General features: G+C 46.7%; 10 protein-coding genes and 1 pseudogene across 27 annotated transcripts in view; 6 read left to right on the plus strand and 5 right to left on the minus strand.

Moving 5' to 3' along the window:
- The window catches only part of LRTM2 (leucine rich repeat transmembrane protein 2), a 44029-nt gene extending 11732 nt beyond the window's left edge, over positions 1 to 32297 (plus strand). Inside the window, exons 2-4 of one of the 2 annotated variants that reach the window (XM_077267060.1) lie at positions 10891 to 11018; positions 26886 to 27476; positions 28322 to 32297. In XM_077267060.1, coding sequence (XP_077123175.1) covers positions 10970 to 11018; positions 26886 to 27476; positions 28322 to 28752 — 1071 coding nt within the window. In that variant the 5' untranslated portion in view covers positions 10891 to 10969 and the 3' untranslated portion in view covers positions 28753 to 32297. Of the gene's footprint in view, positions 1 to 10821; positions 11019 to 26885; positions 27477 to 28321 lie in introns of those variants that run through there. The other variant, XM_077267061.1, reaches the window with a different exon arrangement.
- CACNA2D4 (calcium voltage-gated channel auxiliary subunit alpha2delta 4) overlaps positions 1 to 82631 on the minus strand; it is a 134178-nt gene extending 51547 nt beyond the window's left edge. The window contains exons 1-29 of one of the 2 annotated variants that reach the window (XM_077267057.1): positions 82404 to 82631; positions 74001 to 74082; positions 67389 to 67505; positions 66253 to 66312; positions 65182 to 65344; positions 63356 to 63487; positions 63160 to 63220; positions 62735 to 62885; positions 62513 to 62587; positions 62011 to 62100; positions 61244 to 61357; positions 60840 to 60918; positions 60558 to 60691; positions 60121 to 60138; positions 59031 to 59108; positions 57951 to 58031; positions 57734 to 57808; positions 57565 to 57651; positions 56004 to 56075; positions 55726 to 55787; positions 55513 to 55580; positions 54881 to 54926; positions 54702 to 54799; positions 52420 to 52513; positions 52181 to 52273; positions 51750 to 51877; positions 51288 to 51362; positions 45233 to 45313; positions 33950 to 34992 (exon numbers count right to left, since the gene is read on the minus strand). In XM_077267057.1, coding sequence (XP_077123172.1) covers positions 34862 to 34992; positions 45233 to 45313; positions 51288 to 51362; positions 51750 to 51877; positions 52181 to 52273; positions 52420 to 52513; positions 54702 to 54799; positions 54881 to 54926; positions 55513 to 55580; positions 55726 to 55787; positions 56004 to 56075; positions 57565 to 57651; positions 57734 to 57808; positions 57951 to 58031; positions 59031 to 59108; positions 60121 to 60138; positions 60558 to 60691; positions 60840 to 60918; positions 61244 to 61357; positions 62011 to 62100; positions 62513 to 62587; positions 62735 to 62885; positions 63160 to 63220; positions 63356 to 63487; positions 65182 to 65344; positions 66253 to 66312; positions 67389 to 67505; positions 74001 to 74082; positions 82404 to 82507 — 2649 coding nt within the window. In that variant the 5' untranslated portion in view covers positions 82508 to 82631 and the 3' untranslated portion in view covers positions 33950 to 34861. Of the gene's footprint in view, positions 1 to 33949; positions 34993 to 45232; positions 45314 to 51287; positions 51363 to 51749; positions 51878 to 52180; positions 52274 to 52419; positions 52514 to 54701; positions 54800 to 54880; positions 54927 to 55512; positions 55581 to 55725; positions 55788 to 56003; positions 56076 to 57564; positions 57652 to 57733; positions 57809 to 57950; positions 58032 to 59030; positions 59109 to 60120; positions 60139 to 60557; positions 60692 to 60839; positions 60919 to 61243; positions 61358 to 62010; positions 62101 to 62512; positions 62588 to 62734; positions 62886 to 63159; positions 63221 to 63355; positions 63488 to 65181; positions 65345 to 66252; positions 66313 to 67388; positions 67506 to 74000; positions 74083 to 82403 lie in introns of those variants that run through there. The other variant, XM_077267058.1, reaches the window with a different exon arrangement.
- A 37112-nt stretch (positions 82632 to 119743) lies between these two features.
- On the minus strand, positions 119744 to 128121 carry DCP1B (decapping mRNA 1B). The gene is made up of 9 exons (XM_077267072.1): positions 127795 to 128121; positions 125566 to 125606; positions 124838 to 124965; positions 122149 to 122215; positions 121655 to 121787; positions 121326 to 121433; positions 120557 to 121240; positions 120262 to 120483; positions 119744 to 119991 (listed from the first exon to the last, which is right to left on the minus strand). Exons 1-9 carry the CDS (start codon positions 127939 to 127941, stop codon positions 119911 to 119913), a joined length of 1611 nt encoding a protein of 536 aa, XP_077123187.1. The 5' UTR covers positions 127942 to 128121; the 3' UTR covers positions 119744 to 119910.
- A 17792-nt stretch (positions 128122 to 145913) lies between these two features.
- Positions 145914 to 146282, plus strand: LOC143775176 (uncharacterized; annotated as a pseudogene).
- Positions 146283 to 152793: 6511 nt separating this feature from the next.
- LOC143775177 (uncharacterized) lies at positions 152794 to 153162 on the plus strand. Its single transcript, XM_077263018.1, has one exon. The coding sequence runs from the start codon at positions 152794 to 152796 to the stop codon at positions 153160 to 153162; it is 369 nt and encodes a 122-aa protein (XP_077119133.1).
- Positions 153163 to 156071: 2909 nt separating this feature from the next.
- LOC143775178 (uncharacterized) lies at positions 156072 to 156440 on the plus strand. The gene has a single exon (XM_077263019.1). It carries the CDS (start codon positions 156072 to 156074, stop codon positions 156438 to 156440), a length of 369 nt encoding a protein of 122 aa, XP_077119134.1.
- Positions 156441 to 193156: 36716 nt separating this feature from the next.
- Positions 193157 to 471358, plus strand: CACNA1C (calcium voltage-gated channel subunit alpha1 C). Of its 10 annotated transcripts, XM_077267071.1 has the most exons (50): positions 193157 to 193881; positions 260821 to 261136; positions 267369 to 267474; positions 373620 to 373759; positions 373870 to 374009; positions 376347 to 376502; positions 377545 to 377741; positions 378275 to 378378; positions 381457 to 381629; positions 384823 to 384913; positions 385406 to 385432; positions 388023 to 388183; positions 388443 to 388668; positions 388818 to 389025; positions 389101 to 389221; positions 389707 to 389821; positions 390257 to 390389; positions 390565 to 390637; positions 390934 to 391066; positions 393813 to 393942; positions 394439 to 394498; positions 394614 to 394673; positions 395339 to 395445; positions 395517 to 395604; positions 396934 to 397041; positions 397320 to 397372; positions 402835 to 402981; positions 405347 to 405548; positions 410775 to 410933; positions 411013 to 411123; positions 427543 to 427626; positions 428044 to 428127; positions 444921 to 444950; positions 447805 to 447933; positions 448029 to 448094; positions 448689 to 448780; positions 448988 to 449150; positions 449233 to 449360; positions 450030 to 450126; positions 450310 to 450412; positions 450795 to 450896; positions 453083 to 453210; positions 453745 to 453879; positions 459840 to 460177; positions 460360 to 460386; positions 460467 to 460589; positions 461916 to 462025; positions 462170 to 462276; positions 462452 to 462754; positions 463089 to 471358. In XM_077267071.1, exons 1-50 carry the CDS (start codon positions 193833 to 193835, stop codon positions 463380 to 463382), a joined length of 6537 nt encoding a protein of 2178 aa, XP_077123186.1. In that variant the 5' UTR covers positions 193157 to 193832; the 3' UTR covers positions 463383 to 471358. The 10 variants fall into 10 exon arrangements, with proteins under 10 accessions (XP_077123186.1, XP_077123179.1, XP_077123180.1 ...); XM_077267064.1 differs by lacking the exons at positions 394614 to 394673; positions 428044 to 428127; XM_077267065.1 differs by lacking the exons at positions 394614 to 394673; positions 427543 to 427626.
- Positions 471359 to 491176: 19818 nt separating this feature from the next.
- On the plus strand, positions 491177 to 502148 carry IL17RA (interleukin 17 receptor A). 2 transcript variants are annotated; one of them, XM_077267073.1, is made up of 12 exons: positions 491177 to 491320; positions 491420 to 491444; positions 491527 to 491673; positions 493135 to 493259; positions 493358 to 493481; positions 495435 to 495482; positions 495570 to 495721; positions 495866 to 495940; positions 496052 to 496148; positions 496241 to 496333; positions 496538 to 496555; positions 499776 to 502148. In XM_077267073.1, the coding sequence occupies exons 1-12, from the start codon at positions 491222 to 491224 to the stop codon at positions 501506 to 501508; spliced, it is 2736 nt and encodes a 911-aa protein (XP_077123188.1). In that variant the 5' UTR covers positions 491177 to 491221; the 3' UTR covers positions 501509 to 502148. The 2 variants fall into 2 exon arrangements, with proteins under 2 accessions (XP_077123188.1, XP_077123190.1); XM_077267075.1 differs by lacking the exons at positions 491177 to 491320; positions 491420 to 491444; positions 493135 to 493259 and having other exon boundaries at positions 491568 to 491673.
- A 2944-nt stretch (positions 502149 to 505092) lies between these two features.
- On the minus strand, positions 505093 to 507751 carry TMEM121B (transmembrane protein 121B). The gene has a single exon (XM_077267076.1). The coding sequence runs from the start codon at positions 507388 to 507390 to the stop codon at positions 506392 to 506394; it is 999 nt and encodes a 332-aa protein (XP_077123191.1). The 5' UTR covers positions 507391 to 507751; the 3' UTR covers positions 505093 to 506391.
- Positions 507752 to 513402: 5651 nt separating this feature from the next.
- On the minus strand, positions 513403 to 519634 carry HDHD5 (haloacid dehalogenase like hydrolase domain containing 5). 2 transcript variants are annotated; one of them, XM_077267078.1, is made up of 9 exons: positions 519385 to 519634; positions 516742 to 516896; positions 516414 to 516617; positions 516173 to 516285; positions 515935 to 516028; positions 515749 to 515782; positions 515431 to 515605; positions 515090 to 515278; positions 513403 to 515006 (listed from the first exon to the last, which is right to left on the minus strand). In XM_077267078.1, the coding sequence occupies exons 2-9, from the start codon at positions 516868 to 516870 to the stop codon at positions 514682 to 514684; spliced, it is 1263 nt and encodes a 420-aa protein (XP_077123193.1). In that variant the 5' UTR covers positions 516871 to 516896; positions 519385 to 519634; the 3' UTR covers positions 513403 to 514681. The 2 variants fall into 2 exon arrangements, with proteins under 2 accessions (XP_077123193.1, XP_077123192.1); XM_077267077.1 differs by having other exon boundaries at positions 519271 to 519402.
- A 3819-nt stretch (positions 519635 to 523453) lies between these two features.
- Positions 523454 to 555337, minus strand: ADA2 (adenosine deaminase 2). 5 transcript variants are annotated; one of them, XM_077267079.1, is made up of 11 exons: positions 555249 to 555337; positions 534640 to 534779; positions 532208 to 532512; positions 531844 to 532069; positions 526885 to 527095; positions 526673 to 526800; positions 526366 to 526456; positions 526164 to 526272; positions 524723 to 524880; positions 524427 to 524629; positions 523454 to 524054 (listed from the first exon to the last, which is right to left on the minus strand). In XM_077267079.1, the coding sequence occupies exons 3-11, from the start codon at positions 532497 to 532499 to the stop codon at positions 523943 to 523945; spliced, it is 1530 nt and encodes a 509-aa protein (XP_077123194.1). In that variant the 5' UTR covers positions 532500 to 532512; positions 534640 to 534779; positions 555249 to 555337; the 3' UTR covers positions 523454 to 523942. The 5 variants fall into 5 exon arrangements, with proteins under 5 accessions (XP_077123194.1, XP_077123196.1, XP_077123195.1 ...); XM_077267081.1 differs by lacking the exon at positions 555249 to 555337 and adding an exon at positions 535199 to 535244; XM_077267080.1 differs by lacking the exon at positions 555249 to 555337 and adding an exon at positions 534896 to 535005.
- Between the last annotated feature and the right edge of the window lie 21379 nt (positions 555338 to 576716).

The following is a 576716-nucleotide window of genomic DNA, read 5'->3' on the forward strand; positions in this document are numbered from 1 at the left end:
TCACAGTCGGTCAGATTTGCTCCATCTTACTTGGCCACTAAGCGTAAACCACATTCTCCACATCTCAGACATGTCGGCTTTTCAGTGTACACCTTACAGTGTGTGGCATGAGCATAGAGTAAGGGCCTGCGGGCCGGACTGTCAGTGCTTTCCAAACATTTCTTATGCCATTGAGAATGGTAGTAGTCGGGCACATTTGCTTGGTTTTATGGAGACCTTTTATGCATGCTGGCGCTTGTAGTGCTGCTTGTATGAGGGTTTTTACCAAGAAATGCTTCAATTGCAATCTATCCCCATGTCTCCTTCTGATTGTACACGAGCCAGAAGTGAAATGAGCAATCGTCTGTATTTGGCCAGACCGCTCAGAGAATGATGGCGACGGTGCAGAAAGTGGAGCAATAACGCCGCAAAGCAGCCGCTGCTACCGGGAAAGCAAATGGCAGATTCCAGAAACAGACGGATCCATTGCAGACGACAGATTCTGCACCGCAGATAATCCCTGATGATTAGTCCTGGAAAACAGCAGCAAATACCAAACAGGGAGGAGGAAAAACACAGACGAGACAGCGTGGACATCGCGGATCACATATCAGCCGGGCATTTACTGACACTAAGGTTGGAATAAAAGGTTCCAATGCACAGGATCAGGTTCCCGAGCAGAACAAATGTGATGGCTCCATGGGATCCACAAGGCAAACAACGGCAGACGGAGGAAAAGGGGCCCGAATACACGGGACGCGACCTCTCCTCCTCCTAATACACGGGACGTGACCTCTCATCCTCCTAATACACGGGAAGCGACCTCTCCTCCTCCTAATACACGGGAAGCGACCTCTCCTCCTCCTAATACACGGGACACGACCTCTCCTCCTCCTAATACACGGGACACGACCTCTCCTCCTCCTAATACACGGGACACGACCTCTCATCCTCCTAATACACGGGCCGTGACCTCTCATCCTCCTAATACACGGGCCGTGACCTCTCATCCTCCTAATACACGGGAAGCGACCTCTCCTCCTCCTAATACACGGGACACGCCCTCTCATCCTCCTAATACACGGGAAGCGACCTCTCCTCCTCCTAATACACGGGAAGCGACCTCTCCTCCTCCTAATACACGGGACACGACCTCTCCTCCTCCTAATACACGGGACACGACCTCTCCTCCTCCTAATACACGGGACACGACCTCTCATCCTCCTAATACACGGGCCGTGACCTCTCATCCTCCTAATACACGGGCCGTGACCTCTCATCCTCCTAATACACGGGCCGTGACCTCTCATCCTCCTAATACACGGGCCGTGACCTCTCATCCTCCAAATACACGGGCCGTGACCTCTCATCCTCCTAATACACGGGACACGACCTCTCCTCCTCCTAATACACGGGACACGACCTCTCCTCCTCCTAATACACGGGACACGACCTCTCATCCTCCTAATACACGGGCCGTGACCTCTCATCCTCCTAATACACGGGCCGTGACCTCTCATCCTCCTAATACACGGGAAGCGACCTCTCCTCCTCCTAATACACGGGACGTGACCTCTCATCCTCCTAATACACGGGAAGCGACCTCTCCTCCTCCTAATACACGGGAAGCGACCTCTCCTCCTCCTAATACATGGGACACGACCTCTCTTCCTCCTAATACATGGGACACGACCTCTCCTCCTCCTAATACACGGGACACGACCTCTCCTCCTCCTAATACACGGGACACGACCTCTCATCCTCCTAATACACGGGACGTGACCTCTCATCCTCCTAATACACGGGAAGCGACCTCTCCTCCTCCTAATACATGGGAAGCGACCTCTCCTCCTCCTAATACATGGGACACGACCTCTCCTCCTCCTAATACACGGGACACGACCTCTCATCCTCCTAATACACGGGCCGTGACCTCTCATCCTCCTAATACACGGGCCGTGACCTCTCATCCTCCTAATACACGGGCCGTGACCTCTCATCCTCCTAATACACGGGAAGCGACCTCTCCTCCTCCTAATACACGGGAAGCGACCTCTCCTCCTCCTAATACACGGGACACGACCTCTCCTCCTCCTAATACACGGGACGTGACCTCTCCTCCTAATATATGGGACACGACCGCTCCTCCTCCTAATACATGGGACGCGACCTCTCCTAATACGCGGGACATGACCTCTCCTCCTCCTAATACACGGGACGCGACCTCTCCTCCTCCTAATTCACGGGACGCGACCTCTCCTCCTAATATTTGGGACGCGACCTCTCCTTCTCCTAATACACAAGACGCGACCTCTCCTAATACGTGGGACGTGACCTCTCCTCCTCCTAATACACGGGACGTGACCTCTCCTCCTCCTAATACACAGGACGCAACCTCTCCTCCTAATACACGGGACGCGACCTCTCCTCCTCCTAATACACAGGACGTGACCTCTCCTCCTCCTAATACACGGGACGCGACCTCTCCTCCTCCTAATACACGGGACGCGACCTCTCCTCCTCCTAATACATGGGATGCGACCTCTCCTCCTAATACATGGGGCATGACCTCTCCTCCTCCTAATACATGGGACGTGACCTCTCCTCCTAATACAAGGGACGCGACCTCTCCTCCTAATACACGGGACGCGACCTCTCCTCCTAATACATGGGACGTGACCTCGCCTCCTCCTTATACATGGGACGTGACCTCTCCTCCTCCTAATACATGGGATGCGAACTCTCCTCCTCCTAATACACAGGACAAGACCTCTCCTAATACGCGGCACGTGACCACTCCTCCTAATACACGGGACGTGACTCTCCTCCTCCTAATACACGGGAAGCGACCTCTCCTCCTAATACACAGGACGCAACCTCTCCTCCTAATACACGGGACGTGACCTCTCCTCCTAATACACAGGACGCGACCTCTCCTCCTCCTAATACACGACGCGACCTCTCCTCCTAATAAATGGGATGCGACCTCTCCTCCTAATACATGGGGCATGACCTCTCCTCCTCCTAATACACAGGACACAACCTCTCCTCCTAATACACAGGACGTGTCCTCTCCTCCTCCTAATACACAGGACGCAACCTCTCCTCCTAATACACGGGACGTGACCTCTCCTCCTCCTAATACACGGGACGCGACCTCTCCTCCTAATACATGGGATGCGACCTCTCCTCCTAATACATGGGGCATGACCTCTCCTCCTCCTAATACATGGGACGCGACCTCTCCTTCTAATACAAAGGACGCGACCTCTCCTCCTAATACATGGGACGTGACCTCGCCTCCTCCTTATACATGGGACGTGACCTCTCCTCCTCCAAATACATGGGATGCGACCTCTCCTCCTCCTAATACACGGGGCGTGACCTCTCCTTCTCCTAATACATGGGACGCGACCTCTTCTCCGAATACACGGGACACGACCTCTCGACCTCTCCTCCTCCTAATACACGGGACACGACCTCTCCTCCTCCTAATAAGCGGGATGCGACCGCTCCTCCTCCTAATATACGGGGCGCGACCTCTCCTCCTAATACATGGGACGCAACCTCTCCTCTTAATACACGGGACGCAACCTCTCCTCCTAATACATGGGACACGACCTCTCCTCCTCCTGATACACGGGACGCAGCCTCTCCTCCTAATACATGGGACGCGACCTCTCCTCCTCCTAATACACGGGACGTGACCTCTCCTCCTAATACATGGGACGCGACCTCTCCTCCTCCTAATACATGGGACGCGACCTCTCCTCCTCCTGATACACGGGACGCAACCTCTCCTCCTAATACATGGGATGCGACCTCTCCTCCTCCTAATACACGGGATGCAACCTCTCCTCCTAATACATGGGGCATGACCTCTCCTCCTCCTAATACATGGGACGCGACCTCTCCTCCTCCTAATACATGGGACGCAACCTCTCCTCCTAATACATGGGATGCGACCTCTCCTCCTCCTAATACATGGGACGCGACCTCTCCTCCTCCTAATACACGGGACACGACCACTCCTCCTCCTAATACATGGGACGCGACCTCTCCTCCTCCTGATACAAGGGACGCAACCTCTTCTCCTAATACATGGGACGCGACCTCTCCTCCTAATACACGGGACGTGACCTCTCCTCCTAATACATGGGACGCGACCTCTCCTCCTCCTAATACACGGGGCGTGATCTCTCCTCCTCCTAATACACGGGACGCGACCTCTCCTCCTCCTAATACAGGGGACGCGACCTCTCCTCCTCCTAATACGCGGGATGCGACCTCTCCTCCTCCTAATATATGGGACGCGACCTCTCCTCCCCCTAATACATGGGACGCGACCTCTCCTCCTCCTAATACACAGGACGCAACCTCTCCTCCTCCTAATACACGGGACGCGACCTCTCCTCCTCCTAATACATGGTACGCAACCTCTCCTCCTCCTAATACAGGGGACACGACCTCTCCTCCTAATACACAGGACCCAACCTCTCCTCCTAATACATGGGACGTGACCTCTCCTCCTAATACACAGGACCCAACCTCTCCTCCTAATACACGGGACGCGACCTCTCCTCCTCCTAATACACAGGACCCAACCTCTCCTCCTAATACATGGGACGCGACCTCTCCTCCTAATACACAGGACCCAACCTCTCCTCCTAATAAACGGGACGCGACCTCTCCTCCTCCTAATACAGGGGACGCGACCTCTCCTCCTAATACGCGGGATGCGACCTCTCCTCCTCCTAATATACGGGACGCGACCTCTCCTCCCCCTAATACATGGGACGTGACCTCTCCTCCTCCTAATACACGGGACGCAACCTCTCCTCCTCCTAATACACGGGACGCGACCTCTCCTCCTAATACATGGGACGCAACCTCTCCTCCTCCTAATACAGGGGACGCGACCTCTCCTCCTCCTAGTACAAGGGACGCAACCTCTCCTCCTCCTAATACAGGGGACACGACCTCTCCTCCTCCTAATACACAGGACCCAACCTCTCCTCCTAATACATGGGACGCGACCTCTCCTCCTAATACACAGGACCCAACCTCTCCTCCTAATACACGGGACGCGACCTCTCCTCCTCCTAATACACAGGACCCAACCTCTCCTCCTAATACATGGGATGCGACCTCTCCTCCTCCTAATACGCAGGACGCGACCTCTCCTCCTAATACACAGGACCCAACCTCTCCTCCTAATACACGGGACGCGACCTCTCCTCCTCCTAATACGCAGGACGCGACCTCTCCTCCTCCTAAATCACAGGTCAGTTTATACCCCACATACTATACATTGAAGTGGGCAGTGAATGAGTTGCGCACTGCGGGTACATTCACCCTCGCAGATTAGGGGGGCAGAGTACCGAATCCCCCACCATCTATGAAATGAGAAGGACGGATTAAGACTTGAGCCGTATTTTGCCGGGGGATTATGCCCCCAGCAGGAAATTAAACCTGCGCTGGCAGAGCCTGGTCTAGACATTGATCCCATGCCCTCCACACTGTCCACAGCGGAGACCGAGTGACCGCATCACCGGAGGCACCGAGGCATCACCGAGGCACAACACGGCAGGTACCTCTCCAGCTGTGCCCATGATGATGACCGCCAGGGCGGCCGCCAGGGCCCACCATGTGCTGGAATATTCATGGAAATAGCCATGTGGAGACATCCAGGATAGAAGGGACCGAGGAGGGGACGGACAGAACAGACACGGCCATAGTGGAGCAACTACAAGGAGTGGGTGAGCAGGGGGGAGAAATGTACGAAATGTCATGTGAGGGAGGATGGATGATAAGACAGAAAAGGAAGGAAGAAAGGAAAGAAAGAGTAAGGAATACAGACAGTAAGGAAAGGAAAAGAAGGAAAGCAAGGAAGGAAGAAAGGAAGGAAAGAAAAGGAAGGAAAAAAGGAAGGAAAAAAGGAAGGAAGAAAGGAAGTGAAGGAAGGAAAAAAGGAAGAAATCGGGGCTCCAAAATTCCATTCCATTGTCGTTCATTCTCCTGTAGTTTATAAAGTGCAGCGTTTCACTTCCATGAACCTTTTTCAAGCTTGAAACTGAATAGAAATGTTGCACTTTACTCCTGAGAAGACAATACAAATCCTCACTTTTTGCGATTTTGGAGCGATGTTGCCACTTCCTGACTATTTAAGGGGATTTGGTCAAAGATCTTAAATTTGCATCTGTCAACATATGGTGGTGCCTCCACTTTCTTTTTTGGTCTAGATAGATAATAGATAGATAGATAGATAGATAGATAGATAGATAGATAGATGATAGGTAATAGATAGATAATGGATAGACAGATAATAGATAATAGATAGATAATGGATAGATAGATAGATAGATAGATAGATAGATAGATAGATAGATAGATAGATAGATAATAGATAGATAGATAGATAGATAGATAATAGATAGATAGTAGCTAGATAGGTATGCGATATATAATAGATAGATAGATAGATAGATAATAGATAGATAGATAATAGATAGATAATAGATAGATAGATAGATAGATAGATAGATAGATAGATAGATAGATAGATTGATAGATAATAGACAGATAATAGATAGATAGATAGATAGATAGATAGATAGATAGATAGATAGATAGATAGATAGATAGGTAATAGATAGATAATGGATAGACAGATAATAGATAATAGATAGATAATGGATAGATAGATAATAGATAGATAGATGATAGATAGATAGATAATAGACAGATAATAGATAGATAGATAGATAATAGATAGATAATGGATAGATAGATAGATAGATAGATAGATAGATAGATAGATAGATAGATAGATAGATAATAGACAGATAATAGATATATAGATAGATAATAGATAGATAGATAGATAGATAGATAGATAGATAGATAGATAGATAGAGAAAAAAAACCAACCAGCACCCCTAATGTGAACATGTGCAAAGCTGCAAGCTGCATCATATAGACAAAAAAACACAGCAGCACATGTACATGAATCTAGGCCATGTGAAAACACAGACAAATATTCAATATGAATTATACTTCCAAAATATTTTTTTACAAATTTTTCTCAAAATTTTTTTTTTTTTTTCTTGAATAATACTTACAGTAATGAAGATTCTTAGCGCATAAATTGGCCAATTCATGTGTGCCCATCAACCACGGCAAGGTGATCTCCCTCTGATGGGTCCTACTCTACTGTACATGCCACTCTTGGGCTACCAGCCTACAACTATGGACAAAACATGTCACTCTGGGCTAAACCTACAATTTATGGGCAGGTAGAGCTGATTACCGCCACCTGCAAGGTCAATGGGAGGAGTGCAAGATCAGTATGGATGCAGCCACATCCAATAACTAAATAGAGAAAAAAAACCAACCAGCACCCCTTTCTTTGTCTATATGATGCAGCTTGCAGCTTTGCACATGTTCACATTAGGGGTGCTGGTTGGTTTTTTTTCTCTATTTTTTTTCTCTATTTAGTTATTGGATGTGGCTGCATCCATACTGATCTTGCACTCCTCCCATTGACCTTGCAGGTGGCGGTAATCAGCTCTACCTGCCCATAAATTGTAGGTTTAGCCCAGAGTGACATGTTTTGTCCATAGTTGTAGGCTGGTGGCCCAAGAGTGGCATGTACAGTAGAGTAGGACCCATCAGAGGGAGATCACCTTGCCGTGGTTGATGGGCACACATGAATTGGCCAATTTATGCGCTAAGAATCTTCATTACTGTAAATATTATTCAAGAAAAAAAAAAAAGTATAATTCATATTGAATATTTGTCTGTGTTTTCACATGGCCTAGATTCATGTACATGTGCTGCTGTGTTTTTTTGTCTAGATAGATAGATAGATAATAGACAGATAATAGATATATAGATAGATAATAGATAGATAGATGATAGATAATAGATAGATAGATAGATAATAGACAGATGGATAATCGATTTCTCAGCATCTGATGTTTGATTGCTGTCCTCATCTTTGGATGTAAGAGGTTTTATTGATAACTTTGGGGGGAACCTAAACAATTATTGCCTGTAAAGTGCTGCTTTAATTGTTTCTAGATATGTCCTAATTCCCCCTCGGACTCCGCGGATCCCCCTCTAGTGTTTCGGAGGGGTACAGACGTGCACAGTCCTGTACGGGGCCGCCTGCCGTGTCCTCACCCGCGGAGTGTCAGCCTCTGAGGCGAGCCGCTCCCCCGCGGACCCCCTAGCTCTTCACATTATCCCATCCTCCAGCTCCTCCATACAATGATCACCTCCTGCGTCAGCCCGGATCTTTTACAGGGCCCCCAAGTACAGCTGTAGCCTGTGACATGGAGGGTCCGTCGCTGCCCCCGGCTGATACTTAATATCCGCTCCGCAGGGTCCATTACAATCTTTTCTGACCGCTCGACCACACAAAGCCGCTTATGGCGTCAGGAGAAATCCTCTGCGTCCATATTGTGTCCTCCACGTCAGCTGGAGCAGCTCTACAACATCAGGACCCCTGAAAACCGCTCCCCACATCTCAGCTTCCATAGAGTTAACCCTCAAATATCTCCGCTTAGGATCCAGCAGGGGAGGGGTCACAGGAGCTGAAATCACAGCTATGATGTAATCACAAGCGGTGACATCACTGGTGGGCGGAGCTGTGGCTCCTCCCAGGAGCATCAAGTCACGCCCCCGAGGTTCAAGGAGGATCCCAGCTCCTTATATAGGGGCGGCCCACCTGTAATAAGACCCCCGTGTTCAGGGTCCCCATCCCAGGATCTAGAGCAGATATCTGCTGGGCGCTCATTAGTATGTGCGGCCTGATGTGGATATGTAGGAGCTCCGCGTGCGTGAGAACATTACTAATTGGCTGCATTGAGCGGCGCCCGCAGGTTCCTGTGTTATGTAGGTCACCTTTGCCTTCATGAGGATGAGCCGAGCTGTGGGGCGAGGGCTGCGCTGTGGGGCGAGGGCTGCGCTGTGGGGCGAGGGCTGCGCTGTAGGGCGAGGGCTGTGCTGTGGGGCAAGGGCTGCGCTGTGGGGTGAGGGCTGCGCTGTAGGGCGAGGGCTGAGCAGTGGGGCGAGGGCTATGTGGTGGGGCGAGGGCTGCGCTGTAGGGCGAGGGCTGAGCGACCCACAGAATCTGATAATGAGAGAAATGATGCCGGCATCTCTCCCAGCCCTGAAAGCAGCGCACGACCCTCCCTGACCTCAGATCAGCTGCTTCCTGCAAATGCACTGACACAATGTGACGAGAAACAGAGGGAAGAAGAGGATGATGAGGGTTATATCCTACTGTGGATAATGAGCGATCCCCAGAAACTGGATAGCAAAGGATGTCATTACTGAGAACCGTCTGAAAAAATAACCTAACATGCTAAGAGCGCAGCTCCGGAGTATAATACAGGATGTAACTCAGGATCAGTAATGTAATGTATGTGCACAGTGACTGCACCAGCAGAATAGTGAGTGCAGCTCTGGAGTATAATACAGGATATAACTCAGGATCAGTAATGTAATGTATGTACACAGTGACTGCACCAGCAGAATAGTGAGTGCAGCTCTGGAGTATAATACAGGAGGTAACTCGGGATCAGTAATGTAATGTATGTACACAGTGACTGCACCAGCAGAATAGTGAGTGCAGCTCTGGAGTATAATACAGGAGGTAACTCAGGATCAGTAATGTAATGTGTGTACACAGTGACTGCACCAGCAGAATAGTGAGTGCAGCTCTGGAGTATAATACAGGATGTAATTCAGGATCAGTAATGTAATGTATGTACAGAGTGACTGCACCAGCAGAATAGTGAGTGCAGCTCTGGGGTATAATACAGGAGGTAACTCAGGATCAGTAATGTAATGTGTGTACACAGTGACTGCACCAGCAGAATAGTGAGTGCAGCTCTGGGGTATAATACAGGATGTAACTCAGGATCAGTAATGTAATGTATGTACACAGTGACTGCACCAGCAGAATAGTGAGTGCAGCTCTGGGGTATAATACAGGATGTAACTCAGGATCATTAATGTAATGTATGTACACAGTGACTGCACCAGCAGAATAGTGAGTGCAGCTCTGGAGTATAATACAAGAGGTGACTCAGGATCAGTAATGTAATACCAAACCAACCAAAGAAAAAGCAGCCAGAAGTCCAAATATATATAAATGTACAAAAAAACTTTATTCTTAATAATGACAGATAAAAACATAACAGAAGGAAGCAATCCCCGTGCTACTCATGGCATGCACCTGTGGAGGGCAGGGGATAGGTGCCTCTAGTATAAATAGGTCCACTCATTAACCATAAGGAAAAGCCAATAATCGTGTAGGACTAGTAAAAAGTAACTGCATGTAAAGAGCAATGAAGTCTACAATTTAGCAGCAGCGCCCACACACAATGCACAGTATACATACCGGTTAATGCAGGAGTATATCTAATACGAACGGGCACCTCACCCCTGTCCACCCCGATGCGCGTTTCGGCTAATGCCTTTCTCAAGGCTATTCTGCACCAGCAGAATAGTGAGTGCAGCTCTGGGGTATAATACAGGATGTAACTCAGGATCAGTAATGTAATGTATGTACACAGTGACTGCACCAGCAGAATAGTGAGTGCAGCTCTGGAGTATTATACAGGATGCAATGCTCTAACTACCTTCACCGGTTTATAGAAGATTGTTCCATCAGCCTTATAAATTGATTTTACTGGTAGTATGCTGTCCTGACACTTGTAGTTCTACAGATACGGAGCGGCGGTTTTGTCGCCAGTTGTCTGGAGGTTTCTGTAATTCTAGTACAGAAAGTTGATCCTGTTGTTGATCCAGTTTGTGCTGCTGGCGGGAGGGCGGAGGCGCAGGTGAGGCATCAGGGTGTCAGTCTCCCTGTATATGACGGTGTCTCTTGTGTCCCGCCAGACTGCAGCCAGGACCACCCTGCACCGCCAGACCCATGTAAAGGTGGAGACCCCCAGCGCCGTGGGCACGTAACAGCAGGATGCGGGAGCCACGGAGACGCTTCCCCTGCAGATGGGCACCGACCTCATGTAAGTGGATATTCACATGTGTGTGTGAGAAGATCGGCAGTGGCCATGATGGGGGGATTGTTATAATGTAGCACCGTATAATTCAGGTTGGGGGGCTGCAGCAGAGGATTCTGGGTAGTACTGGGGTCTTCTCATATGCTTTGTGCTTCAGTTCTCCACCATCTCCAACAAGATACACCTGTCAGTTTTCAGCCACTGGATGTAAACCATGATCCTATTCACTGACAACAAGCACAGATCTGCAGGAATGACGGCAACATTGGATTCAAAGGGATAATTAAAGTAATGTGACATTTAGCAAAGCTGCAGTGTAAAGCATGGGGAATGGAAAGGACAGGGCACCAATCTAAGTTCCTGATTAGACCCGAGTTAAGACAACCTTAGACAATACTCTCTAACCCTGTTCAATCCCTTTAAAATGATCTGGAGGTGGGGACTTCAGGGGTTTTTTTGCTAGCAATTTACTGACTTGTCACTTGCAATACCATTTTCCACCACTGCCAGCAAAGGATAATTTACATTGATTCTCATGCAACAGCGCCACCAATCATGAGCTCTAATTGGAAGAAAGACCCCCTTATGTAATGTGTCTATAGAAGGGAGAATCCCCTAGAAATAACAATCAGCAGCTGCCCTCAGTGATAATAGTTAATTACTGCCCCCCTGAGGAGATGTGACCCCCAAAGTAAAGCCTGCATCATGTGTTACAATAGCAGCAGCGCAAGATATTTACAAGAGCCGACTGCTAACATTCGGCCAGCGACACCCCAGAAATAGCCAGGAAGGTACAGAAATAGCGAAAATAATTCACACGTACGCCCTGATTCCCTGACTCCAGAGCGGCATCGCCCGAGAGAGGACGAAAGAGGAGAAGATATATCACTGGGAAAGGCCTGCAGAGCGTGGGTATATATATATATATATGTACAAGGGAGCTCCCCCTAGTGGTGGCTGCAGACAGGATCTTATCATGTATCTCTGTATACAGGGAGCTCCCCCTAGTGGTGACTGCAGACAGGATCTTATCATGTATCTCTGTATACAGGGAGCTCCCCCTAGTGGTGACTGCAGACAGGATCTTATCATGTATCTCTGTATACAGGGAGCTCCCCCTAGTGGTGACTGCAGACAGGATCTTATCATGTATCTCTGTATACAGGGAGCTCCCCCTAGTGGTGACTGCAGACAGGATCTTATCATGTATCTCTGTATACAGGGAGCTCCCCCTAGTGGTGACTGCAGACAGGATCTTATGTATGTCTGTATAGAGGGAGCTCCCCCTAGTGGTGGCTGCAGACAGGATCTTATCCTGTATCTCTCTATACAGGGAGCTCCCCCTAGTGGTGACTGCAGACAGGATCTTATCATGTATCTCTGTATACAGGGAGCTCCCCCTAGTGGTGGCTGCAGACAGGATATTATCATGTATCTCTGTATACAGGGAGCTCCCCCTAGTGGCGGCTGCAGACAGGATCTTATAATGTATCTCTGTATACAGGGAGCTCCCCCTAGTGGAGGCTGCAGACAGGATCTTATCATGTATCTCTGTACACAGGGAGCTCCCCCTAGTGGTGACTGCAGACAGGATCTTATCATGTATCTCTGTACACAGGGAGCTCCCCCTAGTGGAGGCTGCAGACAGGATCTTATCATGTATCTCTGTACACAGGGAGCTCCCCTTAGTGATGGCTGCAGACAGGATCTTATCATGTATCTCTGTACACAGGGAGCTCCCCCTAGTGGTGACTGCAGACAGGATCTTATCATGTATCTCTGTACACAGGGAGCTCCCCCTAGTGGTGGCTGCAGACAGGATCTTATCATGTATCTCTGTATACAGGGAGCTCCCCCTAGTGATGGCTGCAGACAGGATCTTATCATGTATCTCTGTATACAGGGAGCTCCCCCTAGTGGTGGCTGCAGACAGGATCTTATCATATATCTCTGTATACAGGGAGCTCCCCCTAGTGGTGGCTGCAGACAGGATCTTATCATGTATCTCTATATACAGGGAGCTCCCCCTAGTGGTGGCTGCAGACAGGATGTTATCATGTATCTCTGTATACAGGGAGCTCCCCCTAGTGGTGGCTGCAGACAGGATCTTATCATGTATCTCTATATACAGGGAGCTCCCCCTAGTGGTGGCTGCAGACAGGATGTTATCATGTATCTCTGTATACAGGGAGCTCCCCCTAGTGATGGCTGCAGACAGGATCTTATCATGTATCTCTGTATACAGGGAGCTCCCCCTAGTGGTGGCTGCAGACAGGATCTTATCATATATCTCTGTATACAGGGAGCTCCCCCTAGTGGTGGCTGCAGACAGGATCTTATCATGTATCTCTATATACAGGGAGCTCCCCCTAGTGGTGGCTGCAGACAGGATGTTATCATGTATCTCTGTATACAGGGAGCTCCCCCTAGTGGTGGCTGCAGACAGGATCTTATCATGTATCTCTGTATACAGGGAGCTCCCCCTAGTGGTGGCTGCAGACAGGATCTTATCATGTATCTCTATATACAGGGAGCTCCCCCTAGTGGTGACTGCAGACAGGATCTTATCATGTATCTCTGTATACAGGGAGCTCCCCCTAGTGGTGACTGCAGACAGGATCTTATCATGTATCTCTGTATACAGGGAGCTCCCCCTAGTGGTGACTGCAGACAGGATCTTATCATGTATCTCTGTATACAGGGAGCTCCCCCTAGTGGTGACTGCAGACAGGATCTTATCATGTATCTCTGTATACAGGGAGCTCCCCCTAGTGGTGGCTGCAGACAGGATCTTATCATGTATCTCTGTATACAGGGAGCTCCCCCTAGTGGTGACTGCAGACAGGATCTTATCATGTATCTCTGTATACAGGGAGCTCCCCCTAGTGGTGGCTGCAGACAGGATCTTATCATGTATCTCTGTATACAGGGAGCTCCCCCTAGTGGTGGCTGCAGACAGGATCTTATCATGTATCTCTGTATACAGGGAGCTCCCCCTAGTGGTGGCTGCAGACAGGATCTTATCATGTATCTCTGTATACAGGGAGCTCCCCCTAGTGGTGACTGCAGACAGGATCTTATCATGTATCTCTGTATACAGGGAGCTCCCCCTAGTGGTGGCTGCAGACAGGGTCTTATCATGTATCTCTGTATACAGGGAGCTCCCCCTAGTGGTGGCTGCAGACAGGATCTTATCACGTATCTCTGTATACAGGGAGCTCCCCCTAGTGGTGGCTGCAGACAGGATCTTATCACGTATCTCTGTATACAGGGAGCTCCCCCTAGTGGTGACTGCAGACAGGATCTTATCACGTATCTCTGTATACAGGGAGCTCCCCCTAGTGGTGACTGCAGACAGGATCTTATCACGTATCTCTGTATACAGGGAGCTCCCCCTAGTGGTGGCTGCAGACAGGATGTTATCATGTATCTCTGTATACAGGGAGCTCCCCCTAGTGGTGACTGCAGACAGGATCTTATCACGTATCTCTGTATACAGAGAGCTCCCCCTAGTGGTGACTGCAGACAGGATCTTATCATGTATCTCTGTATACAGGGAGCTCCCCCTAGTGGTGACTGCAGACAGGGTCTTATCATGTATCTCTGTATACAGGGAGCTCCCCCTAGTGGTGGCTGCAGACAGGATCTTATCACGTATCTCTGTATACAGGGAGCTCCCCCTAGTGGTGGCTGCAGACAAGATCTTATCACGTATCTCTGTATACAGGGAGCTCCCCCTAGTGGTGACTGCAGACAGGATCTTATCACGTATCTCTGTATACAGAGAGCTCCCCCTAGTGGTGGCTGCAGACAAGATCTTATCACGTATCTCTGTATACAGGGAGCTCCCCCTAGTGGTGGCTGCAGACAGGATCTTATCACGTATCTCTGTATACAGGGAGCTCCCCCTAGTGGTGGCTGCAGACAAGATCTTATCATGTATCTCTGTATACAGGGAGCTCCCCCTAGTGGTGACTGCAGACAGGATCTTATCATGTATCTCTGTATACAGGGAGCTCCCCCTAGTGGTGACTGCAGACAGGATCTTATCATGTATCTCTGTATACAGGGAGCTCCCCCTAGTGGTGACTGCAGACAGGATCTTATCATGTATCTCTATATACAGGGAGCTCCCCCTAGTGGTGGCTGCAGACAGGATCTTATCATGTATCTCTATATACAGGGAGCTCCCCCTGGTGGTGGCTGCAGACAGGATCTTATCATGTATCTCTGTATACAGGGAGCTCCCCCTGGTGGTGGCTGCAGACAGGATCTTATCATGTATCTCTGTATACAGGGAGCTCCCCCTAGTGATGGCTGCAGACAGGATCTTATCATGTATCTCTGTATACAGGGAGCGCCCCCTAGTGGTGGCTGCAGACAGGATCTTATCACGTATCTCTGTATACAGGGAGCTCCCCCTAGTGGTGGCTGCAGACAAGATCTTATCACGTATCTTTGTATACAGGGAGCTCCCCCTAGTGGTGACTGCAGACAGGATCTTATCACGTATCTCTGTATACAGAGAGCTCCCCCTAGTGGTGGCTGCAGACAAGATCTTATCACGTATCTCTGTATACAGGGAGCTCCCCCTAGTGGTGGCTGCAGACAGGATCTTATCATGTATCTCTGTATACAGAGAGCTCCCCCTAGTGGTGGCTGCAGACAGGATCTTATCATGTATCTCTGTATACAGGGAGCTCCCCCTAGTGGTGACTGCAGACAAGATCTTATCATGTATCTCTGTATACAGGGAGCTCCCCCTAGTGGTGACTGCAGACAGGATCTTATCATGTATCTCTGTATACAGGGAGCTCCCCCTAGTGGTGGCTGCAGACAGGATCTTATCATGTATCTCTGTATACAGGGAGCTCCCCCTAGTGGTGACTGCAGACAGGATCTTATCACGTATCTCTGTATACAGGGAGCTCCCCCTAGTGGTGGCTGCAGACAGGATCTTATCACGTATCTCTGTGTACAGGGTGCTGCCCCTAGTGGTGGCTGCAGACAGGATCTTATCACGTATCTCTGTATACAGGGAGCTCCCCCTAGTGGTGACTGCAGACAGGATCTTATCACGTATCTCTGTATACAGGGAGCTCCCCCTAGTGGTGGCTGCAGACAGGATCTTATCATGTATCTCTGTATACAGGGCGCTCCCCCTAGTGGTGACTGCAGGCAGCATCTTATCATGTACCTCTGTATACAGGGAGCTCCCCCTAGTGGTGGCTGCAGGCAGCATCTTATCATGTATCTCTGTATACAGGGAGCTCCTCCTAGTGGTGGCTGCAGACAGGATCTTATCATGTATCTCTGTATACAGGGAGCTCCCCCTAGTGGTGGCTGCAGACAGGATCTTATCATGTATCTCTGTATACTGGGAGCTCCCCCTAGTGGTGACTGCAGACAGGATCTTATCATGTATCTCTGTATACTGGGAGCTCCCCCTAGTGATGACTGACTGCAGACAGGAGCTTATCATGTATCTCAGTATACAGGGAGCTCCCCCTAGTGGTGGCTGCAGACAGGATCTTATATATCTCTGTATACAGGGAGCTCCCCCTAGTGGTGACTGCAGGCAGCATCTTATCATGTACCTCTGTATACAGGGAGCTCCCCCTAGTGGTGGCTGCAGACAGGATCTTATCATGTATCTCTGTATACAGGGAGCTCCCCTAGTGGTGACTGCAGGCAGCATCTTATCATGTATCTCTGTATACAGGGTGCTCCCCCTAGTGGTGACTGCAGGCAGCATCTTATCATGTACCTCTGTATACAGGGAGCTCCTCCTAGTGGTGGCTGCAGACAGGATCTTATCATGTATCTCTGTATACAGGGAGCTCCCCCTAGTGGTGGCTGCAGACAGGATCTTATATATCTCTGTATACAGGGTGCTCCCCCTAGTGGTGACTGCAGGCAGCATCTTATCATGTATCTCTGTATACAGGGAGCTCCCCCTAGTGGTGGCTGCAGACAGGATCTTATGTATCTCTGTATAAAGGGGGCTCCCCCTAGTGGTGACTGCAGGCAGCATCTTATCATGTATCTCTGTATACAGGGAGCTCCCCCTAGTGGTGGCTGCAGACAGGATCTTATGTATCTCTGTATAAAGGGGGCTCCCCCTAGTGGTGACTGCAGGCAGCATCTTATCATGTATCTCTGTATACAGGGAGCTCCCCCTAGTGGTGGCTGCAGGCAGGATCTTATCATGTATCTCTGTGTACAGGGAGCTCCCCCTAGTGGTGGCTGCAGACAGGATCTTATCATGTATCTCTGTATACAGGGAGCTCCCCCTAGTGGTGGCTGCAGACAGGATCTTATGTATCTCTGTATAAAGGGGGCTCCCCCTAGTGGTGACTGCAGGCAGCATCTTATCATGTATCTCTGTATACAGGGAGCTCCCCCTAGTGGTGGCTGCAGGCAGGATCTTATCATGTATCTCTGTATACAGGGAGCTCCCCCTAGTGGTGGCTGCAGACAGGATCTTATGTATCTCTGTATAAAGGGGGCTCCCCCTAGTGGTGACTGCAGGCAGCATCTTATCATGTATCTCTGTATACAGGGAGCTCCCCCTAGTGGTGGCTGCAGACAGGATCTTATGTATCTCTGTATAAAGGGGGCTCCCCCTAGTGGTGACTGCAGGCAGCATCTTATCATGTATCTCTGTATACAGGGAGCTCCCCCTAGTGGTGGCTGCAGGCAGGATCTTATCATGTATCTCTGTATACAGGGAGCTCCCCCTAGTGGTGGCTGCAGACAGGATCTTATCATGTATCTCTGTATACAGAGAGCTCCACCTAGTGGTGACTGCAGACAGGATCTTATCATGTATCTCTTTATACAGGGAGCTCCCCCTAGTGGTGGTTACATACAATGACTGTTGAGTTGAGGTGATAAGCGCTTTTTTACACCCTTATAGGCAGAGACAATAGGGCCAGTATGGACAGTTTGGCGCTGAGTCTCCCTCCTATAGTAGCTCCTAACACTGGCCTTACGGATGTTCGTATACACGGGTCCGGCACTGGAGAGGTTACTGCGAGGAACGCTTCATCTGTCTCCCTTCCGTCAGCTCCATTTATCTGTAGCCCAGAGGATAGATGAAGCATGGAGGAGCAGCCGCTAATCATTTATCTAATGAAACATTCATACATTTCACTTTAGACACTTTGAAGTTAAATAGAAAAATTCACAGCAAAATTAAAAGCGCTGTTCATCACCGCTGGCCCCTCCGGGCCCCGGGGGAGCCCCTCACAGGCTGGTAAGGCCGACACTGGGACCCTCCCGGCATCCAGCCCTGAAAAGGTGAAGATTGAAAGCTCAGACGCAGCAAGTAAAGCTATGTGCATTCACTTCTGGCCGGGGCCCTGTATAATGCAGCAGTTACAGCGCTGGTGCCCAGATACGGATAACGTTCAGCCCCCTACACTGAAGCCCCTGGGACCAGGAGAAGGGACACCCACCCTCTGACTCCCAGGAGCCAGCGCTGGAAATGTGACCCACATGACTAAGTCACATCAATGACTGCAATACCACATATCACCAGAGGACAAGGGGGCGCTGTTTTTGGTTATAGCAGCAAGTTTAAAAAAAAAAAAAACCGGGTGCATGAAAGGTGATATAGGTGTTACACTGAGGCCCTGGATATAACAACTCTGCAATATATATGGTATGTACACAGTGACTGCACCAGCAGAATAGTGAGTGCAGCTCTGGGGTATATACAGCAGGTAACTCAGGATCAGTAATGTATGTACACAGTGACTGCACCAGCAGAATAGTGAGTGCAGCTCTGGGGTATAATACAGGAGGTAACTCAGGATCAGTAATGTAATGTATGTACACAGTGACTGCACCAGCAGAATAGTGAGTGCAGCTCTGGGGTATATACAGCAGGTAACTCAGGATCAGTAATGTAATGTATGTACACAGTGACTGCACCAGCAGAATAGTGAGTGCAGCTCTGGGGTATATACAGCAGGTAACTCAGGATCAGTAATGTAATGTATGTACACAGTGACTGCACCAGCAGAATAGTGAGTGCAGCTCTGGGGTATAATACAGGATGTAACTCAGGATCAGTAATGTAATGTATGTACACAGTGACTGCACCTGCAGAATAGCGAGTGCAGCTCTGAGGTATATACAGCAGGTAACTCAGGATCAGTAATGTAATGTATGTACACAGTGACTGCACCAGCAGAATAGTGAGTGCAGCTCTGGGGTATAATACAGGATGTAACTCAGGATCAGTAATGTAATGTATGTACACAGTGACTGCACCAGCAGAATAGTGAGTGCAGCTCTGGTGTACAATACAGGAGGTAACTCAGGATCAGTAATGTAATGTATGTACACAGTGACTGCACCAGCAGAATAGTGAGTGCAGCTCTGGAGTATAATACAGGAGGTAACTCAGGATCGGTAATGTAATGTATGTACACAGTGACTGCACCAGCAGAATAGTGAGTGCAGCTCTGGGGTATATACAGCAGGTAACTCAGGATCAGTAATGTAATGCATGTACACAGTGACTGCACCAGCAGAATAGTGAGTGCAGCTCTGGGGTATAATACAGGATGTAACTCAGGATCAGTAATGTAATGTGTGTACACAGTGACTGCACCAGCAGTATAGTGAGTGCAGCTCTGGAGTATAATACAGGATGTAACTCAGGATCAGTAATGTAATGTATGTACACAGTGACTGCACCAGCAGAATAGTGAGTGCAGCTCTGGGGTATAATACAGGATGTAACTCAGGATCAGTAATGTAATGTGTGTACACAGTGACTGCACCAGCAGAATAGTGAGCGCAGCTCTGGGGTATAATACAGGATGTAACTCAGGATCAGTAATGTAATGTATGTACACAGTGACTGCACCAGCAGAATAGTGAGTGCAGCTCTGGGGTATAATACAGGATGTAACTCAGGATCAGTAATGTAATGTATGTACACAGTGACTGCACCAGCAGAATAGTGACTGCAGCTCTGGGGTATAATACAGGATGTAACTCAGGATCAGTAATGTAATGTATGTACACAGTGACTGCACCAGCAGAATAGTGAGTGCAGCTCTGGGGTATAATACAGGATGTAACTCAGGATCAGTAATGTAATGTGTGTACACAGTGACTGCACCAGCAGAATAGTGAGCGCAGCTCTGGGGTATAATACAGGATGTAACTCAGGATCAGTAATGTAATGTATGTACACAGTGACTGCACCAGCAGAATAGTGAGTGCAGCTCTGGGGTATAATACAGGATGTAACTCAGGATCAGTAATGTAATGTATGTACACAGTGACTGCACCAGCAGAATAGTGAGTGCAGCTCTGGGGTATATACAGTAGATAACTCAGGATCAGTAATGTATGTACACAGTGACTGCACCAGCAGAATAGTGAGTGCAGCTCTGGAGTATAATACAGGATGTAACTCAGGATCAGTAATGTAATGTATGTACACAGTGACTGCACCAGCAGAATAGTGACTGCAGCTCTGGAGTATAATACAGGAGGTAACTCAGGATCAGTAATGTAATGTATGTACACAGTGACGGCACCAGCAGAATAGTGAGTGCAGCTCTGGGGTATAATACAGGAGGTAACTCAGGATTAGTAATGTAATGTATGTACACAGTGACTGCACCAGCAGAATAGTGAGTGCAGCTCTGCAGCATAATACAGGATGTAACTCAGGATCAGTAATGTAATGTATGTTCACAGTGACTGCACCAGCAGAATAGTGAGTGCAGCTCTGGGGTATAATACAGGATGTAACTCAGGATCAGTAATGTAATGTGTGTACACAGTGACTGCACCAGCAGAATAGTGAGTGCAGCTCTGGGGTATAATACAGGATGTAACTCAGGATCAGTAATGTAATGTGTGTACACAGTGACTGCACCAGCAGAATAGTGAGTGCAGCTCTGGGGTATAATACAGGATGTAACTCAGGATCAGTAATGTAATGTGTGTACACAGTGACTGCACCAGCAGAATAGTGAGTGCAGCTCTGGGGTATAATACAGGATGTAACTCAGGATCAGTAATGTAATGTATGTACACAGTGACTGCACCAGCAGAATAGTGACTGCAGCTCTGGAGTATAATACAGGAGGTAACTCAGGATCAGTAATGTAATGTATGTACACAGTGACTGCACCAGCAGAATAGTGAGTGCAGCTCTGGGGTATAATACAGGACCTAACTCTGGATCAGTAATGTAATGTATGTACACAGTGACTGCACCAGCAGAATAGTGAGTGCAGCTCTGGGGTATAATATAGGAGGTAACTCAGGATCAGTAATGTAATGTATGTACACAGTGACTGCACCAGCAGAATAGTGAGTGCAGCTCTGGGGTATAATACAGGAGGTAACTCAGGATTAGTAATGTAATGTATGTACACAGTGACTGCACCAGCAGAATAGTGAGTGCAGCTCTGCAGCATAATACAGGATGTAACTCAGGATCAGTAATGTAATGTATATTCACAGTGACTGCACCAGCAGAATAATGAGTGCAGCTCTGGAGTATAATACAGGAGGTAACTCAGGATCAGTAATGTAATGTATGTACACAGTGACTGCACCTGCAGAATAGCGAGTGCAGCTCTGGAGTATAATACAGGATGTAACTCAGGATCAGTAATGTAATGTGTGTACACAGTGACTGCACCAGCAGAATAATGAGTGCAGCTCTGGAGTATAATACAGGAGGTAACTCAGGATCAGTAATGTAATGTATGTACACAGTGACTGCACCTGCAGAATAGCGAGTGCAGCTCTGGAGTATAATACAGGATGTAACTCAGGATCAGTAATGTAATGTGTGTACACAGTGACTGCACCAGCAGAATAATGAGTGCAGCTCTGGAGTATAATACAGGAGGTAACTCAGGATCAGTAATGTAATGTATGTACACAGTGACTGCACCTGCAGAATAGCGAGTGCAGCTCTGGAGTATAATACAGGATGTAACTCAGGATCAGTAATGTAATGTGTGTACACAGTGACTGCACCAGCAGAATAGTGAGTGCAGCTCTGGGGTATAATACAGGATGTAACTCAGGATCAGTAATGTAATGTGTGTACACAGTGACTGCACCAGCAGAATAGTGAGTGCAGCTCTGTGGTATAATACAGGATGTAACTCAGGATCAGTAATGTAATGTGTGTACACAGTGACTGCACCAGCAGAATAGTGAGTGCAGCTCTGGGGTATAATACAGGATGTAACTCAGGATCAGTAATGTAATGTGTGTACACAGTGACTGCACCAGCAGAATAGTGAGTGCAGCTCTGGGGTATAATACAGGATGTAACTCAGGATCAGTAATGTAATGTGTGTACACAGTGACTGCACCAGCAGAATAGTGAGTGCAGCTCTGGGGTATAATACAGGATGTAACTCAGGATCAGTAATGTAATGTATGTACACAGTGACTGCACCAGCAGAATAGTGAGTGCAGCTCTGGGGTATATACAGTAGATAACTCAGGATCAGTAATGTAATGTATGTACACAGTGACTGCACCAGCAGAATAGTGAGTGCAGCTCTGGGGTATAATACAGGATGTAACTCAGGATCAGTAATGTAATGTATGTACACAGTGACTGCACCAGCAGAATAGTGAGTGCAGCTGTGGAGTATAATACAGGATGTAACTCAGGATCAGTAATGTAATGCATGTACATAGTGACTGCACCAGCAGGATAGTGAGCGCAGCTCTGGAGTATAATACAGGATGTAACTCAGGATCAGTAATGTAATGTATGTACACAGTGACTGCACCAGCAGAATAGTGAGTGCAGCTCAGGAGTATAATACAGTATGTAACTCAGGATCAGTAATGTAATGCATGTACATAGTGACTGCACCAGCAGGATAGTGAGCGCAGCTCTGGAGTATAATACAGGATGTAACTCAGGATCAGTAATGTAATGTATGTACACAGTGACTGCACCAGCAGAATAGTGAGTGCAGCTCTGGGGTATAATATAGGATGTAACTCGGGATCAGTAATGTAATGTATGTACACAGTGACTGCACCAGCAGAATAGTGAGTGCAGCTGTGGAGTATAATACAGGATGTAACTCAGGATCAGTAATGTAATGCATGTACATAGTGACTGCACCAGCAGGATAGTGAGCGCAGCTCTGGAGTATAATACAGGATGTAACTCAGGATCAGTAATGTAATGTATGTACACAGTGACTGCACCAGCAGAATAGTGAGTGCAGCTCTGGAGTATAATACAGGATGTCACTCAGGACCAGTAATGTAATGTATGTTCACAGTGACTGCACAAGCAGAATAGTGAGTGCAGCTCTGGAGTACAATACAGGATGTAACTCAGGATCAGTAATGTAATGTATTTTCACAGTGACTGCACCAGCAGAATAGTGAGTGCAGCTCTGGGGTATAATACAGGATGTAACTCAGGATCAGTGATGTAATGTATGTACACAGTGACTGCACCAGCAGAATAGTGAGCGCAGCTCTGGGGTGTAATCCAGGAAGTAACTCAGGATCAGTAATGTAATGTATGTACACAGTGACTGCACCAGCAGAATAGTGAGCACAGCTCTGGGGTATAATACAGGATGTAACTGAGGATCAGTAATGTAATGTATATACACAGTGACTGCACCAGCAGAATAGTGAGTGCAGCTCTGAGGTATAATACAGGATGTAACTCAGGATCAGTAATGTAATGTATGTACACAGTGACTGCACCAGCAGAATAGTGACTGCAGCTCTGGAGTATAATACAGGAGGTAAGTCAGGATCAGTAATGTAATGTGTGTACACAGTGACGGCACCAGCAGAATAGTGAGTGCAGCTCTGGGGTATAATACAGGAGGTAACTCAGGATCAGTAATGTAATGTATGTACACAGTGACTGCACCAGCAGAATAGTGAGTGCAGCTCTGGGGTATAATACAGGGGGTAACTCAGGATCAGTAATGTATGTACATAGTGACTGCACCAGCAGAATAGTGAGTGCAGCTCTGGGGTATAATACAGGATGTAACTCAGGATCAGTAATGTATGTACACAGTGACTGCACCAGCAGAATAGTGAGTGCAGCTGTGGAGTATAATACAGGATGTAACTCAGGATCAGTAATGTAGTGTATGTACATAGTGACTGCACCAGCAGAATAGTGAGTGCAGCTCTGGAGTAAAATACAGGATATAACTCTCATTAATGGATGATGCTTTGTGGAATTACCGGTGCTGGGCGGGGATCTATCAGGGGAGGATGTCTTCCCTCTTTCTGCTTGTTGTATATAAGATCCGTTGTAGCAGGGACACCTCTCACTAAATATTTATGTAGCTGAGTGGTGGATTTCTAGGCGGCGGCGGCCCCCCGGGATCAGTGTCACTTGGATCTGTTACATGAGAAGCTGCTCCGGCCTCTATGAACAATACAACACATTTCTCGTCTCTATAAAAGATTAATAATTAATGACTTTGCTGTGCGAGTACCTGACATGTGTCGTAGTGGGGGCCACGGAGGTCTTATACCTGGAAACCTGAAGCAGAAAGAAACTGGCAAGAAATAAAAAAAAAAAAAATCCAAATCCATTCAGGGTCTGTGGAAAGCTGGGTGACAACCCCAGGGGGTTGTAGTCGTATTTTGGGGGCCGTCGCTCCCACTTTTTCTTATTCAATCGTCTCACTCTTTAAAAAGTCTAAATCCGGCAGATGCGATTGTCACCGAGCTACAAATATCTATTAAATAGGACGATAAAATAATGAGGATGGATGGAGGCGGGAGCAGGACGTGGTTGGGGGTCTTCATGTAAAACACTGGATATGGCTGCAAAAATTAATACTATCCCCCCACTCAGATAGCCACAAAAGCCATAAATGGTAGCCAAAGGAGACGTATATGTACTAGAAGGCCCAAAGAAGCCCGCAAGAGGCTACTAACCGAAAATCCCAAAAGTGGTGGTCACAAAAACCTCCATAAACGCAGTCATAGAAGCCCCGTCATTGTTAGTATCAGGAGCCCCCGTAAGTGCTAATCTTAAAAAGACCCTTATGTGGTAACAGCTGAAGTCCCATAAATGCCAACACAGAATTCCCCCTTAGTTCCGAGTGGTGGGCAAAAAACCTCCATAAGTTTCAGCCAGAGCAGTCTCATGAGTGTGAGCATCAGTGGCCCCCATAAGTGGTAGCCAAAAAAGACCCTATAAGTAGTAGTCAAATAAACCTCATAAGTGGTAGTCAAAGAAGCCCCTAAAAGTGGTAGTCAAAGAAGCTCCTAAAAGTGGTAGTCAAAGAAGCCCCTAAAAGTGGTAGCCAAAGAAGCTCCTAAAAGTGGTAGTCAAAGAAGCCCTTAAAAGTGGTAGTCAAAGAAGCTCCTAAAAGTGGTAGTCAAAGAAACCCCATATAAGTGGTAGTCAAAGAAACCCATAAAAGTGGTAGTCAAAGAAGCCCCTAAAAGTGGTAGTCAAAGAAGCCCCTAAAAGTGGTAGTCAAATAAGCCCCTAAAAGTGGTAGTCAAAGAAGCCCCTAAAAGTGGTAGTCAAAGAAGCTCCTAAAAGTGGTAGTCAAAGAAACCCCATATAAGTGGTAGCCAAAGAAGCCCCTAAAAGTTGTAGTCAAAGAAACCCCTAAAAGTTGTAGCCAAAGAAGCCCCTAAAAGTGGTAGTTAAAGAAACCCCATATAAGTGGTAGCCAAAGAAGCCCCTAAAAGTTGTAGTCAAAGAAACCCCTAAAAGTTGTAGCCAAAGAAGCCCCTAAAAGTGGTAGTCATATAAGCTCTTAAAAGTGGTAGTCAAAGAAGCCCCTAAAAGTGGTAGTCAAAGAAACCCCATATAAGTGGTAGTCAAAGAAGACCATGTAAGTGGTATCCAAGGAGGCACCTTCATAGGCTTCGGCCACAGAAGTCTCTAGTCTCTAAGGTTCTAGTAAGAGAAGCCCCCATAAATGGTAGCCACATAAGTGTCCCCAAATTCCAGCCATGGAAGCCCCCATTAGTGCCAGCCTCAGAGCTGCCACTGGGGCTGAGGAGCACACCCAAGTGTCCTGGATTCCTGGCATCTTACGGGCACAGGACAGACCACCACTTGTGTCCCCTGTACAGAGGTAACTGTGCTGCCGTGTGGTCTTCTGCTGACTCTGCCCAATATCTAAGCCACGACAGGCGGCCATTCATCCAATATCCACTGCAGCCGCCGGGGGAGGAGGCGAAGAACCAGAAATCCTCCAATATAGCTTCACACACGCGATGAACGTGCAGCAAAACCCCGCAGGACCCGGATGAGGGCGCTGGAGATCCCCGACCTCCTACTGCAATGTGGCGGATATGTAAGAAGGACGACTATGGGGGGAAACAGACGAGAGAGGACCACCCCTCCTGGGGGGAAACAGAGGAGCGAGGACCACCCCTCAATCCTCCGAGACAAAGGGTCATCCAGACCAAACAGAAAAAAAGGGACTAACTGTGAAAAGAAAACGTTAAGACCTCTGCTCGCTGTCAATGAATAGAAACATTCTCATTACCATCCAGAGGATGAAGTCCCACACAGAGCTGAGACTTTGTTCCTGTGTATCAGTGTAGGGAAGCACCAGGACAGGAGACAGTTTGGTTTCGCTCAGGTCTGCGCTGATACACTGTGACAAACCAGCTGTGTGAGCAGGACTAGATGTGGATGGGGCTCAGTCTCTGAATGTGTTGTACCTGATATTACAAGTCATTTCCGCAATGCATAGGGCCTGACAGACCCCTTGGTAAAGTTTGTGAACCCCTCTGGATAGGTGCTGCAGATGGACCGCTCATGATCAGATGTAGAACCCCCCTTTAATGAAACCTTCTCACCCCATAATTCCTTGTCTCTCTTCTCTATTGCAGTCCTCTTCTGCTCGCTGTCTCTGTGTGCCGCCTCATCCTTCTTCACCTGCCCGCCATCTTGCACCTGTAACGGCAGCAGCATGGAGGTGGACTGCAGCGGACGAGGACTCACATCTGTCCCCATGGACATCCCCCAGGACACACGAATCCTCCTGCTCCTGAACAACCGGATAAGCTCCTTGTCTGGAGGCCCCTTCTCCAATCTGACGTCTTTGCACCGCTTGGACCTCTCCAACAATTACCTGGACCAGCTGCCGCCGCAGGTATTTGGGGACCTGGTGAACCTTACGGAGATACGCCTGCGCAACAACAGCATACGTGGCGTGGAGCGTGAGCTCCTCCAGGGGCTGCCGCAGCTTCGTCGGCTGGACCTTTCCCTCAATTTCTTGTCTTTACTGCCCTCGGGACTATTTGATGACCTACCCAGCCTGCACTGGTTGTCCCTACGCTCCAATCGTCTGCAGAGCCTGGAGCGGCTGACCTTCGAACCTCTCGGCGGATTGGAGAACATTCAGCTCGGTGACAATCCGTGGGAGTGCGACTGCAACCTTCGAGACTTCAAGCACTGGATGGAGTGGTTCTCTTACCGAGGTAAGCCGCCAGGAGCTCCGGGGTCACCAGTGGTCACCAGTCCTCACAAAGTCCCTTTTTCTTTAGACCTTGGGACCCATCTCCTCTTGGGTTTAGATGTCATAGCACAGGTGTAGAAGTAGTGATCTTTCTGGTTTCTGGAGAACATATGAGGACACCAGAAAGATGGTGGCAATTGGGGGGTTTTGGTTACTAGCCCACAAGGAAGCTACACTTATGTCCAGATGCTCAGGTGGAACCTTTCCAATCAAGCCACCAATCTCCTCCAGACCTTGTGGATCTCCACTGGATCTTGGAGATCTGATGGTGTGCACTGGTGACCTTCTGTGGTCCTCCAGAGCTCTGGGCCCTATTAGATAGAAAAACCTGATACAAATTGTACATTAGGGTAAAATAAAAAACTTAAAACTCTTTATCTGGGAACCAGACAAGAATCCTTAGTAATGTTCTCCAGGTAGAGGTCCAATAAAAGGAGCACAGGGTCCTTTGAAGAGGCTCCAAAGCAAAAATTAAACTGGGGCCCTCTTCCTGGTGCTGGTCTAGCATCCATACTCCTAGGCACATTGGACCCCTTTCTAGTATACTTGACGAGGTTCTCATGATCCGTAAAAAAAAATGGATGCAGCCAACCAGGGTTGGGGCCCTTCTCTACAGGGACCCGGTAGCAGCTGTAAGGTGGGTCTCTATGGCTTAGACGGGTGTTATAAGCCTTTTTTCTTATATGTACTCTATTTCTTCGTTTTTGTCCCCGTAATTCACAATAATTATGAGAGACGCTAATCACAACATGGCGTGTTCCCCTCCTGGCATCTGTAACACATTCTCCCCATTTGCTATCCCTACAGGGGGGAAAATTGATGAGCTGCAGTGTACCCTTCCAAAGGAGCTGCGGGGGAGGGACATACGCATGGTCCCCGTGGAGATGTTCAGCTACTGCTCACAGTTAGAGGATGAGAACAACTCAGGGCCTGCTGATAGGCCGGCTTCGCCCTGCACTAAAACAAGCCCCGCCCATGCAGAGCCAGAACCAAGTCCAGACTGTCCTCAAAAGCAGAGGTACCGTCCTGTTAGCGTCCGGCGAGCTATCGGCACTGTGATCATTGCTGGAGTGGTCTGTGGTGTGGTTTGCATCATGATGGTGGTTGCAGCGGCTTACGGGTGTATCTACGCCTCTCTAATGGCAAAGTACCACCGAGAGTTGAAAAAACGCCAGCCCCTCATGGGCGACGCAGAAGGAGAACAGGAAGAGCAGAGGCAGATTTCATCTGTGGCCTGAGGAAGGCATCTGGTGTCTCCCATGTGTGGAGGCTACAAATGATCCATTTTAGAAATTCGGTGGTTCCTGCTCCCTAAAGAAAATGGACACAATCACGACCCTCTACAAACTGTACAAGGGGTGTAAATCTATCGAATTCAGCCATGGAACACAACCTTAGTGAACCAGATGTCAATATTCAATATCTAGATCCACCGGCTTAATGCAAATCCAAAAATCTGGAGAGGCCATGTCAACGTTTTAATGTGGGGCCCCCGGAAAGTGCAAAAAAAAAAAAAAGGAACAATAAAAACTCACCCTTTACACCTCGCGTGAGACCCTGACCACCATGGTGGTCACCGGGGACCATGTAAAAGTCTCAGGATGCCTGTGCGAGGTCAGATGGTGAGATCCACCGTAACCCCCAGTCTCGTAACTGATCTTCTACAGGATTGCAACTCAGAGACTCTTATTTTTTTCTACTTTCCCCCCTCCCTCAAGAAATGGCAATAAATATGGCAGCCACGTCCAGGTCCTCCTCCCCACCGGTTGCTAGAATTTCTTTTTCCTTAGTATTTGGCAGAGATTATCTTCTTTTTTTGGGGGGGAAGACTTTTGTATAGATGGATTGCTTCATAATCAGCTAATTACGGATCCCGGAGTCGGAGGCCGCCGTGATTTCTTGGAGTCATTTTTTTAAATGCCTCTTTTCCATATGTCATAAAAGCAATGCACTCAGTTACCAAGAGCAACACAGCTGGAAGCGGCTGGAGGAGCGAGCGGGAAGGAGGAGGACAACCTCGGGCTCTGCAGCTGCTCTCCAAGGCAAAATCCCACAATGCACTGTTAATTAAGAAGCAAGGCAGGATGGGTACGGTAGTGCAAACCGTAGCTGGTGCATAGGTATGGAAAAGTGCCATGAATGCCCAGGCCAGGGTTTGAAGTGATGGCGGTATTTTACCGGATCCACCCCGGGAGTAGATTTGTCGATGACTTAAGAATTTAGGAAAATTGTACAAATTTTTTGGCCGCTATTCTACAGCCCATCACAATGGCGACACTTCCTAGTATGACTCCAATATTACTAAAAAAAAAAAAAAAATTCTGGTAAAGCACAGAAAACTTCAGAGAATGTTATCAGACTGAGCGTGGACTATAGATAAAGTTGTACAAACAATATATTTTTCTATGAAATAGGATGGAATATATATATATGTCACCACCTAGTGCTGTCGGCTCAGTGTCCCCCTCTTTGCAGTGTGAATCCCCCCCTAGTCTTATCTACGATCTGTAACCAATGCACTTTATAATGGAATAAAGACGTGGTCCTTAATATACGAGAACATGTTCATTATCCCTGGTCATCGGTTATGGCTTCTGTGTGTGGCAAAAGTACCGCTACCAGCATGATCAGCTAAAGCTGTGTCCTGCAGAAGCCAGGGAGTCAGCGGTAAGGAGAACCTCGGGCTCGTAGTTCAATGTCTTTCAATCATATGTGTGGACAGATCTGTTTCTGTCTTGTAAACCTCATCAGCGCAGATTAAGAATCTTATTTGTTAGGAAGGCGCCTCATTAAAATAGTCAGGTAAAATATGATGGAATAAACAGAAAATCAGGAAGCTTCGAAAAAAAAATATAAAAAAAAATAGATGTCAATTGAGACTTTCTATAGACAGATCTGTTTCGGTCCTGCAAACCTCATCAGCGCAGATTAAGAATCTTAGTTGTTAGGAAGGCGCCTCATTAAAATAGGTATAATAAGCTGGAATAAACAGAAAATCAGGAAGCTTTGAAAAAAAGAAAAAAAAATAGATGTCAATTGAGAATCTCTCTGGACAGATCTGTTTCAGTCCTGTAAACCTCATCAGCGCAGATTAAGAATCTTATTTGTTAGGAAGGCGCCTCATTAAAATAGTCAGGTATAATAAGCTGGAATAAACAGAAAATCAGGAAGCTTTGAAAAAGAAAAGATTTCAATTCAGAATTTCTATTAGCAGATCTGTTTCGGTCCCGTAAACCTCATCAGCGCAGATTAAGCATCTTATTTGTTAGGAAGGCGCATTATTAAAATAGTCAGGTATAATAAGCTGGAATAAACAGAAAATCAGGAAGCTTCGAAAAAAAGAAAAAAAATAGATGTCAATTGAGAATTTCTCTGGACAGATCTGCTTCAGTCCTGTAAACCTCATCAGCGCAGATTAAGAATCTTAGTTGTTAGGAAGGCGCCTCATTAAAATAGGTATAATAAGCTGGAATAAACAGAAAATCAGGAAACTTCGAAAAAAAGAAAAAAAATAGATGTCAATTGAGAATTTCTCTGGACAGATCTGTTTCAGTCCTGTAAACCTCATCAGCGCAGATTAAGAATCTTATTTGTTAGGAAGGCGCCTCATTAAAATAGTCAGGTATGATAAGCTGGAATAAACAGAAAATCAGGAAGCTTTGAAAAAGAAAAGATTTCAATTCAGAATTTCTATTAGCAGATCTGTTTCGGTCCCGTAAACCTCATCAGCGCAGATTAAGCATCTTATTTGTTAGGAAGGCGCATTATTAAAATAATCAAGTAAAATCAGCTGAAATAAACAGAAAATCAGGAAGCTTTGAAAAAAGGAAACTGAAATAGATGACAATTGAGACTTTCTATAGACAGATTTGTTTAGGTCTTGTCGTCCTCATTAGTGAAAGATAGGAATCCAGTTCAATGAGTGAGAGGTAGTTTATAAGGCTTTTCTGTGAGATTGTCTCATGGTTGTTGTAAGATCGGGATACAACGTTGTCACCTCATTTGAAGACCAGTTCTGGTCCTGTGGGACTCATCAGGACAAGTTAAGAATACAGATATTATGTATGACAGCGATACATGGCTTCCCTGTGAGTCTGTCTAGTGGTTCTAGAAACCTCGATACACAACTTGGGTATCCCCTCACCAAAAACCAGTTCTGGTCTTTCTGGCATCTGCCTGGTTATCATGTTGCCAAAGAATTATTAAAGAAACCAGTTCTGGTCTTGTCTGCCTCATTAGCACAGATCAGGAGTCAAGCGATCAATGTGAGATATCGTTTATATGCCTTCTTACAGTTAGGCTAGTGGTTGTAGAAAGATTAAAGCATGACTTCGGTATCACCTGATCAGAGACCTGTTTGGGCCTTGTGAGACTCATCAGTACAGGTTAGGAATCTAGCTATCTATGTGCAGAACCGGCTCCAGATTGTCGTTGTCTTAGTGAGACCCTTTAACACATACCACGGTTCATGTTGAACAGATAATAAATATACGTATATGTCAAAGATGGCAGCCGGGGGGAGGGTCGCGCTGAACCACACTGGCCTTCATCTTTTTGTCACAAAAAACCCTCTGCTGCCCCCTATCATCGGGACAATTACACATTTGGCCGATGATTAACGGATGAGGCTGCGACTGTTATCACTAATGGAATCGTAATCGGTGACAGGAATGTGGTTTACAGAACAAAAGGAGCAGAACCATTAAATTTTATATTTAATCCAGAACAATAGGCAGTGTTTATAAAAAAAATACAAAAGATTTTACAAAGGAGACAAAACAATACAGCATATACCGTTACATAAAAATAAAGAATAAACAAAAGTTACTAAACCTGTGATCACAGCAATGGCTTCAGATTTATGGAGGGAGGATCTCCAGGAACATGGACAGCATCCACAGGAAACTGTGCCTCCAAGCATTGACAATGCCCAAAATGTGGCATCTGACGCACTACATGCAAACCTCCCTTCTTAATTTCAAGTAAGCAGACAAAGGAATCTCAGATCTTTATCTCGGTCGTAAACTGCTCCTCATTCCTGATGCAGGGCCTCAGATCTGTTAGCAATCAGGAGTTTCCTTAGTTACATAATTCCAAAGGAGGAGGTCAGCTGCACAGAGTGAAATTTGAAAACAGTCTGCAGAGTGCAAGCTCTTTTCTCTCATCTTTTATCATGGATATTAATTTTCTTTATGACAGTATAGTACAATGCCAAAGATTTCACTTTCTTCTTAAATTACATGAGCTATATCTATTGTAAATTCTACAATAGCTCAGAAACAGGCAAATCCTCGCAGAGCACAGTGCACAGTGACTGCAGACTTATTTTAGACTGGACAGTATAGTCCTCCATACAGTATTATGGGCACCACATAGTCCTCCATGTAGTATTATGGACACCATATATTGCTCCATACAGTATAATGGTCCCATATATTGCTACATACAGTATAATGGTCCCATAAATTTCTCCATACAGTATAATGGTTCCATAAATTGCTCCATACAGTATAATGGCCCCATATAATGCTCCATACAGTATTATGGACACAATACATTCCTCCAAACAGTATAATGGGCCCCATACAGTATAATGACCCATACAGTATAATGGTCCCATACATTCCTCCAAACAGTATAATGGGCCCCATCTAATGCTCCATGCAGTATAATGGTCCCACACATTCCTCCAAACAGTATAATGGGCCCCATCTAATTCTCCATACAGTATAATGGTCCCATACATTCCTCCAAACAGTATAATGGGCACCATACAGTATAATGCCCCATACAGTATAATGGTCCCATACATTCCTCCAAACAGTATAATGGGCCCCATCTAATGCTCCATACAGTATAATGGACCCATACATTCCTCCAAACAGTATAATGGGCCCCATCTAATTCTCCATACAGTATAATGGATCCATATAATGCTACATACAGTATATAATGGCCCCATACAGTGGGGTAAACAAGTATTTGATATACTGCCGATTTGCAAGTTTTCCCACCTACAAAGAATGGAGGGTCTGTAATCATTATCGTAGGTACACTTCAACTGTGAGAGACAGAATCTAAAAATAAAAACCAGAACATCACATTGTATGATTTTTACATAATTATTTTGCATTTTATTGCATGTAATAAGTATTTGATCACCGACCGACGAGCGAGAATTCTCTCTCTCACAGACCTGTTAGTTTTCTGTAAGAAGCCTCCTACTCTGCACTCATTACCTGGATTAATTGCTCCTGTTTGACCTCATTACCTGTATAAATGACACCTGTCCACACACTCAATCACTCTCCACCATGGCCAAGACCAAAGAGCTGTCTAAAGACACCAGGGACACAATTGTAGACCTGTACAAGGTTGGCATGGGCTACAGGACAATAGGCAAGCAGCTTGGTGAGAAGACAACAACTGTTGGCACAATTATCAGAAAATGGAAGAAACACAAGATGACTGTCAATCTTTTTCGGTCTGGGGCTCGGTGTAAGATCACGCCTCGTGGGGTAAAAATGATTGTGAGAAAGGTCAGGAATCAGCCCAGAACTATACGGGAGGACCTGGTCAATGACCTGAAGAGAGCTGGGACCACAGTCTCACACATTACAATTAGTAACACACTACGCCGTCAAGATCCCCCTGCTCACACCAGCACATGTTCAGGCCCGTTTGGAGTTTGCCAATAACCATCTGGATGATTGAGAGGAGGCATGGGAGAAGGTCATGTGGTCAGACAACACCAAAATAGAACTTTGGAGGTAAAAGGATGAGTACAACCCCAAGAACACCATCCAAACCGTGAAGCATGGTGGGAGAAATATCATACTTTGGGGGTGCTTTTCTGCAAAGGGGACATGACGACTGCACCATACTGAAGGGAGGATGGATGGGGTCATGTATCGCGAGATTTTGGCCAACAACCTCCTTCCCTCAGTAAAAGCATTGAAGATGGGTCGTGGCTGGGTCTTTCAGCATGAAGATTTCCCAAAACACACAGCTAGGGCAAGTAAACTTAAAAACATAACTTTTAAGTATCGCTTCATCGGGCATTCGGAGACCAGTTCGGGTCTAGTGGCCTCATCAGCAAAGATTAGAAGCCCAGATAGCTTTCTACACAGGCTTAGGATAGTATTCTTACAAATTGGACTAGCAGGAACTTTGTAATATCTTACATAAGGAAACAACAAATCTGCCCATAGCTCTCCTCCAACAATGTGACTCAAAAGTGCCATTTACATGTCGCCTTTGGTCTGTTTCGGTCTTCCGAACCTCATCAGCACAAATTGGTTAGGTCAAATTCTTTGGGTTCAGCCTGGTTGGGATACCGACTTTCCTTCATGATGATGGTATGGAGTTTTCTCTCTTCCACCCGGCAGGTCCCTCTCCCCTCTCACAGCAAGCAGTCTCACAGCACGGAGGTTTAGGTGCTGCAGCTGCATCTCCCTCCTTCCCCCTTACTAAAGGCTCTATGACAGAAATACATATACAGTAAAGTATCAGTTGTACTTGTGATTTCAAGCAGACACCGATAGATTAATTCTCTAATTATGATCATGAATATTGGTTACTGATCACATTATTGGGACCCACAGGGCCACAAGGTGATCCCATCCCTTTAAGAAAGATCAAGGGCATTTACACCATTAAGACCCTTCTACGGGGAAGGAGCAGACGTGCGATTATACAGAAGATTAAGCGCTCAGGATGACAGCACATTCTTGTTACCAAAGCAACTCGGGAGCCGGCAGATCGTCATCCGCAGAGGTCATCATGAACAGTCACACATCAGAGGGGCAGATAACGGCACCGTGCTGGGTCATGCCACGCTGCGCCCGCACACATGCCGTACCCCCGGCACTATACTGCTGGCACCGTCATCCCCATCACATCACCCGCCGCAGCAACCTGGACCGTATGTGAAGAGACCTGCACAACACCCCCTAATAATGATTGAAATGCGCCTCACGTACGACTGATGTCACCAAACCTTAAAGGGCAAAGTCACAATGATATTACCGCAACCATACAGCGAACATAACGACAATACACAACAAAGACAGACCCTGACCAGTACCTGGTACAAGACGAACGTCACGGCCAGGATCACCACCCCAAACAGCAAAGACGTCATTTGCCACTCATCGCCATCACCTGTCAGGCCCCAAAACCTACTGCCCTGATAATACTGCCCCTATATACAAGAATATATCTACCATAATACTGCCCCTATATACAAGAATATATCTATCATAATACTGCTCCTATGTACAAGAATATAACTACTATAATACTGCCCCTATGTACAAGAATATAACTACTATAATACTGCTCCTATGTACAAGAATATAACTACTATAATACTGCCCCTATGTACAAGAATATAACTACTATAATACTGCCCCCTATGTACAAGAATATAACTAGTATAATACTGCCCCTATGTACAAGAATATAACTACTATAATACTGCTCCTATGTACAAGAATATAACTACTATAATACTGCCCCTATGTACAAGAATATAACTACTATAATACTGCTCCTATGTACAAGAATATAACTACTATAATACTGCTCCTATGTACAAGAATATAACTACTATAATACTGCTCCTATGTACAAGAATATAACTACTATAATACTGCTCCCTATGTACAAGAATATAACTACTATAATACTGCTCCCTATGTACAAGAATATAACTACTATAATACTGCCCCTATGTACAAGAGTATAACTACTATAATACTGCCCCTATGTACAAGAATATAACTACTATAATACTGCTCCTATGTACAAGAATATAACTACTATAATACTGCCCCTATGTACAAGAATATAACTACTATAATACTGCTCCTATGTACAAGAATATAACTACTATAATACTGCTCCTATGTACAAGAATATAACTACTATAATACTGCCCCTATGTACAAGAATATAACTACTATAATACTGCTCCTATGTACAAGAATATAACTACTATAATACTGCTCCTATGTACAAGAATATAACTGCTATAATACTGCTCCTATGTACAAGGATATAACTACTATAATACTTCTCCTATGTACAAGAATATAACTACTATAATACTGCCCCTATGTACAAGAATATAACTACTATAATACTGCTCCTATGTACAAGAATATAACTACTATAATACTGCTCCTATGTACAAGAATATAACTGCTATAATACTGCTCCTATGTACAAGGATATAACTACTATAATACTGCTCCTATGTACAAGAATATAACTACTATAATACTGCTCCTATGTACAAGGATATAACTACTATAATACTGCTCCTATGTACAAGAATATAACTACTATAATACTGCCCCTATGTACAAGAATATAACTACTATAATACTGCTCCTATGTACAAGAATATAACTACTATAATACTGCTCCTATGTACAAGAATATAACTACTATAATACTGCTCCTATGTACAAGAATATAACTACTATAATACTGCTCCTATGTACAAGACTATAACTACTATAATACTGCTCCTATGTACAAGACTATAACTACTATAATACTGCCCCTATGTACAAGAATATAACTACTATAATACTGCTCCTATGTACAAGAATATAACTACTATAATACTGCTCCAATGTACAAGAATATAACTACTATAATACTGCTCCTATGTACAAGAATATTACTGCTATAATACTACTATGATTAAGCGCTTTACACATCAGGGTTGAATGGACGACGTATCTAAGCTAAAGTCACTGATTGTAGTTGTGATTGAAGGGAGCAATGGAGGAAAGCGATGGGATGGGACCTCAGGTATCTGTGAACAGTGGACGGCAAGGAAGGGGTTAACTCCGAGAAAACAGGTGACACCGGGAAAGCCTGAAGAAAGCAACTCCAGCACAGGGGGCAAGGAGAAGCCTATCACCATGGAAACGCAGTGATGGCCTTAATTCATCTATGCTGTGAAATGAGGGGGGACTCGGGGGAGATCCCACGTGTAATGCTGAGTAATAGGGAGGAGGCAAAGAATGAGGAGCGGAGACCCCGAGAGACGGAGGGGAGACAGCGACCGGGAGAATCAACAAACTAATATGCAGGATGTGACCTCTCCTCCTCCTAATACACGGGTGTCAGGAAATAGAAAGAAGTTCTTATGACTTCTTCAATTACACATACAGGGCTCTCAGCTGCAGTTTCCTCTGCCTGCTGGCACAGGCTGGAGTTCTAAGCCACTCTTCCTCCCTCCCCCCTGCTATATAGCTGTAATGTGAGACCAGCGTGCCAGCAACATCCACAAAGGAATTTTTATGGCTTTGAGCTGGGAAAGCCAGTGTTCTCCCTAAACCCCTCATCCCCCCTCCTGCCTGATACCAGCTATAACTGGTACAGCAACTTTCAAACCGCATGGGACTCCTTTTGTTCTGGAAAAGTTATGTATAATGGCACCGATCAGGGATAGAGATATTAAGGTTACATATTCCGAATGTCCACCGAAAAATCTATAACTCACTGAAATCGCAAGGATCTAAACCCAACGAAATGCAAGGAACGGATTTCTCCATAAGTGGGTCATATGTCTATGCCGTGTTTATACTTAAAAGAATCCCCCTGACATGGTGAGCATCATGATCATTGTGTCGTTCTTCTACGAGGATCATACAGCGAGTTATGTATAGAAATGGCTTGTCATAACTTTAGGAAAGGGGAGTATTCAGCTTCTCAGTGAGGTCACCACAAGGGGAGTGCCTAGGTTTTGGGCACGGTGATAAGTGAGAAATCAGTCTTCTACAGTCCTTTGTCCCGTGTCTAGCTGCGAGACAGATCTGTAATGCATTTGGATGTATCGCCCCTCCCCCGAGCCGCATGGTCAGTCATGATATGAACGGACTGTAAGTGTTTTTTTCAACGTTAATCCCATTTTATTTGTAATTGTACTGTACATACGATACTTGTCTTCGTTTATAACATCCTTTTACCCTCTTGTCAACACTACCTACCTTTTTGGAGTAAAATATATAAAATTACTAGCTTTGTTTCTCCTTGCTCTATAACATACTGTCACGTCCTTGGAAGTGAATTACGCTACTAATCAGGGTTGGCTCCGGAACCATTATTAAGAAATCGGAGCTGGTAGCAGCGGATTTGTGCGTTTGGGAGGCTTTATAGTGACCGGCGGCGTTGATAATTATTGTTCCTACCTGAGTGGGAGTAGTTATATCGCCCTCGCTGCAGCGTGCCCATTAGCCAGTACATAGCAGGCAGCCTTTCTGGCGACTAATTATCCTAGGTGCAGTACCTAATCTGACCTGAAGGTAAGGGCGCGCCAGAGAGCTGCAAGTTCCAAACCGGAACTGGGAAGTGGGATATATTGTAGATAAATCCCCATCAGAAAAGAACTGGGGCAACCAAACAACCCCGGTTTGTGACATATAAGGGTGAGCGGTGGGATGATTAACCCCTTAATGACAGCCAATACGTCTTTTAACTGACCTTAGATATAAGAGAATAGCCTTTCCATACAGGTGACAATCCAGCAGCTGTCGGCTGTACACTATAGCTGACAACTTGCTATAACAGCCATGATCAGTGTTGTCACCGTACATATCTGTTTAACCCCTTAGATGCTGCTGTCAATAGTGACTACATCATTATAAATGGTTAACAGAGTGTGGGGGCTTCCTCTTTATCCAAACTGGGGCCCTCAGATCAGGATCCTGTGGTCCTGATGTTTGCGATGGCAATTCACAACCAAATAGCGGCCTTAGAGTCAGACGGCTCTAGTAATCTCTTCAGAAGTTAGAGGCATTTAGGTGGTAAAAATACACATTTTCATTTCTGTCATGTCACTTTGCATTAATTCCTGTAAAGTACCTGAAGGGTTAATAAACTACCTGACAGCAGTTTTCAATATGTCTAGGGGTGCTGTTTTTAAAATGGTATCATGTTTGGGGGTTTCCCAATATATAGGACCCCTAAAGTCACTTCAAACATGGATAAGTCCCTAAAAAAATAAATTTTGTAAATTTCCTTGAAAAAATGAAAAATTGCTGCTACATTATTAAACCTCCTAAAATGCTAACAAAATAAAATAACATTTTACAAATTGTGCTGATGTAAAGCAGACATGTGGGAAATGTTATTTATTAATGGTTTGCTGTGGTATGACCATCTGGATTAAAGAAATAATCATTCAAATTTAGAAAATTGATAATTTTTTAACTTTTTTCTCAAATTTTTGATATTTTTTATAAATAAATGCAAAACATATTGACCTAAATTTACCATTATCATAAAGTATAATGTGTCACGAAAAAACAATCTCAAAATCACTGGGATTTGTTGAAGCGTTGCAGAGTTATTACCACATAAAGTGACACTGGTCAGATTTCAAAAATTTGGCTCCGTCACTAAGGGGTTAAGGTATCATCCCTGGCATTCGTGACGACGGGATGCAACCTCTCCTCCTCCTAATACACAGGACGCGACCTCTCCTCCTAATACACAGGACGTGACCTCTCCTCCTCCTAATACACAGGACGTGACCTCTCCTTCTCCTAATACACAGGACGTGACCTCTCCTCCTCCTAATACACGGGATGCGACCTCTCCTCCTCCTAATACACGAGACGCGACCTCTCCTCCTCCTAATACACAGGGTGCGACCTCTCCTCCTCCTAATACACGAGACGCGACCTCTCCTCCTCCTAATACACGGGACAGGACCTCTCCTCTCCTAATACACAGGATGTGACCTATCCTCCTAATACACAGGATGTGACCTCTCCTCCTCCTAATACAAGGGACATGACCTCTTCTCTCCTAATACACAGGATGTGACCTCTCCTCCTCCTAATACACAGGATGTGACCTCTCCTCCTCCTAATACACAGAATGTGACCTCTCCTCCTCCTAATACACAGGACGTGACCTCTCTTCCTAATACACAGGATGTGACCTCTCCTCCTAATACACAGGATGTGACCTCTCCTCCTCCTAATACACAGGATGTGACCTCTCCTCCTCCTAATACACAGGATGTGACCTCTCCTCCTCCTAATACACAGGATGTGACCTCTCCTCCTCCTAATACACAGGATGTGACCTCTCCTCCTCCTAATACACAGAATGTGACCTCTCCTCCTCCTAATACACAGGACGTGACCTCTCCTCCTCCTAATACACAGGACGTGACCTCTCCTCCTCCTAATACACAGGACGTGACCTCTCCTCCTCCTAATACACAGACATCACATATTTGAGCTGTTCTTTGCAGAATGTGATTGAGGATACAATGCTGCAGGTAATACACCGATATAAAGCTTGTATGTAGCGGAGACTGAGGTGGAGGCCGCGTGCCCCCACGCTGCCCCCCATCCCTGCACACAGTGTACAGTAGCAGCGGGGACCCCCGCAGAGAGACCCTATTGTCACTGAGACGATGCGCCCACTCGCCTTAAGAAAGTCATGATCACTCGCGGCTCTTGAGCTTTTCTTAAATGTTTCCTCCGCTAATTATTTTTATTGCGGGATGTGTGGGCACCATTGTTTCCCACTCCTCACTTTGTGCCAGTAACTCCTTGTCTTCTGGATTAGGCTTCATGAGGTATAACCCGGGCATGTGCTGAACAGGACACATGGCACCGGAAGATGTCACCGGGGGATGATACCGGAGGATGGCACCGGGGGATTGGACCGGAGGATGGCGCCGGGGCGGTTGGGACCGGGGGATGACACCGCAGGATGGGACCGGGGAATGGCACTGGGGGATGATACCGGAGGATGGCACCAGGGGATGGCACCGGGAGATGGGACCGAGGGATGGCACCGGGGGATGGGACCGGAGGATGGCACCGGAGGATGGCACTGGGGGATGGGACCGGAGGATGGCACCAGGGGATGGGACCGGAGGATGGCATCGGGGGATGGCATCGGAGGATGGCACTGGGGGATGAGACCAGAGGATGGCACCGGGGGATGGGACTGGGGGATGGCACCGAAGGATGGCACTGGGGGATGGGACCGGAGGATGGCACTGGGGATGGGACCGGGGATGGCACCGGAGGATGGCACTGGGAGATGGGACCGGAGGATGGCGCTGGGGGATGGCACCAGGGGATGGCACCGGAGGATGGGACCGGGGATGGCACCGGAGGATGGCACTGGGGGATGGGACCGGAGGATGGCACTCGGGGATGGGACCGGAGGATGCCACCGGAGGATGGCACCAGGGGATAGCACCGGGGATGGCACTGGGGGATGGGACTGGAGGATGGAACTGAGGGATGGGACCGGAGGATGGCACCGGGGGATGGGACCGGAGGATGGCACCGGGGGATGGGACCGGAGGATGGCACCGGGGGATGACTCCGCAGGATGGGACCGGGGGATGGCACTGGGGGATGATTCCGGAGGATAGCACCGGGGGATGGCACTAGGGAATGGGACCGAAGGATGGCACCGGGGGATGGGACCGGAGGATGGCACTGGGGGATGGCACCGGAGGATGGCATCGGGGGATGGCACTGGAGGATGGGACCGGAGGATGTCACCGGGGGATGGGACCGGGGGATGGCACTGGGGGATGGGACCGGAGGATGGCACCGGGGGATGGGACCAGAGGATGGCACCGGGGGATGGGACCGGAGGATGGCACCGGGGGATGGCACTGGAGGATGGCACTGGGGGATGGGACAGGAGGATGTCACCGGGGGATGGCACCGGAGGATGGCACTGGGGGATGGGACCGGAGGATGGCACCGGGAGATGGGACCGGAGGATGGCACTGGGGGATGGAACCGGAGGATGGCACCAGAGGATGGTACCAGGGGATGGCACCGGAGGATGGCACCGCGGGATGGGACCGGAGGATGGCACCGAAGGTTGGCACTGGGGGATGGGACCGGAGGATGGCACTGGGGGATGGGACCAGAGGATGGCACCGGGGGATGGGACCGGAGGATGGCACTGGGGGATGGGACCGGAGGATGGCACCGGAGGATGGCACTGGGGGATGGGACCGGAGGATGGCACTGGGGGATGGGACCGGAGGATGGCACCGGGGGATGGGACCGGAGGATGGCACCGGGGGATGGCACCGGAGGATGGCACCGTGTCGGGGTCTTTCCTCTCCCTCCCGTGTCGACTGCTGACATGATACACGTGGCGCACACGCCGCAGACACATCTCTGATAGGAGCTGACAGGCCGAGGCTCGGCGGTACAGCCTGCAGCCAGCGACAAGCTATCACAGCACATCCATGTGCCAGGCCCGGACGGCAGCTCACCCACAGCATCTGGACACGGAGCGGAGGAAACCCTGCTGGGCAACCATCCAAGATCTGCAGAGACAGGTGTGTATCATAGGCAGAGAGCAGCAACCGCTCAGGGCAGCAGGAAAGCTGGGTGACGGAACGACAAAGGCTCAAAGTCAAGAAGCGACAGACACGGCGCAAAGGGCTAATGTGCATGACGGCGGCCTAAATGCAGCTGCCCACTGGGTATCACGGAAAACACAAGGTCCTGGCTAGATGTGACAGCTGCCAGAGCCTGAGAGTGGGGGAGCGGTGACGGGAGCCCCCTTCTCTGCCTCAGTCACAGCCGCAAGACACATTTCCATCACTGTCAGGAGGCAGCAGGACGTAAGAAACTGGCGTCACATGTCACACTCCTCGTATTCACCCACCCTCCCCTATACACAATCTGACCCCAATAATGCACCCAGCACAGTGTTAGCCCTCTGTATACAGGGAGCTCCCCCTAGGGGTGGCTGCAGACAGGATCCTATCATGTGTCTCTGTATACAGGGAGCTCCCCCTAGTGGTGGCTGCAGACAGGATCCTATCATGTATCTCTGTATACAGGGAGCTCCCCCTAGTGGTGGCTGCAGACAGGATCTTATCATGTATCTCTGTATACAGAGAGCTCCCCCTAGTGGTGGCTGCAGACAAGATCTTATCATGTATCTCTGTATACAGGGAGCTCCCCCTAGTGGTGGCTGCAGACAGGATCTTATCATGTATCTCTGTATACAGGGAGCTCCCCCTAGTGGTGGCTGCAGACAGGATCTTATCATGTATCTCTGTATACAGGGAGCTCCCCCTAGTGGTGGCTGCAGACAAGATCTTATCATGTATCTCTGTATACAGGGAGCTCCCCCTAGTGGTGACTGCAGACAGGATCTTATCGTGTATCTCTGTATACAGGGAGCTCCCCCTAGTGGTGACTGCAGACAGGATCTTATCTTGTATCTCTGTATACAGGGAGCTCCCCCTAGTGGTGGCTGCAGACAGGATCTTATCATGTATCTCTGTATACAGGGAGCTCCCCCTAGTGGTGACTGCAGACAGGCTCTTATCATGTATCTCTGTATACAGGGAGCTCCCCCTAGTGGTGGCTGCAGACAGGATCTTATCATGTATCTCTGTATACAGGGAGCTCCCCCTAGTGGTGGCTGCAGACAGGATCTTATCATGTATCTCTGTATACAGGGAGCTCCCCCTAGTGGTGACTGCAGACAGGCTCTTATCATGTATCTCTGTATACAGGGAGCTCCCCCTAGTGGTGGCTGCAGACAGGATCTTATCATGTATCTGTGTATACAGGGAGCTCCCCCTAGTGGTGGCTGCAGACAGGATCTTATCATGTATCTCTGTATACAGGGAGCTCCCCCTAGTGGTGACTGCAGACAGGATCTTATCATGTATCTCTGTATACAGGGAGCTCCCCCTAGTGGTGACTGCAGACAGGATCTTATCATGTATCTCTGTATACAGGGAGCTCCCCCTAGTGGTGGCTGCAGACAGGATCTTATCATGTATCTCTGTATACAGGGAGCTCCCCCTAGTGGTGGCTGCAGACAGGATCTTACCATGTATCTCTGTATACAGGGAGCTCCCCCTAGTGGTGGCTGCACACAGGATCTTATCATGTATCTCTGTATACAGGGAGCTCCCCCTAGTGGTGACTGCAGACAGGCTCTTATCATGTATCTCTGTATACAGGGAGCTCCCCCTAGTGGTGGCTGCAGACAGGATCTTATCATGTATCTCTGTATACAGGGAGCTCCCCCTAGTGGTGACTGCAGACAGGATCTTATCATGTATCTCTGTATACAGGGAGCTCCCCCTAGTGGTGACTGCAGACAGGATCTTATCATGTATCTCTGTATACAGGGAGCTCCCCCTAGTGGTGGCTGCAGAGAGGATCTTATCATGTATCTCTGTGTACAGGGAGCTCCCCCTAGTGGTGGCTGCAGACAGGATCTTATCGTGTATCTCTGTATACAGGGAGCTCCCCCTAGTGGTGGCTGCAGACAGACATTTTCATGCATCTCAGGGTCAGATATAAATCTGGTGCAGAACTTATCGGAGACTTTGATTGCTTCGATTCTGACCCTTCTCTATCCAATTACAGATATACTATGCATTATTATCTTCCGACGATTTTATCTTTTTCTGATCACTTTTCTATCACAGACGGGAGATGAGTCATAAATAATTGTATTTTTGACATTTTACAAACAACCTATCCTGAGAACGATGAATATTGCAGAAATGCTAAGTTACCAGAATAGACCTTTTACATTTCTTACCGTCTTGGAATAATTCACATTTACAATTATATATTAAAAATGGGAGATTGTAGGAACTTTTTGGAGACTATAACAGTAACCCGCCATTGCATGTAAGCGTCAGAGGAACCGTCCTACCTGCAGCGATGGCGGTTTTATTGTGCACAGTGACCGATACCGCGGTGCTGACCGTCACCACTTCTGGCCGGCGACCTCCATCTGCAATGACAGAAAATACTGATATTACCACGTCAGGAGACGGAGTGAAAGGTGAAGGATCTGATCTGCTTCTGTGTGGTTGATGAGAAGATGTGACGCGATTCAGGACCATTTTCAGGTTTTATACGATTGATTATATTACGATATCACTGAAGCCTTCAATTCAATTTGTCGTATTTAATTTGATCAAGGATCATATAAAAAGCTGCAGAAATTCTGCCAGAAATAATAGAGAAAGCCTGTGAGTCCTACTTTCCTCCTACACTCGTGGAGAAAGCCTGTGAGTCCTGCTTTCATCCTACACTTGTAGAGAAAGCCTGTGAGTCCTGCTTTCCTCCTACACTCGTGGAGAAAGCCTGTGAGTACTGCTTTCATCCTACACTTGTAGAGAAAGCCTGTGAGTCCTACTTTCCTCCTACACTCGTGGAGAAAGCCTGTGAGTCCTGCTTTCATCCTACACTCGTGGAGAAAGCCTGTGAGTTCTGCTTTCCTCCTACACTCGTGGAGAAAGCCTGTGAGTACTGCTTTCCTCCTACACTTGTAGAGAAAGCCTGTGAGTTCTGCTTTCATCCTACACTTGTAGAGAAAGCCTGTGAGTCCTGCTTTCCTCCTGCACTCGTGGAGAAAGCCTGTGAGTCCTGCTTTCCTCTTACGCTCATGGAGAAAGCCTGGTAGTCGTGCTTTCCTCCTACACTCATGGAGGAAGCCATGTCGGCTGCTGACATGACACACGTGGCGCACACGCCGCAGACACATCTCTGATAGGAGCTGACAGGCCGAGGCTCGGCGGTACAGCCTGCAGCCAGCAACAAGCTATCACAGCACATCCATGTGCCAGGCCCGGATGGCAGCTCACCCACAGCATCTGGACACGGAGCAGAGGAAACCCTGCTGGGCAATCATCCAAGATCTGCAGAGACGGGTGTATCATAGGCGGAGAGCAGCAACCGCTCAGGGCTGCAGGAAAGCTGGGTGACGGAACGACAAAGGCTCAAAGTCAAGAAGTGACAGTGCGGTATAAATTGGCAGGGGAAGCAGGACTCACAGGCTGTATAAGTGGGCAGGGGAAGCAGGACTCACAGGCTGTATAAGTGGACAGGGGAATAAGGACTCTTAGGCTGTATAAGTGGGCAGGGGAAGCAGGACTCACAGGCTGTATAAGTGGACAGGGGAATAAGGACTCTCAGGCTGTATAAGTGGGCAGAGGAAGCAGGACTCACAGGCTGTATAAGTGGGCAGGGGAATCAGGACTCACAGGCTGTATAAGTGGGCAGGGGAAGCAGGACTCACAGGCTGTGTAAGGGTTATTCCATATCAAGTGATCCAAATATGAATATTTTTTTTACCTGACGTCTTTAGATTTTTTTTATTTTTTGTTTTTATGAAGTACAACTTTAGTTAATTACAAATTAAAAGTTTACATTTTTTTTATTCATCAATTAATTTTTTACAGATTTTTAAAGTTTTAAAAAAGCGCAGATTTTGGCCTGGTATGGCTTTACATTTTGTATCATATCTCGGGCTAGAATTAAGATATAGAGGTGGGAGAGGCATCATTTTTCTCAGAACGGTAGCGGCTTTCATTTGATATGTCACAAGACTATGTTTCTTTATATTTTGTTTTGGTGAAATCAAATTAAACATTTTGATGCGCCATTCTGAAAAAAACGTATGTTTTAAAATTGTGAAAACATGCATGTGTGTTACTTGTGTCCTTGTTTATATTTGTACAGGGATTCAACTTGGGACCTATCAAATTTGTATTTTTTTTTAAGCCTTGAATCATCTGATTTTATGTTTGTGTGAGTTTCTTCCCTTTTTCTTTTCAAATGACAACTTATTGCATTCAACATTTATATGTAACAATAAAGAAACACAAAAAACAAATACCAAAGTGCCAGAATAAATGCATCTTAATCATCATAACAACTTGCTCAGCATTTTCAACCTGAATTCATTGAACAAGCCAAAAGATAAAAGGTGATCACATCCTCAAGTGTGATTTTCTAAATACAGTCTCATCCTGATTATATGTTAAAAACAAGATTCAAAGAACCAATATTTCTACCACCTATTTATACATGGAACAATTTTTTTTCTACTATATCACTAAACATGTCATCTCTGAAGTGTTTAAGAAGAATAGTCCAGTAGTTAAATCCTCGTACTATAAAATATGAACTAATCAAACAATAGTAGGTTTTTACACTGGCCTTCTATCATCAATGTGTCCCTTCTAGAGGATGAAATGTCATCTTGTCCATAAGCGCTCACTAGCAATGGCCATTTCCTTCTGTGTCAGAGTATGTGCGGCTGTCATGGTGCTCTGCTCCACCTGAGTTATATCTGATTTTTGTTCACTTTTACAATGTCTGGTTTTCTTGGATACACAAAGGACGGCGCTGGACCAGAAGGTGCAGAAGAGTCACTTCTACGTCTTCATTTTCACAATGTTTGGAGAGTCCAGTAGCCGTCAGCGCTAATCATATTCACAGGTCACATAGCCAGTTGTGTCATCCATGGCCGATCTTGTGCCGCCTTCTACCACGTCATGGACGTCACTGTCTATTTCTACTACATGTGATGACAGTGTGGTATTGCTGAGTCCCTGTGATGGGTTCTGCTTCCTGTAACCGATGTTATAACAAACTCTCCTCCTCCCCGTAGTCCTGGTTTGTACAATCCATGAACTGGATGGTAAGAATATTTTTCTCCCTCCATTTGAGGAGTTTCCTGGGTGATAAGATTTGGTGTGAATATGGCCTCTGGAGCTGCCGGCTTGTCATCTGCTCTGCAGTCACCGTCTACCCCTGGTCATCCTCAGCCCTAACAAAGCTTCTCCTCTGTCCTCTCCTGCTTCTAAGCTCTAACATAATAAAATAATACAGTAATATCTAGCAATCATGGATTATTTGGCAAATATGGACCCCACACTTCTACACCACAGACTGAACAGACCTGAAATCAAGATTTTTGAACTGACACTGTAATAGTTTTATTTTTTAAAATATGATCCCATCACGATCCCAGCTTGTTTTTTGGTACAGATGTGAATAGGAGCATAACAGGCACATTTGCAGTTTTTGAAATTTTTAAATTAAACGTTTTTTTTCGGAAATGCGTTTTAAAGTTTTGCGCTTGCGTTCGCATAGGTAAAATATTATTAAAGATACTCTTGTGACATATCTGGTGAAAGCCTGTACAGTTCTGAGTAGAATGGTGTTTATTTTGTTTCTCTATCTCTTTTCTAGCCTGAGTTATGGGGAGAAATGTAAAGGCAGGCAACACCGAAATTCGCACTTTTTCCGAACTTTGAAAATCAATAAAAAATAAAAAAAAAATATCTAGAATTTTTTTTCTTCACATTTTGCATTCTCTGACACACTATTACCAAATAACAAAATCTCAAAAGAATTAAAAATATAGTGGTAAAAATCATTGGTTCACTTGACATGGAATGACCCGTAAGTGGACAGGGGAATAAGGACTCTCAGGCTGTATAAGTGGGCAGAGGAAGCAGGACTCACAGGCTGTATAAGTGGACAGAGGAATAAGGACTCTCAGGCTGTATAAGTGGGCAGGGGAATAAGGACTCACAGGCTGTATAAGTGGACAGAGGAATAAGGACTCTCAGGCTGTATAAGTGGGCAGGGGAATAAGGACTCACAGGCTGTATAAGTGGGCAGGGGAAGCAGGACTCACAGGCTGTATAAGTGGGCAGGGGAAGCAGGACTCACAGGCTGTATAAGTGGGCAGAGGAAGCAGGACTCTCAGGCTGTATAAGTGGGCAGGGGAAGCAAAGCAGGACTCACAGACTGTATAAGTGGACAGGGGAATAAGGACTCTCAGGCTGTATAAGTGGACAGGGGAATAAGGACTCTCAGGCTGTATAAGTGGGCAGGGGAAGCAGGACTCACAGGCTGTATAAGTGGACAGGGGAATAAGGACTCTCAGGCTGTATAAGTGGGCAGAGGAAGCAGGACTCACAGGCTGTATAAGTGGGCAGGGGAAGCAGGACTCACAGGCTGTATAAGTGGACAGGGGAATAAGGACTCTCAGGCTGTATAAATGGGCAGGGGAAGCAGGACTCACAGGCTGTATAAGTGGACAGGGGAATAAGGACTCTCAGGCTGTATAAGTGGGCAGGGGAAGCAGGACTCTCAGGCTGTATTATATACACGTGCACCAGTATATATATATATATATATATATATATATATATATATATATATGTACACACACACAGGTGCACTTACTGTTCCTACTCCCCCTATGTTACGTCCCTCACCCGGCATGGAGGGGTTCAGCAGAGGTCAGGACCGCTGATGGAGTGAAGAATGGGACAACTTATCCCCGCTGTCAATTACATGAATATTACAGAATCCAATCTCCAATTCTCAGTAGTCTGTAATACCCGTTATAATCTACAGGTGAGGATACAGCCTCCCTTATAATACACAGGCTTTGATAATGGCGGCGTATAACAGCGATGCAGCCCCCGTCCTCACATCGGCGCGGCTTGTGTATTATAACAGGGGTGAAGCTGGCGGTTGCCGACACTTTATCTCAGGTCACATGATCCACAGATTGGAACGATCCTGGCGGCCATGTTGGTTGTCACCCCCCCCTTTTTTTTTTTTTATTTGTTGCTACCTGGAAACTGTCAACAAGCTGGCCGACTGCTGGTGACTGATCTCTTTACGCTCATTATCTAGCTCTTAAGCCAAGTAATAGCTAGTAATTAGTGTATCATCATTGGGACCCCCACCGATCACAAGAATGAGGGTCCTAAAGGCCCCTGTGTGAATAGAGCAGTAATGAGCATGTGCGACCTCTCCTCCATTGTCTGCCGCACGTCTTCAGTACAACCCCAATCACACAGGACCCCCATATTCAGGATTTATTAGGACCTCCGTACTCAGAATGTTTAGGGTCTCAGAAGCCGGACCCCCCAGTGTTTTTATGGGCCAATAATTCATAAGAACAACAGAACACTAGTTTTCAGATCCGTCAACAGCAGCATGTTGGCAATTTCCGTAAACCATAATCAATTTTACCAGATCCGTCAACAGCAGCCTTTTGGCAGTTTCCACGTCAATAAAAAAAAAAAAAATTCTAAAATACAGAAACCTCCAATGATAAAGGCAGACGTCTTCCACGGGTTCCTCAATCTCATGACTAATTAACGGCACAAAATACATAAAAAAGGAAATAAACCGGGGAACATGGCAGGATGTCGAGTCGCACCTGAAAGCCGATTTACGCTCCTTTGAGAAGCGTGACGGCCCCTAATTGCCGCCATGTAAAAAAGGGAGAATGACAGATAACAGGGAAGGAAGAAGGAATCTCCGCGATCACATACCGCAAAGACCGCGCAGAACGGAAAACTGCACAGACCGCACCCGGGGACCAATCAGGGGGCGGAGGAGTCCGCGGTCAGGCCGCACTCCCCCCTCCAAAAATATATATATATATATATATATATTTTTAATATAACTTTGAAGCAAGGCCTAAGACGATCGGAGTATGTCTCAAGCTACAGCTGGAAACGCGTCAGTCAATAATAAACAGATTTTTTTTTTATTAGTGATGTTGGGGGTGCAGAGGGTCTTTTTTCATTCACTTTATCAGGGGGCTATTTAACGGGTGTGTTTGCGCCCCCCAATCCAGTTTTGATAAGATATCTCGTCACTAAGGGCCTCGGGTGATTTAATTCTAGGTCCATGTTTGGAAAAGGGGAAACAAAAAAAATCAATATTAATTAGGGTCAGGGGGACAGACCCCCTCGGAGGGCGAATTGCATGAAATCTGCCAGGTAGCAGCCATGATGATGGTTTCAGAGCGGGCAGCGGGGATGATGCCGCCTATGAGTGAGACGTATGGCATAATGAAGGGGGGGGGTATGAAAATGGCAGTGCTGGGGTCTGAATGGGTAAAGGCCTTTGAATGGGCCTCGTAAGTGATATTCAGGTACCCTCTGGGGTCCGCTCTTCCCATCCGCGCGGCTGGATGGCGGGATCTGCGATGTCGTTGTCCCTAGGATTATGATCTGTAAGAAGGGAATTTGAGGGAGGTGACACAAAATAAAAACAGAACTGAAATATACCCCACTATGGAAATAGCAGAGCGGCCAGAGAGACAAAAAATAATACATTGTGGAGAAAAATGGCTGCAATTTTTCACCCAATATTGAAGAAAATGAGGGGTGCAGTACAAGTTACTGCCTACAGATGGCGCAGGCTTTACCATGAGAGTTTGACGTCTTCATGCTGCCACCTGGAGGTAGTCAGGAGGAACTACAATCACCTAAAATCCACACTCTTAATAAATAAATGAGGAGCATAGGAGAAATAATATGAGGGTTTATGACACAGCGCTAATCTGTATCCGCCTGCCAGCGGCAGCCGCTGTCCACCACTCATCTACCACACCGTACCTGGGCTGTCCTCTTTAGGCACGTGATACACAAAGCTGCCTGGGGGGTGTTCTGCGGCTCTTCTGTACCACAGCGGGAAATGGTCCATAGTGAAAATACTCTCCTTCTCGTCATAACGCAAGAACTTCCTAAAGGACAAATGGAAACCTCATGTGTGAGGGAGACAGCAATCAGCAGAGGCGCAAAGTGCTGCGTTATTTTAATTAAAATAAATAAATATATTATATACACACACATAAAAATATATATTTAATTCAGTCTCTAAAAATCTACAATTTTGATTTATCAACAGGGGGAAATTTGGGAAATTTTGTCCCCAGCAGTTTCCACTAATCAACACTAGATGGCGATGTTGTCAATGAAATGACAGAGATCCACCAGGTGGCGCTCTCCACCCCTTCATGAAGTTGGGCCCTTGTAGTGTAACTCACTTGTTTGACATCTGCTCGGGGCCCACAAATAGGTTTTTCCGGATCAGTCCAGCGCGGGTTCCCAGGAAGGCGATCTCTATCCCGTCATACTCTCTAAAAGAGAAGAGAACACATGTGGCGGACAGAAGATCAGCCCCAGCCCAGCGCGGCAGCAACACGCAGAGGAAGGCGCCGAGGTTTAATCAAGGGTGTAAGGAACGAATGGAGTCACAGAGTCTCTGACACATTCTTCTACTGACCTGGACATATTGAGGGCAAGCTGAGTCCAGTAAGCTTCCATAGGAGCAGTCACCACCGCATCAAACAGGACTTCCTTCACCAGCTCCTCATCGCCTGAAAATGAAGAAACTTTACAATATTTATACTGAACAGATCCTCCAGAGCTGCACTCACTATTCTGCCAGTGCAGTCACTGTGTACATACATTACATTACTGATCCTGAGTTACATCCTGTATTATACTCCAGAGCTGCACTCACTATTCTGCTGGTGCAGTCACTGTACATACATTACATTACTGATCCTGAGTTATATCCTGTATTACACCCCAGAGCTGCACTCACTATTCTGCTGGTGCAGTCACTGTGTACATACATTACATTACTGACCCTGAGTTACATCCTGTGTTATACTCCAGAGCTGCGCTCACTATTCTGCTGGTGCAGTCACTGTGTACATACATTACATTACTGATCCCGAGTTACATCCTGTATTATACTCCAGAGCTGCACTCACTATTCTGCTGGTGCAGTCACTGAGTACATACATTACATTACTGATCCTGAGTTACATCCTGTATTATACCCCAGAGCTGCACTCACTATTCTGCTGGTGCAGTCACTGTGTACATACATTACATTACTGATCCTGAGTTACATCCTGTATTATACCCCAGAGCTGCACTCACTATTCTGCTGGTGCAGTCACTGTGTACATACATTACTGATCCTGAGTTACATCCTGTATTATACCCCTGAGCTGCACTCACTATTCTGCTGGTGCAGTCACTGTGTACATACATTACATTACTGATCCTGAGTTACATCCTGTATTATACTCCAGAGCTGCACTCACTATTCTGCTGGTGCAGTCACTGTGTACATACATTACTGATCCTGAGTTACATCCTGTATTATACCCCTGAGCTGCACTCACTATTCTGCTGGTGCAGTCACTGTGTACACACATTACATTACTGATCCTGAGTTACATCCTGTATTATACCCCAGAGCTGCACTCACTATTCTGCTGGTGCAGTCACTGTGTACATACATTACATTACTGATCCTGAGTTACATCCTGTATTATACCCCAGAGCTGCACTCACTATTCTGCTGGTGCAGTCACTGTGTACATACATTACATTACTGATCCTGAGTTACATCCTGTATTATACCCCAGAGCTGCACTCACTATTCTGCTGGTGCAGTCACTGTGTACATACATTACATTACTGATCCTGAGTTACATCCTGTATTATACCCCAGAGCTGCACTCACTATTCTGCTGGTGCAGTCACTGTGTACATACATTACTGATCCTGAGTTACATCCTGTATTATACCCCTGAGCTGCACTCACTATTCTGCTGGTGCAGTCACTGTGTACATACATTACATTACTGATCCTGAGTTACATCCTGTATTATACTCCAGAGCTGCACTCACTATTCTGCTGGTGCAGTCACTGTGTACATACATTACTGATCCTGAGTTACATCCTGTATTATACCCCTGAGCTGCACTCACTATTCTGCTGGTGCAGTCACTGTGTACACACATTACATTACTGATCCTGAGTTACATCCTGTATTATACCCCAGAGCTGCACTCACTATTCTGCTGGTGCAGTCACTGTGTACATACATTACATTACTGATCCTGAGTTACATCCTGTATTATACCCCAGAGCTGCACTCACTATTCTGCTGGTGCAGTCACTGTGTACATACATTACATTACTGATCCTGAGTTACCTCCTGTATTATACCCCAGAGCTGCACTCACTATTCTGCTGATGCAGTCACTGTGTACATACATTACATTACTGATCCTTAGTTACATCCTGTATTATACCCCAGAGCTGCACTCACTATTCTGCTGGTGCAGTCACTGTGTACACACATTACATTACTGATCCTGAGTTACATCCTGTATTATACCCCAGAGCTGCACTCACTATTCTGCTGGTGCAGTCACTGTGTACATACATTACATTACTGATCCTGAGTTACATCTTGTATTATACCCCAGAGCTGCACTCACTATTCTGCTGGTGCAGTCACTGTGTACATACATTACATTACTGATCCTGAGTTACATCCTGTATTATACTCCAGAGCTGCACTCACTATTCTGCTGGTGCAGTCACTGTGTACATGCATTACATTACTGATCCTGAGTTACATCCTGTATTATACTCCAGAGCTGCACTCACTATTCTGCTGGTGCAGTCACTGTGTACATACATTACATTACTGATCCTGAGTTACATCCTGTATTATACTCCAGAGCTGCACTCACACTCCAGGTCGGGCTCCTCTCCTATCAGGAAGCGGGTGACGGCCTCCAGCTGGTTGAGCTTGCGGTGGTCGGGGTCTATGTCGGTGATGCAGTATATCCTGGGGGTGAGAGCACAGTCGCGTGTTACCGGTGCGGTGGGTGCGGTGCCCCTACATGCAGCGCCGGCTCCAATCTCTCACCATTCATTGGCCACAGTGAGGTCCGGATGCAGCAGGTCGTGGAGCCCTGGAAAATACCAATATGAGCATAAAACAGCCCGATTTTTTACTGCCCCGTAAGGACGGTCCAGCTACATCTACCACAGCACAACAGTATATTCAGTCCCGGAGTATCAGAATGGCGCCCCCTGCTGGAGCGGGTGACATTAGGGCAGTGACACAGTCAGGCCACTTCAGCCTCACCTTGATACCCCCTTAATATCCACTGTAATTTTCTATATTTTCTTTTCTATTCAAGTGATTTTTGTGTCTTTTTTTATGACAAAATAGGAAAATAAAGTAAATCCACAGAAATAAAAGTGCTATATTTTTTTCCACCATTCCGTGCCGGTTCTTTTGACATATGACATGGCCTAGTTAGGGTCAATGCGTCGGCGGCCTGGTCAGACCTAGCGGTATGGGGTCATGTGATCGTTCAGTTGAAAATCACATGATCGCAGGGACCAATCAATGACTGTGAAGGCAGAAATGGGAAAAGAACGTTTCTGCCATCTTTTCTTCATAAAAACATGTTGTCGGTTAACAAGGAATTGTCTATAAGGAGAAGCTGACCCTGTAAATACCGAATAATAGGATGATTGATGGGTCCTCACCTTCTTCCATAGAAGTATTTCCTATCAGAATGTACTCTCCATGTCCGCGGGTCAGTACCACGCCCAGGCTAAAAGGGATTTAAAAAAATCCTGTAAAATACATCTTGACCCGTTCATGACCCGTAAAAGTTGACAAAGGCATTATTTTTATATATTTTAATTGTTTTTACTGTTTTAGGAGCTAATTTGAGCTCCCCTCCCCCATCTCTTCACCTGAACGGGGTTTCACTGATGTCCGTGTAGAAATAGTCACTGGTCAGGAACAGGACTCGCTTCTGTAAAAGAACAAGGTCGGCCTGGTGAGAAAGCTTCTGTATGACTGTGCTCACATTACCGGGATCAGGCTGAGCGCTGATCAGGCAGATCGCATGAAGAAGGTGGCAGACTCTAGGACCCACAAGCAGATATGGAAAGTGGAGACGGACCACTACTCCATGCATAACTCATTTCTTAACTATTTATTCCCTGATTGGAGGTGTCTGCGCACTTACCCCTTTGTCAACGGTGACTTTTACGTCCATGCTTAGTGTTCCCGTCTCTCCGTTGATCATCGCAGTCCGGAGCTGTGTCCAAAAAGAAAATGTGAGGCCAAAACGTAGCTAAGCGCGCACTTTCCCAGTGCAGCAGTGCTGAGCGCGCATTTTCGCAGCGCAGTAGACCTCAGTGTGCATTTCTCCAGCGCAGTAGAGCTGAGCGTGCACTTTCCCCATACAGCAGAGTTGATCGTGTACTTTTCCATTACAGCAGAGCTGAGCATGCACTTTCCCGGTACAGCAGAGTGTGTACTTTCCCCGTACAGCAGAGTTGATTGTGTACTTTTCCAGTACAGCAGAGCTGAGCGTGCACTTTTCCAGTACAGCAGAGCTGAGCGTGCACTTTTCCAGTACAGCAGAGCTGAGCGTGCACTTTTCCAGTACAGCAGAGCTAAGCGTGCACTTTTCCAGTACAGCAGAGCTGAGCGTGCACTTTTCCAGTACAGCAGAGCTGAGAGTGCACTTTCCCAGTACAGCAGAGCTGAGCGTGTACTTTCCCCGTACAGCAGAGTTGATTGTGTACTTTTCCAGTACAGCGGAGCTGAGCGTGCACTTTTCCAGTACAGCAGAGCTGAGAGTGCACTTTTCCAGTACAGCAGAGCTGAGCATGCACTTTTCCAGTACAGCAGAGCTGAGCGTACACTTTTCCAGTACAGCAGAGCTGAGCGTGCACTTTTCCAGTACAGCAAATCTGAGTGTGTACTTTCCCCGTACAGCAGTGTTGATTGTGTACGTTTCCAGTACAGCAGAGGTGAGCATGCAGTTTCCCAGTACAGCATAGTTGGTCTTGCATTTTCCCAGTACAGCAGAGCTGAGTGTGCACTTTCCCGGTACAGCAGAGCTGAGTGTGCACTTTCCCAGTACAGCAGAGCTGAGTGTGCATTTTCCCAATACAGCATAGTTGATCTTGCACTTTCCCATTACAGCAGAGCTGAGCGTGCACTTTCCCAGTACAGCAGAGCTGAGCATGCACTTTCCCAGCACAGCATAGTTGATCTTGCACTTTCCCAGTACAGCAGAGCTGAGCGTGCACTTTCCCAGACCAGCAGAGCTGAGTATGCACTTTTCCAGTACAGCAGAGCTGAGTGTGCACTTTCCAAGTACAGCAGAGCTGAGCGTGTACTTTCCCCGTACAACAGAGCTGAGCGTGCACTTTCCCAGTACAAGTAATATCTAGAAGACACCGCACACTCTTAATAGATATTTATGCAAATTGTGCAAAATTTAAATTTTGCACAATTTGCATAAATATCTATTAAGAGTGTGCGGTGTCTTCTAGATATTACTTGTACGGGGACTCTTCAGTCCATGACACCTGCACCTCAATTTCCAAATTGACTGAGTGCACACCATTGTACCTTATTGATTCACTTTCCCAGTACAGCAGAGCATGCACTTTCCCAGTACAGCAGAGCTAAGCGTGTGGTTTCACCAGAAAAGATGTTGTTTTATATCCATACATTTAATTAATTGAACACAAAAGCCTATAAACTAAGGACTCTGTGGATTTTGGACTCACGATCTCGTCTCGATCCTCCCACTCCACTTCTGAGAGATCGACGCTGTTGTAATTCGGCTTTGGTTTCAGTTTCTTTCCTTCTTTGTACTATAAAAAAATAACAAAAAACCTGTGACTGCTGCTCTGGATGTGACTAGAGTACAAGGCGTGCTGTTACCCCGGGACTCACCAGGGGGCGCAGGTCGGGGTGTGAGAGTATGTAGCCGTTATTGGTGTTCAGGAAGGCGTAGCCATGCACCCCGAGCTGCGGAGACAAGACGGGGAACGTCACGGACATTTCTACTGTGTCCTGCACTTGTGAGGGGTAATTACACAGTGTCACCATCGGGGGGCGCTGCAGGCACGTGTAATGCTGCCAGTTATGGATAGATATGGCAGTTTCGCACCTTGTATCTCGGGGCCAGCTTCAACAGCTCCCGCAGGGGAACATCAGATCCTACCACTCCCAACAGAATCCCCTCCGCTCTCTGCAGAAAAGAGACGACCAGGAGATAATTACTACATCCACCAATATCCACAGCGGCCACAGGGACAGGGCCCTAGTCACAACCAGAGCAGCCTCAAATATCCAGAGGCCTCTGTGTAAGCCCCGCGTGCACGCCTCACTGGGGCATGTGGAGCATCTAGATCATTCAGGGGTGATAGCCTGAGGCTGGGGGTCATCCTGGGTGAGCAAGTGGGCGGCTCTACTCCCGACCCGCTCTACCCCGAGGGTGACCCGGTCTACTCCCGACCCGGTCTACCCTGAGGGTGACCCGTTCTACCCCCGACCTGCTGTAACCCGAGGGTGACCCGCTCTACTCCCGACCCGCTGTACCCCGAGGGTGACCTGCTCTACTCCCGACCCGCTGTACCCCGAGGGTGACCTGCTCTACTCCTGACCCGCTGTACCCCGAGGGTGACCAGCTCTACTCCCGACCCGCTGTAACCCAATGGCGAGCCGCTCTACCCAAAGGCGACCCACTCTACTCCGAGCAGCTCATCACTTCTTGACATGAAAGTCTCACACCCTCTTTATCCAACCATCTCATCTCCACTTTCCCCAGCCATCTTATCGCCTCTTCCCTCGACCGTCTCATCTCCTCTTTCCTCGGCCATCTCATACAGTCTTTTCCCGGCTGTCTCATTCTCTTTTTTTCCGCAGTCTTCTCATACTCTCTTTTACTGGCAGTCACTTCCCCACTTTCTCCAGCCATCTCATCGCCCTATGCCTTGATCGCCTTGTCCCCTCTTTCCACAGCCATCTTGTCCCCTCTTTCCCCGGCCGTTTCATCCCCTCTTTCCCCAGCCGTCTCGTCCCCTCTTTCCCCGGCCGTCTCGTCCCCTCTTTCCCGGGGCCATCTCGTCCCCTCTGTCCCCGGCCGTCTCGTCCCCTCTTTCCCCGGCCGTCTCATCCCCTCTTTTCCCGGCCGTCTTATCCCCTCATTCCTTGGTTATCTCATCCCCTCACTCTCGCACTCTCTTACCGTCTCATTCTTCTTGCTGAACACCGGCATGGCCACTGTGGTCATTAGCAGGAGACTCTGGGCCTGGGACGCAAAGAGCTGCGGATAGAAAGAAAAGTGGTAATTTCGGTAGATGTTTGCACTCTGCGGGTCGTGGCGAGTGCCATACACTGCCTTGCCCTCAGGCCACCGGGTCGGGTCGTTGCATAGTTCCCCTTCGTGCTACCTGACTAATGAGCATCTCGGACAGTCAATATTCGCAGTAAACAATGAACTTGAAAAAAAAAAAGTTGGTAAAACTCTTGAAACTCTCTAATATAATCTAGGCTTCGCTTCTTCACCATCTCCAGGACCTCTGCTTGCTGTCAGTGAACGGAAACCTTCTCATTAACACCATAAAGCTGCCTGCTTCCTTCTATGTGAGGGCTCTGATACAATGTATCCAGCTGGATATCAGCTTGTGCACAATGCCAGGAGGCAGCTGGAGGGAGGTAAAGCCGTCGTGACTATAGGGGGCGCCGCAGGAAAGAACGTTCAGCCGCAGATTTTCTCCTTTTGATTGATATTAGTAATGATTTGTTTCGTGTCTGGTTATTGGGAGCAAAGTACCAAAGTCAACGCTGCCAATAAAAGCATCTGCCGCCTGGTTGCTGGGCAGAGACGCGGAGCTGCTTGCAGATTTCCCAGCAACTATCAGATCTTCTGGTGCGCGGCTGCCACATAATCAAACACGTCCATCGATTAAGGCCTAACGGCGTTCGTCACTGCCCTCACTGGCATGACACCTGCCGGATACAGCGGGCAGCACCATCTGCCACCATCAGATACAGAGGAGGAAGCAGAGAGAAGATCACTGACCAAACCGAGGATCCTAATTAGCAAATCTCCCTCCTCTATATCAGGATGGAGCTCAGCACCTTAACCGTTCAGGAGCCTGGAAAAGCGGAGTGACAACCCGATTGGGGGGCATCATGGTGGCTCAGGGTCTTCTTACGACACCATGATAAATATGATTGATGAGAGTAAATAGGTGACAAGTTCACAAGACACAGACCACACGAGCACCACGGGGACACAGGGCACCCACAACACCGAAAACAGCACCCGTTACCTCTTCTGACTGCGGCAGCTGTCACACAGGACGGATGATGGGAGTTATGAAAGGAGTGTAACCAGATGGAGGGGAAAAAACGGAATGAGAAGGCAGTGAGAAATGAGATATGGAAACAGAAGTCAGATGAATTCTTCTAATCCGGCATCTGCCAATCTGGAACCCCTATATATACGTCAGATTAAAGGAATTTACAGTATGGTCTATAGTGTATATTTGTCAAAAGCAACAACAGATTTGGGAGGGTCCATTTATCTCGTGCCCCAATTATATGCATGAAATGGCACAAATGGGGGAAATGATGAGATACTGGAATATAAGGGGAGAGTCGCTTCTGACCCCCGTAATACAGGACAGGTCTGTTTTAATTCGATATTTCGCAGATACAAGATGTTTCTCCTTGTAGGAGAATGTCAATGATGGAGTGATCAACCTACCGCACTGTCCATGTACGCCTCCGTCCAGATGATATCGTGGTCGTGGTTGATGACCATCGGCCGGCTCAGCACATGCAGGTATTCCATCACATTCTCCTGGACGTCGGCGAGCGTGCTGATCTGTGTGTAGTATCCTACAACAAAAGCATCACCGTGCGTGGACAGATACAAATTAAGCTTTCTGAATCCACACACTCCATCACTGCCCCATACATAATATGCTATAGATTTGTCCTGAATCATATATAGATCACATACATAAACAATATCCATGTCTGATACCTTTATTGCTACATGCAATCCATTTCACATTCTGTGCAAATGTCACCTCTCGTCCTATAAGATATGTAAACAATCGAACCTAGGAAAAAAATGAATGTATGATGTTAAAAGTGACAACTGGGGTCAAATGAGGTCTAATCATGGCATCATACAGCAGGAATAAACTGAAATCTGAAAAGAAGGGTACCGCAATGGGCATCTAAATTGCCCCTTCTGAACTATGTATTTGTAAATTATTTACTTTGATATGAATGTCATTTATTTCTATATGAAGCTTAGTCTATGATGTTATAGATTTATGAGAATTCGCTCAGGAAATATTCACAGTCTCTATGATATATATGCGTTTATCAAGACAAATAGGAAATGTATTACAAAAGTGGATAATAAAATATAAATTTTACCTTTTTATCAGGCCAATTGTATTTTTCAAACACTTGTTCATAATCTTCTACTGCGCCATCAGTAATTAGCATGATCGCCTGGTTACAAAGACCACCTCGACCAGCCTCTCGGAACTAGAGGAAAACAGGGACTTTTGTGCTGCTTGGTACAGAAAGTGCTTTCCGCTTGGACCCCAAATGATTTAGAGAAAGAAGAGAATGAGGACCCTTTGGCATTGAAACTGAACACTGGCACTTTCGATCACTTGCTCTGCAGAGAACTACACTTAGAGGGAATCGCCTCGGCAAAAATGTCATGGGTCCTATCCCAGCTCTGTGGTCTGAAACCCACCTCACTGCCAATTACAACCTCATATAGGATAGGTGACCATGCATGCACCGTCTCCTCTTCACTGAGGTCTACCAGCACAAGTAGATAGGTCGAGCCAGAGACTACTAGGGTTTGATTAATTAAGACTAGCATTTTTAATGGCAATTTTGAAAAGTGTGCAGGAGTAAAAAGTGCCAAATTCATTATGTGTGCCTATCGTGATGAAATTTATGAGAAATTTGTCAACCGCACCCCATCTGGTAAAGTTGCACCACCTTTCCTAAAGTTCTCTCCAAGCACTTTTATGGAAGTTGAGGATATATCCGAGCGGGAGTCGGCAATGCTAAAAGTTCAACCGGCATCTATCAGATATTTATGGCATTTGAAGTAAATAGAATGGAATATCCCTTTAAACTAAGGAAACCCTTAAATACCCAGATAGGTGAAGGTACTGTACCTCCTTCAGGATTTTAAATGCTTCGATAAGAGCTTTGTTGACGGTGCCCACACCTTTTGCCTGTAATTCATCAACCAACTGTTTGAAATGCTGCAAATAAAGGGAGAGAACGGAATGAAAGCAGCGATATACTGGGATATACTGGGACCTAGAAGAATCATGAGCACAGAGAAGGCATTTCTGGATTTATGTACAGCTCCTATGCAGACCTACGTGTTTCCCTGGTAACAATCTCCAAGCCCTGTGCAGTCTGGGTTACCCCCTTCATCTCTCCCCCACTTACTTAAACTGGGGAGAAGGACAGAAAGAGAAAGAGAAAATACAGGATCAGACTACATAGAGTTTGTTGTAGTCTGTTACCATGGAGACGCATAAGCCTGCATAGAAGCTGTGCACACAGAACGATTATTATTTAGAAAAATCAGCAAAATTTGCTCCATTTTAGGTGCCATGAAAGATGAAAACCTAAAATTACAGAAGAATGAAAGAAGCATGGATTTACCTCCCGATTATCTCTGTCCGCCTGCACCAAAATCCCTTTAAAGCAAGGCTCGATGTAATGGACGTAGTCGTTGTACTGGAGAAAAGGGGAAAAAAATGAGCAAGAGATGGAACTGTCACCAATCACATCAATGGCATATCCCTACAATATATACCATTTTAAGGGGTATATTAAGGACCTTATAAACACTTGCCCTTTATATTAACACTCATACAGACTTACTGCAATGATGTTAACAAAGTCGTTCTCGCCAAGGGTGTCCAGCAAAGTGTTAATCGTGTGCTTGGCGATGGTCATCCGCAGACCCTTCATGCTACCACTGATGTCCACCATGATCACAATGTCCTTTGGAGAAGTGGCCGCCTGAATGTACCTTTAATAAAGGGTGCACAGTTATTGAGTTAGCTGCAGGGGGACAACAACTCCCACCATTCACAGGAAGCATAGTCTGATAGGATAGTCTTTGGTGTCTATACAAGGGTCTACATAAGGGTACCGCAATGGGTACCTAAATTGCTCCTTATGAACTTTATTTTTGTAAATTCTTTACTTTGATCTGAATTTCATTTACTGTAATAAGAAGCTTAATCTATGAAGTTATAGATTTATGATGAGACAAGAAAAAATAGAAGCTCTGTCGTACTCACCACCCGCGATTTCTGCAGTCGAATGAGATCACCCCGTTTTCATCCGGGGTCCATTTGATGCCTTAAAAAACACAATCAGTGCGAAAAGATAAATTCTGTAACTTTCCAATAGAATTTGTGCTTCAGTTCTGCTTGCTGTCAGTGAATGGAAGGGACCTGGATTGGGGGAATTATCCAGGTAATTCATCCTTCTTACCTGGATAGAGGCGGAAAAAGCCGGAGGAGCTGCCGAAATACTGCCAGGTGAGCGTGGGGTCTCTCTGGAAGTTGACCACAAACACGGGGTTCAATGCCTCAGACATGTACACCCCGTTCAGGATATCTGGATCTAAAATCATGAAATAAGCTTTCACTGATAGGTCAGGATCTATTTGGCATCCTTGAAATTGTTTCAGATAATGAAATATTTCTCCCAGAAAATTATTGCAATTTCCTATGTTCTGTTATATACATGTTTATTTCCTTTGTATGTATTGGAACAATGCAAAAAAAAAGAGCAATTTGGGCATAATTTCACTCAAAACCCCACACATGGGCTGGACAAAATTGTTGCCACCCTCAGGTTAATATTTGGTTGCCCCCTTTGGAATAAATCCCTACAATCAGTCACATCCTATAACTATCCACAAGCTTCTTCATCCTCAGAGTAGGGATCTTGGACTCTTCTTTTGTAAACTGCTCCTGGTCTCATATTTACCTTCTCCCAACATCCATTGTAAGACCCATGACCTAGAAGGCAAACCCAGGTTTCGGACACTGGGAACTACAGTGCCACCCAAAATTCTTTGGTAATCTTCAGATTTCATGATGCCTTGCACACAGTCGAGGCACCCAGTGCCAGAGGCAGCAAAACCCTAAAACATCAGTGACCCTCCACCATGTCTGACTGTAGGTACTGTGTTCTTTTCTTTGTAGGCCTCATTCTGCTTTTGGTACATAGTAGAATGATGTGCTTTACCAAAAATCTCTTTGTCTCATCTGTCCACAAGACACTCCAAGAAGGATCTTGGCTTTCTTACATTCATTTTGGCAAGCTGCAGTCTAGCTTTTTATGTCTTTGCATCAGCAGTGGGGTCCTCCGGGGTCTTCTACCATAGTTTCAATTCATTCACATGGGGACGGATAGTGTGCGCTGACACTGATGCACTCTGAGCCTGCAGGATTTTTGTGGACCTTGATTGGCTCTTATCCACCATCCGGACTATCCTGCGTTACAACTTTTCACCAATTTTTCTCTGATGTCCATATTCAGGAAGATTAGCTACAGGGCCAGTGGTTGTAAACTTCTTGATTATGTTGCACACTGTGGGCAAAGGAACATCAAGATCTCTGGAGATGGACTTATAACCTTCAGATTGTTGATATTTTGCAATAATTTTGGTTCTGAAGTCCTCGGAAAGTTCTCTTCTCTTTCTGTTCTCCATGCTTAGTGTGGTACACACACACACAATGCAAAGATTGAGCCAACTTCTCCCCTTTTTATCTGGTTTCAGGTGTGATTTTCAGATTGTCGACAGCTGTTACTTGCCACAGGTGAGTCTGAACGAGCATCACATGCTTGAAACAAAGTTGTTTACCCACACTTTTGGTAAGGTGCCAACAATTACGTCTGGCCCATTTTTGGGGGTTTTGTGTGAAATTAGATCCAATTTGCCTTGTTCCAAGACACACAAAGGAAAGAAACACGCAAATAACAAAAACGTGTAATTGCAATAATTTTCTGGGAGAAACACTTCATTTTCTGGAACAATTTCAAGGGTGCCAACACTTTTGGGAAGGAGTGCTGTGTTGAATTGTGGGAGGTGTAGTGTTCACACTGCACTAGAATAAGAAATACATATATATTTCTCGCACTGAAATTTATGATATACCGTAAAAAGATACAAAAATGACTTTTTAGCCTTGCAAATAATAATTATGAAATAAAAGTTACCTTGCTATGCTCCACCTGCCCAGCAGAGGGCAGTATGGAGCGCAGGTGGTTGTGCGCAGCTCTGCTCCCCTACTGCGGGGGGCGCTCACCTTTGTTATACACGTTGGTGGGCAGCTGGACGTTACTGAGGGTCGTGTTCACCATCAGATTATTAAAGTGCTCGTTATGTTCCAGGATGAATTCGTTCCCCAGCTCCACGTAATTATCATTGTCGTCCTTCTCGTTAATCCGCACGGAATTATAGTACTCGAACTGCGAAGAGATGAAAGGGCTGATGATACGCCGGTAACCCAATATTCATTAATACCAGGGGGAAGAAGATGCAAGTTTGCCGGAGGCTCCATGCAGGAAGTAGCTAGCTTCTCCTCCTACTCGCCTTTAGCCTAGATTTAGGAAAACGCCCAATGTTCCTCCTGGCACAGAAGTGGTTGCCAACTATAGATTATTGCCAAGTCTTGTTAGCGGGGGTGGCGATGACAAGTACGGGGGGATTCCCAAGCGACTGGGGAATTAAGTGCTGCTGGGAGAGGGGCAGAGAGAGCTGCGGCGGTCACAGTCTGGACACAGACTGCAGACACTCCCTCAGGACTGATGACATGAGAAGGTCAGCAACAACCAAGGCCGAATTCTGATGTCCAAGCACGGACCGACCCGCGAACATGATCCCCTGGTGGGCTGTCAAGTTTGGGTCAGGAGACCCGTGTGCCCGCCAGTATCGCAATAAATGGGCAACGGGCACTGAGGGGTCTTGCTCTAGCAATGAAGTGCCCCATATACAAAATGTAGCAAAATACACAATTTCCGCTGCGGCTTTCTGGCCACAGTCTCAGTTTGCCATGCAGAAATAAATGCATCTGAAACATTACATGTGAATGTGCACATTAACTGCTCTCGGCAGCTCATCGCCTGGTTACACACTACGATGTGCTGCCGAGAACGATGATTTATAAGTAAGCATGATAATCATTTCCTCAATATACATCGGGTGATCGGCGGCCTGTTGATACTGCACGATTATCAGGAAATCTTAGGAACCTTCATACCCGATGATCAGACAGGGTCTAACACTTGGGTAAAGATGGGTGACCAGATGACAGAACACGTGGCTCAGTATGTGTTAATATGGCCGACAGGAAGTGACGTAACTAAGGATCACTCACCTCCAGGGATGAATTAAACTCGTGGCGTAAATCCGCTTCTTCTGCCGCCTCCACCAGTCTCTATAGAGAAAGAAAAGGCAAATAAAAGATTGGGCATAATGAAATACAACATGCCCGATCATTCACAACCCCAAATACATAATAGCCAACCCAAACAACAAGGGTAAGTTTTCGCCAAGTAGGTACAATTGTGAATGAAGACATTGAGCAGGAAGGGCATGCTGGGAGATGTCAGCTCATAATTGTGAATGAAGACATTGAGCAGGAAGGGCATGCTGGGAGATGTCAGCTCAGAATTGTGAATGCAGACATTGAGCAGGAAGGGCATGCTGGGAGATGTCAGCTCAGAATTGTGAATGCAGACATTGAGCAGGAAGGGCATGCTGGGAGATGTCATCTCAGAATTGTGAATGAAGACAATGAGCAGGAAGGGCATGCTGGGAGATGTCAGCTCAGAATTGTGAATGAAGACATTGACCAGGAAGGGCATGCTGGGAGATGTCAGCTCAGAATTGTGAATGCAGACATTGAGCAGGAAGGGCATGCTGGGAGATGTCAGCTCAGAATTGTGAATGCAGACATTGAGCAGGAAGGGCATGCTGGGAGATGTCAGCTCAGAATTGTGAATGAAGACATTGAGCAGGAAGGGCATGCTGGGAGATGTCAGCTCAGAATTGTGAATGCAGACATTGAGCAGGAAGGGCATGCTGGGAGATGTCAGCTCAGAAATGTGAATGCAGACATTGAGCAGGAAGGGCATGCTGGGAGATGTCAGCTCAGAATTGTGAATGAAGACAATGAGCAGGAAGGGCATGCTGGGAGATGTCAGCTCAGAAATGTGAATGCAGACATTGAGCAGGAAGGGCATGCTGGGAGATGTCAGCTCAGAATTGTGAATACAGACATTGAGCAGGAAGGGCATGCTGGGAGATGTCAGCTCAGAATTGTGAATGAAGACATTGAGCAGGAAGGGCATGCTGGGAGATGTCAGCTCAGAATTGTGAATGCAGCTATGAAATGTTTGATAATCTGACACCTGCTAAATAGCCAGCATGTCCCTAGAGAAGAGAGAAAAATGTCTGCAACATGGAGGCAAACAAAGAGGAACAAGCGAATATTAGATGTAACGCTGCTACCTCCACCGCCACCACCTTCCTCCGCAGCATGCTCTCCATCTCTTCTGAGAACTTCCTGACCAGCTCCAGTCCATCCACCTCCTCGATGCTCAGCGTGGGCTCCACGTCCTTGTACTTCTGTCAGGAGCATAAAAAATAATTACACTAATGTGTGATTGCGTAAGTGTGAGCACCCCCTTATAATTGGGACTGTGGTTGTGCTAAGTATTAGCCAATCACAATTCCTCCCATGTTACATAGTAGTCAGTGCTCGGCCGCCATCATTTACAGCGATTCTGATTAACCCCAGAGAAAGCGTTGCAGTTCTAGGGAGGATTTTCCTGATATTTTCTGGTCCATAAACAGCTGACAACACAGCAAAGGATCTCACTGAGGAAAGTAGTCAGCCATGAGAAGGGACAAAAACATTTCCCAGGCATTAGATGTATCAGAAAACACTGTGAAGACATCATCAAGAAGTGGACGTCCCCAAAATATTGATTAAAAGACTGGAGGAAAATTATTCCGGGCAATGCCAAGAGGTCCAACAGCAACATTAAAGGAGCTGCAGGAACTTCTGGTCAGTCCTGGTAGTGTCCTTCATGTGACCACAATCTCCTGCATTCTTCATATGTTCGTCCTGTGGGGTCAGGTGGCAAGATGGAAGCCTTTTATTACACAGAAAAATATGCATGAAAACCTCCATCAAGTCTGACAAAAGCAGGAAACATGTTTTGCCTGATGAGAACAAGGTGGAAAGTTTTGGACATAATTTCAAATGGTGCAAAGCCAACACCGTGTATCACCAGATCATCATCCCCACAGTGAGGCATAGTGGAAGCAGCATTGTGCTAAGGAGCTGTTTTATTTACGGCAGCTGTAACTGCGGCTTTAGTCAAAGTGGAGGGAGTTATGAACACTACGAATATTAGTCAGTTCTGCATCAAACCCATCAGGCCTCTGCTAAAAAGCTGAAGATGAAGAGGAATATCATCTTCAGCACAATGACCCTAAGCGACCTTCAAACCACCAAGAGAACGGCTTACCCAGAAGGAGATGGAAGTTATGGAGCAGCCCAGCCTGAGCCCAGAGCAAAACCCAAGTAACAACCTGAAGATGGCGCTGTACACAGGAGATGCCCCCCAATCTGACAGATGTGGAGCTGCTGCAAGGAGAAGCAAAGATCGCCAATTCTACATGTGCCGCGCTGATAGACCCCAACCCAAAAAGACTGAATGCCGCCAGAAATTCACAGGGGACTGAACCAAAGTATAGGGGGCAGTATTGTAGTAGTTATATTCTTGTACATAGGGGGCAGTATTATAGTAGTTATATTCTTGTACATAGGAGCAGTATTATAGTAGTTATATTCTTGTACATAGGAGCAGTATTATAGTAGTTATATTCTTGTACATAGGAGCAGTATTATAGTAGTTATATTCTTGTACATAGGAGGCAGTATTGTAGTAGTTATATTCTTGTACATAGGAGCAGTATTATAGTAGTTATATTCTTGTACATAGGAGCAGTATTATAGTAGTTATATTCTTGTACATAGGAGCAGTATTATAGTAGTTATATTCTTGTACATAGGAGCAGTATTATAGTAGTTATATTCTTGTACATAGGGGGCAGTATTATAGTAGTTATATTCTTGTACATAGGAGCAGTATTATAGTAGTTATATTCTTGTACATAGGAGCAGTATTATAGTAGTTATATTCTTGTACATAGGAGCAGTATTATAGTAGTTATATTCTTGTACATAGGGAGCAGTATTATAGTAGTTATATTCTTGTACATAGGAGCAGTATTATAGTAGTTATATTCTTGTACATAGGGGCAGTATTATAGTAGTTATATTCCTGTACATAGGGGCAGTATTATAGTAGTTATATTCTTGTACATAGGGGGCAGTATTATAGTAGTTATATTCTTGTACATAGGAGCAGTATTATAGTAGTTATATTCTTGTACATAGGGGCAGTATTATAGTAGTTATATTCTTGTACAGAGGGGGCAGTATTATAGTAGTTATATTCTTGTACATAGGAGCAGTATTATAGTAGTTATATTCTTGTACATAGGAGCAGTATTATAGTAGTTATATTCTTGTACATAGGGGCAGTATTATAGTAGTTATATTCTTGTACATAGGGGGCAGTATTATAGTAGTTATATTCTTGAACATAGTGGGCAGTATTATAGTAGTTATATTCTTGTACATAGGGGGCAGTATTATAGCAGTTATATTCTTGTACATAGGGGCAGTATTATAGTAGTTATATTCTTGTACATAGGCGCAGTATTATAGTAGTTATATTCTTGTACATGGGGGCAGAATTATAGTAGTTATATTCTTGTATATAGGAGCAGTATTATAGTAGTTATATTCTTGTACATAGGGGCAGTATTATAGTAGTTATATTCTTGTACATAGGAGCAGTATTATAGTAGTTATATTCTTGTACATAAGAGCAGTATTATAGTAGTTATATTCTTGTATATACTGTAGGAGCAGTATTATAGTAGTTATATTCTTGTACATAGGGGCAGTATTATAGTAGTTATATTCTTGTACATAGGAGCAGTATTATAGTAGTTATATTCCTGTACATAGGGGCAGTATTATAGTAGTTATATTCTTGTACATAGGAGCAGTATTATAGTAGTTATATTCTTGTACATAGGAGGCAGTATTATAGTAGTTATATTATTGTACATAGGAGGCAGTATTATAGTAGTTATATTCTTGTACATAGGGGCAGTATTATAGTAGTTATATTCTTGTATATAGGAGCAGTATTATAGTAGTTATATTCTTGTACATAGGAGCAGTATTATAGTAGTTATATCCTTGTACAGGGGGGCAGTATTATAGTAGTTACATTCTTGTACATAGGGGCAGTATTATAGTAGTTATATTCTTGTACATAGGGGCAGTATTATAGTAGTTATATTCTTGTACATAGGGGCAGTATTATAGTAGTTATATTCTTGTACATATAGGCAGTATTATAGTAGTTATATTCTTGTACATAGGGGCAGTATTATAGTAGTTATATTCTTGTACATAGGAGCAGTATTATAGTAGTTATATTCTTGTACATAAGAGCAGTATTATAGTAGTTATATTCTTGTATATACTGTAGGAGCAGTATTATAGTAGTTATATTCTTGTACATAGGGGCAGTATTATACTAGTTATATTCTTGTACGTAGGAGCAGTATTATAGTAGTTATATTCTTGTACATAGGGGCAGTATTATACTAGTTATATTCTTGTACATAGGGGCAGTATTATAGTAGTTATATTCTTGTACATAGGAGCAGTTTTATAGTAGTTATATTCTTGTACATAGGAGCAGTATTATAGTAGTTATATTCTTGTACATAAGAGCAGTATTATAGTAGTTATATTCTTGTATATACTGTAGGAGCAGTATTATAGTAGTTATATTCTTGTACATAGGGGGCAGTATTATAGTAGTTATATTCTTGTACATAGGAGCAGTATTATATTAGTTATATTCTTGTACATAGGGGCAGTATTATAGTAGTTATATTCTTGTACATAGAGGGCAGTATTATAATAGTTATATTCTTGCACATAGGGGCAGTATTATAGTAGTTATATTCTTGTACATAGGGGCAGTATTAGGCCGGGATCACACACAGCAAGATACGGCCGAGTCTCGCAGGTTAAAACAAAGCTCTGGCGCCGTCACTCCGGAGAGGAGCGTGCGGCCGCATATCAATACATGGAGCTGCACGCTCCGCTCCGGAGTGCCGGTGCCAGAGCTTGTTTTTAACCTGCGACACTCGGCCGTATCTCGCTGTAGTGTGACTCCGGCCAAATCGTAATATACTGAGCTGAGGAAGGGTTACATTTATTATTTGCAGAGACTGATAGGACATGTGAACATATGTATGATGGGGGGGCGCACTATGAATACAGCAGTGCGTCGTCCATCATTAGTGAGGGCAGATTTCTTGCAGCACAGGCTTATTGGACAGCACTTGGCAGGAGACCCACGTGGAGATCACGTTCTGTCAGATTACGTGATTCTGTAGTGACCTATTAATCCCCCAGTATATAGTGCTATATAGTGAGATGATAAACCCTTACATTCCCTGACATACGGGATTTTCCCTATATATAGAGATATTAATCACTGTCCTCATTTGTCAGATTCTTACAAATTCTATTCAAATTATTTTCCTTTATTGCACATTTATGAAAAATCTTGATGCAAACTGATAGAGCGGCCAAGGATCTAGGAAAGCCGGGTAACAAAACCCTCATGGGAGCCCAATGACAGCCATAAAATGTGTCACCCAACTTTCCTAGGAACAGGACGACTGAACAGCAATGTCAGAAAAGAGCAAACACTAATCCTCCAGCTGCAAATCTGTGAGCAGGGATCTGAGCGCCGGCCGTGCGTCTCCCTGCCCATGTAATCGTCTTCGTGTGATACATTTGTAGTGTACGATCTCCAGACGGGCACACAGCATTTCGGGAACACTGCGTTTCAGGCACACTGCGCTGCGGGAACACTGCGCTGTGGGAACACTGCGCTGCGGGAACACTGCGCATCGGGAACACTGCGCTGCGGGAACAATGCGTTGCGGGAACACTGCGCTGCGGGAACACTGCGTTGCGGGAACACTGCGCTGCGGGAACACAGCGTTTCAGGCACACTGCGCTGCGGGAACACTGCGCTGCAGGAACACTGCGCTGCGGGAACACTGCGCTGCGGGAACACTGCGTTGTGGAAACACTGCGCTGTGGGAACACTGAGCTGTGGGAACACTGCGCTGCGGGAACACTGCGCATCGGGAACACTGCGCTGCGGGAACACTGCGCTGCGGGAACACTGCATTGCGGGAACACTGCGCTGCGGGAACACACTGACAGCAGTGTGGCTCATGGCACGTGTGTGCCGCACTAATCCCGTCCCTGGTTATTCTTAATCCGGCCGGCCTAGCTGTCCTCGTAGAGGTCATGTGACCCACTTAATCCCTTGACACATCATCAGCGCAGTCTGGCGAATGTGGGGCACATGTCTGCGTCTAGCCCGCTTGGGCCTATATCTTTTTTGCTGCACAGAATACTATAAAGACTACACTGTAAGCAAAAAAAGGTAAATATGGATTTACGTGCTATGTCCACAATGTCTTGTGCTGAAGCATTAGGATTTCCCATCACTGGAGCGGAGGGTCCGAGGCCGCCCCCTGATAACATCCCCCATAGCATTATCCTCCTCCACCATCTGTACAGGGGGGACAATGTAGTCAGGGGGTAACGTTCTCCTGGAATCACCAAACCCAGACTCCTCCATCAGACGCAGATAGAGAACTGCAATCCGTCACTGCACAGAACACGTCTCCTCCAGAGTCCAGTGGTGGCGGCTTTACACCACTCCATCCGACGCTCAGCATTGTGCTTGGTGATGTACGGCTGCATGCAGCTGCTCGGCCATGAAGCTCCTTGCAGGGGCACAGTGTTTGTTCTAATGTTAATACCAGAGGAGGTCAGTACTCTGCAGTTATGGGGTCAGCAGAGCGTTGGTTCCCTCAGAACTCTGTACTTTTACGGGGTCTCCACTTTGTGGCTGAGTTAACTTAAATTGCTCAATAATATCACTCACATCACAGGTGATGGGGGAAGATTCACGAAGAAGAAATGTCATGAACGGTTTTGTATTACAGAATCTGGTATCAAAGGGAACCGAAATGGCGAGGAGACGGATGTCATACACCGGGGAGCAAGGGGACGAATGTTATACACCGGGAAGCGATAGGACCTGATGTTATACACTGGGGGGGCGATGGGGCCTGATGTTATACACCGGGGGGCGATGGGGCCTGATGTTATACACTGGGGGGGGAGCGATGGGGCCTGATGTTATACACTGGGGGGGCAGCGATGGGGCCTGATGTTATACACCGGGGGGCGATGGGGCCTGATGTTATACACTGGGGGGGCAGCGATGGGGCCTGATGTTATACACCGGGGGCGATGGGGCCTGATGTTATACACCAGGGGGACAGTGGAGCCTGATGTTATACTCCGGAGCAATGGGGCCTAATGTTATACAACGGGGGAAAGGGGCCTGATGTTATACACTGGGGGTGGCGATGGGGCCTGATGTTAGACACCAGGGGGACGGTGGAGTCTGATGTTATACACCGGGGCAATTGGGGCTGGATTCTATACAATGGGGGAAATGGTCCGGATGTTATACACCAGGGGGCAATTAGGCTGGATGTTATACAACGGGCAGGGGAAAGGGGGTCAGATGTTATACATCGGGGGGGCGATGGGGCCTGATGTTACACAGTGGGGGTCGAGGGGTTGAATGTTAATAAACCGGAGCAGTGGGGCAGGATGTCACACACTGGGTGGGAGGAACGAGGGGCCGGATGTTATATACCGGGACCACTGAGAATTGCTAATTTCCAGAGGGCTTTTGTGAGATCAGAAAATTTGCTGCCACTTGTGGGACAGACGGATTTGTAAGAAGTTTGATTCTGCCCCCCCCTCCATATACGCTGCACATTATCTACTGCACATATCACCTTCACATACATTACAATAATAAGAGATGGCGGCCGTGCGCCTTCACCGACCTTCTGTAAGAGTAGGGAGCCCGAGTACTTAGTGACCAATGTGTACATCTCACTGCCGAACATGTCTGCCCAAAGCTTCACCCTAAGAAGAAAAAAGACGTTGTTAATGACGTGTCAACATCCCAACAGGAACCTCAAATAAGAAACTAGTGGGGAAACATTTTCCGAAGTCACATTATAAATAAAGTTTATTGAAGAGAGTGAAAGCTGTGGTGACATACTAGGCCTCAGTTACCAGGTGGCCATGTTGCGCATAGTAACCAATTAGGATTCAGCTTTCATTTTTCTAAAGTCGTTTACAAAATCAAAGCTGAGCTCTGATTGGTTGCTCTAGGCAACAAGATCACATTTGTATGGTAACATGAACACAATGTGTGCAAGTGTCACTTCAACAAACTTTATTTACACAGTGCAAAACAAAAAATATAACTAGCCAAGATCCTGAAAACAGCGAGAACACAGCAGCCCAATACCGACCACACCGCCATAATCACTGCCTCCATGACGTATAGTGCTGAGGTTCTCTATCACAGGATTAGATACACAGCCCAGCTGACAGTATCATACCGGACAGGATTAGATACACGCTCACTCTTGGTAATGGTCATACTGAAGTGCACGGTGGTGGTACCGTTATATGTTACCGTGTGGTAAACATGTTATCAAAATGTAATCAATTAACAAAAGGGAACAAACAAAGAAGAAATATAAATCCCATCAGTTTCTGGTGACCACGCCTGTAGCCTCCATCATCAGTATCTGGTGATCGACCGTCGCCTCCATCATCAGTATCTGGTGACCGAACATCGCCTCCATCATCAGTATCTGGTGACCGAACATCGCCTCCATCATCAGAATCTGGTGACTGCCCGTCACCTCCATCATCAGAATCTGGTGACTGCCCGTCACCTCCATCATCAGTATCTGGTGACCTCCAATTCCCTCCATCATCAGTATCTGGTGATTTCCTGTCACCTCCATTATCAGTATCTGATGACCGCCTGTCGCCTCCATCATCAGAATCTGGTGACCGCCCGTCACCTCCATCATCAGTATCTGGTGACCTCCAATTCCCTCCATCATCAGTATCTGGTGACCGCACGCCACCTCCATCATCAGTATCTGATTTCCTGTCACCTCCATCATCAGTATCTGGTGACCGCCCATCGGCTCCATCATCAGTATCTGGTGATTTCCTGTCACCTCCATTATCAGTATCTGATGACCGCCAGTCACCTCCATCATCCGTATCTGGTGACCGCCCATCCCCTCCATCATCAGTATCCGGTGACCACCCATTCCCTCCATCATCAGTATTTGCTGACCACCCATTAACCCTCCATCATCAGAATCTGGTGGCCGCCTTGTAGCCTCCATCATCAGCATCTGGTGACTGCCCGTAGCCTTAATCATCAGCATCTGGAGACCGCCCATCGCCTCCATCATCAGCATCTTGTTACCGCCCGTCGCCGCCATGAGCAGCATCTGGTGACTGCCTGTCGCCTCCATCAGCAGCATCTGGTGACCGCCCGTCGCCTCCATCATTAGCATCTGCTGACTGCCCATCTCCTCCATTATCAGTATCCGGTAACCGCCTGTTGCTTTAATCATTAGTATCTGGTGACCACCAGTCGCCTCCATCATCAGTATCAGGTGACCGCCCAGCGCCTCCGTCACTTTTTCTCATCACCTGTACACAGGTTATGAAGGAACTCGACAGGAGGTTCTTCCAAACATCATGGAGAACTGACCCCCGATCTTCTGTGAATGAGGCTTGTGCGGATCTTTCTGTCTCTTCATGTGATCCCAGACAGACTGGATGATGTGAGCTTGGGGCTCTGTGGGGCCGGATCATCAGCTCCAGGACTCCTCGTTCTTAATGGCATTGGCTGGATGTCGGGAATCGTTGTCCGGCTGCAGAATACATTTGGAGCCAAACAGATGTCTCTTGATGGTATTACATGATGGATAAGTATCTGCTTGGACTTCTGAGCACTGAGTATAACAACAAATGGGCAATGTCGAGGACCATAGACACAGTAATCGGCCAAGGAAACTTAGTGCAGCAGATGAATGATACACTATGTTACTTCCCTTTGATATCGGAAGATGTCCAGCAGTGCCATCAGCCCAGGACTGGCAGCGACTAGTGGACCCAACTACACATCATCAACTGTTTGGAGAAGTCATCTTCATGAAGAAATGTCATTAAGAATGAGGAGTCCTGGAGGTGATCATCCAGCCCTGGAGCCCTGATCTCATACCATCCAGTCTGTCTGGGATCACATGAAGGATCTGCTCAAGCATCATACACAGAAGATCTGGGCTCAGTCCTCCAAGATGTTTCATCAACCTCCTGCCGAGATCCTCCATAACCTGTGGGTAAGATTTCTCATTTGTTCATTCACTTCCATTTTGGAAGTTTCTTACTTTGCAGCATTTTTTTTCCACACCTGCCTAAAACTTTTGCACAGTCCTATATATCTGAATGGCAGCCGCTGTACACCGTCCTGCATGGCACAGATCTGCTATGTAGGTGCAGAGGATGAATGGCACCCACGCCCTGGTGGCTGATGAGGCACACAGGCCTCTCTACTTCATCGGGGGGCACGAGGATCTTGGGGGACACAGATACAGATGGAACACCAGACTTTTCGGTTAAATATCCGTTGCTATTCCTCATATGCTGCGTTTCCATTAGTTTCTTCCAAAATGGCTGCAGTGATCTGTGTAATAAAGTTAAAGACGGCCGATCGTTTCCGCACGCTGAGTGATCACCCTACAACGACTTCTTCCTGAGATGGATATTATAACGTGGAGTAATGGTGTCTGGCCGAGGTAACGAGGTTACACTGGGGAAACCCTCAACCCAGCTATAGAAAGGGAGTATAGAAATGGAGGCCGCCGATCAATGGGAGATGCCATTAATGACATAACCAGCTGAGGAAATAATGGAAGATGGGAGAATGGAAACTCTGACCCTGAGATCTAATGACTAAAGGGTCCGGTATGTCTCCAATAGTAGCTACACCTGCGGCTGACATGCTGCTATTGGGGTCTCCTGAGGAGGAGACGCTGCTGCGGGGAGAGGGTCACCTGAGGAGGAGACGCTGCTGCAGGGAGAGGGTCACCTGAGGAGGAGACGCTGCTGCAGGGAGAGGGTCACCTGAGGAGACGCTGCTGCAACGGGGGTCACCTGAGGAGGAGACGCTGCTGCAGGGAGAGGATCACCTGAGGAGGAGACTCTGCTGCAGGGAGAGGGTCACCTGAGAAGGAGACGCTGCTGCAGGGAGAGGGTCACCTGAGGATTAGATGCTGCTGCGGGGAGAGAGTCACCTGAGGAGGAGACGCTGCTGCAGGGAGAGGGTTACCTGAGGCAGATGAGTGCAACGGGGGTCTCCTGGGAGAGGGTCACCTGAGGAGGAGACGCTGCTGCGAGGAGAGGGTCACCTGAGGAGGAGACGCTGCTGCAGGGAGAGGGTCACCTGAGGAGACGCTGCTGCAACGGGGGTCACCTGAGGAGGAGACGCTGCTGCAGGGAGAGGATCACCTGAGGAGGAGACTCTGCTGCAGGGAGAGGGTCACCTGAGAAGGAGACGCTGCTGCAGGGAGAGGGTCACCTGAGGATTAGATGCTGCTGTGGGGAGAGTCACCTGAGGAGACGCTGCTGCAGGGAGAGGGTCACCTGAGGAGACGCTGCTGCAGGGAGAGGGTCACCTGAGGAGGAGACACTGCTGCAGGGATAGGGACACCTGAGTAGGAGACGCTGCTGCAGGGAGAGGGTCACCTGAGGCAGATGAGCTGCAACAGGGTCTCCTGAGGAGGAGACGCTGCTGCAACGGGGGTCACCTGAGAAGCAGACACTGCTGCGGGGAGAGGGTCACCTGAGGAGGAGACGCTGCTGCGGGGAGAGGGTCACCTGAGGAGGAGACGCTGCTGCGGGGAGAGGGTCACCTGAGGAGCAGACGCTGCTGCGGGGAGAGGGTCACCTGAGGAGCAGACGCTGCTGCGGGGAGAGGGTCACCTGAGGAGGAGACGCTGCTGCGGCGAGAGGGTAACCTGAGGAGATGCTGCCATGGGGGTCACCTGAGGAGACACTGCTGCGGGGAGAGGGTCACCTGAGGAGGAGACGCTGCTGCGGGGAGAGGGTCACCTGAGGAGGAGAGGCTGCTTCGAGGAGAGAGTCACCTAAGGCAGACGCTGCTGCAATGGTGGTCACCTGAGGAGGAGATGCTGCGGCGGGGAGTCACCTGAGGAGCAGAGGCTGCTGCGGGGAGAGGGTCACCTAAGGCAGACGCTCCGCGACGGGGGTCACCTGAGGCAGATGCTGCCGAAACGGGGGTCACCTGAGGCAGACGCTGCCGCAACGGAGGTCATCTGAGGCAGACGTTGCCGCAATGGGGGTAACCTGAGGCTGCCGCTGCCGCAACGGGTGTCACCTGAAGCAGACGCTGCCTCAACAGGAGTCACTTGAGGCAGATGCTGCCGCAACGGAGGTCACCTGAGGCAGACACACTGTGGGGGGGAGAGTCACCAGAGGTAGATGCTGCTGCAGGGAGAGTCACCTGAGGCAGGCATGCTGCAACAATGGTCACCTGCGGTTGATACACTGCTATGGGGGGTCACCTGAGGAGGAGATGCTCCTGCAGGGAGAGGGTCACCTGAGGCAGACGTGCAGCAACTGGGATCACCTGAGGTAGACGCTGCCGCAACGGGGGTCACCTGAGGCAGACGCTGCCGCAACGGGGGTCACCTGAGGCAGACGCTGCCGCAACGGGGTTCACCTGAGGCTGACGCTGTCGCGACGGGGGTCACCTGAGGAAGACGCTGCCACAACGGGGGTCACCTGAGACAGATCATGCCGCAACAGGGGTCACCTGAGGCAGACACTGCCGCAACGGGGGTCACCTGAGGCAGACGCTGCTGCAACAGAGGTCACCTGAGTTAGACGCTGCTGCAACGGGGGGTCACCTGAGGTAGACGCTGCTGCAACGGGGGTCACCTGAGGCAGACGTGGTGCAGTGGGGGTCAGCTGAGGCAGACGTGGCGCAACGGAGGTCACCTGAGGTAGACGCTATTGCAACAGACGTGGTGCAACGGGGGTCACCTGAGGCAGACGCTGCTGCAATGGGGGTCACCTGAGGCAGACGCTGCTGCGACGAGGGTCACCTGAGGCAGACACTGCTGCAATGGAGATCACCTGAGGCAGACGCTGCTGCAATGGGGGTCACCTGAGGCAGACACTGCTGCAATGGGGGTCACCTGAGGCAGACACTGCTGCAATGGAGGTCACCTGAGGCAGACGCTGCTGCAACGGGGGTCACCAGAGACAGACATGGTGCTATTTTACCGAAAACTTGCTTCCATCCAATTCTATTACTTCTGATGGTTTGTTACAATTGTTTCCAGTCTAGACAGTGAGATACAGATGCTGATACATTGTAACAAAGCACCAGGAGACAGGACTGTGCTGGGGATGTATCTACGTCCAGACCGGACACATTATGACAAACCCTCAGTATTAGGTCATGACGGGGAACGGGGGGAATTTACGAGAGTCGTCGCATTCACTGACAGCAAGCAGAGATCTGGAAAATCAGGGATAATTAGGAACGCACGTGGCGGCCGGAGCCGACTTATCGCTGCATTTCTGCCACGTTTGGGGTAAATCCTTCTAAATCAGTCACTTTTTCATTTGCATGTTTTTTTTAGTTGCCTTTCGTGGTTTTCTGATTTTTACGACACTGCAGCTTTTCCAGAAGTAAATTTTTTTAAACATTTTTTTTATTTTAAACATGCAAAAGTGCGCGATTCCTCCCGACTGCAGAGGAATGAGAGGACGCGGCGGTCCGGGCGCCAAGCTCTGCAGCGTTGCTATGAACGCCCGCATCCCCCCGTATATGTCCCCGACGTCTGAGTTTGCGCCAAATGTCCCAGTTGGGTTTGTGGCTCTGCCTCGCACACCTCCCCGCTCCGCGCGCAGAGCCGAGATTTCGCAGGATGTAGGCAGTAAACAGCCGGTTCTCCCTCCAGAGCTGCCAAGTTATGTTTTTATGCTCAGATACATGAAAAAAAAATGAAAAAAAAAATTCCCATCTCGCTGAAAAACAACTTAGGGAAACATCACATATGGGAAGGAAGCGCTGACGGGGCGGCGCAGGAGGGGTTAACCCGGCCCCAGGTAAACCGCATTAACCCCAGGATTGCTGGAACTGAAATGGTGAAAAAAGGTGAATGGAGCTGGGGAACAGTCGCCCACGACACCCAGCTAACACGACGGCGGTCGTTGTCCCACGGTAAGTGCCCGATGACACGGCGTCCATCTACTGCTCATATCAGCAAACACTTAAAGGGTTAAACCCGAGCGGTACGTGATGTCTCCCCCACACCATTAGCGGATTGGCACATATTAACTCTTTACTGACTCAGGGGGGACAGATGGGGGGCGCAAAGGGCCTTTAACTCAAAAGTTGCCAAAAGTCCAGGAGCGTTCTAAGATGGATGTAAATGTCACGGAGGAATCCGCTCATCCCACCAAAGAACACGACCGAGGATGAAACGGCTGATAACAGAGAGCAATAAATTGCACTTAGATGCAAAACAACCACAGTCCCATTAAGGGGCACTGGCACGGCTTGTGGGCACACAGGTGGGTGACAGCAGATGGTGGCGGCAAAGATGTAGGTGGTGGGAAGGCAGGTAGAGCGGCAAAAATAGGGCCCCGGCGATGCCAGTATGGACCACAGCTGCAATGGTAAAGGTGCCACGCTCACGAATGACTGCAATACCAGACACAACCACAACCAAGAGAGGCGCTGTCCGGAGGAAACAGGAAAAACAGGCTTCCTTCTAATCTCAGGCTATGCAGCCCTGGCAGATATCGGAGCCATCCTGTGCCATGGCTGCCCACCTGGTACGGACCACCGCCCTGGCACTAGGACAAGTCGTATGAATGATCTGTGCCTCGGGGGAAATGAAGTCACATCTTGGCTGGCACAGGGCTCCTGCTGGGCACCGCATGGCACACGTCAATATCTGGCACTGACTGCGGATCTAGAGACGTCTGGGGGCCAGAGGCGGCAATCAGGGGCCACAACAGCCTGACTGTGCTGCCCCCCACGCCTGGCACGTAATAGGTGGTAAAGGTTCTGCCATGTGCCACCACCCAGCACCCTCGCCATGGCTCTGCATAACCCAATGACACCGTATATGAGTGAGGGGGAACTACAAATCCCAGAAGAAACTTCTACTGGGTACAAAATGCTGGCATCTGAAGTTCTGCAATATTTGGGGCCACAAGGGTACTAAAGGGGGGAAAAAGTCAGACATGGGGGGCGAATAAGAGAAGACAGGGCGGGCAAGTGATCCTGGCAGGGGGCAAACTGGGCAACATGAGGAGAATGTGGGCATGAGGTTATAGGACGGAGGGAGCTAGGGAAGGTGGGCGACAAGGCAAGAAGCCAGCAGAGGAAACGCAGAGACAGAGCAGGGCAGAGTGTGGGCAGACATAGGGCACAGGGGCAAGCGGGCAGCTGGCGGAGGGCACACGGGCATCTACTTGTAAGGATACAGCAGTGGGCAGGTGGGCACTTATACAAGATTGGCAAGCTGTCAGGGCACAGGGGCAGACAGAGGGGCATCTACAGGGCCATCTACAGGGCACAGGGGGAGACAGAGGGGCATCTACAGGGCACAGGGGCATCTACAAGGCACAGGGGCAGACAGAGGGGCATCTACAGGGCACAGGGGCATCTACAGGGCACAGGGGCAGACAGAGGGGCATCTACAGGGCACAGGGGCAGACAGAGGGGCATCTACAGGGCCATCTACAGGGCACAGGGGGAGACAGAGGGGCATCTACAGGGCACAGGGGCAGACAGAGGGGCATCTACAGGGCACAGGGGCAGACAGAGGGGCATCTACAGGGCACAGGGGCAGACAGAGGGGCATCTAAAGGGCACAGGGGCAGAGAGGGGCATCTACAGGGCACAGGGGCAGACAGAGGGGCATCTACAGGGCACAAGGGCAGACAGAGGGGCATCTACAGGGCACAGGGGCAGACAGAGGGGCATCTACAGGGCACAAGGGCAGACAGAGGGGCATCTACAGGGCACAGGGGCAGACAGAGGGGCATCTACAGGGCACAAGGGCAGACAGAGGGGCATCTACAGGGCACAGGGGCAGACAGAGGGGCATCTACAGGGCACAAGGGCAGACAGAGGGGCATCTACAGGGCACAGGGGCAGACAGAGGGGCATCTACAGGGCACAAGGGCAGACAGAGGGGCATCTACAGGGCACAGGGGCAGACAGAGGGGCATCTACAGGGCACAGGGGCAGACAGAGGGGCATCTACAGGGCACAGGGGCAGACAGAGGGGCATCAGCACCCAGTGGTCGCTCACGTGTCCGGGGGGATCTCCGTCCTCCTCTTCTCCTTGTGTCGGGGCCCCGCACATCCCTGCAGCAGGAGCCCGAGCAGCAGCGCCCGACACCGACTGCCCCACATCTTCCCCCCGAGGGTTCAGGCCATGAGTGGGCGACACTGGGCAGCAGAGACCCCAGAAAAACTTCTCTTCCTGCCGCTCCGACTCCGGCTGTGTCTGATCTCAGATAATCTGCACGATCCGATCCACGGATTACAGCGACCAATCACAGCCGATCACCGCCCCCCGAGCGGCTCCTACCGGCCCCTCATCTGCCTAATGGGATCTGCACCGACAGCTATGGCACACAAAGGGTGCATCGCATCATGTCACCAGAATCGCGATATAAGACTTATCACAGGAGTCAGACTCCAAGCAAACCCGAGGACCGACAGCTCCCATCATCAACACTTTACATGGAAGATCCCATAATACTGCCCCTATGTACAAGAATATAACTACTATAATACTGCTCCTATGTACAAGAATATAACTACTATAATACTGCTCCTATGTACAAGAATATAACTACTATAATACTGCTCCTATGTACAAGAATATAACTACTATAATACTGCTCCTATATACAAGAATATAACTACTATAATACTGCCCCTATGTACAAGAATATAACTACTATAATACTGCCCCTATGTACAAGAATATAACTACTATAATACTGCTCCTATGTACAAGAATATAACTACTATAATACTGCTCCTATGTACAAGAATATAACTACTATAATACTGCTCCTATGTACAAGAATATAACTACTATAATACTGCCCCTATGTACAAGAATATAACTACTATAATACTGCTCCTATGTACAAGAATATAACTACTATAATACTGCTCCTATGTACAAGAATATAACTACTATAATACTGCCCTATGTACAAGAATATAACTACTATAATACTGCCTCCTATGTACAAGAATATAACTACTATAATACTGCCCCCTATGTACAAGAATATAACTACTATAATACTGCCCCTATGTACAGAATATAACTACTATAATACTGCCCCTATGTACAGAATATAACTACTCTAATACTGCCCCTATGTACAAGAATATAACTACTATAATACTGCCCCTATATACAAGAATATAACTACTATAATACTGCTCCTATGTACAAGAATATAACTACTATAATACTGCTCCTATGTACAAGAATATAACTACTATAATACTGCCCCTATGTACAAGAATATAACTACTATAATACTGCTCCTATGTACAAGAATATAACTACTATAATACTGTCCCTATGTACAAGAATATAACTACTATAATACTGCCCCTATGTACAAGAATATAACTACTATAATACTGCTCCTATGTACAAGAATATAACTACTATAATACTGTCCCTATGTACAAGAATATAACTACTATAATACTGCCCCTATGTACAAGAATATAACTACTATAATACTGCCCCTATGTACAGAATATAACTACTCTAATACTGTCCCTATGTACAAGAATATAACTACTATAATACTGCCCCTATGTACAGAATATAACTACTCTAATACTGCCCCTATGTACAAGAATATAACTACTATAATACTGCCCCTATGTACAAGAATATAACTACTATAATACTGCCCCTATGTACAAGAATATAACTACTATAATACTGTCCCTATGTACAAGAATATAACTACTCTAATACTGCCCCTATGTACAGAATATAACTACTCTAATACTGCCCCTATGTACAAGAATATAACTACTATAATACTGCCCCTATGTACAAGAATATAACTACTATAATACTGCCCCTATGTACAAGAATATAACTACTATAATACTGCTCCTATGTACAAGAATATAACTACTATAATACTGCTCATATGTACAAGAATATAACTACTATAATACTGCTCCTATGTACAAGAATATAACTACTATAATACTGCCCCTATGTACAGAATATAACTACTATAATACTGCCCCTATGTACAAGAATATAACTACTATAATACTGCCCCTATGTACAAGAATATAACTACTATAATACTGCCCCTATATACAGGAATATAACTACTATAATACTGCCCCTATGTACAAGAATATAACTACTATAATACTGCTCCTATGTACAAGAATATAATACTATAATACTGCTCCTATGTACAAGAATGTAACTACTATAATACTGCCCCTATGTACAAGAATATAACTACTATAATACTGCCCCCTATGTACAAGAATATAACTACTATAATACTGCTCCTATGTACAAGAATATAACTACTATAATACTGCCCCTATGTACAAGAATATAACTACTATAATACTGCTCCTATGTACAAGAATATAACTACTATAATACTGCTCCTATGTACAAGAATATAACTACTATAATACTGCTCCTATGTACAAGAATATAACTACTATAATACTGCTCCTATGTACAAGAATATAACTACTATAATACTGCTCCTATGTACAAGAATATAACTACTATAATACTGCCCCTATGTACAAGAATATAACTACTATAATACTGCCCCTATGTACAAGAATATAACTACTATAATACTGCCCCCTATGTACAAGAATATAACTACTATAATACTGCTCCTATGTACAAGAATATAACTACTATAATACTGCTCCTATGTACAAGAATATAACTACTATAATACTGCTCCTATGTACAAGAATATAACTACTATAATACTGCCTCCTATGTACAAGAATATAACTACTATAATACTGCTCCCTATGTACAAGAATATAACTACTATAATACTGCCCCTATGTACAAGAATATAACTACTATAATACTGCTCCTACGTACAAGAATATAACTACTATAATACTGCCCCTATGTACAAGAATATAACTACTATAATACTGCTCCTATGTACAAGAATATAACTACTATAATACTGCCTCCTATGTACAAGAATATAACTACTATAATACTGCTCCCTATGTACAAGAATATAACTACTATAATACTGCCCCTATGTACAAGAATATAACTACTGTAATACTGCCCCTATGTACAAGAATATAACTACTATAATACTGCTCCTATGTACAAGAATATAACTGCTATAATACTGCTTCTATGTACAAGAATATAACTACTATAATACTGCTCCTATGTACAAGAATATAACTACTATAATACTGCCTCCTATGTACAAGAATATAACTACTATAATACTGCTCCCTATGTACAAGAATATAACTACTATAATACTGCCCCTATGTACAAGAATATAACTACTGTAATACTGCCCCTATGTACAAGAATATAACTACTATAATACTGCCCCTATGTACAAGAATATAACTACTATAATACTGCTCCTATGTACAAGAATATAACTACTATAATACTGCTCCTATGTACAAGAATATAACTACTATAATACTGCCTCTATGTACAAGAATATAACTACTATAATACTGCTCCTATGTACAAGACTATAACTACTATAATACTGCTCCTATGTACAAGACTATAACTACTATAATACTGCCCCTATGTACAAGAATATAACTACTATAAAACTGCTCCAATGTACAAGAATATAACTACTATAATACTGCTCCTATGTACAAGAATATAACTACTATAATACTGCCCCTATGTACAAGAATATAACTACTATAATACTGCCCTCCATATACAAGAAAATAACTACTATAATACTGCCCCTATGTACAAGAATATAACTACCATAATACTGCCCCTATGTACAAGAATATAACTACTATAATACTGCCCTCCATATACAAGAATATAACTACTATAATACTGCCCCTACGTACAGGAATATAACTACTATAATACTGCCCCTATGTACAAGAATATAACTACTATAATACTGCCCCTATGTACAAGAATATAACTACTATAATACTGTCCCTATGTACAGGAATATAACTACTATAATACTGCCCCTATGTACATGAATATAACTACTATAATACTGCCCCCTATGTACAAGAATATAACTACTATAATACTGCCCCTACGTACAGGAATATAACTACTATAATACTGCCCCTATGTACAAAAATATAACTACTATAATACTGCCCTTATGTACAAGAATATAACTACTATAATACTGCCCCTATGTACAGGAATATAACTACTATAATACTGCCCCCTATGTACAAGAATATAACTACTATAATACTGCCCCTACGTACAGGAATATAACTACTATAATACTGCCCCTATGTACAAAAATATAACTACTATAATACTGCCCTTATGTACAAGAATATAACTACTATAATACTGCCCCTATGTACAGGAATATAACTACTATAATACTGCCCCTATGTACATGAATATAACTACTATAATACTGCTCCTATGTACAAGAATATAACTACTATAATACTGCCCCTATGTACAAGAATATAACTACTATAATACTGCCCTCCATATACAAGAATATAACTACTATAATACTGCCCCTATGTACGAGAATATAACTACCATAATACTGCCCCTATGTACAAGAATATAACTACTATAATACTGCCCTCCATATACAAGAATATAACTACTATAATACTGCCCCTACGTACAGGAATATAACTACTATAATACTGCCCCTATGTACAAGAATATAACTACTATAATACTGCCCCTATGTACAAGAATATAACTACTATAATACTGTCCCTATGTACAGGAATATAACTACTATAATACTGCCCCTATGTACATGAATATAACTACTATAATACTGCCCCCTATGTACAAGAATATAACTACTATAATACTGCCCCTACGTACAGGAATATAACTACTATAATACTGCCCCTATGTACAAAAATATAACTACTATAATACTGCCCTTATGTACAAGAATATAACTACTATAATACTGCCCCTATGTACAGGAATATAACTACTATAATACTGCCCCTATGTACATGAATATAACTACTATAATACTGCCCCCTATGTACAAGAATATAACTACTATAATACTGCCCCTACGTACAGGAATATAACTACTATAATACTGCTCCTATGTACAGGAATATAACTACTATAATACTGTCCCTATGTACAAGAATATAGCTACTATAATACTGCCCCTACGTACAGGAATATAACTACTATAATACTGCCCCTTTTTTTACAAGAATATAACTACTATAATACTGCCCCTATGTACATGAATATAACTACTATAATACTGCTCCTATGTACAGGAATATAACTACTATAATACTGCCCCTATGTACAAGAATATAACTACTATAATACTGCCCCCTATGTACAAGAATATAACTACTATAATACTGCCTCTATGTACAACAGTATAACTACTATAATACTGCTCCTGTTATGGTTCTCAATGGCAAGAGAACATAGCCCAGCAAACATAAGAACTAGCTCTTGGAAGGATGGAAACTAAACTGACCATGAACTAAACCTGCCGCACAACTAACAGTAGCCGGGTAGCGTAGCCTGCGTTTTATCCCTAGACGCCCAGCGCCGGCCGGAGGACTAACTAATCCTGGCAGAGGAAAATATAGTCCTGGCTCACCTCTAGAGAAATTTCCCCGAAAGGCAGACAGAGGCCCCCACAAATATTGGCGGTGATTTTAGATGAAATGACAAACGTAGTATGAAAATAGGTTTAGCAAAACTGAGGTCCGCTTACTAGATAGCAGGAAGACAGAAAGGGCACTTTCATGGTCAGCTGAAAACCCTATCAAAATACCATCCTGAAATTACTTTAAGACTCTAGTATTAACTCATAACATCAGAGTGGCAATTTCAGATCACAAGAGCTTTCCAGACACAGAAACGAAACTACAGCTGTGAACTGGAACAAAATGCAAAAACAAACAAGGACTAAGTCCAACTTAGCTGGGAGTTGTCTAGCAGCAGGAACATGCACAGAAAGGCTTCTGATTACAATGTTGACCGGCATGGAAGTGACAGAGGAGCAAGGCTAAATAGCGACTCCCACATCCTGATGGAAACAGGTGAACAGAGAGGATGATGCACACCAGTTCAATTCCACCAGTGGCCACCGGGGGAGCCCAAAATCCAATTTCACAACAGTACCCCCCCCTCAAGGAGGGGGCACCGAACCCTCACCAGAACCACCAGGGCGATCAGGATGAGCCCTATGAAAGGCACGGACCAAATCGGAGGCATGAACATCAGAGGCAGTCACCCAAGAATTATCCTCCTGACCGTATCCCTTCCATTTGACCAGATACTGGAGTTTCCGTCTGGAAACACGGGAGTCCAAGATTTTTTCCACAACGTACTCCAACTCGCCCTCAACCAACACCGGAGCAGGAGGCTCAACGGAAGGCACAACCGGTACCTCATACCTGCGCAATAATGACCGATGAAAAACATTATGAATAGAAAAAGATGCAGGGAGGTCCAAACGGAAGGACACAGGGTTAAGAATCTCCAATATCTTGTACGGGCCGATGAACCGAGGCTTAAACTTGGGAGAAGAAACCCTCATAGGGACAAAACGAGAAGACAACCACACCAAGTCCCCAACACAAAGCCGAGGACCAACCCGACGCCGGCGGTTGGCAAAAAGCTGAGTCTTCTCCTGGGACAACTTCAAATTGTCCACTACCTGCCCCCAAATCTGATGCAACCTCTCCACCACAGCATCCACTCCAGGACAATCCGAAGATTCCACCTGACCAGAAGAAAATCGAGGATGAAACCCCGAATTACAGAAAAAGGGAGACACCAAGGTGGCAGAGCTGGCCCGATTATTGAGGGCAAACTCCGCTAAAGGCAAAAAAGCAACCCAATCATCCTGATCTGCAGACACAAAACACCTCAAATATGTCTCCAAGGTCTGATTCGTCCGCTCGGTCTGGCCATTAGTCTGAGGATGGAAAGCAGACGAGAAAGACAAATCTATGCCCATCCTAGCACAGAATGCTCGCCAAAATCTAGACACGAACTGGGTACCTCTGTCAGAAACGATATTCTCCGGAATACCATGCAAACGGACCACATTTTGAAAAAACAGAGGAACCAACTCGGAAGAAGAAGGCAACTTAGGCAGGGGAACCAAATGGACCATCTTAGAGAAACGATCACACACCACCCAGATGACAGACATTTTCTGAGAAACAGGAAGATCCGAAATAAAATCCATCGAGATGTGCGTCCAGGGCCTCTTCGGGATAGGCAAGGGCAACAACAATCCACTAGCCCGAGAGCAACAAGGCTTGGCCCGAGCACAAACGTCACAAGACTGCACAAAGCCTCGCACATCTCGTGACAGGGAAGGCCACCAGAAGGACCTTGCCACCAAATCCCTGGTACCAAAGATTCCAGGATGACCTGCCAACGCAGAAGAATGAACCTCAGAGATGACTCTACTGGTCCAATCATCAGGAACAAACAGTCTACCAGGTGGGCAACGATCAGGTCTATCCGCCTGAAACTCCTGCAAGGCCCGCCGCAGGTCTGGAGAAACGGCAGACAATATCACTCCATCCTTAAGGATACCTGTAGGTTCAGAGTTACCAGGGGAGTCAGGCTCAAAACTCCTAGAAAGGGCATCCGCCTTAACATTCTTAGAACCCGGCAGGTAGGACACCACAAAATTAAACCGAGAGAAAAACAACGACCAGCGCGCCTGTCTAGGATTCAGGCGTCTGGCGGACTCAAGATAAATTAGATTTTTGTGGTCAGTCAATACCACCACCTGATGTCTAGCCCCCTCAAGCCAATGACGCCACTCCTCAAAAGCCCACTTCATGGCCAAAAGCTCCCGATTCCCAACATCATAATTCCGCTCGGCGGGCGAAAATTTACGCGAGAAAAAAGCACAAGGTCTCATCACGGAGCAATCGGAACTTCTCTGCGACAAAACCGCCCCAGCTCCGATTTCAGAAGCGTCGACCTCAACCTGAAAAGGAAAAGCAACATCAGGCTGACGCAACACAGGGGCGGAAGAAAAGCGGCGCTTAAGCTCCCGAAAGGCCTCCACAGCAGCAGGGGACCAATCAGCAACATCAGCACCCTTCTTAGTCAAATCAGTCAATGGTTTAACAACATCAGAAAAACCAGCAATAAATCGACGATAAAAGTTAGCAAAGCCCAAAAATTTCTGAAGACTCTTAAGAGAAGAGGGTTGCGTCCAATCACAAATAGCCTGAACCTTGACAGGATCCATCTCGATGGAAGAGGGGGAAAAAATATATCCCAAAAAGGAAATCTTTTGAACCCCAAAAACGCACTTAGAACCCTTCACACACAAGGAATTAGACCGCAAAACCTGAAAAACCCTCCTGACCTGCTGGACATGAGAGTCCCAGTCATCCGAAAAAATCAAAATATCATCCAGATACACAATCATAAATTTATCCAAATAATCACGGAAAATGTCATGCATAAAGGACTGAAAGACTGAAGGGGCATTAGAAAGACCAAAAGGCATCACCAAATACTCAAAGTGGCCCTCGGGCGTATTAAATGCGGTTTTCCACTCATCCCCCTGCTTAATTCGCACCAAATTATACGCCCCACGGAGATCTATCTTAGAGAACCACTTGGCCCCCTTTATGCAAGCAAACAAATCAGTCAGCAGTGGCAACGGATATTGATATTTAACCGTGATTTTATTCAAAAGCCGATAATCAATGCACGGCCTCAAAGAGCCATCTTTCTTAGCCACAAAGAAAAAACCGGCTCCTAAGGGAGATGACGAAGGACGAATATGTCCCTTTTCCAAGGACTCATTTATATATTCTCGCATAGCAGCATGTTCAGGCACAGACAGATTAAATAAACGACCCTTAGGGTATTTACTACCCGGGATCAAATCTATGGCACAATCGCACTCCCGGTGCGGAGGTAATGAACCAAGCTTAGGTTCTTCAAAAACGTCCCGATATTCAGTCAAGAATTCAGGAATCTCAGAGGGAATAGATGATGAAATGGAAACCACAGGTACGTCCCCATGCGTCCCCTTACATCCCCAGCTTAACACAGACATAGCTCTCCAGTCAAGGACTGGGTTATGAGATTGCAGCCATGGCAATCCAAGCACCAACACATCATGTAGGTTATACAGCACAAGAAAGCGAATAATCTCCTGGTGATCCGGATTAATCCGCATAGTTACTTGTGTCCAGTATTGTGGTTTATTATTAGCCAATGGGGTGGAGTCAATCCCTTTCAGAGGTATCGGAGCCTCCAATGGCTCCAAATCATACCCACAGCGTTTGGCAAAGGACCAATCCATAAGACTCAAAGCAGCGCCAGAGTCGACATAGGCGTCCGCGGTAATAGATGACAAAGAACAAATCAGGGTCACAGATAGAATAAACTTAGACTGTAAAGTGCCAATTGAAACAGACTTATCAAGCTTCTTAGTACGCTTAGAGCATGCTGATATAACATGAGTTGAATCACCGCAATAGAAGCACAACCCATTTTTTCATCTAAAATTCTGCCGTTCACTTCTGGACAGAATTCTATCACATTGCATATTCTCTGGCGTCTTCTCAGTAGACACCGCCAAATGGTGCACAGGTTTGCGCTCCCGCAGACGCCTATCGATCTGGATAGCCATTGTCATGGACTCATTCAGACCCGCAGGCACAGGGAACCCCACCATAACATCCTTAATGGCATCAGAGAGACCCTCTCTGAAATTCGCCGCCAGGGCGCACTCATTCCACTGAGTAAGCACAGCCCATTTACGGAATTTCTGGCAGTATATTTCAGCTTCGTCTTGCCCCTGAGATAGGGACATCAAGGCCTTTTCCGCCTGAAGTTCTAACTGAGGTTCCTCATAAAGCAACCCCAAGGCCAGAAAAAACGCATCCACATTGAGCAACGCAGGATCCCCTGGAGCCAATGCAAAAGCCCAATCCTGAGGGTCGCCCCGGAGCAAGGAAATAACAATCCTGACCTGCTGAGCAGGATCTCCAGCAGAGCGAGATTTCAGGGACAAAAACAACTTGCAATTATTTTTGAAATTTTGAAAGCAAGATCTATTCCCCGAGAAAAATTCAGGCAAAGGAATTCTAGGTTCAGACATAGGAACATGAACAACAAAATCTTGTAAATTTTGAACTTTCGTGGTGAGATTATTCAAACCTGCAGCTAAACTCTGAATATCCATTTTAAACAGGTGAACACAGAGCCATTCCAGGATTAGAAGGAGAGAGAGAGAGAAAGGCTGCAATATAGGCAGACTTGCAAGAGATTCAATTACAAGCACACTCAGAACTAAAGGGAAAAAAAAAAAATAAATAAATCTTCAGCAGACTTCTCTTTTCTCTCCTTTCTCTGTCAATTAATTTAACCCTTTGTGGCCGGTCAAACTGTTATGGTTCTCAATGGCAAGAGAACATAGCCCAGCAAACATAAGAACTAGCTCTTGGAAGGATGGAAACTAAACTGACCATGAACTAAACCTGCCGCACAACTAACAGTAGCCGGGTAGCGTAGCCTGCGTTTTATCCCTAGACGCCCAGCGCCGGCCGGAGGACTAACTAATCCTGGCAGAGGAAAATATAGTCCTGGCTCACCTCTAGAGAAATTTCCCCGAAAGGCAGACAGAGGCCCCCACAAATATTGGCGGTGATTTTAGATGAAATGACAAACGTAGTATGAAAATAGGTTTAGCAAAATTGAGGTCCGCTTACTAGATAGCAGGAAGACAGAAAGGGCACTTTCATGGTCAGCTGAAAACCCTATCAAAACACCATCCTGAAATTACTTTAAGACTCTAGTATTAACTCATAACATCAGAGTGGCAATTTCAGATCACAAGAGCTTTCCAGACACAGAAACGAAACTACAGCTGTGAACTGGAACAAAATGCAAAAACAAACAAGGACTAAAGTCCAACTTAGCTGGGAGTTGTCTAGCAGCAGGAACATGCACAGAAAGGCTTCTGATTACAATGTTGACCGGCATGGAAGTGACAGAGGAGCAAGGCTAAATAGCGACTCCCACATCCTGATGGAAACAGGTGAACAGAGAGGATGATGCACACCAGTTCAATTCCACCAGTGGCCATCGGGGGAGCCCAAAATCCAATTTCACAACATGCTCCTATGTACAAGAATATAACTACTATAATACTGCCCCTATGTACAAGAATATAACTACTATAATACTGCTCCTATGTACAAGAATATAACTACTATAATACTGCCCCTATATACAAGAATATAACTTCTATAATACTGCCCCTATGTACAAGAATATAACTACTATAATACTGCCCCTACGTACAGGAATATAACTACTATAATACTGCCCCCTATGTACAAGTATATAACTACTATAATACTGCCCCTATGTACAAGAATATAACTACTATAATAATGCCCCTATGTACATGAATATAACTACTATAATACTGCTCCTATGTACAGGAATATAACTACTATAATACTGCTCCGATGTACAAGAATATAACTACTATAATACTGCTCCTATGTACAATAATATAACTACTATAATACTGCCCCTATGTACAAGAATATAACTACTATAATACTGCTCCTATGTACAAGAATATAACTACTATAATACTGCCCCTATGTACAAGAATATAACTACTATAATACTGCTCCTATGTACAAGAATATAACTACTATAATACTGCCCCTATGTACAAGAATATAACTACTATAATACTGCCCCTATGTACAGAATATAACTACTCTAATACTGCCCCTATGTACAAGAATATAACTACTATAATACTGCTCCTATGTACAAGAATATAACTACTATAATACTGCTCCTATGTACAAGAATATAACTACTATAATACTGCCCCCTATATACAAGAATATAACTACTATAATACTGCCCCTATGTACACGAATATAACTACTATAATACTGCCCCTATGTACACGAATACAACTACTATAATACTGCTCCTATGTACACGAATATAACTACTATAATACTGCTCCTATGTACAAGAATATAACTACTATAATACTGCCCCTATGTACAAGAATATAACTACTATAATACTGCCCCTATGTACAAGAATATAACTACTATAATACTGCCCCTATGTACAAGAATATAACTACTATAATACTGCTCCTATGTACAAGAATATAACTACTATAATACTGCTCCTATGTACAAGAATATAACTACTGTAATACTGCCCCCTATGTACAAGAATATAACTACTATAATACTGCCCCTATGTACAAGAATATAACTACTATAATACTGCCCCTATGTACAAGAATATAACTACTATAATACTGCTCCTATGTACACGAATATAACTACTATGATACTGCTCCTATGTACAAGAATATAACTACTATAATACTGCCCCTATGTACAAGAATATAACTACTATAATACTGCTCCTATGTACAAGAATATAACTACTATAATACTGCCCCCTATGTACAAGAATATAACTACTATAATACTGCCCCTATGTACAAGAATATAACTACTATAATACTGCTCCTATGTACAAGAATATATCTACTATAAAACTGCCCCATATGTACAAGAATATAACTACTATAATACTGCCCCTATGTGCAAGAATATAACTACTATAATACTGCACCCTATGTTCAAGAATATAACTGCTATAATACTGCTCCTATGTTCAAGAATATAACTACTATAATACTGCCCCTATGTACAAGAATATAACTACTATAATACTGCTCCTATGTACAAGAATATAACTACTATAATACTGCTCCTATGTACAAGAATATAACTACTATAATACTGCTCCTATGTACAAGAATATAACTACTATAATGCTGCTCCTATGTACAAGAATATAACTACTATAATACTGCCCCTATGTCCAAGAATATAACTACTATAATACTGCCCCTATGTACAAGAATATAACTACTATAATACTGCCCCTATGTACAAGAATATAACTACTATAATACTGCCCCTATGTACAAGAATATAACTACTATAATACTGCCCCTATGTACAAGAATATAACTACTATAATACTGCCCCTATGTGCAAGAATATAACTACTATAAAACTGCCCCCTATGTACAAGAATATAACTACTATAATACTGCTCCTATGTACAAGAATATAACTACTATAATACTGCTTCTATGTACAAGAATATATCTACTATAATACTGCCTCCTATGTACAGGAATATAACTACTATAATACTGCCCCTATGTACAAGAATATAACTACTATAATACTGCCCCATATGTACAAGAATATAACTACTATAATACTGCCCCTATGTGCAAGAATATAACTACTATAATACTGCTCCTATGTGCAAGAATATAACTACAATAATACTGCCCCATATGTACAAGAATATAACTACTATAATACTGCCCCTATGTGCAAGAATATAACTACTACAATACTGCTCCTATGTGCAAGAATATAACTACAATAATACTGCCCCATATGTACAAGAATATAACTACTATAATACTGCCCCTATGTGCAAGAATATAACTACTATAATACTGCCCCTATGTGCAAGAATATAACTACTATAATACTGCCCTCTATGTACAAGAATATATCTACTATAATACTGCCCTCTATGTACAAGAATATATCTACTATAATACTTCTCCTATGTTACAATAATATAACTACTATAATACTGCCCCATATGTACAAGAATATAACTACTATAATACTGCCCCTATGTGCAAGAATATAACTACTATAATACTGCCCTCTATGTACAAGAATATAACTACTATAATACTGCCCCTATGTACAAGAATATATCTACTATAATACTGCCCTCTATGTACAAGAATATATCTACTATAATACTTCTCCTATGTACAATAATATAACTAATATAATACTGCCCCATATGCACAAGAATATAACTGCTATAATACTGCCCCTATGTGCAAGAATATAACTACTATAATACTGCTCCTATGTGCAAGAATATAACTACAATAATACTGCCCCATATGTACAAGAATATAACTACTATAATACTGCCCCTATATGCAAGAATATAACTACTATAATACTGCCCTCTATGTACAAGAATATATCTACTATAATACTGCCCCTATGTGCAAGAATATAACTACTATAATACTGCCCTCTATGTACAAGAATATAACTACTATAATACTGCCCCTATGCACAAGAATATATCTACTATAATACTGCCCTCTATGTACAAGAATATATCTACTATAATACTTCTCCTATGTACAATAATATAACTACTATAATACTGCCCCATATGCACAAGAATATAACTGCTATAATACTGCCCCTATGTGCAAGAATATAACTACTATAATACTGCTCCTATGTGCAAGAATATAACTACAATAATACTGCCCCATATGTACAAGAATATAACTACTATAATACTGCCCCTATGTGCAAGAATATAACTACTATAATACTGCCCTCTATGTACAAGAATATATCTACTATAATACTGCCCCTATGTACAAGAATATATCTACTATAATACTGCCCTCTATGTACAAGAATATATCTACTATAATACTGCTCCTATGTACAAGAATATAACTACTATAATACTGCTCCTATGTACAAGAATATAACTACTATAATACTGCCCCTATGTACAAGAATATAACTACTATAATACCGCCCCTATGTACAAGAATATAACTACTATAAAACTGCCCCCTATGTACAAGAATATAACTACTATAATACTGCCCCTATGTACAAGAATATAACTACTATAATACTGCTCCTATGTACAAGAATATAACTACTATAATACTGCTCCCTATGTACAAGAATATAACTACTATAATACTGCCCCTATGTACAAGAATATAACTACTATAATACTGCCCCCTATGTACAGGAATATAACTACTATAATACTGCTCCTATGTACAAGAATATAACTACTATAATACTGCTCCTATGTACAAGAATATAACTACTATAATACTGCTCCTATGTACAAGAATATAACTACTATAATACTGCCCCTATGTACAAGAATATAACTACTATAATACTGCCCCTATGTACAAGAATATAACTACTATAATACTGCCCCTATATACAAGAATATAACTACTATAATACTGCTCCTATGTACAAGAATATAACTACTATAATACTGCCCCTATGTACAAGAATATAACTACTATAATACTGCTCCTATGTACAAGAATATAACTACTATAATACTGCTCCTATGTACAAGAATATAACTACTATAATACTGCCCCTATGTACAAGAATATAACTACTATAATACTGCCCCTATGTACAAGAATATAACTACTATAATACTGCTCCTATGTACAAGAATATAACTACTATAATACTGCTCCTATGTACAAGAATATAACTACTATAATACTGCCCTCTATGTACAAGAATATAACTACTGTAATACTGCCCCTATGCACAAGAATATATCTACTATAATACTGCCCTCTATGTACAAGAATATATCTACTATAATACTTCTCCTATGTACAATAATATAACTACTATAATACTGCCCCATATGCACAAGAATATAACTGCTATAATACTGCCCCTATGTGCAAGAATATAACTACTATAATACTGCTCCTATGTGCAAGAATATAACTACAATAATACTGCCCCATATGTACAAGAATATAACTACTATAATACTGCCCCTATGTGCAAGAATATAACTACTATAATACTGCCCTCTATGTACAAGAATATATCTACTATAATACTGCCCCTATGTGCAAGAATATAACTACTATAATACTGCCCTCTATGTACAAGAATATAACTACTATAATACTGCCCCTATGCACAAGAATATATCTACTATAATACTGCCCTCTATGTACAAGAATATATCTACTATAATACTTCTCCTATGTACAATAATATAACTACTATAATACTGCCCCATATGCACAAGAATATAACTGCTATAATACTGCCCCTATGTGCAAGAATATAACTACTATAATACTGCTCCTATGTGCAAGAATATAACTACAATAATACTGCCCCATATGTACAAGAATATAACTACTATAATACTGCCCCTATGTGCAAGAATATAACTACTATAATACTGCCCTCTATGTACAAGAATATATCTACTATAATACTGCCCCTATGTACAAGAATATATCTACTATAATACTGCCCTCTATGTACAAGAATATATCTACTATAATACTGCTCCTATGTACAAGAATATAACTACTATAATACTGCTCCTATGTACAAGAATATAACTACTATAATACTGCCCCTATGTACAAGAATATAACTACTATAATACTGCCCCTATGTACAAGAATATAACTACTATAATACTGCTCCTATGTACAAGAATATAACTACTATAATACTGCTCCTATGTACAAGAATATAACTACTATAATACTGCCCTCTATGTACAAGAATATAACTACTATAATACTGCCCCTATGCACAAGAATATATCTACTATAATACTGCCCTCTATGTACAAGAATATATCTACTATAATACTTCTCCTATGTACAATAATATAACTACTATAATACTGCCCCATATGCACAAGAATATAACTGCTATAATACTGCCCCTATGTGCAAGAATATAACTACTATAATACTGCTCCTATGTGCAAGAATATAACTACAATAATACTGCCCCATATGTACAAGAATATAACTACTATAATACTGCCCCTATGTGCAAGAATATAACTACTATAATACTGCCCTCTATGTACAAGAATATATCTACTATAATACTGCCCCTATGTGCAAGAATATAACTACTATAATACTGCCCTCTATGTACAAGAATATAACTACTATAATACTGCCCCTATGCACAAGAATATATCTACTATAATACTGCCCTCTATGTACAAGAATATATCTACTATAATACTTCTCCTATGTACAATAATATAACTACTATAATACTGCCCCATATGCACAAGAATATAACTGCTATAATACTGCCCCTATGTGCAAGAATATAACTACTATAATACTGCTCCTATGTGCAAGAATATAACTACAATAATACTGCCCCATATGTACAAGAATATAACTACTATAATACTGCCCCTATGTGCAAGAATATAACTACTATAATACTGCCCTCTATGTACAAGAATATATCTACTATAATACTGCCCCTATGTACAAGAATATATCTACTATAATACTGCCCTCTATGTACAAGAATATATCTACTATAATACTGCTCCTATGTACAAGAATATAACTACTATAATACTGCTCCTATGTACAAGAATATAACTACTATAATACTGCCCCTATGTACAAGAATATAACTACTATAATACCGCCCCTATGTACAGGAATATAACTACTATAAAACTGCCCCCTATGTACAAGAATATAACTACTATAATACTGCCCCTATGTACAAGAATATAACTACTATAATACTGCTCCTATGTACAAGAATATAACTACTATAATACTGCTCCCTATGTACAAGAATATAACTACTATAATACTGCCCCTATGTACAGGAATATAACTACTATAATACTGCTCCTATGTACAGGAATATAACTACTATAATACTGCTCCTATGTACAGAATATAACTACTATAATACTGCCCCTATGTACAGGAATATAACTGCTATAATACTGTTATGCACCTTCAATGTTCTGACGTCTTTTTCGTTTGGGGGATTTAGATGAGATGTAGTAAGTCCTTGAAGATGATGTTGACGTCTCATCTCTCGTCTTGCAGTTTTGTGACCCATCATTGCTCCTTGCAGTCTGATACTTTTCATATTGGATCATGAAGAATGAGGTTTCTCTGGATCAGGAACAATGATTAGATCAGATAGAACAGGTTTGGGCACAAGAGCTGACAATCGTTCGCATCTTCCTAGGGTTCGGTTTATCTTTTGCAAGTTTATCTGATAAGCACAAGAGCACAGCGCCCCTAGTGGACATATTACTGCTCAGCATTTTCTGGGGGAGATGAGTTTCCATCACTTGGAGGTGAGAATCTTCAGGCGTTTCCTTCTCTCCAGGTCCCATTTGTCTGCTCAGAGCCTGTAAAGGGTTAATGTGGAGGCCATTATAACTTGTCACCCGGTGATCAATGATCTGACAGTGATGGACAAGCAGCCGCGTCCCATTCAGCAAGTTTGTGGGGTGGTGGTAGGAGCGGAGCGCCCACTCAGCACAACGTCTGCACAGAGACATAAAACTAGTGACATCTTCACAGTGATGGGCAGTCACGTGCGTTGCAGTATGGCAGTATGCTGATGTACCGCCGACAGTGTAGAACCGCCACAATCACTTACACCTGAGATGTATCATACATGGATGACCTCTGCTGCAAGAAATCAGGGGCTTTGGAAGTCCATCCTTCTCTGTATGTGCGCGTTATGGCAGCACTACGTATGTGTACAATATAGTGGAACTACATTGCATGTTTGTTCTGTGTAATAGAACTGTGTCTGTGCGGTATAGCAGCACCATGTCTGTGTGCAGTATAGCGGCACCATGTCTGTGTACAGTATGGCAGCACCATGTCTGTGTACAGTATAGCGGCACCATGTCTGTGTGCAGTATAGCAGCACCATGTCTGTGTGCAGTATAGCGGCACTGTGTCTGTGTGCGCTATAGCGGCACATGTCTGTGTGCGGTATAACGGCATCATGTCTGTGTGCGTTATAGCGGCACCATGTCTTTGTACAGTATGGCAGCATCATGTCTGTGCACAGTATAGCGGCACCATGTCTGTGTGCGGAATAGCGGCACCATATTGCTACTCAAAATCCTTTGATAATCTTCAGATTTCATGATGCCTTGCACAGTCGAGGCACCCAGTGCCAGAAGCAACAAAGTAACCCCAAAGCATCTTTTAACCTCCACCATATCTGACTGTAGGTACTGTGTTATTTTCTTTGTAGGCCTCATTCTGTTTTCAGTAAACAGTATAATGATGTACTGTACCAAAAAGCTCTATCTTGGTCTCATTTGTCCACAAGTTGCTTTCCCAGAAGGATTTTGGCTTACTCACATACATTTTGACAAACTGCAGCCTAACTTTTTTGTGTCTCTGTGTCAGGAATGGGGTCTTCCGGGGTCTCCTGCCATAGCGTCTCATTTCATTCACATGTGGACGGATAGTTCGCTCTGACACTGATGCTTTCTGAGTCTGCAGAACAGCTGGAATTTCTTTGGACCTTAACTGGGACTGCATGTCCACCATACGGACTATCCTGTGTTAAAACCTTTCATCACTTTTTCTCTGCCATCCACGTCCAGGGAGATTAGCTACAGTGCCATGAGTTGTAAACTTCTTGATTATGTGGCGCACCGTGAAGTGCTGTCACCAGGAATTTCATGGCCCCATACTGGCAATATTTTTGGGCCCCCTTCGAACAGTTCCCATCAAACATCATATCACAGACATAGCCATCAGCTTTTGTTTTGGACAAAAAAATTTGTAATTCACCACCATGACAAGGTAGACTCTTTTGGCCAGGACCTGCTCTACTGTAACTTATTAAACATTTGTTAAAATAACCAATAGTCTTTTCAGTTAAATTTTATTTCTTTAAGGGAATGTGTCACATAGTTTTTTAAAAATGACCAATAATACCACATACAAGGGTCAAATACCGCCACACCATGACCAGATCACATATTACCACCACATATCGATGGAATAATATCACATACAAGGGACAAATACCGCCACACCATGACCAGGTCACATATTACCACTACACAGTGAACGAATACCACATATAATGTACAAATACCACCACACCATGATCAGATCACATATTACCACCACATAGTGACCAAATACTACAATACTGATCATAAATAAATAAAACACAATACTAATATTACTGTGCCATTATACACAGGAGCTCTGTATATACTGTCAGTGTACAGGTAATACAGTGATCACCAGTGACATTATAGCCAGGAGCTCTGTATATAGTGTATAGTGTACAGGTAATACAGTGGTCACTGGTGATATTATACATAGGAGCTCTGTGTATATTGTCACTGTAAAGGTAATACAGTGATCACCAGTGACATTATACACAGGAGCTCTATATAGTGTCAGTGTAGAGGTAATACAGGGATCACCAGTGACTTTATACACAGGAGCTCTGTATATAGTATTAGTGTACAGGTAATACAGTGATCACCAGTGATATTATACATAGGAGCTGTGTATCACCTCTATGCTGATGACACACAGATCTACATCTCTGGACCAGATATCACCTCCCTACTAACCAGAATCCCTCAATGTCTGTCCGCTATTTCATCCTTCTTCTCTGCTAGATTTCTGAAACTTAACATCGACAAAACAGAATTCATCATCTTTCCCCCATCTCACGTGACCCCCTAACAGACCTATCCATTACAGTAAATGGCTGCCCACTCTCCCCAGTCCCACAAGCTTGCTGCCTCGGGGTAATCCTTGATGCTGATCTCTCCTTCAAACCGCATATCCAAGCCCTTTCCACTTCCTGCCGACTTCAACTCAAAAATATTTCACGAATCCGTACATTCCTCAACTAAGAATCTGCAAAAACCCTAGTCCATGCCCTCATTATCTCTCGCCTTGACTACTGCAACCTCCTGCTCTGTGGCCTCCCCTCTAACACTCTGGCACCCCTCCAATCTATTCTAAACTCTGCTGCCCCACTAATCCACCTGACCCCCCGCTATTCTCCGGCCTCTCCCCTCTCTCAATCCCTTCACTGGCCCCCCATTGCCCAGAGACTCCAGTAGAAAACCCTAACCATGACATACAAAGCCACCCACAACCTGTCTCCTCCATACATCTGTGACCTCATCTCCCGGTACTTACCTGCACGCAACCTCCGATCCTCACAAGATCTCCTTCTCTACTCGCCTCTTATCTCCTCTTCCCACAATCGTATACAACATTTCTCTCGCGTATCACCCCTACTCTGGAACCCTCTACCACAACACATCAGACTCTCGCCCACCATCGAAACCTTCAAAAAGAACCTGAAGACCCACCTCTTCCGACAAGCCTACAACCTGCAGTAACCACCGATCGACCAAACCGCTGCATGACCAGCTCTATCCTCGCCTACTGTATTGTCACCCATCCCTTGTAGATTGTGAGCCCTCGCGGGCAGGGTCCTCTCTCCTCCTGTACCAGTCGTGACCTGTATTGTTTACCATTATTGTACTTGTTTTTATTATGTACACCCCTCCTCACATGTAAAGCGCCATAGAATAAATGGCGCTATAACAATAAATAATAATAATAATAATATTGTCACTGTAAAGGTAATACAGTGATCACCAGTGACTTTATACACAGGAGCTCTTTATATAGTATTAGTGTACAGGTAATACAGTGATCACCAGTGACATTATACATAGGAGCTGTGTATATTGTCACTGTAAAGGTAATACAGTGATCACCAGTGACTTTATACATAGGAGCTCTGTATATAATGTCAGTGTTCAGGTAATACAAGGATCACCGGTGACATTATACACAGGAGCTCTGTATATAGTGTCAGGGTACATATAATACAGTGATCGCCAGTGACATTATACACAGGAGCTCTATATATAGTGACAGTGTACAGGTAATGCAGTGATCACCAGTGACATTATATACAAGAGCTCTATATATAGTGACAGTGTACAGGTAATACAGGGATCACCAGTGACATTATATACAAGAGCTCTGTATAAAGTGCCAGTGTACAGATAATACAGTGATCACCATTGACATTTTACGCCGGAGCTCTGTATATAGTGTCAGTGTACAGGTAATACAGGAATCACCAGTCACATTATACACAGGAGCTCTATATATAGTGACAGTGTACAGGTAATACAGGGATCACCAGTGACATTATACACAGGAGCTCTGCATATAGTGTATAGTGTACAGGTAATACAGGGATCACCGGTGACATTATACACAGGAGCTCTGGATATAGTGTCAGGGTACAGGTAATACAGTGATCACCAGTGACATTATATACAAGAGCTCTGTGTATAGTGTCAGTGTACAGGTAATACAGTGATCACCAGTGACATTATACACAGGAGCTCTGTATATAGTGTCAGTGTACAGGTAATACAGTGATCACCATTGACATTATACACAGGAGCTCTGTATATAGTGTCAGTGTACAGGTAATACAGTGATCCCCTGTGACATTTTACCCAGGAGCTCTGTATATAGTGTATAGTGTACAGGTAATACAGGGATCATCAGTGACATGATACACAGGAACTCGGTATATAGTGTCAGGGTACAGGTAATTCAGTGATCACCGGTGACATTATACACAGGAACTCGGTATATAGTGCCAGTGTACAGGTAATACAGTGATCCCCTGTGACATTTTACCCAGGAGCTCAGTATATAGTGTATAGTGTACAGGTAATACAGGGATCACCAGTGACATTATACACAGGAGCTCGGTATATAGTGTCAGGGTACAGGTAATACAGTGATCACCAGTGACATTATACACAGGAGCACTATATATAGTGACAGTGTACAGGTAATACAGGGATCACCGGTGACCATGCATTTTTTTGCAGAAAATAGCACAGTTACCTAGAGCACATTCCCCAATTTTTCCCCAACTTCTACACTACGCCAGATGAAGAAAAAAGCAATAGTTTCATTTTGTACAGTAATAGGGCCCTCCGCCACTGAAAATAGTATCTTAAAAAATAAAATACATCACAGCAGTAATAATATCCCTTAATTAGTCACTACAGTAATAATGTTCTACATCCTGACACCTTCCCGTAATAACATCCCCCATCCTGACCCCCATGTGTCTCCATCCTGCGCCCATATGTCTTCCCATCCTGGCCCCATAGATCTCCATTCTGCCCCCATACATCTCCATCCTGCCCTCCATATGTCTCCATCTTGCCTCCCCCAAATGTCCTCTCATCCTGGCCCCATATGTCACCATCTAGCCCCCCATGTATAAATCCTGCCTCCCCTCAAATGTCCTCATCCTGCCCCCTATGTCTCCATCCTGCCCCTATATGTTCTCCTGTCCTGCCCCTATGTCGCCATCCTGCTCTCCATGTCTCCATTCTGCACCCCCATATGTTCTCCCATCCTGCAACCATATGTCTCCATCCTGCCCCCATATGTTCTCCCACCCAGCCCCCATGTCTCCATCCTGCCCCCATGTCTCCATTCTGCACCCCCATATGTTCTCCCATCCTGCAACCATATGTCTCCATCCTGCCCCCCATAAGTCTCCATCCTGCCCCCCATGTCTCTATTCTGCACCCCATATGTATCCATGTTCCCAATTTTGCAAATTTCAGTACAAAAAAAAGCTCCTCCTTACCCGGCTGCGTTCCAGCGGCGTCCTCCTCCTCAACCATTTGAGGCGCGGTCGTGACGTCATACGCTGGTGACATGCGCGCCATCAGCTGCTGGCCTCTGATTGGCTGGAAGCTCCTATTACAGCGCATGAAGCAGGTCCTAGTCTGCAATATAAATAGCAACTGAATGTAGCTCCGAGGACGCACATTCAGATACTGAGCAAACAGCTGAATCCTGCCTCTGGGCCCTGGGGAGGAGGGGACCCGGACTGGGCCCCACTCCTCACTGGGCCCCATACGCCAGTAAGGGCAGTAATGCCCTGATGACGGCCCTGGCACCATGGACAAAAGAACATCAAGATTTCTGGAGATGGACCTGTAACCTTGAGATTGTTGATATTTTTAAATAATGTTGGTTCTCAAGTCCTCAGACAGTTCTCCTCTCCTCTCTCTGTTCTCCATGCTTAGAGTGACACACAGATGCACAATGCAAAGATTGATTCAACTTCTCCCCTTTTTATCTGGTTCCAGGTGTGATTTTCATATTACCCACACCAGTTACTTGCCATAGGCGAGTGTGAACGAGCATCACATGCTGCAAGCAAAGTTGTTTACCCACAATTGTGTTCTGCTCATTATGTGGTTATGTGTAAATTTATGGCTAATTTGCTTTTTTTTCCAATTTTTTTTATATTCTAATTCATACACAGGAAATAAACATGTGTATAGCAAAACGTGTAATTGCAATAATTTTCGGGGAGAAATACTTCATTTTCTGGAACAGTTCTAAGGGAGACAGCACTTTGGGCCATGACTGTATGTGTGCAGTATAGCAGCACTATGTATGTGTGCAATGTAGCAGAACAACATTACATGCATGTAGTGTATAACAGAACTATGTACGTATGCAGTATCGCGGCACTATGTATGTGAGAACCACATTACATAAATAGTACACCTAGGTGTGTGTACTGTATAGTAGAACTATGTATGTGAGGTATAGTAGAACTTTATATTAAGGTGGTGTAGTGACACTATATATGTGTGTAGTATAGCAGAATTGCATTTTGTGTACAGTATCGAACCGCCATGTATGCCTGCCGTATAGTAGCTCTATGTGTTCAACATAGGGAAAATACATTACATGTGGTTTCAGTATAGTAGAACTATGTATGTGTCCGGTATAGCGGCACTATGTATGTGTATGGTACAGTAAAACTACAGTTGTGCTCAAAAGTTGACAAACCCTCGCAGAATTTTTGCTTTCTTGGCCTTTTTTCAGACATTATGAATGACGACACCAAAACTTTTCCTCCTCTCATGGTTAGTGGTTGGGTGAAGCCATTTATTGTCATCTACTGTGTTTTCTCTTCTTAAATCATAATGACAGCCCAAAACCCAAAACATCCAAATGACCATGATGAAAAGTTCACATCCCCCATTTCTTAATACTGTGTATTGCCCCCTCTAACATCAATGACAGCTTGAAGTCTTTTGTGGTAGTTGTGGACGAGGTTCTTTATTTTCTCAGATGGTAAAGCTGCCCACTCTTCTTGGCATAAAGCCTCCAGTCTAGCATGAACTGTGCGCTTGAGATCTCCCCAGAGAGGCTCAATGATATTGAGGTCAGGAGACTGAGATGGCCACTCCAGAACCTTCACTTTGTTCTGTTGTAGCCAATGACAGATCGACTTGACCTTGTGTTTTGGATCGTTGTCATGTTGGAAAGTCCAAGTACGTCCCATGCGCAGCAGTATTTGAAGATAACGTGCTTGTTACAGAACCCCGCAGCACCCAGAATATGTTATGCAGTTCTTTGTATATATAATAGGTTCTATGTGAGATATATGTCCCTAATGCATCAGCCCACAGGCTGCGCCCCTGGGCAGAGGAGACAAGATATCCCCCTTCTGACCTCCCCCACCTTTGTAATTCCCACAGTAAATATCAGCAGGCTCCGGCCCCCTGCGGCTATTGCAATGTATGTCTGGCCTGCCGCTTTTGAATGGACCTGCCCTCTGTATCTGTTGTTACATATATTCTGTGTTCTGTGAACAAAGTGTTGTGAGACTGGAAATACGTGGAGAAGCAGTCAGCTTTTATATGCTCTCATGTAATCAAGGAATTCCAGCCAGCATCCTTCATTCAGACTCCAGCCAAAGCAAAGTGGACCTCCTGAAACACGGGGTGGTACTGAAAGAGGTACCCCAGCTTGGTAGACCCCGTTACAGTGCTGCATTCATCTTTCCTTCCACTTTGACCAAGTTCCCTGTGCCTTTGTAGCTCACACATCCCCAAAACATCAGCGATCCACCTCCATGCGTTATAGCAGCACTATCAGAGTGCGATAGCGGCACTCGGTCTGTATTTCTGACAGATAATTCACACCACACAGTAATCGTGGCTCCGCCGAGGCGGGCACGGGACTTGTGTTCTCTGGTAAGTCTCCGAGCGGCTGCCAATCCGCCGGACATTGCTGGGGGAAGCGCCAGTCTGTGCCAGGAGCCGCCCGTAGACCTCTGACAATGCACACAAGTCTGCTCCCCCTGCACTTAGTATTTTCGAGGAATTAATTTTTTTAATTTAGAAATCTTTTTCCATTACACAAACGATATCTGAGCGCCCGTGACGCTGACCGGTGATGGCACGTCGCCCCCCACCGTCCCCCCGCGAGGCGCCAGCGCCAATGTTTGCTCTTCAATTATAAAAGCAAATATGGTGGAACGTAATAAGGATTCCCCGCGTCACAGCGGCAGCTGCACACACGGCAGAACGGCGGGACGAGGCCATGAGACTCCGGACCACTCACACGGACACTCAGGAGCCGGGAAAGCTGGGTGACACCACCGTCACCTGTAACAGTCAATGTAGTGGTCGTCAGCAAACTTTCCAGGAAAGTGACCGGAATCAGAGAGCTGGAGAGTTATTACTGGGGGCCGAGAGAAGAAAAGACGACAACGGCGAGGATGATGATGAGAGACGAGGAAGGAAAGAGCCGACCTCCCCGGAGAGGAAGGAAGAGAGATCCCCCGATACTGCGCCACAATGTGCAGAGGGGACCGGTATCTAAGCCTATGCGGATACTGTATACTGAGCCGTGTATCTAAGCCTATCCGGATACTGTGCCGTGTATCTAAGCCTATCTGTATACTGAGCCGTGTATCTAAGCCTATCCGGATACTGTATACTGAGCCGTGTATCTAAGCCTATCTGTATACTGAGCCGTGTATCTAAGCCTATCCGGATACTGTATACTGAGCCGTGTATCTAAGCCTATCTGTATACTGACCCGTGTATCTAAGCCTATCCGGATACTGTGCCGTGTATCTAAGCCTATCTGTATACTGAGCCGTGTATCTAAGCCTATCCAGATACTGTGCCGTGTATCTAAGCCTATCTGTATACTGTGCCGTGTATCTAAGCCTATCCGGATACTGTGCCGTGTATCTAAACCTATCTGTATACTGAGCCGTGTATCTAAGCCTATCTGTATACTGAGCCATGTATCTAAGCCTATCCAGATACTGTATACTGAGCCGTGTATCTAAGCTTATCTGTATACTGAGCCATGTATCTAAGCCTATCCGGATACTGTATACTGAGCCGTGTATCTAAGCCTATCTGTATACTGACCCGTGTATCTAAGCCTATCCGGATACTGTGCCGTGTATCTAAGCCTATCTGTATACTGAGCCGTGTATCTAAGCCTATCCGGATACTGTGCCGTGTATTTAAGCCTATCTGTATACTGAGCCGTGTATCTAAGCCTATCCGGATACTGTGCCGTGTATCTAAACCTATCTGTATACTGAGCCGTGTATCTAAGCCTATCTGTATACTGAGCCATGTATCTAAGCCTATCCAGATACTGTATACTGAGCCGTGTATCTAAGCCTATCTGTATACTGAGCCGTGTATCTAAGCCTATCTGTATACTGAGCCGTGTATCTAAGCCTATCTGTATACTGAGCCGTGTATCTAAGCCTATCTGTATACTGAGCCGTGTATCTAAGCCTATCTGTATACTGACCCGTGTATCTAAGCCTATCCGGATACTGTGCCGTGTATCTAAGCCTATCCGGATATGTATACTGAGCCGTGTATCTAAGCCTATCCTGATACTGTATACTGAGCCGTGTATCTAAGCCTATTCTGATACTGTATAATGAGCGGTGTATCTAATCATATTGTGATACTGACTGCTGAGCCATGTATCTAATCCTATGTGTGATACTGACTGCTGAGCCGTGTATCTAATCCTCTCCTGTGTGATACCATCTGCTGAGCCGTGTATCTAATCCTCTCCTGTGTGATACTGACTGCTGAGCCGTGTATCTAATCCTATCCTGTGTGATACTGACTGCTGAGCCGTGTATCTAATCCTCTCCTGTGTGATACCATCTGCTGAGCCGTGTATCTAATCCTATCCTGTGTGATACTGTCTGCTGAGCCGTGTATCTAATCCTCTCCTGTGTGATACGGACTGCTGAGCCGTGTATCTAATCCTATGTGTGATACTGTCTGCTGAGCCGTGTATCTAATCCTCTCCTGTGTGATACTGACTGCTGAGCCGTGTATCTAATCCCCTTCTGTGTGATACTGACTGCTGAGCCGTGTATCTAATCCTCTCCTGTGTGATACTGACTGCTGAGCCGTGTATCTAATCCTCTCCTGTGTGATACTGTCTGCTGAGCCGTGTATCTAATCCTCTCCTGTGTGATACTGACTGCTGAGCCGTGTATCTAATCCTATCATGTGTGATTCTGTCTGCTGAACCGTGTATCTAATCCTCTCCTGTATGATACTGTCTGCTGAGCTGTGTATCTAATCCTCTCCTGTGTGATACTGACTGCTGAGCCGTGTATCTAATCCTCTGCTGTGTGATACTGACTGCTGAGCCGTGTATCTAATCCTCTTCTGTGTGATACTGACTGCTGAGCCGGGTATCTAATCCTCTCCTGTGTGATACTGACTGCTGAGCTGTGTATCTAATCCTCTCCTGTGTGATACTGACTGCTGAGCTGTATCTAATCCTCTCCTGTGTGATACTGACTGCTGAGCCGTGTATCTAATCCTATCCTGTGTGATACTGTCTGCTGAGCCGTGTATCTAATCCCATCATGTGTGCCACTGCTGCGTACCTAAGCTGGTGTGATACCCTGGCGCCCCTTCCTCTGCCGCAGTCGGACATAACTCTCATTAAGCCTGATCCCATCAGCTGAATTAATGGCGCCCATTGATTATGTGGGAACAGAGTCAGCAGCCGCGGCCGTAATGAACTACTCCGGTCCTCAGGAGCCTCCGATGGGAAATTAGCTTGTACAATTAGTTTTCCATTAACCCTTCCTGTCCTGGAGGCGTCTGATGCCGGGAGAGCGGGCGATGGCTGCAGTCCCAGCTCGGAGTCGGTTCTCACCCGGATTCTCGTGGGCGATTTATGGATTTCTGTTTATAGGGCGGGTGTCCTAACTTTATGGGGGCATGAAAAGCCGGAGTAAAGGATCACTATGGTGACCAGTAAATGGGCCCTCGAGCCCGGGTCTGTTCTCTGCCCTCCAAGCACATGGCGCTGCTTCTACAACACGGCACCCATCAGCCACAGGTTTCCTGGTAAATGGGATGCAGGAATCAGGGGGAGGCTTCCGGGAGGGCCACAATGGCTAATGTGCAAGAGCCGCTGCTGTGGCCACAGGGGAAGTGGGAGAAATGCCACCGCTGTGCCCACAGCAAAAGTGGGAGAAATGCCGCCGCTGTGCCCACAGGAAAAGTGGGAGAAATGCCGCCGCTGTGCCCACAGGAAAAGTGGGAGAAATGCCGTCGCTGTGACTACAGGGGAAGTGGGAGAAATGCCGCCGCTGTGCCCACAGGAAAAGTGGGAGAAATGCCGCCGCTGTGACTACATGGGAAGTGGGAGAAATGCCGCCGCTGTGCCCACAGGGGAACTGGGAGAAATGCAGCCGCTGTGACCACAGGGGAAGTGGGAAAAATACCGCCGCTGTGCCCACAGGGGAAGTGGTAGAAATGCCGCCGCTGTGACCACAGGGGAAGTGGGAGAAATGCCGCCGCTGTGGCCACAGGGGAAGTGGGAGAAATGCCGCCGTGCCCACAGGGGAAGTGGGAAAAATGCCGCCGCTGTGGCCACAGGGGAAGTGGGAGAAATGCCGCCGCTGTGCCCACAGGGGAAGTGGTAGAAATGCCGCCGCTGTGACCACAGGGAAAGTGGGAGAAATGCCGCCGCTGTGGCCACAGGGGAAGTGGGAGAAATGCCGCCGTGCCCACAGGGGAAGTGGGAAAAATGCCGCCGCTGTGGCCACAGGGGAAGTGGGAGAAATGCCGCCGCTGTGACTATGGGCGTTAGGGTCCTTGCTATAAGTTTGAAGACGGTTGATGTGGGGCGAGAATGCAGATTGTGAAGACAGTATCATTACTATATACACACATTTTACACAGTGCACATCATAAATGAGTACACCCCACATAAAAAACGCCTCCCTCTATCTATTGTGTGGGATCTCCATGATGTGAAGGACGGCACCGAGTCTTCTAGGCCTGGAATGAAGTAGCTGGCGACATACAACATCCATCTTTCTACATTCTTCAGAACGAGCTGTAGAGCTGGACGGATTGTGGTGACAACTTGTCTCCAGAGCTCCCCATAGGTGTCCGGTTGTCAGATCAGGAGACACTTGGCCACTGAGTCACAGTCACCTGTTCTTCTTCAGGAAGGCAACAGATGTGAGTTTTGTATCATTGTCGTTTCAGCTTTATACTTCTGAAGCTTTGCTGATCTTCTTGGAACCTTCATCTTTCTTGGTCTTGTGACATTTCTCTTCCACGTGGTGCCATTGCTGACCGCATGAAATAGGAAGGTTTTTTTATGGTCCACATTTGTGGAGTATTTCTTAGTATGGTGTCTCATAGAAAATGTAGATGGTGATCGGAAACTAAAAGTTTTGTGACAAATCTGTTGGGGTGTACTAATTTATACTGAGCACTGTATTTGCGACGTGTAAAGGAAATGATACAGAGTTTTCTAATTATTTTCAAAAATATAAATCGGAAATTGTGAGGTGCATTAGTATTCAGCCCCCCGTTGTCTGTTGCCCCTAAATAAAATCCTGAGTGACTAATCGCCCCCGGAGTCCCATAATTAGTACCGTATATACTCGAGTATAAGCCGAGGCACCGAATTTTACCACAAAAAAATGGGAAAACTTATTGACTCGAGTATAAGCCGGGTATGCATAGTCCCCTCAACCCTATCCTGGTCTAAATGGCTCCTCATCCCTATCCTTGTGTGCATGGCTCCTCATCCCTATCCTGGTGTGCATGGCTCCTCATCCCTATCCTGGTGTGCATGGCTCCTCATCCCTATCCTGGTGTGCATGGCTCCTCATCCCTATCCTGGTGTGCATGGCTCCTCATCCCTATCCTGGTCTGCATGGCTCCTCATCCCTATCCTGGTCTGCATGGCTCCTCATCCCTATCCTGGTCTGCATGGCTCCTCATCCCTATCCTGGTCTGCATGGCTCCTCATCCCTATCCTGGTCTGCATGGCTCCTCATCCCTATCCTGGTGTGCATGGTTCCTCATCCCTATCCTGGTCTGCATGGTTCCTCATCCCTATCCTGGTATACATGGCTCCTCATCCCTATCCTGGTCTGCATGGCTCCTCATCCCTATCCTGGTCTGCATGGCTCCTCATCCCTATCCTGGTCTGCATAGCTCCTCATCCCTATCCTTGTATGCATGGCTCCCTCATCCCTATCCTGGTCTGTATGGCTCCCTCATCCCTATCCTGGTCTGCAAGGCTCCTCATCCCCTCCCTGGTACACATGGCTCCTCATCTCTACCCTGGTATACATGGCCCCCTCATCCCTACCCTGGTATGCATGGCTCCCTCATCCCTATCCTGGTATGCATGGCTCCCTCATCCCTATCCTGGTCTGCATGGCTCCTCATCCCTCTCCTGGTCTGCATGGCTCCTCATCCCTCTCCTGGTCTGCATGGCTCCTCATCCCTCTCCTGGTCTGCATGGCTCCTCATCCCTATCCTTGTATGCATGGCTCCCTCATCCCTATCCTGGTCTGTATGGCCCCCTCATCCCTATCCTGGTACACATGGCTCTCCATCTCTACCCTGGTATACATGGCTCCCTCATCCCTATCCTGGTCTGCATGGCTCCTCATCCCTCTCCTGGTCTGCATGGCTCCTCATCCCTCTCCTGGTCTGCATGGCTCCTCATCCCTCTCCTGGTCTGCATGGCTCCTCATCCCTCTCCTGGTCTGCATGGCTCCTCATCCCTCTCCTGGTCTGCATGGCTCCTCATCCCTCTCCTGGTCTGCATGGCTCCTCATCCCTATCCTTGTATGCATGGCTCCTCATCCCTCTCCTGGTCTGCATGGCTCCTCATCCCTATCCTGGTCTGCATGGCTCCTCATCCCTATCCTTGTATGCATGGCTCCCTCATCCCTATCCTGGTCTGTATGGCCCCCTCATCCCTATCCTGGTACACATGGCTCTCCATCTCTACCCTGGTATACATGGCTCCCTCATCCCTATCCTGGTCTGCATGGCTCCTCATCCCTCTCCTGGTCTGCATGGCTCCTAATCCCTCTCCTGGTCTGCATGGCTCCTCATCCCTATCCTGGTCTGCATGGCTCCTCATCCCTCTCCTGGTCTGCATGGCTTCCCATCCATATCCTGGTCTGCATGGCTCCTCATCCACAGCTCAGGTAGGAGAACCTGTCCATAGGACAACTATTAGTCATATATTCCACAAATCTGGTCTTTATGGAAAAGTGGCAAGAAAAAAAATCAATGTTTGCAAGCCATAAGAAGTCCCATGTAGGATACACATTAATAATGTGGAGGAAGGGGCTCTGGTCAGATGAGACCAAAGTAGAACTTTTTGGGTTAAATGCTATGTGTGGTGGAAAATCAACACTGCACATCACCCTGAAAACACCTTCCCCACCGTCAAACATGGTGGTGTCAGGATCATGCTGTGGGGAGGCTTTTCTTCAGCAGGGGCAGGGAAGCTGCTCAGAGTTGATGGGAAGATGAATGAAGCTAAATACAGAGAAATCCTCTTCAAAAGACTTGAGACTGGGGCGTAGGTTCACCTTCCAGGAGCACAACAACCCTAAACCTCCTGCCAGAGGCACAGTTAGATCAGAGCATATTCTGTGTGTGAACGGCGCAGTCACAGTCCAGGCCCAAATCCCAGAGAATCTGCGACAAGACGTGAAAATTACTGATCACAGACGTCACTGAGCGAGAGAGCGAGGGGGCAAAATGTCACCTCTAGGTAGGCAAAGCTGGAGAGACAGACCCAAATAGACTGCAGCAGAGAAAGGAGGTCCTACAAGGTGCTGACTGCGGGGGGCTGAAGACAAATGCAACTCACAATACTCAGATTTAGATTGGTACAATAATTAGTACACCCCGTATCATTTCCTTTACACGCCACTAATACTTGTTACTTTGTGTTATCACAGAAAATCCCAATAAAATATATTTAAGTTTGTGAAAAAAAAAAATGTGGAAAAGATCTCGGGGTATGAAGTCTTACAAGTATATATACACATACACACATAATTATACACACCCGTCTCTCCAGTGTCTCACCGACGGGAGCAATTACATCCGCACCGCACTGATTAATCTTCATTACTAACCCTCGTCCCTCAGGACTACTCCTCCCATCAGCAGCTCCGGGTGAACTACCTGATGTAAGTGCTGATTCCAGGACACCGGCGATCACTCCAGAGAGGAGACGGGGGGCCGCAGTCCCTGGGGGCGGGATGGGACGCCTTAGTCCTTGGGTGGGCGCAGATCTGGACCTCGCACACCAGGACGCCACACATCCAGACGCAGCAGCAGCCGCCCTCCAGGACATCACTGAATAAATGCCGCTCAGTGATGCCGGAGACAGGAGGAGAAGCAAGCTACTTCCTCCATCGCTCCCGGCTCCACGACCGACACCAGACATGATGGGAGGGGGCGACTGACTGCCAGGAATATCTATGTGCGGGTAGGACCCTCCACTGACCGGAAAAACATCCGCACAAGTGCTGATATGGCAGCAAATGGGCGGTGTCAGACAGCTACTTCCTGCCATACAACCAGCAGGGGGCAGGCTTTGAGTTTCTATAAGTTTCCCTTTAATGCCTGCAGAGTCACACGACTGTCTGCAGCTATGTCAGCGCTTCTGACAATCAATGGGTGAACCAGGATGCTCATTTTCCAATAAACAAAATGGATCCAGATGACATTGAGCAGCGGCAAAAAGAAGAACAACTCTGGCTCCACGGCCATAAAGCAGGAAGGTTTAATAAAAAGAGCTCTCTGCAAAATATAATCCTCACACCCCCCACACACCGGCCCCAGAAATATCTACTGGATCCCCCCACAGGCGCCATAAATATCTACCGGACCCTCCACCAGCCCCAGAAATATTATTTACCAGACCCCCCAGAGATATCATCTGAACGCCGGCTGCAGGACCTTCCACCAGATTAACTCAAGGACCTTCAGGTCATGTGACTAATCACACGACCTGAAAGATCCTTGCGTTAATAAGAGTAGAAGATCCTTCAGCTCCTGCAGACGCCGTTCATGTCAGAAACTACAAGATGTGGTAATGTATAATGTGAGCGTCCGTAAATGTGCGTGTAGCAGAGCTGTGTGTCTATAAATGTGCGTGTAGCAGAGCTGTGTGCGTCTGTAAATGTGCATGTAGCAGAGCTGTGTGCGTCTGTAAATGTGCGTGTAGCAGAGCTGTGTGCGTCTGTAAATGTGCATGTAGCAGAGCTGTGTGCGTCTGTAAATGTGCATGTAGCAGAGCTGTGTGCGTCTGTAAATGTGCGTGTAGGAGAACTGTGTGCGTCTATAAATGTGCATGCAGCAGAGCTACATCACTGCAGGGGCCGACAGGATAGAGGAGATGGATTACATACAGTAATTACAAATAGAATAGGTAGATATATAGATGTCAGTGACAAATACTATTAGTACAGTGTGTGCAAATGATGGGACGTGTATGTAATTAATAAAAGATTCTATTTGAGAAAACAATGTTGTGGGCTCCCACGCAATTTTCAGTACCAGCAGAGGGAAAGCAAACGACTGGGGGCCGATGTTTATAGCCTGGGAAGGGGGTAATACCTAGGGAGCTTCCCAGGCTATTAATATCCGCTCACAACTGTATAATTAGCCTTTAATGGCTATTAAAATGGGGGACCCCCCAAAAAAATGATGTGTGGTCCCCCTTTAATTAATAACCAGCAAAGGCTATGCAGACAGCTGTGGGCTGATATTAATAGCCTAGGAAGGGTCCGTCGCTGTGTCTCACGCCGTAATCCATATCTGGGGTATGTACAGTTTTCAACCAGGACGGTGCCAAGATGCGACCGCACTGGCTGAACACTTACTGGTGAATGAGGAGATGCTGTGAGCGGAGCTTCAGTGACTAGCGGTGCCATCACTAATGCTGCGCTCACTCACAGCCTGAATTGCGCTGATCTCTGGAACTCGTGCCAGTTCATTTTTCCACGTTCCAGAGTTCAGCGCAGGTCAGGCTGTGAGGCAGCGCAGCATCAGTGATGGCACCGCTGGTCACTGAAGCTGCGCGGCAGCATCTCCTCATTCACCTGTGGTTTTTAGCCAAGGCGGTCGCATCTTGGCACCGTCCTGGTTGAAAACTGTATATACCCCAGATATGGATTACTGCGTGGGACACAGCATTGGAAAGGTATGGTATATTGTTGGTTTGTTATTTTATTACAGGAGATCAAGGGCGTCGCATGGATTAGGAGTAAGAATAAAATAGGAAAACTGCTTTGTGTTTTATTTTATTAAAAGACTTTATTCTGGCTGTGTCTTTATTTAACAGGTTACAACTATAGGATTAGTAATAGATAGGCGTCATATTGACAACCTCTCCATTACTAAGCTGTGGGCTTGATGTCACCTTACAATACAAAGGTGACATTAACCCCACAACTATTACCCCACTTGCCACCGCTACAGGGCAAGTGGGAAGAGCGAGGCTAAGTGCCGAATTGGCACATCTTAGAGATACGTCTTTTCTGGGGTGGATAGGGGCAGATGTTTTTAGCCAGGAGGGGGGGGGGGGGGGACAATATCCATGGCCCCTTCCTAGGCTATTAATATCAGCCCCCAGTCGCTGGCTTCCCTTCTGCTGGTTCCGAAAATTGCGCGGGAGCCATTTTTTCCCCAAAAAAGAATCTTTTATTAATTACATACATGTCCCATAATTTGCACACACACACTACTAATTGTATTGGTCGCTGTCATCTATATATCTACCTATTCTGCATCTATTTACTCTATGTAAACCATGTCTTCTATCCTGTCGGCTCCTGCATTGATTTTACAAAAGCCAACAAATGAATTACCAGCTATACTTCTATCTCTCTGTGAAATATATGTTTGTCACTATATGTGTATATATCTATTCTAACCTGTCAGTGTGATTTTACTGTACGCCGGACATGATTTGCCGGCTTTTCAAAGGACACCGGTGCGTAAAAATCAGACAGTACTCGCATGGTGCGAGTTCTGTGCGTTTTTTTCTCGCACCCATTGACCTCTATTGCGGGATGCGATCGGGTTTCTGATTAAAATCGCAGCATGCTGCAAATTTTTTCCAGCCCGATCGTGATCCATTTTGAGCTGGAAAAAAAAACGCAGATGAGCACATAATCATAGATTAACATTGGTCCGAATTTTTTATGGGATTGAATTCATCACAAGTGGGCATAAGCCCTAAATGTGCGTGTAGCAAAGGTGTGTGCGTCTGTAAATGTGCGTGTAGCAGAACTGTGTGCGTCTCTAAATGTGCGTGTAGCAGAACTGTGTGCGTCTCTAAATGTTCGTGTAGCAGAGCTGTGTGCGTCTGTAAATGTGCATGTAGCAGAGCTGTGTGCGTCTTTAAATGTGCGTGTAGCAGAACTGTGTGCGTCTCTAAATGTGCGTGTAGCAAAGGTGTGTGAATCTGTAAATGTGCGTGTAGCAGAACTGTGTGCGTCTCTAAATGTTCGTGTAGCAGAGCTGTGTGCGTCTCTAAATGTTCGTGTAGCAGAGCTGTGTGCGTCTTTAAATGTGCGTGTAGCAAAGGTGTGTGAATCTGTAAATGTGCGTGTAGCAGAACTGTGTGCGTCTGTAAACATGCGTGTAGCAGAACTGTGTGCGTCTGTAAACGTGCGTGTAGCAGAACTGTGTGAGTCTGTAAATGTGCATGTAGCAGAGCTGTGTGCGTCTGTAAATGTGCGTGTAGCAGAGCTGTGTGTTTGTGTGTAAATGTGCATGTAGCAGTGCAGTGTATGTAAATGTATGTGCATAATACACACTGCATAAAAACACTAACAATAAACTAAAATTAGTGATAATGACGCCGGCACTTTACTCTGCAGGGAAGATTTAACTAACAGGGAAAATGTTTTTCCTGTTTTCTGCTGTCTAAACCTGGGGTGCATGTTATAGTCCGAAAAATACGGTATTACTCCCTGTTATCAGCCATTACTGGGGGAGGTGACTGTATGACAGGAGACTACAATCTATTATTCTCTGTTATCAGCCATTACTGGAGGGAGACTATAATCTATTACTCCCTGTTATCAGCCATTACTGGGGGGGACTGTAGGACAGGAGACTGCAATCTATTACTCCCTGTTATCAGCCATTACTGGGGGAGATGACTGTAGGACAGGTGACAACAATCTATTGCTCTCTGTTATCAGCCATTACTCTCCGGGTAGATCTCTCGCTCTCTCTGTGGCTTCTCTTGTGGAACAATCCTATTCTCCTGGCGCCATCTGGTGGCCACTATAAAAACTGCTTTTTTGGGGGGATCACAATTTGCATTTTTCCGCTGCTCCGTAAAATAAACCCATTTACATAAAATTTAGCATCTCTGAGAAAAATAGAAGATTCGCATAAAAAAAAAAATCTACATCTAAAATCTCAGCACAGAAATATTTAACAGTTAAAATAAAATATCAGAATGTGTAAATGATTGGCCATCAGCTGCGTGTGAACCCCATGAACCTGCAGGGACTGGAAAGAAATACGAGCTGGGAAGATGATGAGCGCGTGGTCCCTGTCCGTCCTCCATAGCAATGTGTCAGAACTTCCTGCCGGCGCCCCCTCTGGTCAGGACGGAGAGGTACGCCTCATAGATCATGTTCAAAAAGGTCTCGTCGTTCTGTGAAGGGAAGACGGGAGAGAATGAAAATGGAGCAGAGACGAAAGGATGAGCCCCCGATACTCAGGACCGGACCCTGACTTGTCTGCTCCCAACAGCTGTGTAATACAGCTGTGATCCTGCAGGTGGCGGTGTACCACCTTAGGACTGGTGGACGTCCTCTGCTCGAGACCACCCGCCCAGGAATTGTGGGGCTAAGTTATATAACTACATGTCGGGGGTCCAGCTATGGATCAGGTCACAGGGACCCCCCTAAACACAGGGTCTTACCTGGATGAGGTGCAGCAGGGCCCCCTGGAGCTGGCTCTTGGTGAGGACGCTGCACTGCACGCTGGGGGGGTCCTGCAATGGTCGCGGGAGCAGGAGGCTGGATGCAGCCGCTTCGTTAGCAGGCGGAGGGGGGTTCTTGGCGTCAGACTGTGTGAAGACGGCCGGAGACAAGAGAAGCGATGCTGGGGACACGGTGGCGGGGATCCTCTGCGGGGAGATCACCTGCAGGGGGCACACAAATAGTAAGGGGTCAGAAGCGTCACGGATGTGAACAGCGCCCCCCGGTGGTCACTACCTGGAGCAGCGGGTTGCCCTTCTCCCGCGCAGCCACGCTCTCGGCCCATGGCGGCGGTTTCGTTGCACTCTGGGTAATGACCGGGAATCTGGCGGCCAGGGTCGGCTTGGGGGTCAGTTGTTGCTCCTGATGCGCTAGACTCAATTTTTGGAGAAATTCCTGGGGCGAAACGGCCCCTGTGGATGGAGGCGGCTGTGAGGCAAGAGGTGCGGGGGCCGCGGTCGCAGGAGTCCTTTGGTTTGGGGGTGCAGCCCCCAGGACTTTCTCTGACATGCCCTGTCCTAGGGCCGGGGGTCCTCGCTCCAGAGGGGGCATGAAGGTATGTGGACCATGCAGTTTCTGCAGAAGGTAGTCCCCCCCGCACACGTGGTCCGGGCCAGACAAGGGGGCGGGGTCTTCTAGCGGTAGGAAGAGGCCACTGAAGATGTCTCCGGGGGGGATTGTGGCGCCGTTGTGCTGGTTTTCTGAAACCTCGGAGACGGGCTGCAGATCGGCCCCTCGCACCAGCAGCTTCTGGATGGCCGGACACGGGTGCTGATCCCCGGGGTCGCTACCCCGCGCCGCCTCCTCGTAGGACAAGGAGCGCACCACGGTCTGACGCACCGACTCCTTCTGATCCGCACTTTCCGCCGGCTTCTTTTCCACTTTCCCGAAGAGGGTGGTCAGCGACAGATGCTGCGGGGGCTGAAGAAACGAGAGGCAATGAGACACAGACTGCATCTACCACAGTGCAGCAGCTCTGGGTGTGACTAGAGGACGCCTCGCTCACCTGGGGGGCCGCGTCGCTGGGCTTTACGGCGATGGGCTTGATGAGGTGCGGGTTGCTGTGGATGGCGGACGAGCCGGTCATCATCTTGGGCTCTGAACACGGTTTACACTGTAACGAGGGACGGAGAGAAATGAGCAGCGAGGACCACTGGAAGCGGCCGACTAAAGGGGCTCGGCGAGCCACAGAGGTGACCCACCCATGAGGAGCACACAGAGAACGCGTCCCCCTGAGCCGCCGTCTCCCAGATTATTGTGGGGGGGATCGGAGCACGAGCCGTTTGCCCCTCCGACACCCCGGAGTGCTCCCTTAACCCCTTGTTCTGCGCCCACCTTGGTGTACTCGTCCTTGGCCTTGTTCAGCATCTGCAGGATATCCACCTCCTTCCCCTCCGAGTGCAGGTTCATCGGAGACCCCCCGACATTGGCCGAGTGCTGCGCCTTCAGCTGCTCCTGCTGGGTGAAACTGAACAGCGGCGCTGGTTACTACCTGCTGGGCTGGGACCGATCAGGGGGCAACCAGACCCCCGCTGCCCTCGTCCTGGCCCTTCCTCCGAGCGGTAGACTAATTAATAACGTACGCATCCAATTACACAGAAGATTCATCGCCCGAATATCGAGCCCCCGAAGGGGAAAACTAAACCTTCACAAAGCAAAATGGCAACTCGGCCCCAAATACTGAACGGCGCGCTGCGTCCAGCAGGGGGCGCTACTGACACCGGGGTATATAGCCCTGTAAACGCCGGAGGTCTGCACTGGGGCACACTGCCAGCGTGCACGTGATGCGAGCGCTCAGCGACGTCGGGGCAAGGGGGGGCGCTTCTTACTTTTTCATGAGTTCTGCGATTCGCTGGCATTCCTCCTTACTGTAGAACCAGATCCCGTAAATGAGAACTGCAAGAAAAGGAAAGAAGGGTCAGTCACCAAACGGCCGAGGCCGGGGCAAAGGGGGAGCCCAAGAGTCACCGGAGGGGGAAGGGGGCACCTGACAGTCACCGGAGGGGGAAGGGGGCGCCCGAGAGTCACCGGAAGAGGAAGGGGGCGCCGAGGGTACCTGTCAGATTGAGGTGCACCTGCCATGACTGTGGAGCAGAGCAACTGTGTTACCCCACAGCCTAAAAAAGATCCACACTGAGCATTTGGCTCCTACAACTCTCATCATATTCTGATGGCCTCCTGTTGTGTATGTCACTACAAGTCTCAGCATGTCCTGCTCCAGTAGGCTCTTTTGTATGAGCTCATCTTCCATCTGCCAAGAAGCTGGTGTAGCACCACAAGTCCCAGCCTGCCCGTCTCCTGGTCAGCCGCCAGCAGTGTCCTGGACTCGGACTCATGTTATCGCGCCTCGTGTTTTTCCATCGGATCAGCACCCCTGACCCGATGCCAGCCCTCTCTGCTCCATCTCCGCGCACTCAGGGCGGCACCGACTACATCTGCACTCGGATAACGAGCGGGAACACGACACAGAAAAACCGGACGGCTCCTGTGACCGCGGCCGAACGTGGGACCCGCAGCGGAGGGAGCTATGACCATATGTAGCAGAGCCAACGCACACGCAACTCTCTGCACGCGCCACACAAGAACCACCAACAGCAGAATTGTGAGCGCAGCCCTGGATGTGATATAAGCTGCTGAATAGCGCCTTGCTCTCGCACTGAACGCAGCTCTTGATGTGACTGGAGTGTAACAGCACACGGTCTCTGGTGCTGCGAGTCGTGCCCCTTGCTCCCCCGCAGCTATCAGTGCCCCCATATCAGGACACGGTGTCAGTGACGAGACGCAGAGCCCCTCATGACTGCGAGAAGAGTCTCAGTGACAGCCGATCTCTGCGCAGCTCCCAATCAGTGACTCTGCACTGGACAGGAGCGGAGGAGGCGGCGAGGCGCGGGGGAGGCGGCGAGGCGTGGGGAGATTAAGGCTGACCAGTCTGCGGGGGGCTTCGGACTTCACATTTCCTCAGTATGCTGTGTCCGGCCACGCTGCACTGAATCCTGCTCCATCTGCACAACTCAGAGCGGCAAGATGTTCCATTCCTTCATACGTCAGGCTACGGCCTCCTACCGGCCGATGACCAAGGACGCGGTGCACCGGCCCAGCGTCTACTGGAAGGGGAATGTGGTCACCGAGACGGAGATGGAATATGTCCACGTCCCACCGGGAGGTAAGAGGCCGTCACACCCCGAGGACAAATATTATAGGCAGAGCACAGGTACAGCGAGCGTGCAATCAGAAGAGTGAGCGCAGCTCTGAGGGTCACTATGTGTCAGTGCTGTTATGGCAGCTGGAGGACGACTCTAGATCTGATATTTGGGAGTGAATCCCCCACACTCTATGGCAGGATCACTACCCCCATCGTCTCCTGACACGCAGTAATTATACTCCTGCCACAGTGACTGTGCTGCGCTCCTCGGCACGTCCTCTGTCTCTGGCGATCCGATTCTGCGCTGTCACTGAAGGCAGCAATTACACGCAAATAGCAGCGCGGCGGAGGCGACTGCAGCGCGGCGGAGGCGACAAGGAAACGCAGGGCTTGGTGATCCCGCGGGTTGTCATATAGCGGCTCGTGTGTAGGGACACGCTCGCGGTTCACAGGTCGGTCTCACAAGACAACGGCGCGCAGGACGGACGCAGGATACCATGGGATGAGATGCCCGGCGGACATGGCACCGCTCTGCCAGGCCGCACGTGGAGGTATAACAGATCCCAGAGGGGCAGGCGTCTCCCTATATTTATACCCCGCTCTTGGTAATTACAGCGGCAGCTGCTCGTGCTCTGCTAGGGGCGGCTCCGCTGCTGTCAGTGGGCGTCTGTCGCCCGGGGGCCCCCGGAGCTGGAAGCAAAATTCTATACAGAGAATGTATGAAGTGTGAATTCACCTCTGCTCACAGTCAATGAATGGAAACCTGTCCTGACTATAGCAGATGCCGGACGTCCGCACTCCTTCCCACCTCACCGCCAGGATTTGGGGAAGTCAGAACAGAGGCGTCTACAGTGTGGAGACAGGGAACACTCTGCACACAGCTCTGGAGGGAAAACTGCCACGTAGTTATCACCACTAGGCAGAGGAGGCGCAGAGAGGTGGAGGGGTCAGAAAACAGCAGATTCGGGAAGAAGTCAGCCAGACTGTTAGCAACACCTTTACCTTCACAGAACTGTGATTGCAGCTCTGGATGTGACTACAGAACACCAGCACAGCCAGAGCAGAACTGTGATTGCAGCTCTGGATGTGACTGGAGTATATAAACATATTTAGAGCACACAACGCAGGGAGTGCAGAATTGTGAATGCAGCTCTGGTTTTGACTCTGGTCCCAGCGCAGAGAGTGCAGAACTGTGAATGTAGCAGAGATGCGGCAGTCATCAGCGGGGGCAGCCGTCAGAGGGGGCAGCCGTCAGAGGGGGCAGACGTCAGAGGGGGCAGACGTCAGAGGGGGCAGACGTCAGAGGGGGCAGACGTCAGAGGGGGCAGACGTCAGCGGGGGCAGCCGTCAGAGGGGGCAGTGATCGTCATACTCACATCTGGCATTTCTGTACAGCAGGAAGGGATCTTGCAGCTGGAACTCCAGGTCCTTAGTGATGGGCTCGGTGCGGTTCTCCATGCTCAGACGGTTCATGATGGTGAAGCCGTGTTGGGGGGACGCAGATCTGTGGGGTTACGGACAGATAGAAGGGGGAAAATGTATAAATGCAGTAAGAACATATTTGCTACAGCAGCGACAGAGATCAGAGAGGACTCAGATCCGGCTGTGTGACCCCTCAGATGCCGTTCTCAATATCTGGCTTCTCAGTGATGGGGGCCCCCATTGTTCCCCCTTTATGATTCCCCTCCCAAGAACCCCGACCATTTTCTACTGTCTGCAAATCACAAGCTGATTACAGGAGGCTGGTAAATGCAGCTTTGGATGTGAGTGGAGAATACTCCTCATATATGTCTGTCAGTCACCTCACACCCCCCCCCCCCCCCCCCCTCGGGCACGGAGCAGAGGCAGCTCACAGGGAGAAGACCCTCATCAACACCTACACTAACAGCAGACCCCATACACAGAGAGCCAGGAGGGAGTGCGAGGATCACACCACACATCTCTCCTGTCCGGACGGTTTGTTACAGTGTATCAGAGCAGGAAACATCAGTCACAGAGGATAGTCCAGACTGGATACATCTGTAACAAACCCTCAGCTGTGAGATGCCTCAGGTCAGGATGGGTCTTTAGCATCTGGGTGACACGGACGTCCCCCATCGCTCACCTCGTGTACACGAACAGCGTCCCCTCCACGTCCGTTTTCTCCTGCAACATAAAAAAGATCATCAGAGACAAGAAATGGTTAAACTGCCCTCTGTTATCTGCCACTTCAGGCTGACTGCAATGTGGGATACTGATGAGAAGCGTTGAGCCCCCCGATAATCACTCATCTCCAGTGCGGAGACCAGAGAGCAGCCGCTGCTCTATTATAGGAGTGACCAGCAGGGGGCGCTCAGAGATCAATCCTCTGCTGCATCCTGAGGGAGGACACAGATTGAGCGTTACAGAAGCGACCGACAGCAGCACAGAGTATTTCAGGAGAGGAGTGTGCAGATATACAGTGATAAAGTGGAAGGAGCAGGGTCCGACAGAAGCACAAAGTATTTCAGGAGAGGAGTGTGCTGGTCCTGAGAGTTATATATAGAGGGTGCATGGTCATACAGCAGCACAGAGTATTTCAGGAGAGGAGTGTGCTGGTCCTGAAAGTTATATATGGAGGGTGCATGATCACACAGCAGCACAAAGTATTTCAGGAGAGGACTGTGCTGATCCTGAGAGTTATATATGGAGGGTACATGATTACACAGCAGCACATAGTATTTCAGGAGAGAAGTGCGCTGGTCCTGAGAGTTATATACAAAGGGTACATGATCACACAGCAGCACAGAGTATTTCAGGAGAGGAGTGTGCCGGTCCTGAGAGTTATATATGGAGGGTACATGATCACACAGCAGCACAGAGTATTTCAGGAGAGGAGTGTGCTGGTCCTGAGAGTTATATAGGGAGGGTGCATGATCACACAGCAGCACAGAGTATTTCAGGAGAGGAGTGTGCTGGTCCTGAGAGTTATATATGGAGGGTACATGATCACACAGCAGCACAGAGTATTTCAGGAGGAGTGTGCTGGTCCTGAGAGTTATATAGGGAGGGTGCATGATCACACAGCAGCACAGAGTATTTCAGGAGAGGAGTGTGCCGGTCCTGAGAGTTATATATGAAGGGTACATGATCACACAGCAGCACAGAGTATTTCAGGAGAGGAGTGTGCTGGTCCTGAGACTTATATATGGAGGGTACATGATCACACAGCAGCACAGAGTATTTCAGGAAAGGAGTGTGCTGGTCCTGAGAGTTATATATGGAGGGTACATGGTCACACAGCAGCACAGAGTATTTCAGGAGAGGAGTGTGCTGGTCCTGAGAGTTATATATGGAGGTTACATGATCACACAGCAGCACAGAGTATTTCAGGAGAGGAGTGTGCTGGTCCTGAGAGTGGTATATGGAGGGTACATGATCACACAGGAGCTCATAGTAACAGAAGGAGAGGAGTGTACTGGTCCTGAGAGTTATATGGGGAGAGTGCATGATCACACAGCAGCACAGAGTATTTCAGGAGAGGAGTGTGCTGGTCCTGAGAGTTATATATGGAGGGTACATGGTCACACAGCAGCACAGAGTATTTCAGGAGAGGAGTGTGCTGGTCCTGAGAGTTATATATGGAGGGTACATGATCACACAGCAGCACAGAGTATTTCAGGAGAGGAGTGTGCTGGTCCTGAGAGTTATATATGGAGGGTACATGATCACACAGCAGCACAGAGTATTTCAGGAGGAGTGTGCTGGTCCTGAGAGTTATATAGGGAGGGTGCATGATCACACAGCAGCACAGAGTATTTCAGGAGAGGAGTGTGCCGGTCCTGAGAGTTATATATGGAGGGTGCATGGCCTCACAGCAGCACAGAGTATTTCAGGAGAGGAGTGTGCTGGTCCTGAGAGTTATATATGGAGGGTACATGATCACACAGCAGCACAGAGTATTTCAGGAGAGGAGTGTGCTGGTCCTGAGAGTTATATATGGAGGGTACATGATCACACAGCAGCACAGAGTATTTCAGGAGGAGTGTGCTGGTCCTGAGAGTTATATAGGGAGGGTGCATGATCACACAGCAGCACAGAGTATTTCAGGAGAGGAGTGTGCCGGTCCTGAGAGTTATATATGGAGGGTGCATGGCCTCACAGCAGCACAGAGTATTTCAGGAGAGGAGTGTGCCGGTCCTGAGAGTTATATATGGAGGGTACATGATCACACAGCAGCACAGAGTATTTCAGTGGGGGCTGCACAGACCCTGTGAGGGCAATGAAGAGAATGGAGACAAGTGGGAGGAGCTGTGGGCACAGAGCACTTCAGGAGAGTCCCGGGTCTCTGACTATCCCCCGTTATTCCACTCACCCACTCGTTGGCCTTGTGGCTGAAGGTGTAGAGCGCCACCTGGCTGGCCACGTCCACGATGCTCTGGATATACGGGTCCTGCCGCCGGAGAGCCGCCAGGCTAATGTCCAAGCCTCGGCCCAGCGGAGCACTCCCGGGCGCCGCCATGTTCCCTCCAGACCTGGCAGAGCGAGCGCCGAGCAGAGCAGGGAGCCGCTCACCGAACGTCGTCACCCACAGCAACGAGGAAGCGGGTTACCATGGACACAGGGGGACAGAATAGCTGCGAACACAAGAGAGAGGACTCCGCCACTGACTGTGCAGGGTCATGTGATCACAGGGGAGAGTAATCGAGAGTAGAGCACAGCAGTGGAACAGCGGCCCATAGCAGCCAATCAGAGCCGAGTACTCATCGATCTGAGAAAATGAAAGCAGGCACCTCATTGGTTGCTATGCGTGACTGCACTTAGTTTCCAGTGAGCTGCATCCGATTTACAAGAGCGGAAACATTTAGCTGAACATCGATCTCCGCAGACAGTGCACGAATACACAGCCCAAACTGTACAGACCCCAGACCAGGCCCCTGTATACAGACCCCAGACCAGACCCCTTGTGTACAGGCCGCTAAATAAAGATACAAACCCCCTGTATACAGAGTCCAGGCCAGACCCCCCCCCCCCCATAAACAGACCCACCATATACAGACCCCAGACCAGACCCCCCATATAAAGACCCATCATATACACACCCCTATATACAGACCCCAGACCAGACCTCCCCATATACAGACCCCAGACCAGACCCATCATATACAGACCCCTATATACAGACCCCAGACCAGACCCATCATATACAGACCCCTATATAGAACCCCCATATACAGACCCCAGACCAGACCCCCCCATATACAGACCCATCATATACAGACCAGACCCCCCATAAACAGACCCACCATATACAGACCAGACCCCCCATAAACAGACCCACCATATACAGACCCCAGACCAAACCCCCCCATATACAGACCCCAGACCAGACCCATCATATACAGACCCCTATATACAGACCCCAGACCAGACCCATCATATACAGACCCCAGACCAGACCCCCCATATACAGACCCCAGACCAGACCCCCCCATATACAGACCCCTATATACAGACAACAGACCCCCAAATACAGACCCCAGACCTACCATATACAGACACCAGACCAGGCCCCCATATACAACCCCCCATAAACAGACCCACCATATACAGACCCCAGACCAGACCCCCCATATAAAGACCCATCATATACAGACCCCAGACCAGACCCCCCCATATACAGACCCCAGACCAGACCCATCATATACAGACCCCTATATACAGACCCCAGACCAGACCCATCATATACAGACCCCTATATAGAACCCCCATATACAGACCCCAGACCAGACCCCCCCATATACAGACCCATCATATACAGACCCCTATATACAGACAACAGACCCCCATATACTGACCCCAGACCTACCATATACAGACACCAGACCAGGCCCCCATATACAACCCCCAGACCAGACCCTCATATATAGATCCCAGACCATCTCTTCCCTTGACAGACCCCACACAAGACCCCCTGTATACAGACCCCAGACCAGAAAGGATCACCCATATACAGACCCCAGACCAGACCCTCCCCTTGACAGACCACACACAAGGCCCTGTGTATACAGACCCCAGACCAGACTCGCCCAGTGACAGACCCCAGACCACACCCCCTGTATACAGACCCCCATATACAGACCCCAGACCAGACCCCTTGTAAACAGATCACAAACCAGACCTGCTGTATACAGACACCAGACCCTTCTGTTGACAGACCCCAGACCAGACCCTCTGTATACAGACCCCAGACCAGACCCTCCCATTGACAGACTCCAGACCAGACACCCTGTATACAGACCCCATACCAGACCCTCTGTATGCAGATCCCAGACCAGCCGTCAGCCCCTGTAAAGAGACCACAGACCAGACCCCCTCACAGTCTTTTGTATATCTTTATATTATAGGGGCTGCAAACTGCTGCTGGTTGGTGGGGTCCGAGTCCTGAGCCCCCCATCAGTCGCTCAATACTGTGCCCGGAAGTTCACAAAGCAGTGTAAGGGCTCATTAGTAAATGTATGGGGCGCCATGCATCGCAGCACAAGGTACCAGCAGAGGGTCCTCTGTGGATAGGGGACCCTAGGCAAGTGCCTTGTCTGCCTGCCCCTAACGCCGGCCCTGGCCTTCTGGTCCCCGCAGCCTCGTAGCTCGGTCTGTACATCACGACCTGGACTCAGACAGTTATACACAGATCCAGAACGCCAAAGGAACGGGCCGCAACAAAATAACGCCCAAAAAGTGAATTTTGAGGCTGTTCCTGGTCGGACTTAAGAAGGGGGTTAAAATGCCCCAAAATGTATCTGTATGGCTGAGGGTGAACGTACCCGCGACCATGAAGCTACTATGGACCCCTGACACTGGTTGGTCTCATCCCCGGGGACCCCATACAATGTGCCGCTCACGGTGTCGGAGGGGCCTCTGCCCCCCAGACTTTACCCCCAAATCTCTGCTGGACTTTCCTTTTTTTGGCAAGTATGGCGGTGGGAAATTGGTCATGACGAGACCTGAGGGCAAAGCATAGTCCTTGCTGGGGGCCCCCACCTCTGTAGCCATCCTGTAAGGGGCCGCGGTGGCCCGGTGAGCGTCCAGCCCCACCGCCGTGCCTCAGCATGGATGCTTCTCCTTTCTGGGCCTCGTAGTATTTGACGCCCCTTCATCACGCGGCGGCTCGGCATCGTGCCCACACGCAGGAATCAGTGTCAGTGGGCGCCGGCGAGGATCGATCTCGCCGGATATTGATGGATTCTGTCCGCAGCTCTTAAGTTTACAAACAAATCATTCCCTCCGAGCCCCGATCCTGCCAAGAGGATGAGGAGTCCCCGGAGGAGGATAAACGCTCGGATACATTCACGGAGGGCGAGGACGACCGGTAAACGGGGGCATGCGGATATTTTCCAGTTCTCATCTTAAAGGGACCGTCCAGTTTTTTGCAAATGAAGGGTCCCCACAATTCTCAAGATCTCTGCTTGCTGTCAGTGAATGGGGTTCTACCTGGAAACTTATCTTCGCTTACTGTCTCATAACTGAGGGTTTGTTACAATTCTCCCCACTCCAGACAATAATGTCCGATACATTTTACCTGCGCTGATACATTGTAACAAACAAACTACCAGGAGCAGAGGCAGCCAGTGCGCATGCAGTGATTGGCAGAGGATTGGCACTGGTTACACAGTGGGTGGGGGGCCTGGTCTTTAACTAGCAGGAGCTGTGGGTGGGATGTGATTAGGGGGCTCACATCTCCGGGGGGCACGGGGTCTGTTCCTGATCACTGGCGCAGAAGAAGCTGGTGCCCACCCAACTGTCAGATCAATGTATAGAGGGCGGCAGTGCCAGCGAACCGAGTGCTGCCCCCACATGATGTGCCCCCACAACATCCACATCACCTCCCTGACCGAACCGAGATTATCATCTATTATCTATCTAAGAATGCTGCCACCCAGTGCTGCAATGATATATACCGTGGGGAAAATAAGTATTTGATACACTGCCGATTTTGCAAGTTTTCCTATTCTATTGCATGTAATAAGCATTCTATCACTGACCAGCGAGAATTCTGCTCTCACAGACCTGTTAGTTTTCTGTAAGAAGCCTGCCACTTTGCACTCATTACCTGGATTAATTGCTCCTGTTTGACCTCGTTACCTGTTTATAAGACACCTGTCCACACACTCAATCACTCTACACCCTCTCCACCATGGCCAAGACCAAAGAGCTGTCTAAAGACACCAGGGACACAATTGTAGACCTGTACAAGGTTGGCATGGGCTACAGGACAATAGGCAAGCAGCTTGGTGAGAAGGAAACAACTGATGACACAATTATTAGAAGATAGAAGACACACAAGATGACTGTCAATCTTCCTCCATCTGGGGCTCCATGCAGAATCTCGCCTCATGAGATAAGGATGATTGTGAGAAAGGTCAGGAATTAGCCCAGAACTACACGAGAAGACCTGGTCAATGCCCTGAAGAGAGCTGGGACCACAGTCTCACACATTACCGTTAGTAACACACTACACTCTCATGGATTAAAATCCTGCAGGGCACACAAGGTCCCCGCTCACTCCAGGCCCGTTGGAAGTTCACCAACGACCATCTGGATGATCCAGAGGAGCCATGGGAGAAGGTCATGTGGTCAGCTGAGACCAAAATAGAACTTTTTGGTATCAACTCCACTCGCCATGTTTGGAGGAAGAAGGATGAGTACAAACCCAAGAACACCATCCCAACCATGAAGCATGGTGGAGGAAACGTCATACTTTGGGGGGTGCTTTTCTGCAAAGGGGAGATGACGTCTGCACCGTATTGAAGGGAGGATGGATGGGGTCATGTATGGCGAGATTGTGGCCAACAAACTCCTTCCCTCAGTAACAGCATTGAAGATGGGTCGTGACTGGACCTAAAACACACAGCCGGGGCAGCTAAGGAGCGGCTCAATAAGAAGCATTACAAGGTCCCGGCGTGGCGTAACCAGTCTACAGACCCGAACCCAGTAGGAAATTCTTTGGAGGGAGCAGAAACTCAATGTTGCCCAGTGACAGCCCCGAAACCTGGAAGATCTGGAGAAGATCTGTATGGGGAAGGGGGCCAATATCCCTGCTGCAGTATGTGCAAACCTGGTCAGGAACTACAGGAAACATCCGACCTCTGTAACTGCAAACAAAGGTTTCTGGACCAAATATTAAGTTCTGTTTTTATATTTTATCAAATACTTATTTCCTGCAATAAAATGCAAATTAATTATGTAAGAATCCTACAATGTGATTTTCTGTTATTGTCAGATTCTGTCTCTCACAGGTGAAGTGTACCTACGATAATAATTACAGACCCTCCATTCATTGTAGGGGGGAAACTGCAAAATCGGCAGTGGATCAAATCCTTATTTTCCGCACTGTACATCCCACATAACACCATCACGTAATATCCGAATAACACTGCTTGTAAAGTACCCGCCAGTGACGCAAAAATACAACTATTTATTGTCCACATACAATAATCTTTATCTTTATATAGCGCTAACATATTCCGCAGCGCTTTACAGTTTGCACACATTATCATCGCTGTCCCCGATGGGGCTCACCAGTCTACATTCCCTATCAGTGTGTCTTTGGAATGTGGGAAGAAACCGGAGAACCCGGAGGAAACCCACCAAACACAGGGAGAACATACAAACTCTTTGCAGATGTTGTCCTTGGTGGGATATGAACCCAGAACTCCAGAACTGCAATGCTAACCACTGAGCCACTGTGCTGCCCATACAAAACTGTACAATCCATATCATACCGCCATATAGTGCTAACACAAAAGCTGCCACTGATTACCTCAATAAACTACCATTCATTGTCCAAATACAATGTTATTTTGTCCATATATTACCACCATGTAGTGCCACAAAAATACCTCCATTTACAGACCATGTGACACCACCCTATAGTGACCAACTAATACTGCCATACAGTGCCCATATTACACTACAATAAACAGTCTAGCTATTGACAACTCACATAACACCAACATGTAATGTCAAACTAATACTGCCATACAGTGCCCACATAACACCATATAGTGCCCAAACACCATATATTGCCCACATAACACCATATAGTGGTCACATAACACCATATAGTGCTCACATAACACCATATAGTGCCCACATAACACCATATAGTGCCCACATAACACCATATAGTGCCCACATAACACCATATAGTGCTCATATAACACCATATAGTGCCCACATAACACCATATAGTGCTCACATAACACCATGTAGTGCCCACATAACACCATATAGTGCTCACATAACACCATATAGTGCTCACATAGCACCATATAGTGCTCACATAACACCATATAGTGCTCACATAACACCATATAGTGCTCACATAACACCATATAGTGCCCACATAACACCATATAGTGCCCACATAACACCATATAGTGCCCACATAACACCATATAGTGCTCATATAACACCATATAGTGCCCACATAACACCATATAGTGCTCACATAACACCATATAGTGCCCACATAACACCATATAGTGCTCACATAACACCATATAGTGCTCACATAACACCATATAGTGCCCACATAACACCATATAGTGCTCATATAACACCATATAGTGCCCACATAACACCATATAGTGCTCACATAACACCATGTAGTGCCCACATAACACCATATAGTGCTCACATAACACCATATAGTGCTCACATAGCACCATATAGTGCCCACATAACACCACATAGTGCTCACATAACACCATATAGTGCCCACATAACACCATATAGTGCTCACATAACACCATATAGTGCCCACATAACACCATATAGTGCTCATATAACACCATATAGTGCCCACATAACACCATATAGTGCTCACATAACACCATTTAGTGCTCACATAACACCATATAGTGCTCACATAACACCATATAGTGCCCACATAACACCATATAGTGCTCACATAACACCATATAGTGCTCACGTAACACCATATAGTGCTCACATAACACCATATAGTGCCCACATAACACCATATAGTGCTCACATAACACCACATCGTGCTCACATAACACCATATAGTGCTCATATAACACCATATAGTGCCCACATAACACCATATAGTGCTCACATAACACCATATAGTGCCCACATAACACCATATAGTGCTCACATAACACCATATAGTGCTCACATAACACCATATAGTGCTCACATAACACCATATAGTGCCCACATAACACCATATAGTGCTCACATAACACCATATAGTGCTCACATAACACCACATCGTGCTCACATAACACCATATAGTGCTCATATAACACCATATAGTGCCCACATAACACCATATAGTGCTCACATAACACCATATAGTGCCCACATAACACCATATAGTGCTCACATAACACCATATAGTGCTCACATAGCACCATATAGTGCTCACATAACACCATATAGTGCTCACATAACACCATATAGTGCTCACATAACACCATATAGTGCTCACATAACACCATTTAGTGCTCACATAACACCACATCGTGCTCACATAACACCATATAGTGCTCACATAACACCATATAGTGCTCACATAACACCATATAGTGCCCACATAACACCATATAGTGCTCACATAACACCATATAGTGCTCACATAACACCATATAGTGCCCACATAACACCATATAGTGCCCACATAACACCATATAGTGCCCACATAACACCATATAGTGCTCACATAACACCATATAGTGCTCACATAACACCATATAGTGCCCACATAACACCATATAGTGCCCACATAACACCATATAGTGGTCACATAACACCATATAGTGCTCACATAACACCATATAGTGCTCACATAACACCATATAGTGCTCACATAACACCATATAGTGCCCACATAACACCATATAGTGCCCACATAACACCATATAGTGCTCACATAACACCATATAGTGCTCACATAACACCATTTAGTGCTCACATGACACCACATAGTGCTCACATAACACCATATAGTGCTCACATAACACCATATAGTGCTCACATAACACCATATAGTGCCCACATAACACCATACAGTGGTCACATAACACCATATAGTGCTCACATAACACCATATAGTGCCCACATAACACCATATAGTGCCCACATACCATATAGTGCTCACATAATACCATATAGTGCTCACATAACACCATATAGTGCTCACATAACACCATATAGTGCCCACATAACACCATATAGTGCCCACATAACACCATATAGTGCTCACATAACACCATATAGTGCTCACATAACACCATTTAGTGCTCACATAACACCACATAGTGCTCATATAACACCATATAGTGCTCACATAACACCATATAGTGCCCACATAACACCATATAGTGCCCACATAACACCATATAGTGCTCATATAACACCATATAGTGCCCACATAACACCATATAGTGCTCACATAACACCATATAGTGCCCACATAACACCATATAGTGCTCACATAACACCTTATAGTGCACACATAACACCATGTAGTGCCCACATAACACCATGTAGTGCCCACATAACACCATATAGTGCTCACATAACACCATTTAGTGCTCACATAACACCATATAGTGCCCACGTAACACCATATAGTGCCCACGTAACACCATATCGTGCTCACATAATACCATATAGTGCCCACATAACACCATATAGTGCTCACATAACACCACATAGTGCCCATATAATACCATATAGTGCTCACATAACACCATATAGTGCTCACATAACACCATATAGTGCCCACGTAACACCATATAGTGCCCACGTAACACCATATCGTGCTCACATAACACCATATAGTGCCCACATAACACCATATATGTTGTGAAATTGGATTTTGGGCTCCCCCGGTGGCCACTGGTGGAATTGAACTGGTGTGCATCATCCTCTCTGTTCACCTGTTTCCATCAGGATGTGGGAGTCGCTATTTAGCCTTGCTCCTCTGTCACTTCCATGCCGGTCAACATTGTAATCAGAAGCCTTTCTGTGCATGTTCCTGCTGCTAGACAACTCCCAGCTAAGTTGGACTTAGTCCTTGTTTGTTTTTGCATTTTGTTCCAGTTCACAGCTGTAGTTTCGTTTCTGTGTCTGGAAAGCTCTTGTGATCTGAAATTGCCACTCTGATGTTATGAGTTAATACTAGAGTCTTAAAGTAATTTCAGGATGGTATTTTGATAGGGTTTTCAGCTGACCATGAAAGTGCCCTTTCTGTCCTCCTGCTATCTAGTAAGCGGACCTCAATTTTGCTAAACCTATTTTCATACTACGTTTGTCATTTCATCTAAAATCACCGCCAATATTTGTGGGGGCCTCTGTCTGCCTTTCGGGGAAATTTCTCTAGAGGTGAGCCAGGACTATATTTTCCTCTGCCAGGATTAGTTAGTCCTCCGGCCGGCGCTGGGCGTCTAGGGATAAAACGCAGGCTACGCTACCCGGCTACTGTTAGTTGTGCGGCAGGTTTAGTTCATGGTCAGTTTAGTTTCCATCCTTCCAAGAGCTAGTTCTTATGTTTGCTGGGCTATGTTCTCTTGCCATTGAGAACCATAACAGTTTGACCGGCCTTAAAGGGTTAAATTAATTGACAGAGAAAGGAGAGAAAATAGAAGTCTGCTGAAGATTTTTTATTTTTTTTTCTCAGTTCTGAGTGTGCTTGTAATTGAATCTCTTGCAAGTCTGCCTATATTGCAGCCTTTCTCTCTCTCTCCTTCTAATCCTGGAATGGCTCTGTGTTCACCTGTTTAAAATGGATATTCAGAGTTTAGCTGCAGGTTTGAATAATCTCACCACGAAAGTTCAAAACTTACAAGATTTTGTTGTTCATGTTCCTATATCTGAACCTAGAATTCCTTTGCCTGAATTTTTCTCGGGGAATAGATCTTGCTTTCAAAATTTCAAAAATAATTGCAAGTTGTTTTTGTCCCTGAAATCTCGCTCTGCTGGAGATCCTGCTCAGCAGGTCAGGATTGTGATTTCTTTGCTCCGGGGCGACCCTCAGGATTGGGCTTTTGCATTGGCTCCAGGGGATCCTGCGTTGCTCAATGTGGATGCGTTTTTTCTGGCCTTGGGGTTGCTTTATGAGGAACCTCAGTTAGAACTTCAGGCGGAAAAGGCCTTGATGTCCCTATCTCAGGGGCAAGACGAAGCTGAAATATACTGCCAGAAATTCCGTAAATGGGCTGTGCTTACTCAGTGGAATGAGTGCGCCCTGGCGGCGAATTTCAGAGAGGGTCTCTCTGATGCCATTAAGGATGTTATGGTGGGGTTCCCTGTGCCTGCGGGTCTGAATGAGTCCATGACAATGGCTATCCAGATCGATAGGCGTCTGCGGGAGCGCAAACCTGTGCACCATTTGGCGGTGTCTACTGAGAAGACGCCAGAGAATATGCAATGTGATAGAATTCTGTCCAGAAGTGAACGGCAGAATTTTAGACGAAAAAATGGGTTGTGCTTCTATTGCGGTGATTCAACTCATGTTATATCAGCATGCTTTAAGCGTACTAAGAAGCTTGATAAGTCTGTTTCAATTGGCACTTTACAGTCTAAGTTTATTCTATCTGTGACCCTGATTTGTTCTTTATCATCTATTACCGCGGATGCCTATGTCGACTCTGGCGCCGCTTTGAGTCTTATGGATTGGTCCTTGGCCAAACGCTGTGGGTATGATTTGGAGCCTCTTGAAACTCCTATACCCCTGAAGGGGATTGACTCCACCCCATTGGCTAGCAATAAACCACAATACTGGACACAAGTAACTATGCGGATTAATCCGGATCACCAGGAGATTATTCGCTTTCTTGTGCTGTATAATCTACATGATGTGTTGGTGCTTGGATTGCCATGGCTGCAATCTCATAACCCAGTCCTTGACTGGAAAGCTATGTCTGTGTTAAGCTGGGGATGTAAGGGGACGCATGGGGACGTACCTTTGGTTTCCATTTCGTCATCTATTCCCTCTGAGATTCCGGAATTCTTGACTGAATATCGTGACGTTTTTGAAGAACCTAAGCTTGGTTCATTACCTCCGCACCGGGAGTGCGATTGTGCCATAGATTTGATTCCGGGTAGTAGATACCCTAAGGGTCGTTTATTTAATCTGTCTGTGCCTGAACATGCTGCTATGCGAGAATATATAAAGGAGTCCTTGGAAAAGGGACATATTCGTCCTTCGTCATCTCCCTTAGGAGCCGGTTTTTTCTTTGTGGCTAAGAAAGATGGCTCTTTGAGGCCGTGCATTGATTATCGGCTTTTGAATAAAATCACGGTTAAATATCAATATCCGTTGCCACTGCTGACTGATTTGTTTGCTCGCATAGAGGGGGCCAAGTGGTTCTCTAAGATTGACCTTCGTGGGGCGTATAATTTGGTGCGAATCAGGCAGGGGGATGAGTGGAAAACCGCATTTAATACGCCCGAGGGCCACTTTGAGTATTTGGTGATGCCTTTTGGTCTTTCAAATGCCCCTTCAGTCTTCCAGTCCTTTATGCATGACATTTTCCGCGATTATTTGGATAAATTTATGATTGTGTATCTGGATGATATTCTGATTTTTTCGGATGACTGGGACTCTCATGTCCAGCAGGTCAGGAGGGTTTTTCAGGTTTTGCGGTCTAATTCCTTGTGTGTGAAGGGTTCTAAGTGCGTTTTTGGGGTTCAAAAGATTTCCTTTTTGGGATATATTTTTTCCCCCTCTTCCATCGAGATGGATCCTGTCAAGGTTCAGGCTATTTGTGATTGGACGCAACCCTCTTCTCTTAAGAGTCTTCAGAAATTTTTGGGCTTTGCTAACTTTTATCGTCGATTTATTGCTGGTTTTTCTGATGTTGTTAAACCATTGACTGATTTGACTAAGAAGGGTGCTGATGTTGCTGATTGGTCCCCTGCTGCTGTGGAGGCCTTTCGGGAGCTTAAGCGCCGTTTTTCCTCTGCCCCTGTGTTGCGTCAGCCTGATGTTGCTCTTCCTTTTCAGGTTGAGGTCGACGCTTCTGAAATCGGAGCTGGGGCGGTTTTGTCGCAGAGAAGTTCCGATTGCTCCGTGATGAGACCTTGTGCTTTTTTCTCGCGTAAATTTTCGCCCGCCGAGCGGAATTATCATGTTGGGAATCGGGAGCTTTTGGCCATGAAGTGGGCTTTTGAGGAGTGGCGTCATTGGCTTGAGGGGGCTAGACATCAGGTGGTGGTATTGACTGACCACAAAAATCTAATTTACCTTGAGTCCGCCAGACGCCTGAATCCTAGACAGGCGCGCTGGTCGTTGTTTTTCTCTCGGTTTAATTTTGTGGTGTCCTACCTGCCGGGTTCTAAGAATGTTAAGGCGGATGCCCTTTCTAGGAGTTTTGAGCCTGACTCCCCTGGTAATTCTGAACCTACAGGTATCCTTAAGGATGGAGTGATATTGTCTGCCGTTTCTCCAGACCTGCGGCGGGCCTTGCAGGAGTTTCAGGCGGATAGACCTGATCGTTGCCCACCTGGTAGACTGTTTGTTCCTGATGATTGGACCAGTAAAGTCATTTCTGAGGTTCATTCTTCTGCGTTGGCAGGTCATCCTGGAATCTTTGGTACCAGGGATTTGGTGGCAAGGTCCTTCTGGTGGCCTTCCCTGTCACGAGATGTGCGAGGCTTCGTGCAGTCTTGTGACGTTTGTGCTCGGGCCAAGCCTTGTTGTTCTCGGGCTAGTGGATTGTTGTTGCCCTTGCCTATCCCGAAGAGGCCCTGGACGCACATCTCGATGGATTTTATTTCGGATCTTCCTGTTTCTCAGAAGATGTCTGTCATCTGGGTGGTGTGTGATCGTTTCTCTAAGATGGTCCATTTGGTTCCCCTGCCTAAGTTGCCTTCTTCTTCCGAGTTGGTTCCTCTGTTTTTTCAAAATGTGGTCCGTTTGCATGGTATTCCGGAGAATATCGTTTCTGACAGAGGGACCCAATTCGTGTCTAGATTTTGGCGGGCATTCTGTGCTAGGATGGGCATAGATTTGTCTTTCTCGTCTGCTTTCCATCCTCAGACTAATGGCCAGACCGAGCGGACGAATCAGACCTTGGAGACATATTTGAGGTGTTTTGTGTCTGCAGATCAGGATGATTGGGTTGCTTTTTTGCCTTTAGCGGAGTTTGCCCTCAATAATCGGGCCAGCTCTGCCACCTTGGTGTCTCCCTTTTTCTGTAATTCGGGGTTTCATCCTCGATTTTCTTCTGGTCAGGTGGAATCTTCGGATTGTCCTGGAGTGGATGCTGTGGTGGAGAGGTTGCATCAGATTTGGGGGCAGGTAGTGGACAATTTGAAGTTGTCCCAGGAGAAGACTCAGCTTTTTGCCAACCGCCGGCGTTGGGTTGGTCCTCGGCTTTGTGTTGGGGACTTGGTGTGGTTGTCTTCTCGTTTTGTCCCTATGAGGGTTTCTTCTCCCAAGTTTAAGCCTCGGTTCATCGGCCCGTACAAGATATTGGAGATTCTTAACCCTGTGTCCTTCCGTTTGGACCTCCCTGCATCTTTTTCTATTCATAATGTTTTTCATCGGTCATTATTGCGCAGGTATGAGGTACCGGTTGTGCCTTCCGTTGAGCCTCCTGCTCCGGTGTTGGTTGAGGGTGAGTTGGAGTACGTTGTGGAAAAAATCTTGGACTCCCGTGTTTCCAGACGGAAACTCCAGTATCTGGTCAAATGGAAGGGATACGGTCAGGAGGATAATTCTTGGGTGACTGCCTCTGATGTTCATGCCTCCGATTTGGTCCGTGCCTTTCATAGGGCTCATCCTGATCGCCCTGGTGGTTCTGGTGAGGGTTCGGTGCCCCCTCCTTGAGGGGGGGGGGTACTGTTGTGAAATTGGATTTTGGGCTCCCCCGGTGGCCACTGGTGGAATTGAACTGGTGTGCATCATCCTCTCTGTTCACCTGTTTCCATCAGGATGTGGGAGTCGCTATTTAGCCTTGCTCCTCTGTCACTTCCATGCCGGTCAACATTGTAATCAGAAGCCTTTCTGTGCATGTTCCTGCTGCTAGACAACTCCCAGCTAAGTTGGACTTAGTCCTTGTTTGTTTTTGCATTTTGTTCCAGTTCACAGCTGTAGTTTCGTTTCTGTGTCTGGAAAGCTCTTGTGATCTGAAATTGCCACTCTGATGTTATGAGTTAATACTAGAGTCTTAAAGTAATTTCAGGATGGTATTTTGATAGGGTTTTCAGCTGACCATGAAAGTGCCCTTTCTGTCCTCCTGCTATCTAGTAAGCGGACCTCAATTTTGCTAAACCTATTTTCATACTACGTTTGTCATTTCATCTAAAATCACCGCCAATATTTGTGGGGGCCTCTGTCTGCCTTTCGGGGAAATTTCTCTAGAGGTGAGCCAGGACTATATTTTCCTCTGCCAGGATTAGTTAGTCCTCCGGCCGGCGCTGGGCGTCTAGGGATAAAACGCAGGCTACGCTACCCGGCTACTGTTAGTTGTGCGGCAGGTTTAGTTCATGGTCAGTTTAGTTTCCATCCTTCCAAGAGCTAGTTCTTATGTTTGCTGGGCTATGTTCTCTTGCCATTGAGAACCATAACACATATAGTGCTCACATAACACCACATAGTGCCCATATAATACCATATAGTGCTCACATAACACCATATAGTGCCCACACATAACTCCGCCATATAGTTCCTAAGAAATAAAAGACAACACCTGGGAATATGACTCTGATGTTTGTGTTGCTGAGTGTTAGGACGAGCTGTTCCTGCACCCCCAGTGACCCTGCGTCCCTCCTCGGAGAACCCCCCCAGTAACTTGCAGGAGTCTCCTCTCCTGGTGATTATGTAATGTGGTTGTGTAACACACGCTCAGCTCTGCATTATCTCAGTCCCTGCTGGAAACTTAAACATGGCGGATGCTGTGTAAACATGAGCGAGATATTTATAGGGTCTCATCACAATTCCTACAGACCCTGATGGCAGTGATGGCAGTGCACGAGGTGGCGGTATACGAGGTGACAGTATACGAGGTGGTGGTGTACGAGGTGGCGGTGCACGTGATGGCAGAGCACGAGGTGGCGGTATACGAGGTGGCAGTATACGAGGTGGTGTACGAGGTGGTGGTGCACATGATGGCAGAGCACGAGGTGGCGGTATACGAGGTGGCCAGTATACGAGGTGGCCAGTATACGAGGTGGCGGTGTATGAGGTGGCGGTGTGCGAGGTGGCAGTATACAAGGTGTCGGTGCAAGGGGTGGCGGTGTACGAGGTGGCGGTGCATGTGATGGCGGAGCACGAGGTGGCGGTATACGAGGTGGCGTGCACTTGATGGCGGAGCACGAGGTGGCGGTATACGAGGTGGCGGTGTATGAGGTGGCAGTGTACGAGGTGGCAGTATATGAGGTGTCTGTGCACGAGGTGGCGGTGTACGAGGTGGCGATGCACATCTGGAGGACATCACATCTAATGCTTCCTCCAATATGTGACAATTCCTAACTGACCTCTGCTTGCTGTCAGTGAATAACAATATTCTTATACATCCAGGGGCTGAAACCTGCACAGATCTTATACTTCTCACAGCTGAGGGTTTGTTACAGTGTAAGGTGGACATGCATTTTAAAGGGGCATCTTAAAGGGGTGTAAGCTTATTACCTGACCCCTGGATCAGTCAGCACGGGGCCACAGGGGCCCCGGTGTGCAGCATGAGCACCATATTGACGCCCCCTCGTCTCCTCCTCTCGGCTTGCGCGGTTTTCGCTGCGAAGTCTCACATTCCTCAGGATTTCAGTTACATCCTGTATTATACCCCAGAGCTGCACTCATTATTCTGCTGGTGCAATCACTGTGTACATACATTACATTACTGATCCTGAGTTACATCCTGTATTATACTCCAGAGCTGCACTCACTATTCTGCTGGTGCAGTCACTGTGTACATACATTACATTACTGATCCTGAGTTACATCCTGTATTATACTCCAGAGCTGCGCTCACTATTCTGCTGGTGCAGTCACTGTGTACACACATTACATTACTGATCCTGAGTTACATCCTGTATTATACTCCAGAGCTGCACTCACTATTCTGCTGGTGCAGTCACTGTGTACATACATTACATTACTGATCCTGAGTTACATCCTGTATTATACTCCAGAGCTGCACTCACTATTCTGCTGGTGCAGTCACTGTGTACATACATTACATTACTGATCCTGAGTTACATCCTGTATTATACTCCAGAGCTGCACACACTATTCTGCTGGTACAGTCACTGTGTACATACATTACATTACTGATCCTGAGTTACCTCCTGCATTATCCTCCAGAGCTGCACTCACTATTCTGCTAGTGCAGTCACTGTGTACATACATTACATTACTGATCCTGAGTTACCTCCTGCATTATCCTCCAGAGCTGCACTCACTATTCTGCTAGTGCAGTCACTGTGTACATACATTACATTACTGATCCTGAGTTACCTCCTGCATTATCCTCCAGAGCTGCACTCACTATTCTGCTGGTGCAATCACTGTGTACATACATTACATTACTGATCCTGAGTTACATCCTGTATTATACTCCAGAGCTGCACTCACTATTCTGCTGGTGCAGTCACTGTGTACATACATTACATTAGTGATCCTGAGTTACATCCAGTATTATACCCCAGAGCTGCACTCACTATTCTGCTGGTGCAGTCCCTGTGTACATACATTACATTACTGTATTATACTCCAGAGCTGCGCTCACTTGCCCTCAGGTTGCTCCACGTTTAGTGGGGGGTGATGTTGGGGTCACATACAGTGGGGGAAATAATTATTTGATCCCTTGCTGATTCTGTACGTTTACCCACAGACAAAGACATGAACAGTCTATAACTTTAAGGGTCGGTTAATTTTAACATTGAGAGATAGAAATAAAATCCAGAAAATCACATTGTATAAAATTATATACATTTATTTGCATTTTCCAGTGAGAAATAAGTATTTGATCCCTCTGGCAAACAAGACTTATCACTTGGTGGTAAAACCCTTGTTGGCAAGCCCAGCAGTCACACGTTTCTTGTAGCTGATGATGAGGTTTGCGCTCATGTCAGGAGCAGTTTTGCTCCACTCCTCTCTGCAGATCATCTCTAAATCATTAAGATTTTGAGACTGTCGCTTGGTAACTCGGAGCTTCATCTCCCTCCATAAGTTTTCTATGGGATGAAGGTCTGGAGACTGGCTAGGCCATTCCACGACCTTAACGTGCTTCTTTTTGAGCCACTCCTTTGTTGCCTTGGCTGTATGTTTTGGGTCATTGTCTTGCTGGAAGAACCAGCCACGACCCTTTTTTAATGTCCTGGCGGAGGGAAGAAGGTTGTCATTCAGGATTTTACGGTACATGGCTCCATCCATTCTCCTATTGATGCGGTGAAGTTTTCCTGTGCCCTTAGCAGAGAAACATCCCCCAAAACATAATGTTTCCACCTCCATGCTTGACAGTGGGGATGGTGTTCATTGGGTTATAGGCAGCATTTATCTTCCTCCTAACACGGTAAGTTGTTAATGCCAAAGAGCTCAATTTTTTTTTCATCTGACCACAGCACCGTCTCCCAATCACTCACAGAATCATCCAGGTGTCATTGTCAGACTTCAGACGGGCCTGCACATGTGCCTTCTAGAGCAGTGGGACCTTGTGGTCACTGCAGGATTTTACACCTTTACGGCATTATGTGTTACCAATGGTTTTCTTGGTGACTGTGGTACCAGCTGCCTTGAGATCATTAACAAGTTCCCCCCGTGTAGTTTTAGGCTGATCTCTCACCTTCCTCGTGACCAAGGATACCCCACGAGGTGAGATTTTGCATGGTGCCCCAGATCGATGTCGATTGGTCATTTTGTATTTCTCCTATTTTCTTACTATTGCACCATCAGTTTCTCCTTATTACCCAGCGTCTTACTTATGGTTCTGTAGCCCATTCCAGCTTTGTGCAGGTCTATGATCTTGTCCCTGACATCCTTGTAAAGCTCTTTGGTCTTGCCCATGTTGTAGAGGTCAGAGTCTGACTAATTAATTGAGTCTTTTATGAAGGTGACAGCTGTCTGTAATGCAGGTAACGAGTTGATTAGGAGTCTAACTGGTCTGTAGGAACCAGAACTCTGAATGGTTGGTAGGGGATCAAATACTTATTTCTCACTACAAAATGCAAATACTTTTATATAATCTATACAATGTGATTTTCTGGATTTTATTTTTTATATTCTATCTCTCAATGTTAAAATTAACCTACTCTTAAAATTATAGACGGTTCATGTCTTTGTCAGTGGGCAAACGTACAAAATCAGCAAGGGGTCAAATACTTATTTCCCGCACTGCATACAGCTGTGTATTATGTGATTGGACAGGTTGTAGCCAATCACAGGCCGGCATTTGCCCTCGTTCTGGGCGGGGCTTAGCAGGCAGTTGGCGCAGGTAGTGACAGTTGACAGCTGCTATCATGGCGAGAGGTTCAGGTCAGCGTCGCAGAGGTGGCAGACGGAGACCCCCAGCGGTGGCCGGCGCCTCCAGGGACCACCGCCCTGCCACGTTCAACTCCTTCATTGTGAAGATCCTGAGGGAAGTGCAGCCCGGCAGCCAGATATCCGCGCAGGCCGTGGACACCATGTCTTCCGTGGTCAACCACCTCCTGGACAGGATCGCGAGTGAGGCCGCCCAGCTGGCGTCCAGCGGCCGGAGACGCACGCTCTCCCAGAGGGACATCCAGACCGCCACCCGCCTGCTGCTCCCGGCCGCCCTGGGCACCTACGCCATGTCTGCCGCCGACAGAGCCGTGGCCTCGTACAACCTGCGGAGCCGCGGCCAGTGATCGGCCCGGACACAGCCGACTTCTTCATTCTGCCGTTACTGGCGCAAAATATTAATGTTAAAGATGAATAAAAGCCTCGAAACCTCACGAGTGACGTGTTCACTGCTTGCTGCTCACAGCTGAGGGTCTGGTACAGTTGTATCTACCTAAAGTGACAACTAACATGGCTGCCATTACTGCTCCCAAAAGGGTTGTCAGGGGGACAAGGCCACAGGACGGGTTAGGCTACTTTCACACAGCAGGTTTTTTGTTTCAGGCACAATCCGGCAGTTTTTGAAAAAAAACGGATCCATTTTTTTTTTACGCCGTATCCGTTTTTTTCCCATAGAGTTGTATTAGCGCCGGATTGTGCCTGAAGGGCTTTTCATCCGTTCTGTGCCGGAAACGTCCCTTCAGGCTTTTTTGCCGGACACAAAAAACGTCCACTGCAACGTTTTTTCTGTGCGGCGAAAAAGCCTGAAGGGACATTTCCGGCAATAAACTCATGGAACGGGTGTGTGAATGAACGGTCCCGGCTACCGAATCCGTTTTTTACACGTTGAGCATGCCCAGAAGCTTTGTTTTCGACTCAGAAAACTCGAAATCAGGAAGTCAAAAATCCATGCGCAGTAAAGAAAGCCGGATCCAGCTAAAAAACGGATCCGGTGCATCAGTTTTTCACACTTTACGCCGGATCCGTTTTTTTGAAAATTTGCTGGATTTAGCCTCAAACCAAAAACCTGATGTGTGAAAGTAGCCTAATAGGAACAAGTGCCCCCGAGCCCCCCGCCATCCTACGCTGTAATACTGGTCCGCGCCGCAACACTGCTGCTATGGCGGTAATGAGACAGCCGTGTGTGCACTGTATGGCGGTAATGGCCAGCCGTCTGTGCACTGTATGGCGGTAATGGGGCAGCCATGTGTGTACTGTATGGCGGTATTATATAGTCACCATGGGCAGGTATAGGGTGCACTGTATGGCAGTAATGGGGCAGCCGTGTGTGTACTGTATGGCGGTAATGGGGCAGCCATGTGTGTACTGTATGGCGGTAATGGGGCAGCCATGTGTGTACTGTATGGCGGTATTATATAGTCACCATGGGCAGGTATAGGGTGCACTGTATGGCAGTAATGGGGCAGCCGTGTGTGTACTGTATGGCAGTAATGAGGCAGCCGTGTGTGCACTGTATGGCGGTAATGGGGCAGCCATGTATGTACTGTATGGCGGTATTATATAGTCATCATGGGCAGGTATAGGGTGCACTGTATGGTGGTAATGGGGCAACCGTGTGTGTACTGTATGGCGGTATTATATAGTCACCATGGGCAGGTATAGGGTGCACTGTATGGCGGTAATGGGGCAGCCGTGTGTGCACTGTATGGCGGTAATGGGGCAGCCGTGTGTGCACTGTATGGCGGTAATGGGGCAGCCGTGTGTGCACTGTATGGCGGTATTATATAGTCACCATGGGCAGGTATAGGGTGCACTGTATGGCGGTAATGGGGCAGCCGTGTGTGCACTGTATGGCGGTAATGGGGCAGCCGTGTGTGTACTGTATGGCGGTAATGGGGCAGCCGTGTGTGTACTGTATGGCGGTAATGGGACAGCCGTGTGTGCACTGTATGGCGGTAATGGCCAGCCGTGTATGTACTGTATGGCGGTAATGGGACAGCCGTGTGTGCACTGTATGGCGGTAATGGGGCAGCCGTGTGTGTACTGTATGGCAGTAATGAGGCAGCTGTGTGTGTACTGTATGGCGGTAATGGGGCAGCTGTTTGTGCACTGTATGGCGTAAAATAGATCAACTGACCGAACAATATATATACAGTCATATGAAAAAGTTTGGGCACCCCTATTAATCTTAAGCTTAATGTTGTATAAAATTTTTTTTTTTTGCAACAGCTATTTCAGTGTCATCTATCTAATAACTGTTGGACACAGTAATGTTTCTGCCTTGAAATGAGGTTTATTGTACTAACAGAAAATGTGCAATCTGCATTCAAACACAATTTGACAGGTGCATAAGTATGGGCACCCTTATCATTTTCTTGTTTTAAATCCTCCTACCTACTTTTTACTGACTTACTAAAGCACTTTTTTTTGTTTTGTAACCTCATTGAGCTTTGAACTTCATAGCCAGGTGTATGCAATCATGAGAAAAGCTACTTAAAGTGGCCACTTGCAAGTTGTTCTCCTGTTTGAATCTCCTCTGAAGAGTGGCATCATGGGCTCCTCAAAACAACTGTCAAATGATCTGAAAACAAAGATTATTCAACATAGTTGTTCAGGGGAAGGATACAAAAAGCTGTCTCAGAGATTTAAACTGTCAATTTCCACTGTGAGGAACATAGTAAGGAAATGGAAGAACACAGGTACAGTTCTTGTTAAGGCCAGAAGTGTCAGGCCAAGAAAAACATCAGAAAGGCAGAGAAGAAGAATGGTGAGATCAGTCAAGGACAATCCTCAGACCATCTCCAGAGAGCTGCAGCATCAACTTGCTGCAGATGGTGTCACTGTGCATCGGTCAACTATACAACGCACTGTGTTTTTTTGCCGCCATGCATAACGCCTTTTTGTATGACCAAACAACTCAATCTTGGTTTCATGAGTCCACAGGACCTTCTTCCAAAAAGAAATTGGCTTCTCCAAATGTGCTTTTGCATACCTCAGCCGACTCTGTTTGTGGCGTGCTTGCAGAAACGGCTTCTTTCGCATCGCTCTCCCATACAGCTTCTCCTTGTGCAAAGTGTGTTGTATAGTTGACTGATGCACAGTGACACCATCTGCAGCAAGTTGATGCTGCAGCTCTCTGGAGATGGTCTGAGGATTGTCCTTGACTGATCTCACCATTCTTCTTCTCTGCCTTTCTGATGGTTTTCTTGGCCTGCCACTTCTGGCCTTAACAAGAACTGCACCTGTGTTCTTCCATTTCCTTACTATGTTCCTCACAGTGGAAATTGACAGGTTAAATCTCTGAGACAGCTTTTTGTATCCTTCCCCTGAACAACTATGTTGAATAATCTTTGTTTTCAGATCATTTGACAGTTGTTTTGAGGAGCCCATGATGCCACTCTTCGGAGGAGATTCAAACAGGAGAACAACTTGCAAGTGGCCACTTTAAGTAGCTTTTCTCATGATTGCATACACCCGGCTATGAAGTTCAAAGCTCAATGAGGTTACAAAACCAAAAAAAGTGCTTTAGTAAGTCAGTAAAAAGTAGGTAGGAGTATTTAAAACAAGAAAATGATAAGGGTGCCCATACTTATGCACCTGTCACATTTTGTTTGAATGCAGATTGCACATTTTCTGTTAGTACAATAAACCTCATTTCAAGGCAGAAACATTACTGTGTCCAACAGTTATTAGATAGATGACACTGAAATAGCTGTTGCAAAAAATTTTTTTTATAAAACATTAAGCTTAAGATTAATAGGGGTGCACAAACTGTTTCATATGACTGTATATAATTTATACTAGTGCATAGCCAAAAAAAGTCAAATACAAAATAGATCAATGGCCGCACTCAACTGTGCTAAAAATAAGGAAATGTGAAATATGTGGAATGTGAATAGCATACTGGCTTATGAACTTTATGAAAAAACACATGAGATTTTTAGCACAAGATTTGCAAACGTTGTGAGCCCATTCACCAAAACGTCAAGGTAATCTCAGATCGAATGGGTAACTACACTGACTGTCTGGTGTGAACACTTACCTATGGTATCTGAGCTGAGCCTATATAAGTAGGCTTTATCCTGTTATTAGCCATAGGTAAGTGTTCACACCAGACAGGCAGTGTAGTTACCCATTCGATCTGAGATTACCTTGACGTTTTGGTGAATGGGCTCACAACGTTTGCAAATCTTGTGCTAAAAATCTCATGTGTTTTTTCATAAAGTTCATAAGCCAGTATGCTATTCACATTTCACATATTTCACATTGCCTTATTTTTAGCACAGATGAGTGCGGCCATTGATCTATTTTGTACTGTATGGCGGTAATGGGGCAGCCGTGTGTGTACTCTATGGCAGTAATGGGGCAGCCGTGTGTGTACTCTATGGCGGTAATGGGGCAGCCGTGTGTGTACTGTATGGCGGTAATGGGGCAGCCGTGTGTGTACTCTATGGCGGTAATGGGGCAGCCGTGTGTGTACTGTATGGCGGTAATGGGGCAGCCGTGTGTGCACTGTATGGCGGTAATGGGGCAGCTGTGTGTGTACTGTATGGCGGTAATGGGGCAGCCGTGTGTGTACTCTATGGCAGTAATGGGGCAGCCGTGTGTGTACTCTATGGCAGTAATGGGGCAGCCGTGTGTGTACTCTATGGCGGTAATGGGGCAGCCGTGTGTGCACTGTATGGCGGTAATGGGGCAGCTGTGTGTGTACTGTATGGCGGTAATGGGGCAGCCGTGTGTGTACTCTATGGCAGTAATGGGGCAGCCGTGTGTGTACTCTATGGCAGTAATGGGGCAGCCGTGTGTGTACTCTATGGCGGTAATGGGGCAGCCGTGTGTGTACTGTATGGCGGTAATGGGGCAGCCGTGTGTGTACTCTATGGCGGTAATGGGGCAGCCGTGTGTGTACTGTATGGCGGTAATGGGGCAGCCGTGTGTGTACTGTATGGCGGTAATGGGGCAGCCGTGTGTGTACTGTATGGCGGTAATGGGGCAGCCGTGTGTACTGTATGGCGGTAATGGGGCAGCCGTCTGTGTACTGTATGGCGGTAATGAGGCAGCTGTGTGTGTACTGTATGGCGGTAATGGCCAGCCGTGTGTGTACTGTATGGCGGTAATGGCCAGCCGTGTGTGTACTGTATGGCCGTAATGGCCAGCCGTGTGTGTACTGTATGGCAGTAATGGGGCAGCCATGTGTGTACTGTATGGCGGTAATGGGGCAGCCGTGTGTGTACTCTATGGCGGTAATGGGGCAGCCGTGTGTGTACTGTATGGCAGTAATGGGGCAGCCGTGTGTGTACTGTATGGCGGTAATGGGGCAGCCGTGTGTACTGTATGGCGGTAATGAGGCAGCTGTGTGTGTACTGTATGGCGGTAATGGCCAGCCGTGTGTGTACTGTATGGCGGTAATGGCCAGCCGTGTGTGTACTGTATGGCTGTAATGGCCAGCCGTGTGTGTACTGTATGGCCGTAATGGCCAGCTGTGTGTGTACTGTATGGCGGTAATGGGGCAGCCATGTGTGTACTGTATGGCGGTAATGGGGCAGCCGTGTGTGTACTGTATGGCGGTAATGGGGCAGCCGTGTGTGCACTGTATGGCAGTAATGGGGCAGCCATGTGTGCACTGTATGGTGGTAAAGGAGCAGCCGTGTGTGCACTGTATGGCGGTATTATATAGTCACCATGGGCAGGTATAGGGTGCACTGTTTGGCAGTATTATATAATAATAGCGAAAGAGGTTGTCACTCGGGATTTTACGGTACATGGCTCCATCCATTCTCCTACTGATGCAGTGAAGTAGTCCTGTGCCCTTAGCAGAGAAACACCCCCAAAACATAATGTTTCCACCTCCATGCTTGACAGTGGGGATGGTGTTCATTGGGTTATAGGCAGCATTTATCTTCCTCCTAACACGGTAAGTTGAGTTAATGCCAAAGAGCTCAATTTCTGTCTCCTCTGACCACAGCACCTTCTCCCAATCACTCACAGAATCATCCAGGTGTCATTGTCAGACTTCAGACGGCCTGCACATGTGCCTTCTTCAGCAGCGGGACCTTGTGGGCACTGCAGGATTTTACACCTTTACGGCGTAATGTGTTACCAATGGTTTTCTTGGTGACTGTGCTCCCAGCTGCCTTGAGATCATTAACAAGTTCCCCCCGTGTAGTTTTAGGCTGATCTCTCACCTTCCTCGTGACCAAGGATACCCCACGAGGTGAGATTTTGCACGGTGCCCCAGATCGATGTCGATTGGTCATTTTCTATTTCTCCTATTTTCTTACTATTGCACCATCAGTTTCTCCTTCTCACCCAGCGTCTTACTTATGGTTCTGTAGCCCATTCCAGCTTTGTGCAGGTCTATGATCTTGTCCCTGACATCCTTGTAAAGCTCTTTGGTCTTGCCCATGTTGTAGAGGTCAGAGTCTGACTAATTAATTGAGTCTTTTATGAAGGTGACAGCTGTCTGTAATGCAGGTAACGAGTTGATTAGGAGTCTAACTGGTCTGTAGGAACCAGAACTCTGAATGGTTGGTAGGGGATCAAATACTTATTTCTCACTACAAAATGCAAATACTTTTATATAATCTATACAATGTGATTTTCTGGATTTTATTTTTTATATTCTATCTCTCAATGTTAAAATTAACCTACTCTTAAAATTATAGACGGTTCATGTCTTTGTCAGTGGGCAAACTTACAAAATCAGCAAGGGATCAAATACTTATTTCCCCCACTGCATACAGCTGTGTATTATGTGATTGGACAGGTTGTAGCCAATCACAGGCCGGCGTTTGCCCTCTTGCTGGGCGGGGCTTAGCAGGCAGTTGGCGCAGGTAGTGACAGTTGACAGCTGCTATCATGGCGAGAGGTTCAGGTCAGCGTCGCAGAGGTGGCAGACGGAGACCCCCAGCGGTGGCCGGCGCCTCCAGGGACCACCGCCCTGCCACGTTCAACTCCTTCATTGTGAAGATCCTGAGGGAAGTGCAGCCCGGCAGCCAGATATCCGCGCAGGCCGTGGACACCATGTCTTCCGTGGTCAACCACCTCCTGGACAGGATCGCGAGTGAGGCCGCCCAGCTGGCGTCCAGCGGCCGGAGACGCACGCTCTCCCAGAGGGACATCCAGACCGCCACCCGCCTGCTGCTCCCGGCCGCCCTGGGCACCTACGCCGTGTCTGCCGCCGACAGAGCCGTGGCCTCGTACAACCTGCGGAGCCGCGGCCAGTGATCGGCCCGGACACAGCCGACTTCTTCATTCTGCCGTTACTGGCGCAAAATATTAATGTTAAAGATGAATAAAAGCCTCGAAACCTCACGAGTGACGTGTTCACTGCTTGCTGCTCACAGCTGAGGGTCTGGTACAGTTGTATCTACCTAAAGTGACAACTAACATGGCTGCCATTACTGCTCCCAAAAGGGTTGTCAGGGGGACAAGGCCACAGGACGGGTTAGGCTACTTTCACACAGCAGGTTTTTTGTTTCAGGCACAATCCGGCAGTTTTTGAAAAAAAACGGATCCATTTTTTTTTTTACGCCGGATCCGTTTTTTTCCCATAGAGTTGTATTAGCGCCGGATTGTGCCTGAAGGGCTTTTCATCTGTTCTGTGCCGGAAACATCCCTTCAGGCTTTTTTGCCGGACACAAAAAACGTCCACTGCAACGTTTTTTCTGTGCGGCGAAAAAGCCTGAAGGGACATTTCCGGCAATAAACTCATGGAACGGGTGTGTGAATGAACGGTCCCGGCTACCGAATCCGTTTTTTACACGTTGAGCATGCCCAGAAGCTTTGTTTTCGACTCAGAAAACTCGAAATCAGGAAGTCAAAAATCCATGCGCAGTAAAGAAAGCCGGATCCAGCTAAAAAACGGATCCGGTGCATCAGTTTTTCACACTTTACGCCGGATCCGTTTTTTTGAAAATTTGCCGGATTTAGCCTCAAACCAAAAACCTGATGTGTGAAAGTAGCCTAATAGGAACAAGTGCCCCCGAGCCCCCCGCCATCCTACGCTGTAATACTGGTCCGCGCCGCAACACTGCTGCTATGGCGGTAATGAGACAGCCGTGTGTGTACTGTATGGCGGTAATGGGGCAGCCATGTGTGTACTGTATGGCGGTATTATATAGTCACCATGGGCAGGTATAGGGTGCACTGTATGGCGGTAATGGGGCAGCCGTGTGTGTACTGTATGGCAGTAATGAGGCAGCTGTATGTGTACTGTATGGCGGTAATGGGGCAGCCGTGTATGTACTGTATGGCGGTATTATATAGTCATCATGGGCAGGTATAGGGTGCACTGTATGGTGGTAATGGGGCAGCCGTGTGTGTACTGTATGGCGGTATTATATAGTCATCATGGGCAGGTATAGGGTGCACTGTATGGTGGTAATGGGGCAGCCGTGTGTGTACTGTATGGCGGTATTATATAGTCATCATGGGCAGGTATAGGGTGCACTGTATGGTGGTAATGGGGCAGCCGTGTGTGCACTGTATGGCGGTAATGGGGCAGCTGTGTGTGCACTGTATGGTGGTATTATATAGTCACCATGGGCAGGTATAGGGTGCACTGTATGGCGGTAATGGGGCAGCCGTGTGTGTACTCTATGGCGGTAATGGGGCAGCCGTGTGTGCACTGTATGGCGGTATTATATAGTCACCATGGGCAGGTATAGGGTGCACTGTATGGCGGTAATGGGGCAGCCGTGTGTGCACTGTATGGCGGTAATGGGGCAGCCGTGTGTGTACTGTATGGCAGTATTGGCCAGCCGTGTGTGTACTGTATGGCGGTAATGAGACAGCTGTGTGTGTACTGTATGGCAGTAATGGGGCAGCCATGTGTGTACTGTATGGCGGTAATGGGGCAGCCGTGTGTGCACTGTATGGCAGTAATGGGGCAGCCATGTGTGCACTGTATGGTGGTAAAGGAGCAGCCGTGTGTGCACTGTATGGCGGTATTATATAGTCACCATGGGCAGGTATAGGGTGCACTGTTTGGCAGTATTATATAATAATAGCGAAAGAGGTTGTCACTCGGGATTTTACGGTACATGGCTCCATCCATTCTCCTACTGATGCAGTGAAGTAGTCCTGTGCCCTTAGCAGAGAAACACCCCCAAAACATAATGTTTCCACCTCCATGCTTGACAGTGGGGATGGTGTTCATTGGGTTATAGGCAGCATTTATCTTCCTCCTAACACGGTAAGTTGAGTTAATGCCAAAGAGCTCAATTTCTGTCTCCTCTGACCACAGCACCGTCTCCCAATCTCTCACAGAATCATCCAGGTGTCATTGTCAGACTTCAGACGGCCGCACATGTGCCTTGTTGAGCAGTGGGACCTTGTGGGCATTGTAGGATTTTACACCTTTACGGCGTAATGTGTTACCAATGGTTTTCTTGGTGACTGTGGTACCAGCTGCCTTGAGATCATTAACAAGTTCCCCCGTGTAGTTTTAGGCTGATCTCTCACCTTCCTCGTGACCAAGGATACCCCACGAGGTGAGATTTTGCATGGTGCCCCAGATCGATGTCGATTGGTCATTTTCTATTTCTCCTATTTTCTTACTATTGCACCATCAGTTTCTCCTTCTCACCCAGCGTCTTACTTATGGTTCTGTAGCCCATTCCAGCTTTGTGCAGGTCTATGATCTTGTCCCTGACATCCTTGTAAAGCTCTTTGGTCTTGCCCATGTTGTAGAGGTCAGTCTGACTGATTAATTGAGTCTTTTATGAAGGTGACAGCTGTCTGTAATGCAGGTAACGAGTTGATTAGGAGTCTGATTGGTCTGTAGGAACCAGAACTCTGAATGGTTGGTAGGGGATCAAATACTTATTTCTCACTACAAAATGCAAATACTTTTATATAATCTATACAATGTGATTTTCTGGATTTTATTTTTTATATTCTATCTCTCAATGTTAAAATTAACCTACTCTTAAAATTATAGACGATTCATGTCTTTGTCAGTGGGCAAACTTACAAAATCAGCAAGGGATCAAATACTTATTTCCCGCACTGCATACAGCTGTGTATTATGTGATTGGACAGGTTGTAGCCAATTACAGGCCGGCGTTTGCCCTCTTTCTGGGCGGGGCTTAGCAGGCAGTTGGCGCAGGTAGTGACAGTTGACAGCTGCTATCATGGCGAGAGGTTCAGGTCAGCGTCGCAGAGGTGGCAGACGGAGACCCCCAGCGGTGGCTGGCGCCTCCAGGGACCACCGCCCTGCCACGTTCAACTCCTTCATTGTGAAGATCCTGAGGGAAGTGCAGCCCGGCAGCCAGATATCCGCGCAGGCCGTGGACACCATGTCTTCCGTGGTCAACCACCTCCTGGACAGGATCGCGAGTGAGGCCGCCCAGCTGGCGTCCAGCGGCCGGAGACGCACGCTCTCCCAGAGGGACATCCAGACCGCCACCCGCCTGCTGCTCCCGGCCGCCCTGGGCACCTACGCCGTGTCTGCCGCCGACAGAGCCGTGGCCTCGTACAACCTGCGGAGCCGCGGCCAGTGATCGGCCCGGACACAGCCGACTTCTTCATTCTGCCGTTACTGGCGCAAAATATTAATGTTAAAGATGAATAAAAGCCTCGAAACCTCACGAGTGACGTGTTCACTGCTTGCTGCTCGCAGCTGAGGGTCTGGTACAGTTATATCTACCTAAAGTGACAACTAACATGGCTGCCATTACTGCTCCCAAAAGGGTTGTCAGGGGGACAAGGCCACAGGACGGGTTAGGCTACTTTCACACATCAGGTTTTTTGTTTCAGGCACAATCCGGCAGTTTTTGAAAAAAAACGGATCCATTTTTTTTTTTTACGCCGGATCCGTTTTTTTCCCATAGAGTTGTATTAGCGCCGGATTGTGCCTGAAGGGCTTTTCATCCGTTCTGTGCCGGAAACATCCCTTCAGGCTTTTTTGCCGGACACAAAAAACGTCCACTGCAACGTTTTTTCTGTGCGGCGAAAAAGCCTGAAGGGACATTTCCGGCAATAAACTCATGGAACGGGTGTGTGAATGAACGGTCCCGGCTACCGAATCCGTTTTTTACACGTTGAGCATGCCCAGAAGCTTTGTTTTCGACTCAGAAAACTCGAAATCAGGAAGTCAAAAATCCATGCGCAGTAAAGAAAGCCGGATCCAGCTAAAAAACGGATCCGGTGCATCAGTTTTTCACACTTTACGCCGGATCCGTTTTTTTTAAAATTTGCCGGATTTAGCCTCAAACCAAAAACCTGATGTGTGAAAGTAGCCTAATAGGAACAAGTGCCCCCGAGCCCCCCGCCTTTACGCTGTAATACTGGTCCGCGCCGCAACACTGCTGCTATGGCGGTAATGAGACAGCCATGTGTGTACTGTATGGCGGTAATGGCCAGCCGTGTGTGTACTGTATGGCGGTAATGGGGCAGCCATGTGTGTACTGTATGGCGGTATTATATAGTCACCATGGGCAGGTATAGGGTGCACTGTATGGCGTTAATGGGGCAGCCGTGTGTGTACTGTATGGCAGTAATGAGGCAGCTGTATGTGTACTGTATGGCGGTAATGGGGCAGCCGTGTGTGTACTGTATGGCGGTAATGGCCAGCCGTGTGTGTACTGTATGGCGGTAATGGGGCAGCCATGTGTGTACTGTATGGCGGTATTATATAGTCACCATGGGCAGGTATAGGGTGCACTGTATGGCGGTAATGAGGCAGCCGTGTGTGTACTGTATGGCGGTAATGGGGCAGCCGTGTGTGTACTGTATGGCAGTAATGGGGCAGCCGTGTGTGTACTGTATGGCAGTAATGGGGCAGCCGTGTGTGTACTGTATGGCAGTAATGGGGCAGCCGTGTATGCACTGTATGGCAGTAATGGGGCAGCTGTGTGTGCACTGTATGGCGGTATTAAATAGTCACCATGGGCAGGTATAGGGTGCACTGTATGGCAGTATTATATAATAGCGGTATAATTTAACCACTGTACGACATTATAATGTAGGTATGGTGGCGCAGTGGTTAGCACAGCAGCCTTGCAGCGCTGGAGTCCTGGGTTGTAATCCCACCTTGGACAACATCTGCAAAGAGTTTGTATGTTCTCTCCGTGTTTGCGTGGGTTTCCTCCGGATTCTCCGGTTTCTTCCCACATTCCAAAGACATACTGATAGGGAAGTTAGATTGTGAGCCCCAACGGGGACAGCGACGATAATGTGTGCAAACTGTAAAGCGCTGCGGAATATGTTAGCGCTATATAAAGATTATTATTATAGTATCAGATGGGATTAAATTATAATAATATGTGGGCATCAGATAGCAGTATTCAGTAGATGCTCGTTAAGGTAATGTATGGCAGTATTATGTAGGCGCTGTATGTTCTGTTATTTATCTGCACTCACAAGACGGATGCAGCTGTGCACCAAAACTACCAATGTATGAGGGTATGGATCTGATCCTCCATATCCAGATGTAGAGAATCATCCCACGATACAATGTAACCAACACCAGATCCTGTCTGTTACTAGGCAACCGGACTAACATCAGTGAGAGTACAATGCACAGAACCCAGAAATCTGCAGCTTCTACTTCTATCAATATCACCCATTAATAACAATCACGTCAAACTGACAAAGAATTTTTACAAATCATCGCTGCAGACGATTTATGGAGAAACCTGAGAGGGAGGAAACAGCGAAACATCACAGGGAAGAGAATAGAGAAATAAGAGATTCACCAGAGAACAGTCACAATTGTTTCAATCATAATTATACCTATATTCTTGTACATAGGAGCAGTATTATCCATCTATATAAACGTCTAAGGGGCACTTCCGTCTGTTTGTCTGTAATGGAAATCCTGCGTCGCTGATTGGTCGCGGCCAGCTGCGACCAATCAGCGACAAGCTTAGTCCGGCCGCGAATTGGCCCCTCCCTACTCCCCTCCAGTCAGTGCCAGTGTGTCGCCCCATCCCGGACCAACTTTTTACTATTGATGCTGCCTATGCAGCATCAATAGTAAAAAAAAGATATAATGTTAAAAATAAAACAAAAATAAAAAATGGTGCTATTGTCCCCCTTCCGCCGTCCCAGTGATGCATTGCGAAATTACCCAGATGACTTAGCGGTCTCCCAGGGAACGGAATCTGGCGACAGCATCGCGCGCATCGGGACAGCTTCTGTGGACGCCGGAGGGTGAGTATATAACTATTTTTATTTCAATTTTTTTTTTAACAGGGATATGGTGCCCACATTGCTATAAACTACGTGGGCTGTATTATACAGTATACTACGTGGGCTGTGATATATTCTACATGGGCTGTTATATACTACGTGGGCTGTGCTATATACTGCGTGGGCTGAGTTATATACTGCGTGACCTGTGTTATATACTACGTGGGCTGTGATATATTCTATATGGGCTGTTATATACTATGTGGGCTGTGCTATATACTGCGTGGGCTGTGTTATATACTGCGTGACCTGTGTTATATACTACGTGGGCTGTGATATATATTACATGGGCTGTTATATACTACGTGGGCTGTGATAAATATTATGTGGGCTGTGCTATATACTGCGTGGGCTGTGTTATATACTGCGTGGCCTGTATTATATACTACATGGGCTGTGATATATATTACATGGGCTGTTATATACTATGTGGGCTGTGATAAATATGTGGGCTGTGTTATATACTACGTGGGCTGTGTTATATACTGCGTGGCCTGTGTTATATACTGCGTGGCCTGTGTTATATACTACGTGGCCTGTGTTATATACTGTGTGGGCAGTGTTATATAGTACGTGGGCTGTGTTATATACTGCTTGGCCTGTGTTACATACTGTGTGGCCTGTGTTATATACTGCGTGGGCAGTGTTATATACTACGTGGGCTGTGTTATATATTATGTTGACTGTGCTATATACTATGTGGGCTGTGTTATATACTGCGTGACCTGTGTTATATACTACGTGGACTGTGTAATATACTGCACGGGCTGTGTTATATACGACGTGAGCGGTGTTATATACTACATGGGATGTGATATGTATTACGTGGGCTGTGCTATATACTACGTGGGTTGTGTTATATACTACGTGGGCTGTGGTATATATTACGTGGGCTGTGTTATATACTGCCTGGCTCCTGTATACTATGTGGGCAGTCAGTGTTATATACTGCGTGGCCTGTGCTATATACTGCGTGGGCTGTGCTACATATTATGTGAGCTGTATTATATACTACGTGGCTGCTATGTACTATGTGGCTGCTATATACTACATGGCTGTGCTATATACTAGGTGGCTGTCTGTGTTACGTGGTCTGTGCTATATACTATGTGGATGCTATATACTACGTGGCTGTGTTATATACTATGTGGCCATCATATATACTACGTGCCTGTCCTATTGTTATGACCCCAGTGGACAGGGTCTCAGAGGAACGTGTAAGTCTGCGAGATTCAAAAATCCAGCTCATAGGGCTGTGGTAACTGGGTTGACCAAATAGCTACTCCTAACGCCAACACTAGAAGTAGCCGGGGATCATGCCTACGGTGATCGCTAGATGACTCGCGCCAGCCGGAGAATCTAACTACCCCTAGGAGAAGAAAACAAAGACCTCTCTTGCCTCCAGAGAAAGGGACCCCAAAGCAAGATACAAGCCCCCCACAAATAATAACGGTGAGGTAAGAGGAAATGACAAACACAGAAATGAACCAGGTTCAGCAAAGAGAGGCCAGCTTACTAATAGCAGAATATAGCAAGATAACTTATCTGGTCAACAAAAACCCTATAAAAATCCACGCTGGAGATTCAAGAACCCCCGAACCGTCTAACGGTCCGGGGGGAGAACACCAGCCCCCTAGAGCTTCCAGCAAAGGTCAGGATACAGATTGGAACAAGCTGGACAAAAATACCAAACAAAACAAAAGCAAAAAGCAAGGAAGCAGACTTAGCTTGAAATACAGGAACCAGGATCATAGGACAAGAGCACAACAGATTAGCTCTGATTTCAACGATGCCAGGCATTGAACTGAAGGTCCAGGGAGCTTATATAGCAACACCCCTAACTAACGACCCAGGTGAGGATATAGGAAAAGACAGAAGCTCCAGAGTCAAATCACTAATGACCACTAGAGGGAGCAAAAAGCAAAATCACAACAGTACCCCCCCCCCTTAGTGAGGGGTCACCGAACCCTCACCACGACCACCAGGGCGATCAGGACGAGCGGCGTGAAAGGCACGAACTAAATCGGCCGCATGAACATCAGAGGCGACCACCCAGGAATTATCTTCCTGACCATAGCCCTTCCACTTGACCAGGTACTGAAGCCTCCGCCTGGAGAGACGAGAATCCAAGATCTTCTCCACCACGTACTCCAACTCGCCCTCAACCAACACCGGAGCAGGAGGCTCAGCAGAAGGAACCACAGGCACAACGTACCGCCGCAACAAGGACCTATGAAACACGTTGTGGATAGCAAACGACACAGGAAGATCCAGGCGAAAGGATACAGGATTAAGGATTTCCAATATCTTGTAAGGACCAATAAAACGAGGTTTAAATTTGGGAGAGGAAACCTTCATAGGAACAAAGCGGGAAGAAAGCCATACCAAATCCCCAACGCGTAGTCGGGGACCCACACCGCGGCGGCGGTTGGCAAAGCGCTGAGCCCTCTCCTGTGACAACTTCAAGTTGTCCACCACAAGATTCCAGATCCGCTGCAACCTATCCACCACAGAATCCACCCCAGGGCAGTCAGAAGGTTCCACATGACCCGAAGAAAAGCGAGGATGGAAACCAGAGTTGCAGAAAAACGGCGAAACCAAGGTGGCGGAACTAGCCCGATTATTAAGGGCAAACTCAGCCAACGGCAAGAAGGTCACCCAATCGTCCTGATCAGCAGAGACAAAACACCTCAAATAAGCCTCCAAAGTCTGATTAGTTCGCTCCGTCTGTCCATTAGTCTGAGGATGGAAAGCAGACGAAAACGACAAGTCAATGCCCATCCTACTACAAAAGGATCGCCAGAATCTGGAAACGAACTGGGATCCTCTGTCTGACACAATATTCTCAGGGATGCCGTGCAAACGAACCACGTTCTGGAAAAACACAGGAACCAGATCGGAAGAGGAAGGCAGCTTAGGCAAAGGAACCAAATGGACCATCTTGGAGAAGCGATCACATATCACCCAGATAACAGACATGCCTTGAGACACCGGAAGATCAGAAATGAAATCCATGGAGATGTGTGTCCAAGGTCTCTTAGGGACAGGCAAGGGCAAGAGCAACCCGCTGGCACGAGAACAGCAAGGCTTAGCTCGAGCACAAGTCCCACAGGACTGTACAAATGACCGCACATCCCTAGACAAGGAAGGCCACCAAAAGGATCTGGCCACCAGATCTCTGGTGCCAAAAATTCCTGGGTGACCTGCCAACACCGAGGAATGAACCTCGGAAATGACTCTGCTGGTCCACTTATCAGGCACAAACAGTCTGTCAGGTGGACAAGAATCAGGCCTATCAGCCTGAAATCTCTGCAACACACGTCGCAGATCTGGAGAAATAGCTGACAAGATAATACCATCCTTAAGAATACCAACAGGTTCAGCGACTCCAGGAGCATCAGGCACAAAGCTCCTGGAAAGAGCATCGGCCTTCACATTTTTTGAACCTGGTAAATACGAGACAACAAAGTCAAAACGGGAGAAAAACAATGACCAGCGGGCCTGTCTAGGATTCAGGCGTTTAGCAGACTCGAGATACATCAGATTTTTGTGATCAGTCAAGACCACCACACGATGCTTAGCACCCTCGAGCCAATGACGCCACTCCTCAAATGCCCATTTCATGGCCAACAACTCCCGATTGCCCACATCATAATTTCGCTCCGCAGGCGAAAACTTCCTAGAGAAAAAGGCGCAAGGTCTCATAACAGAGCAACCAGGGCCTCTCTGCGACAAAACGGCCCCTGCTCCAATCTCTGAAGCATCCACCTCAACCTGAAAGGGAAGCGAGACATCAGGCTGGCACAAAACAGGCGCCGAAGTAAACCGACGTTTCAACTCCTGGAAAGCCTCCACGGCAGCAGGAGCCCAATTAACCACATCGGAGCCCTTCTTGGTCATATCCGTCAAAGGTTTCACAATGCTAGAAAAGTTAGCGATAAAACAACGGTAGAAGTTAGCGAAACCCAAGAACTTCTGAAGACTCTTAACTGACGAGGGCTGAGTCCAATCAAGAATAGCTCGGACCTTGACTGGGTCCATCTCCACAGCAGAAGGGGAAAAAATGAACCCCAAAAAGGGAACCTTCTGTACACCAAAAAGACACTTTGAGCCCTTGACAAACAAAGAATTTTCACGCAAAATTTTAAAGACCATCCTGACCTGCTCCACATGCGAGTCCCAATTATCAGAAAAAACCAGAATATCATCCAGATAAACGATCAGAAATTTATCCAGATAGTTCCGGAAAATGTCATGCATAAAGGACTGAAAAACTGAAGGGGCATTAGAGAGCCCAAAAGGCATCACCAAGTACTCAAAATGACCTTCGGGCGTATTGAATGCGGTTTTCCATTCATCCCCTTGCTTAATGCGCACAAGGTTGTACGCACCACGAAGGTCTATCTTGGTAAACCACTTGGCACCTTTAATCCGGGCAAACAAGTCAGACAACAGCGGTAAAGGATACTGAAATTTGACAGTGATCTTATTTAAAAGCCGATAGTCAATACAAGGCCTCAAAGATCCGTCCTTTTTAGCCACAAAAAAGAATCCCGCACCAAGAGGGGAAGAAGACGGACGAATATGTCCTTTCTCCAGAGACTCCCTGATATATGAACGCATAGCGGTATGTTCAGGTATCGACAGATTAAACAGTCTTCCCTTAGGAAATTTACTGCCTGGAATCAAATCTATTGCACAGTCACATTCCCTATGAGGAGGCAATGCACTGGACCTGGACTCGCTAAAGACATCCTGATAATCAGACAAGTACTCCGGAACTTCCGAAGGCGTAGAAGAAGCAATAGACACAGGCAGGGAATCCTCATGAATACCACGACAGCCCCAACTAGACACTGACATAGCCTTCCAGTCAAGGACGGGATTATGGGTCTGTAACCATGGCAGCCCAAAACAACCAAATCATGCATTTTATGTAGAACGAGAAAACGTATCACCTCGCGGTGTTCAGGAGTCATGCACATGGTAACCTGTGTCCAATACTGCGGTTTATTTGCTGCCAATGGTGTAGCATCAATACCCCTAAGAGGGATAGGATTTTCTAATGGTTCAAGAGTAAAACCACAGCGCTTAGCAAATGAGAGATCCATAAGGCTCAGGGCAGCACCTGAATCTACAAACGCCATGACAGGATAAGATGACAGTGAGCAAATCAAAGTTACAGACAGAATAAATTTAGGTTGCAAATTACCAACGGTGACAGGACTAACAACCTTAGCTATACGTTTAGAGCATGCTGAGATAACATGTGTAGAATCACCACAGTAGTAGCACAAGCCATTCCGGCGTCTATGAATTTTCCTCTCATTTCTAGTCAGGATTCTATCACATTGCATTAAATCAGGTGTCTGTTCAGACAACACCATGAGGGAATTTGCGGTTTTTCTATCACATTGCATCACATCAGGTGTCTGTTCAGACAACAACATGAGGGAATTTGCGGTTTTGCGCTCCCGCAACCGCCGGTCAATTTGAATAGCCAGAGACATGGTATCATTCAGACCTGTGGGAATGGGAAAACCCACCATAACATTCTTAATGGCCTCAGAAAGGCCATTTCTAAAATTAGCGGCCAGTGCACACTCGTTCCAATGTGTCAGCACGGACCATTTCCGAAATTTTTGGCAATACACCTCAGCCTCGTCCTGGCCCTGAGACATAGCCAGCAAGGCTTTCTCTGCCTGAATCTCAAGATTGGGTTCCTCATAAAGTAAACCGAGCGCCAGAAAAAACGCATCAATATCAGCCAATGCCGGATCTCCTGGCGCCAACGAAAAAGCCCAATCTTGAGGGTCACCCCGTAAGAATGAAATAACAATTTTTACTTGTTGAGCAGAGTCTCCAGACGAACAAGGTTTCAGGGACAAAAACAATTTACAATTATTCCTGAAATTCCTAAACTTAAATCGGTCTCCTGAAAACAGTTCAGGAATCGGAATCTTGGGTTCAGACCTAGGATTTCTGGTAACATAATCTTGTATACCCTGCACACGAGCGGCAAGCTGGTCCACACTTGTAATCAAGGTCTGGACATTCATGTCTGCAGCAAGCTTAAGCCACTCTGAGGTAAAGGGGAAAAGAAAAAAAAAAAAAAAATGAGAGAGGGAAAAAAAACCTCAAAATTTTCTTTCTTATAATCCCACTTCTGCAATGCATTAAACATTTAATACTGGCCTGGCATACTGTTATGACCCCAGTGGACAGGGTCTCAGAGGAACGTGTAAGTCTGCGAGATTCAAAAATCCAGCTCATAGGGCTGTGGTAACTGGGTTGACCAAATAGCTACTCCTAACGCCAACACTAGAAGCAGCCGGGGATCATTCCTACGGTGATCGCTAGATGACTCGCGCCAGCCGGAGAATCTAACTACCCCTAGGAGAAGAAAACAAAGACCTCTCTTGCCTCCAGAGAAAGGGACCCCAAAGCAAGATACAAGCCCCCCACAAATAATAACGGTGAGGTAAGAGGAAATGACAAACACAGAAATGAACCAGGTTCAGCAAAGAGAGGCCAGCTTACTAATAGCAGAATATAGCAAGATAACTTATCTGGTCAACAAAAACCCTATAAAAATCCACGCTGGAGATTCAAGAACCCCCGAACCGTCTAACGGTCCGGGGGGAGAACACCAGCCCCCTAGAGCTTCCAGCAAAGGTCAGGATACAGATTGGAACAAGCTGGACAAAAATACCAAACAAAACAAAAGCAAAAAGCAAGGAAGCAGACTTAGCTTGAAATACAGGAACCAGGATCATAGGACAAGAGCACAACAGATTAGCTCTGATTTCAACGATGCCAGGCATTGAACTGAAGGTCCAGGGAGCTTATATAGCAACGCCCCTGAACTAACGGCCCAGGTGAGGATATAGGAAAAGACAGAAGCTCCAGAGTCAAATCACTAATGACCACTAGAGGGAGCAAAAAGCAAAATCACAACACCTATATACTACTGGACTGTGCTATATACTACGTGGCTGTCTGTGTTATATACTATGTGGCTGCTATATACTACATGGCTGTGCTATATACTACGTTGCTGTGCTATATACTACGTTGCTATGCTATATACTACGTGGCTGTGTTATATGCTATATGGCTGTGCTATTTACTATGTGGCGGTGCTATATACTACGTGACTGTGTTATATACTACGTGGCTGTGTTATATACTACGTGGCTGTGTTATATACTACGTGGCTGTGTTATATACTAAGTGGCTGTGCTATATACTACGTGGCTTTGTTATATACTACGTGGGCTGTGCTAAGCGCGACGTACATACATACATACATATTCTAGAATACCCGATGCGTTAGAATCGGGCCACCATCTAGTAGTAGTTATATTCCTGTACATAGTGGCAGTATTATAGTAGTTATATTCTTGTACATAGGGGCAGTATTATAGTAGTTATATTCTTGTACATAGGATCAGTATTATAGTAGTTATATTCTTGTACATAGGGGCAGTATTATAGTAGTTATATTCTTGTACATAGGGGGCAGTATTATAGTAGGTATATTCTTGTACATAGTGACAGTATTATAGTAGGTATATTCTTGTACATAGGAGCAGTATTATAGTAGTTATATTCTTGTACATAGGAGCAGTATTATAGTAGTTATATTCTTGTACATAGGAGCAGTATTATAGTAGTTATATTCTTGTACATAGGGGCAGTATTATAGTAGTTATATTCTGTACATAGGGGCAGTATTATAGTAGTTATATTCTTGTACATAGGAGCAGTATTATAGTAGTTATATTCTTGTATATAGGGGCAGTATTATAGTAGTTATATTCCTGTACATAGGGGCAGTATTATAGTAGTTATATTCTTGTTCATAGGGGCAGTATTATAGTAGTTATATTCTTGTACATAGGAGCAGTATTATAGTAGTTATATTCTTGTACATAGGGGCAGTATTATAGTAGTTATATTCTTGTATATAGGAGCAGTATTATAGTAGTTATATTCTTGTACATAGGGGCAGTATTATAGTAGTTATATTCTTGTATATAGGGGCAGTATTATAGTAGTTATATTCTTGTATATAGGAGCAGTATTATAGTAGTTATATTCTTGTATCTAGGAGACCGTTGTCACTGTTTCCCTCCTCTTGTATCCTCTCATACACCGTGTATTAGTCAGCAGGGGGTGTACAGACTTTTCCTCTCGTCCTTTCTCCATAGACAGTGACTTCGGTAGTTTCAGTCTCAGTATTTCCTCTGTATCTTCGGACTCTCCGGCTTCTTATGGACGGCTTGGCTCCGCATGTTGGATTCTTTTGTTCCATGTTGTGAAGCTCTGTGATACAGAAAGCTATTAATACTGACTCATGTGTGCGCAGGAAGATGGCTGCCACCCCTGGGCAGCAAAACCCTTCTCCGCGGACGACGCTTCATAGCCAGTAATTCTATTTACATTGCTGAACATGGCGGCGACCGAGTGTCAGAAGTGACAGCGGTATCATTAGCGCGCAGCCGTCCGTGGAGCGTCGTTCACTGTCACAAAGCGCAGCCGCCTCCTCGTCCACCGCTGCCTGATCATTGGGTGAATGAGTAAATTACAAATGTCGCAGAAAGAGTTACATTTATTAACTGTAGGTACGTTTTATGAGGCGTACTCCAATCACATCCAGAGCTGCATTCACAATTTTGTTGGACTCAATGTCTGCTTATGTATCGTTATATTATATATTGCAGGTTGCAGTTATTTCTAAAATTAAACCACCTGGTATATATCAATATAGGAAATAATCCTGAGAGCTAACAGGAAAGCAGCAGAGATGTGAGGTCCTGCAGACTGAGAGCTAACAGGGAAGCAGCTGTGAGATGTGAGGTCCTGCAGACTGAGAGCTAACAGGGAAGCAGCTGTGAGATGTGAGGTCCTGCAGACTGAGAGCTAACAGGGAAGCAGCAGAGAGATGTGAGGTCCTGCAGACTGAGAGCTAACAGGGAAGCAGCGGTGAGATGTGAGGTCCTGCAGACTGAGAGCTAACAGGGAAGCAGCGGTGAGATGTGAGGTCCTGCAGACTGAGAGCTAACAGGGAAGCAGCAGAGAGATGTGAGGTCCTGCAGACTGAGAGCTAACAGGGAAGCAGCAGAGAGATGTGAGGTCCTGCAGACTGAGAGCTAACAGGGAAGCAGCAGAGAGATGTGAGGTCCTGCAGACTGAGAGATAACAGGGAAGCAGCAGAGAGATGTGAGGTCCTGCAGACTGAGAGCTAACAGGGAAGCAGCAGAGAGATGTGAGGTCCTGCAGACTGAGGTAACAGGGAAGCAGCAGAGAGATGTGAGGTTCTGCAGACTGAGAGGTAACAGGGAAGCAGCAGAGAGATGTGGGGTCCTGCAGACTGAGAGCTAACAGGGAAGCAGCAGTGAGATGTGAGGTCCTGCAGACTGAGAGCTAACGGAAGCAGCAGTGAGATGTGAGGTCCTGCAGACTGAGAGCTAACAGGGAAGCAGCAGAGAGATGTGAGGTCCTGCAGACTGAGAGCTAACAGGAAAGCAGCAGAGAGATGTGAGGTCCTGCAGACTGAGAGCTAACAGGGAAGCAGCAGAGAGATGTGAGGTCCTGCAGACTGAGGTAACAGGGAAGCAGCAGAGAGATGTGAGGTCCTGCAGACTGAGAGGTAACAGGGAAGCAGCAGAGAGATGTGGGGTCCTGCAGACTGAGAGGTAACAGGGAAGCAGCAGAGAGATGTGAGGTCCTGCAGACTGAGAGGTAACAGGGAAGCAGCAGTGAGATATGAGGTCTGCAGACTGAGAGGTAACAGGGAAGCAGCAGTGAGATGTGAGGTCCTGCAGACTGAGAGCTAACGGAAGCAGCAGTGAGATGTGAGGTCCTGCAGACTGAGAGCTAACAGGGAAGCAGCAGTGAGATATGAGGTCCTGCAGACTGAGGTAACAGGGAAGCAGCAGAGAGATGTGAGGTCCTGCAGACTGAGAGGTAACAGGGAAGCAGCAGTGAGATGTGAGGTCCTGCAGACTGAGAGCTAACAGGGAAGCAGCAGTGAGATGTGAGGTCCTGCAGACTGAGAGCTAACAGGGAAGCAGCAGAGAGATGTGAGGTCCTGCAGACTGGGAGCTAACAGGGAAGCAGCAGAGAGATGTCAGATCATGCAGACTGAGAGCTAACAGGGAAGCAGCAGAGAGATGTGAGGGCCTGCAGACTGAGAGGTAACAGGGAAGCAGCAGAGAGATGTGAGGACCTGCAGACTGAGAGCTAACAGGGAAGCAGCAGAGAGATGTGAGATCCTGCAGACTGAGAGCTAACAGGGAAGCAGCAGAGAGATGTGAGGTCCTGCAGACTGAGAGATAACAGGGAAGCAGCAGAGAGATGTGAGGTTCTGCAGACTGAGAGCTAACAGGGAAGCAGCAGAGAGATGTGAGGTCCTGCAGACTGAGAGCTAACAGGGAAGCAGCAGAGAGATGTGAGGTCCTGCAGACTGAGAGCTAACAGGAAAGCAGCAGAGAGATGTGAGGTCCTGCAGACTGAGAGCTAACAGGGAAGCAGCAGAGAGATGTGAGGTCCTGCAGTCTGAGAGGTAACAGGGAAGCAGCAGAGAGATGTGAGGTCCTGCAGACTGAGAGGTAACAGGGAAGCAGCAGTGAGATGTGAGGTCCTGCAGACTGAGAGCTAACAGGGAAGCAGCAGAGAGATGTGAGGTCCTGCAGACTGAAAGATAACAGGGAAGCAGCAGAGAGATGTGAGGTCCTGCAGACTGAGAGATAACAGGGAAGCAGCAGAGAGATGTGAGGTTCTGCAGACTGAGAGCTAACAGGGAAGCAGCAGAGAGATGTGAGATCCTGCAGACTGAGAGCTAACAGGGAAGCAGCAGAGAGATGTGAGGTCCTGCAGACTGAGAGATAACAGGGAAGCAGCAGAGAGATGTGAGGTTCTGCAGACTGAGAGGTAACAGGGAAGCAGCAGAGAGATGTGAGGTCCTGCAGACTGAGAGGTAACAGGGAAGCAGCAGAGAGATGTGAGGTCCTGCAGACTGAGAGGTAACAGGGAAGCAGCAGAGAGATGTGAGGTTCTGCAGACTGAGAGCTAACAGGGAAGCAGCAGTGAGATGTGAGGTCCTGCAGACTGAGAGCTAACAGGGAAGCAGCAGAGAGATGTGAGGTCCTGCAGACTGAGAGCTAACAGGGAAGCAGCGGTGAGATGTGAGGTCCTGCAGACTGAGGGCTAACAGGAAAGCAGCAGAGAGATGTGAGGTCCTGCAGACTGAGAGCTAACAGGGAAGCAGCAGTGAGGTCCTGCAGACAGAGCTAACAGGGAAGCAGCAGTGAGATGTGAGGTCCTGCAGACTGAGAGCTAACAGGGAAGCAGCAGAGAGATGTGAGGTCCTGCAGACTGAGAGCTAACAGGGAAGCAGCGGTGAGATGTGAGGTCCTGCAAACTGAGAGGTAACAGGGAAGCAGCGGTGAGATGTGAGGTCCTGCAGACTGAGAGCTAACAGGAAAGCAGCAGAGAGATGTGAGGTGCTGCAGACTGAGAGGTAACGGGGAAGCAGCAGTGAGATGTGAGGTCCTGCAGACTGAGGGCTAACAGGAAAGCAGCAGAGAGATGTGAGGTCCTGCAGACTGAGAGATAACAGGGAAGCAGCAGAGAGATGTGAGGTCCTGCAGACTGAGAGCTAACAGGGAAGCAGCAGTGAGATATGAGGTCCTGCAGACTGAGAGATAACAGGGAAGCAGCGGTGAGATGTGAGGTCCTGCAGACTGAGAGCTAACAGGGAAGCAGCGGTGAGATGTGAGGTCCTGCAGACTGAGGGCTAACAGGAAAGCAGCAGAGAGATGTGAGGTCCTGCAGACTGAGAGATAACAGGGAAGCAGCAGAGAGATGTGAGGTCCTGCAGACTGAGAGCTAACAGGGAAGCAGCAGTGAGATATGAGGTCCTGCAGACTGAGAGATAACAGGGAAGCAGCGGTGAGATGTGAGGTCCTGCAGACTGAGAGCTTACAGGGAAGCAGCAGTGAGATGTGAGATCCTGGAGACTGAGAGATAACAGGGAAGCAGCAGAGAGATGTGAGGTCCTGCAGACTGAGAGCTAACAAGGAAGCAACGGTGAGATGTGAGGTCCTGCAGACTGAGAGCTAACAGGGAAGCAGCGGTGAGATGTGAGGTCCTGCAGACTGAGAGCTAACAGGGAAGCAGCAGAGAGATGTGAGGTCCTGCAGATTGAGAGCTAACAGGAAAGCAGCAGAGAGATGTGAGATCCTGGAGACTGAGAGCTAACAGGGAAGCAGCAGAGAGATGTGAGATCCTGGAGACTGAGAGGTAACAGGGAAGCAGCAGTCAGACGTGAGGTCCTGCAGACTGAGAGGTAACAGGAAAACAGCAGAGAGACGTGAGGTCCTGGAGACTTAGAGGTAACGGAAGCAGCAGAGAGATGTGAGGTCCCGCAGACTGAGAGCTAACAGGGAAGCAGCAGAGAGACGCGAGGTCCTGCAGACTGAGAGCTAACAGGGAAGCAGCAGAGAGATGTGAGGTCCTGCAGACTGAGAGCTAACAAGGAAGCAGCGGTGAGATGTGAGGACCTGCAGACTGAGAGCTAACAGGGAAGCAGCGGTGAGATGTGAGGTCCTGCAGACTGAGAGCTAACAGGAAAGCAGCAGAGAGATGTGAGATCCTGGAGACTAAGAGATAACAGGGAAGCAGCAGAGAGATGTGAGGTCCTGGAGACTGAGAGGTAACAGGGAAGCAGCAGAGAGATGTGAGGTCCCGCAGACTGAGAGCTAACAGGGAAGCAGCAGAGAGATGTGAGATCCTGGAGACTAAGAGATAACAGGGAAGCAGCAGAGAGATGTGAGATCCTGGAGACTGAGCGCTAACAGGGAAGCAGCAGAGAGATGTGAGGTCCCGCAGACTGAGAGCTAACAGGGAAGCAGCGGTGAGATGTGAGGTCCTGCAGACTGAGAGCTAACAGGGAAGCAGCAGAGAGATGTGAGGTCCTGCAGATTGAGAGCTAACAGGAAAGCAGCAGAGAGATGTGAGATCCTGGAGACTGAGAGCTAACAGGGAAGCAGCAGAGAGATGTGAGATCCTGGAGACTGAGAGGTAACAGGGAAGCAGCAGTGAGACGTGAGGTCCTGCAGACTGAGAGCTAACAGGGAAGCAGCAGAGAGATGTGAGATCCTGCAGACTGAGAGCTAACAGGGAAGCAGCAGAGAGATGTGAGGTCCTGCAGACTGAGAGCTAACAGGGAAGCAGCAGAGAGATGTGAGGTCCTGCAGACTGAGAGGTAACAGGAAAACAGCAGAGAGACGTGAGGTCCTGGAGACTTAGAGGTAACGGAAGCAGCAGAGAGATGTGAGGTCCCGCAGACTGAGAGCTAACAGGGAAGCAGCAGAGAGACGCGAGGTCCTGCAGACTGAGAGCTAACAGGGAAGCAGCAGAGAGATGTGAGGTCCTGCAGACTGAGAGCTAACAGGGAAGCAGCAGAGAGATGTGAGGACCTGCAGACTGAGAGCTAACAGGGAAGCAGCGGTGAGATGTGAGGTCCTGCAGACTGAGAGCTAACAGGAAAGCAGCAGAGAGATGTGAGATCCTGGAGACTAAGAGATAACAGGGAAGCAGCAGAGAGATGTGAGGTCCTGGAGACTGAGAGGTAACAGGGAAGCAGCAGAGAGATGTGAGGTCCCGCAGACTGAGAGCTAACAGGGAAGCAGCAGAGAGATGTGAGATCCTGGAGACTAAGAGATAACACGGAAGCAGCAGAGAGATGTGAGATCCTGGAGACTGAGCGCTAACAGGGAAGCAGCAGAGAGATGTGAGGTCCCGCAGACTGAGAGCTAACAGGGAAGTAGCAGTGAGATGTGAGATCCTGGAGACTGAGAGGCAACAGAGAAGCAGCAGAGAGATGTGAGATCCTGGAGACTGAGAGGTAACAGGGAAGTAGCAGAGAGATGTGAGGTCCTGCAGACTGAGAGCTAACAGTGAAGTAGCAGAGAGATATGAGGTCTGCAGATTGAGAGGTAACAGGGAAGCAGCAGAGAGATGTGAGGTCCTGCAGACTGAGAGGTAACAGGGAAGCAGCAGAGAGATGTGAGGTCCTGCAGACTGAGAGCTAACAGGGAAGCAGCAGTGAGATGTGAGGTGAGATGTGAGGTCCTGCAGACTGAGAGCTAACAGGGAAGCAGCAGAGAGATGTGAGATCCTGCAGACTGAGAGCTAACAGGGAAGCAGCAGAGAGATGTGAGGTCCCGGAGACTTAGAGGTAAAGGAAGCAGCAGAGAGATGTGAGGTCCCGCAGACTGAGAGCTAACAGGGAAGCAGCAGAGAGATGTGAGATCCTGGAGACTGAGAGGTAACAGGGAAGCAGCAGAGATGTGAGATCCTGCAGACTGAGAGCTAACAGGGAAGCAGCAAAGAGATGTGAGGTCCTGCAGACTGAGAGCTAACAGGGAAGCAGCAGAGAGATGTGAGATCCTGGAGACTGAGAGGTAACAGGGAAGCAGCAGAGAGATGTGAGGTCCTGCAGACTGAGAGCTAACAGGGAAGCAGCAGTGAGATGTGAGGTCCTGCAGACTGAGAGCTAACAGGGAAGCAGCAGTGAGATGTGAGGTGCTGCAGACTGAGAGCTAACAGGGAAGTAGCAGTGAGATGTGAGGTCCTGCAGACAGAGCTAACAGGGAAGCAGCGGTGAGATGTGAGGTCCTGGAGACTGAGAGGTAACAGGGAAGCAGCAGAGAGATGTGAGGTCCTGCAGACTGAGAGCTAACAGGGAAGCAGCAGTGAGGTCCTGCAGACTGAGAGGTAACAGGGAAGCAGCGGTGGGATGTGAGGTCCTGCAGACTGAGAGCTAACAGGAAAGCAGCTGTGAGATGTGAGGTCCTGCATACTGAGAGCTAAAAGGGAAGCAGCAGAGAGATGCGAGGTCCTGCAGACTGAGAGCTAACAGGGAAGCAGCAGAGAGATGTGAGGTCCTGCAGACTGAGAGCTAACAGGGAAGTAGCAGTGAGATGTGAGGTCCTGCAGACTGAGAGCTAACAGGGAAGCAGCAGAGAGATGTGAGGTCCTGCAGACTGAGAGGTAACAGGGAAGCAGCAGTGAGATGTGAGGTCCTGCAGACTGAGAGCTAACAGGGAAGCAGCAGTGAGATGTGAGGTCCTGCAGACTGAGAGGTAACAGGGAAGCAGCGGTGAGATGTGAGGTCCTGCAGACTGAGAGCTAACAGGGAAGCAGCAGAGAGATGTGAGGTCCTGCAGACTGGGAGCTAACAGGGAAGCAGCAGAGAGATGTGAGGTCCTGCAGACTGAGAGGTAACAGGGAAGCAGCAGTGAGATGTGAGGTCCTGCAGACTGAGAGCTAACGGAAGCAGCAGTGAGATGTGAGGTCCTGCAGACTGAGAGCTAACAGGGAAGCAGCAGAGAGATGTGAGGTCCTGCAGACTGAGAGCTAACAGGAAAGCAGCAGAGAGATGTGAGGTCCTGCAGACTGAGAGCTAACAGGGAAGCAGCAGAGAGATGTGAGGACCTGCAGACTGAGAGGTAACAGGGAAGCAGCGGTGAGATGTGAGGTCCTGCAGACTGAGAGCTAACAGGGAAGCAGCAGAGAGATATGAGGTCCTGCAGACTGAGAGGTAACAGGGAAGCAGTGGTGAGATGTGAGGTCCTGCAGACTGAGAGCTAACAGGGAAGCAGCAGAGAGATGTGAGGACCTGCAGACTGAGAGCTAACAGGGAAGCAGCAGAGAGATGTGAGGTCCTGCAGACTGAGAGGTAACAGGGAAGCAGCAGTGAGATGTGAGGTCCTGCAGACTGAGAGCTAACAGGGAAGCAGCAGTGAGATGTGAGGACCTGCAGACTGAGAGCTAACAGGGAAGCAGCAGAGAGATGTGAGGACCTGCAGACTGAGAGCTAACAGGGAAGCAGCAGAGAGATGTGAGGTCCTGCAGACTGAGAGCTAACAGGGAAGCAGCAGAGAGATGTGAGGACCTGCAGACTGAGAGCTAACAGGGAAGCAGCAGTGAGATGTGAGGTCCTGCAGACTGAGAGGTAACAGGGAAGCAGCGGTGAGATGTGAGGTCCTGCAGACTGGGAGCTAACAGGGAAGCAGCAGAGAGATGTGAGGACCTGCAGACTGAGAGCTAACAGGGAAGCAGCAGAGAGATGTGAGGTCCTGCAGACTGAGAGGTAACAGGGAAGCAGCAGTGAGATGTGAGGTCCTGCAGACTGAGAGCTAACAGGGAAGCAGCAGTGAGATGTGAGGTCCTGCAGACTGAGAGGTAACAGGGAAGCAGCGGTGAGATGTGAGGTCCTGCAGACTGAGAGCTAACAGGGAAGCAGCAGAGAGATGTGAGGTCCTGCAGACTGAGAGCTAACAGGGAAGCAGCAGTGAGATGTGAGGTCCTGCAGACTGAGAGCTAACAGGGAAGCAGCAGTGAGGTCCTGCAGACTGAGAGGTAACAGGGAAGCAGCGGTGAGATGTGAGGTCCTGGAGACTGAGAGCTAACAGGGAAGCAGCAGTGAGATGTGAGGTCCTGTAGACTGAGAGGTAACAGGGAAGCAGCAGAGAGATGTGAGGTCCCGCAGACTGAGAGCTAACAGGGAAGTAGCAGTGAGATGTGAGGTCCCGCAGACTGAGAGGTAACAGGGAAGCAGCGGTGAGATGTGAGGTCCTGCAGACTGAGAGCTAACAGGGAAGCAGCAGAGAGATGTGAGGACCTGTAGACTGAGAGGTAACAGGGAAGCAGCAGAGAGATGTGAGGTCCCGCAGACTGAGAGCTAACAGGGAAGTAGCAGTGAGATGTGAGGTCCCGCAGACAGAGGTAACAGGGAAGCAGCGGTGAGATGTGAGGTCCTGCAGACTGAGAGCTAACAGGGAAGCAGCAGAGAGATGTGAGGACCTGCAGACTGAGAGCTAACAGGGAAGCAGCAGAGAGATGTGAGATCCTGGAGACTGAGAGGTAACAGGGAAGCAGCAGAGAGATGTGAGGTCCTGCAGACTGAGAGCTAACAGGGAAGCAGCAGAGAGATGTGAGGTCCTGCAGACTGAGAGATAACAGGGAAGCAGCAGAGAGATGTGAGGTCCTGCAGACTGAGAGCTAACGGAAGCAGCAGTGAGATGTGAGGTCCTGCAGACTGAGAACTAACAGGGAAGCAGCAGAGAGATGTGAGGTCCTGCAGACTGAGAGCTAACAGGAAAGCAGCAGAGAGATGTGAGGTCCTGCAGACTGAGAGCTAACAGGGAAGCAGCAGAGAGATGTGAGGTCCTGCAGACTGAGAGGTAACAGGGAAGCAGCAGAGAGATGTGAGGTCCTGCAGACTGAGAGGTAACAGGGAAGCAGCAGAGAGATGTGAGGTCCTGCAGACTGAGAGGTAACAGGGAAGCAGCAGAGAGATGTGAGGTCCTGCAGACTGAGAGGTAACAGGGAAGCAGCAGAGAGATGTGAGGTCCTGCAGACTGAGAGGTAACAGGGAAGCAGCAGAGAGATGTGAGGTCCTGGAGACTGAGAGCTAACAGGGAAGCAGCAGAGAGATGTGAGATCCTGGAGACTGAGAGGTAACAGGGAAGCAGCAGTGAGACGTGAGGTCCTGCAGACTGAGAGGTAACAGGAAAACAGCAGAGAGACGTGAGGTCCTGGAGACTTAGAGGTAACGGAAGCAGCAGAGAGATGTGAGGTCCTGCAGACTGAGAGCTAACAGGGAAGCAGCAGAGAGATGTGAGGTCCTGCAGACTGAGAGCTAACAGGGAAGCAGCAGTGAGATGTGAGGTCCTGCAGACTGAGAGCTAACAGGGAAGCAGCAGTGAGGTCCTGCAGACTGAGAGGTAACAGGGAAGCAGCGGTGAGATGTGAGGTCCTGGAGACTGAGAGGTAACAGGGAAGCAGCAGAGAGACGTGAGGTCCTGCAGACTGAGAGCTAACAGGGAAGCAGCAGAGAGATGTGAGGTCCTGCAGACTGAGAGGTAACAGGGAAGCAGCAGAGAGACGTGAGGTCCTGCAGACTGAGAGCTAACAGGGAAGCAGCAGAGAGATGTGAGGTCCTGCAGACTGAGAGCTAACAGGGAAGCAGCAGTGAGATGTGAGGTCCTGCAGACTGAGAGCTAACAGGGAAGCAGCAGTGAGGTCCTGCAGACTGAGAGGTAACAGGGAAGCAGCGGTGAGATGTGAGGTCCTGGAGACTGAGAGGTAACAGGGAAGCAGCAGTGAGATGTGAGGTCCTGTAGACTGAGAGGTAACAGGGAAGCAGCAGTGAGATGTGGAGCTGGACAGTCTACGATCTCACAGGAATCCAGCAGGGGGTAGTAGAGACATGAATTCCTGAAGTCTGAGAGTTATCAACATCAGCAGAATTGTGAATGCAGCTCTGGATGTGTTATCCAGCTGCACTGCCTGACTTTATTGCCTTCCTGTCCGGGGTTCCTCCTGCAGGTTTTTGCCCCATTGGGGTCGTATTCTCCCCCTGGGCGCAGTGCAAACAGCTGATGGCTTTCTCTCATTACCCTCATAGATTGATAAGTCGTCCGTCAGACTTCTGTGCAGCCCCTGATACATCAGACGAGACGCATTCACATTCTGCTGCCACGCGGGGCCAATTATGGGAAATCAAAAGGTTTAATTGCGGATGGTGCTGCAGCTCCCTGGCACATCGCATTCAGGATCCAGAGCAGAAGGAGCTGCACATCGGCCAATGCAGCCAGCAACATCCAGCGCTGCAGTCACATGCGGAGCGAGACCGAGCCCCGGAGATCACACAACATTAACTCCTAAATGATGCAGAAAAAGAGAGGAAGTTAGGAACGGTATATACTGTCTAATTCCAGCATTATACCCCAGAGCTGCACTCACTATTCTGCTGGTGCAGTCACTGTGTACATACATTACATTACTGATCCTGAGTTACATCCTGTATTATACCACAGAGCTGCACTCACTATTCTGCTGGTGCAGTCACTGTACATACATTACTGATCCTGAGTTACATCCTGTATTATACCCCAGAGCTGCACTCACTATTCTGCTGGTGCGGTCACTGTGTACATACATTACATTACTGATCCTGAGTTACATCCTGTATTATACCCCAGAGCTGCACTCACTATTCTGCTGGTGCAGTCACTGTGCACATACATTACATTACTGATCCTGAGTTACATCCTGTATTATACTCCAGAGCTGCACTCACTATTCTGCTGGTGCAGTCACTGTGTACATACAGCACATTACTGATCCTGAGTTACCTCCTGTATTATACCCCAGAGCTGCGCTCACTATTCTGCTGGTGCAGTCACTGTGTACATACATTACTGATCCTGAGTTACCTCCTGTATTATACCCCAGAGCTGCGCTCACTATTCTGCTGGTGCAGTCACTGTGTACATACATTACTGATCCTGAGTTACATCCTGTATTATACTCCAGAGCTGCACTCACTATTCTGCTGGTGCAGTCACTGTGCACATACATTACATTACTGATCCTGAGTTACCTCCTGTATTATACTCCAGAGCTGCACTCACTATTCTGCTGGTGCAGTCACTGTGCACATACATTACATTACTGATCCTGAGTTACATCCTGTATTATACCCCAGAGCTGCACTCACTATTCTGCTGGTGCAGTCACTGTGTACATACATTACTGATCCTGAGTTACATCCTGTGTTATACTCCAGAGCTGCACTCACTATTCTGCTGGTGCAGTCACTGTGTACATACATTACATTACTGATCCTGAGTTACATCCTGTATTATACCCCAGAGCTGCACTCACTATTCTGCTGGTGCAGTCACTGTACATACATTACATTACTGATCCTGAGTTACATCCTGTATTATACCCCAGAGCTGCACTCACTATTCTGCTGGTGCAGTCACTGTGTACATACATTACTGATCCTGAGTTACATCCTGTATTATACCCCAGAGCTGCACTCACTATTCTGCTGGTGCAGTCACTGTGTACATACATTACATTACTGATCCTGAGTTACCTCCTGTAGATCTTTTATTATAAAAATGAAAAACATAACAACAATAATAGCAGAAAACATAACAAAAATATTAGCCAGAAAATAATCAGTATACTGAACACTGGTCCAGCCGCTCATTCTCTCCTCTCACACAGTATATACAGAATAATAACTACTTTGACCTTCTGGTCCGGTCACCAAACAAAATAATAACAACAAATAAAATAAACAATGGAAAACAAAGACTATATACAGGAACTTTTTTTTTTTTTTTTTTTTTTTAGTTTTAAATAAAATAGCCACAAATTTAAACAAATATATACAATACTACAAGCTATCCTCCATTCCCAACCCCCCGCACTGACCTGAGAGCTGGTCCTGCGTCTCATGCCTTAGTCCATGTCCAACGTCCATAGGCCAGATCAGGCAGTGCCAGTTTTTCCCCCAAACAACCCAGTGTCCCATAGTCCCACAAGATAATCCCACCTCCCCCCTTTTCCCACCACCCAACCTAACACCTACACCCAATTCTATATCCCTATATACAATATATACACTATATACAGCAGCACACACCACAATAATTACAAAACACGAAGCCCAAGTTCAGCGCCTGCAGCCCTACATCACTGTATAATGATCAAACAAAACAAAAATCTACAGTGTCAGCAGCAGCCCACCACCAGGAAAGGAGATGACCAAACTAGGGCACACTAAAAGAAAAGCCCCTCCAGAGGAGCGCGGCCCTCCGTGCGCCCAGTCTCCCATACTCCAGAGAGCGCACCTTCACCAGGTCACCGAGTATGGTCCTAAACACATCGTCCACTGGGAGGATTTTTCGTTGCGTCGATACTAAGCACCGTGCGTTCCACGTGTGATACCTAACCACTGCGCTAACTAGAAATAAGGTGCAGCGGTCCCGACCACCCAGGTCTCCGAAAGCTCCATAGGCCCATTCCGCATAGGAGAGACCGGCCAGCCGAGACCAGCCAATGAAGGCGCCCACCCTGTTGTACACCTCTGTGTTGAAGGGACAATGAAGCAGGAAGTGGTCCATGCTTTCCAGCAAGGTACCACAATGCTCCCGAGGACAATTCCTGTCCTCAGAGCTCCTACACTTCAGATTGTCCCTCACACACAGTTTCCCATGGAAGCAGCGCCAAGCCAAGTCCCAAAACTTCGAGGGGATCCGGATAGAATTCAAAAGATGTAAACCCACCCCAAGATCCCGACTTGGGCAGTCCCTGAGCGCCAGAGGCCTCTGGAAATGGGTCAACAGAACCCTACTGTCAAGGAGTTTCCTTGGCAGAGTCCCGATCTCCCACATTCCCAGACCCCACCGACGAATTACCTTCAGAACCAAGGTAGCGTAAGCCGGAAGATGTCCATGCGGTGTGAGAAGATCCTTCACTTGCCCTCCTGTCTCCCATTCCTGGAAGAAAGGCTGAAACCATCCCCTACAGGAGAATACCCACGGAGGAGCCCTCTCTTTCCAGAGGTTTGCGATATTGATTTTAATGAAGGTATCCACAAGGAATACCACAGGGTTGACCATACCCAACCCTCCTAGTCTCCTCGTACGGTAAGTAACCTCCCTCTTGACCAGGTTCAGTCTATTCCCCCATAACAGTTGGAAGAACAAACTGTAGACCCGAGTCCAGAGAGATTCCGGCAAGATGCACACACTGCCCAGATAAATCAGTAAAGGGAGCAGGTAAGTTTTGCTCAGGTTTACCCTTTCCCTTAGGGTCAAAGACCAACTCTTCCATTGGTTCACCTTCTGAGTGGCGATCTCTAGCCTGCTGTCCCAATTTTGTTTGGGGTAATCCCCCTGGCCAAATTCGATGCCAAGGACTTTTGCAGAGACTTTGGGTCCTGGAAGGGTGTCCGGGAGCTCAAAACCAGGATCTCCTCCTCCCAGCCAGAGACTCTCACACTTATCCCGGTTGATCTTGGACCCGGATGCCTCCGAGTAGCGATCTACCTCTGACATCAGCCACCCTGCCTCCTCGTGAGAGGAAGCAAACACAGTGACATCATCGGCATACGCCACCACCCTCAGAGTGGCTTCCGGTGCTGCCTGATCCATCCCGATCCCGGCCAACGGTCCACGCTCCACCCTCCTAAGAAGAGGGTCAATCGCAAACACGTACAGCAGCGGGCTCAAGGGACAACCCTGGCGAACACCGGACCCAACCTCAAAAGAGCTACCAATCCAACCATTCACAAGCGGGAAACTCTCTGCCCCACTGTACAAGGTCTTAAGCCAATCAACAACCCCCCCCGGCAGGCCATATCTCAGAAGGACAGACCAGAGGTACTCGTGATTAACCCGATCAAACGCTTTTGCCTGGTCCAGTGACAGCATGTACCCCTTCCAGTGACCAGCCCTACCCTGCTCCACTGCCTCTCGGACACAGAGCACAGCACTAAATGTGCTGCGGCCTGGAACAGAGCAATGCTGGGCCCCCGAAAGGAGTTGGGGTGCAAATTTCACCAGCCGATTAAACAGCACCTTTGCCAGAACCTTCCTGTCTGCATTGAGAAGCGCTATGGGACGCCAATTCTCAATGCAAGACGAGTCCTTACCCTTTGACAAGATGATCAGAGCAGACCTCCTCATTGACTTCGGCAGAGTGCCCGAGGAAAGACACTCATTGAATACCTCAGTCAAGAGGGGAACCAAAACGTCCTTAAAGGTCTTATAGAATTCAGATGTTAAGCCATCTGGACCAGGCGATTTTTTGGGAGCAAGCCCTTCAATCGCCAACTGAACTTCCTCTTCCCTGATCATTTCTGTCAAAACGTCAAGAGAGGGGTCTACCCCTGGTTCGGGGACAGCTTCTGCCAGGAAAGCCGACATCTCATCCCAATCAAGATCCCTCTTCCCCAAGAGGTGCGAGTAGAAGGATCTGACAACCTCCAGGATCCCTGATCTGGATCGCCTCAGGGACCCCGTAGTGTCGACCAGTCCTGTAACCACTTTACTATTCACTGACATCTTGCAGTTTCTGTAAGGGTCGGGCGAGCGGTACTTCCCGTAATCCCTCTCAAAAACCAAAGATGCGTGTCTATCGTACTGACACCTCATAAGCAAAGATTTCACTCTGGAGATCTCCTCGCGGCTACCTCCAGTTGAGACAAGATGCTCCAGTTTCCTCCTCAGACCCTGATACAGGCGGTACCTGCTCAGACTCCTGAGGCTCGAGAGCTGGCGGAAGAATCTCGCCACCCTTTCCTTGAACATCTCCCACCACTCTGACCTACTACTACAAAGATCCAGTAAGGGTACCTGGCTCTGAAGAAAATCCTCAAAGGACTGTCTTATCTCCCCTTCTTCCAAGAGAGACAAATTGAGCCTCCAAAAGCCTCTTCCCATCCGGAGGGTCTCTGTAACATTCAGAGAAAACAAAATTAAACAGTGGTCGGAGAACTCCACCTCAACAACAGACACTGCTGAAGAGACAGCTTCCTCCTTTAAATAAAACCTATCTATTCTGGACCTACAGTTACCTCTATGATAGGTGAACCCCTCGTGGCCTGGGGTGTGCCGAATGTGGACATCCACCAGGCGAGCCTCACTAGCTATACTATTAAGGGCGACGCTATCATAAGTCAGCTTGTCTCTGGAACCTCCTCTATCTCGGGGCCTCGTGACAGCATTGAAGTCCCCTCCAAAGACAACCTGCCGACTTGTAAAAAGGTAGGGCTTGATCCTCATAAAGAGACACTTCCGGTCCCACTTAGATTGGGGACCATAGATGTTAATGAGCCGGAGCTCTTGTCCCTTCATGAGGACATCTAAGATCAGGCACCTCCCCATTTCTAACTCAATAACCCGTCGGCATTCCACCGGTGCGGTAAAAAGGACCGCCACTCCGCTATACGGCTCGGCCGCAAGAGACCAATAGGAGGGCCCGAGTCTCCACTCCCTCTTAGCTTTAAACACATCTGCCATGTTTGGCAGCCTGGTCTCTTGCAAAAAGAAAATGTCAGCTTCAACCCGGCTGAGAAAATCAAAGGCCGCAAATCTAGCTGTATTTGACTTTATGCTGGCGACATTAATGGACGCCAGCGTCAACGGAGTGGGTTCCGCCATCATTGGTGATTGAGTTAGATGGCTTTCTTTTTCCCACTCCCCTTATCCTCTGCCTCAGAGGAGGAATCCTTCCCCCTCTTTAATGACATGGAGGTATCCATTTCCACGCGTTTTTTATTTTTTTCGTCCTCGTCTCCGGACTCTGGGCCAGTCCCTCCCTCCAAGGATCTTACGTTCCCAGAAGGAGGAGACTCGGCGCCCCCTGTGAGCCCCGCCGAAGCCAGAACCTCACCCTCAGCTTCCTCCTCAGAGGAAGAGATGTTTTCAAGGGCTTGGAACCGGTTAGAAAGACCAACCAGAGGGGAGTCGGTTTTTCCTTCCTTAGATACCTTGGTCAGAGTGAGAGAAGATTTTTTATCTCCCTTCTTTCTCTTCTTTTTGGTGCCGAGCTTACGCTTGTCCTCTAGCCACTGCCTATTATCCTCATCCATACTTTCATAATGGGAGGACTCTGAGGCAGTGGCACTCTCCTCCCTGTGGATCCTCCTGACCTCCTCATCCAACTCATCATCCCTTGGGGCCTCAGCAGCAAGACTGGCATCCAGGACAGGGGCCGCCCCAGTAGCCCGAGGCTCGCCCAGCTCCCTATCCTGTCTGCGCTTGTCTAGACGCCTTAGCTGGGCAGGCCTCTTTTTATTGCTTTTCTTCCTTGGCCCCTCAGCTCCCTCACCCTTGCTAGTCCCTTCCCCAGCAGAATCAGCCTCACGGCTTTCTCCCACCGGGGTCACGACTGCGTTAGCGAAGGAGCGAGGACAACGGCTGAATGGGTGACCTAACTCACCACACAGGTAGCACCTAATCTCCACACAAGATGCAGCAAGATGGCCGACATCCCCACACAATGCACACTTCTGCACAGTGCAGTTTGCGCTGAAGTGTGTGGGGTCGCCGCACTTGTGACAGAGCTTCGGTTGCCCCTGGTAGAAGACCAGGATACGATCCCTACCCAGGAAGGCAGATGATGGTATGTGGGCAACCGTACCACCTGAACGCTTAAGTTTTACCATAAACGTCCAGGCCCCTGACCAGATACCAAACTCGTCACGGTTTTTCTTTGGCATCTCCACTACCTCTCCATACCGGCCAAGCCACGTCATGATGTCATAACAAGAAAGCGACTCGTTACATGTCATCACGGTCACTTTCTTGACTTGATTTTGGCGAGACACCGCCTGAACGGCAAAGTCTCGCCAGCCGGGCTCATTTTTTGCCAACTCATAGTTCGACCAGAAAAGTTCAAGCCCCTCCGGCCGAACAAAGCTGACATCAAACTCAGGTGTGGAATAGGGATGTATCAAGGCGTAGATGTCAATCGCCTTGAAGCCCATCCTCAGCAGGAGCTCCACAACCTTCGACCTTGGAGGACACGCATCACTGCCCCTCCACCGAAGACGGACCACATTCCTACGCACACTACCCGGCCCGGCTGTTGGGAGGGACCACACTGTATCCCCCCCTCTTTGCTCTCGGAAGGCCCCGAGGCCATGCCTCTCTATCCAGAAGGATAGATCAATCTCTCGACCCTCTACCATTAGTGATCTCTCTCCCTTCTTTAGAGCCTCCAGGAGACGCCGTTGCAGCATGCCGTCCCCAGAGCCCAGAGACGAGGAGGACGCCCTATTTCCCCCGGAGGTGACAGCGGCATAACTCCTGACAGGTGCTGCCACCACCGGGGGGGCAACCGGACCAGTGACCACATCCACACCAACAGCATCACCATTACCCACCTCCATAACCCCCTCACCCTCTACCAAACCAGCAACCACACCACTAGACAAAGAGTTTTCCTCATCCATACCCACCACCACATTCACTCCTGCTGGACCAGTGACAACAGGGGGTGACATTTTGGCCTCCGCATCATCAGGCACAAGGGGCTGAGTCTCCTCCACAGAACTGGAGGCGACCTCACCCCTGGTCTTACGTGTGCCCTCCGCATCATCAGTTGATATTTTCCGCTGCTTCATGGTTGCTACCAGGCGCCGTTGATCTTTACCTCTTTTGAGGCACCGCTGATCCTTAGCATCAGGATCTTGTTGACCAGCGGCGCCAACACAGAACAGGACTTTGGTGGGAGGACCGGAACGCCCAGCCCCGGTAACCCCCTCACACTGCCGCCGCTTCTCAACTAAGTGATCAGCGGCAACAGCATTCAGGGGCACCGAGGCTACCGGAGCTGCCCCTGACACCGGGCTGCTCCCCCCTCCCACTGGGGAGCGCACCACAGTATCGTGGCCTGATTTTTCGCCCGCCGCCGGGCCGCCCTCACTGTCCAGCCTCTCGGCTGATGCACCTGCTGCTACGTCCCTGCTACTACAAGCAGAAACGGAGCTCTGCGCCTCACTACATTGCTTTGTAGTCTCCCCGCGCCTTTGCACCGGATCCACAGCAGAACCCGGGCTGGGCTGGGCAACGGGGCTTATACAGCGAGCTGACCCTGCAGCCGACTCAGGGGGTACAGGGAGGGGGGCATACACATAGCTTACCGCTTCCTGCAGCTTAGGTTTGATCTTCTTCACCTTTTTCTTGTGGCCCCCAGGTGCCTCCTCTGGCAAATCATCACCAAGATGGAAGTTCTGAAGGCACACTGGGGACTCCAGGAGCTTGATCTCTGCCATTAGTGCCCCTCCCTGGTCGAGGTCACTGTCCTCCCCAGAGCCAGCAGAACTGCGACGAGATGTCATTGTCGCCTGTCCAGCAGGGAGCTCGCTGCACGTGGCCTGTGAGTGACTAAGCAGGCTGCCAGGTGGGGCTTTCTGCTGGTCATCCTCCTCCTTCTCATCATCATCATCATCATCATCATCCACCTGGCTCCCAGGCTGCAGCCCTATCTGCCTTTGCTCTCTGTTATCAGCCATTTCTCTAAATCGGTCTTCATTTTGCAATTTTTCTTTAAATGGTCCACTTTTTTCTTGGATAAACGCTTTTCTTACCTCCAGGTCATTAATTTCAAGCTTCAGCCTCTTTACCTCCGCCTGGAATTACGTCTTCCTGGGTCTGGAGGCGCCTGCAGCTTTTGCGCTTGTGCAGCGCAGCTCCTCCCGGAGCCTTCTCAATCTCTTGCTTGCTTCTTCATACTCACGAAGGTGGCTCATGACCCGGGAGGCATAGGTGGACACAGACTCCCGGGGTCTCTGCAGCGCCCAACCCTCCTCAGTGAGGTCGGCCTCACCTCCGTGAGCACTCAGCTTTCCTCCGGAAGGGCCGTCATCCTGCACGCTAGCAGGCTTCTCCTCCATGGAAGCCTTGCGGCTTCTCTGGGTCTCTGCAGACCTGGGGGGAGTAGGAGCCACATTGCTGCGACTCCTGGTGGATCGTCTCACCCCCGAATCCTCTGATGTGCAGGCTGGTTGCTGGTTCCTTCTGCCCCCCGCCAGCCTGGTCCGGGAAGCAGAAGCCTGGGACTTGGCTCCTTCACTCATCCCAGGAAACCCACTCCCTCCCTGGAGAGAGAGCAGGTCCCCGGGCGGAGAGGTGGTGGTTCCCAGGAGCTCAGGAGCACACTGCAGGTTCAGCAGCGACCGCACCCACAATCAACACAGTGAGCAGCAGCTGAGCAGAGCTGCACTCACTATTCTGCTGGTGCAGTCACTATGTACATACATTACATTACTGATCCTGAGTTACATCCTGTATTATACCCCAGAGCTGCAGTCACTATTCTGCTGGTGCAGTCACTGTGTACATACATTACATTACTGATCCTGAGTTACATCCTGTATTATACCCCAGAGCTGCAGTCACTATTCTGCTGGTGCAGTCACTGTGTACATACATTACATTACTGATCCTGAGTTACCTCCTGTATTATACCCCAGAGCTGCACTCACTATTCTGCTGGTGCAGTCACTGTGTACATACATTACATTACTGATCCTGACCTACCTCCTGTATTATACTCCAGAGCTGCACTCACTATTCTGCTGGTGCAGTCACTGTGTACATACATTACTGATCCTGAGTTACATCCTGTATTATACTTCAGAGCTGCACTCACTACTCTGCTGGTGCAGTCACTATGAACATACATTACTGATCCTGAGTTACATCCTGTATTATACTCCAGAGCTGTACTCAATATTCTGCTGGTGCAGTCACTGTGGACATACATTACTGATCCTGAGTTACATCCTGTATTATACCCCAGAGCTGCACTCACTATTCTGCTGGTGCAGTCACTGTGTACATACATTACATTACTGATCCTGAGTTACATCCTGTATTATACTTCAGAGCTGCACTCACTACTCTGCTGGTGCAGTCACTATGAACATACATTACTGATCCTTAGTTACATCCTGTATTATACTCCAGAGCTGCACTCAATATTCTGCTGGTGCAGTCACTGTGGACATACATTACTGATCCTGAGTTACATCCTGTATTATACTCCAGAGCTGCACTCACTATTCTTCTGGTGCAGTCACTGTGTACATACATTACATTACTGATCCTGAGTTACATCTTGTATTATACCCCAGAGCTGCACTCACTATTCTGCTGGTGCAGTCACTGTGTACATACATTACATTACTGATCCTGAGTTACATCCTGTATTATAACCCAGAGCTGCACTCACTATAATGCAGGTGCAGTCACTGTGTACATACATTACATTACTGATCCTGAGTTACATCCTGTATTATACCCCAGAGCTGCACTCACTATTCTGCTGGTGCAGTCACTGTGTACATACATTACATTACTGATCCTGAGTTACATCCTGTATTATACCCCAGAGCTGCACTCACTATTCTGCAGGTGCAGTCACTGTGTACATACATTACATTACTGATCCTGAGTTACATCCTGTATTATACCCCAGAGCTGCACTCACTATTCTGCTGGTGCAGTCACTGTGTACATACATTACATTACTGATCCTGAGTTACATCCTGTATTATACCCCAGAGCTGCAGTCACTATTCTGCTGGTGCAGTCACTGTGTACATACATTACATTACTGATCCTGAGTTACATCCTGTATTATACCCCAGAGCTGCAGTCACTATTCTGCTGGTGCAGTCACTGTGTACATACATTACATTACTGATCCTGAGTTACATCCATTATTATACCCCAGAGCTGCACTCACTATTCTGCTGGTGCAGTCACTATGTACATACATTACATTACTGATCCTGAGTTACATCCTGTATTATACCCCAGAGCTGCAGTCACTATTCTGCTGGTGCAGTCACTGTGTACATACATTACATTACTGATCCTGAGTTACATCCTGTATTATACCCCAGAGCTGCAGTCACTATTCTGCTGGTGCAGTCACTGTGTACATACATTACATTACTGATCCTGAGTTACCTCCTGTATTATACCCCAGAGCTGCACTCACTATTCTGCTGGTGCAGTCACTGTGTACATACATTACATTACTGATCCTGACCTACCTCCTGTATTATACTCCAGAGCTGCACTCACTATTCTGCTGGTGCAGTCACTGTGTACATACATTACTGATCCTGAGTTACATCCTGTATTATACTTCAGAGCTGCACTCACTACTCTGCTGGTGCAGTCACTATGAACATACATTACTGATCCTGAGTTACATCCTGTATTATACTCCAGAGCTGCACTCAATATTCTGCTGGTGCAGTCACTGTGGACATACATTACTGATCCTGAGTTACATCCTGTATTATACCCCAGAGCTGCACTCACTATTCTGCTGGTGCAGTCACTGTGTACATACATTACATTACTGATCCTGAGTTACATCCTGTATTATACTTCAGAGCTGCACTCACTACTCTGCTGGTGCAGTCACTATGAACATACATTACTGATCCTGAGTTACATCCTGTATTATACTCCAGAGCTGCACTCAATATTCTGCTGGTGCAGTCACTGTGGACATACATTACTGATCCTGAGTTACATCCTGTATTATACTCCAGAGCTGCACTCACTATTCTTCTGGTGCAGTCACTGTGTACATACATTACATTACTGATCCTGAGTTACATCTTGTATTATACCCCAGAGCTGTACTCACTATTCTGCTGGTGCAGTCACTGTGTACATACATTACATTACTGATCCTGAGTTACATCCTGTATTATAACCCAGAGCTGCACTCACTATTCTGCAGGTGCAGTCACTGTGTACATACATTACATTACTGATCCTGAGTTACATCCTGTATTATACCCCAGAGCTGCACTCACTATTCTGCTGGTGCAGTCACTGTGTACATACATTACATTACTGATCCTGAGTTACATCCTGTATTATACCCCAGAGCTGCACTCACTATTCTGCAGGTGCAGTCACTGTGTACATACATTACATTACTGATCCTGAGTTACATCCTGTATTATACCCCAGAGCTGCACTCACTATTCTGCTGGTGCAGTCACTGTGTACATACATTACATTACTGATCCTGAGTTATATCCTGTGTTATACTCCAGAGCTGCACTCACTATTCTGCTGGTGCAGTCACTGTGTACATACTTTACATCACTGATCCTGAGTTAAATCCTGCATTATACTCCAGAGCTGCACTCACTATTCTGCTGGTGCAGTCACTGTGTACATACATTACATTACTGATCCTGACCTACCTCCTGTATTATACTCCAGAGCTGCACTAACTATTCTGCTGGTGCAGTCACTGTGTACATACATTACATTACTGATCCTGAGTTACATCCTGTATTATACTTCAGAGCTGCACTCACTACTCTGCTGGTGCAGTCACTATGAACATACATTACTGATCCTGAGTTACATCCTGTATTATACTCCAGAGCTGCACTCACTATTCTGCTGGTGCAGTCACTGTGGACATACATTACTGATCCTGAGTTACATCCTGTATTATACTCCAGAGCTGCACTCACTATTCTTCTGGTGCAGTCATTGTGTACATACATTACATTACTGATCCTGAGTTACATCCTGTATTATACCCCAGAGCTGCACTCACTATTCTGCTGGTGCATTCACTGTGTACATACATTACATTACTTACCCTGAGTTACATCCTGTATTATACTCCAGAGCTGCACTCACTATTCTGCTGGTGCATTCACTGTGTACATACATTACATTACTGATCCTGAGTTACATCCTGTATAATACCCCAGAGCTGCACTCACTATTCTGCTGGTGCAGTCACTGTGTACATACATTACTGATCCTGAGTTACATCCTGTATTATACCCCAGAGCTGTGCTCACTATTCTGCTGGTGCAGTCACTGTGTACATACATTACTGATCCTGAGTTACATCCTGTATTATACTCCAGAGCTGCACTCACTATTCTGCTGGTGCAGTCACTGTGTACATACATTACTGATCCTGAGTTACATCCTGTATTATACCCCAGAGCTGCACTCACTATTCGGCTGGTGCAGTCACTGTGTACACACATTACATTACTTACCCTGAGTTACATCCTGTATTATACTCCAGAGCTGCGCTCACTATTCTGCTGGTGCAGTCATTGTGTACACGGTTTGGTATCTTGTCGCTAGCGTGGAGTGGGCTCTGTACCTCGCGCTTTGCTGATTTCACAGGAGATGGCAGTCACACGGTGCCAGCTGGCAGAGGACGACAATCTGCAGCACTCGGCTTACAGCTCCGGCTGCTTTTGCCATTTTTCTTCTCGTGTTAATTGCAGACTGCAGTTCTATTCCTTAATCAATAAGTGACGAGTGGTTGTGAGGCACCTGGAGATGGCGGCTCGTGCCTCAGTCTTGCTATGGCTGATAGCCCCTGTTATATGCGCACAGACCCTCCGCCACGTCTTATACTCTAGTCAGGTACAAAGCTGCGGGGTTTTTTTTGTTGGGCCAGTCATGTGGCGCTCCCAGACTTAACCCAAAAGTGGTTGTTTGGGGGACAATCCGGGGCATTTAGGTTTAGTCGTGGGAGAAGACCACCACAGCAGAGCATGCACTGAAACACTAGAGGGCAGCAGTGAGACACAAAGGTCAAAATCAATAGTAAGACAGAAGACTTGTGTGTGCAGCTTTGGGTGTGACTAGAGTGCATTCACCTCTAATACATGTGAGGGGTCGGCTGTAAACAGTGGGGTCCCGTGCTGGCCCCCTTTCCCTGGGACTGCTGCTCCTCATTGTTCATCTCGGAATAGTTTTCCTACAATTTTCCAAGTCGCATCATATGTTCTACTCCAGTCACATCCAGAGCTGCACTTGCCGTGTGCCTGGCAGAATGTGTCCGTTTTTGGACCATATTGGGGGACGGGGTCTCTTTGGGGGTGCAAAGGATGCAAAGCGGGGTTCATCATGCACTCCAGACCCATACAGCGCGGGGGTGGAGGTTGGGGGGCTGCAGGGTAGTAATATTCAGGGGGTCTCTGTCAGGTTGGGCAGGGGGTGATGTACTCGGGGGTCTGTCAGGTTGGGCTGAGGGGGTGATATATTCGGGGGTCTCTTCAGGTTGGGCAGGGGGTGATGTGCTCTGGGGTCTCTGTCAGGTTGGGCAGGGGGTGATGTACTCGGGAGTTTCTGTCAGGTTGGGCAGGGAGTGATGTACTCGGGGGTCTGTCAGGTTGGGCAGGGGGTGATGTACTCGGGGGTGTCTGTCAGGTTGGGCAGGGGGTGATGTACTCCGGGGTCTCTGTCAGGTTGGGCAGGGGGTGATGTACTCCGGGGTCTCTGTCAGGTTGGGCAGGGGGTGATGTACTCGGGGGTCTCTGTCAGGTTGGGCAGGGGGTGATGTACTCCGGGGTCTCTGTCAGGCTGGGCAGGGGCTGATGTACTTGGGGGACTCTCTCAGGTTGGGAAGGGGGTGATGTACTCGGGGGTCTCTGTCAGGCTGGGCAGGGGGTGATGTACTCCGGGGTCTCTGTCAGGCTGGGCAGGGGGTGATGTACTCGGGGGTCTCTGTCAGGTTGGGCAGGGGGTGATGTACTCCGGGGTCTCTGTCAGGTTGGGCAGGGGGCGATGTACTCGGGAGTTTCTGTCAGGTTGGGCAGGGGGTGATGTACTCGGGGGTCTCTGTCAGGTTGGGCAGGGGGTGATGTACTCGGGGGTGTCTGTCAGGTTGGGCAGGGGGTGATGTACTCGGGGGTCTCTGTCAGGTTGGGCAGGGGGTGATGTACTCGGGGGTGTCTGTCAGGTTGGGCAGGGGGTGATGTACTCGGGGGTCTCTGTCAGGTTGGGCAGGGGGTGATGTACTCGGGGGTCTCTGTCAGGTTGGGCAGGGGGTGATGTACTCGGGGGTCTCTGTCAGGTTGGGCAGGGGGTGATGTACTCCGGGGTCTCTGTCAGGTTGGGCAGGGGGTGATGTACTCCGGGGTCTCTGTCAGGTTGGGCAGGGGGCGATGTACTCGGGAGTTTCTGTCAGGTTGGGCAGGGGGTGATGTACTCGGGGGTCTCTGTCAGGTTGGGCAGGGGGTGATGTACTCGGGGGTCTCTGTCAGGTTGGGCAGGGGCTGATGTACTCGGGAGTTTCTGTCAGGCTGGGCAGGGGGTGATGTACTCGAGGTCTCTGTCAGGCTGGGCAGGGGGTGATGTACTCGGGGGTCTCTGCCAGGTTGGGCAGGGGGTGATGTACTCGGGGGTCTCTGTCAGGTTGGGCAGGGGCTGATGTACTCGGGGGTCTCTGTCAGGCTGGGCAGGGGGTGATGTACTCGGGGGTCTCTGTCAGGCTGGGCAGGGGGTGATGTACTCGGGGGTCTCTGTCAGGCTGGGCAGGGGGTGATGTACTCCGGGGTCTCTGTCAGGCTGGGCAGGGGGCGATGTACTCGGGGGTCTCTGTCAGGTTGGGCAGGGGCTGATGTACTCGGGGGTCTCTGTCAGGCTGGGCAGGGGGTGATGTACTCCGGGGTCTCTGTCAGGCTGGGCAGGGGGTGATGTACTCGGGGTCTCGGTTGGTGTCCGGGGGTCCTGGCTGCTCCCGGGGTCTCGCACTCTGGGCCGCTCGGGCTGGGGGAGTCGCCGCCGCCGCTGGGGGAGGAGGAGGAGGAGGCGGCCGCTCGGTGCCTCTTCCCTTCTCTTCCTCTGCAGACGCGGCTGCTGCCAACAGAGAGGACTCGGTGCGGCTTCAGCATGCTCCCTCCCGGCCTGGGGGGCTCCGAGCCCACCGCACCAGGAATACCACTCACACAATAATGGGGCTCAGGTAAAAGCCCCCCGAGAGGAACGAGGACCAGGGGAGGATACAGAGACCCCCCGATACTGGAGAGACCACCTAGACTGGAGAGACCACCCATCACTGGAGAGAGGACCCCCCATCACCGGAGAGAGGACCCCCTATCACTGGAGAGACCCCCATCACTGGAGAGAATCCCCCCATCACTGGAGACACAGGAGACTGCACCCCATCATTGGACCCAGAGCCCCCTGATCATTACAGGAGAATCATCATTGGATTTATCCCCCCCACCATCACTGATTACATAGACCCCCAATCCCCTAGGACAGACCCCCTTATTATCATAGTGCTCCCCCATCAATCTAGGCGAACCCCACTTTACTAGATCCAGTCCCAGTCCTTGACCCCAAAGAGCCCCTCTCCATCATCACATGCAGACCCCTTCTCCTGACTCCTAACCTGGGCCCCCCATCTCTGGACCCCCAGTCCTGACACGGACCCCCATTTCTGCTGGCGGAGGCCTTCGCTCTAGAGGATTAAACTGGAACCTTGATTTCTGCTTGTAAATGGTCAATGAAAGCTGGAGGATGTACATCCCCGAGGGAGACCACCAAGGTGAGACCACCCTGATCCATCCCCAAATGGTGTGCCCCTGCAGGTCAGGTGGCCATCATCCTCATCATCATGGTCCATTGGGGGTGGTTGTCCTGTGTGTAGACTCCACAGGTGACGTGCTTTGCTCCATTGGGGGGGTGCGGAGATTTAGGGTGTTGTTTGCGTGCTGCAGCCCCCTCCCATACGGTGCTTTGGAGGTTGGGGGCCGGCTGGATGGATGATGGTGGTTGTGGTTTAGGCCTCTGGTAATGGAACGTGGATGGGTATCCGGCTGTCCAGTGGTGGGGTATGACCGATGGGGACCCCCCAACATGGGCCACTACCGGGCACTTTCCTCGCCACCTGGACCATGGCCGCCCAGGGTTGGGGCCCATAGGGTGGGCAGCGACTGATCGGTGAGGGATGATGCTGATCGGATTCATTCTGCCGCTTTCTCCAGCTAATGGGGGCAGAGTAACCCCTTAGTGCCAGCAGCAGCTCCCCCCTCCCCCTTGGCGTATATGGGAAGGTGGGGGGGGGGGGGGGGGGCGCCATAGATAACATTATCCAGAGACACCTGGGGGATTTCCAGATTTGGAAATACTGCCCCTCAGCCATGAAGAGCCTGGGCCTGCGGAGTTAACCCTTCCTGCACCTCGTCCCACCGTCACCGTACTCCGTGGATGGGCGAGCAGTTCACCCCCCATTGGGGCATCATTGTGCGCACCCTCCATTATATTCTAGGAGAACATTTTTGGCAATTTTTTTCGTGCATTTTTGACTTCCCCCAGAGGGTCCACAATGAAGACGGATCCGGGGGATGAAAGATTCGCGGATGGGTCGTTTCACACTCTGGGGGCTGAAATAGGGCAGCGAGAGGCAGGCGGAAAACCGCCACGGATGTATAATCGTACGCGGGAAACTATATAAAATGACGGACGCTTATTGCAGGTCAACAAATCCGCCAACCGGCGCCGAGACCTTCCGTGTCCATAAACCGTCCCTAAAGCGGAATATATCTGCCAAAGGCGCAGCGGAGGTCACCGCCGGCGGCACGGAAATGCCGTACCCTTAAGTCGCGGCAAAAAATTCTCAGCCGTGCGAGGAGGACGGTCCCGACGTCGGATAGATCGTTTATTTTTTAATTAAAAAATTAGGCAAAATTAAAATAATAAATATATAAATATATGGGTAAAAAAAAGACAAAATAAGGATCAATTGGGTGAACCGCTGCTCTGGATGAGACGTCGGGGATGTCGCCCACGACCACTCGTCGTCTCCAGCCCTCGGCCTCTATATGATGCAGTCAGCGCATTATATATATATATATATATAAATCCCCTAAAAATATATAGATAAAAAAAGGTATTTTTTTCCATGCAGTGTGAGAACACATAGACCCGCGCTGTGTTTTTTTATGGATAATGAGGGACGCGGACGGATGTGACAGTTTTTTTTTCTTTTTCTGTCATTAGCCGGATAGAATTCTACGGCGGAATGTTGAAACTTTTTCATATCTAATGAGTGAGCGTTACCGTGGTAACTGATACAGTTAATATCGCGGGGCTGCGATGACGTAACTGCCGAGGACTGCGGTAGAAAGTGGTTAATAAATGCGGAGAAAGAAAGATAAAATCATAAGAGGAGATTAAAAATCTGGGGGGAAAAAAAGTAAGATTTTTTTTTAATAATAAAATAATAAAATTCTTAATTTTTATTTATTTATTTTTTCCTTTCCGTTTGTTTCCGCGGTTATGACGCTGTTGGGCAGAACAGAGGAGGACTGCGACCCACCTGTTGCCGCCGCCGCTCGCTCCTGCCCCGGAGGGGTCATTCATCATTTGTCTTTTTTTTTTCCATAATACAACGACAGCCTCCGGAGCGAGAATCAGCCGGAAACCAAAATCCGTGACGCGTCCAGTTCACACGGAACATTTCTCAAGATTTTTAGGGAAATGACTTTTTTTCCAGGGTTGCGCCTGGATCCTATAGACATACAGGAGACATGACGGCGGTGAGATTTCCTCTTCTTTCACACCCCGGCGTTGCTTGGATACACGGATCCTCGGAACAGGAATAGAATTGCGCTGAAACAAAAAGTTCTAGAATTATTTAAATCCTGTATCGTTCAGAGTTACGTAATGGGGCGACAGCAAAGGAATCTGCCATCGTGGTAGGGTTAGGTCTACGGATGTCCTGAGCAACCACGGATGTGACACGTCCCTTTAAATGCCCTAAACTTGCCTTTAATTAGGGTCAGGGACTTGTGTCCTACTCTTTTGAAGCTAATAGGGATCACGTGAAATTTGGTTGCGGTAGGTTGGGCCCCGTCCATCCAAATACTAGATGTCTCCTGTACTTGGTACAGTGAAATCCAACATTTATCCCAAGAGCTTATGTCAGGTTTTCCACGTTGCTAGGCAACCAAAGCATTGATGATGTCACCGGTCATGATATTTGGACACTATGGCAACTACGCACCGCCTGTTTAAATACACAAGGTCCTCCAGACCGCCTCATGGATATCCACATTACACTGAACAGTTCCTTTTAGGGTCCTGTCACAGACTGTTCCTGGATGTTGCCTTTCCCTCACTCCCTAGTTTACATATTCCTGGTGGTCGACCTCCACCACTAGGGGGAGCTCTCTGTATACAGAAAACATATGATCCTGTCTGCAGCCACCACTAGGGGGAGCTCCCTGTATACAGAGATACATGATAAGATCCTGTCTGCAGCCACCACTAGGGGGAGCTCCCTGTATACAGAGATACATGATAAGATCCTGTCTGGAGACACCACTAGGGGGAGCTCCCTGTAAAAAGAGATACATGATAATATCCTGCCTGCAGCCACCACTAAGGGGAGCTGCCTGTATACAGAGATACATGATAATATCCTGTCTGCAGCCACCACTAGGGGGAGCTCCCTGTATACAGAGATACATGATAAGATCCTGTCTGCAGCCACCACTAGGGGGAGCTCCCTGTATACAGAGATACATGATAATATCCTGCCTGCAGCCACCACTAGGGGGAGCTCCCTGTATACAGAGATACATGATAAGATCCTTTCTGCAGTCACCACTAGGGGGAGCTCCCTGTATACAGAGATACCTTATAAGATCCTGTCTGCAGTCACCACTAGGGGGAGCTCCCTGTATACAGAGATACATAAGATCCTGTCTGCACTCACCACTAGGGGGAGCTCCCTGTATACAGAGATACATAAGATCCTGTCTGCACTCACCACTAGGGGGAGCTCCCTGTATACAGAGATACATGATAAGATCCTGTCTGCAGCCACCACTAGGGGGAGCTCCCTGTATACAGAGATACATGATAATATCCTGTCTGCAGCCACCACTAGGGGGAGCTCCCTGTATACAGAGATACATGATAAGATTCTGTCTGCAGCCACCACTAGGGGGAGCTCCCTGTATACACAGATACATGATAAGATCCTGTCTGCAGCCACCACTAGGGGGAGCTCCCTGTATACAGAGATACATGATAAGATCCTGTCTGCAGCCACCACTAGGGGGAGCTCCCTGTATACAGAGATACGTGATAAGATCCTGTCTGCAGCCACCACTAGGGGGAGCTCCCTGTATACAGAGATACATGATAATATCCTGTCTGCAGTCACCACTAGGGGGAGCTCTCTGTATACAGAGATACATGATAAGATCCTGTCTGCAGCCACCACTAGGGGGAGCTCCCTGTATACAGAGATACATGGTAAGATTCTGTCTGCAGCCACCACTAGGGGGAGCTCCCTGTATACAGAGACACATGATAATATCCTGTCTGCAGCCACCACTAGGGGGAGCTCCCTGTATACAGAGATACATGATAAGGTCCTGTCTGCAGCCACCACTAGGGGGAGCTCCCTGTATACAGAGACACATGATAATATCCTGTCTGCAGCCACCACTAGGGGGAGCTCCCTGTATATAGAGATACATGATAAGATCCTGTCTGCAGCCACCACTAGGGGGAGCTCCCTGTATACAGAGATACATGATAAGATCCTGTCTGCAGCCACCACTAGGGGGAGCTCCCTGTATACAGAGACACATGATAATATCCTGTCTGCAGCCACCACTAGGGGGAGCTCTCCCTATATACATTATAGCATCATTATACTTCTGTCTTCAGTAACTGATTGTTGATGCCTATGGGAGCCGTGTATACATATATGTGAGGAGAGCTCCCCCTTGTGGTGGCTGCAGACAGATAGGAGTTAATCATGGATTGTTCGCCATTGACCAGATACAATGGATGCAGAATTGTATATATACATATATATAAGTCCCGTCATTCCCCTTATAGCATTATTACTATTCGCCTCCATTACGGTTGCCGTCTGGGCTTTTTTGGCGCGGTTCCTTATGAGATGGAGGAGACCAGTGATGATTAATTAGGGATATTTAGTACCCGTGACGTGACGGGGGGCGCGAGGTCGGGACGCGCTGTATTCGTCCGCGCAGGGGACTCGCCCATCTGATGAGCAGATGTTCTCTGTGAGGCATGAAAATCATTATGGACGGCGGGTCCACGACTTCTGTGTATCATATAGGCTTGCCGGGTGAATGCAAGCTATTGCTCTCTGTAATCAGCCACATGTGACACATGTAGAAACCTGATCAATAAATATGAGAACAATATACATGTGGGGTCTGGGAAATAACCGCTACGTGTCCGAGAGCTTTCTCAGCCAATCACAAAGGCAGAAATGGTCACGTGACTCTAAGGAGTCCAGAGGGCGGAGCTAATTCTTTCTTGGCTCCTCCTGATTGACACCGGCCGGCGGAGGGTAATAATTGTGAGGGCAGGTTGTATAATATAGTGTTGATATGTGTATGGCGTCTGCTGTCAGACTACAAGTCCCAGCATGCCCAGAGAGTCGCGGGTTTTGGATTTGACCTTTCAGGCCGTCGTCCTCCACATTTGAGGCCATAAAATCATATCTGGTTGTCGCAATGACACAAAGCTCAGAAGGTCGTCGCCGTGGTAACGCGCTGTTGTCGTCTGCATGGTACATATGGCGGCCTGGTTACCTAGTGACGGCACAGGGCCGGCTGCGGATGTATGGACGGCACATGTAGCCTTAACCCTTGACCTTCCGCCAGAATGTGACAACGAGGCAGGTAGATTGTCGCCATGCATATCTTGTTGCTAGGTGACGGGATAATAATGGCGGCGTAGTGTGTAGCCTCATCCGTGCAGAGAGGCTGGCCTTTGGCCTCATATGTCGCCGGCCGCACGGTGATCTTTTCTTGCCTACACAGATCTGCAAGTTTTGCAGGTTGCTATGCAAATCTTCACATAGCAACCATCCCAATCTGTCAAGATTTTCCCAGGCCCAAAGCAGTGTTGTCTGTGGCAACCAATCAGATCATCACAAAGCAGCTATGGGAAAGTGAAAGCTGTCAGCTGATTGGCTGCTGTGGGTAACACTGACACCTGTTGCTAGGGGCTTTTCATTATCTGCTCGGATTCGGACACATTAGAAAATGGCGGCATTGCGGTTTATTTGGTTCTTAAAATGCTGATGCCACAGATGACCCCTAATAGCCGCGGTGGTCTTCCTGGCCTCCCCCATGTTACTCCTGTAGAGGTCAGCAAGCTGAGGTATGAGGAGCCCGCGACATGGAGGGGGTCATCGGATTTACCGTCGGCTCGATGTGTCGTCGGTTAATAATGGGGGTCAGGAATTCTCATCCTCAATGATATTTGTTGTGACCGGACGACTTATCGGCCTCGCACCTCAGGGGCCCCGTACAGACTAAGGGGGGACAGCAGGAGACCACCACCCGACCTTTATTAGTTTCTATAGATATCAGCGTAGTGTGGGTGCGTTATGGGCATACGAAGGGTGCGCTGTGGGTGCTGCGGCCATGCGACGGGTGTCCTGCGGGCTTTCGAAGGGTGCGCTGTGGGAGTGCTGTGGGCATGCAAAGGGTGCGCTGTGGGTGCGCTGCGGGCATACGAAGGGTGCGCTGTGGGTGTGATGCAGGCATACGAAGGGTGCGCTGTGGGAGTGCTGCGGGCATGCAAAGGGTGCGCTGCGGGCATACGATGGGTGTCCTGTGGGCATACGAAGGGTGCTCTGTGGGTGTGCTGCGGGCATGCAATGGGTGTCCTACAGGCATACGAAGGGTGCGCTGTGGATGCTGTGGGCATGCGATGGGTGTCCTGCGTGCATACGAAGGATGCGCTGTAGGAGTACTGCGGGCATGCAAAGGGTGCGCTGTAGGCATGCGATGGGTGTCCTGCAGGCATGCGAAGGGTGCTCTGTGGGTGTGCTGCAGGCATGCAATGGGTGTCCTACAGGCATATGAAGGGTGTGCTGTGGGCATGCGATGGGTGTCCTGCAGGCATAAGAAGGATGCGCTGTGGGTGTGCTGCTGGCATTTGATGGGTGTCCTGCAGGCATATAAAGGGTGTGCTGTGGGTATGCTGTGGGCATACGATGGGTGTTCTGCGGGCATACAATGAGTACAGTGTGGGTGTGCTGTGCATATTGTATGGGTGTCCTGAAGGCATACAATGGGTACACTGGATGTGCAGTTGGACTGAGGGTGTTCTGCATAGGGGCTGAGGATGTGCTGCATATGGGCTGAGGGTGTGCTGCATTTGGACTGAGGATGTGCTGCATTTGGGCTGAGGGTGTGCTGCATATGGGCTGAGGATGTGCTGCATTTGGGCTGAGGGTGTACTGCACATGGGCTGAGGATGTGCTGCTTTTGGCCTGAGGGTGTGCTGCATATGGGCTGAGGGTGTGCTGCATTTGGGCTGAGGGTGTGCTGCATTTGGGCTGAGGGTGTGCTGCTTTTGGGCTGAGGGTGTGCTGCTTTTGGGCTGAGGGTGTGCTGCTTTTGGGCTGAGGGTGTGCTGCTTTTGGGCTGAGGGTGTTGCATATGGGCTGAAGATGTGCTGCATTTGCGCTGAGGGTGTGCTGCATTTGGGCTGAGGGTGTGCTGCATATGGGCTGAGGATGTACTGCATATAAGCTGGGGATGTGCTGCATTTGGGCTGAGGATGTGCTGCATTTGGGCTGAGGATGTGCTGCACATGGGCTGAGGGTGTGCTGCATATGAGCTGAGGATGTACTGCATATAAGCTGAGTATGTGCTGCATTTGGGCTGAGGGTGTGTTGCATTTGGGCTGAGGATGTGCTGCATGCATTCTATGGACGTGTGCTGTTGGTGTTCTTTAAGTGTGCTGCAGGTCTGAAGTGAGTCTCCAGTAACATGCTGTGGATATGTTGCTGGTCTGCTGTGGATATGCTGCAGACATGCTGTGGATATGCTGCGAGTCTCTGGAAGGCATGCTGTGGATATGCTGTGGATATGTCGCGGGTCTGCTTTGGATATTATGCTGCGGACATGCTGTGGATATGTTGCGGGTCTGCTGTGGATATGCTGAGGATATGTTGCGGGTCTGATGTGGACATGCTGTGGACATTCTGTGCATATGTTGCATGTCTGCTTTGGACATGCTGTGGATATGCTGTGGACATGCTGTGGATATGCTGTGGACATGTTATGGATATGCTGTGGATATGTCGCGGGACTGTGGTGGACATGCTGTGGACATTCTGTGAATATGTCACAGGTCTGCTTTAGACATGCTGTGGATATACTGTGGACATGTTATGGATATGCTGGGGATATGTCACTGGACATGCTGTGGACATGTTGTGGACTTCCTGTGGATATGCTGTGGACATCCTCTGGATATGCTGTGGACATCCTGTGGATATGCTGTGGACATGCTGTGGCTATGCTGTGGACATGCTGTGGCTGTGTTGTGGATCTGTCGTGGGTCTGATGTGGACATGCTGTGGCTATGCTGTGAATATGCTGTGGACTTGCTATGGATATGCTGTGGATATATTGCGGGTCTGCTTTGGACATGCTGTGGACATGCTGTTAATATGTTGTGGACATGCTGTGGACATGTGGCTATGTTGTGGATATATCACGGGGGTGCTGTGGATATGCTGTGGATATGTTGCGGGTCTGCTGTGGACATGCTATGGATATGCTGTGGATATGTTGCAGGTCTGCTGTGGATATGTCGCGGGTCTGCTGTGGACATGCTGTAGATATACTGTAGACATGCTGTGGATATGCTGTGGACATGCTGTGGACATCCTCTGGATATGCTGTGGAAATGCTGTGGATATGTCACGGGTCTGCTGTGGGCATGCTGTGGATAAGTCGTGAGTCAGCTGTGGACTTGCTGTAGATATGCTGTGGACATGCTGTGGATATGCTGTGAGCATGCTGTAGATATGCTGTGGACATGCTGTGGATATGCTGTGAGCATGCTGTGGATATGCTGTGAGCATGCTGTGTTTATTCTGTGAGCATGCTGTGGATATTTTGCTGGTCTGTTGTGGACATACTGTAGACATGTCGCGGGTCAGCTGTGGATATGTCGCGGGTCTGCTGTGGACATGCTGTGGACATGCTGTCGATATGCTGTGGGCATGCTGTGGCTATGCTGTGGATATGCTCTGGATATGTCGCGTGTCTGCTGTAGATATGCTGTGGGTATGCTGTGGATATGCTGTGAGCATTCTGTGGATATGCTGTGAGCATTCTGTGGATATGCTGTGGGCATTCTGTGGATATGCTGTGGGTATGCTGTGGACATGCTTTGGATATGTCATGGGTCTGCTGTGGACATGCTGTAGACATGCTGTGGACATGCTGTGGATATGCTGTGGATATGCTGTGGACATGCTGTGGATATGCTGTGGACATGCTGTGGATATGCTGTGGGTCTGCTGTGGACATGCTGTGGATATGCTGTGGATATGCTGTGGACATGCTGTGAGCACGCTGTGGATATGCTGTGAGCACGCTGTGGATATGCTGTTAGCACGCTGTGGATATGCTATGGATATGCTGTGGGCATGCTGCGGACATGCTGTGGATATGCTGTAAGCACGCTGTGGATATGCTGTGAGCATGCTGTAGATATGCTGTGGATATGCTGTGGATATGTTGCAGGTCTGCTGTGGACATGCTGTGGATATGCTGTGGGCATGCTGTGGATATGTCACGGGTCTACTGTGGACATGCTGTGGATATGTTGTGGGTCTGCTGTGGATATGCTGTGGATATGTTGTGGGTCTGCTGTGGATATGCTGTGGTCATGCTGTGAACATGTTGTAGATATGCTGTAGATATGTTGCGGGTCTGCTGTGGACAAGCTGTGGATATGTTGCGGGTTTGCTGTGGACATGCTGTGGATATGTCGCAGGTCTGCTGTGGACATGCTGTGGATATGTCGCGGGTCTGCTGTGGGCATGCTGTGGATATGTCGCTGGTCTGCTGTGGATATGCAGTGGATATGTCGCTGGTCTGCTGTGGACATGCTGTGGATATGTCGCTGGTCTGCTGTGGCTATGTCGCTGGTCTGCTGTGGACATGCTTTGGATATGTCGCTGGTCTGCTGTGGATATGTCTCGGGTCTGCTGTGGACATGCTGTGGATATGTCGCGGATATGCTGTGGATATGTCGCTGGTCTGCTGTGGACATGCTGTAGATATGTCGCTGGTCTGCTGTGGATATGTCGCGGGTCTGCTGTGGACATGCTGTGGATATGCTGTGAATATGCTGTGGTTATGCTGTGGATATGTCGCAGGACTGCTGTGGATATGTCGCTGGTCTGCTGTGGATATGTCGCGGGTCTGCTGTGGACATGCTGTGGATATGTCGCGGGTCTGCTGTGGATATGTCGCTGGTCTGCTGTGGACATGCTGTGGATATGTCGCTGGTCTGCTGTGGATATGCTGTGGATATGTCGCGGGTCTGCTGTGGACATGCTGTGGATATGTCATGGGTCTGCTGTGGTTATGTCGTGGGTCTGCTGTGGATATGTTGCTGGTCTGCTGTGGATATGCTGTGGATATGTCGTGGGTCTGCTGTGGATATGCTGTGGATATGTCGCGGGTCTGCTGTGGACATGTCACGGGTCTGCTGTGGATATGTCGCTGGTCTGCTGTGGACATGCTGTGGATATGTCACGGGTCTGTTGTGGACATGCTGTTGATATGCTGTGGATATGTCTCGGGTCTGCTGTGGACATGCTGTGGATATGTCGTGGGTCTGCTGTAGATATGCTGTGGATATGCTGTGAGCATTCTGTGGATATGCTGTGAGCATTCTGTGGATATGCTGTGGGTATGCTGTGGAGATGCTTTGGATATGTCGTGGGTCTGCTGTGGACATGCTGTAGAGATGCTGTGGACATGCTGTGGATATGCTGTGGACCTGCTGTGGATATGCTGTGGATTTGCTGTGGATATGCTGTGAGCACACTGTGGATATGCTGTTAGCACGCTGTGTATATGCTGTTGATATGCTGTGAGCATGCTGTAGATCTGCTGTGGGCATGCTGCGGACATGCTGTGGATATGCTGTAAGCACGCTGTGGATATGCTGTGAGCATGCTGTGGATATGCTGTGGGCATGCTGTGGATATGTCAAGGGTCTGCTGTGGATATGCTGTGGACATGCTGTGGATATGTTGTGGGTCTGCTGTGGATATGCTGTGGTCATGCTGTGAACATGTTGTAGATATGCTGTGGATATGCTGTGGATATGTCGCAGGTCTGCTGTGGACATGCTGTGGATATGTCGCAGGTCTGTGGACATGCTGTGGATATGTCTCGGGTCTGCTGTGACATGCTGTGGATATGCTGTGAACATGCTGTGAACATGCTGTGAATATGCTGTGGATATGTCACGGGTCTGCTGTGGATATGCTGTGGATATGTCGCGGGTCTGCTGTGGACATGCTGTGGATATGTCGCTGGTCTGCTGTGGATATGTCTCGGGTCTGCTGTGACATGCTGTGGATATGCTGTGGATATGTCGCGGGTCTGCTGTGGATATGCTGTGGATATGTCGCGGGTCTGCTGTGGACATGCTGTGGATATGTCGCTGGTCTGCTGTGGATATGTCTTGGGTCTGCTGTGACATGCTGTGGATATGCTGTGAACATGCTGTGAACATGCTGTGAATATGCTGTGGATATGTCACGGTTCTGCAGTGGATATGCCGTGGATATGTTGCGGGTCTGCTGTGGATATGCTGTGGGCATGCTGTGGATATGTCAGGGGTCTACTGTGGACATGCTGTGGATATGTCAAGGGTCTGCTGTGGATATGCTGTGGACATGCTGTGGATATGTTGTGGGTCTGCTGTGGATATGCTGTGGTCATGCTGTGAACATGTTGTAGATATGCTGTGGATATGTCGCAGGTCTGCTGTGGACATGCTGTGGATATGTCGCTGGTCTGCTTTGGATATGTCGCTGGTCTGCTGTGGACATGCTGTGGATATGTCGCTGGTCTGCTGTGGATATGTCTCGGGTCTGCTGTTGATATGCTGTGGATATGCTGTGGATATGTTGCGGGTCTGCTGTGGATATGCTGTGGATATGTCGCGGGTCTGCTGTGGATATGCTGAGGATGTGTCGCGGGTCTGCTGTGGATATGCTGAGGATATGTCGCGGCTCTGTTGTGGACATGCTGTGGATATGTCGCGGGTCTGCTGTGGATATGCTGTGGATATGTCTCAGGTCTGCTGTGAACATGCTGTGGATATGTCGCGGGTCTGCTGTGAACATGCTATGGATATGCTGTGGATATGTCGCGGCTCTGTTGTGGACATGCTGTGGATATGTCGCGGGTCTGCTGTGGATATGTCGCGGGTCTGCTGTGGACATGCTGTGGATATGTCGCGGGTCTGCTGTGGACATGCTGTGGATATGTCGCGGGTCTGCTGTGGATATGCTGTGGATATGTCGCGGGTCTGCTGTGGACATGCTGTGGATATGTCGCGGGTCTGCTGTGGACATGCTATGGATATGTCGCAGGGTCTGCTGTGGATATGCTGTGGATATGTCGCGGGTCTGCTGTGGATATGTCGCGGGTCTGCTGTGGACATGCTGTGGATATCTCGCGGGTCTGCTGTGGATATGCTGTGGATATGTCGCGGGTCTGCTGTGGATATGTCGCGGGTCTGCTGTGGACATGCTGTGGATATGTCGCGGCTCTGCTGTGGATATGCTGTGGATATGTCGCGGGTCTGCTGTGGACATGCTGTGGATATGTCGCGGCTCTGCTGCAGGTATCCATGAAAACTGAATGACTGTGGAGATAATCATCAGCATTTCTGTGTATAAAGTGAGGAGCACTTGGAATAAGATCTGCACAGAAGACTTTCCGTGCCCCGCAGGAGCCGCACATGTGGGGTGCGGACTGTGATCAGATTTCGGGGTGTGTGATCCCTGACGCTGGAACCATGCAGTGTTCTGGTGACACTTTTCACCATTGTTTCTTCTACATCTTTCGGACTTTGTAACTCGGGCTTTGTGGTGGTCCGCAGCGGACTCTGGGTGCCACGTTTTCCCCACAATCCAGCAGTGTGTGAACGAGCCCCTGAGCGACGCTTTGTCTTCTCGACCCCTTTAGAGTTAAAGGAGTATTGATTGACATCTCTCCTTGACACTATGCAGATGCTGCAGAAGTTCTTAGCAATGATTAACCGCTATGCCGGGGATGATTGACAGCTCTGTTTACCCGTGATAATTCCGGGCGGGTGTTTGATGGATCAGCGTGATTATCCTGCTCACCATTGTGTGTACAGGAGACGCGCGCAGACATCTGTGCAGGCAGAATTAATTGCCTAGCGGTGGGAAGCATCGAAAATTCACACGCTGCAGTGCAGCCGGCGAGCAGAACATGTGTCCTGAGTGAAGTGGGTCACGCTCCACGCTCCGCATGTTCTATGGCTGCATTGCAGTGAGCTTCACTGTGGACCGGAGACGAGCAGCGCTCCGCCGTATGCCATCCATCGCCACCCGTAGAAGCCTGCCGTGCTAATTACACCCCCCTATAAATAATTGCCCCATTATCGCTTTTCCTGTCGCTGTCAGGGGTAAATATTATTGATGCTGCTCGCTACATTAGCGGTGTAGCCCTTTAAGAGCGCACGCTGTGAGATATTGGAGCATCCGATGCGGCTCGTCGATAGTAACATCCAAGCTCTATGGTAACCCGGAGTCTGTGCCTCCTCTCAATCTGCAGTGGTTATGTAATTCCCGAGCTCCAGAGAAATCCAGTGTATCAGGGCAGCGCTCCAAATCGCGCCTGAAACCGTCGCCGTGCCACCGCCGCCAGCCATCACGAAAAATAAGGAATCATTTTTATTATTACTGCATAAAGTAAAGAAAAAAAAAATTACGCGGGTATTATTATTATTTTTTTTTAACATATATTTTCTTTTCTTTCATTGTAATTTCACTGATAGTGAAACGAGGGGCTGAAAGCGAGACAAGCGGTGGGAAGCGATGCGAGCGGCGGGAAGCAAGACAAGCGGCGGGAAGCGAGACTGGTGGCGGGAAGCGAAACAAGCGACGGGAAGCGAGACGATCGGTGGGAAGCGAGACGGGTGGCGGGAAGTGAAACAAGCGGCGGGAAGCGAGACGATCGGTGGGAAGTGAGACGTGCGGCAGGAATCGAGACGAGCGGCGGGAAGCGAGACGGGCGGCGGGAAGCGAGACAAGCGTCGGGAAGCGAGACGAGCAGCGGGAAGTCAGACGAGCGGCGGGAAGTAAGACGGGTGGTGGGAAGTGAGACGAGCGGCGAGAAGCAAGACGAGCGGCATTATGCGAGACGAGTGGCGGGAGACGAGCGATGGGAAGTAAGACAAGCGGCGGGAAGCGAGACGGGCGACGAGAAGCGAAACAAGCGGCGGGAAGTGAGACGATCGGCGGGAAGTGAGACGGGCGGCGGGAAGTGAAACAAGCGGCGGGGAGCGAGATGGGCGGTGGGAAGGGAAACGAGCGGCAGGAATCAAGACAAACGGCGGGAAGCGAGACGGGCGGCGGGAAGCGAGACAAGCGGCAGGAAGCGAGATGGGCAGCGGGAAGTCAGACGAGCAGCGGGAAGTAAGACGGGCGGCGGGAAGTGAGACAAGCGGCGAGAAGCAAGACGAGCGGCATTATGCGAGACGAGTGGCAGGAGATGAGCGATGGGAAGCAAGACAAGCGGCGGGAAGCGAGATGGGCGGCGAGAAGCGAAACAAGCGTCGGGAAGCAAGATGATCGGCGGGAAGAGAGACGGGCGGTGGGAAGTGAAACAAGCGGCGGGGAGCGAGACGGGCGGCGGGAAGCGAGACGATCGGTGGTAAGTGAGAGGAGCGGCAGGAATCGAGAGGAGCGGCAGGAATCGAGAGGAGCGGCAGGAATCGAGAGGAGCGGCAGGAATCGAGAGGAGCGGCAGGAATCGAGAGGAGCGGCAGGAATCGAGAGGAGCGGCAGGAATCGAGAGGAGCGGCAGGAATCGAGAGGAGCGGCAGGAATCGAGAGGAGCGTCGGGAAGCCAGACGAGTGGCGGGAAGCGAGACGAGTGGCGGGAAGCGAGACAAGTGTTGAGAAGCGAGACGAGCGCTGGGAAGTGGGACGAGAAATCGAGACGAGCATCGGGAAACGAGACGAGCGTTAAGAAGCGATACAAGCGTTGGGAAGCGAGACGATCGTCGGGAAGCGAGATGAGCGTTGGGAAACGAGATGAGTGCCGGGAAGTGAGACGATCGAAGGGAAGTAAGACGCGCATCGAGAATCGAGATGAGCGCCGGGAAGCGAGACAAGCGTTGAGAAGCGAGATGAGCGTCGGGAAGCGAGATAAGTGGCGGTAATCGAGACGAGCGGTGAGAAGTGAGACGAGCATTGAGAAACGAGACGATCTGTGGGAATGAGACAAGCGTTGAGAAGCGAGACAACTGGCGGGCACCGAGACGAGCGGCGAGAAGTAAGACAAGTGGCGAGAAGTGAGACGAGCAGCGAGAAGTGAGACGAGCAGCGAGAAGTGAGACGAGCGATGAGAAGAGAGACGAGCGATGAGAAGAGAGACGAGTGGCGAGAAGAGAGACGAGTGGCGGGCACCGAGACGAGCGGCGAGAAGTGAGACGAGTGGCGGCACCGAGACAAAAGGCGAGAAGTGAGGCGAGCGGTGAGAATCAAGACGAGCGTTGAGAAGGACGGGCGGCGGGAGGAAATGTCAACACCGCGAGTCATGGAAACGGGGAGAAGGACGCTAAAAGGGCTGTGACCTTGGAAAGGTCGTCAGAGGATCTCACCAGCAGAGCACCAAACAGTGGACTACTACATCCAGCAATTTCTGCAGAGTCGGATGGAGCCCAATATGGCCGCCTTTTCAGCTTCCAATGAGATCGTTACTCCGCTCTCCAAGACCCTTGACTGAAATATTCACTCCCCACTATTGTATTGGCTCCGACTTGGCAGATTTGTCGCTCAGGAGTCTGAGAAAGTTGGCTGACTACAATTCTGGAAGCTGAAATGGTGACAATATTGTGTTTTACTGCTTGCTGTGCTCAAGATCTCCGCTTGCTGTCATTTTATTAAGGTGTCCTTTCTGATTGTGTGACATGGCAGACGCTGGGCATTATAGAGAGACCTACTGACCTCTGTACCAGGATGCTCTCATGGGGCGTTGGAAATTTTGCAATCCCTTCACAATAACATGAATGTGAATAAAATGTATCTCCTAGTAACAGTTGTGCTCAAAAGTTTACACACCCCGGCAGAATTTTTGCTTTCTTGGCTTTTTTTCAGAGAATATGAATGATAACTCCAAAACTTTTCCTCCACTCATGTTAGTGGTTGGGTGAAGCCATTTATTGTCATCTACTGTGTTTTCTCTTCTTAAATCATAATGACAACTCAAAACATCAAAATGTATCTGATCAAAAGTTCACATACCTAATTTCTTAATACCGTGTATTGCCCCCTCTAACATCAATGACAGCTTGAAGTCTTTTGTGGTAGTTGTGGATGAGATTCTTCATTTTCTCAGATGGTAAAGCTGCCCACTCTTCTTGGCAAGAAGCCTCCAGATCCTGTAAATTCCTGGGCCGTCTAGCATGAACTGCGCACTTGAGATCTCCCCAGAGTGGCTCAATGATACTGAAGTCAGGAGACTGAGATGGCCACTCCAGAACCTTCACTTTGTTCGGCTGTAGCCAATGTTTTGGATCGTTGTCATGTTGGAACGTCCAAGTACGTCCCATGCACTGCTTCTGGGCTGATGAGTGCATATTAGCCTCCAGTGTTTACTGATAACGTGCTGCATTCATCTTTCCTTCAACTTTGACCAAGTTTCCTGTGCCTTTGTAGCTCACACATCCCCAAAACATCAGCGATCCACCTCCGTGCTTTACAGTAGGAATGGTGTTCCTTTCATTATAGGCCTTGTTGACATCTCTCCAAATGTAACATTTATGGTTGTGGCCAAAAAGTTCAATTATAATACATCCTGTATTATACCCCAGAGCTGCACTCACTATTCTGCTGGTGTAGTCACTGTGTACATACATTACATTACTGATCCTGAATTACCTCCTGTATTATACTCCAGAGCTGCACTCACTATTCTGCTGGTGCAGTCACTGTGTACATACATTACTGATCCTGAATTACCTCCTGTATTATACTCCAGAGCTGCACTCACTATTCTGCTGGTGCAGTCACTGTGTACATACATTACATTACTGATCCTGAGTTACATCCTGTATTATACCCCAGAGCTGCGCTCACTATTCTGCTGGTGCAGTCACTGTGTAGATACATTACATTTCTGATCCTGAGTTACAGTCTGTATTATACTCCAGAGCTGCACTCACTATTCTGCTGGTGCAGTCACTGTGTACATACATTACATTACTGATCCTGAGTTACATCCTGTATTATACTCCAGAGCTGCGCTCACTATTCTGCTGGTGCAGTCACTGTGTACATGCATTACTTTACTGATCCTGAGTTACATCCTGTATTATACCCCAGAGCTGCACTCACTATTCTGCTGGTGCAGTCACTGTGTACATACATTACATTACTGATCCTGAATTACCTCCTGTATTATACTCCAGAGCTGCACTCACTATTCTGCTGGTGCAGTCACTGTGTACATACATTACATTACTGATCCTGAATTACCTCCTGTATTATACTCCAGAGCTGCACTCACTATTCTGCTGGTGCAGTCACTGTGTACATACATTACATTACTGATCCTGAGTTACATCCTGTATTATACCCCAGAGCTGCGCTCACTATTCTGCTGGTGCAGTCACTGTGTAGATACATTACATTTCTGATCCTGAGTTACAGTCTGTATTATACTCCAGAGCTGCACTCACTATTCTGCTGGTGCAGTCACTGTGTACATACATTACATTACTGATCCTGAGTTACATCCTGTATTATACTCCAGAGCTGCGCTCACTATTCTGCTGGTGCAGTCACTGTGTACATGCATTACTTTACTGATCCTGAGTTACATCCTGTATTATACCCCAGAGCTGCACTCACTATTCTGCTGGTGCAGTCACTGTGTACATACATTACATTACTGATCCTGAGTTACATCCTGTATTATACCCCAGAGCTGCACTCACTATTCTGCTGGTGCAGTCACTGTGTACATACATTACATTACTGATCCTGAGTTACATCCTGTATTATACCCCAGAGCTGCACTTACTATTCTGCTGGTGCAGTCACTGTGTACATACATTACATTACTGATCCTGAGTTACATCCTGTATTATACTCCAGAGCTGCACTCACTATTCTGCTGGTGCAGTCCCTGTGTACATACATTACATTACTGATCCTGAGTTACATCCTGTATTATACCTCAGAGCTGCACTCACTATTCTGCTGGTGCAGTCACTGTGTACATACATTACATTACTGATCCTGAGTTACATCCTGTATTATACTCCAGAGCTGCGCTCACTATTCTGCTGGTGCAGTCACTGTGTACATGCATTACATTACTGATCCTGAGTTACATCCTGTATTATACCCCAGAGCTGCACTCACTATTCTGCTGAGCGTTTGTCAGTCTGATAATTGTTACTTTCTCTCTGCCTGATACAGTGTGACTGTAGAGAGTTCTGTATTGCTGATGTGTTTAGATTACAGAGCATTGTCCGGACTGAATACAACTGTAACAGACCCTCAGCTGTGAGAAGTGTTGGGTCTATGCAGGTTTCCAGTCTGTGGATGTTTCTATTCATTGACGCAAGAAGACACCTTGAGAATAGCGAGTAATTGACCCATAAAGTAGCAGCATGATTTCATGAATCATCTACAGAGGAATTCCCATAAATCCTTAGGAAACAGATGAAAAAGTCATTATTATCCTGGGAGACATGGGCGCCCGCCTCCCAGAATGCCCTGCTGGGGTAGACGTGGCCGCCCGCCTCCCAGAATGCCCTGCTGGGGTAGACATGGCCGCTCGCCTCCCAGAATGCCCTGCTGGGGTAGACGTGGCCGCCCACCTCCCAGAATGCCCTGCTGGGGTAGACGTGGCCGCCCACCTCCCAGAATGCCCTGCTGGGGTAGACATGGCCACCCGCCTCCCAGAATGCCCTGCTGGGGTAGACATGGCCACTTGCCTCCCAGAATGCCCTGCTGGGGTAGATACGACCGCCCACCTCCCAGAATCCCCTGCTGGGGTAGACATGGCCGCCCGCCTCCCAGAGTGCTCTGCTGGGGTAGACATGGCCTCCCGCCTCCCAGAATGCCCTGCTGGGGTAGACATGGCCGCTCGCCTCCCAGAATGCCCTGCTGGGGTAGACGTGGCCGCCCACCTCCCAGAATGCCCTGCTGGGGTAGACGTGGCCGCCCACCTCCCAGAATGCCCTGCTGGGGTAGACGTGGCCGCCCACCTCCCAGAATGCCCTGCTGGGGTAGACATGGCCGCCCGCCTCCCAGAATGCCCTGCTGGGGTAGACATGGCCGCTCGCCTCCCAGAATGCCCTGCTGGGGTAGACATGGCCGCTCGCCTCCCAGAATGCCCTGCTGGGGTAGACGTGGCCGCCCACCTCCCAGAATGCCCTGCTGGGGTAGACATGGCCACCCGCCTCCCAGAATGCCCTGCTGGGGTAGACATGGCCAGTTGCCTCCCAGAATGCCCTGCTGGGGTAGATACGACCGCCCACCTCCCAGAATCCCCTGCTGGGGTAGACATGGCCACTTGCCTCCCAGAATGCCCTGCTGGGGTAGATACGACCGCCCACCTCCCAGAATGCCCTGCTGGGGTAGACATGGCCTCCCGCCTCCCAGAATGCCCTGCTAGGGTAGACATGGCCTCCCGCCTCCCAGAATGCCCTGCTGGAGTAGACATGGCCGCTCGCCTCCCAGAATGCCCTGCTGGGGTAGACGTGGCCGCCCACCTCCCAGAATGCCCTGCTGGGGTAGACATGGCCACTTGCCTCCCAGAATGCCCTGCTGGGGTAGACATGGCTGCCCGCCTCCCAGAATGCCCTGCTGGGGTAGATACGACCGCCCACCTCCCAGAATGCCCTGCTGGGGTAGACATGGCCGCCCGCCTCCCAGAATGCCCTGCTGGGGTAGACATGGTTGCCCGCCTCCCAGAATGCCCTGCTCGGGTGAACACGACCGCCCGCCTCCCAGAATGCCCTGCTGGGGTAGACATGGCCGCCCACCTCCCAGAATGCCCTGCTGGTTTAGACATGGCCGCCCGCCTCCCAGAATGCCCTGCTGGGGTAGACACGACCGCTCGCCTCCCAGAATTTCCTTGCTGGGGTAGACATGGCCGCCCACCTCCCAGAATGCCCTGCTGGGGTAGACACGACCGCCCGCCTCCCAGAATGCCCTGCTGGGGTAGACATGGCCGCCCGCCTCCCAGAATGCCCTGCTGGGGTAGACATGGTTGCCCGCCTCCCAGAATGCCCTGCTGGGGTAGACATGGCGGCCTGGACCAGTCGGCTGGACTTTGCCTTTATTTCCGATGACTCGCATTTCTCAGAGATATTATAAGACCTTGTAGCGGTCCAGTGCGTGAGGGGTTAATTCCCAGGCTCCGCTCCGGACCTGTGGGAACGGCCCGAGACTTTTCCATCTTATAAACAGCTCGGAGACGAGCGTCTGGGGTACGGCGGTCTCACAGCGTCTCCGGGAGGAAATGGCGCAAAGCGTGGCGCTCATAGGTTACCATAACAATAGTGCAACATTCTAAAGGGGCGTGGCTCGGAATGTTCAATACTGCAACATTTGTATCAACTGGTTACTTTACTGTCACCATGGCGACCTAACATTTGTGCTAAATTTATGCTGAACCCGGATTTCATAAAGCGGGATCACATATTGATCTGTGTGTGTCACTAGCGCCCCTATGAGGCCACATTCACACGCTCAGTATTCGGTCAGTATTTTACATCAGTATCTGGCAGTGGGTGATAATACAGAAGTGGTGACGAGTTTCTTACTTTTCCTCTGATTATTCCACTCCAGGTTTTGGCTACAAATACTGATGTGAAATACTGACCAAATACTGAACGTGTGAACGCGGCCATAAAGGGAATACGTTTCCCCGTCCCGTGCACGCCGTCCGTATACACAGGACACTCTTATCATGGCGGGCGCCTGTCTGCAGCAATAGCACGAGCGCTCGGCGAGGATAACCCTATTTGGTAAAGTGAGCGAGAGGCCGGGAGAGACGCTTCCCAGCTGTATACACACGTCCCCTGGGAGCGCCAGTGGCATGGGAACATCCATTTCGGGGGGCCAGGAGACCAATGGGCTCTACGGTTAACCCCTCATGCACCACCGCGGCCATTGGTCGGGTGGTCTACGTGGTGAACAAGACCCGAAACGCTTCATTCCGTCTGTAATAAGGAGACCTGATGGCTGACGCATTTCTCGGCCAGGCTTAGTATTCCTGTATAAACCGGCCCCCAAATCTTGGCAGTGCCCAGTGCCAGCTCACACTGTGCTCCAGATGTTACCCCCTGCCTTCCATCCCTTCCCCCGTCTGGAGATTAATCCTTAAGACGGTGGAGGGGCAGATGGCGGAGGCAGGAGTCTTGTGAGTCTCCGTCAATCCTCTCTGCCATGGCGGCCGCGTCTCGTACACACGTTCTCCGTGTCATTCATGGGTCTCAGCGTGGTCCCCATTCTGGGCCACGAACATTAACGAACTACTACGCTGCGCGGATTCGGCTCCATCAGATCGTTACAGGCCGCGGAGTGCCGACGCCTTTCGCTTCACGAGCGCCCATTAACCCTTGCAGCAGCAGAGCCCTGAGCTCGTTAATATAGGTCCATTTGTTAAGATTGCAGGTCTGAGATTCGCCGCTTTCCTCCGTATGGGACCTACGCAGTCCAGGGTTTTATGCCCTGCAGGGTTTCTGAAAAGCTGTGTTACGACCCTTTTTACAAAAGGCGAAAGGACTGGGATCAGATTGAAATGCAGAGCGGCAGACGGAAGCTTCCAGGATCCGTCATCTCTGCGCAGAGTGATTGCAACAAGTCACAGAGCGATGATTCCTGACATCTCCCGCCAGCTCCATCCGAGGCCGCAGCTCAGCACACGGATAACGACGCCGCGCGTCTCGCCCTATACACGGAAAAGGGGACGGATCCAACCGAGGAACGCAGAGAGTAATGATAACAGTAAACGGCGGCTTATTCCTGCTTATACTGTACATCAGCTCCATATACATAGGGAATAATTCACAGCCAGGAACAGGCCTGGAGCCAAAACTGCAGATGTGTACATTTCTTAAAGGGGAGCTCCAGAAACCATACTATAATACTGCCCCATATCTACAGGAATAAAGCTACTATAATACTGCCCCATATGTACAAGAATATAACTACTATAATACTGCTCCTATGTACAAGAATATAACTACTATAATACTGCCCCATATGTACAAGAATATAACTACTATAATACTGCCCCATATGTACAAGAATATAACTACTATAATACTGCTCCTATGTACAAGACTATAACTACTATAATACTGCTCATATGTACAAGAATATAACTACTATAATACTGCCCCTATGTACAAGAATATAACTACTATAATACTGCCCCCTATGTACAGAATATAACTACTATAATACTGCCCCCTATGTACAGAATATAACTACTATAATACTGCCCCTATGTACAAGAATATAACTACTATAATACTGCTCCTATGTACAAGAATATAACAACTATAATACTGCCCCTATGTACAAGAATATAACTACTATAATACTGCCCCTATGTACAAGAATATAACTACTATAATACTGCCCCTATGTACAGAATATAACTACTATAATACTGCCCCTATGTACAGAATATAACTACTAAAATACTGCCCCTATGTACAAGAATATAACTATTATAATACTGCCCCTATGTACAAGAATATAACTATTATAATACTGCCCCTATGCACAAGAATATAACTACTATAATACTGCCCCTATATACAAGAATATAACTACTATAATACTGCCCCTATGTACAGAACATAACTACTATAATACTGCCCCTATGCACAAGAATATAACTACTATAATACTGCTCCTATGTACAAAATATAACTACTATAATACTGCCCCCTATGTACAAGAATATAACTACTATAATACTGCCCCTATGTACAAGAATATAACTACTATAATACTGCCCCCTATGTACAAGAATATAACTACTATAATACTGCCCTCTATGTACAAGAATATAACTACTATAATACTGCTCCTATGTACAAGAATATAACTACTATAATAGTGCCCCTATGTACAAGAATATAACTACTATAATACTGCCCCCATGTACAAGAATATAACTAAAATAATACTGCCCCTATGCACAAGAATATAACTACTATAATACTGCCCATATATACAAGAATATAACTATTATAATACTGCCCATATATACAAGAATATAACTATTATAATACTGCCCCTATGTACAAGAATATAACTACTATAATACTGCCCCTATGTACAGAATATAACTACTATAATACTGCCCCTATGTACAAGAATATAACTATTATAATACTGCCCCTATGTACAAGAATATAACTATTATAATACTGCCCCTATGTACAAGAATATAACTACTATAATACTGCTCCTATGTACAGGAATATAACTACTATAATACTGCCCCCTATGTACAAGAATATAACTACTATAATACTGCCCCTATGTACAAGAATATAACTACTATAATACTGCCCCTATGTACAGAATATAACTACTATAATACTGCCCCTATGTACAAGAATATAACTATTATAATACTGCCCCTATGTACAAGAATATAACTACTATAATACTGCCCCTATGTACAGAATATAACTACTATAATACTGCTCCTATGTACAGGAATATAACTACTATAATACTGCTCCTATGTACAAGAATATAACTACTATACTACTGCCCCTATGTACAAGAATATAACTACTATAATACTGCTCCTATGTACAAGAATATAACTACTATAATACTGCCCCTATGTACAAGAATATAACTACTATACTACTGCCCCTATGTACAAGAATATAACTACTATAATACTGCTCCTATGTACAAGAATATAACTATTATAATACTGCCCCTATGTACAAGAATATAACTACTATACTACTGCCCCTATGTACAAGAATATAACTACTATAATACTGCCCCTATGTACAAGAATATAACTACTATACTACTGCCCCTATGTACAAGAATATAACTACTATAATACTGCCCCTATGTACAAGAATATAACTACTATAATACTGCCCCCTATGTATAAGAATATAACTACTATAATACTGCTCCTATGTACAAGAATATAACTACTATACTACTGCCCCTATGTACAAGAATATAACTACTATAATACTGCCCCTATGTACAAGAATATAACTACTATAATACTGCCCCTATGTACAAGAATATAACTACTATAATACTGCCCTCTATGTACAAGAATATAACTACTATAATATTGCCCCTATGTACAAGAATATAACTACTATAATACTGCCCCCTATGTACAGAGTATAACTACTATAATACTGCCCCTACACATTTCGGAGCTGCAGACTGTGGAGTATTTCCTGCTTTGTGCATTCGTCCTTGAGTCTTTCCTTAGGTGACTGGCGCTGCGATGAGTCAGTCCGTGCAGTATAAATACAGGTATTATATAACGGCAGCTTATAATGGTTTAGTGGCAGAGATTCAGCTCAATCCTGGAGAGCATCATTATGAATCCGCCGGTGACTGTCACTAGAGAGGAGGTTTTTCCCGTCGCTTTATCTGCAGCCGCCGTGTCTGCAGGGAACAACTGGTCTCGTTCTGCTGGGAAATGTCATATGGACAATGAGACAAAATATATCTGTAAGATTCTTTCGTAGCCCCTCCCACTGATGACATGACTGATTGTAGACGTTGTCAGCCCCGCCCCTTGTGATGACATCACTGGTGCGCTATCAGTCTCAGCAGTTGTTGGACTCGTCTCGGCCTCGTTTTCGCCCTTTTTGGCGTTTGTCCTCGAGGAGCTAAAAATACTAATTCACAATTGATTTTTTTTTTTATAATTAATGGGAATTAAATTTACATTTTTTTTTAAATTTATTAAGCTTTTTTTAACCATTTAAAGGGGTTGTCAGATGCTAATTATTATTATTTATTTTGTCAGAAATGAGGCGTACTCACGTTCCAGCGCCCCCGCGGACTCAGTAATGGCCGCTCTGGAGGTCTTTTCAGTTTATGGAACCAATATTTGATCGGTTCAGAAATCTCAGATATGCGACAACCCTGTGATTGGCTGCAGCAGTCAGGCGCCTATAAGAGCACTCTATAGGCATATTTATATCCTGGACCAATTCTCCTTCTCCAATCTCACTGCTGTCTTCAAGATTTACATGACAATTTTATTTTATGAGACTGCTGCAGCCAATCATTGCCAGCTATGACAAAGGAGAGATTGGCTGCAGCGTTCACTTGACCTCTGGGAGACACAAAGGGCATATTCGAAGAGCAGCAGCGGTCTGTGAGCTAAGTATGCTCTTTTTGTTACATTTCTCTTGCAGATTAGATCTATTAAGAAGCGATACTCCAGAAGTGGACAACCCCTTTAATTATGTATTTATTACGCTGCAATAATCAGGAACTAAAAGGAATATTAGATTTCAGCTCTGAGGGGCTTGTTAGGCCGCCAGTCTCATTTATACATGGACAGCGCCATCGATCAACCGGTAAAAGGGACAAGACCGACCTAACACTGAGGTCTGCCTATCAAACCGCTTAGATCCTATGAACACTACTGACCGTGACGTCTAAGGGGTTATGTGTCCCGGCCAGGAAGCTCCTGAGCTCCCCCTAGTGGTGTCTGCAGGCACGAAGGAAAACTAATCTCAGCTGCCTATAGCAATACATGGGATCATTCAGCACAGTATGGCGGCTATATACTGTATATATATATCTAATATATAAAGCTGAATGTGTGTGTGTGTGTGTGTGTGTGTGTGTGTGTGTGTGTGTGTGTCCGGGATTGACATCTGAACCGTCGCAGCTACAGGCACAAAATTTTGCACAGTCACACGTCTGGACCCCGAGAGCGTCAAAGCTATGTTGTGAGGTGAAATTTTAACCCCACGCTTTCCAATTCACCAAACAATTTTGCCCCTATCTACATAATGGGGAAAAAATGAAAGGAAAAGTGTTGGAGGCAAATTAACAGCTGCCAGATGTGAACAAGGGGGACTTAAAGAATGAGAGCGATGGCGCCAAAGAGTATATACCGTACAGTTGCTAAGGTGGGGCCCCGACATGGGATAATCACCACACCACCACGGGGATATGAACACACACACAAAATGCGCCACACACTACCACGTGCTCGAACACATATACCACCCTCAGCGCACATTTCACCACACATACACCAACCTCGCCACATAAAAGTCGAAACACAAAAGTCACCGCTCAAAACTCGCCACGCGCAAAACTCTCCACATGCAAAACTCGCCACACGTGCAAAACTCACCTCATGGAAAACTCGCCACACGCGGAAAAATTGCCACATGCACAAAAGTTGCAACACATGCAAAAGTTGCCTCACACAAAACTTGCACATACTCAAAAGGCACCACACATAAAACTCGCCACGCGCAAAACTCGCCATGCGCAAAACTTGCTGCACACAACTTGCTACACTAACCTGTCACATGCAACTCGACACACAAAAAGTTGCTACATGCATGTCGCCACACAAAACTCATCTCACAAAAGTCGCTACATGCATGTCGCCACACGCAACTCAACACACACAACTTGACACACGAAACTCGCCCTAAAACACACACAAGTCTGGTATTATCCTTCAAAAATAAAAATCTGATTAATAAGCAGACAAACTACAAGAGCAACAAATGTACCATATAGGAATCCGGCAGCTGTCAGTCACATGACCAGTCTATTATGTGTATGTGTGAGCTAATATATACTGCTGATTTATCAGGCTGCCAATTTAGCTTACAAATACTGAGGTAAAAATACTGACCAAATAACGTGTGAACGAGGTCTAATACAGGAGGAGATGACATACAGATATATACTATATACAGGAGGAGATGACATACAGGTATATACTATATACAAGGGAGATGACACACAGGTATATACTATATACAGGAGGAGATGACACACAGATATATACTATATATAGGTGAGATGACACAGGTATATACTATATACAGGAGGAGATTACATACAGGTATATACTATATACAGGGGAGATGATACACAGGTATATACTATATACAGGAGGAGAGGACACACAGGTATATACTATATACAGGAGGAGATGACACACAGATATATACTATATACAGGAGAGATGACACACAGGTATATACTATATACAGGGGAGATGACACACAGGTATATACTATATACAGGAGGAGATGACACACAGATATATACTATATATAGGTGAGATGACACAGGTATATACTATATACAGGAGGAGATTACATACAGGTATATACTATATATAGGAGGAGATGACATACAGGTATATACTATATACAGGAGGAGATGACACACAGATATATACTATATATAGGTGAGATGACACACAGGTATATACTATATATAGGAGGAGATGACATACAGGTATATACTATATACAGGAGATGACATACAGGTGTATACTATATATAAGGGAGATGACAAACATGTATATACTGAGGTGAAAATGAGAGGTGTGAGGTGAAAATGAAAAGGTGTGAGTGCAAAATGAGAGGAGTGAGGGAAAATAGTGGAGTGATCGGAAAATGACAGATGTGAGGTCGAAATTACAAGTGTTAGGGGGGAATGAGAGGAGTGAGGGGGAAAATAAGAGGAGTGAGGGGGAAAATGAGAGGCATGATGGGAAAATAAGAGAAGTGAGGTGGTATAACTAACCACAGATATTTACTATGCCCAGGCAACGCCGGGCTCTTCAGCTAGTATATATATATATATATATATATATATATATATATATATATATATATATACATACACTCACCGGCCACTTTATTAGGTACACCATGCTAGTAACGGGTTGGACCCCCTTTTGCCTTCAGAACTGCCTCAATTCTTCGTGGCATAGATTCAACAAGGTGCTGGAAGCATTCCTCAGAGATTTTGGTCCATATTGACATGATGGCATCACACAGTTGCCGCAGATTTGTCGGCTGCACATCCCAAAGATGCTCCATACAAGGCAGGATGGATCCATGCTTTCATGTTGTTTACGCCAAATTCTGACCCTACCATCCGAATGTCGCAGCAGAAATCGAGACTCATCAGACCAAGCAACGTTTTTCCAATCTTCTACTGTCCAATTTCGATGAGCTTGTACAAATTGTAGCCTCAGTTTCCTGTTCTTAGCTGAAAGGAGTGGTACCCGGTGTGGTCTTCTGCTGCTGTAGCCCATCTGCCTCAAAGTTCGACGCACTGTGCGTTCAGAGATGCTCTTAGGCCTACCTTGGTTGTAACGGGTGGCGATTTGAGTCACTGTTGCCTTTCTATCAGCTCGAACCAGTCTGCCCATTCTCCTCTGACCTCTGGCATCAACAAGGCATTTCCGCCCACAGAACTGCCGCTCACTGGATTTTTTTTCTTTTTCGGACCATTCTCTGTAAACCCTAGAGATGGTTGTGCGTGAAAATCCCAGTAGATCAGCAGTTTCTGAAATACTCAGACCAGCCCTTCTGGCACCAACAACCATGCCACGTTCAAAGGCACTCAAATCACCTTTCTTCCCCATACTGATGCTCGGTTTGAACTGCAGGAGATTGTCTTGACCATGTCTACATGCCTAAATGCACTGAGTTGCCGCCATGTGATTGGCTGATTAGAAATTAAGTGTTAACAAGAAGTTGGACAGGTGTACCTAATAAAGTGGCCCGTGAGTGTATATATATATATATATGGAATGTCTTGACTCCGGCACATAGGAAGCAACAGCTGATAATGCAGATTAATATCGAGCTGGTCATCCGACGTCCCTAATATCACGACCGCGACGGACTGAAGCTACCATTATCTCCACTGTCATAAACGTCTCCAGGCGCCATTCACCAGACTGCAATGACTACATATTGACTAATGGGCAGAAACAGAGGAGGCGGCCACCGCTGATCCCCCGTCATACATATATCCATATAACACAGAAACAGTGGAGCACAAATTCATTATCCTCTTATCATAAACTGAGAGGTCAGAAACCTGAGCGGAAAAAGTCAGATTCTAACAATCCAATACTTTAGGAATTGCAGAGCAAAAAGTAACAACGTCAGCTGGGGGGGGGGGGGTATTATAGTAGTTATATTATTGTATATAGGGAACAGTATTATAGTAGTTATATTCTTGTATATAGGAGCAGTATTATAGTAGTTATATTATTGTATATAGGGAACAGTATTATAGTAGTTATATTCTTGTATATAGGAGCAGTATTATAGTAGTTATATTCTTGTACATAGGAGCAGTATTATAGTAGTTATATTCTTGTACATATGATCAGTATTATAGTAGTTATATTCTTGTACATAGGGGGCAGTATTATAGTAGTTATATTCTTGTACATAGGGGCAGTATTATAGTAGTTATATTCTTGCACATAGGAGCAGTATTATAGTAGTTATATTCTTGTACAGAGGAGCAGTATTATAGTAGTTATATTCTTGTACACAGGGGGCAGTATTACAGTAGTTATATTCTTGTACATAGGGGCAGTATTATAGTAGTTATATTCTTGTACAGAGGAGCAGTATTATAGTAGTTATACTCTTGTACATAGGAGCAGTATTATAGTAGTTATATTCTTGTACATAGGAGCAGTATTATAGTAGTTATATTCTTGTACATAGGGGGCAGTATTATAGTAGTTATATTCTTGTACATAGGGGGCAGTATTATAGTAGTTATATTCTTGTACATAGGGGCAGTATTATAGTAGTTATATTCTTGTACATAGGAGCAGTATTATAGTAGTTATATTCTTGTACATAGGGGGCAGTATTATAGTAGTTATATTCTTGTACATAGGCGCAGTATTATAGTAATTATATTCTTGTACATAGGAGCAGTATTATAGTAGTGATATTCTTGTACATAGGAGCAGTATTATAGTAGTTATATTCTTGTACATAGGAGCAGTATTATAGTAGTTATATTCTTGTACATAGGGGCAGTATTATAGTAGTTATATTCTTGTACATAGGAGCAGTATTATAGTAGTTATATTCTTGTACATAGGGGCAGTATTATAGTAGTTATATTCTTGTACATAGGAGCAGTATTATAGTAGTTATATTCTTGTACATAGGAGCAGTATTATAGTAGTTATATTCTTGTATATAGGAGCAGTATTATAGTAGTTATATTCTTGTACATAGGAGCAGTATTATAGTAATTATATTCTTGTACATAGGGGCAGTATTATAGTAGTTATATTCTTGTACATAGGGGCAGTATTATAGTAGTTATATTCTTGTACATAGGAGCAGTATTATAGTAGTTATATTCTTGCACATAGGGGGCAGTATTATAGTAGTTATATTCTTGTACATAGGAGCAGTATTATAGTAGTTATATTCTTGCACATAGGGGCAGTATTATAGTAGTTATATTCTTGTACATAGGAGCAGTATTATAGTAGTTATATTCTTGTACATAGGAGCAGTATTATAGTAGTTATATTCTTGTACATAGGAGCAGTATTATAGTAGTTATATTCTTGTACATAGGAGCAGTATTATAGTAATTATATTCTTGTACATAGGGGCAGTATTATAGTAGTTATATTCTTGTACATAGGGGCAGTATTATAGTAGTTATATTCTTGTACATAGGGGCAGTATTATAGTAGTTATATTCTTGTACATAGGGGCAGTATTATAGTAGTTATATTCTTGTACATAGGGGCAGTATTATAGTAGTTATATTCTTGCACATAGGGGGCAGTATTATAGTAGTTATATTCTTGTACATAGGAGCAGTATTATAGTAGTGATATTCTTGTACATAGGGGGCAGTATTATAGTAGTTATATTCTTGTACATAGGAGCAGTATTATAGTAATTATATTCTTGTACATAGGGGCAGTATTATAGTAGATATATTCTTGTACATAGGAGCAGTATTATAGTAGTTATATTCTTGTACATAGGGGCAGTATTATAGTAGTTATATTCTTGTACATAGGGGCAGTATTATAGTAGTTATATTCTTGTACATAGGGGCAGTATTATAGTAGTTATATTCTTGTACATAGGGGCAGTATTATAGTAGTTATATTCTTGTACATAGGAGCAGTATTATAGTAGTTATATTCTTGCACATAGGGGCAGTATTATAGTAGTTATATTCTTGTACATAGGAGCAGTATTATAATAGTTATATTCTTGTACATAGGGGCAGTATTATAGTAGTTATATTCTTGTACATAGGGGCAGTATTATAGTAGTTATATTCTTGCACACAGGAGCAGTATTATAGTAGTTATATTCTTGTACATAGGAGCAGTATTATATTAGTTACAATCATGGTTGAAACAATTTACCTTACAAATTGTTTCAGAAAATGAAGTTTTTCTCCCAGAACATCAATTACAATTCCCCATGTTTTTTTATGCAGATGATGTTTATTTCGTTTGTGTGTATTGGAACAGCAGAAAATATGCGAGAAAAATGGCAAATTAAACATAATTTCACATAAAACCCAAAAAACGAACCTTTCCAAAATTGTGGGTAAACGGCTTTGTTTACAGTATGTGATGCTCATTCACAGTCACCTGTGGCAAGTAACAGGTGTGGGCAATATGAAATTCTTAACTGAAAGCAGATAAAAAGGGGAGAAGTTAACTCGATCTTTGCATTGTGTGTCTGTGTGTGTCACACTAAGCATGGAGAACAGAGAGAGAGAAGAGAACTGTCTGTCTGTTAAAAAATATTAATATTCTCAAGGTTACAAGTCCATCTCCAGAGATCCTGATGTTCCTTTGTCCACGATATGCAACATAATCAAGAAGTTTAGAACCCATGGCACTGCAGCTAATCTCCCTGGATGCGGACGGCAAAGAATAATTGATGAAAGGTGGTAACGCAGGATAGTCCGTATGGTGAATAAGCCCCAATCAAGTGCCAAAGAAATGTACGCTGTCCTGCAGACTCAGGGTGCATCAGTGTCAGCGCAAACTATCCGTTCACGTGTGAATGAAATGAGATGCTATGGTAGGAGACCCCGGAGGACCCCAGTTCTGATACATGCATAAAAAAGCTAGACTGCAGACTGCCAAAATCCTTCTGGGAAAGTGTCTTCTGGACAGATGAGACCAAGATATAGCTTTGTGGTAAAGCACATTATTCAAAAAGGAATGAGGCCTTTGAAGAAAAGAACACAATGCCTACAGTCAGACATGGTGGAGGTTCATAGATGTAGAATTCTGGGTTTGTGTCGTAGGTCATGGGGCTTCCAGCAGGACAATGACCCCAAACACAGTACAGGAAGCCCCCAGACATGGATGGAAGCAAAGCGCTGGAGGCTCTGAAGTGGCAGCAATGAGTCCGGACATAAATCCCATTGATCCCCTGTGGAGAAATCTTACAATTAGGGTATGTGCACACGTCAGGATTTCTTGCAGAAATTTTCCTGACAAAAAAACGGAAATTTCTGCCAGAAATCCACATGCGTTTTTTTCCCGCTTTTTTTTAACGCATTTTTGACGCGTTTTTTGTGCGTTTTTCCCCAGATGCATAGAATTGCGGGAAAAACGCAGAAAAGCCGCAAAATTAATGAACATGCTCATTTTTTTACTTTGATGCATTTTTTTTGCGGAAAAAAACGCATCCATGTGCACAAAACATGCAGAATGCATTCTAAATGATAGAATGCATAATGCATGCGTTTTTAATGAGTTTTTATAGCGTTTTTAGCGTGAAAAAAACGCGAAAAAATCTGAACGTGTGCACATGGCCTTACTGTGGGGAGAAGGAGAAATGTGAGACCGGGAGCAGATTGTGAGATAAGTCCAAGATCCCGGCTGAGAGGAGGAAGAAGCTGGTGGATGGTTATAGGGAGCGACTGATCGCAGGGATTTATTCCAAAGGGGGCAAACAAATATTAAGGAGGCGCCAACAATTGTGTCCGGACCATTTCTGGGGTTTTGTGTGAAATTTTGTCCAATTTGCCTTTTTTTTCTCTGTATTTTGTGTTGTTCCAATAAACACAAAGGAAATAAAGATAAGAAAACACGAGACTGATATAATGTTCTGGGGGAAATACGTCGTGTTCTGGCACAATATCAGGGTGCCAACACTTGGCGCTGGCCGTGTGGTTGATATCTCGGTGTGCACTCATATATGATTATTCCTTTATTGCTCTCATTAATTATAGACGTTATGGTTCTCAGATCTCGGAGGTGATCAGTAACCGTCAGCGCCGGCCGCAGTATACGGGGGGGGGACGGGGTCATTTATCTCATGGGATCAAGTTATAGTTTGTGGAAAATTCATATTCCGGCCGTGATGTGGATCCATCAGCCGCGCGGCTCGTCCTAAGAGCCGTCATTATGTATTTGTTATGGAGCCGCAGATCGATGAGCGGTAATTGAATGGAACATCTGACGTTCAGCTCGGAAACACTCAGATCCTCGCAAATCTCCAGAAAAAGTCGTTACCAGAGCAACCAATCAGTGAAACAGCACAGGTTACGTTACCCTCCCCCTCCCTGAATCCACGGGTGGCCACGTAATGAGTTGTGACCCACGGTTACTGCCACTAAAAATGGTGACAACCTGCCCATCTATCCTGTATCCAGAGAGGTTGTCAGAGCGCCGCACCCGTCACTAATTATAACATGCCACTGTAATATACTCCAGAGCTGCACTCACTATTCTGCTGGTGCAGTCACTGTGTACATACATTACATTACTGATCCTGAGTTACCTCCTGTATTATGCTCCAGAGCTGCACTCACTATTCTGCTGGTGCAGTCACTGTGTACATACATTACATTACTGATCCTGAGTTACCTCCTGTATTATGCTCCAGAGCTGCACTCACTATTCTGCTGGTGCAGTCACTGTGTACATACATTACATTACTGATCCTGAGTTACATCCTGTATTATACCCCAGAGCTGCACTCACTATTCTGCTGGTGCAGTCACTGTGTACATACATTACATTACTGATCCTGAGTTACCTCCTGTATTATGCTCCAGAGCTGCACTCACTATTCTGCTGGTGCAGTCACTGTGTACATACATTACATTACTGATCCTGAGTTACCTCCTGTATTATGCTCCAGAGCTGCACTCACTATTCTGCTGGTGCAGTCACTGTGTACATACATTACATTACTGATCCTGAGTTACCTCCTGTATTATACTCCAGAGCTGCACTCACTATTCTGCTGGTGCAGTCACTGTGTACATACATTACATTACTGATCCTGAGTTACATCCTGTATTATACCCCAGAGCTGCACTCACTATTCTGCTGGTGCAGTCACTGTGTACATACATTACATCACTGATCCTGAGTTACATCCTGTATTATACTCCAGAGCTGCACTCACTATTCTGCTGGTGCAGTCACTGTGCACATACATTACATTACTGATCCTGAGTTACATCCTGGATTATACCCCAGAGCTGCACTCACTATTCTGCTGGTGCAGTCACTGTGTACATACATTACATTACTGATCCTGAGTTACATCCTGTATTATACCCTAGAGCTGCACTCACTATTCTGCTGGTACAGTCACTGTGTACATACATTACATTACTGATCCTGAGTTACATCCTGTATTATACTCCAGAGCTGCACTCACTATTCTGCTGGTGCAGTCACTGTGTACATACATTTCATTACTGATCCTGAGTTACATCCTGTATTATACTCCAGAGCTGCACTCACTATTCTGCTGGTGCAGTCACTGTGCACATACATTACATTACTGATCCTGACCTACCTCCTGTATTATACTCCAGAGCTGCACTCACTATTCTGCTGGTGCAGTCACTGTGTACATACATTACTGATCCTGAGTTACATCCTGCATTATACTCCAGAGCTGCACTCACTATTCTGCTGGTGCAGTCACTGTGTACATACATTACATTACTGATCCTGAGTTACATCCTGTATTATACTCCAGAGCTACACACACTATTCTGCTGGTGCAGTCACTGTGTACATACATTACATTACTGATCCTGAGTTACCTCCTGTATTATGCTCCAGAGCTGCACTCACTATTCTGCTGGTGCAGTCACTGTGTACATACATTACATTACTGATCCTGAGTTACCTCCTGTATTATGCTCCAGAGCTGCACTCACTATTCTGCTGGTGCAGTCACTGTGTACATACATTACTGATCCTGAGTTACCTCCTGTATTATACTCCAGAGCTGCACTCACTATTCTGCTGGTGCAGTCACTGTGTACATACATTACATTACTGATCCTGAGTTACATCCTGTATTATACCCCAGAGCTGCACTCACTATTCTGCTGGTGCAGTCACTGTGTACATACATTACATCACTGATCCTGAGTTACATCCTGTATTATACTCCAGAGCTGCACTCACTATTCTGCTGGTGCAGTCACTGTGCACATACATTACATCACTGATCCTGAGTTACCTCCTGTATTATACCCCAGAGCTGCACTCACTATTCTGCTGGTGCAGTCACTGTGTACATACATTACATTACTGATCCTGAGTTACATCCTGCATTATACTCCAGAGCTGCACTCACTATTCTGCTGGTGCAGTCACTGTGTACACACATTACTGATCCTGAGTTACATCCTGCATTATACTCCAGAGCTGCACTCACTATTCTGCTGGTGCAGTCACTGTGTACATACATTACATTACTGATCCTGAGTTACATCCTGTATTATACTCCAGAGCTGCACTCACTATTCTGCTGGTGCAGTCACTGTGCACATACATTACATTACTGATCCTGAGTTACATCCTGCATTATACCCCAGAGCTGCACTCACTATTCTGCTGGTGCAGTCACTGTGTACATACATTACATCACTGATCCTGAGTTACATCCTGTATTATACTCCAGAGCTGCACTCACTATTCTGCTGGTGCAGTCACTGTGTACATACATTACATTACTGATCCTGAGTTACATCCTGTATTATACTCCAGAGCTGCACTCACTATTCTGCTGGTGCAGTCACTGTGCACATACATTACATTACTGATCCTGAGTTACATCCTGCATTATACCCCAGAGCTGCACTCACTATTCTGCTGGTGCAGTCACTGTGTACATACATTACATCACTGATCCTGAGTTACATCCTGTATTATACCCCAGAGCTGCACTCACTATTCTGCTGGTGCAGTCACTGTGCACATACATTACATCACTGATCCTGAGTTACCTCCTGTATTATACCCCAGAGCTGCACTCACTATTCTGCTGGTGCAGTCACTGTGTACATACATTACATTACTGATCCTGAGTTACATCCTGCATTATACTCCAGAGCTGCACTCACTATTCTGCTGGTGCAGTCACTGTGTACATACATTACATTACTGATTCTGAGTTACATCCTGTATTATACTCCAGAGCTACACACACTATTCTGCTGGTGCAGTCACTGTGTACATACATTACATTACTGATCCTGAGTTACCTCCTGTATTATACCCCAGAGCTGCACTCACTATTCTGCTGGTGCAGTCACTGTGTACATACATTACACCCTGGGCTCTGAGCACACTGGCGTTGGTCGTGTGATGATATTTTGGCTCCTGTGCGTCTGTCGGGTTGGGATCAGGTGACTTCTCTGTCTGTCACCTCCTGTGATGTCCTCAGCCGACCCCTCTTTCTCCACATCTGTATTGGCTGCCTCTTCCTCTGTTGGTTACATGTGTGATACTCAGATACCGTCACATCCTGGTACACAGATCCATAAAATATGGAGAGCACTAATATTATACAGTAATCCACTATCTGCTGAGCCATGTATCTAATCCTCTCCTGTGTGATACTGTCTGCTGAGCTGTGTATCTAATCCTTTCCTGTGTGATATTGTCTGGTGAACCGTGTATCTAATCCTCGCCTGTGTGATACTCTCTGCTGAGCCGTGTATCTAATCCTATCCTGGATGATACTGACTGCTGAGCCGTGTATCTAAACCTCTCCTGTGTGATACTGTCTGCTGAGCTGTGTATCTAATCCTTTCCTGTGTGATACTGTCTGGTGAACCGTGTATCTAATCCTCGCCTGTGTGATACTCTCTGCTGAGCCGTGTATCTAATCCTATCCTGGATGATACTGACTGCTGAGCCGTGTATCTAATCCTATCCTGTGTGATACTGTCTGCTGAGCCGTGTATCTAATCCTCTCCTGTGTGATACTGCTGAGCCGTGTATCTAATCCTATCCTGTGTGATACTGTCTGCTGAGCCGTGTATCTAATCCTATCCTGTTATACTGTCTGCTGAGCCGTGTATCTAATCCTCTCCTGTGTGATACTGTCTGCTGAGCCATGTATCTAATCCTCTCCTGTGTGATACTGTCTGCTGAGCCGTGTATCTAATCCTCTCCTGTGTGATACTCTCTGCTGAGCCGTGTATCTAATCCTCTCCTGTGTGATACTGACTGCTGAGCTGTGTATCTAATCCTCTCCTGTGTGATACTGTCTGCTGAGCCGTGTATCTAATCCTCTCCTGTGTGATACTGTCTGCTGAGCCGTGTATCTAATCCTTTCCTGTGTGATACTGTCTGGTGAACCGTGTATCTAATCCTCGCCTGTGTGATACTCTCTGCTGAGCCGTGTATCTAATCCTCTCCTGTGTGATACTGACTGCTGAGCTGTGTATCTAATCCTCTCCTGTGTGATACTGTCTGCTGAGCCGTGTATCTAATCCTCTCCTGTGTGATACTGTCTGCTGAGCCGGGTATCTAATCCTATCCTGGGTGATACTGACTGCTGAGCCGTGTATCTAATCCTATGCTGTGTGATACTGTCTGCTGAGCCGTGTATCTAATCCTCTCCTGTGTGATACTGTCTGCTGAGCCGTGTATCTAATCCTTTCCTGTGTGATACTGTCTGGTGAACTGTGTATCTAATCCTCGCCTGTGTGATACTCTCTGCTGAGCCGTGTATCTAATCCTATCCTGGGTGATACTGACTGCTGAGCCATGTATCTAATCCTCTCCTGTGTGATACTGTCTGCTGAGCCGTGTATCTAATCCTCTCCTGTGTGATACTGACTGCTGAGCTGTGTATCTAATCCTCTCCTGTGTGATACTGTCTGCTGAGCCGTGTATCTAATCCTCTCCTGTGTGATACTGTCTGCTGAGCCGGGTATCTAATCCTATCCTGGGTGATACTGACTGGTACTGTCTGCTGACTTATGGCCGTATTACTCCAGGACTGTGTGGCCCTGTATGTGCACTATATGACCATATTACTCCTGGACTGTATGACCCTGTATGTGCACTGTATGGCCGCATTACTCCTGGACTGTGTGGCCCTGTATGTGCACTATATGGCCGTATTACTCCTGGACTGTGTGGCCCTGTATGTGCACTATATGGTCGTATTACTCCTGGACTGTGTGGCCCTGTATGTGCACTATATGGCCGTATTACTTCTGGACTGTGTGACCCTGTATGTGCACTATATGGCCGTATTACTCCTGGACTGTGTGGCCCTGTATGTGCACTATATGGCCGTATTACTCCTGGACTGTGTGGCCCTGTATGTGCACTATATGGCCGTATTACTTCTGGACTGTGTGACCCTGTATGTGCACTATATGGCCGTATTACTCCAGGACTGTGTGGCCCTGTATGTGCACTATATGGCCGTATTACTTCTGGACTGTGTGACCCTGTATGTGCACTATATGGCCGTAATTCTCTAGGACTGTGTGGCCCTGTATGTGCACTATATGGCCGTATTACTCCTGGACTGTGTGGCCCTGTATGTGCACTATATGGCCGTATTACTCCTGGACTGTGTGGCCCTGTATGTGCACTATATGGCCGTATTACTTCTGGACTGTGTGACCCTGTATGTGCACTATATGGCCGTATTACTCCAGGACTGTGTGGCCCTGTGTGTGCACTATATGGCTGTATTACTTCTGGACTGTGTGGCCCTGTATGTGCACTATATGGCCGTAATTCTCTAGGACTGTGTGGCCCTGTATGTGCACTATATGGCCGTATTACTCCTGGACTGTGTGGCCCTGTATGTGCACTATATGGCTGTATTACTTCTGGACTGTGTGACCCTGTATGTGCACTATATGGCCGTATTACTCCTGGACTGTGTGACTCTGTATGTGCACTATATGACTGTATTACTCCTGGACTGTATGACCCTGTATGTGCACTATATGGCTGTATTACTCCTGGACTGTGTGACCCTGTATGTGCACTATATGGCCGTAATTCTCTAGGACTGTGTGGCCCTGTATGTGCACTATATGGCCGTGTTATTTGAGCACCATAGGACGGTATTGTGTGATCTTTTCACTATGTAGTTTATCATTTTGGGAATCGCCCAGATCCCCGGAGAGCGCTTCTTTGCTCTTCACCTTGTGTTATCTCTTTCTCAGCCTTCTGCTTAGAAGGATGCGGGAGGGGCGGGGCTTAGTTCAGATGTAGGCTCCTCCCACTCTTGAGAATTTAAAATTTTTCTTTCCTCCTGAAGCATGATGGGGAAAAAAATCCTGTGATATTTTCTAACGAATTGACTCCACCCTGCATCTCAGGAAGGACTACTACACCTGTCGTCTTAATATCCAGCGAGGATGCAATTGCCCTTTAAATCGATATATAGGGAAATATCATGAAGATATCAAAATCCGATAATCTGAGTGGCCAGTAAAGCAGTGGGGGCCGTGCGGACCCCGGGAATAAGCTGGGAGACCTCCAACAGCTGCATCCAATGTGGTCAATGCAAAAACATTCAGAAAGGCCCCCCTTCTTCATGTTCTCCGGGGGTACGGGGCGATGACACCAGATCCCGATAATTACGTCAGGCTGGGCCGGGGGCCGGGCCCACCCCGCTCCTGTCCCTGACTCACAGGCCAGTAATTGTCTCCAGATTCTCCTGATGTAAACACATTTTTGAGATGCCCGAACCGCGGTGAGAACCGGGCACCACTGCCTGCGAGTCGTGGGTAATAATGAATACCGCCAGACAGCGCTGAGAAAACCCAGGAAATATGTGATACTTAAACTAAAATAGCTTTATAGAATGGGGGCCACGTGGTTTCAATCCAGCATCTGGTGGACACCTTAATGGAAACTAAACAGACCCCATTATAATTAAAGGTATACGCCTGATGGTGTTTGGATACGTCATGCGACAAATAAAATTTGCATCAAAACTGACATTGTTTCTGGTCCCGTATTCATGTACTGATGACGGTTTTGGTGCTGTATTCATGTACTGATGGTGATTTTGTTGACCGATTCATGTACTGATGGTGGTTCTGTTGATGTATTCATGTACTAATGATGGTTTTGGTGACATTCATGTACTGATGGTGGTTCTGGTGATGTATTCATGGAATGATGATTGTTTTGGTGACATTCATGTACTGATGGTGGTTCTGGTGACTTATTCATGTAGTGATGGTGGTTCTGGTGATGTATTCATGTACTGATGATGGTTTTGATGACATTCATGTACTGATGGTGGTTCTGGTGATGTATTCATGTACTGATGATGGTTCTGGTGCCGTATTCATGGAATGATAGTTGTTCTGTGATGTATTCATGTACTGATGTTGGTTCTGGCTTTGTATTCCTATTGTGATGGTGGTTCTAGTGAAGTATTCATGTCCTAATGGTGGTTCTGGTGACATATTTGTTATGCACGTGCCTCACTATTACTACCTAGCTGCCTACAGTTTCCAGGACATCTTCCTGGCTGTCTACAGCTTCCAATTCCAGTTACGCACCTGCCTACAGTTTCCAGTATTGCTACCTACTTGCCTTCGGTTTCCAGTATCAACTTGAATGCAATTCCCAGGACGTCTTCCTGGCTGCTTGCAGCTTTCAAGGTACTAGACTTTCTTCACCACCCGCAGTTTTCTCAGCTACCAGTCCGTGATCTTCTAGGACCTCTCCTATGTGTCCGCCTGCTGTTTTTAGGATGTCTTCCCAGCTGTGTGTGGCTTCCATGGTATTAGACTTTCTTGTGACTCCAGAGTTTTGTCTGCTACCTGTCTGTGTCTCCATGACGCCTCCTATCTGCCTACTTTCTTCAGTAACTCTGATCCATGTTTTCCATAACTTTATTAACTCCTTAACCCCTTCTAGACCTTGCCCTTTTCCATTTTTGCGTTTTCGTTTTTTGCTCCCCTTCTTCCCAGAGCCATAACTTTTTTATTTTTCCCTCAATTTGGCCATATGAGGGCTTATTTTTTGCGGGACGAGTTGTATTTTTGCACGACTCCATTGGTTTTACCATGTCGTGTACTAGAAAATGGGAAAAAAAATTCCAAGTGCGGTGAAATTGCAAAAAAAGTGCAATCCCACACTGTTTTTTTGTTTGGCTTTTTTGCTAGGTTCACTAAATGCTAAAACTGACCTGCTATTATGATTCTCCAGGTCCTTACGAGTTCATAGACACCAAACATGTCTAGGTTCTTTTTTATCTAAGTGGTAGAAAAAAACTCCAAACTTTGCTAAAAAATAAAAAATAAAAAAAAAATTCCGTAATATTCCGTTACCCGTAGCGTCTCCATTTTTTGTGATCCGGGGTCATATGAGGGCTTATTTTTTGGGCGCCGAGCTGACATTTTTAATGACACCATTTAGGTGCAGATATGTTCTTTTGATCGCCTGTTATTGCATTTTAATTTAATGTTGCGGCGACCAAAAAAACGTAATTCTGACGTTTTGACTTTTTTTTCTCGGTACGCCGTTTAGCAATCAGTTTAATCCTTTTTTTAATTGATAGATCGGGCGATTCTGAACGCGCCGATACCAAATATGTGTAGGTTGTTTTTTTTTATTGTTCTATTTTGAATGGGGCGAAAGGGGGGTGACTAGAACTTTTATTTTTTTCATATTTTTTAAAACTTTTTTTTTTAAATTTTACCATGCTTCAATAGCCTCCATGGGAGACTACAAGCTGCCATAACTCGATCGGCTCCATAGAGGTAATGATCAGATCGCCTCTATGTAGTAGAATTGGTGATCCTCCATTACTCCCCAGCAACTTGCCCGCTGCCTGGGGGTCATACTTGATTCCGAGCTTTCATTCACCCCCCACATCCGATCACTGGCTCGCTCATGTTATCTGCTCCTCAAAAACATTTCTAGAATTCTACCTTTTCTTCCTTTTGACTGACACCCATGGCCCATGTGTTCAAATGAACCTTGTACTTAGAAGATCCACCACACCGTGTGAGCCCGCTATACGTAACAGTATTCCTGTTCTGATGGTGGTTCTGGTGACTTATTCATGTAGTGATGGTGGTTCTGGTGCTGCATTCCTGTTCTTATGGTGGTTCTGGTGACTTATTCATGTAGTGATGGTGGTTCTGGTGCTGCATTCCTGTTCTTATGGTGGTTCTGGTGACTTATTCATGTAGTGATGGTGGTTCTGGTGCTGTATTCCTGTTCTTATGGTGGTTCTGGTGACTTATTGATGTAGTGATGGTGGTTCTGGTGCTGTATTCCTGTTCTGATGGTGGATCTGGAGACGTATTCATGTATTGACAGTGGTTACTTTCTTGTGACGTATTTCTGGTCTGATGGTGATTCTGATGATGTATTTATGTAGTGATGGTTTTTATGGTGCTGTATTGATGTACTATTGATGACTCTGGTGATGGATTCATGGTCAGAAGGGGGTTTGGTGATGTATTGTGTATAATGTCCCCCAAGGCGCCCTACACAGTATGGTCACTTCAGCCCCCAATATAGGGTCCTCAACAGCCCTCAATACAGTAAGGCCACCACAGAGTAGTGAGTGCAGCTCTGGAGAAAAATGCAACATGTAACTCAGGATCAGTAATGTAATGTATGTACACAGTGACTGCACCAGCAGAATAGTGAGCGCAGCTCTGGAGTATAATACAGGAGGTAATTTAGGATCAAGTTATGTAATATATGTACACAGTGACTGCACCAGCAGAATAGTGAGTGCAGCTCTGGAGCATAATACAGGATGTAACTCAGGATCAGTAATGTAATGTATGTACACAGTGACTGCACCAGCAGAATAGTGAGTGCAGCTCTGGAGTATAATACAGGATGTAACTCAGGATCTGTAATGTAATGTATGTACACAGTGACTGCACCAGCAGAATAGCGAGTGCAGCTCTGGAGCATAATACAGGATGTAACTCAGGATCAGTAATGTAATGTATGTACACAGTGACTGCACCAGCAGAATAGCGATTGCAGCTCTGGAGTATAATACAGGATGTAACTCAGGATCAGTAATGTATGTACACAGTGACTGCACCAGCAGAATAGTGAGTGCAGCTCTGGGGTATAATACAGGATGTAACTCAGGATCAGTAATGTAATGTATGTACACAGTGACTGCACCAGCAGAATAGTGAGTGCAGCTCTGGGGTATAATACAGGAGGTAACTCAGGATCAGTAATGTAATGTATGTACACAGTGACTGCACCAGCAGAATAGTGAGTGCAGCTCTGGGAGTATAAAACTGGATGTAACTCAGGATCAGTAATGTAATGAATGTACACATTGACTGCACCAGCAGAGTAGTGAGTGCAGCTCTGGGGTATAACACAGGATGTAACTCAGGATCAGTAATGTAATGTATGTACACAGAGACTGCACTAGCAGAATAGTGAGTGCAGCTCTGGAGCATAATACAGGATGTAACTCAGGATCAGTAATGTAATGTATGTACACAGTGACTGTACCAGTAGAATAGTGAGTGCAGCTCTGGAGTATAATACAGGATGTAACTCAGGATCAGTAATGTAATGTATGTACACAGTGACTGCACCAGCAGAATAGTGAGTGCAGCTCTGAAGTATAATACAGGATGTAACTCAGGATCAGTAATGTATGTACACAGTGACTGCACCAGCAGAATAGTGAGTGCAGCTCTGGAGTATAACACAGGATGTAACTCAGGATCAGTAATGTAATGTATGTACAGTGACTGCACCAGCAGAATAGTGAGTGCAGCTCTGGAGTATAACACAGGATGTAACTCAGGATCAGTAATGTATGTACACAGTGACTGCACCAGCAGAATAGTGAGCGCACCTCTGGAGTATATTACAGTGGCATGTAAAAGTTTGGGCACCCCATGTCAAAATTACTGTTTTGTGAACAGTTAAACAAGTTGAAGATGAATTGATCTCTAAAGGGGCCAAAATTACAGATGATAAATTTCTTTAGTATTTTAGGCAAATATATATATATATATATAGGGCTGATGGAAACGTTTGTGCACCCTGCATGGTTATTACCTATTATTATGGTTATTACCTAGTAGCATCCCCATTTTCCAAGTATCACAGCTTGTAAACGTTTTGTAGCCAGACAAGAGTCTTTCAGTACATGTTTGAGGGATTTTCCTCCGTTCTTCCTTGGAGAATTCCTTCCGTTCTGTGAGATTCCTGGGCCGTTCTTGCTTCCTCTGCCATTTTGAGGTCCAGTCATAAATTATCAAAGATGCTCAGATCAGGGGACTATGAGGGCCATTGTAAATCCTTCATCTTGCGCCTTTTGAGGTCGTGTATTGTGGATTATGACTTGTGTTTAGGATCATTCTCCATTTGTAGAAGCCATCCTCTTCCTCTTCTCACCTTCAGATTTTTACAGATGGTGTTACGTTTGCATCAAGAATTTGTTGAATTCTCATTGAATCCATTCTTCCCTCCACCCGTGAAATGTTCCCCCATACCATTGGCTGCAGCACAACCCTAAAGCATGATTGATCCCCCCCCACGCTTAATGATTGTCGAGATGTTCTTCTGAAATTCTGTGCCCTTTTTTCTACCTCTGGTCATTGTGGCCACAGAGTTCCATTTTCTCCTCATCAGTCCACAGGGCTTCTTTCCATAATGCATCAGGCTTGTTTAAATGTTCTTTTGGATATTTCTGATGCTGAATTTTATGGTGAGGACACAGGAGAGGTTTTCTTCTGATGACTTTTCCATGAACCCCATATTTGTGCAGGTGTCTCTGAACAGTAGAACAATGTACCACAACTCCAGAGTCTGATAAATCTTTCTTGCAGTCAAGCTGGGATCTGATTTGCCTCTCTAGCAATCCTATGAGCAGCTCTCACTGAAATTTTGCTTGGTCTTCCAGACATTATCTTGACCTCCACTGTTCCTGGTAATTTCTTAATTACATTTCGATCTGAGGAAAGCACAACTTGTACACGCTTTGTTATCTTCTTACAGCCTTGTCCTGGTTTGTGGGTCTCCGCCATTCTCAGAGTGCTCGACAGCTGCTTAGAAGACCCCATGGCTGCTGTTTTTGGCACAAGGTTAGAGGAGGCTGGGTTTTCATAAAGCTGGGAAATTTGCGCCCAGGGGCGCCCAGACTTTTACATCCACTGTACATGATATCTGAACTGCTGGCGGCTGCAGTTGAGGTGTGAGTTTCCTCGGTGGGCTCGTGACCAGACCCCGGATGAGTTCTCCCTCTCGAAGTCATTGTTCTGTGCTTGTTTTTAGCCTGGAAAATCAATGTCAGCTGTGATTATCTCCGTGTTCGGCGGCTGCTTCGGATCCTCGGGTGCTGACCCCTCTGACACCCGCCGTACAGGCCGAGCTGCATCCCCCTCCATGGAGACCACCGGGGGCTGATTTCAGTCACATTGGATATTGTCTCTGGATGGCCTCGGCACTGGAGATGTCACATAGTAGTTGTCATGGGGGCGCAGAGGTTTCTGCACTTCTTGTCACTCATCCCTATAAAAAAAAAAGACAGTCATTCTGAAGTGGCTGATAACAGGGAGCAATAGACTATTCACCTTTCCCGTCGCCAAAGTTTCCATCATTACTGTCAGGTCTTGTGCTCTAGTCACCCCCAAAGCTGCGTGTATAATAATGTGCTTTCCAGCGAGGCGCAGTGATGGATAGGACTGTTCTCAGGCTGCAGAAGTGTAAGTGCAGCTTTGGCTGTGACTGGAGTCTGGACAGCATCGGCGTCAACGTCATCCCCGGTTTTGGGGGTCTGGATCTCGTCCTGACATCACCAGGATAAGTAAGTGCCCCCCTCTTCGGATGCCGCTCATTCCTTCATGTAACATGGGGATATTTTTAGCCGTCACTAGAAAAGTGATGAGGAAAGATCCGGACCCCGGTGATTGGCTGCAGCCTGCGGCGGGACAGAGACGAGGCAGCCGCCGACTGTTACCTTGTTAGGAGCGACACACGGAGGAAGCGGACGAGGGGGGACACAAAAATGACTGAAGTGGACGGAACCGAGAAAGACCCCGAACCACAGCCGCCAACTGTACGGCCGCCACTGCAACCGCCACACAGGGGGTCCTCCACTCCCTGCCAGAGCTGCGACAATGCGTCTGCAGGCCCCCGCCTCTGAGCTATAATGTACAGGATGCTGAGCTATAATGTACGGGACAATGAGCTATAATGTACAGGACACTGTTCTATAATGTACAGGACACTGTTCTATAATGTACAGGACGCTGAGTTATAATGTACTGGACACTGAGCTATAATGTACAGGACACTGTTCTATAATGTACAGGACACTGTTCTATAATGTACAGAACCCTGAGCTATAATGTACGGGACACTGATCTATAATGTACGGGACTCTGATCTATAATGTACGGGACACTGAGCTATAATGTACAGGACGCTGAGCTATAATGTACAGGACACTGAGCTATAATATACAGGACACTGAGCTATAATGTACAGGACACTGAGCTATAATGTACCGGACACTGATCTATAATGTACAGGACGCTGAGCTATAATGTACAGGACACTGTTCTATAATGTACAGGACACTGATCTATAATGTACGGGACACTGAGCTATAATGTACGGGACACTGAGCTATAATGTACAGGACACTGATCTATAATGTACAGGACACTGAGCTATAATGTACAGGACACTGAGCTATAATGTACAGGACACTGAGCTATAATGTACCGGACACTGATCTATAATGTACAGGACACTGAGCTATAATATACAGGACACTGAGCTATAATGTACAGGACACTGAGCTATAATGTACCGGACACTGATCTATAATGTACAGGACGCTGAGCTATAATGTACAGGACACTGTTCTATAATGTACAGGACACTGATCTATAATGTACGGGACACTGAGCTATAATGTACGGGACACTGAGCTATAATGTACAGGACACTGAGCTATAATATACAGGACACTGATCTATAATGTACGGGACTCTGATCTATAATGTACAGGACACTGAGCTATAATGTACAGGACAATGAGATATAATGTACGGGACACTGTTCTATAATGTACGGGACACTGAGCTATAATGTACAGGACACTGATCTATAATGTACAGAACACTGAGCTATAATGTACAGGACCCTGATCTATAATGTACAGGACACTGACCTATAATGTACAGGACACTGATCTATAATGTACAGGACACTGACCTATAATGTACAGGACACTGATCTATAATGTATGCGACACTGAGCTATAATGTACAGGACACTGAGCTATAATGTACCGGACACTGATCTATAATGTACAGGACGCTGAGCTATAATGTACGGGACACTGAGCTATAATGTACAGGACACTGATCTATAATGTACGGGACACTGAGCTATAATGTACGGGACACTGAGCTATAATGTACCGGACACTGATCTATAATGTACAGGACGCTGAGTTATAATGTACAGGACAATGAGATATAATGTACAGGACAATGAGATATAATGTACAGGATGCTGAGCTATAATGTACAGGACACTGATCTATAATGTACAGGACACTGATCTATAATGTACAGGACACTGACCTATAATGTACAGGACACTGATCTATAATGTATGCGACACTGAGCTATAATGTACAGGACACTGAGCTATAATGTACCGGACACTGATCTATAATGTACAGGACGCTGAGCTATAATGTACAGGACACTGTTCTATAATGTACAGGACACTGATCTATAATGTACGGGACACTGAGCTATAATGTACGGGACACTGAGCTATAATGTACCGGACACTGATCTATAATGTACGGGACACTGATCTATAATGTACAGGACACTGATCTATAATGTACGGGACACTGAGCTATAATGTACGGGACACTGAGCTATAATGTACCGGACACTGATCTATAATGTACAGGACGCTGAGTTATAATGTACAGGACAATGAGATATAATGTACAGGACACTGAGCTATAATGTACAGGATGCTGAGCTATAATGTACAGTTCACTGATCTATAATATACAGGACACTGAGCTATAATGTACAGGACGCTAATATATAATATACAGGACACTGATCTATAATGTACAGGACACTGATCTATAATGTACAGGACACTGATCTATAATGTACAGGACACTGAGCTATAATGTACGGGACACTGAGCTATAATGTATGGGACACTGAGCTATAATGTACGGGACACTGATCTATAATGTACGGGACCCTGATCTATAATGTACGGGACACTGATCTATAATGTACGGGACACTGATCTATAATGTACGGGACACTGAGCTATAATGTACAGGACACTGATCTATAATGTACGGGACACTGATCTATAATGTACAGGACACTGATCTATAATGTACGGGACACTGATCTATAATGTACGGGACACTGATCTATAATGTACGGGACACTGATCTATAATGTACAGGACACTGAGCTATAATGTACAGGACACTGAGCTATAATATACAGGACACTGATCTATAATGTACAGGACACTGAGCTATAATGTACAGGACACTGAGCTATAATATACAGGACACTGATCTATAATGTACAGGACACTGAGCTATAATGTACAGGACACTGAGCTATAATATACAGGACACTGATCTATAATGTACAGGACACTGAGCTATAATGTACAGGACACTGATCTGTAATGTACAGGACACTGATCTATAATGTACAGGACACTGAGCTATAATGTACAGGACACTGAGCTATAATATACAGGACACTGATCTATAATGTACAGGACACTGAGCTATAATGTACAGGACACTGAGCTATAATATACAGGACACTGATCTATAATGTACAGGACGCTGAGCTATAATATACAGGACACTGATCTATAATGTACAGGACGCTGAGCTATAATATACAGGACGCTGATCTATAATGTACGGGACACTGATCTATAATGTACAGGACGCTGATCTATAATGTACGGGACGCTGATCTATAATGTACGGGACACTGATCTATAATGTACGGGACACTGATCTATAATGTACGGGACACTGATCTATAATGTACAGGACACTGATCTATAATGTACGGGACGCTGATCTATAATGTACGGGACACTGATCTATAATGTACGGGACACTGATCTATAATGTACGGGATGCTGATCTATAATGTACGGGACACTGATCTATAATGTACGGGACGCTGATCTATAATGTACAGGACACTGATCTATAATGTACGGGACACTGATCTATAATGTACAGGACGCTGATCTATAATGTACGGGACGCTGATCTATAATGTACGGGACGCTGATCTATAATGTACGGGACGCTGATCTATAATGTACGGGACGCTGATCTATAATGTACAGGACACTGATCTATAATGTACGGGACACTGATCTATAATGTACAGGACGCTGATCTATAATGTACGGGACACTGATCTATAATGTACGGGACACTGATCTATAATGTACAGGACAGTGATCTATAATGTACGGGACTCTGATCTATAATGTACAGGACACTGATCTATAATGTACGGGACACTGATCTATAATGTACAGGACCCTGATCTATAATGTACAGGATGCTGAGCTATAATGTACAGGACACTGATCTATAATGTACGGGACACTGAGCTATAATGTACGGGACACTGATCTATAATGTACAGGACACTGAGCTATAATGTACAGGACACTGAGCTATAATGTACAGGACACTGAGCTATAATATACAGGACACTGATCTATAATGTACAGGACACTGAGCTATAATGTACAGGACACTGAGCTATAATATACAGGACACTGATCTATAATGTACAGGACGCTGAGCTATAACATACAGGACACTGATCTATAATGTACGGGACACTGATCTATAATGTACAGGACGCTGATCTATAATGTACGGGACACTGATCTATAATGTACGGGACACTGATCTATAATGTACAGGACGCTGATCTATAATGTACGGGACACTGATCTATAATGTACGGGACACTGATCTATAATGTACAGGACGCTGATCTATAATGTACGGGACACTGATCTATAATGTACAAGACACTGATCTATAATGTACGGGACGCTGATCTATAATGTACGGGACACTGATCTATAATGTACGGGACACTGATCTATAATGTACGGGACGCTGATCTATAATGTACGGGACACTGATCTATAATGTACGGGACGCTGATCTATAATGTACAGGACACTGATCTATAATGTACAGGACGCTGATCTATAATGTACGGGACGCTGATCTATAATGTACGGGACGCTGATCTATAATGTACGGGACACTGATCTATAATGTATGGGACACTGATCTATAATGTACGGGACACTGATCTATAATGTACGGGACGCTGATCTATAATGTACAGGACACTGATCTATAATGTACAGGACACTGATCTTGTCACGATTCCTCCGCTCAGTGAATGATTGCTATGCTGTTCTATGGAAACTGGCTTGCTGAGCGATCTGTGTCTTGATTGACAGCTCTGCTGTCCAATCTGTGTCCGGGGCGTGCGGGACTTTCTGCAGGTGTTCAGTGTTCTGGAAATCGCAAAGCTACTTAACCCCTTTACCCCCAAGGGTGGTTTGCACGTTAATGACCGGGCCAATTTTTACAATTCTGACCACTGTCCCTTTATGAGGTTATAACTCTGGAACGCTTCAACGGATCCCGGTGATTCTGACATTGTTTTCTCGTGACATATTGTACTTCATGGTAGTTGTAAAATATTTTTGATATTACCAGTGCTTATTTGTGAAAAAAACAGTGGAAACTCCCCCACAAGTGACACCATTTTGGATACTAGATACTAGACCACCTAAGGAACTTATCCAGATGTGTGGGTGCACTTTGAACCCCCAATTGTTTCACTAAAGTTTATAATGTAGAGCCGTGAAAATTAAAAAATCAGGTTTTTTTCCCACAAAAATGATCCTGTAGCCCCCAATTTAGTATTTTTCCAAGGGTATCTGGAGAAATTGGACCCCAAAAGTTGTTTTGCAATTTGTCCTGAGTACGCTGATACCCCATATGTGGGAGAACTACTGTTTGGGCACACATCGGGGCTCAGAAGGGAAGAAGTGGCCTTTTGGAATGCAGACTTTTATGGAATGGTCTGCGAGCGTCCTGTTGTGTTTGCAGAGCCCCTGATGTGCCTAAACAGTAGAAACCCCCGACAAGTGACCCCATATTGGAAACTAGACCCCCCAAGGAACTTATCTAGATGTGTTCTGAGAACCCCCAAGTGTTTCACTAAAGTTTATAACGCAGAGACGTGAAAATAAAAAATCATTTTTTCACACAAAAATTATTTTTTAGCCCCCAAATTTTTATTTTCCCAAGGGTAACAGGAGAAATTGGACCACAAAGGTTGTTGCCCAATTTGCCTGAGTACGCGGATACCCCATATGTGGGAGTAAACCACTGTTTGGGAGTTCGGAAGGTAAGGAGTACCGTTTTCCTTTTTCAACGCAGAATTGGATGGAATTGAGATCGGACATCATGTTGCTTTTGCAGAGCCTAATCCCACCCTAACCACACCCCTAACCCCAACACACCCCTAACCCCAACACACCCCTAACCCTAATCCCAACCCTAACCACACCCCTAACCCTATTCCAAACCCCAACACAGCTCTAACCCCAACACACCCCTAATCCCAACCATAACCCTAACCATACCCCTAACCCAACCGTAAACGTAATCCAAACCCTAGCCCCAACCCTAACCCTAACTGTAGCCCTAACCCTAACTTTAGCCCCAACCCTAGCCCTCACTTTAGCCCCAACCCTAACCCTAGCTTTAGCTCCAACCCTAACCCTAACTTTAGCCCCCAACCCTAACCCTGGCCCTAATGGGAAAATGGAAATAAATAAAAATTTGTATTTTATTATTTTTCCCTAACTAAGGTGGTGATAAAGGAAGGTTGATTTACTATTTATTGCGGGTTTTTATAGCGGGTTTTTGTTTGGTATCTGTCACACACTAAAAGACACTTTTTATTGCAAAAAATAGTTTTTGCGTCACCGCATTTTGAGAGCTATAATTTTTTCCATATTTTGGTCCACAGAGTCATGTGAGGTCTTGTTTTTTGCGAGATGAGTTGCCGTTTTTATTGTTAGCATTTTCGGGCACATGACATTGTTTGACCGCTTTTTATTTCAGTTTTTGTGAGGCAGAATGAACAAACACCAGCACTTCATGAATTTCTTTTGGGGGAGGCGTTTATACCGTTCCGCGTGTGGTAAAATTGATGAAGCAGTTTTATTCTTCGGGTCAGTACGATTACAGCGATACCTGATTTATATCTTTTTTTATGTTTTGGCGCTTTTATACAATAAAAACTATTTTATATAAAAAATAATTATTTTTGCATCTCTTTATTCTGAGGGCTATAACTTTTTTATTTTTTTGCTATTGATGCTGTGTGGTGGCTCGATTTTGCGGGACAAGATGACTTTTTCAGCGGTACCATGGTTATTTATATCAGTCTTTTTGATCGCGTGTTATTACACTTTTTGTTCGGCGGTACGATGATAAAGCGTTGTTTTTTCCTCGTTTATTTTTACGTGTTCACTGAAGTGGTTAACTAGTGGGACAGTTTTATAGGTTGGGTCGTTATGGACGCGGCGATACTAAATATGTGTACTTTTATTGTTTTTTTTATTTACATAAAGAAATGTATTTATTGGAACTATATATATATATATATTTATTTATTTATTTTTCTTTTTAGGATTTTTTACAAAATATTTTTACACAGTGCAATATTTTTTTTTTTACTTTTTTACATTGTCCCAGGGTGGGCCAACACTATATAAAGTCAGATCGCTGATCTGACACTTTGCAAAGCACTGTGTCAGATCAGCGATCTGACAGGCAGTGCAGGAGGCTTGCCGGTGCCAGCACTCAGCAGGTACTGACAAGCCGCCTCCCTGCAGGACCCGGAAGGACCCCGCGGCCATCTCGGATCTGGGGGCCTGCAGGGAGGAGACAGGAGGAACAACGCGATCACATCGCGTTGTTCTGAGGGTCTCAGGGAAGCACACAGGGAGCCCCCTCCCTGCGCGATGCTTCCCTATGCCACCGGAACACTGCGATCATGTTTGATCTCAGTGTTCCGGGGATTAAAGTGCCGGGAGCAGTACGTGACCACTCCTGGAACATAGTGCCGGATGTCAGCTGTGATAATCAGCTGACACCCGGCCGCGCTCCCCCCGTGAGTGCGGCTGATCGCATATCACATACTATCTTGTCGATGGTCATACGGGCCAGGTCACCTGGACGGAATAGTACGTATAATGTCAGAAAGGGGTTAACTGCGCTGTCTGCCCCTGATCTCTGCCAGATGTAGTTTGTGCTTCTTGGTGAGTGTTTGCCTGATTCTGTTGCTCTGAGTTCTGATCTTCTGCTGACTCTTTGGACCATGTTCTGACTACCCCTTTGTCTTGTCCTTCGGCTTTTGCTCTGCTATCTCTTGTTATTGACCCTGGACTGTTTACCTGACTTACGCCTTTGTCTTTTCCCGTAGTTATCTACGTACTCTCTCGGTATTGACCCCGGAACATCTGACTCTTCTTCTAGCGTCACATTACATCTGGCCATATACTTTTTTTTCCTGAACAATGGACCCAGTTTGGGCACGCTGTGATCAGATGACGAATCTTACTCAGATGGTTCAGGACCTGGCCAGGGATCACCAGAGGCTAGAATCATAACAGTCCCAGCTACAGGGTCAGTTTAGTACTCTGGGTGGCTCCCAAAGTGCTCCGCTTTCGACCGTAGGTATGTCTCCTGGACTCTCTGACTCTGACATACAGTTGACCTCCCCCGAACCAGTTGTGGCACTTCCTGACAGATTTTCAGGGGGGAAGGATCAATTTAGGATATTTAAGGAGAGCTGTAAATTATTTTTTACTCTACGACTCCGGTCTTCTGGGCTATGAGTCCCAGCGGGTGGGTATAATCATGTCCCTATTGTGTGGGGGTCCTCAAACTAGGGCATTCTCCTTATCTCCTCTAGCCCCAGAACGCGCTTCTGTTGACGCCTTTTTTGACGCTTTAGGGATGATTTATAACGAATCTGATAGGGTCCAGGTCGCAGAGGATTATAGTTCAGAGTTCCGTCAGTTGCCATCTGAGTTTCTATGGAACGATGCTGCTCTCAGGTGTCAGTTTCGTCGTGCCCTTATGGATGCTCTTAAGGACGCTCTGGCTTTGAATTCCCCCTCTTGTTCTTTGGGGGAGGCCATGACTCAGGCCATTGGTATGGATCGTAGAATTCTGGAGAGAAATGATGAGCGACAAGGGGTTTCGGTCATTCTTCCCGAGTCGGTTTTCTTACCTGAGATGGTGCCAATGGAGGTTGGAACCACCAGCCCTTGGGCCATGGAGAGGAGACTTCAGCGTGATCTAGGACTCTGCTTCTACTGTGGTCGCGCTGGACATTTTCTCAAGGACTGCTCTGTTCGCCCTCAACGCAAACAAGCCGTCAGGAAACGCCTAAGTCTGGGTGATATTCGAGGAGGTCACGCAGACTTCCTGGTACCCTTTTACTCCTCAGATAACGTGCTGTTGAACGTGGAACTATGTTTTCAGAACCTGCAGTTATCTGCACTTGCTTTCATTGACTGTGGGTTTGCAGCGAACTTTGTTGATTCTGGACTGGTTCTTAAATTAGGATTAGGGACAGTTAGATTGGAAAGACCGATTCAGATTGTTGCTATTGACAAAACACCGTTACTCCAGAACATTGTCCAGCTGGTAACAGTGGAATTCACACTAAGAGTGGGAACTCTTCACTCTGAGACCATCTCCTGTTATGTGTTGGATAATTTACCTGCTGGGTTGGTGTTGGGGTTTCCTTGGCGGCATATCCATAATCCTGTAATTGTTTGGTGGCAAAAGGATATTGTTTAGTGGGGCCCCAACTGTCATAAAAAGTGTCTTCATTCTGTGCAAATTTGCTCCGCTAGTCTTGAGGATCTTCCAGGGTACCTGAAGGACTTTGGAGATGTGTTCTCGGAAAAAGAGGTAGAGATACTCCCTCCCCATCGTCCTTATGATTGCATTATTGATCTTATTCCTAATGCCAAAATGCCTAAAGCTCGCCTGTACAATTTGTCAGGACCGGTACGGACCGCTATGAACGAGTATGTCAATGAAAGTTTACGGAAGGGTCATATCCGTCCCTCCTCCTCACCTGTAGCTGCAGGGTTCTTCTTTGTGAAAAAGAAAGATGGTGTCCTCCGTCCTTGCCTCGATTTCCGTGAACTAAACAAAATTACGGTTAGAAATACTTACCCGCTTCCACTCATCCCCGACCGATATAATCAGCTTACTGGGGCCAAATGGTTTTCTAAGCTTGACCTTAGAGGGGCATATAATCTGATACAGATACGGGAGGGTGATGAGTGGAAGACGGCGTTTCTAACATCTGAGGGTTTATTCGAGAACCTGGTCATGTCTTTTGGTTTAACCAGTGCACCTACTGTCTTTTAGAACTTTACGAATGACATTTTTTCCGATGTCACTGGAAGGTTTATGGTGTATACCTGGATGACATTCTCATTTTTTCATCTGATCTGGATTCACACTATGAGCACGTTTGTTATGTTTTACAAAGACTCAGGGAAAATTCTTTGTTTTCCAAATTAGAAAAATGTACTTTCTCTGTTCAGGAAATATCGTTTCTGGGGTTCATCATATCTGCTGAAGGGCTTAGGATGGATCCTGGGAAGGTGCAAGCTACAATGGATTGGGTTCAACCTCACGACCTTAAAGCACTACAACTTTTTTTAGGATTCGCCAGTTATTATAGAAAATTTATTAGGAGTTTTTCACAGATCGTTAAACCTCTTATGATCTCACATGTAAGGGGGTGAATCTAAAGGTTTGGTCATCAGATGCCATTGAGACCTTTAATAGAAAGAGTGCTTCATGACCTCTCCAGTTTTGGTCCAACCTGATCTTCAGAAACCGTTTATCGTAGAGGTGGATTCCTCAGAGATTGGGGTGGGGGCTGTTTTGTCTCAAGGTCCTGAATCCCTGACGAACTTAAGCCATGTGCATTTTTTTCTAGGAAGTTCTCATCTGCTGAGAGAAATTATGATGTTGGAAATTGTGAACTGCTTGCTGTCAAGTTAGCGTTTGAGGAATGGAGGCATTTTTTGGAGGACTGATCACAAAAATGTAGCTTATATTGAATCTGCTAAACGTTTAACCCCTAGACAGACCAGGTGGTCCTTATTTTTTTTTAGATTTAATTTTTCCATCACGTTCAGGCCGGGTTCTAAGAATGTTAGGACTGACGCCTTGTCACACTTGATTCAGTTTCTCCTTCAGTGTCTCTAAATTCTGGAGAGCGTTTTTTTGTAAGAGATTGGGGATTGACCCGTCGTTTTCCTCTGCTCACCATCCTGAAACCAATGGTCAGACGGAGAGGACAAATCAATCTTTGGAGCAAATTCTAAGGTGTTTGGTTACGGCTCAGCAGGAGGACTGGCCCTCGTTCTTGCCTCTTGCTGAGTTCGCCTTTAACAGTCGGGTTAACCAGTCTACTGGAACCTCGCCGTTTTTTTTTTTAAATTATGGTTTTCTCGAAAATGAGTTCTGAATGTCTGGGACTAGAGGTTGCTATACAAAAATTGGGGGATGTCTGGAGAGAGGTTCAGAGGAATATTGAGGTGGCCCAGTGTCGCCAGAAACGAAAGGCCGATGGGACAACGTTCAGGGGGTCCCATATTCAAGGTTGGTGATAAAGTCTGGCTTTCTTCCAAAATTATTAAGCTGAAAATGCCATCAGCCAAGTTGGGTCCTAAGTTTATTGGTCAATATGAGATTTTGGAGGTACCGTAGTTAACCCTGTGGCTTTCATATTAAGACTTCCTCCATTTTTTCGTATTCCTCATGTATTTCATAAATCACTGCTAACAGTTTGTCCCTTCCATTTTGGCTCCTTCATCTTCACCTCCACTGGCTTCTGTCAATGACAGTTTTGAGTTTGAAGTTCAAAAGATTGTTGATTCCCGGAATGTCCGTAATTCCCTCCAGTACCTCATTCATTGGAGAGGTTACGGCCCCGAAGAGAGATCTTGGGTCCCTGCTCGAGCTGTCATTGTCGATCGTCTGGTCAGGGCCTTCCATCGCAGGTTTCTTAGTAAACCTGAGGGTCCGGTGGCCCCTAGAAGGGGTGTACTGTCACGATTCCTCCGCTCAGTGAATGATTGCTATTCTGTTCTATGGAAACTGTCTTGCTGAGCTGTCTGTGTCCTGATTGACAGCTTGGTTGTCCAATTCTACGATGGGCTTGCTGGGCTGTTGGTGCCTTAATTGACAGCTCTGCTGTCCAATCTGTGCCCGGGGTGTGCGGGACGTCTGCAGGTGTTCAGTGTTCTGGTAATCGCACAGCTACTTACCTGCGCTGTCTGCCCCTGATCCCTGCCAGATGTAGTTTGTGCTTCTTAGGGAGTGTTTGCCTGATTCTGTTGCTCTGAGTTCGGATCTTCTGCTGCCTGACCCTTTGGACCGTGTTCTGACTACCCCTTAATAATAATAATAATAATAATAATAATTTTTATTTATATAGCGCCAACATATCCGCAGCGCTTTACAACTTATAGAGGGGACTTGTACAGACAATAGACATTACAGCATAACAGAAATCACAGTTCAAAACAGATACCAGGAGGAATAAGGGCCCTGCTGCTCGCAAGCTTCCAAACTATGTGGAAAAGGGGAGACACGAGAGGTGGATGGTGACAATTGCTTTAGTTATTTGGACCAGCCATAGTGTAAGGCTCGGGTGTTCATGTAAAGCTGCATGAACCAGTTATCAGCCTAAGTATGTAGCAGTACAGACACAGAGGGCTATTAACTGCATAAAGTGTATGAGAACGTGATGAGAGGAACCTGATTTTTTTTTTTTTTTTGAATGGGCCACACAGGGATAGTTAGGTTAATGCGTTGAGGCGGTAGGCCAGTCTGAACAAATGAGTTTTTAGGGCACGCTTAAAACTGTGGGGATTGGGGATTAATCGTATTAACCTAGGTAGTGCATTCCAAAGAATCGGCGCAGCACGTGTAAAGTCTTGGAGACGGGAGTGGGAGGTTCTGATTATTGAGGATGCTAACCTGAGGTCATTAGCGGAGCGGAGGGCACGGGTAGGGTGGTAGACTGAGACCAGAGAGGAGATGTAGGGTGGTGCTGAGCCATGGAGTGCTTTGTGGATGAGGGTAGTAGTTTTGCACTGGATTCTAGAGTGGATGGGTAGCCAGTGTAATGACTGGCACAAGGTAGAGGCATCGGTGTAACGGTTGGTGAGGAATATAATCCTGGCAGCAGCATTCAGGACAGATTGGAGTGGGGAGAGTTTGGTAAGAGGGAGGCCGATTAGTAGAGAGTTACAATAGTCCAGATGAGAATGAATAAGTAAGACAGTGAGAGTTTTTGCAGAGTCGAAAGTAAGAAAAGGGCGAATTCTAGAAATGTTTTTGAGATGCAGATAAGAAGAGCGAGCCAGTGATCGGATGTGGGGGATGAATGAAAGCTCGGAATCAAGGATAACCCCAAGGAAGCGGGCATGTTGCTTGGGAGTAATGGTGGAACCACACACGGAGATGGCAATGTCAGGCAAAGGTAGGTTAGTAGAGGGAGAGAACACGAGGAGTTCAGTTTTTGACAGGTTCAGTTTCAGATAGAGGGAGGACATGATGTTAGAGACAGCGGTAAGACAATCACTGGTGTTTTCTAAAAAAAACCCCTTTGTTTTGTCCTTCGGCTTTTGCTCCTCTATCACTTGTTATTGACCCTGGACTGTTTACCTGACTTACGCTTTGTCTATTCTGTTGGTTATCTATGTACTCTCTCAGTATTGACCCCGGAACGTCTGACTCTTCTGCCTCACGGCCTGTCCGTGAGTAGTGACTGGTGTCACAGATCTTTAATGTACGGGACACTGATTTATAATGTACAGGACGCTGAGCTATAATGTACAGGACACTGAGCTATAATGTACGGGACACTGAGCTATAATGTACGGGACGCTGAGCTATAATGTACAGGACACTGAGCTGTAATGTACGGGACACTGAGCTATAATGTACGGGACACTGAGCTATAATGTACGGGACATTGATCTATAATGTACAGGACGCTGATTTATAATGTACAGGATGCTGAGCTATAATGTACAGAACGCTGATCTATAATGTACGGGACACTGATCTATAATGTACAGGACGCTGAGCTATAATGTACAGGACGCTGATCTATAATGTACAGGACGCTGAGCTATAATGTACGGAACACTGATCTATAATGTACAGGATGCTGAGCTATAATGTACGGGATGCTGATCTATAATGTACGGGACACTGAGCTATAATGTACAGGACACTGATCTATAATGTACAGGACACTGATCTATAATGTACGGGACACTGAGCTATAATGTACAGAACACTGAGCTATAATGTACAGGACACTGATCTATAATGTACAGGACACTGATCTATAATGTACGGGACACTGAGCTATAATGTACGGGACACTGATCTATAATGTACGGGACACAGCTATAATGTACAGGACACTGATCTATAATGTACGGGACTGTCACAGGTTCCTTCTCCGGTACCACACAATCAACAAAGCCAGCGAAGAGTGAATAATCCCAAGACCTTTATTTAGGCAAAAGTACGAAAGGTCCATATACAATCCACCACACAAAGGATAAAATATTCCAGAACACGAATGCAGTTCAGTTACAGAATAAAAGTCCAACAATCCAGCACAGAGGATAACAGTCCCTATACGCTTCTTTCTCTCTCTGATATCCTCTTCACATCATGGTTCCACACCAGACTGATCTGTGTCTCACCTCCCTGATATTTACAGGTCCCTCTCCTCATTCACAGGTTAGGGGGGTGGGCGCAGGGGCTCATTGTTTCAACAAGCTAGGTCACCATGTCATTAGCATATTAGCAAACAACATTATTCACTGACCCTGTGGAGAGATAACAATGCAAAACTGTGGGGAGAATATCAGATGGCAAATAACAACTCATCCTACAAGGGAACACCATGAAAATAAGTAAAATATAAATATACACAAAAATGATACCCACATAGCATATCGCACCATCACAACCTCTCCCCCTCATAATAAGTGAGCACTCTATGAGGTCTACACAGACCTCTGGCCTGCTCACTTTAGTCCACTTTGCTCCACTGTTTATAGTTACTTGTACAGTGGCAGGGGTTGCAATAATCATGAGCACTTGTCCATAAATTCCCGGGTCCTGGCTTTATAGTCATACCAGGCTTTTTGACTGGACTGGGCCGTTCGCTGATGTTCATTAGCCAAGGTAGCTAGCTGGGCGAGGCAGTCTCTGAACTCTAGAACGTAGGGAATGATGGGCATTACGGTATCTGCGATATCTCCCTCCAACTGTTCTTTCAGAAGGAGAGGCCCACGGACCTTCTGCTCCCACAAAATGACTTTGCATCTCCCCAATGTCATTTCCAAGGAGGATATCTGCAGGAAGTCCTCCCATAACGCCAATCCAACACAGTTTTACTCCAAAACCATAATCCAAACGTACCAAAGCTCGCTGTATATATTTGCGGACACCCCCCACCAGGACAATGGGAATTCCCGGACCCTGGTGAATTGCCTCGGGTCGAACCACACGGGGGTCACCGATAGTCAGGAATGCCCCCTGTGTCTCTAAATCCCGACACTTTGTATCCATCAATTAAGACATCCTGCAGGTGGCAATGCCGTTGCTGTGTATTTCTGATGGACAAAGGCCGGAGTCCGTACACTCCAGGAGGGGTATCTATGGTGCCGTGGTCGGTGGTCCACTCTGGTGGGGGTGGTGGTAGTTCTTCCTCAGGTGGGATGGAGTGCACAAGATGCACTGGACGAGGTGGGGCTGCGTGGGGCTCCCTCCGAATCCTTGAGGGACAGCCAGACTGCAAATGTCCAGGTTGCCCACACCCGTAACATCTCTCTGTGATACCCCCAGGTCGTGGTCGGAACTGTTGGGGCCCAGGATTGTGAGCTGTGATTGTCATCGGCCTGCGGCTGGGTGGAGGGGCAGATATAATCGGAGGGGGACGGGGCGCAGGAGCAGGCCGTGGTTCATTGTCCAGAAGCCTCCTCCATTACGGTCGGATAGTAAGGGCTTCATCGGCCAGGGCTGCAGCTCTATCCACGGTGCACGGCGTGCGCTCCCGGACCCATTCCCGTACCTCTGCGGGGCACTTGGCAAGAAATTGTTCTATAAGGAACGCCTGTATAACATCTTCCACAGTAAAGGCGTTTTCTGCTTCCAGCCATCTCTGACATGCCTGGGACATCTTATGTGCATACATCCTAAACGATCCCCCCCGTAGTGCATGGGAGGTCTCGGAACTTGGCCCTATATGAGTCTGGGGTGATAGCATGGTAATCCAGGATAGTCTGCTTTACAATGTTATAATCCCAATTCCGCTGTGAGTCAATGGTTCGGTAAGCCTCCGCCAGGCTACCGTTCAGGAGTCCCACTAACAAACGCATCCAGCCAGAGTGGGTCATCTCCATCACAGCACACTACTGCTCAAAGTCCTTGAAGAACCCCTCCACATCTCCGGAAGCCTCATCAAATGGCTTAAAGTCTGTCCGGGTGATCCGTACAGGCTCCCGGATCGTTGGGTTTATAATCCACATTGCGTTACTCCTTCTTTCAAGCTCCATTGCTTCTTGTCTCCGCTGTGCCCAGCGGGCAGCCTCCTCCTTGTACTCCTGAGAGACGCCTGGGCCCAGAACCGCCATCTCTTCTTCATACCACACCACCCACTGGCTTTTTGGGGTAGGGGTCCTCGTCTCCAGTGCTCGTCCTTCAGACATATGGGAGTAGGTGGTCTGGCTAGCACCCACCAGTAGGTCAATTAAGGCCTCTTTAGTCAGTCCCTGGTAGTTCAGACCGAGGTCTCTGGCTCTCTCCTGTAAATTGGATACAGTCCAATTTCTGTACTCACTCTGTGTGTGGTTCTCCATTAGGTTACACTCTGTTGATCCCACTGCTTGCCACCAGTTGTCACAGGTTCCTTCTCCGGTACCACACAATCAACAGAGCCAGCGAAGAGTGAATAATCCCAAGACCTTTATTTAGGCAAAAGTACGAAAGGTCCATATACGATCCACCACACAAAGGATAAAATATTCCAGAACACGAATGCAGTTCAGTTACAGAATAAAAGTCCAACAATCCAGCACAGAGGATAACAGTCCATATACTCTTCTTTCTCTCTCTGATATCCTCTTCACTTCGTGGTTCCACACCAGACTGATCTGTGTCTCACCTCCCTGATATTTACAAGTCCCTCTCCTCATTCACAGGTTAGGGGGGTGGGCGCAGGGGCTCATTGTTTCAACAAGCTAGGTCAACATGTCATTAGCATATTAGCAAACAACATTATTCACTGACCCTGTGGAGAGATAACAATACAGAACTGTGGGGAGAATATCAGATGGCAAATAACAACTCATCCTACAAGGGAACACAATGAAAATAAGTAAAATATAAATATACACAAAAATGATACCCACATAGCATATCACACCATCACAGGGACACTGAGCTATAATGTACAGGACACCGAGTTATAATGTACAGGACACTGAGCTATAATGTACAGGACACTGATCTATAATGTACAGGACACTGAGCTATAATGTACAGGACACTGAGCTATAATGTACAGGACGCTGATCTATAATGTACAGGACGCTGAGCTATAATGTACAGGACGCTGATCTATAATGTACAGGACACTGAGCTATAATGTACAGGACACTGAGCTATAATGTACAGAACACTGATCTATAATGTACAGGACACTGAGCTATAATGTACAGGACACTGAGCTATAATGTACAGGACGCTGAGCTATAATGTACGGGACACTGATCTATAATGTACGGGACATTGATCTATAATGTACAGGACGCTGATCTATAATGTACAGGACACTGATCTATAATGTACAGGACGCTGAGCTATAATGTACAGGACGCTGAGCTATAATATACAGGACACTGATCTATAATGTACAGGACGCTGATCTATAATGTACAGGACGCTGAGCTATAATGTACAGGACACTGAGCTATAATATACAGGACACTGATCTATAATGTACAGGACGCTGATCTATAATGTACAGGATGCTGAAATATAATGTACAGGACGCTGAGCTATAATGTACAGGACACTGAGCTATAATATACAGGACACTGATCTATAATGTACGGGACATTGATCTATAATGTACAGGACGCTGATCTATAATGTACAGGACGCTGAGCTATAATGTACAGGACGCTGATCTATAATGTACAGGATGCTAATCTATAATGTACAGGATGCTGATCTATAATGTCCCAGACGCTGATCTATAATGTACGGGACGCTGAGCTATAATGTACGGGACACTGATCTATAATGTACGGGACACTGATCTATAATGTACGGGACACTGAGCTATAATGTACAGGACGCTGATCTATAATGTACAGGACGCTGATCTATAATGTACAGGACGCTGAGCTATAATGTACAGGACGCTGATCTATAATGTACAGGATGCTAATCTATAATGTACAGGATGCTGATCTATAATGTACGGGACGCTGATCTATAATGTACGGGACGCTGAGCTATAATGTACGGGACGCTGAGCTATAATGTACGGGACGCTGAGCCATAATGTACGGGACACTGAGCTATAATGTACAGAACACTGATCTATAATGTACAGGACACTGAGCTATAATGTACGGGACACTGATCTATAATGTACGGGACACTGATCTATAATGTACGGGACACTGAGCTATAATGTACAGGACGCTGATCTATAATGTACAGGACGCTGGGCTATAATGTACAGGACGCTGATCTATAATGTACAGGAAGCTGATCTATAATGTACAGGACGCTGAGCTATAATGTACAGAACGCTGATCTATAATGTACAGAACGCTGATCTATAATGTACGGGACACTGATCTAGAATGTACAGGACGCTGAGCTGTAATGTACAGGACACTGATCTATAATGTATAGGACGCTGATCTATAATGTACAGGACGCTGATCTATAATGTACAGGACACTGAGCTATAATGTACGGGACACTGAGCTATAATGTACAAGACACTGATCTATAATGTACAGGACACTGAGCTATAATGTACAGGACGCTGATCTATAATGTACAGGACGCTGATCTATAATGTACAGGACACTGAGCTATAATGTACGGGACACTGATCTATAATGTACAGGACACTGATCTATAATGTACAGGACGCTGAGCTATAATGTACAGAACGCTGATCTATAATGTACAGAACACTGATCTATAATGTACAGGACACTGATCTATAATGTACAGGACGCTGATCTATAATGTACGGGACGCTGAGCTATAATGTACGGGACGCTGAGCTATAATGTACAGAACACTGATCTATAATGTACAGGACACTGAGCTATAATGTACGGGACACTGATCTATAATGTACGGGACACTGATCTATAATGTACGGGACGCTGAGCTATAATGTACAGGACGCTGATCTATAATGTACAGGACGCTGATCTATAATGTACAGGACGCTGAGCTATAATGTACAGGACGCTGATCTATAATGTACAGGATGCTAATCTATAATGTACAGGATGCTGATCTATAATGTACGGGACGCTGATCTATAATGTACGGGACGCTGAGCTATAATGTACGGGACGCTGAGCTATAATGTACGGGACGCTGAGCTATAATGTACGGGACACTGAGCTATAATGTACAGAACACTGAGCTATAATGTACAGGACACTGAGCTATAATGTACGGGACACTGATCTATAATGTACGGGACACTGATCTATAATGTACGGGACACTGAGCTATAATGTACAGGACGCTGATCTATAATGTACAGGACGCTGGGCTATAATGTACAGGACGCTGATCTATAATGTACAGGACGCTGATCTATAATGTACAGGACGCTGATCTATAATGTACAGGACGCTGAGCTATAATGTACAGAACGCTGATCTATAATGTACGGGACACTGATCTATAATGTACAGGACACTGAGCTATAATGTACAAGACACTGATCTATAATGTACAGGACACTGAGCTATAATGTACAGGACGCTGATCTATAATGTACAGGACGCTGATCTATAATGTACAGGACGCTGATCTATAATGTACGGGAGCTATAATGTACAGAACACTGAGCTATAATGTACAGGACACTGAGCTATAATGTACGGGACACTGATCTATAATGTACGGGACACTGATCTATAATGTACGGGACACTGAGCTATAATGTACAGGACGCTGATCTATAATGTACAGGACGCTGGGCTATAATGTACAGGACGCTGATCTATAATGTACAGGACGCTGATCTATAATGTACAGGACGCTGATCTATAATGTACAGGACGCTGAGCTATAATGTACAGAACGCTGATCTATAATGTACGGGACACTGATCTATAATGTACAGGACACTGAGCTATAATGTACAAGACACTGATCTATAATGTACAGGACACTGAGCTATAATGTACAGGACGCTGATCTATAATGTACAGGACGCTGATCTATAATGTACAGGACGCTGATCTATAATGTACGGGACACTGATCTATAATGTACAGGACGCTGAGCTATAATGTACGGGACACTGATCTATAATGTACAGGACGCTGATCTATAATGTACAGGACGCTGATCTATAATGTACAGGACGCTGATCTATAATGTACAGGACGCTGATCTATAATGTACAGGACACTGATCTATAATGTACAGGACACTGAGCTATAATGTACGGGACACTGAGCTATAATGTACAGAACGCTGATCTATAATGTACGGGACACTGATCTATAATGTACGGGACACTGAGCTATAATGTACAGGACGCTGATCTATAATGTACAGGACACTGATCTATAATGTACGGGAGTCTGAGCTACAGTGGGTACGGAAAGTATTCAGACCTCTTTACATTTTTCACTCTTTGTTTCATTGCAGCCATTTGGTAAATTCAGTAAAGTTCATTTTGTTCTCATTAATGTTCACTCTGTCCCCATCTTGACTGAAAAAAACAGAAATGTAGAAATTTTTGCAAATTTATTAAAAAAGAAAAACTGAAATATCACATAGTCATAAGTCCCTTTGCTCAGTATTGGGTAGAAGCACCTTTAGAGCTAGTGCAGCCATGAGTCTTCTTGGGAATGATAGAACAAGTTTTCACCCCTGGATTTGGGGATCCTCGGCCATTCTTCCTCGCAGATCCTCTCCAGTTCCGTCAGGCTGGATGGTGAACGTTGGTGGACGCCATTTTCAGGTCTCTCCAGAGATGTTCAGTTGGGTTTAGGTCCGGGCTCTGGCTGGGCCGGTCAGGAATGGTGGTCACAGTTGTTCTGAAGCGGCTCCTTTGCTATTTTAGCTGTGTGCTTAGGGTCGTTGTCTTGTTGGAAGGTGAACCTTTGGCCAAGTCTGAGGTCCAGAGCACTCTGGAAGAGGTTTTCATCCAGGAGATCTCTGTACTTTAAGTACTTGTAACTCTAACCCACTGAATACTGTACAGGCTACAGTCACCGGGAGGACTCTGAATTATATAATGTACAGCTTACAGTCGCTCTTGCTGTGTTCACATAATCATTGCAGAGTTTTATAATGTTCAGTGAGTCAATTCCAGAGCTGCAATGCACTTAATTCTGCTATTTGAACACCCTTGGCTAAGTTGCACTACCTCTGAAGAACATGCCCGCTATGGACAGTGAACCAGCAGGGGGCAGCAGTGAGATGTGAGGCCCTCATGTCTCTGAGCTAACGGGATACAGACAGAATTATGAATTCAGCTCTAGAGGTGACTGGACTCTCAGACTTTCTGCTGAATGATGCTCTCATGTAACAGTTTTTTGTCTTTTTTTTCCCTTTTTTTTAGGCTCGAATTACACAAACCCTCTCCCTGCACTGGGCACCATGAACTGCACCCCCGGCCTGGCGACCGAGCACATTGCATCCCCAGGTGCCGCCCTCTCCTGGCAGGCCGCGATCGATGCTGCTCGCCAGGCTAAGTTAATGGGCAGTACGGCCAATGCCACCATATCCACGGTCAGCTCCACGCAGAGGAAAAGACAGCAATATAGCAAGCAGAAAAAACAAGGGGCCACAACGTCGACAAGACCTCCACGGGCGTTACTATGTCTCACCCTGAAAAACCCCATCCGCAGAGCCTGTATCAGCATCGTGGAGTGGAAGTATCCTTCCTGCAGGCTCTCTGCTACAGGGGGTGCGGCTTTCAGGAGATAATGTTCCTTAAATCACACCCCAAAGTACCTCAGACCACACCCTCTGAGTAACTGACCACACCCGTGGGTAACCCAGCCCACACCCTTGAAGTAACTGACCGCACCACTGAGTATCTCAGACAACAAAATTGGAGTAACTGACCATACCCATAGGTATCTCAGTACACACCCTTGGAGTAACTGAGCACACCTGTGGGTAACCCAGCCTACACCCTTGGAGTAACTGACCACACCCATAGGTATCTCAGGACACACCCTCTGAGTAACTGACCACACCCATGGGTAACCCAGCCTACACCATTGAAGTAGCTGACCACACCACTGAGTATCTCAGACCACACCTCTGAGTAACTGACCGCACCACTGAGTATCTCAGACAACAAAATTGGAGTAACTGACCATACCCATAGGTATCTCAGTACACACCCTTGGAGTAACTGAGCACACCTGTGGGTAACCCAGCCTACACCCTTGGAGTAACTGACCACACCCTTGGAGTAACTGACCACACCCATAGGTATCTCAGGACACACCCTCTGAGTAACTGACCACACCCATGGGTAACCCAGCCTACACCCTTGGAGTAACTGACCACACCCTTGGAGTAACTGACCACACCCATAGGTATCTCAGTACACACCCTTGGAGTAATTGATCACACCCATGAGTAACTCAGACCACACCCTTGGAGTAACTGACCACACCCATAGGTATCTCAGTCCGCACCCTTCAAGTAGCTGACCATACCACTGAATATCTCAGACAACACTGTTGGAGTAACTGACCATACCCATAGGTATCTCAGTCCACACCTTTGGAGTCACTGACCACACCCCTGAGAATCTCAGACTACACACCTAAAAGAAGAAGTGACCACATCCATAGGTATATCATTCCACACCCTTGGAGTAACTGACCACACCCCTGAGTATCTCAGACCACACCCTCTGAATAACTGACCACACCCATGGGTAACTCAGCTCACACCCTTGGAGTAACTGATCACATCTGTGAGTAACTCAGACCACACCCTTGGAGTAACTGACCACACCCATAGGTATCTCTATTCCACACCCTTGAAGTAACTGACCATACCACTGAATATCTCAGACAACACAGTTGGAGTAACTGACCACACCCATAGGTGTCTCAGTCCACACCCTTGGAGTAACTGACCACACCCGTGAGTAACTCAGACCACACCCTTGAAGTAACTGACCATACCAATAGGTATCTCAGACCACACCCTCTGAGTAACTGACCACACCCGTGGGTAACTCAGCCCACACCCATGAAGTAACTGACCACACCCAAATGTATTTCAGGCCACACCCTTGAAGTAACTGACCACACCACTGAGTATCTCAGACCACACCAATGGAGTAACTGACCATACCCATAGGTATCTCAGTCCACACCCTTGGAGTAACTGACCATACCTGTGAGTAGCTCAAACCACACCCTTGGAGTAACTGACCACACCCATATGTTTCTCAGTCCACACCCTTGAAGTAACTGACCACACTACTGAGTATCTCAGACCACACCAATGGAGTAACTGACCATACCCATTTGTATCTCAGTCCACACCCTTGGAGTAACTGACCATACCTGTGAGTAGCTCAAACCACACCCTTGGAGTAACTGACCACACCCATATGTTTCTCAGTCCACACCCTTGAAGTAACTGACCACACTACTGAGTATCTCAGACCACACCCTTGGAGTAACTGACCACACCTGTGAGTAACTCAGGCCATACCCTTGGAGTAACTGACCACACCCATATGTATCTCAGTCCACACCCTTGGAGTAACTGACCATACCTGTGAGTAGCTCAAACCACACCCTTGGAGTAACTGACCACACCCATATGTTTCTCAGTCCACACCCTTGAAGTAACTGACCACACTACTGAGTATCTCAGACCACACCCTTGGAGTAACTGACCACACCTGTGAGTAACTCAGGCCATACCCTTGGAGTAACTGACCACACCCATATGTATCTCAGTCCACACCGTTGGAGTCACTGACCACACCCCTGAGAATCTCAGACTACACACCTAAAAGAAGAAGTGACCACACCGAAAGGTATCTCATTCCACATCCATGGAGTAACTGACCACACCCCTAAGTATCTCAGACCACACCCTCTGAGTAACACCACACCCATGGGTAACTCAGCCCACACCCCTGAGTATTTCAGACCACACCCTTGGAGTAACTGATCACACCTATAGGTATCTCAATCCACACACTTGGTGTAACTGACCACACCCCTGAGTATCTCAGACCACACCCTGTAACTGACCACACTCATGGGTAACTCAGCCCACACCCTTGGAGTAACTGACCACACCCCTGAGTATTTCAGACCACACCCTTGGAGTAACTGACCACACCCCTCAGTATTTCAGACCACACCCTTGGAGTAACTGACCACATCCATAGGTATCTCAATCCACACACTTGGTGTAACTGACCACACCCCTGAGTATCTCAGACCACACCCATGGGTAACTCAGCCCACACCCCTGAGTATTTCAGACCACACCCTTGGAGTAACTGACCACACCCCTGAGTATTTCAGACCACACCCATGGGTAACAGCCCACACCCCTGAGTATTTCAGACCACACCCTTGGAGTAACTGACCACATCCATAGGTATCTCAATCCACACACTTGGAGTAACTGACCACACCCCTGAGTATCTGAGACCACACCCTGTAACTAAACATACCCCCTAAGTTACTGAGACCACACCCTCGGAGTAACTGATGTGCAGGAAGAAACACCAGGCCGATAAACAATCCAACGAGATTTATTGAACAGGGAGCTGGGCAGCACAAATGAGGGTAATGCTACAGTGTCTGTAATGAGTCCACACAAAGGGAGCCGATCCGGGGGCGCCACCTGGTAATTCGACGCCAGGGAATCTGTAACAACAATCTCTAGATTCGGTCCTTAAATCCTGCTGGGTTGTAAGAAATGACAATCCCACGTGGCAAATGATCTTCCATCTCCATTCATGGCACAGGACCTGGCCGCAGCTGCAGAACCTTCCTTCCCAAGACAAGGCATCATCTAACTGAACATGTGGCTTATTGTCCTACCACTCTTGGGATCAGCCCCCTGTGTTGAGGCACAGATACTAACACCCACCCCCTTAAATGTAGCTTCATGGATTAAGAATGTTCTAGAAACCCTGTCTGCAGTCTGGCTACAGGTTTGTGTATTGGAGATGCCCCCTGCAGAGAGGAACAAAGACACACATGCGCCCACCAGATGCAGGACAAGGAATGTTAATGTAGGCCTCATTACAGTATGGTCCATGTGTACAGGCTGGGGTGACTCTCTGTGACAACCGACTTCACCCATGAGTAACTCATCCTACACCCATGAGTAGTTCAGAATACATCCCTGAGTAACTTGGCGCACTCTCCCCTAAATAGCTCAGTCCACACCACTGAGTAACACAAACTACACTCTAACTTAAACCTGAAGAACTCAGTCAACACCTCTGAGTAACACAGACCACACCCCAAGTTATTCAGGCCACACTTCTGCGTAACTCAGACTACATCCCAAGTAACTTAGGCCACACCTCGCAGTAACTAAGACTACATTTCTACCATCACACCTCTTGGTAACTTAGACTACACCCCTGAGTACCTCTGACAACAGCCCTGGGTATTTTAGACTACACCCCTCAGTACCTCTGACAACAGCCCTGGGTATCTCAGACCACACCCCTGAGTACCTCAAACAACAGTCCTGGGTATCTCAGACCTCACCCCTGAGTACCTCTGACAACAGCCCTGGGTATCTCAGACCACACCCCTGAGTACCTCAAACAACAGTCCTGGGTATCTTAGACCACACCCCTGAGTACCTCTGACAACAGCCCTGGGTATCTCAGACCACACCCCTGAGTACCTCTGACAACAGCCCTGGGTATCTGAGACTACACCCCTCAGTACCTCTGACAACAGCCCTGGGTATATCAGACCGCACCCCTCAGTACCTCAGACAACAGTCCTGGGTATCTTAGACCACACTCCTGAGTACCTCAAACAGCAGTCCTGGGTATCTGAGACCACACCCCTGAGTACCTCAGACAACAGCCCCAGGTATTTCTGACCAAACCCCTGAGTAACTCAGACAACAGCCCTGGGTATCTTAGACCAAACCCCTGAGTAACTCAGACAACAGCCCTGGGTATCTCAGACCACACCCCTGAGTACCTCAAACAACAGTCCTGGGTATCTTAGACCACACCCCTGAGTACCTCTGACAACAGCCCTGGGTATCTCAGACCACACCCCTCAGTACCTCTGACAACAGCCCTGGGTATCTGAGACTACACCCCTCAGTACCTCTGACAACAGCCCTGGGTATATCAGACCGCACCCCTCAGTACCTCAGACAACAGTCCTGGGTATCTTAGACCACACTCCTGAGTACCTCAAACAGCAGTCCTGGGTATCTGAGACCACACCCCTGAGTACCTCAGACAACAGCCCTGGGTATCAGACCACATCCCTCAGTACCTCTGACAACAGCCCTGGGTATCTCAGACCACACCCCTCAGTACCTCTGACAACAGCCCTGGGTATCTCAGACCACACCCCTCAGTACCTCAGACAGCAGCCCTGGGTATCTCAGACCACACCCCTCAATACCTCAGACAACAGCCCTGGATATCTCAGACCACACCCCTGAGTACCTCAGACAACAGCCCTGGGCATCTCAGACCACACCCCTCAGTACCTCAGACAACAGCCCTGGGTATCAGACCACATCCCTCAGTACCTCAGACAACAGCCCTGGGTATCAGACCACATCCCTCAGTACCTCTGACAACAGCCCTGGGTATCTCAGACCACACCCCTCAGTACCTCTGACAACAGCCCTGGGTATCTCAGACCACACCCCTCAGTACCTCAGACAGCAGTCCTGGGTATCTCAGACCACACCCCTCAATACCTCAGACAACAGTCCTGGATATCTCAGACCACACCCCTGAGTACCTCCGACAACAGTCCTGGGTATCTCTGACCAAACCCCTGAGTAACTCCGACAACAGCCCTGGGTATCTTAGACCACACCCCTGAGTAATTCTGACAACAGCCCTGGGTATCTCACAATCCAGAGGAACTAAGACAACAGATCTAAGAATCTCAGATCACACTCTAGAGGAACCAGATATCCAATGTATTTCAGACCACACCCATGAGGAACACATACAACAGCCATGGATATCACATACCACACCTGAGGCCACACCACCAAATAGTATAGTAATGGTGCAGAGTAGTTTCTATTTCTGAGAAATCTAGGAAGCAATCATTATGGCCTCCATTACTAGGTGACAACCCTGTTGGACCTAAAGTTTTTCTCAAATTAGGAGTCAAGGAACCGAAGAAATGGTGTCACATGTGTCACTGACCATGAGTGACCTCATGTCCAGTCACAGCTTCCATAAAGCCATTACAGGAGACAGTAGAGGCGCTGTTTCTTTTCCTGAGAACTGTGATGGCGGCCTTACTGGTTCTCCGCCAGCTTTCTGGAAATGGTGGCCACCTTCAGGTATGTGTTAACTAGGCCATACTGTATATGTGCTCGGAAATGCACTATTATTATTATTTATTATTATAGCGCCATTTATTCCATGGCGCTCTACATGTGAGGAGGGGTGTACACTAGAAGCAAGGTACAAGCCTGAAGGAAGAGTATAAATAGGGAGACGCTTAGCGAGGGTCGAGTGTTTATTCTGGCACACGTGCGCTGAATCATGGGGCCGATCTGACAGGCAGATGTTCGGTGTCAGCGCCCAGGCGCTGAGGATTAACTCTGTCTACACAGGAAGAAAGTCCTGAGGAAACGGCTGCTGTCCGCCAGCAAGATTACTAGGCCTTGTGAGTGAAACGCTTCTTGCCCCTAACAACCAATCACAGCGCAGCTTCCATGCTCCCAGAGCAGCTTAAGAAATGAGAACTGCCCTCTGATTGGTTGCTAGGAGCAGGACTGCCAGAAGATTTACCTCAGACATCTTGGCGTGATTTTGGCGACAGAAAATGTGGTTTTCCCATACTAAAAACGTATGTGGTATAGTTGTATTGCTGTGTCGCCATGGTAACCATATACCGCCATTTTGCCTTAACCCATTACCTCCAGACCCTTTGAAATCATTATTTTACTGACTATTTTTGCCAACTGTGTGGCCTTAGCGGTGTATATTCCCTTCCCGGAGGACGACTCCAACGCCACAAACTCCAACCTGGTAAGTGCCGGATTATTTCGTTTTCACCCTCCGCGGCTCGGACGTCTGTGAGGAGCTCGGTCTGTGATGGCGACGACGGTGTCCATTGTGATATCTGAAATGTTATTCATCCGTCCGGTGTCATCCGCTGCTCTTATAACGTTACAGGACTGTAATAAGCGTCCGACTGTGATGGCGACCGGCGCTTTAAGGCTTCAGATGTCTCCTGTGTATAATTATATATGTACAGCCGGTATAACCTGGGCATCTTCTGTGTATAATTATATATGTACAGCCGGTATAACCTGGGTATCTCCTGTATATAATTATATATGTACAGCCGGTATAACCTGGGCATGTCCTGTATATAATTATATATGTACAGCCGGTATAACCTGGGCATGTCCTGTATATAATTATATATGTACAGCTGGTATAACCTGGGCATCTGTATATAATTATATTTGTACAGCCGGTATAACCTGGGCATCTCCTGTATATAATTATATTTGTACAGCCGGTATAACCTGGGCATCTCCTGTATATAATTATATATGTACAGCCGGTATAACCTGGGCATCTCCTGTATATAATTATATTTGTACAGCTGGTATAACCTGGGTATCTCCTGTATATAATTATATATGTACAGCTGGTATAACCTGGGCATCTGTATATAATTATATATGTACAGCCGGTATAACCTGGGCATCTCCTGTATATAATTATATATGTACAGCTGGTATAACCTGGGTATCTCCTGTATATAATTATATATGTACAGCTGGTATAACCTGGGTATCTCCTGTATATAATTATATATGTACAGCCGGTATAACCTGGGCATCTCCTGTATATAATTATATATGTACAGCTGGTATAACCTGGGCATCTCCTGTATATAATTATATATGTACAGCTGGTATAACCTGGGCATCTCCTGTATATAATTATATATGTACAGCTGGTATAACCTGGGCATCTCCTGTATATAATTATATATGTACAGCTGGTATAACCTGGATATCTCCTGTATATAATTATATATGTACAGCTGGTATAACCTGGGCATCTCCTGTATATAATTGTATATGTACAGCCGGTATAACCTGGGCATCTCCTGTATATAATTATATATGTACAGCCGGTATAACCTGGGCATCTCCTGTATATAATTATATATGTACAGCTGGTATAACCTGGGCATCTCCTGTATATAATTATATATGTACAGCTGGTATAACCTGGGCATCTCCTGTATATAATTATATATGTACAGCCGGTATAACCTGGGCATCTCCTGTATATAATTATATATGTACAGCTGGTATAACCTGGGTATCTCCTGTATATAATTATATATGTACAGCCGGTATAACCTGGGCATATCCTGTATATAATGATATATGTACAGCCGGTATAACCTGGGCATCTCCTGTATATAATTATATATGTACAGCTGGTATAACCTGGGTATCTCCTGTATATAATTATATATGTACAGCCGGTATAACCTGGGCATATCCTGTATATAATGATATATGTACAGCTGGTATAACCTGGGCATCTCCTGTATATAATTATATATGTACAGCCGGTATAACCTGGGCATATCCTGAATATACATTGTATGTGGTCACTTGCGGCCTTCTCCTGGAGGTTGGTGTCGGATGTGGGGACGCAGCTCTTGCATTGACTCCATCGGAGCCCGATCATATTTCCAGTCACGCTCGGCGCTGATCAGCTTCATACATTCAGCGGTGGCCGCCAGCATCTGGGGATGACTCACACGTTGTTATTCTGGATCCAAACGCTGAAAATTCAGCTCAAATCATCCTGGTCGGTCGGAGGTGGACGTGACGGTGACAAATTAGTGTCAAGTTAACCAGTCCTGCACTGGAGGAGACGGGGTGTTGACCCTCCTGGCATTGTACAATGGTCCGATAACCTTACCTGTCATGATCTCAATGGCAAGAGATCATAGCATAAGCATATATAGGAACTAGCTCTTGGAAGATGGGAACTGAGCTGACCATGAACTAAACCTAACACACAACTAGCAGTGGCCGGGTAGCATGCCTACGTTGATTCTAGATGCCCAGCACCAGCCGGAGGACTAAATAATGCTAGCAGAGGAAAATATTAGTCCTAGCTCACCTCTAGAGAAATACCCCAAAAGGAGACAGAGGCCCCCCACATGTATTGGCGGTGAATTAAGATGAAATAACAAACGTAGTATGAAAATAGGTTTAGCAAATTTGAGGTCCACTTACTACATAGCAGAAGACAGAAAGGACACTTTCATGGTCAGCTGAAAACCCTAATCAAAAACACCATCCAGAAATTACTTTAAAACTCTGGCATTAGCTCATAACACCAGAGTAGCAATTCCTGTTCACAAGAGCTTTCCAGACACAGTAACGAAACTACAGCTGTGAACTGGAACCAAAATGCAAAAACAAACATGGACAAGAGTCCAACTTATCTAGTAGTTGTCTAGGAGCAGGAACAAGCACAGAGAGGCTTCTGATAACATTGATGACCGGCAAGCAACTAACAGAGCAGCAAGGTTATATAGCGACTCCCACATCTTGATGGGAACAGGTGAACAGAGAAGATGAAGACACCAGTTCAATTCCACCAGTAGCCACCGGGGGAGCCCAGAATCCAAATTCACAACAGTACCCCCCCCCTCAAGGAGGGGGCACCGAACCCTCACCAGAACCACCAGGGCGATCAGGATGGGCCCTATGAAAGGCACGAACCAGATCAGAGGCATGAACATCAGATGCATTCACCCAAGAATTATCCTCCTGGCCGTATCCCTTCCACTTGACCAGATACTGGAGTCTCCGTCTGGAAACACGAGAGTCTAAGATTTTCTCCACAACGTACTCCAACTCACCCTCAACCAACACCGGAGCAGGAGGCTCAACGGAAGGCACAACCGGTACCTCATACCTGCGCAATAATGACCGATGAAAAACGTTATGAATAGAAAAAGGATGCAGGGAGGTCCAAACGGAAGGAAACAGGGTTAAGAATCTCCAATATCTTATACGGGCCAATGAACCGAGGCTTAAACTTAGGAGAAGAGACCCTCATAGGGACAAAACGAGAAGACAACCACACCAAATCCCCAACACAAAGCCGAGGACCAACACGACGGTGGCGGTTGGCAAAAAGCTGAGTCTTCTCCTGGGACAACCTCAAATTGTCCACCACCTGCCCCCAGATCTGATGCAATCTCTCCACCACAGCATCCACTCCAGGACAATCCGAAGATTCCACCTGACCAGAGGAAAATCGAGGATGAAACCCCGAATTACAGAAAAACGGGGACACCAAAGTGGCAGAGCTGGCCCGATTATTGAGAGCGAACTCCGCCAATGGCAAAAAAGCAACCCAATCATCCTGGTCAGCAGACACAAAACACCTCAGATATGTCTCCAGGGTCTGATTAATCCGCTCGGTCTGGCCATTCGTCTGAGGATGGAAAGCGGACGAAAAAGATAAATCTATGCCCATCCTAGCACAGAATGCCCGCCAAAATCTAGACACGAATTGGGTCCCTCTGTCAGAAACGATATTCTCAGGAATACCATGCAAACGAACAACATTTTGAAAAAACAGAGGAACCAACTCGGAAGAAGAAGGCAACTTGGGCAGAGGAACCAAATGGACCATCTTAGAGAAACGGTCACACACCACCCAGATGACAGACATCTTCTGAGAAACAGGCAGATCTGAAATAAAATCCATCGAGATGTGCGTCCAAGGCCTCTTAGGAATAGGCAAGGGCAACAACAATCCACTAGCCCGAGAACAACAAGGCTTGGCCCGAGCACAAACGTCACAAGACTGCACAAAGCCTCGCACATCTCGTGACAGGGAAGGCCACCAGAAGGACCTTGCCACCAAATCCCTGGTACCAAAAATGCCAGGATGACCTGCCAACGCAGAAGAATGAACCTCAGAGATGACTCTACTGGTCCAATCATCAGGAACAAACAGTTTATCAGGTGGGCAACGATCAGGTCTATCCGCCTGAAACTCCTGCAAGGCCCGCCGCAGGTCTGGAGAAACGGCTGACAATACCACTCCATCCTTAAGGATACCTGTGGGCTCAGAGTTACCAGGTGAGTCAGGCTCAAAACTCCTAGAAAGGGCATCCGCCTTAACATTCTTAGAACCCGGTAGGTATGACACCACAAAATTAAACCGAGAGAAAAATAATGACCAGCGCGCCTGTCTAGGATTCAGGCGCCTGGCGGTCTCAAGATAAATCAAATTTTTGTGGTCAGTCAATACCACCACCTGATGTCTGGCCCCCTCAAGCCAATGGCGCCACTCCTCAAAAGCCCACTTCATGGCCAAAAGCTCCCGATTCCCAACATCATAATTCCGCTCAGCGGGCGAAAATTTACGGGAAAAGAAGGCACAAGGCCTCATCACGGAGCAGTCAGAACTTTTCTGCGACAACACTGCCCCAGCTCCGATCTCAGAAGCGTCGACCTCAACCTGAAAAGGTAGAGCAACATCAGGCTGACGCAACACAGGGGCAGAGGAAAAACGGCGCTTAAGCTCCCGAAAGGCCTCCACAGCATCAGGGGACCAATCAGCAACATCAGCACCCTTCTTAGTCAAATCGGTCAATGGCTTAGCAATATCCGAAAAACCAGCAATAAATCGACGATAAAAGTTAGCAAAGCCCAAAAATTTCTGAAGACTCTTAAGAGAAGAGGGCTGCGTCCAATCACAAATAGCTTGAACCTTGACAGGATCCATTTCAATGGAAGAGGGGGAAAAAATATATCCCAAAAAGGAAATCCTCTGTACCCCAAAAACACACTTAGAACCCTTCACACACAAAGAATTAGACCGCAAAACCTGAAAAACCCTCCTGACTTGCTGGACATGAGAGTCCCAGTCATCCGAAAAAATCAGAATATCATCCAGATACACAATCATAAATTTATCCAAATAATCGCGAAAAATATCATGCATAAAGGACTGGAAAACTGACGGAGCATTAGAAAGACCAAAAGGCATCACTAAATACTCAAAGTGGCCCTCGGGCGTATTAAATGCGGTTTTCCACTCATCCCCCTGCCTGATTCGCACCAAATTATACGCCCCACGAAGGTCAATCTTAGAGAACCACTTGGCCCCCTTTATGCGAGCAAACAAATCAGTCAGCAACGGCAATGGGTATTGATATTTAACAGTGATTTTATTCAAAAGCCGATAATCAATACATGGTCTCAAAGAGCCGTCTTTTTTTGACACAAAGAAAAAACCGGCTCCTAAGGGAGATGACGATGGACGAATATGTCCCTTTTCCAAGGACTCCTTTATATATTCTCGCATAGCAGCATGTTCAGGCACAGACAGATTAAATAAACGACCCTTTGGGTATTTACTACCCGGGATTAAATCTATGGCACAATCGCACTCTCGGTGCGGAGGTAACGAACCAAGCTTGGATTCTTCAAAGACGTCACGATAGTCAGACAGGAACTCAGGAATTTCAGAGGGAATAGATGATGAAATGGAAACCACAGGTACATCCCCATGAGCCCCCTTACATCCCCAGCTCAACACAGACATAGCTCTCCAGTCGAGGACTGGGTTGTGAGATTGCAGCCAAGGCAATCCTAGCACCAAATCATCATGTAGATTATACAGCACCAGAAAGCGAATAATCTCCTGGTGACCCGGATTAATACGCATAGTTACTTGTGTCCAGTATTGTGGTTTATTATTATTAGCCAATGGGGTGGAGTCAATCCCCTTCAGAGGAATAGGAGTCTCCAAAGGCTCTAAATCATACCCACAGCGTTTGGCAAAGGACCAATCCATAAGACTCAAAGCGGCGCCAGAGTCGACATAGGCGTCCGTGGTAATAGATGACAAAGAGCAAATCAGGGTCACAGATAGAATAAACTTAGACGGTAAGGTGCAAATGGAAACAGATTTACCAAGTTTTTTAGTGCGCTTAGAGCATGCTGATATAACATGAGTAGAATCACCACAATAGAAACACAACCCATTTTTCCGTCTAAAATTCTGCCGCTCGCTTCGGGACAGAATTCTATCACACTGCATACTCTCTGGCGATTTCTCAGTGGACACCGCCAGATGGTGCACTGGTTTGTGCTCCCGCAAACGCCTATCGATCTGAATAGCCATTGTCATGGACTCATTCAGACCCGCAGGCACAGGGAACCCCACCATAACATCCTTAATGGCATCAGAGAGACCCTCTCTGAAAGTCGCCGCCAGGGCGCACTCATTCCACTGAGTAAGCACAGACCATTTACGGAATCTTTGGCAGTAAATTTCCGCTTCATCTTGCCCCTGAGATAGGGACATCAAAGTTTTTTCTGCCTGAAGCTCCAAATGAGGTTCGTCATAAAGCAACCCCAAGGCCAGAAAAAACGCATCCACATTGAGCAACGCAGGATCCCCTGGTGTCAATGAAAAAGCCCAGTCTTGAGGGTCGCCCCGGAGCAAGGAAATCACAATCCTGACCTGCTGTGCAGGGTCTCCGGCAGAGCGAGATTTCAGGGACAAAAATAATTTGCAATTATTTCGAAAATTCTGAAACCCAGATCTATTCCCCGAGAAAAATTCCGGCAAAGGAATTCTCGGCTCAGATACAGGTGCATGACAAACAAAATCTTGCAAATTTTGTACCTTCGTGGCGAGATTATTCAAACCTGCAGTTACACTCTGAAGATCCATTACAAACAGGTGGACACAGAGCCATTCAAAGGAGAGAAAAAAAAAAAAAAAATTTCAGCAGACTACTTATTTCTCTCCTTTCTCAGCCAAGGATTTTAACCCTTTAGTGGGCCGGTCAAACTGTCATGATCTCAATGGCAAGAGATCATAGCATAAGCATATATAGGAACTAGCTCTTGGAAGATGGGAACTGAGCTGACCATGAACTAAACCTAACACACAACTAGCAGTGGCCGGGTAGCATGCCTACGTTGATTCTAGATGCCCAGCACCAGCCGGAGGACTAAATAATGCTAGCAGAGGAAAATATTAGTCCTAGCTCACCTCTAGAGAAATACCCCAAAAGGAGACAGAGGCCCCCCACATGTATTGGCGGTGAATTAAGATGAAATAACAAACGTAGTATGAAAATAGGTTTAGCAAATTTGAGGTCCACTTACTACATAGCAGAAGACAGAAAGGACACTTTCATGGTCAGCTGAAAACCCTAATCAAAAACACCATCCAGAAATTACTTTAAAACTCTGGCATTAACTCATAACACCAGAGTAGCAATTCCTGTTCACAAGAGCTTTCCAGACACAGTAACGAAACTACAGCTGTGAACTGGAACCAAAATGCAAAAACAAACATGGACAAGAGTCCAACTTATCTAGTAGTTGTCTAGGAGCAGGAACAAGCACAGAGAGGCTTCTGATAACATTGATGACCGGCAAGCAACTAACAGAGCAGCAAGGTTATATAGCGACTCCCACATCTTGATGGGAACAGGTGAACAGAGAAGATGAAGACACCAGTTCAATTCCACCAGTAGCCACCGGGGGAGCCCAGAATCCAAATTCACAACACTTACCCCCGGGGCATTGTGCCATGGTATCTGCTCTTGGCATCACAATGAGCAGATACATCTTCCACCCACCTGGGCCATGTGCACACGTTCAGGATTTTTAGCGTTTTTTTTCGCTATAAAAACGTGATAAAAACGCGAAAAAAACGCTTACATATGCCTCCTATTATTTACAGGGTATTCCGCATTTTTTGTGCAAATGTTGCGATTTTTTCCGCAAAAAAATCGCATCGCGGAAAAAAAAGCAACATGTTCATTAAAAATGCGTAATTGCGGGGATTCCGCACACCTAGGAGTCCATTGATCTGCTTACTTCCCGCACGGGGCTGTGCACACCATGCGGGAAGTAAGCGGATCATGTGTGGTTGGTACCCAGGGTGGAGGAGAGGAGACTCTCCTCCACGGACTGGGCACCATATAATTGGCCAAAAATAAAAGAATTAAAATAAAAAATAGTCCTATACTCACCTTCGATGTCCCCCGCAGTGTTCCCGCCTCAGCACTGCATGCTGCCGCTTCGGTTCTCATAGCTGGTGTGCGGTGAAGGACCTGTGATGACGTCACTGTCTTGTGATTGGTCGTGAGCGGTCATATGCCGCTCATGTGACCGCTCACATGACCACAACGTCATGGAAGGTCCTGCGCGCACACACCAGCTATAGGAAGAGGAACGGACGCCGCTGAGGAGATCGTCTGGGTGAGTATAAGCATTTTTTTATTTTTTTAATTATTTTTAAACATTCTATCTTTTACTATTGATGCTGCATAAGCTGCATCTATAGTAAAAAGTTGGTCACACTTGTCAAACACTATGTTTGACAAGTGTGACCAACCTGTCAGTCAGTTTTCCAAGCGATGCTACAGATCGCTTGGAAAACTTTAGCATTCTGCAAGCTAATTACGCTTGCAGAATGCTAAAATAAAACGCGAAAAAAACGGAAAAAAAACGCAAAAAAAAAATGCGGATTTCTTGCAGAAAATTTCCGGTTTTCTTCAGGAAATTTCTGTAAGAAATCCGGACGTGTGCACATACCCCACTTCTCAGATGAGACCCCTCTGCTTCACAACTGATATGATGCGCAGTAGACGACTTAAAGGGCAACTTTTCCCAGACTGCATTTACACAGGGGGCCAATGTCTCCTCTAATGATGGGTGTTACCTCTCATAATTTATTGTCGTGTAATATGCCGTATATAAAGCACATTAACAAACGTTCACGCCGTATGCAAATGATGACTCAAGTGTCCAGTGGGCGTATCCGGACTAAGCCTGCTCCTGGCCTATTGATTGGTTTTGAGCTAAAACTATATTGAAGGTTCTTGTAGGATGTACGGCCTCACATGTGACTAATGGATGTAACTTTAGAAACATCTCAGATCACCAACATTGGAGGGAATGATTTACAGAGGTAAATCCTGCTGACAGGTTCCCTTCATGTTGATGGTTTCCTTCCTTGCTTTACAGCCCCAGTTTGTACACAGGATTTTAGAAATAGTTTTCCCAGATTAACAAGTGGATTTTTGCACTAATGATCTGTTCACTGTTGGGTGCCCGCTCAGTCACATCAGGGCATCAGTCCTTGGCATTGCGTCTTTCCTTGTCTGCCAGGAAGCTATTTCCCTCTGTTATCAGGTTTAGATAAGATGACTGTTATGACCTCTAATGGTCTTACTGACAGCAGCCACCATAGAGATAGTGGAAGGACTGGAGTATGAGAGCACAGTGTCTGCTTAAGGAGGCAGCACAGAGAAATGATACCGATGCAGAGGAGAATATTGACATGTGGAGAAATATATCATGTATAATCTCCTGCTCTGCTGAGGGCAAATGTTGGCACTGCAATTTCCAAACCTTGCACCCTTGGAGGTGTCAATCAGGCTGCCTGCTGGTTGGTCTAGTCCAGGATTGTATATGATTGGTACTGGGCACAGATCCATCTTCTATCCTGGGCACAGATCCGTCTTCCATCCTGTGCACAGACCCGTCTTCCATCATGTGCACAGATCCGTCTTCCATCCCAGGCATAGATCCGTCTTCCATCTTGGGCACAGGTCGGTCTTCCATCCTGTGCACAGACCCGTCTTCCATCATGTGCACAGATCCGTCTTCCATCCCAGGCATAGATCCGTCTTCCATCCCGGGCACAGATCCATCTTCCATTTCGGGCACAGATCCGTCTTCCATCCCGGGCACAGATCAGTCTTCCTTCCCGGGCACAGATCAGTCTTCCATCCCGGGCACAGATCCGTCTTCCATCCCGGGCACAGATCCGTCTTCCATCCCCGGCACAGATCCGTCTTCCATCTCAGGCACAGATCCATATTCCATCCCTGGCACAGATCCGTCTTCCATCTCGGGCACAGATCCGTCTTCCATCCTGGGCACAGGTCCGTCTTCCATCTCGGGCAGAATCGCAGATTGTCAATGACAAACATTTCTCGGATTTGATGCATTTCCCGCGGTTCCTGTTGGAGTAATCAATAAAGTGATTATAGCGGATCTCCACACTGTCACAAGTCTACAGCTTAATTACATGATAATTAACCTTCTCCATGAAGATTAAAGAGCCGCGCGCCTTAGTACAATACATTACACACGCTATCATCACACGCCACCGCCGCCTGCATGCCACCGCCATTGTGGGGAGACAGATTACATGGATCTTATCTATACAGACGTCTATCATGAAGGGATAAGGAGAGGGCCTCTTCTCTTACAGCATGGGTCCTGCATTGTAGACATTTACCCTGACAGTTCTCTGTGCGACAATACATTACAGTGTCCAACAATCCAATAGAGGGTCCGACAATACACTAGAGGGTCAAACAATACAATAGGGGGTCCGACAATACACTAGAGGGTCCGACAATACACTACTGCGTCCGACAATACTCTAGTGGGTCCGATAATATAACAGTGGGTCCGACAATACACTAGAGGGTCAAACAATACAATAGGGGGTCCGACAATACACTAGAGGGTCCGACAATACACTACTGCGTCCGACAATACTCTAGTGGGTCCGATAATATAACAGTGGGTCCGACAATACACTAGAGGGTCCGACAATACACTAGAGGGTCCGACAATACACTAGAGGGTCCGACAATACACTACAGAGTCCGACAATACACTAGAGAGTCCGACAATACACTAGAGGGTCTGACAATACACTAGTGGGTCCGACAATACACTAGAGGGTCTGACAATACACAGGAAGGTCCGACAATACACTAGAGAGACAATACACAGGAAGGTCCGAAAATACACTAGAGGGTCTGACAATACACTAGAGGGTCTGACAATACACTAAAGAGTCCGACAATACACAGGAAGGTCTGACAATACACTAGAGAGTCTGACAATACACTAGAGAGTCTGACAATACACAGGAAGGTCTGACAATACACTAGAGAGTCTGACAATACACTAGAGGGTCCGACAATACACTAGAGGGTCCGACAATACACTAGAGGGTCCGACAATACACTAGAGAGTCCGACAATTTACAGGAAGGTCCGACAATACACTAGAGAGTCCGACAATACACTAGAGAGTCCGACAATTTACAGGAAGGTCCGACAATACACTAGCGAGTCCGACAATACACTAGAGAGTCTTACAATTTACAGGAAGGGCCGACAATACACTAGAGAGTCCAACAATACACTAGAGAGTCTGACAATACACTAGAGGGTCCGACAATACACAGGAAGGTCCAACAATACACTAGAGAGTCTGACAATACACTAGAGGGTCCGACAATACACTAGAGAGACAATACACAGGAAGGTCCGACAATACACTAGAGGGTCTGACAATACACTAGAGGGTCTGACAATACACTAAAGAGTCCGACAATACACAGGAAGGTCTGACAATACACTAGAGAGTCTGACAATACACTAGAGGGTCCGACAATACACTAGAGGGTCCGACAATACACTAGAGAGTCCGACAATACACTAGAGAGTCCAACAATACACTAGAGAGTCCGACAATTTACAGGAAGGTCCGACAATACACTAGTGAGTCCGACAATACACTAGAGAGTCTTACAATTTACAGGAAGGGCCGACAATACACTAGAGAGTCCAACAATACACTAGAGAGTCTGACAATACACTAGAGGGTCCTGACAATACACTAGAGGGTCCGACAATACACAGGAAGGTCCAACAATACACTAGAGAGTCTGACAATACACTAGAGGGTCCGACAATACACTAGAGGGTCCGACAATACACAGGAAGGTCCGACAATACACTAGAGAGTCTGACAATACACTAGAGGGTCTGACAATACACTAGAGGGTCCGACATTACACTAGAGAGTCCGACAATTTTCAGGAAGGTCCGACAATACACTAGAGAGTCCGGCAATACACTAGAGGGTCCGACAATACACTAGAGAGTCCGACAATTTACAGGAAGGGCCGACAATACACTAGAGAGTCTGACAATACACTGGAGAGTCTGACAATACACTGGAGAGTCTGACAATACACTAGAGGGTCCAACAATACACTAGAGGGTCCGACAATACACTAGAGAGTCTGACAATACACTAGAGAGTCTAAAAATAGAATAGAGGGTCCGACAATACACTAGAGGGTCCGACAATACACTAGAGAGTCTGACAATACACTAGAGGGTCCGACAATACACTAGAGAGTCTGACAATACACTAGAGGGTCCGACAATACACTAGAGAGTCTGACAATACACTAGAGGGTCTGACAATACACTAGAGAGTCTGACAATACACTAGAGAGTCCGAAAATATACTAGAGAGAGTCTGACAATACACTAGAGGGTCCGACAATACACTAGAGAGTCTGACAATACACTAGAGGGTCTGACAATACACTAAAGAGTCTGACAATACACTAGGGGGTTCGACAATACACTAGAGAGTCCGACAATACACTAGAGGGTCTGACAATACACTAGTGGGTCCGACAATACATTAGAGGGTCCGACAATACACTAGAGAGTCTGACAATACACTAGAGCAGAGGTGTCAAACTGCATTCCTCGAGGGCCGCCAACAGGTCATGTTTTCAGGATTTCCTTAGCATTCCACAAGGTGCTGGAATCATTCTGTGCAGGTGATTAAATTATCACCTGTGCAATACAAGGAAATCCTGAAAACATGACCTGTTGGCGGCCCTCGAGGAATGCAGTTTGACACCTCTGCACTAGAGGGTCCGACAATGCACTAGAGGGTCCGACAATGCACTAGAGGGTCCGACAATACACTAGAGAGTCCGACAATACACTAGAGGGTCCGACAATACACTAGAGGGTCTGACAATACACTAGAGAGTGTGACAATACACTAGAGGGTCCGACAATACACTAGAGAGTCTGACAATACACTAGAGGGTCCGACAATACACAGGAAGGTCTGACAATACACTAGAGAGTCTGACAATACACTAGAGAGTCTGACAATACACTAGAGGGTCCGACAATACACTAGAGAGTCTGACAATACACTAGAGAGTCTGACAATACACTAGAGAGTCTGACAATACACTAGAGGGTCCGACAATACACTAGAGGGTCCGACAATACACTAGAGGGTCTGACAATACACTAGAGAGTCTGACAATGCACTAGAGAGTCTGACAATGCACTAGAGAGTCCGACAATGCACTAGAGGGTCCGACAATACACTAGAGAGTCCGACAATACACTAGAGAGTCCGACAATACACTAGAGAGTCTGACAATACACAGGAAGGTCTGACAATACACTAGAGAGTCTGACAATACACTAGAGGGTCCGACAATACACCAGAGAGTCTGACAATACACTAGCGAGTCTGACAATACACTAGAGGGTCTGACAATACACTAGAGGGTCTGACAATACACTAGAGGGTCTTACAATACACTAGAGATTCTTACAATACACTAGAGAGTCTGACAATGCACTAGAGAGTCCGACAATACACTAGAGGGTCTGACAATACACTAGAGGGTCTGACAATACACTAGAGAGTCCGACAATACACTAGAGAGTCCGACAATACACTAGAGAGTCCGACAATACACTAGAGAGTCCGACAATACACTAGAGAGTCCAACAATATACTAGAGTCCAACAATACACTAGAGAGTCTGACAATACACAGGAAGGTCCGACAATACACTAGAGAGTCTGACAATACACTAGAGAGTCTGACAATACACTAGAGGGTCCGACAATACACAGGAAGGTCCGACAATACACTAGAGAGTCTGACAATATACTAGAGAGTCTGATAATACATTAGAGGGTCCGACAATACACGAGAGGGTCCGACAATATACAGGAAGGTCCGACAATACACTAGAGAGTCTGACAATACACTAGAGGGTCTGACAATACACTAGAGGGTCTAACAATACACTAGAGGGTCTGACAATACACTAGAGAGTCTGACAATTCACTAGAGGGTCCGACAATACACTAGAGAGTCTGACAATACACTAGAGAGTCTGACAATACACTAGAGGGTCCGACAATACACTAGAGAGTCTGACAATACACTAGAGGGTCTGACAATACACTAGAGGGTCTGACAATACACTAGAGGGTCTGACAATACACTAGAGAGTCTGACAATACACTAGAGAGTCTGACAATACACCAGAGGGTCCGACAATACACTAGAGAGTCTGACAATACACCAGAGAGTCTGACAATGCACTTGAGAGTCTGACAATACACTAGAGAGTCTGACAATACACCAGAGAGTCTGACAATGCACTTGAGAGTCTGACAATACACTAGAGAGTCTGACAATACACTAGAGGGTCTGACAATACACTAGAGGGTCCGACAATACACTAGAGGGTCCGACAATACACTAGAGAGTCCGACAATTTACAGGAAGGTCCTACAATACACTAGAGAGTCCGACAATTTACAGGAAGGGCCGACAATACACTAGAGAGTCCAACAATACACTAGAGAGTCTGACAATACACTAGAGGGTCCGACAATACACAGGAAGGTCCGACAATACACTAGAGAGTCTGACAATACACTAGAGAGTCTGACAATACACTAGAGAGTCTGTCAATACACTAGAGGGTCCGACAATACACAGGAAGGTCCGACAATACACTAGAGAGTCTGACAATACACTAGAGAGTCTGATAATACACTAGAGGGTCCGACAATACACAGGAAGGTCCGACAATAAACTAGAGAGTCTGACAATACACTAGAGAGTCTGACAATACACTAGAGGGTCTGACAATACACTAGAGGGTCTGACAATACACTAGAGGGTCTGACAATACACTAGAGAGTCTGACAATACACTAGAGGGTCCGACAATACACTAGAGGGTCCGACAATACACTAGAGAGTCTGACAATGCACTAGAGAGTCTGACAATGCACTAGAGGGTCCAACAATGCACTAGAGGGTCCGACAATACACTAGAGAGTCCGACAATACACTAGAGAGTCCGACAATACACTAGAGAATCCGACAATACACTAGAGAGTCCGACAATACACTAGAGAGTCTGACAATACACTAGAGAGTCTGACAATACACTAGAGGGTCTGACAATACACTAGAGAGTCTGACAATACACTAGAGAGTCTGACAATACACTAGAGAGTCTGACAATACACTAGAGGGTCTGACAATACACTAGAGAGTCTGACAATACACTAGAGAGTCTGACAATACACTAGAGGGTCTGACAATACACTAGAGGGTCTGACAATACACTAGAGGGTCTGACAATACACTAGAGAGTCTGACAATTCACTAGAGGGTCCGACAATACACTAGAGAGTCTGACAATACACTAGAGGGTCTGACAATACACTAGAGAGTCTGACAATACACTAGAGGGTCTGACAATACACTAGAGAGTCTGACAATACACTAGAGGGTCTGACAAGACACTAGAGGGTCTGACAATACACTAGAGAGTCTGACAATACACTGGAGGGTCCGACAATACACTAGAGGGTCTGACAATACACTAGAGAGTCCGACAATACACTAGAGGGTCCGACAATACACTAGAGGGTCTGACAATACACTAGAGAGTCTGACAATACACTAGAGGGTCCGACAATACACTAGAGGGTCTGACAATACACTAGAGAGTCCGACAATACACTAGAGGGTCCGACAATACACTAGAGGGTCTGACAATACACTAGAGAGTCTGACAATACACTAGAGGGTCCAAAATGTCCCCTTGCTAAATGTGAAAACACTTACCATTAAAAACCTGTGATAGCTGGGGCCCTGTTGGGGATTTTAAATTGGGGTCCACAATCTTTATGACTCCCCTGTATTTACATATCTGTCTGTCTCACATCTGTACCCTCTTTCAGTGCAGATTTGTGTCCCATTCAGGGTCCTGGGAAAGTTGGGTGACACTGGACGCTGGATTTTAGTAGATGCCCCGTCTCAGTGGTCGCGGCTGCCGCTCTCTTACTGTTAATTGACTTTAGATTTTTATTGAGACTTTACGATTGTAATCAGTTTCCTTCAGACGCCAATCAATGCAGGAGAGCCGCCATTGATCCACCGCCCGTGTACTCATAACAGTGTATTAAGTGATCATTATTGCCTACCTCACGGATCAATACGCCACGTGATGCGGCTCAGCAGGAATTTGCAAAATAGTCCACAGAGAAGAGATCGCTAATCCAGAGACACCGCGAGGGAAATTACTGCGCCCTAATCCTGACTATAGGAAGAAATGTCAGACATTCCCTGTCAGTATCTGATCCAAGGAAAGCTGGGCGACAACCACCATGACCCCATATACAGGTGACGCTTGGTTGTCAGAAAGCAGGATAGTACAGGATCAGTAATGTAATGTATGCACACAGTGACTGCACCAGCAGAATAGTGAGTGCAGCTCTGGAGAATAATACAGGAGGTAATTCAGGATCAGTAATGTAATGTATGTGCACAGTGACTGCACCAGCAGAATAGTGAGTACAGCTCTGGGGTATAATACAGGATGTAACTCAGGATCAGAAATGTAATGTATGTACACAGTGACTGCACCAGCAGAATTGTGAGTGCAGCTCTGGAGTATAATACAGGATGTAACTCAGGATCAGAAATGTAATGTATGTACACAGTGACTGCATCAGCAGAATAGTGAGTGCAGCTCTGGTGTATAATACAGAATGTAACTCAGGATCAGAAATGTAATGTATGTACACAGTGACTGCACCAGCAGAATATTGAGTGCAGCTCTGGAGTATAATGCAGGATGTAACTCAGGATCAGTAATGTAATGTATGTACACAGTGACTGCACCAGCAGAATAGTGAGTGCAGCTCTGGAGTATAATACTGGATGTAACTCAGGATCAGTAAAGTAATGTATGTACACAGTGACTGCACCAGCAGAATAGTGAGTGCAGCGCTAGAGGATAATACAGGATGTAACTCAGGATCAGTAATGTAATGTATGTACACAGTGACTACACCAGCAGAATAGTGAGTGCTGCTCTGGGGAATAATACAGGATGTAACTCAAGATCAGTAATGTAATGTATGAACACAGTGACTGCACCAGCAGAATAGTGAGTGCAGCTCTGGAGTATAATATTGGATGTAACTCAGGATCAGTAATGTAATGTATGTACACAGTGACTGCACCAGCAGAATAGTGAGTGCAGCTCTAGAGGATAATACAGGATATAACTCAGGATCAGTAATGTAATGTATGTACACAGTGACTGCGTGCACCAGCAGAATAGTGAGTGCAGCTCTGGGGTATAATACAGGAGGTAACTCAGGATCAGTAGTCTAATGTATGTACACAATGACTGCACCAGCAGAATAGTGAGTGCAGCCCTGGGGTATAATACAAGATGTAACTCAGGATCAGTAATGTAATGTATGTACACAGTGACTGCACCAGCAGAATAGTGAGCAAAGCTCAGGAGTATAATGTAATGTACAGTTGTGCTCAAAAGTTTACATACCCCGGCAACATTTTTTGCTTTCTTGGTGTTTTTTCAGAGAATATGAGTGATAACACCAAAACTTTTCCTCCACTCATGGTTAGTGGTTGGGTGAAACCATTTATTGCCAAACTACTGTGCTTTCTCTTTTTAAATCCTAATGACAACCCAAAACATCCAAATGACCCTGATCAAAAGTTCACATCCCCTGGTGATTTTGGCCTGATAACATGCACAGAATTTGACACAAATGGATGTGAATGGATAGTAAAGGTAACATCCTCACCTGTGACCTGTTTGCTTGTAATCAGTGTGTGCATAAAAGCTGAGTGAGTTTCTGGGAACCAGACAGACTCTTGCATCTTTTATCCAGCCACTGACGTTTCTGGATTGTGAGTCTTTTCAAAAGCAAAAGAATTGTCAACGGATCTACGGGAAAAGGTAGTTGAACTGTATAAAACAGGAAAGGGATGCAAAAAGATATCCAAGGAGTTGATAATGCCAGTTAGCAGCATTCACACTGTGATTAACAAATTAAAAATCAGGGACTCTGTAAAACAAAACCACGGTCAGGTAGACCACAAAAATGTCATCCACAACTGCCAGGAAAATTGTTCGGGATGCAAAGAAAAACCCACGAATAACATCAGCTGAAATACAGGACTCTCTGAATACTAGCAGTGCGGCTGTTTCAAGATGCACAATAAGGAGGCACTTGAAGAAAAATGGGTTGCATGGTCGAGTCTCCAGAAGAAAGCCATTACTGCGCAAATGCCACAAAGTATCTCGCCTACAATACGCAAAACAGCACAGAGACAAGCCTCAAAACTTCTGGAACGAAGTAATTTGGAGTGATGAGACCAAAATTGAACTTTTTGGCCACAACCATAAATGTTACATTTGGAGAGAGGTTAACAAGACCTATGATGAAAGGAACACCATTCCTACTGTAAAGCACGGAGGTGGATCGCTGATGTTTTGGGGCTGTGTGAGCTACAAAGGCACAGGGAACTTGGTCAAAGTTGAAGGAAAGATGAATGCCGCACATTGTCAGCAAATACTGGAGGCAAATTTCCATTTATCAGCCTTCAAGGTGTGCATGGGATGTACTTGGACTATACAACATGACAGCAATCCAAAACTCTAGGCCAAGTCGACATGTCATTGGCTACAGCAGAACAAAGTGAAGGTTATGGAGTGGCCATCTCAGTCTCCTGACCTCAATATCATTGAGCCACTCTGGGGAGATCTCAAGCGCGCAGTTCATGCTAGACTGGAGGCTTTATGCCAAGAAGAGTGGGCAGCTTTACCATCTGAGAAAATAAAGAACCTCGTCCACAACTACCACAAAAGACTTCAAGCTGTCATTGATGTTAGAAGGGGCAATACATGGTATTAAGAAATGGGGTATGTGAACTTTTCATCAGGGTCATTTGGATGTTTTGGGCTGTCATTATGATTTAAAAAGAGAAAACACAATAGTTTGACAATAAATGGCTTCACCCAACCACTAACCATGAGTGGAGGAAAAGTTTTAGTGTTATCATTCATATTCTCTGGAAAAAGGCCAAGAAAGCAAAAATTCTCCCGGGGTATGTAAACTTTTGCGCACAACTGTATGTACACAGTGATTCCTCTATTTACATAGAATTTGTTCATTATCAGCTAGGTGCCTTTCTGCAGCCTGTATTCTGTATCTTTAGCATTATTTTTGCTCATGGGACGCTCCTCTGTTATAGAATCACTTCTACAGTCAATGTAACATAAATGCGCATTTTCCTTCTTTTCCCGCTATACTTGTGGTGTAGAAGATTGTGGGGTTAAAGTTAAACACTGGTAGATTTAGAACAATTCATGCTCCAGAGGAGCCATGTATGACTGTATGCTGCTTGCATTATCTTAGAGCCTTTGTGACTAGTAGCCTCCACCTTATCTGTTCTATTGCTGGAGTCAGGATTGGTGATGCAGGGTGAATGATGGCACCTAACATGGGATCAGCACCTTGTCACTCATCTATGTGGAGAAACGGTGGATATTACTGCCATGAGACAAAGCCAAGAAAGTTTTATATGTCATGTATGTAACGCTCTGAATATAGCAGTTATATTGTTTTACATAGGGGCAGTATTATAGTAGCTATATTCCTGTACATAGTTGGCAGTATTATAGTAGTTATATTCTTGTATATAGGGCCAGTATTATAGCAGTTATATTCTTGTACATAGGGGGCAGTATTATAGTAGTTATATTCTTGTATATAGGGGCAGTATTATAGTAGTTATATTCTTGTATATAGGGGCAGTATTATAGTAGTTATATTCTTGTATATAGGGGCAGTATTATAGTAGTTATATTCTTGTATATAGGGGCAGTATTATATTAGTTATATTCTTGTACATAGGGCCAGTATTATAGTAGATATATTCTTGTATATAGGGTCAGTATTATAGTGGGTATATTCTTATACATAGGAGCAGTATTATAGTAGTTATATTCTTGTACATAGGGGCAGTATTATAGTAGTTTTATTCTTGTGTATAGGGTCAGTATTATAGTAGGTATATTCTTGTACATAGGGGCATCATTATAATAGTTATATTCTTATACATAGCGAGCAGTATTATACTAGTTATATTCTTGTACATAGGGGCATTATTTTAGTAGTCATTGTTGTACATAGGGGCAGTATTATAGTATTATATTCTTATACATAGAGAGCAGTATTATAGTAATTATATTCTTGTACATAGGGGGCAGTATTATAGTAGTTATATTCTTGGATTTAGGGGGCAGTATTATAGTAGTTATATTCTTGTACATAGGGGGCAGTATTATAGTAGTTACATTCTTGTATATAGGGGGCAGTATTATAGTAGTTATATTCTTGTACATAGGGGCAGTATTATAGTAGTTATATTCTTGTAAATAGGGGCAGTATTATAGTAGTTATATTCTTGTACATAGGAGCAGTATTATAGTAATTATATTCTTGTATATAGGAGCAGTATTATAGTAAATATATTCCTGTACATGGGGCAGTATTATATTATTTATATTGTTGTACATAGGGGCAGTATTATAGTAGTTACATTCTTGTACATAGGGGGCAGTATTATAGTAGTTATATTCTTGTACATAGGGGCAGTATTATAGTAGTTATATTCTTGTATATAGGGGCAGTATTATAGTAGTTATATTCTTGTACATAGGGGCAGTATTATAGTAGTTATATTCTTGTATATAGGGGCAGTATTATAGTAGTTATATTCTTGTACATAGGGGGCAGTATTATAGTAGTTATATTCTTGTACATAGGGGCAGTATTATAGTAGTTATATTCTTGTATATAGGGGCAGTATTATAGTAGTTATATTCTTGTACATAGGAGTAGTTTATAGTACTTATTTTCTTGTATATAGGAGCAGTATTATAGTAGTTATATTCTTGTACATAGGGAGCAGTATTTTAGTAGTTATATTCTTGTACATAGGGGCAGTATTATAGTAGTTATATTCTGTACATAGGAGCAGTATTATAGTAGTTTTATTCTTGTACATAGGGGGCAGTATTATAGTAGTTATATTCTTGTACATGGGGAGCAGTATTTTAGTAGTTATATTCTTGTTCATAGGGGCAGTATTGTAGTAGTTATATTGTTGTACATAGGAGCAGTACTATAGTAGTTATATTGTTGTACATAGGAGCAGTACTATAGTAGTTATAGTCTTGTACATAGGGGGCAGTATTATAGTAGTTACATTCTTGTACATAGGGGGCAGTATTATAGTAGTTATATTCTTGTACATAGGGGCAGTATTATAGTAGTTATAGTCTTGTACATAGGAGCAGTATTATAGTAGTTACATTCTTGTACATAGGGGCAGTACTATAGTAGTTATAGTCTTGTACATAGGGGGCAGTACTATAGTAGTTATATTGTTGTACATAGGGGGCAGTATTATAGTAGTTACATTCTTGTACATAGGAGCAGTATTATAGTAGTTATATTCTTGTACATAGGGGCAGTATTATAGTAGTTATATTGTTGTACATAGGGGCCAGTATTGTAGTAGTTATATTTTTTTGTGTTTTAGAAACATACCACTCTCTGGATTACTACCTACCTATGTCTGGGGGTAACATGGACAGAACAGATGAGATCTTCATTTTCACAGTTTTCCTGTTACTAGTTCACCATTTAGTCTTCTTTTCTGATAATTTTCAGTAACTGGAAATCTCTTGTTTTCTTGCGGAGTTCCCTTTTGGCGGCGGCCAGGCGCGGTGGGCGGGTCCACTTACAGGAACATTAACATATAATTGTGTTGTCGGAGCCCTGGGACTGACGCTGGAGATAAATGTTCTCCGGAGACTTCTATGTTCCAGGATTTTGTGCTCAAGTAAACAACAAAAATTATAGTTGGCGTTAATTGCAGCCTAAATCAATAAAGAAGAACTCCAACCCCACCTACGTTTTCTCATGGTCTCAGGTGGTAACAGATCTGTGATCTCAGATTCCTCTTATCTACAAGAAAAGAGGCCATAGTCCTGCGACTGCGGGGTGTCAATAGGTTGTCGTGACCGCTGGGGGCCTAATGGAGGTTTACATGGCTGCCATCTTAGTCCTCCTACAGGTGGGCTTCATAGGGGAATCTCAGTTTCTCCATGTATTGCTGCACAGCATTGTTGCAGTACATGGAACAAGGTGTTGATCTCAGGTTTAAATCCACTTACTGGACTAAAAAATTAGGTAGAAATAAAACGTTTTTTAATAATAGAAAAATATAAAACTTTTAATCTTCTTTAATTCCCCCCAAAACTTTTTTTTTATAATTGGACCCCAACTGTTCCTCACTCCTGAATGATGAATCTGTATGGGTAACATTGAATATTCCTCTGAAAGAGTCTTACGGATAAACATTTCACCTCCCGGACTGTTAGAGGAATAGATTAATATCCTGCAGAAGAGGTTTTCGGAAGGTTTCCGCACATTGAGGGGGCATGAATGAGTTGATTGAGTTGTAGCTTTAAGGTGGAAAAATATTTGGGTGTTGTGAACACTTTCCTCTCAGAGGGGCACTGTAAAAAGTTGAAAGTTTGATCTACGTGGATCGGTTTTCATTCTGTACAGAGTATGCAATTCGAGCCATGTAGGTTATCTCTTAACTACTTCCGGACCACCCATAGACCATAAATGTATAGGTGGTCCGCATTATGCTCTGCTGTGACTTTCTAAAACGTTGCTGAATAGTAGTGCAGCAGCATGAGATCATAAAGCCTCCTCATCGAGAAGGCAGAGACTGCTTATTAACGTCTCTGCTTTCCCGAATAGCCATCATTGTGTATATAGTGTTAACAGCGCTTCCTCTTCTGGACCCAGCTGTTACACACCTGTCCCAGGTCCAGGCTCTGCTCCGTTCACCCCAGTCTGCTCCACGTCAGGCTCTGGAAGTAGCCCGGCTTGCCCCCATGTGATCATCTACTTATGCCTATATAAAGTCCATCAATACACACACCAGTGTCTTGTCTTGGTACCAAGACTCTTAGTTTGTCTGTGGACCACAACCTGCTCAGTACCTATCTGCAGTCTCTAGGACCTCTGCAACCTGCCTTGGGTCGCTAGGACCTCTGCTACCTAACTGCGGTCTCCAGGACCTCTCCTACCTGTCTGTGGTCTCCTGGACTTCTGGTACCTGTCTGTGGACTCCAGTACCTCTGCTACCTGACTGCGGTCTCCTGGACCTCTCCTACTTGTCTGTGGTTCCCTGGACTTCTGTTACCTGTCTGTGGTCTCCAGGACCTCTGCTACCTGACTGCAGTCTCCAGGACCTCTCCTACCTGTCTGTGGTCTCCTGGACTTCTGTTACCTGACTGTGGTCTCCAGGACCTCTGCTACCTGACTGCGTTCTCCGGGACCTCTCCTACCTGACTGCGTTCTCCAGGACCTCTCCTACCTGTCTGTGGTCTCCTGGACTTCTGTTACCTGTCTGTGGTCTCCAGGACCTCTCCTACCTGTCTGTGGTCTCCTGGACTTCTGTTACCTGACTGTGGTCTCCAGGACCTCTGCTACCTGACTGCGTTCTCCGGGACCTCTCCTACCTGACTGCGTTCTCCAGGACCTCTCCTACCTGTCTGTGGTCTCCTGGACTTCTGTTACCTGTCTGTGGTCTCCAGGACGTCTCCTACCTGTCTGTGGTTCCCTGGACTTCTGTTACCTGTCTGTGGTCTCCAGGACCTCTGCTACCTAACTGCGGTCTCCAGGATGTCTCCTACCTGTCTGTGGTCTCCTGGACTTCTGTTACCTGTCTGTGGTCTCCAGGACCTCTGCTACCTGACTGCAGTCTCCAGGACCTCTCCTACCTGTCTGTGGTCTTCAGGACCTCTTTTACCTGTTTCCTACATGCCTCGACCGCCTGCTGCACCGAAGCCCATGTGCCCACCTGGACGTTGGGCTTTGAGGATCCACCTTATCAGGTGAGCCTAACACCACCTGTCATGTCACTCACCACGTCAGCTCTGCTATTCAGTCTGGAGGAAAGTTTCCACTGTAACTTAGACTAAAATACCAGCCTCAGTTACAGGGGAAATCACAAAGTTGTGTTGTGACCTTATTGGGGGCACGATATGTGAAATAAAATAAAAATAAATATGCAAAAAATCACACTGCCAATCCAAATTGTTATCACACCCACTTCCCGTATAAAACTCGTATTTGATATGTAAAAAATAATTCTTAGAAAAAAATCAAAACATTTTGAAAGTTTTAGTTTACAATTTTTTTCATGGTACCAACAGAAACAAAAAGTAAAATAATGTGAAAATCAGATACGTATTTCATTTATTTTGCCACTGAGATAGCATTTATCAGCAAAAAAATAAATAAATAAAAATAACGAAAAGAATTTTAAATTAACAAAAATTGGGGCCTGAGTGTCACAAAAAAGTTCTTTAGCTCTCGCTTCTGTTTTCAGAGATGAATGACTTTCCCATTAGTGAGATAGCAGATGACAGCTGCTGCTAATGTAAGTCTATGGAGAGAGGAGGAGTGAGAGGAGGACATTCTATAGAGAGGGGAGGAGCTAGAGATGGACCCTCTATGAAGAGGGAGGAGCTGGAAGCAGACACTATGGAGATGGGAGGAACTCGAGGCAGACACTATGGATAGGTGAGGAGCTGGAGGCGGGCACTGGAGAGGGCAGGAGCTGGAGGCAGGCACTATAGATAGGTGAGGAGCTGGAGGCAGACACTGGAGAGGGGAGGAGCTGAAGGTGGGCACTATGGAGAGAGGAGGAGCTGGAGGCAGGCACTATGGAGAGGGAGGAGCTGGAAGCAGACACTATGGAGATGGGAGGAGCTCGAGGCAGACACTATGGATAGGTGAGGAGCTGGAGGCGGGCACTGGAGAGGGCAGGAGCTGGAGGCAGGCACTATAGATAGGTGAGGAGCTGGAGGCAGACACTGGAGAGGGGAGGAGCTGAAGGTGGGCACTATGGAGAGTGGAGGAGCTGGAGGCAGGCACTATGGAGAGGGATGGAGCTGGAGGCAGGCAATATGGATAGGTGAGGAGCTGGAGGTGGGCACTGGAGAGGGGAGGGGCTTGAAGCGGGCTCTATAGATAGGTGAGGAGCTGGAGGAAGACACTGGAGAGGGGATGAGCTGGAGGGGGGCACTATGGAGAGGGGAGGAACTTGAGGCAGGCACTATGGAGAGGGATGGAGCTGGAGGCGGGCACTATGGAGAGAGGAGGAGCTGGGGGCAGGCACTATGGAGATGGGAGGAGCTTGAGGCAGACACTATGGATAGGTGAGGAGCTGGAGGCGGGCACTGGAGAGGGGAGGAGCTGGGAGTGGGCACTATAGATAGGTGAGGAGCTGGAGGCGAGCACTATGGAGAGGGGAGGAACTAGAGGCAGGCACTATAAAGAGGGATGGAGCTGGAGGCGGGCACTATGGAGAGGGGAGGAACTAGATGTGGGCACTATGGAGAGGGGAGGAGCTGGAGGCGGGCACTATAGAGAGGGGAGGAACTGGATGTGGGCACTATGGAGAGGGGAGGAGCTGGAGGCGGGCACTATGAAGAGGGGAGGAGCGGGAGGCGGTCACTATGGAGAGGGGAGGAGCTGGAGGCAAGCACTATGGAGAGGGGAGGAGCTGGAGGCGGGCACTATAGAGAGGGGAGGAACTGGATCTGGGCACTATGGAGAGGGGAGGAGCTGGAGGCGGGCACTATGGAGAGGGGAGGAGCTGGAGGCGGGCACTATGGAGAGGGGAGGAACTAGAGGCAGACACAGATATTCTACTGCAAGTTCTCCTGAAACCACAGCTACATTTTAACTTTCCTATAATTAGCGATTGAGGGCGGTCCCTAGTCAGCGCCATCCTACCCTGAGACAACCCTTTGAAGCACGGGTCGTAGACCGTATCTCCCACGTGTCTAGGAAAGTTGCCCAGCGGCCATATTGGTTGTCACCCTGCTTAATCTGGACGGTTGGCGTGGTACGTGGTTCTTCGGGTGGTGGACTCCCGGTAAAGTCCGTGGTGTTTCCCAGAGTCCTTTGCTGCGTCTTCTGTTGGAGCGAGGAGGAGATAAGAGGCATAACAGCTTTATTTTTAGGCCCGCAGATTCTCACTCTGGCTACCTGGCAACGGCCTATTGTCATGGCAACGCCTCTGATAATGAGATCGCTCCCGGTTTGCGTGCTGCACGGTTGCGTCGGGGCATCTCTAACTAGACTTGTTGTCTCAGAGACCTAACAAGCACCGGGCGATGACGCTTTATTATTGGTTTCTACTCTGACCGCTATCGCCCATTACGCAGCGGCACGTAACTCGCCGGGGACCGCGTCGTTATGTCGCCCTCCTCCTTTAACCCTTACAGCTCCACATGGCAGTGAAAGATGTTATGAAATGAAGAGTTTCGCATGTAATGAAATAATAAATGGCGCACGGCGTCACGGCGGATACGTTGGCGGCTCCGTTGTTGTGGCTGTGACATAACCCCGCGTGTGTAAAATGACAGGAATAGTTAAGTGTAGTAAGAAGCATAAAGCCGAGCAGCGGGAACGCCGGCGCCACCTGTATAATTATGTACTTGTCAGGAATAAGCTGCGCAGTCAGAGCGCCGCTCCAACAATGCCGCAGATTAATTCCAATTTCACCGAGCGACGGGCGACTTTACACAGATGTTGTCAGCAATCAATAATTTTATGATTTACAGAATTTATGGAATTAGGGTCCGGGAGACATCGAGAGGGGCGGAGCGGGCGCAAAAACTACACTACCCACAATGCCGTGCAGCGTCCAACACAGGATCAGTAATGTAATGTATGTACACAGTGACTGCACCAGCAGAATAGTGAGTGCAGCTCTGGAGTATAATACAGGATGTAACTCAGGATCAGTAATGTAATGGATGTACACAGTGACTGCACCAGCAGAATAGTGAGTGCAGCTCTGGGGTATAATACAGGATGTAACTCAGGATCAGTAATGTAATGTATGCACAGAGTGACTGCACCAGCAGAATAGTGAGTGCAGCTCTGGGGTATAATACAGGATGTAACTCAGGATCAGTACAGGATCAGTAATGTACAGTATATACACATTGACAGCACCAGCAGAATAGTGAGTGCAGCTCTGGAGAATAATACAGGATGTCACTCAGGATCAGTAATGTATGTACACAGTGACGGCACCAGCAGAATAGTGAGTGCAGCTCTGGAGTGTAATACAGGATGTAACTCAGGATCAGTAATGTATGTACACAATGACTGCACCAGCAGAATAGTGAGTGCAGCTCTGGGGTATAATACAGGATGTAACTTAGGATCAGTAATGTAATGTATGTACACAGTGACTGCACCAGCAGAATAGTGAGTGCAGCTCTGGAGTGTAATACAGGATGTAACTCAGGGTCAGTAATGTATGTACACAGTGACTGCACCAGCAGAATAGTGAGTGCAGCTCTGGAGTGTAATACAGGATGTAACTCAGGGTCAGTAATGTAATGTATGTACACAGTGACTGCACCAGCAGAATAGTGAGTGCAGCTCTGGAGTATAATACAGGATGTAACTCAGGATCAGTAATGTAATGTATGTACACAGTGACTGCACCAGCAGAATAGTGAGTGCAGCTCTGGGGTATAATACAGGATGTAACTCAGGATCAGTAATGTATGTACACAGTGACTGCATCAGCAGAATAGTGAGTGCAGCTCTGGAGTATAAGTATGTAACTCAGGATCAGTACAGGGTCAGTAATTTAATGTATGTGTCACGGTTCCACCCCTCAGTGTGTCTTGGATGCAGTTACTGATAGCTCGCTCAACTGGTACAGGGGCGTACTGAGCTGTCAGTGTGTTGATTGACAGCTTGTCATGGGGTCCTTCTCCGATACCACACAATCAACAGAGCGAGGGAAGTGTGAACATTCCCAAGACCTTTATTATGGGCAAAACTAAAAGGTCCATAAACAATCCACCACACTGAGGATACAATAGTCCAGAACACGAATGCTGTTCAGTAACCTGATAAATGTCCAAGGAGATGACAGTCCAATAATCCAGCAGACAGAGGATAAAAAATCCATGTTTCCCTTTCTCTCTGACGTGCTGTGTTCACACCATCCTCACCACACAGGAACTGACTTCTGTCATGAATCCCCAATGGCTAGGGATAGCACAGGACAAGCAAAGTACAAAGAGATAACGGACGAGCTCTAGGGTGATGGAACCTGGGCTGACCGCTGCCCTACGCCTGACAAACGCAACTAGAGATAGCCAGGGAGCGTGCCTACGTTGGTTCTAGACGCCACGCACCAGCCTAAGAGCTAACTAGTACTGCAGAGAAAATAAAGACCTCACTTGCCTCCAGAGGAATGAACCCCAAAAGATATAGTTGCCCCCTCACATGTATTGACGGTGAAATGAGAGGAAGGCACACACATAGAGATGATATATATAGCTTTAGCAAATAGAGGCCCGCTGTAAACTAGAAAGCAGAACGATACAAAAGGGGACTGAGCGGTCAGCAAAAAACCCTAATCAAAAAAACCATCCTGAGATTACAAGAACCCATGTGCCAACTCATGGCACATGGGGAGAACCTCAGTCCACTAGAGCTACCAGCTAGCATAGAGACATAATAAGCAAGCTGGACAAAAAAACCAAACAACTGAAAATCAGCACTTAGCTTATCCTGAAAGATCTGGGAGCAGGTAGGCAGGAACCAAACAGAGCACATCTGAATACATTGATAGCCGGCAAGGGAAATGACAGAAAGGCCAGGTAAAATAGGAAACACCCAGCCACTGATGGACAGGTGGAAACCAAAGGCCGCAACCCACCAAAGTCACCCAGTACCAGCAGTAACCACCAGAGGGAGCCCACAAACAGAATCCACAACAGTACCCCCCCCCTTGAGGAGGGGTCACCGAACCCTCACGAGAACCCCCAGGGCGATCAGGGTGAGCTCTATGGAAGGCGCGGACCAAATCAGTCGCATGAACATCGGAGGCGACCACCCAGGAATTATCCTCCTGACCATAACCCTTCCACTTAACCAAATACTGGAGTTTGCGTCTGGAAACACGAGAATCCAAGATCTTCTCAACAACATACTCCAATTCTCCCTCCACCAGCACCGGAGCAGGAGGCTCAACCGAAGGAACAACGGGCACCTCATACCTCCGCAACAACGACCGATGGAACACATTATGAATAGCAAACGATGCTGGGAGATCCAAACGAAAAGATACAGGGTTAAGAATCTCCGAGATCCTATAAGGACCGATGAACCGAGGCTTGAACTTAGGAGAAGAGACCTTCATAGGGACAAAACGAGAAGACAACCACACCAAATCCCCAACAAGAAGTCGGGGACCCACGCGGCGACGGCGATTAGCAAACTGCTGAGTCTTCTCCTGAGATAACTTCAAATTGTCCACCACCTGATTCCAAATCTGATGTAGCCTGTCCACTCCAGGACAATCCGAAGGCTCCACCTGACCAGAGGAAAAACGAGGATGAAACCCCGAATTACAAAAAAAAGGAGAGACCAACGTGGCAGAACTAGCCCGATTATTAAGAGCAAATTCGGCCAGTGGCAAAAAAGCAACCCAGTCATCTTGATCAGCAGAAACAAAACACCTCAAATAAGTTTCCAAGGTCTGATTAGTTCGCTCCGTCTGGCCATTCGTCTGAGGATGGAATGCAGACGAGAAAGACAAATCAATGCCCATCTTGGCACAAAACGTCCGCCAAAATCTAGACACAAACTGGGATCCCCTGTCAGAAACGATATTCTCCGGAATCCCATGCAAACGGACCACGTTCTGAAAAAAACAAAGGGACCAACTCAGAGGAGGAGGGCAACTTAGGCAAAGGCACCAAATGAACCATCTTAGAAAAGCGGTCACACACAACCCAGATAACGGACATTTTCTGTGAAACCGGAAGATCAGAAATAAAATCCATGGAAATGTGCGTCCAAGGCCTCTTCGGGATGGGCAAGGATAACAACAACCCACTGGCCCGAGAACAGCAAGGCTTAGCTCGAGCACACACTTCACAAGACTGCACAAAGGTACGCACATCCCTAGACAAGGAAGGCCACCAAAAAGACCTGGCCACCAAGTCTCTAGTACCAAATATTCCAGGATGACCAGCCAACACAGAAGAATGGACCTCGGAGATGACTCTACTGGTCCAATCATCCGGAACAAACAGTCTTTCTGGTGGACAACGATCCGGTTTATCCACCTGAAACTCCTGCAATGCACGTCGCAAGTCTGGGGATACGGCGGACAATATTACCCCATCCCTAAGGATACCAGTAGGCCCAGAGTCTCCAGGAGAGTCAGGCACAAAACTCCTGGAAAGAGCATCTGCCTTCACATTCTTTGAACCTGGCAGGTATGAAACCACGAAATTGAAACGAGAAAAAAACAACGACCAACGAGCCTGTCTAGGATTCAAACGCCTGGCAGACTCAAGGTAAATGAGATTCTTGTGATCAGTCAAGACCACCACACGATGTTTAGCACCCTCAAGCCAATGACGCCACTCCTCAAATGCCCACTTCATGGCCAAAAGCTCCCGATTACCCACATCATAATTGCGCTCGGCGGGCGAGAATTTTCTAGAGAAGAATGCACATGGCTTCATCACCGAGCCATTAGAACTTCTCTGTGACAAAACCGCCCCCGCTCCAATCTCGGAAGCATCAACCTCAACCTGAAAAGGAAGTGAAACATCTGGTTGACACAACACAGGAGCAGAAGAAAACCGGCGCTTAAGTTCCTGAAAGGCCTCCACGGCCGCAGGAGACCAATCAGCAACATCAGCACCCTTTTTAGTCAAATCAGTCAAAGGTTTGACAATACTGGAAAAATTAGCAATGAACCGACGATAAAAATTAGCAAACCCCAAGAACTTCTGAAGGCTCTTAACAGATGTAGGTTGTGTCCAGTCACAAATAGCCTGAACCTTGACGGGATCCATCTCAATAGTAGAAGGAGAAAAAATGTACCCCAAAAAAGAAATCTTCTGGACTCCGAAGAGACACTTTGAACCCTTCACAAACAAAGAATTGGCCCGCAGAACCTGAAACACCTTCCTGACCTGTAGAACATGAGACTCCCAATCATCAGAAAACACCAAAATATCATCCAAATACACAATCATAAACTTATCCAGATATTCACGGAAAATATTGTGCATAAAGGACTGAAAGACTGACGGAGCATTGGAGAGTCCAAAAGGCATTACCAAATACTCAAAATGGCCTTCAGGCGTATTAAATGCGGTTTTCCACTCATCACCCTGTTTTATCCGCACCAGATTATACGCACCGCGAAGATCTATCTTAGTGAACCACCTAGCCCCCTTAATGCGAGCAAACAAATCAGTTAATAATGGCAATGGATACTGGTATTTGACTGTAATCTTATTCAGAAGGCGATAATCTATACAAGGTCTCAGGGAACCATCTTTTTTTGCCACGAAAAAGAAACCTGCTCCCAGAGGGGACGAAGATGGACGAATATGTCCCTTTTCCAAGGACTCCTTAATATAATTCCGCATAGCAGTATGCTCTGGCAGTGACAGATTAAATAAACGACCCTTAGGGAACTTACTGCCAGGAATCAATTCTATAGCACAGTCACAATCTCTATGAGGAGGGAGCGAATTGAGCTTAGGCTCCTCAAAAACATCCCTATAGTCAGACAAAAACGCAGGGATCTCAGAAGGAGTAGATGAAGCGATTGAAATCGGAGGTGCATCATCATGAACCCCCTGACATCCCCAGCTTAACACAGACATTGTTTTCCAGTCCAGGACAGGATTATGAGTTTGTAACCATGGCAGACCAAGCACTAGTACATCATGTAAATTATACAGTACAAGGAAGCGAATCACCTCCTGATGAACGGGAGTCATGCGCATGGTCACTTGTGTCCAATACTGCGGTTTATTCATAGCCAATGGTGTAGAGTCAATTCCCTTCAGAGGAATAGGAACTTCCAGAGGCTCCAGACTAAAACCGCAGCGTTTAGCAAATGACCAATCCATAAGACTCAGGGCAGCGCCAGAATCCACATAGGCATCGACGGAAATGGAAGACAGTGAAAAAATCAGAGTCACAGACAAAATGAACTTAGGCTGCAGAGTACCAATGGCAAAAGATTTATCAACCCTTTTTGTGCGTTTAGAGCATGCTGATATAACATGAGCTGAATCACCACAGTAAAAACACAATCCATTTTTCCGCCTATAATTTTGCCGTTCACTTCTGGACTGAATTCTATCACATTGCATAGTCTCAGGTGCCTGTTCAGAAGACACCGCCAACTGGTGCACGGGTTTGCGCTCCCGTAAACGCCGATCAATCTGAATGGCCATAGCCATAGACTCATTCAGACCTGTAGGCGTAGGGAACTCCACCATAATATCCTTAATGGCCTCAGAAAGACCATTTCTGAAGTTTGCAGCCAGGGCGCACTCATTCCACTGAGTAAGCACCGACCATTTCCGAAATTTTTGACAATATATTTCCGCTTCATCATGCCCCTGAGAGAGGGCTAATAAAGCCTTTTCAGCCTGAATCTCTAGGTTAGGTTCCTCATAGAGCAATCCCAATGCCAGAAAAAACGCATCCACACTGAGCAACGCAGGATCCCCTGGTGCCAATGCAAATGCCCAATTCTGAGGGTCGCCCCGCAGGAAAGATATTACAATCTTGACCTGTTGAGCAGGAAGCCAAACTCTGGACATCCATGTTAAACAGCAAAGATCAGAGCCATTCAAGGGTTAAGAGGAGGTAAGAAGCAGCTAGACAGCAATTAAGGGCTAGGCAGCAAAACTCTGAAGGGAAAAAAAAATAAAAATAAAAATTCCCTTAAACACTTCTATTTCTCCTGCTTCAGCCCAAAAAATTTAACACTTTGTGGGCCGGCTATACTGTCATGAATCCCCAATGGCTAGGGATAGCACAGGACAAGCAAAGTACAAAGAGATAACGGACGAGCTCTAGGGTGATGGAACCTGGGCTGACCGCTGCCCTACGCCTGACAAACGCAACTAGAGATAGCCAGGGAGCGTGCCTACGTTGGTTCTAGACGCCACGCACCAGCCTAAGAGCTAACTAGTACTGCAGAGAAAATAAAGACCTCACTTGCCTCCAGAGGAATGAACCCCAAAAGATATAGTTGCCCCCTCACATGTATTGACGGTGAAATGAGAGGAAGGCACACACATAGAGATGATATATATAGTTTTAGCAAATAGAGGCCCGCTGTAAACTAGAAAGCAGAACGATACAAAAGGGGACTGAGCGGTCAGCAAAAAACCCTAATCAAAAAAACCATCCTGAGATTACAAGAACCCATGTGCCAACTCATGGCACATGGGGAGAACCTCAGTCCACTAGAGCTACCAGCTAGCATAGAGACATAATAAGCAAGCTGGACAAAAAAACCAAACAACTGAAAATCAGCACTTAGCTTATCCTGAAAGATCTGGGAGCAGGTAGGCAGGAACCAAACAGAGCACATCTGAATACATTGATAGCCGGCAAGGGAAATGACAGAAAGGCCAGGTAAAATAGGAAACACCCAGCCTCTGATGGACAGGTGGAAACCAAAGGCCGCAACCCACCAAAGTCACCCAGTACCAGCAGTAACCACTAGAGGGAGCCCACAAACAGAATCCACAACAGACTTCCCAGCTCCAATCCTCCCCAGCCCCCTCTTTATGTCCAGGGGTAGTCAGGCAGGTTGGGGTGGTTTTCAGGCCCCCCAGACCTGACAAAGGTGCCTTGGGGATTAAGGCACTACAGGGGGTCATCAAGAGGCATAGCTACAGTCAGGCTGCAGACAGTAAGTGAGCTAATCCAATTACCAGCCTTTTGGAAGGTAATTGAGACTCTAGACAATATGGGGAATACATGGAATGATACAGGGCAACAAGAGAACACTATGAAAATCTGTAAAGTATAAATATACACAAAATTATACCCACATAACATAACACCATCACAGAGCTCAACTATACAATCTGAGACTGTGAGGCGTTGGCTGTCTCTAGGTGTTTATTATTCCAGGTTATTGCCATGCTATTTAACAGAGCTGTGTCTCCCAGAACGTACATTCAGCTTGTGAGGTTTTCCTGTGCCTTGAGTTCTGTATGCTTGACCTTGGACTTCGTTCTGACCATCCGCCTGATTAACCCCTTCACCTCTGATCCGTTATCCTCCTGATGCTCTTACCTCGGAACGTTACCTGACTATGCTTTCGTATCTTCTTTTTGTTTATGATGATCCCACCTGGTATCTGACCTTGGACTCCTTAACTATTCTGACTCACCGCTTGGCCGTGAGAAGTGACTAGCGTAACATTATGTACAAAGTGACTGCCCCAGCAGAATAGTGAGTGCAGCTCTGGAGTATAATACAGGATGTAACTCCGGATCAGTGCAGGATCAGTAGTGTAGCGTGGTGCCTCAGCTGTTTATGTGGATGTGGCAGGGCAGTCACTGATGTGTAGCAGCAGTTTGTGTTCCCCTCCCCAATATTTACCATCACTTGCAGATGACGCTGCTGCCATCTTGCAGATGTTTTTGTCAGCTCTTTGTCTCCTGTCTTCTTCAGCTGTGAATCATTAAGGAAAGGATTATTAATGATCTCACCCATATCTATGCTGTTTTTAACCCTTTATTAATCAGAGCAGTTCTGTCTGATGGTAATCGTTAATCATCATGCTGCCTTTTGATAGGACTCTTCTTTGCTCTGCTTTCTGCAGTGGACACACTGTATTGGGCAGTGCCATATTCCTGCCCGTTTTTGTCCGGTGTGCAGAGCCCTGCGCTCTCAGCCGCCAGGTTTGGCCGCGGTTCCTGGCTGGCGCTGCGTTATTGATTGGTTTTATGCTTTGTGTCTTATGAGGTCGGAGAGTTTACATGTAAATGTTCCCGAGTGTATTACGTTGATTAAATGAAGGTTGGGGGAAGAGGATTAACCCTTGTGCCGCTGGAGGAGGTCTCAGACGAGAGTTTCCTGCAGACCGAGACCTTCACCGATCTCTGTAGGTTATTAGACTGCACAAGGTCTATTATATCACAGCCGCTCTCTCTTACTTTCTCTACAGTCTCAGCTGCTCTCTCTTACTTCCTCTATAGTCACAGCCGCTCTCTCTTACTTTCTCTATAGTCACAGCCGCTCTCTCTTACTTTCTCTATAGTCACAGCCGCTCTCTTACTTTCTCTATAGTCACAGCCGCTCCCTCTTACTTCCTCTATAGTCACAGCCGCTCTCTCTTACTTTCTCTATAGTCACAGCCGCTCTCTCTTACTTTCTCTATAGTCACAGCCGCTCTCTCTTACTTTCTCTATAGTCACAGCCGCTCTCTCTTACTTCCTCTATAGTCACAGCCGCTCTCTCTTACTTCCTCTATAGTCACAGCCGCTCTCTCTTACTTTATTGTCACAGCCGCTCTCTCTTACTTTATTGTCACAGCCGCTCTCTCTTACTTTCTCTATAGTCACAGCCGCTCTCTCTTACTTTCTCTATAGTCACAGCCGCTCTCTCTTACTTTCTCTATAGTCACAGCCGCTCTCTCTTACTTTCTCTATAGTCACAGCCGCTCTCTCTTACTTCCTCTATAGTCACAGCCGCTCTCTCTTACTTTATTGTCACAGCCGCTCTCTCTTACTTTATTGTCACAGCCGCTCTCTCTTACTTTCTGTATAGTCACAGCCACTCTCTCTTACTTTCTCTATAGTCACAACCGCTCTCTTCTTACTTTCTCTATAGTCACAGCCGCTCTCTCTTACTTTCTCTATAGTCACAGCCACTCTCTCTTACTTCCTCTATAGTCACAGCCGCTCTCTCTTACTTTATTGTCACAGCCGCTCTCTCTTACTTTCTCTATAGTCACAGCCACTCTCTCTTACTTTCTCTATAGTCACAGCCGCTCTCTCTTACTTTCTCTATAGTCACAGCCACTCTCTCTTACTTCCTCTATAGTCACAGCCGCTCTCTCTTACTTTATTGTCACAGCCGCTCTCTCTTACTTTATTGTCACAGCCGCTCTCTCTTATTTTCTCTATAGTCACAGCCACTCTCTCTTACTTTCTCTATAGTCACAGCCGCTCTCTCTTACTTTCTCTATAGTCACAGCCCCTCTCTCTTACTTTCTCTATAGTCACAGCCGCACTCTCTTACTTCCTCTATAGTCACAGCCGCTCTCTCTTACTTCCTCTATAGCCACAGCCGCTCTCTCTTACTTTCTCTATTGTCACAGCCGCTTTCTCTTACTTTCTCTTTAGTCACAGCTGCTCTCTCTTACTTTCTCTATGATCACAGCCGCTCTCTCTTACTTTCTCTTTAGTCACAGCCGCTCTCTCTTACTTTCTCTATGATCACAGCCGCTCTCTCTTACTTTCTCTATAGTCACAGCCGCTCTCTCTTACTTTCTCTATGATCACAGCTGCTCTCTCTTACTTTCTCTATAGTCACGGCCGCTCTCTCTTACTTTCTCTATAGTCACGGCCGCTCTCTCTTACTTTCTCTATAGTCACAGTCGCTCTCTCTTACTTTCTCTATAGTCACAGCCGCTCTCTCTTACTTTCTCTATGATCACAGCCGCTCTCTCTTACTTTCTCTATAGTCACAGCCGCTCTCTCTTACTTTCTCTATGATCACAGCCACTCTCTTACTTTCTCTATAGTCACAGCCACTCGCTCTTACTTTCTGTATAGTCACAGACGCTCTCTCTTACTTTCTCTATAGTCATGGCCGCTCTTTCTTACTTTCTCTATAGTCACAGCCGCTCTCTCTTACTTCCTCTATAGTCACGGCCGCTCTCTTTTGCTTTCTCTATAGTCACGGCCTCTCTCTCTTACTTTCTCTATAGTCACGGCCGCTCTCTCTTACTTTCTCTATAGTCACAGCCGCTCTCTCTCACTTTCTGTATAGTCACAGCTGCTCTCTCTTACTTCCTCTATAGTCATGGCCGCTCTCTCTTACTTTCTCTATAGTCACAGCCGCTCTCTCTCACTTTCTCTGTAGTCACAACCTCTCTCTCTTACTTTATAGTCACAGCCGCTCTCTCTTACTTTCTCTATGATCACGGCCGCTCTCTCTTACTTTCTCTATAGTCACAGCCGCTCGCTCTTACTTTCTGTATAGTCACAGCCGCTCTCTCTTACTTTCTCTATAGTCCCGGCCGCTCTCTCTTGCTTTCTCTATAGTCACGGCCGCTCTCTCTTACTTTCTCTATAGTCACAGCCGCTCACTCTTACTTTCTCTATAGTCCCGGCCGCTCTCTCTTACTTTCTCTATAGTCCCGGCCGCTCTCTCTTGCTTTCTCTATAGTCACGGCCTCTCTCTCTTACTTTCTCTATAGTCACGGCCGCTCTCTCTTACTTCCACTATAGTCACAGCCGCTCTCTCTTACTTTCTCTATAGTCAAAGCCGCTCTCTCTTACTTCCTCTTTAGTCACGGCCGCTCTCTCTTACTTTCTCTATAGTCACTGCCGCGCTCTCTTACTTCCTCTATAGTCACAGCCGCTCTCTCTCACTTTCTCTATAGTCCCGGCCGCTCTCTCTTGCTTTCTCTATAGTCACAGCCGCTCTCTCTCACTTTCTCTATAGTCACAGCCGCTCTCTCTTACTTTCTCTATAGTCACAGCCGCTCTCTCTTACTTTATTGTCACAGCCGCTCTCTCTTACTTTATTGTCACAGCCGCTCTCTCTTACTTTCTCTATAGTCACAGCCGCTCTCTCTTGCTTTCTCTATAGTCACAGCCGCTCTCTCTTACTTTCTCTATAGTCACAGCCGCTCTCTCTTACTTTCTCTATAGTCACAGCCGCTCTCTCTTACTTTCTCTATAGTCACAGCCGCTCTCTCTTACTTTCTCTATAGTCAAAGCCGCTCTCTCTTACTTTCTCTATAGTCACAGCCGCTCTCTCTTACTTTCTCTATAGTCCCGGCTGCTCTCTCTTACTTTCTCTATAGTCACAGCCGCTCTCTCTTACTTTCTCTATAGTCACAGCCGCTCTCTCTTACTTTCTCTATAGTCACAGCCGCTCTCTCTTACTTTCTCTATAGTCCCGGCCGCTCTCTCTTACTTTCTCTATAGTCACAGCCGCTCGCTCTTACTTTCTCTATAGTCACGGCCACTCTCTATTACTTTCTCTATAGTCACGGCCGCTCTCTCTTACTTTTTCTATAGTCATGGCCGCTCTCTCTCACTTTCTCTATAGTCACTGCCGCTCTCTCACTTTCTCTATAGTCATGGCCGCTCTCTCTCACTTTCTCTATAGTCACGGCCGCTCTCTCTTACTTTCTCTATAGTCCCGGCCGCTCTTTCTTGCTTTCTCTATAGTCCCGGACGCTCTGTCTCACTTTCTCTATAGTCACAGCCGGTCTCTCTTACTTTTTCTATAGTCCCGGACGTTCTCTCTTGCTTTCTCTATAGTCCCGGCCACTCTCTCTCGCTTTCTCTATAGTCACGGCTGCTCTCTCTTACTTTCTCTATAGTCGCGGCCGCTCTCTCTCACTTTCTCTATAGTCACGGCCGCTCTCTCTTACTTTCTCTATAGTCCCGGCCGCTCTCTATCACTTTCTCTATAGTCACGGCTGCTCTCTCTTACTTTTTCTATAGTCGCGGCCGCTCTCTCTTACTTCCTCTATAGTCACGGCCGCTCTCTATTACTTTCTCTATAGTCACGGCCGCTGTCTCTTACTTTTTCTATAGTAACGGCCGCTCTCTCTCACTTTCTCTATAGTCACGGCCGCTCTCTCTTACTTTCTCTATAGTCCCGGCCGCTCTCTCTTGCTTTCTCTATAGTCCCGGCCGCTCTCTCTCGCTTTCTCTATAGTCACGGCCGCTCTCTCTTACTTTCCCTATAGTCACATCAGTTTTTCCCTATCACCCCAGGAGTGACAGCAGGAAAGTATATTTCTCTGATGGGACCGATGGCGTTTGCTGCTGTCAGTGTTACTGTAGATTTGTTTCATGTGTTCAGTGTTGCAGCTGGGAAATCTGATGTAAATCCTACGTGAGTCTTTAGGGTTACATAAGCCCAAAGGCACATGGTCTCTAATAAAACATAAAGGCACACATAATAATGCCGCAGTGTTCTCGTACTGTGCAGATACAATTCTGGAGTGGAACATGCTGACATAAGGCATCGCAGGTCGCCAGGACAGACAAAAGCCACATGCCAGCATTGCAGTGCCGCAGACAATGGCAACACAGGGGTGAGCAACAAACGTGTGGATGCAGCTCTGGATGTGATTGGTGCACAGTACTTGGCCTTGTGTAGCTCTTTCCTTATAGCTTTACTTGCCCACGTGTCTTGTACAGCCCCTACTTTTGACAAGTGGAACTACAGGACAATATGACCATTACTGGAGGTAATGACTACAATACAAAATATGTGCTGCTGGATCAGAATCTGAGAATGTGACATTTGTAGAAAGGTCACCGCTTCTCCTGAGACGCTTATCATCCCTGCAAATTTCTGTCCTGGATAAGTGTCAGCTTCAAGAGAAGAAATAAAGTAGTTCACAATCTCTCCTGTATCATGGGGTTAGAATATGGGTGAAGAGGACGAAGTCAGAAACTGCTGGACCTACATTACTCCCGCGTGTTTCCCAGAGGTCTGGAGCTGCCTCCTGCCGAACACGACCCTCCACGTCTGGCACCAATTGCCTGTGAAATGTTCACTTCTCTATAAATACTTCCGAAATCACAAACAGATGAAGTGGAGACGGAGAGAAAGATGTTCTGTAGGGCTCTCACCATAGGGGGCAGTATTATAGCAGTTATATTCCTGTACATAGGAGCAGTATTATAGTAGTTATATTCTTCTACATAGGGGCAGTATTATAGTAGTTATATTCCTGTACATAGGAGGCAGTATTATAGTAGTTATATTCTTGTACATAGGGACAGTATTATAGTAGTCATATTCTTGTACATGGGGGGCAGTATTATAGTAGTTATATTCCTGTACATAGGGGGCAGTATTATAGTAGTTATATTCCTGTACATAGGGGCAGTATTATAGTAGTTATATTCTTGTACATAGGGGCAGTATTATAGTAGTTATATTCTTGTACATAGGAGGCAGTATTATATATTATAGTAGTTATATTCTTGTGCATAGGGGGCAGTATTATAGTAGTTATATTCTTGTACATAGGGGCAGTATTATAGTAGTTATATTCTTGTACATAGGAGGCAGTATTATATATTATAGTAGTTATATTCTTGTGCATAGGGGGCAGTATTATAGTAGTTATATTCTTGTACATAGGGGCAGTATTATAGTAGTTATATTCTTGTACATAGGAGCAGTATTATAGCAGTTATATTCCTGTACATAGGAGCAGTGTTATAGTAGTTATATTCTTGTACATAGGGGCAGTATTATAGTAGCTATATTCTTGTACATAGGGGCAGTATTATAGTAGTTATATTCTTGTACATGGGGGGCAGTATTATAGTAGTTATATTCCTGTACATAGGGGCAATATTATAGTAGTTATATTCTTGTGCATAGGGGGCAGTATTATAGTAGTTATATTCTTGTACATAGGGGCAGTATTATAGTAGTTATATTCCTGTACATAGGGGCAGTATTATAGTAGTTATATTCTTGTGCATAGGGGGCAGTATTATAGTAGTTATATTCTTGTACATAGGGGCAGTATTATAGTAGTTATATTCTTGTACATAGGAGCAGTATTATAGCAGTTATATTCCTGTACATAGGAGCAGTGTTATAGTAGTTATATTCTTGTGCATAGGGGGCAGTATTATAGTAGTTATATTCTTGTACATAGGGGCAGTATTATAGTAGTCATATTCCTGTACATAGGGGCAGTATTATAGTAGTTATATTCCTGTACATAGGGGGCAGTATTATAGTAGATATATTCTTGTACATAGGGGGCAGTATTATAGTAGTTATATTCTTGTACATAGGGGCAGTATTATAGTAGCTATATTCTTGTACATAGGGACAGTATTATAGTAGTTATATTCTTGTACACAGCTAGTTATATTCTTGTACATAGGGGCAGTATTATAGTAGTTATATTCTTGTACATAGGGGGCAGTATTAAAGTAGTTATATTCTTGTACATAGGAGCAGTATTATAGTAGTTATATTCTTGTACATAGGATCAGTGTTATAGTAGTTATATTCTTGTACATAGAAGCAGTATTATAGTAGTTATATTCTGGTACATAGGGGCAGTATTATAGTAGTTATATTCTTGTATATAGGAGCAGTATTATAGTAGTTATATTCTTGTACATAGGGGGCAGTATTATAGTAGTTATATTCTTGTGCATAGGAGCAGTATTATAGCAGTCATATTCCTCTACATAAGAGCAGTATTATAGTAGTTATATTCTTGTACATAGGGGCAGTATTATAGTAGTTATATTCTTGTACATAGGGGCAGTATTATGGTAGTCATATTCCTGTACATAAGAGCAGTATTATAGTAGTTATATTCTTGTACATAGGGGCAGTATTATAGTAGTTATATTCTTGTACATAGGGGCAGTATAATAGTACATATATTCTTTTACATAGGAGCAGTATTATAGTAGTTATATTCTTGTACATAGGGGCAGTATTATAGTAGTTATTTTCTTGTACATAGGGACAGTATTATAGTAGTCATATTCTTGTACATAGGGGGCAGTATTATAGTAGTTATATTCTTGTACATAGGAGCAGTATTATAGTAGTCATATTCTTGTACATAGGGACAGTATTATAATAGTCATATTCTTGTACATAGGGGCAGTATTATAGTAGTTATATTCTTGTACATAGGAGCAGTATTATAGTAGTGATATTCTTGTACATAGAGGGCAGTATTATAGTAGTTATATTCTTGTTCATAGGGGGCAGTATTATAGTAGTTATATTCTTGTACATAGGGGACAGTATTATAGTAGTTATATTCCTGTACATAGGAGCAGTATTATAGTAGTTATATTCCTGTACATAGGAGCAGTATTATAGTAGTCATATTCCTGTACATAGGAGCAGTATTATAGAAGTTATATTCCTGTACATAGGAGCAGTATTATAGTAGTTATATTCTTGCAAATAGGGAGCAGTATTATAGTAGTTATATTCTTGTACATAGGAGCAGTATGTATTATAGCAGTTATATTCTTGTACATAGGAGCAGTATTATAATAGTTATATTATTCTACACAGGAGCAGTATTATATTAGTTTTATTCCTGTACATAGGGGCAGTATTATAGTAGTTATATTCTTGTACATAGGGGGCAGTATTATAGCAGTTATATTCTTGCACATAGGGGCAGTATTATAGTAGTTATATTATTGCACATAGGGGGCAGTATTATAGTAGTTATGTTTCTTATATATAGGGGCAGTATTATAGTTATTATATTGTACATAAGGGCAGTATTATAGTAGTTATATTCTTGTACAAAGGGGCAGTATTATAGTAGTTATTTTCTTGTACATAGGGGACAGTATTATAGTAGTTATATTCTTGTACATAGGGGGCAGTATTATAGTAGTTATATTTCTTATATATGGGGCAGTATTATAGTAGTTATATTCTTGTACATAGGAACAGTATTATAGTAGTTATATTCTTGTACATAGGAACAGCATTATAGTAGTTATATTCTTGTACATAGGGGCAGTATTATAGTAGTTATATTATTGTACATAGGGGCAGTATTATAGTAGTTATATTCTTGTATATATGAGCAGTATTATAGTAGTTATATTCTTGCACATAGGAGCAGTATTATAGTAGTTATATTCTTGTACATAGGAACAGTATTATAGTAATTATATTCTTGTACATAGGAACAGTATTATAGTAGTTATATTCTTGTACATAGGAGCAGTATTATAGTAGTTATATTCTTATACATAGGAGCAGTATTATAGTAGTTATATTCTTGTACATAGGAACAGTATTATAGTAGTTATATTCTTGTACATAGGAGCAGTATTATAGTAGTTATATTCTTGTACATAGTGTCATGTCGGACACTGTTCAGACCAAGCTTGAGGACCCGTGACGTGGGTTGCCAGCTTATGTATTGTGGCCATAATATTAACTAATACCTTACATTTTTCGATATGTTCTTGTGCACTTTTTTTACTTTTACTTTTTGAGGTGCAGTTGGGCCCTGATGGCTTTGTAAGTTGTGGCCTCTGTTCACACAGGACGCATTACAGTTAGCACTGGTCAGCCCACCACATGGCGTTACTAATAGGCTAGGATCCAGTTGCTGTGCATACTGTGTGTGAACATTGCTGCAGATTATTATTTGCACTGGTGTGCCCAGCGGCCAATCCCTGATTGTAGGCTGGCTGTCTCATTTGGTATTACCACACCTATGTAGTCGCCATCTTTACTTGGGGCCCACTGCACCATGATAGTGCATTTGATTTGAGGCCTAGACAGGTAAGCACCTTTGCCTGTTTTTCTGTGGTGTTTTTTCTAGAATAGTGGAGGTTTTTTCCTCATTTTTTCCTCCTGTTGTGGTTTTTACTGTTCAGACCAGGTCGTCCGACAGACAGCGGTAATTCCGCTTTTGCCACTATTTGCTCATTGGCGTCGGCTAGATTTTGTCTAGCTGTTCCGGGGTTAATTTACCTTGTCCTCGGATTGGAAGCTGGGCCTTTAAATAGTTCTCCTGATCATTGGGCGTCGCCGATTATAGCTTCTGTCTTGTGCGTTGTTATCTCGGTCTGGAGTGGAGAGCTGGTCGTTGGAGAATCGTTGCTGGTGGTGTATTTTCCCTTGTCTTATTTACTCCTTCCTATATTTGTGTTATTTTGCCCTGCGCATTTATAGTGTATTCCTGAGTGACTGCAGCGTGGTGTATATTTTCCTTTATCCTTGTCTGTGCTAACTGTGGGAATTGGTGTTGCATTCACTGGGTGGAGGGCGAAGGTTTCCAGCTCAGGGTTGTATCATGAGGCAGGGTGAGGTTCGAGGCCTGAACATGCACACCATCAGTGTAAACTTCAGGTAGAGGGCCAGTCAGTATTCCCCTAGTCTGAGGGAAATTGTAGGGGCCCGGGTTATTATCTCTCGCCCACCTAGTCTCCCCGTGACATTATAATCGGCCAACATTATTTCCATGGATCCCATGATTTCCATAAACCGCCAGTTCAGGGCGCTGTTCCTACAGGTCACTGAGTTGAGGGGGGCAGTGCAGCAACAGGGACTAGCAGTATCTAATGTGCAAGCCGTTGTTACAGATAAAGTTGCTGAACCTAAGTATCCTTTGCCTGAAAAATTTGCTGGGGAACGCAGCAAATTTGTTACTTTTTGTGAAGCTTGCAAACTATATTTTCGGATGCGTCCGACTTCCTCCGGTAATGAGGCTCAGCGTGTGGGCCTGGTGTTGTCATTATTAAGCGGGGATCCCCAAGCATGGGCGTTTTCTTTGCCATCAGATTCTGTTGCATTTGACTCTGTGGAGAGTTTTTTTTCTGCTCTTGGAAACATCTACGACGAGCCTAACAGAATGGCTCTAGCAGAATCTAAGATACGCACTATTTGCCAGGGGGAGCGAGTTGCAGAGGATTACTGTTCTGAATTCCGCCGCTGGGCGGTCGACACTCAGTGGATTCCCCGCTGTGGAGTCATTTTATTCATGGAGTTTCTGATAGGGTTAAAAAAGCCCTCCTGATGTACGAGACTCCTACTTCACTAGATTCCGCTATGAGTCTTGTTATCCGCATTGATCGCCGTTTGCGTCTGGGAAAGCATGTGACGCCACCTGTGGGAGGAGGTTTGGGTTTACGTGAGGTTGCTGCAGGTGAGCCCACGGAGCCTATGCAAATCGCAGGGGTGTCACATGTTAAGCATCAGGCTCCTGTACTTGGGAAGCAGGGAGCCTGTTTTTTCTGCGGTAAAACTGGTCATTTTATTAATATCTGTCCTCTGCTGTCAAAGAAAAATGCTACGGCGGAAAGACTCCTAAGCTCAGAGCGTGTGGAGCAGTCCAATCTGAGCTTATGTATATCCTCCATGATGGTATCTCAGTGCATGCTCCCTGCCAAAGTTGTTGTCGCAGGCAGAGAGCTGCCAATCACTGTTTTTGTGGATAGTGGTTCTGCCACAAATCTCATTGATGAGGAGTTTGCGCGCACTGCTGGTTTTAGGATCGAAAAACTGCCTCATCCTATCCGCGTGGTCGCTATCAATTCTGCTCCTCTCCCACAGGGGGAGATTACTGAGTTTGTGTCTGAGATTAAACTCCACATTGGGGTTCTTCATTCTGAGCAGGTTACATGTAAGGTGCTCAAGAGTCTTCCGGCACCATTGGTTCTGGGTTTTCCTTGGTTGTCTATGCACAACCCGGTAATTGACTGGAAAACTCAGGACATAATTCAGTGGAGTGATTTCTGCCAGGAGAATTGCCTGGCCACATGTATGGCTGCGGTGACTTCAGGCGTTCCGGAGTCACTTCAGGATTATGCGGATGTGTTCTCTGAGAAGGGTTGTTCAGAATTGCCACCACATCGTCCCTATGACTGTACTATCAGGTTCAAACCAGGGGCCAAATTGCCTAAAGCAAGGATGTTTAACATCTCCGGTCCGGAGAGACAAGCGTTAAAAGATTATTTTGCTGAAAGCTTGAGCAAAGGGCACATCAGGCCGTCATCCTCGCCAGTGGCAGCAGGGTTCTTCTTCGTGAAGAAGAAAGATGGTGGACTACGGCCCTGTCTGGATTTCCGGGAGTTGAACCAGATTACGGTTCGTGATCCATACCCTATGCCATTGATACCGGATTTGTTCAACCAGGTGGCAGGTGCTAAGTGGTTTACCAAGCTTGACCTCAGGGGGGCGTACAACCTCATAAGAGTCCGTCAAGGTGATGAGTGGAAGACGGCTTTTAATACCCCTGAGGGTCATTTTGATGATGCCGTTTGGGTTGACTAACGCACCTGCAGTGTTCCAACATTTCATCAATGATGTGTTCTCGCATGTTTTGGGGAAATTTGTTATCGTGTACCTAGATGACATTCCCATATATTCTTGCGACCGTGATACTCATTTAGATCATGTCAGGCAGGTGTTAAAGCTTCTCAGAGAGAATAAGCTGTATGCTAAACTTGAGAAATGTGTATTCTCTGTTCAAGAGTTGCCTTTCTTGGGTTATATTGTGTCTGCTTCTGGTTTTAAAATGGACACCGCTAAGGTGCAAGCAGTGTTGCGTTGGGAACGGCCTGATAACCTGAAAGCACTTCAGCGGTTCCTTGGGTTTTCTAACTACTATAGGAAATTTATCAAGGATTTTTCTATCATTGCTAAACCGCTAACTGACATGACTAAAAAGGGTACCAATTTCTCCGTTTGGCCTGAGGCTGCTGTTCGCGCATTCGAATCTCTTAAGAACAGGTTTGTTTCGGCCCCCATTCTTGTTCAGCCAGACGTATCAAAACCTTTTGTGGTGGAAGTCGATGCGTCTGAGGTTGGTGTGGGGGCGGTGCTGTCACAAGGCTCATCCTTGAGCGGTTTGCGTCCGTGCGCCTATTTTTCCAAGAAACTGTCGCCCGCCGAACGTAACTACGATATCGGCAACAGAGAGTTGTTGGCAATCAAATTGGCCTTTGAGGAATGGCGACACATCTTGGAGGGGTCGATTCATCAGGTCACTGTTATTACCGACCATAAGAATCTGCTGTATTTGGAGTCTGCCAAGCGTCTGTCTCCCAGGCAGGCTCGCTGGGCATTGTTTTTCACGCGGTTCAATTTTGTTGTCACCTACAGACCGGGGTCTAAAAACACTAAGGCAGATGCTCTGTCCAGGTGTTTTCCGGGGGGAGAACCTCGGGAGGATCCAGTACCCATCCTCCAAAAGGGTGTTGTGGTTTCGGCTCTCACTACCGAGGTTGAGGCTGAGATTGCCGAGGCTCAGGAGGAGGTACCATCTGAGCTTCCAATCAACAAAATGTTTGTACCGCTTCATCTCCGCTTAAAGGTTTTGGCGGAGCATCATGATGCTGTCCTGGCTGGTCACCCAGGGGTTAGAGGTACCTTGGAGTTGGTGTCACGTCGGTTTTGGTGGACCAAGATCCGACAGGACGTGGTCTCATACGTGTCAGCTTGTACCACGTGTGCTAGGGCTAAGACGCCCCGCTCCCGTCCTGTTGGCACGCTACTTCCTCTTGAGGTACCTAGTAAGCCATGGACGGAAATCTCCATGGATTTCATCACTGATTTGCCCTCATCAGCTGGAAACACGGTCATCTTGGTGATTGTTGATCGTTTTTCTAAAATGTCGCACTTTGTGCCTTTGCCTGCGTTGCCTAACACTAAGACTCTGGCTCAGGTATTTGTGCAGGAGGTGGTCAGACTTCATGGGGTTCCGTCTGACATCGTGTCTGATAGGGGGTCTCAGTTTGTGGCAAAATTTTGGAAAACATTTTGCTCACGGCTGGGGATCAAGTTGTCGCATTCTTCGGCGTTTCATCCTCAGTCAAATGGTCAGACTGAGCGTATGAACCAAAATTTGGAACAGTACTTACGCTGCTTTGTCTCTGATAATCAGGAGGAGTGGTCTACGTTCCTTCCTTTGGCTGAATTTGCCATCAATAATCACCGCCAGGAGTCATCTGGGGAGTCTCCGTTTTTTTGTGTTTACGGGCTACATCCTCAGTTTTGTACGTTGAGTCAGAGAGGCTCTTCCGGCGTTCCGGAGGAGGACCAGTTAGGAACACAATTGTCATCAGTCTGGAGGAGAGTTAAACAGCGCCTGTTGAGAGTGGGTGCTAGGTACAAACGTGTGGCTGACAGTAGGCGTGTGCCAGGTCCGGACCTGAGTGTGGATGACTGGGTGTGGTTATCCACAAAAAACATAAGACTCAAGATTCCGTCCCTTAAATTGGGTCCACGGTTTATTGGTCCATTTAGGGTCACCGCCGTCATTAACCCAATAGCGTACCGATTGGAGCTCCCTACGGTGTATAAGATACACAACGTGTTCCACAGGTCTCTTCTGAAGAAGGTGGTGGGTTCGGTGGACGCGGCGCCTATGCCACCTCCAGTCTTGGTGGATGGTAACCTGGAATTTGAAGTCTCCAAGGTGGTTGACTCTCGTGTTGTGCGCCGCACTTTACAGTACTTGGTACACTGGCGTGGTTATGGGCCTGAGGAGAGGTCCTGGGTACCAGCCTTGGACATTCATGCGGATCGGCTGGTCAGGTTTTTTCATCGTCGCCATCCAGACAAGCCGGGTCCTATAAGCCGTGAGGGCCCTGGGGTCCCTTGTAAAAGGCGGGGTACTGTCATGTTGGACACTGTTCAGACCAGATCGTCCGACAGACAGCAGTAATTCTGCTTTTGACCACTATTTGCTCATTGGCGTCGGCTAGATTTTGTCTAGCTGTTCCGGGGTTAATTTACCTTGTCCTCGGATTGGAAGCTGGGCCTTTAAATAGTTCTCCTGATCATTGGGCGTCGCCGATTATAGCTTCTGTCTTGCGCATTTGTTATCTCGGTCTGGAGTGGAGAGCTGGTCGTTGGAGATTCGTTGCTGGTGGTGTATTTTCCCTTGTCTTATTTACTCCTTCCTATATTTGTGTTATTTTGCCCTGCACATTTATAGTGTATTCCTGAGTGACTGCAGCGTGGTGTATATTTTCCTTTATCCTTGTCTGTGCTAACTGTGGGAATTGGTGTATTGCATTCACTGGGTGGAGGGCAGAGGTTTCCAGCTCAGGGTTGAACCAGGAGGCAGGGTGAGGTTCGAGGCCTGAACATGCACACCATCAGTGTAAACTTCAGGTAGAGGGCCAGTCAGTATTCCCCTAGTCTGAGGGAAATTGTAGGGGCCCGGGTTATTAGCTTTCGCCCACCTAGTCTCCCCGTGACACATAGGAGCAGTATTATAGTAGTTATATAATTGTACATAGGGGCAGTATTATAGTAGTTATACTCTTGTACATAGGGGCAGTATTATAGTAGTTATATTCTTGTACATAGGGGCAGTATTATAGTAGTTATATTCTTGTACATAGGAGGCAGTATTATAGTAGTTATATTATTGTACATAGGGGGCAGTATTATAGTAGTTATATTATTGTACATAGGAGGCAGTATTTTAGTAGTTATATTATTGTACATAGGGGGCAGTATTATAGTAGTTATTTAGTCCTCGGCAGATCACACCCATCAAATTTTCTCAGCAGTTAGTGATAAATTATGAAAATAGTTTGCCCTCAAAAATTATCAAGTTCTAATTTCAATATCTGTAACGTTTCCCTGATCTTCCTGTAATTTGCGGCACAATGTGACTTGCTCTGATCTCGTCCTGTGATCTGACACTTGGGCCGCAGATTGCGGAGCTTTATACCTCCGGTCCCGGGTGAAGAGCCGGCAGCAGTCCCCATCGTGCTGAGCTCAGCACCCTTACCATGACGCCGGTCTGCAGGTGCTCTGCCATCTTGTCTCACGCTATGATAATACCGAAAAGCAGAACGAACAATAAGAACATGTTCTCCTAAAGTGTCTATTTATAAATGATCACAGCCCAGAGATGGAGCAGCCGGCGGGGGACGAGGAATTAAAGAAACCGCACGTCCAATGGACCGACGGCAAGTGCTGCCCCTGTAGTCTCCATCCTGCCGATCCTCAGATGACGGATGCAGCTCTGGATGTGACTAGAGTAGAACTCAGATACCTATAGTGTAACAGGAAGGTTCCACAATGTATCAGTGATGTCCCAGCACCATCAGGTCCTATCGGCCTCATACATGGAAAGGGTTAATAAGAAGTGACTGGTTCTGTGAGGACAGGAGGGGATGTGGGTCACGAGGACGAGGGTCCCCAGCAGAAGCGGCCGCCCCAGATCTCTGATCACCTGTCCTGTGTGGTGAGAAGAGAGCGTGGTAACCGGGGCGGAAAGGACACTGCATCCAGGACACCTGCAGAGCATCGCTCCTCTGCCACTGACCTCTACAGATCTGCAGAGCATCGCTCCTCTGCCACTGACCCCTACAGATCTGCAGAGCATCGCTCCTCTGCCACTGACCCCTTCAGATCTGCAGAGCATCGCTCCTCTGTCACTGACCCCTACAGATCTGCAGAGCATCGCTCCTCTGCCACTGACCCCTACAGATCTGCAGAGCATTACTCCTCTGCCACTGACCTCTACAGATCTGCGGAGCATCGCTCTTCTGCCACTGACCTCTACAGATCTGCGGTGCATCACTCCTCTGCCATTGACCCCTACAGATCTGCGGAGCATCGCTCCTCTGCCACTGACCCCCACAGATTTGCGGAGCATAGCTCCTCTGCCACTGACCTCTACAGACCTGCAGAGCATCGCTCTTCTGCCACTGACCCCTACAGATCTGCGGAGCATCGCTCCTCTGCCACTGACCTCTACAGACCTGCAGAGCATATTACTTACTGCAAAGTGAAAAGTTACATACACTAAGATTACTATGCCTTTAAACAATTCTGGACTGCCCATATGATGATGTCATGTGTTTGGAAGCTTCTGATTGGTGTTTTGGCAATATCTGAGTTAATTAGAGACACACCTGTGGATGTATTTTAATGGACACCTGAAATACACTGCTTCTTTGTGTAGCATTATGGGAAAATCTCAAGATATCAGGAAGATAATTGTGGACTTGCACAAGTCTGGCTCATCCTTGGGTACAATTTCAAGATACCTGAAGGGGCCTCATTCATCTGTACAAACAATTATACACAAGTACAAACAAGATGGGAAAGTCCAGCCATCATACCGCTCAGGAAGGAGACGGGTTCTGTGTCCCAGAGATGAAGGTGTTTTTGGTCCGATATGTGCATATCAACCCAAGGGCAAAAGCAAAAGACCTTGTGAAGATGATGGCGGAAGCTGGTAAGATTGTGTCAATATCCACAGTGAATAGAGTACTGTATCAACATGGGCTGAAAGGCGACTCTGCCAGGAAGAAGCCATTACTCCAAAAGAGACATAAAAAAAAGCCAGATTAATGTTTGCAAATGCACACAAGAACAAAGACCATAATTTTTGGAGATGTGTCCTGTGGTCTGATGAAACTAAAAATTGACCTTTTTTAGGCATAATGACCGTCGTGACGTTTGGAGGAAAAAGGGAGAAGCTTGGAAGCCTAAGAACACCATCCCTACTGTGAAACACGGTGGTGGCAGCATCATGTTGTGGGGCTGTTTTGCACTTTTTTTTGCACTTCCCAAAATAGATGACATCATGAGAGAAGATTATGTGGCAATACTGAAGCAACATCTCAAGACATCAGCCAGGAAGTTAAAGCTTGGACGGAAATGGGCATACTGCCAAAATGGCAACAAAGTGTCTTCAGGATAACCGTCAATGTTCTGGAGTGGCCATCACTAAGCCCTGATCTCAGTCCTATGGAAAATTTAAAAAAGCTGAAAAGGCCGGTGCGAGCAAGGCGACCTACAACCCTGGATCAGTTACACCAGTGTTGTCAGGAGGAATGGGCCCAAATTCCGACCAACTATTGTGAGAAGCTCGTGGAAGGAGATCCCAAATGTCTGACCCAAGTCATTCAGTTTAAGGGCAATGGTGCAAAATACTAATGAAATGGATGGAAACTTTTGACTTTGCAGTAAGAAAAATGCTTTAAAACATTCTCATTCTCTCTCTCTCTCTCTCTCTCTCTCTCTCTCTCTCTCTCTCTCCATATCTGGCATTTGGCAAACATTAAAAGGTTTAGTCTGATTTCATGTCAGATATTGAGAAAAACGGCAGATATGTCTTTATATATAGTGGATGGAAACTTCTGGTTTCAACTCTCCATCGTGATATATCCTGCAGATTATTACACCACTGACCTCCCTGCAGTGCATCGCTCCTCCACCTCCTGACAGATACACAGTGATATATCCTGCAGATTATTACACCACTGACCCCCTGCAGAGCATCGCTCCTCCACCTCCTGACAGATACATAGTGATATATCCTGCAGATTACACCACTGACCTCTCTGCAGAGCATCGCTCCTCCACCTCCTGACAGATACACAGTGATATATCCTGCAGATTATTATACCACTGACCTCTCTGCAGAGCATCGCTCCTCCACCTCCTGACAGATACTAGTGATATATCCTGCAGATTATTACACCACCGACCCCTGCAGAGCATCGCTCCTCCACCTCCTGACAGATACAGTGATATATCCTGCAGATTATTACACCACTGACCTCTGCAGAGCATCGCTCCTCCACCTCCTGACAGATACAGTGATATATCCTGCAGATTATTATACCACTGACCTCTCTGCAGAGCATCGCTCCTCCACCTCCTGACAGATACTAGTGATATATCCTGCAGATTATTACACCACCGACCCCTGCAGAGCATCGCTCCTCCACCTCCTGACAGATACAGTGATATATCCTGCAGATTATTACACCACTGACCTCTGCAGAGCATCGCTCCTCCACCTCCTGACAGATACACAGTGATATATCCTGCAGATTATTACACCACTGACCCCCTGCAGAGCATCGCTCCTCCACCTCCTGACAGATACATAGTGATATATCCTGCAGATTATTACACCACTGACCTCTCTGCAGAGCATCGCTCCTCCACCTCCTGACAGATACATAGTGATATATCCTGCAGATTATTACACCACTGACCTCTCTGCAGAGCATCGCTCCTCCACCTCCTGACAGATACATAGTGATATATCCTGCAGATTATTACACCACTGACCTCTCTGCAGAGCATCTCTCCTCCACCTCCTGACAGATACATAGTGATATGTCTTGCAGATTATTACACCACTGACCCCCTGCAGAGCATCGCTCCTCCACCTCCTGACAGATACATAGTGATATGTCTTGCAGATTATTACACCACTGACCCCCTGCAGAGCATCGCTCCTCCACCTCCTGACAGATACATAGTGATATATCCTGCAGATTATTACACCACTGACCCCTGCAGAGCATCGTTCCTCCACCTCCTGACAGATACATAGTGATATATCCTGCAGATTACACCACTGACCTCTCTGCAGAGCATCGCTCCTCCACCTCCTGACAGATACATAGTGATATATCCTGCAGATTACACCACTGACCTCTCTGCAGAGCATCGCTCCTCCACCTCCTGACAGATACACAGTGATATATCCTGCAGATTATTATACCACTGACCTCTCTGCAGAGCATCGCTCCTCCACCTCCTGACAGATACTAGTGATATATCCTGCAGATTATTACACCACCGACCCCTGCAGAGCATCGCTCCTCCACCTCCTGACAGATACAGTGATATATCCTGCAGATTATTACACCACTGACCTCTGCAGAGCATCGCTCCTCCACCTCCTGACAGATACACAGTGATATATCCTGCAGATTATTACACCACTGACCCCCTGCAGAGCATCGCTCCTCCACCTCCTGACAGATACATAGTGATATATCCTGCAGATTATTACACCACTGACCTCTCTGCAGAGCATCGCTCCTCCACCTCCTGACAGATACATAGTGATATATCCTGCAGATTATTACACCACTGACCTCTCTGCAGAGCATCGCTCCTCCACCTCCTGACAGATACATAGTGATATATCCTGCAGATTATTACACCACTGACCTCTCTGCAGAGCATTTCTCCTCCACCTCCTGACAGATACATAGTGATATATCCTGCAGATTATTACACCACCGACCCCCTGCAGAGCATCGTTCCTTCACCTCCTGACAGATACATAGTGATATATCCTGCAGATTACGACACCACTGACCTCTCTGCAGAGCATTGCTCCTCCACCTCCTGACAGATACATAGTGATATGTCTTGCAGATTATTACACCACTGACCCCCTGCAGAGCATCGCTCCTTCACCTCCTGACAGATACATAGTGATATATCCTGCAGATTATTACACCACTGACCCCTGCAGAGCATCGTTCCTCCACCTCCTGACAGATACACAGTGATATATCCTGCAGATTATTACACCACGGACCTCTCTGCAGAGCATCGCTCCTCCTCCTCCTGACAGATACAGTGATATATCCTGCAGATTATTACACCACTGACCCCCTGCAGAGCATCGCTCCTCCACCTCCTGACAGATACATAGTGATATGTCTTGCAGATTATTACACCACTGACCCCCTGCAGAGCATCGCTCCTTCACCTCCTGACAGATACATAGTGATATATCCTGCAGATTATTACACCACTGACCTCTCTGCAGAGCATCGCTCCTCCACCTCCTGACAGATACATAGTGATATGTCTTGCAGATTATTACACCACTGACCCCCTGCAGAGCATCGCTCCTTCACCTCCTGACAGATACATAGTGATATATCCTGCAGATTATTACACCACTGACCCCTGCAGAGCATCGTTCCTCCACCTCCTGACAGATACACAGTGATATATCCTGCAGATTATTACACCACGGACCTCTCTGCAGAGCATCGCTCCTCCTCCTCCTGACAGATACAGTGATATATCCTGCAGATTATTACACCACTGACCCCCTGCAGAGCATCGCTCCTCCACCTCCTGACAGATACATAGTGATATATCCTGCAGATTATTACACCACTGACCTCTGCAGAGCATCGCTCCTCCACCTCCTGACAGATACATAGTGATATATCCTGCAGATTATTACACCACCGACCCCCTGCAGAGCATCGCTCCTCCACCTCCTGACAGATACATAGTGATATATCCTGCAGATTATTACACCACTGACCTCTCTGCAGAACATCGCTCCTCCACCTCCTGACAGATACATAGTGATCTATCCTGCAGATTATTACACCACTGACCTCTCTGCAGAGCATCGCTGCTCCACCTCCTGACAGATACATAGTGATATATCCTGCAGATTATTACACCACTGACCTCTCTGCAGAGCAACGCTCCTCCACCTCCTGACAGATACATAGTGAAATATCCTGCAGATTATTACACCACTGACCTCTCTGCAGAGCATCGCTCCTCCACCTCCTGACAGATACCCAGTGATATATCCTGCAGATTATTACACCACTGACCTCTCTGCAGAGCATCGCTCCTCCACCTCCTAACAGATACATAGTGATATATCCTGCAGATTATTACACCACTGACCCCCTGCAGAACATCGCTCCTCCACCTCCTGACAGATACACAGTGATATATCCTGCAGATTATTACACCACTGACCCCCTGCAGAGCATCGCTCCTCCACCTCCTGACAGATACATAGTGATATATCCTGCAGATTATTACACCACCGACCCCCTGCAGAGCAACGCTCCTCCACCTCCTGACAGATACACAGTGATATATCCTGCAGATTATTACACCACCGACCCCCTGCAGAGCATCGCTCCTCCACCTCCTGACAGATACATAGTGATATATCCTGCAGATTATTACACCACTGACCTCTCTGCAGAGCATCGCTCCTCCACTTCCTGACAGATACATAGTGATATATCCTGCAGATTATTACACCACTGACCTCTCTGCAGAGCATCGCTCCTCCACCTCCTGCAGATACATAGTGATATATCCTGCAGATTATTACACCACGGACCTCTCTGCAGAGCATCGCTCCTCCACCTCCTGACAGATACATAGTGATATATCCTGCAGATTATTACACCACTGACCTCTCTGCAGAGCATCGCTCCTCCACCTCCTGACAGATACATAGTGATATATCCTGCAGATTATTACACCACTGACCTCTCTGCAGAACATCGCTCCTCCACCTCCTGACAGATACATAGTGATCTATCCTGCAGATTATTACACCACTGACCTCTCTGCAGAGCATCGCTGCTCCACCTCCTGACAGATACATAGTGATATATCCTGCAGATTATTACACCACTGACCTCTCTGCAGAGCAACGCTCCTCCACCTCCTGACAGATACATAGTGAAATATCCTGCAGATTATTTCACCACTGACCTCTCTGCAGAGCATCGCTCCTCCACCTCCTGACAGATACCCAGTGATATATCCTGCAGATTATTACACCACTGACCTCTCTGCAGAGCATCGCTCCTCCACCTCCTAACAGATACATAGTGATATATCCTGCAGATTATTACACCACTGACCCCCTGCAGAGCATCGCTCCTCCACCTCCTGACAGATACACAGTGATATATCCTGCAGATTATTACACCACTGACCTCTCTGCAGAGCATCGCTCCTCCACCTCCTGCAGATACATAGTGATATATCCTGCAGATTATTACACCACGGACCTCTCTGCAGAGCATCGCTCCTCCACCTCCTGACAGATACATAGTGATCTATCCTGCAGATTATTACACCACTGACCTCTCTGCAGAACATCGCTCCTCCACCTCCTGACAGATACATAGTGATCTATCCTGCAGATTATTACACCACTGACCTCTCTGCAGAGCATCGCTGCTCCACCTCCTGACAGATACATAGTGATATATCCTGCAGATTATTACACCACTGACCTCTCTGCAGAGCATCGTTCCTCCACCTCCTGACAGATACATAGTGATATATCCTGCAGATTATTACACCACTGACCTCTCTGCAGAGCAACGCTCCTCCACCTCCTGACAGATACATAGTGAAATATCCTGCAGATTATTTCACCACTGACCTCTCTGCAGAGCATCGCTCCTCCACCTCCTGACAGATACCCAGTGATATATCCTGCAGATTATTACACCACTGACCTCTCTGCAGAGCATCGCTCCTCCACCTCCTAACAGATACATAGTGATATATCCTGCAGATTATTACACCACTGACCCCCTGCAGAGCATCGCTCCTCCACCTCCTGACAGATACACAGTGATATATCCTGCAGATTATTACACCACTGACCTCTCTGCAGAGCATCGCTCCTCCACCTCCTGCAGATACATAGTGATATATCCTGCAGATTATTACACCACAGACCTCTCTGCAGAGCATCGCTCCTCCACCTCCTGACAGATACATAGTGATATATCCTGCAGATTATTACACCACTGACCTCTCTGCAGAACATCGCTCCTCCACCTCCTGACAGATACATAGTGATCTATCCTGCAGATTATTACACCACTGACCTCTCTGCAGAGCATCGCTGCTCCACCTCCTGACAGATACATAGTGATATATCCTGCAGATTATTACACCACTGACCTCTCTGCAGAGCATCGTTCCTCCACCTCCTGACAGATACATAGTGATATATCCTGCAGATTATTACACCACTGACCTCTCTGCAGAGCAACGCTCCTCCACCTCCTGACAGATACATAGTGAAATATCCTGCAGATTATTACACCACTGACCTCTCTGCAGAGCATCGCTCCTCCACCTCCTGACAGATACCCAGTGATATATCCTGCAGATTATTACACCACTGACCTCTCTGCAGAGCATCGCTCCTCCACCTCCTAACAGATACATAGTGATATATCCTGCAGATTATTACACCACTGACCCCCTGCAGAGCATCGCTCCTCCACCTCCTGACAGATACACAGTGATATATCCTGCAGATTATTACACCACTGACCCCCCTGCAGAGCATCGCTCCTCCACCTCCTGACAGATACATAGTGATATATCCTGCAGATTATTACACCACCGACCCCCTGCAGAGCAACGCTCCTCCACCTCCTGACAGATACACAGTGATATATCCTGCAGATTATTACACCACCGACCCCCTGCAGAGCATCGCTCCTCCACCTCCTGACAGATACATAGTGATATATCCTGCAGATTATTACACCACTGACCTCTCTGCAGAGCATCGCTCCTCCACCTCCTGACAGATACATAGTGATATACCCTGCAGATAATTACACCACTGACCTCTCTGCAGAGCATCGCTCCTCCACCTCCTGACAGATACATAGTGATATATCCAGCAGATTATTACACCACTGACCCCCTGCAGAGCATCGCTCCTCCACCTCCTGCAGATACATAGTGATATACCCTGCAGATTATTACACCACTGACCTCTCTGCAGAGCATCGCTCCTCCACCTCCTGACAGATACATAGTGATATATCCTGCAGATTATTACACCACTGACCTCTCTGCAGAGCATCGCTCCTCCACCTCCGGCAGATACATAGTGATATATCCTGCAGATTATTACACCACGGACCTCTCTGCAGAGCATCGCTCCTCCACCTCCTGACAGATACATAGTGATATACCCTGCAGATTATTACACCACCGACCCCCTGCAGAGCATCGCTCCTCCACCTCCTGCAGATACATAGTGATATATCCTGCAGATTATTACACCACTGACCTCCCTGCAGAGCATCGCTCCTCCACCTCCTGACAGATAGTGATATATCCTGCAGATTATTACACCACGGACCTCTCTGCAGAGCATCGCTCCTCCACCTCCTGACAGATACATAGTGATATACCCTGCAGATTATTACACCACTGACCTCTCTGCAGAGCATCGCTCCTCCACCTCCTGACAGATACATAGTGATATATCCTGCAGATTATTACACCACTGACCTCTCTGCAGAGCATCGCTCCTCCACCTCCTGACAGATACATAGTGATATATCCTGCAGATTATTACACCACCGACCCCATGCAGAGCATCGCTCCTCCACCTCCTGACAGATACATAGTGATATATCCTGCAGATTATTACACCACTGACCTCTCTGCAGAGCATCGCTCCTCCACCTCCTGACAGATACATAGTGATATATCCTGCAGATTATTACACCACTGACCTCTCTGCAGAGCATCGCTCCTCCACCTCCTGACAGATACATAGTGATATATCCTGCAGATTATTACACCACTGACCTCTCTGCAGAGCATCGCTGCTCCACCTCCTGACAGATACATAATGATATATCCTGCAGATTATTACACCACTGACCTCTCTGCAGAGCATCGCTCCTCCACCTCCTGACAGATACATAGTGATATATCCTGCAGATTATTACACCACTGACCCCCTGCAGAGCATCGCTCCTCCACCTCCTGACAGATACACAGTGATATATCCTGCAGATTATTACACCACTGACCTCTCTGCAGAGCATCGCTCCTCCTCCTCCTGACAGATACATAGTGATATATCCTGCAGATTATTACACCACTGACCTCTCTGCAGAGCATCGCTCCTCCACCTCCTGACAGATACATAGTGATATATCCTGCAGATTATTACGCCACTGACCTCTCTGCAGAGCATCGCTCCTCCACCTCCTGACAGATACATAGTGATATATCCTGCAGATTATTACGCCACTGACCTCTCTGCAGAGCATCGTTCCTCCACCTCCTGACAGACACACAGTGATATATCCTGCAGATTATTACACCACCGACCCCCTGCAGAGCATCGCTCCTCCACCTCCTGACAGATACATAGTGATATATCCTGCAGATTATTACACCACTGACCTCTCTGCAGAGCATCGCTCCTCCACCTCCTGACAGATACATAGTGATATATCCTGCAGATTATTACACCACTAACCTCTCTGCAGAGCATCGCTCCTCCACCTCCTGACAGATACATAGTGATATATCCTGTAAATTATTACGCCGCTGACCTCTCTGCAGAGCATCGCTCCTCCACCTCCTGACAGATACATAGTGATATATCCTGTAAATTATTACGCCGCTGACCTCTCTGCAGAGCATCGCTCCTCCACCTCCTGACAGATACATAGTGATATATCCTGTAAATTATTACGCCGCTGACCTCTCTGCAGAGCATCGCTCCTTCACCTCCTGACAGATACATAGTGATATATCCTGTAAATTATTACGCCGCTGACCTCTCTGCAGAGCATCGCTCCTCCACCTCCTGACAGATACATAGTGATATATCCTGCAGATTATTATGCCGCCGACCTCTCTGCAGAGCATCGCTCCTCTGCAGATACATAGTGGCACATTCTGCAGGGAAGGGGTTAATGGTCCCCAGCGACTTTTCTGTTCAGACTCTGCATCATTCATCTTCACAGAACACACAACATGCCTGTTGCTAGGATACAGGTATGACTGTGGTCACGCGACCATAAATGTTAACTCTTTGCTGGCGGTTCCCCAGGCAGAATAATGAAAAGTTCTGATAGACTTTGACCCCAGTGTATTTTCTCCAGTCTTGATGAGGGGTCTGCGGAGTAAAATGATGAGCCGGGGCTGTTGTAACCCTTTATGTGCGCTCACTATACTGCTTACCTAGGGGGCTACATGGCAGATTATTGGGGTCCATTTGGAAAAGGGTGAGCTCTGAACCTTTGGACTGAGTTTGCTGGTCGTTGTTGTCCCCCAGTATTTACACATCCTGAATCTGCAGAGCTTCGCACTTGCTCTTCATGCTCTCTGTTGCGTCCCTGTAGATGTGTCAGTCTTCACTGTCTGTCATTCTATTCATGAGCCAGGAAGCTCAGGATGAGCAGCACTATCAGTCCTATGGCTGGTGGATAATACCGGATAAGTACAATACTCCTATCCCATGTTATTGTAGAAGGATGCAGGGACCACCCGCTGCGCTACATCCTGTCCCGCATGTCACCCCCCACACTGAGGGTGAACCATACAGAAATAGACTTCTCCCCTGGGAGCAGATAATAGGTGGGAGGGTCACAGACCACCAGACGCGAGACATTGCGCCATTTAACCGATCCAGGACTAATATTATTGTAATAGTGACCGTTCCTGGAGTACAGTCAAATCTACGCTGATTTATTCTCTGTGAAAACATTCCAAATCCCACAATTAGAAAGTTCCAGAACTTTTATCAGGTGGCGCTGGCCCTTTAAATAATGTCCTCCTCCATCATTCCCCCACACACCATGTTTTGGAGGACTGGTCCTGACATTGGCCTGACTGTCCTACCTTCCTTGTTCGCCCGCCACCCTTCGCTTTCCTTCTCCCCTCATTACGTATTCTGCCCGTCACCGCGCTGGAATTAAAAATTCATTCTGTTAATGGAAATCAGTGGCCGCTGTGGTGTAGTTAAGGTCCGAGCGGCGACTCTGCCTCTATCCCACAGCTCAGGAGGGGGATCTCCACACAGGGAGGTCTTGTGATGTCATCATTATAATGAACATACCAATAAGAGATGGAAAATGATCGATAACGACAAGTCCTGTAACACCGTCCACTACAATACGGACAGGAGACGTCACATCGTAATTACCACAGCTCAATATTCTCCTCTAATCTGATAAATGCTCCAGATTAAAGGAAAATATTTAGAATTGAGAGTCCTCAGTGGTTGATACCTTTTAATGGCTAACTGAAAAGATGGTAACAAATTGCAAGCTTTCGAGACTATATACGTCTCTTCATCAGGCAAAGACTAAAACAAAATCTGAAGAATCACATATTTATGCACAACATAGTATAGAGAAAAAAAAAAAGGAGGGAAAAAAAACCATGGATAAGCCAGGTGACATGAAGCAGAATTACCATGGGTGATAAACAGTTACATCCATAAATATTGGGCCAATTCTTAGATAAGGATTGTTTTATTGTCCTGTGATTAGGGTCTGTTGTGATGACCCCACATGGGCTGATGGGCAAGTTCCTTAGTTAATGTAAAAAGACATAAATCCATGTGACACATTCATTCCTGCAGTTAGAGTGTCAAAGGTCGTCATCAGTTTATATTCCCAGACTCTCCTGTCTTTCTGCGATTTGAAGTTACCTTTAAGTACAAGTAATTTCATGTCCATAATGTTATGATTTGGGAGACAGAAATGTATTGCCACAGGTAGATCACAGGTATAATGACCACAGACAAGATAAAGATCCCCAATTCACATCAGGACTACAAGATACCAGGTACTTTCAGCTGCGACACTTCTAATGTGGTGTACTTAATTATTTGTACTAAATGTCCAAATGGGGGTCTGTATGTGGGGGAGACAGGGCAAAAGCTTAGAACAAGAATGAATTCTCGCCGCCATACAATAAGAGAAAAAAAAATGGATCTACCTGTGGCAATACATTTCTGTCTCCCAAATCATAACATTATGGACATGAAATTACTTGTACTTAAAGGTAACTTCAAATCGCAGAAAGACAGGAGAGTCTGGGAATATAAACTGATGACGACCTTTGACACTCTAACTGCAGGAATGAATGTGTCACATGGATTTATGTCTTTTTACATTAACTAAGGAACTTGCCCATCAGACCATGTGGGGTCATCACAACAGAGACCCTAATCACAGGACAATAAAACAATCCTTATCTAAGAATTGGCCCAATATTTATGGACGTAACTGTTTATCACCCATGGTAATTCTGCTTCATGTCACCTGGCTTATCCATGGTTTTTTCCCCTCCTTTTTTTTTTTTTTCTCTATACTATGTTGTGCATAAATATGTGATTCTTCAGAATTTGTTCTAGTCTTTGCCTGATGAAGAGACGTATGTAGTCTCGAAAGCTTGCAATTTGTTACCATCTTTTCAGTTTGCCATTAAAAGGTATCAACCACTGAGGACTCTCAATTCTAAATATTTTTCTATCTACTGGCTAACACGGTACCAAGATATATTTCTTTCCTGTACCAGATTAAAGGGAAATTCCACCAGAAGAAAAAAATTCTAGTATTACTTTGTTCGCTTGTCTTTGATTCACCTAACAAAGCTAAAATGTTACTGTATCCCTGCATAGATCATAATGAATATCAGAAAATTAATAGCCTCACCTCACAGGACAGCTACTATAATATCGCCACCAAGTACAAGAATATAACTACTATAATACTGCCCCTATGTACAAGAATATTGTTACTATAATACTGCCCCTATGTACAAGAATATAACTACTATAATACTGCCCCTATGTACAAGAATATAACTACTATAATACTGCCCCTATGTACAAGAATATAACTACTATAATACTGCCCCTATGTACAAGAATATAACTACTATAATACTGCCCCTATGTACAAGAATATAACTACTATAATACTGCCCCTATGTACAAGAATATAACTGCTATAATACTGCCCCTATGTACAAGAATATAACTAGTATAATACTGCCCCCTATGTACATGAATATAACTACTATAATACTGCCCCTATGTAGAAGAATATAACTGCTATAATACTGCTCCTATGTACAAGAATATAACAAGAATATAACTACTATAATACTGCTCTCCTATGTACAAGAATATAACTACTATAATACTTCTCCTATGTACAAGAATATAACTGCTATAATACTGCCCCCTATGTACATGAATATAACTACTATAATACTGCCCCTATGTACAAGACTATAACTACTATAATACTGCCCCTATGTACAAGAATATAACTACTATAATACTGCTCCTATATACAGGAATATAACTACTATAATACTGCTCCTATGTACAAGAATATAACTACTATAATACTGCCCCTATGTACAAGAATATAACTACTATAATACTGCCCCTATGTACAAGAATATAACTACTATAATACTGCCCCTATGTACAAGAATATAACTACTATAATACTGCCCCTATGTACAAGAATATAACTACTATAATACTGCCCCTATGTACAAGAATATAACTACTATAATACTGCCCCTATGTACAAGAATATAACTACTATAATACTGCCCCTATGTACAAGAATATAACTACTATAATACTGCCCCTATGTACAAGAATATAACTACTATAATACTGCCCCTATGTACAAGAATATAACTGCTATAATACTGCCCCTATGTACAAGAATATAACTAGTATAATACTGCCCCCTATGTACATGAATATAACTACTATAATACTGCCCCTATGTAGAAGAATATAACTGCTATAATACTGCTCCTATGTACAAGAATATAACAAGAATATAACTACTATAATACTGCTCTCCTATGTACAAGAATATAACTACTATAATACTTCTCCTATGTACAAGAATATAACTGCTATAATACTGCCCCCTATGTACATGAATATAACTACTATAATACTGCCCCTATGTACAAGAATATAACTACTATAATACTGCCCCTATGTACAAGAATATAACTACTATAATACTGCCCCTATGTACAAGAATATAACTACTATAATACTGCTCCTATATACAGGAATATAACTACTATAATACTGCTCCTATATACAGGAATATAACTACTATAATACTGCTCCTATGTACAAGAATATAACTACTATAATACTGCCCCTATGTACAAGAATATAACTACTATAATACTGCCCCTATGTACAAGAATATAACTACTATAATACTGCCCCTATGTACAAGAATATAACTACTATAATACTGCTCCTATGTACGAGAATATAACTACCATACTGCTGCTCCTATCTGCCGTATTATGACGTGCAGTGTACAGTTTGTGTGTGAGCTGTGTCGTTATCAGACTGGCGGTATGTAATATACAGTGTGTGGCGCTGCTTTGTTCCTGGGTGGCGCTCTGTAGGCAGAGCCGGCAGTGGCAGCGCCCCCTGAGGACGCGCTATCTAGGCCACACTTCCTCCGGGGATGGCTGGATCTGTAGGAATGTGGAGCGGCTGTGGAGGTGTCAGGAGTCTGATCGCTTCTTGTGTCTCTCGGCTTCTTCCTCGCGGCCAAATTAAATGTTTTATTATTTGAAAAAATCCTACAGGACGATCACATGACGCAATACGATGACGAGCCTGAGCATCTGTTTATCTATATATATATTTGCCATCCACATCTCTATGATCTCTATGATCACTTTGGCTGTCCTGAGACTTGTAGTCCCCCGCCTTCTCTTTCTCTCCACACCTTCGTTGAGTAACTTCTGTGGCGAGTGCCGGGCAGTGAATATTCCTGCTCCGGTGATGGATTTCTCCGTGTCGCTGCCGTCCCTCTTTGTCTTGTTACTGAGCTTTGTTCCAGAACCGCGTTCCTAGAGACCTGAAATCCATCAATGTGAAAAAAATCCTTCTGCGCCTGAAACTTGGGCGGAATTTATCGCTGCCGCGTGCAGTTACAGGCTCCATACACTTTATTTAAAGGGATGACTCCGGTATCGACTGATTGGCGCAGGGCCCATTCCTCAGTCACATGGCGGCGGTATCTGACAGCTGACTCTTGATGAATCCCTCTACTCCACCATAAACTGTCCTTCTCCAACATTGAGATCAGACCCGTAGAGTGTCTCCTCATTAGTCTGCTCCTTAAGGTCTAGGAGAATCTGACCTATCGCCAGGATACCCCTTTAATGTTGTGTTTTAGGTGGAGTCACCCTTTAAGTCTGAAAATGTTTGTTACTAGAATCAAGAATGTAGAGGAAATCCTCTGAGTAAAGCTTTGGGTGCTGGGGTCTCTGTGTGGGGGGATATAGATTCCGGTAGGATCCACCACCATAAACAGATGTCGGTAACATCAGACCTAATGAGCCGCACCTCATCTGCGCCATGAATAAGACGCCTCATAAGACAGATGAGACTCTGGTGCCCCTTGAAATCGCTCCTCATTCTTCTCTGTCACATTACACAAGGCAGACACGCCAGAAAGGTTTCCTATTTTCCGTGCCTGTCTTTATGCCTAAACATCTTTTAAGGGGGGCTTCACTTCAAGAAATTCTTTTTTTTTCATAATCTGATATGCGGTTTCCTGCTTGAGAAACCCCCAAGCTATCAGCTGTAATCGGTGCAGAAAATGTGACCAGATCACAAGTGATCTCTGAAGATATCAACAGTTTTCAAATTCCCTACAGCAACCCCAGAGGATGAATGAAGTATTGCACTGATCTCAATGTAATGGACGTGTCGGGTCCTCCAGGAGGGGAGACGCTGTTTGTAGCTGCTCTCCTCTTTGGCTAATAACTACAAGGGTAATTGATCATGGGATTTCTCAATCCGTCACCCTCTTAATGGAACCCAGGAGATTTCTGGTTTGCAGGCCTCCTGGTTCACTGCTGGAGGCCCCCAGAATCAGATACCACTGCAGGGGCTGCAGACTTACACAGCGCCCAGTATAGAGGAAGTTTATATGGGTATTGTGACTGGTCTCCCCCTACAGTCATGTCCTAATAGTGACGATGGGCTGCATCCATGCTCTGCCTATGTCGCTGCTGCGACTCCTCTTTAAGACCGCCTCTCAGGCAGCTGCGCTCCTGCAGGATTGCTAGTTTTCCTCCCCTCTTCTTTGGATTTGTGCAGTGGAATTTCCTTTGCTGCAGCTGCTGCAGCGTATGATTATACTTTCCGTTTCCCCTACTGCAGCGAGTCCACCCCACACCCCCCTATAATTAACCATCCACTGTCCATCAAAGAGCTATATGAGCTTCTGCTCTCTATCCTGCCTCATCTGCTGCCGGAATGCCAGGATTATGGGGGTGATACTCTGAGAAGCAGAAAAGGATATTAGCTTGTGAGGTCCTGGAGACAGAGAGGGTGCACAAAAATGTCTCTCCCTTGGCCTGGTGGCTGCTAATCCGACTTCCCATATTTTCCCTTCAGATCTGCAGTGTAATGTTTCTCCTCCCACGAGGAGCTGCCGTCCTGGGGACAGAGTCAGGAGAAGGGCAGTATGGTGCCAAAGATCCCATATCAAAGCAGGAGCCCCAAATCTGTCACCACCATCACCATCACCCTGCCTTTACCTTTCTGGGTCCTATTCGATTTCTTGAAATCCCCCTAAACTCAGTTTGGTCTGCCCCCTACTCTGTATTAAGAATAGAATTAAGGAATTGACTCAACTGCTGGATGCAAATGTCAGAGCCAACGGTGTGAGAGGGAGTCCGAGGGGAGAAGATAGTCACTGCACAAATAGGGATGCTAATATGGGGGTAATGTGCTAATATTATTATAGGAGTAGTTTCCTAGTGTTATTATAGGGGTAGTGTTCTGGTGTTATTATAGGCGTAGTGTGCTGGTGTTATTATAGGCGTAGTGTGCTGGTGTTATTATAGGGGTAGTGTGCTGGTGTTATTATAGGGGTAGTGTGCTGGTGTTATTATAGGGGTAGTGTGCTGGTGTTATTATAGGCGTAGTGTGCTGGTGTTATTATAGGGGTAGTGTGCTAGTGTTATTATAGGCGTAGTGTGCTGGTGTTATTATAGGGGTAGTGTGCTGGTGTTATTATAGGGGTAGTGTGCTGGTGTTATTATAGGCGTAGTGTGCTGGTGTTATTATAGGCGTAGTGTGCTGGTGTTATTATAGGGGTAGTGTGCTGGTGTTATTATAGGGGTAGTGTGCTGGTGTTATTATAGGGGTAGTGTGCTGGTGTTATTATAGGGGTAGTGTGCTGGTGTTATTATAGGCGTAGTGTGCTGGTGTTATTATAGGGGTAGTGTGCTGGTGTTATTATAGGGGTAGTGTGCTGGTGTTATTATAGGGGTAGTGTGCTGGTGTTATTATAGGGGTAGTGTGCTGGTGTTATTATAGGCGTAGTGTGCTGGTGTTATTATAGGGGTAGTGTGCTAGTGTTATTATAGGCGTAGTGTGCTGGTGTTATTATAGGCGTAGTGTGCTGGTGTTATTATAGGGGTAGTGTGCTAGTGTTATTATATGGGTAGTGTCTTGGTGTTATTATAGGGGTAGTGTGCTGGTGTTATTATAGGGGTAGTGTGCTGGTGTTATTATAGGCGTAGTGTGCTGGTGTTATTATAGGCGTAGTGTGCTGGTGTTATTATAGGCGTAGTGTGCTGGTGTTATTATAGGGGTAGTGTGCTAGTGTTATTATATGGGTAGTGTCTTGGTGTTATTATAGGGGTAGTGTGCTGGTGTTATTATAGGGGTAGTGTGCTGGTGTTATTATAGGCGTAGTGTGCTGGTGTTATTATAGGCGTAGTGTGCTGGTGTTATTATAGGGGTAGTGTGCTAGTGTTATTATATGGGTAGTGTCTTGGTGTTATTATAGGGGTAGTGTGCTAGTGTTATTATATGGGTAGTGTCTTGGTGTTATTATAGGGGTAGTGTGCTGGTGTTATTATAGGGGTAGTGTGCTAGTGTTATTATAGGCGTAGTGTGCTGGTGTTATTATAGGCGTAGTGTGCTAGTGTTATTATATGGGTAGTGTCTTGGTGTTATTATAGGGGTAGTGTGCTGGTGTTATTATAGGCGTAGTGTGCTGGTGTTATTATAGGGGTAGTGTGCTAGTGTTATTATATGGGTAGTGTCTTGGTGTTATTATAGTGGTAGTGTGCTGGTGTTATTATAAAGGTAGTGTGTTGGTGTTATTATAGGGGTAGTGTGCTGGTGTTATTATAGAGGTAGTGTGTTGGTGTTATTATAGGAATAGTGTCCCTCCAGTGGTGCCATCTTTTTCCCATCTTCCAGCAGTGGCATCTCCTCCCCCCCAGTGGAGGCATCTTCTTTCCGCCCTCGAGCGGTGCCATCTTCTTCCCATTCTTCCCATCCTCCAGCGGTGACATCTTCTTCCCACTTTCCAGCGGTGCCATCTTCTTCCCCCCTCCAGCAGTGCCATCATCTTCCCGCCCTCAAGTGGTGCCATCATCTTCCCACTCTCCATCGGTGCCATCTTCTTCCCATCCTCCAGCAGTGCCATCTTCTCCACCCCCAGCCGTGCCATCTTCTTCCCAATTTCCAGTGGTGCCATCTTCTTTCCCCTTCCAGCAGTGCCATCTTCTTCCCATTCTCCAGCGGTGCCATCATCTTCCCGCCCTCGAGTGGTGCCATCTTCTTCCCACTTTTCAGCGGTACCATCTTCTTCCCCCCTCCAGCAGTGACATCATCTTTCCGCCCTCGAGTGGTGCCATCTTCTTCCTATCCTCCAGCAGAGCCATCATCTGCACACTCTCCAGCGGTGTCATCTTCTCCCCCCGAGCGGTGCCATCTTCTTCCCGCTCTCCAGCAGTGCCATCTTCTTCCCACTCTCCAGCAGTGCTTTCTTCTCCCCCCGAGCGGTGCCATCTTCTTCCCGCTCCGCAGCGGTGCCATCTCCTTCCCACTCTCCAGTGGTGCCATCTTCTTCCCACTCTCCAGCGGTGCAATCTTCTTCCCACTCTCCAGCGGTGCCATCTTCTTCCCACTCCCCAGTGGTGCCTTCTTCTTCCCACTCTTCATCAGTGCCATCTTCTTCCCATTCTCCAGTGGGGCCATCTTCTTCCCATCCTCCAGCGGTGCCATCTTCTTCCCCCCTCCAGCAGTGCCATCCTCTTCCCACTTTCCATCAGTGCCATCTTCTTCCCATTCTCCAGCGGGGCCATCTTCTTCCCATCTTCTTCCCATCCTCCAGCGGTGCCATCTTCTTCCTCCCTGCATCAGTGCCATCTTCTCCCCCCAGCCGTGCCATCTTCCCTATTTCTAGTGGTGCCATCTTCTTCCCACTCTCAAGCGGTGCAATCTTCTTCCCACTCTCCAGCGGTGCCATCTTCTTCCCACTCCCCAGTGGTGCCTTCTTCTTCCCACTCTTCATCAGTGCCATCTTCTTCCCATTCTCCAGTGGGGCCATCTTCTTCCCATCCTCCAGCGGTGCCATCTTCTTCCCACTTTCCAGCGGTGCCATCTTCTTCCCACTCTCCAGCGGTGCCATCATCTTCTTGCCCTCGAGTGGTGCCATCTTCTTCACACTTTTCAGTGGTGCCATCTTCTTCCCACCTCCAACAGTGCCATCACCTTCCTGCCCTCTAGTGGTGCCATCTTCTTCCTATCCTCCAGCAGTGCCATCTTCTTCTCGCTCTCCAGCGGTGCCATCTTCTCCCCCCCTGAGCGGTGCCATCTTCTTCCCGCTCTCCAGCGGTGCCATCTACTTCCCATTCTCCAGCGATGCCATCTTCTTCCCGCTCTCCAGCGGTGCCATCTTCTTCCCAGTCTCCAGTGGTGCCATCTTCTTCCCACTCTCCAGCGGTGCCATCTTCTTCCCACTCTCCAGCGGTGCCATCTTCTTCCCACTCTCCAGCGGTGCCATCTTCTTCCCACTCTCCAGCGGTGCCATCTTCTTCCCACTCTCCAGTGGTGCAATCTTCTTCCTGCTCTCCAGCGGTACCATCTTCTCACTCTCCAGCGGTGCCATCTTCTCACCATTTTTTCCCACTCTCCAGTGGTGCCATCTTCTTCCCACTCTCCAGGTGTGCCATCTTCTTCCCACATTCCAGGTGTGCCATCTTCTTCCAACTCTGCAGCGGTGCCATCTTCTTCCCACTCTCCAGCAGTGCCATCTTCTCCGAGCGGTGCCATCTTCTTCCCGCTCTATAGTGATGCCATCTTTTCCACCCGAGCGGTGCCATCTTCTGCCCGCTCTCCAGCAGTGCCATCTTCTTCTCACTCTCCAGCAGTGCCATCTTCTCCCTTCAAGCGGTGCCATCTTCTTCCCGCTCTCCAGAGGTGCCATCTTCTTCCCACTCTCCAGTGGTGCCATCTTCTTCCCACTCTCCAGGGGTGCCATCTTCTCCTCCGAGCGGTGCCATCTTCTTCCTGCTCTCCAGCGGTGCCATCTTCTCCCCCCGAGCGGTGCCATCCTCTTCCCGCTCTCCAGAGGTGCCATCTTTGCCCCCCCCTCCAGCAGTGCTATCTTCTTCCCACTTTCCAGCGGTGCCGCCTTGTAATGCAGAAGTTGGTAGTGACTTTGTGCCTAGGCTGTGCCCGGATCCTGCCGCCTGTTACTAAACTACCAGCCTTTCCTCCCAGCATCACACGGGAGCTTCTGTCATCCGATTGGAGGCAGTTGCCAGAGCAACAGGATGAGATTCTGGTGTCCATGGTGACGGCGGGTCATCTTATCTCACCTGGCATTCTCTGTGCTCAGACACATGGGCATCCGCTCCGCTGCCGTCCATCATGCCAGAGTGCCCGCCCTGCTACCTGCTCCACATCGTTATAAAGCTCCGTCATCTGATATTACTCCCTCATTAACCCTTGTCCTGTCGCCTCTCATCTTTCTCGATCATCTTATCGAGATATTATTCGTAATAAATCTGATTATTGATCATCACCTCATGTCACTGACTATAGAGATCACCAGCTGAAGACGGTGGATGGTGGAGCGAGGGGTGAGAGGCTGTGCCCCAATACTTAGCGTCTAGACTGGATCTTCCCAGGATAAGTAGATACATCACAGACCAGTGATTCATCTGTCACGTACCCACTTGTCAGCACGCGACTTGGGGTTGTGCCTGCAAGGGTTAATCTATCTCCCCTCTCTCAGTCCAGCATTCAACCTCTGTCCTATGCTGTAATGGGAGCATAAATCACACACCGACCCGGCCACACACCCGCTCATACACACTGCCACCACTCACCGTACACACGGGCGATGAGTCCTGGAAATATGACTACTACTGTCCGCCAATCATAAGGCTCACACAGTTTAAGGCTATGGATTCTTTAGAACATGCAAGGTTCAACTTGTTAAAGTTTTATGCTTTAATACAAAAAGGTTCAGTGCTTACAGTAAGAAAAAGGTATAAAAATATGGTAATATACAGACATACAACTATGCAAAACAGTTATAAAGATAAACAGGAGAAAACTTACAGAAATATCTAACTTTGTAGTCTGCTTTCTGCTCCCAGGGGGGGAAGGGGGGGGGCGAATATGGACTGGAACACATCAGCTTGCCTGCCTCTCAATCTGTGAACACCCCCCCTTTATGTAGGTCTAATTCATAGTCACCCTGGAGGTCAAATTTCTAGACCAGCCTCTCATGTTAATATTTATAATCGCTTGTTTGTGACTGGACCGTGAACACTCCACCAATTAATATATTATTTCCTCTTAAATTCTCTTTGTAAGTTTCTCACAGATAGATAATGTCAGGCTGTAATTGACATCTCTGTTCAAAAGAGACAGAAGGTGTGAAACGTTTCCCCTTCCTGGTTTTTAGCAAGACCCCCTGGCGAGATTGGAGACAGTAGTATGGGGCACTGATAGTATAGATAGATAGTATGGGGCACTGATATGGACTGGCACTGGTATGGGGCACTGATATGGGGGCACTGATAGGGCTGGCACTGTTATGGGGGCACCATTACGAGGCTTTATTACGGGGGCTTATGGGGGCTTTGTTACATGCTGGCTCACAGTTCCTATGGCCAAGTCGCTGTGTCTATATCCCCTGTGCTGTGATATTGGGTGGGTTCCCCTTTAATATCCACTTTTCTGTAACTTTCTTGTTTCTCTTTGTTATAGGGTCTGGTTTGCTCAGTGGCGGTTGCGCCTGTGACTACTGCACTCATCATCCAGTGCCTGCCCGCCTCGTTATTAGCACTGTGCAGCTCCTCGGCCCTGTGCTTTGTGGCCAGGGGTCTCCTATAGAGCCCAGTGCCCTATCCGCAGTGGGACCACCAGGGTCATTACTCCAGCATCAGACGTGGCCGCTGGCTCCAGCTGCTCAGGGGGCAGTCACGGATGGCGACTTCAGTGGTTGCTAGGTAATCAACGTATTTGTATAAACCACGTGACCGCTAGACTGCCGGGACCAGGGGGTAAATCATCAAGGTCCGGGGGGTAACCGCTACTCAGCTTACACCACTACTGTGTGTTATAGGGGTCTTCTGTATCCTCAGGATAGGTTATCAATGTTATATTGGGGGCACCCCCTGGTCATCAGTTATATTGGGGGCACCCCCTGGTCATCAATGTTATATTGGGGGCCCCCCCGGTCATCAATGTTATATTGGGGGCACCCCCCTGTCATCAATGTTATGCTGGGTGTACCCCCTCGGTCATCAGTGTTAGATTGGGGGTATCCCGGTCATGAATGTTATATTGGGGGCACCCCCGGTCATCAATGTTATGCTGGAGGCACCCCCCCGGTCATCAGTGTTAGATTGGGGGCACCCCGGTCATCAATGTTATATTGGGGGCACCCTGGTAATCAATGTTATATTGGGGGCACCCCCTGGTAATCAATGTTATATTGGGGCACTCCCCGGTCATCAATGTTATATTGGGGGCACCCCCGGTCATCAATGTTATATTGGGGGCACCCCCGGTCATCAATGTTATATTGGGGCACTCCCCGGTCATCAATGTTATATTGGGGGCACCCCCCGGTCATCAATGTTATATTGGGGGGCACCCCCCAGTCATCAATGTTATATTGGGGGCACCCCTGGTCATCAGTGTTATATTGGGGGCACCCCCGGTCATCAGTGTTATATTGGGGGCATCCCTGGTCATCAATGTTATATTGGGGGCACCCCCCGGTCATCAATGTTATATTGGGGGGCACCCCCCAGTCATCAATGTTATATTGGGGGGCACCCCTGGTCATCAGTGTTATATTGGGGGCACCCCTGGTCATCAGTGTTATATTGGGGGCTCCCCTCTATCCATTGATTGTAGGGGCTGATAAGATGCAGCGGAAGCAGCACTGCGCCGTACATGTGTAGTGGCCGTGACTGGTACTGCAGCTCCCTTCTATACAAGTGACTGGGACTTGGCTGCTGCTGTCCCCGGTGCTGAAATCCCAACAGTGACAGTGCTGCTCACAGCTGAAGCTTTGCTCAAATGTATCACTCCCCTCCACACTGGATACCACTGCAGCGACCGCCCAGTTGTGAGAAGTGTTAGGTCAGGACACATGTTCGGCCTCTGGATTAGATGTTTTCATTGGCTGACAGCAAGCAGACATCTTGAAATGATAACGAATTGAAGCCAAAAAGTTTCTTAGGTGTTTTAGAACTTTTTGCGGCTCCTCACAAAACTGGAGCCGGCCTGGAATGACCGCTGCAGACGAGTGTGTCCTCATTCACTGACTGCAAGCAGTGATATCGAACCTGACGAAGACAGACGCAGAATCATCAGAAAGTTGCAGAAGTTTTCTCTGTACAATGATTAAGCTTTATACAGACCTCGTGGAGTCTGCGCACCGCTGAGCAGCCACTCATTTCTGTAGCGCTTGATGACTTCATGCACCAGGACGCTCAGGATGAACAGGCTTGCAGTAATGGACACATTAGTGGCGCCGGTGACACCTCTTTCCTTCTGTCTCTGGCGTTCTGCCCTCACATTTAACAAATCCTGGATAATTGCACCTTTTCTTCAAGCTTTCGATGTTAACCCTTCCAGTGCTGGCAGTTAATTCACTGTGCGGGGTGTGGGGAGATGGCCGGCGCCCTGCGTGCGTACATATAGCGTACCCGTGTATACATGTATGGCGGGGGGCTCCGCACAGAACAGGCTCCGTCCTACTGTACAATTTCCCGGCCCGGTGACTGACGTGTAATTGAGTGTTGTCACCGCGCTGAGACTTGTCCTGTCCGCAGCCTGTAATCACACAGCCCGTTATAGAGCAGCTCACAGGCCGCGCCATTGTCACCCCGTGCCCCGCAGAGCGGCACACACCCCGGCACAGTGCTCCGCCACCGGCTCTGCTTCATCAACTGCCTGCAAAGATACAACATCCCCCAACTGCAGCCCCTGGGATCAGAGGAGAGCCATATATATATATATATATATATATATATATATATATATATATATATATATATATATGGGAGCAATCCCCCAAATCCAGCAATCACCCCCAAATATAATCTGCATTCAGCAATTCTATGTGTTCTGTGTAAGCCAGAAGTCATAATATGTAATCATCATCATAGGTGACAAGGTAGCTAGAAAAAAAGATAGATAGATGGAGGGATAGAGAGATAATAGATAGATAATAGATAATAAATAGATACTGTAGATAGATAATAGATAGATAATAGATAGATAATAGAAAGAGAGATAATAAATAGATAGATAATAGAGAGATAATATGTAGATAACATATAGATAATAGATGACTGCTGAAAGTGTTTTCTCCTTCTCTCCGGTTTGGTTCGTTATGTGACGTCTCAGTGCGTTTTCTCGGCCCTTACGCTCCATCACTAATCAGGGCTGTTATCAGCTGGAGGTTGTGGATTTTATAAAACTTCAACTCCATCTTCTGCTGTGTATGACATTTATAATTCATAGAAGAATTCCCTCGTTGTCTTCTCCACCTGGGGAAAAACCGGTCCGAACATCATATCTTCTTACATTCAGCACCCGATACACAAAGATCCCCTCATAGCTGAACAGAAAAAGACGCTCAAAGGGAGAATTCAGCGCAGAACGACTGCAAACCCAATACAGGTGCTCAATACAACATGTGGCCAAATATTTCAGTGCACATTCCCACCTGATTGTTTTCCCTCTACTATTATACTGCTCCCTATGTGCCAGAATATAACTACTGCCCTCTATGTACAAGAATATAACTACTATAATACTGCTCCTATGTACAAGAATATAACTACAATAATACTGCTCCTATGTACAAGAATATAACTACTATAATACTGCCCCCTATGTACAAGAATATAACTACTATAATACTGCCCCCTATGTACAAGAATATAACTACTATAATACTGCTCCTATGTACAAGAATATAACTACTATAATACTGCTCCTATGTACAAGAATATAACTACTATAATACTGCTCCTATGTACAAGAATATAACTACTATAATACTTCCCCTATGTACAAGAATATAACTACTATAATACTGCCCCTATGTACAAGAATATAACTACTATAATACTGCTCCTATGTACAAGAATATAACTACTATAATACTGCTCCTATGTACAAGAATATAACTACAATAATACTGCTCCTATGTACAAGAATATAACTACTATAATGCTGCCCCTATGTACAAGAATATAACTACTATAATGCTGCCCCTATGTGCAAGAATATAACTACTATTATACTGCTCCCTATGTGCAAGAATATAACTACTATATTACTGCTCCTATGTACAAGAATATAACTACTATAATACTGCCCCTATGTACAAGAATATAACTACTATAATACTGCTCCTATGTACAGGAATATAACTACTATAATACTGCCCCTATATACAAGGATATAACTACTATAATACTGCCCCTATATACAAGGATATAACTACTATAATACTGCCCCTATGTACAAGAATATAACTACTATAATACTGCCCCTATATACAAGAATATAACTACTATAATACTGCTCCCTATGTACAAGAATATAACTACTATAATACTGCCCCTATATACAAGAATATAACTACTATAATACTGCCTTGTTTGGTGTAGATGTATAGTGACGTATGCTGTGCTCTGTGTGATGCGCTTGTACAGTGGGTACGGAAAGTATTCAGTCCCCTTTACATTTTTCACTCTTTGTTTCATTGCAGCCATTTGGTAAATTCAGTAAAGTTCATTTTGTTCTCATTAATGTACACTCTACACCCCATCTTGACTGAAAAAAAACAGAAAAGTAGAAAGTTTTGCAAATTTATTAAAAATGATAAACTGAAATATCACATGGTCATAAGTCTTCAGACCCTTTGCTCAGTATTGAGTAGAAGCCCCTTTTGAGCTAGTGCAGCCATGAGTCTTCTTGGGAATGATAGAACAAGTTTTTCCCCCCTGGATTTGGGGATCCTCGGCCATTCTTCCTCGCAGATCCTCTCCAGTTCCTTCAGGTTAGATGGTGAACGGCCATTTTCAGGTCTCTCCAGAGATGCTCCATCGGGTTTAGGTCAGGGCTCTGGCTGGGCCGGTCAAGAATGGTCAAAGAGTTGTTCTAAAGCCACTCCTTTGTTATTTTAGCTGTGTGCTTAGGGTCGTTGTCTTGTTGGAAGGTGAACCTTCGGCCAAGTCTGAGGTCCAGAGCACTCTGGTTTTCATCCAGGATCTCTCTGTACTTGACCGCATTCATGTTTCCTTCAATGGCAACCAGTCGTCCTGTCCCTGCAGCTGAAAAACACCCCCAAACGAACTTCTCCACCATTACAGAAGATCGACTCTCCTCTCTACTCTCAAGATCGCATCTCACCACCTGTGCACTGGACCCGCTCCCATCCCACTTCATCCCAAACCTCGCCACAGTCTTCATCCCAACCCTAACCCATCTCTTCAACCTATCACTAACAACTGGTGTTTTCCCCTCAAGCTTTAAACATGCCTCAATCACACCTATCCTCAAAAAGCCCTCTCTTGACCCATCCTCTGTATCTAGCTATCGCTCTATATCACTTCTCCCCTATGCCTCCAGACTATTGGAACACCACGTCCATCTTGAACTGTCCTTCCATCTCTCTTCTTGCTCCCTCTTCGACCGCTTACAATCAGGCTTCCGGTCACGCCACTCCACTGAAACTGCCCTACCTATAGTCACCAATGACCTATTAACCGCCAAGAGCAAGCGACACTACTCTATCCTCCTTTTCCTGGACCCATCTTAAGCCTTTGACACAGTGGACCATTCCCTATTACTACAGACCCTCTCATCCCTTGGCATCACAGACTTGGCCCTATCCTGGATCTCGTCATACCTAACAGACCGGACATTCAGCGTCTCCCACTCACACATCACCTCCTCACCTCGCCCCCTATCTGTCGGTGTCCCGCAAGGTTCAGTTCTAAGGCCCCTGCTCTTCTCCATTTACACTTTTGGCCTGGGACAGCTCATAGAATCTCACGGCTTTCAGTATCACCTCTATGCTGATGACACACAGATCTACATCTCTGGACCAGATATCACCTCCCTACTAACCAGAATCCCTCAATGTCTGTCCACTATTTCATCCTTCTTCTCTGCTAGATTTCTGAAACTTAACATGGACAAAACAGAATTCATCATATTTTCCCCATCTCACTCGACCCCCCCCAACGAACCTATCCATTACAGTAATCGGCTGCCCACTCTCCCCAGTGCCACAAGCTCGCTGCCTCGGGGTAATCCTTGACACTGATCTCTCCTTCAAACCACATATCCAAGCCCTTTCCACTTCCTTCCGTATTCCTCAACCAAGAATCTGCAAAAACCCTAGTCCATGCCCTCATCATCTCTCGCCTTGACTACTGTAACCTCCTGCTCTGTGGCCTCCCCTCGAACACTCTTGCACCCCTCCAGTCTATTCTGAACTCTGCTGCCCGACTAATCCACCTGTCCCCCGCTATTCCCCGACCTCTCCCTACTGTCAATCCCTGCACTGGCCCCCCCATTGCCCAGAGACTCCAGTAGAAAACCCTAACCATGGCGTACAAAGCCATCCACAACCTGTCTCCTCCATACATCTGTGACCTCGTCTCCCGGTACTTACCTGCACGCAACCTCCGATCCTCACAAGATCTCCTTCTCTGCTCCTCTTATCTCCTCTTCCCACAATCGTATACAAGATTTCTCTCGCGTATCACCCCTACTCTGGAACTCTCTACCGGAACATATCACACTCTCACCTACCATCGAAATCTTCAAAAAGAACCCGAAGACCGACCTCTTCCGACAAGCCTACAACCTGCAGTAATCACCGATCGACCAAACCACTGCATGACTGTTGTGAATTCTGCTCTTGGGCTCCCTCCGGTGGTTGTAAGTGGTAGCGCTGCTGTCTCTGAATCACAGCATTTATCAGGTGTTTTCACTTTTTGCAATTTGGACAGGGCTATTTAGTCTTGCTTCACCCTTTAGTCAGTGCCAGTTGTCCATTGTTCCTGGAGGATTCACATCCCTGCCTGGTCTCTTCTGCTTTGCAGTTCTTTTCAACAAAGATAAGTTCTGGCCTTGATTTTGCTGTCCACATGCTGTGGTCTTATTGTTCAGTTATTTTCCATGTTTTGTCTTGTCCAGCTTGGTCTGTATAAGGATTTGTTTAGCCAAGCTGGTATCTCTGGAGATGCAGATATACCCTCCATGTCTTTAGTTAGCTGTGGAGTTTTTGTATTTTCTGTGGTGGATATTTTCTAGTATTTTAATACTGACCGCATAGTACTCTGTCCTATCCTTTCTATTTAGCTAGAAGTGGCCTCCTTTGCTAAATTCTCATTTCTGTCTGTGTATGTTTTTTCCCTCTCCTCTCACAGTCAATATTTGTGGGGGGCTGCCTGTTCTTTGGGGATTTTCTCTGAGGCAAGATAGTTTTCCCTTTGCTATCTCTAGGGGTAATTAGTTCTCCGGCTGTGTCGAGATGTCTAGGGAGCGCTAGGTACATTCCACGGCTACTTCTAGTTGCGGTATTAGGTTCAGGGTCTGCGGTCAGTACAGGTACCACCTTCTCCAGAGTACGTCCCATGCTGCTCTTAGGCCACCAGATCATAACAGTACAACTGGCCAACAATGAGTTAACCGCATCTCAGAAGAAGGGAAGGAAAGTGCTGAGGTTTTTTTTTTCTGTAGTCTGTTGTGTTTTTTTTTCTCTTCCCTCTTTGCCTCTGGGTGGCTCAGGAGTTCGGCGCTGGTATGGATGTTCAGGGATTGGCTTCTCGTGTGGATCAACTTGCTGCTAGAGTACAGGGTATTTCCGATTATATCGTTCAGACTCCAGTTTTAGAGCCTAGAATTCCAACTCCTGATTTGTTTTTTGGGGATAGGTCCAAATTTCTGAGCTTTAAAAATAACTGTAAACTGTTTTTTTCTCTGAAACCCCGTTCCTCTGGTGATCCCATCCAGCAGGTTAAAATTATTATATCTCTGCTGCGTGGTGACCCCCAGGATTGGGCATTTGCCCTGGAACCTGGGAATCCGGCGTTGCTTAATGTAGACACCTTTTTTCAGGCGCTTGGGTTATTGTATGACGAACCTAATTCAGTGGATCTTGCTGAGAAGACCTTGTTGGCCCTGTCTCAGGGTCAAGAAGCGGCAGAATCATATTGCCAGAAGTTTAGAAAATGGTCTGTACTGACTAAATGGAATGAGGATGCCTTGGCGGCAATCTTCAGAAAGGGTCTTTCTGAATCCGTTAAAGATGTTAATGTGGGGTTCCCCACGCCTGCTGGTCTGAGTGATTCTATGTCTCTGGCCATTCAGATTGATCGGCGCTTGCGCAAGCGCAGAGTTGTGCACACTATGGCATTGTCTTCCGAGCGGAGTCCTGAGCCTATGCAGTGTGATAGGATTGTGTCTAGAGCTGAACGACAAGGATTCAGACGTCAGAATAGGTTGTGTTTTTACTGCGGCGATTCTGCTCATGTTATTTCTGATTGCCCTAAGCGTACCAGGAGAATCGCTGGTTCTGTTGCCATCAGTACTGTACAACCTAAATTTCTGTTATCTGTGACCCTGATCTGCTCATTATCGTCATTTTCTGTCATGGCATTTGTGGATTCAGGCGCCGCTCTAAATTTAATGGACTTGGAATTTGCCAGACGTTGTGGTTTCCCCTTGCAGCCTTTGCAGAGTCGTATTCCTTTGAGGGGCATTGATGCTACACCGTTGGCTAAAAATAAACCTCAGTTTTGGACACAGCTGACCATGTGCATGGCGCCAGCCCATCAGGAGGATTGTCGTTTTCTGGTGTTGGATAATTTGCATGATGCTATTGTGCTGGGTTTTCCATGGTTGCAGATACATAATCCGGTATTAGATTGGAAATCTATGTCTGTGACTAGTTGGGGTTGTCAGGGGGTTCATGTTGACGTTCCTGTGATGTCAATTGCCTCCTCCCCCTCTTCTGAAATTCCTGAGTTTTTGTCAGATTTCCAGGATGTATTCAATGAGCCCAAGTCCAGTTCCCTTCCACCGCATAGGGACTGTGATTGTGCTATTGACTTGATTCCAGGCTGTAAGTTCCCTAAAGGCCGACTTTTCAACCTGTCTGTGCCAGAACATACCGCCATGCGGAGCTATGTGAAGGAGTCCTTGGAGAAGGGGCATATTCGGCCATCTTCTTCACCATTGGGAGCAGGTTTTTTCTTTGTTGCCAAAAAAGATGGCTCCTTGAGACCCTGTATTGATTATCGTCTCTTGAATAAGATCACGGTCAAATTCCAATACCCTTTGAATTTGCTTTCTGATCTGTTTGCTAGGATTAAGGGGGCTAGTTGGTTTACTAAGATTGACCTTCGAGGGGCATATAATCTGGTTCGTATTAAGCAGGGGGACGAATGGAAAACTGCGTTTAATATGCCCGAAGGCCATTTTGAATACCTTGTGATGCCATTCGGACTCTCTAATGCTCCATCTGTGTTTCAGTCCTTCATGCATGATATATTTCGGAATTATCTTGATAAGTTCATGATTGTATATTTGGATGATATTTTGATTTTTTCAGATGATTGGGAGTCTCATGTGAAACAAGTCAGGATGGTATTTCAGATCCTTCGTGATAATGCCTTGTTTGTGAAGGGGTCTAAGTGCCTCCTTGGAGTACAGAAGATTTCTTTTTTGGGCTTCATTTTTTCTCCCTCATCTATAGAAATGGATCCAGTTAAGGTTCAGGCCATTCATGATTGGATCCAGCCCACATCCGTGAAGAGCCTTCAGAAATTTTTGGGCTTTGCTAATTTTTATCGCCGTTTCATTGCCAACTTCTCCAGTGTGGTTAAACCCCTGACCGATTTGACGAAGAAAGGCGCTGATGTGACGAATTGGTCCTCTGCGGCTGTTTCTGCCTTTCAGGAGCTTAAACACCGATTTACTTCTGCCCCTGTGTTGCGTCAGCCGGATGTTTCTCTTCCTTTTCAGGTTGAGGTTGACGCTTCTGAGATTGGGGCAGGGGCCGTTTTGTCTCAGAGGAATTCTGATGGTTCCTTGATGAAACCGTGTGCCTTCTTTTCTCGAAAGTTTTCGCCTGCGGAACGCAATTATGATATCGGCAATCGTGAGTTGTTGGCTATGAAGTGGGCATTTGAGGAATGGCGACATTGGCTTGAGGGAGCCAAGCACTGTATTGTGGTCTTGACCAATTATAAGAATCTGATTTATCTCGAGTCTGCCAAACGGCTGAATCCTAGACAGGCCCGATGGTCCCTGTTTTTCTCCCGTTTTGATTTTGAGGTCTCGTATCTTCCGGGTTCTAAGAATGTTAAGGCTGATGCCCTCTCTAGGAGCTTTTTGCCTGATTCTCCTGGGGTCCTTGAGCCGGTCGGTATTCTGAAGGAAGGGGTGATTCTTTCTGCCATCTCCCCTGATTTACGACTGGTTCTTCAGAAATTTCAGGCTGATAAACCTGACCGCTGTCCAGTGGGGAAATTGTTTGTTCCTGACAGATGCACTAGTAAAGTGATTTCGGAGGTTCATTGTTCTGTCTTGGCCGGTCATCCTGGGATTTTTGGTACCAGAGATTTGGTTGGTAGGTCCTTTTGGTGGCCTTCTTTGTCACGGGATGTGCGTTCTTTTGTGCAGTCCTGTGGGACTTGTGCGCGGGCCAAGCCTTGCTGTTCCCGTGCTAGTGGGTTGCTTTTGCCTTTGCCGGTCTCTGAGAGGCCTTGGACGCATATTTCTATGGATTTTATTTCGGATCTTCCGGTTTCCCAGAGGATGTCAGTTATCTGGGTGGTTTGTGACCGGTTTTCTAAGATGGTTCATTTGGTACCTTTGCCTAAGTTGCCTTCCTCTTCTGATTTGGTTCCGTTGTTTTTTCAGCATGTGGTTCGTTTGCATGGCATTCCGGAGAACATTGTGTCCGATAGAGGTTCCCAGTTTGTTTCTAGGTTTTGGCGGGCCTTTTGTGCTAGGCTGGGCATTGATTTGTCTTTTTCTTCCGCATTTCATCCTCAGACAAATTGCCAAACCGAGCAAACTAATCAGACTTTGGAAACTTATTTGAGATGCTTTGTGTCTGCTGATCAGGATGATTGGGTGGCTTTCTTGCCATTGGCCGAGTTTGCCCTTAATAATCGGGCTAGTTCTGCTACCTTGGTTTCACCCTTCTTTTGTAACTCTGGTTTTCATTTTCGTTTTTCTTCGGGGCAGGTTGAGCCTTCTGATTGTCCTGGGGTGGACTCTGTGGTTGACAGGTTGCAGCAAATTTGGGCTCATGTTGTTGACAATTTGGTGTTGTCTCAGGAAGGGGCTCGGCGTTTTGCTAACCGTCGTCGCTGTGTTGGTTCCCGGGTTCGGGTTGGGGATTTGGTCTGGTTATCTTCCCGTCATGTCCCTATGAAGGTTTCTTCCCCTAAGTTTAAGCCTCGGTTTATTGGCCCTTATAGGATTTCTGAGATTATCAATCCAGTGTCTTTTCGTTTGGCCCTTCCAGCCTCTTTTTCCATCCATAATGTTTTTCATAGATCTTTGTTGCGGAAATATGTGGTGCCCGTTGTTCCCTCTGTTGATCCTCCTGCCCCGGTGTTGATTGATGGGGAGTTGGAGTATGTGGTTGAGAAGATTTTGGATTCTCGTTTTTCGAGGCGGAGGCTTCAGTATCTTGTCAAATGGAAGGGTTATGGCCAGGAGGATAATTCTTGGGTTGTTGCCTCCGATGTTCATGCTGATGATTTGGTTCGTGCCTTTCATTTGGCTCGTCCGGATCGGCCTGGGGGCTCTGGTGAGGGTTCGGTGACCCCTCCTCAAGGGGGGGGTACTGTTGTGAATTCTGCTCTTGGGCTCCCTCCGGTGGTTGTAAGTGGTAGCGCTGCTGTCTCTGAATCACAGCATTTATCAGGTGTTTTCACTTTTTGCAATTTGGACAGGGCTATTTAGTCTTGCTTCACCCTTTAGTCAGTGCCAGTTGTCCATTGTTCCTGGAGGATTCACATCCCTGCCTGGTCTCTTCTGCTTTGCAGTTCTTTTCAACAAAGATACGTTCTGGCCTTGATTTTGCTGTCCACATGCTGTGGTCTTATTGTTCAGTTATTTTCCATGTTTTGTCTTGTCCAGCTTGGTCTGTATAAGGATTTGTTTAGCCAAGCTGGTATCTCTGGAGATGCAGATATACCCTCCATGTCTTTAGTTAGCTGTGGAGTTTTTGTATTTTCTGTGGTGGATATTTTCTAGTATTTTAATATTGACCGCATAGTACTCTGTCCTATCCTTTCTATTTAGCTAGAAGTGGTCTCCTTTGCTAAATTTTCATTTCAGTCTGTGTATGTTTTTTCCCTCTCCTCTCACAGTCAATATTTGTGGGGGGCTGCCTGTTCTTTGGGGATTTTCTCTGAGGCAAGATAGTTTTCCCTTTGCTATCTCTAGGGGTAATTAGTCCTCCGGCTGTGTCGAGATGTCTAGGGAGCGCTAGATACATTCCACGGCTACTTCTAGTTGCGGTGTTAGGTTCAGGGTCTGCGGTCAGTACAGGTACCACCTTCTCCAGAGTACGTCCCATGCTGCTCTTAGGCCACCAGATCATAACACATGACCAGCTCTATCCTTACCTACTGTATCCTCACCCATCCCTTGTAGATTGTGAGCCCTCGCGGGCAGGGTCCTCTCTCCTCCTGTACCAGTTGTGACTTGTATTGTTCAAGATTATTGTACTTGTTTTTATTATGTACACCCCTCACATGTAAAGCGCCATTGAATAAATGGCGCTATAATAATAAATAATAATAATAGCATGATGCTACCACCACCATGCTTCACTGTTGGGATTGTATTGGGCAGGAGGTGATGAGCAGTGCCTGGTTTTCTCCACACATACCGCTTAGAATTATCACCATAAAGGTCTATCTTCGTCTCATCAGACCAGAGAATCTTATTTCTCATAGTCTGGGAGTCCTTCATGTGTTTTTTAGCAAACTCTATGCGGGCTTTCATATGTCTTGCACGGAGCAGAGGCTTCCGTCGGGCCACTCTGCCATAAAGGCCCGACTGGTGGATGCTGCAGTGATAGTTGACTTTGTGGAACTTTCTCCCATCTCCCTACTGCATCTCTGGAGCTCAGCCATGGTGATCTTGGGGTTCTTTTTTTCCTGTCTCACCAAGGCTCTTCTCCCACGATTGCTCAGTTTGGCTGGACCGCCAGGTCTAGGAAGACTTCTGGTGGTCCCAAACTTCTTCCATTTAAGGATTATGGAGGCCACTGTGCTCTTATGAACCCTGAGTACTGCAGAAAGTCTGTTGTACCCTTGGCCTGATCTGTACCTTGCCACAATTCTGTCTCTGAGCTCCTTGGCCAGTTCCTTTGACCTCATGATTCTCATTTGGTCTGACTTGCACTGTGAGCTGTGAGTTCTTATATAGACAGGTGTGCGCCTTTCCAAATCAAGTCCTATCAGTTTAATTACACACAGCTGGACTCCAATGAAGGAGTAGAACCATCTCAAGGAGGATCACAAGGAAATGGACAGCATGGGACTTAAATATGAGTGTCTGAGCAAAGGGGCTAAAGACTTATGACCATGGGATATTTCAGTTTTTCTTTTTTTAAAAAAATTTGCAAAAATGTCTATTTTTCTGTTTTCTTCAGTCACGATGTGGTGCAGAGTGTACATTAATGAGAAAAAATGAACTTTTTTGAATTTACCAAATGGCTGCAATGAAACAAAGAGTGAAAAATGTAAAGGGGTGTGAATACTTTCCGCACCCACTGTATATTGTATATTCCATTATGAATTATTGTTGCTTTTTTCTGTGCACTCTTCTCTCATTTTCTTTGTATGTTTTTGGTCACATGATCTCCGGATTTTTCCCTGAATTTCCGCATCTGTCGGATGATTTTTAATGGTGGGTTCATCTGTCGGAGGCCGCACTCGGTGTTAGATTGTCAGCTCCTCAGCTCTGTCATGTGCTATTACGCTGCAGACCCCACCCAGGAGAAGACGGGTTAATTGCGGCATCTTCAGCGCTGTGGAGCCAGGTTGCCATGGTGACTCGGAGACGAGTTTAGGGGTCTTTGCAGAAGACTTGTAGTTTGTGACAATGTGGTGATGAGAGAACTCCATGAACTTCTCTTTCTGATTATGGATTTTATGTTGAGCTTTAATCTCCAGAATGTGTAGAAATGTGGAAACATTGTGGGACTACAAGCCTCAGCATGGTCTTTTTTACATTGGTTGTTGTTAATCTTCTTCTACCTTGTAATCTATTGTTTTCTGTTATCAGCTACTTCTTTGCTCAGCTAGGAGAAGTCTCAGTGATGGCTGCTTGGCATCGGTTTTGCTGTTTTCTCTTCTTTTTTTCATTGTTCTCTTTTGCTTTTATTGTAATGGAGTCTCATTGTGGAAACCCATCAGCAAGCAGGTGCTGCTGCGGTCAGTATGGGGAAGCCTCGGGGAAACCTTAATCTTCCGCACAAGACATTGTGGAGAGTTGCAGCTTCAGCTTTGGGGGAGAACCCTTTTCTGGGATCTGTAGTTCCTGCTTCTGTAGATGCCGCCATAGACTGGGCAGTGGGGGGTAAAGGATGTGCAGCTCTGGGAGGATGATGGCAGCACGTTATTCCTGTCTCCACACTTCTCCGTCTCATCGCTCCGCCGCTGGACGCCGCTTGCTAATGGCTGAACATTGCGCTCAGGGCCGCATCGCTGCCGCCTCCGTGTAAATCAGTTCTCCTCGGTGACGGAAGATGCGTGTCGCAGTACAGCCGACCTTCATGTGTGCACGTCATGTCACCACAGGTGGCAGGGTCACATATAAAGTAACAGATGACAAAACCCATGACCCAAAGACGAGGGTAAACTGCGTCCCCAGAATGCCAGGTGTGAACACTACTGACCATGCGGTGCAGCAGAGCTTCACACTGACTGGGATCCTGAGAGCTAGCAGGGAAGCAGCGGGGAAGTAATGGAGATATGAAATAACCCGAGGATGAATGGAGCCGTCCAGAGGCCGACAGCCGTGGAGACCACTCCATAGGGTCAGACATCTCAGGGGTCTCAGACGTCACAGGGGTCTCCTGCCATCTTCCACTGTGACGGACAAGTGCCTGTCTGTAATATCCGATGTCCCAGGAGCTTTTCATTGTAGTGGAGGCATCTGAGCACTGACCCCAGAAGAGAACCCCTAAATAAATCAGACCCCAGAATTCCTTCATCAGCCCCTCATTTCAGACCTTAGACAAGGTCCTTAAATGAATCACGAGCCCAAACCAGGCCCCTTACATGAGTAAGACCCCAAATCCTCTGAATGAATTAGGCTTATCTACGAATAAGACCCCAAACCTCCTAAATTACATAGTCTTGAGACCATACCCCTAAATAATTCAGATCCCAACCTCTAAATGAATTAGGCCTGAGACCAGACCCCCACTATTAATCAGACTCCTGACCACCTATATGATTAAGACCCCAAACATTCTTAATTAGGCCCGAGACCAGACCTCCACTACTAATCAGACCCCTGACCACCTACATAATTAAGACCCCAAACCTTCTTAATTAGGCCCGAGACCAGACCTCCACTACTAATCAGACCCCTGACCACCTACATAATTAAGACCCCAAACCCTCTTGATTAGGCCCGAGACCAGACCCCGACTATTAATCAGACCCCTGACCACCTACATAATTAAGACCCCAAACCCTCTTGATTAGGCCCGAGACCAGACCTCCACTACTAATCAGACCCCTGACCACCTACATAATTAATACCCCAAACCCTCTTGATTAGGCCCGAGACCAGACCTCCACTACTAATCAGACCCCTGACCACCTACATAATTAAGACTCCAAACCCTCTTGATTAGGCCCGAGACCAGACCCCCACTACTAATCAGACCCCTGACCACCTACATAATTAAGACTCCAAACCCTCTTGATTAGGCCCCAGACCAGACCCCCACTACTAATCAGACCCCTGACCACCTACATAATTAAGACTCCAAACCCTCTTGATTAGGCCCGAGACCAGACCCCCACTACTAATCAGACCCCTGACCACCTACATAATTAAGACCCCAAACCCTCTTGATTAGGCCCGAGACCAGACCCCCACTACTAATCAGACCCCTGACCACCTACATAATTAATACCCCAAACCCTCTTGATTAGGCCCGAGACCAGACCCCCACTATTAATCAGACCCCGACCACCTATATGATTAAGACCCCAATCACTCTCTTGATTAGGTCCGAGACCAAAACCCTAAATAAAGCAGTTCTCAAATGAGACCACCAAAGTAATTCAGGCCCTGCAGGAACACAGGCCCCTCTTATCCCCATTGCTCCTGTCTCCTGGGCTTCTCCGCCATGTTCACCGCTGCCCAGTCTTGGTTCGGAGCCCACCGGGTCACCAGGTAGGCCGCCTGCAGGGACTCCGGGTGTCATTTTTTTTGCACACCCCACTCGGACCTGAAGTTGAAGGCCACGTCTAACCCTTTCCTGGCCGCAGTGCAGGCCGCGGGTGCGGACACCTTCTCACTCTCGTGTTTTCTCGGCAAGTCTTCCCTTTTATCTCTGGATTTGACCTTCAGGTTTCTGACAAGGTCACCTGTTCCCTGACAGGCGGCGGCAGTGAATTACCCCGTGTGTGACTGACGTGTTCTTGGTAAACGCGCACAATCCATTGTCAGTCTCCGCCGGCCGGACGAGTCTCCCGGCTGCGCCGCACACAGGGTGATGGGGTAATTGTGCATGAAATATGGCTGCATTCATTTTGGGTGAGTAAAGGAAAAAATGAGCGTTTAGCCATTAACCTCTCGGGCGCTGGAGGGACGTCAGTACGGATGTAGCGGGAATATATAACGAGGCCGGTAATGGCTGACTGGTATAATTGTGATCTGCAGATTAGGACGCGCTCAGGAGTTCTCAGGCAATGACAGAGCTCCGCCGCTGGCTGCGCTGTGCAGAGCTATGTGCTGGCGAGCGGTGGAGCTGCGTACCGGAACTGTGTGAGGGTATGAAAAGGACGCAGAGAGCGGCAGGAGGGAGCCTGCTTTATAAGCTCTGATCACCTCAGGAAAATAAATGTTGCCAGAAATTTCATAGAAAACGCCCAGAAATCCTCAAGAAAATTCCGCTGTGTGAACAGACCTGGATTCTTCTCACAGCTGAAGATTTGTAGCAGCTGTATCCAGTCCCCTGTCCTGCAGTCCTCTCTACACTGGCACATTGTAAGATGCTGACAATGGGGAGGAACTGAAACGCTCATCAGTCTGTGGAAAATCAGATGAAAAGTCATCACGTGCAAAAGACAAGGAGCGCCGGGGCAGGAACAAGGAACGCTGGAGCGTAGACGAGGAGCAGAGATGAGGAGAGCCGGAGCAGAGACGAGAAGAGCCGGAGCGGAAAGAAGGAGAAGACGAGGAGAGCCGGGGCAGAGACGAGGAGAGCCGGGGCAGAGACGAGGAGCGCCGGGGCAGGAACAAGGAACGCTGGAGCGTAGACGAGGAGCAGAGATGAGGAGAGCCGGAGCAGAGACGAGAAGAGCCGGAGCGGAAAGAAGGAGGAGACGAGGAGAGCCGGGGCAGAGACGAGGAGCGCCGGGGCAGGAACAAGGAACGCTGGAGCGTAGACGAGGAGCAGAGATGAGGAGAGCCGGAGCAGAGACGAGAAGAGCCGGAGCGGAAAGAAGGAGGAGACGAGGAGAGCCGGGGCAGAGACGAGGAGAGCCGGGGCAGAGACGAGGAGAGCCGGAGCGGAAAGAAGGAGGAGATGAGGAGAGCCGGGACAGAGACGAGAAGAGCCGGAGCGGAAAGAAGGAGGAGACGAGGAGAGCCGGGGCAGAGACGAGGAGAGCCGGAGCGGAAAGAAGGAGGAGATGAGGAGAGCCGGAGCAGAAAGAAGGAGGAGATGAGGAGAGCCGGGGCAGAGACGAGGAGAGCCGGGGCAGAGACGAGGAGAGCCGGGGCAGGAACGAGGAGCGCTTGAGCATAGACGAGGAGAGCCGGGGCAGAGACGAGGAGTTCCGGGGCAGAGACGAGGAGCGCCGGAGCGCAAACAAGGAGCGTAGACGAGGAGCAGAGATGAGGAGAGCCGGGTAAGAGACAAGGAGAGCCAAAGCAGAGATGAGAGCCAGGGCAGAGACGAGAAGCACCAAAGCAGAGATGAGGAGAGCCAAGGCCGAGGCGAGGAGCTCCAAGGCAGAGATGAGAGCCGGAGCAGAAACAAGGTGCACCAAGGCAGAGATGAGGAGAGCCGGAGCGGAGATGAGTAGCACCAAGGCAGAGATGAGGAGCACCGGAGCGGAGACGAGGAGAGCCGGAGCGGAGACGAGGAGAGCCGGAGCGGAGACGAGGAGAGTCTCGGAGCAGAGATGAGGAGTGCCGGAGCGGAGACGAGGAGAGCTGGAGCGGAAACAAGAAGCACCAAGGCAGAGACGAGGAGAACCGGAGCGGAAACAAGGAGAACCAAGGCAGAGATGAGCACCGGGGCAGAGACGAGGAGCACCAAGGCAGAGACGAGGAGAGCCAGGGCAGAGACAAGGCGAGTCGGAGCAGAAATAGGGAGCACTAAGGCAGAGAGGAGGAGAGCCGGAGCGGAGATGAGGAGCGCAGGGGCAGAGACGAGGAGAGCTGGAGCGGAAACGAGAAGTAGCAAGGCAGAAATGAGGAGAACCGGGGCAGAGACAAGGAGCACCAAGGCAGAGATAAGAAGCGCCGGAGTGGAGACAAGTAGCGCCTGAGCGGAGACAAGGAGTGACAGGCAGAGACAAAGAGAGCCAGAGAGAAAACAAGGAGCATCAAGGCAGAGACGATGAGTGCCTAAGCGGAGACAAGGAGCAACGGGGCAGAGACAAGGAGTGGAGATGAGGAGCACCGATGCCGAGACAAGGCGCAATGGGGCAAAGACGAGGAGCAGAGATGATGAGCGCAGGGGCAGAGATGTGGAGCACCTGAGCGGAGACGAGGAGCGACAGGGCAGAGACGAGCAGATATTCTGTACATATATAATTATATTCAGAGATACCCAGGTCATACGACCTGTACATGTATAATTACAGTGGGTGCGGAAAGTATTCAGACCCCTTTGAATTTTTCACTCTTTGTTTCATTGCAGCTATTCGGTAAATTCAAAAAATAAATTTTTGCAAGTTTAGTAAAAAAATAAAAACAAATCTCACATGGTCATAAGTCTTCAGTCCCTTTGCTCAGTATTGAGTAGAAGCCCCTTGTGAGCTAGTACAGCCAGGAGTCTTCTTGGGAATGATGCAACAAGTTTTTCACCCCTGGATTTGGGGATCCTCAGCCATTCTTCCTTGCAGATCCTCTCCAGTTCCGTCAGGTTGGACGGTGAACATTTCAGGTGTCTCCAGAGATGGTCCATTGGGTTTAGGTCAGGGCTCCGGCTGGGCCAGTCAAGAATGGTCACAGAGGTTTTTATCTAGGATATCTCTGTACTTGGCCACATTCATGTTTACTTCAATGACAACCAGTCGTCCTGTCCCTGCAGCTGGAAAACACCCCCATAGTATGATGTTGCCTCCACCATGTTTCACTGTTGGGATTGTATTGGGCAGGTGATGAGCAGTGCCTGGTTTTCTCTACACATACCGCTTAGAATTATCACCAAAAAGGTCTATCTTCATCTCATCAGACCAGAGAATCTTATTTCTCATAGTCTGGGAGTCCTTCATGTGTTTTTATAACAAACTCTATGCGGCTTTCATATGTCTTGCACTGAGGAGAGGCTTCCTTCGGGCCACTCAGCCATAACGGCCTGACTGGTGGATGCTGCAGTGATAGTTGACTTTGTGGAACTTTCTCCCATCTCCCTACTGCATCTCTGGAGCTCAGCCACAGTGATCTTGGGGTTCTTCTTTACCTCTCTCACCAAGGCTTTTCTCCCACGATTGCTCAGTTTGGCTGGACGGCCAGGTCTAGGAAGAATTCTGGTGGTCCCAAACTTCTTCCATTTAAGGATTATGGAGGCCACTGTGCTCTTAGGAACCTTGAGTCCTGCAGAAATTCTGCTGTAACCTTGGCCAGATCTGTACCTTGCCACAATTCTGTCTCTGAGCTCCTTGGCCAGTTCCTTTGACCTCATGATTCTCATTGGGTCTGACATGCACTGTGAGCTGTGAGGTCTTATATAGACAGGTGTGCGTCTTTCCAAATCACGTCCTATTAGTTTAATTACACACAGCTGCACTCCAATGAAGGAGGAGAACCATCCCGAGGAGGATCACAAGGAAATGGACAGCATGGGACTTACATATGAGTGTCTGAGCAAAGGGTCTGAATACTTATGACCATGGGATATTTAGCTTTTCTTTTTTAATAAACTTGCAAAAATTACTACATTTCAGTTTTTTTCCAGTGCAGAGTGTACAGTAATGAGAAACAAAATGAACTTTTTTGAATTTACCAAATGGCTGCAATGAAACAAAGAGTGAAAAATTTAAAGGGGTGTGAATGCTTTCTGTATCCACTGTATATAATTATATACAGGAGATGCCCAGGTTATACCAGCTGTACATATATAATTATATGTAGGAGATGCCCGGGTTATACCAGCTTTACAGATATAATTATATACAGGAGAAGTCCAGGTTATACCAGCTGTATATACATAATTATATACAGGAGATGCCCGGGTTATACCAGCTGTACATATATAATTATATACAGGAGATGCCCAGGTTATACCAGCTGTACATATATAATTATATACAGGAGATGCCCAGGTTATACCGGCTGTACATATATAATTATATACAGGAGATGCCCAGGTTATACCGGCTGTACATATATAATTATATACAGGAGATGCCCAGGTTATACCGGCTGTACATATATAATGATATACAGGAGATGCCCAGGTTATACCGGCTGTACATATATAATGATATACAGGAGATGCCCAGGTTATACCGGCTGTACATATATAATGATATACAGGAGATGCCCAGGTTATACCGGCTGTACATATATAATGATATACAGGAGATGCCCAGGTTATACCGGCTGTACATATATAATTATATACAGGAGATGCCCAGGTTATACCAGCTGTACAGATATAGTTATATACAGGAGATGCCCAGGTTATACCGGCTATACATATATAATTATATACAGGAGATGCCCGGGTTATACCAGCTGTACATATATATATATACAGATATATATACAGGACATGCCCGGGTTATACCAGCATGCTCCATATCACTATACACAAGATGTCTTGCACTGAGGTTGTATGATGATGAGTCGGTGCCTCTGATCTGACATCCCCGGCCCTGATATACGGGGTTTCCGCTGTTGGGTTCCCATAAAGAAGATCCCTATAATTCCTCTATATATAATTGTCATGTTCTCCAGTTGTGGATGGAGTCGTTTATCCAGAACGCTGCCACTAATCGCTCCCTGATCTGCAACTATCACTATAAGATGCTGATAATCATCGCGCCATTCCAGTTTCCATGGATACGCGGAGTTAAAAAATTAACTTGATGACAATTCTACTAGTCTCATCTTTCCATTAACTGAGAGTGTTTGTGTGTGGGGGTGGGGGGACATCGCAGGGGATGAGCAATGCGGCCACCACCACCGCTCCTGTACGAGCTTCTACTTCCTATTTCCATCCATACAGTCATGTCAGGACAGGAAGGTGTATAATCAGCCAGATGTGCCATTCAAGAGCCCCACAGGCTGGGGGACAACCAGCACAGGACACGGAATAATGGATATTTCACTTGTCACATAGTTTTTAAATTTATAGGGGAAGTGATCTTTTTCAGGGATCTTAGGTGGTGCCATTCCCAAGAGCAATATGCCACATTCGGATCCCTGTGTGTGACTGGTAGCAGTAACTCTTCCTTTCAGCAACCACGACTAGGGGGGATACATATGATTCTGTCTGCTGTCACCACTAGGGGGAGCTCCCTGCATGCAGAGATACATGATAGGATTGTCTGCTGCCACCACTAGGGGGAGCTCCCTGTATACAGAGATACATGTTAAGATCCTGTCTGCAGCCACCACTAGGGGGAGGTCCCTGTATACAGAGATACATGATAAGATCCTGTCTGCAGCCACCACTAGGGGGAGCTCCCTGTATACAGAGATACATGATAAGATCCTGTCTGCAGCCACCACTAGGGGGAGCTCCCTGTATATAGAGATACATGTTAAGATCCTGTCTGCAGCCACCACTAGGGGGAGGTCCCTGTATACAGAGATACATGATAAGATCCTGTCTGCAGCCACCACTAGGGGGAGCGCCCTGTATACAGAGATACATGATAAGATCCTGTCTACAGTCACCACTAGAGGGAGCTCCCTGTATACAGAGATACATGATAAGATCCTGTCTGCAGCCACCACTAGGGGGAGCTCCCTGTATATAGAGATACATGTTAAGATCCTGTCTGCAGCCACCACTAGGGGGAGGTCCCTGTATACAGAGATACATGATAAGATCCTGTCTGCAGCCACCACTAGGGGGAGCGCCCTGTATACAGAGATACATGATAAGATCCTGTCTGCAGCCACCACTAGAGGGAGCTCCCTGTATACAGAGATACATGATAAGATCCTGTCTGCAGCCACCACTAGGGGGAGCTCCCTGTATACAGAGATACATGGTAAGATCCTGTCTGCAGCCACCACTAGAGGGAGCTCCCTGTATACAGAGATACATGATAAGATCCTGTCTGCAGCCACCACTAGGGGGAGCGCCCTGTATACAGAGATACATGATAAGATCCTGTCTGCAGCCACCACTAGAGGGAGCTCCCTGTATACAGAGATACATGATAAGATCCTGTCTGCAGCCACCACTAGGGGGAGCGCCCTGTATACAGAGATACATGATAAGATCCTGTCTGCAGCCACCACTAGAGGGAGCTCCCTGTATACAGAGATACATGATAAGATCCTGTCTGCAGCCACCACTAGGGGGAGCTCCCTGTATACAGAGATACATGGTAAGATCCTGTCTGCAGCCACCACTAGGGGGAGCTCCCTGTATACAGAGATACATGGTAAGATCCTGTCTGCAGCCACCACTAGGGGAAGCTCCCTGTATACAGAGATACATGATAAGATCCTGTCTGCAGTCACCACTAGAGGGAGCTCCCTGTATACAGAGATACATGATAAGATCCTGTCTGCAGCCACCACTAGGGGGAGCTTCCTGTATACAGAGATACATGGTAAGATTCTGTCTGCAGCCACCACTAGGGGGAGCTCCCTGTATACAGAGATACATGATAAGATCCTGTCTTCAGCCACCACTAGGGGGAGCTCCCTATATACAAAGATACATGGTAAGATTCTGTCTACAGCCACCACTTGGGGGCGCTCCCTGTATAACACTCCATTTCCTCCTTTAGGTCTTTAAATGAGTTGTCCACTACTTTTCATGTATATCTGTTTAAAGGGAGCTCCCCGTAGTGGTGGCTGCAGGCAGAATCTTATGGAAGGTCATTATCTTATAGAGGGTTTATAGTAAGTTTTCAAAGTAAGAAATTCCTATAAGAGTATGTGTCCACGTTCAGGAAACGCTGCGTTTTTGACGCTGCGCTGAGCCGCAGCGTCAAAAACGCAGCGTCCAGATATTACAGCATAGTGGAGGGTATTTAATGAAATCCCGTCTCCACTGTGCATTAAAAAAACGCATGCGGAATTCCCGCAAAAACGCACATGCGTTGCTTTTTTTCAGAACGCAGCATGTTGCTACAATGAGCAAAACACGCAGGAACACCGCAGGTGACCTGCCAGTGACCTCAGGTGCATTTTTGGTCAGGATTTTACCTGCATAAAATCCTGACCAAAGCCTGAAGCAAACCTGAGTGTGGAAACATACCCTAAAGCTGCCATGATACACTTTCGCTAGTTCCCGGAGGTTGTCAGGCTGATATTAGAGAGTGAGAACAAAACTTCATCCCGTTCCTCCTTTGATTATTGCTATGATCATCAGATTTTCCCTTCTCCTGAGTGAGGGACATTGAGTTTTTCCTAGAGTTAACTCTTTCGTGACCAGTTAGTGACTGTTTTGCTCTGCATAGATTGGTTATCAATGACTTCAGCTTCCCGATCCCTGAAAATTGGGCTTTCTCCCCAGACAAAAATAGAAAATCAGTGGGAGAGAGTCAGATCCCAGCCATCTGCACTGCTGGAGAGATGCGAGGTTTAACCCTCTCAACACTAGTGATTAACATTTCCACATCTGAGGAGACTTTATTGTCTACATATTTCATAATAATTATTACAGGTAACCAGAGAGGTATCTACAATCCTTATAATAATGACAGAACAGAACAAAATATTCTAATACATAGGAGCAGTATTATAGTAGTTATATTCTTGTACATAGGAGCAGTATTATAGTAGTTATATTCTTGTACATAGGGACAGTATTATAGTAGTTATATTCTTGTACATAGGGGCAGTATTATAGTAGTTATATTCTTGTACATAGGGGCAGTATTATAGTAGTTATATTCTTGTACATAGGAACAGTATTATAGTAGTTATATTCCTGTACATAGGGGCAGTATTATTATAGTAGTTATATTCTTGTATATAGGAGCAGTATTATAGTAGTTATATTCTTGTACATAGGAGCAGTATTATAGCAGTTATATTCTTGTACATAGGGACAGTATTATAGTAGTTATATTCCTGTACATAGGGGCAGTATTATTATAGTAGTTATATTCTTGTACATAGGAGCAGTATTATAGTAGTTATATTCTTGTACATAGGAGCAGTATTATAGTAGTTATATTCTTGTACATAGGGGCAGTATTATAGTAGTTATATTCTTGTACATAGGGGCAGTATTATAGTAGTTATATTCTTGTACATAGGAGCAGTATTATAGTAGTTATATTCTTGTATATAGGAGCAGTATTATAGTAGTTATATTCTTGTACATAGGAGCAGTATTATAGTAGTTATATTCTTGTACATAGGAGCAGTATTATAGCAGTTATATTCTTGTACATAGGGACAGTATTATAGTAGTTATATTCTTGTACATAGGGGCAGTATTATAGTAGTTATATTCTTGTACATAGGAGCAGTATTATAGTAGTTATATTCTTGTATATAGGAGCAGTATTATAGTAGTTATATTCTTGTACATAGGAGCAGTATTATAGTAGTTATATTCTTGTACATAGGAGCAGTATTATAGTAGTTATATTCTTGTATATAGGAGCAGTATTATAGTAGTTATATTCCTGTACATAGGAGCAGTATTATAGTAGTTATATTCTTGTACATAGGAGCAGTATTATAGTAGTTATATTCTTGTACATAAGAGCAGTATTATAGTAGTTATATTCTTGTATATAGGAGCAGTATTATAGTAGTTATATTCTTGTACATAGGAGCAGTATTATAGTAGTTATATTCTTGTACATAAGAGCAGTATTATAGTAGTTATATTATTGTACATAGGGGCAGTATTATAGTAGTTATATTCCTGTACATAGGGGCAGTATTATAGTAGTTATATTCTTGTACATAGGGGCAGTATTATAGTAGTTATATTCTTGTACATAGGGGCAGTATTATAGTAGTTATATTCTTGTATATAGGAGCAGTATTATAGTAGTTATATTCTTGTACATAGGGACAGTATTATAGTAGTTATATTCTTGTACATAGGAGCAGTATTATAGTAGTCATATTCTTGTACATAGGAGCATTATTATAGTAGTTATATTCTTGTACATAGGGGCAGTATTATAGTAGTTATATTCTTGTACATAGGAGCAGTATTATAGTAGTTATATTCTTGTACATAGGAGCAGTATTATAGTAGTTATATTCTTGTACATAGGGACAGTATTATAGTAGTTATATTCTTGTACATAGGAGCAGTATTATAGTAGTTATATTCTTGTACATAGGAGCAGTATTATAGTAGTTATATTCTTGTACATAGGAGTAGTATTATAGTAGTTATATTCTTGTATATAGGAGCAGTATTATAGTAGTTATATTCTTGTACATAGGGGGCAGTATTATAGTAGTTATATTCTTGTACATAGGGGCAGTATTATAGTAGTTATATTTTTGTACATATGAGCAGTATTATAGTAGTTATATTCTTGTACATAGGGGCAGTATTATAGTAGTTATATTCTTGTACATAGGAGCAGTATTATAGTAGTTATATTCTTGTACATAGGAGCAGTATTATAGTAGTTATATTCTTGTACATAGGGGCAGTATTATAGTAGTTATATTCTTGTACATAGGAGCAGTATTATAGTAGTTATATTCTTGTACATAGGGGCAGTATTATAGTAGTTATATTTTTGTACATATGAGCAGTATTATAGTAGTTATATTCTTGTACATAGGGGCAGTATTATAGTAGTTATATTCTTGTACATAGGGGGCAGTATTATAGCAGTTATATTCTTGTACATAGGAGCAGTATTATAGTAGTTATATTCTTGTACATAGGGGCAGTATTATAGTAGTTATATTCTTGTACATAGGAGCAGTATTATAGTAGTTATATTCTTGTTTATAAGAGCAGTATTATAGTAGTTATATTCTTGTACATAGGGGCAGTATTATAGTAGTTATATTCTTGTACATAGGAGCAGTATTATAGTAGTTATATTCTTGTACATATGAGCAGTATTATAGTAGTTATATTCTTGTATATAGGGGGCAGTATTATAGCAGTTATATTCTTGTACATAGGAGCAGTATTATAGTAGTTATATTCTTGTACATGGGGGCAGTATTATAGTAGTTATATTCTTGTATATAGGAGCAGTATTATAGTAGTTATATTCTTGTACATGGGGCAGTATTATAGTAGTTATATTCTTGTACATAGGAGCAGTATTATAGTAGTAAATATTGTTGTACATAGGGGGCAGTATTATAGTAGTTATATTATTGTACATAGGAGCAGTATTGTAGTAGTAGTAATATTCTTCTACATAGGGGCAGTATTATAGTAGTTATATTCTTGTACATAGGGGCAGTATTATAGTAGTTATATTTTTGTACATATGAGCAGTATTATAGTAGTTATATTCTTGTACATAGGGGCAGTATTATAGTAGTTATATTCTTGTACATAGGGGGCAGTATTATAGTAGTTATATTCTTGTACATAGGGGCAGTATTATAGTAGTTATATTCTTGTACATAGGGGGCAGTATTATAGTAGTTATATTTTTGTACATATGAGCAGTATTATAGTAGTTATATTCTTGTACATGGGGGCAGTATTATTGTAGTTATATTCTTGTACATAGGGGGCAGTATTATAGTAGTTATATTATTGTACATAGGAGCAGTATTGTAGTAGTAGTAATATTCTTCTACATAGGGGCAGTATTATAGTAGTTATATTCTTGTACATAGGGGGCAGTATTATAGTAGTTATATTCTTGTACATAGGGGCAGTATTATAGTAGTTATATTTTTGTACATATGAGCAGTATTATAGTAGTTATATTCTTGTACATAGGGGCAGTATTATAGTAGTTATATTCTTGTACATAGGAGCAGTATTATAGTAGTTATATTCTTGTACATAGGAGCAGTATTATAGTAGTTATATTCTTGTACATAGGGGCAGTATTATAGTAGTTATATTCTTGTACATAGGAGCAGTATTATAGTAGTTATATTCTTGTACATAGGGGCAGTATTATAGTAGTTATATTTTTGTACATATGAGCAGTATTATAGTAGTTATATTCTTGTACATAGGGGCAGTATTATAGTAGTTATATTCTTGTACATAGGGGGCAGTATTATAGCAGTTATATTCTTGTACATAGGAGCAGTATTATAGTAGTTATATTCTTGTACATAGGGGGCAGTATTATAGTAGTTATATTATTGTACATAGGAGCAGTATTGTAGTAGTAGTAATATTCTTCTACATAGGGGCAGTATTATAGTAGTTATATTCTTGTACATAGGGGCAGTATTATAGTAGTTATATTTTTGTACATATGAGCAGTATTATAGTAGTTATATTCTTGTACATGGGGGCAGTATTATAGTAGTTATATTCTTGTACATAGGGGGCAGTATTATAGTAGTTATATTCTTGTACATAGGGGCAGTATTATAGTAGTTATATTCTTGTACATAGGGGCAGTATTATAGTAGTTATATTCTTGTATATAGGGGCAGTATTATAGTAGTTATTTTCATCTGGTCTGATGAGATGAAGATAGACCTTTTTGGTGATAATTCTAAGCAGTATGTGTGGAGAAAACCAGGCACTGCTCATCACCTGCCCAATAGAATCCCAACAGTGAAGCATGGTGGAGGCAGCAACATGCTATGGGGGTGTTTTTCAACTGCAGGGACAGGACGACTGGTTGTCATTGAAGGAAACATGAATGTGGCCAAGTACAGAGATATCCTGGATAAAAACCTCTTCCAGAGTGCTCTGGACCTCAGACTTGGCCGAAGGTTCACCTTCCAACGAGACAATGATCCTAAGCACACAGCTAAAATAACAAAGGAGCCGCTTCAGAGCAACTCTGTGACCATTCCTGACCGGCCCAGCCAGAGCCCGGACCTAAACCCAATGGAGCATTTCTGGAGAGACCTGAAAATGGCATCCACCAACGTTCACCATCCAACCTGATGGAACTGGAGAGGATCTGCAAGGAAGAATGGCCGAGTATCCCCAAATCCAGGGATGAAAAACTTGTTGCATCATTCCCAAGAAGACTCATGGCTGTACGAGCTCAAAAAGGTGCTTCTACCCAATACTGAGCAAAGGGGCTGAAGACTTATGGCCATGGGAGATTTCAGTTTATATTTTTTAATAAGTTTGCAAAAACTTCTACATTTCCGTTTTTTTTTTAGCCAAGATGGGGTGCAGAGTGTACATTAATGAGAAAAATGAGCTTTATTGAAAATGTTACTAAAAGAACAAATTTACACCCGTGGGTGGGTGGGGGGGGGGGGGATAATTGTGATTGCAGACACATGACCTGGCGTGATGGATGGGTGTGATGATATAACGCGGCGCTCCGTCTCTGCCATCATGGAGCAGTCAGGATCTGGCCTGTGCACTGATGGATGCTCTCGCTTATATAAGAGACAGTTTGCGCTTTCTCAGCAGGTAACATATGGCTGTTAGTAGAGCGCCGAGGAGCGGGTGTGCGGATGATGAAGAGTGTGCTGCCTTCTGGACAGCAGAACTAAGAGATTGCCCTGAAATGTCACAGAAAGCATCACATAGTGAGTAGATAGGCGTCTCGTATAGAGACTGTCATTGTAGAGATGTCTCCATAGTCTGTGGAGAGACTGTCAGCGGACTTGGATGTCTTAGAGAGAGAGACAGTCGACTCTGCTCCCCTCCTCTGCTTACTCTATGCACAAGTCACATCAAGAGCTGCATTTATGTCCTGCCGGGTTCCTCACAGCCTGTAGGTTTCTGGCTACTGCTTGTTTGTGCAGAGAATGCATAAGTCAACACTATTTAAATACTCTGTGCTGCTGTTAATGTTGGGGGAATGTAATGCTGGCACCGCCATGGCGACTCGGTCGGCTCTGTCTTCTCCGGAGCTGCAGTGAGATGTAAATGCCCGTAGTAAATGATGAATAATTCAGGCCCGGCCTCTATCTGCAGCGAGATGTGACGTGATCCCCAGTATCATCACTTACAAATCATCATCAGGTGTAATAACGCGGTCATGTAATAAGAGCACGCGTCGGAGGAGAGGTGTCGTGTCACCGTACATGGCAGGAACACATGTGACCACCACGGAAGGGCCATAAAGGGGGCGAACAGTCAGAAGTCAGATCATCATTGTAGGAAGAAAAGTTCTGCAGCTTCCGAACATTCGTGGAGTCTCACGACTTACATTCAGGAGCTGGTTGTGACCAAATCCACCGAGTGCAGAATTATTAGGGCACTTTATTATTGCACATCTCCAGTCCACAAGACGAATAATCCTGGATATCTCGGGAAGTCACAGAGAACATCTCTGTGTGGAGAGTGATGGGGAAACTAAAGGAAAAATGTACATTTTTACACCACAGCCCCAGAGACATGGCTCAGAGAGGCGACTGTTCTCGCTCACTGGAAATCTCCTTGTGAAAAGGGCCACAAGTTCTCACTAGGGATCAGGTCCTCATTGTTCTCCATCTTTAAGGCCATTCCTGGTCGCGGGTAGTGGGGACGTCGATGCAGCGATGGAGCCTCGTCCTGCAGAACAATCCTGGCTTTCTGGAGAGACAAGACTTTTTCCTGTTCCTCTTCTAGAAGAAAATGTCTTCTCATCACCGGCAGGAGGTTTGGGAGGCGACTCTGATCCATCTTCAACCTGAAAAGTTCCAGCGACCTCGTCTGTAATAATCCCACCTCTAGCAGTGCCCACCTCCACCTCGGCCGTGTCTCTGAGCACTGAACACATTGTACTTCTGTGTCTTCCTCAGTGGTGGTCGGGCTCGGCCTCCTCACCTCTTCCGTGTCTCTGAGAACCTTGTACTTCTGTGTCTTGCTCAGTGGTGGTCGGGCTTGGCCTCCTCACCTCGGCTGTGTCTCTGAGAACCTTGTGCTTCTGTGTCTTCCTCAGTGGTGGTCGGGCTCGGCCTCCTCACCTCTTCCGTGTCTCTGAGAACCTTGTACTTCTGTGTCTTCCTCAGTGGTGGTCGGGCTCGGCCTCCTCACCTCCGCTGTGTCTCTGAGCACTGAACACCTTGTACTTCCGTGTCTCGCTCAGTGGCGGTCGGGCTCAGCCTCCTCACCTCGGCCGTGTCTCTCAGCACTGATCACCTTGTACTTCTGTGTCTTCCTCCCTGGTGGTTGGGCTCAGCCTCCTCACGTTGGCTGTGTCTCTGAGCACCTTGTACTTCTGTGTCTTCCTCAGTGGTGGTCGGGCTCGGCTTCCTCACCTCGGCTGTGTCTCTGAGCACCTTGTACTTCTGTGTCTTGCTCAGTGGTGGTCGGGCTCGGCCTCCTCACCTCGGCTGTGTCATTGTGCACTGAACACCTTGTACTTCTGTGTCTTCCTCAGTGGTGGTCGGGCTCAGCCTCCTCACCTCGGCTGTGTCTCTGAGCACCTTGTACTTCTGTGTCTTCCTCAGTGGTGGTCGGGCTCGGCCTCCTCACCTCGGCTGTGTCATTGTGCACTGAACACCTTGTACTTCTGTGTCTTCCTCAGTGGTGGTCGGGCTCAGCCACCTCACCTCGGCTGTGTCTCTGAGCACCTTGTACTTCTGTGTCTTCCTCAGTGGTGGTCGGGCTCGGCCTCCTCACCTCGGCTGTGTCTCTGAGCACCTTGTACTTCTGTGTCTTCCTCAGTGGTGGTCGGGCTCAGCCTCCTCACCTCGGCTGTGTCTCTGAGCACCTTGTACTTCTGTGCCTTGCTCAGTGGTGGTTGGGCTCGGCCTCCTCACCTCGTCTGTGTCTCTGAGCACCTTGTACTTCTGTGTCTTCCTCAGTGGTGGTCGGGCTCAGCCACCTCACCTCGGCTGTGTCTCTGAGCACCTTGTACTTCTGTGTCTTCCTCAGTGGTGGTCGGGCTCAGCCTCCTCACCTCGGCTGTGTCTCTGAGCACCTTGTACTTCTGTGTCTTCCTCAGTGGTGGTCGGGCTCAGCCTCCTCACCTCGGCTGTGTCTCTGAGCACCTTGTACTTCTGTGCCTTGCTCAGTGGTGGTTGGGCTCGGCCTCCTCACCTCGGCTGTGTCTCTGAGCACCTTGTACTTCTGTGCCTTGCTCAGTGGTGGTTGGGCTCGGCCTCCTCACCTCGGCTGTGTCTCTGAGCACCTTGTACTTCTGTGTCTTGCTCAGTGGTGGTCGGGCTCGGCCTCCTCACCTCGGCTGTGTCTCTGAGCACTGAACACCTTGTACTTCTGTGTCATCATATGGGGCACAAAAATATAAAAAATGTGGTTTTTGAAATGTGAAAATGAAGGGTTAAAGGTGGCCCAATTGAAGGCGCTCCGTACCCCAGTGACTTCCCCTTTAAGGCAGCGCTGTGGCTGTGTACACTGATCGCTCTTGCAGGGACCGAGTGTTTATCCCATTAAATGTCTTGATGTGTTTTCTTCGCTGCGGGACAATCTGGCAAATGTCACCCGCGCACCCCAGGCAGCCGCGTCCTGATCCTCGCTCCTCTGCTAAATCTGCCATTTTCAGCATAATTAACCCCGTCCAGTCTGCAGCGGCCTCACTCTGCAGTGGATGGAAGGGGTTAACGCACGTTGGGGATGGAACGGGTGCGATTTCCTGAGGATGCGCTAATGAGTCGCTATTAATGGTCGTTATGAATAAATTATGGGGGGCTTATTAAAGAGCGGATTGTTTATTACTGTCCACGTGGTCCGGCATCACGTCTGCAGATGTCATGATTCACCTCCCCTTCTAATATGTCCTGTCACATCCAGAGCTGCAATCATGATTCTGCTGGTGTCACACGATGCCCTCCTGTAGGGTACTGTAGGATATGGAGTGTTTATCACAGGGACTACATGTCCCAGAATGCAATGCTTTGGAGAGTGGCTGATTATGGGATATATTGTAGAAGTAGGAGTGCAGCTCTGGAGGTGACTGGAGTAGAGCAGAGATTAGTCCGTTACCCCTCCACTGTGTGGGGCATCTGTTTTTCTGCATCTTAGATTGTTAGCTCTTCTGTTCCTCCTCAGAGCAGTGAATTCTGGGTAGGGTTGTGGAGCTGTGTAAATAAATGCGCGGTGCCATTAATTATTGATATCACATATTCATTAACAGGAAACATTTCATAGAAACCGCGAAACATTTCACAGCAGGAAAATCCCCCACAGACGATAAATGGATGGAGCAGAGGCTGAGTAATAGTGCGCTGTGATACTTAAAGGGGAACGCTATCCCAGGCCAGAGACAAAGGGAGGTCGGTGACAGGGGAACACCACATCAGGCCAAACAGGAGGGAGGTTGGCAAGTGGGGAAGGCCACACCAGGCCAAACAGGAGGGAGGTCGGTGACAGGGGAACGCCACGCCAGGCCAAACTCGAGGGAGGTTGGCAAGAAGGGAATGCCACCCCAGGCCAAACATGAGGGAGGTCAGCGAGGGGGGAACACCACTCCAGGCCAAACACGAGGGAGGTTGGCAAGAAGGGAACGTGAACCCAGGGTAAACATGAGGGAGGTCAGCAAGGGGGGAATGCCACCCCAGGCCAAACACAAGGGGGTCAACGAAGGGGGAACGCCACTCCAGGCCAGTCACAAGGGAGGTTGGCTAGAGAGGAACACCGCTCCAGGCCAAACACGAGGGAGGTCAGTGAGGGGGGAACACCACCCCAGGCCAAACACGAGGGAGGTTGGTGAGAGGGAAACACCACAGGAGGCCAAACACAAGGGAGGTCAACAAAGGGGGAATTCCACTCCAGGCCAGTGACAAGGGAGGTCGGCTAGAGGGGAACACCGCCCCAGGCCAAACAGGAGGGAGGTTAGGAAGGGGGGAACACCACCTCAGGCCAAACAAGGGAGGTCGGCAAGAGGGGAAAACCACTCCAGGCCAAACACGAGGGAGGTTGGTGAGGGGGAAACACCACCCCAGGCCAAACACAAGGGAGGTCAGTGAGAGGGGAACACCACCCCAGGCCAAACACGAGGGAGGTTAGCGAGGGGGGGAAAAACCTTCGCAGGCCAAACACGAGGGAGGTCGGCGAGAGGGGAACATCGCCCCAGGCCAAACACGAGGGCGGTTATCGAGGGGGGAACACCACCCCAGGCCAAACACAAGGGAGGTTGGCGAGAAGGGAACACCACCCTAGGCCAAACACAAGGGAGGTTAGTGAGAAGGAACGCCACCCCAGGCCGAACATGAGGCATGTTGGCGAGAGGGTAACACCACCCAAGGCCAAACACGAGGGATGTTGGCGAGAGAGGAACGCCACACCAGGCCAAACACGAGGGAGATTAGTAAGAAGGAAGGCCCCCCAGGCCAAACATGAGGCATGTTGGCGAGAGGGGAACACCACCCCAGGCCAAACACGACGGAGGTCGGCAAGAGGGGAACGCCACACCAGGCCAAACACAAGGAAGGTCGGCGAGAGTGGAACATCACCGCAGGTCAGAGACGAGGAAGGTTGGCAAGAGGGAAACGCCAACCCAGGACAGACAAGAAGAAGGTCGGCGAGACTGTAACACACCAAAAACGAGGGGGCAGTGCTGAGAAAGAAAAGTTACACATCACACATGGTGGGCTTAGATACACAGCTCAGCAGACTGGGGGACTTAGCGGTTCCCCCTTATGTTCAGGTGGTGTCTATGTTTTGCCATCTGTACTGTCCCCTGGTGTCAGCAGCCAGTCACCTGTGTGGATGTAAATTTCACAATCAAGTGTCCGTAACCGAAGACGTAAAGTGCGATCAATATCTATCGGTTTTTCAATCTCACGACCTCAGATCTGCGCTGCAGAGATACGCGGGGGATCAATATGGCGGGGGTCCCTCGTTGGCCTTTGTTTAATGACTCACTTAACACTGTCAGGATTTATCTGGACCATTATACCTGGCCGCGATGCCGCCTCCGTCCTGACCCGTATGTGATAACCACTTTTTCCCTCTGCTAATGTGAAATTTAAAGGGCCAGTAACCTCCCAGTCCAATCGTGCAGGTGTATGTATATATATATATATATATCTCCTGTGTGTCTCTTCCCTGTAGGAGCGGGTGGAATACCTTTTCCTCATCATCTTCACGGTGGAAGCTTTTCTTAAAGTCATTGCATACGGGCTGCTCTTTCATCCCAACGCATACCTCCGCAACGGCTGGAACCTGCTGGACTTCATCATCGTGGTCGTAGGGTGAGTTCTCCATCTCTGAAATACTCTGTGCTCCTCCGCTCTAGGATGAGTTAAATATTGCTCTGATGATACAATGTTTCCATTCACTCCTTTTTTTTTTCTTCTTGTAGGCTTTTCAGTGCAATTTTAGAGCAAGCGACCAAGGCAGATGGTGGCAGCGCCCTGGGCGGCAAAGGGGCAGGATTTGATGTTAAAGCGCTGCGAGCATTTCGAGTCCTCAGACCCCTTAGACTGGTTTCTGGGGTACCTAGTAAGTACACCTTACTGACCTGTGGTCAGATGATTAGAGGCAACTGGACCTGTGTTCACATGATTAGAGACACGCGGACCTGTGGTCAGATGATTAGAGGCACGCGGACCTGTGGTCAGATGATTAGAGACACACGGACCTGTGGTCAGATGATTAGAGACACGATGACCTGTGTTCACATGATTAGAGACACGTGGACCTGTGTTCACATGATTAGAGACACAAGGACCTGTGGTCACATGATTAGAGACACGTGGACCTGTGTTCACATGATTAGAGACACGAGGACCTGTGTTCACATGATTAGAGACACGCGGACCTGTGTTCACATGATTAGAGACACGCGGACCTGTGTTCACATGATTAGAGACACAAGGACCTGTGGTCACATGATTAGAGGCACGTGGACCTGTGGTCAGATCATTAGAGGCACGTGGACCTGTGGTCAGATAATTAGAGACACGTGGACCTGTGGTCAGATGATTAGAGGCACGCAGACCTGTGGTCAGATGATTAGAGACACACAGACTTGTCACATGATTAGAGGCACGCGGACCTGTGGTCACATGATTAGAGGCACGTGGACTTGTGGTCAAATGACTAGGGGCACGCGGACCTGTGGTCACATAATTAGAGGCACGCGGACCTGTGATCAGATGATTAGAGGCATGCGGACCTGTGACCAGATGATCAGAGGCACACGGACATGTGGTCAGATGATTAGAGGCACGCGGACCTGTGGTCACATGATTAGAGGCACGCGGACTTGTGGTGACATGATTAGAGACATGCGGACCTGTGGTCAGATCATTAGAGGCACGTGGACCTGTGGTGACATGATTAGAGACATGCAGACCTGTGGTCAGAGGATTAGAGGCACGCGGACCTGTAGTCAGATGATTTGAGGCACACGGACCTGTGGTGACATGATTAGAGACATGCGGACCTGTGGTCAAATCATTAGAGGCACGTGGACCTGTGGTCAGATCATTAGAGGCAGTCTTCATTGTGGCGTGGGGGGCACTGCAGCGGGCGCACATCTGGAGCAGGATGGACACATCCAGATGTGGAAGCTCGCCCCATCCTCTTCCTCATGGTGATCTTCCCGTACCACCCTGTCGATGCGATGGCAGCGCGGGTATTTACGGCAGTGACAGACCGTGTCGTCTTTGTCATGTGGAGCTTGCTAATTAAGCAGTAATTTCTGCCCATGCCAAGCTTTGCCCGCTGCTGCTACTGACAGACATGCCATCGTTTAGCTGTGGGCTCGCATCCAACTTTTCGGCTTTTTATGAAAAACTCCATTATCGTCAGACGCTGCGGAAGCGGCTCCCGATCCGGCCTCAATTCCCAGAGACTTCTAGCGACATGTGCTAAATTGGCAGCGTAATCATCATCTGCGCGGCTCATAACACTCAGCGTAATGTACGACACGGAGAACGGCGCCGTAAATCTCGCTGCAAAACTCCACCGGACAGATTGTCCTCAGCAGATGGCAGAAGATGAAGGGATGGAGAAATAATACAGAAATCGACGGTTCCCTTCTTGGCCGGACATTGCTGGTTCACTGGAAGAAAAGGGGAAAAAAACGAAATAATTCTGAGTCCTTAGGTCTCATCCGTGGTTACAGGGTTATCTCAGGGCAGGAAATCTATGGCCGGTCCTCGGATGGATCGTCTATGATGAGGTCTGACTCCTAGACGTGGTGTTTGGTGACACCATCCCCCGTGCCGCTGTGCCCTGTAGTCTTAGTGCAGATATTACACATTATGTTCACAGACTTCGCCTCCTTAGCTCGTCCTTTGAAGACGTCTATCCATCATCCCACGACTATTAGGTGTAATTAAAGCGTTCTCCCCGGAGACGTTTATTGTGACGAGCGTCTCGTGCCGGAGAGTGAGAGGAGTTAGCAATCGTTACATTGTAGCGGAAGTTGGGCTTCGTCAAACCTACCCATAGACTCCCATTGATTTCCCGAAGGCCACGAGAGCGTCCCAGTGTCTGCCAGGCCAGTAGACTGCTCTGTACTTTTGAAGAGTTGCTGTTCCTATGGTTATTGACGGAGAGTTATAAACATTCCGAAATTTTTTACACTTTTATTGTCGAATCCATGAAGTTTCTGTAAATTCTCAATATTTCCCCTTATTCTCCAGACTACTGACATCATGATAATTGTACTCCAGTAATCACAGAAACATCCGACTAAAAGATCGAAAACCACTGAAGCTGCAAAATGTGAAAACCTAAACTTTTGTCCACGAATGTAGTTTCAGACTGGCAGATAAATCTTCTGCTTTTGTGTGGACGTTACATAGATGACGTTTTTTCTCTCCGCAGGTCTCCAGGTGGTGCTGAACTCCATCATCAAGGCCATGGTTCCCCTGCTGCACATCGCTCTGCTCGTCCTGTTCGTCATCATCATCTACGCTATCATCGGCCTGGAGCTGTTTATGGGCAAAATGCACAAAACTTGCTACTTCCTGACCAACAAAGGTATGAAAAAAAGGGGTGAATCTACTGTAGTGTCCCCTCCAGTCCAGACAATCCTCTGTGAGGTCCCCTCCAATCCAGACTATCCTCTGTGAGATCCCCTCCAGTCCAGACAATCCACTGTGAGGTCCCCTCCAGTCCAGACAGTCCCCTGTGAGGTCCCCTCCAGTCCAGACAGTCCCCTGTGAGGTCCCCCCTAGCCCAGACAGACAGTCCTCTGTGAAATCCCCTCCAGTTCAGACAGTCCTCTGTGAGGTCCCCTCCAGTCCAGACAATCCTCTGAGGTCCCCTCCAATCCAGACAATCCTCTGAGGTCCCCTCCAGTCCAGACAGTTCTCTGTGAGGTCCCCTCCAGTCCAGACAGTTCTCTGTGAGGTCCCCTCCAGTCCAGACAGTTCTCTGTGAGGTCCCCTCCAGTCCAGACAGTTCTCTGTGAGGTCCCCTCCAGTCCAGACAGTTCTCTGTGAGGTCCCCTCCAGTCCAGACAGTTCTCTGTGAGGTCCCCTCCAGTCCAGACAGTTCTCTGTGAGGTCCCCTCCAGTCCAGACAGTTCTCTGTGAGGTCCCCTCCAGTCCAGACAGTTCTCTGTGAGGTCCCCTCCAGTCCAGACAGTCCTCTGTGAAATCCCCTCCAGTCCAGACAATCCTCTGTGAGGTCCCCTCCAGTCCAGACAATCCTCTGAGGTCCCCTCCAGTCCAGACAGTCCTCTGTGAGGTCCCCTCCAGTCCAGACAGTCCTCTGTGAGGTCCCCTCCAGTCCAGACAGTCCTCTGTGAGGTCCGCTCCAGTCCAGACAGTCCTCTGTGAAATCCCCTCCAGTCCAGACAATCCTCTGTGACGTCCCCTCCAGTCCAGACAGTCCTCTGTGAAATCCCCTCCAGTCCAGACAATCCTCTGTGAGGTCCCCTCCAGTCCAGACAGTCCTCTGTGAGCTGGACAATGTATCAGTCTGCAGTCCAGGATACAGATGTAACGCCCCGTCAGTCCCTCTCATGTCTTTTTTTCTCACTACTCCGTTTTTTTTCTTCCCGTTTTGTCATTTCCAGAAGTTCCCGCAGAAGAGGAGCCGTCGCCTTGTGCTATCAATAGCAGTAACGGACGGCACTGTCCTGACTGGTCCATGTGCGAGTCCGGGTGGGACGGACCGAAGCATGGCATCACCAATTTCGACAACTTTGCATTCGCCATGCTGACTGTCTTCCAGTGCATCACCATGGAGGGATGGACGGACGTATTATACTGGGTAGGTGCCCAACTCCTCAGAGGCTACATTTCCCATGATGCAATCCATGACTTGTGCGGGTGGAGGGCGGCTCGTGGCCGTTTCCCAGGGTCCTGGCTTTACGGCTGTACCACGGTTTCCCTTTGGATCTCACATTTCACGTGTGGGAATTCTGCTCTGGAATCCTCTTGTGGCCCCGGGGCCTAAAGCGAAACACCCACTTCTTCATGATCAGCCGTAGCATCTTTTTGTGTGAGGCCCCAGAGTCCAGGGTCGATGGGGGTGAGGCCGCCGTTAATACTTTGAAGTGGATTTCCGGAGGTGGGGGGAGATAAAGCGTTTATAAATAGCGGCTCTTCCGAGAAGTGGGGGCCGCGGGTATCAGCCACGTATCTCCCGCACCCCTATGTATCATGGAGGGCATGGTCAGCGAGCTGGTCGCACTTTGTGCTACTACATATGGAAATATTAGGATGTCTATTACTGCTCGTGTCTCTACTCACATCCAGAGCTGCATTCACAAATCTGACATGTCGCCTCTCTCTTCTCTCTAGATGCAGGACGCCATGGGGTACGAGCTGCCGTGTTTTTACTTTGTCAGCCTCGTCATCTTCGGATCGTTTTTCGTACTGAATCTGGTTCTCGGTGTGTTGAGCGGGTAAGAGGCTGCCACAGATGACACCGGCCACAAGTGGGGGACGCCTGTGTAAAGGGGGGATTCACCTGGGCGCCCTCCCCCGACACGTATAGACGCAAGGGGTCAGACCACCAGGGCAGGCACAAGTTCAGGGGTTTCATGGCAGTTATGATTCTGCACTCGTTCAGCATCTGCAAAAAGCCGCTCTGGTGATTTACCTATTAGTTACGGTACATTCTCCTAAATAATGAGTTCAGCTCTGAAGTATAATACAGGATGTAACTCAGGATCAGTAATGTAATGTATATACACAGTGACTGCACCAGCAGAATAGTGAGTGCAGCTCTGGAGTATAATACAGGATGTAACTCAGGATCAGTAATGTAATGTATGTACACAGTGACTGCACCAGCAGAATAGTGAGTGCAGCTCTGGAATATAATACTGGATGTAACTCAGGATCAGTAATGTAATGTATGTACACAGTGACTGCACCAGCAGAATAGTGAGTACAGCTCTGGGGTATAATACAGGATGTAACTCAGGATCAGTAATGTAATGTATGTACACAGTGACTGCACCAGCAGAATAGTGAGTGCAGCTCTGGAGTATAATACAGGATGTAACTCAGGATCAGTAATGTAATGTATGTACACAGTGACTGCACCAGCAGAGTAGTGAGTGCAGCTCTGGAGTATAATACAGGATGTAACTCAGGATCAGTAATGTAATGTATGTACACAGTGACTGCACCAGCAGAATAGTGAGTGCAGCTCTGGAATATAATACTGGATGTAACTCAGGATGAGTAATGTAATGTATGTACAGAGTGACTGCACCAGCAGAATAGTGAGTGCAGCTCTGGGGTATAATACAGGAGGTAACTCAGGATCAGTAATGTAATGTATGTACACAGTGACTGCACCAGCAGAATAGTGAGTGCAGCTCTGGAGTATAATACAGGATGTAACTCAGGATCAGTAATGTAATGTATGTACACAGTGACTGCACCAGCAGAATAGTGAGTGCAGCTCTGGAATATAATACTGGATGTAACTCAGGATCAGTAATGTAATGTATGTACACAGTGACTGCACCAGCAGAATAGTGAGTGCAGCTCTGGAGTATAATACTGGATGTAACTCAGGATCAGTAATGTAATGTATGTACACAGTGACTGCACCAGCAGAATAGTGAGTACAGCTCTGGGGTATAATACAGGATGTAACTCAGGATCAGTAATGTAATGTATGTACACAGTGACTGCACCAGCAGAATAGTGAGTGCAGCTCTGGAGTATAATACAGGATGTAACTCAGGATCAGTAATGTAATGTATGTACACAGTGACTGCACCAGCAGAATAGTGAGTGCAGCTCTGGAATATAATACTGGATGTAACTCAGGATCAGTAATGTAATGTATGTACACAGTGACTGCACCAGCAGAATAGTGAGTGCAGCTCTGGAATATAATACTGGATGTAACTCAGGATCAGTAATGTAATGTATGTACAGAGTGACTGCACCAGCAGAATAGTGAGTGCAGCTCTGGAGTATAATACAGGAGGTAACTCCGGATCAGTAATGTAATGTATGTACACAGTGACTGCACCAGCAGAATAGTGAGTGCAGCTCTGGGGTATAATACAGGAGGTAACTCAGGATCAGTAATGTAATGTATGTACACAGTGACTGCACCAGCAGAATAGTGAGTGCAGCTCTGGAGTATAATACAGGATGTAACTCAGGATCAGTAATGTAATGTATGTACACAGTGACTGCACCAGCAGAATAGTGAGTGCAGCTCTGGAGTATAATACAGGATGTAACTCAGGATCAGTAATGTAATGTATGTACACAGTGACTGCACCAGCAGAATAGTGAGTGCAGCTCTGGGGTATAATACAGGAGGTAACTCAGGATCAGTAATGTAATGTATGTACACAGTGACTGCACCAGCAGAATAGTGAGTGCAGCTCTGGAGTATAATACAGGATGTAACTCAGGATCAGTAATGTAACATGTATATACAGTATATATATATATATATATATATATAGTGACATTATTGTGTAGATTTTATAGGAGTTGTACATTTGTTTGGTGTTGGACACAAGAATAACATATAATCATTGCACCTGTTCCACATCCCTGTCGGACCCCCTGCGCTCGCTGAGTGGTGGGGGGGTCACCGTGTGTAGGTTGAGCGGGTGATTCTGGTTGATGGTGTGACGTGTGTGCACGCAGTGTCTGGGTGGTCTTTCTCGTGGACCCCCTGGTTGTCCCCAGTCTTCCTCCGTGAGCTGCTGTGCCCCCCGCATCCCACCCTGTCCTCTCACCTCTCTGTATGGCCCCCTGCCTTCCTGGCCCACTGCCCTAGACAGAAGCGCTCGTGATTTGTGTTGCTGGAAATTGCAGGTTCGGTGACGGAGACGTAAGCACTCGAATCCTGAGCTGTACTTATTATCGCCATGAGCCGCCGCTGAATGTTTCCTGCCCTTTATCTGGCACAGATACAATCGCAGCCTTTTCATCTAGTAAATAATGCGCTGAATAAAAATGTTGGTGTCTGATAATGATCGGAGCCGCGCGACTCCACCGGGCAGAGGAGGATTCAGGGGGCTCGGCCGAAGAGCTCGCACTCCTCTTATATGGTAGCATGTCAGCAATGGATGAAATAATGGCCTAATTAAGGCACAAAATAGCTCATGCCTTTATATAAGTAAAAATACATGTCAGCCCCGCGGTGATGTGTGCGGGGTACGCGCCAATACTGCCCAGAATAGTCCATAAACCTTGGGATAGTTTATAAAGGAGGTGTCTGCTGCCACCATGTGGACACAACAGGTACTGCACATTCTTATTTTGGGGTCTGTTGGCTCAGGTTATTTAGAGTCCTGCTGTTGTCTATGAGACAATCATGGACGCTGCGCTCTGTGTGACGGGTGGTCTCAGGAAGGAGCAGTCTCAGAGTCTTGTCCTTCCCTGACTTCCTTCCCCCTCAGGATGGAGCGTCCTATAACCTGAGCATTACCTGCCGATGATTTCCCTGTGTGTTCTGTTCCCGGTCACTGAGCTGCTTCCCTCTGTCTCACCAGGGAGTTTTCTAAGGAGAGGGAGAAGGCCAAGGCTCGGGGCGACTTCCAAAAACTGAGGGAGAAGCAGCAACTGGAAGAAGACTTGAAGGGTTACCTGGACTGGATCACACAGGCCGAAGATATTGACCCCGAAAATGAAGATGAAGATATTGATGAGGACAAACCAAGAAACAGTCAGTTCCCCTATTACTACAGCCACTGCACTCCATCCTGTGCTCCAGTCACATCCAAAGCTGCAACCAAACTTATGCTGAGCTCTGCAGGCGTGTTGCTACGCAGTGTGGAAATATATCCGATATAGCAGCTCTGGATGTTACTGGAGAATCACTGAGACTTCATTCCTAGCCCTGTCACTTTGTCTGTAAGGTGCAGCTGCTCGCAGGAGCATCGGGGGCAATGCCCCCCACACCGACCACCTAATGTGCAGCCACTGCTTACATCTCATCTGTCACCTTACACTGAGGTCTGCTGTCCTGCAGGCTGCATCCGCCGGTGTCCCAGTATTGGTGTCTCCTCCGAGTATGGCACCGCTGGAGTCACGGCCGTGATTTATGACCGACCTTCCCTGCCAATGACACTGAACTGACGGCGGCGTCGCTCTGTGATCTAAAGATATCTCCCGGGTAATGAGCAGCGACGTGTCCGGGGAGGGGATGCTGTGCTCCTCATGATTTGTCTCAGGACCTCGTGTCCGGGGAGGGGGCGCCGTGCTCCTGATCATTTGTCTCAGGGCCTCGTCTCGGCCTTTATTGGCGTCCAGTCAAGCATCAAATAATTCTCCGCTAAGTTTAACAAGATTATCTGGAAAATCCGGCATCCTGCGCGGGCTCCGCCAAATGCCAGGACAGACCGGCCGTGGCTCCATCGTCACATCATGCGAGGAGTCGCTGCCCTCATATTGCATTGCTGCTCCTGAGACTGGGGGTGTTGATGCCACAATTCGACACAATTTATCTATGTGGCCCCCGAAGAAGTGCATCCCCCTCCTGTCTAGTGTCTGCAAGCAGTCATATAGAGAGAAGAACTGCAGCTGCATCCCCCTTCTGTATAGTGTCTGCAACCAGACATATAGAGAGAACTGCAGCTGCATCCCCCTTCTGTCTAGTGTCTGCAACCAGACATATAGAGAGAAGAACTGCTGCTGCATCCCCCTTCTGTCTAGTGTCTGCCAGCAGACATATAGAGAGAACTGCAGCTGCATCCCCCTCCTGTCTAGTGTCTGCAAGCAGACATATAGAGAGAAGGACTGCAGCTGCATCCCCCTCCTGTCTAGTGTCTGCAACCAGACATATAGAGAGAACTGCAGCTGCATCCCCCTTCTGTCTAGTGTTTGCAACCAGACATATAGAGAGAAGAACTGCTGCTGCATCTCCCTTCTGTCTAGTGTCTGCCAGCCGACATATAGAGAGAAGAACTGCAGCTGCATCCCCCTCCTGTCTAGTGTCTGCCAGCAGACATATAGAGAGAACTGCTGCTGCATCCCCCTTCTGTCTAGTGTCTGCAACCAGACATATAGAGAGAACTGCTGCTGCATCCCCCTTCTGTCTAGTGTCTACCAGCAGACATATAGAGAGAAGAACAGCAGCTGCATCTCCCTTCTGTCTAGTGTCTGCCAGCAGACATGTAGAGAGAACTGCAGCTGCATCCCCCTTCTGTCTAGTGTCTGCCAGCAGACATATAGAGAGAAGAACTGCAGCTGCATCCCCCTCCTGTCTAGTGTCTGCAAGCAGACATATAGAGAGAAGAACTGCAGCTGTATCCCCCTCCTGTCTAGTGTCTGAAAGCAGTCATATAAAGAGAACTGCAGCTGCATCCCCCTTCTGTCTAGTGTCTGCCAGCAGACATATAGAGAGAACTGCAGCTGCATCCCCCTTCTGTCTAGTGTCTGCAACCAGACATATAGAGAGAAGAACTGCAGCTGCATCCCCTTTCTGTCTAGAGTCTGCCAGCAGACATATAGAGAGAACTGCAGCTGCATCCCCCTCCTGTCTAGTGTCTGCCAGCAGACATATAGAGAGAAGAACTGCAGCTGTATCCCCCTCCTGTCTAGTGTCTGCAAGCAGATATATAAAGAGAACAACTGCAGCTGCATCCCCCTCCTGTCTAGTGTCTGCCAGCAGACATGTAGAGAGAAGAACTGCAGCTGCATCCCCCTCCTGTCTAGTGTCTGCCAGCAGACATATAGAGAGAAGAACTGCAGCTGTATCCCCCTTCTGTCTAGTGTCTGAAAGCAGTCATATAAAGAGAACTGCAGCTGCATCCCCCTTCTGTCTAGTGTCTGCCAGCAGACATATAGAGAGAACTGCAGCTGCATCCCCCTTCTGTCTAGTGTCTGCAACAAGACATATAGAGAGAAGAACTGCAGCTGCATCCCCCTTCTGTCTAGAGTCTGCCAGCAGACATATAGAGAGAACTGCAGCTGCATCCCCCTCCTGTCTAGTGTCTGCCAGCAGACATATAGAGAGAAGAACTGCAGCTGCATCCCCCTCCTGTCTAGTGTCTGCCAGCAGACATGTAGAGGGAAGAACTGCAGCTGCATCCCCCTCCTGTCTAGTGTCTGCCAGCAGACATATAGAGAGAAGAACTGCAGCTGCATCCCCCTCCTGTCTAGTGTCTGCCAGCAGACATATAGAAAGAAGAACTGCAGCTGCATCCCCCTTCTGTCTAGTGTCTGCAACCAGACATACAGAGAGAAGAACTGCTGCTGCATCCCCCTCCTGTCTAGTGTCTGCCAGCAGACATATAGAAAGAAGAACTGCAGCTGCATCCCCCTCCTGTCTAGTGTCTGCCAGCAGACATATAGAGAGAAGAACTACAGCTGCATCCCCCTCCTGTCTAGTGTCTGCAGCCATGCATATAGAGAGAACTGCAGCTGCTTCCCCTTCCTGTCTAGTGTCTGCCAGCAGACATATAGAGAGAGCTGCAGCTGCATCCCCCTCCTGTCTAGTCTCTGCAAGCAGATATATATAGAGAAAAACTGCAGCTGCATCCCTCTCCTTCTTGCAGCTGTAAAAGTATGGTGAGTAAAATGCAGCTGCATCCTCCTCCTCTCTGCAGCTATAAAACTATGGAGAGTAAAATGCAGCTGCATCCTCCTCCTCCCTGCAGCTGTAAAACTATGGAGAGTAAAATGCAGCTGCATCCCCATCCTCCCTGAAGCTGTACAAACATGTAGATAAAACTGCAGCTGTATCCCCCTCCTCCCTGAAGCTGTACAAACATGTAGATAAAACTGCAGCTGCATCCCCCTCCTGCCCATCCAGTAATTGGGTTTTTGCTGCTAGTCGGTAGGAATGTTTTCTATGATGACAGCTGATGGATGTGATGCCTTCTCAGCGCCTGTCTCCCTCTCTGTGCCTTTTGCAGTGAGTATGCCCACCAGCGAGACGGAGTCTGTAAATACTGACAATGTGGGCAGCGGAGATGTGGAAGAAGAGAGCTGCGGAGTCCGGCTGGCGTGAGTACACCCCGACCTTATACACAACAAGCAATAGCCAAGCAATTACCCCTAAGTCATGAAAACGGGGCTCTCTCTACAGAGGCAGAACTACAAGTGTCAGCACACCCTGAAAATAAATCCCAATCATTCTGCAATGTTATTTGTGTTACCTCCCAGTTCCTCTCTGCTTGCTGTCTATGAATGGGAATCTTCAGTGTTTGCAAAAGATCGAAATCTGTCCTTTTACTGAACAGAAGATTCCTCCTCATAGACAGCAAGCAGAGATCCTAGAAGAGTGCGAAGCTGTGGGGTTGGGATGAATGTGGCAGGAGTGAAGATCTCCGAATGCTAGCCAGGCTGGACATGCTGAGTGTTGTAGTGCGCGTTTGGACATCTCCAGGTCACGTTGTGGGGAGGGATGAGGAGAGCGCTCGCAGCCATTTGTCCTGTCACTGAGGTGAATAATGTAATTTCTGACTCAACATCATTTCCATTTTCTCTTTCTTCCAGGCACAGGATTTCCAAGTCTAAATTTAGGTAAGAATTCTGCGCTGTCATAAGGTGAGAAGCGACTGCTGCCCGAGTCCGGGCCGCGGAGGAAGCCACAGCAGAACACAGCTATGGAATCTGCTGCTAACAGCCGGCTCCTCATGGGCGGGGCTTAGTATAGAGTGGGCGTGTATAGAACAGTCATTCCACGTGATGGCTACCAATCAATATAAACCTGTAGGATACATGGGACAATGGCTTGGAGCGCCACATTAAGGCATCCAACGCGATTTTCACTTTTTCCTTATCCGAACGTGGCCCTTCACTGTGAAGCTCCACAGTCTGGGAAGTCAAGATCATGGAGACTTTTCCAGGCTCCTGCATGGCAAATCTATCTATCCAATATGGAAGCGGCAGCAGAGGATGACGGTCGCAGGGTGAACACTTATGGGCTTGGTCCGAGCAGCGGCACACACTTCTGACTTGTTCTCCTTGAAGACGGGAAGGTCTCGGGGGCTGGCCGAGCAGGGGTTAATGCATCTTCTGGTTATAGAGTCATTCACAAATGTCAGCTGCATTCAGCAGATAATTATTGGCTGCACGAGATACTTAGCGCTAATTACAGACCTCGCACTCCGAAGATCTGAACAGCTTAGCAACTGCGGCTTCAGATACAATGGACCAGGGGTAATTGAGTGTAAAAAGGGATCGGCCGCACTTAACGCGTCTCCGGAGAACTCGCTCAGGTCAGTAGGAAGCTCGTGTGCGACCTCGGCAGCGAAACGTACAGGTCCGACAGGAGAAGCAGCCGCCCACGGAGACCGCCGCGGCGGCGTTATATCCGACCCACGGAGGAGCGCTCACCGATGGATCCCACAATATAAAGGGATCGATTGCGCTTATCGCGTCTCCGGAGAACTCGCTCAGGTCAGTAGGAAGGTCGTGTGCGACCTCGGCAGCGAAACGTACAGGTCCGACAGGAGAAGCAGCCTTCCACGGAGACCGCCGCGGCGGCGTTATATCCGACCCACGGAGGAGCGCACACCGATGGATCCCACAATATAAAGGGATCGGCCGCACTTAACGCGTCTCCGGAGAACTCGCTCAGGTCAGTAGGAAGCTCGTGTGCGACCTCGGCAGCGAAACGTACAGGTCCGACAGGAGAAGCAGCCGCCCACGGAGACCGCCGCGGCGGCGTTATATCCGACCCACGGAGGAGCGCTCACCGATGGATCCCACAATATAAAGGGATCGATTGCGCTTATCGCGTCTCCGGAGAACTCGCTCAGGTCAGTAGGAAGGTCGTGTGCGACCTCGGCAGCGAAACGTACAGGTCCGACAGGAGAAGCAGCCTTCCACGGAGACCGCCGCGGCGGCGTTATATCCGACCCACGGAGGAGCGCACACCGATGGATCCCACAATATAAAGGGATCGGCCGCACTTAACGCGTCTCCGGAGAACTCGCTCAGGTCAGTAGGAAGCTCGTGTGCGACCTCGGCAGCGAAACGTACAGGTCCGACAGGAGAAGCAGCCACCCACGGAGACCGCCGCGGCGGCGTTATATCCGACCCACTGACGAGCGCACCGATGGATCCCACAATATAAAGGGATCGGCCGCACTTAACGCGGCTCCGGAGAACTCGCTCAGGTCAGTAGGAAGCTCGTGTGCGACCTCGGCAGCGAAATGTACAGGTCCGACAGGAGAAGCAGCCACCCACGGAGACCGCCGCGGCGGCGTTATATCCGACCCACGGAGGAGCGCACCGATGGATCCCACAATATAAAGGGATCGGCCGCACTTAACGCGGCTCCGGAGAACTCGCTCAGGTCAGTAGGAAGCTCGTGTGCGACCTCGGCAGCGAAATGTACAGGTCCGACAGGAGAAGCAGCCGCCCATGGAGACCGCCGCGGCGGCGTTATATCCGACCCACGGAGGAGCGCACACCGATGGATTCCACAATATAAAGGGATCGATCGCGCTTAACGCGTCTCCGGAGAACTCGCTCAGGTCAGTAGGAAGCTCGTGTGCGACCTCGGCAGCGAAACGTACAGGTCCGACAGGAGAAGCAGCCGCCCACGGAGACCGCCGCTGCGTTATATCCGACCCTCGGAGGAGCGCACACCGCCGTGATTGCTGCGGCCATGTTTCTGCACAGTGACTGCCCCCCCCTTCCCCCCGCCGTGCAGGGAAACCGCCCCGCACAGGGGATGCAGCACAGCAGACCCTCCAGAGCTTAGACCCCCACCAGTCATAAAGTGATGAACTTTCAGGTGTCCACCATTTACAGGATCACTGCTTGCTGTCAGTGAATGAGGACAGAGGCTAAAACCATCCTGATCTAATACCTCTCACATCTGAGGGGTCGTTACAGTTTATGAGCAAAGCAGTCACCCCGTGACCAGAAACTACAACTCCCAGCATTCCCTGACGGCTACAAGCTGTCTAGCATAACGTCTGGGAAGATGCTGATCCATGATTTACACTGGAAAACTGTGACAAACCCTCAGCTATAAACAGACCTTTAGTGCAAGCAAGAAACTGACAGCAAGCAGAGATCATGAAAATGGAGATATTCAGACGTATTCACATAGAATTAGAAAAGCTCCTTAAGATGGGAATCTTCCCTTCTCTTCTAGTCGTTATTGGCGGCGATGGAATCGGTTTTGCCGGAGGAAGTGCCGGGCGGCGGTGAAGTCTAACGTCTTCTACTGGCTGGTGATATTCCTGGTGTTCCTGAACACGCTCACCATCGCCTCCGAACACTACAACCAACCGGACTGGCTCACAGAGGTACAAGGTGAGGACCCGGGAGCTGCTCTTAAAGGGGTGGTTCCATCGGTAAATGTCGCATTCATTGTACGGATCGTACGGTCCAGGGAAGAGCGACAAAATTCACGACGTAGTGTGGCGCCACCTGGTGGTCACAGTGTATAGCAGGGTGTATGTCACCTAGTGACCCTGTCCTGCTGGTCAGGCTGAGAAGATCGCGACTGTCAGGGGCCTAAGACGGGACTATGTGAAAAAGGGAAAAGGATGATTTCTTCTTTCCTCCCCAGACACGGCTAACAAGGTCCTCCTGGCGCTGTTCACAGCCGAGATGCTCCTGAAGATGTACAGCCTCGGCCTCCAGGCTTACTTCGTGTCCCTCTTTAACCGCTTTGACTGCTTCATCGTCTGCGGGGGGATTCTGGAGACCATCCTGGTGGAGACTAAAATCATGTCTCCTTTGGGTATCTCTGTCCTGCGATGTGTGCGCCTTCTCAGGATATTCAAGATCACCAGGTATGGAGGAAGGCGTCGGGGGGAAGTTACTCCGCCATTCTGCATTTTTTTATGCACTCACCTTGAAGAATTGTAGGAAGTGGGTGGAGCCAGGTAGCGGATTATGGGCGTCTCCTGTGTAGTGGCCAATAGCGTGTCTAATCTTGCAGGTACTGGAACTCGCTGAGTAATCTCGTGGCCTCGCTGCTGAATTCGGTGCGCTCCATTGCATCCCTGTTGCTCCTCCTCTTCCTCTTCATCATCATCTTCTCATTGCTCGGGATGCAGCTTTTCGGGGGTAAATTTAACTTTGACGAGATGCAGACGCGCAGGAGCACGTTCGACAACTTTCCCCAGGCGCTGCTGACGGTCTTCCAGGTGCGGTATCTCCGCTGGGCGACGCCAGTCTTTGGTCTCCCGCAGGGAAGTTTCCTAACGCTTTTTCTCCTTTAGATCCTCACGGGCGAGGACTGGAACTCTGTGATGTACGACGGGATCATGGCGTACGGCGGACCCTCGTTTCCTGGGATGCTCGTCTGTATATACTTCATCATCCTCTTCATCTGCGGGAATTGTATCCTTTATGTGCAGGGATAAATACAGCGGACCGGTGTGTAAGGCCTGGCGGAAACAGTACAAAACTCACCGTGCACCACAGACGTGGATCCAACAGGGGGCAGCAGCAGTGATATGTAAGGTGATAAGTTACTGATTGATGGGACCCCCCACTGTTGCCAAGATCAGGGGTCCTGTGCACTTTGATCCATTCGAAAGGGGGACACAGAAACGTCATTCTTGTGATTGGTGGGCGTCCATACACGTTATATAGCGGCAGACAGCTATTCCACCCGGGCCCCCAATGCTCGTGCACTCTCAGCCGGGCCGTGTGCCGCTGTCAGGTATCAAGGTATCAAAATCCAACAGCAAGACTTTCATTCCCCTAATGGGTAGCGTACGAAGCCCCCAACTCTACCGAAATCCACGATTGGCCAACATTGCATGTGTTCAGATTCCACCAACTGCTCCGACTCAGCCCCCGAGTTCCTTATCGTTGCACAGACATCCTTCTGAATGTCTTCTTGGCCATCGCTGTCGATAACTTGGCTGATGCCGAGAGTCTGACTTCAGCTCAGAAGGAGGAGGAGGAAGAGAAGGAGAGAAAGAAGCTGGCTCGGTAGGTCCGGTGAGAAGTCTCGCCATCACTTTATTCAATTATCTTCTACTACTAAGCCAAAACTCGGTGTCCATGCCCTAACCCGTAAACCCTTCTAGCTGTGCAAATCTGTGACTGACAACCTCAGATCTCCTTAAGGATTTAAAGATCCAGTGTTGTCAGACAAAAACAACAGGGCACTGAATGTTAAGGGCGCGTTCACAAAGGGTTAACTTCATGCACAGTCTGCTTGTGTAGTCAGCCCATCCAAGCTCAGATCCATGGTAAATCCCCCTGCACATCTACAGGTCCGAGCGTCGGCTTCTGATGTCTGCTGCAGAACCTCTTAGTAATCTGATGAGAATTGGCGTCTGCCATAATAATCACTATTGGATGTTTGTGACTTCAGTAACACGCTTCTGTATCTTCTAAGCCCAATCTGTTTGTGTTGCTTAGAACGGCCAGTCCAGAGAAAAAGCAAGACAACGACACCATCGGAAAGTCACCAGTGCCGGCCCTGGAGGAGAACAAGGAAAAGATAGAGCTGAAGGCGATCACGGCCGACGGGGAGTCTCCAGTAGCGACCAAGGTGTGAACATTGTCCAGTGTTATTGGCCCATTTCTGCTTGTATAGGAGCACTCTGAGAAAGGTTTACATACTGCAGGGTCCTCGTGGGTGGAGCATGGTGCAGGGAATGTCTCCGCCCCTGCAGAGTCTGCCCTTTTCATAGCACTGTAATATATTCTGTGTCTTTTGTGTATAGATCAATGTAGAGGAATATTCATCTCATGAGAACAATGAGAAAACTCCTTACCCCAGCAACAACGACAACCCAGGTAATGTACCATCCACAGATTTACAGTAATCATAGACATTGCTAATATGAGAGTGGGAAAGGTCTCGGGGAGGGTCGGAGATACGTTGTGGATATTACACAGATGATTTTTATAAAAGTCGAGAGTTCTGCTTCTTAAAGGGGAATGTCACTGTAAAACCATCTCTGGGATGAGACCACTCAGCGGTGGATTTCCCTCTGAACCATTATTTCCAGGAACCCTTCATTGTAACTTTTAAATAGGTATTCTGCCGGTTTTATGCATTTCTGTGTCATTGTCTTATTGTGCTTCCTCAGGGGAAGAGGAAGAAGAAGAACCCGAGATGCCGGTTGGTCCCCGTCCTCGTCCTCTCTCTGAAATGCACATTAAGGAAAAAGCGGCCCCGATGCCAGAAGCCACAGCATTCTTCGTTTTCCGTTCAGATAACAAGTAATTTCTATGCCTGGTCTGACATCAGTCTCATCTGTTGTGCGTAAATCTAATGATCGAGCTGGAAATGTGCAGATAGATAAACGTCTCTGATGGTAGAGAAGGAGCAAAGCATCACTAGTGACACAGCGCAGTATTATTGATAGAGATGGCTCTTTGCCGGTAGAGATGGCTCTGTGCCGGTAGAGATGGATCTTTCCCAGTAGAGATGGCTCTGTGCCGGTAGAGATGGATCTTTCCCAGTAGAGATGGCTCTTTGCCGGTAGATATGGCTCTTTGCCTGTAGCAATGGCTGTTTGTCGGTAGAGATAGTTCTTTGCCGGTAGAGATGGCTCTGTGCCGGTAGAGATGGCTCTGTGCCAGTATAGATGGCTATTTGCCTATAGCAATGACTCTTTGTTAGTAGAGATGACTCTTTGCCGATAGAGATGGCCCTTTGCTGGTAGAGATGGACCTTTCCTAGAAGAGATGGCTCTTTGCCTGCAGCGATGGCTCTTCGCTGGTAGAGACGGATCTTTGCCGGTAGAGATGACTCTTTGCTGATAGAGATGACTATTTGCCGGTAGAAATGGCTCTTTGCACGTAGCGATGACTCTTTGCCGGTTGAGATGACTCTTTGCCGGTAAAGATGGCTCTTTGCCTGGAGCGATGGCTCTTTGCCTGGAGCGATGGATCTTTGCTGGTAGAGATGACTCTTTGCCAGCAGAGATGGCTCTTTGCTGGTAGAGATGGCTGTTTGTTAGTAGAGATGGTTATTTGCCCGTCGAGATGGCTCTTTGCCGGTAGAGATGGCTTTTTGCCAATAGAGATGTCTCTTTGCCGACAGAGATGGATCTTTGCAGGTAGAAATGGCTCTTTGCAGTTAGAGATAACTCTTTGCCAGTAGAGATGGCTCTTTGCCTATAGCAATGACTCTTTGTCAGTAGAGATGGCTCTTTGCCGGTAGAGATGGCTCTGTGCCGGTAGAGATGGATCTTTCCCAGTAGAGATGGCTCTGTGCCGGTAGAGATGGCTCTGTGCCGGTAGAGATGGATCTTTCCCAGTAGAGATGGCTCTGTGCCGATAGAGATGGATCTTTCCCAGTAGAGAAGGCTCTTTGCCGGTAGATATGGCTCTTTGCCTGTAGCAATGGCTCTTTGTCGGTAGAGATAGTTCTTTGCCGGTAGAGATGACTTTGTGCCGGTAGAGATGGCTGTTTGCCTGTAGCAATGGCTGTTTGTCGGTAGAGATAGTTCTTTGCCAATAGAGATGGCTCTCTGCCGGTAGAGATGGCTCTGTGCCGGTAGAGATGGCTCTGTGCCGGTATAGATGGCTATTTGCCTATAGCAATGACTCTTTGTCAGTAGAGATGGCTCTTTGCCTGCAGCGATGGCTCTTTGCCGGTAGAGATGGTTCTTTGCCGGTAGAGATGGTTCTTTGCCAGTAGAGATGGTTCTTTGCCGGTAGAGATGGCTCTTTGCCGGTAAAGAAGGCTCTTTGACTGTAGCGATGACTTTTTGCCGGTAGAGATGGCTCTTTGCTGGTAGAGATGGATCTTTGCCACTAGAGATGGCTCTTCGCTGGTAGAGACGGATCTTTGCCGGTAGAGATGACTCTTTGCTGATAGAGATGACTATTTGCCGGTAGAGATGGCTCTTTGCCTGGAGCGATGGATCTTTGCTGGTAGAGATGGTTCTTTGCTGGTAGAGATGGCTCTTTGCCAGCAGAGATGGCTCTTTGCTGGTAGAGATGGCTGTTTGTCAGTGGAGATGGTTATTTGCCCGTTGAGATGGCTCTTTGCCGGTAGAGATGGCTCTTTGCCAATAGAGATGTCTCTTTGCCGACAGAGATGGATCTTTGCAGGTAGAAATGGCTCTTTGCAGTTAGAGATAACTCTTTGCCAGTAGAGATGGCTCTTTGCCTATAGCAATGACACTTTGTCAGTAGAGATGGCTATTTGCCATTTGAGATGACTCTTTGCCGGTTGAGCTGGCTCTTTGCCGGTTGAGATGACTCTTTGCAGGTTGAGATGATTCTTTGCCGGTTGAGCTGGCTCTTTGCCGGTTGAGATGACTCTTTGCAGGTTGAGATGATTCTTTGCCGGTAGAGATGGCTCTTTGCAGGTTGAGATGACTCTTTGCCGGTTGAGCTGGCTCTTTGCAGGTTGAGATGACTCTTTGCCGGTTGAGCTGGCTCTTTGCCGGTTGAGCTGGCTCTTTGCCGGTTGAGATGGCTCTTTGCCGGTAGAGATGGCTCTCTGCCGGTAGAGATGGCTCTCTGCAGGTAAAGATTAATCTTTGCAGGTAAAGATGGCTCTTTGCCGGTAGAAACAGCGAGGATCTTCGGGATATTTAGGAGCTGGGTTCTTGGGATAGAACTAGGACTTTTGGATAAAGCTTCGTCTTTGGGGTAGAGCTGGATCTTTACCAATAGAACTGGGTCTTTGAGAAAGACCGATCTTTGGGATAGAGACAGATCTTTTTCCAGAGGAGCTGGATCTTTGGGATTGCTCCGGTTCTTTACAGGAACAAGTTTAGGAAGGAGCTTGTGGTGTTTCTCGGATGCTCCTTTTGTTGACTGCTGTGACTTTCCTTTCCTCGTACTTTCTCCCACCTCCGCTAATTGGGTCAGCTCCTTCTATCCTTGTTAATTAGGCCTGTCATGGTCAGTAAACTCAGGGGAACTGCTTGGCTCAGATATTTTGTATTATTTTTTGTTAGGGAGATGATGTTTCCATCTTAACCCCTCGTCTCCTTTCTATTCACAGGTTCCGACTCCATTGCCACAGAATTGTCAACAATAATATCTTCACTAACCTCATCCTCTTCTTCATCCTCCTGAGCAGCATCTCATTGGCCGCAGAAGACCCAGTGAAACACTATTCCTTCAGGAATCAAGTATGCACAATGTCTCCTCTTGTCTGGGGTATGGGAGATCCAACCTGATCCCTCTCACCCGTCACGTCACCTGGTCGGAGCCGTCTGTGCCCAGAGATTTCTCTTTTTATATTTTATTACAAAGCTAAACTGTAGACGTCTGGTAGATGTGCAGCGCTCCTCCCGGGTGCACGGGTTGGCGGCACTAAAAGTACTGATCTCCAGTATAGAGCCAGTAGGTTAACCCCTTATTGACTGCCGATTATCATCTATCTAGATCATTCCCACTATGACGAGCCGTCTGCTGTGTGAGCAGGACTGGTTCCCTTCAGCTTTGTAGTAAGGTGTAAAAGCCAGCAATGGCGGTTCCCGTCAGTAACCCTTCATAGGTCTCTGTCCTCATTCATATCCCTCTACATTATTTTTATTTTTCCCTTTTCCATCCTAAATGTTGTGATTATTCCCCGGCCCCCTGAGGTTGCTGCCTCCTCCGGCTCATCGACTTTGTGTCTTTCAGGTCCTCTTTTATTTTGATATAGTTTTCACCGTCATTTTCACCGTTGAGATTGCGTTGAAGGTAACGGAGCCGCGAGCGCGTTGTCGTCTCCACCTCTGCTCAACGCTAACGCACCGTCGCCCCCTGTCTGCCGCTCCCGCCTCCTGCACTAACCACTCTCTGCTCTGTCTTTCAGATTCTAGGAAACGCCGATTACGTTTTCACTAGCATTTTCACTTTAGAAATTATTCTTAAGGTAAACGGCAAAATCCCGCAAAAAAAAAAAAACCTCCTTCTGTAGGGTCTGCAGCCTGGTCACCTACACAGGGGCCCTAAGAGGTAGTGGGGCCACGACACAGAGGACCGTGCCACCTAACCAGTAGAAAAGTGCAAATACACGCCAGGAAGAATCAGCTTCAGTTTTCAGCTCAGGACGGATTTTTCCCAGTGTAACAAGCTCCGTGTGGACGGACCCTCGGGGTATGTGCACACGGAGTTTGTTGGGGTGGGCCGCCCCTAGATTACTACTGAAAGTGGCAGAGCTCTTACAATACCTGAGATTTAGATTTGTTCCAAGGTTTACAGGAAAATAAGGGAAATGACCTTATGGTTCTGTACGTAGAGGAATATACTGACCGGGGAACGTTATGGCCATGATGTCAGGACGCAGACTCTGTTTCTTGCATGTTATCACACGATCCGGTGTGGTTGTCACGTGTGTGCATGGTTTGCTCTCACCATTAGTCCGTGCCCTGATCGGCCATTACAGCCGGGCCGCAGACTCCTCACCGATGTTGGGGGTTACAGTGGGGTGGTGTCCGCGTGGCTGCACGTGCTCATTACAGGCATGAACGTGGTACAGCACGGTTTCGCCGCTCACACACACTGTTTCCCACCTCACTGGTGCGTCTCGGCTTTCAGATGACGGCGTACGGAGCCTTCCTACACAAGGGATCCTTCTGCAGGAATTACTTTAATATTCTGGACCTGCTGGTGGTCAGCGTCTCCCTCATCTCATTCGGAATACAGTAAGTAGGAGCCATGATGTCCGACCCTCCGGCACAGACCTTCTTACAGATCTTCCCTCCTCATGTCTTAGGTCGAGCGCTATCAACGTGGTGAAGATTTTGAGGGTTCTGCGAGTTTTGCGACCCCTCAGGGCCATTAACAGAGCAAAAGGCCTCAAGGTGAGTGACAATATAATGTCTGTGGGTGAAGGGGACGCACTTAGTCACATCCTAACCAGTCCAGGTCCGGGCCATTTTCAGGATTTTTCTTACCTGTCATTTCGTGAGCTGTAAATCTTTTACTTGTTTTGATATTAAAATAATTTCTGCATTTTGTTTATATCAGGAGGAACTTTTTTTTTTATATGTTGTTTTTAAACTCATACTTATACTCATCTTATTTTTTCTATATCAGCCGATATTTTCCTATGCACATTGGAACATTTTTCTTTTATTATTTATTTTTTATCTAATTTTCATTATTTTTTCAATTATTTTATTTTTCATTTAAGTTACATATAAGGTCATAAAACATCTTTGGGGGGCTAATTCAACATCTCAAAACTTTTTTTTTAATCTGATTGCCCCTGTAATTGGGGCTTGTGTATAGGCCCCCAGTTCCAGGGGAAATTCAGCCTCCTGGCTGCATAGCAGAGCTGACTAAGGACCCAGCGTCTCCATCCTGAGATCTAGTGATCATATGACTGCTGGGTAAGGAGCAGGAAGCGATGTCAGCACTTCCTATTCTGTATACACAGGACTTGTTCAGCGTTGTGTAAACAACGATGGGGAAGGCAGAGACTGTTATAAACCATCTCTGCCTTCTCTATGGAGAACAAGGTTGTGTCTGACAGCCGACTCCCGCAGCTGTAAATCCTAGTGTCTCTACTACTATGCAGTGACGTTTAAGATCATCATTGAAGAGAACACAGACCCCCAGATGTTTAAAGTCTGGAAGTAGTTAAAGGGGTTGTGCCACAATCACAACCTATCTCCGATTCAGTAAGATGCGCCTCCTATTTTGGTGCATTTCTAAACTTCCATTTGCCGCCGTCAGTAATGTACGGTAGCCAAATCGGCACTGAAATGTTTCCAGATTCCAAGCAGTTTTACATCACAAAACTGATGAAAACTCCTCGATGAATTCGGCCCCAGAATGTTTTGCTTTACACGATTATTGAGCTTTGTGTCTGAATTGTAAAGTTCTCTTTGTGCAAAAAGTTTCCAATAGTTTCAACGATCTAAAGTTTTGGTGCTGCAAGGGTTTCCCCACAGGATAGAGGATAAATGTCTGATCACTGGGGGTCCCACCATTGCGACTGCCCCTGGTCACAAGTGCTGTCAGTGGCTGCAGATCAGGCTGACAGACTTAGGTCACCATGCAGCAATTACGACTGTGGTGAGAAGAGACCGGGAATCGGGACCCCCAGCGGACAGACTTGTATCCTGTGGACCTGTGCCGGCAGCGGATGACAAGCCTTGCACCTTCCCTGTCTTCTGCCTCCGCAGCACGTGGTCCAGTGCGTCTTCGTGGCTATTCGCACCATCGGTAACATCGTGATCGTCACGACTCTGCTGCAGTTTATGTTCGCCTGTATCGGGGTGCAGCTGTTCAAGGTGAGCCGATGGTTTAGGGGTAGGTAATCTGATATTGTACAAGCTGAGAACACAAGGGTTCATCTCCTGCTGAACTGTTACATGAGAGGCAGGGCTTTGTCAGTGGGTGGAGCCAGGAAGGGGGAGGCTCCTGCTGCAGCTGTGAGGAGAGACATGTCGGATTTACTGAAGATGTCCTGATATTTCTCAGTTTTACTTGTAATATGGGACAAAGTAGGGTCACAGGAAAAGGGGGAGACTTTGGGATTTACTGATAACGATCCAATCTGTGATTTCAGGGGAAACTCTACAGCTGCTCCGACAGCTCGAAGATTACAGAGGCCGAGTGCAAGTACGTTCTGTGTCTGAAATCCTTTTTTTACTCTAGCTGTCAGTGAATGGGAACATTCTTGTTTGCATCCAAAAGCTGAAAGCTGTTTTTACTTCTCAGAGCTGAGAGTTTGTTACAGTTAGGCAAAGGCTAGTAAATACATTTCATCATACGAGGATTAACCCTTGGAGACCTGCTTGCAGCCTTTTTACATTGGTAGTTCGGGGGTGTTCCAGAAATGATTGCCGGGCTTTGTCCTGTCCGGTGCCACGGCTCCTATTAACCTTATTGTCCTTGAGATGGGGCCAGTTTAATTTAACCCTTAGGTGACGTGGTTAATAGCTACCACGGCATCTAAGGTGTTTGCCAGAAGGAGGAGGCTCGCTCTGTTGGCCTGTCCATGTCCTGCAAAGTATTCATCTGGTGAACATTGCTTTCCTCTGAGACTGAACACGGACTGTATAGACTTTCTTTTGAGCCTGTGTTTAGTTTCTGTGTAGCACTTTTCTTCCTCTGGTTTAGTACCGGACCCCCACTGATCAAAACTTCTGACGTGTGTCTATGACATATCAAAGGTGTCCTAAAAGTAACTCTATAAACGGGAAGCTGTCAGGATGACTGTCATACTATCCTAACATAACAATAAAATAAATATCTGTTTTGTGGTAATCTGATGTGCCAGTGCTGAGAAATGAAGCTTTAAAGGGAGTTGGTCATCCCCAAAATACAAATGAAACATTTATTTAGGGGACTTAGCTCCATAAACATTATACCAGAGAAAAATGACTTTTTACTTTTCATGCAAAACTAGTTGGCCCGTTCGAAATTTTCCCACATTGGTTGTCGGGGGCGCAGGCAATTTCAGGAAAATCAAGCTGGTCAAATGTTAATGTATTTAATGAGATGATGAACACAGAGAGGTATTTAAATATGTAGATTGGTAATACAATAAATTGGTTTGATAAGTAGAGGCTAAAAAATGTCTTGAGGTTGTGGTGCCACCTGCAGGTTATTGTTTTTTTTCTGCAGGTTTCTGAAAATGAATGTATTTATTGATCAAATCGTGACTGTGTGGTTTGTTTGTGTCTTTTCTTGCTGAGGGGGGCAAGATTAAATTTTAAATGGAGTATTATTTGTGTGTGTGGGGCGAAGAAATCATCGAAAAAGCAGTGCATGTTTACAAATGTGTTTGCATATGTGACTCACCTGCAGTGATGTGTGCAATCCTCGAATTTGCCTGAAATAGGCTAGGTAAGCACTTCGGCAAGCTGGAAAGACCCCAAGGCAAATGCCACCTGCAGGTAATTTGACCTTTGAAATAGTGTATCATTTGTGTGTGTCGGTGGAGTATAAACAGAGCAACTGTGCAACTGAATAGGCAGTGCATGTTTACAAATGTGTTTGCATATGTGACTCACCTGCAGTGATGTGTGCAATCCTCCAATGTACCTGAAATCGGCTGGGCAAGGAGTTCAGCAAGCTGGAAAGCCCCCAAGGCAAATGTTAGGATTTGTTTGTGATGTCTGTAAGCAGCTTTGTGGTAGTGTGGTGCCACCTGCAGGTCATTTTTCCTTACTGCAGGTTTTTGAAAATTAATGTTTAAACTGTATTTAGTGATCACATCATGGATGTGTGGTTTGTTTGTCTATTTTCTTGCTGAAGGGGGCAAGTTTACCTTTCAAATGGTGTATCATTTGTGTGTGTGGGTGCAGTATGAACGGATATACAAAATAATCACAGAAAAAGAGAGTTTAGAAATAATATAGAAGGATTGATGTGGCCAAGGGCTCAGTGCCTGTTACATCTCGGGATTTGCATATCGACTACTGTTCCTGATCTTGATTGACAGCACTTGTTTTCCCAGAGCATGCACTGTCTGAACTCAATTTGTGTTACTTCGCTTGTGCCCTGACACTGGAGGAGCCCAGCAGCAAGAAGACAGTGCTAGTCTGGACGCACTCTGATGCCTGGCTCCTCTCTGAAAAGACAGTAGCCAAGGGTCGGAGTGCAGCTGCAGACAGAAGCCAAGGATCAGAGTGTCGCTGCAGACAGGAGCCAAGGATCAGAGTGTCGCTGCAGACAGGAGCCAGGGATCAGAGCATGGCTGCAGACAAGAGCCAGGGATCAGAGTGTGGCTGCAGACAGGAGACAAGGATCAGAGCATGGCTGCAGACAGGATCCAGGGATCAGAGTGTGGTTGCAGACAGGAGACAAGGATCAGAGTGTGGCTGCATACAGGAGGCAGGGATCAGAGCATGGCTACAGACAGAAGCCAGGGATCAGAGTGCGACTGTAGACAGGAGTCAAGGATCAGAGTGCGGCTGCATACAGGAGCCAGGAATGAGCGTGCAGCCGCAACCCACACAGTGTATGTCGCACTGGAGGAGCCCAGCAGCAGGCACAGAGTGCCAGTGTTGGTACGCTCTGATCCCTGTTTCTTCTCTTAAGCTACTCACACGCTAAACTTCTGTGTGAATCAGTGTAGAGGGTGGCTGCAGACAGGAGCCATCATGAATCAGAGCACGGCTGCAGACAGGAGCCAAGTATCAGAATGCAACCGCACCCACGCTGTGTGAGTGTTGCACTGGAGTAGCCCAGTGGTTGGCACATAGTGCCAGTGTGGGTGTGGTCTGATCCCTGGCTGTTCTCTAAAGCTGCTCGCTCACTACACTTCCAGGTAAATCAGTGTAGGGAGTGGCTGCAGACATGAGCCAGGGATCAGAGCATGTCTGCTGACAGGAACAAGGGATCAGAGCTTGGTCGCAGAAAGGAGCCAGGGATCCGAGCCTGACTGCAGAGAGGAACAAGGGATCAAGAGTGTGGCCGTAGAAAGGAGCTAAGGATCAGAGCGTGGCCGCAGAAAGGAGACAGAGATCAGAGCTTAGCCACAGATAGAAACAAGGGATCAGAGCATGGCCGCAGGAAGGAGCCGGGGATCAGAGTGTGACTGCAGATAGGAACAAGGGATCAGAGCGTGGCCGCAGGAAGGAGCCAAGGATCTGAGCCTGGGCGGAGATAAGAACAAGAGATCAAGAGTGTGACCGTAGAAAGGATCCAAGGATCAGAGCGTGACCGCAGGAAGGAACCAGGGATCAGAGCGTGACCGCAGATAGGAACAAGGGATCAGAGCGCGGCTGCAGGAAGGAACCAAGCATCAGAGCGTGATCACAGATAGGAACAAGGGATCAGAGCGTGGCCGAAGGAAGGAGCCGGGGATCAGAGCAGGCCACAGATAGGAACAAGGGATCAGAGCGTGGCCGAAGGAAGGAGCCGGGGATCAGAGCAGGCCACAGATAGGAACAAGGGATCAGAGCGTGGCCGCAGGAATGAACCAGGGATCAGAGCGTGGCCGTAGGAAGGAACCAGAGATCAGAGCATGGCCGCAGATAGGAACAAGGGATCAGAGCGTGACCGCAGATAGGAACCAGGGATCAGAGCGTGACCGCAGATAGAAACAAGGTAACAGAGCGTGGCCGAAGGAAGGAGCTGTGGATCAGAGCGTGACCGCAGATAGGAACAAGGGATCAGAGTGTGGCCGCAGAAAGGAGCCGGGGATCAGCGCGTGACCGCAGGAGGGAGGCGGGGATCAGAGCGTGACCGCAGATAGGAACAAGGAATTGGAGTATGGCCGCAGAAAGGAGCCGGGGATCAGAGTGTGGCTGCAGGAAGGAGGCGGGGATCAGAGCATGGCTGCAGGAAGGAGGCGGGGATCAGAGCATGGCTGCAGGAAGGAGGCGGGGATCAGAGCATGGCTGCAGGAAGGAGGCGGGGATCAGAGCGTGGCTGCAGGAAGGAGGTGGGGATCAGAGTGTGGCCGCAGGAGGGAGACGGGGATCAGAGTATGGCCGCAGATAGGAACAAGGAATCAGAGTGTGGCAGCAGGAAGGAGCCGGGAATCAGAGTGTGGCTGCAGGAAGGAGGCGGGGATCAGAGCATGGCTGCAGGAAGGAGGCGGGGATCAGAGCATGGCTGCAGGAAGGAGGCGGGGATCAGAGCATGGCTGCAGGAAGGAGGTGGGGATCAGAGCGTGGCTGCAGGAAGGAGGTGGGGATCAGAGTGTGGCCGCAGGAGGGAGACGGGGATCAGAGTATGGCCGCAGATAGGAACAAGGAATCAGAGTGTGGCAGCAGGAAGGAGGCGGGGATCAGAGTGTGGCAGCAGGAAGGAGGCGGGGATCAGAGTGTGGCCGCAGATAGGAACAAGAAATCAGAGTGTGGCTGCAGGAAGGAGCCAGGGATCAGAGTGTGGCTGCAGGAAGGAGGCGGGGATCAGAGTGTGGCCGCAGATAGGAACAAGGGATCAGAGTGTGGCTGCAGGAAGGAGCTGGGGATCAGAGCGTGGCCGCAGGAAGGAGCCGGGGATCAGAGCGTGGCCGCAGGAAGGAGTCAGGGATCAGAGCGTGACCGCAGATAGGAACAAGGAATCAGAGTGTGGCCGCAGGAAGGAGCCGGGGATCAGTGTGGCCGCAGGAAGGAGCCGGGGATCAGAGTGTGGCCGCAGATAGGAACAAGGAATCAGAGTGTGGCCGCAGGAAGGAGTCAGGGATCAGAGTGTGGCTGCAGTAAGGAGCCGGGATCAGAGTGTGGCCGCAGGAAGGAGCCGGGGATCAGAGCGTGGCTGCTCCCACACTGTTAGCACCGGTCTCCTCGAGTGTCTGTGCACATGCATAGGAATATAGATTGGGATTAGAGAAAATGAGCGCTGTCAATCAAGATCAGGGAAAGTGCTTGATATGCAAATTGGAGGAAGTAACCGTGCACTGAGCAATGGCCGCAACAAGGGAGCAATGAAGTGACCTCATTTACATATAAAATATAAGCACATTTTCTCTCTATAATTGTATACTGCTGGTATGATTACTATGCGCTAAGGTCCATATATAAATGTATAAGTAGTTTAATTTGCATTTTGGGGATGACTGACTGTAAAGCCACATGCAAATTAGCCTGGACGTCTGTTAAAGACGTTAACGCCCTCTGAGCACTGACACGCCCCTTTGCCCCTTCAGGCTGATTTGCATGTGTCTTTGTGACGTTACAGCTTGATTTCTCAGCGCTGAGACGTGGGATTACTACACGACATGATCCCTTTTATTCTTGTACAGAACCTCTAGATCCAGTAGTTTCCCAACAGCTGCCCTCATTGTGCAGAGCTCTGCCCGGCAGCAGCCAACCTCCGGAGGATAAGCGGCACACATTACACAATGATGGGGGTGACTGGACGCTTATCCTGAACCCTATTCACATTCAAGTCTTACAACTACAATCCCATCCGGAGCTGCATTCATAGTTCTGCTCGGTATCTGCTCAGCCACGGCCCAAGCTGCATTGTTATAGGACTGAGTGTACACTACATCTGCTGAACTGCAGCACAGCAGAGCAAAGACGCGTCCCGGAACTGTAACTGCAGCTCTGGATGTGACTGCAGGATGATGTACGGTTAGTAAAGCGATGGGACTGAACACTAAATCTTACGCTCTGCAGGGGGAAGTACATCACCTACAAGGACGGCGACGTGTCCCAGCCGATGATCCAGGAACGCAACTGGGAGAACAGCAAATTCGACTTCGATAACGTCCTGGACGCCATGATGGCGCTTTTCACAGTCTCCACCTTTGAGGGTTGGCCGGAGTGAGTTGTGGGGATGCGGAAAGTTTGAGGGTTAGAAGAATGCGGCTTCCAGAAACAGCGCCTCCTCTGCCGTGTCTCTGGTACTGCAACTCCATTGACGAGAGTGTGAAGCAATACCAGACATAACCTGTGGACAGGGGTGGCGCTGTTTTTGGACTAAATCCTGGACAGTCCCTTAATGAACACTTGCTATAAGTCCTAGAGGACAGTTCCTCAGTGACTGTGTCCGTTGTCACCGCGTTGCCATGATGATGAGCAGTGACTGACGCTGGTGGATCTGTATTATTAGCTCCTGTGTGGGCCGCGCTTGCTGACAAGTCTTAATCAAATCTGTGCATTATTTTATAAAGCCGTTTAATATCTGCGGCGACGTCACCGATCACAGGAGCGGAGATCGCGCCACCAGCGGCTCCGTGTCCTCGGATAATCCGAATTACATTGTGGAAGGGAGGATCTGTGTGTCCGCCGCTTCTTCTTTATGCCAGGGCCAATATTTTTCTCCACGTAAGAGGTGTCAGATGGGGCTTATGTGGGCCCGAGGTGTTTTGCACCAGTTAGGTCCTGAAAACACCGGCCCGACTCGTAGGACGACAACGCGGCCTCATAGCTCACCGACGCCAAAATTACACCGGAAGATTAGAGACATGCAGGGACCAGAAGATGTGAAGGTGAACGCTGAATGTTCCTGTGCTGAGATAATGGTATAAATGTGCCCCCCTGCTGTACTGTGTAATGGTCGTGTCTGACCGTACAGGAACATGGGCTGATCATACCACAACTCCTGGGCAGGGGGGAGAAAAAGTATAGAATATACAGACATTACAGCCGGGATCACAAATGATTCTTTCTTTGAAGTAAAACATTGTTTGAAAACAGGAAGGGAAATGTTTTATCTCACAAAAAGAATCGGCTGCTATCCGGTGCTGTAATGACTGTCTACTCTCTATTTGTCACCCCTGCCCAGGAGATGTGGTATGATCAGCCCATGTCCCTCCACAGTCAGACACAACCATTACACAGTGCACGGGGGGGGGGGGGGGGGGGCACATTTATAAGATTATCTCAGCACAGGAATATTTTATTTAAACACATCCAATTGTGGAAATTATTATTAGTATGAGATCTATTGATTAAAATTAACTTTTGTTCCTGGGGAAAACCCCTTTAAGGACTGGTATAAAAAACAAATGAGATTTTCAGAAAACTTGCAGTAGTTTCCTGAAACTCTTACTAAAGATTCTGAAACCTATTCCACCCAACCTCCCGATGCACATGTACACTGAGCTCTGCTCTCCCTAGGGAGAAGGGAATAAGCCACTGCCAGAAATATGTCTCCTCCAGACCACCCAGTCCCCTTCTAAGCCCCTGTCTCCTCCTCCAGACCCCTCTATCTCCCTTCTGCAGACCCCTCTGTCCCCTCCTCCAGACCCCTCTGTCCCCTCCCCCAGACTCCTTTGTCCCCTCCTCCAGAACCCTTTGTCTTCCCCTCCAGACCCCTTTGTCTCCACCTCCAGACCCCTCTATCTCCCTCCTCCAGACCCCTCTGTCCCCTCCTCCAGACCCCTCTGTCCCCTCCTCCAGACCCCTTTGTCCCCCTCCTCCAGACCCCTTTGTCTTCCCCTCCAGACCCCTTTGTCTCCTCCTCCAGACCCCTTTGTCTTCCCCTCCAGACCCCTTTGTCCCCTCCTCCAGACCCCTTTGTCCCCTCCTCCAGACCCCTTTGTCTTCCCCTCCAGACCCCTTTGTCCCCTCCTCCAGACCCATTTGTCCTCTCCTTTAGACCCCTCTGTCCCGTCCTCCAGACCCTTGTCCCCTTGTCCCATCCTCCAGACCCCTTTGTCTCCTCCTCCAGACCCCTCTGTCTCCCTTCTCCAGACTTTTCTGTCCCCTCCTCCATACCCCTCTATCCCCTCCTCCAGACCCTTCAGCCCCTCCTTCAGACCCCTCTGCCCTCTCCTTCAGACCCCTCTGCCCTCTCCTCCAGACCCCTCTGCCCTCTCCTCCAGACCCATTTGTCCCCTCCTCCAGATCCCTCAGGAGCTGCCTCCAATACATGCATTATAAATTGGGCTATGCTGCATTTTTTCCCCAGCTGACCAGAAGCCCATGTGGAAACTTGGCCACGTGCAGACGCACATTGACTACAACCCATCTCTGTGTGGTACATTGTACCCGGAGCAAACATATGTTCATAGGAGTGTGTAGGAAAGCAGAAGTGTCAGGCTCATTAAATGTGGCTCCATGCACAGTGCCCCCTGCAGGGTGATGGTGGACTAGCCACGGCTCCAGCCACGTTTCAGTCTTCAGGCCACAGTGTGACTTCATGTTGGTCGGTGACAGACGCTGTCTCTTGTGCTTTTTTCAGGCTGCTGTATAGAGCCATTGACTCCCACACTGAGGACATAGGTCCCATCTACAACCACCGAGTGGAGATTTCCATCTTTTTCATCATCTACATCATCATAATCGCCTTCTTCATGATGAACATTTTCGTAGGTTTCGTCATTGTCACGTTTCAGGAGCAGGGAGAGCAGGAATATAAGAACTGCGAGCTGGACAAGAACCAGGTATGGAAGACGTGACGATGCGTCCGTGGCTTTACAGGGACAGTAAACCCTGTTATCTCGGCAGGCTGGGGAGGGCTGGACTGACGGACACGGGACTATAAACTACTGCACCCTCTTACTTGCCATTTCATGCTGCGGAGAGTCATGTGAATGCAGTCTATAGCTCTCCGTTATCAGCCACTGCAGACTGAGGAGACACAAAAAGTGTCCATACACATCGGACTAAAGGCTGACAAGTGTGCTGGTCAGAGCGGCCGACAGATACTGTCCGGAGAAAGAAGGATCCTGCATAGTGTGTGGTGTAGGGAGGAGAAGATGTCGGCAGAGTGTGCATGTGTATGGGGAGAACAGCTGTCAGCTGAGTGTGCATGTGTATGGGGGTGGGGAGAACAGCTGTCAGCAGAGTGCATATGTATGGGGGTGGGGAGAACAGCTGTCAGCAGAGTGCATGTGTATGGGGAGAACAGCTGTCAGCTGAGTGTGCATGTGTATGGGGAGAACAGCTGTCAGCTGAGTGTGCATATGTATGGGGGTGGGGAGAACAGCTGTCAGCAGAGTGTGCATGTATATGGGGAGAACAGCTGTCAGCTGAGTGTGCATATGTATGGGGAGAACAGCTGTCAGCTGAGTGTGCATATGTATGGGGGTGGGGAGAACAGCTGTCAGCAGAGTGTGCATGTGTATGGGGAGAACAGCTGTCAGCTGAGTGTGCATGTGTATGGGGAGAACAGCTGTCAGCAGAGTGTGCATGTGTATGGGGGTGGGGAGAACAGCTGTCAGCAGAGTGTGCATGTGTATGGGGAGAACAGCTGTCAGCTGAGTGTGCATGTGTATGGGGAGAACAGCTGTCAGCTGAGTGTGCATGTGTACAAGGGTGGGGAGAACAGCTGTCAGCAGAGTGTGCATGTGTACGGGGGTGGGGAGAACAGCTGTCAGCAGAGTGTGCATGTGTATGGGGAGAACGGCTGTCAGCAGAGTGTGCATGTGTACGGGGGTGGGGAGAACAGCTGTCAGCAGAGTGTGCATGTGTATGGGGAGAACAGCTGTCAGCAGAGTGCATGTGTATGGGGAGAACAGCTGTCATCAAAGTGCATGTGTATGGGGAGGACAGCTGTCAGCAGAGTGTGCATGTGTATGGGGAGAACAGCTGTCAGCAGAGTGTGCATGTGTAACGGGAGAACAGCTGTCAGCTGAGTGTGCATGTGTACAAGGGTGGGGAGTACAGCTGTCAGCAGAGTGTGCATGTGTATATAGCGTACAGTATGTAAACGTCTGGTTTCAGCTGTATATACACTGCACAGTATCACTCCTCCTGTATATATATATACACTGCACAGTACCACTCCTCCTGTATATATACACTGCACAGTACCACTCCTCCTGTATATATACACTGCACAGTACCACTCCTCCTGTATATATACACTGCACAGTACCACTCCTCCTGTATATATATACACTGCACAGTATCACTCCTCCTGTATATATATACACTGCACAGTACCACTCCTCCTGTATATATACACTGCACAGTACCACTCCTCCTGTATATACACACTGCACAGTATCACTCCTCCTGTATATATATACACTGCACAGTATCACTCCTCCTGTATATATATACACTGCACAGTACCACTCCTCCTGTATATACACACTGCACAGTATCACTCCTCCTGTATATATATACACTGCACAGTACCACTCCTCCTGTATATACACACTGCACAGTATCACTCCTCCTGTATATATATATACACTGCACAGTACCACTCCTCCTGTATATACACACTGCACAGTATCACTCCTCCTGTATATATATACACTGCACAGTACCACTCCTCCTGTATATATACACTGCACAGTATCACTCCTCCTGTATATATATATACACTGCACAGTATCACTCCCACTGTATATATATACACTGCACAGTACCACTCCTCCTGTATACACTACACAGTACCACTCCTCCTGTCCTGTATATATACACTGCACAGTACCACTCCTCCTGTATATATACACTGCACAGTACCACTCCTCCTGTATACACTGCACAGTACCACTCCTCCTGTCCTGTATATATACACTGCACGGTACCACTCCTCCTGTCCTGTATATATACACTACACATTACCACTCCTCCTGTATATATACACTGCACAGTACCACTCCTCCTGTATATATACACTGCACAGTACCACTCCTCCTGTATATATACACTGCACAGTACCACTCCTCCTGTATATATACACTGCACAGTACCACTCCTCCTGTATATATACACTGCACAGCACCTCTCCTCCTGTCCTGTATATATACACTGCACAGTACCGCTCCTCCTGTATATATACACTGCACAGTACCACTCCTCCTGTATATATACACTGCACAGTACCACTCCTCCTGTATATATACACTGCACAGCACCTCTCCTCCTGTCCTGTATATATACACTGCACAGTACCACTCCTCCTGTATATATACACTGCACAGTACCACTCCTCCTGTATATATACACTGCACAGTACCACTCCTCCTGTCCTGTATATACACACTGCACAGTACCACTCCTTCTGTCCTGTATATATACACTGCACAGTACCACTCCTCCTGTATATATACACTGCACAGTACCACTCCTCCTGTCCTGTATATATACACTGCACAGCACCACTCCTCCTGTCCTGTATATATACACTGCACAGTACCACTCCTTCTGTCCTGTATATATACACTGCACAGTACCACTCCTCCTGTATATATACACTGCACAGTACCACTCCTCCTGTCCTGTATATATACACTGCACAGCACCACTCCTCCTGTCCTGTATATATACACTGCACAGTACCACTCCTCCTGTCCTGTATATATACACTGCACAGTACCACTCCTTCTGTCCTGTATATATACACTGCACAGTACCACTCCTCCTGTATATATACACTGCACAGTACCTCTCCTCCTGTATATATACACAGCACAGTACCACTCCTCCTGTATATATACACTGCACAGTACCACTCCTCCTGTATATATACACTGCACAGCACCACTCCTCCTGTATATATACACTGCACAGTACCACTCCTCCTGTATATATACACTGCACAGTACCACTCCTCCTGTATATATACACTGCACAGTACCACTCCTCCTGTATATATACACTGCACAGTACCACTCCTCCTGTCCTGTATATATACACTGCACAGTACCACTCCTCCTGTATATATACACTGCACAGTACCTCTCCTGTATATATACACAGCACAGTACCACTCCTCCTGTATATATACACTGCACAGTACCACTCCTCCTGTATATATACACTGCACAGCACCACTCCTCCTGTATATATACACTGCACAGTACCACTCCTCCTGTCCTGTATATATACACTGCACAGTATCACTCCTCCTGTATATATACACTGCACAGTACCACTCCTCCTGTATATATATTGCACAGTACCACTCCTCCTGTATATATACACTGCACAGTACCGCTCCTCCTGTATATATACACTGCACAGTACCACTCCTCCTGTATATATACACTGCACAGTACCACTCCTCCTGTCCTGTATATATACACTGCACAGTACCACTCCTCCTGTATATATACACTGCACAGTACCACTCCTCCTGTCCTGTATATATACACTGCACAGTACCACTCCTCCTGTCCTGTATATATACACTGCACAGTACCACTCCTCCTGTATATATACACTGCACAGTACCACTCCTCCTGTATATATACACTGCACAGCACCACTCCTCCTGTCCTGTATATATACACTGCACAGTACCACTCCTCCTGTATATATACACTGCACAGTACCACTCCTCCTGTATATATACACTGCACAGCACCACTCCTCCTGTATATATACACTGCACAGTACCACTCCTCCTGTATATATACACTGCACAGCACCACTCCTCCTGTCCTGTATATATACACTGCACAGTACCACTCCTCCTGTATATATACACTGCACAGTACCACTCCTCCTGTATATATACACTGCACAGCACCACTCCTCCTGTATATATACACTGCACAGTACCACTCCTCCTGTATATATACACTGCACAGTACCACTCCTCCTGTATATATACACTGCACAGTACCACTCCTCCTGTATATATACACTGCACAGCACCACTCCTCCTGTATATATACACTGCACAGTACCACTCCTCCTGTATATATACACTGCACAGTACCACTCCTCCTGTCCTGTATATATATACACTGCACAGTACCACTCCTCCTGTATATATACACTGCACAGTACCACTCCTCCTGTCCTGTATATATACACTGCACAGTACCACTCCTCCTGTATATATACACTGCACAGTACCACTCCTCCTGTATATATACACTGCACAGCACCACTCCTCCTGTATATATACACTGCACAGTACCACTCCTCCTGTATATATACACTGCACAGCACCACTCCTCCTGTATATATACACTGCACAGTACCACTCCTCCTGTATATATACACTGCACAGTACCACTCCTCCTGTCCTGTATATATATACACTGCACAGTACCACTCCTCCTGTATATATACACTGCACAGTACCACTCCTCCTGTCCTGTATATATACACTGCACAGTACCACTCCTCCTGTATATATACACTGCACAGTACCACTCCTCCTGTCCTGTATATATACACTGCACAGTACCACTCCTCCTGTCCTGTATATATACACTGCACAGTACCACTCCTCCTGTATATATACACTGCACAGTACCACTCCTCCTGTATATATACACTGCACAGTACCACTCCTCCTGTATATATACACTGCACAGTACCACTCCTCCTGTATATATACACTGCACAGTACCCCTCCTCCTGTATATATACACTGCACAGCACCACTCCTCCTGTATATATACACTGCACAGTACCACTCCTCCTGTATATATATACTGCACAGCACCACTCCTCCAGTATATATATACTGCACAGTACCACTCCTCCTGTATATATACACTGCACAGTACCACTCCTCCTGTATATATATACTGCACAGCACCACTGATCCTGTATATATACACTGCACAGCACCACTCCTCCTGTATATATATATACTGAACAGCACCACTCCTCCAGTATACACGTCATTCACACTCGTCTTCTGTCCGTCTTCACCAGTCGCTCATCTCCTCTCTTCCTCCGTCTCCCCGCAGCGTCAGTGTGTGGAGTACGCTCTGAAGGCTCGTCCCCTGCGGAGGTACATACCCAAAAACCAGTACCAGTACAAAGTGTGGTACGTGGTCAACTCCACCTACTTCGAGTATCTGATGTTCGTGCTGATCCTGCTGAACACCATCTGTCTGGCCATGCAGGTAAGAGGCTGCCCCTTAGTAGAGGAATAGCTGCAAAAGTAAGTGACCCCCCACTGATCGCCTCGCTCCCTTATTCCAGCACTACGGGCAGAGCTGTTCTTTCAAGGAAGCCATGAACATCCTCAACATGGTGTTCACCGGCCTCTTCACTGTGGAGATGATCCTGAAACTCATTGCCTTCAAGCCAAAGGTAGGTCCAGCGAATCGGAGGGGGATGTCAGGATGGGCGGGGGGCTCTTCATTATTATCAGAGGCTTCATGTCAGCACTTTGGGACCCCCTGGGGCAGCTGTACCCATAGCACCACCTCAGCCCCAATCAGGGGTATGAATCCCTCCCATACATGCACGTCCCCGCCCGCACCTGGCGGCTCCGCAAGTGTACACCATGTAGTACCGCCATGTCACTGCAGCGTGGAAGGCGCTTTTTGGCAGCTCCTCTATGGACATCTGTTGGCTTTAGTGGCAGAAGAGTGAAGGGGGCGATGAATCTGGGTTATATCCTCAGCCATCAGTATACAGATCCGCCCGTGTCTGCGGGACAGTGAGAGATGTAATACTAGACAATGGGAACCTGAGCGTCCATACAGTCACATCGCCTCTCCAGGTCCTTCCTCCTTATTGAGGCTCCTCCCCTCTGGCTATTTGTGCCCTTTTCCTGATATCTCCCCTTTTCTCTGGCGATTTAGTTGCCTGTAGTTTATAATCCTTTGGTCCTTGTAAATCATTTCCATTGAAAGCAAAGCTGCAGTGTAAAGCATGGGAAGAAAACAGATCAGCAGCCTGCATAAGACCCTGCAGTAACTTCTGGAGATGATTCCACTCTCGTCAATGACGTGATACGTTTTTGGGGGGTAACGTGAAATGATTTAGGCATAGGGGGCAGTTACTTTTCACATGGGGGTGATGATAATTCAGTGACTCCTCAGGTTCCCTTTGGCTAATGTCACATTTATGTAATAATACAGATACAGAACTACAGGGACCAGCATGCACGCTCACCCCCAACATCCGAGATCCCATGATACACAGCATCTCATCAGAAAACTATACATACAGACACTGACTCAGCAGGGGGCGCTAGTGGAGCTGTGCAGCCGGGGAGCTGTAATCTCCCACCACCGGATCCAGAGTTATTAAGGATATAAAAGAGGAATTTCCCTTTAAGAACAATCATCTCTGAGCGAATGTGTTCGACGGGTCCTCGGGTCTGACACGCGGCCCCCCATGGACTCGTCCCCCCAATAATAGGAGGAATGACCCATGTCCGTGTCCAGCATTGATGATCTCCCAGGGGCCAGCGTCGTGTCCGTGACTGGCGTTACAGAAGACGTTCTGGTTGTTCTCACACCATCAGATACTTTGTAGGAAACGTACGAAGAATAGTGTTTATGGTGTAGAGACCCCCGGAAAGTCAGGGCCCCGGTGTGTCTGATCTCACCGTGCATTGCAGCAGCTAGGATCAGCGGCACGGTGAGGAGGGGCCCCTCCATCATCAGCTCCAGGGACCCCATGTAATCTCTCTACCTACTAGGAGATACCTGTGCTTATACGCACAACCAGAGTAAAAGCCCGGTCCTGCTGCCCTCATCCGCTAGAAGGAAGGAGGTGTGAGACAAAGACCCGCCCCCGCTTTCTGTTCCGAGAAAAGACCCCACCCCCACTTTCTGTACCGAGACAAAGACCTGCCCCCGCTTTCTGTTCCGAGACAAGATCCCACCCCTGCTTTCTGTACCGAGATAAAGACTTGCCCCGCTTTCTGTACCGAGACAAGACCCCACTCCCGATTTCTGTACCGAGACAAAGACCCACCCCCGCTTTCTGGATAGGGACAGACAAAGACCCGCCCCCGCTTTCTGGATAGAGACAAAGTCCCGCCCCTGCTTTCTGTACAGAGACAAAGACCTGCCCCTGCTTTCTGTACAGAGACAAAGACCCGCCCCAGCTTTCTGTAGAGACAAAGACCCACCCCTGCTTTCTGTACAGAGACAAACACCCACCCCTGCTCTCTGTACAGAGACAAAGACCCGCCCCTGCTTTCTGTACAGCGACAAAGACCCGCCCCTGCTTTCTGTACAGAAACAAAGACCCGCCCCTGCTTTCTGTACAGAGACAAAGACCCGCCCCTGCTTTCTGTACAGAGACAAAGACCCGCCCCTGCTTTCTGTACAGAGACAAAGACCCGTCCCTGCTTTCTGTAGAGACAAAGACCCACCCCTGCTTTCTGTACAGAGACAAACACCCACCCCTGCTCTCTGTACAAAGACCCGCCCCTGCTTTCTGTAGAGACAAAGACCCACCCCTGCTTTCTGTACAGAGACAAACACCCACCCCTGCTCTCTGTACAAAGACCCGCCCCTGCTTTCTGTACAGAGACAAAGACCCGCCCCTGCTTTCTGTACAGAGACAAAGACCCGCCCCTGCTTTCTGTACAGAGACAAAGACCTGCCCCTGCTTTCTGTACAGCGACAAAGACCCGCCCCTGCTTTCTGTACAGAGACAAAGACCCGCCCCTGCTTTCTGTACAGAGACAAAGACCCGCCCCTGCTTTCTGTACAGAGACAAAGACCCGCCCCTGCTTTCTGTACAGAGACAAAGACCCGTCCCTGCTTTCTGTAGAGACAAAGACCCGCCCCCACTTTCTGGATAAAGACAAAGACCCGCTCTTGCTTTCTGTACAGAGACAAAGACCCGCCCCTGCTTTCTGTACAGAGACAAAGACCCGCCCCCGCTTTCTGTACAGAGACAAAGACCCGCCCCTGCTTTCTGTACAGAGACAAAGACCCGCCCCCGCTTTTTGTACAGAGACAAAGACCCGCCCCTGCTTTCTGTACCGAGACAAAGACCCGCCCCCGCTTTCTGGATAAAGACAAAGACCCGCCCTCGCTTTCTGGACAGACAAAGACCCGCCCCTGCTTTCTGTATAGAGACAAAGACCCGCCCTCGCTTTCTGGACAGACAAAGACCCGCCCCTGCTTTCTGTATAGAGACAAAGACCCGCCCTCGCTTTCTGGACAGAGACCCGCCTCCTATTTCTGCACCAAGACAAAGATCAGGTGAAGACAAATGATTCCAACAGCAGGAGAATCCGGTAAAATCCAATATTTTATTATAAAAGGTACATAAAAGTCAAAAAGCAACCTATCCGCCACCACCTTCAACCAATAAAAAGTTAGGTAGATGCTTTTCGGATGCATGTCCTTAGTCATTGCATGACAGAGATTCGTCCCCCGCTTGCTGTACCAACACAGAGATCTGCCCCCATTTTCTGTGCCAAGGCAAAGACCCGCCTCCTGTACCAAGACAGAGACCCGTCCCTACTTTCTTTGGGCAAAGCGTTCTAGACTCAGGTGTGACAGCCCCTGTGAGAACGTCCCCTGTGTGGACCGCACATGTGAAGACTGCATCTGTGAGGATGGCCCCGGTGAGGACGGCCCCTGTGAGGACGGCCCCTGTGAGGACGGCCCCTGTGAGGACGGCCCCTCTGAAGACGGCACCTCTGAAGACGGCACCTGTGAAGATGGCCCTAGTGAGGATGGCACCTGTGAGGATGGCACCTCTGAAGACGGCCCCTGTGAAGACGGCCCCTCTGAGGACGGCACCTGTGAAGACGGCCCCTCTGAGGATGGCACTCATACTTTATTACCCATGCACTCCCTGAGCCGGCCCTCCGGGACCGTCCTCTGCTTATTCCAAAGTGAATGAGCCCTCGATCATGAAAAACCCAGTACCCTTGATATACTAAATTACAACACTGGTTCTGGTCAGTTCTCCTGCAATGCATTCTGGTCTCTGTAGTTTTGCATTTACCGCACTCTTATTGGTCTCCATTTCTGCCTTGGCAGCGCCCATTGGAGAAAATATCAGGAGACGATCATAGTCCCTGTGCTGGACGCTGTCCCGTAAGACAAGAATGTGGAGCTCTGAGGCAAATTCATGAGAGGATCGCTCCCCGCAGGTTCTCCAAAGTGTAACTATTCAACTATTGCAAAACTACAACTCCCAGAGTGCCCTGAAACACTCCCAGTGTGCCCTAAAACACTCCCAGTGTGCCCTGAAACATTCCCAGAGTGCCCTGAAACACTGTCAGTGTGCTCTGAAATACTCCCAGAGTGCCCTGAAATACTCCCAGAGTGCCCTGAAATACTCCCAGAGTGCCCTGAAACACTCCCAGAGTGCCCTGAGATACTCCCAGAGTGTCCTAAAATACTGTCAATGTGCCCTGAAATACTCCCAGAGTGCCCTGAAACATTCCCAGAGTGCCCTGAAACACTGCCAGTGTGCTCTGAAACACTCCCAGAGTGCCCTGAGATACTCCCAGAGTGCCCTGAGATACTCCCAGAGTGCCCTGAGATACTCCCAGAGTGCCCTGAGATACTCCCAGAGTGCCCTGAGATACTCCCAGAGTGCCCTGAGATACTCCCAGAGTGCCCTGAGATACTCCCAGAGTGCCCTGAGATACTCCCAGAGCGCCCTGAGATACTCCCAGAGCGCCCTGAAAGACTCCCAGAGTTCCCTGAAATACTCCCAGAGTTCCCTGAAATACTCCCAGAGTTCCCTGAAATACTCCCAGAGTTCCCTGAAATACTCCCAGAGTGCCCTGAAATACTCCCAGAGTGCCCTAAAACACTCCCAGTGTGCCTTGAAATACTCCCAGTGTGCCCTGAAACACTGCCAGAGTGCTCTGAAATACTGCCAGAGAGCCCTGAAATACTGCCAGTGTCCTGAGATACTGCCAGAGTGCCCTGAGACACTCCCAGAGTGCCCTGAGACACTCCCAGAGTGCCCTGAGACACTCCCAGAGTGCCCTGAGACACTCTAAGTGTACCCTGAGAGTGGTAGGGTTTGTTTTGCATCACTCGGAGGATGACGGGTGGATCATGGTCTGAGACCTGAATGTTAGGCCAGATACAGAGACCGAAACATTTAACCATCCGTCGTCTGAGGTGCATAGACTAAGTGTGATGATCACTTTGTGTGAGGCTTCTGTGGGGGGCGCTGTTTGACCCATGTGTGAACATTCGTGTTGCTCCTTACTGACCTCTAGTGGCTGCATTGAGGGATAGTTTGGAGGGCCCGTCCTGATCACTGTGATAGTGCAGGTGACACCAGGGTGGAGCTTCTGTTCTGCCCCCTGGTGGAGGAGGAGTGAATGTCAGCAGTGAAATATGTGTAGATGTTTTTTACAGGTCGGTCTTGTTTGCAGATGTCCAGTAAACCTTGGACCAACTTCATTCCCGCTGCTGGTGCTAATAATTCTGCTCCTTTTCCAGGATCTGACAAATGCTGATATCAATCTAACTCTGTATTATTTTCCTAACTCCATAACAAGCAACTCCCATTATATATCCACACCCCCAATACACAGGCACAGACCCCCGTGATACACACACAAAGCCCCCAATACACAGACACGGACCCCCTTGGTACACAGATATGGAACCCCTTGATATACAGACATGGACTCCACTGATACACAGACCCCCCAATACACAGACCCCCCTGATATACAAGACACAGACCCTCCTGATATACAGACCCCCCCCCCCCCCGATACACAGACATAGACCCTCCAGATACACAAGACACAGACCCTCCTGATATACAGACCCCCCCGATGCACAGACCCCCCTGATATACAAGACACAGACTCTCCTGATATACAGACCGCCCCGATACACAGACGTAGACCCCCAGATACACAAGACACAGACCCTCCTGATATACAGACCCACCTAATATGCAGGCATCAGGAAGCTGACCTCCTTCTCCTTATACAAAGGATGCCAAACCCCGAATACACAGACATCAGGATGCTAACACACCCTCCAAAGACACACACAAGGACTCTGACCCCCCCCAATACAAAGACACAGCCTCCACTAATATACAGACATCAAGACCCCAACCTCTTAATACTCAGACATGAGGACGCTGACTTCTACTCCTAATATACAGGATGCCGTCCTCCCGTAATACACAGATATCAGGACATCGATCCCCCAATGCACAGACATCAGGACTCTGACCCCCCTAATACAAAGACATCAGGACTCTGACCATCCAATACACAGACATCAGGACTCTGACCATCCAATACACAGACATCAGGACTCTGACCATCCAATACACAGACATCAGGACTCAGACCATCCTATACCCAGACATCAAGACTCTGACACCCCCCCAATACACATACATCAGGACTCTGACCCCCCCCTAATACACAGACATCAGGACTCTGACCATCCTATACCCAGACATCAAGACTCTGACACCCCCCCCAATACACATACATCAGGACTCTGACCCCCCCTAATACACAGACATCAGGACTCTGACCCCCCCCTAATACACATACATCAGGACTCTGACCCCCCCTAATACACAGACATCGGGACTCTGCCCCCCCCTAATACACAGACATCAGGACGCCAACCTCTCCTGCCCCTAATACACAGGATACCAACCTCATATAGCAATCACTGTAGTAAACGCACTAGACAGCTTACAGATTTCTATGCCACCGCATCAGTGTCGGGCCCCCCAAATAATGGGGTGGGGCATAGACAGTTACAGGGCACAGACTAGGGGTGCATTGGCTTACTCTCAGTGATTGGGAAAATATTGATAGATATCGAGATGCTGAGAACTTGCCCTGGTCGTGTCCTGGTTGTCCCCTGGTCATATCCTGATCGTGTCCTGGTCATTTCCTGAGCGTGTCCTGGTTGTGCCCTAGTCGTGTCCTGGTTGTGCCCTGATCGGACCCTGGTCATGTCCTGGTCGCGTCCTGATCGTGCACTGGTCGCGTCCTGATCGTGCACCGGTCGCATCCTGATGATGCCCTGATTGTGCCCTGGTCGTGTCCTTGTCATGTCCTGATCGTGCCCTGGTCGTGTACTGGTTGTCCCTGATCACACCCTGGTCGTGTCCTGATTGTACCCTGATCGTGTGCTGGTCATGCCCTGGTCGCGTCCTGGTTGTGCACTAGTCGTGTCCTGATCGCACCCTGGTCATGTCCTGGTTGTTCCCTGGACGTGTCCTGATCACATCCTGGTTGTTCCCTGGTCGTGTCCTGATCGCATCCTGGTCGTGTCCTGATTGTGTTCTGGTTGTGCCCTGGTCATGTCCTGGTTGTGCCCTGGTCATGTCCTGGTTGTGCCCTGGTCGTGTCCTGGTTGTGCCCTGGTCGTGTCCTGGTTGTGCCCTGGTCGTGTCCTGGTTGTGCCCTGGTCATGTCCTGGTTGTGCCCTAGTCATGTCCTGGTCGTGCCCTGGTGATGTCCCGGTCGTGTCCTGGTTGTTCCCTGGTCATGTCCTGGTTGTGCCCTGGTCGTGTCCTAGTCGTGTCCTGGTTGTGCCCTGGTCGTGTACTGGTTGTGCCCTGGTCATGTCCTGGTTGTGCCCTAGTCATGTCCTGGTCGTGCCCTGGTGATGTCCTGGTCGTGTCCTGGTTGTTCCCTGGTCGTGTCCTGGTTGTTCCCTGGTCGTGTCTTGGTTGTTCCCTGGTCGTGTCCAGATCATGTCCTGGTTGTTCCCTGGTCATGTCCTGGTTGTGGCCTAGTCATGTCCTGGTCATGCCCTGGTGATGTCCTGGTTGTTCCCTGGTCGTGTCCTGGTTGTTCCCTGATCGTGTCCTGATCGTGCCCTGGTCGTGTCCTGATTGTGCCCTGCTCGTGTCCTGATTGTGCCCTGCTCGTGTCCTGGTTGTTCCCTGGTCGTGCCCTGGTCGTGTTCTGGTTGTGCCCTGGTCGTGTCCTGGTTGTGCCCTGGTCGTGTCCTGGTCATTCCCTGGTTGTGCTCTGGTCGTGTCCTGGTTGTGCCCTGGTTATGTCCTGGTCGTGCCCTGGTCATGTCCTGGTCGTGCCCTGGTCATGTCCTGGTCGTGCCCTGGTCGTGTCCTGATCGTGCCCTGGTCGTATCCTGATTGTGTCTTGGTTGTTCCCTGGTCGTGTCCAGATCATGTCCTGGTTGTTCCCTGGTCGTGTCCTGATTGTGCCCTGGTCGTGTCCTGCTCGTACCCTGATCGTGTGCTGGTCGTGCCCTGGTCGCGTCCTGGTTGTGCACTAGTCGTGTCCTGATCGCACCCTGGTCGTGTCCTGGTTGTTCCCTGGACGTGTCCTGATCATGTCCTGGTTGTTCCCTGGTCATGTCCTGATCGCATCCTGGTCGTGTCCTGATTGTGTCCTGGTTGTTCCCTGGTCATGTCCTGGTTGTGCCCTGGTCATGTCCTGGTCGTGTCCTGGTTGTTCCCTGGTTGTGTCCTGGTTGTGCCCTGGTCGTGTCCTGGTCATGTCCTGGTTGTGCCCTAGTCATGTCCTGGTCGTGCCCTGGTGATGTCCTGGTCGTGTCCTGGTTGTTCCCTGGTCGTGTCCTGGTTGTTCCCTGGTTGTGCCCTGGTCGTGTCCTGATCGTGCCTTGGTCGTGTCCTGATTGTGCCCTGCTCGTGTCCTGGTCGTGTCCTGGTTGTTCCCTGGTCGTGTCCTGGTTGTTCCCTGGTCGTGCCCTGGTCGTGCCCTGGTCATGTCCTGGTCGTTCCCTGGTTGTGCTCTGGTCGTGTCCTGGTTGTGCCCTGGTCGTGTCCTGATCGTGCCCTGGTCGTGTCCTGATTGTGTCTTGGTTGTTCCCTGGTCGTGTCCAGATCATGTCCTGGTTGTTCCCTGGTCGTGTCCTGGTTGTTCCCTGGTCGTGTCCTGGTTGTTCCCTGGTCGTGTCCTGGTCGTGTCCTGGTCGTGTCCTGGTTGTGCCCTGGTCGCGTCCTGGTTGTGCTCTGGTCGTGTCCTGGTCGTGTCCTGATCGTGTCCCGTTTCTTAGCTGCTCAGCTGGAAAAGCATCTATATTAGGATGTTCCTACTCACTGGCAGCAAGCAGAGATCTGAAAGGGCAGAATGTAACAGAGTACATAGATCGCTGCTGCTAATTACACATGATCTATGGCTGGTTCCCTGGTGTCTGTGGCCGCGGTGCCATCCTGTGGTAGACGTTGGTCATTACAGGCACTAATCCACTTGCAGGCGTAGTGCAGGGTGCGCACAGTGTGGGGGTGTCTGTAAATATGATTTAAGCGTTCACGATATACAGTAAGTCTGAGCACCATTATACTCATGTCGCCCCCAACACTATAAATCTGCTCTCTGGCTCAGACGAGCATGCGATGATACAGCTAAGTGGCGACCAGACATCCCCATAGATAAGTGTGAGTACAGACATCAGTGACAGGACGAGGTGGTGCGTATACGCTGCGTTGTTACGTGATTGCTCAGAGACTGGTTCCCATCTCGTTGCCTCATCTTCCAGGTTTGATGCAGTTTCTTCTGCCTTCTCATAGGTGTATGTCCTCTCCTGAACACGGATTACAGCACCAAGAAGGAAAAGCGGTGGAATGATGGAGACCACAGAATAATGACAAGTTACTAATTTGCAAATGAAGTAAAATAGGAACAAAATTTACAAACCATCGGGATTTCTTCAGTCTGGAGTCTGAGCCTCATTCAGAAATCCCGGCACCTCCAGCCTCGGCTGCCATCACTGAGGTCATTAATGGTCGTCTGGAAGAACGTTCTGCCGCCAAATGTACAGATCATCTGGATCCTCTGCCGGCAGCTCCTGTGTGATCACCGACCAATGACGTCCCCGATGTGCTCGACGGAAACAAGTCTGGAGATGCTGCAGCCATGGGAGCAGGTTTACTGCTCACAATAGTGCAAGGAACTTGCAGTCTGGGGTTGTCATCTTGGGACAGCTCCTGGGACACTTTGCAGAAATGGCTGCCCCACTGGTTCCATAATCAAACCAATATAACACCGAGCTGTAAGTGTATCTGAAAAGAAGACTAGAGGGGTCCGGTTACCATGCATTATGCCCTTCACACCATAAACCTGAAAGTAGGACCAGCGTGACACTCCCTCGTGATGGCCTCATCTTGGCGTTACCCACATGATCTCTAGGCTGATCTCCGGACAACATGGTGTCCAAAACAGAAGAGGCACTCATCACCGAAGAGCAAAGACCAGCATCCGGTTTCCATCTGTGCAATGTTCTGAAGAGTTCTTCATGAAGGAACGTCACACCGTTCGTACTCCCGGATTATGGTGTGGGGGGCATAATGTCCAGTAGCCGGACCCCCTACTCTTTATTCACAGGGGCAGTAACAGCTCAGCAATACATTGATTAGGTGGTGGGACCAGTGGTGCAGCCATTTCTCAACACGACAACCCCAGGCCGCATGTTTCTGGTGCTACTGTGAGGAGCCTGCGTGGCCTAAACCTGCTCCCGTGGCTGCAGCATCTCCGGACTTGTCTCCATCGGGGACGACATTGGTTGGTGATTACACAGGAGCTGCCTGCTGTGAATTTTGATGATTTGCCCAAGTGCATTGAGCAGCAGAACCTACCTCAGAAGGGGTTGTCTGGTCCAAATTGATAAATCTGCAGTCTCTCTCTTTTTGAGCCAGGACCGAAGGGAATGTATGCATTATGCATACTCCCGGCCAGAGCTCGTCCACTCGTCCATCCATATACTTTTATTTAGAGAGGCCGTGCCCTCTAGTAGTCCATACCCACTGGACTGCCCCGTCACTAGTCGGGGCGCGGCCTCACTCAATACAGGTGTATGGAAGGAGGACACACCCACAAGATGGCTTCTGGTCGGGAGAATGTATAACGTGTACATACCCTCTCGGTACCAGCTCAGAAACTGGCGAATCTCCTCAGCGCACAGTGCATGTTCTGGGGAGATTCATAAGTCTGCAGTCACACAGAGTCACTGCAGACTTATTGATTTGGACCGGACAACCCCTTTAATGACCTCAGCGATAGCGGCCCAGGCTGTATGTGCTGGGATTTCTACACGAGGCTCAGTCTCTAGACTGGATACAGATGATGTGCAGATTAGTGACGTCTGTGTCCTGTAATGTCTGCCACTTCTTCTTGGTGCTTAATGTCAGTGTTGAGGAGTATACAGTATATACCAAACATTGGCTCTCGAGCACTGGCAAAAATGTTGTGGCCACTGCACAGTTTTCTAAAAATCCACTTCTCCCCATGTCTGACAGCCATTCCATTCCAGTGTCAGTTGAATTCCATCCAGAGTACACCTCATTATACGTAATGTGCTTCTGATTAGGTGATCACCTGAACCAAATCTTATTTAACAAAGGAAAGTATAAAAATCCCTGCTGTGGTGTTCACAATTCTCTTGTAATAGGACAAGCTGGATGGCAAAACAAGTGCAAGTAATATCCCAAACGTAATAGGAATGAAAAAAAAATAACTGCAAAAGGAGTTGAAAAGTCTTGAGTGAGGAAAAAAAGGGCTCAATTCTGGCTTTACTAGCAGAGGGACACAGTGAGCGACATGCTGCCTCCATCCTTAAAATTTCTAAGACGGCAGTCCATTACAACAAGGTCAAGCAGCAGACATTGGGGACAACAAAGCTACAGACCAGCAGAGGGCGAAAACTTCTCTCCACTGACCGTCATCTTATTCGAATGTCACTCAGCAACCACAGGATGACATCAAGTGACCTACAAAAGGAATGGCAAATGGCAGCTGGGGTGAAGCGCAAGGCAAGCACAGTTCATAACAGGCTCCTAGAGGCAGGACTCAAGTCATGTAAAGCTAGAAAAAAGCCTTTCATCAATGAGAAGCAAAGGAGAGCCAGGCTGAAGTTTGCCAAAGACCGTAAGGATTGGACCATAGAGGACTGGAGTAAGGTAATCTTCTCTGATGAGTCTAATTTTCAGCTTTGCCCAACACCTGGTCGTCTAATGGTTAGACGGAGACCTAGAGAGGCATACAAGCCTCACTGTGAAATTTGGTGGAGGATCGGTGATGATCTGGAGATGCTTCAGCCAGGCTGGAATTGGGCAGGTTGTTCTTTGTGAAGGACGTATGAATCAAGCCGCATACAAGGTTATCCTGGAAAAACAGTTGATTCCTTCTGCTCAGGCAATGTTCCCCAACTCTGAGGACTGATTTTTCCAGCAGAACAATCCACGATGCCACACAGCTAGGTCAATCAAGGCATTGATGAAGGACCACCACATCAAATCCCTGCCATGGCCAGCCCAATCTCCAGACCTGAACCCCATTGAAAACCTTTGGAATGTAATCAAGATGAAGATGGATAGTCACAAGCCATCAAACAAAGAAGAACTGCTGACATTATTGTACCAGGAGTGGCATAAGGTCATCCAAAAAGAAGTGTGAGAGACTGGAGGAAAGCATGCCAAGACGCAGGAAAGCTGAGATTAACAATCATGGTTATTCCACAAAATATTGATTTCTGAACTCGTCCTGAGTTAAAACATTAGTATTGTTGTCCCTAAATGATTATGAACTTGTTTTGGTTTTTTTTTGCATTATTTGAGGTCTGAAAGCAATGCATTTTTTTTGTTATTTTGACCATTTCTCATTTTCAGAAAATAAATACAAAATGTATTGCTTGGAACTTCGGAGACATGTTGTCAGTAGTTTATAGAATAAAAGAACAATTTACATTTTGCTAAAAAATATAACCATAAAGAGAAAAATCCGACAAACTGAACATTTTGCAGTGGTCTCTTAATGTTTGCCAGAGCTGTATTTTGTTGTGTGAGAGTTCAGCACCTCGGAGAGCGGCAGCAGAACTAGGACACTTCATTGGGCTGCAAATTGATAGGCTTGTGTATGTCTCTACCAGCCATCTATAATGTGTAACTGGCAGCTACAGTTTTGTGAAAAAGTGTTTGATTCCTTCCTGATTTCCTATTTTTTTGCATGTTTGTCACATGTTTGTTTCAAATCCAGAAATAAATGTAAAGAAAACACAAGTAATCACAAAATGCAGCTTATTAATGAAGGTCTTTATTATTAAGGAAAAAAGAAATCCAAACCTACAGGGTCCTGTGTGAAAAAGTGATTGCCCCTAAAACTAATAACTGGTTGGGCCGCCCTTAGCAGCAACAACTGCAAACAAGCATTTGTGATAACTGGCAATGAGTCTTTTACAATGCTCTGGAGGAATTTTGGCCGCTCATCTTTGCAGAATTGTTGTAATTCATCCACATTGGAGGTTTCCGAGCATGAACCGCCTTGTTAAGGCCACAGCATTTCAATCAGATTAAGGTCAGGACTTTGACTAGGCCACTTCAAAGTCTTAATTTTGTTTTTCTTAAGCTATTCAGAGGTGGACTTGCTGGTGTGTTTTGGATCATTGTCCTGCTGCATAACCCAAGTGCTCTTCAGCTTGAGGTCAGGAACAGATGGCCGGACATTCTCCTTCAGGATTTTTTGATAGACAGCATAATTCATGACTCCATTTACCACAGCAAGTCTTCCAGGTCCTGAAGCAGCAAAACAGCCCCAGACCATCACACTACCACCACCATATTTTACTGTTGGTATGATATTCCTTTTCTGAAATGCTGTTACTTCCACGCCAGATGTAATGGGACATAGACCTCCAAAAAGTTCAACTTTTGTCTTGTCAGTCTAAAAGTCTTGGGGATCATCAAGATGTTTACTGACAAAACTGAGACAAGCCTTTATGTTCTTATTGCTCAGCAGTCGTTTTCGTCTTGGAACTTTGTGATTCAAGCCATTTTTGCCCAGTCTCTTTCTTATGGTGGAGTCATGAACACTGACCTTAACTGAGGCAAGTGCAGTCTGCAGGTCTTTGTATATTGCTATGAGTTTTGTGACATCTTGGATGAGAAGTCGCTGCGCTATTGGGGTAATTTTGGTTGGTCGGCCACTCCTGGGAAGGTTCACCACTGTTCCATGTTTTTGCCATTTGTGGATAATGGCTCTCACTGTGGTTCGCTGGAGTCCCAAAGCTTGAGAAATAGCTTTATAACCTTTTCCAGAATGTTAGATCTCAATTACTTTGTTTCTCATTTGTTACAGAATTTATTTGGATAGAGGCATGATGTCTACCTTTTGAGGACCTTTTGGTCGTCTTCACTTTGTCAGGCAGGTCCTGTCTAAGTGATTTCTTAATTGAGAATAGGTGTGGCAGTAATCAGGCCTGCTTGTGGCTAGGGAATTTAACCGCAGATTCCCAAACCACAGTTAATTTGTTTTAAGGAGGGGGGCAATCACTTTTTCACACAGTGCTCTGTAGGTTTGGATTTCTTTTTCCCTTAATAATAGTCATTCATTTATAAACTGCATGTTGTGATTACTTGTGTTATCTTTGTCGAATATTTATATTTGTTTGATGATCTTAAACATTTAAGAGTGACAAACATGCAAAAGAATAGGAAATCAGGGAGGGGGCAAACACTGACACAACTGTATATGATCAGTAGCACGAACATGTGATAAACCCCCACAGGTAATCCTCCTATCAGCCCTGATTGCATAACCCAATTCTGCACCTCACGGGTCAGAATTTGGGTCCTTGTAGGATCCTCTTTTGGGTCAGTCTGACTCTGTGCAGCTGTATAAAGCATAATCCCAAATATCTGGTGACATAGGAAAAGGCCAAGAGTATTTCCCTCATCCTCCTGGGGCTCCTCTGGACAGTTACCTATAGGAGGATTTCATTAGAGCGAGGGGTCAGGTTTTCAATATCCTGCTGTAAGGGTAAATCATGTGTAAGCCCAGGAGCTCTGGATAGGGCTTCCACGGACAGACTTTACTTTAGCCAATTTACTTAGCCGGTTTTGGTGGACCCTGACTTACACCCTTTAATCACTGTACAGGGGTCTGGCTTTACTAAATGGGCCGCTGGGTTTCAGCCATGGAGTGGTTGCTGGCTGGTGGAGCAAGTTGGCAAAGAACAGGTTGGGTAAAAGTCAGAGAGGGCAGGTACAGGAAAAAGTCAGAAGTAAGGGATGAGGTCAGGAGGTAGCGTAGATCAGTCAAATGAAGGGTTATGACGGTGTTGGGTCAGCAGAGTATCACCAGAGAAGGGTCTAGCAATGCTTATATCTGACACCTCCTGGGAGGGTAAATAAGGTGTGGCCCGGCCCAAAGCTCACAGCAGGGAGCTGGTAGACCTGCCAATAAGCTCCCTGACTGGGTGGCACCATCAGTAATAAGCTCCCCGACTGGGTGGCACAATCAGTCCCAGCCTCACCAAGACGCTAGGATGAACCGCTCAGCGCCATCCGCAGTAGAAGTGTGGCACCGCCGGTTCAGACAAGGATGTAACACTTGAAGTCTGTGTTCTGAAACCATGTCCATCTCTGTACATATTGTATACGTCACATGTTTCATCTCTGGGTGCAAAAACATTGACATTTCCGCAATCATGATCATCTCAGGACACCCCAATATCTGTAGGACTGAACTGTCCATGTCTAGTGCTTTGTGTGCATGGTGTGATATCAAACATTTCAGAAAATGCAGACCCCAAATGCTCCGAAGTGACAGACAGTGCAGGTATTCGCCTTTCCCGGGTCCAGCGCTAGTTCCCCTCCGCTGCTCGGGTCGGTGATGAGCGCTGTCCACTTGATGTCACTGCTGCAGCAAAAACACGATATTTCCCCATTTTATTTTAATCTACTTCTGTCTTTGGTTTTCAAAACTGCATTAAAAACCGCAGTGGCGAGCTTCAAAACTTGAGGAGTTGAAGACTCCATTAAGGGGAAGCCGAGCTTCAATGACTGTTCTGCCCCCGCGGATTATTCCCAGGGGTCTGTGCAGAGATCTCAGGCTCCACGGCCGCCCCATCTCCATGTGTGATCCCCTGTATTGTCACTGGGCATATAGAGGAGGGGTCTCTCCATGCTTTTCCCTGTTTATGTCCCTCATGCGCTTTATTGTTATTGTATGTTGTAATTTTAGCTGTAGAATCGCTATTCATGAATCACAGCGGGTCTCCACTCTCACAAACAAACCCTGAAAATGTAGCGCCCCCTATGAACCCTATAATCCGGAGCCGGGTGCGGCCTATGGCTTCTTATACACAGAGGGCTGTAGAGCAGATCATGATGCTGCCCCTAATATGTACGCCGGGAGCGTAGACGGGGTCATATCATGCAGGTTGGCCCCCAAAGTGGGGATAACCTGGTGCTGACATCGGAGGGCTCCTGTGCAAGAACACAGTATGGGCCCCTAGTCTCCAATAATTGACAGTCGGAAGCCACTTAGAAGGTGGTCGTCGGCCCCCCTCACCTACCCAGCCCCTCTGTAGAGGCTCATGTTTTATGTCTGCCCCTGGACATAACATATTTCATACAACTGTATATATGGAAACCGTGAACATTGTGGACCTACGAGGGAAGACCGGACCTCCACCACGTGTGCTGGGCAATGACTGCAGGCCTTCGCTCCCATTGACCACATGTGCGTGTGATTCAGCCACACAACTCCTATCCTCCAGCACACACACTACAACCTCCAGCATCCTCCTCCCAGCTAATCTAATCATTTCTTCTGCACACCTATCACTGTGAATCTAGGACTGGGAGCCTCGCTTGGTGCTGGGGTCCCCACTATTGTGATGTCCTACTTTATATGGGGGTGGCGGGATGGTCACTAGCCCTGTCCCTGCCAGGAGGGTCTGCACTGCTATAGTAGGCACGCCCTGCTGGCATCGAGGGGGAATGTGCTGCTGTATATGAGTCTGTCTAACCATCCTTTTTAATTCCCTACCTTGCCTTGCCTCCCGACCCCCTATGTAGGGTTATTTTAGTGACCCTTGGAATGTCTTTGATTTTCTGATCGTCATTGGCAGCGTAGTAGACGTCATTCTCAGCGAGACGAATGTAAGTATATCGGGGCAGGTGTCTGTCCTCACACCCTCGCACCCCTTCTCTCTCCTCCATGCTGACGTGGGCGCTTCTACCCGAATATTCTCACTTTGATTTCATTTTTACTTTTCTCAGACCCCCTTCCCAGGGAGAAGGGAGAGAGGGAAGGGAAAAGCTCCCGGACGCCCCACTTGTTGGGGGCCGAGTGGGTTTTTTCTCTCCCTCGTCTCTTCCCGATATGCAGGGTTACCCCCAGCGGCCGAACACGAGGAGACCGGACGTGTCAGCGTAATGCCTCTTAACTTCTCCTTTTCCTCTTTTCTTTTCATTCTCTCCCTTGTTCACACTTTTTCTTTTTCCTTTTCTTTGATTTTGTCTCTCTCTTTTTCTCTCTTCTCCGTCCTCCCTCCTCTTCTCCTGGGCTGTCATCAGCATTATTTCTGTGATGCATGGAATACATTTGATGCACTCATAGTAGTGGGTAGCATTGTTGATATTGCAATCACCGAACTAAACGTAAGTAATTTGCCTCTGTCCGTGACTGTGGCTGCATCACTTCCCGCCCCTGTTTGTCTATCCTCTTACGTTATTTCTTTTTAGTCTATTTTTACTTTTTTTATTTTTGTTTTATTTTATTTTTTTTCTTATTTTTACATTTATTTTCTCCCTGGATTACATAGGAACTTGACTGTTGCATAAACTCCTTCTGGCATGTGATGCGCTGTATAGGAGGACGGGGCTGGTATGAGGGTCCGTTCAGCTGCCAATCACAGACGGATGGCGTGAACATCCATATAAAACGTGCCCACACCCGACCCCCTGACTTTCTGCTGCCATCCTCACACATAGCAGTAAATGCAAGCTCCCGTTAACCAGTGAATCCCAGCGTTATGTATTCTTCACACATATGGGCCGCCCGGTGACCTCTGCCTGTGACTGCCCCTCCCGGGCTCGCCCCATCCTCCGCCTGTGATTGCCCCTCCCAGGCTCGCCCCATCCTCTGCCTGTGACTGCCCCTCCCGGGCTCGCCCCTTCCTCCGCCTGTGACTGCCCCTCCCGGGCTCGCCCCTTTCTCCGCCTGTGATTGCCCCTCCCGGGCTCGCCCCTTCCTCCGCCTGTGATTGCCACTCCCGGGCTCGCCCCTTCCTCCGCCTGTGATAGCCACTCCCGGGCTCGCCCCTTCCTCCGCCTGTGACTGCCCCTCCCGGGCTTGCCCCTTTCTCCGCCTGTGACTGCCCCTCCCGGGCTCGCCCCTTCCTCCGCCTGTGATTGCCCCTCCCGGGCTCACCCCATCCTCTGCCTGTGATTGCCGCTCCCGGGCTCGCACCATCCTCCACCCCTCCCTCCGCCCCTCCCGGGCTCGCCCCTTCCTCCGCCTGTGATTGCCCCTCCTGGGCTCGCCCCATCCTCTGCCTGTGATTGCCCCTCCCGGGCTCGCCCCATCCTCCGCCTGTGATTGCCCCTCTCGGGCTCGCCCCATCCTCCCCCTGTGACTGCCCCTCCTGGGCTCGCCCCTTCCTCCACCTGTGATTGCCCCTCCCGGGCTCGCCCCTTCCTCCTATACAGCCGGGACCTGCTATGTCTCTGTGACTTGGCATGAGATAACAGTTTCTTTTTACACAGGAAATCCCATCTAAATTTTTCCTTTTTTACTTTCATTTCCCCGTGTTGCCCCCACATTCCCCCCAAAGGGTTTCTGGACGATACCGTACACATCCGGGATGAGTCTCTCACTAGAATTCAGACTCATCACTTTGCAACACCCACAAAAGGCAGATTTACTCTAAGAATGAGACAAAGTCGGACTGCAGTTTATTGCCTTAGTTTTGCAGAGATTTTGTAGCACTACACCAAAATTAAAATACATAGTGTAAATACATCCTAAATCCACCTGTAGGTTACATAGAGCAGGATATAGGGGAACTAACAGTAGAAAAAGGGATTAATAGATCAGAATGGGAAGAATATCTCTCAGGATCCCATTCTGCCCCTCTGAACAAGAGATACAGAGATACATAAGATTCTGTCTGCAGCCACCACTAGGGGGAGCTCCCTGTATACAGAGATACATGATAAAATCCTGTCTGCAGCCTCCACTAGGGGGAGCTCCCTGTATACAGAGATACATAAGATTCTGTCTGCAGCCACCACTAGAGGGAGCTCCCTGTATAGAGAGATACATAATAAGATCCTGTCTGCAGCCACCACTAGGGGGAGCTCCCTGTATACAGAGATACATGATAAGATCCTGTCTGCAGCCACCACTAGGGGGAGCTCCCTGTATACAGAGATACATGATAAGCTCCTGTCTGCAGCCACCACTAGAGGGAGCTCCCTGTATACAGAGATACATGATAAGATCCTGTCTGCAGCCTCCACTAGGGGGAGCTCCCTGTATACAGAGATACATGATAAGATCCTGTCTGCAGCCTCCACTAGAGGGAGCTCCCTGTATACAGAGATACATGATAAGATTCTGTCTGCAGTCACCACTAGGGGGAGCTTCCTGTATACAGAGATACATAAGATCCTGTCTGCAGCTAGGGGGAGCTCCCTGTATACACAGATACATAAGATTCTGTCTGCAGTCACCACTAGGAGGAGCTCCCTGTATACAGAGATACATAAGATTCTGTCTGCAGTCACCACTAGGGGGAGCTCACTGTATACAGAGATACGTGATAAAATTCTGTCCGCAGTCACTACTAGGGGGAGCTCCCTGTATACAGAGATACATGATAAGATCCTGTCTGCAGCCACCACTAGGGGGAGCTCCCTGTATACAGAGATACATGATAACATCCTGTCTGCAGCCACCACTAGGGGGAGCTCCCTGTATACAGAGATACATGATAACATCCTGTCTGCAGCCACCACTAGGGGAAGCTCCCTCTATACAGAGATACATGATAACATCCTGTCTGCAGTCATCACTAGGGGGAGCTCCCTGTATACAGAGATACATGATAAGATCCTGCCTGCAGCCACCACTAGGGGGAGCTCCCTGTATACAGAGATACATGATAATATTCTGTCTGCAGTCACCACTAGGGGGAGCTCCCTGTATACAGAAATACATGATAAGACCCTGCCTGCAGCCACCACTAGGGGGAGCTCCCTGTATACAGAGATACTTGGTAAGATCCAGTCTGCAGCCACCACTAGGGGGAGCTTCCTGAATACAGAGATACATGATGAGATCTTGACTGCAGCCACCACTAGGGGGAGCTCCCTGTATACAGAGATACATGATAAGATCCTGTCTGCAGTCACCACTAGGGGGAGCTCCCTGTATACAGAGATACATGATAAGATCCTGTCTGCAGCCACCACTAGGGGGAGCTCCCTGTATACAGAGATACATGATAACATCCTGTCTGCAGCCACCACTAGGGGGAGCTCCCTGTATACAGAGATACATGATAAGCTCCTGTCTGCAGTCACCACTAGAGGGAGCTCCCTGTATACAGAGATACATGATAAGATCCTGTCTGCAGCCACCACTAGGGGGAGCTCCCTGTATACAGAGATACATGATAAGATCCTGTCTGCAGCCACCACTAGGGGGATCTCACTGTATACAGAGATACATATCATCCTGTCTGCAGCCACCACTAGGGGGAGCTCCCTGTATACAGAGATACATGATAAGATCCTGTCTGCAGCCACCACTAGGGGAAGCTCCCTGTATACAGAGATACATGATAACATCCTGTCTGCAACCACCACTAGGGGGAGCTCCCTGTATACAGAGATACATGATAAGATCCTGTCTGCAGTCACCACTGGGGGAGCTCCCTGAATACAGAAATACATGATAAGATCCTGCCTGCAGCCACCACTAGGGGGAGCTCCCTGTATACAGAGATACTTGGTAAGATCCAGTCTACAGCCACCACTAGGGGGAGCTTCCTGAATGCAGAGATACATGATGAGATCCTGTCTGCAGCCACCACTAGGGGGAGCTCCCTATTTACAGAGATATGTATAATTCTGTCTGCAGCCACCACTAGAGGGAGCGCCTTATATATATATTTCTCATTACACAGTTGAATGTACAGGCAGTATGCATTGAGCTCCCTCTAGTGGTGACTGCAGGTGGTCTAAACCAGGGGTCAGAACCATACAGAGTTTTCCTTCTCCACCCCTAGGGCACCCTGTAGTGCTGGCTGTTGTCACTCCCTGACCTGGGCAGCAGGGGGGCTGACACCAATCTTCTGTGCCCCCCGACATGTCTCTTTTCCCCCTTCCCTGTCTCTTGTGTTCTCCTGTCATTCTCACACGGGTGACGCCGGTGGAGGCATTGATAAAGCGCAGTCTTGGCTCGTGTACTTTTGTTCGGCTCCTTGATCGTGTTGACCGCAGCCTTCAGCAGCGTTGTCCCCGGGAATATAAAGGGGTCTGACGGTTTTATGCTGATAAATCATAATGGTACAATGCGCTGTTCTGTTTCTTTCTAATCAATTCTGTTCAATTACTTAAGCTTCAGGATCTCTGCTTGCTGTCAGATAATCAGAACGAAGATGCTGAGCGAACTGACGCTTTGTTGTCACCTTTCCATCCTGCCCCAGCAATTCTCTGTGTGACACATTGCAGCAAACATTGAGCTCACAGAGCATTGTCTAGGTACAACTGTAACAAATCCTCAGTTTTGAGGGACACAATGGATTTTTAGCATGCCAACAGTGAATGTTTTTATTCATTGACAGCAAGCAGAGGACTTGCTGATTCTGTGAGCCTACGGGCAGCTCTAGGGGTCACATCTCCCCCTACATCTGACTCCCCGGGCTCCGAGCAACTCGACAGATATCTATGGATAGGGCAGGACAATGGCCATGTTACCGAAAAGGGGTATCACTGCTGTAAAACTGAACAGTGACACCCCCCGAATATTAGTGCAGTAGCCTTAAAATACTGTAAATGGATCATTAAAGGGGTTCTGTGGTCACACTCTATGGACCCCTGTCCTGAAGGCCTGGAGACACGGTCCCACCCATCAGCTCTAGGGAATAGGAGGTGGTCTGCACCGGTCAGCGGTCACTACACATTGAGCAGAGCTACCGGCAGCTGTGTTGGACCCCACCCTGAGGCTGTTACACGGCATCTGTCAGTAGGATTAACCCAACCTAAACCGACTATATGGGCATGTAGGTCACAGGAAGCTGAATAAAATGATACCTCGATATCTGCGATCCGATGTTTTATTCCTGAGAAATACACATTTTTTCTTAATATGTAAATGAGCTGTTAAGATCTATGGGCCGGACATAGATCTCACTGAGAATTTGCCCACAGATAATATTATAAATGAATAGGGGCACTACCAGTGTGAAACATGTAGATCAGCTAACAGACTGTCAGTCATTACATGTCTCACACTGGTAATGGGGTGTAATTTCATTTAAAATAATCTCTGGAGGCGGAGTCTCAGGGAGATATATGTCTCGCCCATAGATCTTAACAGATAATTTGCATATGAAGAAAAATGTGTATTTCTCAGGAATAAAATATTGGATCTCTGATATTAAGATATCATTTTATTCAGCGTCCTTTGACCTGCGTGCCCATAGATGGCTCATAAAGGTTAATCCTACTGACAGATGCCCTTTAATGACCTATCCTGAGGATCATTTGACCGAGGAACCCCTTTATACATAATGTTGTCATCTGACAGCCAAAAACATGTCCTTTTGTGCTCCTTTATTTCTAAATAAAGCTTTTCCTCTACAAGGACATTAAACAATGCGTGGAGGATCTTCAGTCAGAAATCACTAGGAAATATGTAGAATACAAAACCCTTCAAGGATATGAGTTCTTTTGAGGAATTTATTTTTTCTTAAATACATGTGTTTTTTGTAAAAAAACAAACAAAAAAAAACTAATAATTTTTTACTGTAGGGGTACATTGAAACATTTGTATTCTACATCCTCTGTGTATCAGTGTACATAGCAGACTGCAGGATGAGCCACCAGTGATCTACCAGTGAGCTCGATCTTCTGAACCATCTTTTAAGTAGGTTTTAATTTGGTTCACTTTCCCCACAAATCAGCTTATAAAATTTCAGGTATTTTCTGCAGTCTATGTACTGTGATACGTAGAGGATGGAGGAGGCTGCAGTAACTGTAATGAATTCTAATCGCAGAAATGATTTCACTGGTCAACAAAAAACTTTTTTTTCTTTCACAAAAACAAAATTAACTGGATTTAAATATATTTTTCGTGGTGAATTCGGACATGCTCTTGGATTTTTCCCCATCGGACAGGGTTTTTTTTTTTTGTGGCACGCATTTCAAGTTTTCGGAAATATTAAAAAATAATTCTTATGTAGTCAACATTATATGAAATAGAGCTTACCTTAAAAATGTTTGATGATGATTTACGGGAATATTTTGCTTCCGGGGTGTCCAGCAATAGTCAGCCGGTATACCAGGGGCTCCCCCTGCCTTGGTACCTCCGTTCCATGGTAGAAATTGTTATGATCCGGTGACCTTGGAGCCGCATGAGACTTTCTCTGGAGTAGGTGGAACCTGTACTGACCACAAACACTAAACTGTCACCGCAACTAGAAGTAGCCGTGGGGTGTACCTAACACATCCTAGACACCTCGACACAGCCGGAGGACTAAATACCCCTGTAGATGGAAATGGGAATTCTATCTTGCCTCAGAGCAGAACCCCAAAGGATAGGCAGCCCCCCACAAATATTGACTGTGAGTATTAGAGGAAAGACACACGCAGGCAGAAATCAGGATTTAGCAAAAGAGGCCACGCTAGCTAAATATTTTTTTTATTATTTATTGTTATAGCGCCATTTATTCCATGGCGCTTTACAAGTGAGGAGGGGTATACATAATAAAAACAAGTACAATAATCTTGAACAATACAAGTCATAACTGGTACAGGAGGAGTGAGGACCCTGCCCGCGAGGGCTCACAATCTACAAGGGATGGGTGAGAATACAGTAGGTGAGGATAGAGCTGATCGTGCAGCGGTTGGTTGATCGGTGGTTACTGCAGGTTGTAGGCTTGTCGGAAGAGGTGGGTCTTCAGATTCTTTTTGAAGGTTTCGATGGTGGGCGAGAGTCTGATGTGTTGTGGTAGAGGGTTCCAGAGTAGGGGTGATACGCGAGAGAAATCTTGTATACGATTGTGGGAAGAGGAGATAAGAGGGGAGTAGAGAAGGAGATCTTGTGAGGATCGGAGGTTGCGTGTAGGAAAGTACCGGGAGATGAGGTCACAGATGTAAGGAGGAGACAGGTTGTGGATGGCTTTGTACGTCATGGTTAGGGTTTTGTACTGGAGTCTCTGGGCAATGGGGGGCCAGTGAAGGGATTGACAGAGGGGAGAGGCCGGGGAATAGCGGGGGGACAGGTGGATTAGTCGGGCAGCAGAGTTTAGAATAGATTGGAGGGGTGCGAGAGTGTTTGAGGGGAGGCCACAGAGCAGGAGGTTGCAGTAGTCAAGACGAGAGATGATGAGGGCATGGACTAGGGTTTTTGCAGATTCTTGGTTGAGGAATGAACGGATTCGTGCAATATTTTTGAGTTGAAGTCGGCAGGAAGTGGAAAGGGCTTGGATATGTGGTTTGAAGGAGAGATCAGCGTCAAGGATAACCCCGAGGCAGGGAGCTTGTGGGACTGGGGAGAGTGGGCAGCCATTTACTGTAATGGATAGGTTCGTTGGGGGGGTCACGTGAGATGGGGGAAAGATGATGAATTCTGTTTTGTAGGAAAGGATAGGACAGAATTCTAAGCGGTCAGTATTAAAACCCTAAAAATATCCACAGCAGATAATACAAAAATTCCACCATCTAACTAAAGACATGGAATGTATCTCTGCATCTCCTGAGAATCCAACTTGACTGAAATATCCAAACACAGTCTAAGCTGGACAAGAAAAAAAAACATTGAATAGTACTGAATTGTAAAGAACACAGCATGTGTGCTGTAGAAACAAAACCAGACACTTATCTTTGCTGATTTGGCAGCAGGGCAGGAGGAACCAGACAGAGATGCAACACCTCCAAGAACAATGGACAACTGGCAAGGGCTAATGAATCCTGCACACCTAAATATCCCAGTCAGAGCTGCAATCAGCAGGGACACCTGCCCAGGATTGCAACCCAGGGACAACTGCATTACTACCAACAACCACCGGAGGGAACCCAAGAGCAGAATTCACAACAGTACCCCCCCCCCCCCCCCTTGAAGAGGGGTCACCGAACCCTCACCAGAGCCCCCAGGCCGATCAGGATGAGCCAGATGAAAGGCACGGACCAAATCAGCAGCATGGACATCAGAGGCAAAAACCCAAGAATTATCCTCCTGGCCATAACCCTTCCATTTAACAAGGTACTGAAGCCTCCGCCTCGAAAAGCGAGAATCCAAAATCTTCTCAACCACATACTCCAACTCCCCATCAACCAACACAGGGGCCGGAGGATCAACAGAGGGAACAACGGGCACCACATATTTCCGCAATAAAGATCTATGGAAGACATTATGGATAGCAAAAGAAGCCGGAAGGGCCAATCGAAAAGACACCGGATTAATAATCTCAGAAATCCTATAAGGACCAATAAAGTGAGGCTTAAACTTAGGGGAAGAAACCTTCATAGGAACATGACGGGAAGACAACCAGATCCCCAACCCGAAGCCGGGAACCAACACACCGACGACGGTTAGCAAAACGTTGAGCCTCCTCCTGAGACAATACTGTTGTGAATTCCGTTCTCGGGCTCCCTCCTGTGGTCATGAGCAGTACTGTGTGAGTTTGTTCTGGGGCTCCCTCTGGTGGCCTTTAGCGATATGGCTGGTCTTGGCTGGGCTCTGCTGATTCATTTCCTGCTATGCTGGGCCTATTTAATTCACCTGGCCCTTCATTTGTTGCCTGCTGTCGGTGTATTCAGTCCTGTTTCTGAGTTCTCCTGAATATTCCTTGTGACCAGTCTCCTGCTGGAGAAGCTAAGTTTGTTTGCTCATTATTTCCTTGAAAACGTTTCTCAGTATATAATGAGTTCAGTCCAGCTTGCTTTTATGTGATTTTTTGCTGGCTGGTTAGTTCTGGGGTGCAGAGTGCGCCCCTCACATCGTGAGTCGGTGTGGGGGTTCTTGCATTCTCTGCGTGGTTTATTTTTGATAGGAGTCTGTGCTGTCAGTACAAAAACTATCTATTTTCTGTCTATCTAGTATTAGCGGGCCTCATTTGCTAAACCTGTTTCATTTCTACGTTTGTCTTTTCCCCTTAACTCACCGTTATTATTTGTGGGGGCTATCTATAACTTTGGGGTTATTTCTCTGAGGCAAGTGAGGTCTTTGCTTTCTCTCTAGGGGTAGTCAGTTTCTCAGGCTGTGAACGTGGCGTCTAGGATTTTAGGAACGCTCCACGGCTGCCTTTAGTGTGTGTGGATAGGATCAGGATTGCGGTCAGTATAGCTGCCACATCCCCAGAACTTGTCCTATATTCTGGTCATATGTGTCAGGTCAGTTTTGAGGTCCTACCACCGGACCATAACACAATACCAAATTGTCCACCACATGAGCCCAAATCTGCTCAAACCTGTCAACCACAGAATCCACACCAGGACAGTCAGAAGGCTCAACCTGCCCCGAAGAAAAACGAGGATGAAAACCAAAATTACAAAAGAAGGGCGAAACCAAGGTAGCCGAACTAGCCCGATTATTAAGGGCAAACTCGGCCAATGGCAAGAAAGCCACCCAATCATCCTGATCAGCAGACACAAAGCATCTCAGATAAGTTTCTAAAGTCTGATTAGTTCGCTCGGTCTGGCCATTTGTCTGAGGACGAAATGCGGAAGAAAAAGACAAATCAATGCCCAGCCTAGCACAAAAGGCCCGCCAAAACCGAGAAACAAACTGGGACCCTCTGTCGGACACAATATTCTCCGGAATACCATGCAAACGAACCACATGCTGAAAAAACAACGGAACCAAATCAGAAGAGGAAGGCAATTTAGGCAAAGGCACCAAATGGACCATCTTAGAGAACCGGTCACAAACCACCCAGATAACAGACATCCTCTGGGAAACCGGAAGATCTGAAATAAAATCCATAGAAATATGCATCCAGGGCCTCTCAGGGACCAGCAAAGGCAAAAGCAACCCACTAGCGCGGGAACAACAAGGCTTGGCCCGCGCACAAGTCCCACAGGACTGCACAAAAGAACGCACATCACGTGACAAAGAAGGCCACCAAAAGGACCTACCAACCAAATCTCTGGTACCAAAAATACCAGGATGGCCAGCCAACACAGAACAATGAACCTCAGAAATCACTCTACTAGTCCATCTATCAGGAACAACAGGAACAAACAGTTTCCCCACTGGACAGCGGTCAGGTTTGTCAGCCTGAAATTCCTGAAGAACCCGTCGTAAATCAGGGGAAATGGCAGAAAGGACCACCCCTTCTTTCAGAATGCCGACCGGTTCAAGGACCTCAGGAGAATCAGGCAAAAAACTCCTAGAGAGGGCATCAGCCTTAATATTCTTAGAACCCGGAAGATACGAGACCACGAAATCAAAACGGGAAAAAAACAAGGACCATCGAGCCTGTCTAGGATTCAGCCGCCTGGCAGACTCGAGGTAAATCAGATTTTTATGATCGGTCAAGACCACAATAAGGTGCTTAGCTCCCTCGAGCCAATGTCGCCACTCCTCAAACGCCCACATCATAGCCAACAACTCCCGATTGCCGACATCATAATTGCTTTCAGTGGGCGAAAACTTACGGGAAAAGAAGGTACACGGTTTCATCAAGGAACCAACAGGATCCCTCTGAGACAAAACGGCCCCTGCCCCAATCTCAGAAGCGTCAACCTCAACCTGAAACGGAAGAGAAACATCTGGTTGACGCAACACCGGGGCAGAAGTAAATCTGCGTTTAAGCTCCTGAAAGGCAGAGACAGCCGCAGAGGACCAATTCGTCACATCAGCGCCTTTCTTCGTCAAATCGGTCAAGGGTTTAACCACACTGGAGAAGTTAGCAATGAAACGGCGATAAAAATTAGCAAAGCCCAAAAATTTCTGAAGGCTCTTCACAGATGTGGGTTGAATCCAATCATGAATGGCCTGAACCTTAACCGGATCCATCTCTATAGATGAGGGAGAAAAAATAAAGCCCAAAAAAGAAACCTTCTACACTCCAAAGAGACACTTAGACCCCTTCACAAACAAAGCATTGTCACGAAGGATCTGAAATACCATCCTGACCTGTTTCACATGAGACTCCCAATCATCGGAAAAAATTAAAATGTCATCCAAATATACAATCATGAATTTATCAAGATAAGTCCGGAAGATATCGTGCATGAAGGACTGAAAAACAGATGGAGCATTAGAGAGCCCGAATGGCATCACAAGGTATTCAAAATGGCCTTCGGGCGTATTAAACGCAGTTTTCCATTCATCACCCTGCTTAATACGAACAAGATTATATGCCCCCCGAAGGTCAATCTTAGTAAACCAACTAGCCCCCTTAATCCTAGCAAACAAATCGGAAAGCAGAGGTAAAGGGTATTGAAACTTGACCGTGATCTTATTCAAGAGGCGATAATCAATACAGGGTCTCAAGGAGCCATCCTTCTTAGCAACAAAAAAAAAATCCTGCTCCCAACGGTGAAGAAGATGGCCGAATATGTCCTTTCTCCAAAGACTCCTTAACATAACTCCGCATGGCGGTATGTTCAGGCACCGACAGGTTGAAAAGTCGGCCCTTAGGAAACTTACAGCCTGGAATCAAGTCAATCGCACAATCACAGTCCCTATGCGGTGGAAGGGAACTGGACTTGGGCTCATCGAATACATCCTGAAAATCAGACAAAAACTCTGGAATTTCAGAAGTGGAAGAAGAGGAGATTGACATCAAACGAACATCATTATGAACCCCCTGACAACCCTATCTAGTCACAGACATAGACTTCCAATCCAACACAGGATGATGTGCCTGCAACCACGGAAAACCCAGCACGATAGCATCATGTAAGTTATGCAACACCAGAAATCGACAATCTTCCTGATGGGCTGGCGCCATGCACATGGTCACCTGTGTCCAGAACTGGGGCTTATTTTTAGCCAAAGGTGTAGCATCAATGCACCTTAAAGGAATAGGGTTCTGCAAAGCCTGCAAGGGAAAACCACAACGCCTGGCAAACTCAAAGTCCATTAAGTTCAAGGCGGCGCCTGAATCCACAAACGCCATGACAGAAAATGATGATAATGAGCAGATCAAGGACACAGATAATAAAAATTTAGGTTGTACAGTACTGATGGTAAATGAACTAGCGATCCTCTTTGTACGCCTAGGGCAGACTGAAATGACATGAGAAGCATCGCCACAATAAAAACACAACCTAATCTGACGTCTGAATCCCTGTTGTTCCGTTCTAGACAGAATCTTATCACACTGCATTGACTCAGGCATCTGCTCTGAGGACAACGCCACAGCGCGCACAGTTCTGCGCTCCCGCAAGCGCCGATCAATCTGAATGGCCAGAGACATAGAATCACTCAGACCGGAAGGCGTGGGAAACCCCACCATAACATCTTTAACGGATTCAGAAAGACCCTTTCTGAAAATTGCCGCCAAAGCATCATCATTCCATTTAGTCAACACAGACCATTTTCTAAATTTCTGACAATACAATTCTGCCGCTTCTTGACCCTGAGACAGGACCAACAAGGTCTTCTCCGCTTGATCCACAGAATTTGGTTCATCATATAATAATCCTAAAGCCTGAAAAAAAGGCGTCTACATTAAGCAAGGCCAGATTCCCAGATTCCAGGGAAAACGCCCAATCCTGAGGATCACCACGCAGCAGGGAGATGACAATTTTAACCTGCTGAATGGAATCACCAGAGGATCAAGGTCTCAGAGCAAAAAACAGTTTACAGTTGTTTTTAAAACTCAAAAATTTGGACCTGTCCCCAAAAAACAAATCAGGAGTAGGAATCTTAGGCTCTAAAACTGGAGTCTGAACAATATAATCAGAAATACCCTGTACCCGAGCAGCAAGCTGGTCTACATGAGAAGCTAATCCCTGAACATCCATGCTAGCACAAGACTCCTCAGCCACCCAGAGAAAAAGAGGGAAGAAAAGACAAAGCAGGCTACAGAAAAAAAAAATGGCTCTTTCTTCCCTTCTTCTGAGATGCATTTAACTCATTGTTGGCCAGTTGTACTGTTATGATCCGGTGACCTTGGAGCCGCATGAGACTTTCTCAGGAGTAGGTGGAACCTGTACTGACCGCAAACCCTAATCTGTCACCGCAACTAGAAGTAGCCGTGGGGTGTACCTAACACATCCTAGACACCTCGACACAGCCGGAGGACTAAATACCCCTGTAGATGGAAATGGGAATTCTATCTTGCCTCAGATCAGAACCCCAAAGGATAGGCAGCCCCCCACGAATATTGACTGTGAGTAGGAGAGGAAAGACACACGCAGGCAGAAATCAGGATTTAGCAAAAGAGGCCATGCTAGCTAAATAGGAAAGGATAGGACAGAATACTAAGCGGTCAGTATTAAAACCCTAAAAATATCCACAGCAGATAATACAAAAATTCCACCATCTAACTAAAGACATGGAATGTATATCTGCATCCCCTGAGAATCCAACTTGACTGAAATATCCAAACACAGTCTAAGCTGGACAAGAAAAAAAAACATTGAATAGTACTGAATTGTAAAGCACACAGCATGTGTGCTGTAGAAACAAAACCAGACACTTATCTTTGCTGATTTGGCAGCAGGCAGGAGGAACCAGACAGAGATGCAACACCTCCAAGAACAATGGACAACTGGCAAGGGCTAATGAATCCTGCACACCTAAATATCCCAGTCAGAGCTGCAATCAGCAGGGACACCTGCCCAGGATTGCAACCCAGGGACAACTGCATTACTACCAACAACCACCGGAGGGAGCCCAAGAGCAGAATTCACAACAGAAATCTGCTCATGAAAACGCTCCCTATGCTGGTTACTGACAGCACCAAGGTTTTCTGGGGAGAAGTCCAGGTGGGAGCCCAAGAAATGACGTTTTAAGGACATGTTGGATCCGGTAGCTTGGTCTGACTACTCACCGTAGTTTTATGCTTTATGATTTCTGAGAAAAGAAGGGGAGACATTTTTGCAGGACAGCCAGGCTGCTTTTAACAATGGCTATACCAGTTCCTGAAACCGTTCATCGTCCCCCACCCATCGTATTTGTGGCCGTATAATAAAGCCTTCTGTCACTGACTTTGGAAAATTTACATTTCACATGTAGAATATTCGCCACATCTGCCAGTGATGATGTCCATGGGCTTCCATAACAGAACAAACATCACAAAAAACTATACCTTATTCTTCAGAGAAATAGTTTTAGCTACTACTCAGTCGGCTACGATAACTGCATATTCTCGCGTCTTCTTGGAGTAGATTCCATCCTTTGAGACGGGAACTTAAAAGCTCTGATTGTTGTGTAGACAAGTCTAAATCACAGCGTGTCAAGATGGAAAGCTCGAACATGGGAGTCCTACTCAACACAAAGAAGACATAGATACTGACTACGGCCAGATACGACCGGGACACATTTAAGATGGACAGAGACAAACTGGATGTTGTGAAGGACTTCAACCTACTCAGATCGATGATCACTCAAGGTGCAGCGAGGACAATAGAAGAATAGCAATGGGCAAATCAACAATGAAGTCTCTGGACAAGGTCATCAAACCTAGGAACATTTCACTGGCTACGAAGACGCGGCTCTTACATAGTCTGGTCTTTTCTGTAGTAACATACGGATGTGAAACCTGGACAACAAAGAAACAAGACAGAAGAATCAACACCATCAAAATGTGGTACTGAAGAAGGATGTTTTCAATACGACGGATGGCAAAAAGAACAAACACATCAATTTTGGAACAAATGAAGCCTGAAATTTCACCAAACTACGACATATGGACACATCAAACGAAGAGATCAGTCACTGGAGAAGGACATCATGGTTGGAAAAATAGAAGGAATAAGGTGAAGAGGAAGACCAGCAAACCAAAACTAGCGGAGAAGACCCTGGTGGACCTATCCAGGCTTGCACAAGATCGATCTTCCTATAGAGCGTTCATGCATCAAGTCACCCTGCCTCAAGATCGAGAGAGCCGTAGGCCATTAAATAATAAATCCCAGATAAGGTCCTTCAGTTCTTCTTGAGATAAGAAGTGAGGTTCTGAAGAACACTAGGATGCCTTCTCACATTGCTGTGTTCCTCCTCAGTGTCAGTGAGGTCAGAGTCAGAGCTGTCACTTAGGGTCACAAAATCTGGACACTTGGGTACAGGAAGGCCTCATTGCAGATGGCAAATTGGGGTGATTAACTGTATATTTTGTTTTCAATGTGATTCCTTTAATGTACATTAGTGAGAAATAGCAATCTGTTAAATGGCCCTCGGGCTCCCTCCAAACCATCGGAATGGCACATGATGTGAACCATCTTTCCAACCAACAGCATTGATGGTGCCCAGTATCTTTCGAGATCACCGATTTTACACCCGAAGTAAGGCTCATAGCACTTTTTTGCAAGTGGTGTTAAATTTCGTCTCTGACTCTTAAACGTCAGTTCACCGCACACAACAGAAATAGTAAAAAGTGCTAAAATTCAAAATATAAAGCGTAAAAAAAAAGAAACCTGCGTCTTATGAAAAAATTCTAACGACATATTTTGAATTCAGGAGGTGAAATCCTACTAGAATCACCTTCAAATGTTCTTGTGAAAAAAAAAATCAGGTTGACCAATTTTTAGCCAAAAATACATGTATTTAAGTAAAAAAAAAGCACCAAACAGGAGTTGCTTTGGCCATTTCTTCTTTACTTTTCTGCAAAGATTAAAGTGGTAAATAATGCCATTGTGGGTCCTATAGAGCAGAGGTGTCAAACTGCATTCCTCGAGGGCCGCAAACAGGTCATGTTTTCAGGATTTCCTTAGCATTCCACAAGGTGCTGGAATCATTCTGTGCAGGTGATTAAATTATACAAGGAAATCTTGAAAACATGACCTGTTTGCGGCCCTCGAGGAATGCAGTTTGACACCTCTGCTATAGAGGTTGTCACCTGGTCTACTTGGCTGGAATAATATGGCCTTGTGCACATTGCCGTAGACTCACTGATCGAAGACTGCGTGGCTCCACATCAGAGGCCCCATATGGCGGCATGTGAAGAGTGAACCGAGAAATCGATCAGTTCTGCAGCCGCACGACACTCTGACAACCCTACAAGACCTGCGATGGCACAGATCATTGCAGATTTCAGATGGAAATGTTTCATTCATTAATGGGGAATCTGTCTGCAGGATTTTGCCGGAGACAGAGGCTAAAACCCAGAATTCAGGGATGTGTCACTTGTGCTGTTTACTAACTGCGAAGGATTTATCACCAAGATATTAACATTGCCAGACTAGACTATTCCGGCCACTAAGCACCTCACTGTCTATGGACTTTGTACATGGAGACACACACCTACAAAAGAAGGAAATACCAAAAATTTATAAGAGCCTAAGGATGTACCCGCATATATAAACCTAAACGATAGCCATAAATTAGGCACAAAATAGAATTTGTAAATAAATACAAAGTAATAATATCAAATAATTTGTATTCTATCTGTTTTGTGTCTTTTTAAATTGTGTAATAAAGTGACAAATATGTTGTGGATCTAGTTGTTTAGGTTTATATTTGCACATGGAGAGCCTGATGTGGGTGGTGCCAGCTTTGGTGTGGGCGGTGCCAGCTGTGGTGTGGGCAGGGTTAGCTTCCTCAGCTCTGCTTCATTCTAAATCTAAAACCTCTGATTATGTCAGAACGGCTGCGCCCAGTAAACTAAGTTACACATCACTGGATTCAGCTTCTCTTTGCCTGCATCATGCTGCTCTCAGATGAGGTAGAAAAAATCTGCTGACAGATTCCCTTTAATGGGGAATGTCCAGAATTAGAAAAACATTGACCCTTTACGCCCAGCGTAATTGGAAAGAAGGCCCAAAGAAAAAGATGTAAAGTTTTCAGAGGTCTCCGACCTCCAGCATCTCACCCCTAGTATCCCAATAAATGACCAGGATGGTGGGGGTTGTAGTTTGGCGCAGCAGTAAAAGACTTCTTCTACCAGAGTACCACCAGGGTTGACGATGTCACGATTTAGCTGTATTTTGTATTCCACTTGCTTATCCTTCCCCTTTTCCTACCCTCCATGCTGATCATATTGCTGTACTGTGCCCCCCTGTGGATATAGCCGGTATTACATCTTATCTCTGTCTGCCTTTCTTTAAAGACAGGTGAACATGCCCAATGCCACAATATGGTAAGACCAAACAACCCTTCAGAGCACTGTCACCCCTTCTTTCTTCTGACACCCCTGACACAGCTGTGTGCCCCCGACTGCGGGGCTCTTCTCTCCACACCTTGTCTAGTCTTCTCTGCATGCCCTGTGGCCGCCATGTTGTATTTGTGTCTCCTGAGCTGTGAACTTTGTGGTTTATCTGTGTAATACTCTGTTCTTCTAAGCTTGTCTTACCGCTTGCCACTGGGCCAGTCCAGGGTGGAGACCCCAAGAGGTGGCCCCGACTTTCCGGCAGAATGACCTGAAGAGGACAGAACAGGAGGAATTCTTGTTGAAAACTTTAAATGTTCAGGGCCTTGATCGATGCTCTGGAAAGCGGCAAATATTAATGCTGCCCGGGTAGATTGCCATAATCTCATAACCGATATCATGGAATCCATCAAGAGGATTATCTGGCGCCTTTTACATGGATGCGACGTCCATCGGCAGGTGATGGAAGCCGTGACGGCAGCATCTCTCACCTACCGAATGGATAAATTATGCCTCCTGCGCTGTTCCCTCTGTGCCACCAATCGATCTCTTGGCAAGTTAATGCTTTGGTGCTGATGTGCTAAGATTGAGGTTTTGCTCCTCAGTCTGAAACCAAAAGTACGTAGGAGTAAAATTTGCCACATCTCCGTCCATCGGAAATTGACATCTGGACTAATTTGCGATAATTCCTGTAAATTTGTCACACGGTGGCACTGCCTTCTTCTCAAATGATTTCTTTAATAAGTTCCCCGATTTGTCTCTGCAGGGGATTTGGATCTCTGTATGAGAAAAACAAATCTCCTATCCCTAGATTTACTGTGAAATTACTGAGCACGGATCCGAGGTGCAGGGGACACGATCACCACTACGGCTCGGATCACAGGAGGATTTGTAGATCGTCAGTGAGATCCATCAGTAGCGTTTTCCGCAGCGGCTGTAATTAGAGATGACGGTTTTTGGTATTGTGACATTTATACAACCCCCATAGAATTAATAAATTATAACTTGGAGGTGGTGTTTTATAAGCGGATTACGGCACGGCGGCATTCTCGCGTGGAACAATAACATTCCCGAAGTGTAATTGGTTTCTTTTATGTTCTTCTTGGGGAGAGTAGAAACCTGCGACGATCTACGGCTAATTTGTAATTGACACTAATTGAAATAATTTGCAAGAAGTCTTCGAAAAAAACCAAAACGCCATTGAGCCTAATGGTGGCCGGCATCCGATGGAGTCCTGAGATGTTCTCAACAAGAAATCCTCCGACCCGTCCGTCCTCTCCAGTCTTCATGTTGTTTTGTTTTATTTCTGCAGATTAGGGGTTAATGGGAGGAAAGTTTTACGTGGAAGCCGTTAGACTTTAGGTATCGGTGTATATAGATCCTTGGGGTACCACATTTTTGGATGACATCGATGTTACTACATCCGAAATTCAGGCCCATAGTTTCCAATGTTTTTTATGGGTAGGGAAACTTCAGAGACAGCACTGAGTCAAGTAGACTTACAAGATTCCTGAGTGTTGATGAACAATTTAGATTTTTTGTTTTTTTTAAGATCAGATCTGGAAATTTTTGGAGTGTTGGCAGCGTAGGGTCCGGGCGGGGTGTGCAGGGTAGGACAGAGCGTAGGGTCCGGGCGGGGTGTACAGGGTAGGACAGAGCGTAGGGTCCGGGCGGGGTGTGCAGGGTAGGACAGAGCGTAGGGCCCTGGCGGGGTGTGCAGGGTAGGACAGAGCGAAGGGTCTGGGCGGGGTGTGCAGGGTAGGACAGAGCGAAGGGTCCGGGCGGGGTGTGCAGGGTAGGACAGAGCGTAGGGCTGGGCGGGGTCTGCAGCGTAGGACCGAGCATAGGGTCCAGGTAGGGTAGGACAGAGCGTAGGGTCCGGGCAGGGTGTGCAGGGTAGGACAAAGTGTAGGGCCCGTGCGGGGTCTGCAGGGTAGGACAGAGCATAGTGCCCAGGCGGGGTCTGCAGGGTGGACAGAGCGTAGGGCCTGGGTGGGGTCTGCAGGGTAGGAAAGAGCATAGGGTCCGGGTGAGTTCTGCAGGGTAGGACAGAGCGTAGGGTCCGGGGCAGGGTCTGCAGGGTAGGACAGAGCGTAGGGTCCGGGCGGGGTGTGCAGGGTAGGACAGAGCGTAAGGCCCGGGTGGGGTCTGCAGGGTAGGACAGAGCGTAGGGTCCGGGCGGGGTCTGCAGGGCAGGACAGAGCGTAGGGTCCAGGCGGGGTCTGCAGGGTAGGACAGAGCGTAGGGTCCGGGTGGGTTCTGCAGGGTAGGACAGAGCGTAGGGTCCGGGCGGGGTCTGCAGGGCAGGACAGAGCGTAGGGTCCAGGCGGGGTCTGCAGGGTAGGACAGAGCGTAAGGTCCGGGTGGGTTCTGCAGGGTAGGACAGAGCGTAGGGTCCGGGGCAGGGTCTGCAGGGTAGGACAGAGCGTAGGGTCCGGGCGGGGTGTGCAGGGTAGGACAGAGCGTAAGGCCCGGGTGGGGTCTGCAGGGTAGGACAGAGCGTAGGGTCCGGGCAGGGTGTGCAGGGTAGGACAGAGCGTAGGGTCCGGGCGGGGTGTGCAGGGTAGGACAGAGCGTAAGGCCCGGGTGGGGTCTGCAGGGTAGGACAGAGCGTAGGGTCCGGGCAGGGTGTGCAGGGTAGGACAGAGCGTAGTGTCCGGGCGGGGTCTGCAGGGTAGCACAGAGCGTAGGGTCCGGGCGGGTCTGCAGGGTAGGACAGAGCGTAGGGCCTGGGCAGGGTCTGCAGGGTAGGATAGAGTGTAGGGCCTGGGCAGGGTAGGATAGACAGGCAGCGCCTGCCAGCGGCCTCGGATCCTTTCTAACCTACGACCACTGTATATTGTAGCAGGGGGAGGAAAACTCGCGCATCTCCATCACCTTCTTCAGGCTTTTTCGTGTTATGAGGCTGGTAAAGCTCCTCAGTCGTGGGGAGGGAATCCGGACCCTTCTCTGGACATTCATCAAGTCTTTCCAGGTAACGAGGATCCATCTGCTCTAATCGTACAGTCTTAACACCACGTCCCTATCACATGGATTCCTGACACCATTGTGTCCCTTCTTCCCACACAGGCACTGCCGTATGTGGCTCTCCTGATAGTTATGCTGTTTTTTATCTATGCGGTGATTGGGATGCAGGTAAGGAAACCTTTTCACCATTTTGTTCACATTTTATCAGAGGTCCCATCCCCTCGATAAATCCCCTCCAAGATCCCAGAGCGCTCTCTCAATAGAAGGCGTTCCGTTAGCCCACAGTGCCTCCACAGGAGAAATGAAGCATTACCCACTGACAAGTGTGTTATGTGCTGCCCCGCTTTACCCTGCAGCGAGAAGCGCTCTTTGTAGTTAACAGATGAGGATCCTGTAAAGAGGACTCTGCTACTAAAAGAATTAGATTTTTTTTTCTGAACCGGACTACCCCTTTAAATTTCCAAGCTCACTGTGGTCATCTCATCTGAAGACAAAAATCTTTAGCTAAAGGGGTTGTCCAGGACTTAGATACTGAAGACCTATCCTAAGACGAAGTCATCGATGTCAAATCATTGGGGTCGGACACCCGTCCCTCCGCCCGATCATCCCGGGTGTACATAATGTAGAAAGGCAGAACAGCACAGCGCCGTACACCGGGTAGTGGCCGTTCTCGGGTACTGCAGATCACATTCTCCACCATGTGCCATCATCTCCTAAATTATAAAACTATAAAATGTCGCTGACATGATTTTCTCTGTGCAGGTTTTTGGGAAGATTGCACTAAACGACACGACAGACATCAACAGGAATAATAATTTCCAGACCTTCCCTCAGGCCGTCCTGCTGCTCTTCAGGTTGGTGGCACGTGGATCGGAGGGGTGGTTTGCCTGTCGAGCTTTTCCATCCTTATAAAATAAAGCATTCAAGCCACAAATGTGGACAATATATTCTATTTAAAAGAATATGTTTCTGTGTCTGCAGCGTTCACTTGTGGCCGTAGATTTAATAATGTCCATTCTTTCACCTCTTTTGCTCGCCGCTGCCCCGTGTGGTCCTCACAGATGTGCGACTGGTGAAGCATGGCAGGAGATCATGCTGGCCTGTCTCCCCAACAAGAAGTGTGACCCCGAATCTGAGGTCCACCGCAACGACGACGACTACACCTGTGGCAGCAGCTTTGCCGTCTTCTATTTCATCAGCTTTTACATGCTCTGCGCCTTCCTGGTGGGTTTCACCCCTCTGACGACTCCTCTCGGATTTGGTCTGGGTGAACAGAGTCGTCAGTTTTTCCTTTCTTCCTCTGCAGATCATCAACCTGTTTGTTGCCGTCATTATGGATAACTTTGACTATCTGACGCGAGACTGGTCCATATTGGGTCCTCATCATTTGGATGAATTTAAAAGGATTTGGGCAGAGTATGATCCGGAGGCCAAGTAAGAGAGTCAGACGTTCCTCGATCAGTAAATGTAGGGAAATATAGCTGTCATGCTGCTGCAGTGCAGTATAACGCAACCTCAACAAGAGGGAGCTTGAGAGGGAAGTGAGACTGCGTACACAGAGAAGCACCACAGAGCTGCAGCACAGGCGCCACCAAGTGGTGAGACAGTGGTTAGTCAAGCTGAGTCAAAATACAATCAGAGGCAGAAGTACCAAAAGGGATAAGAAGTACATGTGGTCAGGAACAAGCCAGGAGGTTCAGCAACGGTTAGAAGCTGATAAGACGAAGTCAGAAGGCAGAAGAGAGTCCAAATACAAGCCAAGTCAGAACCCAGAGAATCAAAACCAACAAACAGGGAAACGCTGGGAAAAGGGCAGACAGAGAGAGTCAACAGACACGGGGAAAGTCAGGGATCACAGCAGGACAAATCAAGAGCTACCAGAGTCAGGTTCACACGCCGAAGGCAGAACTATAGCTGACACCGCCAGCAGGATGCATAGGAGCTAAATAGCAAACCTGAACCCAGAATGAGGCAGAGCAAAGTTAACCCTTGACACTATCCGCCCGGAAAAAGGGAAGACAGTATTAAAGCCTGGAACGGATTATGACAATAGTACAGTTATTGCAGAAAATGTATTAAAACGTTATTTGTCTCCTGACCCAGGGGTCGTATCAAGCACCTGGATGTGGTGACCCTGCTAAGACGGATCCAGCCGCCGTTAGGATTTGGAAAGCTGTGTCCGCATCGTGTGGCGTGTAAGGTAATCGGATGCATGTCGGGGACACGGTGTGAATGTCGCCCTCCTGCCACAATGTTACACTCGTCACCAAGTATTGATTCTCACTCCGCAATGATGTAACAAAGCGCTCCAGGTGGACGAGGCGCCCTGACGTACTCTGGAGCGTGTGACGCCTGCATCACCTCCGTTTTCTCTGTCACGCAGCGGTTAGTCGCCATGAACATGCCTCTGAACAGCGATGGGACGGTCATGTTTAACGCCACGCTCTTCGCTTTGGTTCGGACATCTCTATGCATTAAAACTGACGGTAATTATATTTCTTCACACCATCTTCTATACATTATGTCAAGGATTGTTCCTTTCCTTCTTAAAAAAACCATTGAGAAGGAATTAATTATGCTCAGTCTATAATTTTTTGTCAATTTACAACATAAGTGATGTTCAATCTGCCCCTCCCCCCTTAAAAATGTCGACAGCTGTAAAAAGTGGCACATTTATAGCAGAGGGCGTCAGAGTTTATGACTTTTCTACACCATAAAAGTAGCAATCTGTTACTAACAAATCACAGATCTCAGATCGTCTATAGCCACGGACACAAAGTATAAGGGGTTTGTAAGTGAGCCCCACTTGTGCAATGTATCGCGGCTTGTACCCCTCACCCCGCTGCTAACAATTCTGCCACCCAACAGGTAACCTAGAACAAGCTAACGAAGAGCTCAGGGCGATCATTAAAAAGATCTGGAAAAGAACCAGCATGAAACTCCTGGATCAGGTGGTGCCCCCTGCTGGCGGTAAGTGAAATGCTCCTTGGTGATGAATATTGGGCAAGATGCAGCTTTACATGCAACACATTGCGAAAGTGGTGCCAGTCACCTGCTAATGCTGACCCAGCCAAAGACTGGAGGGGAGTCAGCCGGCTGGCCTCTAGCAGGGGATACGAGATGTGTGGCTGGCCTCTCGAGAAGGACGAGTCAGCCGGCTGGCCTCTAGCAAGGGATAAGAGACGTGTGGCTGGCCTCTCGAGAAGGACGAGTCAGCCGGCTGGCCTCTAGCAAGGGATAAGAGACGTGTGGCTGGCCTCTCGAGAAGGACGAGTCAGCCGGCTGGCCTCTAGCAAGGGATAAGAGACGTGTGACTAGCCTCTAGAGTAGGGGGAGTCAGCCGGCTGGCCTCTAGCGAGGGGTAAGGGTACCGTCTCACAGTGGCACTTTGGTCGCTACGACGGCACGATCCGTGACGTTCCAGCGATATACTTACGATCTCGCTGTGTCTGACACGCTACTGCGATCAGGGACCCCGCTGAGAATCGTACGTCGTAGCAGATCGTTTGAAACTTTCTTTAGTCGTCAAGTGTCCCGCTGTGGCGGCATGATCGCATCGTGTAACAAAGGTGTTCACGATATTGTATACGATGTACGCACAGTAACCAACGGCTTCTACATCGCAAATACGTCATGAAATTATCGCTCCAGCGCCGTGCATTGCGAAGTGTGACCGCAGTCTACGACGCTGGAGCGATAATGGAGCGACGCTGGAGCGTCACGGATCGTGCCGTCGTAGCGACCAAAGTGCCACTGTGAGACGGTACCCTAAGAGACGTGTGGCTGGCCTCTAGAGAAGGGGGGGGAGTCAGCCAGCTGGCCTCTAGTGAGGGGTAAGAGACGCGTGGCTGGCCTCTAGAGAAGAAGAGACGTGTGGCTAGCTTCTAGAGAAGGGGGGAAGTCGTGCGGCTAGACTGTAGAGAACGGTGGAATTGTGTGGCTAGCTTCTAGAGAAGTGGGGAGTCATGCGGCCAGCCTCTAGAGAAGGGGGTAGTCGTGCAGTTGGTCTCTAGAGGATGGGGGAGTTGTGTGGCTATCTTCTAGAGGAGGGGGTAGCCGTGTAATCATTCTCTAGAGGATGGAAGAGTCATGCGGCTAGCCTCTAGGTAAGGGAGTAGGTGTGCGGCCGGCCTCTAGAGGTTGGGGAAGTCGTGCGGCCGGCCTCTAGAGAATGGAGTAGTCATGTGGCCGGCCTCTAGAGAATGGAGTAGTCGTGCGGCCGGCCTCTAGAGAATGGAGTACTCGTGCGGCCGGCCTCTAGAGCAGTGTTTCTCAACTCCAGTCCTCAAGACCCCACAACAGGTCATGTTTTCAGGATTTCCTTAGTATTGCACAGGTGATAATTTCATCACCTGCTCAAGCATTAATTCCATTGCCTATGCAATACTAAGGAAATCCTGAAAACATGACCTGTTGTGGGGTCTTGAGGACTGGAGTTGAGAAACACTGTTCTAGAGGAGGTGTAGTCGTGCGGCCGGCCTCTAGAGAAGGGGTAGTCGTGCGGCCAGCCTCTAGAGAAGGGGTAGTCCTGCGGCCAGCCTCTAGAGAAGGGTTAGTCGTACGGCTGGCCTCTAGAGAAGGGGTAGTCGTGCGGCCAGCCTCTAGAGAAGGGGTAGTTGTGCGGCCGGCCTCTAGAGAAGGGGTAGTCGTGCGGCCGGCCTCTAGAGAAGGGGTAGTCGTGCGGCTGGCCTCTACAGTAGGTGGGAAGTCATGTGGCCAGCCTCTAGAGAAGGGGTAGTCGTGTGGCCGGCCTCTAGAGAAGGGGTAGTCGTGCGGCCGGCCTCTAGAGAAAATTGCTCAGTTGAAGCCCCATTCTTCCTATGTAATATCGGGATACCTGGCACAGGACTTGCATTCAATCCCACTGTTACGTTGGAAGGGATGAGTTGGAAGGGATGACAATGCAGCACACAGGATCAGCCGTGCGATGTGCGGCTGCAGCTTGTGCTGGGATTCCCATCTCCAGCAGAGACAGACCGTGCTGCTCGGTGTATTTGGCCACTGGAGGGAACAAGGGAAGCAAATCTGATAAAATGAAACCTTAACACATGAACATTTCTGCTCGTGGCTCTTAGTAGCCCCATACATAAGACATGCAGAAAACGCGCTCCTAGCTGTGGATTCTGGGTACTCACCATTGTCTGCTCTTCTCTCAGATGATGAAGTCACTGTGGGAAAATTTTACGCCACATTCCTGATTCAGGAATATTTTCGGAAATTCAAGAAACGCAAAGAGCAGGGGTTGGTAGGAAAACCTTCCCAGCGCAACGCTCTCTCGCTGCAGGTATAGTAATCACTGCCATCATCCTGGAGTTCGCTGTGTTAGGTGGGAAGACGAGGGGGCTCAGTCAGACGGACGGGGTCTGTCACGTCTCCAGACTATAGGACAGTATAGTGTCATATATTAACCCTTTGATGCCGATGCAAGCCAATATATAGTCAATGTATTGAATTTTCTATATAAGAGGCAGTTAGTGGATATAGCGCCTACATATGAGTGTATACACCTCCTCGTCATCGCCATCCTGTACATAACTGTATATACTTCCCTATATAACTGTATATTACTGTACATTGCCATATCTGCCACCCTGTATAAATCATTCTGTATATCCCCCTATATACCATCCTGTACATGACTGTATATACCATCTGTACATAACCTTATATACCACTCTGTATACACCATATATATCCAGCTGTTATGTAAATGGCCCCCAGGATAAGAAGGGCCCCGTAATCCAGGTCCTGACTACTGGTACGGAGCTGGCAAACCTCGGCCCTGGCTAGTAGCCCAGATGTTTGTGGTTCCCCTCAGGCCGGGCTACGCACGCTGCATGATATCGGGCCTGAGATCCGCAGAGCTATTTCTGGAGACCTGACCGCAGAGGAAGAGTTGGACAAAGCCATGAAGGAGGCCGTGTCTGCAGCGTCAGAGGACGACATCTTCAGGGTGTGTAGGAACTGACCGTGCTGGGGCGATCGTGTATATGACGCTTGTGGGTAACACGGACTGAATCCGCTCTGCTACAACACGTCCGCCAGCTATTATCCCACCAGCGTATGTCACCCCGTAACCAGCGCGCTCTGCATCCATCCTGCTGTATATAACGTGTGCACCCTGTGCCTGCTGCTCTGTACCCCCGTACTAACACCCCCAGTGTATTCCATCTACTGTATATCCTCCCGCATACACCGTGTACTATCCTACACGTCATTCTCACAGCTCATTGTCCTTAGATTAGGGCGACAGGAGGAGACTGTTGTCACATGATGTCAATTTCCAGACAAACCAGAAGAATGTTTGCACTTGTGTATGAAATGGTCACATTTGTGAGAGTGATGGCGTCCTGCGACCTCTGTGACCATTATTAGATGAGAGGGGGCGATGTGACACTGCTCACACCAGGCGACCAAAGCCTCAGTGTAGCCTTCAGCATGTTTCATTACCGAGGCTTGTCCGCGTGTGTAACAATGCACAGCTGCTTGTTTACTTGTGTCATTGCTTCAGACTCAGTATTTTATCCTGTGGTTTCAGATTGTATCGCTCATTCTGTATCACTGCACCTGTAACATTGTATCACCGCCCCAGTGAGTTCATCTCTATTGCAGCATCTAATATCCTGCTGTATCACATTGTAGTACTCATCTGGTATCTGTATGTATCCTCTGTGTAACATCGTATCACTCATCCGTTGTTTACGCCTGCTCTGTAACATTGTATCACTGCTCCGAGTACACCTGCCCAGGTAAAATTGTATCACTGCTCCGAGTACACCTGCCCAGGTAAAATTGTATCACTGCTCCGAGTACACCTGCCCTGGTAACATTGTATCACTCCTCCGCTGATTACGCCTGCTCTATAACATTGTATCACTCCTCCGCTGAGTACACCTGCCCTGGTAACATTGTATCACTCCTCCGCTGATTACGCCTGCTCTATAACATTGTATCACTCCTCCGCTGAGTACGTCTGCTCTATAACATTGTATCACTCCTCCGCTGATTACGCCTGCTCTGTATCATTGTATCACTCCTCCGCTGAGTACGTCTGCTCTATAACATTGAATCACTCCTCCGCTGAGTACGTCTGCTCTGTATCATTGTATCACTCCTCTGCTGAGTACGTCTGCTCTGTATCATTGTATCACTCCTCCGCTGAGTACACCTGCTCTGTATCATTGTATCACTCCTCCGCTGAGTACGTCTGCTCTGTATCATTGTATCACTCCTCCGCTGAGTACACCTGCTCTGTATCATTGTATCACTCCTCCGCTGAGTACGTCTGCTCTATAACATTGTATCACTCCTCCGCTGAGTACACCTGCTCTGTATCATTGTATCACTCCTCTGCGGAGTACGTCTGCTCTGTATCATTGTATCACTCCTCTGCGGAGTACGTCTGCTCTGTATCATTGTATCACTCCTCCGCTGAGTACGTCTGCTCTGTATCATTGTATCACTCCTCCGCTGAGTACGTCTGCTCTGTATCATTGTATCACTCCTCTGCTGAGTACGTCTGCTCTATAACATTGAATCACTCCTCCGCTGAGTACGTCTGCTCTGTATCATTGTATCACTCCTCCGCTGAGTACGTCTGCTCTGTATCATTGTATCACTCCTCCGCTGAGTACGTCTGCTCTGTATCATTGTATCACTCCTCCGCGGAGTACGTCTGCTCTGTTTCATTGTATCACTCCTCCGCTGAGTACAGCTGCTCTGTATCATTGTATCACTCCTCCGCTGAGTACAGCTGCTCTGTATCATTGTATCACTCCTCCGCTGACTACGTCTGCTCTATATCATTGTATCAATCCTCCGTAGAGTATGTCTGCTCTGTATCATTGTATCTCTCCTCCGCTGAGTACACCTGCTCTGTATCATTGTATCTCTCCTCCGCTGAGTACACCTGCTCTGTATCATTGTATCTCTCCTCCGCTGAGTACACCTGCTCTGTATCATTGTATCACTCCTCCGCTGAGTACACCTGCTCTGTATCATTGTATCACTCCTCCGCTGAGTACAGCTGCTCTGTATCATTGTATCACTCCTCTGCTGAGTACGTCTGCTCTGTATCATTGTATCACTCCTCCGCTGAGTACGTCTGCTCTGTATCATTGTATCACTCCTCCGCTGAGTACAGCTGCTCTGTATCATTGTATCACTCCTCTGCTGAGTACGTCTGCTCTGTATCATTGTATCATTCCTCCACTGAGTACGCCTGCTCTGTATCATTGTATCACTCCTCCGCTGAGTACGTCTGCTCTGTATCATTGTATCACTCCTCCGCTGAGTACAGCTGCTCTGTATCATTGTATCACTCCTCCGCTGAGTACAGCTGCTCTGTATCATTGTATCACTCCTCCGCTGAGTACACCTGCTCTGTATCATTGTATCACTCCTCCGCTGAGTACGTCTGCTCTGTATCATTGTATCACTCCTCCGCTGAGTACAGCTGCTCTGTATCATTGTATCACTCCTCCGCTGAGTACGTCTGCTCTGTATCATTGTATCACTCCTCCGCTGAGTACAGCTGCTCTGTATCATTGTATCACTCCTCTGCTGAGTACGTCTGCTCTGTATCATTGTATCACTCCTCCGCTGAGTACACCTGCTCTGTATCATTGTATCACTCCTCCGCTGAGTACGTCTGCTCTGTATCATTGTATCACTCCTCCGCTGAGTACAGCTGCTCTGTATCATTGTATCACTCCTCCGCTGAGTACAGCTGCTCTGTATCATTGTATCACTCCTCCGCTGACTACGTCTGCTCTATATCATTGTATCACTCCTCCGCTGAGTCCAGCTGCTCTGTATCATTGTATCACTCCTCCGCTGACTACGTCTGCTCTATATCATTGTATCACTCCTCCGCTGAGTACGCCTGCTCTGTATCACTCCTCCGCTGAGTACGCCTGCTCTGTATCACTCCTCCGCTGAGTACGTCTGCTCTGTATCATTGTATCACTCCTCCGCTGAGTACAGCTGCTCTGTATCATTGTATCACTCCTCTGCTGAGTACGTCTGCTCTGTATCATTGTATCACTCCTCCGCTGAGTACGTCTGCTCTGTATCATTGTATCACTCCTCTGCTGAGTACGTCTGCTCTGTATCATTGTATCACTCCTCTGCTGAGTACACCTGCTCTGTATCATTGTATCACTCCTCTGCTGAGTACGTCTGCTCTGTATCATTGTATCACTCCTCTGCTGAGTACGCCTGCTCTGTATCACTCCTCCGCTGAGTACGCCTGCTCTGTATCACTCCTCCGCTGAGTACGTCTGCTCTGTATCATTGTATCACTCCTCCGCTGAGTACAGCTGCTCTGTATCATTGTATCACTCCTCTGCTGAGTACGTCTGCTCTGTATCATTGTATCACTCCTCTGCTGAGTACGTCTGCTCTGTATCATTGTATCACTCCTCTGCTGAGTACACCTGCTCTGTATCATTGTATCACTCCTCTGCTGAGTACGTCTGCTCTGTATCATTGTATCACTCCTCCGCTGAGTACACCTGCTCTGTATCATTGTATCACTCCTCTGCTGAGTACGTCTGCTCTGTATCATTGTATCACTCCTCCGCTGAGTACGTCTGCTCTGTATCATTGTATCACTCCTCTGCTGAGTACGTCTGCTCTGTATCATTGTATCACTCCTCCGCTGAGTACAGCTGCTCTGTATCATTGTATCACTCCTCTGCTGAGTACGTCTGCTCTGTATCATTGTATCACTCCTCCGCTGAGTACAGCTGCTCTGTATCATTGTATCACTCCTCTGCTGAGTACACCTGCTCTGTATCATTGTATCACTCCTCTGCTGAGTACACCTGCTCTGTATCATTGTATCACTCCTCCGCTGAGTACACCTGCTCTGTATCATTGTATCACTCTTCCGCGGAGTACGTCTGCTCTGTATCATTGTGTCACTCTTCCGCGGAGTACGTCTGCTCTGTATCATTGTATCACTCCTCCGCGGAGTACGTCTGCTCTATAACATTGTATCACTCCTCTGCTGAGTACGTCTGCTCTGTATCATTGTATCACTCCTCCGCTGAGTACAGCTGCTCTGTATCATTGTATCACTCCTCTGCTGAGTACGTCTGCTCTGTATCATTGTATCACTCCTCCGCTGAGTACACCTGCTCTGTATCATTGTATCACTCCTCCGCTGAGTACACCTGCTCTATAACATTGTATCACTCCTTCGCTGAGTACGTCTGCTCTGTATCATTGTATCACTCTTCCGCGGAGTACGTCTGCTCTGTATCATTGTATCACTCCTCTGCTGAGTACGTCTGCTCTGTATCATTGTATCACTCCTCCGCTGAGTACAGCTGCTCTGTATCATTGTATCACTCCTCTGCTGAGTACGTCTGCTCTGTATCATTGTATCACTCCTCTGCTGAGTACACCTGCTCTGTATCATTGTATCACTCCTCTGCTGAGTACGTCTGCTCTGTATCATTGTATCACTCCTCTGCTGAGTACGTCTGCTCTGTATCATTGTATCACTCCTCCGCTGAGTACAGCTGCTCTGTATCATTGTATCACTCCTCTGCTGAGTACGTCTGCTCTGTATCATTGTATCACTCCTCTGCTGAGTACACCTGCTCTGTATCATTGTATCACTCCTCTGCTGAGTACGTCTGCTCTGTATCATTGTATCACTCCTCTGCTGAGTACGTCTGCTCTGTATCATTGTATCACTCCTCCGCTGAGTACAGCTGCTCTGTATCATTGTATCACTCCTCTGCTGAGTACGTCTGCTCTGTATCATTGTATCACTCCTCTGCTGAGTACACCTGCTCTGTATCATTGTATCACTCCTCTGCTGAGTACGTCTGCTCTGTATCATTGTATCACTCCTCTGCTGAGTACGTCTGCTCTGTATCATTGTATCACTCCTCCGCTGAGTACAGCTGCTCTGTATCATTGTATCACTCCTCTGCTGAGTACGTCTGCTCTGTATCATTGTATCACTCCTCTGCTGAGTACACCTGCTCTGTATCATTGTATCACTCTTCCGCGGAGTACGTCTGCTCTGTATCATTGTATCACTCCTCTGCTGAGTACGTCTGCTCTGTATCATTGTATCACTCCTCCGCGGAGTACGCCTGCTCTGGTAACAGTGTATCAAACCTGTCACGTACTTTGGTAACAGTATCATACCTCTGCTTTGATAACATTACATCCGTGTCATGGTTGTGTTACATTGTATCACTTATGTCACACTGTGCTCACTGTCCTGTAACAGCAAACCTATGCTAACAGGTCACGTGTCACCTTCCTGTAGGTTGTAGAAATTGGCTTAAATCCCATTTTATAGAGTGAATTGGATTTAAATGCCATTTTCTTGATTTGACGTGATAGATCCCGATATCAGCTTATACACCTATGACCAAACATCCGGCTGTTCCTTTCTGGGGGCGACACCTCCTCCCCCCAAAAAAATCATTGATTACAATGTATCATTTAATATTGGCTGATATGTGTATTGCTGAAATGCTTCAGAGCTGGGTTATGTGACATCCTGCACTTTCCATGTCTCTCGCTATGAAATTGTAGTCGTACATTGTTGTCGATCCATGGGGCATCTGATTGTGTACATTGCATCTCCCGTGGTCAGTCAGCGCAGTGACACAAAGTGAATGTAAAATATAAGTTGCCTTTTATAAAATATATGGTAAGTGATGTGACCGTGTACAGTAGGTAGATTGCCTCTGGAGGAATAAGCTTCTGCGTAAGTGACTTGGAAGTAACAGGACAGCAGCTTGTAGTCAGCAAATGCAATGTGAAATATCCAGCGTAAAATTTATGAAAAGGCAAATTGTATTTTGCATTTTTGTCCAGAAAATCACTGTGATTTTAGTGCCCTGTGCTGACTTCTTCATCTCTTCTTGTCTGAACCCGCAGAGAGCAGGAGGCTTATTTGGGAATCATGTCAGCTACTACCAAAGTGAGGTACGAAGTGCGTTCCCACAAACATTCACCACCCAGCGGCCACTACACATCAACAAGACCTCTGGTGGCCCCGGGGACCTCGATTCTCCATCTCATGAGAAGCTAGTGGACTCTACATTCACTCCAAGCAGTTACTCGTCTTCTGGCTCCAATGCCAACATTAACAACGCCAACAATACAGCTTTGGTACGTCTTCCCAACCTGCTTCCATACCAGAGCACCATCAGCACTGTAGAAGGACAGAGCTGCCCAGTTCGTACTCATGGATCTTGGAAACTTGGCTCCAAGAGGTAAGACTAGGCTTCAAAAGACAACTACTTGATGATGAGAGTCTGTTCAGCCTCTTTAGGTGCTGTAAGCCACTATCACCAGGTGGTAGATCCGTGCATAAGCATCTTTCACATATCTCTGCGGGTGTCTTTGCCATCTCAACGTGACTGTCTTTTTCTGTTTTCCTTTACTGCCAATCCAGGAAATGTCATTGTGAGGCTTGGGGACGGTAGGTTCCTCGGCTACAAAGCTTAGGGAAAGTACATCATGCATTTTAGGGACTTAAGTTTCTAATAACTTCTTCCACAGCTCAGTGTCCAGAGACAGCCGTCTGCCGATCATATGTCGAGAGGAAGCATCCCAGGATGAGACATACGATGCCAGTGAGGAAGTGGAGTACAGCAGCGAGCCCAGCCTCCTCTGTTCAGACATGTGAGTTTTGCAAGATACGACACCTAAATTATTAATTCTTTTTAGGCCACCATTGATTTCCGGCTTCTGTACATGTAAAAAAGGGTTTGCATACAAAATATAAAATTACAATGAACAAATTAGCAGTGACAGACTGGTAGAGAGATGGGAGGGTTTACAGTCTACAGAATAATCTGCAAGAAGATAGTAAGTTGGGGGGTTGAGGCAGCTCCGGTGGTGATGAGGTGACCGTTCCCTTGTTGGCGCAGTTAAACTTCCTTGAAGAGATGGGTTTCCAGGTTCCGAGTGCGTCGGATAATCGGATGTTTTGGGGCACAGAATTCCAGAGGATGGGGGATACTCCGTAGAAGTCTTGGAGGCAATTGGGTGAGGAACATATGAGTGTAGAGGAGAGAAGGAGGTCTTAGGAGGACCGGAGATTACGTGTGGAAAGATATTGTAAGATTAGTTTGGAGACATACGAAGGATACAGATTATGGATGGCTTTGTAGGTCAGAGTTAGTAGTTTGAAATGGCTACGTTTTGGGAATTGGAACCTAATGAAGGGATTTGCGGAGGATTAGTGAAGAGAGAGGTGGATTAATCACACAGCAAAGCTAAGGACAGATTGGAGAGGTTCGAGAGTGTTAGCAGAAAGACCACATGGGAGGATAATGTAGTAGTCGAGGCGGGAGATGATTAGGGCACTAATATTTTAGTACATGAATTCTGGAAATATTTTCGAGTATGATGCAACAGGAGGTGGGGAGAGCTTGGATGCGAGGTTTTGAAGGACATGGCCGAGTCGAGGGTTACTCCAAGGCAATGGAGGGGTTTAGGTGAGATGGATGAAAGATGAGGAGTTCAGTTTAGTCCACGTTGAGCTACGTAAGGCGAGAGGAGAAAGAAGATATGACTTATAGACACTCTGAGATTCTGGATAGCAGAGAAGAGACGTCTGGGCCGGAGAGGTAGATCTAAGGGTCATCAGCGTATAGCTGCTACTGGAAGCCGTGAGACTCTATGAGTTGTCCCGGGCCAAAGATATAAGTGAGCAAGAGCAGGCTTCCCAAGACCAATCCTTGGAAGGACAACAGAGAGCGGTCGGGATGAGGAGGTAGTATGGGAGTGGGAGAAAATTAAATGTGCAGTTAGAAAGGAATGAGGACTGGAGATCCAGGAGAGGACAAGGTCTGTGATACTTGGGGAACTGAGGATCTGTAGTGGGATGGAGCAGTCGACTGTGTCGAAAACAGAGGACAGGTCTAGGAGCAGCATAATGAATAAGTCACATCTGTGGTTCATGAGTAAAACAGGTATATCTGAAATACTCCATATACCCTATAGGTTTTCTGATCGAGATGAGGAGAGTCGGCAGTTGACCCCATCAGAAGGAGAGGTGGAGAGAGGGTTGTGTCCGTCTCCTAAAAGAAGCTTCCTGCGCTCAGCCTCCTTAGGTAATCCCAGAAGTTGTGCTAGAAAAAGTCTCCATATGTCTCCAAATATAGGGTGCATGGTGGGCTTTTGAAGATACTGATGAATAAACAATAGAGTCCAAGAGTCATTCTTGAAAGCTGCTTTCTTTATGGGTATCTTTGCAGGGCGGAGGGCGTCATTCCATCTGGAATGTCTACGGAGGTACCGGAACCAAGGAGCTGACACTTCACCCAAAGCGGTCTTACCGCAGCTCCATCTGGTACACCATCAGGTGAATACTTCTAAGATTTTTCTTGACTATCTGTGGTGATTCTGTTCTTTTTGTCTTTCTTTCATCAATACATTAATTCTATATTCTTCATAGTTTAGTGCATTTTATAAAGGGACAGGAGAGAATCAATTTTTAAGATGAAGCGCATAATAAAAGACATCTTCTACATTCACAGGCGTTAGCAGTAGCCGGGCTCAGCCCGCTTCTACGGAGGAGTCACTCGCCAACAGCATTTTCACGCCTCTGCTCCACACCGCCCGCTACACCCTGCTCCCGAGGGTGGGCACAACAAACTGTACCAGCACTGAGGCTACAAGGAGACCCAGGGCCCAAAGATAGTTTAAACAGCAGCTTCCCATCGGTGCATTGCAGCGACTGTAACCTCGGCCGAGACCGACCGGCCTCCCTCACAGTTCCTTGCCACACGCGGGACCAGACGCGGCAGCACTACGGAAGTGCAAGCAGTTTAGTGGAAGCGGTAAGGGGAGCAATGATTATAAGTGGACCTGTGAATGTCCCCTTTTTCGTATCAGGCATAAGTATAGGTGTTCGAATAAAGGGCAATTAATGGGAGTGATTCGTAATCATAGGTTAGAAGTTGTGCCTCTCCCACATCAGATGCCCTGGGGTGCGGGTATTGTTTTTTAGTACTGGGGCATAATACCAGCCTGTGTGGTTTCCCTGGCTACTGCTAGCACCATAACTGACACCCGGTGGAGAAATAAGAACCACTTGGTACAACCCCTTGAAGAGTTGCTTATCTGTACAGACTGCAAAAGAATGTTACATTGACAAATCTCTTTTCTCCAAAGGTGCTGATCTCTGAAGGTTTGGCGCAATTTGCTCAGGACCCCTGCTTTTTGCAGGTGGCAACACACGAGCTGGCGGATGCCTGCGATATGACGATAGAGGAGATGGAATCCGTAGCTGACAGCTTCTTGAATAGCAATCCCAGCCCCAACGGGAAGCTTTCACCTTTCACCAACCGCAGGGACCAGGGGCTGGACTGCGCGGGGGTTGGGTCAGAGGAGCCAGGACTCTCAGCGGGATGTGCGAGTAGTGATGGCGAACAGGAGGACTGCCGAATATACATAAGCAGCCAGTAGCCTCATATAGACAAGAGCCGTAGTGAATGCCAATTTGTCAGAGGGTGGATGTTCCTGGAGGAGTTTTGTGCTCCTTCTTCAGTTTCTTTTTTCTTTTTTTTTTTTGGTGTTCCTATTGAGTTTGTTTCAGAAGTGCCTCACTGTTCTCGTGACCTGGAGTGACCAGAACAGCGTTCTTCATCCATTTTAGTTAGGGCGGGAGAAGGAAAAAACATCCGGAGCTGATTTTCTTTCTTTATTCTATATTATGGGATTGGAGGACCCGCTGGAATCCTTTTTTGGGGGGTCACCTGGCATCCTGGATCCTTTAAATTAAGAACTTTAAAAGGTTGGATCTTCGGAGAAACCTCGATCGCAACTGTTTGCTTGCTCATTTTTAAATTTTTGTTATTATGTTTCTATCCATTAACCCCCAAAGATTTTCTCAATATGCATTTCCAGATGCAAAATGTTTTTCGATGCTCCTGCTGCATCATCCAACATCGTCTCTGCTGTTGAGCAAAAGTTGTGTTGTCCAGATACTCCTTCCCTTTAAATACAATGTATTTGGTGCAGCTGTCACGTTTCAGTGCCGTTCCTTCCTGTTTGATGATTGGCTGTCCCTGCTGGATGATGCAGACGGATCAACCAATCCGTGACGTTTATTTTTACTACCGTTAGAGTATAATTGTGTAAGGGTCGCCATCTTCGTTCTGTGATTATAAATTCAGATCCTTTAAGAAAATCCAAATCCATAAGGCGTTCACAGCAAGTAATGCATCTTTCCTGTTTACCAATACATTGCCAATCTTTGGCAAAATTGCAAGAAAAAAAAAGGCGAGAAATCATGACTTGCGTCACGTTACAAATTTCCCCTTTTTTTGGCACTCTAATTTTCGAGAAAAGTTGTCATGGTTTTCATGTGATCTCCAGTATTTTAGACAGATTTATAATTTCTCGGTCTCAAATGTGCCAAAACATATTAAACATTTAGCAACTTTAAAGAAATTTGACGCAAATCATTTTTTTTTTTTTCGTAAGAAATGCCAGTCTTTCCCGATGTGGGCCTATTACGGCTTTAATGGTACCAGCGGAGCCTTTAATAATAGAGAATAGTTTCCACCAGTTTAGGGTCCATCAGCGCAATGTATGTGCTCAAGAGTGGAAGTTTCACAAGACATTAATCACTGCCAACCCTTGAGGATAATGGGTGTGCTGATCGCCGGTGATCTATTTTTTCACAGATGCTTTTCCTAGCGAGACCTTGTCCTTAATAGCTGCTAAAATGGGAATACTGTTAACGAGAAATATACACATATACTTTCCTAGACATTCAGGGATGTTGTATTGCTGATAGAAGACACGTGATAGATTTTTGCATGTTAATTTATGACATCACCACTTCATCGCCATCTCGCCACGCAGCACGGTGGTAGAGGTTGGCGAGCACAACGTGGCACTGGGCTAATGATTCTTTAGGCAAAAAGAATGGTAAATCGAATCAAATCCAAAGCAAACAGTAGCTAGAAACTGCTCTCCTCACTCTGCCCTTGGATTTTCAGGAGCAATCTGTAATGCTATATGTCTCCTGTGGGGGCACTGCAGGGAAACTGAACACCTGCTCCTGTTCGTGGGTTTCCTAGCAGATGACAACTGATCGCTAAGTCCTAGCGATAGGGTCAGTTTATCGGTGAGGAATCCTCTTAATCTGAAAAAAAAGTGGTGCAAAAATTGGACAATCCTTGCACCAATCCATGCGCCTACATTACAAATTAATCTCTTTCTTGGCGTTAAAGGGGCCCCCTCCTGTTAAACATGGAGTCAGGCTGTGGGGTTTACAGTATGTTACAGAGCGGGAGGAGGGGAGCAGATCTAGGTGTAATTTTGTGGGAAAACAGTATTACTTCTAATTGATTCTATTCCTGCTGATTCAGAGCTGAAAAGTCCAGTAAGCAGTCTCTATGCAAGAAGACTGTCACTCACTGATAAGACCGCCCACTGGACTCCTAAGCACAAAATGAGCAGAAATTAAAAAAAAAAAAAGTCAAAAAAATCTTCATGCCGATTCTTTTTCCTCTCCGCTATGACTGGTGGCGTGTTCACTTTGACCACAAGAAGAAATGAGTAATTAAATGTAAAGAGACTTTAGATTGTCGATTCTCCTACAGACCAGTGCCTCAGCTGCGTCCAGACACCGACGCCACGTGCTGCGAGATGATTGCACTTCTTTACCAAGTGACTTGTGGCTGTTTTCATTTGGTTTTGTGCTACTTTGTGCATGAAGGGTTTGTTGCAGAAATACTTGAATCTGGGTCTGCTTTTTAATATTTCTAGTGATCTTAGCCTTTTTTTAACCTTGATACAACTTGCAGCTGTTGCCGAATGTAACCCCGTACCCGTCCAGTGTGGCTGCCATTAATCACATTGTGCTCACCAGTTCCACCATGGACCCGCACTCCCATCTGGTTTTAAGAGTGAAAACTGTCGGTTTCTTTCTGTTTCAGTGGGTGAGTTTGTGCGATGTGTTGCTGTGCAGTACATTGCGGTGTAAATATGTAAACTATTTAGTACATTGATTTTTAATTGCCATTTCATACTGGGTTTCTTCAGTGTGAAGCATCTGGGTTTGGCGATACAACCTCACCAAAAGTTTCATGAGAAATTATCTCAGAGAGCCCCAAAAAGATAGGAAGGGAATGCAAACAATCCAGAAGAATCCCCCCTGTACTGTCTTATCTATACTGTATACAGACCCCCACAGTGACCATAATACTAGGCTATTATTCGCTATACATAAAGGAACATACCTGACATGACCCCCGACATGTGCCACACACTGAGCGCTGCACTCCCCCAACATGACCCCATGTGCCACACACTGAGCACTGCACTCCCCCAACATGACCGACACGTGCCACACACTGAGCACTACACCCCCCAACATGACCCCATGTGCCACACAGAGCGCTGCACTCCCCCCACATGACCGACATGTGCCACACTGAGCGCTGCACCCCCCAACATGACCGACATGTGCCATACACAGAGCACTGCACCTCTCCAACATGATCCCCACATGTGCCACACAGAGCACTGCACTCCCCCAACATGTGCTACACACTGAGCGCTGCACCCCCCAACATCACCCCATGTGTCACACACTGAGCGCTACGCTCCCCCAACAAGTGCCACACACAGAGCACTGCAACTCTCCAACGTGACTGACATGTGCCACACCCTGAGCGCTGCACTCCCCCAACAAGTGCCACACACAGAGCACTGCAACTCTCCAACATGACCGACATGTGCCACACACTGAGCGCTGCACTCCCCCAACATGACCCCCACATGTGCAACACACTGAGCGCTGCACTCCCCCAACATGACCCCATGTGCCACGCAGAGCGCTGCACCCCCCCCAACATGACCCCCACATGTGCAACACACTGATCGCTGCACTCCCCCATGACAGCCACATGTGCCACACACTGAGCGCTGCACTCCCCCAACATGACCCCCACATGTGCCACACACTGAGCGCTGCACTCCCCCAACATGACCCCCACATGTGCCACACAGAGTGCTGCACCCCCAACATCACCCCATGTGCCACACACTGAGCGCTGCACTCCAACATGACCCCCACATGTGCCACACTGAGCGCTGCACCCCCCAACACTACCCCATGTGTCACAAACTGAGCGCTACACTCCCCCAATGTGACCGACATGTGCCATACACAGAGCACTGCAACTCTCCAACATGACCCCCACATGTGCCACACTGAGCGCTACACTCCCCCAACATGTCCCCGACATGTGCCATACACAGAGCTCTGCAACTCTCCAACATGACCCCCACATGTGCCACACACTGTGCGCTGCAACTCTCCAACATGACCCCCACATGTGCCACACACTGAGCGCTGCAACTCTCCAACATGTCCCCGACATGTGCCATACACAGAGCACTGCATCTCTCCAACATGACCCCCACATGTGCCACACACTGAGCGCTGCACTCCCCCCAACATGACCCCCATATGTGCCACACACTAAGCGCTGCACTCCCAACATGACCCCCACATGTGCCACACACTAAGCGCTGCACCCAACATTACCCCATGTGTCACACACTGAGCGCTACACTCCCCCAATGTGACCGACATGTGCCATACACAGAGCACTGCAACTCTCCAACAAGACCCCCACATGTGCCACACACTGAGCGCTGTACCTCCCCACCAACATGACCGACATGTGCCATACACAGAGCACTGCAACTCTCCAACATGACCCCCACATGTGCCACACACTGAGCGCTGCAACTCTCCAACATGACCCCCACATGTGCCACACACTGAGCGCTGCAACTCTCCAACATGACCCCCACATGTGCCACACACTGAGCGCTGCAACTCTCCAACATGACTCCCACATGTGCCACACACTGAGCGCTGCAACTCTCCAACATGACCCCCACATGTGCCACACACTGAGCGCTGCAACTCTCCAACATGACCCCCACATGTGCCACACACTGAGCGCTGCAACTCTCCAACATGACCCCTACATGTGCCATACAAAGAGCACTGCAACTCTCCAACATGACTGACATGTGCCATATACAGAGCACTGCAACTCTCCAACATGACACCCACATGTGCCACACACTGAGCGCTACACTCCCCCAAAATGTCCCCGACATGTGCCATACACAGAGCACTGCAACTCTCCAACATGACCCCCACATGTGCCACACACTGAGCGCTGTACCTCCCCAACATGACCGACATGTGCCATACACAGAGCACTGCAACTCTCCAACATGACTCCCACATGTGCCACACACTGAGCGCTGTACCTCCCCAACATGACCGACATGTGCCATATACAGAGCACTGCAACTCTCCATGACCCCCACATGTGCCACACACTGAGCGCTGCACCCCCCAACATCACCCTATGTGCCACACACTGAGCGCTACACTCCCCCAACATGACCAACATATACCATACACAGAGCACTGCAACTCTCCAACATGACTGACATGTGCCATATACAGAGCACTGCAACTCTCCAACATGACCCCCACATGTGCCACACAGAGCGCTGCAACTCTCCAACATGACCCCCACATGTGCCACACAGAGCGCTGCAACTCTCCAACATGACACCCTCATGTGCCACACTGAGCGCTACACTCCCCCAACATGTCCCCGACATGTGCCATACAGAGCACTGCAACTCTCCAACATGACTCCCACATGTGCCACACACTGAGCGCTGTACCTCCCCAACATGACCGACATGTGCCATATACAGAGCACTGCAACTCTCCATGACCCCCACATGTGCCACACACTGAGCGCTGCACCCCCCAACATCACCCTATGTGCCACACACTGAGCGCTACACTCCCCCAACATGACCGACATGTGCCACACCCTGAGCGCTGCACCTCCCCAACATATACCATACACAGAGCACTGCAACTCTCCAATATGACCGACATGTGTCATATACAGAGCACTGCAACTCTGCAACATGACCCCCACATGTGCCACACAGAGCGCTACACTCCCCCAACATGACCCTGACATGTGCCACACAGGGCACTGCACCCCCAACATGACCCTGACATGTGCCACACACTGAGTGCTCCACTTCCCCAACATGTGCCACAGACAGGGCACTATACCACCTAATATAACCCCGACATGTCCCACACACTGAGCGCTTCACACCCCAACATGACCTTGACATGTGCCAAACAGAGCGCTACACTCTCCAACATGACCTCAACATGACACAGAGCACTATACTCACCCAACATGACCCTGACATGTGCCACATACAGAGCACTGTACTTCCCCAACATGACCCCATGTGCCACACACTGAGCTCTACACGCCTCCTACGTGACCCGGATATATGCCACATAGAAAGCGATAAACACAGAGCACTACACCCCCAACATGACTAACATATATGCCACACATGGAGCACTACACCCCTCATCATCCTGATACATTGCCTTTAAAAAAGTATTCATACCCCGTGAACTTCTCCACATTTTTTAAGTTACACACACAAACTTAAATGTATTTTATTGGGAGTTGGGTTGGACTATGACCAGACCATTCACACACAAGAATATGCTTTGATCTAAACCCCCCACTGTAGCTCTGGCAGGATATTTGGGTTGCTGTCCTGCTGAAAGGTAAACCCACACTCCAGTCTCAAGTCTTCTGACAGGTTTTTCTCCAGGATTGCCCTGTATTTAGCTGCATCCATCTTCTCATTGAGCAGCTCCCCGGCCTTTCTGAAGAAAAGCCTCCCCTAAGCATGATGCTGCCACCACGTGCGATGGTGGGGATGGTGTTTTCCATCACACAGCGTTTTGCATTTAGCCCAAAAAGTTCTTCTTTAGTCTCATCTGACCAGAGAACCTTCTTCCACATACTTGCTGTGTCCCAAACTGCAAATGGGGCTTTTTGTGGCTTTCAAAACTGTCTTTCTTCCTGCCACTCTTCCATAAAGGCCAGATTTCTGAAGTATATGATTAATAGTTGTCCTGTGGACAGATTCTCCCACCTGAGTTGTGGATCTCTGCAGCTTCTCCAGAGTGACCATGAGCCTCTTGGCTGCTTCTCTAATTAGTGTTCTCCTTACTTGGGATGTCGGGTTAGGTGGACAGCAATGTATTGGTAGGTTTGCAGTTGTGCCGTACTCCTACCATTTTTGGTGATGGATTAATCAGTGCTCCTTGAGAAGCCAGTCCTCTTCTCCACAACTTTATCCCTGACCTGTCTGGTGTGTTCCTTGGTTTCCATGATATTGATTGATCCCTAATGTTCTCACACAAACTTTTGAGGCCTTCACAGAACAGCTGTAATTTACTAATTATGTGACTTCTGGAAGGAACTGATCACTCAGGATTTTATTTAGGGGTATCAGACTACAGGGGGCTGAATAAATATGAAAAGCTTGACGCACATTTGTATATTTTTTAAACCTTGTATAATTTCCTTTACACTTCACAAATACTTGCTACATTGTGTTAATATCACATAAAATACATTTAAGTTTGTGGGTGTAACGTGAAAAAACGTGTAATAGTTTGTGGGGTAGGAATACTTTTTCAAGGTACTGTATATACCAGACAGAACCCTGCACCCCCAACAGGACCATGATATACATGCCCAACATGACCCCATAATACAAATCTAATACACTTATTACACACAGCCTTTACATTCTTGCATTTTGAGAAGTCAGGTGAAGAATTGTACATCTCAAGGAAGTATCCAGATTTATACCTGGCAATTATTCGTGTATTCCTGAAGCATTTTATGCAGTTTTCCGTTGAATGGCTCCACAGTGACAGTGCCCTTATTCCTATTTGCTTCTTTTCCTCTATATGTAGTGGTGGCCATGGCTGGTTCTGATGCCAGAATACCTCTGTAAAGTAACGTATAGCAGACACTGCCAAAATTACGAAAGCTGCCAGTGAAATTTAGCAAAAAAATAAATAAAAACTTTTTCACTTGATGTTATGCAAATTCAGTCAAATTCACAGGTCGTGGGGTCCTGTCCCTATAAAAGCTGAAGGTTATTAACTTGAGTCCTCTCCTAACATCCTCATGAAATCGGATAGCTAGGGATATAAGAATGTAAAAGCCCCTGTGTTTGGAGAGACCTTTGCCCCAGGAAAGCCCCCTCTTTGCTTCCATTATTCCAGCCTCCCTGTTGGGCCCCCTATTTATCCAGGGCCCTTTGGGAACATTCAGCTCTCGGGTGTTTAATGTAAACCTTCCTCCCCCCTCTTTGCACGTGGCATCCAGTCTCCGGCAGAATGGGCTCTGAAATAAAGATATTTAAAAGGTTGATCTTTGGGATAAATGTATATTTATGTAAGATTGCATTTTTACCTAAGCAATGATGTTGTAAAATGGCTACAAAATAAAGTTTATTTAAAAAAAAAAAAAAAAAAAGTGATTACTTAGTCCAATTCCTGTAATAAGCCCTGCAAGAATGACGTGTAAAAAATCACTATATACAAGAAAAAGCAAATTATATACAAAGGATGCCCAGGTTATACTAATGGTACATGGCTCATTATTTACAGAGGATCTTTATATATTATATATGTACAGCTGGTATAACCTGGGCATCTCCTGTATATAATTATATATGTACAGCTGGTATAACCTGGGTATCTCCTGTATATAATTATATATGTACAGCTGGTATAACCTGGGCATCTCCTGTATATAATTATATATGTACAGCTGGTATAACATGGGCATCTCCTGTATATAATTATATATGTACAGCCGGTATAACCTGGGCATCTCCTGTATATAATTATATATGTACAGCCGGTATAACCTGGGCATCTCCTCTATATAATTATATATGTACAGCTGGTATAACCTGGGCATCTCCTGTATATAATTATATATGTACAGCCGGTATAACCTGTGCATCTCCTGTATACAATTATATATGTACAGCCGGTATAACCTGGGCATCTCCTGTATATATTATATATGTACAGCCGGTATAACCTGTGCATCTCCTGTATACAATTATATATGTACAGCCGGTATAACCTGGGCATCTCCTGTATATATTATATATGTACAACCGGTATAACCTGGGCATCTCCTGTATATAATTATATATGTACAGCTGGTATAACCTGGGCATCTTCTATATATAATTATATATGTACAGCTGGTATAACCTGGGCATCTCCTGTATATCATTCTATATGTACAGCTGGTATAACCTGGGCATCTCCTGTATATCATTATATATGTACAGCCGGTATAACCTGGGCATCTCCTATATATATTATATATGTACAGCCGGTATAACCTGGGCATCTCCTGTATATAATTATATATGTACAGCTGGTATAACCTGGGCATCTTCTATATATAATTATATATGTACAGCTGGTATAACCTGGGCATCTCCTGTATATCATTATATATGTACAGCTGGTATAACCTGGGAATCTCCTGTATATCATTATATATGTACAGCTGGTATAACCTGGGAATCTCCTGTATATAATTATATATGTACAGCTGGTATAACCTGTGCATCTCCTGTATATAATTATGTATGTACAGCCGGTATAACCTGGGCATCTCCTGTAGTATATATTATATATGTACAGCCGGTATAACCTGGGCATCTCCTGTATATAATTATATATGTACAGCCAGTATAACTTGGGCATCTCCTGTATACAATTATATATGTACAGCCGGTATAACCTAGGCATCTCCTGTATATAATTATATATGTACAGCTGGTATAACCTGGGCATCTCCTGTATATAATTATATATGTACAGCCGGTATAACCTGGGCATCTCCTGTATATAATTATATATGTACAGCTGGTATAACCTGGGCATCTCCTGTATACAATTGTATATTTACAGCCGGTATAACCTGGGCATCTCCTGTATACAATTTTATATGTATAGTGATATAACCTGGGCATCTTCTATATATAATTTTACATGTACAGCTGGTATAATCTGGGCATCTCCTGTGTCTACTTGCAGAGTCATTATCATGCTAGAAGACCCAGCCATGATCCATCTTCAATGCTGTTACTGAGGGAAGGAGGTTGTTGGGCAAAATCTTGTGATACATGACCCCATCCATCCTCCCTTCAATACAGTTGTCCTGTCCCCTTTGCAGAAAAGCACCCCGGAAGTATGATGTTTCCCCCACCATGCTTCACAGATGGGATGCTGTTCTTCTGGTTGTACTCATCCTTCCTCCAAATACGGCGAGTGGAGTTGATACCAAAAAGTTCTATTTGGTCTCATCTGACCACATGACCTTCTTCAATGCATCCTCTGGATAATCCAGATGGTCCCTGGCAAACTTCAAATGGGCCTGGACATGTGATGGAGTGAGCAGGGGACCTTGCATGCCGTGCAGGATTCCCTGTCAGGAATCCATGTAATGTGTGAGACTGCGGTCCCAGCTCTCTTCAGGTCATTGACCAGGTCCTTCTGTGTAGTTCTGGGCTGATTCCTGACCTTTCTCAGAATCATCCTTGCCTCACGAGGCGAGATTCTGCATGGAGCCCGAGACCGAGGAAGATTGACAGTCATCTTGTGTTTCTTCCATTTTCTGATTATTGTGCCAACAGTTGTTGCCTTCTCACCACGCTGCTTGCCTATTATCCTGTAGCCCATCGCAGCCTTGTGCAGGGATACAATTTTATCCCTGGTGTCCTTAGACAGCTCTTTGGTCTTGGCCACGGTGGAGAGGTTGGAGTGTGATTGATTCTGTAGACAGGTGTCTTTTATACAGGTAGCGAGTTCAAACAGGAGCAATTAATCCAGGTAATGAGTGCAGAGTAGGAGGGTGTCACGACTCTTATTAGGTATCTTGGGACCAGACGCCGGGGCCACGTACCATGCCTTTGCTTCTAAATCCGCCCTCAGTCTGTACCCTTCTCCCACCCAGGGAAGAGGGGAGTAGTAGGGTACCATAATAAACCAACCAGACTAACAAGGTAATATGAAAAGGGGCAATGGAAAATACCAAACATGCAAACATACACACATATAAGAGGTATGCACCGGGGAGTGGGCGATGAGGTTAAACTGCCCAAAGAAATTTACACGGTTTAATATGGTGGTGAAGTGCTTCATTTCAGCGCAACAATAGGAGAAATCAGACGCTGCAGTCTTCTGGCCCCTCTCTGTCGAAGTAACCCCGTGTCAGTACCCTGCCTTCTACGAGGGACCTCCGGAACCCCAACCAGGTTTATCAGGGTGTACCACGTGAAAAGACTGGCCGCATGGACGTCAGATGCTGGTACCCACATCCTCTCTACAGGACTGTATCCCTTCCAATGTACCAGATACTGAAGAGACCGAAGACCTAAGCGAGAATCAGCGATCTTGGCTATTTCAAATTCCAAAATTTCCATCCACAATGACTGGAGATGGATGGTACCGAGGACACAATGTATTTTTTGAGTAGAGATCACATGAAACACATTATGGATCCTAAGGGTAAGTTCACTCGGCGCTTTTGGTGCGGTTTTTTTTCCTCTTTGTACATGCCTATAAAGTTGAGTGCACACAGAGAAAAAAAAAACAACTTCCTGTAGATAGATAGAAAGAATAGATAGATTGATAAAATAGAATGAATAGATGGATTGATAGAATAGATTGATAGATAGAATAGATACATTACCAGCGGTATCCTCTTCCCTGGCATTTTCCCACGGTGCAGAGGTTACCTCCGCTCAGGCAGTGAGCGGGCGCAGGCTCGGTGACGTCACTGCTCGTTACTGGGCCTGCACCCGCTCCGTCTCATTCCTTCCCCAGTCGCTTACAGCTGGGGGTGGTCGCATTAGCAGCGATCCCAGTTGTAAACTTTATCTCCCCCAGATACTGCGTGGGACACTCGTTATATCTGACTACGATGGATCAGGGAGTATACTTTTGCTTTTTTATTTTATTTTTATTACAGAAGATCGATTGCTTCGCTTTGAAATGGCAGAACAATAAAAATATGGTCAAAACTGTGTGGTGTTTTATTTCATTAAAATACTTTTTTCTGCATGTGTGTGTTTATTTAACCCTTTAATTACCATAGGATTCATAATGGATAGGTGTCTTATTGACGCCTCTCCATTACTAAGCCGGCTTAATGTCACCTTACAATAGCAAGGTGACATTAACCCCTCATTACCCCGCTTGCCACCGCGACAGGGCAAGTGGGAAGAGCTGGGCAAAGAGCCAGAATTGGTGCATCTAATAGCTGTGCCTTCTCTGGGCAGCTGCAGGCTGCTGTTTTTAGGCTGGGGGGCCTATATCAATGGCCCCTTACCAGTCCAAGAATACCAGCCCCCAGCTGTGAGCTTTAGCAAGGCTGGTTGTTGAAAATGGGAGGGGACCCCAAGCCGTTATTTTTTAATTATTTATTTAAATAATTTAAAAACAAAAAGTGCAAGGACCCCTCTATTCTTGATAACTAGCCTTGCTGAAGCTGACACCTGGGGGATGCAGCCCCCAGCTGTGAGTTTTGTCTGTCTGGATATCAAAATTAGGGGGGAACCCGTGCTGTTTTTTATTATTTATAGCGCAGGAGCGGCAGATGAAAACTCCCATCCACCGCTCCTGCCGTCACTGTCATTAGCGGCTGTAGGTGTCAGATGATGGGATCAGTAGTCTCTCTGACCGGCAGGGACGATTTCCCCACCGATCAGAAGCGGTGTCTGCCGCGCTTCATGCATATGACAGCATGTCAAACACTGTATTGTCGGGCTCCCCATTCAAGTGAATGGGGTTCGGGTCTGCTCTGCTGGATGACGGGCTGTATGAACGCATCATGCAGCCTGTCATCTAGATGCAGAAGAGCCGAATGTGACGTCACATCAGGCTCTCCTTGACCTTCCTGCAAGAAAAGTCAGCCTTACACATTTGCAGCGTTTTTTTCACCATCCATTACAGTATTACCTAACGTCACGGGTAAATCAGTGATAAAATCGACCAATAAATGAGTCCAAGGTCTACTGGGAATCGCCAGTGGTTGGAGAGACCTTGACAGACGAGTATGACAGGTTTTAGAAGGCGCACACACTACAGGACATCCTGATGTACCTCTGACCACCAAAAACGCGGAGTATGAAGATCAGTGGTGGCTTTATTACTGTGATGTCTGGCCAAAACTGAATTATGTTCACTAAGAACTCTCAGACAGAGAGGCACAGTTTACCTGACGGACAAGTAACAGGGGCGTCCCCTGAGGGTCAACAACCTCTTTTTCACGATTGGAGCATATAGACTCAATAACCAGTCTATATAGGAACCGGTTCACAATTATCTCCACCCCCAGGAAAACAACAAGATAAGGCATCCGCCTTAATGTTTTTTTCCCTGTCCTATACAATGGGGGGAAAAAAGTATTTGATCCCTTGCTGATTCTGTAAGTTTGCCCACTGACAAAGACATGAACAGTCTATAATTTTAAGGGTAGGTTTTGAAGGATAGAATATCAAAAATAAAATCCAGAAATTCATATTGTATAAATGATATAAATGTACACAATATGGGGAGAAATAAACAGAGGGGCTGTGCAGATGGGGGGAATAAACAGAGAGGTTGTGCAGGTGGGGAGGAATAAACAGAGGGGCTGTGTACATGGGGAGAAATAAACAGAGGCACTGTGCAGATGGGATGGATAACCAAAGGGGATGTACAGATGGGGAGAACAGAGGAGCTGTGCAGAGGGGGGAATAAACAGTGAGGCTGTGCAGAGGGGGAGGAATAAACAGAGAGGCTGTGCAGATGGGAATAAACAGTGAGGCTGTGCAGAGGGGGAATAAACAGAGAGGCTGTGCAGATGGGGGGTATAAACAGAGGAGCTGTGCAGATGGGGTGAATAAACAGTGAGGCTGTGCAGAGGGGGAATAAACAGGCTGTGCAGATGGGGGGAATAAACAGTGAGGCTGTGCAGAGGGGGGAATAAACAGACAGGCTGTGCAGATGGGGGGAATAAACAGAGAGGCTGTGCAGATGGGGGGAATAAACAGAGAGGCTGTGCAGATGGGGGGAATAAACAGAGCGGCTGTGCAGATGGGGGGAATAAACAGTGAGGCTGTGCAGATGGGAGAATAAACAGAGAGGCTGTGCAGATGGGAGAATAAACAGAGAGGCTGTGCAGATGGGGGGAATAAACAGAGAGGCTGTGCAGATGGGGGGAATAAACAGTGAGGCTGTGCAGATGGGAGAATAAACAGAGAGGCTGTGCAGATGGGAGAATAAACAGAGAGGCTGTGCAGATGGGGGGAATAAATAGTGAGGCTGTGCAGATGGGGGAATAAACAGAGAGGCTGTGCAGATGGGGGGAATAAACAGAGAGGCTGTGCAGATGGGGGGAATAAACAGAGAGGCTGTGCAGATGGGAGAATAAACAGAGAGGCTGTGCAGATGGGGGGAATAAACAGAGCGGCTGTGCAGATGGGGGGAATAAACAGTGAGGCTGTGCAGATGGGAGAATAAACAGAGAGGCTGTGCAGATGGGAGAATAAACAGAGAGGCTGTGCAGATGGGGGGAATAAACAGAGGCTGTGCAGATGGGGGGAATAAACAGTGAGGCTGTGCAGATGGGAGAATAAACAGAGAGGCTGTGCAGATGGGAGAATAAACAGAGAGGCTGTGCAGATGGGGGGAATAAATAGTGAGGCTGTGCAGATGGGGGAATAAACAGAGAGGCTGTGCAGATGGGGGGAATAAACAGAGAGGCTGTGCAGATGGGAGAATAAACAGAGAGGCTGTGCAGATGGGAGAATAAACAGAGAGGCTGTGCAGATGGGGGGAATAAATAGTGAGGCTGTGCAGATGGGGGAATAAACAGAGAGGCTGTGCAGAGGGGGGAATAAACAGAGAGGCTGTGCAGAGGGGGGAATAAACAGAGAGGCTGTGCAGAGGGGGGAATAAACAGAGGCTGTGCAGATGGGGGGAATAAACAGTGAGGCTGTGCAGATGGGGGAATAAACAGAGGCTGTGCAGAGGGGGGAATAAACAGAGAGGCTGTGCAGAGGGGGGAATAAACAGAGGCTGTGCAGAGGGGGGAATAAACAGAGAGGCTGTGCAGAGGGGGGAATAAACAGGCTGTGCAGATGGGGGGAATAAACAGTGAGGCTGTGCAGATGGGGGAATAAACAGAGAGGCTGTGCAGATGGGGGGAATAAACAGAGAGGCTGTGCAGATGGGGGGAATAAACAGTGAGGCTGTGCAGATGGGGGAATAAACAGTGAGGCTGTGCAGATGGGGGAATAAACAGAGAGGCTGTGCAGATGGGGGAATAAACAGAGGCTGTGCAGAGGGGGGAATAAACAGAGAGGCTGTGCAGAGGGGGGAATAAACAGAGGCTGTGCAGATGGGGGGAATAAACAGTGAGGCTGTGCAGATGGGGGAATAAACAGAGAGGCTGTGCAGATGGGGGAATAAACAGAGAGGCTGTGCAGATGGGGGGAATAAACAGAGATGCTGTGCAGATGGGGGGAATAAACAGTGAGGCTGTGCAGATGGGGGAATAAACAGAGAGGCTGAGCAGATGGGGGGAATCAACAGACAGGCTGTGCAGATGGGGGGAATGAACAGACAGGCTGTGTAGATGAGGAGGAATAAACAGAGAGGCTGTGCAGATGGGGAGAATAAACAGAGAGGTTGTGCAGATGGGGGGAATAAACAGAGAGGCTGTGCAGATGGGGGGAATAAACAGAGAGGCTGTGCAGATGGGGGGAATAAACAGAGAGGCTGTGCAGATGGGGGGGAATAAACAGGGAGGCTGTACAGATGGGGGGAATAAACAGAGAGGCTGTGCAGATGGGGAGGAATAAACAGAGAGGTTGTGCAGATGGGGGGAATAAACAGAGAGGCTGTGCAGATGGGGGGAATAAACAGAGAGGCTGTGCAGATGGGGGGGAATAAACAGGGAGGCTGTACAGATGGGGGGAATAAACAGAGAGGCTGTGCAGATGGGGAGGAATAAACAGAGAGGTTGTGCAGGTGGGGAGGAATAAACAGAGGGACTGTGCACATGGGGAGAAAAACAGAGGCACTGTGCAGATGGGATGAATAACCAAAGGGGATGTACAGATGGGGAGAATAAACAGAGGAGCTGTGCAGATGGGGTGAATAAACAGTGAGGCTGTGCAGATGGGGGGAATAAACAGAGGCTGTGCAGATGGGGGGAATAAACAGAGAGGCTGTGCAGATGGGGGGAATAAACAGACAGGCTGTGCAGATGGGAATAAACCGAGGGGCTGTGCAGAAGGGGGAATAAACTGAGATGCTGTGCAGATGGGGGGAATAAACAGAGAGGCTGTGCAAATGGGGAGGAATAAACAGAGAGGTTGTGCAGGCGGGGAGGAATAAACAGAGGGGCTGTGCACATGGGGAGAAATAAACAGAGGCACTGTGCAGATGGGATGAATAACCAAAGGGGATGTACAGAAGGGGAGAATAAACAGAGGAGCTGTGCAGATGGGGTGAATAAACAGTGAGGCTGTGCAGAGGGGGGAATAAAGAGAGGCTGTGCAGATGGGGAGGAATAAACAGAGAGGCTGTGCAGATGGGGGGAATAAACAGGGGTTGCGCAGAAGGGAATAAACCGAGGGGCTGTGCAGAGGGGGGAATAAACTGAGATGCTGTGCAGATGGGGGAAATAAACAGGGGCTGTGCATATGGGAGCAATAAACTGAAGGGTTGAGCAGATAAAGGGGAATAAACAGGTGCTATGCATAGGGGGGAATAAACTGACGGGCTGTGCCAATGGGGAGGAATAAACAGAGTGGCTGTGCAGAGGGGAAATAAACTGATGGGCTGTGCACTTGGGGGAATAAACAGAGGGGCTGTGCAGATGGGATGATTAAACAGAGGGGCTGTGCAGATGGAATAATCTAAGGGGCTGTGCAGAGGGGGGAATGTGGGGCTGTGCAGATGGAAGGGAATAAACTGAGGAGCTGTGCAGGGGGGGCATGAAATGAGAGGAAGAGGCAGTACAGGGGCAATGAACCATACTGTATATGGAGCTGTGGAGGTAATTATACTGGGGGCTGTGGTACCAATGCTTGATAGGGGGCTATGGTGAATATTATATAGTTTGGGGTGTTGTTTATGAGCTGTAATACTGTATGGGGTGTTGTGGGGACCTTCATACTATCCATGGGGGCTGTTTTGGACATCATACTATATATGGGGGGCTCTGGTGGTGACCATACTATATATTGGGGTCTGTTGTGGATATCATACCAAATGGATGGCTCTGGTGACCATCATACTGTGTAGGGTGACAGTGTAAGGAGTGGTTAGAGTTTTAAGAGGGCAGCGTGGTGGGCAGTATGACGGCATAGTGTGAAAATGGGTATTAGACCTACCGGTAAAAGTCCATCCTGACAGCACACTGGAGGACGTCCCCTCCTCCTTGCAGGGACAGGAAAAAACACACGAGAGGTTAAAAAGTCCCATTCCCCCCCCTTTTCCTTCAGTGTTTTGACAAGTACCACTCATGGATAGATGCAAATAATAATAATCTTTATTTATATAGCGCCAACATATTCCGCAGCGCTTTACAGTTTAACCGTTTCAAACAACGATCATAGGTAACAATGTTAGAAATACAATAAAAAAGCAAAATAAGACGACCCTGCCCGTGAGAGCTTACAATCTAGACGCAAATAGAATTTTTTATTAACCACCTCATATTTACAGCATATGAACATAGTATACATAGGGGGGGAAAGTAACGGTGCTGTCAGGATGGACTCCTGGAAACCGTATTACCGGTAGGTCTAATACCCATTTTCCAGGACGTCCCCCTGACAGCACACTGGAGAATACCAGATAAACTTCTTTAGGGTGGGACAACTGCTTGGAGAACTTTTCTCCCAAATGACGTATGCTGGGTTGCTAATACATCAAGTTTGTAATGTTTACAGAATGTGTTTACTCTGGCCCAGGTTGCGGCCCTACATATATTTGTTCTAGCGTCGTACCTGCTCGTTCAGCCCACGATGCTGAGATAGCCCTAGTAGAATGAGCTTTAATTCCTGCTGGACAATCTACCCCTTCTGATGAGTAAAGGTACCTTCACACGAAGCGACGCTGCAGCGATAGCGACAACGATGTCTATCGCTGCAGCGTCGCTGTTTGGTCGCTGGAGAGCTGTCACACAGACCGCTCTCCAGCGATCAACTATGCCGAGGTCCCCTGGTAACCAGGGTAAACATCGGGTAACTAAGCGCAGGGCCGCGCTTAGTAACCCGATGTTTACCCTGGTTACCAGCGTAAAATCTAAAAAAAACAAACAGCACATACTTACATTCACGTCCCCCTGCGTCCACTTCCTGACTGACTGAGCGCCGTACAGTGAGAGCAGAGCGGTGACGTCACCGCTGTGCTGCTTTCACTTTCACTTTGCGGCGCTGAGTCAGAGGAGGAAGCAGACTGCAGGGGACGCAATGTGAGTATGTGCTGTTTGTTTTTTTTACATTTTACGCTAGTAACCAGGGTAAACATCGGGTAACTAAGCGCGGCCCTGCGCTTAGTAACCCGATGTTTACCCTGGTTACCAGTGTAAAATATCGCTGGTATCGTTGCTTTTGCTTTCAAACACAACGATACACAGCGATCGGACGACCAAATAAAGTTCTGGACTTTATTCAGCGACATCACAGCAGGATCCTGATCGCTGCTGCGTGTCAAACGAAACGATATCGCTAGCGAGGACGCTGCAACGTCACGGATTGCTAGCGATATCGTTATAATGTCGTTTCGTGTGAAGGTACCTTAAGCTTTTGAAATTACCGTTGTAATCCATCTAGCTATAGAAGCTTTTTTGCCCCTATTCTTACCCCCAAACAAGATAAATAGGTTAGGGTCCCTTCTTCAGGAATTAATGGCCTCTAGATAGTCTAACACTGCTTGTCTGACATCAAGGGAGTGTAATGATTGTTCTTTTGTATTTGAGGGGTTTTCGCAGAAAGATGGTAAGATTATCTCTTGGTTTCGGTTTTGTATTGAAGCTATTTTAGGGATAAACGATGGGTCTAATTTTAAAATGATGTGATCATCGTGAACCTGAAGGTAGGGGTCCCTAATAGATAGAGCCTGCATTTCTCCCACTCTCTTAGCTGTCGTAATTGCTACCAGAAATGCTGTTTTCCATGTACGGACTGAGATAGGCATATTTTCTCCTAAGGAAAAAGGATCTTTACATAAAGCCCTGAGGACTAAATTAAGTCCCAAGAGGGAACTAATTGTCTAACGGTGGGACGCAATCTCTGTATGGCTTTAACAAACCTAATTATCAATGGGTGTGAAGCTAAAGGATAATCTGGAAAAAGCTGAGGGCCGAAATTTGTACCTTAAGGGTACTAGGCCTAAGTCCCATGCTGAACCCAGATTGCAGAAAATCCAGAACTCTGGGAATGTCCGAGCCATCTGGCAACACGGTAGACCCGCCACCTTCCATACAAAATCTCTTTCAGATCTTGTAGTAAATTGCCGAAGTTACCAGCTTTCTACGCTCTTGGATAGTTGAAATGACTTCATCTGATAAACCCCGAGCTTTCAACATGTCCCTTTCAGGAACCATGCTGAAAGGTGTAGCCTTTCTGGGTTTTGGTGTAAGACAGGACCTTGATAAATGATGTTCTTCCATAGAGGGAGTTTGATTGGGTTCTCTGTTGTCATGGCGCCCAGCAACGGAAACCAGCTTCTTTTCGGCCAGACTGGCACAATCATCAGAACTGTTGCTTGGTCTTCCTGAATTTTCCTGAGCACCACCGGAATGAGTGCCAATGGAGGAAACGCATAGGAAAGTGGTTCGTCCCAAGTCTGGCTTAAGGCATCTACTGCTTCTGGCATGTCTGAAGGGTTGAGGGAATAGAATCTGGGCACCTTTGAATTTTTCCTTGTGGCAAACAAATCTATCTTGGGGGTTCCCCAATGGTGGCATAATAGTTGAAAAACTTCTTGGTTTAGTTCCCACTTTGTTGGACAGACCTTCTTCCTGCTTAGGTAGTCGGCCAGGATATTCTGAGACCCTTCTAGATGCACTGTTGTAATTGACAGAACTGTGTTCTCTGCCCAGGCAAATATCTTTTGCGCTAGATAAAGTGCTTTGTGCTTGGGACCTCCCTGGTGTCTCAGGAATGATACTGCTGTCATGTTGTCTGTAAGAATCTTTACATGCTTGTTTTTTAGCCGTGACTGGTTTCGTCTTAGGGCCTCCCAAACTGCTAAAAGTTCTCTGAAATTTGACGACTTGTGGTTGATATCCTTGGGCCATTTGCCCAGAAAAAAAACGTCCTTCCAGGTGTGCTCCCCATCCCCACTGACTGGCGTCTGTGGTGATTACCACACAAGGAGTCGGAATCCATGGAACACCTGTCCTTAGGTTGTTGGGTTGTGTCCACCACCGTAATGATCTTCTTACGGTTGTTGATAGTTGAATCCGTCTGTCCAGAGACGCCTGGCAACGATCCCAGACCGATAAAATCTGTCTTTGTAACGGCCTTGAGTGGGCTTGGGCCCACCTGACACAGTTGATACAGGCTGTCATCTTCCCTAAGATCTTCATGGCTGATCTTATGGTAACTCGACCTTTCAGAAACTCTATGATCATCTTTGTCATTGACTTCTGTCTTTCTTTTGGTAGAAAGGACTCTCTGCAATTTGAATCCAGAAGCACTCCCAGGAATACCTTCCGAGATTCGGGTTTTAGATGAGATTTTTTCCGATTTACGACCCATCCCAGATGCTCTAGCACCGATATGGTTCGATTTCTGTGTAGGAGTAGGGCTCTTTCTGATCGAGACACCAGGAGAAAATCGTCCAAATAAGGAATTATTGTAATTCCCTGGTTTCTTAGGTATGCGACAACTTCAGCGATCAGCTTCGTGAATATTCTTGGGGCTGAAGCCAAACCAAATGGGAGACATTGAAACTGGAGGTGGCAGGTCTGATCCGATAAAGTTACCGAGAACCTCAGAAGTTCCTGAGAGGTTGGATGAATTGGAACCTGATAACACGCACTCTTCAGGTCGAGAGTGCACATTACCGAGTTTTTGTCTATGAGATGGATAGTTGATTTTATGGATTCCATCTTGAACCGCTTGTATTTGACCCAAGCGTTTAATGGTTTTAGGTGTATGATGGTGCGACTTTCCCCTGATGGTTTCGGGATTGAGAATAGGGAAGAGTAGTGACCCCTGCCTATTTTTCATGCGGGAACCCAAACTATGACCTGGGAGCTGAAAAGTTCCTGAAGGTCTGAGAACATTGGAGAGTCGGCTGCCACCGATGTCGGTGAGATATACCTTTGGGGTACAGGGTATACCAGTTTTATTTTGTTAACCTTGGATATTATGTTTAAGACAAACTCGTTTTGTGTGATCTGACCCCAGTTGCTGAGGAAAAACCTAAGCCTGCCCCCTATGCCTATGGCGTCATTGCCTCCTAGGTCTAGAGCTTGACCCAAAAAGGGAATTTCTTCCCCTTCTGTTTTGGATATAAGAGCCCTTATAGGACCCTCTGTTGGATCTCCACTGTTCTCTGTATTCTGGTTATTTACAGGGTGGCGGCCTTCTCCGTAAAGGCTGAAACTTTTTGGGTTTATCCTCAGGGAATCCCTTCTTATTATCCGACGCAAACTCCAAGATGTCATCTAACGCCTGGTCAAATACCCGGGATCCTGCAAAAGGAATGGCACACAATTTATTTTTAGAGGCGTTATCTCCCGACCAGGATTTAAGCCATATGGCTCTACGGGTTGCATTGGATAAAGAGCTATTTCTCGCCGCAAATCTCACAGATTCGGCTGAAGTATCAGCCATGAAAGCTGTAGCTGATTTTATAATGGGAAGGGAAGAAATTATTTCAGCCCGTGGGGTTTTATTAATCAAATGCTCCTCTAACTGCCCCATCCATATGAACATGGATCTTGCTACCGAAGTCGCCGCAATATTTGCCCGGATCAGGGCTGCTGACGTCTCCCAAGCACGACGTAGGAGAATGTCCGCCTTGCGGTCCATGGCATCCCTGAGGCTTGACGAATCCTTAAAGGGAATAGAAGTCTTTTTTGTAACTTTAGCCACAGGAACATTGACTTTTGGGATTTCTTCCCATGTTTTGACATCTTCCGGGTCAAATGGTAGACAGCCCTTAAATTCCCGGGACAGCAGTAGTCTACGTTCTGCTTCTTTTCATTCTTGCAATATCATCAGCCGGATATGTTCGCTTACAGGGAACACCGTCTGCTTCTGAGATGTTAGACCTCCAAACATCAGATCCTGTCTGGATCTTGGACGCGGCTCTTCTTTCAACTGCAAAGTATTCCTCACCGCTTGCAATAAATCTTCCGTGTCTTCTACTGGGAAGAGGTATTTCCTTCCTTGATCCTGTTCTTCCACTGGAAGTTCTCCCTCTTCCTGATCTGAGCTTCTGAAGTCTGAATCTTCATTTGACGATCTATCAAGGTCTTCTTGCTCTGGGTCCCATCTAGGTCTCTTGCGGCTCGGACCTGGACTGGAGTTGTGCCGTTCAGATATGGTAGCCAGGGAAGCTTGTACTTCTTCCCTGATTAGACTCCTCATCTCGGATAATAACGTTGGTTGTTCTTCTCTTACAACCTTGGAAATACAGACGCTGCAGAGTGCTTTTTTGTATGCCTCTGGAAGCTTTACATGGCACATGGAGCAACGACTAGATTTTACCAAGGTCTTGCGTGGCTTTTTTGTCGTTGGGAGAAGTGTTTGTGGGATATCCTTGTCCTAATAATACAAGAATAGGGACTGGGCTCAGTGTCTATATGTGAGCTTAGGTGTATTTGCGCTATGCGCACTTACCCCGACATCCTCACTTCTGACTTCAATGTCTTCCTTTGTTTCAGGCATCCTGAAACCTGCACACGATCCCCTCTTGGAGCTGAAGCTTTTGCTGTAAATCAGCGCCGCCAATCGTATGCGCAGGTCCTGTACATGTAGACACTTAGGCAGCCTGACCGTGACTAAATCAAATCTGGCGCCTGCCGCCCCCCACGCCAGCCCGGATGTACCGCCGACGTCACCGGAAGTGACCTCGGCTATTTTCCCTGCTTACTTCCGCGTTCCATGATATGGAACGCACGCTGAGCATCTTCCGACGTCACCGGAAGTGACGACGGCTATTTCTCCACTTACTTCCGCGTTCCACAATGTGGAACACACGCTGGGCTTCCGCTGACGTCACTGGAAGTGACGCTCAGCCCTGTTACCGCCAACTCCTCCATGTTCCTGTATGGAACACATCGTTCCGGCGCCTCTTCTCCTGGCGCCCGAGCCGAGAGCCCCCCACCGGGGGGAAGCGGCTCTACCCAGAAGCCCGTCCGCTCGACTGGTCTCTGTGGCAGAGGGACTCCCCACCGGGAAGTTTCTGCCATGGGCCCGTTAGACAGGGGGAAGGATATTGGACCAGCCGCACGATCCCCCTGAGCCCTCCGGTAAGCCTTCATGCGCGCTGCTCTCGTGTGTCCCTCCATGCAGGGACAGGAAAAAACACTGAAGGAAAGGGGGCGGAGTGGGACCTTTAAACCTCTCATGTGTTTTTTTCCTGTCCCTGCAAGGAGGAGGGGACGTCCTCCAGTGTGCTGTCAGGGGGACGTCCTGGAAAAGGGGCACAGAATTGATATGGAGTGGGGGTACAGCGTGAAATAGAGGCACAATATGGAGAGGGGTTAGCATGGCAGGGGGACAGTGTGGAGATATAGAAAGTGTATTGGAAAACTAGAGAGGGGACAGCCATGGTATATTTTGTGGTTCATAAGGGTAGAGAGTGTGGCAGTTATAGAGGATAATGGTAGACAGTGAGGAGGTCATACACCATAGGAGGCTTATTTAGGGTCATAATATGGACAGATATTTTATGCAGAGGGCATTTTAAAAACACTATTATTTTTAAGGGCACTGTGTCGGGATGTGTTGCAAAAGACCAGAGAAGAGGGAGGTCTGCAGAGAACAACTGTGGATATGAAAAGTCATCAGGGCATCTAGACAAGATGGGAGATGAAAAGAAAGGGATGACTATAGATTACCTCTATCAGGTACCTGGATGTAAATGTTTATTTATGATACGGACTTATTCTCATCAGTACTGTGGTTCCTGTATGGTCCACAGTCTGATGATGGCTGTTAATAACAATTTCCAGTGTATCTTTACCATTGTTAAGGACATACTGGGAGTTGTAGGGTGGTAGACTCATGTGATACAATTGTTTATGGAGCCGACTTGATATTCCAATTGATTGTTGTACTAAGCTTTCTTGTAGTCAAGTACTCTTGGTTCTGATCATGTATTCATGTACTGATGATGGTTCTGGTGACATATTAATTTACTGATGGTGGTACTGGTGACGTAGTCAAGTACTGATGGTGAGTCTGTTGATGTATTCATGTATTTATGGTGGATCTACAGGGTGGGCCATTTATATGGATACACCTGGGTGGGCCATTTATAAAGAAACATCCAAAATGGCCTACTATAAAATGGCCGCCATAGTCACCACCAATCTTGAAAAGTTTCCCCCTCCCATATATTAATGTGCCACAAACAGGAAGTTGATATCGCCAACCATTTCCATTTTATTTAGGTGTATCCATATACATGGCCCACCCTGTAGTGATGCATTCATGTACTAATGGTGGTTCTGTTGACATATTCATGTACTGATGGTGATTCTGGTGATGTATTTACTGATGAGGTTTCTGGTGCCATATTCATGTACTATTAATAATAATAATCTTTATTTATATAGTACCAACATATTCTGCAGCGCTTTACCATTCAATAGTTTATATACAAGTCATAAGTAACAATGCTAAAGATAATACAATAAAGCAAAATAATGACAACCCTGCTCGTAAGAGCTTATAATCTAATTATGTACTGATGGTGATTTTGGCTTCGTATTCATGTACCGGTGATGGTTCTAGTGATGAATATATCAAAATCAACATCACTACATGAATACAGCACCAGAACAACCATCACTACATGAATATATCACCAGAACCATTATTCGTTTTGTGCAAGCTGTATTTGTTACATGACGGATGCAAAAACCTTCAGACGTACCCCTTTATTTATAATAGCGGTATGTTTATTTTCCATTAGGGTATTTGCCAAATGTTGGACACCTTAATTGAAACCACACGGCCCTGATTATAGTTATGCTTTATTAGTCTCCATAACTATCCTTGGGTTCTACATTTACAATATAGGACGTCAAGGATGATTATCGATATTTTTCCCCCCGTATTTTGTAAATGACCCACAAAAAAATTATTGATTCTGTATCTAACTTTGAAATTGCACTCCCTGTCAAGTCACATCAGTAAAGTACACCACTTTTTAGACTTTTGATAACATTTTTTTGTGAAAAAAGTAACAATTCTAGTGGAAGTGGTCATCAGAGTTTGCTAACTAACCCATCGGCGTTTAAGGGGGGATTTGCATTAGGGGTCCTTTTACCTTAGTCTCTGCACTATTCCTTTACCTTGAGGGGGCGCCATTGGCTTCATCTGCCCAAGGCACCAAAATACTTTGTTCTATTCCTGTTTGGATGTGCTACGCACCACCTACCGCGACACTCAACAGCGAAAGACCTCCTTTCATAGCTGCATTACTTTATAATTGCAGAGTCTATCCAGCAGGTAAAACCACTGCCATACCGAAAAATGTGTTCAGGAATGGAATGAGAACTAGAACAGAGTTCATGGAGATGGCTTGTCTCCATATTTCCCAGATCTCAATCAGATCCAATGCAGCTGCGGCGGCACCGGACACCTGATTATCGGGTATCCGGGTTCCCAATGCAGCTTCTTCAGTAAGCGTTATAGCTTGCCGAATAAGGAGGGAGCTGAACATATTCGCTCAGGTCTATTCACAGCTAATGGATGGCTGCAGGATGGGCTACTCTCAAAGAGGGGCCCCCTAATGTAAAGGCTCATATATGCCTATGAGGCTGCGGAGTTTGGGTCATGAGACCAAGAGCCAGTGTGCATTCAGACCATGAATAACGGATGTGTGAACCTGGCCTTAAACCCTTCTCGACCTTAGGAGGATTCGCTGTTTTTGGTCTCCTTCTTCCCAAGCCATAACTTTTTTTTATTTTTCAGTCCCCATAGCCATGTGAGGGCTTGTTTTTTAACATGAAATTTTTTTATTTTTTTTTTATTCCACCATTGATTCTTCCATACAGTGTACTGGAACGCGATAAAAGAAAATTCCAAATGTGTTTAAATTGCAAAAAAAGTGCAATTCCACACTTATTTTTTTATTTACTATATGGTAAAACTGTCCATTATCCAGGTAAGTACGAATGCGCAGATACCAAACACGTAGTTTTTTTTTATTTAAGTGGAGAAAAAAAACTTGAAATGTGCAAGAAAAAAATGTTTGCTTTTGTCACCATTTTCCGAGACCTGTAGCGTCTACATTTTTTGCGGTCTGGTGCTGGGTGAGGGCTTATTGTTTTGCGTCCTGAGCTGACGTTTTTATTGATACCATTTTGGGGTAGATACAAGGTTTTGATCGCCTCTTATGGCATTTTACGGTTACAGTGACCCAAAAAACATAATTCTGGAGTTTTGGTTTTTTTCTTGTTATGTCGCTTACTGACTGGATTAATTTACTTTATATTTTGATAGATCAAACACTTCTGAACACTGCGATATCGCTGTGTATTTCTTGTTTTATTTTTAATGGGGCAAAAGGGGGAACTTGTCTTATTTTTATTCATAGTTTTACAACTTTTTTTCCACATTTTACTCTATTTCTTGAAGCTGGGATCGTGTGCTCAGCACTGCCATGTATAGAGAAAACCACGCTGTCAATAGAACGCCGGCCACGTGCCGTCATTCACGGTATCATAACGCCAGGCACAGAGGTCTTCAGCAGACCCCCAACAGACATGAAGGTCTTCAGCAGACCCCCAACAGACATGGAGGTCTTCAGCAGACCCCCAACAGACATGGAGGTCTTCAGCAGACCCCCAACAGGCACGGAGGTCTTCAGCAGACCCCCAACAGGCACGGAGGTCTTCAGCAGACCCCCAACAGGCACGGAGGTCTTCAGCAGACCCCCAACAGGCACGGAGGTCTTCAGCAGACCCCCAACAGACACGGAGGTCTTCAGCAGACCCCCAACAGACACGGAGGTCTTCAGCAGACCCCCAACAGACACGGAGGTCTTCAGCAGACCCCCAACAGACACGGAGGTCTTCAGCAGACCCCCAACAGACACGGAGGTCTTCAGCAGACCCCCAACAGACACGGAGGTCTTCAGCAGACCCCCAACAGACACGGAGGTCTTCAGCAGACCCCCAACAGACACGGAGGTCTTCAGCAGACCCCCAACAGACACGGAGGTCTTCAGCAGACCCCCAACAGACACGGAGGTCTTCAGCAGACCCCCAACAGACACGGAGGTCTTCAGCAGACCCCCAACAGACACGGAGGTCTTCAGCAGACCCCCCAACAGACACGGAGGTCTTCAGCAGACCCCCAACAGACACGGAGGTCTTCAGCAGACCCCCAACAGACACGGAGGTCTTCAGCAGACCCCCAACAGACACGGAGGTCTTCAGCAGACCCCCGGCTGACGTGACAACCCATTGGCGCCCAGCGATCACGTAACCGGGGACCAATGGAAGCGTGGAATGAATTTTAGCGTGACTTCCCAATATATAGTACCCTAGTAATGATTCACAGCCACTTTTTCTGTTTTGAGGGTAACATTAAGACCACCTGGCTACCGGTGTGACCGCTCCCACCAGATGGCCATGCTATCCTGTGTTATATTTCAGTCTTACCATCAGTTTCTAACGCTTTCATCTCTCCAGTACTGCACTATGCGCTCTGACAGAAGCCGCTGACAGCGCACCCTCTCCTCACCTGCCAGCCGCCTCACGTCGCGGCTACTGAGTCGCTCCGCCTTTGGGGTTGGCTTTATAGATGAGCAGTGACGTCACTAACCGCCACTTTGGACCAGCGCTCCGCGGAAATAGGGGTTACGTCACTGGACCAATTCTCTCCGTCCAATCACAATAATAACATAGGGCCAGCCCCGCCCTCTCATTTGCATACCTGGGATTTCCCCACGGTACCTCAATTCCCGGAACAGCCACCTCCCCTCCGCTCTCACCTGGGCAGGATGGAGCGTCCTGATTGGTCCGCACGCCGCGAGCATTTGCATATAGTTCTCAGCCGCGGGAAGGCGGAAGCGCAGTCTGTGAGCGGAGCGGCCCGGAGCGGAGGTGATGGCGCCGGCTGTCCGCCTCCTCGTCCTCGCTGGGCTCCTGGGTGTCGCCCGGGGACTCCGAGTCATCCACTCCCCAGCCTTTAACTGCTCCCAGCCGGTGAGTGACAGACATGAGTCATGGCGGCCTCCCCTCCGCCGTCTGCAGGCTGATAACAGAGAATAATGGCTCACAAGCCTCCTCTTCTCTTTCTTGCAGGGGATTGAGTGCACAGTCCGGGACAGTAAGTGATCGTCTCCTCCATGTGTCTGTCCGGTCACAGCAGCACAGAGTATGTCAGGACATTTACCCGAGCTCTCCTTTAGGTGACTGCCTGGATCTCAGCTGGCTCCGACCCGCCGACTGGACCCCCACAGCCCCCTCTAGTATGGCGGTGACCGCGGGGATCGGGCTGAACGAGACGGGACACCGCGTGCCGGTCCTGATGGTCAACTGGACCCTAGGCATCGACTGTGAGTGTCCGGGGAAAGACGCCGGGGGTACGGGGTGAGGACGCCGGGGGTACGGGGCGAGGACTACGGGGGAGGACGCCGGGGGTACGGGGCGAGGACGCCGGGGGTACGGAGCGAGGACGCCGGGGGTACGGGGCGAGGATGGCGGGGGTATGGGGCACTGACGCTGGGGGGTATGGGGCACTGACGCTGGGGGGTACGGGGCACTGACGCTGGGGGGTACGGGGCGAGGACGCCGGGGGGTATGGGGCGCTGACGCCGGGGGGTATGGGGTGAGGACACCGGGGGGTATGGTGCGAGGACTTCGGGGGTACAGGGCGCTGATGCTGGGGGCGTACAGGGTGAGGATGCTGTGGGGTACAGGGTGAGGATGCTGTGGGGTACAGGGTGAGGATGCTGTGGGGTACAGGGTGAGGATGCTGTGGGGTACAGGGTGAAGATGCTGAGGGTACAAGGAGAGGATGCTCGGGGTACAGGGAGAGGATGCTGGGGGCACAGTGGCTGGGGGTACAGGGTGCTGGGGGTACGGGGTACTGGGGTCACAGGGCGCTGGGGTTACAGGGTGCTGATGCGGGGGTACGGGGCGCTGACACTGAAGGTTCAGGGTGGTGCTGGGGTTACATGGTGCTGATGCTGGGGGCACAGGGTGCTGGGGTTAAAGGGTGCTGATGCTGGGGGTACGGGGTACTGGGATTGAAGGGCGCTGGAGTTACAGTGTGCTGATGCGGGGGTACGGGGCGCTGACGCTGGGGGTTCAGGTTGCTAGGGGTACGGGGCGCTGATGCTGGGGGCACAGGGTGCTGGGGTTACAGGGCGCAGACGCTGGGGTTACAGGGCGCTGACGTTACAGGACGCTGGGGTTACAGGGTGCTGAAGCTGGGGTTACAGGACGCTGGGGTAACAGGGCGAGGACCCTGGGGGTATAAGGTGCCTGGGGTACAGGATGCTGGGGGTTCAGGGTACTGGGGTTACAAGGTGCTGATGCTGGGGGCACGGGGCGCTGACGCTGGGGGTACAGGGCACGGAGGCTGGGGGTACAGGGCACCGAGGCTGGGGGTACAGGGTGCTAACGCTGGGGGAACAGGGTGCTGAAGATGGGAGTACAAGACGCTGGGGGTACAGGGTGCTGACGCTGGGGGTACAGGGTGCTGGGGGAACAGGGTGCTGAAGATGGGAGTACAGGACGCTGACGCTGGGGGAACAGGGTGCTGAAGATGGGAGTACAGGACGCTGGGGGTACAGGGTGAAGATGCTCACAGCGCAGGATGATGACACTGGGTACAGTATGATGTTTGGGTTCAGGATACTGAATAGGGTGCATTATAACGCTGACAATGGGGGTATAGGATGATACTGATGCTGGGGGTGCAGGTTGATGATACGGACGTTGGGGGTGCAGGATGGTGACACTTGGGATATGAGACATTTGGGGCCCCCAGTGACCCTCCCTTGTCCTCGCAGTCAGTATCCAGATTCTACAAGGTGCGGAGATCTCGGTTCTGGATTTTTCGTCCGGCCGCAGTCGTTGTGTTCAGTTCCAGTTCAATAACAGGTTTGACAGTCAGCTCGATCATCAGCAGCAGGCGGTAGGTGAACCCCAGTGTGCATTACGTTCTGGTGCCGTGGCTGCATCTGATGCTGTTGTTCTCCTGTATCAGCCGGATCACACTGTTCTCTCTTACAGTGGAAGTTCTTCTATGACAAGTTTGAGATGTTTCCTGGTAACGAATACCTTGTAAGTGTCCAGCACCTGCCGAAAGAGCGACATGGAAGCCTAAACCGCAGAGAGCAGAGATTTAGAGCTCCAGGTAACAGAGAGAACGCGGATATTTCCTCATATATCCACTGGCCGCAGTGTGTATGAAGCCGGAGTTTCCAGAGAAAATCTAAATAGTAGTTTCTTTAACGACCACTAGAGGTCACTGCGAAGCTTGTACTATACCCCTGCTTCTGCCTAAGCCGATGTTTACACAGGGAGGGTTATAGGTCCTGAGGTTTCTCTGTGGCTGTAATGTACAGGGTGATATCTGTTGTGTTACTTAGCCTGTATTATACCCCAGAGCTGCACTCACTATTCTGCTGGTGCAGTCACTGTGTACATACATTACATTACTGATCCTGAGTTACATCCTGTATTATACCCCAGAGCTGCACTCACTATTCTGCTGGTGCAGTCACTGTGTACATACATTACATTACTGATCCTGAGTTACATCCTGTATTATACCCCAGAGCTGCACTCACTATTCTGCTGGTGCAGTCACTGTGTACATACATTACATTACTGATCCTGGGTTACATCCTGTATTATACTCCAGAGCTGCACTCACTATTCTGCTGGTGCAGTCACTGTGTACATACATTACATTACTGATCCTGAGTTACATCCTGTATTATACTCCAGAGCTGCACTCACTATTCTGCTGGTGCAGTCACTGTGTACATACATTACATTACTGATCCTGAGTTACCTCCTGTATTATACCCCAGAGCTGCACTCACTATTCTGCTGGTGCAGTCACTGTGTACATACATTACATTACTGATCCTGGGTTACATCCTGTATTATACTCCAGAGCTGCACTCACTATTCTGCTGGTGCAGTCACTGTGTACATACATTACTGATCCTGAGTTACATCCTGTATTATACTCCAGAGCTGCACTCACTATTCTGCTGGTGCAGTCACTGTGTACATACATTACATTACTGATCCTGAGTTACATCCTGTATTATACTCCAGAGCTGCACTCACTATTCTGCTGGTGCAGTCACTGTGTACATACATTACATTACTGATCCTGAGTTACATCCTGTATTATACTCCAGAGCTGCACTCACTAATCTGCTGGTGCAGTCACTGTGTACATACATTACATTACTGATCCTGAGTTACCTCCTGTATTATACCCCAGAGCTGCACTCACTATTCTGCTGGTGCAGTCACTGTGTACATACATTACATTACTGATCCTGAGTTACATCCTGTATTATACCCCAGAGCTGCACTCACTATTCTGCTGGTGCAGTCACTGTGCACATACATTACATTACTGATCCTGAGTTACATCCTGTATTATACCCCAGAGCTGCACTCACTATTCTGCTGGTGCAGTCACTGTGCACATACATTACATTACTGATCCTGAGTTACCTCCTGTATTATACCCCAGAGCTGCACTCACTATTCTGCTGGTGCACTCACTGTGTACATACATTACATTACTGATCCTGAGTTACCTCCTGTATTATACCCCAGAGCTGCACTCACTATTCTGCTGGTGCAGTCACTGTGTACATACATTACATTACTGATCCTGAGTTACATCCTGTATTATACCCCAGAGCTGCACTCACTATTCTGCTGGTGCAGTCACTGTGTACATACATTACATTACTGATCCTCAGTTACCTCCTGTATTATACCCCAGAGCTGCACTCACTATTCTGCTGGTGCAGTCACTGTGTACATACATTACATTACTGATCCTGAGTTACATCCTGTATTATACCCCAGAGCTGCACTCACTATTCTGCTGGTAGAGTTACGATGTAACTACTGTACATTGCTTTACCTGAGCTCCGATCATGTGAGCAGCCGTTAGATTTCAGCTCTGGAGCGACACTGGTCGAGCAGGTAATGCTGGGACACTTCACAGTATAGAGCAGTGGTTGCAGTGAGCGGCAGGAGTCTCGGTGACTCTGTGCTTAGTGGCGGTCACGTTCCAGGACGTTGTAACTCGGGTATTCTGCTTTTCCAGGGTGCAGTGAGGATGGGATGATGGAGACGTGGACCTGCTGTAAGGAAGGTACGTGTGTGACCGGCGCTGTACGAGGAGCCGTAGTGGCGATGTACTGATGTCAGGATTTGTTATATCCTCCGCTCGTCCCTCCAGGATATTGCTGGAGCCCTAAGATCAGCCTGGAATTCTCCGAAGAGCAGCTGATTGTGACGTTTACCCCTCGTAGCGATGCCCTCAGATATGGCGTCCTAGTGGATATCAGCGATATGGAGATCATGCGGTCGGAGGAGGTCGTCCTGCAGCAGGTAATCATTCCGGATCTCTGCTGGGGCACGGGGCGCCCCCCGGATTATTGCCGTCTCAGTTTTCTATAATAACTAAGTTGTTGGTGTTGCCTCTTGGTGGACAAACTTGGCATTGCAACTCTTATTTCTTCTCGCGACCTACAGGGGGCGACTTCTGAACGAGTGCAGGTTATCATCCCCAACCCTGTGTCCTACGAGCCTTGCTGGTACAACGTCTCGGTAATGTACATGTCTGTTAACCCTTAGTTATCTGCTCCCTCTTTGATATACACGATTTTGGGGTGCATGAGCACCAGACTTTTCAGTTCTGCTCTCCGTTATTACTTTCAGGTTTGGCCACATATGGATAATTGTCATACGGACTGCGTGCGGCAGTGGTACGCTCCAACGTGTCCCCCTTCTGAAACACCAGCTCCTCCGACCCCAGGTGAGCCACGACTGTCAGCGTATCCAACAGTATGATAGATGCAGCTTTGGATGTGACTGGAGCATTTATGTGCTGTTATGTTAAATCTGCAGTGCCGCCGATGCCGGTCCACGTGTGGCTGATTGTGGCCGCTGTAATGGTTATGGCTTTTGTGAGCACAATAATCTTCTTTTGGAGGTTTCGAGGTGAGAAACAAATCCTGGGTCTTCTCTCCCCCCATGTTAGTTCATTTCCCCCAACACATGAGCTGCATAGAGTTAATAGCTGAGACGCTTCCCCCGCTGCATGAGGCATCTTCTCTGGAGCTGCTGCTGTGGGCGTTTGGCAGTGCTGACGAGATATTTGCTTTTTTATTTTCTTGCTGATTCTCTGCCTTTCTTTTCTTACAGATTGTATCTATGGATCAGGTGAGTGAAGATTTAACCCTTTCCTGAAAAGCATAAATGTAAAATTAGTGAAGATGGGGGGGAAGATACCGTATATACTCGAGTATAAGCCGACCCCCTCTAATTTTGCCACAAAAAACTGGGAAAACTTATTGACTCGAGTATAAGCCTAGGGTGGGAAATGCAGCAGCTAGCGGTAAATGTCAAAAGTAAAAATAGACACCAATAAAAGTAAAATTAATTGAGACATCAGTAGGTTAAGTGTTTTTGAATAACCATATTGAATCAGGAGCCCCATATAATGCTCCATATTAAAATATACCCCGTATAATGCTGCACAAAGGTTAATAATGGCCCCATAAGATGCTCCATAGAAACATTTGCCCAATATAGTGCTGCATAAAGGTTGATGGCCCCATACGATGCTCCAAACATTATGGCCCCATTACATGCTCCACACATTATGGCCCCATAAGATGCTCCTCATATATGCCCAATAAGATGCTCCATACATTTGCCCCATGAGATGCTCCATACATTTGCCCCATGAGATGTTCCATACATTTGCCCCATTTGCTGTGATTAAAATAAAAAAAATCACATACCTGTCTTCGCTCAGGCCCCCGGCACCTGCGATAGTCACCTTCCTCTTTCCATCGCTGCGTGCTGCTCTGTCTTCCATCCTCTGCACTGACTGTTCAGGCAGAGGGCGGCGCGCACACTAATCGCGTCATCGCGCCCTCTGACCTGTACAGTCACAGCCAGAGGACAGAAGACAGAGCAGCGCGCAGCGATGGGATGGAGGACAGGTGACTTGCGCAATGCTCACCTCCCCCGATATACTCACCTGCTCCCGGTGCGGTCCCTGGCAGCGTCTCACTGTCAGATGGTCTCCGGGAGCCGGCGGCACCGTCCTGTGTTCAGCGGTCACGTGGTACCGCTGATTAAAGTAATGAATATGTGTGCATATTCATTACTTTAAATGAGCGGTACCACGTGCCCGCTGAACACAGGAAGATACCGCCGGCTCCCGGAGACCTTCGGACATGCAGGGACAGCGTCAGGAACAGGTGAGTATATCACAGCCGCCGCTCCCCCTCACCCGCCGACCCCACACCGACACTGACTCGAGTATAAGCCGAGAGGGTCACTTTCAGCCCAAAAAAATGGGCTGAAAATCTCAGCTTATACTCGAGTATATAAGGTATTAAAAATAATTACAAAAAAAAATTGCTAAATTTAGAAACCTAACACAATGGGTATCACCATGTCCGTAACAGTCCAAGCCATTAAAATAGTATTTACCTTGCAAGGAAAAAAAAAACCATCTATGCAACTAATACCTGAATAATTTATCTGCGATTACTGAAGAAGCCAGTAAGAGAACCAGAGGCAGAAGAGACGTTAAAGATTATCGAAGAAAGACAAATGGCAAAAGGTAACGAGCAGGACACAGAGAATGTCAGTAAAGGACTAAAGAGAGCCAATCGAGCTACGACAGAAGCAGTAAAGGACTAAAGAGAGCCAGTCGAGCAGACAGACTAAAGCAGCAAAGGATTAAAGAGAGCCATTTGAGCAGACTAAAACAGTAAAGGACTAAAGAGAGCCATTTGAGCAGACAGACTAAAGCAGTAAAGGACTATAGAGGGCCATTCGAGCAGACAAAGAACTTTATTACCACGAGATATATACAGAGATAGAAAGCGAACATCTGGAGGGCAAGACCGGGAAGGCATACCTAAAGATCAAATGAATACAAAGAAAGTTTCATCCAAGAGTGGGAATGTTGAAAGACGCCAACGGGAACAAACTAACAAAGCCAGAACAGATCAAGGAAAGATGGAAAGAATACACTGAGCTCCTCTACAAGAACGACTTGGTGATACAGGAAGAAACTGAGACTGGAAGTGATGGCGACCTGAACATCTTGACAGATGCTGAGATAAAGCTTCTGTCAAACAACAAAGTGCTTGCAGGTGACAATATTCCAATAAAGTCTTCTGGAGCTGCAGTTGATGTCCTCACAAGCCTTTGTCAGCAGACATGGACGATAGGTAAATGGCCCAAGGATTGGACAACATCCATGTTTATTCCTATTCCGAGGAAGGGAGATGCTGCCGACTATGGAAACTATCGGACCATTGCTCTCATGCCTGCAAAATACTACAGAAGATCCAACCAAGACGCCTACAGCCTTACTGGGACAGAGAGCTGGAACCTTTACATTGACCAAGAAGCAACTGTCCGAACAGGACACGGCGTGGTTTTGTGTAGAGTAAGGTGTCAGACAAGAAGGCATCTACAATTTAGATGCAGAAGTTATTTTCAGGAAGAAGAAGGAATCCAGAGTGCTGAACTAATCATCCGCAATCTTCAATACGCAGACGATACAACATTGATAGCAACAAGCGTAGATGGAATGGAGGACTTATTACAGTGTGTCCAGTTGGGAAGCCCGAACATGGGACTGCTACTGAACACAAAGATGGGACACGTCTGAGATGGACAGCGACAACAACAGAAGTCAATAGAAGAAAAGTTTTGGGCAAATCAACAATGAAGTCTCTGGGCAAAGTCTTCAAACCGAGGAACATTTTATTGGTGACGAAGACAAGGCTCGTACATAGTCTGGTCTTTTCTGTAGTAACACACAGATGCAAAATATGAACAATAAAGAAACAAGACAGAAGAAGAAGCCACGCCATCTCCATGTGGTGCTGGAGAAGGATGTTATCAATACCATGGATGGCAAGAACAAATTATGCTTGGAACAAATCAAACCAGACACTGGAAGCAAGGATCATCATATGAAGAGAACAATCTCTGGAGAAGGACATCATGGTCAGAAGAATAGAAGGAACAAGGCGAAGATCCTGGTGGACCTATCCAGGCTAGCATAAGATCCATCTTCCGACAAATCATTCAACCATCAAGTCGAAGGTCGTTAATTCCTTGTGTGGTGCGAGCAGATTATGTAGCGCTGGTCATGGATTGTAACCGGTTGCAAACTAGTCCCCACGTACTGATTTACGTCCTGCTCACCATATACTTGGGGATTATATGTTTTGTAGAAATATCTATGTATCTTTGCGGCAAGGTGGAAAGTGAGACAGTCGTGTGCATGAGTGAATGCTTGCTCTCCTGCCATCTAGTGGCACTTATGAAAAATGCATTATCCCAGAGTTCATAATGCTTCCAAAATTCTACAGTAGTTTGTAACTTATTTTTTTTCTCATTACAGGTAAAGCCTCTGCCCCGCCCCCGTCAGTGCCACCACCACCACCACCTCTGCTGGAGAAGCAGAAAGTATGGCTGGTTTACTCCGCCGATCACGAGCTTTACGTCAATGTCGTCGTGAGGCTGGCAGACTTCCTGCGCTTGGCTTGGGGCCTGGACGTCATTCTGGATCGGTACCAGAGCCAAGTGATCGGGATAAAAGGTGCCATGGCCTGGCTGGGCTATCAAAAAGCCGAAATCGAGAAGGCAAATGGGACCATCCTCATTCTCTGTTCTAGAGGTGTCCAAGCAAAATGGCGGGCGATGCAGACCGCTCAGGAAGAGCGGGTGTCGCTGCCTGAAGACGCTGCTTACATGTTTGGGGACCTCTTCACTCCAGCTCTGGCAAACATCCTCCCTGACTTCCAGATGGCCAACCCTTATGATCGATACCTGGTGGCTTATTTCAGTGACCTGAGTGATTTCGGCGATATCCCTTCTCCACTTGAAATCTGCCCTCGGTACGCACTGATTGAAAACCTGGAACACCTTTTATTCCGCATCCAGAGGATAGAAAGCCATCAGCCCAACGTGCAATATAACGTGGACGTGGCCGGACACCCAAGCTACCGCTACTTGGTGAAGGCCGTGGAGCAGTGCCGGACTTGGCAGGAGACACACGTGGATTGGTTAGGGAGGGAATATATCTCTGCACAAGCGGATGAGCAGCCCGTGGTGGAGGACGAGGCTGGACATGAGCTCACTCGTAGAGTCTGTCCTCGCATCCTCCAACCGGAGGCTTCAGTCTCTCTCGTGAGTCCTCACCTCACCATGCCAGAGCCTCTTCGATCGGTAAACCCGTCTCTTGTGGTTGGGAACTCAGCTGGCTACGTGGTACCTCAAATTAATGAGGAGCCGTCGCCAGTCACCTTTGTGAAGCCATCCCTTAATATGGAAGCTCTCGGGGCATCTTATAGACAGCAGCCGTTCTTGGTCGATGCAGACGAGTCCGTACCACTTCATGAACGACGCTTAGATAAGATGGTCTTGTCTATACCAACGGACCAAGACGGCGTGACGGAGGACTTGGGCGAAGCCCAAAGAAGGTTCCTCTGCCAGACCTTCTTCGATCAATACGTTGACCCTGAAGATGTCTTCCATGCAGAAGATCCAAGACTGTCTCCAGCTGTCGACTTGGAACGGTCTCTTCTTGACTCGTTGCGTCAGGTGGACTTGCCCATGCTTAGTGACCAAGAAGACCAATCTGAGGACTTGGGTGAAGCCCAGAAAAGGTTTTTATTACAGAGTGACTTTGTAGATCAGGCCGGAGCAATGTTCAATCCTTTGGTTGATGACGACACATATTCCGACGTGTGTGAATCTGTCCAAGGTGACTTGCTGAACGCTCAGCATAAGTTTCTCCTGCAGACCATCCTCGGCGATCAGCACATTGCCTCAGACCTGGTCCCCGGCGCAGAATGGCCAGCGACTGTTTACGAACGTCAGCCATTGTTACGAGACACCGACAAACCTCTGCCGACCGGCAGTGAATGTTTCCTTCTAACTTATCCATCCGCACCCACGGATCTCGGAGAAATGTGTGTCCTGGGGGGTCAGAGAATGAGCCCCCAGATGGACTATGAATACGAGCAGGGTGGTGGCCATTACCTGAATGCGGGTGAGACTGATAACAAGCACCGCCACTTCGAGGATCTGGGATATGGAACTATGAACCCTAATAATGGCCAGACGCTATAATGAGCCATGTTGTCTTCTACTCTAGCCACAGCCAAAGCTGCAATCGTATGACTAACCTTACCAAACAGTGCCTAATTAATAGTGCCATATGATGACCATATAATACCGCTATTCAACTCTCTAAAAAACAATTCCCTACCCTGCTGCCATGGTCACCTCCAGTGTCGGCCTGAAACGGCACACAGCGTGCTCCATTCCTTGCTATTAACCCCTTAAATGCCACCGTCCGTGACGGCGGTGCACCGTGTCAGACCCCCCTCTAGATCCACCCTGCTCCTAATAGGGTGCCAGGGACCCACGTGGCTTCCATGTTGGTACTTTTTTGTGGAAAAAGTCCAAAAGTTCCGGGTCATAGAAAATGGCACAAAAGCAAAGGGTTTTTGTTTTTTTTAACCAGTAAAATTAAGAAAAAAAATAAGATGTCTTATGAATCTAATCACAACAGTTCCGGCGTCACCGCTGTATAACTGACGAGTTTATATCCTGTACTGAAAATAATGAATGTATATTTCCTATTGGCGAATAACATTGTACTGTAATACCGCCATCGTGTAGAGTGTAATGCTATCACTGTGCAGATTCCAGAATACTGGAGGGGGGGTTAATATACACCACAATCAATAAATGAAGGAACAAATCACCGATGTCATCATTACCCAATAATCACACGAGGAGCAGAGCACAAAATATCACCATTTATTCATCCGTTATTACAGTCACAGGGCAAGCGGGCGACATCTCCAGAGCGGCTGTACAGAGATTCTGCCCGACTCAGTGCACAACTCTACAAGTACAACTGTACATAGGGGCGGTATTATAGTAGTTATATTCTTGTATATAGGGGCAGTATTATAGTAGTTATATTCTTGTACATAGGGGCAGTATTATAGTAGTTATATCCTTGTACATAGGGGCAGTATTATAGTAGTTATATTCTTGTACATAGGGGCAGTATTATAGCAGTTATATTCTTGTATATAGGGGCAGTATTATAGTAGTTATATTCTTGTACATAGGGGCAGCATTATAGTAGTTATATTCTTGTACATAGGGGGCAGCATTATAGTAGTTATATTCTTGTACATAGGGGGCAGCATTATAGTAGTTATATTCTTGTACATAGGGGGCAGTATTATAGTAGTTATATTCTTGTACATAGGGGCAGTATTATAGTAGTTATATTCTTGTACATAGGGGCAGTATTATAGTAGTTATATTCTTGTACATAGGAGCAGTATTATAGTAGTTATATTCTTGTACATAGGGGCAGTATTATAGTAGTTATATTCTTGTATATAGGGGCAGTATTATAGTAGTTATATTCTTGTACATAGGGGCAGTATTATAGTAGTTATATTCTTGTACATAGGGGCAGTATTATAGTAGTTATATTCTTGTACATAGGAGCGGTATTATAGTAGTTATATTCTTGTATATAGGGGCAGTATTATAGTAGTTATATTCTTGTACATAGGGGCAGTATTATAGTAGTTATATTCTTGTACATAGGAGCAGTATTATAGTAGTTATATTCTTGTATATAGGGGCAGTATTATAGTAGTTATATTCTTGTACATAGGGGCGGTATTATAGTAGTTATATTCTTGTACATAGGAGCGGTATTATAGTAGTTATATTCTTGTATATAGGGGCAGTATTATAGTAGTTATATTCTTGTACATAGGGGCAGTATTATAGTAGTTATATTCTTGTACATAGGAGCAGTATTATAGTAGTTATATTCTTGTACTTAGTGGACAGTATTATAGTAGTTATATTCTTGTACATCGCAGTATTATAGTAGTTATATTCTTGTACATAGGGGCAGTATTATAGTAGTTATATTCTTGTACATAGGAGCAGTATTATAGTAGTTATATTCTTGTACATAGGGGCAGTATTATAGTAGTTATATTCTTGTATATAGGGGCAGTATTATAGTAGTTATATTCTTGTACATAGGGGCAGTATTATAGTAGTTATATTCTTGTACATAGGAGCAGTATTATAGTAGTTATATTCTTGTATATAGGGGCAGTATTATAGTAGTTATATTCTTGTACATAGGAGCAGTATTATAGTAGTTATATTCTTGTACAAAGGGGCAGTATTATAGTAGTTATATTCTTGTACATAGGAGCAGTATTATAGTAGTTATATTCTTGTACATAGGGGCAGTATTATAGTAGTTATATTCTTGTACATAGGAGCAGTATTATAGTAGTTATATCCTTGTATATAGGAGCAGTATTATAGTAGTTATATTCTTGTACATAGGGGCAGTATTATAGTAGTTATATTCTTGTACATAGGGACAGTATTATAGCAGTTATATTCTTGTACATAGGAGCAGTATTATAGCGGTTATATTCTTGTACATAGGGGCAGTATTATAGTAGTTATATTCTTGTACATAGGGGGCGGTATTATAGTAGTTACAATCACAATGCTGTAAGATGACAGATGATTACATCTTACATTTTGGTGGCGCTGAATCAAACAGAATCTCCTTTACAGACGCGGGTCCGCCGGCTTTTATAAAACACTATGAGACAAAAATATTACTTTGTACATGCATTGCTCAGTGTGTCTCCCATGATGCGTCCCCCCGTGGGCGCAGTCCTGGCCCCGCAGGGCCGGTGGCGGCCATCTTGTGCATTGCTGGGTGTGAGAACCTGAGGTCCAGCCCTTGGTGCGGTGTTACCTGAGAGCCTTGTTGCATTTACAATCAGTTTGGATAAGTGAGAGCGCGACGTCTCTAGAAGAACAGCCCTTTTTTTTTCTTTAGTCGCGGCATTTAAAAAAAAAAAAAAAAGTATCAATTTAATCCATCCGTAAAGCAACACTCCCTTTAAATATTCAGCAAGGACATCCTCTGTTCTCTAGAATCGCACTAGCCGCTACCGTAATAACCAGTAGTCACGGCAACAAAGCCAAACCTAAATATGAAAAAGTAATTTTATCCTGAACCTTGGAATGTGATTGAAAATTTAGCAAATTCTTAAAGGGGTTGGGACAAAAATTTTTTTTCTACATATTTGCATGTATTTTTGTCTAGTATTCATTTTTCTCATTAGGTTTCATTAAAAATTTTGCACGGTTTTCCTTCTATAGCCTCCATCGTACTGGTTATGGCTGGCTCCTAAAGGGTTAACTGAAAATCTGGCAGTGATGACGTCATTGGGACCGACCAATAGGAACGTTTCTAACTTTTTATCTGCCTCCTAATTTATAACCACAGACCACATCAAAGTCGAATGTGTTGGGACATAAAAAGCCTTGTAAAAGCAAAACTGTGCAAAATTTTTAATGAAACCCAATTACGAAAATGATTTTTAGCCCCAAATACATCCATTTAAGTAAGAAGTAATAATAATTTAAAAAAAAAAAATCGAGCCCCTTTAAGACACCCAAAGACTCCGAAATCTTTAGTAGGAGCCCTGGGGTGAGGAGAGATAAGGCAGCGCTGGTCTCAGGGCGTGACAGGTGTAATCAGTACATAAGGGCGGCCTGCAGCCAGCTCGCGTGGTGACAGAATCGGGAGGGCAGCAGAGACTTTTTTTGCATTTTTTTTTTTTCCTACATTTCATAAAAAATTTTTTTTTTTGTTTATTTTTCACTTTGACACTAAATATATATTTTCTTAAGATATCTCCATACAAAAAAAAAAAAAAAGTTATATTCTCTCTTATAACCTGTAGGGGTCACTGTTGGTGGCATAAGCCTCATTGCCCGCATAGGCTAAAGTGACACCTGCAGGTAGGTGCGAGTACTGCAGCTACACTGAAAGGAGAGGTAATCCAGAGAGAAGAAACCTGATGCTGACGGAAAATGTTCATAATCCAACAGGGATTATATTACTATTTTCCTGGCAAAGATTACTTTAGATTGGGAGTTCCCCTTTAAATACAGAATTAAACCATATATAAAGTTACATCCAGCCATTGTTAGGTTGCATGCATTACTCATCAAATTACGTTAAATTCACTCGAAATTCACTTTTTTTTTTTCTAGTTTTGTTTTTTTTTTCCAAGTTTTGGAAAATTTAAAGGGTGTGTGCTCCTTTAAAACTTCCCACTAAGACACGACAGATGCACAAATAGACCCATTTCCATTTTCATCAAACCCTCCATTATACTTGGGGGAGAACGGTGCCCGTTATAGTTATTGTTATAAATGGATATTGATGGATAGTGCTTGTAAAAACAATCAGTTTTGCAATTTGCTGCTTGTTACATTTTTCAGCCATTGTTGAGATATGAGCAGTTTTCTTTCTTTTTGTTTACGGCCGGTTGCCTTGGAAACCGACCACCGTTGCAGGAAGCATAACAACGAAAATTATATTCTCTCAAGAACGGCTGCAAATATTAAAAAGCAGTAAATTGCAAAAGTACCTGTTTTTACAAGCCCTATCTGATAATGCTCATCTACGAAAACGGGATTAACTCTTTAAAGAATTGGGTGGGTAGGGGGCAGATCACTTTAGTTCTGCTTCTTGACACTTTGGGGTCAATTTTGTTTTTGGGTGCCTTACATTGTGCTGGTGATGACTTCCCTTTAAATCCCCCAATTATAACTTATTTTGGGATCTCGCATGACGTCTACAAACCAATCATTTTTCAGCTACCATAGATATACATCAACTTTCCCCCACCCCCCAAAACTCTTTAATTTGACCCGCCGGACCCCCATACAGATCCCACGTGACTATACAACTTCTGTACAGTACGTCCCTTTTCCATATACGTCTCCCTTTGCATCTTGGTATCTTCCAAGGAGTCGGGGGTCCGGACTTATTTTCATGGCAGTGTTGGTAGAGGAAGAAGAGCAAGGTCCACTGGAGAACAAGGGGTTAATTCGGGATGATCGGCCATCATGGCGGCTCAGTTCTGTGAGGTCACAGCCAGCGTGTTGACGTAAGCGTGGGGTCCCATGTCGTTTTCGGAGACGCAGTGGCTGAACTGTACCGGCGGGCGGTCCGCGAGGTCGGGACCAGGAGATTTCAGGAGGCAGCAGAGCTCCAGGACCTCCAACCAGCGGCTGGCCAAGAAGAAGACATTCTTTAACATGAAGACGGACATGGGTTGGTGGTCCGGACCAAAAACTAAGAAGCAACGGACGGCCAAGAGGGGGGCGTCCACCAACGAGCTGCAGAGAAGGCGAAGGAAGAGGCGACAACAGCCGGCCGGAGCTGCCGAGTCCAACTCTGACAACCAGAGGACGGGGGAGGCCAGAGCCACAAAGTAGACCACCAGGAGAGGGTAGCGGATCAGGGGGTTTAGCAGTAGCTTCCCTTCCAGCATGGGGTCCAGCAGAGCGTAGATGTCCAGCAGGTCCAGGCAGGAGGCGAGGAAGTAGCCGCTGGCTCTTTGGTGTGGCCACCCTCGCGGGTCAATGCTCAGCGAGCGCACCAGAGACCACAGGAGAGGAACCGAGAGCGCCACCGTGAGTCTGAAGCCGGTGCTGCCCAGCGGGACCCCGGCCTCGATCAGATCCACTATCTGGGTGCAGAGGATCAGGGTCACCTTCGGGGTGAAGGCTATGGCATAGATCAGCCAGGCCAGGTGGCTGTAGGCAAAGTGGCCCTTCTTTGGCCGGAGGACTTGGCCGTACCCGGTGGAGCCGAGCGACCTCTGATAGGCTCTTTGGCCCCGGCTGTTCTTGGAGTAGAAGATCCCCCATCCGGCTACCACGACCAGGTCAGTGGCTATCCAGGAGCACCAGTACAGGTCAGTGCCCGCGATCAGGTACAGGTCCAGCAGCGCCCCCTGGGCCAGCAGCAGCACCACGGACAGCGCCTTGTAACAGCCACAGAGTGCACAGCCTGGGCCCCCGCCTGGCAACCTTCCAGGGCCCCCATGTGGGAACTCCCCAGCCGTCATCCCCAGAGTGGAAGAGGGGGACGAGGAAGAGGGGCACGAGGGGGCCACAGGTAGCGGGGAGAGTGGAGGGGGCAGGATGTCGGGGGGTGGGGGCCACAGGGCACAAAAATGGCAAACTGAGCAAGAATGAGGGAGGTGGTGTACAGGGGGGATTATTGGGGTGCACTAATGGAGGAGTGTGCGGGGGGATTATTGGGGCACCCTAATGGAGTGTGCAGGGGGGGATTATTGGGGTGCCTTAATGAAGGAGTGTGCAGATGGGGATTATTGGGGTGCGCTAATGAAGGAGTGTGCAGGGGGCATTATTGGGGTGCACTAATGGAGGAGTGTGGGGGGGGCATTATTGGGGTGCGCTAATGAAGGAGTGTGCAGGGGGGGATTATTGGGGTGTGGATAAGGGACATCAATGCAGGGGTGAGGGGCACAGTAGTAAAGGAGGGGGCCTTGTGATTGTCAGCCCTGTGCAGATATCCAAAGCCACCATCCGTCCTCACATCTGCTGGAATGTGCAGTTACATAATCTCTGGGGGTCCTGCTCAGGGTGCACAGTGTGGGGGGCTGCTGGCAGTGCTCTGGGGGTCCTGCTCAGGGTGCCCGGTGTGTGGGGGGGGGGCTGCTGGCAGTGTTCTGGGGGTCCTGCACAGGGTGCACGGTGTGGGGGGCTGCTGGCAGTGCTCTGGGGGTCCTGCTCAGGGTGCCTGGTGTGGGGGTCCTGATCAGGGTGCCCGGTGTGGGGGGCTGCTGGCAGTGCTCTGGGGGTCCTGCTCAGGGTGCCCGGTGTGGGGGGCTGCTGGCAGTGCTCTGGGGGTCCTGCTCAGGGTGCCCGGTGTGGGGGTCCTGCTCAGGGTGCCCGGTGTGGGGGGCTGCTGGCAGTGCTCTGGGGGTCCTGCTCAGGGTGCCTGGTGTGGGGGTCCTGCTCAGGGTGCCCGGTGTGGGGGGCTGCTGGCAGTGCTCTGGGGGTCCTGCTCAGGGTGCCTGGTGTGGGGGTCCTGCTCAGGGTGCCCGGTGTGGGGGGCTGCTGGCAGTGCTCTGGGGGTCCTGCTCAGGGTGCCCGGTGTGGGGGGCTGCTGGCAGTGCTCTGGGGGTCCTGCTCAGGGTGCCTGGTGTGGGGGGCTGCTGGCAGTGCTCTGGGGGTCCTGCTCAGGGTGCCCGGTGTGTGGGGGGGGGGGCTGCTGGCAGTGTTCTGGGGGTCCTGCACAGGGTGCACAGTGTGGGGGGCTGCTGGCAGTGCTCTGGGGGTCCTGCACAGGCTGCCCGGTGTGGGGGTCCTGCTCAGGGTGCCCGGTGTGGGGGTTTGCTGGCAGTGCTCTGGGGGTCCTGCTCAGGGTGCCTGGTGTGGGGGGCTGCTGGCAGTGCTCTGGGGGTCCTGCACAGGTAGTGGACACGGAGGCACAGCTGCTAGAAGGTGGAGGCCAGTAGAGGCTGCTCCCGGCTCTGCTCCATGGTGCGGGGGGACGCACTGACCTGGGGGCGCAGCTGCAGTCACTGGAGGATCCCGGGATTCGTGGCCCTGAGGGGCCGGGATGTGGTGGAGGGGCCCCGGGAACCAGCGGGGAGGACGAGCAGCAGCTTCTCTGCGGCCGAGACTATGAGACGGGTCCACTGTGCCGCCACCTGGTGGTGAGAGGAGGGCGCTGCAGGGGAGGGAGCGCTACAGCGTGTGCACAGACACTAATGATGTGTGTGTGTGTGTGTGTGTGTGTGTGTGTATATGTATATTTATTATGAATGGTAACTGGCAAATTCTAAGGATTCAGTACCGGGGGCAGCGGGGACCCCAGGATTCAGTACCGGGGGCAGCGGGGACCCCAGGAATCAGTACCGGGGGCAGCGGGGACCCCAGGATTCAGTACCGGGGGCAGCGGGGACCCCATGAATCAGTACCGGGGGCAGCGGGGACCCCAGGATTCAGTACCGGGGGCAGCGGGGACCCCAGAATTCAGTACCGGGGGCAGCGGGGACCCCATGAATCAGTACCGGGGGCAGCGGGGACCCCAGGATTCAGTACCGGGGGCAGCGGGGACCCCAGGATTCAGTATCAGGGGCAGCGGGGACCCCAGGATTCAGTACCGGGGGCAGCGGGGACCCCAGAATTCAGTACCGGGGGCAGCGGGGACCCCAGGAATCAGTACCGGGGCAGTGGGGACCACAATGATCAGTGTTAGGACCAATCCTCGTTGACGCCTCAGAGATGTCATTTATACATATAAGTACATGTGTGAACAATACAAATGACGGCACCGCACTTATTCCTACCAGAGACCATACTGAGGACCAGGGGACATTCATTACGGGTGGCAGAAATGCGATTCTGGCAGCTGAAGGGTTCTTCACAGTTACAGCAGTCAGACAGTGGATTGCCCGGTCACAGAGGTAGTAATGGCCGACACTACATCGCCATGGACAGACGGGCCGGAGGCTTTTATCACAATAAATGGGATTGTGGGTAATAAATGATCTAGCGATAAATGTAGAACAGGTGGAGAAAGTGAGAATGATGGACAGGAGTCTTTTCACCCTGTAGAGAGGTGGTGCGCAGTCAATCTTCTGGTCTGCCAAGACCTCAGTGATCGCGGCCGGAGGTGCCGGGAATTCTGCACAAGGCTCAGACTCCAGGACCACAAGTCCCAGCAGGTCCGCCCATCCCCATCGTCTCCTGTATGTACAGTGATAATTTATTGCTGACACATCGGCTCAGACAGAACTGGGTCACCCCGATGTCGGATGTGGCCCCCGGGGCTCCCACCTTCCCCCCATGTCGTGTGATGGCGCCACAGACATCATCATCATCATCCCTCCCTAGATTGTTTTTCAGAGCGGCGGCTCTACAGGCGGCCAGGACTTGCTGGGAGTTATAGTTCTAGTACGTGACTCCTGTAATAAAGGGTTAATGATATAGTAAAGCGATTAGGGGCACATAACACCCATGGGTGGGACAGGGGCCCGGACCCCTGAGAGACGTCATCTGTCTCCTGTGAAGGAGTAAAGCTGCAATGGGGTCATCCAAATATCAGGCCCAGGTTATAGCCCTTACTAACAAAAACTATTACTGAGGGAAGAACAAAAATGGCTTACACATAGAAAAAACCCCCATAAAACAGAATACTTTATTCAATGATATACTAAAAACCAAACCCCTATCTACTATATGAATATTAAGGGGGTGATAACCCCGACATATAAAGATCAACACCCTATACTGGAACCATATAAAGATAGATACCTACATGTATTATGAAGGTGATATACCAAAAGTGATATACAGAATATAGCTAGAAGAGTGTATGAATATACGTGCACTATCCCTACCACTAAAGCAAATATAAATTTGCGACCCTAGGGTCTATTGCTACCTAGGTGCGGGGGTTGGCACCCTAAGAAAAAACGAGAGTGGCGCCCCCGCTCGTACGGTGGCTGTCCCTGGTCTACTATAAACTCCCTATAAGGGATAGAGTGTGAAACAGAAGGCCAGGTGGCTGTAAATAACTTGTCAAAGTATGTGGTACCACTTAATACAGCATAACAGGCCCACCCCCTGCAATGTGCTGTAAGGTAGGGATAGAAACAAACGCTACATATAACTTAGTTAAATTAACACTTCATTTTAGGAACCTAAAGTTATAAGATGAAATAAATTGAAATATAACAGATGTATACACAAGGTATAACCAGTATTGTAAAGGGCTAATGACAACCAAAATGCCACAGAAGAAGTCCCCACCAAATATAGCTGGATATACACAGATAGATACAATCAGCTCATAGGGAATACGGTACGTAGTAGAGACACATATCAATCATGGTAATGATATACTCATCTGCTGCAATAATAGATCCCAGCTGATAATTCATCCAGTCATAGTTGCTCACACAGTGAAACGGGGCAAACAAACTCCGCAATCAACCTCTCGACGCGTTTCCCCCATAACCATGGGTTCATCAGGAGAGTCAGGATAACAATATGGCAGTACACAGATATATACAAAGATAGGGCTGCAGCGACATACCTAAGGGCCATGTTTAAATAGGTAATCTCCAAGTGAAGGAGATAAGTATACTTCCTGTTTAATGATAAAAACCAGTAGCCGTACCTTAATCCAGAGTGTACATATCGCAGGTACAGGTAAAGCACATGTAGCGCCATGTTAGTAGAGCACCCGGCGGCCCCACACGGAAGTGTGAAGCAACAAATACCTCTATCAGCAGCGGACCCCGGAAGTGTCCGATATAGGCGCTAAAGGACAGCGCATGCGCCGGATAAAGAAACAGTAGAGGATCACAAGCCACCATGATGTTCATGATGATATATATTTGTGGAGTGCCAATTTCCCCCCTCCCTTGTGGGGGGGTGCTGTTGCACTGCCCTATTGCGCATATATGTTGGTAGTATTGGATGTGGGGGTCCATTACCTTTTTGTTTATTAATTAGTACTGTTGTCTGTGTCCTGTAGTTCTATTGCGCTCTTCATATTTGTTTTCATTTTTTGGACTCCAGCAATATGGGGGTGTGTGGGGCTTTATTTCATTCATCTGATTTGATTCGGCGCATGCGCTGTGTTTAATGCCTCTATAGAGCGCCCATGGTCTCCAACATCATGGTGGCTTGTGATCCTCTACTGTTTCTTTATCCGGCGCATGCGCTGTCCTTTAGCGCCTATATCGGACACTTCCGGGGTCCGCTGCTGATAGAGGTATTTGTTGCTTCACACTTCCGTGTGGGGCCGCCGGGTGCTCTACTAACATGGCGCTACATGTGCTTTACCTGTACCTGCGATATGTACACTCTGGATTAAGGTACGGCTACTGGTTTTTATCATTAAACAGGAAGTATACTTATCTCCTTCACTGGGAGATCACCTATTTAAACATGGCCCTTAGGTATGTCGCTGCAGCCCTATCTTTGTATATATCTGTGTACTGCCATATTGTTATCCTGACTCTCCTGATGAACCCATGGTTATGGGGGAAACGCGTCGAGAGGTTGATTGCGGAGTTTGTTTGCCCCGTTTCACTGTGTGAGCAACTATGACTGGATGAATTATCAGCTGGGATCTATTATTGCAGCAGATGAGTATATCATTACCATGATTGATATGTGTCTCTACTACGTACCGTATTCCCTATGAGCTGATTGTATCTATCTGTGTATATCCAGCTATATTTGGTGGGGACTTCTTCTGTGGCATTTTGGTTGTCATTAGCCCTTTACAATACTGGTTATACCTTGTGTATACATCTGTTATATTTCAATTTATTTCATCTTATAACTTTAGGTTCCTAAAATGAAGTGTTAATTTAACTAAGTTATATGTAGCGTTTGTTTCTATCCCTACCTTACAGCACATTGCAGGGGGTGGGCCTGTTATGCTGTATTAAGTGGTACCACATACTTTGACAAGTTATTTACAGCCACCTGGCCTTCTGTTTCACACTCTATCCCTTATAGGGAGTTTATAGTAGACCAGGGACAGCCACCGTACGAGCGGGGGCGCCACTCTCGTTTTTTCTTAGGGTGCCAACCCCCGCACCTAGGTAGCAATAGACCCTAGGGTCGCAAATTTATATTTGCTTTAGTGGTAGGGATAGTGCACGTATATTCATACACTCTTCTAGCTATATTCTGTATATCACTTTTGGTATATCACCTTCATAATACATGTAGGTATCTATCTTTATATGGTTCCAGTATAGGGTGTTGATCTTTATATGTCGGGGTTATCACCCCCTTAATATTCATATAGTAGATAGGGTTTTTAGTATACCAGGTTATAGCCCGCCTTATGTGCAGACATCTCGGGACCACCGAATATTTCCAAATCTTCTCCAGAGCGGTGCGGACCTTCCCACGGGACAGATGTGGCAGATTCGATGGCACGAAAAAGCATGTGGAAAATCAGCAGCGCACCTGACCGACCTGTGGAGGTGCCTCCTCCATAGACGTGTCCGTCGTCTCCACAGGCCAGTGGTCAACGATACCGGTCAGAGCTCACACACAAGACCATGCGACAAGTCAGTATATAAGGCATTTATTCTGGGTCTACAAAACAATAAGGAGCCGGATTATCAAACATGCCGGATTAGCAGACAGATGTCATGCTGGATCACTATCACACAGTTTCTGTACTTTCAGGCGGCCAGTATCAATGATCAGGTAAAAAACAGCAATAAATAATGTCTAAAAGATATCAGGATGGAGGATCACACGGCCCGGGGCTTAATGACATCATCGGCACTCACGTCCAGATCGTCCTGGTTATCGGGGCTCAGTGACATCATTGGCACTCACGTCCAGATCGTCCTGGTTATCGGGGCTCAGTGACATCATTGGCACTCACGTCCATATCATTCTGGTTATCAGGTCTCCGTGACATCATTGGCACTCACGTCCAGATCGTCCTGGTTATCGGGGCTCAGTGACATCATCGGCACTCACGTCCATATCATTCTGGTTATCAGGTCTCAGTGACATCATCAGCACTCACGTCCATATCATTCTGGTTATCAGGTCTCAGTGACATCATCGGCACTCACGTCCATATCATTCTGGTTATCAGATCTCAGTGACATCATCGGCGCTCACGTCCGGATGGTTCTGGTTATCAGGTCTCAGTGGCATCATCGGCACTCACGTCCGTATCGTCCTGGTTATCGTGGCTCAGTTACATCATCGGCTCTCACGAACGTATCGTCCTGGTTATCAGGGCTTAGTGACATCATCGGCACTCACGTCCATATCATTCTGGTTATCGGGGCTCAGTGACATCATCGGCACTCACATCCGGGTCGTCATGGTTATCGGGGCTCAGTGACATCATCGGCACTAACGTCTATATCATTCTGGTTATCGGTGCTCAGTGACATCATCGGCACTAACGTCCATATCATTCTGGTTATCGGTGCTCAGTGACATCATCGGCACTAACGTCCGGATGGTTCTTGTTATCGGGGCTCAGTGACAACATCGGCACTCACGTCCGTGTCGTCATAGTTATCGGGGCTCAGTGATATCATCGGCACTCACGTCCATATCATTCTGGTTATCGGTGCTCAGTGACATCATCGGCACTAACGTCCATATCATTCTGGTTATCCAGGCTCAGTGACATCATCGGTGCGCTCACGTCCGTTTCATACTGGTTATCGGGGCTCAGTGACATCATCGGTGCTCACATCCGTATCGTCCTGGTTATTGGGGCTCAGTGACATCATCGGCACGCTGAATTCTGGATGGTTCTGGTTATCGGGGCTCAGTGACATCATCAGCGCGCTCATGTCCGGATCTTCCTGGTTATCAGGGCTCAGTGACATCATTGGTGCACTCATGTCCTGACCGCCATCCCTCCTTCTTCAGTATCAATGCCAAAGCTTCCCCCACATCCCGCACCACGTAGGACGCCTCCACCAGACTGGGGTCAAATTTAAAGTCCCGGTGTCCATGGAAGACGGTCCGTGTCACGCTCTCCCGTAGGTCATTGGGCACCTCGCCCCCATTACTATACACCCCGGTGCACACCAGGACTGACTGGCAGCTGTGTGGCCGCTGCGAGTCTCCTCTCCGACTCTGCAGACAGCGGTTATAAAGGTTGGCGCCGTATATGTCCGCCATGGGATTATCCCTAAAGCAGAAAAAGCGGGATAAGAGGATGGGACAGAACACTACAACTCCCACAATGCCGCTCACAGTAGTCCTGCAACTCACCCAATAGCATAGAGCGTCTGAATGGGACTACTCCACCCATGCTCCCTCGCCTGGCTCAGAATTAGCTTCTCAGCAAATTCGTAGGTGACAGGGCTGGGTTTTCCGATCAGCGCCTCGTACCGCAGCTCTTGGCCTGTGATTTTATAGTATAACGTTTCCAGACAGAGTAGAAACGTCCCATGTCCGAACCTGCAGCAAAAAAACAAAAGAGATGGGCTAGAAATGAGACCTCCAGCAAATGGCACCCTCAGGTGGTGGAAGAGCAGACTGCACTCTCAGCGATCCCTTTAGACTTTGGCGCCCTCTGGTGGCGACATGTATAACAGCGCTGCACTGCTGACCTGGGCATCTTTGCTTCTGCCATCCAGAGCAGATCCATATTACAGGCTAAAATTGGGATGTGTGGATATGGCGCCTGCGTGTTCCACTCCGCCGGCCTCCCTGCACTCAGCAGGATATCCAGGATCAGCTGCAGACTCGTCTCCCAACGTACCGGCTCCCCCAACAAAACAACGGCTGCAAAGTGACCAGAGGGAGCTCCGATTACACCGATCAACCCCATGTAAAGCAATTATAAATCTACAACTTTCTCATCACTTTTGAGATCTCTAGACAACCCCTTTCAGAAAGCTCCTATTGAGCTTTAGTCTCCTCCTCACCTTCTATGGCTGGAAGCTTCTCGCCGACATCGATCTGCAGAGAACAGAAATAGGACATATGTGCGTCAGTGGGACTACGGCAAAAACCACAACTCCCAGCAAATCAGTACATGCCAGGAGTTGTGGTTTTACAACAGGAGATAAATACAGGAGTAACCATCACCGTTAGACCAGACCTATACGTACAGCGCCCCTCGGCCTCCGCCTCTCGTCCACCATGTCCAGCAGCGGATACGCCTGCCTCACGGCGTCAATCGTCACCGCATTCATAAAGCCGAGTCTGTGAAGTGTCAAGGAGGTCGTGCGGAAAGACATTCATAAGGCTGTGATCAAGATGTTACAGGGCCGCCTACACCAGATCCCAAGGCACGTTGTGTGAGCCGCCAATAATGGGGCACGTCCCCGGCCGTACAGAGAAGGATACTCCCTGGCGACATCTTCCACCGGACCCTGACCGGACACGAGCACGCACTTATCCTGGAAGTGGTGGAACATCCTCAGCGGACTGTGCGACAGGATGACCTGATCAGCGGAGACCTGCAGGGACGGCACCAAGAAGGTCGGGATGGGCTGGGGCTCCATTGCTACTTTTAGGGTATGTTCACACATTGCGTTTTTGCAGCAATTTTTCTGTGCATTTTTGCATACGGTGGAGCATTTCTTACCTCCACCCCCAGCACCCGGCTCAGCTCCGTCGCTCTCTCCTCGCGCCGACAGTTACCCGCATTAGTCACAAACACGACGGGCACCGCCAGCTTCCCGCCCCCATCCAGTAATGTCCTGAAGGCTTCGGCAGCTCCGGGGATGGGATTTCTGCCCCTGACCAACACCCCGTCTATGTCAAACAGCAGGCCGAAGCTCGGGGACGACTGCAGGACGGAAAGGGTTAAAACAAATGAATCAGGGGGAGTCCGGACGGGCAGCAGTAAAGCTCCGCGCCACAGTATAACTGGGGGGGCGCGAGTGATGGCAGATTGTGGGGGCAGCACTTACATTAGACGCTGGTGATCCCCGCACTTCTGCAGGCGGCACAGCCGACGACGCTGCTCGCTGCCACCCGGGTAATGATCTGTGCTGCACCAGCCTGGAGAAAAAACGCTGCCAACCCACGAGGGCGGCCATCGTCCGTGATCAGCCGCGCAGCGGTCCTGAAAACGGGGGAAAAAAGACACAGGGTCACATATTTCCAGCAGCACCATCACACTACACCAGCACAGCTGTAACACTGTACCCCCATTAATAGGCCCCTGTGGCCGCCATGTTTTGGCTGTCATGGTTGCACGCCCCTGGCCGCCATGTTTTGCCAGTCTTAGTTGCACGCCCCTGGCCGCCAAGTTTTTGCCATCATGGTTGCACACTCCTGGCCGCCATGTTTTCACCGTCATGGTTGCACACCCCTGGCCGCCATGCTTTGGCCGTCATGGTTGCACACTCCTGGCCGCCATGCTTTGGCCGTCATGGTTGCACACCCCTGGCCGCCATGTTTTGCCAGTCTTAGTTGCACGCCCCTGGCCGTCATGTTTTGGCTGTCATGGTTGCACACCCCTGGCCGTCATGTTTTGGCTGTCATGGTTGCACACCCCTGGCCGCCATGTTTTGCCAGTCTTAGTTGCATGCCCCTGGCCGCCATGTTTTCGCCATCATGGTTGCATGCCCCTGGCCGCCATGTTTTCGCCATCATGGTTGCATGCCCCTGGCCGCCATGTTTTCGCTGTTATGGTTGCACACTCCTGGCCGCCATGCTTTGGCCATCATGGTTGCACATTCCTGGCCGCCATGTTTTGCCAGTCTTAGTTGCACGCCCCTGGCCGCCACGTTTTGCCAGTATTAGTTGCACGCCCCTGGCCGCCACGTTTTGCCAGTATTAGTTGCACGCCCCTGGCCGCCACGTTTTCGCCGTCATGGTTGCACACTCCTGGCCGCCATGTTTTGCCCGTCATGGTTGCACACCCCTGGCCGCCATGTTTTGCCCGTCATGGTTGCACACCCCTGGCCGCCATGTTTTGCCCGTCATGGTTGCACACCCCTGGCCGCCATGTTTTGCCAGTCATGGTTGCACACCCCTGGCCGCCATGTTTTGCCCGTCATGGTTGCACGCCCCTGGCCGCCATGTTTTCGCTGTTATGGTTGCACACTCCTGGCCGCCATGTTTTCGCTGTTATGGTTGCACACTCCTGGCCGCCATGTTTTGCCCGTCATGGTTGCACACCCCTGGCCGCCATGTTTTGCCCGTCATGGTTGCACGCCCCTGGCCGCCATGTTTTGCCCGTCATGGTTGCACACTCCTGGCCGCCATGTTTTGCCCGTCATGGTTGCACACCCCTGGCCGCCATGTTTTGCCCGTCATGGTTGCACGCCCCTGGCCGCCATGTTTTCGGCGTCATGGTTGCACGCCCCTGGCCGCCATGTTTCGCCGTCATGGTTGCACACTCCTGGCCGCCATGTTTTGCCCGTCATGGTTGCACACCCCTGGCCGCCATGTTTTGCCCGTCATGGTTGCACACCCCTGGCCGCCATGTTTTGCCAGTCATGGTTGCACACCCCTGGCCGCCATGTTTTGCCCGTCATGGTTGCACGCCCCTGGCCGCCATGTTTTCGCTGTTATGGTTGCACACTCCTGGCCGCCATGTTTTCGCTGTTATGGTTGCACACTCCTGGCCGCCATGTTTTGCCCGTCATGGTTGCACACCCCTGGCCGCCATGTTTTGCCCGTCATGGTTGCACGCCCCTGGCCGCCATGTTTTGCCCGTCATGGTTGCACACTCCTGGCCGCCATGTTTTGCCCGTCATGGTTGCACACCCCTGGCCGCCATGTTTTGCCCGTCATGGTTGCACGCCCCTGGCCGCCATGTTTTCGGCGTCATGGTTGCACGCCCCTGGCCGCCATGTTTCGCCGTCATGGTTGCACACTCCTGGCCGCCATGTTTTGCCCGTCATGGTTGCACGCCCCTGGCCGCCATGTTTTCTCCGTCATGGTTGCACGCCCCTGGCCGCCATGTTTTCGGCGTCATGGTTGCACGCCCCTGGCCGCCATGTTTTCGCTGTTATGGTTGCACACTCCTGGCCGCCATGTTTTGCCCGTCATGGTTGCACGCCCCTGGCCGCCATGTTTTGCCCGTCATGGTTGCACGCCCCCGGCCGCCATGTTTCGCCGTCATGGTTGCACACTCCTGGCCGCCATGTTTCGCCGTCATGGTTGCATGCCCCTGGCCGCCATATTTTGCCCATCATGGTTGCACGCCCCCGGCCGCCATGTTTTGCCCGTCATGGTTGCACGCCCCCGGCCGCCATGTTTTGGTCGCCATGTTTCTACACACCGTCCAACAGAATCGCTATTTTCTGGTCACTCCCCAAAAAATGGAATAACAAATCATACAGAAGCCAACATGGTGACGATAGAGAAAGAGCTAAAAAAAAAAAAGAGCCCTGATACACCAAGATATAGGAGAGGAAGGAGAAGAGGGGCCCCTAGGAGTCTGTTACCCGAGGGCCCCCACACACCAGGAGCCGGGACTGTCTCACCTCTAGAAGTAACTTTCCCAGCAGAGCCGCCACTGACCCTCACACACTGCACCCGTCACCTTCCATGACAGCTAGAATAATAAAAAAAAACTACAACTCCCAGCATGCACTTACAACAGAGCTCAGCGCATTCCGGCGCAGGGTCTGATGGGATATGAAGTCCAGAGGTGAACCAGTCTCACCAATCGAATTCCGGGATCTACAACTGCTAAAAGCTACCAGAAGCCGCGACAAAGAGAAGAGCGAGAAAATGGTATATAATCGGGTCACGACGACTCGCGGGATAACATTGTGCATCCATGTCCTCACAGATCTGAGGGCTGTTCTGTATTGGCGGCCATGTTTCTGGAGACCACCCATCCTCACCATCAAAAGAGATTGTCTCACACAATATGGCTGAAGCGGCGGAGACAGAAGCTCACAGCTCAGAGCGCCCTCTGCCGGGAGCGTGACGTCATCGCCCGAGGCGTTTCTGTATTTCCCTCACGTTCAGTCAAAAATGACACCTGAGGTAAAACGAAAGTAAAGACCTCCATATTGTGAGAGGGAAGTTATTCTTACCTCCTTTATTTTTGTGAAATATTATGTCTTAACCCCTTCCTTTCAGGGCGATTTTTCATTTTTTGCCCTTTTATTTTTTCCTCTTATTTCAAGATTCATAACTTTTTTTTAATCTTTCCGTCTCCGTAGCAACACGAGGGCTTATTTTTTGTGGGACGACTTGTAGTTTTGTACCACATCATTCATTGTACCACATCAGTACAATCACGCCCATACCCAAAAAAAAATTTATTTTGCTGTGTAAAAAAAAAATAAAAATCATAAAATTATAAACAAAATGTATTAAAAAAATCAATAAATTTGTTTACGTCTCCATTTTTTTATATATATTTTTTATATTATAAATATAATATTTATATTTTTATATATATAACTATATTTTGAACTTTTTTTTTTTAATTTTACTTATTTTTTAATTATTTTTTTAGTTTGGGGACATGAACCTATGACCGTAGTGTCTCTTGTGCAGGCACGGCTTCATCGGACAGCTGACATTCTCAATGAAGGGTTATTCCCCGTTTTATGGCTGAGCCGGGAATAACTTTGTCTATGTCCGACCACCAGAACGAGCCCAAAGCGGCTGACAGGCTCCAGTTCCATCATTTCTATGGGGAATACGGAACCAACAAAACTCAACCTCCCGTGGTCGGAGACAAGAATAACCCTAATACTAGGATTACAAGCCACCACCGATTCACAGGACACACGATAACGGGGGGACCAGGGTCCTGTGGATAAGTGGTAACTTTCTCTTTTCTAGGGGCCTCAGTGATGGGACCACCACCGATCATAAGACAACTTGCAGATCTCTGGTGGTCCAACCAATGAGGCCACCACCGATCACAACACTGGGGTCATTTGGATATATGATAACTTGCTGATCTCTTGGGGTCCAACAACTGGGACCACCACTGATCACTAGACCAGGGTCCTGTAGATAGGCAATAACTTGCTGGTCTCTGGGGGTCTGGCTGCTAGGACCAACAATGATCAACAGACCGAGGTCTTGTGGAAAGGTAATAACTTGCTGATCTCTATGGCTCTGACTGATAGGACCATCAATGATCACTAGACCGAGATCCTGTGGGTATGTGATAAGGTACTGGTCTCTAGGGGTCCGTATGCTAGAACCACCAGTGATCACTAGACCGAAGTCTTGTGGATAAGTAATAACTTGCTGATCTCTGGGGTCTTGCTGCTAGGACCACCACTGATCACTAGACTGGGGTCCTTTGGATAAGTGATAACTTGCTGATCTCTAGGGGTCTGGCTGCTAGGACCCCCAATGATCACTAGACTGAGGTCCTGTTGATATGTGATAACTTGCTGATCTCTAGGGGTCTGGCTGCTAGGACCACCACTGATCACTATACCGAGATCCTGTGGATATGTGATAACTTGCTGATGTCTAGGGGTCTGGCTGCTAGGACCACCAGTGATCACTAGACCGAGATCCTGTGGGTGTGTGATAAGGTACTGGTCTCTAGGGGTCCGTATGCTAGAACCACCAGTGATCACTAGACCGAAGTCTTGTGGATAAGTAATAACTTGCTGATCTCTGGGGTCTTGCTGCTAGGACCACCACTGATCACTAGACTGGGGTCCTTTGGATAAGTGATAACTTGCTGATCTCTAGGGGTCTGGCTGCTAGGACCCCCAATGATCACTAGACTGAGGTCCTGTTGATATGTGATAACTTGCTGATCTCTAGGGGTCTGGCTGCTAGGACCACCACTGATCACTATACCGAGATCCTGTGGATATGTGATAACTTGCTGATGTCTAGGGGTCTGGCTGCTAGGACCACCAGTGATCACTAGACCGAGATCCTGTGGATATGTGATAACTTGCTGATCTCTGGGGCTTCGGCTGCTAGGACGACCACTGATCACTAGACCGAGATCCTGTGGATATGTGATAACTTGCTGATGTCTAGGGGTCTGGCTGCTAGGACCACCAGTGATCACTAGACCGAGATCCTGTGGATATGTGATAACTTGCTGATGTCTAGGGGTCTGGCTGCTAGGACCACCAGTGATCACTAGACCGAGATCATGTGGATATGTGATAACTTGCTGGTCTCTAGGGGTCTGGCTGCTAGGACCACCAGTGATCACTAGACCGAGATCCTGTGGATATGTGATAACTTGCTGATCTCTGGGGCTTCGGCTGCTAGGACCACCACTGATCACTAGACCGAGATCCTGTGGATATGTGATAACTTGCTGATCTCTAGGGGTCTGGCTGCTAGGACCACCAGTGATCACTAGACTGAGGTCTTGTAGATAGGTAATAACTTGCTGATCTCTGGGAGTCTGGCTGCTAGGACCACCAGAGATCACTAGACCGAGATCCTGTGGATATGTGATAACTTGCTGATGTCTAGGGGTCTGGCTGCTAGGACCACCACTGATCACTAGACCGAGATCCTGTGGATATGTGATAACTTGCTGGTCTCTAGGGGTCCGGCTGCTAGGACCACCAGTGATCACTATACCGAGATCCTGTGGATATGTGATAACTTGCTGATGTCTAGGGGTCTGGCTGCTAGGACCACCAGTGATCACTAGACCGAGATCCTGTGGATATGTGATAACTTGCTGATCTCTGGGGCTTCGGCTGCTAGGACGACCACTGATCACTAGACCGAGATCCTGTGGATATGTGATAACTTGTTGATCTCTAGGGGTCTGGCTGCTAGGACCACCAGTGATCACTAGACTGAGGTCTTGTAGATAGGTAATAACTTGCTGATCTCTGGGAGTCTGGCTGCTAGGACCACCAGTGATCACTAGACCGAGATCCTGTGGATATGTGATAACTTGCTGATGTCTAGGGGTCTGGCTGCTAGGACCACCAGTGATCACTAGACCGAGATCCTGTGGATATGTGATAACTTGCTGATGTCTAGGGGTCTGGCTGCTAGGACCACCAGTGATCACTAGACCGAGATCATGTGGATATGTGATAACTTGCTGGTCTCTAGGGGTCTGGCTGCTAGGACCACCAGTGATCACTAGACCGAGATCCTGTGGATATGTGATAACTTGCTGATCTCTGGGGCTTCGGCTGCTAGGACCACCACTGATCACTAGACCGAGATCCTGTGGATATGTGATAACTTGCTGATCTCTAGGGGTCTGGCTGCTAGGACCACCAGTGATCACTAGACTGAGGTCTTGTAGATAGGTAATAACTTGCTGATCTCTGGGGCTTCGGCTGCTAGGACCACCAGAGATCACTAGACCGAGATCCTGTGGATATGTGATAACTTGCTGATGTCTAGGGGTCTGGCTGCTAGGACCACCAGTGATCACTAGACCGAGATCCTGTGGATATGTGATAACTTGCTGGTCTCTAGGGGTCCGGCTGCTAGGACCACCACTGATCACTAGACCGAGATCCTGTGGATATGTGATAACTTGCTGATCTCTGGGGCTTCGGCTGCTAGGACGACCACCGAACACGAGACCGAAGTCCTGTGGATAGGTGATCCCTAGGGGTCCGACTGCTAAGACCACCACTGATCCTATGGATAGATGACCTAATTTATTTTTATTTTTCAGGTGTAAATGATGGAAGTGAATGTCCGCAGTAGAGAAATCCATAATGAAGACTGAATCCCGTACAATGTAGGTAATTTATTAACACATTCATAGCTGCGTTGTACAAAGAGCGTATCCCCCTCCCACACGTGTCCCTGCTCCAGAGGGGCTTACAATCTAGATCCCGTACACATAGCCTGCGGCCCTCATTTACCAGTAAGGGCTCAGACGTCTCGGGTACGGTACTGCGTGGCACTAGCGTTAAGCCTCTGCTATTGGTATATCATTCCCCCTGTATAGCCCCAGGGGGTGAGGGAGCCGCGGGGGCTACTGGTGGAAGCAGCGGGTCTAGCGCCAGTATCCAGGATTTACTAGCACAATGTCTACATCTTGCACACAGTCACGTCGCTCCCGCGCTGTCCTCCAGCTTTGCGCTCTCGCCCTCGTTCACACACACTCACTCTCCTTCCGTCTTGCTCCATGTTGTATACAGTATTTTTGTTTTCGTTTATTTTTTCCTTCTTGGAGATAACGTGACGCCGTGAGCCTCGGTGATGCTCAACGCTCTACTCCTGCTCCTCCCGGGACTTCTCGGCCAAATCGCCTACGAATGTGTCCCACTTCTTCTGCCAGACGTCCGTCAGCCTGTCCTTCCCCTCGGGAGACAGAGAGCTGAACCTGCAATAGATTGGGGAGATGAGGGTGCCAGTAATAGAAGGAGCTCACTGACAGATCTTCAGTTAACTCAATCTACAGCCAGCAATGCCTGTTAAATAAACAGCCTGTGAAACGGTACAACATTTGTAATAAAACACAACTGCAAAAGGTAGCTTTTACCAAAACACTTGCATTTAGGCCCATCTCGGGACGCCTTCTGTAGGCCCAAAAAAAGAGCGGCTCCTGCCGTGGAGCACTGGAGTCATCCTGGCATTACATGGATGGACTCTCTGAATGGCTGCCATGTAATGCCACGTTACCCCGATGCCGGGAGTTGGGCAATGTGTCAGTTGCCCCAGTGTCCACGTTTTGGGACAGGGGAGTATCACTTACCTAATCGAATTGACCACCAGCTGCTTGAGGGTCTTCAGATCGGCCTTGGAGCCCCCCATTCCCATAAACACCTCATAGAAGTCATACGACAGCCCTTGGGCACCAAAAATGGATGGGTCGTCCGAGCTGATGACCAGGGGATGGCCATCGGCCAGCAGAGTAGCTGCAGGGTGGTTGCGCAGGTCAGACACCAAGAGGAGGACCTGCACAGGAAAAGCACGAGTCAGAAAATGGGCGACGGGTGACAAAGCGCAAGGTCACATGTAATGAAGATGGCTGGCGCCCCCCCAGCTGACCTGATTGGAGACTGGACAGATCTCCAGAGGGACGTTCATCTTCAGAGACATCTCCTGAGCCACGGGGTGTTTAATTAGGGCGTATCCGTGACCGATCCGGGATGTGTTCAGCAACAGGGCGTCCAGCACATTTTCATCTACGTCCATACCCTGCCAGCCTAATGAAGCAATACACCGTCATATGGTAACCGGTACTGGCCTGATAGTCAAAATATGTAGCATCACACAGAGGCAGGAATGTTGTAGAGCTGTGCATTAATCTTATATGACCACTGTATGGCAGTATTATTTTTTAACTGTATAGTAATTTTTTTTTCCTCTGTATGGCTGTATTATTTTTTGACTATATAGTAATCTTATATGACTACTGTATGACATTATTATTTTTGCATGTATATGTATCTTATTTGACCACTGCATAGCAGTATAGCGTTTGCATTGCATATATATCTTATTTATCCACTGTTTGGCAGTATTATTTTTGTACTGTATATGTATCTTATATGAAGACTGGTGGTATTATTTTTTGACTGTAGTAATCTTATTTGACCACTGTATGGCAGTATTATTGTTTGACTATATAGTAATTTTATTTGACCACTGTATGGCAGTATTATTGTTTGACTATATAGTAATCTTATTTGACCACTATATGGCGGTTTTATCTTTCGACTGTGTAGTAATCTTATATGACCACTGTATGACAGTATTATTTTTGCATGTATCTTATTTGGTCACTGCATGGCGGTATTACTTTTGCACTGTGTAGTAATCTAATTTGACCACTGTATGGCAGTATAATGTTTACAGTGTATATATATCTTATTTTACCACTGTATGGCAGTATTATTTTTGTGCTGCATATGTATCTTATTCGACCACTGTATGGCGGTATTATTTTTGCACTGTATACTTATCCTATTTGACAACTGTGTAGCGGTACAATTTCCACAATATATATGTATCTCATATGACCACAGTATAGTAGTATTATTTTTGTACTGTATATTTATCTTATTTGACAACTGTATAGTGGTATAATTTTTGCGCTGTATATATATATATATATATATATATATATATATATATATATCTTATTTTACCATTATGTTGCGGTATTATTTTTGCACGGTTTAGTAATCCTTTTTTACCATTGTATGGCATTATTATTTTTGCACAGTGTATGTATCTCATATGACCACTGTATAGCGGTATTATTTTTCCCCAGGTCAGTAATCCTTTTTGACCATTATATGGCGGTATTATTTTGATACTGTATGACAGTATTTAGGCGGTACTGTGCTATGCCCCGCACTCTTTGATTATACCACACCCCTTTTTTTCATTAATGGATTAAGAATTTTATTTAACTCTTCCACTTCCAGAGCGGACAGCCAGGACGGATGTCGGCCCTCACAATGCCATCACCTCACTTACTTACTAGTCTCTCCAGCATGGAAGAAGAACGGCAGGGTGACCCCCATCTTGCGGGGGATGCTGAGGGCTTCTCGCAGCTGGTACAGCGAGTGTCCGGCATCTTCTTGGCCAACCTTATAAAGGGAAGGAATTGGGGGTCACTGCGGGGAAGCGATGCCCCCGGGTCTGTGCGTCCACCCACCTGTGCTCACCATCACATTTCTTACCAAATCAAAGCCGGCCATGGTGTCGGAGAACTGCGACATCAGCTGCATCGCAAAATGCACGGCCTCCTTCACCGCCGGGAGATCTTCATGTCTGGAGGGAGAGGGCATAGTATCCCACTAAGACCGCTATGATGGATGCTCACTATGGGGGCGGACACCCAGATAATCAGCTGCCCCACTGGGGCGATCACCCGCTTTCTACAGACCTCCAACTACTGTGTAGAGGTAGATCCTGTACATGAACAAGTAGGCTCAGGATGAACTCTGCAATATATGGCTGCGAGTGCGGGACTAGACGAGAGACTACCTGTGCACGGTGTAAATGATCTTCATTCCTAAGAAGTCCGGGTGGTCCTCTTTGAACCGGTTGACGACGTCTCTGTAAGTCGCCACTGACCAGGTGCGATCATGAGTCTTACCGTCCAGCTCGTAAACCTGGGGGGGAACAGAGCAAAAGTGTTAGGCCTGAAACCTTATCCTAAAGCCACGGACTGAGGCCACGCGCTGCGCTGAACCCACCGGGGCAAGCATGGTCCGCAGCTCCACGTACTGGATCTGGTCGTGATAAAGCTCTTTCAGACCCTCATAGGTATATTCCTTAAAGACCGGGGCGTAGAGGATGAGGCCGGAGGCAGCAATAAAAGCCCCTTCAAACCTGCGCCATACTATGTCCTGGGTGGGGTAATCCTGCTCCGGAGAGTCGGTCAGCAACGTCAGGTTACGTATCAGGCTGGAGAAAAAGAGAGAAATGTACAGAAAAATGCAGCACCGCCGCATGTGCACCCAATATACCTGCAGCACCACCGCATGTGCACCACATACCTGCAGCACTGTCGCATGTGTGCACCATATACCTGCAGCACCGCCGCATGTGCACCCCATATGCCTGCAGCACTGTCGCATATGCACCCCATATACCTGCAGCACCGCCGCATGTGCACCCCATATACCTACAGCACCACCGCATGTGCACCCCATACCTGCAGCACTGTCGCATGTGCACCCAATATACCTGCAGCACCGCCGCATGTGCACCCCATATACCTACAGCACCACCGCATGTGCACCTCATACCTGCAGCACCACCGCATGTGCACCCCATATGCCTGCAGCACTGTCGCATGTGCACCCCATATACCTGCAGCACCGCCGCATGTGCACCCCATATACCTACAGCACCGCCGCATGTGCACCCCATATGCCTGCAGCACTGTCGCATGTGCACCCCATATACCTGCAGCACCGCCGCATGTGCACCCCATATACCTACAGCACCACCGCATGTGCACCTCATACCTGCAGCACTGTCGCATGTGCACCCAATATACCTGCAGCACCACCGCATGTGCACTCCATATACCTGCAGCACTGTCGCATGTGCACCCCATATACCTGCAGCACCGCCGCATGTGCACCCCATATACCTGCAGCACCGCCGCATGTGCACCCCATATGCGTGCAGCATCACCGCATGTGCACCCCATATACCTGCAGCACCTCCGCATGTGCACCCAATATACCTGCAGTACCACCACATGTGCACCCCATATGCCTGCAGCACCACCGCATGTGCACCCCATATACCTGCAGCACCACATGTGCACCCCATGTGCCTGCAGCACCGCTGCATGTACGCACCATATACCTGCAGCACCGCCGCATGTGCACCCCATATAGCTGCAGCACCGTTGCATGTACGCACCATATACAGGAGCTTCTCACAAAATTAGAATATCAACAAAAAGTGAATTTATTTCAGTTCTTCAATACAAAAAGTGAAACTCAAATATTCTATAGAGTCATTACTCACAGAGTGATCTATTTTACGTGTTTATTTCTGTTAATGTTGATGATTATGGCTTACAGCCAATGAAAACCCAAAAGTCATTATCTCAGTAAATTAGAATACTTTATAACACCAGCTGGAAAAATGATTGTAAAATCTGAAATGTTCCCTACTGAAATGTATGTTCAGTAAATGCACTCAATACTTGGTCGGGCTCCTTTTGCATCAATTACTGCATCAATGCGGCGTGGCATGGAGGGATCAGCCTGTAGCACTGCTGGGGGGTTATGGAAGCCCAGGTTGCTTTGATTGCAGCCTTCAGCTCATCTGCATTGTTGGGTCTGGTGTCTCATCTTCCTCTTGACAATACTCCATAGATTCTCTATGGGATTAAAGTCAGGCGAGTTTGCTGTCAATCAAGCCCAGTGATACTGTTGTTTTTACACCAGGTATTGGTACTTTTGTCAGTGTGGACAGGGGCCAAGTCCTGCTGGAGAATGACATTTCTATCTCCATAAAGCTTGTCGGCAGAGGGAAGCATGAAGTGCTCTAAAATTTCCTGGTAGACGGCTGCGCCGACTTTGATCCTGATAAAACATAGTGGACCTACACCAGCAGATGACATGGCTCCCCAAACCATCACTGATTGTGGAGACTTCACACTAGACCTCCAGCAGCTCGGATTGTGGCCTCTCCACTCTTCCTCCACACTCCGGGACCTTGATATCCAAATAAAATGCAAAATTTACTTTCATCTGAAAACAACACCTTTGACCACTGACAACAGTCCAGTTCTTGTTCTCCTTGGCCCAGGTAAGACGCTTCTGGCGTTGTCTATTGGTCACGAGTGGCCGGACACAAGGAATGTGACACTTGTAGCCCATGTCCTGGAGACGTCTGTGTGTGGTGAAGCAATGCCTCCAGCAGCAGTCCACTCCTTGTGCATCTCCCCCAAATTTCTGAATGGCTTCTTTAGCAATGACCTTTTGTGGCTTCCCCTCCTTGTGGAGTGTGTCAGTGACGCCTTCTGGACATCTGTCAGGTCAGCAGTCTTCCCCATGATTGTGGAGCTACTGAAACAGACTAAGGGACCTTTATAAATGCTTAGGAGCCTTTACAGGAGTTTTTTGTTAATTATTCCAACTTACTGAGATAATGACTTTCGGGTTTTCATTGGTTGTAAGCCATAATCATCAACATTAACAGAAATAAACACGTGATATAGATCACTGTGTGTGTAATGACTCTATAGAATATGAGTTTTACTTTTTGTATTGAAGAACTGAAATAAATTAACTTTTTGATGATATTCTAATTTTATGAGAAGCTCCTGTACCTGCAGCATCGCCGATGTGCGCCCCATGTACCCACTGAATGTACGCCCCATATACAGTGGGTGCGGAAAGTATTCAGACCACTTTACATTTTTCACTCTTTGTTTCATTGCAGCCATTTGGTAAATTCAATAAAGTTTATTTTTCTCGTTAATGTGCACTCTGCACCACATCTTCACTGAAAAAAAACCAGAAACGTAGAAATTTTTGCAAATTTATTAGAAAAGAAAATCTGAACTATCCCGTGGTCCTAAGTCTTCAGTCCCTTTGCTCAGTATTGAGTAGAAGCCCCTGTGAGCTAGTACAGTCATGAGTCTTCTTGGGAATGATGTAACAAGTTTTTCACCCCTGGATTTGGGGATCCTCGGCCATTCTTCCTCGCAGATCCTCTCCAGTTCCGTCAGGTTGGATGGTGAACGTTGGTGGACGCCATTTTCAGGTCTCTCCAGAGATGCTCTGTTAGGTTTAGGTCAGGGCTCTGGCTGGGCCGGTCAAGAATGGTCACAGAGTTGTTCTGAAGCCGCTCCTTAGTTATTTTAGCTGTGTGCTTAGGGTCATTGTCTTGTTGGAAGGTGAACCTTTGGCCAAGTCTGAGGTCCAGAGCACTCTGGAAGAGGTTTTCATCCAGGATATCTCTGTACTTGGCCGCATTCATGTTTCCTTCAATGACAACCAGTCGTCCTGTCCATGCAGCTGAAAAACACCCCCATAGCATGATGCTGCCACCACCATGCTTCACTGTGGGGATTGTATTGGGCAGGTGATGAGCAGTGCCTGGTTTTCTCCACACATACCGCTTAGAATTATCACCAAAAAGGTCTATCTTCATCTCATCAGACCAGAGAATCTTATTTCTCATAGTCTGGGAGTCCTTCATGTGTTTTTTAGCAAACTCTATGCGGCTTTCATATGTCTTGCACTGAGGAGAGGCTTCCGTCGGGCCACTCTGACATAAAGGCCTGACTGGTGGAGGCTGCAGTGATAGTTGACTTTGTGGAACTTTCTCCCATCTCCCTACTGCATCTCTGGAGCTCAGCCACAGTGAACTTGGGGTTCTTCTTTACCTCTCTCACCAAGGCTCTTCTCCCACGATTGCTCAGTTTGGCTGGACGGCCAGGTCTAGGAAGACTTCTGGTGGTCCTAAACATCTTCCATTTAAGGATTATGGAGGCTTTTAGGAGCCTTGAGTACTGCAGAAATTCTGTTGTAACCTTGGCCAGGTCTGTGCCTTGCCACAATTCTGTCTCTGAGCTCCTTGGCCAGTTCCTTTGACCTCATGATTCTCATTTGGTCTGACATGCACTGTGAGCTGTGAGTTCTTATATAGACAGGTGTGCGCCTCTCCGAATCAAGTCCGATCAGTTTAATTACACACAGCTGGACTCCAATGAAGGAGTAGAACCATCTCAAGGAGGATCACAAGGAGATGGACAGCATGTGACTTAATTAATTATGAGTGTCTGATGATGCGATATTTTAGTTTCTTTTTAAATTGCAAAAATTTCTACATTTCTGTTTTTTTCAGTCAAGATGGGGTGCAGAGTGCACAGTAATGAGAAAAAATGAACTTTTTTGAATGTACCAAATGGCTGCAATGAAGCAAAGAGTGAAACATTTAAAGGGGTCTGAATACTTTCCGTACCCACTGTACCTGCAGCAATGCCGCATGTACCTACTGCACGTACCATATACCTGCAGCACTGCTGCATGTATCCGCTGCACCATCCCTATACCTGGAGCACTGCCACATGTACACGCTGTACCATCCCATATACATGCAGCACTATCGCATGTACCCGCTGCACCATCCCATATACCTGCAGCACTGCCTCCATATACTCGCTGCGTCACCACATATCCCTGCCGCACTTGCCCTCATATCCGCCGCACTACCCCCATATACCTGCTGCATCACCACATATACCCGTCGCACTGCCCCCGTATATCCACTGCACTGCCCCCATAAACTCGCCGCACTGCCTCGTTTACCCTCTGCACTGCCCCATATACCTGCCGCACTGCCCCCGTATACCCACCACACTGCCCCATATACATACCTGCCGCTCCGTCCCCATATACCCTCCACACTGCTCCCATATACCCGCTGCACTGTTCCATATTCCAGCCACACCACCCCATATATCCACCGCACTGCCCCCATATACCTGCAGCACTGCCCCATATACCAGCTGCATTTTCCTCCGTGAGGTCAGATGTTATTGTGACTCCATTTCACATGGAAGTGAATGGTGAGACCCTGCAGCGGGCGCTCCATTATTGGACCCGTCCTGAGACCACCCCCATAATTCCCCATCCCCCATATACGTGCAGTCACGACCCTGATTCCCCATCACTGACCTACTATCGAACTCCGTCACGTCTCCCAGCTTCTTTCTGTAGGCCTCGAGCAGGACCCATCCGGAGCAGCCGAGCTGCAGCTTCCCCACCGGCGCCGGCTTGGAGAACATGAATCTGACGTCTCCGGTGCTGGTGAAGCAGATGTAACAGTCCGGCAGATACGAGGCGTTTCTCACCAACCAATCCACACTCAAGATGGCAAAGTCATGTAAGTGCAGAGCGCCCCCTGTGGGTGGCAGAATAAGGGGAAATGCACCAGATGAGCAGCCGCCATGTGATACCAGCACAGCGCCTCACTACTGCATGGTTGGGCCCGGTACTGCCGCTACGAATACCAGACACCACATGTAACACCACTGCTCACCTTTGGGCATCTCTCGGAGAATACTGAACACTTTGCTCTGCTGGATGTGCCCCCGGGCATTGAAGAAATGCATGCTGGGAGGGAAGATGCCGCTTTTTAGGGCTTGAGTCATTTCTGCCTCCTTTATCTCCATTAGGTTTTTATTGGCCTGAACTTCTCTTTCGTCCAGGACGATGTCGCCTCCGACTCTGCGGGCATCCTCCTGCTCCAGAAGAGCGTCCCTCTCCTCCAAGAGAGGCAAGCAGCGGCCATGGCGCAGCAAGAAGAGGAGGAGGATCCAAGACAGAAACATCTCTATGTCACAGCTGCAGAGACGAGGAGAAAGAACAGGTGCGTTATATACACAGACAGTCCGCCATAGTCTGCTCGCCCACCGCCACAGGGCCCCACCGACGTCACATCGTCAGGGGCCGAACCCGATGGTCAGGAATCCATCCCACCGTCACGTGAGACTGGGCTGGGCAAATGGTGAGGGGTCCGGAACCGCGTCTCTTACACTGCTCATAGAGAACACGGTCTGCCGAGCTCATGGAGGAAGGGTCGGGGGAGTAACGGCTGATAACAGAGAGTAATAGATTGTAGGTCTTTTATTACACCATGTGCAGACCCACTGCCAGTTTCTGGAAGACAACTTCTTCACGCTGTGGTACAGGAAGAAGTCGGTATCGTTCAAGAAAAACATGATTTTCATGCAGGACAATGCTCCATCACATGCCTCCAACTACTCCACAGCGTGGCTGGCCAGTAAAGGTCTCAAAGAAGAAAAAATAATGACCTGGCCCCCTTGTTCACCTGATCTGAACCCCATAGAGAACCTGTGGTCCCTCATAAAATGTGAGATCTACAGGGAGGGAACAGTCCACCTCTCGGAGCAGTGTCTGGAGGCTGTGGTGGCCGCTGCACCAATGTTCATCGCAAACAGATCAACAACTGACAGAATCTATGGATGGAGGCTTCCGAGTGTCATCATAAAGAAAGGGGGCTGTATTGGGCACTCATTTTTTGGGGGTTTTGTTTTTGCATGTCAGAAATGTTTATTTCTAAATTTTGTGCAGTTGTATTGGTTTACCTGGTGAAAATAAACAAGTGAGATGGGAATATATTTGGTTTTTATTAAGTTGCCTAATAATTCTGCACAGTAATAGTCACCTGCACAAACAGATATCCTCCTCAGATAGCCAAATCTAAAAAAAAAACCACTCCAACTTCTAAAAATATTAAGCTTTGATATTTATGAGTCTTTTGGGTTGATTGAGGACATAATCAAAATAATCCTCTAAAATACAACTTGCCTTATAATTCTGCACACAGTGTAAATAAAAGTACTTCACGTGACACAACTATGATACATTACAAAATAAAACACAACAGAACAAAATATAAGAACATAACTCTAATCAGACGACAAAAAAACCCAAAACAAATCACAAAGAAATAAACCAGAAATGGAAACAAAATGGAGAAAATTCATGATCTACAAATCATGGACAGGAAAGAAAAATTCTAATAAAATAAAGGAAAAGCAAAATAACTCTAACTACATGAATACCCCCGTAAAATAATAAATAATAAATAGCATAAAATATAATAAATAGTATAAAATCATGTAAGACCCCCGGCCCAGCCTCATTCATACTACTATATACAACCCCAACTACATCCACACCGTCCTATATACAATATTATATACAATATATACACTATAAACACATTACACTAAACCAAATATTATACAACACCGCAAACACAACAAAACCCTACTGGTCCCACTGCCTTACCTTACAGCCCCCCCTTACACCACCACATTCACCCCACAACAACCCTAAACACAACACAGTGTACAACATTAACTATTTTTTTCCTTTTTTAATATATATATATATATTTGCATTTTTGAGAGTAATAGATTGTAGTCTCTTGTCCTACAGTCCCCCCCCAGTAATGGCTGATAACAGGGAGTAATAGCTTGTACTCACAAGTTCCTCCAGTTTCTTTGGCACGGTGCAGGCAGAGCCCGGAGAAGCCCCTGGTAACACTCGGAGCGCGCACCACCCCGTCAGGAGGGCACAGACACACGGGCAGCGTCCTACCGTGCCCAGCGCGGACCCCTCAGTGCGATACTGGGGCTGACACCAGGGATTTAGCGCCAGACCGGCTGAGTCAGCACATGCCAGGTTTGCACACGAATGGTCGGGTTCTGTGTCTGCCCCCGGGCAGGCGAGGAGGAGACGCTTCCTCTATCTGACAGTGAGTGATGGGGAAGTAACAGCAGAGGACTCACAGCCGGCTTTGCTTTCTGTTATCAGCCATTTCAGGCTGTCTTTCTGTGGAATGAGTAGTTATCTAACAGAACCTCCCATAACCTGTGTGTGAGTGTGGACCCTAGGAGGAAAGAAGACTAGACAGAGATCTCACAGCATCACCTGCAGTACCTAAATGGACCAGTAGTTGGTGTTGAATCCTGTCTCGAACCAATCAGACCTCAGAGATCCACAGAATCTTCTTTGTAGTTTTCAATCCAAGCAGCGATCCAGTCAGATCTGCGCACTCAGGACATCTCAATTACGGTTTCCTAATGTACAAAAGAGGTTAAAAAAAATTATATTTATATATATATATTTATATTTCTCAACTACAAACTCTAGAAACATTCCATATAATTAATGCTCAGTAGATTGCTGCTCTTACTTGTACTCCGGTCACATCCAAAGCTGCATTCACAATTCTGCAACATGGATATAGCCACACAACAGATTGAGTACTAGCATTCTCCTGGCAGAAATGGCTGATAACAGAGAGCAATAACAAGGGACGCTGCAGGTGGTTTTGTTATAGGAGTGAATGGGGAACATTTCATTGGTCAGGACTTGAGCTTTGTCCTGGATTCTGTACTGATAGAGAACAGCGAAAACTCTGCATGACCCCGCGAATAATCACTGCGACCGCTACTGATGGCACCGAGAGCATGACCCTTGTCTGCAGAGGACTCACTATTGATGCCAAAGTCTCTTGTGCAGTTATATACTTCAGTCACATCCAGAGCTGCATTCATAGTTCACATTATGAAAAAAAAACAGGATCAGTCAAAGGTCGGAGTTTACAAAAAGGAAGTAAAACTGTGACTCTCGATCCAGAATAGAAAGCATGAAACGAATGGGGAACTTACCGTCTCATAAATGAAGCCGACCAGAAAGCGTTAGACAGAAACCAAGAGCTATTTAACCCATTCATAGTGAAAACTCCCTGTATACAGAAACACATAAGATCCTGTGTGCAGCCACCACTAGGGGGAGCTCCCTGTATACAGAGATACATGATAAGATCCTGTCTGCAGTCACCACTAGGGGGAGCTCCCTGTATACAGAGATACATGATAAGGTCCTGTCTGCAGCCACCACTAGGGGGAGCTGTGTGTATACATTGATACATGATAAGATCCTGTCTGCAGTCACCACTAGGGGGAGCTCCCTGTATACAGAGATACATGATAAGATCCTGTCTGCAGTCACCACTAGGGGGAGCTCCCTGTATACAGAGATACATGATAAGAGCCTGTCTGCAGCCACCACTAGGGGGAGCTCCCTGTATACATGATAAGATCCTGTCTGCAGCCACCACTAGGGGGAGCTCCCTGTATACAGAGATACATGATAAGATTCTGTCTGCAGCCACCACTAGGGGGAGCTCCCTGTATACAGAGATACATGATAAGATCCTGTCTGCAGCCACCACTAGGGGGAGCTCCATGTATACAGAGATACATGATAAGATCCTGTCTGCAGCCACCACTAGGGGGAGCTCCCTGTATACAGAGATACATGATAAGATCCTATCTGCAGTCACCACTAGAGGGAGCTCCCTGTATACAGAGATACATGATAACATCCTGTCTGCAGCCACCACTAGGGGGAGCTCCCTGTATACAGAGATACATGATAAGATCCTGTCTGCAGCCACCACTAGGGGGAGCTCCCTGTATACAGAGATACATGATAAGATCCTATCTGCAGTCACCACTAGAGGGAGCCCCCTGTATACAGAGATACGTGATAAGATCCTGTCTGCAGCCACCACTAGGGGGAGCTCCCTGTATACAGAGATACATGATAAGATCCTGTCTGCAGCCACCACTAGGGGGAGCTCCCTGTATAAAGAGATACATGGTAATATCCTGTCTGCAGCCACCACTAGGGGGAGCTCCCTGTATACAGAGATACATGATAAGATCCTGTCTGCAGCCACCACTAGGGGGAGCTCCCTGTATACAAGGATACTTGATAAGATCCTGTCTGCAGCCACCACTAGGGGGAGCTCACTGTATACAGAGATACATGATAAGATCCTGTCTGCAGCCACCACTAGGGGGAGCTCCCTGTATACAGAGATACATGATAAGATCCTGTCTGCAGCCACCACTAGGGGGAGCTCCCTGTATACAGAGATACATGATAAGATCCTATCTGCAGTCACCACTAGAGGGAGCTCCCTGTATACAGAGATACATGATAACATCCTGTCTGCAGCCACCACTAGGGGGAGCTCCCTGTATACAGAGATACATGATAAGATCCTGTCTGCAGCCACCACTAGGGGGAGCTCCCTGTATACAGAGATACATGATAAGATCCTATCTGCAGTCACCACTAGAGGGAGCCCCCTGTATACAGAGATACGTGATAAGATCCTGTCTGCAGCCACCACTAGGGGGAGCTCCCTGTATACAGAGATACATGATAAGATCCTGTCTGCAGCCACCACTAGGGGGAGCTCCCTGTATAAAGAGATACATGGTAATATCCTGTCTGCAGCCACCACTAGGGGGAGCTCCCTGTATACAGAGATACATGATAAGATCCTGTCTGCAGCCACCACTAGGGGGAGCTCCCTGTATACAAGGATACTTGATAAGATCCTGTCTGCAGCCACCACTAGGGGGAGCTCACTGTATACAGAGATACATGATAAGATCCTGTCTGCAGCCACCACTAGGGGGAGCTCCCTGTATACAGAGATACATGATAAGATCCTGTCTGCAGCCACCACTAGGGGGAGCTCCCTGTATACAGAGATACATGATAAGATCATGTCTGCAGCCACCACTAGGGGGAGCTCCCTGTGCAGAAATACATGATAAGATCCTGTCTGCAGCCACCACTAGGGGGAGCTCCCTGTATACAGAGATACATGATAAGATCCTGTCTGCAGCCACCACTAGGGGGAGCTCCCTGTGCAGAAATACATGATAAGATCCTGTCTGCAGCCACCACTAGGGGGAGCTCCCTGTATACAAGGATACTTGATAAGATCCTGTCTGCAGCCACCACTAGGGGGAGCTCCCTGTATAAAGAGATACATGATAAGATCCTGTCTGCAGCCACCACTAGGGGGAGCTCCCTGTATACAGAGATACATGATAAGATCCTGTCTGCAGCCACCACTAGGGGGAGCTCCCTGTATACAGAGATACATGATAAGATCATGTCTGCAGCCACCACTAGGGGGAGCTCCCTGTGCAGAAATACATGATAAGATCCTGTCTGCAGCCACCACTAGGGGGAGCTCCCTGTATACAGAGATACATGATAAGATCCTGTCTGCAGTCACCACTAGGGAGAGCTCCCTGTATACAGAGATACATGATAAGATCCTGTCTGCAGCCACCACTAGGGGGAGCTCCCTGTGCAGAAATACATGATAAGATCCTGTCTGCAGCCACCACTAGGGGGAGCTCCCTGTATACAGAGATACATGATAAGATCCTGTCTGCAGCCACCACTAGGGGGAGCTCCCTGTATACAGAGATACATGATAAGATCCTGTCTGCAGCCACCACTAGGGGGAGCTCCCTGTATAAAGAGATACATGATAAGATCCTGTCTGCAGCCACCACTAGGGGGAGCTCCCTGTATACAGAGATACAGTACAGAGCAAAAGTTTGGACACACCTTCTCATTTCAAGATTTTTCTGTATTTTCATGACTATGAAAATTGTACATTCACACTGAAGGCATCAAAACTATGAATTAACACATGTGGAATTATATACTTAACAAAAAAGTGTGAAACAACTGAAATTATGTCTTATATTCTAGTTTCTTCACAGTAGCCACCTTTTGCTTTGATGACTGCTTTGCACACTCTTGGCATTCTCTTGATGAGCTTCAAGAGGTAGTCACCGGGAATGGTCTTCCAACAATCTTGAAGGAGTTCCCAGAGATGCTTAGCACTTGTTGGCCCTTTTGCCTTCACTCTGCGGTCCAGCTCACCCCAAACCATCTCGATTGGGTTCAGGTCTGGTGACTGTGGAGGCCAGGTCATCTGCGTAGCACCCCATCACTCTCCTTCTTGGTCAAATAGCCCTTACACAGCCTGGAGGTGTGTTTGGGGTCATTGTCCTGTTGAAAAAGAAATGATGGTCCAACTAAACGCAAACCGGATGGAATAGCATGCCGCTGCAAGATGCTGTGGTAGCCATGCTGGTTCAGTATGCCTTCAATTTTGAATAAATCCCCAACCGTGTCACCAGCAAAGCCCCCCCACACCATCACACCTCCTCCTCCATGCTTCACGGTGGGAACAGGCATGTAGAGTCCATCCGTTCACCTTTTCTGCGTCGCACAAAGACACGGGGGTTGGAACCAAAGATCTCAAATTTGGACTCATCAGACCAAAGCGCAGATTTCCACTGGTCTAATGTCCATTCTTTGTGTTCTTTAGCCCAAACAAGTCTCTTCTGCTTGTTGCCTGTCCTTAGCAGTGGTTTCCTAGCAGCTATTTTACCATGAAGGCCTGCTGCACAAAGTCTCCTCTTAACAGTTGTTGTAGAGATGTGTCTGCTGCTAGAACTCTGTGTGGCATTGACCTGGTCTCCAATCTGAGCTGCTGTTAACCTGCGATTTCTGAGGCTGGAGACTCGGATAAACTTATCCTCAGAAGCAGAGGTGACTCTTGGTCTTCCTTTCCTGGGGTGGTCCTCATGTGAGCCAGTTTCTTTGTAGCGCTTGATGGTTTTTGTAACTGCACTTGGGGACACTTTCAAAGTTTTCCCAATTTTTCAGACAGACTGACCTTCATTTCTTAAAGTAATAATGGCCACTCGTTTTTCTTTACTTATCTGCTTTTTTTTCTTGCCATAATACAAATCCTAACAGTCTATTCAGTAGGACTATCAGCTGTGTATCCACCAGACTTCTGCACAACACAACTGATGGTCCCAACCTTATTTATAAGGCAAGAAATCCCACTTATTAAACCTGACAGGGCACACCTGTGAAGTGAAAACCATTCCCGGTGACTACCTCTTGACGCTCATCAAGAGAATGCCAAGAGTGTGCAAAGCAGTCATCAAAGCAAAAGGTGGCTACTTTGAAGAACCTAGAATATAAGACATAATTTCAGTTGTTTCACACTTTTTTGTTAAGTATATAATTCCACATGTGTTAATTCATAGTTTTGATGCCTTCAGTGTGAATTTACAATTTTCATAGTCATGAAAATACAGAAAAATCTTGAAATGAGAAGATGTGTCCAAACTGTTGGTCTGTACTGTATATACAGGACAGGAGGAGTAGTACTGTGCAGTGTATATATACAGGAGGAGTGGTACTGTGCAGTGTATATATACAGGAGGAGTGGTACTGTGCAGTGTATATATACAGGAGGAGTGGTACTGTGCAGGGTATATATACAGGAGGAGCGGTACTGTGCAGTGTATATATACAGGACAGGAGGAGTAGTACTGTGCAGTGTATATATACAGGAGGAGTGGTACTGTGCAGTGTATATATACAGGAGGAGTGGTACTGTGCAGTGTATATATACAGGAGGAGTGGTACTGTGCAGTGTATATATACAGGAGGAGTGGTACTGTGCAGTGTATATATACAGGGGGAGTGGTGCTGTGCAGTGTATATATACAGGACAGGAGGAGTGGTACTGTGCAGTGTATATATACAGGAGGAGTGGTACTGTGCAGTGTATATATACAGGAGGAGTGGTACTGTGCAGTGTATATATACAGGGGGAGTGGTGCTGTGCAGTGTATATATACAGGAGGAGTGGTACTGTGCAGTGTATATATACAGGAGGAGTGGTACTGTGCAGTGTATATATACAGGGGGAGTGGTGCTGTGCAGTGTATATATATACAGGAGGAGTGGTACTGTGCAGTGTATATATACAGGAGGAGTGGTGCTGTGCAGTGTATATATACAGGAGGAGTGGTACTGTGCAGTGTATATATACAGGAGGAGTGGTGCTGTGCAGTGTATATATACAGGGGGAGTGGTACTGTGCAGTGTATATATACAGGAGTAGTGGTACTGTGCAGTGTATATATACAGGACAGGAGGAGTGGTACTGTGCAGTGTATATATACAGGAGGAGTGGTACTGTGCAGTGTATATATACAGGACAGGAGGAGTGGTACTGTGCAGTGTATATATACAGGAGGAGTGGTACTGTGCAGTGTATATATACAGGAGGAGTGGTGCTGTGCAGTGTATATATACAGGAGGAGTGGTACTGTGCAGTGTATATATACAGGAGTAGTGGTACTGTGCAGTGTATATATACAGGAGTAGTTGTACTGTGCAGTGTATATATACAGGAGGAGTGGTACTGTGCAGTGTATATATACAGGAGGAGTGGTGCTGTGCAGTGTATATATACAGGAGGAGTGGTACTGTGCAGTGTATATATACAGGAGGAGTGGTACTGTGCAGTGTATATATACAGGAGGAGTGGTGCTGTGCAGTGTATATATACAGGAGGAGTGGTACTGTGCAGTGTATATATACAGGAGTAGTGGTACTGTGCAGTGTATATATACAGGAGGAGTGGTGCTGTGCAGTGTATATATACAGGAGGAGTGGTACTGTGCAGTGTATATATACAGGAGTAGTGGTACTGTGCAGTGTATATATACAGGAGGAGTGGTACTGTGCAGTGTATATATACAGGAGGAGTGGTGCTGTGCAGTGTATATATACAGGAGGAGTGGTACTGTGCAGTGTATATATACAGGAGTAGTGGTACTGTGCAGTGTATATATACAGGACAGGAGGAGTGGTACTGTGCAGTGTATATATACAGGAGGAGTGGTACTGTGCAGTGTATATATACAGGACAGGAGGAGTGGTACTGTGCAGTGTATATATACAGGAGCAGTGGTACTGTGCAGTGTATATATACAGGGGGAGTGGTACTGTGCAGTGTATATATACAGGAGGAGTGGTACTGTGCAGTGTATATATACAGGAGGAGCGGTACTGTGCAGTGTATATATACAGGAGGAGTGGTGCTGTGCAGTGTATATATACAGGGGGAGTGGTGCTGTGCAGTGTATATATACAGGACAGGAGGAGTGGTACTGTGCAGTGTATATATACAGGAGGAGTGGTACTGTGCAGTGTATATATACAGGAGGAGTGGTACTGTGCAGTGTATATATACAGGGGGAGTGGTGCTGTGCAGTGTATATATACAGGACAGGAGGAGTGGTACTGTGCAGTGTATATATACAGGAGGAGTGGTACTGTGCAGTGTATATATACAGGAGGAGTGGTACTGTGCAGTGTATATATACAGGGGGAGTGGTGCTGTGCAGTGTATATATACAGGAGGAGTGGTACTGTGCAGTGTATATATACAGGAGGAGTGGTACTGTGCAGTGTATATATACAGGGGGAGTGGTGCTGTGCAGTGTATATATATACAGGAGGAGTGGTACTGTGCAGTGTATATATACAGGAGGAGTGGTGCTGTGCAGTGTATATATACAGGAGGAGTGGTACTGTGCAGTGTATATACAGGAGGAGTGGTACTGTGCAGTGTATATATACAGGAGGAGTGGTACTGTGCAGTGTATATATACAGGAGGAGTGGTGCTGTGCAGTGTATATATACAGGGGGAGTGGTACTGTGCAGTGTATATATACAGGAGTAGTGGTACTGTGCAGTGTATATATACAGGACAGGAGGAGTGGTACTGTGCAGTGTATATATACAGGAGGAGTGGTACTGTGCAGTGTATATATACAGGACAGGAGGAGTGGTACTGTGCAGTGTATATATACAGGAGGAGTGGTACTGTGCAGTGTATATATACAGGAGGAGTGGTGCTGTGCAGTGTATATATACAGGAGGAGTGGTACTGTGCAGTGTATATATACAGGAGTAGTGGTACTGTGCAGTGTATATATACAGGAGTAGTGGTACTGTGCAGTGTATATATACAGGAGGAGTGGTACTGTGCAGTGTATATATACAGGAGGAGTGGTGCTGTGCAGTGTATATATACAGGAGGAGTGGTACTGTGCAGTGTATATATACAGGAGGAGTGGTACTGTGCAGTGTATATATACAGGAGGAGTGGTGCTGTGCAGTGTATATATACAGGAGGAGTGGTACTGTGCAGTGTATATATACAGGAGTAGTGGTACTGTGCAGTGTATATATATACAGGAGGAGTGGTGCTGTGCAGTGTATATATACAGGAGGAGTGGTACTGTGCAGTGTATATATACAGGAGTAGTGGTACTGTGCAGTGTATATATACAGGAGGAGTGGTACTGTGCAGTGTATATATACAGGAGGAGTGGTGCTGTGCAGTGTATATATACAGGAGGAGTGGTACTGTGCAGTGTATATATACAGGAGTAGTGGTACTGTGCAGTGTATATATACAGGACAGGAGGAGTGGTACTGTGCAGTGTATATATACAGGAGGAGTGGTACTGTGCAGTGTATATATACAGGACAGGAGGAGTGGTACTGTGCAGTGTATATATACAGGAGGAGTGGTACTGTGCAGTGTATATATACAGGAGGAGTGGTACTGTGCAGTGTATATATACAGGAGGAGTGGTACTGTGCAGTGTATATATACAGGAGGGGTACTGTGCAGTGTATATATACAGGAGGAGTGGTACTGTGCAGTGTATATACAGGAGGAGTGGTACTGTGCAGTGTATATATACAGGAGGAGTGGTACTGTGCAGTGTATATATACAGGAGGAGTGGTACTGTGCAGTGTATATATACAGGAGGAGTGGTACTGTGCAATGTATATATACAGGAGGAGTGGTGCTGTGCAGTGTATATATACAGGGGGAGTGGTGCTGTGCAGTGTATATATACAGGACAGGAGGAGTGGTACTGTGCAGTGTATATATACAGGAGGAGTGGTACTGTACTGTGCAGTGTATATATACAGGGGGAGTGGTGCTGTGCAGTGTATATATACAGGACAGGAGGAGTGGTACTGTGCAGTGTATATATACAGGAGGAGTGGTACTGTGCAGTGTATATATACAGGAGGAGTGGTACTGTGCAGTGTATATATACAGGGGGAGTGGTGCTGTGCAGTGTATATATACAGGAGGAGTGGTACTGTGCAGTGTATATATACAGGAGGAGTGGTACTGTGCAGTGTATATATACAGGGGGAGTGGTGCTGTGCAGTGTATATATACAGGACAGGAGGAGTGGTACTGTGCAGTGTATATATACAGGAGGAGTGGTACTGTGCAGTGTATATATACAGGACAGGAGGAGTGGTACTGTGCAGTGTATATATACAGGAGGAGTGGTACTGTGCAGTGTATATATACAGGGGGAGTGGTACTGTGCAGTGTATATATACAGGAGGAGTGGTACTGTGCAGTGTATATATACAGGAGGAGTGGTACTGTGCAGTGTATATATACAGGAGGAGTGGTGCTGTGCAGTGTATATATACAGGGGGAGTGGTGCTGTGCAGTGTATATATACAGGACAGGAGGAGTGGTACTGTGCAGTGTATATATACAGGAGGAGTGGTGCTGTGCAGTGTATATATACAGGGGGAGTGGTACTGTGCAGTGTATATATACAGGAGGAGTGGTGCTGTGCAGTGTATATATACAGGGGGAGTGGTGCTGTGCAGTGTATATATACAGGACAGGAGGAGCGGTACTGTGCAGTGTATATATACAGGAGGAGTGGTACTGTGCAGTGTATATATACAGGAGGAGTGGTACTGTGCAGTGTATATATACAGGAGGAGTGGTACTGTGCAGTGTATATATACAGGAGGAGTGGTACTGTGCAGTGTATATATACAGGGGGAGTGGTGCTGTGCAGTGTATATATACAGGACAGGAGGAGTGGTACTGTGCAGTGTATATATACAGGAGGAGTGGTACTGTGCAGTGTATATATACAGGAGGAGTGGTACTGTGCAGTGTATATATACAGGGGGAGTGGTGCTGTGCAGTGTATATATACAGGAGGAGTGGTACTGTGCAGTGTATATATACAGGAGGAGTGGTACTGTGCAGTGTATATATACAGGGGGAGTGGTGCTGTGCAGTGTATATATATACAGGAGGAGTGGTACTGTGCAGTGTATATATACAGGAGGAGTGGTGCTGTGCAGTGTATATATACAGGAGGAGTGGTACTGTGCAGTGTATATATACAGGAGGAGTGGTGCTGTGCAGTGTATATATACAGGGGGAGTGGTACTGTGCAGTGTATATATACAGGAGTAGTGGTACTGTGCAGTGTATATATACAGGACAGGAGGAGTGGTACTGTGCAGTGTATATATACAGGAGGAGTGGTACTGTGCAGTGTATATATACAGGACAGGAGGAGTGGTACTGTGCAGTGTATATATACAGGAGGAGTGGTACTGTGCAGTGTATATATACAGGAGGAGTGGTGCTGTGCAGTGTATATATACAGGAGGAGTGGTACTGTGCAGTGTATATATACAGGAGTAGTGGTACTGTGCAGTGTATATATACAGGAGTAGTTGTACTGTGCAGTGTATATATACAGGAGGAGTGGTACTGTGCAGTGTATATATACAGGAGGAGTGGTGCTGTGCAGTGTATATATACAGGAGGAGTGGTACTGTGCAGTGTATATATACAGGAGGAGTGGTACTGTGCAGTGTATATATACAGGAGGAGTGGTGCTGTGCAGTGTATATATACAGGAGGAGTGGTACTGTGCAGTGTATATATACAGGAGTAGTGGTACTGTGCAGTGTATATATACAGGAGGAGTGGTGCTGTGCAGTGTATATATACAGGAGGAGTGGTACTGTGCAGTGTATATATACAGGAGTAGTGGTACTGTGCAGTGTATATATACAGGAGGAGTGGTACTGTGCAGTGTATATATACAGGAGGAGTGGTGCTGTGCAGTGTATATATACAGGAGGAGTGGTACTGTGCAGTGTATATATACAGGAGTAGTGGTACTGTGCAGTGTATATATACAGGACAGGAGGAGTGGTACTGTGCAGTGTATATATACAGGAGGAGTGGTACTGTGCAGTGTATATATACAGGACAGGAGGAGTGGTACTGTGCAGTGTATATATACAGGAGCAGTGGTACTGTGCAGTGTATATATACAGGGGGAGTGGTACTGTGCAGTGTATATATACAGGAGGAGTGGTACTGTGCAGTGTATATATACAGGAGGAGCGGTACTGTGCAGTGTATATATACAGGAGGAGTGGTGCTGTGCAGTGTATATATACAGGGGGAGTGGTGCTGTGCAGTGTATATATACAGGACAGGAGGAGTGGTACTGTGCAGTGTATATATACAGGAGGAGTGGTACTGTGCAGTGTATATATACAGGAGGAGTGGTACTGTGCAGTGTATATATACAGGGGGAGTGGTGCTGTGCAGTGTATATATACAGGACAGGAGGAGTGGTACTGTGCAGTGTATATATACAGGAGGAGTGGTACTGTGCAGTGTATATATACAGGAGGAGTGGTACTGTGCAGTGTATATATACAGGGGGAGTGGTGCTGTGCAGTGTATATATACAGGAGGAGTGGTACTGTGCAGTGTATATATACAGGAGGAGTGGTACTGTGCAGTGTATATATACAGGGGGAGTGGTGCTGTGCAGTGTATATATATACAGGAGGAGTGGTACTGTGCAGTGTATATATACAGGAGGAGTGGTGCTGTGCAGTGTATATATACAGGAGGAGTGGTACTGTGCAGTGTATATACAGGAGGAGTGGTACTGTGCAGTGTATATATACAGGAGGAGTGGTACTGTGCAGTGTATATATACAGGAGGAGTGGTGCTGTGCAGTGTATATATACAGGGGGAGTGGTACTGTGCAGTGTATATATACAGGAGTAGTGGTACTGTGCAGTGTATATATACAGGACAGGAGGAGTGGTACTGTGCAGTGTATATATACAGGAGGAGTGGTACTGTGCAGTGTATATATACAGGACAGGAGGAGTGGTACTGTGCAGTGTATATATACAGGAGGAGTGGTACTGTGCAGTGTATATATACAGGAGGAGTGGTGCTGTGCAGTGTATATATACAGGAGGAGTGGTACTGTGCAGTGTATATATACAGGAGTAGTGGTACTGTGCAGTGTATATATACAGGAGTAGTGGTACTGTGCAGTGTATATATACAGGAGGAGTGGTACTGTGCAGTGTATATATACAGGAGGAGTGGTGCTGTGCAGTGTATATATACAGGAGGAGTGGTACTGTGCAGTGTATATATACAGGAGGAGTGGTACTGTGCAGTGTATATATACAGGAGGAGTGGTGCTGTGCAGTGTATATATACAGGAGGAGTGGTACTGTGCAGTGTATATATACAGGAGTAGTGGTACTGTGCAGTGTATATATATACAGGAGGAGTGGTGCTGTGCAGTGTATATATACAGGAGGAGTGGTACTGTGCAGTGTATATATACAGGAGTAGTGGTACTGTGCAGTGTATATATACAGGAGGAGTGGTACTGTGCAGTGTATATATACAGGAGGAGTGGTGCTGTGCAGTGTATATATACAGGAGGAGTGGTACTGTGCAGTGTATATATACAGGAGTAGTGGTACTGTGCAGTGTATATATACAGGACAGGAGGAGTGGTACTGTGCAGTGTATATATACAGGAGGAGTGGTACTGTGCAGTGTATATATACAGGACAGGAGGAGTGGTACTGTGCAGTGTATATATACAGGAGGAGTGGTACTGTGCAGTGTATATATACAGGAGGAGTGGTACTGTGCAGTGTATATATACAGGAGGAGTGGTACTGTGCAGTGTATATATACAGGAGGGGTACTGTGCAGTGTATATATACAGGAGGAGTGGTACTGTGCAGTGTATATACAGGAGGAGTGGTACTGTGCAGTGTATATATACAGGAGGAGTGGTACTGTGCAGTGTATATATACAGGAGGAGTGGTACTGTGCAGTGTATATATACAGGAGGAGTGGTACTGTGCAATGTATATATACAGGAGGAGTGGTGCTGTGCAGTGTATATATACAGGGGGAGTGGTGCTGTGCAGTGTATATATACAGGACAGGAGGAGTGGTACTGTGCAGTGTATATATACAGGAGGAGTGGTACTGTACTGTGCAGTGTATATATACAGGGGGAGTGGTGCTGTGCAGTGTATATATACAGGACAGGAGGAGTGGTACTGTGCAGTGTATATATACAGGAGGAGTGGTACTGTGCAGTGTATATATACAGGAGGAGTGGTACTGTGCAGTGTATATATACAGGGGGAGTGGTGCTGTGCAGTGTATATATACAGGAGGAGTGGTACTGTGCAGTGTATATATACAGGAGGAGTGGTACTGTGCAGTGTATATATACAGGGGGAGTGGTGCTGTGCAGTGTATATATACAGGACAGGAGGAGTGGTACTGTGCAGTGTATATATACAGGAGGAGTGGTACTGTGCAGTGTATATATACAGGACAGGAGGAGTGGTACTGTGCAGTGTATATATACAGGAGGAGTGGTACTGTGCAGTGTATATATACAGGGGGAGTGGTACTGTGCAGTGTATATATACAGGAGGAGTGGTACTGTGCAGTGTATATATACAGGAGGAGTGGTACTGTGCAGTGTATATATACAGGAGGAGTGGTGCTGTGCAGTGTATATATACAGGGGGAGTGGTGCTGTGCAGTGTATATATACAGGACAGGAGGAGTGGTACTGTGCAGTGTATATATACAGGAGGAGTGGTGCTGTGCAGTGTATATATACAGGGGGAGTGGTACTGTGCAGTGTATATATACAGGAGGAGTGGTGCTGTGCAGTGTATATATACAGGGGGAGTGGTGCTGTGCAGTGTATATATACAGGACAGGAGGAGCGGTACTGTGCAGTGTATATATACAGGAGGAGTGGTACTGTGCAGTGTATATATACAGGACAGGAGTGGTGGTACTGTGCAGTGTATATATACAGGAGGAGTGGTACTGTGCAGTGTATATATACAGGGGGAGCGGTGCTGTGCAGTGTATATATACAGGACAGGAGGAGTGGTACTGTGCAGTGTATATATACAGGAGGAGTGGTACTGTGCAGTGTATATATACAGGACAGGAGTGGTGGTATTGTGCAGTGTATATATACAGGAGGAGTGGTACTGTGCAGTGTATATATACAGGGGGAGTGGTACTGTGCAGTGTATATATACAGGAGGAGTGGTACTGTGCAGTGTATATATACAGGAGGAGTGGTATTGTGCAGTGTATATATACAGGAGGAGTGGTACTGTGCAGTGTATATATACAGGGGGAGTGGTGCTGTGCAGTGTATATATACAGGACAGGAGGAGTGGTACTGTGCAGTGTATATATACAGGAGGAGTGGTACTGTGCAGTGTATATATACAGGACAGGAGGAGTGGTACTGTGCAGTGTATATATACAGGAGGAGTGGTACTATGCAGTGTATATATACAGGGGGAGTGGTACTGTGCAGTGTATATATACAGGAGGAGTGGTACTGTGCAGTGTATATATACAGGAGGAGTGGTACTGTGCAGTGTATATATACAGGAGGAGTGGTGCTGTGCAGTGTATATATACAGGGGGAGTGGTGCTGTGCAGTGTATATATACAGGACAGGAGGAGTGGTACTGTGCAGTGTATATATACAGGAGGAGTGGTACTGTGCAGTGTATATATACAGGGGGAGTGGTGCTGTGCAGTGTATATATACAGGACAGGAGGAGTGGTACTGTGCAGTGTATATATACAGGAGGAGTGGTACTGTGCAGTGTATATATACAGGAGGAGTGGTACTGTGCAGTGTATATATACAGGGGGAGTGGTGCTGTGCAGTGTATATATACAGGAGGAGTGGTACTGTGCAGTGTATATATACAGGAGGAGTGGTACTGTGCAGTGTATATATACAGGGGGAGTGGTGCTGTGCAGTGTATATATACAGGACAGGAGGAGTGGTACTGTGCAGTGTATATATACAGGAGGAGTGGTACTGTGCAGTGTATATATACAGGACAGGAGGAGTGGTACTGTGCAGTGTATATATACAGGAGGAGTGGTACTGTGCAGTGTATATATACAGGGGGAGTGGTACTGTGCAGTGTATATATACAGGAGGAGTGGTACTGTGCAGTGTATATATACAGGAGGAGTGGTACTGTGCAGTGTATATATACAGGAGGAGTGGTGCTGTGCAGTGTATATATACAGGGGGAGTGGTGCTGTGCAGTGTATATATACAGGACAGGAGGAGTGGTACTGTGCAGTGTATATATACAGGAGGAGTGGTACTGTGCAGTGTATATATACAGGACAGGAGTGGTGGTACTGTGCAGTGTATATATACAGGAGGAGTGGTACTGTGCAGTGTATATATACAGGGGGAGCGGTGCTGTGCAGTGTATATATACAGGACAGGAGGAGTGGTACTGTGCAGTGTATATATACAGGAGGAGTGGTACTGTGCAGTGTATATATACAGGACAGGAGTGGTGGTACTGTGCAGTGTATATATACAGGAGGAGTGGTACTGTGCAGTGTATATATACAGGGGGAGTGGTACTGTGCAGTGTATATATACAGGAGGAGTGGTACTGTGCAGTGTATATATACAGGAGGAGTGGTACTGTGCAGTGTATATATACAGGAGGAGTGGTGCTGTGCAGTGTATATATACAGGAGGAGTGGTACTGTGCAGTGTATATATACAGGAGGAGTGGTACTGTGCAGTGTATATATACAGGGGGAGTGGTACTGTGCAGTGTATATATACAGGGGGAGTGGTGCTGTGCAGTGTATATATACAGGACAGGAGGAGTGGTACTGTGCAGTGTATATATACAGGAGGAGTGGTACTGTGCAGTGTATATATACAGGAGGAGTGGTACTATGCAGTGTATATATACAGGGGGAGTGGTGCTGTGCAGTGTATATATACAGGAGGAGTGGTACTGTGCAGTGTATATATACAGGGGGAGTGGTGCTGTGCAGTGTATATATACAGGACAGGAGGAGTGGTACTGTGCAGTGTATATATACAGGAGGAGTGGTACTGTGCAGTGTATATATACAGGAGGAGTGGTACTATGCAGTGTATATATACAGGGGGAGTGGTGCTGTGCAGTGTATATATACAGGAGGAGTGGTATTGTGCAGTGTATATATACAGGGGGAGTGGTGCTGTGCAGTGTATATATACAGGACAGGAGGAGTGGTACTGTGCAGTGTATACATACAGGAGGAGTGGTACTGTGCAGTGTATATATACAGGACAGGAGGAGTGGTACTGTGCAGTGTATATATACAGGACAGGAGGAGTGGTACTGTGCAGTGTATACAGGAGGAGTGGTGCTGTGCAGTGTATATATACAGGAGGAGTGGTACTGTGCAGTGTATATATACAGGAGGAGTGGTACTGTGCAGTGTATATATACAGGGGGAGTGGTACTGTGCAGTGTATATATACAGGAGGAGTGGTACTGTGCAGTGTATATATACAGAAGGAGTGGTGCTGTGCAGTGTATATATACAGGAGGAGTGGTCCTGTGCAGTGTATATATACAGGAGGAGTGGTACTGTGCAGTGTATATATACAGGAGGAGTGGTACTGTGCAGTGTATATACAGGAGGAGTGGTACTGTGCAGTGTATATATATGCAGGACAGGAGGAGTGGTACTGTGCAGTGTATATATACAGGAGGAGTGGTACTGTGCAGTGTATATATACAGGGGGAGTGGTGCTGTGCAGTGTATATATACAGGACAGGAGGAGTGGTACTGTGCAGTGTATATATACAGGAGGAGTGGTACTGTGCAGTGTATATATACAGGACAGGAGTGGTGGTACTGTGCAGTGTATATATACAGGAGGAGTGGTACTGTGCAGTGTATATATAAAGGGGGAGCGGTGCTGTGCAGTGTATATATACAGGACAGGAGGAGTGGTACTGTGCAGTGTATATATACAGGAGGAGTGGTACTGTGCAGTGTATATATACAGGACAGGAGTGGTGGTACTGTGCAGTGTATATATACAGGAGGAGTGGTACTGTGCAGTGTATATATACAGGGGGAGTGGTACTGTGCAGTGTATATATACAGGAGGAGTGGTACTGTGCAGTGTATATATACAGGAGGAGTGGTACTGTGCAGTGTATATATACAGGAGGAGTGGTGCTGTGCAGTGTATATATACAGGAGGAGTGGTACTGTGCAGTGTATATATACAGGAGGAGTGGTACTGTGCAGTGTATATATACAGGGGGAGTGGTACTGTGCAGTGTATATATACAGGGGGAGTGGTGCTGTGCAGTGTATATATACAGGACAGGAGGAGTGGTACTGTGCAGTGTATATATACAGGAGGAGTGGTACTATGCAGTGTATATATACAGGGGGAGTGGTGCTGTGCAGTGTATATATACAGGAGGAGTGATACTGTGCAGTGTATATATACAGGAGGAGTGATACTGTGCAGTGTATATATACAGGGGGAGTGGTGCTGTGCAGTGTATATATACAGGACAGGAGGAGTGGTACTGTGCAGTGTATACATACAGGAGGAGTGGTACTGTGCAGTGTATATATACAGGACAGGAGGAGTGGTACTGTGCAGTGTATATATACAGGAGGAGTGGTACTGTGCAGTGTATATATACAGGGGGAGTGGTACTGTGCAGTGTATATATACAGGAGGAGTGGTACTGTGCAGTGTATATATACAGGAGGAGTGGTTCTGTGCAGTGTATATATACAGGAGGAGTGGTACTGTGCAGTGTATATATACAGGGGGAGTGGTGCTGTGCAGTGTATATACACAGGAGGAGTGGTACTGTGCAGTGTATATACAGGAGGAGTGGTACTGTGCAGTGTATATATGCAGGACAGGAGGAGTGGTACTGTGCAGTGTATATATACAGGAGGAGTGGTACTGTGCAGTGTATATATACAGGAGGAGTGGTACTGTGCAGTGTATATATACAGGAGGAGCGGTACTGTGCAGTGTATATATACAGGAGGAGTGGTGCTGTGCAGTGTATGTATACAGGAGGAGCGGTACTGTGCAGTGTATATATACAGGAGGAGTGGTGCTGTGCAGTGTATATATACAGGAGGAGCGGTACTGTGCAGTGTATATATACAGGAGGAGTGGTACTGTGCAGTGTATATATACAGGAGGAGTGGTACTGTGCAGTGTATATATACAGGAGGAGTGGTGCTGTGCAGTGTATATATACAGGAGGAGTGGTACTGTGCAGTGTATATATACAGGAGGAGTGGTGCTGTGCAGTGTATATATTCAGGAGGAGTGGTACTGTGCAGTGTATATATACAGGAGGAGTGGTGCTGTGCAGTGTATATATACAGGAGGAGTGGTACTGTGCAGTGTATATATACAGGAGGAGTGGTACTGTGCAGTGTATATATACAGGAGGAGCGGTACTGTGCAGTGTATATATACAGGAGGAGTGGTACTGTGCAGTGTATATATACAGGAGGAGTGGTACTGTGCAGTGTATATATACAGGGGGAGTGGTACTGTGCAGTGTATATATACAGGAGGAGTGGTACTGTGCAGTGTATATATACAGGAGGAGTGGTGCTGTGTAGTGTATATATACAGGAGGAGTGGTACTGTGCAGTGTATATATACAGGAGGAGTGGTACTGTGCAGTGTATATATACAGGAGGAGTGGTACTGTGCAGTGTATATACAGGAGGAGTGGTACTGTGCAGTGTATATATGCAGGACAGGAGGAGTGGTACTGTGCAGTGTATATATACAGGAGGAGTGGTACTGTGCAGTGTATATATACAGGAGGAGTGGTACTGTGCAGTGTATATATACAGGAGGAGTGGTACTGTGCAGTGTATATATACAGGAGGAGCGGTACTGTGCAGTGTATATATACAGGAGGAGTGGTGCTGTGCAGTGTATATATACAGGAGGAGCGGTACTGTGCAGTGTATATATACAGGAGGAGTGGTGCTGTGCAGTGTATATATACAGGAGGAGTGGTACTGTGCAGTGTATATATACAGGAGGAGTGGTACTGTGCAGTGTATATATACAGGAGGAGTGGTACTGTGCAGTGTATATATACAGAAGGAGTGGTGCTGTGCAGTGTATATATACAGGAGGAGTGGTACTGTGCAGTGTATATATACAGGAGGAGTGGTGCTGTGCAGTGTATATATACAGGAGGAGTGGTACTGTGCAGTGTATATATACAGGAGGAGTGGTGCTGTGCAGTGTATATATACAGGAGGAGTGGTACTGTGCAGTGTATATATACAGGAGGAGTGGTACTGTGCAGTGTATATATACAGGAGGAGCGGTACTGTGCAGTGTATATATACAGGAGGAGTGGTACTGTGCAGTGTATATATACAGGACAGGAGGAGTGGTACTGTGCAGTGTATATATACAGGAGGAGTGGTACTTTGCAGTGTATATACAGGAGGAGTGGTACTGTGCAGTGTATATATACAGGACAGGAGGAGTGGTACTGTGCAGTGTATATATACAGGAGGAGTGGTGCTGTGCAGTGTATATATACAGGAGGAGCGGTACTGTGCAGTGTGTATATACAGGAGGAGTAGTACTGTGCAGTGTATATATACAGGAGGAGTGGTACTGTGCGGTGTATATATACAGGAGGAGTGGTACTGTGCAGTGTATATATACAGGAGGAGTGGTACTGTGCAGTGTATATATACAGGAGGAGTGGTACTGTGCAGTGTGTATATACAGGAGGAGTGGTACTGTGCAGTGTATATATACAGGAGGAGTGGTACTGTGCAGTGTATATATACAGGAGGAGTGGTTCTGTGCAGTGTATACATACAGGAGGAGTGGTACTGTGCAGTGTGTATATACAGGAGGAGTGGTACTGTGCAGGGTATATATACAGGACAGGAGGAGTGGTACTGTGCAGGGTATATATACAGGACAGGAGGAGTGGTACTGTGCAGTGTATATATACAGGAGGAGCGGTACTGTGCAGTGTATATATACAGGAGGAGTGGTACTGTGCAGTGTATATATACAGGAGAAGTGGTGCTGTGCAGTGTATATATACAGGAGGAGTGGTACTGTGCAGTGTATATATACAGGAGGAGTGGTACTGTGCAGTGTATATATACAGGAGGAGTGGTTCTGTGCAGTGTATACATACAGGAGGAGTGGTACTGTGCAGTGTGTATATACAGGAGGAGTGGTACTGTGCAGGGTATATATACAGGACAGGAGGAGTGGTACTGTGCAGGGTATATATACAGGACAGGAGGAGCGGCACTGTGCAGTGTATATATACAGGAGGACTGGTACCGTGCAGTGTATATATACAGGAGGAGTGGTACTGTGCAGTGTATATATACAGGAGGAGTGGTACTGTGCAGTGTATATATACAGGAGGAGTGGTACTGTGCAGGGTATATATACAGGAGGAGTGGTACTGTGCAGTGTATATATACAGGAGGAGTGGTACTGTGCAGTGTATATATACAGGAGGAGTGGTACTGTGCAGTGTATATATACAGGAGGAGTGGTACTGTGCAGTGTATATATACAGGAGGAGTGGTACTGTGCAGTGTATATATACAGGAGGAGTGGTACTGTGCAGTGTATATATACAGGAGGAGCGGTACTGTGCAGTGTATGGGGGTGATAGTTCCCTGGTTAGTATTGGGAGGGGACGTGTTAGGGTTCTGCGCACAGGAGCAGTCACAGACCTTTGTGATGTTTGGTGTCTGATCCTTCCTGATCTTTATGGGAGAAGTCCCAGACTGAGCTCAATCACAACAACCATCGATCCCCTCCCCCACCTGCAGTGTCACTGCTCTGGCAGCATTACCACTGGCCGGTGACCAGACTCCGCCCGCTGCTTGTCCCATGGTGCGGGGTGTTATTCTGCGTTCAGTGTATACTAAACATTTTACTATACACAGTGCCTTGAATAAGTCTTCATACCCCGTGAACTTTTCTACATTTTTTCACATTACACCCATGTATTTTATTGGGATTCTCTGTGACACCAATGCAGAATAACGAGCATTTTTGACGTGTAAAGTATCTTTCGCTGCAGATACTGCTGCAGTCTTTTAGGGTCTGTCTTTGGAGCTTTGCACATCTAGAGGTGACATTTTGCCCCTTCCTCTTTGTCCCCTCGCTCTCACTCAGCGAGAATGGATGGAGACGTCTGTGATCAGTCATTTTCACAGATTCTCTGGGATTTGGGTCTGGACTGTGACGGCGCCGTTCACACACATGACTATGCTATTATCTAATTGTAACTCTGGCAGGAGGTTTAGGGTCATTGTCCTGTTGAAAAGTGACCCTACGCCCCCACTCTTTGCTGCCACCACCATGTGTGACTGTGGGGAAGGTGTTTTCGGGGTGATGTGCAGTGCTGATTTTCCACCACACACAGTGTTTAGCATTTAGCCCCAAAAGTTCTCCTTTGGTCTCATCTGAGCAGAGCCCCTTCTTCCACATACTTACTGTGTCCCAAACTGTAAATGAGACTTCTTGTGGCTTTCAAAACTGTCATTCTTCTTGCCACTCTTCCATAAAGATGAGGTTTGGGGAGTATATGACTAATAGTTGTCCTTTGGACCAGTCCGGTGGGTCCCAGGGCAAAATTTAAACCTGGCCTCCTCAGACACACATCCAGCTAAAATAGGCACTGTAGTCGGCCAGCCCCCTCCAGCACAGATCTGGTCAGGATCGCACCCTCTGTAGCCATTATCAGTACATCCCTGCTGTTGACAGATTTTCCCACCTGAGCTGTGGGCTCCTCCAGTGACCACAGGCCTCTTGGCTGCTTTTCTAATCTGTGCTCTCCTTGCTTGGGATGTCAGGTTAGGTGACGGCCATGTATTGGTAGGTTTGCAGTTGTGCCATACTCCTTCCATTTCTGGATGATGGATTACACATTGCTCCGTGAGATGTTCAGAGCTTGAGCTATTTTTTTTATAACCTATTCCATCTTTACTCTTCTCCAAAACTTTATCCCTGACCTGTCTGGTGGGCTCTTTGGTTTTCATGATGCTGTTTGGTCCCTGACACAAACCGCTGAGGCTTCTGGAAGCGATTGATTGGTCACTCGGGATTATATTTTGGCTGCAGATCTCTGGTTACTGGTGGGTTAGATGAGACACTAGGGGGCAGCAGTGTGCTAGAGGTGAAATCCAAAGATAAATGAAGAGCATTGAGGAATATAAAGCCAGATCGGTGCCTGACATCCGTTTTGCAGTGATCACAGATGGTCGCGATATCTGGACAATCCTCTGTGAGCGAAACAAATCTGTAACATAAACCTCTGTTCTGGACTCCGGGCTTATAGCTCTTACATACACTGATACATTGTAACAAGTCCATCAGCAGTAAAAAATAAAAATAAAAATAAGTTTGAGGTTCAGATGAATGTAAGATGTTAATGTTTCCATTCACTGACAGAAAGAAGAGCTCTGACATTCTCAGAACAATTAAAGCCAAGTATATTAGAAAGTTGTAGAACTTTGTAATAAATAATCCTTTAACCTTTCTTGCAGAAAACTCGCTTGATAATTAATAACTTTACCTCTTTATTCTTACAAAAAGAAGGAGTCGGCAGTACAGAAGTGCGATGAAAGGGTTAATGTTACAAGTTGGGGACATTGTTTCCTGAGTAAAGTGGGTCAGTGTCACAAAGTAACAGCTCCAGCAGCTGCGTCCCCCCCGACCGTGCAGCTGGCATCACCCAGAGCGGGTAACAATAAGGAGACCTCGGGGTGATGGCGGCCTGCAGCTGCCCGGGCATTCACTAGGGGTCACTATACCACCCAGAGCATTGGGAACACGCTGCCACCAATCCGTGTCAGGGCCCACGAAACAAAAAGGCGAAAATATTACTAGTGACAACGTACAACGGTTCAAGGTCGATCACAGCTGCTGGTCATCATCCATCATCCAGGGTATAACCTGGAGAAGGGACAGAAAGGATCTCTTATTCTCTACATAGAGTGGGTTATTATCAGTAGTATTATTAGTATTAGAGGATTATTATCAGTAGTGTTATTAGTATTGGGGGTTATTATCAGTAGTATTATTAGTATTGGGGGTTATTATCAGTAGTATTATTAGAATTAGAGGATTATTATCAGTAGTATTATTAGTATTGGGGTTATTATCAGTAGTATTATTAGTATTGGGGGTTATTATCAGTAGTATTATTAGTATTGGGGATTATTATCAGTAGTATTATTAGTATTGGGGGTTATTATCAGTAGTATTATTAGTATTAGAGGATTATTATCAGTAGTATTATTAGTATTGGGGGTTATTATCAGTAGTATTATTAGTATTGGAGGTTATTATCAGTAGTATTAGTATTGGGGGTTATTATCAGTAGTATTATTAGTATTGGGGGTTATTATCAGTAGTATTATTAGTATTGGGGTTATTATCAGTATTATTATTAGTATTGGGGATTATTATCAGTAGTATTATTAGTATTGGAGGTTATTATCAGTAGTATTAGTATTGGGGGTTATTATCAGTAGTATTATTAGTATTGGGGGTTATTATCAGTAGTATTATTAGTATTAGAGGATTATTATCAGTAGTGTTATTAGTATTGGGGGTTATTATCAGTAGTATTATTAGTATTGGGGGTTATTATCAGTAGTATTATTAGAATTAGAGGATTATTATCAGTAGTGTTATTAGTATTGGGGGTTATTATCAGTAGTATTATTAGTATTGGAGGTTATTATCAGTAGTATTAGTATTGGGGGTTATTATCAGTAGTATTATTAGTATTGGGGGTTATTATCAGTAGTATTATTAGTATTGGGGTTATTATCAGTATTATTATTAGTATTGGGGGTTATTATCAGTAGTATTATTAGTATTGGGGGTTATTATCAGTAGTATTATTAGTATTGGGGGTTATTATCAGTAGTATTATTAGTATTGGGGTTATTATCAGTAGTATTATTAGTATTAGGGTATCATCAGTAGTATTATTAGTATTGGGGGCTATTATCAGTAGTAGTATTAGTATTGGGGTTATTATCAGTATTATTATTAGTATTAGGGGTTATTATCAGTAGTATTATTAGTATTGGGGATTATTATCAGTAGTATTATTAGTATTGGGGAGTTATTATCAGTAGTATTATTAGTATTGGAGGTTATTATCTGTAGTATTATTAGTATTGGGAGGATATTATCAGTAGTACTATTATTATTGGGGATTATTATCAGTAGTATTATTAGTATTGGGGGTTATTATCAGTAGTATTATTAGTATTGGGAGGATATTATCAGTAGTATTATTAGTATTAGAGGATTATTATCAGTAGTGATATTAGTATTGGTGGTTATTATCAGTAGTATTATTAGTACTGGGGAGTTATTATCAGTAGTATTATTAGTATTGGAGGTTATTATCAGTAGTATTATTAGTATTGGGGATTATTATCAGTAGTATTATTAGTATTGGGGGTTATTATCAGTAGTATTATTAGTATTGGGGTTATTATCAGTAGTATTATTAGTATTGGGGTTTTTATCAGTAGTATTATTAGTATTGGGGGTTATTATCAGTAGTATTGTTAGTATTGGGGATTATTATCAGTAGTATTATTAGTATTGGGGTTATTATCAGTATTATTATTTTATTGGGGGTTATTATCAGTAGTATTATTAGTATTGGGGTTATTATCAGAATTATTATTTTATTGGGGGTTATTATCAGTAGTATTATTAGTACTGGGGAGTTATTATCAGTAGTATTATTAGTATTAGAGGGTTATTATCAGTAGTATTATTAGTATGAGGGTATCATCTGTTGTGAATTTGCTTTTTGCTCCCTCTAGTGGTTACTAGTTTTTTGACTCTGGTTTTTCTGTCATTCCTTTTATCCGCACCTGGGTCGTTAGTTAGGGGTGTTGCTATATTAGCTCCCTGGACCTTCAGTTCAATGCCTGGCAACGTAGTTATCAGAGCTAGTCTGCTGTGCTCTTGTCTACTGATCCTGGTTCCAGTTATATCAGCTAAGTCTGCCTTTTGCTTTTTGCTATTTGTTTTGGTTTTGGTATTTTTGTCCAGCTTGTTCCAAATCTATATCCTGACCTTTGCTGGAAGCTCTAGGGGGCTGGTGTTCTCCCCCCGGACCGTTAGACGGTTCGGGGGTTCTTGAATTTCCAGTGTGGATTTTGATAGGGTTTTTGTTGACCATATAAGTTACCTTTCTTTATTCTGCTATCAGTAAGCGGGCCTCTCTGTGCTAAACCTGGTTCATTTCTGTGTTTGTCATTTCCTCTTACCTCACCGTCATTATTTGTGGGGGGCTTCTATCCAGCTTTGGGGTCCCCTTCTCTGGAGGCAAGAAAGGTCTTTGTTTTCCTCTACTAGGGGTAGCTAGATTCTCCGGCTGGCGCGTGTCATCTAGAATCAACGTAGGAATGATCCCCGGCTACTTCTAGTGTTGGCGTTAGGAGTAGATATATGGTCAACCCAGTTACCACTGCCCTATGAGCTGGATTTTTGTATTCTGCAGACTTCCACGTTCCTCTGAGACCCTCGCCATTGGGGTCATAACAGTTTGCCAGGCCAGTATTAAATGTTTAATGCATTGCAGAAGAGGGATTATAAGAAAGAAGATTCTGAGTTTTTTTTTTTTTTTCCTTTTTCCCCTTTACCTCAGAGTGGCTATGCTTGCTGCAGACATGAATGTCCAGACCTTGATTACAAGTGTGGACCAGCTGGCTACTCGTGTGCAGGGCATACAAGACTATGTTATCAGAAATCCTAGGTCAGAACCTAAAATACCGATTCCTGAACTGTTTTCCGGAGACAGGTTTAAGTTTAGGAATTTCGTGAATAATTGTAAATTGTTTTTGTCCCTGAGACCCTGTTCATCAGGAGATTCTGCTCAGCAAGTAAAAATTGTTATTTCGTTCTTACGGGGCGACCCTCAGGATTGGGCTTTTTCGCTGGCGCCAGGAGATCCGGCATTGGCTGATCTTGATGCGTTTTTTCTGGCGCTCGGTTTACTTTATGAGGAACCCAATCTTGAGATTCAGGCAGAAAAGGCCTTGCTGGCTATGTCTCAGGGGCAGGACGAGGCTGAAGTGTATTGCCAAAAATTTCGGAAATGGTCCGTGCTGACACATTGGAACGAGTGTGCACTGGCCGCTAATTTTAGAAATGGCCTTTCTGAAGCCATTAAGAATGTTATGGTGGGTTTTCCCATTCCCACAGGTCTGAATGATACTATGGCACTGGCTATTCAAATTGACCGGCGGTTGCGGGAGCGCAAAACCGCAAATTCCCTCATGGTGTTGTCTGAACAGACACCTAATTCGGTGCAATGTGATAGAAAAACCGCAAATTCCCTCATGGTGTTGTCTGAACAGACACCTGATTTAATGCAATGTGATAGAATCCTGACTAGAAATGAGCGGAAAATTCATAGACGCCGGAATGGCTTGTGCTACTACTGTGGTGATTCTACACATGTTATCTCAGCATGCTCTAAACGTATAGCTAAGGTTGTTAGTCCTGTCACCGTTGGCAATTTGCAACCTAAATTTATTCTGTCTGTAACTTTGATTTGCTCACTGTCGTCTTTTCCTGTCATGGCGTTTGTAGATTCAGGTGCTGCCCTGAGTCTTATGGATCTGTCATTTGCTAAGCGCTGTGGATTTACTCTTGAACCATTAGAAAATCCTATTCCTCTTAGGGGTATTGATGCTACGCCATTGGCAGCAAATAAACCGCAGTATTGGACACAGGTAACCATGTGCATGACTCCTGAACACCGCGAGGTGATACGTTTCCTGGTTTTACATAAAATGCATGATTTGGTTGTTTTAGGGCTGCCATGGTTACAGACCCATAATCCAGTCCTTGACTGGAAGGCTATGTCAGTGTCTAGTTGGGGCTGTCGTGGTATTCATGAGGATTCCCTGCCTGTGTCTATTGCTTCTTCTACGCCTTCGGAAGTTCCGGAGTATTTGTCTGATTATCAGGATGTCTTCAGTGAGTCTGAGTCCAGTGCACTGCCTCCTCATAGGGACTGTGACTGTGCGATAGATTTGATCCCAGGCAGTAAATTTCCTAAGGGAAGACTGTTTAATCTGTCGGTACCTGAACATACCGCTATGCGTTCATATATCAAGGAGTCTCTGGAGAAAGGACATATTCGTCCGTCTTCTTCCCCTCTTGGTGCGGGATTCTTTTTTGTGGCAAAAAAGGACGGATCTTTGAGACCTTGTATTGATTATCGGCTTTTAAATAAGATCACTGTCAAATTTCAGTATCCTTTACCGCTGTTGTCTGACTTGTTTGCCCGGATTAAAGGTGCCAAGTGGTTCACCAAGATAGACCTTCGTGGTGCGTACAACCTTGTGCGCATTAAGCAAGGTGATGAATGGAAAACCGCATTCAATACGCCCGAAGGTCATTTTGAGTACTTGGTGATGCCTTTTGGGCTCTCCAATGCGCCTTCAGTTTTTCAGTCCTTTATGCATGACATTTTCCGGAAGTATCTGGATAAATTTTTGATTGTTTATCTGGATGATATTTTGGTTTTTTCTGATAATTGGGATTCGCATGTGGAGCAGGTCAGGTTGGTCTTTAAAATTTTGCGTGAAAATTCTTTGTTTGTCAAGGGCTCAAAGTGTCTCTTTGGTGTACAGAAGGTTCCCTTTTTGGGGTTCATTTTTTCCCCTTCTGCTGTGGAGATGGACCCAGTCAAGGTCCGAGCTATTCTTGATTGGACTCAGCCCTCGTCAGTTAAGAGTCTTCAGAAGTTCTTGGGCTTCGCTAACTTCTACCGTCGTTTTATCGCTAATTTTTCTAGCATTGTGAAACCTTTGACGGATATGACCAAGAAGGGCTCCGATGTAGCTAACTGGGCTCCTGCTGCCGTGGAGGCTTTCCAGGAGTTGAAACGCCGGTTTACTTCGGCGCCTGTTTTGTGCCAGCCTGACGTCTCACTTCCCTTTCAGGTTGAGGTGGATGCTTCGGAGATTGGGGCAGGGGCCGTTTTGTCGCAGAGAGGCCCTGGTTGCTCTGTTATGAAACCTTGTGCCTTTTTCTCTAGGAAGTTTTCGCCTGCCGAGCGAAATTATGATGTGGGCAATCGGGAGTTGTTGGCCATGAAATGGGCATTTGAGGAGTGGCGTCATTGGCTCGAGGGTGCTAAGCATCGTGTGGTGGTCTTGACTGATCACAAAAATCTGATGTATCTCGAGTCTGCTAAACGCCTTAATCCGAGACAGGCCCGCTGGTCATTGTTTTTCTCCCGCTTTGATTTTGTTGTCTCGTATTTACCAGGTTCAAAGAATGTGAAGGCCGATGCTCTTTCTAGGAGCTTTGTGCCTGATGCTCCTGGAGTCGCGGATCCTGTTGGTATTCTTAAAGATAGAGTTATCTTGTCAGCTATTTCTCCGGATCTGCGACGTGTGTTGCAGAGATTTCAGGCTGATAGGCCTGAGTCTTGTCCACCTGACAGACTGTTTGTCCCGGATAAGTGGACCAGCAGAGTCATTTCCGAGGTTCATTCCTCGGTATTGGCAGGTCACCCGGGTATTTTTGGCACCAGAGATCTGGTGGCCAGGTCCTTTTGGTGGCCTTCCTTGTCAAGGGATGTGCGGTCATTTGTGCAGTCCTGTGGGACTTGTGCTCGAGCTAAGCCTTGCTGTTCTCGTGCCAGCGGTTTGCTCTTGCCCTTGCCTGTCCCGAAGAGACCTTGGACACATATCTCCATGGATTTCATTTCTGATCTTCTGCTATCTCAGGGCATGTCCGTTATCTGGGTGATATGTGATCGCTTCTCTAAGATGGTCCATTTGGTTCCTTTGCCTAAGCTGCCTTCCTCTTCCGATCTGGTTCCTGTGTTTTTCCAGAACGTGGTTCGTTTGCACGGCATCCCTGAGAATATTGTGTCAGACAGAGGATCCCAGTTCGTTTCCAGGTTCTGGCGATCCTTTTGTAGTAGGATGGGCATTGATTTGTCGTTTTCGTCTGCTTTCCATCCTCAGACTAATGGACAGACGGAGCGAACCAATCAGACTTTGGAGGCTTATTTGAGGTGTTTTGTCTCTGCTGATCAGGACGATTGGGTGACATTCTTGCCGTTGGCTGAGTTTGCCCTTAATAATCGGGCTAGTTCCGCCACCTTGGTTTCGCCTTTTTTCTGCAACTCTGGTTTCCATCCTCGCTTTTCTTCGGGTCATGTGGAGCCTTCTGACTGTCCTGGGGTGGATTCTGTGGTGGATAGGTTGCAGCAGATCTGGAATCATGTGGTGGACAACTTGAAGTTGTCACAGGAGAAGGCTCAGCGCTTTGCCAACCGCCGCCGCGGTGTGGGTCCCCGACTACGCGTTGGGGATTTGGTATGGCTTTCTTCCCGCTTTGTTCCTATGAAGGTCTCCTCTCCCAAATTTAAACCTCGTTTTATTGGGCCTTACAAGATATTGGAAATCCTTAATCCTGTATCTTTTCGTCTGGATCTTCCTGTGTCGTTTGCTATTCACAATGTATTTCATAGGTCCTTGTTGCGGCGGTACATTGTGCCTGTAGTTCCTTCTGCTGAGCCTCCTGCTCCGGTGTTGGTTGAGGGCGAGTTGGAGTACGTGGTGGAGAAGATCTTGGATTCTCGCCTCTCCAGGCGGAGGCTTCAGTACCTGGTCAAGTGGAAGGGCTATGGTCAGGAGGATAATTCCTGGGTGGTCGCCTCTGATGTTCATGCGGCCGATTTAGTTCGCGCCTTTCATGCCGCTCATCCTGATCGCCCTGGTGGTCGTGGTGAGGGTTCGGTGACCCCTCACTAAGGGGGGGGTACTGTTGTGAATTTGCTTTTTGCTCCCTCTAGTGGTTACTAGTTTTTTGACTCTGGTTTTTCTGTCATTCCTTTTATCCGCACCTGGGTCGTTAGTTAGGGGTGTTGCTATATTAGCTCCCTGGACCTTCAGTTCAATGCCTGGCAACGTAGTTATCAGAGCTAGTCTGCTGTGCTCTTGTCTACTGATCCTGGTTCCAGTTATATCAGCTAAGTCTGCCTTTTGCTTTTTGCTATTTGTTTTGGTTTTGGTATTTTTGTCCAGCTTGTTCCAAATCTATATCCTGACCTTTGCTGGAAGCTCTAGGGGGCTGGTGTTCTCCCCCCGGACCGTTAGACGGTTCGGGGGTTCTTGAATTTCCAGTGTGGATTTTGATAGGGTTTTTGTTGACCATATAAGTTACCTTTCTTTATTCTGCTATCAGTAAGCGGGCCTCTCTGTGCTAAACCTGGTTCATTTCTGTGTTTGTCATTTCCTCTTACCTCACCGTCATTATTTGTGGGGGGCTTCTATCCAGCTTTGGGGTCCCCTTCTCTGGAGGCAAGAAAGGTCTTTGTTTTCCTCTACTAGGGGTAGCTAGATTCTCCGGCTGGCGCGTGTCATCTAGAATCAACGTAGGAGTGATTCCCGGCTACTTCTAGTGTTGGCGTTAGGAGTAGATATATGGTCAACCCAGTTACCACTGCCCTATGAGCTGGATTTTTGTATTCTGCAGACTTCCACGTTCCTCTGAGACCCTCGCCATTGGGGTCATAACAATCATCAGTAGTATTATTAGTACTGGGGGTTATTATCAGTAGTATTATTAGTATTGGGGGTTATTATCAGTAGTATTATTAGTATTGGGGGTTATTATCAGTAGTATTATTAGTATTGGGGTTATTATCAGTATTATTATTTTATTGGGGGTTATTATCAGTAGTATTATTAGTATTGGGGGTTATTATCAGTAGTATTATTAGTATTGGGGGTTATTATCAGTAGTATTATTAGTATTGGGGGTTATTATCAGTAGTATTATTAGTATTGGGGGTTATTATCAGTAGTATTATTAGTATTGGGGATTATTATCAGTAGAATTATTAGTATTGGGGGTTATTATCAGTAGTATTATTAGTATTGGGGGTTATAATCAGTAGTATTATTAGTATTGGTGATTATTATCAGTAGTATTATTAGTATTGGGGGTTATTATCAGTAGTATTATTAGTATTGGGGGTTATTATCAGTAGTATTATTAGTATTGGGGGTTATTATCAGTAGTATTATTAGTATTGGGGGTTATTATCAGTAGCATTATTAGTATTGGGGGTTATTATCAGTAGAATTATTAGTATGGGGTTATTATCTGTAGTATTATTAGTATCGCGGAGTTATTATCAGTAGTATTATTAGTATTGGAGGTTATTATCTGTAGTATTATTAGTATTGGGAGGATATTATCAGTAGTACTATTATTATTGGGGGTTATTATCAGTAGTATTATTAGTATTGGGGGTTATTATCAGTAGTATTATTAGTATTGGGGTTATTATCAGTATTATTATTAGTATTGGGGGTTATTATCAGTAGTATTATTAGTATTGGGGGTTATTATCAGTAGTATTATTAGTATTGGGGGTTATTATCAGTAGTATTATTAGTATGGGGTTATTATCTGTAGTATTATTAGTATTGGGGAGTTATTATCTGTAGTATTATTAGTATTGGGGGTTATTATCAGTAGTATTATTAGTATTGGGGGTTATTATCAGTAGTATTATTAGTATTGGGGGTTATTAACAGTAGTATTATTAGTATTGGGGGTTATTATCAGTAGTATTATTAGTATTGGGGGTTATTATCAGTAGTATTATTAGTATTGGGGGTTATTATCAGTAGTATTATTAGTATTGGGGGTTATTATCAGTAGTATTATTAGTATTGGGGGTTATTATCAGTAGTATTATTAGTATTGGGGGTTATTATCAGTAGTATTATTAGTATTGGGGGTTATTATCAGTAGTATTATTAGTACTGGGGGTTATTATCAGTAGTATTATTAGTATTGGGGGTTATTATCAGTAGTATTATTAGTATTGGGGGTTATTATCAGTAGTATTATTAGTATTGGGGGTTATTATCAGTAGTATTATTAGTATTGGGGGTTATTATCAGTAGTATTATTAGTATTGGGGGTTATTATCAGTAGTATTATTAGTACTGGGGGTTATTATCAGTAGTATTATTAGTATTGGGGGTTATTATCAGTAGTATTATTAGTATTGGGGGTTATTATCAGTAGTATTATTAGTATTGGGGGTTATTATCAGTAGCATTATTAGTATTGGGGGTTATTATCAGTAGAATTATTAGTATGGGGTTATTATCTGTAGTATTATTAGTATCGCGGAGTTATTATCAGTAGTATTATTAGTATTGGAGGTTATTATCTGTAGTATTATTAGTATTGGGAGGATATTATCAGTAGTACTATTATTATTGGGGGTTATTATCAGTAGTATTATTAGTATTGGGGGTTATTATCAGTAGTATTATTAGTATTGGGGTTATTATCAGTATTATTATTAGTATTGGGGGTTATTATCAGTAGTATTATTAGTATTGGGGGTTATTATCAGTAGTATTATTAGTATTGGGGGTTATTATCAGTATTATTATTAGTATTAGGGGTTATTATCAGTAGTATTATTAGTATTGGGGGTTATTATCAGTAGTATTATTAGTATTGGGGGTTATTATCAGTAGCATTATTAGTATTGGGGGTTATTATCAGTAGTATTAGTATTGGGGGTTATTATCAGTAGAATTATTAGTATGGGGTTATTATCTGTAGTATTATTAGTATCGCGGAGTTATTATCAGTAGTATTATTAGTATTGGAGGTTATTATCTGTAGTATTATTAGTATTGGGAGGATATTATCAGTAGTACTATTATTATTGGGGGTTATTATCAGTAGTATTATTAGTATTGGGGGTTATTATCAGTAGTATTATTAGTATTGGGGTTATTATCAGTATTATTATTAGTATTGGGGGTTATTATCAGTAGTATTATTAGTATTGGGGGTTATTATCAGTAGTATTATTAGTATTGGGGGTTATTATCAGTAGTATTATTAGTATTGAGGGTTATTATCAGTAGTATTATTAGTATGGGGTTATTATCAGTAGTATTATTAGTATTGGGGGTTATTATCAGTAGTATTATTAGTATGGGGTTATTATCTGTAGTATTATTAGTATTGGGGAGTTATTATCTGTAGTATTATTAGTATTGGGGGTTATTATCAGTAGTATTATTAGTATTGGGGGTTATTATCAGTAGTATTATTAGTATTGGGGGTTATTAACAGTAGTATTATTAGTATTGGGGGTTATTATCAGTAGTATTATTAGTATTGGGGGTTATTATCAGTAGTATTATTAGTATTGGGGGTTATTATCAGTAGTATTATTAGTATTGGGGGTTTTTATCAGTAGTATTATTAGTATGGGGTTATTATCTGTAGTATTATTAGTATTGGGGAGTTATTATCTGTAGTATTATTAGTATTGGGGGTTATTATCAGTAGTATTATTAGTATTGGGGGTTATTAACAGTAGTATTATTAGTATTGGAGGTTATTATCAGTAGTATTATTAGTATTGGGGGTTATTATCAGTAGTATTATTAGTATTGGGGGTTATTATCAGTAGTATTATTAGTATTGGGGGTTATTAACAGTAGTATTATTAGTATTGGAGGTTATTATCTGTAGTATTATTAGTACTGGGGGTTACTATCAGTAGTATTATTAGTATTGGGGGTTAGTATCAGTAGTATTATTAGTATTGGGGGTTATTATCAGTAGTATTATTAGTACTGGGGGTTATTATCAGTAGTATTATTAGTATTGGGAGTTTATTATCAGTAGTATTATTAGTATTGGTGGTTATTATCAGTAGTATTATTAGTATTGGGGGTTATTATCAGTAGTATTATTAGTATTGGGGGTTATTATCAGTAGTATTATTAGTATTGGGGATTATTATCAGTAGTATTATTAGTATTGGAGGTTATTATCTGTAGTATTATTAGTATTGGAGTTATTATCAGTAGTATTATTAGTATTGGGAGTTTATTATCAGTAGTATTATTAGTATTGGTGGTTATTATCAGTAGTATTATTAGTATTGGGGTTATTATCAGTAGTATTATTAGTATGGGGGTTATTATCAGTAGTATTATTAGTATTGGGGTTACTATCAGTAGTATTATTAGTATTGGGGGTTATTATCAGTAGTATTATTAGTATTGGGGATTATTATCAGTAGTATTATTAGTATTGGAGGTTATTATCAGTAGTATTATTAGTATTGGAGTTATTATCAGTAGTATTATTAGTATTGGAGTTATTATCAGTAGTATTATTAGTATTGGGGGTTATTATCAGTAGTATTATTAGTATTGGGGTTATTATCAGTAGTATTATTAGTATTGGGGATTATTATCAGTAGTATTATTAGTATTGGAGTTATTATCAGTAGTATTATTAGTATTGGGAGTTTATTATCAGTAGTATTATTAGTATTGGTGGTTATTATCAGTAGTATTATTAGTATTGGGGGTTATTATCAGTAGTATTATTAGTATTGGGGGTTATTATCAGTAGTATTATTAGTATTGGGGATTATTATCTGTAGTATTATTAGTATTGGAGTTATTATCAGTAGTATTATTAGTATTGGGAGTTTATTATCAGTAGTATTATTAGTATTGGTGGTTATTATCAGTAGTATTATTAGTATTGGGGTTATTATCAGTAGTATTATTAGTATGGGGGTTATTATCAGTAGTATTATTAGTATTGGGGTTACTATCAGTAGTATTATTAGTATTGGGGGTTATTATCAGTAGTATTATTAGTATTGGGGATTATTATCAGTAGTATTATTAGTATTGGAGGTTATTATCAGTAGTATTATTAGTATTGGAGTTATTATCAGTAGTATTATTAGTATTGGAGTTATTATCAGTAGTATTATTAGTATTGGGGGTTATTATCAGTAGTATTATTAGTATTGGGGTTATTATCAGTAGTATTATTAGTATTGGGGATTATTATCAGTAGTATTATTAGTATTGGAGTTATTATCAGTAGTATTATTAGTATTGGGGGTTATTATCAGCAGTATTATTAGTATTGGGGGTTATTATCAGTAGTATTATTAGTATTGGGGGTTATTATCAGTAGTATTATTAGTATTGGGGTTATTATCAGTAGTATTATTAGTATTGGGGATTATTATCAGTAGTATTATTAGTATTGGAGGTTATTATCTGTAGTATTATTAGTATTGGGAGGATATTATCAGTAGTACTATTAGTATTGGGGATTATTATCAGTAGTATTATTAGTATTGGGGGTTATTATCAGTAGTATTATTAGTATTGGAGGTTATTATCAGTAGTATTATTAGTATTGGGGTTATTATCAGTAGTATTATTAGTATTGGAGTTATTATCAGTAGTATTATTAGTATTGGGGGTTATTATCAGTAGTATTATTAGTATTGGGGTTATTATCAGTAGTATTATTAGTATTGGGGATTATTATCAGTAGTATTATTAGTATTGGAGGTTATTATCTGTAGTATTATTAGTATTGGGAGGATATTATCAGTAGTACTATTAGTATTGGGGATTATTATCAGTAGTATTATTAGTATTGGGGGTTATTATCAGTAGTATTATTAGTATTGGGGGTTATTATCAGTAGTATTATTAGTATTGGGGGTTATTATCAGTAGTATTATTAGTACTGGGGGTTATTATCAGTAGTATTATTAGTATTGGAGGTTATTATCTGTAGTATTATTAGTATGGGGGTTATTAACAGTAGTATTATTAGTATTGGGGATTATTATCAGTAGTATTATTAGTATTGGGGGTTATTATCAGTAGTATTATTAGTATTGGGGGTTATTATCTGTAGTATTATTAGTATAGGGGTTATTAACAGTAGTATTATTAGTATTGGAGGTTATTATCTGTAGTATTATTAGTATGGGGGTTATTAACAGTAGTATTATTAGTATTGGGGATTATTATCAGTAGTATTATTAGTATTGGGGGTTATTATCAGTAGTATTATTAGTATTGGGGGTTATTATCAGTAGTATTATTAGTATGGGGGTTATTATCTGTAGTATTATTAGTATTGGGGGTTATCAGTAGTATTATTAGTACTGGGGGTTATTATCAGTAGTATTATTAGTATTGGGGATTATTATCAGTAGTATTATTAGTATTGAGGGTTATTATCAGTAGTATTATTAGTATTGGGGGTTATTAACAGTAGTATTATTAGTATTGGGGATTATTATCAGTAGTATTATTAGTATTGGGGGTTATTATCAGTAGTATTATTAGTATTGGGGGTTATTATCAGTAGTATTATTAGTATGGGGGTTATTATCTGTAGTATTATTAGTATTGGGGGTTATCAGTAGTATTATTAGTACTGTGGGTTATTATCAGTAGTATTATTAGTATTGGGAGTTATTATCAGTAGTATTATTAGTATTGGGAGTTATTATCTGTAGTATTATTAGTGTTGGGGATTATTATCAGTAGTATTATTAGTATTAGAGGATTATTATCAGTAGTATTATTAGTATTGGGGTTATTATCAGTAGTATTATTAGTATTAGAGGATTATTATCAGTAGTATTATTAGTATTGGGGTTATTATCAGTAGTATTATTAGTATTAGAGGGTTATTATCAGTAGTATTATTAGTATGGGGGTTATTATCAGTAGTATTATTAGTATTGGAGGTTATTATCAGTAGTATTATTAGTATTGGGGATTATTATCAGTAGTATTATTAGTATTGGGGATTATTATCAGTAGTATTATTAGTATTGGTGGTTATTATCAGTAGTATTATTAGTATTGGGGATATTATCAGTAGTATTATTAGTATTGGGGGTTATTATCAGTAGTATTATTAGTATTGGGGATTATTATCAGTAGTATTATTAGTATTGGGGATTATTATCAGTAGTATTATTAGTATTGGTGGTTATTATCAGTAGTATTATTAGTATTGGGGATTATTATCAGTAGTATTATTAGTATTGGGGGTTATTAACAGTAGTATTATTAGTACTGGGGATTATTATCAGTAGTATTATTAGTATTGGGGATTATTATCAGTAGTATTATTAGTATTGGTGGTTATTATCAGTAGTATTATTAGTATTGGGGATTATTATCAGTAGTATTATTAGTATTGGGGAGTTATTATCAGTAGTATTATTAGTATTAGAGGGTTATTATCAGTAGTATTATTAGTATGGGGTTATTATCAGTAGTATTATTAGTATTGGTGGTTATTATCAGTAGTATTATTAGTATTGGGGATATTATCAGTAGTATTATTAGTATTGGGGGTTATTATCTGTAGTATTATTAGTACTGGGGGTTATTATCAGTAGTATTATTAGTATTGGGGGTTATTATCAGTAGTATTATTAGTATTAGAGGATTATTATCAGTAGTATTATTAGTATTGGGGGTTATTATCTGTAGTATTATTAGTATTGGGGTTATTATCAGTAGTATTATTAGTATTGGGGATTATTATCAGTAGTATTATTAGTATTAGAGGGTTATTATCAGTAGTATTATTAGTATGGGGGTTATTATCAGTAGTATTATTAGTATTGGAGGTTATTATCAGTAGTATTATTAGTATTGGGGGTTATTATCAGTAGTATTATTAGTATTGGGGATTATTATCAGTAGTATTATTAGTATTAGAGGATTATTATCAGTAGTATTATTAGTATTGGGGTTATTATCAGTAGTATTATTAGTATTGGGGATTATTATCAGTAGTATTATTAGTATTGGGGTTATTATCAGTAGTATTATTAGTATTGGGGGTTATTATCTGTAGTATTGTTAGTATTGGTGGTTATTATCAGTAGTATTATTAGTTTTTGGGGTTATTATCAGTAGTATTATTAGTATTGGGGATTATTATGAGTAGTATTATTAGTATTGGGGTTATTATCAGTAGTATTATTAGTATGGGGGTTATTATCTGTAGTATTATTAGTATTGGGGGTTATCAGTAGTATTATTAGTATTGGTGGTTATTATCAGTAGTATTATTAGTATTGGGGATATTATCAGTAGTATTATTAGTATTGGGGGTTATTATCTGTAGTATTATTAGTACTGGGGGTTATTATCAGTAGTATTATTAGTATTGGGGGTTATTATCAGTAGTATTATTAGTATTAGAGGATTATTATCAGTAGTATTATTAGTATTGGGGGTTATTATCTGTAGTATTATTAGTATTGGGGTTATTATCAGTAGTATTATTAGTATTGGGGATTATTATCAGTAGTATTATTAGTATTAGAGGGTTATTATCAGTAGTATTATTAGTATGGGGGTTATTATCAGTAGTATTATTAGTATTGGAGGTTATTATCAGTAGTATTATTAGTATTGGGGGTTATTATCAGTAGTATTATTAGTATTGGGGATTATTATCAGTAGTATTATTAGTATTAGAGGGTTATTATCAGTAGTATTATTAGTATGGGGGTTATTATCAGTAGTATTATTAGTATTGGAGGTTATTATCAGTAGTATTATTAGTATTGGGGATTATTATCAGTAGTATTATTAGTATTAGAGGATTATTATCAGTAGTATTATTAGTATTGGGGGTTATTATCAGTAGTATTATTAGTATTAGAGGGTTATTATCAGTAGTATTATTAGTATTGGGGGTTATTATCAGTAGTATTATTAGTACTGGGGAGTTATTATCTGTAGTATTATTAGTATTGGGGTTATTATCAGTAGTATTATTAGTATTGGGGATTATTATCAGTAGTATTATTAGTATTGGGGGTTATTATCAGTAGTATTATTAGTATGGGGGTTATTATCAGTAGTATTATTAGTATGGGGGTTATTATCAGTAGTATTATTAGTATTGGAGGTTATTATCAGTAGTATTATTAGTATTGGGGGTTATTATCAGTAGTATTATTAGTATTGGGGGTTATTATCAGTAGTATTATTAGTATTGGGGGTTATTATCAGTAGTATTATTAGTATTGGGGGTTATTATCAGTAGTATTATTAGTATTGGGGGTTATTATCAGTAGTATTATTAGTATTGGGGGTTATTATCAGTAGTATTATTAGTATTGGGGGTTATTATCAGTAGTATTATTAGTATTGGGGATTATTATCAGTAGTATTATTAGTATTGGGGGTTATTATCAGTAGTATTATTAGTATTGGGGGTTATTATCAGTAGTATTATTAGTATGGGGGTTATTATCAGTAGTATTATTAGTATTGGAGGTTATTATCAGTAGTATTATTAGTATTGGGGGTTATTATCAGTAGTATTATTAGTATTGGGGATTATTATCAGTAGTATTATTAGTATTAGAGGATTATTATCAGTAGTATTATTAGTATTGGGGATTGTTATCTGTAGTATTATTAGTATTGGGGTTATTATCAGTAGTATTATTAGTATTGGTGGTTATTATCAGTAGTATTATTAGTTTTTGGGGTTATTATCAGTAGTATTATTAGTATTGGGGGTTATTATCAGTAGTATTGTTAGTATTGGTGGTTATTATCAGTAGTATTATTAGTTTTTGGGGTTATTATGAGTAGTATTATTAGTATTGGGGTTATTATCAGTAGTATTATTAGTATGGGGGTTATTATCTGTAGTATTATTAGTATTGGGGGTTATCAGTAGTATTATTAGTATTGGGGGTTATTATCAGTAGTATTATTAGTATTGGGGATTATTATCAGTAGTATTATTAGTATTGGGGGTTATTATCAGTAGTATTATTAGTATTGGGGATTATTATCAGTAGTATTATTAGTATTGGGGTTATTATCAGTAGTATTATTAGTATTGGGGATTATTATCAGTAGTATTATTAGTATTGGGGATTATTATCAGTAGTATTATTAGTATGGGGGTTATTATCTGTAGTATTATTAGTATTGGGGGTTATCAGTAGTATTATTAGTATTGGGGGTTATTATCAGTAGTATTATTAGTATTGGGGGTTATTATCAGTAGTATTATTAGTATTGGGGTTATTATCAGTAGTATTATTAGTATTGGGGTTATTATCAGTAGTATTGTTAGTATTGGGGTTATTATCAGTAGTATTATTAGTATGGGGGTTATTATCAGTAGTATTAGTATTGGTGGTTATTATCAGTAGTATTATTAGTATTGGGAGTTATTATCAGTAGTATTATTATTAGTATTGGGGGTTATTATCAGTAGTATTATTAGTATTAGAGGATTATTATCAGTAGTATTATTAGTATTGGGGATTATTATCAGTAGTATTATTAGTATTGGGGATTATTAGCAGTAGTATTATTAGTATTGGGGATTATTATCAGTAGTATTATTAGTATTGGGGATTATTATCAGTAGTATTATTAGTATTGGGGGTTGTTATCAGTAGTATTATTAGTATTTGTGGTTATTATCAGTAGTATTATTAGTATTAGAGGATTATTATCAGTAGTATTATTAGTATTGGGGGTTATTATCAGTAGTATTATTAGTATTGGGGGTTATTATCAGTAGTATTATTAGTATTGGGGGTTATTATCAGTAGTATTATTAGTATGGGAGTTATTATCAGTAGTATTATTAGTATGGGGTTATTATCAGTAGTATTATTAGTATTAGAGGGTTATTATCAGTAGTATTATTAGTATTGGGGGTTATTATCAGTAGTATTATTAGTATGGGGTTATTATCAGTAGTATTATTAGTATTGGGGTTATTATCAGTAGTATTATTAGTATTAGAGGGTTATTATCAGTAGTATTATTAGTATTGGGGGTTATTATCAGTAGTATTATTAGTATTGGGGATTATTATCAGTAGTATTATTAGTATTGGGAGTTATTATCAGTAGTATTATTAGTATTTGTGGTTATTATCAGTAGTATTATTAGTATTAGAGGATTATTATCAGTAGTATTATTAGTATTGGGGGTTATTATCAGTAGTATTATTAGTATTGGGAGGATATTATCAGTAGTATTATTAGTATTAGAGGATTATTATCAGTAGTGTTATTAGTATTGGTGGTTATTATCAGTAGTATTATTAGTATTGGGGTTATTATCAGTAGTATTATTAGTATTGGGGGTTATTATCAGTATTATTATTAGTATTGGGGATTATTATCAGTAGTATTATTAGTATGGAGGTTATTATCAGTAGTATTATTAGTATTGGGAGGATATTATCAGTAGTATTATTAGTATTAGAGGATTATTATCAGTAGTGTTATTAGTATTGGGGGTTATTATCAGTAGTATTATTAGTATTTGTGGTTATTATCAGTAGTATTATTAGTATTAGAGGATTATTATCAGTAGTATTATTAGTATTGGGGGTTATTATCAGTAGTATTATTAGTACTGGGGGTTATTATCAGTAGTATTATTAGTATTTGTGGTTATTATCAGTAGTATTATTAGTATTAGGGCTCATTTCCACTGGCGAGAGACAAATCGGTCCGTAATCTGGACCGAAAAAAGGGATGTAGCGTATGCGATTGTCATGCGAGTGTAATGCGAGTGCAATGCGATTTTTAATCGCACCATCCGTTTTACATCCGTATGACATCCGTTTTATTTCTCTGCAACTATTTTTCTACAGTCATTTACAGGACCATGGACAGTGTTCTAGGCCACAGAATGGTGATGTATCCGTAAAAAACGGACGGAATACGGATGGTCCGTATTCCGTCCGTTTTTTTTCTCGCACCCATTGACTTGCATTGGCGAGTCTCGTCCGAGACTAGCAGCAAATCGCAGCATGCTGCGATTTTTTTCTCAGTCCGATTTCGGCTGAGAAAAAAATCGCAAATGAAAAGACACCTATTGAATAACATTGGTCCGAGTGCAATCCGATTTTTTATCGGATTGCACTCGTCCGTTTTCCTCGCCAGTGGAAATGAGCCCTTAGAGGATTATTATCGGTAGTATTATTAGTATTGGAGGTTATTATCAGTAGTATTATTAGTATTGGGGGTTATTATCAGTAGTATTATTAGTACTGGGGGTTATTATCAGTAGTATTATTAGTATTGGGGGTTATTATCAGTAGTATTGTTAGTAATGGGGGTTATTATCAGTAGTATTATTAGTATTGGGGGTTATTATCAGTAGTATTATTAGTATTGGGGATTATTATCAGTAGTATTATTAGTATTGGGGGTTATTATCTGTAGTATTATTAGTATTGGGGATTATTATCAGTAGTATTATTAG

The sequence above is a fragment of the Ranitomeya variabilis genome, chromosome 5, assembly GCF_051348905.1.
Source record: "Ranitomeya variabilis isolate aRanVar5 chromosome 5, aRanVar5.hap1, whole genome shotgun sequence".
In the NCBI taxonomy this organism is placed as follows: Eukaryota; Metazoa; Chordata; class Amphibia; order Anura; family Dendrobatidae; genus Ranitomeya; species Ranitomeya variabilis.

What these genes read in the sequence shown, in the direction of transcription:
- DCP1B (XM_077267072.1), bottom strand. Translation starts at nt 127,941, where the DNA reads ATGGCGGCGCCCGGGAGTGCTCCGCTGGGCCGAGGCTTGGACATTAGC. An exon ending in GCTGTACAGAAATGCCAGAT is followed by an intron (nt 122,216 to 124,837) that starts GTGAGTATGACG and finishes CTTTTCTTGCAG; the next exon opens with TTCTCATTTACGGGATCTGG. An exon ending in CCAGCGACGCGGCCCCCCAG is followed by an intron (nt 121,241 to 121,325) that starts GTGAGCGAGGCG and finishes TCGTTTCTTCAG; the next exon opens with CCCCCGCAGCATCTGTCGCT.
- LOC143775177 (XM_077263018.1), top strand. Translation starts at nt 152,794, where the DNA reads ATGGCGAGAGGTTCAGGTCAGCGTCGCAGAGGTGGCAGACGGAGACCC.
- LOC143775178 (XM_077263019.1), top strand. Translation starts at nt 156,072, where the DNA reads ATGGCGAGAGGTTCAGGTCAGCGTCGCAGAGGTGGCAGACGGAGACCC.
- CACNA1C (XM_077267071.1), top strand. Translation starts at nt 193,833, where the DNA reads ATGGTCAATGAAAGCTGGAGGATGTACATCCCCGAGGGAGACCACCAA. An exon ending in TCATTCTCAGCGAGACGAAT is followed by an intron (nt 427,627 to 428,043) that starts GTAAGTATATCG and finishes GGCTGTCATCAG; the next exon opens with CATTATTTCTGTGATGCATG. An exon ending in CAAGCAGTTTAGTGGAAGCG is followed by an intron (nt 462,755 to 463,088) that starts GTAAGGGGAGCA and finishes TTTTCTCCAAAG; the next exon opens with GTGCTGATCTCTGAAGGTTT.
- IL17RA (XM_077267073.1), top strand. Translation starts at nt 491,222, where the DNA reads ATGGCGCCGGCTGTCCGCCTCCTCGTCCTCGCTGGGCTCCTGGGTGTC. An exon ending in TGAGTGCACAGTCCGGGACA is followed by an intron (nt 491,445 to 491,526) that starts GTAAGTGATCGT and finishes GCTCTCCTTTAG; the next exon opens with GTGACTGCCTGGATCTCAGC. An exon ending in CTTGCTGGTACAACGTCTCG is followed by an intron (nt 495,941 to 496,051) that starts GTAATGTACATG and finishes TATTACTTTCAG; the next exon opens with GTTTGGCCACATATGGATAA.
- TMEM121B (XM_077267076.1), bottom strand. Translation starts at nt 507,390, where the DNA reads ATGACGGCTGGGGAGTTCCCACATGGGGGCCCTGGAAGGTTGCCAGGC.
- HDHD5 (XM_077267078.1), bottom strand. Translation starts at nt 516,870, where the DNA reads ATGGCCGCCCTCGTGGGTTGGCAGCGTTTTTTCTCCAGGCTGGTGCAG. An exon ending in GTGGAAGATGTCGCCAGGGA is followed by an intron (nt 516,029 to 516,172) that starts GTATCCTTCTCT and finishes GACACTTCACAG; the next exon opens with ACTCGGCTTTATGAATGCGG. An exon ending in GCAGAAGCAAAGATGCCCAG is followed by an intron (nt 515,279 to 515,430) that starts GTCAGCAGTGCA and finishes TTTTTGCTGCAG; the next exon opens with GTTCGGACATGGGACGTTTC.
- ADA2 (XM_077267079.1), bottom strand. Translation starts at nt 532,499, where the DNA reads ATGTTTCTGTCTTGGATCCTCCTCCTCTTCTTGCTGCGCCATGGCCGC. An exon ending in ATCATTTACACCGTGCACAG is followed by an intron (nt 526,457 to 526,672) that starts GTAGTCTCTCGT and finishes CTCTCCCTCCAG; the next exon opens with ACATGAAGATCTCCCGGCGG. An exon ending in CTGGTGGTCAATTCGATTAG is followed by an intron (nt 524,055 to 524,426) that starts GTAAGTGATACT and finishes AATCTATTGCAG; the next exon opens with GTTCAGCTCTCTGTCTCCCG.